Source organism: Camellia sinensis, chromosome 14 (genome assembly GCF_055761805.1).
Source record: "Camellia sinensis isolate YWXY chromosome 14, ASM5576180v1, whole genome shotgun sequence".
Lineage (NCBI taxonomy): Eukaryota > Viridiplantae > Streptophyta > Magnoliopsida > Ericales > Theaceae > Camellia > Camellia sinensis.
In genome coordinates, this window is record NC_138974.1 from 118,310,793 (window position 1) to 118,887,508 (window position 576,716).

Sequence of the window (576,716 nt, forward strand, 5' to 3'; positions counted from 1 at the left end):
TAAACGCCGTATTTACATATCTGCCACTGTGCAGGAGAATCCGTATAGGTGTTCGAGTGTTCGAACCGTAATGCGCAAGAAATGGTATGTAAACCCGTATTTACATATCTGCCACTGTGCAGGAGAATCCGTATAGGTGTTCGAGTGTTCGAACCGTATTGCGCAAGAAATGGTTTGTAAACCCCGTATTTACATATCTGCCACTGTGGAGGAGAATCCGTATAGGTGTTCGAGTGTTCGAACCGTATTGGGCAAGAAATGGTATGTAAACCCCGTATTTACATATCTGCCACTGTGCAGAAGAATCCGTGTAGGTGTCCGAGTGTTCGAACCGAATTGCCCAAGAAATGGTTTGTAAACGCCGTATTTACATATCTGCCACTGTGCAGGAGAATCCGTATAGGTGTTCGAGTGTTCGAACCGTATTGCCCAAGAAATGGTTTGTAAACGCCGTATTTACATATCTGCCACTGTGCAGGAGAATCCGTACAGGTGTTCGAGTGTTCGAACCGTAATGCGCAAGAAATGGTATGTAAACCCCGTATTTACATATCTGCCACTGTGCAGGAGAATCCGTATGGGTGTTCGAGTGTTCGAATCGTATTGCCCAAGAAATGGTTTGTAAACGCCGTATTTACATATCTGCCACTGTGCAGGAGAATCCGTATAGGTGTTCGAGTGTTCGAACCGTAATGCGCAAGAAATGGTATGTAAACCCGTATTTACATATCTGCCACTGTGCAGGAGAATCCGTATAGGTGTTCGAGTGTTCGAACCGTATTGCGCAAGAAATGGTTTGTAAACCCCGTATTTACATATCTGCCACTTTGCAGGAGAATCCGTATAGGTGTTCGAGTGTTCGAACCGTATTGCGCAAGAAATGGTATGTAAACCCCATATTTACATATCTGCCACTGTGCAGAAGAATCCGTATAGGTGTTCGAGTGTTCGAACCGTAATGCGCAAGAAATCGTACGGAAACCCCGTATTTACATATCTGCCACTGTGCAGGAGAATCCGTATAGGTGTTCGAGTGTTCGAACCGTAATGCGCAAGAAATGGTATGTAAACCCCGTATTTACATATCTGCCACTGTGCAGAAGAATCCGTATAGGTGTTCGAGTGTTCGAACCGTAATGCGCAAGAAATGGTATGTAAACCCCGTATTTACATATCTGCCACTGTGCAGGAGAATCCGTACGGGTGTTCGAGTGTTCGAACCGTATTGCCCAAGAAATGGTTTGTAAACGCCGTATTTACATATCTGCCACTGTGCAGGAGAATCCGTATAGGTGTTCGAGTGTTCGAACCGTAATGCGCAAGAAATGGTACGGAAACCCCGTCTTTACATATCTGCCACTGTGCAGGAGAATCCGTATAGGTGTTCGAGTGTTCGAACCGTAAGTCGCAAGAAATGGTATGTAAACCCCGTATTTACATATCTGCCACTGTGCAGGAGAATCCGTATAGGTGTTCGAGTGTTCGAACCGTATTGCCCAAGAAATGGTTTGTAAACGCCGTATTTACATATCTGCCACTGTGCAGGAGAATCCGTATAGGTGTTCGAGTGTTCGAACCGTAATGCGCAAGAAATGGTATGCAAACCCCGTATTTACATATCTGCCACTGTGCTGGAGAATCCGTATAGGTGTCCGAGTGTTCGAACCGAATTGCCCAAGAAATGGTTTGTAAACGCCGTGTTTACATATCTGCCACTGTGCAGGAGAATCCGTATAGGTGTTCGAGTGTTCGAACCGTATTGCCCAAGAAATGGTTTGTAAATGCCGTATTTACATATCTGCCACTGTGCAGGAGAATCCGTACAGGTGTTTGAGTGTTCGAACCGTAATGCGCAAGAAATGGTATGTAAACCCCGTATTTACATATCTGCCACTGTGCAGGAGAATCCGTATAGGTGGTCGAGTGTTCGAACCGTATTGCCCAAGAAATGGTTTGTAGACGCCGTATTTACATATCTGGCTCTGTGCTGGAGAATCCGTATAGGTGTTCGAGTGTTCGAACCGTAATGCGCAAGAAATGGTATGTAAACCCCGTATTTACATATCTGCCACTGTGCAGGAGAATCCGTATAAGTGTTCGAGTGTTCGAACCGTATTGCGCAAGAAATGGTTTGTAAACCCCGTATTTACATATCTGCCACTGTGCAGGAGAATCCGTATAGGTGTTCGAGTGTTCGAACCGTATTGGGCAAGAAATGGTATGCAAACCCCGTATTTACATATCTGCCACTGTGCAGGAGAATCCGTGTAGGTGTCCGAGTGTTCGAACTGAATTGCCCAAGAAATGGTTTGTAAACGCCGTATTTACATATCTGCCGCTGTGCAGGAGAATCCGTATAGGTGTTCGAGTGTTCGAACCGTATTGCCCAAGAAATGGTTTGTAAACGCCGTATTTACATATCTGCCACTGTGCAGGAGAATCCGTACAGGTGTTCGAGTGTTCGAACCGTAATGCGCAAGAAATGGTATGTAAACCCGGTATTTACATATGTGCCACTGTGCAGGAGAATCCGTATAGGTGTTCGAGTGTTCGAATCGTATTGCCAAAGAAATGGTTTGTAAACGCCGTATTTACATATCTGCCACTGTGCAGGAGAATCCGTATAGGTGTTCGAGTGTTCGAACCGTAATGCGCAAGAAATGGTATGCAAACCCCGTATTTACATATCTGCCACTGTGCTGGAGAATCCGTATAGGTGTCCGAGTGTTCGAACCGAATTGCCCAAGAAATGGTTTGTAAACGTCGTGTTTACATATCTGCCACTGTGCAGGAGAATCCGTATAGGTGTTCGAGTGTTCGAACCGTATTGCCCAAGAAATGGTTTGTAAACGCCGTATTTACATATCTGCCACTGTGCAGGAGAATCCGTACAGGTGTTCGAGTGTTCGAACCGTAATGCGCAAGAAATGGTATGTAAACCCCGTATTTACATATCTGCCACTGTGCAGGAGAATCCGTACGGGTGTTCGAGTGTTCGAACCGTATTGCCCAAGAAATGGTTTGTAAACGCCGTATTTACATATCTGTCACTGTGCAGGAGAATCCGTATAGGTGTTCGAGTGTTCGAACCGTAATGCGCAAGAAATGGTACGGAAACCCCGTCTTTACATATCTGCCACTGTGCAGGAGAATCCGTATAGGTGTTCGAGTGTTCGAACCGTAAGTCGCAAGAAATGGTATGTAAACCCCGTATTTACATATCTGCCACTGTGCAGGAGAATCCGTATAGGTGTTCGAGTGTTCGAACCGTATTGCCCAAGAAATGGTTTGTAAACGCCGTATTTACATATCTGCCACTGTGCAGGAGAATCCGTATAGGTGTTCGAGTGTTCGAACCGTAATGCGCAAGAAATGGTAGGCAAACCCCGTATTTACATATCTGCCACTGTGCTGGAGAATCCGTATAGGTGTCCGAGTGTTCGAACCGAATTGCCCAAGAAATGGTTTGTAAACGCCGTGTTTACATATCTGCCACTGTGCAGGAGAATCCGTATAGGTGTTCGAGTGTTCGAACCGTATTGCCCAAGAAATGGTTTGTAAATGCCGTATTTACATATCTGCCACTGTGCAGGAGAATCCGTACAGGTGTTTGAGTGTTCGAACCGTAATGCGCAAGAAATGGTATGTAAACCCCGTATTTACATATCTGCCACTGTGCAGGAGAATCCGTATAGGTGGTCGAGTGTTCGAACCGTATTGCCCAAGAAATGGTTTGTAAACGCCGTATTTACATATCTGGCTCTGTGCTGGAGAATCCGTATAGGTGTTCGAGTGTTCGAACCGTAATGCGCAAGAAATGGTATGTAAACCCCGTATTTACATATCTGCCACTGTGCAGGAGAATCCGTATAAGTGTTCGAGTGTTCGAACCGTATTGCGCAAGAAATGGTTTGTAAACCCCGTATTTACATATCTGCCACTGTGCAGGAGAATCCGTATAGGTGTTCGAGTGTTCGAACCGTATTGGGCAAGAAATGGTATGCAAACCCCGTATTTACATATCTGCCACTGTGCAGGAGAATCCGTGTAGGTGTCCGAGTGTTCGAACTGAATTGCCCAAGAAATGGTTTGTAAACGCCGTATTTACATATCTGCCACTGTGCAGGAGAATCCGTATAGGTGTTCGAGTGTTCGAACCGTATTGCCCAAGAAATGGTTTGTAAACGCCGTATTTACATATCTGCCACTGTGCAGGAGAATCCGTACAGGTGTTCGAGTGTTCGAACCGTAATGCGCAAGAAATGGTATGTAAACCCGGTATTTACATATGTGCCACTGTGCAGGAGAATCCGTATAGGTGTTCGAGTGTTCGAATCGTATTGCCAAAGAAATGGTTTGTAAACGCCGTATTTACATATCTGCCACTGTGCAGGAGAATCCGTATAGGTGTTCGAGTGTTCGAACCGTAATGCGCAAGAAATGGTATGCAAACCCCGTATTTACATATCTGCCACTGTGCTGGAGAATCCGTATAGGTGTCCGAGTGTTCGAACCGAATTGCCCAAGAAATGGTTTGTAAACGTCGTGTTTACATATCTGCCACTGTGCAGGAGAATCCGTATAGGTGTTCGAGTGTTCGAACCGTATTGCCCAAGAAATGGTTTGTAAACGCCGTATTTACATATCTGCCACTGTGCAGGAGAATCCGTACAGGTGTTCGAGTGTTCGAACCGTAATGCGCAAGAAATGGTATGTAAACCCCGTATTTACATATCTGCTACTGTGCAGGAGAATCCGTATAGGTGTTCGAGTGTTTGAACCGTATTGCCCAAGAAATGGTTTGTAAACGCCATATTTACATATCTGGCACTGTGCAGGAGAATCCGTATAGGTGTTCGAGTGTTCGAACCGTAATGCGCAAGAAATGGTATGTAAACCCCGTATTTACATATCTGCCACTGTGCAGGAGAATCCGTATAGGTGTTCGAGTGTTCGAACCGTATTGCGCAAGAAATGGTTTGTAAACCCCGTATTTACATATCTGCCACTGTGGAGGAGAATCCGTATAGGTGTTCGAGTGTTCGAACCGTATTGGGCAAGAAATGGTATGTAAACCCCGTATTTACATATCTGCCACTGTGCAGAAGAATCCGTGTAGGTGTCCGAGTGTTCGAACCGAATTGCCCAAGAAATGGTTTGTAAACGCCGTATTTACATATCTGCCACTGTGCAGGAGAATCCGTATAGGTGTTCGAGTGTTCGAACCGTATTGCCCAAGAAATGGTTTGTAAACGCCGTATTTACATATCTGCCACTGTGCAGGAGAATCCGTATAGGTGTTCGAGTGTTCGAACCATAATGCGCAAGAAATGGTATGCAAACCCCGTATTTACATATTTGCCACTGTGCTGGAGAATCCGTATAGGTGTCCGAGTGTTCGAACCGAATTGCCCAAGAAATGGTTTGTAAACGCCGTGTTTACATATCTGCCACTGTGCAGGAGAATCCGTATAGGTGTTCGAGTGTTCGAACCGTATTGCCCAAGAAATGGTTTGTAAATGCCGTATTTACATATCTGCCACTGTGCAGGAGAATCCGTACAGGTGTTTGAGTGTTCGAACCATAATGCGCAAGAAATGGTATGTAAACCCCGTATTTACATATCTGCCACTGTGCAGGAAAATCCGTATAGGTGGTCGAGTGTTCGAACCGTATTGCCCAAGAAATGGTTTGTAAACGCCGTATTTACATATCTGGCTCTGTGCTGGAGAATCCGTATAGGTGTTCGAGTGTTCGAACCGTAATGCGCAAGAAATGGTATGTAAACCCCGTATTTACATATCTGCCACTGTGCAGGAGAATCCGTATAGGTGTTCGAGTGTTCGAACCGTATTGCGCAAGAAATGGTTTGTAAACCCCGTATTTACATATCTGCCACTGTGCAGGAGAATCCGTATAGGTGTTCGAGTGTTCGAACCGTATTGGGCAAGAAATGGTATGTAAACCCCGTATTTACATATCTGCCACTGTGCAGGAGAATCCGTGTAGGTGTCCGAGTGTTCGAACTGAATTGCCCAAGAAATGGTTTGTAAACGCCGTATTTACATATCTGCCACTGTGCAGGAGAATCCGTATAGGTGTTCGAGTGTTCGAACCGTAATGCGTAAGAAATGGTACGGAAACCCCGTCTTTACATATCTGCCACTGTGCAGGAGAATCCGTATAGGTGTTCGAGTGTTCGAACCGTAATGCGCAAGAAATGGTATGTAAACCCCGTATTTACATATCTGCCACTGTGCAGGAGAATCCGTATAGGTGTTCGAGTGTTCGAACCGTATTGCCCAAGAAATGGTTTGTAAACGCCGTATTTACATATCTGCCACTGTGCAGGAGAATCCGTATAGGTGTTCGAGTGTTCGAACCGTAATGCGCAAGAAATGGTATGCAAACCCCGTATTTACATATCTGCCACTGTGCTGGAGAATCCGTATAGGTGTCCGAGTGTTCGAACCGAATTGCCCAAGAAATGGTTTGTAAACGCCGTGTTTACATATCTGCCACTGTGCAGGAGAATCCGTATAGGTGTTCGAGTGTTCGAACCGTATTGCCCAAGAAATGGTTTGTAAATGCCGTATTTACATATCTGCCACTGTGCAGGAGAATCCGTACAGGTGTTTGAGTGTTCGAACCGTAATGCGCAAGAAATGGTATGTAAACCCCGTATTTACATATCTGCCACTGTGCAGGAGAATCCGTATAGGTGGTCGAGTGTTCGAACCGTATTGCCCAAGAAATGGTTTGTAAACGCCGTATTTACATATCTGGCTCTGTGCTGGAGAATCCGTATAGGTGTTCGAGTGTTCGAACCGTAATGCGCAAGAAATGGTATGTAAACAATGGTATGTAAACCACGTATTTACATATCTGCCACTGTGCAGGAGAATCCGTATAGGTGTTCGAGTGTTCGAACCGTATTGCCCAAGAAATGGTTTGTAAACGCCGTATTTACATATCTGCCACTGTGCAGGAGAATCCGTACAGGTGTTCGAGTGTTCGAACCGTAATGCGCAAGAAATGGTATGCAAACCCCGTATTTACATATCTGCCACTGTGCTGGAGAATCCGTATAGTTGTCCGAGTGTTCGAACCGAATTGCCCAAGAAATGGTTTGTAAACGCCGTGTTTACATATCTGCCACTGTGCAGGAGAATCCGTATAGGTGTTCGAGTGTTCGAACCGTATTGCCCATGAAATGGTTTGTAAATGCCGTATTTACATATCTGCCACTGTGCAGGAGAATCCGTATAGGTGTTCGAGTGTTCGAACCGTAATGCGCAAGAAATGATATGTAAACCCGTATTTACATATCTGCCACTGTGCAGGAGAATCCGTATAGGTGTTCGAGTGTTCGAACCGTATTGCGCATGAAATGGTTTGTAAACCCCGTATTTACATATCTGCCACTTTGCAGGAGAATCCGTATAGGTGTTAGAGTGTTCGAACCGTATTGCGCAAGAAATGGTATGTAAACCCCATATTTACATATCTGCCACTGTGCAGAAGAATCCGTATAGGTGTTCGAGTGTTCGAACCGTAATGCGCAAGAAATGGTACGGAAACCCCGTATTTACATATCTGCCACTGTGCAGGAGAATCCGTATAGGTGTTCGAGTGTTCGAACCGTAATGCGCAAGAAATGGTATTAAACCCCGTATTTACATATCTCCCACTGTGCAGGAGAATCCGTATAGGTGTTCGAGTGTTCGAACCGTAATGCACCAGAAATGGTATGTAAACCCCATATTTACATATCTGCCACTGTGCAGGAGAATCCGTACGGGTGTTCGAGTGTTCGAACCGTATTGCCCAAGAAATGGTTTGTAAACGCCGTATTTACATATCTGCCACTGTGCAGGAGAATCCGGATAGGTGTTCGAGTGTTCGAACCGTAATGCGCAAGAAATGGTACGGAAACCCCGTCTTTACATATCTGCCACTGTGCAGGAGAATCCGTATAGGTGTTCGAGTGTTCGAACCGTAATGCGCAAGAAATGGTATGTAAACCACGTATTTACATATCTGCCACTGTGCAGGAGAATCCGTATAGGTGTTCGAGTGTTCGAACCGTATTGCCCAAGAAATGGTTTGTAAACGCCGTATTTACATATCTGCCACTGTGCAGGAGAATCCGTATAGGTGTTCGAGTGTTCGAACCGTAATGCGCAAGAAATGGTATGCAAACCCCGTATTTACATATCTGCCACTGTGCTGGAGAATCCGTATAGTTGTCCGAGTGTTCGAACCGAATTGCCCAAGAAATGGTTTGTAAACGCCGTGTTTACATATCTGCCACTGTGCAGGAGAATCCGTATAGGTGTTCGAGTGTTCGAACCGTATTGCCCAAGAAATGGTTTGTAAATGCCGTATTTACATATCTGCCACTGTGCAGGAGAATCCGTACAAGTGTTTGAGTGTTCGAACCGTAATGCGCAAGAAATGGTATGTAAACCCCGTATTTACATATCTGCCACTGTGCAGGAGAATCCGTATTGGTGGTCGAGTGTTCGAACCGTATTTGCCCAAGAAATTGTTTGTAAACGCCGTATTTACATATCTGGCTCTGTGCTGGAGAATCCGTATAGGTGTTCGAGTGTTCGAACCGTAATGCGCAAGAAATGGTATGTAAACCCCGTATTTACATATCTGCCACTGTGCAGGAGAATCCGTATAGGTGTTCGAGTGTTCGAATCGTATTGCCCAAGAAATGGTTTGTAAACGCCGTATTTACATATCTGCCACTGTGCAGGAGAATCCGTATAGGTGTTCGAGTGTTCGAACCGTAATGCGCAAGAAATGATATGTAAACCTGTATTTACATATCTGCCACTGTGCAGGAGAATCCGTATAGGTGTTCGAGTGTTCGAACCGTATTGCGCATGAAATGGTTTGTAAACCCCGTATTTACATATCTGCCACTTTGCAGGAGAATCCGTATAGGTGTTCGAGTGTTCGAACCGTATTGCGCAAGAAATGGTATGTAAACCCCATATTTACATATCTGCCACTGTGCAGAAGAATCCGTATAGGTGTTCGAGTGTTCGAACCGTAATGCGCAAGAAATGGTACGGAAACCCCGTATTTACATATCTGCCACTGTGCAGGAGAATCCGTATAGGTGTTCGAGTGTTCGAACCGTAATGCGCAAGAAATGGTATTAAGCCCCGTATTTACATATCTGCCACTGTGCAGGAGAATCCGTATAGGTGTTCGAGTGTTCGAACCGTAATGCGCAAGAAATGGTATGTAAACCCCGTATTTACATATCTGCCACTGTGCAGGAGAATCCGTACGGGTGTTCGAGTGTTCGAACCGTATTGCCCAAGAAATGGTTTGTAAATGCCGTATTTACATATCTGCCACTGTGCAGGAGAATCCGTATTGGTGTTCGAGTGTTCGAACCGTAATGCGTAAGAAATGGTACGGAAACCCCGTCTTTACATATCTGCCACTGTGCAGGAGAATCCGTATAGGTGTTCGAGTGTTCGAACCGTAATGCGCAAGAAATGGTATGTAAACCCCGTATTTACATATCTGCCACTGTGCAGGAGAATCCGTATAGGTGTTCGAGTGTTCGAACCGTATTGCCCAAGAAATGGTTTGTAAACGCCGTATTTACATATCTGCCACTGTGCAGGAGAATCCGTATAGGTGTTCGAGTGTTCGAACCGTAATGCGCAAGAAATGGTATGCAAACCCCGTATTTACATATCTGCCACTGTGCTGGAGAATCCGTATAGGTGTCCGAGTGTTCGAACCGAATTGCCCAAGAAATGGTTTGTAAACGCCGTGTTTACATATCTGCCACTGTGCAGGAGAATCCGTATAGGTGTTCGAGTGTTCGAACCGTAATGCGCAAGAAATGGTATGCAAACCCCGTATTTACATATCTGCCACTGTGCTGGAGAATCCGTATAGGTGTCCGAGTGTTCGAACCGAATTGCCCAAGAAATGGTTTGTAAACGCCGTGTTTACATATCTGCCACTGTGCAGGAGAATCCGTATAGGTGTTCGAGTGTTCGAACCGTATTGCCCAAGAAATGGTTTGTAAATGCCGTATTTACATATCTGCCACTGTGCAGGAGAATCCGTACAGGTGTTTGAGTGTTCGAACCGTAATGCGCAAGAAATGGTATGTAAACCCCGTATTTACATATCTGCCACTGTGCAGGAGAATCCGTATAGGTGGTCGAGTGTTCGAACCGTATTGCCCAAGAAATGGTTTGTAAACGCCGTATTTACATATCTGGCTCTGTGCTGGAGAATCCGTATAGGTGTTCGAGTGTTAGAACCGTAATGCGCAAGAAATGGTATGTAAACCCCGTATTTACATATCTGCCACTGTGCAGGAGAATCCGTATAGGTGTTCGAGTGTTCGAACCGTATTGCGCAAGCAATGGTTTGTAAACCCCGTATTTACATATCTGCCACTGTGCAGGAGAATCCGTATAGGTGTTCGAGTGTTCGAACCGTATTGGGCAAGAAATGGTATGTAAGCCCCGTATTTACATATCTGCCACTGTGCAGAAGAATCCGTGTAGGTGTCCGAGTGTTCGAACCGAATTGCCCAAGAAATGGTTTGTAAACGCCGTATTTACATATCTGCCACTGTGCAGGAGAATCCGTATAGGTGTTCGAGTGTTCGAACCGTATTGCCCAAGAAATGGTTTGTAAACGCCGTATTTACATATCTGCCACTGTGCAGGAGAATCCGTACAGGTGTTCGAGTGTTCGAACCGTAATGCGCAAGAAATGGTATGTAAACCCCGTATTTACATATCTGCCACTGTGCTGGAGAATCCGTATAGGTGTTCGAGTGTTCGAATCGTATTGCCCAAGAAATGGTTTGAAAACGCCGTATTTACATATCTGCCACTGTGCAGGAGAATCCGTATAGGTGTTCGAGTGTTCGAACCGTAATGCGCAAGAAATGGTATATAAACCCGTATTTACATATCTGCCACTGTGCAGGAGAATCCGTATAGGTGTTCGAGTGTTCGAACCGTATTGCGCATGAAATGGTTTGTAAACCCCGTATTTACATATCTGCCACTTTGCAGGAGAATCCGTATAGGTGTTCGAGTGTTCGAACCGTATTGCGCAAGAAATGGTATGTAAACCCCATATTTACATATCTGCCACTGTGCAGAAGAATCCGTATAGGTGTTCGAGTGTTCGAACCGTAATGCGCAAGAAATGGTACGGAAACCCCGTATTTACATATCTGCCACTGTGCAGGAGAATCCGTATAGGTGTTCGAGTGTTCGAACCGTAATGCGCAAGAAATGGTATGTAAACCCCGTATTTACATATCTGCCACTGTGCAGGAGAATCCGTATAGGTGTTCGAGTGTTCGAACCGTAATGCGCAAGAAATGGTATGTAAACCCCGTATTTACATATCTGCCACTGTGCAGGAGAATCCGTATAGGTGTTCGAGTGTTCGAACCGTATTGCCCAAGAAATGGTTTGTAAACGTCGTATTTACATATCTGCCACTGTGCAGGAGAATCCGTATAGGTGTTCGAGTGTTCGAACCGTAATGCGCAAGAAATGGTATGCAAACCCCGTATTTACATATCTGCCACTGTGCTGGAGAATCCGTATAGGTGTCCGAGTGTTCGAACCGAATTGCCCAAGAAATGGTTTGTAAACGCCGTGTTTACATATCTGCCACTGTGCAGGAGAATCCGTATAGGTGTTCGAGTGTTCGAACCGTATTGCCCAAGAAATGGTTTGTAAATGCCGTATTTACATATCTGCCACTGTGCAGGAGAATCCGTACAGGTGTTTGAGTGTTCGAACCGTAATGCGCAAGAAATGGTATGTAAACCCCGTATTTACATATCTGCCACTGTGCAGGAGAATCCGTATAGGTGGTCGAGTGTTCGAACCGTATTGCCCAAGAAATGGTTTGTAAACGCCGTATTTACATATCTGGCTCTGTGCTGGAGAATCCGTATAGGTGTTCGAGTGTTCGAACCGTAATGCGCAAGAAATGGTATGTAAACCCCGTATTTACATATCTGCCACTGTGCAGGAGAATCCGTATAGGTGTTCGAGTGTTCGAACCGTATTGCGCAAGAAATGGTTTGTAAACCCCGTATTTACATATCTGCCACTGTGCAGGAGAATCCGTATAGGTGTTCGAGTGTTCGAACCGTATTGGGCAAGAAATGGTATGTAAACCCCGTATTTACATATCTGCCACTGTGCAGGAGAATCCGTGTAGGTGTCCGAGTGTTCGAACTGAATTGCCCAAGAAATGGTTTGTAAACGCCGTATTTACATATCTGCCACTGTGCAGGAGAATCCGTATAGGTGTTCGAGTGTTCGAACCGTATTTCCCAAGAAATGGTTTGTAAACGCCGTATTTACATATCTGCCACTGTGCAGGAGAATCCGTACAGGTGTTCGAGTGTTCGAACCGTAATGCGCAAGAAATGGTATGTAAACCCCGTATTTACATATCTGCCACTGTGCAGGAGAATCCGTATAGGTGTTCGAGTGTTCGAATCGTATTGCCCAAGAAATGGTTTGTAAACGCCGTATTTACATATCTGCCACTGTGCCGGAGAATCCGTATAGGTGTTCGAGTGTTCGAACCGTAATGCGCAAGAAATGGTATGCAAACCCCGTATTTACATATCTGCCACTGTGCTGGAGAATCCGTATAGGTGTCCGAGTGTTCGAACCGAATTGCCCAAGAAATGGTTTGTAAACGCCGTGTTTACATATCTGCCACTGTGCAGGAGAATCCGTATAGGTGTTCGAGTGTTCGAACCGTATTGCCCAAGAAATGGTTTGTAAATGCCGTATTTACATATCTGCCACTGTGTAGGAGAATCCGTACAGGTGTTTGAGTGTTCGAACCGTAATGCGCAAGAAATGGTATGTAAACCCCGTATTTACATATCTGCCACTGTGCAGGAGAATCCGTATAGGTGGTCGAGTGTTCGAACCGTATTGCCCAAGAAATGGTTTGTAAACGCCGTATTTACATATCTGGCTCTGTGCTGGAGAATCCGTATAGGTGTTCGAGTGTTAGAACCGTAATGCGCAAGAAATGGTATGTAAACCCCGTATTTACATATCTGCCACTGTGCAGGAGAATCCGTATAGGTGTTCGAGTGTTCGAACCGTATTGCGCAAGCAATGGTTTGTAAACCCCGTATTTACATATCTGCCACTGTGCAGGAGAATCCGTATAGGTGTTCGAGTGTTCGAACCGTATTGGGCAAGAAATGGTATGTAAACCCCGTATTTACATATCTGCCACTGTGCAGAAGAATCCGTGTAGGTGTCCGAGTGTTCGAACCGAATTGCCCAAGAAATGGTTTGTAAACGCCGTATTTACATATCTGCCACTGTGCAGGAGAATCCGTATAGGTGTTCGAGTGTTCGAACCGTATTGCCCAAGAAATGGTTTGTAAACGCCGTATTTACATATCTGCCACTGTGCAGGAGAATCCGTACAGGTGTTCGAGTGTTCGAACCGTAATGCGCAAGAAATGGTATGTAAACCCCGTATTTACATATCTGCCACTGTGCTGGAGAATCCGTATAGGTGTTCGAGTGTTCGAATCGTATTGCCCAAGAAATGGTTTGTAAACCCCGTCTTTACATATCTGCCACTGTGCAGGAGAATCCGTATAGGTGTTCGAGTGTTCGAACCGTAATGCGCAAGAAATGGTATGTAAACCCCGTATTTACATATCTGCCACTGTGCAGGAGAATCCGTATAGGTGTTCGAGTGTTCGAACCGTATTGCCCAAGAAATGGTTTGTAAACGCCGTATTTACATATCTGCCACTGTGCAGGAGAATCCGTATAGGTGTTCGAGTGTTCGAACCGTAATGCGCAAGAAATGGTATGCAAACCCCGTATTTACATATCTGCCACTGTGCTGGAGAATCCGTATAGGTGTCCGAGTGTTCGAACCGAATTGCCCAAGAAATGGTTTGTAAACGCCGTGTTTACATATCTGCCACTGTGCAGGAGAATCCGTATAGGTGTTCGAGTGTTCGAACCGTATTGCCCAAGAAATGGTTTGTAAATGCCGTATTTACATATCTGCCACTGTGCAGGAGAATCCGTACAGGTGTTTGAGTGTTCGAACCGTAATGCGCAAGAAATGGTATGTAAACCCCGTATTTACATATCTGCCACTGTGCAGGAGAATCCGTATAGGTGGTCGAGTGTTCGAACCGTATTGCCCAAGAAATGGTTTGTAAACGCCGTATTTACATATCTGGCTCTGTGCTGGAGAATCCGTATAGGTGTTCGAGTGTTAGAACCGTAATGCGCAAGAAATGGTATGTAAACCCCGTATTTACATATCTGCCACTGTGCAGGAGAATCCGTATAGGTGTTCGAGTGTTCGAACCGTATTGCGCAAGCAATGGTTTGTAAACCCCGTATTTACATATCTGCCACTGTGCAGGAGAATCCGTATAGGTGTTCGAGTGTTCGAACCGTATTGGGCAAGAAATGGTATGTAAACCCCGTATTTACATATCTGCCACTGTGCAGAAGAATCCGTGTAGGTGTCCGAGTGTTCGAACCGAATTGCCCAAGAAATGGTTTGTAAACGCCGTATTTACATATCTGCCACTGTGCAGGAGAATCCGTATAGGTGTTCGAGTGTTCGAACCGTATTGCCCAAGAAATGGTTTGTAAACGCCGTATTTACATATCTGCCACTGTGCAGGAGAATCCGTACAGGTGTTCGAGTGTTCGAACCGTAATGCGCAAGAAATGGTATGTAAACCCCGTATTTACATATCTGCCACTGTGCTGGAGAATCCGTATAGGTGTTCGAGTGTTCGAATCGTATTGCCCAAGAAATGGTTTGAAAACGCCGTATTTACATATCTGCCACTGTGCAGGAGAATCCGTATAGGTGTTCGAGTGTTCGAACCGTAATGCGCAAGAAATGGTATATAAACCCGTATTTACATATCTGCCACTGTGCAGGAGAATCCGTATAGGTGTTCGAGTGTTCGAACCGTATTGCGCATGAAATGGTTTGTAAACCCCGTATTTACATATCTGCCACTTTGCAGGAGAATCCGTATAGGTGTTCGAGTGTTCGAACCGTATTGCGCAAGAAATGGTATGTAAACCCCATATTTACATATCTGCCACTGTGCAGAAGAATCCGTATAGGTGTTCGAGTGTTCGAACCGTAATGCGCAAGAAATGGTACGGAAACCCCGTATTTACATATCTGCCACTGTGCAGGAGAATCCGTATAGGTGTTCGAGTGTTCGAACCGTAATGCGCAAGAAATGGTATGTAAACCCCGTATTTACATATCTGCCACTGTGCAGGAGAATCCGTATAGGTGTTCGAGTGTTCGAACCGTAATGCGCAAGAAATGGTATGTAAACCCCGTATTTACATATCTGCCACTGTGCAGGAGAATCCGTATAGGTGTTCGAGTGTTCGAACCGTATTGCCCAAGAAATGGTTTGTAAACGTCGTATTTACATATCTGCCACTGTGCAGGAGAATCCGTATAGGTGTTCGAGTGTTCGAACCGTAATGCGCAAGAAATGGTATGCAAACCCCGTATTTACATATCTGCCACTGTGCTGGAGAATCCGTATAGGTGTCCGAGTGTTCGAACCGAATTGCCCAAGAAATGGTTTGTAAACGCCGTGTTTACATATCTGCCACTGTGCAGGAGAATCCGTATAGGTGTTTGAGTGTTCGAACCGTATTGCCCAAGAAATGGTTTGTAAATGCCGTATTTACATATCTGCCACTGTGCAGGAGAATCCGTACAGGTGTTTGAGTGTTCGAACCGTAATGCGCAAGAAATGGTATGTAAACCCCGTATTTACATATCTGCCACTGTGCAGGAGAATCCGTATAGGTGGTCGAGTGTTCGAACCGTATTGCCCAAGAAATGGTTTGTAAACGCCGTATTTACATATCTGGCTCTGTGCTGGAGAATCCGTATAGGTGTTCGAGTGTTCGAACCGTAATGCGCAAGAAATGGTATGTAAACCCCGTATTTACATATCTGCCACTGTGCAGGAGAATCCGTATAGGTGTTCGAGTGTTCGAACCGTATTGCGCAAGAAATGGTTTGTAAACCCCGTATTTACATATCTGCCACTGTGCAGGAGAATCCGTATAGGTGTTCGAGTGTTCGAACCGTATTGGGCAAGAAATGGTATGTAAACCCCGTATTTACATATCTGCCACTGTGCAGGAGAATCCGTGTAGGTGTCCGAGTGTTCGAACTGAATTGCCCAAGAAATGGTTTGTAAACGCCGTATTTACATATCTGCCACTGTGCAGGAGAATCCGTATAGGTGTTCGAGTGTTCGAACCGTATTTCCCAAGAAATGGTTTGTAAACGCCGTATTTACATATCTGCCACTGTGCAGGAGAATCCGTACAGGTGTTCGAGTGTTCGAACCGTAATGCGCAAGAAATGGTATGTAAACCCCGTATTTACATATCTGCCACTGTGCAGGAGAATCCGTATAGGTGTTCGAGTGTTCGAATCGTATTGCCCAAGAAATGGTTTGTAAACGCCGTATTTACATATCTGCCACTGTGCCGGAGAATCCGTATAGGTGTTCGAGTGTTCGAACCGTAATGCGCAAGAAATTGTATGTAAACCCCGTATTTACATATCTGCCACTGTGCAGGAGAATCCGTATAGGTGTTCGAGTGTTCGAACCGTATTGCGCAAGAAATGGTTTGTAAACCCCGTATTTACATATCTGCCCCTGTGCAGGAGAATCCGTATAGGTGTTCGAGTGTTCGAACCGTATTGCGCAAGAAATGGTATGTAAACCCCATATTTACATATCTGCCACTGTGCAGAAGAATCCGTATAGGTGTTCGAGTGTTCGTACTGTAATGCGCAAGAAATGGTACGGAAACCCCGTATTTACATATCTGCCACTGTGCAGGAGAATCCGTATAGGTGTTCGAGTGTTCGAACCGTAATGCGCAAGAAATGGTATGTAAACCCCGTATTTACATATCTGCCACAGTGCAGGAGAATCCGTATAGGTGTTCGAGTGTTCGAACCGTCATGCGCAAGAAATGGTATGTAAACCCCGTATTTACATATCTGCCACTGTGCAGGAGAATCCGTATAGGTGTTCGAGTGTTCGAACCGTATTGCCCAAGAAATGGTTTGTAAACGCCGTATTTACATATCTGCCACTGTGCAGGAGAATCCGTATAGGTGTTCGAGTGTTCAAACCGTAATGCGCAAGAAATGGTATGCAAACCCCGTATTTACATATCTGCCACTGTGCAGGAGAATCCGTATAGGTGTCCGAGTGTTCGAACCGAATTGCCCAAGAAATGGTTTGTAAACGCCGTATTTACATATCTGCCACTGTGCAGGAGAATCCGTATAGGTGTTCGAGTGTTCGAACCGTATTGCCCAAGAAATGGTTTGTAAACGCCGTATTTACATATCTGCCACTGTGCAGGAGAATCCGTACAGGTGTTCGAGAGTTCGAACCGAATTGCCCAAGAAATGGTTTGTAAACGCCGTATTTACATATCTGCCACTGTACAGGAGAATCCGTACAGGTGATCGAGTGGTCGAACCGTAATGCGCAAGAAATGGTATGTAAACCCCGTATTTACATATCTGCCACTGTGCAGGAGAATCCGTATAGGTGTTCGAGTGTTCGAACCGTATTGCCCAAGAAATGGTTTGTAAACGCCGTATTTACATATCTGGCACTGTGCAGGAGAATCCGTATAGGTGTTCGAGTGTTCGAACCGTAATGCGCAAGAAATGGTATGTAAACCCCGTATTTACATATCTGCAACTGTGCAGGAGAATCCGTATAGGTGTTCGAGTGTTCGAACCGTATTGCGCAAGAAATGGTTTGTAAACCCCGTATTTACATATCTGCCACTGTGCAGGAGAATCTGTATAGGTGTTTGAGTGTTCGAACCGTATTGGGCAAGAAATGGTATGTAAACCCCGTATTTACATATCTGCCACTGTGCAGGAGAATCCGTGTAGGCGTCCGAGTGTTCGAACCGAATTGCCCAAGAAATGGTTTGTAAACGCCGTATTTACATATCTGCCACTGTGCAGGAGAATCCGTATAGGTGTTCGAGTGTTTGAACCGTATTGCCCAAGAAATGGTTTGTAAACGCCGTATTTATATATATGCCACTGTGCAGGAGAATCCGTACAGGTGTTCGAGTGTTCGAACCGTAATGCGCAAGAAATGGTATGTAAACCCCGTATTTACATATCTGCCACTGTGCAGGAGAATCCGTATAGGTGTTCGAGTGTTCGAATCGTATTGCCCAAGAAATGGTTTGTAAACGCCGTATTTACATATCTGCCACTGTGCAGGAGAATCCGTATAGGTGTTCGAGTGTTCGAACCGTAATGCGCAAGAAATGGTATGTAAACCCGAATTTACATATCTGCCACTGTGCAGGAGAATCCGTATAGGTGTTCGAGTGTTCGAACCGTATTGCCCAAGAAATGGTTTGTAAACGCCATATTTACATATCTGGCACTGTGCAGGAGAATCCGTATAGGTGTTCGAGTGTTCGAACCGTAATGCGCAAGAAATGGTATGTAAACCCCGTATTTACATATCTGCCACTGTGCAGGAGAATCCGTATAGGTGTTCGAGTGTTCGAACCGTATTGCGCAAGAAATGGTTTGTAAACCCCGTATTTACATATCTGCCACTTTTGAGGAGAATCCGTATAGGTGTTCGAGTGTTCGAACCGTATTGGGCAAGAAATGGTATGTAAACCCCGTATTTACATATCTGCCACTATGCAGAAGAATCCGTGTAGGTGTCCGAGTGTTCGAACCGAATTGCCCAAGAAATGGTTTGTAAACGCCGTATTTACATATCTGCCACTGTGCAGGAGAATCCGTATAGGTGTTCGAGTGTTCGAACCGTATTGCCCAAGAAATGGTTTGTAAACGCCGTATTTACATATCTGCCACTGTGCAGGAGAATCCGTACAGGTGTTCGAGTGTTCGAACCGTAATGCGCAAGAAATGGTATGTAAACCCCGTATTTACATATCTGCCACTGTGCAGGAGAATCCGTATAGGTGTTCGAGTGGTCGAATCGTATTGCCCAAGAAATGGTTTGTAAACGCCGTATTTACATATCTGCCACTGTGCAGGAGAATCCGTATAGGTGTTCTAGTGTTCGAACCGTAACGCGCAAGAAATGGTATGTAAACCCGTATTTACATATCTGCCACTGTGCAGGAGAATCCGTATAGGCGTTCGAGTGTTCGAACCGTATTGCGCAAGAAATGGTTTGTAAACCCCGTATTTACATATCTGCCACTGTGCAGGAGAATCCGTAGAGGTGTTCGAGTGTTCGAACCGTATTGCGCAAGAAATGGTATGTAAACCCCATATTTACATATCTGCCACTGTGCAGAAGAATCCGTATAGGTGTTCGAGTGTTCGAACCGTAATGCGCAAGAAATGGTACGGAAACCCCGTATTTACATATCTGCCACTGTGCAGGAGAATCCGTATAGGTGTTCGAGTGTTCGAACCGTAATGCGCAAGAAATGGTACGGAAACCCCGTCTTTACATATCTGCCACTGTGCAGGAGAATCCGTATAGGTGTTCGAGTGTTCGAACCGTAATGCGCAAGAAATGGTATGTTAACCCCGTATTTACATATCTGCCACTGTGCAGGAGAATCCGTATAGGTGTTCGAGTGTTCGAACCGTATTGCCCAAGAAATGGTTTGTAAACGCCGTATCTACATATCTGCCACTATGCAGGAGAATCCGTATAGGTGTTCGAGTGTTCGAACCGTAATGCGCAAGAAATGGTATGCAAACCCCGTATTTACATATCTGCCACTATGCTGGAGAATCCGTATAGGTGTCCGAGTGTTCGAACCGAATTGCCCAAGAAATGGTTTGTAAACGCCGTGTTTACATATCTGCCACTGTGCAGGAGAATCCGTATAGGTGTTCGAGTGTTCGAACCGTATTGCCCAAGAAATGGTTTGTAAATGCCGTATTTACATATCTGCCACTGTGCAGGAGAATCCGTACAGGTGTTTGAGTGTTCGAACCATAATGCGCAAGAAATGGTATGTAAACCCCTTATTTACATATCTGCCACTGTGCAGGAGAATCCGTATAGGTGGTCGAGTGTTCGAACCGTATTGCCCGAGAAATGGTTTGTAAACGCCGTATTTACATATCTGGCTTTGTGCTGGAGAATCCGTATAGGTGTTCGAGTGTTCGAACCGTAATGCGCAAGAAATGGTATGTAAACCCCGTATTTACATATCTGTCACTGTGCAGGAGAATCCGTATAGGTGTTCGAGTGTTCGAACCGTATTGCGCAAGAAATGGTTTGTAAACGCCGTATTTACATATCTGCCACTGTGCAGGAGAATCCGTATAGGTGTTCGAGTGTTCGAACCGTATTGGGCAAGAAATGGTATGTAAACCCCGTATTTACATATCTGCCACTGTGCAGGAGAATCCGTGTAGGTGTCCGAGTGTTCGAACTGAATTGCCCAAGAAATGGTTTGTAAACGCCGTATTTACATATCTGCCACTGTGCAGGAGAATCCATATAGGTGTTCGAGTGTTCGAACCGTATTTCCCAAGAAATGGTTTGTAAACGCCGTATTTACATATCAGCCACTGTGCAGGAGAATCCGTACAGGTGTCCGAGTGTTCGAACCGTAATGCGCAAGAAATGGTATGTAAACGCCGTATTTACATATCTGCCACTGTGCAGGAGAATCCGTATAGGTGTTCGAGTGTTCGAATCGTATTGCCCAAGAAATGGTTTGTAAACGCCGTATTTACATATCTGCCACTGTGCAGGAGAATCCGTATAGGTGTTCGAGTGTTCGAACCGTAATGCGCAAGAAATTGTATGTAAACCCCGTATTTACATATCTGCCACTGTGCAGGAGAATCCGTATAGGTGTTCGAGTGTTCGCACCGTATTGCGCAAGAAATGGTTTGTAAACCCCGTATTTACATATCTGCCCCTGTGCAGGAGAATCCGTATAGGTGTTCGAGTGTTCGAACCGTATTGCGCAAGAAATGGTATGTAAACCCCATATTTACATATCTGCCACTGTGCAGAAGAATCCGTATAGGTGTTCGAGTGTTCGAACCGTAATGCGCAAGAAATGGTACGGAAACCCCGTATTTACATATCTGCCACTGTGCAGGAGAATCCGTATAGGTGTTCGAGTGTTCGAACCGTAATGCGCAAGAAATGGTATGTAAACCCCGTATTTACATATCTGCCACAGTGCAGGAGAATCCGTATAGGTGTTCGAGTGTTCGAACCGTAATGCGCAAGAAATGGTATGTAAACCCCGTATTTACATATCTGCCACTGTGCCGGAGAATCCGTATAGGTGTTCGAGTGTTCGAACCGTAATGCGCAAGAAATGGTATGTAAACCCCGTATTTACATATCTGCCACAGTGCAGGAGAATCCGTATAGGTGTTCGAGTGTTCGAACCGTAATGCGCAAGAAATGGTATGTAAACCCCGTATTTACATATCTGCCACTGTGCAGGAGAATCCGTATAGGTGTTCGAGTGTTCGAACCGTATTGCCCAACAAATGGTTTGTAAACGCCGTATTTACATATCTGCCACTGTGCAGGAGAATCCGTATAGGTGTTCGAGTGTTCGAACCGTAATGCGCAAGAAATGGTATGCAAACCCCGTATTTATAGATCTGCCACTGTGCAGGAGAATCCGTATAGGTGTCCGAGTGTTCGAACCGAATTGCCCAAGAAATGGTTTGTAAACGCCGTATTTACATATCTGCCACTGTGCAGGAGAATCCGTATAGGTGTTCGAGTGTTCGAACCGTATTGCCCAAGAAATGGTTTGTAAACCCCGTATTTACATATCTGCCACGGTGCAGGAGAATCCGTACAGGTGTTCGAGTGTTCGAACCGTAATGCGCAAGAAATGGTACGAAAACCCCGTATTTACATATCTGCCACTGTGCAGGAGAATCCGTATAGGTGTTCGAGTGTTCGAACCGTAATGCGCAAGAAATGGTATGCAAACCCCGTATTTACATATCTGCCACTGTGCTGGAGAATCCGTATAGGTGTCCGAGTGTTCGAACCGAATTGCCCAAGAAATGGTTTGTAAACGCCGTGTTTACATATCTGCCACTGTGCAGGAGAATCCGTATAGGTGTTCGAGTGTTCGAACCGTATTGCCCAAGAAATGGTTTGTAAACCCCGTATTTACATATCTGCAACTGTGCAGGAGAATCCGTATAGGTGTTCGAGTGATCGAACCGTATTGCGCAAGAAATGGTTTGTAAACCCCGTATTTACATATCTGCCACTGTGCAGGAGAATCTGTATAGGTGTTTGAGTGTTCGAACCGTATTGGGCAAGAAATGGTATGTAAACCCCGTATTTACATATCTGCCACTGTGCAGGAGAATCCGTGTAGGTGTCCGAGTGTTCGAACCGAATTGCCCAAGAAATGGTTTGTAAACGCCGTATTTACATATCTGCCACTGTGCAGGAGAATCCGTATAGGTGTTCGAGTGTTTGAACCGTATTGCCCAAGAAATGGTTTGTAAACGCCGTATTTACATATATGCCACTGTGCAGGAGAATCCGTACAGGTGTTCGAGTGTTCGAACCGTAATGCGCAAGAAATGGTATGTAAACCCCGTATTTACATATCTGCCACTGTGCAGGAGAATCCGTATAGGTGTTCGAGTGTTCGAATCGTATTGCCCAAGAAATGGTTTGTAAACGCCGTATTTACATATCTGCCACTGTGCAGGAGAATCCGTATAGGTGTTCGAGTGTTCGAACCGTAATGCGCAAGAAATGGTATGTAAACCCGAATTTACATATCTGCCACTGTGCAGGAGAATCCGTATAGGTGTTCGAGTGTTCGAACCGTATTGCCCAAGAAATGGTTTGTAAACGCCATATTTACATATCTGGCACTGTGCAGGAGAATCCGTATAGGTGTTCGAGTGTTCGAACCGTAATGCGCAAGAAATGGTATGTAAACCCCGTATTTACATATCTGCCACTGTGCAGGAGAATCCGTATAGGTGTTCGAGTGTTCGAACCGTATTGCGCAAGAAATGGTTTGTAAACCCCGTATTTACATATCTGCCACTGTGGAGGAGAATCCGTATAGGTGTTCGAGTGTTCGAACCGTATTGGGCAAGAAATGGTATGTAAACCCCGTATTTACATATCTGCCACTATGCAGAAGAATCCGTGTAGGTGTCCGAGTGTTCGAACCGAATTGCCCAAGAAATGGTTTGTAAACGCCGTATTTACATATCTGCCACTGTGCAGGAGAATCCGTATAGGTGTTCGAGTGTTCGAACCGTATTGCCCAAGAAATGGTTTGTAAACGCCGTATTTACATATCTGCCACTGTGCAGGAGAATCCGTACAGGTGTTCGAGTGTTCGAACCGTAATGCGCAAGAAATGGTATGTAAACCCCGTATTTACATATCTGCCACTGTGCAGGAGAATCCGTATAGGTGTTCGAGTGGTCGAATCGTATTGCCCAAGAAATGGTTTGTAAACGCCGTATTTACATATCTGCCACTGTGCAGGAGAATCCGTATAGGTGTTCTAGTGTTCGAACCGTAACGCGCAAGAAATGGTATGTAAACCCGTATTTACATATCTGCCACTGTGCAGGAGAATCCGTATAGGCGTTCGAGTGTTCGAACCGTATTGCGCAAGAAATGGTTTGTAAACCCCGTATTTACATATCTGCCACTGTGCAGGAGAATCCGTAGAGGTGTTCGAGTGTTCGAACCGTATTGCGCAAGAAATGGTATGTAAACCCCATATTTACATATCTGCCACTGTGCAGAAGAATCCGTATAGGTGTTCGAGTGTTCGAACCGTAATGCGCAAGAAATGGTACGGAAACCCCGTATTTACATATCTGCCACTGTGCAGGAGAATCCGTATAGGTGTTCGAGTGTTCGAACCGTAATGCGCAAGAAATGGTACGGAAACCCCGTCTTTACATATCTGCCACTGTGCAGGAGAATCCGTATAGGTGTTCGAGTGTTCGAACCGTAATGCGCAAGAAATGGTATGTTAACCCCGTATTTACATATCTGCCACTGTGCAGGAGAATCCGTATAGGTGTTCGAGTGTTCGAACCGTATTGCCCAAGAAATGGTTTGTAAACGCCGTATCTACATATCTGCCACTATGCAGGAGAATCCGTATAGGTGTTCGAGTGTTCGAACCGTAATGCGCAAGAAATGGTATGCAAACCCCGTATTTACATATCTGCCACTATGCTGGAGAATCCGTATAGGTGTCCGAGTGTTCGAACCGAATTGCCCAAGAAATGGTTTGTAAACGCCGTGTTTACATATCTGCCACTGTGCAGGAGAATCCGTATAGGTGTTCGAGTGTTCGAACCGTATTGCCCAAGAAATGGTTTGTAAATGCCGTATTTACATATCTGCCACTGTGCAGGAGAATCCGTACAGGTGTTTGAGTGTTCGAACCATAATGCGCAAGAAATGGTATGTAAACCCCTTATTTACATATCTGCCACTGTGCAGGAGAATCCGTATAGGTGGTCGAGTGTTCGAACCGTATTGCCCGAGAAATGGTTTGTAAACGCCGTATTTACATATCTGGCTTTGTGCTGGAGAATCCGTATAGGTGTTCGAGTGTTCGAACCGTAATGCGCAAGAAATGGTATGTAAACCCCGTATTTACATATCTGTCACTGTGCAGGAGAATCCGTATAGGTGTTCGAGTGTTCGAACCGTATTGCGCAAGAAATGGTTTGTAAACGCCGTATTTACATATCTGCCACTGTGCAGGAGAATCCGTATAGGTGTTCGAGTGTTCGAACCGTATTGGGCAAGAAATGGTATGTAAACCCCGTATTTACATATCTGCCACTGTGCAGGAGAATCCGTGTAGGTGTCCGAGTGTTCGAACTGAATTGCCCAAGAAATGGTTTGTAAACGCCGTATTTACATATCTGCCACTGTGCAGGAGAATCCATATAGGTGTTCGAGTGTTCGAACCGTATTTCCCAAGAAATGGTTTGTAAACGCCGTATTTACATATCTGCCACTGTGCAGGAGAATCCGTACAGGTGTCCGAGTGTTCGAACCGTAATGCGCAAGAAATGGTATGTAAACGCCGTATTTACATATCTGCCACTGTGCAGGAGAATCCGTATAGGTGTTCGAGTGTTCGAATCGTATTGCCCAAGAAATGGTTTGTAAACGCCGTATTTACATATCTGCCACTGTGCAGGAGAATCCGTATAGGTGTTCGAGTGTTCGAACCGTAATGCGCAAGAAATTGTATGTAAACCCCGTATTTACATATCTGCCACTGTGCAGGAGAATCCGTATAGGTGTTCGAGTGTTCGCACCGTATTGCGCAAGAAATGGTTTGTAAACCCCGTATTTACATATCTGCCCCTGTGCAGGAGAATCCGTATAGGTGTTCGAGTGTTCGAACCGTATTGCGCAAGAAATGGTATGTAAACCCCATATTTACATATCTGCCACTGTGCAGAAGAATCCGTATAGGTGTTCGAGTGTTCGAACCGTAATGCGCAAGAAATGGTACGGAAACCCCGTATTTACATATCTGCCACTGTGCAGGAGAATCCGTATAGGTGTTCGAGTGTTCGAACCGTAATGCGCAAGAAATGGTATGTAAACCCCGTATTTACATATCTGCCACAGTGCAGGAGAATCCGTATAGGTGTTCGAGTGTTCGAACCGTAATGCGCAAGAAATGGTATGTAAACCCCGTATTTACATATCTGCCACTGTGCCGGAGAATCCGTATAGGTGTTCGAGTGTTCGAACCGTAATGCGCAAGAAATGGTATGTAAACCCCGTATTTACATATCTGCCACAGTGCAGGAGAATCCGTATAGGTGTTCGAGTGTTCGAACCGTAATGCGCAAGAAATGGTATGTAAACCCCGTATTTACATATCTGCCACTGTGCAGGAGAATCCGTATAGGTGTTCGAGTGTTCGAACCGTGTTGCCCAACAAATGGTTTGTAAACGCCGTATTTACATATCTGCCACTGTGCAGGAGAATCCGTATAGGTGTTCGAGTGTTCGAACCGTAATGCGCAAGAAATGGTATGCAAACCCCGTATTTATAGATCTGCCACTGTGCAGGAGAATCCGTATAGGTGTCCGAGTGTTCGAACCGAATTGCCCAAGAAATGGTTTGTAAACGCCGTATTTACATATCTGCCACTGTGCAGGAGAATCCGTATAGGTGTTCGAGTGTTCGAACCGTATTGCCCAAGAAATGGTTTGTAAACCCCGTATTTACATATCTGCCACGGTGCAGGAGAATCCGTACAGGTGTTCGAGTGTTCGAACCGTAATGCGCAAGAAATGGTACGAAAACCCCGTATTTACATATCTGCCACTGTGCAGGAGAATCCGTATAGGTGTTCGAGTGTTCGAACCGTAATGCGCAAGAAATGGTATGCAAACCCCGTATTTACATATCTGCCACTGTGCTGGAGAATCCGTATAGGTGTCCGAGTGTTCGAACCGAATTGCCCAAGAAATGGTTTGTAAACGCCGTGTTTACATATCTGCCACTGTGCAGGAGAATCCGTATAGGTGTTCGAGTGTTCGAACCGTATTGCCCAAGAAATGGTTTGTAAACGCCGTATTTACATATCTGCCACTATGCAGGAGAATCCGTACAGGTGTTCGAGTGGTCGAACCGTAATGCGCAAGAAATGGTATGTAAACCCCGTATTTACATATCTGCCACTGTGCAGGAGAATCCGTATAGGTGTTCGAGTGTTCGAACCGTATTGCCCAAGAAATGGTTTGTAAACGCCGTATTTACATATCTGGCACTGTGCAGGAGAATCCGTATAGGTGTTCGAGTGTTCGAACCGTAATGCGCAAGAAATGGTATGTAAACCCCGTATTTACATATCTGCCACTGTGCAGGAGAATCCGTATAGGTGTTCGAGTGTTCGAACCGTATTGCGCAAGAAATGGTTTGTAAACCCCGTATTTACATATCTGCCACTGTGCAGGAGAATCCGTATAGGTGTTCGAACCGTATTGGGCAAGAAATGGTATGTAAACCCCGTATTTACATATCTGCCACTGTGCAGGAGAATCCGTGTAGGTGTCCGAGTGTTCGAACCGAATTGCCCAAGAAATGGTTTGTAAACGCCGTATTTACATATCTGCCACTGTGCAGGAGAATCCGTATAGGAGTTCGAGTGTTCGAACCGTATTGCCCAAGAAATGGTTTGTAAACGCCGTATTTACATATATGCCACTGTGCAGGAGAATCCGTACAGGTGTTCGAGTGTTCGAACCGTAATGCGCGAGAAATGGTATGTAAACCCCGTATTTACATATCTGCCACTGTGCAGGAGAATCCGTTTAGGTGTTCGAGTGTTCGAATCGTATTGCCCAAGAAATGGTTTGTAAACGCCGTATTTACATATCTGCCACTGTGCAGGAGAATCCGTATAGGTGTTCGAGTGTTCGAACCGTAATGCGCAAGAAATGGTATGTAAACCCCGTATTTACATATCTGCCACTGTGCAGGAGAATCCGTATAGGTGTTCGAGTGTTCGAACCGTATTGCGCAAGAAATGGTTTGTGAACCCCGTATTTACATATCTGCCACTGTGCAGGAGAATCCGTATAGGTGTTCGAGTGTTCGAACCGTATTGCGCAAGAAATGGTAAGTAAACCCCGTATTTACATATCTGCCACTGTGCAGAAGAATCTGTATAGGTGTTCGAGTGTTCGAACCGTAATGCGCAAGAAATGGTACGGAAACCCCGTATTTACATATCTGCCACTGTGCAGGAGAATCCGTATAGGTGTTCGAGTGTTCGAACCGTAATGTGCAAGAAATGGTATGTAAACCCCGTATTTACATATCTGCCACTGTCCAGGAGAATCCGTATAGGTGTTCGAGTGTTCGAACCGTAATGCGCAAGAAATGGTATGTAAACCCCGTATTTACATATCTGCCACTGTGCAGGAGAATTCGTATAGGTGTTCGAGTGTTCGAACCGTATTGCCCAAGAAATGGTTTGTAAACGCCGTATTTACATATCTGCCACTGTGCAGGAGAATCTGTATAGGTGTTCGAGTGTTCGAACCGTAATGCGCAAGAAATGGTACGCAAACCCCGTATTTACATATCTGCCACTGCGCAGGAGAATCCGTATAGGTGTCCGAGTGTTCGAACCGAATTTCCCAAGAAATGGTTTGTAAACGCCGTATTTACATATCTACCACTGTGCAGGAGAATCCGTATAGGTGTTCGAGTGTTCGAACCGTATTGCCCAAGAAATGGTTTGTAAACGGCGTATTTACATATCTGCCACTGTGCAGGAGAATCCGTACAGGTGTTCGAGTGTTCGAACCGTAATGCGCAAGAAATGGTATGTAAGCCCCGTATTTACATATCTGCCACTGTGCAGGAGAATCCGTATAGGTGTTCGAGTGTTCGAACCGTATTGCGCAAGAAATGGTATGTAAACCCCGTATTTACAAATCTGCACTGTGCAGGAGAATCCGTGTAGGTGTCCGAGTGTTCGAACCGAATTGCCCAAGAAATGGTTTGTAAACGCCGTATTTATATATCTGCCACTGTGCAGGAGAATCCGTATAGGTGTTCGAGTGTTCGAACCGTATTGCCCAAGAAATGGTTTATAAACGCCGTATTTACATATCTGCCACTGTGCAGGAGAATCCGTACAGGAGTTCGAGTGTTCGAACCGTAATGCGCAAGAAATGGTATGTAAACCCCGTATTTACATATCTGCCACTATGCAGGAGAATCCGTATAGGTGTTCGAGTGTTCGAACCGTATTGCGCAAGAAGTGGTATGTAAACCCCGTATTTACATATCTGCCACTGTGCCGGAGAATCCGTGTAGGTGTCCGAGTGTTCGAACCGAATTGCCCAAGAAATGGTTTGTAAACGCCGTATTTACATATCTGCCACTGTGCTGGAGAATCCGTATAGGTGTTCGAGTGTTCGAACCGTATTGCCCAAGAAATGGTTTGTAAACGCCGTATTTACATATCTGCCACTGTGCAGGAGAATCCGTACAGGTGTTCGAGTGTTCGAACCGTAATGCGCAAGAAATGGTATGTAAACCCCGTATTTACATATCTGCCACTGTGCAGGAGAATCCGTATAGGTGTTCGAGTGTTCGAACCGTATTGCGCAAGAGATGGTATGTAAACCCCGTATTTACATATCTGCCACTGTGCAGGAGAATCCGTGTAGGTGTCCGAGTGTTCGAACCGAATTGCCCAAGAAATGGTTTGTAAACGCCGTATTTACATATCTGCCACTGTGCAGGAGAATCCGTATAGGTGTTCGAGTGTTCGAACCGTATTGCCCAAGAAATGGTTTGTAAACGCCGTATTTACATATCTGCCACTGTGCAGTAGAATCCGTGCAGGTGTTCGAGTGTTCGAACCGTAATGCGCAAGAAATGGTATGTAAACCCCGTATTTACATATCTGCCACTGTGCAGGAGAATCCGTATAGGTGTTCGAGTGTTCGAACCGTATTGCCCAAGAAATGGTTTGTAAACGCCGTATTTATATATCTGCCACTGTGCAGGAGAATCCGTATAGGTGTTCGAGTGTTCGAACCGTATTGGCCAAGAAATGGTTTGTAAACGCCGTATTTACATATCTGCCACTGTGCAGGAGAATCCGTACAGGTGTTCGAGTGTTCGAACCGTAATGCGCAAGAAATGGTTTGTAAACGCCGTATTTATATATCTGCCACTGTGCAGGAGAATCCGTATAGGTGTTCGAGTGTTCGAACCGTATTGGCCAAGAAATGGTTTGTAAACGCCGTATTTACATATCTGCCACTGTGCAGGAGAATCCGTACAGGTGTTCGAGTGTTCGAACCGTAATGCGCAAGAAATGGTATGTAAACCCCGTATTTACATATCTGCCACTGTGCAGGAGAATCCGTATAGGTGTTCGAGTGTTCGAACCGTAATGCGCAAGAAATGGTATGTAAACCCCGTATTTACATATCTGCCACTGTGCAGGAGAATCCGTATAGGTGTTCGAGTGTTCGAACCGTATTGTGCAAGAAATGGTTTGTAAACCCCGTATTTACATATCTGCCACTGTGCAGGAGAATCCGTATAGGTGTTCGAGTGTTCGAACCGTATTGCGCAAGAAATGGTATGTAAACCCCGTATTTACATATCTGCCACTGTGCAGGAGAATCCGTATAGGTGTCCGAGTGTTCGAACCGAATTGCCCAAGAAATGGTTTGTAAACGCCGTATTTACATATCTGCCACTGTGCAGGAGAATACGTATAGGTGTTCGAGTGTTCGAACCGTATTGCCCAAGAAATGGTTTGTAAACGCCGTATTTACATATCTGCCACTGTGCAGGAGAATCCGTACAGGTGTTCGAGTGTTCGAACCGTAATGCGCAAGAAATGGTATGTAAACCCCGTATTTACATATCTGCCACTGTGCAGGAGAATCCGTATAGGTGTTCGAGTGTTCGAACCGTATTGCGCAAGAAATGGTATGTAAACCCCGTATTTACAAATCTGCACTGTGCAGGAGAATCCGTGTAGGTGTCCGAGTGTTCGAACCGAATTGCCTAAGAAATGGTTTGTAAACGCCGTATTTATATATCTGCCACTGTGCAGGAGAATCCGTATAGGTGTTCGAGTGTTCGAACCGTAATGCGCAAGAAATGGTATGTAAACCCCGTATTTACATATCTGCCACTGTGCAGGAGAATCCGTATAGGTGTTCGAGTGTTCGAACCGTATTGCCCAAGAAATGGTTTGTAAACGCCGTATTTATATATCTGCCACTGTGCAGGAGAATCCGTATAGGTGTTCGAGTGTTCGAACCGTATTGGCCAAGAAATGGTTTGTAAACGCCGTATTTACATATCTGCCACTGTGCAGGAGAATCCGCACAGGTGTTCGAGTGTTCGAACCGTAATGCGCAAGAAATGGTATGTAAACCCCGTATTTACATATCTGCCACTGTGCAGGAGAATCCGTATAGGTGTTCGAGTGTTCGAACCGTAATGCGCAAGAAATGGTATGTAAACCCCGTATTTACATATCTGCCACTGTGCAGGAGAATCCGTATAGGTGTTCGAGTGTTCGAACCGTATTGCCCAAGAAATGGTTTGTAAACGCCGTATTTATATATCTGCCACTGTGCAGGAGAATCCGTATAGGTGTTCGAGTGTTCGAACCGTATTGGCCAAGAAATGGTTTGTAAACGCCGTATTTACATATCTGCCACTGTGCAGGAGAATCCGCACAGGTGTTCGAGTGTTCGAACCGTAATGCGCAAGAAATGGTATGTAAACCCCGTATTTACATATCTGCCACTGTGCAGGAGAATCCGTATAGGTGTTCGAGTGTTCGAACCGTAATGCGCAAGAAATGGTATGTAAACCCCGTATTTACATATCTGCCACTGTGCAGGAGAATCCGTATAGGTGTTCGAGTGTTCGAACCGTATTGCGCAAGAAATGGTTTGTAAACCCCGTATTTACATATCTGCCACTGTGCAGGAGAATCCGTATAGGTGTTCGAGTGTTCGAACCGTATTGCGCAAGAAATGGTATGTAAACCCCGTATTTACATATCTGCCACTGTGCAGCAGAATCCGTATAGGTGTTCGAGTGTTCGAACCGTAATGCGCAAGAAATGGTACGGAAACCCCGTATTTACATATCTGCCACTGTGCAGGAGAATCCGTATAGGTGTTCGAGTGTTCGAACCGTAATGCGCAAGAAATGGTACGTAAACCCCGTATTTACATATCTGCCACTGTGCAGGAGAATCCGTATAGGTGTTCGAGTGTTCGAACCGTAATGCGCAAGAAATGGTATGTAAACCCCGTATTTACATATCTGCCACTGTGCAGGAGAATTCGTATAGGTGTTCGAGTGTTCGTACCGTATTGCCCAAGAAATGGTTTGTAAACGCCGTATTTACATATCTGCCACTGTGCAGGAGAATCTGTATAGGTGTTCGAGTGTTCGAACCGTAATGCGCAAGAAATGGTATGCAAACCCCGTATTTACATATCTGCCACTGTGCAGGAGAATCCGTATAGGTGTCCGAGTGTTCGAACCGAATTGCCCAAGATATGGTTTGTAAACGCCGTATTTACATATCTGCCACTGTGCAGGAGAATACGTATAGGTGTTCGAGTGTTCGAACCGTATTGCCCAAGAAATGGTTTGTAAACGCCGTATTTACATATCTGCCACTGTGCAGGAGAATCCGTACAGGTGTTCGAGTGTTCGAACCGTAATGCGCAAGAAATGGTATGTAAAACCCGTATTTACATATCTGCACTGTGCAGGAGAATCCGTGTAGGTGACCGAGTGTTCGAACCGAATTGCCCAAGAAATGGTTTGTAAACGCCGTATTTATATATCTGCCACTGTGCAGGAGAATCCATATAGGTGTTCGAGTGTTCGAACCGTATTCCCCAAGAAATGGTTTGTAAACGCCGTATTTACATATCTGCCACTGTGCAGGAGAATCCGTACAGGTGTTCGAGTGTTCGAACCGTAATGCGCGAGAAATTGTATGTAAACCCCGTATTTACATATCTGCCACTGTGCAGGAGAATCCGTATAGGTGTTCGAGTGTTCGAACCGTAATGCGCAAGAAATGGTATGTAAACCCCGTATTTACATATCTGCCACTGTGCAGGAGAATCCGTATAGGTGTTCGATTGTTCGAACCGTATTGCCCAAGAAATGGTTTGTAAACGCCGTATTTACATATCTGCCACTGTGCAGGAGAATCCGTATAGGTGTTCGAGTGTTCGAACCGTATTGCCCAAGAAATGGTTTGTAAACGCCGTATTTACATATATGCCACTGTGCAGGAGAATCCGTACAGGTGTTCGAGTGTTCGAACCGTAATGCGCGAGAAATGGTATGTAAACCCCGTATTTACATATCTGCCACTGTGCAGGAGAATCCGTATAGGTGTTCGAGTGTTCGAATCGTATTGCCCAAGAAATGGTTTGTAAACGCCGTATTTACATATCTGCCACTGTGCAGGAGAATCCGTATAGGTGTTCGAGTGTTCGAACCGTAATGCGCAAGAAATGGTATGTAAACCCCGTATTTACATATCTGCCACTGTGCAGGAGAATCCGTATAGGTGTTCGAGTGTTCAAACCGTAATGCGCAGGAAATGGTATGTAAACCCCGTATTTACATATCTGCCACTGTGCAGGAGAATCCGTATAGGTGTTCGAGTGTTCGAACCGTATTGCGCAAGAAATGGTTTCTAAACCCCGTATTTACATATCCGCCACTGTGCAGGAGAATCCGTATAGGTGTTCGAGTGTTCGAACCGTATTGCGCAAGAAATGGTATGTAAACCCCGTATTTACATATCTGCTACTGGGCAGAAGAATCTGTATAGGTGTTTGAGTGTTCGAACCGTAATGCGCAAGAAATGGTACGGAAACCCCGTATTTACATATCTGCCACTGTGCAGGAGAATCCGTATAGGTGTTCGAGTGTTCGAACCGTAATGCGCAAGAAATGGTATGTAAACCCCGTATTTACATATCTGCCACTGTGCAGGAGAATCCGTATAGGTGTTCGAGTGTTCGAACCGTAATGCGCAAGAAATGGTATGTAAACCCCGTATTTACATATCTGCCACTGTGCAGGAGAATTCGTATAGGTGTTCGAGTGTTCGAACCGTATTGCCCAAGAAATGGTTTGTAAACGCCGTATTTACATATCTGCCACTGTGCAGGAGAATCTGTATAGGTGTTCGAGTGTTCGAACCGTAATGCGCAAGAAATGGTACGCAAACCCCGTATTTACATATCTGCCACTGTGCAGGAGAATCCGTATAGGTGTCCGAGTGTTCGAACAGAATTTCCCAAGAAATGGTTTGTAAACGCCGTATTTACATATCTGCCACTGTGCAGGAGAATCCGTATAGGTGTTCGAGTGTTCGAACCGTATTGCCCAAGAAATGGTTTGTAAACGCCGTATTTACATATCTGCCACTGTGCAGGAGAATCCGTACAGGTGTTCGAGTGTTCGAACCGTAATGCGCAAGAAAAGGTATGTAAACCCCGTATTTACATATCTGCCACTGTGCAGGAAAATCCGTATAGGTGTTCGAGTGTTCGAACCGTATTGCGCAAGAAATGGTATGTAAACCCCGTATTTACAAATCTGCACTGTGCAGGAGAATCCGTGAAGGTGTCCGAGTGTTCGAACCGAATTGCCCAAGAAATGGTTTGTAAACGCCGTATTTAAATATCTGCCACGGTGCCGGAGAATCCGTATAGGTGTTCGAGTGTTCGAACCGTATTGCCCAAGAAATGGTTTGTAAACGCCGTATTTACATATCTGCCACTGTGCAGGAGAATCCGTACAGGTGTTCGAGTGTTCGAACCGTAATGCGCAAGAAATGGTATGTAAACCCCGTATTTACATATCTGCACTGTGCAGGAGAATCCGTGTAGGTGTCCGAGTGTTCGAACCGAATTGCCCAAGAAATGGTTTGTAAACGCCGTATTTATATATCTGCCACTGTGGTGGAGAATCCATATAGGTGTTCGAGTGTTCGAACCGTATTGCCCAAGAAATGGTTTGTAAACGCCGTATTTACATATCTGCCACTGTGCAGGAGAATCCGTACAGGTGTTCGAGTGTTCGAACCGTAATGCGCGAGAAATTGTATGTAAACCCCGTATTTACATATCTGCCACTGTGCAGGAGAATCCGTATAGGTGTTCGAGTGTTCGAACCGTAATGCGCAAGAAATGGTATGTAAACCCCGTATTTACATATCTGCCACTGTGCAGGAGAATCCGTATAGGTGTTCGATTGTTCGAACCGTATTGCCCAAGAAATGGTTTGTAAACGCCGTATTTACATATCTGCCACTGTGCAGGAGAATCCGTATAGGCGTTCGAGTGTTCGAACCGTATTACCCAAGAAATGGTTTGTAAACGCCGTATTTACATATATGCCACTGTGCAGGAGAATCCGTACAGGTGTTCGAGTGTTCGAACCGTAATGCGCGAGAAATGGCATGTAAACCCCGTATTTACATATCTGCCACTGTGCAGGAGAATCCGTATAGGTGTTCGAGTGTTCGAATCGTATTGCCCAAGAAATGGTTTGTAAACGCCGTATTTACATATCTGCCACTGTGCAGGAGAATCCGTATAGGTGTTCGAGTGTTCGAACCGTAATGCGCAAGAAATGGTATGTAAACCCCGTATTTACATATCTGCCACTGTGCAGGAGAATCCGTACAGGTGTTCGAGTGTTCGAACCGTAATGCGCAGGAAATGGTATGTAAACCCCGTATTTACATATCTGCCACTGTGCAGGAGAATCCGTATAGGTGTTCGAGTGTTCGAACCGTATTGCGCAAGAAATGGTTTGTAAACCCCGTATTTACATATCCGCCACTGTGCATTAGAATCCGTATAGGTGTTCGAGTGTTCGAACCGTATTGCGCAAGAAATGGTATGTAAACCCCGTATTTACATATCTGCCACTGTGCAGAAGAATCTGTATAGGTGTTTGAGTGTTCGAACCGTAATGCGCAAGAAATGGTACGGAAACCCCGTATTTACATATCTGCCACTGTGCAGGAGAATCCGTATAGGTGTTCGAGTGTTCGAACCGTAATGCGCAAGAAATGGTATGTAAACCCCGTATTTACATATCTGCCACTGTGCAGGAGAATCCGTATAGGTGTTCGAGTGTTCGAACCGTAATGCGCAAGAAATGGTATGTAAACCCCGTATTTACATATCTGCCACTGTGCAGGAGAATTCGTATAGGTGTTCGAGTGTTCGAACCGTATTGCCCAAGAAATGGTTTGTAAACGCCGTATTTACATATCTGCCACTGTGCAGGAGAATCTGTATAGGTGTTCGAGTGTTCGAACCGTAATGCGCAAGAAATGGTACGCAAACCCCGTATTTACATATCTGCCACTGTGCAGGAGAATCCGTATAGGTGTCTGAGTGTTCGAACCGAATTTCCCAAGAAATGGTTTGTAAACGCCGTATTTACATATCTGCCACTGTGCAGGAGAATCCGTATAGGTGTTCGAGTGTTCGAACCGTATTGCCCAAGAAATGGTTTGTAAACGCCGTATTTACATATCTGCCACTGTGCAGGAGAATCCGTACAGGTGTTCGAGTGTTCGAACCGTAATGCGCAAGAAATGGTATGTAAACCCCGTATTTACATATCTGCCACTGTGCAGGAGAATCCGTATAGGTGTTCGAGTGTTCGAACCGTATTGCGCAAGAAATGGTATGTAAACCCCGTATTTACAAATCTGCACTGTGCAGGAGAATCCGTGAAGGTGTCCGAGTGTTCGAACCGAATTGCCCAAGAAATGGTTTGTAAACGCCGTATTTATATATCTGCCACTGTGCAGGAGAATCCGTATAGGTGTTCGAGTGTTCGAACCGTATTGCCCAAGAAATGGTTTGTAAACGCCGTATTTACATATCTGCCACTGTGCAGGAGAATCCGTACAGGTGTTCGAGTGTTCGAACCGTAATGCGCAAGAAATGGTATGTAAACCCCGTATTTACATATCTGCCACTATGCAGGAGAATCCGTATAGGTGTTCGAGTGTTCGAACCGTATTGCGCAAGAAATGGTATGTAAACCCCGTATTTACATATCTGCCACTGTGCAGGAGAATCCGTGTAGGTGTCCGAGTGTTCGAACCGAATTGCCCAAGAAATGGTTTGTAAACGCCGTATTTACAGTTCTGCCACTGTGCAGGAGAATCCGTATAGGTGTTCGAGTGTTCGAACCGTATTGCCCAAGAAATGGTATGTAAACCCCGTATTTACATATCTGCCACTGTGCAGGAGAATCCGTACAGGTGTTCGAGTGTTCGAACCGTAATGCGCAAGAAATGGTATGTAAACCCCGTATTTACATATCTGCCACTGTGCAGGAGAATCCGTATAGGTGTTCGAGTGTTCGAACCGTATTGCGCAAGAAATGGTATGTAAACCCCGTATTTACATATCTGCCACTGTGCAGGAGAATCCGTGTAGGTGTCCGAGTGTTCGAACCGAATTGCCCAAGAAATGGTTTGTAAACGCCGTATTTACATATCTGCCACTGTGCAGGAGAATCCGTATAGGTGTTCGAGTGATCGAACCGTATTGCCCAAGAAATGGTTTGTAAACGCCGTATTTACATATCTGCCACTGTGCAGTAGAATCCGTGCAGGTGTTCGAGTGTTCGAACCGTAATGCGCAATAAATGGTATGTAAACCCCGTATTTACATATCTGCCACTGTGCAGGAGAATCCGTATAGGTGTTCGAGTGTTCGAACTGTATTGCCCAAGAAATGGTTTGTAAACGCCGTATTTATATATCTGCCACTGTGCAGGAGAATCCGTATAGGTGTTCGAGTGTTCGAACCGTATTGGCCAAGAAATGGTTTGTAAACGCCGTATTTACATATCTGCCACTGTGCAGAAGAATCCGTACAGGTGTTCGAGTGTTCGAACCGTAATGCGCAAGAAATGGTATGTAAACCCCGTATTTACATATCTGCCACTGTGCAGGAGAATCCGTATAGGTGTTCGAGTGTTCGAACCGTAATGCGCAAGAAATGGTATGTAAACCCCGTATTTACATATCTGCCACTGTGCAGGAGAATCCGTATAGGTGTTCGAGTGTTCGAACCGTATTGCGCAAGAAATGGTTTGTAAACCCCGTATTTACATATCTGCCACTGTGCAGGAGAATCCGTGTAGGTTTTCGAGTGTTCGAACCGTATTGCGCAAGAAATGGTATGTAAACCCCGTATTTACATATCTGCCACTGTGCAGCAGAATCCGTATAGGTGTTCGAGTGTTCGAACCGTAATGCGCAAGAAATGGTACGGAAACCCCGTATTTACATATCTGCCACTGTGCAGGAGAATCCGTATAGGTGTTCGAGTGTTCGAACCGTAATGCGCAAGAAATGGTATGTAAACCCCGTATTTACATATCTGCCACTATGCAGGAGAATCCGTATAGGTGTTCGAGTGTTCGAACCGTAATGCGCAAGAAATGGTATGTAAACCCCGTATTTACATATCTGCCACTGTGCAGGAGAATTCGTATAGGTGTTCGAGTGTTCGAACCGTATTGCCCAAGAAATGGTTTGTAAACACCGTATTTACATATCTGCCACTGTGCAGGAGAATCTGTATAGGTGTTCGAGTGTTCGAACCGTAATGCGCAAGAAATGGTATGCAAACCCCGTATTTACATATCTGCCACTGTGCAGGAGAATCCGTATAGGTGTCCGAGTGTTCGAACCGAATTGCCCAAGAAATGGTTTGTAAACGCCGTATTTACATATCTGCCACTGTGCAGGAGAATCCGTATAGGTATTCGAGTGTTCGAACCGTATTGCCCAAGAAATGGTTTGTAAACGCCGTATTTACATATCTGCCACTGTGCAGGAGAATCCGTACAGGTGTTCGAGTGTTCGAACCGTAATGCGCAAGAAATGGTAGGTAAACCCCGTATTTACATATCTGCCACTGTGCAGGAGAATCCGTATAGGTGTTCGAGTGTTCGAACCGTATTGCGCAAGAAATGGTATGTAAACCCCGTATTTACATATCTGCACTGTGCAGGAGAATCCGTGTAGGTGTCCGAGTGTTCGAACCGAATTGCCCAAGAAATGGTTTGTAAACGCCGTATTTATATATCTGCCACTGTGCAGGAGAATCCGTATAGGTGTTCGAGTGTTCGAACCGTAATGCGCAAGAAATGGTTTGTAAACGCCGTATTTACATATCTGCCACTGTGCAGGAGAATCCGTACAGGTGTTCGAGTGTTCGAACCGTAATGCGCAAGAAATGGTATGTAAACCCCGTATTTACATATCTGCCACTGTGCAGGAGAATCCGTATAGGTGTTCGAGTGTTCGAACCGTATTGCGCAAGAAATGGTATGTAAACCCCGTATTTACATATCTGCCACTGTGCAGGAGAATCCGTGTAGGTGTCCGAGTGTTTGAACCGAATTGCCCAAGAAATGGTTTGTAAACGCCGTATTTACATATCTGCCACTGTGCAGGAGAATCTGTATAGGTGTTCTAGTGTTCGAACCGTATTGCCCAAGAAATGGTTTGTAAACGCCGTATTTACATATCTGGCACTGTGCAGTAGAATCCGTGCAGGTGTTCGAGTGTTCGAACCGTAATGCGCAAGAAATGGTATGTAAACCCCGTATTTACATATCTGCCACTGTGCAGGAGAATCCGTATAGGTGTTCGAGTGTTCGAACCGTATTGCCCAAGAAATGGTTTGTAAACGCCGTATTTATATATCTGCCACTGTGCAGGAGAATCCGTATAGGTGTTCGAGTGTTCGAACCGTATTGCCCAAGAAATGGTTTGTAAACGCCGTATTTACATATCTGCCACTGTGCAGGAGAATCCGTACAGGTGTTCGAGTGTTCGAACCGTAATGCGCAAGAAATGGTATGTAAACCCCGTATTTACATATCTGCCACTATGCAGGAGAATCCGTATAGGTGTTCGAGTGTTCGAACCGTAATGCGCAAGAAATGGTATGTAAACCCCGTATTTACATATCTGCCACTGTGCAGGAGAATCCGTATAGGTGTTCGAGTGTTCGAACCGTATTGCGCAAGAAATGGTTTGTAAACCCCGTATTTACATATCTGCCACTGTGCAGGAGAATCCGTGTAGGTGTTCGAGTGTTCGAACCGTATTGCGCAAGAAATGGTATGTAAACCCCGTATTTACATATCTGCCACTGTGCAGCAGAATCCGTATAGGTGTTCGAGTGTTCGAACCGTAATGCGCAAGAAATGGTACGGAAACCCCGTATTTACATATCTGCCACTGTGCAGGAGAATCCGTATACGTGTTCGAGTGTTCGAACCGTAATGCGCAAGAAATGGTATGTAAACCCCGTATTTACATATCTGCCACTGTGCAGGAGAATCCGTATAGGTGTTCGAGTGTTCGAACCGTAATGCGCAAGAAATGGTATGTAAACCCCGTATTTACATATCTGCCACTGTGCAGGAGAATTCGTATAGGTGTTCGAGTGTTCGAACCGTATTGCCCAAGAAATGGTTTGTAAATGCCGTATTTACATATCTGCCACTGTGCAGGAGAATCTGTATAGGTGTTCGAGTGTTCGAACCGTAATGCGCAAGAAATGGTATGCAAACCCCGTATTTACATATCTGCCACTGTGCAGGAGAATCCGTATAGGTGTCCGAGTGTTCGAACCGAATTGCCCAAGAAATGGTTTGTAAACGCCGTATTTACATATCTGCCACTGTGCAGGAGAATCCGTATAGGTATTCGAGTGTTCGAACCGTATTGCCCAAGAAATGGTTTGTAAACGCCGTATTTACATATCTGCCACTGTGCAGGAGAATCCGTACAGGTGTTCGAGTGTTCGAACCGTAATGCGCAAGAAATGGTATGTAAACCCCGTATTTACATATCTGCCACTGTGCAGGAGAATCCGTATAGGTGTTCGAGTGTTCGAACCGTATTGCGCAAGAAATGGTATGTAAACCCCGTATTTACATATCTGCACTGTGCAGGAGAATCCGTGTAGGTGTCCGAGTGTTCGAACCGAATTGCCCAAGAAATGGATTGTAAACGCCGTATTTATATATCTGCAACTGTGCAGGAGAATCCGTATAGGTGTTCGAGTGTTCGAACCGTATTGCCCAAGAAATGGTTTGTAAACGCCGTATTTACATATCTGCCACTGTGCAGGAGAATCCGTACTGGTGTTCGAGTGTTCGAACCGTAATGCGCAAGAAATGGTATGTAAACCCCGTATTTACATATCTGCCACTGTGCAGGAGAATCCGTATAGGTGTTCGAGTGTTCGAACCGTATTGCGCAAGAAATGGTATGTAAACCCCGTATTTACATATCTGCCACTGTGCAGGAGAATCCGTGTAGGTGTCCGAGTGTTCGAACCGAATTGCCCAAGAAATGGTTTGTAAACGCCGTATTTACATATCTGCCACTGTGCAGGAGAATCCGTATAGGTGTTCGAGTGTTCGAACCGTATTGCCCAAGAAATGGTTTGTAAACGCCGTATTTACATATCTGCCACTGTGCAGTAGAATCCGTGCAGGTGTTCGAGTGTTCGAACCGTAATGCGCAAGAAATGGTATGTAAACCCCGTATTTACATATCTGCCACTGTGCAGGAGAATCCGTATAGGTGTTCGAGTGTTCGAACCGTATTGCCCAAGAAATGGTTTGTAAACGCCGTATTTATATATCTGCCACTATGCAGGAGAATCCGTATAGGTGTTCGAGTGTTCGAACCGTATTGCCCAAGAAATGGTTTGTAAACGCCGTATTTACATATCTGCCACTGTGCAGGAGAATCCGTACAGGTGTTCGAGTGTTCGAACCGTAATGCGCAAGAAATGGTATGTAAACCCCGTATTTACATATCTGCCACTGTGCAGGAGAATCCGTATAGGTGTTCGAGTGTTCGAACCGTAATGCGCAAGAAATGGTATGTAAACCCCGTATTTACATATCTGCCACTGTGCAGGAGAATCCGTATAGGTGTTCGAGTGTTCGACCCGTTTTGCGCAAGAAATGGTTTGTAAACCCCGTATTTACATATCTGCCACTGTGCAGGAGAATCCGTATAGGTGTTCGAGTGTTCGAACCGTATTGCGCAAGAAATGGTATGTAAACCCCGTATTTACATATCTGCCACTATGCAGCAGAATCCGTATAGGTGTTCGAGTGTTCGAACCGTAATGCGCAAGAAATGGTAAGGAAACCCCGTATTTACATATCTGCCACTGTGCAGGAGAATCCGTATAGGTGTTCGAGTGTTCGAACCGTAATGCGCAAGAAATGGTATGTAAACCCCGTATTTACATATCTGCCACTGTGCAGGAGAATCCGTATAGGTGTTCGAGTGTTCGAACCGTAATGCGCAAGAAATGGTATGTAAACCCCGTATTAACATATCTGCCACTGTGCAGTAGAATTCGTATAGGTGTTCGAGTGTTCGAACCGTATTGCCCAAGAAATGGTTTGTAAACGCCGTAGTTACATATCTGCCACTGTGCAGGAGAATCTGTATAGGTGTTCGAGTGTTCGAACCGTAATGCGCAAGAAATGGTATGCAAACCCCGTATTTACATATCTGCCACTGTGCAGGAGAATCCGTATAGGTGTCCGAGTGTTCGAACCGAATTGCCCAAGAAATGGTTTGTAAACGCCGTATTTATTTATCTGCCACTGTGCAGGAGAATCCGTATAGGTGTTCGAGTGTTCGAACCGTATTGCCCAAGAAATGGTTTGTAAACGCCGTATTTACATATCTGCCACTGTGCCGGAGAATCCGTACAGGTGTTCGAGTGTTCGAACCGTAATGCGCAAGAAATGGTATGTAAACCCCGTATTTACATATCTGCCACTGTGCAGGAGAATCCGTATAGGTGTTCGAGTGTTCGAACCGTATTGCGCAAGAAATGGTATGTAAACCCCGTATTTACATATCTGCACTGTGCAGGAGAATCCGTGTAGGTGTCCGAGTGTTCGAACCGAATTGCCCAAGAAATGGTTTGTAAACGCCGTATTTATATATCTGCCACTGTGCAGGAGAATCCGTATAGGTGTTCGAGTGTTCGAACCGTATTGCCCAAGAAATGGTTTGTAAACGCCGTATTTACATATCTGCCACTGTGCAGGAGAATCCGTACAAGTGTTCGAGTGTTCGAACCGTAATGCGCAAGAAATGGTATGTAAACCTCGTATTTACATATCTGCCACTGTGCAGAAGAATCCGTATAGGTGTTCGAGTGTTCGAACCGTATTGCGCAAGAAATGGTATGTAAACCCCGTATTTACATATCTGCCACTGTGCAGGAGAATCCGTGTAGGTGTCCGAGTGTTCGAACCGAATTGCCCAAGAAATGGTTTGTAAACGCCGTATTTACATATCTGCCACTGTGCAGGAGAATCCGTATAGGTGTTCGAGTGTTCGAACCGTATTGCGCAAGAAATGGTTTGTAAACGCCGTATTTACATATCTGCCACTGTGCAGGAGAATCCGTACAGGTGTTCGAGTGTTCGAACCGTAATGCGCAAGAAATGGTATGTAAACCCCGTATTTACATATCTGCCACTGTGCAGGAGAATCCGTATAGGTGTTCGAGTGTTCGAACCGTATTGCGCAAGAAATGGTATGTAAACCCCGTATTTACATATCTGCCACTGTGCAGGAGAATCCGTGTAGGTGTCCGAGTGTTCGAACCGAATTGCCCAAGAAATGGTTTGTAAACGCCGTATTTACATATCTGCCACTGTGCAGGAGAATCCGTATAGGTGTTCGAGTGTTCGAACCGTATTGCCCAAGAAATGGTTTGTAAACGCCGTATTTACATATCTGCCACTGTGCAGTAGAATCCGTGCAGGTGTTCGAGTGTTCGAACCGTAATGCGCAAGAAATGGTATGTAAACCCCGTATTTACATATCTGCCACTGTGCAGGAGAATCCGTATAGGTGTTCGAGTGTTCGAACCGTATTGCCCAAGAAATGGTTTGTAAACGCCGTATTTACATTTCTGGCACTGTGCAGGAGAATCCGTATAGGTGTTCGAGTGTTCGAACCGTAATGCGCAAGAAATGGTATATAAACCCCGTATTTACATATCTGCCACTGTGCAGGAGAATCCGTATAGGTGTTCGAGTGTTCGAACCGTATTGCGCAAGAAATGGTTTGTAAACCCCGTATTTACATATCTGCCACTGTGGAGGAGAATCCGTATAGGTGTTCGAGTGTTCGAACCATATTGGGCAAGAAATGGTATGTAAACCCCGTATTTACATATCTGCCACTGTGCAGGAGAATCCGTGTAGGTGTCCGAGTGTTCGAACCAAATTGCCCAAGAAATGGTTTGTAAACGCCGTATTTACATATCTGCCACTGTGCAGGAGAATCCGTATAGGTGTTCGAGTGTTCGAACCGTATTGCCCAAGAAATGGTTTGTAAACGCCGTATTTACATATCTGCCACTGTGCAGGAGAATCCGAACAGGTGTTCGAGTGTTCGAACCGTAATGCGCAAGAAATGGTATGTAAACCCCGTATTTACATATCTGCCACTGTGCAGGAGAATCCGTATAGGTGTTCGAGTGTTCGAATCGTATTGCCCAAGAAATGGTTTGTAAACGCCGTATTTACATATCTGCCACTGTGCAGGAGAATCCGTATAGGTGTTCGAGTGTTCGAACCGTAATGCGCAAGAAATGGTATGTAAACCCCGTATTTACATATCTGCCACTGTGCAGGAGAATCCGTATAGGTGTTCGAGTGTTCGAACCGTATTGGGCAAGAAATGGTATGTAAACCCCGTATTTACATATCTGCCACTGTGCAGGAGAATCCGTGTAGGTGTTAGAGTGTTCGAACCGAATTGCCCAAGAAATGGTTTGTAAACGCCGTATTTACATATCTGCCACTGTGCAGGAGAATCCGTATAGGTGTTCGAGTGTTCGAACCGTATTGCCCAAGAAATGGTTTGTGAACGCCGTATTTACATATATGCCACTGTGCAGGAGAATCCGTACAGGTGTTCGAGTGTTCGAACCGTAATGCGCAAGAAATGGTATGTAAACCCCGTATTTACATATCTGCCACTGTGCAGGAGAATCCGTATAGGTGTTCGAGTGTTCGAATCGTATTGCCCAAGAAATGGTTTGTAAACGCCGTATTTACATATCTGCCACTGTGCAGGAGAATCCGTATAGGTGTTCGAGTGTTTGAACCGTAATGCGCAAGAAATGGTATGTAAACCTCGTATTTACATATCTGCCACTGTGCAGGAGAATCCGTATAGGTGTTCGAGTGTTCGAACCGTATTGCGCAAGAAATGGTTTGTAAACCCCGTATTTACATATCTGCCACTGTGTAGGAGAATCCGTATAGGTGTTCGAGTGTTCGAACCGTATTGCGCAAGAAATGGTATGTAAACCCCGTATTTACATATCTGCCACTGTGCAGAAGAATCCGTATAGGTGTTCGAGTGTTCGAACCGTAATGCGCAAGAAATGGTATGTAAACCCCGTATTTACATATCTGCCACTGTGCAGGAGAATTCGTATAGGTGTTCGAGTATTCGACCCGTATTGCCCAAGAAATGGTTTGTAAACGCCGTATTTACATATCTGCCACTGTGCAGGAGAATCTGTATAGGTGTTCGAGTGTTCGAACCGTAATGCGCAAGAAATGGTACGGAAACCCCGTATTTACATATCTGCCACCGTGCAGGAGAATCCGTATAGGTGTTCGAGTGTTCGAACCGTAATGCGCAAGAAATGGTATGTAAACCCCGTATTTACATATCTGCCACTGTGCAGGAGAATCCGTATAGGTGTTCGAGTGTTCGAACCGTAATGCGCAAGAAATGGTATGTAAACTCCATATTTACATATCTGCCACTGTGCAGAAGAATCCGTATAGGTGTTCGAGTGTTCGAACCGTAATGCGCAAGAAATGGTACGGAAACCCCGTATTTACATATCTGCCACCGTGCAGGAGAATCCGTATAGGTGTTCGAGTGTTCGAACCGTAATGCGCAAGAAATGGTATGTAAACCCCGTATTTACATATCTGCCACTGTGCAGGAGAATCCGTATAGGTGTTCGAGTGTTCGAACCGTAATGCGCAAGAAATGGTATGTAAACCCCGTATTTACATATCTGCCACTGTGCAGGAGAATCCGTATAGGTGTTCGAGTGTTCGAACCGTAATGCGCAAGAAATGGTATGTAAACCCCGTATTTACATATCTGCCACTGTGTAGTAGAATCCGTGCAGGTGTTCGAGTGTTCGAACCGTAATGCGCAAGAAATGGTATGTAAACCCCGTATTTACATATCTGCCACTGTGCAGGAGAATCCGTATAGGTGTTCGAGTGTTCGAACCGTATTGCCCAAGAAATGGTTTGTAAACGCCGTATTTATGTATCTGCCACTGTGCAGGAGAATCCGTATAGGTGTTCGAGTGTTCGAACCGTATTGCCCAAGAAATGGTTTGTAAACGCCGTATTTACATATCTGCCACTGTGCAGGAGAATCCGTACAGGTGTTCGAGTGTTCGAACCGTAATGCGCAAGAAATGGTATGTAAACCCCGTATTTACATATCTGCCACTGTGCAGGAGAATCCGTATAGGTGTTCGAGTGTTCGAACCGTAATGCGCAAGAAATGGTATGTAAACCCCGTATTTACATATCTACCACTGTGCAGGAGAATCCGTATAGGTGTTCGAGTGTTCGAACCGTATTGCGCAAGAAATGGTTTGTAAACCCCGTATTTACATATCTGCCACTGTGCAGGAGAATCCGTATAGGTGTTCGAGTGTTCGAACCGTAATGCGCAAGAAATGGTATGTAAACCCCGTATTTACATATCTGCCACTGTGCAGGAGAATCCTTATAGGTGTTCGAGTGTTCGAACCGTAATGCGCAAGAAATGGTATGTAAACCCCGTATTAACATATCTGCCACTGTGCAGTAGAATTCGTATAGGTGTTCGAGTGTTCGAACCGTATTGCCCAAGAAATGGTTTGTAAACGCCGTATTTACATATCTGCCACTGTGCAGGAGAATCTGTATAGGTGTTCGAGTGTTCGAACCGTAATGCGCAAGAAATGGTATGCAAACCCCGTATTTACATATCTGCCACTGTGCAGGAGAATCCGTATAGGTGTCCGAGTGTTCGAACCGAATTGCCCAAGAAATGGTTTGTAAACGCCGTATTTACATATCTGTCACTGTGCAGGAGAATCCGTATAGGTGTTCGAGTGTTCGAACCGTATTGCCCAAGAAATGGTTTGTAAACACCGTATTTACATATCTGCCACTGTGCAGGAGAATCCGTACAGGTGTTCGAGTGTTCGAACCGTAATGCGCAAGAAATGGTATGTAAACCCCGTATTTACATATCTGCCACTGTGCAGGAGAATCCATATAGGTGTTCGAGTGTTCGAACCGTATTGCGCAAGAAATGGTATGTAAACCCCGTATTTACATATCTGCACTGTGCAGGAGAATCCGTGTAGGTGTCCGAGTGTTCGAACCGAATTGCCCAAGAAATGGTTTGTAAACGCCGTATTTATATATCTGCCACTGTGCAGGAGAATCCGTATAGGTGTTCGAGTGTTCGAACCGTATTGCCCAAGAAATGGTTTGTAAACGCCGTATTTACATATCTTCCACTGTGCAGGAGAATCCGTACAAGTGTTCGAGTGTTCGAACCGTAATGCGCAAGAAATGGTATGTAAACCCCGTATTTACATATCTGCCACTGTGCAGAGGAATCCGTGTAGGTGTTCGAGTGTTCGAACCGTATTGCGCAAGAAATGGTATGTAAACCCCGTATTTACATATCTGCCACTGTGCAGGAGAATCCGTGTAGGTGTCCGAGTGTTCGAACCGAATTGCCCAAGAAATGGTTTGTAAACGCCGTATTTACATATCTGCCACTGTGCAGGAGAATCCGTATAGGTGTTCGAGTGTTCGAACCGTAATGCGCAAGAAATGGTATGTAAACCCCGTATTAACATATCTGCCACTGTGCAGTAGAATTCGTATAGGTGTTCGAGTGTTCGAACCGTATTGCGCAAGAAATGGTTTGTAAACCCCGTATTTACATATCTGCCACTGTGGAGGAGAATCCGTATAGGTGTTCGAGTGTTCGAACCATATTGGGCAAGAAATGGTATGTAAACCCCGTATTTACATATCTGCCACTGTGCAGGAGAATCCGTGTAGGTGTCCGAGTGTTCGAACCAAATTGCCCAAGAAATGGTTTGTAAACGCCGTATTTACATATCTGCCACTGTGCAGGAGAATCCGTATAGGTGTTCGAGTGTTCGAACCGTATTGCCCAAGAAATGGTTTGTAAACGCCGTATTTACATATCTGCCACTGTGCAGGAGAATCCGTACAGGTGTTCGAGTGTTCGAACCGTAATGCGCAAGAAATGGTATGTAAACCCCGTATTTACATATCTGCCACTGTGCAGGAGAATCCGTATAGGTGTTCGAGTGTTCGAATCGTATTGCCCAAGAAATGGTTTGTAAACGCCGTATTTACATATCTGCCACTGTGCAGGAGAATCCGTATAGGTGTTCGAGTGTTCGAACCGTAATGCGCAAGAAATGGTATGTAAACCCCGTATTTACATATCTGCCACTGTGCAGGAGAATCCGTATAGGTGTTCGAGTGTTCGAACCGTATTGGGCAAGAAATGGTATGTAAACCCCGTATTTACATATCTGCCACTGTGCAGGAGAATCCGTGTAGGTGTTAGAGTGTTCGAACCGAATTGCCCAAGAAATGGTTTGTAAACGCCGTATTTACATATCTGCCACTGTGCAGGAGAATCCGTATAGGTGTTCGAGTGTTCGAACCGTATTGCCCAAGAAATGGTTTGTGAACGCCGTATTTACATATATGCCACTGTGCAGGAGAATCCGTACAGGTGTTCGAGTGTTCGAACCGTAATGCGAAAGAAATGGTATGTAAACCCCGTATTTACATATCTGCCATTGTGCAGGAGAATCCGTATAGGTGTTCGAGTGTTCGAATCGTATTGCCCAAGAAATGGTTTGTAAACGCCGTATTTACATATCTGCCACTGTGCAGGAGAATCCGTATAGGTGTTCGAGTGTTCGAACCGTAATGCGCAAGAAATGGTATGTAAACCTCGTATTTACATATCTGCCACTGTGCAGGAGAATCCGTATAGGTGTTCGAGTGTTCGAACCGTATTGCGCAAGAAATGGTTTGTAAACCCCGTATTTACATATCTGCCACTGTGTAGGAGAATCCGTATAGGTGTTCGAGTGTTCGAACCGTATTGCGCGAGAAATGGTATGTAAACCCCGTATTTACATATCTGCCACTGTGCAGAAGAATCCGTATAGGTGTTCGAGTATTCGACCCGTATTGCCCAAGAAATGGTTTGTAAACGCCGTATTTACATATCTGCCACTGTGCAGGAGAATCTGTATAGGTGTTCGAGTGTTCGAACCGTAATGCGCAAGAAATGGTACGGAAACCCCGTATTTACATATCTGCCACCGTGCAGGAGAATCCGTATAGGTGTCCGAGTGTTCGAACCGTAATGCGCAAGAAATGGTATGTAAACCCCGTATTTACATATCTGCCACTGTGCAGGAGAATCCGTATAGGTGTTCGAGTGTTCGAACCGTAATGCGCAAGAAATGGTATGTAAACCCCATATTTACATATCTGCCACTGTGCAGAAGAATCCGTATAGGTGTTCGAGTGTTCGAACCGTAATGCGCAAGAAATGGTACGGAAACCCCGTATTTACATATCTGCCACCGTGCAGGAGAATCCGTATAGGTGTTCGAGTGTTCGAACCGTAATGCGCAAGAAATGGTATGTAAACCCCGTATTTACATATCTGCCACTGTGCAGGAGAATCCGTATAGGTGTTCGAGTGTTCGAACCGTAATGCGCAAGAAATGGTATGTAAACCCCGTATTTACATATCTGCCACTGTGCAGGAGAATCCGTATAGGTGTTCGAGTGTTCGAACCGTAATGCGCAAGAAATGGTATGTAAACCCCGTATTTACATATCTGCCACTGTGCAGGAGAATTCGTATAGGTGTTCGAGTATTCGAACCGTATTGCCCAAGAAATGGTTTGTAAACGCCGTATTTACATATCTGCCACTGTGCAGGAGAATCTGTATAGGTGTTCGAGTGTTCGAACCGTAATGCGCAAGAAATGGTATGCAAACCTCGTATTTACATATCTGCCACTGTGCAGGAGAATCCGTATAGGTGTCCGAGTGTTCGAACCGAATTGCCCAAGAAATGGTTTGTAAACGCCGTATTTACATATCTGCCACTGTGCAGGAGAATCCGTATAGGTGTTCGAGTGTTCGAACCGTATTGCCCAAGAAATGGTTTGTAAACGCCGTATTTACATATCTGCCACTGTGCAGGAGAATCCGTACAGGTGTTCGAGTGTTCGAACCGTAATGCGCAAGAAATGGTATGTAAACCCCGTATTTACATATCTGCCACTGTGCACGAGAATCCGTATAGGTGTTCGAGTGTTCGAACCGTATTGCGCAAGAAATGGTATGTAAACCCCGTATTTACATATCTGCCACTGTGCAGGATAATCCGTGTAGGTGTCCGAGTGTTCGAACCGAATTGCCCAAGAAATGGTTTGTAAACGCCGTATTTACATATCTGTCACTGTGCAGGAGAATCCGTATAGGTGTTCGAGTGTTCGAACCGTATTGCCCAAGAAATGGTTTGTAAACGCCGTATTTACATATCTGCCACTGTGCAGGAGAATCCGTACAGGTGTTCGAGTGTTCGAACCGTAATGCGCAAGAAATGGTATGTAAACCCCGTATTTACATATCTGCCACTGTGCAGGAGAATCCGTATAGGTGTTCGAGTGTTCGAACCGTATTGCGCAAGAAATGGTATGTAAACCCCGTATTTACATATCTGCCACTGTGCAGGAGAATCTGTGTAGGTGTCCGAGTGTTCGAACCGAATTGCCCAAGAAATGGTTTGTAAACGCCGTATTTACATATCTGCCACTGTGCAGGAGAATCCGTATAGGTGTTCGAGTGTTCGAACCGTATTGCCCAAGAAATGGTTTGTAAACGCCGTATTTACATATCTGCCACTGTGCAGGAGAATCCGTGCAGGTGTTCGAGTGTTCGAACCATAATGCGCAAGAAATGGTATGTAAACCCCGTATTTACATATCTGCCACTGTGCAGGAGAATCCGTATAGGTGTTCGAGTGTTCGAACCGTATTGCGCAAGAAATGGTATGTAAACCCCGTATTTACATATCTGCCACTGTGCAGGAGAATCCGTGTAGGTGTCCGAGTGTTCGAACCGAATTGCCCAAGAAATGGTTTGTAAACGCCGTATTTACATATCTGCCACTGTGCAGGAGAATCCGTATAGGTGTTCGAGTGTTCGAACCGTATTGCCCAAGAAATGGTTTGTAAACGCCGTATTTACATATCTGCCACTGTGCAGTAGAATCTGTGCAGGTGTTCGAGTGTTCGAACCGTAATGCGCAAGAAATGGTATGTAAACCCCGTATTTACATATCTGCCACTGTGCAGGAGAATCCGTATAGGTGTTCGAGTGTTCGAACCGTATTGTCCAAGAAATGGTTTGTAAACGCCGTATTTACATTTCTGGCACTGTGCAGGAGAATCCGTATAGGTGTTCGAGTGTTCGAACCGTAATGCGCAAGAAATGGTATGTAAACCCCGTATTTACATATCTGCCACTGTGCAGGAGAATCCGTATAGGTGTTCGAGTGTTCGAACCGTATTGCGCAAGAAATGGTTTGTAAACCCCGTATTTACATATCTGCCACTGTGGAGGAGAATCCGTACAGGTGTTCGAGTGTTCGAACCATATTGGGCAAGAAATGGTATGTAAACCCCGTATTTACATATCGGCCACAGTGCAGGAGAATCCGTGTAGGTGTCCGAGTGTTCGAACCAAATTGCCCAAGAAATGGTTTGTAAACGCCGTATTTGCATATCTGCCACTGTGCAGGAGAATCCGTATAGGTGTTCGAGTGTTCGAACCGTATTGCCCAAGAAATGGTTTGTAAACGCCGTATTTACATATCTGCCACTGTGCAGGAGAATCCGTACAGGTGTTCGAGTGTTCGAACCGTAATGCGCAAGAAATGGTATGTAAACCCCGTATTTACATATCTGCCACTGTGCAGGAGAATCCGTATAGGTGTTCGAGTGTTCGAATCGTATTGCCCAAGAAATGGTTTGTAAACGCCGTATTTACATATCTGCCACTGTGCAGGAGAATCCGTATAGGTGTTCGAGTGTTCGAACCGTAATGCGCAAGAAATGGTATGTAAACCCCGTATTTACATATCTGCCACTGTGCAGGAGAATCCGTATAGGTGTTCGAGTGTTCGAACCGTATTGGGCAAGAAATGGTATGTAAACCCCGTATTTACATATCTGCCACTGTGCAGGAGAATCCGTGTAGGTGTTAGAGTGTTCGAACCGAATTGCCCAAGAAATGGTTTGTAAACGCCGTATTTACATATCTGCCACTGTGCAGGAGAATCCGTATTGGTGTTCGAGTGTTCGAACCGTATTGCCCAAGAAATGGTTTGTGAACGCCGTATTTACATATATGCCACTGTGCAGGAGAATCCGTACAGGTGTTCGAGTGTTCGAACCGTAATGCGCAAGAAATGGTATGTAAACCCCGTATTTACATATCTGCCACTGTGCAGGAGAATCCGTATAGGTGTTCGAGTGTTCGAATCGTATTGCCCAAGAAATGGTTTGTAAACGCCGTATTAACATATCTGCCACTGTGCAGGAGAATCCGTATAGGTGTTCGAGTGTTCGAACCGTAATGCGCAAGAAATGGTATGTAAACCTCGTATTTACATATCTGCCACTGTGCAGGAGAATCCGTATAGGTGTTCGAGTGTTCGAACCGTAATGCGCAAGAAATGGTATGTAAACCTCGTATTTACATATCTGCCACTGTGCAGGAGAATCCGTATAGGTGTTCGAGTGTTCGAACCGTATTGCGCAAGAAATGGTTTGTAAACCCCGTATTTACATATCTGCCACTGTGTAGGAGAATCCGTATAGGTGTTCGAGTGTTCGAACCGTATTGCGCAAGAAATGGTATGTAAACCCCGTATTTACATATCTGCCACTGTGCAGAAGAATCTGTATAGGTGTTCGAGTGTTCGAACCGTAATGCGCAAGAAATGGTATGTAAACCCCGTATTTACATATCTGCCACTGTGCAGGAGAATTCGTATAGGTGTTCGACTATTCGAACCGTATTGCCCAAGAAATGGTTTGTAAACGCCGTATTTACATATCTGCCACTGTGCAGGAGAATCTGTACTGGTGTTCGAGTGTTCGAACCGTAATGCGCAAGAAATGGTACGGAAACCCCGTATTTACATATCTGTCACCGTGCAGGAGAATCCGTATAGGTGTTCGAGTGTTCGAACCGTAATGCGCAAGAAATGGTATGTAAACCCCGTATTTACATATCTGCCACTGTGCAGGAGAATCCGTGTAGGTGTCCGAGTGTTCGAACCGAATTGCCCAAGAAATGGTTTGTAAACGCCGTATTTACATATCTGCCACTGTGCAGGAGAATCCGTATAGGTGTTCGATTGTTCGAACCGTATTGCCCAAGAAATGGTTTGTAAACGCCGTATTTACATATCTGCCACTGTGCAGTAGAATCTGTGCAGGTGTTCGAGTGTTCGAACCGTAATGCGCAAGAAATGGTATGTAAACCCCGTATTTACATATCTGCCACTGTGCAGGAGAATCCGTATAGGTGTTCGAGTGTTCGAACCGTATTGTCCAAGAAATGGTTTGTAAACGCCGTATTTACATTTCTGGCACTGTGCAGGAGAATCCGTATAGGTGTTCGAGTGTTCGAACCGTAATGCGCAAGAAATGGTATGTAAACCCCGCATTTACATATCTGCCACTGTGCAGGAGAATCCGTATAGGTGTTCGAGTGTTCGAACCGTATTGCGCAAGAAATGGTTTGTAAACCCCGTATTTACATATCTGCCACTGTGGAGGAGAATCCGTATAGGTGTTCGAGTGTTCGAACCATATTGGGCAAGAAATGGTATGTAAACCCCGTATTTACATATCGGCCACAGTGCAGGAGAATCCGTGTAGGTGTCCGAGTGTTCGAACCAAATTGCCCAAGAAATGGTTTGTAAACGCCGTATTTACATATCTGCCACTGTGCAGGAGAATCCGTATAGGTGTTCGAGTGTTCGAACCGTATTGCCCAAGAAATGGTTTGTAAACGCCGTATTTACATATCTGCCACTGTGCAGGAGAATCCGTACAGGTGTTCGAGTGTTCGAACCGTAATGCGCAAGAAATGGTATGTAAACCCCGTATTTACATATCTGCCACTGTGCAGGAGAATCCGTATAGGTGTTCGAGTGTTCGAATCGTATTGCCCAAGAAATGGTTTGTAAACGCCGTATTTACATATCTGCCACTGTGCAGGAGAATCCGTATAGGTGTTCGAGTGTTCGAACCGTAATGCGCAAGAAATGGTATGTAAACCCCGTATTTACATATCTGCCACTGTGCAGGAGAATCCGTATAGGTGTTCGAGTGTTCGAACCGTATTGGGCAAGAAATGGTATGTAAACCCCGTATTTACATATCTGCCACTGTGCAGGAGAATCCGTGTAGGTGTTAGAGTGTTCGAACCGAATTGCCCAAGAAATGGTTTGTAAACGCCGTATTTACATATCTGCCACTGTGCAGGAGAATCCGTATTGGTGTTCGAGTGTTCGAACCGTATTGCCCAAGAAATGGTTTGTGAACGCCGTATTTACATATATGCCACTGTGCAGGAGAATTCGTACAGGTGTTCGAGTGTTCGAACCGTAATGCGCAAGAAATGGTATGTAAACCCCGTATTTACATATCTGCCACTGTGCAGGAGAATCCGTATAGGTGTTCGAGTGTTCGAATCGTATTGCCCAAGAAATGGTTTGTAAACGCCGTATTAACATATCTGCCACTGTGCAGGAGAATCCGTATAGGTGTTCGAGTGTTCGAACCGTAATGCGCAAGAAATGGTATGTAAACCTCGTATTTACATATCTGCCACTGTGCAGGAGAATCCGTATAGGTGTTCGAGTGTTCGAACCGTATTGCGCAAGAAATGGTTTGTAAACCCGTATTTACATATCTGCCACTGTGTAGGAGAATCCGTATAGGTGTTCGAGTGTTCGAACCGTATTGCGCAAGAAATGGTATGTAAACCCCGTATTTACATATCTGCCACTGTGCAGAAGAATCTGTATAGGTGTTCGAGTGTTCGAACCGTAATGCGCAAGAAATGGTATGTAAACCCCGTATTTACATATCTGCCACTGTGCAGGAGAATTCGTATAGGTGTTCGACTATTCGAACCGTATTGCCCAAGAAATGGTTTGTAAACGCCGTATTTACATATCTGCCACTGTGCAGGAGAATCTGTACTGGTGTTCGAGTGTTCGAACCGTAATGCGCAAGAAATGGTACGGAAACCCCGTATTTACATATCTGTCACCGTGCAGGAGAATCCGTATAGGTGTTCGAGTGTTCGAACCGTAATGCGCAAGAAATGGTATGTAAACCCCGTATTTACATATCTGCCACTGTGCAGGAGAATCCGTATAGGTGTTCGAGTGTTCGAACCGTAATGCGCAAGAAATGGTATGTAAACCCCATATTTACATATCTGCCACTGTGCAGAAGAATCCGTATAGGTGTTCGAGTGTTCGAACCGTAATGCGCAAGAAATGGTACGGAAACCCCGTATTTACATATCTGCCACCGTGCAGGAGAATCCGTATAGGTGTTCGAGTGTTCGAACCGTAATACGCAAGAAATGGTATGTAAACCCCGTATTTACATATCTGCCACTGTGCAGGAGAATCCGTATAGGTGTTCGAGTGTTCGAACCGTAATGCGCAAGAAATGGTATGTAAACCCCGTATTTACATATCTGCCACTGTGCAGAAGAATCCGTATAGGTGTTCGAGTGTTCGAACCGTAATGCGCAAGAAATGGTATGTAAACCCCGTATTTACATATCTGCCACTGTGCAGGAGAATTCGTATAGGTGTTCGAGTATTCGAACCGTATTGCCCAAGAAATGGTTTGTAAACGCCGTATTTACATATCTGCCACTGTGCAGGAGAATCTGTATAGGTGTTCGAGTGTTCGAACCGTAATGCGCAAGAAATGGTATGCAAACCCCGTATTTACATATCTGCCACTGTGCAGGAGAATCCGTATAGGTGTCCGAGTGTTCGAACCGAATTGCCCAAGAAATGGTTTGTAAACGCCGTATTTACATATCTGCCACTGTGCAGGAGAATCCGTATAGGTGTTCGAGTGTTCGAACCGTATTGCCCAAGAAATGGTTTGTAAAGGCCGTATTTACATATCTGCCACTGTGCAGGAGAATCCGTACAGGTGTTCGAGTGTTCGAACCGTAATGCGCAAGAAATGGTATGTAAACCCCGTATTTACATATCTGCCACTGTGCAGGAGAATCCGTATAGGTGTTCGAGTGTTCGAACCGTATTGCGCAAGAAATGGTATGTAAACCCCGTATTTACATATCTGCCACTGTGCAGGAGAATCCGTGTAGGTGTCCGAGTGTTCGAACCGAATTGCCCAAGAAATGGTTTGTAAACGCCGTATTTACATATCTGCCACTGTGCAGGAGAATCCGTATAGGTGTTCGAGTGTTCGAACCGTATTGCCCAAGAAATGGTTTGTAAACGCCATATTTACATATCTGCCACTGTGCAGTAGAATCCGTGCAGGTGTTCGAGTGTTCGAACCGTAATGCGCAAGAAATGGTATGTAAACCCCGTATTTACATATCTGCCACTGTGCAGGAGAATCCGTATAGGTGTTCGAGTGTTCGAACCGTATTGCCCAAGAAATGGTTTGTAAACGCCGTATTTACATTTCTGGTACTGTGCAGGAGAATCCGTATAGGTGTTCGAGTGTTCGAACCGTAATGCGCAAGAAATGGTATGTAAACCCCGTATTTACATATCTGCCACTGTGTAGGAGAATCCGTATAGGTGTTCGAGTGTTCGAACCGTATTGCGCAAGAAATGGTTTGGAAACCCCGTATTTACATATCTGCCACTGTGCAGGAGAATCCGTATAGGTGTTCGAGTGTTCGAACCGTATTGCGCAAGAAATGGTATGTAAACCCCATATTTACATATCTGCCACTGTGCAGAAGAATCCGTATAGGTGTTCGAGTGTTCGAACCGTAATGCGCAAGAAATGGTACGGAAACCCCGTATTTACATATCTGCCACCGTGCAGGAGAATCCGTATAGGTGTTCGAGTGTTCGAACCGTAATGCGCAAGAAATGGTATGTAAACCCCGTATTTACATATCTGCCACTGTGCAGGAGAATCCGTATAGGTGTTCGAGTGTTCGAACCGTAATGCGCAAGAAATGGTATGTAAACCCCGTATTTACATATCTGCCACTGTGCAGGAGAATCCGTATAGGTGTTCGAGTGTTCGAACCGTATTGCCCAAGAAATGGTTTGTAAACGCCGTATTTACATATCTGCCACTGTGCAGGAGAATCCGTACAAGTGTTCGAGTGGTCGAACCGTAATGCGCAAGAAATGGTATGTAAACCCCGTATTTACATATCTGCCACTGTGTAGGAGAATCCGTATAGGTGTTCGAGTGTTCAAACCGTAATGCGCAAGAAATGGTATGTAAACCCCGTATTTACATATCTGCCACTGTGCCGGAGAATCCGTATAGGTGTTCGAGTGTTCGAACCGTATTGCCCAAGAAATGGTTTGTAAACGCCGTATTTACATATCTGCCACTGTGCAGGAGAATCCGTATAGGTGTTCGAGTGTTCGAACCATAATGCGCAAGAAATGGTATGCAAACCCCGTATTTACATATCTGCCACTGTGCAGGAGAATCCGTATAGGTGTCCGAGTGTTCGAACCGAATTGCCCAAGAAATGGTTTGTAAACGCCGTCTTTGCATATCTGCCACTGTGCAGGAGAATCCGTATAGGTGTTCGAGTGTTCGAACCGTATTGCCCAAGAAATGGTTTGTAAACGCCGTATTTACATATCTGCCACTGTGCAGGAGAATCCGTACAGGTGTTCGAGTGTTCGAACCGTAATGCGCAAGAAATGGTACGAAAACCCCGTATTTACATATCTGCCACTGTGCAGGAGAATCCGTACAGGTGTTCGAGTGTTCGAACCGTAATGCGCAAGAAATGGTATGCAAACCCCGTATTTACATATCTGCCACTGTGCTGGAGAATCCGTATAGGTGTCCGAGTGTTCGAACCGAATTGCCCAAGAAATGGTTTGTAAACGCCGAGTTTACATATCTGCCACTGTGTAGGAGAATCCGTATAGGTGTTCGAGTGTTCGAACCGTATTGCCCAAGAAATGGTTTGTAAACGCCGTATTTACATATCTGCCACTGTGCAGGAGAATCCGTACAAGTGTTCGAGTGGTCGAACCGTAATGCGCAAGAAATGGTATGTAAACCCCGTATTTACATATCTGCCACTGTGTAGGAGAATCCGTATAGGTGTTCGAGTGTTCAAACCGTAATGCGCAAGAAATGGTATGTAAACCCCGTATTTACATATCTGCCACTGTGCCGGAGAATCCGTATAGGTGTTCGAGTGTTCGAACCGTATTGCCCAAGAAATGGTTTGTAAACGCCGTATTTACATATCTGCCACTGTGCAGGAGAATCCGTATAGGTGTTCGAGTGTTCGAACCATAATGCGCAAGAAATGGTATGCAAACCCCGTATTTACATATCTGCCACTGTGCAGGAGAATCCGTATAGGTGTCCGAGTGTTCGAACCGAATTGCCCAAGAAATGGTTTGTAAACGCCGTCTTTGCATATCTGCCACTGTGCAGGAGAATCCGTATAGGTGTTCGAGTGTTCGAACCGTATTGCCCAAGAAATAGTTTGTAAACGCCGTATTTACATATCTGCCACTGTGCAGGAGAATCCGTACAGGTGTTCGAGTGTTCGAACCGTAATGCGCAAGAAATGGTACGAAAACCCCGTATTTACATATCTGCCACTGTGCAGGAGAATCCGTATAGGTGTTCGAGTGTTCGAACCGTAATGCGCAAGAAATGGTATGCAAACCCCGTATTTACATATCTGCCACTGTGCTGGAGAATCCGTATAGGTGTCCGAGTGTTCGAACCGAATTGCCCAAGAAATGGTTTGTAAACGCCGTGTTTACATATCTGCCACTGTGCAGGAGAATCCGTATAAGTGTTCGAGTGTTCGAACCGTATTGCCCAAGAAATGGTTTGTAAACGCCGTATTTACATATCTGCCACTGTGCAGGAGAATCCGTACAGGTGTTCGAGTTGTCGAACCGTAATGCGCAAGAAATGGTGTGTAAACCCCGTATTTACATAACTGCCACTGTGCAGGAGAATCCGTATAGGTGTTCGAGTGTTCGAACCGTAATGCGCAAGAAATGGTATGTAAACCCCGTATTTACATATCTGCCACTGTGCAGGAGAATCCGTATAGGTGTTCGAGTGTTCGAACCGTATTGCGCAAGAAATGGTATGTAAACCCCGTATTTACATATCTGCCACCATGCAGCAGAATCCGTATAGGTGTTCGAGTGTTCGAACCGTAATGCGCAAGAAATGGTACGGAAACCCCGTATTTACATATCTGCCACTGTGCAGGAGAATCCGTATAGGTGTTCGAGTGTTCGAACCGTAATGCGCAAGAAATGGTATGTAAACCCCGTATTTACATATCTGCCACTGTGCAGGAGAATCCTTATAGGTGTTCGAGTGTTCGAACCGTAATGCGCAAGAAATGGTATGTAAACCCCGTATTAACATATCTGCCACTGTGCAGTAGAATTCGTATAGGTGTTCGAGTGTTCGAACCGTATTGCCCAAGAAATGGTTTGTAAACGCCGTATTTACATATCTGCCACTGTGCAGGAGAATCTGTATAGGTGTTCGAGTGTTCGAACCGTAATGCGCAAGAAATGGTATGCAAACCCCGTATTTACATATCTGCCACTGTGCTGGAGAATCCGTATAGGTGTCCGAGTGTTCGAACCGAATTGCCCAAGAAATGGTTTGTAAACGCCGTGTTTACATATCTGCCACTGTGCAGGAGAATCCGTATAGGTGTTCGAGTGTTCGAACCGTATTGCCCAAGAAATGGTTTGTAAACGCCGTATTTACATATCTGCCACTTTGCAGGAGAATCCGTACAGGTGTTCGAGTGGTCGAACCGTAATGCGCAAGAAATGGTATGTAAACCCCGTATTTACATATCTGCCACTGTGCAGGAGAATCCGTATAGGTGTTCGAGTGTTCGAACCGTATTGCCCAAGGAATGGTTTGTAAACGCCGTATTTACATATCTGCCACTGTGCAGGAGAATCCGTATAGGTGTCCGAGTGTTCGAACCGAATTGCCCAAGAAATGGTTTGTAAACGCCGTATTTACATATCTGCCACTGTGCAGGAGAATCCGTATAGGTGTTCGAGTGTTCGAACCGTATTGCCCAAGAAATGGTTTGTAAACGCCGTATTTACATATCTGCCACTGTGCAGGAGAATCCGTACAGGTGTTCGAGTGTTCGAACCGTAATGCGCAAGAAATGGTACGAAAACCCCGTATTTACATATCTGCCACTGTGCAGGAGAATCCGTATAGGTGTTCGAGTGTTCGAACCGTAATGCGCAAGAAATGGTATGCAAACCCGTATTTACATATCTGCCACTGTGCTGGAGAATCCGTATAGGTGTCCGAGTGTTCGAACCGAATTGCCCAAGAAATGGTTTGTAAACGCCGTGTTTACATATCTGCCACTGTGCAGGAGAATCCGTATAGGTGTTCGAGTGTTCGAACCGTATTGCCCAAGAAATGGTTTGTAAACGCCGTATTTACATATCTGCCACTTTGCAGGAGAATCCGTACAGGTGTTCGAGTGGTCGAACCGTAATGCGCAAGAAATGGTATGTAAACCCCGTATTTACATATCTGCCACTGTGCAGGAGAATCCGTATAGGTGTTCGAGTGTTCGAACCGTATTGCCCAAGGAATGGTTTGTAAACGCCGTATTTACATATCTGGCACTGTGCAGGAGAATCCGTATTGGTGTTCGAGTGTTCGAACCGTAATGCGCAAGAAATGGTATGTAAACCCCGTATTTACATATCTGCCACTGTGCAGGAGAATCCGTATAGGTGTTCGAGTGTTCTAACCGTATTGCGCAAGGAATGGTTTGTAAACCCCGTATTTACATATCTGCCACTGTGCAGGAGAATCCGTATAGGTGTTCGAGTGTTCGAACCGTATTGGGCAAAAAATGGTATGTAAACCCCGTATTTACATATCTGCCACTGTGCAGGAGAATCCGTGTAGGTGTTCTAGTGTTCGAACCGAATTGCCCAAGAAATGGTTTGTAAACGCCGTATTTACATATCTGCCACTGTGTAGGAGAATCCGTATAGGTGTTCGAGTGTTCGAACCGGATTGCCCAAGAAATGGTTTGTAAACGCCGTATTTACATATATGCCACTGTGCAGGAGAATCCGTATAGGTGTTCGAGTGTTCGAACCGTAATGCGCAAGAAATGGTATGTAAACCCCGAATTTACATATCTGCCACTGTGCAGGAGAATCCGTATAAGTGTTCGAGTGTTCGAATCGCATTGCCCAAGAAATGGTTTGTAAACGCCGTATTTACATATCTGCCACTGTGCAGGAGAATCCGTATAGGTGTTCGAGTGTTCGAACCGTAATGCGCAAGAAATGGTATGTAAACCCCGTATTTACATATCTGCCACTGTGCAGAAGAATCCGTATAGGTGTTCGAGTGTTCGAACCGTAATGCGCAAGAAATGGTACGGAAACCCCGTATTTACATATCTGCCACTGTGCCGGAGAATCCATATAGGTGTTCGAGTGTTCGAACCGTAATGCGCAAGAAATGGTATGTAAACCCCGTATTCACATATCTGCCACTGTGCAGGAGAATCCGTATAGGTGTTCGAGTGTTCGAACCGTAATGCGCAAGAAATGGTATGTAAACCCCGTATTTACATATCTGCCACTGTGCAGGAGAATCCGTATAGGTGTTCGAGTGTTCGAACCGTATTGCCCAAGAAATGGTTTGTAAACGCCGTATTTACATATCTGCCACTGTGCAGGAGAATCCGTATAGGTGCTCGAGTGTTCGAACCGTAATGCGCAAGAAATGGTATGCAAACCCCGTATTTACATATCTGCCACTGTGCAGGAGAATCCGTATAGGAGTCCGAGTGTTCGAACCGAATTGCCCAAGAAATGGTTTGTAAACGCCGTATTTACATATCTGCCACTGTGCAGGAGAATCCGTATAGGTGTTCAAGTGTTCGAACCGTATTGCCCAAGAAATGGTTTGTAAACGCCGTATTTACATATCTGCCACTGTGCAGGAGAATCCGTACAGGTGTTCGAGTGGTCGAACCGTAATGCACAAGAAATGGTATGTAAACCCCGTATTTACATATCTGCCACTGTGCAGGAGAATCCGTATAGGTGTTCGAGTGTTCGAACCGTAATGCGCAAGAAATGGTATGTAAACCCCGTATTTACATATCTGCCACTGTGTAGGAGAATCCGTATAGGTGTTCGAGTGTTCGAACCGTATTGCCCAAGAAATGGTTTGTAAACGCCGTATTTACATATCTGCCACTGTGCAGGAGAATCCGAATAGGTGTTCGAGTGTTCGAACCATAATGCGCAAGAAATGGTATGCAAACCCCGTATTTACATATCTGCCACTGTGCAGGAGAATCCGTATAGGTGTCCGAGTGTTCGAACCGAATTGCCCAAGAAATGGTTTGTAAACGCCGTATTTACATATCTGCCACTGTGCAGGAGAATCCGTATAGGTGTTCGAGTGTTCGAACCGTATTGCCCAAGAAATGGTTTGTAAACGCCGTATTTACATATCTGCCACTGTGCAGGAGAATCCGTACAGGTGTTCGAGTGTTCGAACCGTAATGCGCAAGAAATGGTACGAAAACCCCGTATTTACATATCTGCCACTGTGCAGGAGAATCCGTATAGGTGTTCGAGTGTTCGAACCGTAATGCGCAAGAAATGGTATGCAAACCCCGTATTTACATATCTGCCACTGTGCTGGAGAATCCGTATAGGTGTCCGAGTGTTCGAACCGAATTGCCCAAGAAATGGTTTGTAAACGCCGTGTTTACATATCTGCCACTGTGCAGGAGAATCCGTATAGGTGTTCGAGTGTTCGAACCGTATTGCCCAAGAAATGGTTTGTAAACGCCGTATTTACATATCTGCCACTGTGCAGGAGAATCCGTACAGGTGTTCGAGTGGTCGAACCGTAATGCGCAAGAAATGGTATGTAAACCCCGTATTTACATATCTGCCACTGTGCAGGTGAATCCGTATAGGTGTTCGAGTGTTCGAACCGTATTGCCCAAGAAATGGTTTGTAAACGCCGTATTTACATATCTGGCACTGTGCAGGAGAATCCGTATAGGTGTTCGAGTGTTCGAACCGTAATGCGCAAGAAATGGTATGTAAACCCCGTATTTACATATCTGCCACTGTGCAGGAGAATCCGTATAGGTGTTCGAGTGTTCTAACCGTATTGCGCAAGGAATGGTTTGTAAACCTCGTATTTACATATCTGCCACTGTGCAGGAGAATCCGTATAGGTGTTCGAGTGTTCGAACCGTATTGGGCAAGAAATGGTATGTAAACCCCGTATTTACATATCTGCCACCGTGCAGGAGAATCCGTGTAGGTGTCCGAGTGTTCGAACCGAATTGCCCAAGAAATGGTTTGTAAACGCCGTATTTACATATCTGCCACTGTGCAGGAGAATCCGTATAGGTGTTCGAGTGTTCGAACCGGATTGCCCAAGAAATGGTTTGTAAACGCCGTATTTACATATATGCCACTGTGCAGGAGAATCCGTATAAGTGTTCGAGTGTTCGAATCGCATTGCCCAAGAAATGGTTTGTAAACGCCGTATTTACATATCTGCCACTGTGCAGGAGAATCCGTATAAGTGTTCGAGTGTTCGAATCGCATTGCCCAAGAAATGGTTTGTAAACGCCGTATTTACATATCTGCCACTGTGCAGGAGAATCCGTATTGGTGTTCGAGTGTTCGAACCGTAATGCGCAAGAAATGGTATGTAAACCCCGTATTTACATATCTGCCACTGTGCAGAAGAATCCGTATAGGTGTTCGAGTGTTCGAACCGTAATGCGCAAGAAATGGTACGGAAACCCCGTATTTACATATCTGCCACTGTGCAGGAGAATCCATATAGGTGTTCGAGTGTTCGAACCGTAATGCGCAAGAAATGGTATGTAAACCCCGTATTCACATATCTGCAACTGTGCAGGAGAATCCGTATAGGTGTTCGAGTGTTCGAACCGTAATGCGCAAGAAATGGTATGTAAACCCCGTATTTACATATCTGCCACTGTGCAGGAGAATCCGTATAGGTGTTTGAGTGTTCGAACCGTATTGCCCAAGAAATGGTTTGTAAACGCCGTATTTACATATCTGCCACTGTGCAGGAGAATCCGTATAGGTGTTCGAGTGTTCGAACCGTAATGCGCAAGAAATGGTATGCAAACCCCGTATTTACATATCTGCCACTGTGCAGGAGAATCCGTATAGGAGTCCGAGTGTTCGAACCGAATTGCCCAAGAAATGGTTTGTAAACGCCGTATTTACATATCTGCCACTATGCAGGAGAATCCGTATAGGTGTTCGAGTGTTCGAACCGTATTGCCCAAGAAATGGTTTGTAAACGCCGTATTTACATATCTGCCACTGTGCAGGAGAATCCGTACAGGTGTTCGAGTGTACGAACCGTAATGCGCAAGAAATGGTATGTAAACCCCGTATTTACATATCTGCCACCGTGCAGGAGAATCCGTATAGGTGTTCGAGTGTTCGAACCGTATTGCGCAAGAAATGGTATGTAAACCCCGTATTTACATATCCGCCACAGTGCAGGAGAATCCGAGTAGGTGTCCGAGTGTTCGAACCGAATTGCCCAAGAAATGGTTTGTAAACGCCGTATTTACATATCTGCCACTGTGCAGGAGAATCCGTATAGGTGTTCGAGTGTTCGAACCATATTGCCCAACAAATGGTTTGTAAATGCCGTATTTACATATCTGCCACTGTGCAGGAGAATCCGTACAGGTGTTCGAGTGTTCGAACCGTAATGCGCAAGAAATGGTATGTAAACCCCGTATTTACATATCTGCCACTGTGCAGGAGAATCCGTATAGGTGTTCGAGTGTTTGAACCGTATTGCGCAAGAAATGGTATGTAAACCCCGTATTTACATATCTGCCACTGTGCAAGTGAATCCGTATAGGTGTTCGAGTGTTCGAACCGTATTGCCCAAGAAATGGTTTGTAAACGCCGTATTTACATATCTGGCACTGTGCAGGAGAATCCGTATAGGTGTTCGAGTGTTCGAACCGTAATGCGCAAGAAATGGTATGTAAACCCCGTATTTACATATCTGCCACTGTGCAGGAGAATCCGTATAGGTGTTCGAGTGTTCTAACCGTATTGCGCAAGGAATGGTTTGTAAACCTCGTATTTACATATCTGCCACTGTGCAGGAGAATCCGTATAGGTGTTCGAGTGTTCGAACCGTATTGGGCAAGAAATGGTATGTAAACCCCGTATTTACATATCTGCCACCGTGCAGGAGAATCCGTGTAGGTGTCCGAGTGTTCGAACCGAATTGCCCAAGAAATGGTTTGTAAACGCCGTATTTACATATCTGCCACTGTGCAGGAGAATCCGTATAGGTGTTCGAGTGTTCGAACCGGATTGCCCAAGAAATGGTTTGTAAACGCCGTATTTACATATATGCCACTGTGCAGGAGAATCCGTATAAGTGTTCGAGTGTTCGAATCGCATTGCCCAAGAAATGGTTTGTAAACGCCGTATTTACATATCTGCCACTGTGCAGGAGAATCCGTATAAGTGTTCGAGTGTTCGAATCGCATTACCCAAGAAATGGTTTGTAAACGCCGTATTTACATATCTGCCACTGTGCAGGAGAATCCGTATTGGTGTTCGAGTGTTCGAACCGTAATGCGCAAGAAATGGTATGTGAACCCCGTATTTACATATCTGCCACTGTGCAGAAGAATCCGTATAGGTGTTCGAGTGTTCGAACCGTAATGCGCAAGAAATGGTACGGAAACCCCGTATTTACATATCTGCCACTGTGCAGGAGAATCCGTATAGGTGTTCGAGTGTTCGAACCGTAATGCGCAAGAAATGGTATGTAAACCCCGTATTCACATATCTGCAACTGTGCAGGAGAATCCGTATAGGTGTTCGAGTGTTCGAACCGTAATGCGCAAGAAATGGTATGTAAACCCCGTATTTACATATCTGCCACTGTGCAGGAGAATCCGTATAGGTGTTTGAGTGTTCGAACCGTATTGCCCAAGAAATGGTTTGTAAACGCCGTATTTACATATCTGCCACTGTGCAGGAGAATCCGTATAGGTGTTCGAGTGTTCGAACCGTAATGCGCAAGAAATGGTATGCAAACCCCGTATTTACATATCTGCCACTGTGCAGGAGAATCCGTATAGGAGTCCGAGTGTTCGAACCGAATTGCCCAAGAAATGGTTTGTAAACGCCGTATTTACATATCTGCCACTATGCAGGAGAATCCGTATAGGTGTTCGAGTGTTCGAACCGTATTGCCCAAGAAATGGTTTGTAAACGCCGTATTTACATATCTGCCACTGTGCAGGAGAATCCGTACAGGTGTTCGAGTGTACGAACCGTAATGCGCAAGAAATGGTATGTAAACCCCGTATTTACATATCTGCCACCGTGCAGGAGAATCCGTATAGGTGTTCGAGTGTTCGAACCGTATTGCGCAAGAAATGGTATGTAAACCCCGTATTTACATATCCGCCACAGTGCAGGAGAATCCGAGTAGGTGTCCGAGTGTTCGAACCGAATTGCCCAAGAAATGGTTTGTAAACGCCGTATTTACATATCTGCCACTGTGCAGGAGAATCCGTATAGGTGTTCGAGTGTTCGAACCATATTGCCCAACAAATGGTTTGTAAATGCCGTATTTACATATCTGCCACTGTGCAGGAGAATCCGTACAGGTGTTCGAGTGTTCGAACCGTAATGCGCAAGAAATGGTATGTAAACCCCGTATTTACATATCTGCCACTGTGCAGGAGAATCTGTATAGGTGTTCGAGTGTTTGAACCGTATTGCGCAAGAAATGGTATGTAAACCCCGTATTTACATATCTGCCACTGTGCAGGAGAATCCGTGTAGGTGTCCGAGTGTTCGAACCGAATTGCCCAAGAAATGGTTTGTAAACGCCGTATTTACATATCTGCCACTGTGCAAGAGAATCCGTATAGGTGTTCGAGTGTTCGAACCGTATTGCCCAAGAAATGGTTTGTAAACGCCGTATTTACATATCTGCCACTGTGCAGGAGAATCCGTACAGGTGTTCGAGTGTTCGAACCGTAATGCGCAAGAAATGGTATGTAAACCCCGTATTTACATATCTGCCACTGTGTAGGAGAATCCGTATAGGTGTTCGAGTGTTCGAACCGTATTGCCCAAGAAATGGTTTGTAAACGCCGTATTTACATATCTGCCACTGTGCAGGAGAATCCGTATAGGTGTTCGAGTGATCGAACCGTAATGCGCAAGAAATGGTATGTAAACCCCGTATTTACATATCTGCCACTGTGCAGGAGAATCCATATAGGTGTTCGAGTGTTCGAACCGTATTGCGCAAGAAATGGTTTTTAAACCCCGTATTTACATATCTGCCACTGTGCAGGAGAATCCGTATAGGTGTTCGAGTGTTCGAACCGTATTGCGCAAGAAATGGTATGTAAATCCCGTATTTACATATCTGCCACTGTGCAGAAGAATCCGTATAGGTGTTCGAGTGTTCGAACCGTAATGCGCAAGAAATGGTACGGAAACCCCGTATTTACATATCTGCCACTGTGCAGGAGAATCCGTCTAGGTGTTCGAGTGTTCGAACCGTAATGCGCAAGAAATGGTATGTAAACCCCGTATTTACATATCTGCCACTGTGCAGGAGAATCCGTATAGGTGTTCGAGTGTTCGAACCGTAATGCGCAAGAAATGGTATGTAAACCCCGTATTTACATATCTGCAACTGTGCAGGAGAATCCGTATAGGTGTACGAGTGTTCGAACCGTATTGCCCAAGAAATGGTTTGTAAACGCCGTATTTACATATCTGCCACTGTGCAGGAGAATCCGTATAGGTGTTCGAGTGTTCGAACCGTAATGCGCAAGAAATGGTATGCAAACCCCGTATTTACATATCTGCCACTGTGCAGGAGAATCCGTATAGGAGTCCGAGTGTTCGAACCGAATTGCCCAAGAAATGGTTTGTAAACGCCGTATTTACATATCTGCCACTGTGCAGGAGAATCCGTATAGGTGTTCGAGTGTTCGAACCGTATTGCCCAAGAAATGGTTTGTAAACGCCGTATTTACATATCTGTCACTGTACAGGAGAATCCGTACAGGTGTTCGAGTGTTCGAACCGTAATGCGCAAGAAATGGTATGTAAACCCCGTATTTACATATCTGCCACTGTGCAGGAGAATCCGTATAGGTGTTCGAGTGTTCGAACCGTATTGCGCAAGAAATGGTATGTAAACCCCGTATTTACATATCTGCCACTGTGCAGGAGAATCCGTGTAGGTGTCCGAGTGTTCGAACCGAATTGCCCAAGAAACGGTTTGTAAACGCCGTATTTACATATCTGCCACTGTGCAGGAGAATCCGTATAGGTGTTCGAGTGTTCGAACCGTATTGCCCAAGAAATTGTTTGTAAACGCCGTATTTACATATCTGCCACTGTGCAGGAGAATCCGTACAGGTGTTCGAGTGTTCGAACCGTAATGCGCAAGAAATGGTATGTAAACCCCGTATTTACATATCTGCCACTGTGCAGGAGAATCCGTATAGGTGTTCGACTGTTCGAACCGTATTGCGCAAGAAATGGTATGTATACCCCGTATTTACATATCTGCCACTGTGCAGGAGAATCCGTGTAGGTGTCCGAGTGTTCGAACCGAATTGCCCAAGAAATGGTTTGTAAACGCCGTATTTACATATCTGCCACTGTGCAAGAGAATCCGTATAGGTGTTCGAGTGTTCGAACCGAATTGCCCAAGAAATGGTTTGTAAACGCCGTATTTACATATCTGCCACTGTGCAGGAGAATCCGTACAGGTGTTCGAGTGTTCGAACCGTAATGCGCAAGAAATGGTATGTAAACCCCGTATTTACATATCTGCCACTGTGTAGGAGAATCCGTATAGGTGTTCGAGTGTTCGAACCGTATTGCCCAAGAAATGGTTTGTAAACGCCGTATTTACATATCTGCCACTGTGCAGGAGAATCCGTATAGGTGTTCGAGTGTTCGAACCGTAATGCGCAAGAAATGGTATGTAAACCCCGTATTTACATATCTGCCACTATGCAGGAGAATCCATATAGGTGTTCGAGTGTTCGAACCGTATTGCGCAAGAAATGGTTTGTAAATCCCGTATTTACATATCTGCCACTGTGCAGGAGAATCCGTATAGGTGTTCGAGTGTTCAAACCGTATTGCGCAAGAAATGGTATGTAAACCCCGTATTTACATATCTGCCACTGTGCAGAAGAATCCGTATAGGTGTTCGAGTGTTCGGACCGTAATGCGCAAGAAATGGTACGGAAACCCCGTATTTACATATCTGCCACTGTGCAGGAGAATCCGTATAGGTGTTCGAGTGTTCGAACCGTAATGCGCAAGAAATGGTATGTAAACCCCGTATTTACATATCTGCCATTGTGCAGGAGAATCCGTATAGGTGTTCGAGTGTTCGAACCGTAATGCGCAAGAAATGGTATGCAAACCCCGTATTTACATATCTGCCACTGTGCTGGAGAATCCGTATAGGTGTCCGAGTGTTCGAACCGAATTGCCCAAGAAATGGTTCGTAAACGCCGTGTTTACATATCTGCCACTGTGCAGGAGAATCCGTATAGGTGTTCGAGTGTTCGAACCGTATTGCCCAAGAAATGGTTTGTAAACGCCGTATTTACATATCTGCCACTGTGCAGGAGAATCCGTACAGGTGTTCGAGTGGTCGAACCGTAATGCGCAAGAAATGGTATGTAAACCCCGTATTTACATATCTGCCACTGTGCAGGAGAATCCGTATAGGTGTTCGAGTGTTCGAACCGTATTGCCCAAGAAATGGTTTGTAAATGCCGTATTTACATATCTGGCACTGTGCAGGAGAATCCGTATAGGTGTTCGAGTGTTCGAACCGTAATGCGCAAGAAATGGTATGTAAACCCCGGATTTACATATCTGCCACTGTGCAGGATAATCCGTATAGGTGTTCGAGTGTTCGAACCGTATTGCGCAAGAAATGGTTTGTAAACCCCGTATTTACATATCTGCCACTGTGCAGGAGAATCCGTATAGGTGTTCGAGTGTTCGAACCGTATTGGGCAAGAAATGGTATGTAAACCCCGTATTTACATATCTGCCACTGTGCAGGAGAATCCGTATAGGTGTTCGAGTGTTCGAACCGTATTGCCCAAGAAATGATTTGTAAACGCCGTATTTACATATCTGCCACTGTGCAGGAGAATCCGTATAGGTGTTCGAGTGTTCGAACCGTAATGCGCAAGAAATGGTATGCAAACCCCGTATTTACATATCTGCCACTGTGCAGGAGAATCCGTATAGGAGTCCGAGTGTTCGAACCGAATTGCCCAAGAAATGGTTTGTAAACGCCGTGTTTACATATCTGCCACTGTGCAGGAGAATCCGTATAGGTGTTCGAGTGTTCGAACCGTATTGCCCAAGAAATGGTTTGTAAACGCCGTATTTACATATCTGCCACTGTGCAGGAGAATCCGTACAGGTGTTCGAGTGGTCGAACCGTAATGCGCAAGAAATGGTATGTAAACCCCGTATTTACATATCTGCCACTGTGCAGGAGAATCCGTATAGGTGTTCGAGTGTTCGAACCGTATTGCCCAAGAAATGGTTTGTAAATGCCGTATTTACATATCTGGCACTGTGCAGGTGAATCCGTATAGGTGTTCGAGTGTTCGAACCGTAATGCGCAAGAAATGGTATGTAAACCCCGGATTTACATATCTGCCACTGTGCAGGAGAATCCGTATAGGTGTTCGAGTGTTCGAACCGTATTGCGCAAGAAATGGTTTGTAAACCCCGTATTTACATATCTGCCACTGTGCAGGAGAATCCGTATAGGTGTTCGAGTGTTCGAACCGTATTGGGCAAGAAATGGTATGTAAACCCCGTATTTACATATCTGCCACTGTGCAGGAGAATCCGTATAGGTGTTCGAGTGTTCGAACCGTATTGCCCAAGAAATGGTTTGTAAACGCCGTATTTACATATCTGCCACTGTGCAGGAGAATCCGTATAGGTGTTCGAGTGTTCGAACCGTAATGCGCAAGAAATGGTATGCAAACCCCGTATTTACATATCTGCCACTGTGCAGGAGAATCCCTATAGGAGTCCGAGTGTTCGAACCGAATTGCCCAAGAAATGGTTTGTAAACGCCGTATTTACATATCTGCCACTGTGCAGGAGAATCCGTATAGGTGTTCGAGTGTTCGAACCGTATTGCCCAAAAAATGGTTTGTAAACGCCGTATTTACATATCTGCCACTGTGCAGGAGAATCCATACAGGTGTTCGAGTGTTCGAACCGTAATGCGCATGAAATGGTATGTAAACCCCGTATTTACATGTCTGCCACTGTGCAGGAGAATCCGTATAGGTGTTCAAGTGTTCGAACCGTATTGCGCAAGAAATGGTATGTAAACCCCGTATTTACATATCTGCCACTGTGCAGGAGAATCCGTGTAGGTGTCCGAATGTTCGAACCGAATTGCCCAAGAAACGGTTTGTAAACGCCGTATTTACATATCTGCCACTGTGCAGGAGAATCCGTATAGGTGTTCGAGTGTTCGAACCGTATTGCCCAAGAAATGGTTTGTAAACGCCGTATTTACATATCTGCCACTGTGCAGGAGAATCCGTACAGGTGTTCGAGTGTTTGAACCGTAATGCGCCAGAAATGGTATGTAAACCCCGTATTTACATATCTGCCACTGTGCAGGAGAATCCGTATAGGTGTTCGAGTGTTCAAACCGTATTGCGCAAGAAATGGTATGTAAACCCCGTATTTACATATCTGCCATTGTGCAGGAGAATCCGTATAGGTGTTCGAGTGTTCGAACCGTAATGCGCAAGAAATGGTATGCAAACCCCGTATTTACATATCTGCCACTGTGCTGGAGAATCCGTATAGGTGTCCGAGTGTTCGAACCGAATTGCCCAAGAAATGGTTCGTAAACGCCGTGTTTACATATCTGCCACTGTGCAGGAGAATCCGTATAGGTGTTCGAGTGTTCGAACCGTATTGCCCAAGAAATGGTTTGTAAACGCCGTATTTACATATCTGCCACTGTGCAGGAGAATCCGTACAGGTGTTCGAGTGGTCGAACCGTAATGCGCAAGAAATGGTATGTAAACCCCGTATTTACATATCTGCCACTGTGCAGGAGAATCCGTATAGGTGTTCGAGTGTTCGAACCGTATTGCCCAAGAAATGGTTTGTAAATGCCGTATTTACATATCTGGCACTGTGCAGGAGAATCCGTATAGGTGTTCGAGTGTTCGAACCGTAATGCGCAAGAAATGGTATGTAAACCCCGGATTTACATATCTGCCACTGTGCAGGATAATCCGTATAGGTGTTCGAGTGTTCGAACCGTATTGCGCAAGAAATGGTTTGTAAACCCCGTATTTACATATCTGCCACTGTGCAGGAGAATCCGTATAGGTGTTCGAGTGTTCGAACCGTATTGGGCAAGAAATGGTATGTAAACCCCGTATTTACATATCTGCCACTGTGCAGGAGAATCCGTATAGGTGTTCGAGTGTTCGAACCGTATTGCCCAAGAAATGATTTGTAAACGCCGTATTTACATATCTGCCACTGTGCAGGAGAATCCGTATAGGTGTTCGAGTGTTCGAACCGTAATGCGCAAGAAATGGTATGCAAACCCCGTATTTACATATCTGCCACTGTGCAGGAGAATCCGTATAGGAGTCCGAGTGTTCGAACCGAATTGCCCAAGAAATGGTTTGTAAACGCCGTGTTTACATATCTGCCACTGTGCAGGAGAATCCGTATAGGTGTTCGAGTGTTCGAACCGTATTGCCCAAGAAATGGTTTGTAAACGCCGTATTTACATATCTGCCACTGTGCAGGAGAATCCGTACAGGTGTTCGAGTGGTCGAACCGTAATGCGCAAGAAATGGTATGTAAACCCCGTATTTACATATCTGCCACTGTGCAGGAGAATCCGTATAGGTGTTCGAGTGTTCGAACCGTATTGCCCAAGAAATGGTTTGTAAATGCCGTATTTACATATCTGGCACTGTGCAGGTGAATCCGTATAGGTGTTCGAGTGTTCGAACCGTAATGCGCAAGAAATGGTATGTAAACCCCGGATTTACATATCTGCCACTGTGCAGGAGAATCCGTATAGGTGTTCGAGTGTTCGAACCGTATTGCGCAAGAAATGGTTTGTAAACCCCGTATTTACATATCTGCCACTGTGCAGGAGAATCCGTATAGGTGTTCGAGTGTTCGAACCGTATTGGGCAAGAAATGGTATGTAAACCCCGTATTTACATATCTGCCACTGTGCAGGAGAATCCGTATAGGTGTTCGAGTGTTCGAACCGTATTGCCCAAGAAATGGTTTGTAAACGCCGTATTTACATATCTGCCACTGTGCAGGAGAATCCGTATAGGAGTCCGAGTGTTCGAACCGAATTGCCCAAGAAATGGTTTGTAAACGCCGTATTTACATATCTGCCACTGTGCAGGAGAATCCGTATAGGTGTTCGAGTGTTCGAACCGTATTGCCCAAAAAATGGTTTGTAAACGCCGTATTTACATATCTGCCACTATGCAGGAGAATCCATACAGGTGTTCGAGTGTTCGAACCGTAATGCGCATGAAATGGTATGTAAACCCCGTATTTACATATCTGCCACTGTGCAGGAGAATCCGTATAGGTGTTCGAGTGTTCGAACCGTATTGCGCAAGAAATGGTATGTAAACCCCGTATTTACATATCTGCCACTGTGCAGGAGAATCCGTGTAGGTGTCCGAATGTTCGAACCGAATTGCCCAAGAAACGGTTTGTAAACGCCGTATTTACATATCTGCCACTGTGCAGGAGAATCCGTATAGGTGTTCGAGTGTTCGAACCGTATTGCCCAAGAAATGGTTTGTAAACGCCGTATTTACATATCTGCCACTGTGCAGGAGAATCCGTACAGGTGTTCGAGTGTTCGAACCGTAATGCGCAAGAAATGGTATGTAAACCCCGTATTTACATATCTGCCACTGTGCAGGAGAATCCGTATAGGTGTTCGAGTGTTCGAACCGTATTGCGCAAGAAATGGTATGTAAACCCCGTATTTACATATCTGCCACTGTGCAGGAGAATCCGTGTAGGTGTCCGAGTGTTCGAACCGAATTGCCCAAGAAATGGTTTGTAAACGCCGTATTTACATATCTGCCACTGTGCAAGAGAATCCGTATAGGTGTTCGAGTGTTCGAACCGTATTGCCCAAGAAATGGTTTGTAAACGCCGTATTTACATATCTGCCACTGTGTAGGAGAATCCGTACAGGTGTTCGAGTGTTCGAACCGTAATGCGCAAGAAATGGTATGTAAACCCCGTATTTACATATCTGCCACTATGTAGGAGAATCCGTATAGGTGTTCGAGTGTTCGAACCGTATTGCCCAAGAAATGGTTTGTAAACGCCGTATTTACATATCTGCCACTGTGCAGGAGAATCCGTATAGGTGTTCGAGTGTTCGAACCGTAATGCGCAAGAAATGGTATGTAAACCCCGTATTTACATATCTGCCACTGTGCAGGAGAATCCATATAGGTGTTCGAGTGTTCGAACCGAATTGCGCAAGAAATGGTTTGTAAACCCCGTATTTACATATCTGCCACTGTGCAGGAGAATCCGTATAGGTGTTCGAGTGTTCGAACCGTATTGCGCAAGAAATGGTATGTAAACCCCGTATTTACATATCTGCCACTGTGCAGAAGAATCCGTATAGGTGTTCGAGTGTTCGAACCGTAATGCGCAAGAAATGGTACGGAAACCCCGTATTTACATATCTGCCACTGTGCAGGAGAATCCATATAGGTGTTCGAGTGTTCGAACCGTAATGCGCAAGAAATGGTATGTAAACCCCGTATTTACATATCTGCCATTGTGCAGGAGAATCCGTATAGGTGTTCGAGTGTTCGAACCGTAATGCGCAAGAAATGGTATGCAAACCCCGTATTTACATATCTGCCACTGTGCTGGAGAATCCGTATAGGTGTCCGAGTGTTCGAACCGAATTGCCCAAGAAATGGTTTGTAAACGCCGTGTTTACATATCTGCCACTATGCCGGAGAATCCGTATAGGTGTTCGAGTGTTCGAACCGTATTGCCCAAGAAATGGTTTGTAAACGCCGTATTTACATATCTGCCACTGTGCAGGAGAATCCGTACAGGTGTTCGAGTGGTCGAACCGTAATGCGCAAGAAATGGTATGTAAACTCCGTATTTACATATCTGCCACTGTGCAGGAGAATCCGTATAGGTGTTCGAGTGTTCGAACCGTATTGCCCAAGAAATGGTTTGTAAACGCCGTCTTTACATATCTGGCACTGTGCAGGAGAATCCGTATAGGTGTTCGAGTGTTCGAACCGTAATGCGCAAGAAATCGTATGTAAACCCCGTATTTACATATCTGCCACTGTGCAGGAGAATCCGTATAGGTGTTCGAGTGTTCGAACCGTATTGCCCAAGAAATGGTTTGTAAACGCCGTATTTACATATCTGCCACTGTGCAGGAGAATTCGTATTGGTGTTCGAGTGTTCGAACCGTAATGCGCAAGAAATGGTATGCAAACCCCGTATTTACATATCTGCCACTGTGCAGGAGAATCCGTATAGGAGTCCGAGTGTTCGAACCGAATTGCCCAAGAAATGGTTTGTAAACGCCGTATTTACATATCTGCCACTGTGCAGGAGAATCCGTATAGGTGTTCGAGTGTTCGAACCGTATTGCCCAAGAAATGGTTTGTAAACGCCGTATTTACATATCTGTCACTGTACAGGAGAATCCGTACAGGTGTTCGAGTGTTCGAACCGTAATGCGCAAGAAATGGTATGTAAACCCCGTATTTACATATCTGCCACTGTGCAGGAGAATCCGTATAGGTGTTCGAGTGTTCGAACCGTATTGCGCAAGAAATGGTATGTAAACCCCGTATTTCCATATCTGCCACTGTGCAGGAGAATCCGTGTAGGTGTCCGAGTGTTCGAACCGAATTGCCCAAGAAACGGTTTGTAAACGCCGTATTTACATATCTGCCACTGTGCACGAGAATCCGTATAGGTGTTCGAGTGTTCGAACCGTATTGCCCAAGAAATGGTTTGTAAACGCCGTATTTACATATCTGCCACTGTGCAGGAGAATCCGTACAGGTGTTCGAGTGTTCGAACCGTAATGCGCAAGAAATGGTATGTAAACCCCGTATTTACATATCTGCCACTGTGCAGGAGAATCCGTATAGGTGTTCGAGTGTTCGAACCGTATTGCGCAAGAAATGGTATGTAAACCCCGTATTTACATATCTGCCACTGTGCAGGAGAATCCGTGTAGGTGTCCGAGTGTTCGAACCGAATTGCCCAAGAAATGGTTTGTAAACGCCGTGTTTACATATCTGCCACTATGCCGGAGAATCCGTATAGGTGTTCGAGTGTTCGAACCGTATTGCCCAAGAAATGGTTTGTAAACGCCGTATTTACATATCTGCCACTGTGCAGGAGAATCCGTACAGGTGTTCGAGTGGTCGAACCGTAATGCGCAAGAAATGGTATGTAAACTCCGTATTTACATATCTGCCACTGTGCAGGAGAATCCGTATAGGTGTTCAAGTGTTCGAACCGTATTGCCCAAGAAATGGTTTGTAAACGCCGTCTTTACATATCTGGCACTGTGCAGGAGAATCCGTATAGGTGTTCGAGTGTTCGAACCGTATTGCCCAAGAAATGGTTTGTAAACGCCGTATTTACATATCTGCCACTGTGCAGGAGAATCCGTACAGGTGTTCGAGTGGTCGAACCGTAATGCGCAAGAAATGGTATGTAAACTCCGTATTTACATATCTGCCACTGTGCAGGAGAATCCGTATAGGTGTTCGAGTGTTCGAACCGTATTGCCCAAGAAATGGTTTGTAAACGCCGTCTTTACATATCTGGCACTGTGCAGGAGAATCCGTATAGGTGTTCGAGTGTTCGAACCGTAATGCGCAAGAAATGGTATGTAAACCCCGTATTTACATATCTGCCACTGTGCAGGAGAATCCGTATAGGTGTTCGAGTGTTCGAACCGTATTGCCCAAGAAATGGTTTGTAAACGCCGTATTTACATATCTGCCACTGTGCAGGAGAATTCGTATAGGTGTTCGAGTGTTCGAACCGTAATGCGCAAGAAATGGCATGCAAACCCCGTATTTACATATCTGCCACTGTGCAGGAGAATCCGTATAGGAGTCCGAGTGTTCGAACCGAATTGCCCAAGAAATGGTTTGTAAACGCCGTATTTACATATCTGCCACTGTGCAGGAGAATCCGTATAGGTGTTCGAGTGTTCGAACCGTATTGCCCAAGAAATGGTTTGTAAACGCCGTATTTACATATCTGTCACTGTACAGGAGAATCCGTACAGGTGTTCGAGTGTTCGAACCGTAATGCGCAAGAAATGGTATGTAAACCCCGTATTTACATATCTGCCACTGTGCAGGAGAATCCGTATAGGTGTTCGAGTGTTCGAACCGTATTGCGCAAGAAATGGTATGTAAACCCCGTATTTACATATCTGCCACTGTGCAGGAGAATCCGTGTAGGTGTCCGAGTGTTCGAACCGAATTGCCCAAGAAACGGTTTGTAAACGCCGTATTTACATATCTGCCACTGTGCACGAGAATCCGTATAGGTGTTCGAGTGTTCGAACCGTATTGCCCAAGAAATGGTTTGTAAACGCCGTATTTACATATCTGCCACTGTGCAGGAGAATCCGTACAGGTGTTCGAGTGTTCGAACCGTAATGCGCAAGAAATGGTATGTAAACCCCGTATTTACATATCTGCCACTGTGCAGGAGAATCCGTATAGGTGTTCGAGTGTTCGAACCGTATTGCGCAAGAAATGGTATGTAAACCCCGTATTTACATATCTGCCACTGTGCAGGAGAATCCGTGTAGGTGTCCGAGTGTTCGAACCGAATTGCCCAAGAAATGGTTTGTAAACGCCGTATTTACATATCTGCCACTGTGCAAGAGAATCCGTATAGGTGTTCGAGTGTTCGAACCGTATTGCCCAAGAAATGGTTTGTAAACGCCGTATTTACATATCTGCCACTGTGCAGGAGAATCCGTACAGGTGTTCGAGTGTTCGAACCGTAATGCGCAAGAAATGGTATGTAAACCCCGTATTTACATATCTGCCACTGTGTAGGAGAATCCGTATAGGTGTTCGAGTGTTCGAACCGTACTGCCCAAGAAATGGTTTGTAAACGCCGTATTTACATATCTGCCACTGTGCAGGAGAATCCGTATAGGTGTTCGAGTGTTCGAACCGTAATGCGCAAGAAATGGTATGTAAACCCCGTATTTACATATCTGCCACTGTGCAGGAGAATCCATATAGGTGTTCGAGTGTTCGAACCGTATTGCGCAAGAAATGGTTTGTAAATCCCGTATTTACATATCTGCCACTGTGCAGGAGAATCCGTATAGGTGTTCGAGTGTTCAAACCGTATTGCGCAAGAAATGGTATGTAAACCCCGTATTTACATATCTGCCACTGTGCAGAAGAATCCGTATAGGTGTTCGAGTGTTCGAACCGTAATGCGCAAGAAATGGTACGGAAACCTCGTATTTACATATCTGCCACTGTGCAGGAGAATCCGTATAGGTGTTCGAGTGTTCGAACCGTAATGCGCAAGAAATGGTATGTAAACCCCGTATTTACATATCTGCCATTGTGCAGGAGAATCCGTATAGGTGTTCGAGTGTTCGAACCGTAATGCGCAAGAAATGGTATGCAAACCCCGTATTTACATATCTGCCACTGTGCTGGAGAATCCGTATAGGTGTCCGAGTGTTCGAACCGAATTGCCCAAGAAATGGTTTGTAAACGCCGTGTTTACATATCTGCCACTGTGCAGGAGAATCCGTATAGGCGTTCGAGTGTTCGAACCGTATTGCCCAAGAAATGGTTTGTAAACACCGTATTTACATATCTGCCACTGTGCAGGAGAATCCGTACAGGTGTTCGAGTGGTCGAACCGTAATGCGCAAGAAATGGTATGTAAACCCCGTATTTACATATCTGCCACTGTGCAGGAGAATCCGTATAGGTGTTCGAGTGTTCGAACCGTATTGCCCAAGAAATGGTTTGTAAATGCCGTATTTACATATCTGGCACTGTGCAGGAGAATCCGTATAGGTGTTCGAGTGTTCGAACCGTAATGCGCAAGAAATGGTATGTAAACCCTGTATTTACATATCTGCCACTGTGCAGGAGAATCCGTATAGGTGTTCTAGTGTTCGAACCGTATTGCGCAAGAAATGGTTTGTAAACCCCGTATTTACATATCTGCCACTGTGCAGGAGAATCCGTATAGGTGTTCGAGTGTTCGAACCGTATTGGGCAAGAAATGGTTTGTAAACGCCGTATTTACATATCTGTCACTGTACAGGAGAATCCGTACAGGTGTTCGAGTGTTCGAACCGTAACGCGCAAGAAATGGTATGTAAACCCCGTATTTACATATCTGCCACTGTGCTGGAGAATCCGTATAGGTGTCCGAGTGTTCGAACCGAATTGCCCAAGAAATGGTTTGTAAACGCCGTGTTTACATATCTGCCACTGTGCAGGAGAATCCGCAGAGGTGTTCGAGTGTTCGAACCGTATTGCCCCAGAAATGGTTTGTAAACGCCGTATTTACATATCTGCCACTGTGCAGGAGAATCCGTACAGGTGTTCGAGTGGTCGAACCGTAATGCGCAAGAAATGGTATGTAAACCCCGTATTTACATATCTGCCACTGTGCAGGAGAATCCGTATAGGTGTTCGAGTGTTCGAACCGTATTGCCCAAGAAATGGTTTGTAAACGCCGTATTTACATATCTGCCACTGTGCAGGAGAATTCGTATAGGTGTTCGAGTGTTCGAACCGTAATGCGCAAGAAATGGCATGCAAACCCCGTATTTACATATCTGCCACTGTGCAGGAGAATCCGTATAGGAGTCCGAGTGTTCGAACCGAATTGCCCAAGAAATGGTTTGTAAACGCCGTATTTACATATCTGCCACTGTGCAGGAGAATCCGTATAGGTGTTCGAGTGTTCGAACCGTATTGCCCAAGAAATGGTTTGTAAACGCCGTATTTACATATCTGTCACTGTACAGGAGAATCCGTACAGGTGTTCGAGTGTTCGAACCGTAATGCGCAAGAAATGGTATGTAAACCCCGTATTTACATATCTGCCACTGTGCAGGAGAATCCGTATAGGTGTTCGAGTGTTCGAACCGTATTGCGCAAGAAATGGTATGTAAACCCCGTATTTACATATCTGCCACTGTGCAGGAGAATCCGTGTAGGTGTCCGAGTGTTCGAACCGAATTGCCCAAGAAACGGTTTGTAAACGCCGTATTTACATATCTGCCACTGTGCACGAGAATCCGTATAGGTGTTCGAGTGTTCGAACCGTATTGCCCAAGAAATGGTTTGTAAACGCCGTATTTACATATCTGCCACTGTGCAGGAGAATCCGTACAGGTGTTCGAGTGTTCGAACCGTAATGCGCAAGAAATGGTATGTAAACCCCGTATTTACATATCTGCCACTGTGCAGGAGAATCCGTATAGGTGTTCGAGTGTTCGAACCGTATTGCGCAAGAAATGGTATGTAAACCCCGTATTTACATATCTGCCACTGTGCAGGAGAATCCGTGTAGGTGTCCGAGTGTTCGAACCGAATTGCCCAAGAAATGGTTTGTAAACGCCGTATTTACATATCTGCCACTGTGCAAGAGAATCCGTATAGGTGTTCGAGTGTTCGAACCGTATTGCCCAAGAAATGGTTTGTAAACGCCGTATTTACATATCTGCCACTGTGCAGGAGAATCCGTACAGGTGTTCGAGTGTTCGAACCGTAATGCGCAAGAAATGGTATGTAAACCCCGTATTTACATATCTGCCACTGTGTAGGAGAATCCGTATAGGTGTTCGAGTGTTCGAACCGTACTGCCCAAGAAATGGTTTGTAAACGCCGTATTTACATATCTGCCACTGTGCAGGAGAATCCGTATAGGTGTTCGAGTGTTCGAACCGTAATGCGCAAGAAATGGTATGTAAACCCCGTATTTACATATCTGCCACTGTGCAGGAGAATCCATATAGGTGTTCGAGTGTTCGAACCGTATTGCGCAAGAAATGGTTTGTAAATCCCGTATTTACATATCTGCCACTGTGCAGGAGAATCCGTATAGGTGTTCGAGTGTTCAAACCGTATTGCGCAAGAAATGGTATGTAAACCCCGTATTTACATATCTGCCACTGTGCAGAAGAATCCGTATAGGTGTTCGAGTGTTCGAACCGTAATGCGCAAGAAATGGTACGGAAACCTCGTATTTACATATCTGCCACTGTGCAGGAGAATCCGTATAGGTGTTCGAGTGTTCGAACCGTAATGCGCAAGAAATGGTATGTAAACCCCGTATTTACATATCTGCCATTGTGCAGGAGAATCCGTATAGGTGTTCGAGTGTTCGAACCGTAATGCGCAAGAAATGGTATGCAAACCCCGTATTTACATATCTGCCACTGTGCTGGAGAATCCGTATAGGTGTCCGAGTGTTCGAACCGAATTGCCCAAGAAATGGTTTGTAAACGCCGTGTTTACATATCTGCCACTGTGCAGGAGAATCCGTATAGGCGTTCGAGTGTTCGAACCGTATTGCCCAAGAAATGGTTTGTAAACACCGTATTTACATATCTGCCACTGTGCAGGAGAATCCGTACAGGTGTTCGAGTGGTCGAACCGTAATGCGCAAGAAATGGTATGTAAACCCCGTATTTACATATCTGCCACTGTGCAGGAGAATCCGTATAGGTGTTCGAGTGTTCGAACCGTATTGCCCAAGAAATGGTTTGTAAATGCCGTATTTACATATCTGGCACTGTGCAGGAGAATCCGTATAGGTGTTCGAGTGTTCGAACCGTAATGCGCAAGAAATGGTATGTAAACCCCGTATTTACATATCTGCCACTGTGCAGGAGAATCCGTATAGGTGTTCTAGTGTTCGAACCGTATTGCGCAAGAAATGGTTTGTAAACCCCGTATTTACATATCTGCCACTGTGCAGGAGAATCCGTATAGGTGTTCGAGTGTTCGAACCGTATTGGGCAAGAAATGGTTTGTAAACGCCGTATTTACATATCTGTCACTGTACAGGAGAATCCGTACAGGTGTTCGAGTGTTCGAACCGTAATGCGCAAGAAATGGTATGTAAACCCCGTATTTACATATCTGCCACTGTGCTGGAGAATCCGTATAGGTGTCCGAGTGTTCGAACCGAATTGCCCAAGAAATGGTATGCAAACCCCGTATTTACATATCTGCCACTGTGCAGGAGAATCCGCAGAGGTGTTCGAGTGTTCGAACCGTATTGCCCAAGAAATGGTTTGTAAACGCCGTATTTACATATCTGCCACTGTGCAGGAGAATCCGTACAGGTGTTCGAGTGGTCGAACCGTAATGCGCAAGAAATGGTATGTAAACCCCGTATTTACATATCTGCCACTGTGCAGGAGAATCCGTATAGGTGTTCGAGTGTTCGAACCGTATTGCCCAAGAAATGGTTTGTAAATGCCGTATTTACATATCTGGCACTGTGCAGGAGAATCCGTATAGGTGTTCGAGTGTTCGAACCGTAATGCGCAAGAAATGGTATGTAAACCCCGGATTTACATATCTGCCACTGTGCAGGAGAATCCGTATAGGTGTTCGAGTGTTCGAACCGTATTGCGCAAGAAATGGTTTGTAAACCCCGTATTTACATATCTGCCACTGTGCAGGAGAATCCGTATAGGTGTTCGAGTGTTCGAACCGTATTGGGCAAGAAATGGTATGTAAACCCCGTATTTACATATCTGCCACTGTGCAGGAGAATCCGTATAGGTGTTCGAGTGTTCGAACCGTATTGCCCAAGAAATGGTTTGTAAACGCCGTATTTTCATATCTGCCACTGTGCAGGAGAATCCGTATAGGTGTTCGAGTGTTCGAACCGTAATGCGCAAGAAATGGTATGCAAACCCCGTATTTACATATCTGCAACTGTGCAGGAGAATCCGTATAGGAGTCCGAGTGTTCGAACCGAATTGCCCAAGAAATGGTTTGTAAACGCCGTATTTACATATCTGCCACTGTGCAGGAGAATCCGTATAGGTGTTCGAGTGTTCGAACCGTATTGCCCAAAAAATGGTTTGTAAACGCCGTATTTACATATCTGCCACTATGCAGGAGAATCCATACAGGTGTTCGAGTGTTCGAACCGTAATGCGCATGAAATGGTATGTAAACCCCGTATTTACATATCTGCCACTGTGCAGGAGAATCCGTATAGGTGTTCGAGTGTTCGAACCGTATTGCGCAAGAAATGGTATGTAAACCCCGTATTTACATATCTGCCACTGTGCAGGAGAATCCGTGTAGGTGTCCGAATGTTCGAACCGAATTGCCCAAGAAACGGTTTGTAAACGCCGTATTTACATAACTGCCACTGTGCAGGAGAATCCGTATAGGTGTTCGAGTGTTCGAACCGTATTGCCCAAGAAATGGTTTGTAAACGCCGTATTTACATATCTGCCACTGTGCAGGAGAATCCGTACAGGTGTTCGAGTGTTCGAACCGTAATGCGCAAGAAATGGTATGTAAACCCCGTATTTACATATCTGCCACTGTGCAGGAGAATCCGTATAGGTGTTCGAGTGTTCGAACCGTATTGCGCAAGAAATGGTATGTAAACCCCGTATTTACATATCTGCCACTGTGCAGGAGAATCCGTGTAGGTGTCCGAGTGTTCGAACCGAATTGCCCAAGAAATGGTTTGTAAACGCCGTATTTACATATCTGCCACTGTGCAGGAGAATCCGTATAGGTGTTCGAGTGTTCGAACCGTAATGCGCAAGAAATGGTATGTAAACCCCGTATTTACATATCTGCCACTGTGCAGGAGAATCCATATAGGTGTTCGAGTGTTCGAACCGTATTGCGCAAGAAATGGTTTGTAAATCCCGTATTTACATATCTGCCACTGTGCAGGAGAATCCGTATAGGTGTTCGAGTGTTCAAACCGTATTGCGCAAGAAATGGTATGTAAACCCCGTATTTACATATCTGCCACTGTGCAGAAGAATCCGTATAGGTGTTCGAGTGTTCGAACCGTAATGCGCAAGAAATGGTACGGAAACCTCGTATTTACATATCTGCCACTGTGCAGGAGAATCCGTATAGGTGTTCGAGTGTTCGAACCGTAATGCGCAAGAAATGGTATGTAAACCCCGTATTTACATATCTGCCATTGTGCAGGAGAATCCGTATAGGTGTTCGAGTGTTCGAACCGTAATGCGCAAGAAATGGTATGCAAACCCCGTATTTACATATCTGCCACTGTGCTGGAGAATCCGTATAGGTGTCCGAGTGTTCGAACCGAATTGCCCAAGAAATGGTTTGTAAACGCCGTGTTTACATATCTGCCACTGTGCAGGAGAATCCGTATAGGCGTTCGAGTGTTCGAACCGTATTGCCCAAGAAATGGTTTGTAAACACCGTATTTACATATCTGCCACTGTGCAGGAGAATCCGTACAGGTGTTCGAGTGGTCGAACCGTAATGCGCAAGAAATGGTATGTAAACCCCGTATTTACATATCTGCCACTGTGCAGGAGAATCCGTATAGGTGTTCGAGTGTTCGAACCGTATTGCCCAAGAAATGGTTTGTAAATGCCGTATTTACATATCTGGCACTGTGCAGGAGAATCCGTATAGGTGTTCGAGTGTTCGAACCGTAATGCGCAAGAAATGGTATGTAAACCCTGTATTTACATATCTGCCACTGTGCAGGAGAATCCGTATAGGTGTTCTAGTGTTCGAACCGTATTGCGCAAGAAATGGTTTGTAAACCCCGTATTTACATATCTGCCACTGTGCAGGAGAATCCGTATAGGTGTTCGAGTGTTCGAACCGTATTGGGCAAGAAATGGTTTGTAAACGCCGTATTTACATATCTGTCACTGTACAGGAGAATCCGTACAGGTGTTCGAGTGTTCGAACCGTAACGCGCAAGAAATGGTATGTAAACCCCGTATTTACATATCTGCCACTGTGCTGGAGAATCCGTATAGGTGTCCGAGTGTTCGAACCGAATTGCCCAAGAAATGGTTTGTAAACGCCGTGTTTACATATCTGCCACTGTGCAGGAGAATCCGCAGAGGTGTTCGAGTGTTCGAACCGTATTGCCCAAGAAATGGTTTGTAAACGCCGTATTTACATATCTGCCACTGTGCAGGAGAATCCGTACAGGTGTTCGAGTGGTCGAACCGTAATGCGCAAGAAATGGTATGTAAACCCCGTATTTACATATCTGCCACTGTGCAGGAGAATCCGTATAGGTGTTCGAGTGTTCGAACCGTATTGCCCAAGAAATGGTTTGTAAACGCCGTATTTACATATCTGCCACTGTGCAGGAGAATTCGTATAGGTGTTCGAGTGTTCGAACCGTAATGCGCAAGAAATGGCATGCAAACCCCGTATTTACATATCTGCCACTGTGCAGGAGAATCCGTATAGGAGTCCGAGTGTTCGAACCGAATTGCCCAAGAAATGGTTTGTAAACGCCGTATTTACATATCTGCCACTGTGCAGGAGAATCCGTATAGGTGTTCGAGTGTTCGAACCGTATTGCCCAAGAAATGGTTTGTAAACGCCGTATTTACATATCTGTCACTGTACAGGAGAATCCGTACAGGTGTTCGAGTGTTCGAACCGTAATGCGCAAGAAATGGTATGTAAACCCCGTATTTACATATCTGCCACTGTGCAGGAGAATCCGTATAGGTGTTCGAGTGTTCGAACCGTATTGCGCAAGAAATGGTATGTAAACCCCGTATTTACATATCTGCCACTGTGCAGGAGAATCCGTGTAGGTGTCCGAGTGTTCGAACCGAATTGCCCAAGAAACGGTTTGTAAACGCCGTATTTACATATCTGCCACTGTGCACGAGAATCCGTATAGGTGTTCGAGTGTTCGAACCGTATTGCCCAAGAAATGGTTTGTAAACGCCGTATTTACATATCTGCCACTGTGCAGGAGAATCCGTACAGGTGTTCGAGTGTTCGAACCGTAATGCGCAAGAAATGGTATGTAAACCCCGTATTTACATATCTGCCACTGTGCAGGAGAATCCGTATAGGTGTTCGAGTGTTCGAACCGTATTGCGCAAGAAATGGTATGTAAACCCCGTATTTACATATCTGCCACTGTGCAGGAGAATCCGTGTAGGTGTCCGAGTGTTCGAACCGAATTGCCCAAGAAATGGTTTGTAAACGCCGTATTTACATATCTGCCACTGTGCAAGAGAATCCGTATAGGTGTTCGAGTGTTCGAACCGTATTGCCCAAGAAATGGTTTGTAAACGCCGTATTTACATATCTGCCACTGTGCAGGAGAATCCGTACAGGTGTTCGAGTGTTCGAACCGTAATGCGCAAGAAATGGTATGTAAACCCCGTATTTACATATCTGCCACTGTGTAGGAGAATCCGTATAGGTGTTCGAGTGTTCGAACCGTACTGCCCAAGAAATGGTTTGTAAACGCCGTATTTACATATCTGCCACTGTGCAGGAGAATCCGTATAGGTGTTCGAGTGTTCGAACCGTAATGCGCAAGAAATGGTATGTAAACCCCGTATTTACATATCTGCCACTGTGCAGGAGAATCCATATAGGTGTTCGAGTGTTCGAACCGTATTGCGCAAGAAATGGTTTGTAAATCCCGTATTTACATATCTGCCACTGTGCAGGAGAATCCGTATAGGTGTTCGAGTGTTCAAACCGTATTGCGCAAGAAATGGTATGTAAACCCCGTATTTACATATCTGCCACTGTGCAGAAGAATCCGTATAGGTGTTCGAGTGTTCGAACCGTAATGCGCAAGAAATGGTACGGAAACCTCGTATTTACATATCTGCCACTGTGCAGGAGAATCCGTATAGGTGTTCGAGTGTTCGAACCGTAATGCGCAAGAAATGGTATGTAAACCCCGTATTTACATATCTGCCATTGTGCAGGAGAATCCGTATAGGTGTTCGAGTGTTCGAACCGTAATGCGCAAGAAATGGTATGCAAACCCCGTATTTACATATCTGCCACTGTGCTGGAGAATCCGTATAGGTGTCCGAGTGTTCGAACCGAATTGCCCAAGAAATGGTTTGTAAACGCCGTGTTTACATATCTGCCACTGTGCAGGAGAATCCGTATAGGCGTTCGAGTGTTCGAACCGTATTGCCCAAGAAATGGTTTGTAAACACCGTATTTACATATCTGCCACTGTGCAGGAGAATCCGTACAGGTGTTCGAGTGGTCGAACCGTAATGCGCAAGAAATGGTATGTAAACCCCGTATTTACATATCTGCCACTGTGCAGGAGAATCCGTATAGGTGTTCGAGTGTTCGAACCGTATTGCCCAAGAAATGGTTTGTAAATGCCGTATTTACATATCTGGCACTGTGCAGGAGAATCCGTATAGGTGTTCGAGTGTTCGAACCGTAATGCGCAAGAAATGGTATGTAAACCCTGTATTTACATATCTGCCACTGTGCAGGAGAATCCGTATAGGTGTTCTAGTGTTCGAACCGTATTGCGCAAGAAATGGTTTGTAAACCCCGTATTTACATATCTGCCACTGTGCAGGAGAATCCGTATAGGTGTTCGAGTGTTCGAACCGTATTGGGCAAGAAATGGTTTGTAAACGCCGTATTTACATATCTGTCACTGTACAGGAGAATCCGTACAGGTGTTCGAGTGTTCGAACCGTAACGCGCAAGAAATGGTATGTAAACCCCGTATTTACATATCTGCCACTGTGCTGGAGAATCCGTATAGGTGTCCGAGTGTTCGAACCGAATTGCCCAAGAAATGGTTTGTAAACGCCGTGTTTACATATCTGCCACTGTGCAGGAGAATCCGCAGAGGTGTTCGAGTGTTCGAACCGTATTGCCCAAGAAATGGTTTGTAAACGCCGTATTTACATATCTGCCACTGTGCAGGAGAATCCGTACAGGTGTTCGAGTGGTCGAACCGTAATGCGCAAGAAATGGTATGTAAACCCCGTATTTACATATCTGCCACTGTGCAGGAGAATCCGTATAGGTGTTCGAGTGTTCGAACCGTATTGCCCAAGAAATGGTTTGTAAACGCCGTATTTACATATCTGCCACTGTGCAGGAGAATTCGTATAGGTGTTCGAGTGTTCGAACCGTAATGCGCAAGAAATGGCATGCAAACCCCGTATTTACATATCTGCCACTGTGCAGGAGAATCCGTATAGGAGTCCGAGTGTTCGAACCGAATTGCCCAAGAAATGGTTTGTAAACGCCGTATTTACATATCTGCCACTGTGCAGGAGAATCCGTATAGGTGTTCGAGTGTTCGAACCGTATTGCCCAAGAAATGGTTTGTAAACGCCGTATTTACATATCTGTCACTGTACAGGAGAATCCGTACAGGTGTTCGAGTGTTCGAACCGTAATGCGCAAGAAATGGTATGTAAACCCCGTATTTACATATCTGCCACTGTGCAGGAGAATCCGTATAGGTGTTCGAGTGTTCGAACCGTATTGCGCAAGAAATGGTATGTAAACCCCGTATTTACATATCTGCCACTGTGCAGGAGAATCCGTGTAGGTGTCCGAGTGTTCGAACCGAATTGCCCAAGAAACGGTTTGTAAACGCCGTATTTACATATCTGCCACTGTGCACGAGAATCCGTATAGGTGTTCGAGTGTTCGAACCGTATTGCCCAAGAAATGGTTTGTAAACGCCGTATTTACATATCTGCCACTGTGCAGGAGAATCCGTACAGGTGTTCGAGTGTTCGAACCGTAATGCGCAAGAAATGGTATGTAAACCCCGTATTTACATATCTGCCACTGTGCAGGAGAATCCGTATAGGTGTTCGAGTGTTCGAACCGTATTGCGCAAGAAATGGTATGTAAACCCCGTATTTACATATCTGCCACTGTGCAGGAGAATCCGTGTAGGTGTCCGAGTGTTCGAACCGAATTGCCCAAGAAATGGTTTGTAAACGCCGTATTTACATATCTGCCACTGTGCAAGAGAATCCGTATAGGTGTTCGAGTGTTCGAACCGTATTGCCCAAGAAATGGTTTGTAAACGCCGTATTTACATATCTGCCACTGTGCAGGAGAATCCGTACAGGTGTTCGAGTGTTCGAACCGTAATGCGCAAGAAATGGTATGTAAACCCCGTATTTACATATCTGCCACTGTGTAGGAGAATCCGTATAGGTGTTCGAGTGTTCGAACCGTACTGCCCAAGAAATGGTTTGTAAACGCCGTATTTACATATCTGCCACTGTGCAGGAGAATCCGTATAGGTGTTCGAGTGTTCGAACCGTAATGCGCAAGAAATGGTATGTAAACCCCGTATTTACATATCTGCCACTGTGCAGGAGAATCCATATAGGTGTTCGAGTGTTCGAACCGTATTGCGCAAGAAATGGTTTGTAAATCCCGTATTTACATATCTGCCACTGTGCAGGAGAATCCGTATAGGTGTTCGAGTGTTCAAACCGTATTGCGCAAGAAATGGTATGTAAACCCCGTATTTACATATCTGCCACTGTGCAGAAGAATCCGTATAGGTGTTCGAGTGTTCGAACCGTAATGCGCAAGAAATGGTACGGAAACCTCGTATTTACATATCTGCCACTGTGCAGGAGAATCCGTATAGGTGTTCGAGTGTTCGAACCGTAATGCGCAAGAAATGGTATGTAAACCCCGTATTTACATATCTGCCATTGTGCAGGAGAATCCGTATAGGTGTTCGAGTGTTCGAACCGTAATGCGCAAGAAATGGTATGCAAACCCCGTATTTACATATCTGCCACTGTGCTGGAGAATCCGTATAGGTGTCCGAGTGTTCGAACCGAATTGCCCAAGAAATGGTTTGTAAACGCCGTGTTTACATATCTGCCACTGTGCAGGAGAATCCGTATAGGCGTTCGAGTGTTCGAACCGTATTGCCCAAGAAATGGTTTGTAAACACCGTATTTACATATCTGCCACTGTGCAGGAGAATCCGTACAGGTGTTCGAGTGGTCGAACCGTAATGCGCAAGAAATGGTATGTAAACCCCGTATTTACATATCTGCCACTGTGCAGGAGAATCCGTATAGGTGTTCGAGTGTTCGAACCGTATTGCCCAAGAAATGGTTTGTAAATGCCGTATTTACATATCTGGCACTGTGCAGGAGAATCCGTATAGGTGTTCGAGTGTTCGAACCGTAATGCGCAAGAAATGGTATGTAAACCCCGTATTTACATATCTGCCACTGTGCAGGAGAATCCGTATAGGTGTTCTAGTGTTCGAACCGTATTGCGCAAGAAATGGTTTGTAAACCCCGTATTTACATATCTGCCACTGTGCAGGAGAATCCGTATAGGTGTTCGAGTGTTCGAACCGTATTGGGCAAGAAATGGTTTGTAAACGCCGTATTTACATATCTGTCACTGTACAGGAGAATCCGTACAGGTGTTCGAGTGTTCGAACCGTAATGCGCAAGAAATGGTATGTAAACCCCGTATTTACATATCTGCCACTGTGCTGGAGAATCCGTATAGGTGTCCGAGTGTTCGAACCGAATTGCCCAAGAAATGGTATGCAAACCCCGTATTTACATATCTGCCACTGTGCAGGAGAATCCGCAGAGGTGTTCGAGTGTTCGAACCGTATTGCCCAAGAAATGGTTTGTAAACGCCGTATTTACATATCTGCCACTGTGCAGGAGAATCCGTACAGGTGTTCGAGTGGTCGAACCGTAATGCGCAAGAAATGGTATGTAAACCCCGTATTTACATATCTGCCACTGTGCAGGAGAATCCGTATAGGTGTTCGAGTGTTCGAACCGTATTGCCCAAGAAATGGTTTGTAAATGCCGTATTTACATATCTGGCACTGTGCAGGAGAATCCGTATAGGTGTTCGAGTGTTCGAACCGTAATGCGCAAGAAATGGTATGTAAACCCCGGATTTACATATCTGCCACTGTGCAGGAGAATCCGTATAGGTGTTCGAGTGTTCGAACCGTATTGCGCAAGAAATGGTTTGTAAACCCCGTATTTACATATCTGCCACTGTGCAGGAGAATCCGTATAGGTGTTCGAGTGTTCGAACCGTATTGGGCAAGAAATGGTATGTAAACCCCGTATTTACATATCTGCCACTGTGCAGGAGAATCCGTATAGGTGTTCGAGTGTTCGAACCGTATTGCCCAAGAAATGGTTTGTAAACGCCGTATTTTCATATCTGCCACTGTGCAGGAGAATCCGTATAGGTGTTCGAGTGTTCGAACCGTAATGCGCAAGAAATGGTATGCAAACCCCGTATTTACATATCTGCAACTGTGCAGGAGAATCCGTATAGGAGTCCGAGTGTTCGAACCGAATTGCCCAAGAAATGGTTTGTAAACGCCGTATTTACATATCTGCCACTGTGCAGGAGAATCCGTATAGGTGTTCGAGTGTTCGAACCGTATTGCCCAAAAAATGGTTTGTAAACGCCGTATTTACATATCTGCCACTATGCAGGAGAATCCATACAGGTGTTCGAGTGTTCGAACCGTAATGCGCATGAAATGGTATGTAAACCCCGTATTTACATATCTGCCACTGTGCAGGAGAATCCGTATAGGTGTTCGAGTGTTCGAACCGTATTGCGCAAGAAATGGTATGTAAACCCCGTATTTACATATCTGCCACTGTGCAGGAGAATCCGTGTAGGTGTCCGAATGTTCGAACCGAATTGCCCAAGAAACGGTTTGTAAACGCCGTATTTACATAACTGCCACTGTGCAGGAGAATCCGTATAGGTGTTCGAGTGTTCGAACCGTATTGCCCAAGAAATGGTTTGTAAACGCCGTATTTACATATCTGCCACTGTGCAGGAGAATCCGTACAGGTGTTCGAGTGTTCGAACCGTAATGCGCAAGAAATGGTATGTAAATCCCGTATTTACATATCTGCCACTGTGTAGGAGAATCCGTATAGGTGTTCGAGTGTTCGAACCGTATTGCCCAAGAAATGGTTTGTAAACGCCGTATTTACATATCTGCCACTGTGCAGGAGAATCCGTATAGGTGTTCGAGTGTTCGAACCGTAATGCGCAAGAAATGGTATGTAAACCCCGTATTTACATATCTGCCACTGTGCAGGAGAATCCGTATAGGTGTTCGAGTGTTCGAACCGTAATGCGCAAGAAATGGTATGTAAACCCCGTATTTACATATCTGCCACTGTGCAGGAGAATCCGTATAGGTGTTCGAGTGTTCGAACCGTATTGCCCAAGAAATGGTTTGTAAACGCCGTATTTAGATATCTGCCACTGTGCAGGAGAATCCGTATAGGTGTTCGAGTGTTCGAACCGTAATGCGCAAGAAATGGTATGCAAACCCCGTATTTACATATCTGCCACTGTGCAGGTGAATCCGTATAGGAGTCTGAGTGTTCGAACCGAATTGCCCAAGAAATGGTTTGTAAACGCCGTATTTACATATCTGCCACTGTGCAGGAGAATCCGTATAGGTGTTCGAGTGTTCGAACCGTATTGCCCAAGAAATGGTTTGTAAACGCCGTATTTACATATCTGCCACTGTGCAGGAGAATCCGTACAGGTGTTCGAGTGTTCGAACCGTAATGCGCAAGAAATGGTATGTAAACCCCGTATTTACATATCTGCCACTGTGCAGGAGAATCCGTATAGGTGTTCGAGTGTTCGAACCGTATTGCGCAAGAAATGGTATGTAAACCCCGTATTTACATATCTGCCACTGTGCAGGAGAATCCGTGTAGGTGTCCGAGTGTTCGAACCGAATTGCCCAAGAAATGGTTTGTAAACGCCGTATTTACATATCTGCCACTGTGCAGGAGAATCCGTACAGGTGTTCGAGTGTTCGAACCGTATTGCCCAAGAAATGGTTTGTAAACGCCGTATTTACATATCTGCCACTGTGCAGGAGAATCCGTACAGGTGTTCGAGTGTTCGAACCGTAATGCGCAAGAAATGGTATGTAAACCCCGTATTTACATATCTGCCACTGTGCAGGAGAATCCGTATAGGTGTTCGAGTGTTCGAACCGTATTGCGCAAGAAATGGTATGTAAACCCCGTATTTACATATCTGCCACTGTGCAGCAGAATCCGTGTAGGTGTCCGAATGTTCGAACCGAATTGCCCAAGAAACGGTTTGTAAACGCCGTATTTACATATCTGCCACTGTGCAGGAGAATCCGTATAGGTGTTCGAGTGTTCGAACCGTATTGGCCAAGAAATGGTTTGTAAACGCCGTATTTACATATCTGCCACTGTGCAGGAGAATCCGTACAGGTGTTCGAGTGTTCGAACCGTAATGCGCAAGAAATGGTATGTAAACCCCGTATTTACATATCTGCCACTGTGCAGGAGAATCCGTATAGGTGTTCGAGTGTTCGAACCGTATTGCGCAAGAAATGGTATGTAAACCCCGTATTTACATATCTGCCACTGTGCAGGAGAATCCGTGTAGGTGTCCGAGTGTTCGAACCGAATTGCCCAAGAAATGGTTTGTAAACGCCGTATTTACATATCTGCCACTGTGCAAGAGAATCCGTATAGGTATTCGAGTGTTCGAACCGTATTGCCCAAGAAATGGTTTGTAAACGCCGTATTTACATATCTGCCACTGTGCAGGAGAATCCGTACAGGTGTTCGAGTGTTCGAACCGTAATGCGCAAGAAATGGTATGTAAACCCCGTATTTACATATCTGCCACTGTGTAGGAGAATCCGTATAGGTGTTCGAGTGTTCGAACCGTATTGCCCAAGAAATGGTTTGTAAACGCCGTATTTACATATCTGCCACCGTGCAGGAGAATCCGTATAGGTGTTCGAGTGTTCGAACCGTAATGCGCAAGAAATGGTATGTAAACCCCGTATTTACATATCTGCCACTGTGCAGGAGAATCCATATAGGTGTTCGAGTGTTCGAACCGTATTGCGCAAGAAATGGTTTGTAAACCCCGTATTTACATATCTGCCACTGTGCAGGAGAATCCGTATAGGTGTTCGAGTGTTCGAACCGTATTGCGCAAGAAATGGTATGTAAACCCCGTATTTACATATCTGCCACTGTGCAGAAGAATCCGTATAGGTGTTCGAGTGTTCGAACCGTAATGCGCAAGAAATGGTACGTAAACCCCGTATTTACATATCTGCCACTGTGCAGGAGAATCCGTATAGGTGTTCGAGTGTTCGAACCGTAATGCGCAAGAAATGGTATGTAAACCCCGTATTTACATATCTGCCATTGTGCAGGAGAATCCGTATAGGTGTTCGAGTGTTCGAACCGTAATGCGCAAGAAATGGTATGCAAACCCCGTATTTACATATCTGCCACTGTGCTGGAGAATCCGTATAGGTGTCCGAGTGTTCGAACCGAATTGCCCAAGAAATGGTTTGTAAACGCCGTGTTTACATATCTGCCACTGTGCAGCAGAATCCGTATAGGTGTTCGAGTGTTCGAACCGTATTGCCCAAGAAATGGTTTGTAAACGCCGTATTTACATATCTGCCACTGTGCAGGAGAATCCGTACAGGTGTTCGAGTGGTCGAACCGTAATGCGCAAGAAATGGTATGTAAACCCCGTATTTACATATCTGCCACTGTGCAGGAGAATCCGTATAGGTGTTCGAGTGTTCGAACCGTATTGCCCAAGAAATGGTTTGTAAACGCCGTATTTACATATCTGGCACTGTGCAGGAGAATCCGTATAGGTGTTCGAGTGTTCGAACCGTAATGCGCAAGAAATGGTATTTAAACCCCGTATTTACATATCTGCCACTGTGCAGGAGAATCCGTATCGGTGTTCGAGTGTTCGAACCGTATTGCGCAAGAAATGGTTTGTAAACCCCGTATTTACATATCTGCCACTGTGCAGGAGAATCCGTATAGGTGTTCGAGTGTTCGAACCGTATTGGGCAAGAAATGGTATGTAAACCCCGTATTTACATATCTGCCACTATGCAGGAGAATCCGTGTAGGTGTCCGAGTGTTCGAACCGAATTGCCCAAGAAATGGTTTGTAAACGCCGTATTTACATGTCTGCCACTGTGTAGGAGAATCCGTATAGGTGTTCGAGTGTTCAAACCGTAATGCCCAAGAAATGGTTTGTAAACGCCGTATTTACATATATGCCACTGTGCAGGAGAATCCGTATAGGTGTTCGAGTGTTCGAACCGTAATGCGCAAGAAATGGTATGTAAACCCCGAATTTACATATCTGCCACTGTGCAGGAGAATCCGTATAGGCGTTCGAGTGTTCGAATCGTATTGCCCAAGAAATGGTTTGTAAACGCCGTATTTACATATCTGCCACTGTGCAGGAGAATCCGTATAGGTGTTCGAGTGTTCGAACCGTAATGCGCAAGAAATGGTATGTAAACCCCGTATTTACATATCTGCCACTGTGCAGGAGAATCCGTATAGGTGTTCGAGTGTTCGAACCGTATTGCGCAAGAAATGGTTTGTAAACCCCGTATTTACATATCTGCCACTATGCAGGAGAATCCGTATAGGTGTTCGAGTGTTCGAACCGTATTGCGCAAGAAATGGTATGTAAACCCCGTATTTACATATCTGCCACTGTGCAGAAGAATCCGTATAGGTGTTCGAGTGTTCGAACTGTAATGCGCAAGAAATGGTACGGAAACCCCGTATTTACATATCTGCCACTGTGCAGGAGAATCCGTATAGGTGTTCAGTGTTCGAACCGTAATGCGCAAGAAATGGTATGTAAACCCCGTATTTACATATCTGCCACTGTGCAGGAGAATCCGTATAGGTGTTCGAGTGTTCGAACCGTAATGCGCAAGAAATGGTATGTAAACCCCGTATTTACATATCTGCCACTGTGCAGGAGAATCCGTATAGGTGTTCGAGTGTTCGAACCGTATTTCCCAAGAAATGGTTTGTAAACGCCGTATTTAGATATCTGCCACTGTGCAGGAGAATCCGTATAGGTGTTCGAGTGTTCGAACCGTAATGCGCAAGAAATGGTAAGCAAATCCCGTATTTACATATCTGCCACTGTGCAGGAGAATCCGTATAGGAGTCTGAGTGTTCGAACCGAATTGCCCAAGAAATGGTTTGTAAACGCCGTATTTACATATCTGCCACTGTGCAGGAGAATCCGTATAGGTGTTCGAGTGTTCGAACCGTATTGCCCAAGAAATGGTTTGTAAACGCCGTATTTACATATCTGCCACTGTGCAGGAGAATCCGTACAGGTGTTCGAGTGTTCGAACCGTAATGCGCAAGAAATGGTATGTAAACCCCGTATTTACATATCTGCCACTGTGCAGGAGAATCCGTATAGGTGTTCGAGTGTTCGAACCGTATTGCGCAAGAAATGGTATGTAAACCCCGTATTTACATATCTGCCACTGTGCAGGAGAATCCGTGTAGGTGTCCGAGTGTTCGAACCGAATTGCCCAAGAAATGGTTTGTAAACGCCGTATTTACATATCTGCCACTGTGCAGGAGAATCCGTACAGGTGTTCGAGTGTTCGAACCGTAATGCGCAAGAAATGGTATGTAAACCCCGTATTTACATTTCTGCCACTGTGCAGGAGAATCCGTATAGGTGTTCGAGTGTTCGAACCGTATTGCGCAAGAAATGGTATGTAAACCCCGTATTTACATATCTGGCACCGTGCAGGAGAATCCGTGTAGGTGTCCGAGTGTTCGAACCGAATTGCCCAAGAAATGGTTTGTAAACGCCGTATTTACATATCTGCCACTGTGCAGGAGAATCCGTATAGGTGTTCGAGTGTTCGAACCGTATTGCCCAAGAAATGGTTTGTAAACGCCGTATTTACATATCTGCCCCTGTGCAGGAGAATCCGTACAGGTGTTCGATTGTTCGAACCGTAATGCGGAAGAAATGGTGTGTAAACCCCGTATTTACATATCTGCCACTGTGCAGGAGAATCCGTATAGGTGTTCGAGTGTTCGAACCGTATTGCCCAAGAAATGGTTTGTAAACGCCGTATTTACATATCTGCCACTGTGCAGGAGAATCCATATAGGTGCTCGAGTGTTCGAACCGTAATGCGCAAGAAATGGTATGTATACCCCGTATTTACATATCTGCCACTGTGCAGAAGAATCCGTATAGGTGTTCGAGTGTTCGAACCGTATTGCGCAAGAAATGGTTTGTAAACCCCGTATTTACATATCTGCCACTGTGCAGGAGAATCCGTATAGGTGTTCGAGTGTTCGAACCGTATTGCGCAAGAAATGGTATGTAAACCCCGTATTTACATATCTGCCACTGTGCAGAAGAATCCGTATAGGTGTTCGAGTGGTCGAACCGTAATGCGCAAGAAATGGTACGGAAACCCCGTATTTACATATCTGCCACTGTGCAGGAGAATCCGTATAGGTGTTCGAGTGTTCGAACCGTAATGCGCAAGAAATGGTATGTAAACCCCGTATTTACATATCTGCCACTGTGCAGGAGAATCCGTATAGGTGTTCGAGTGTTCGAACCGTAATGCGCAAGAAATGGTATGTAAACCCCATATTTACATATCTGCCACTGTGCTGGAGAATCCGTATAGGTGTTCGAGTGTTCGAACCGTATTGCCCAAGAAATGGTTTGTAAACGCCGTATTTACTTATCTACCACTGTGTAGGAGAATCCGTATAGGTGTTCGAGTGTTCGAACCGTAATGCGCAAGAAATGGTATGCAAACCCCGTATTTACATATCTGCCACTGTACAGGAGAATCCGTATAGGTGTCCGAATGTTCGAACCGAATTGCCCAAGAAATGGTTTGTAAACGCCGTATTTACATATCTGCCACTGTGCAGGAGAATCCGTACAGGTGTTCGAGTGTTCGAACCGTAATGCGCAAGAAATGGTATGCAAACCCCGTATTTACATATCTGCCACTGTGCAGGAGAATCCGTATAGGTGTTCGAGTGTTCGAACCGTATTGCCCAAGAAATGGTTTGTAAACGCCGTATTTACATAAATGCCACTGTGCAGGAGAATCCGTATAGGTGTTCGAGTGTTCGAACCGTAATGCGCAAGAAATGGTATGTAAAGCCGTATTTACATATCTGCCACTGTGCAGGAGAATCCGTACAGGTGTTCGAGTGTTCGAACCGTAATGCGCAAGAAATGGTATGCAAACCCCGTATTTACATATCTGCCACTGTGCAGGAGAATCCGTATAGGTGTTCGAGTGTTCGAACCGTAATGCGCAAGAAATGGTATGTAAAGCCGTATTTACATATCTGCCACTGTGCAGGAGAATCCGTACAGGTGTTCGAGTGTTCGAACCGTAATGCGCAAGAAATGGTATGCAAACCCCGTATTTACATATCTGCCACTGTGCAGGAGAATCCGTATAGGTGTTCGAGTGTTCGAACCGTATTGCCCAAGAAATGGTATGTAAACGCCGTATTTACATATCTGGCACTGTGCAGGAGAATCCGTATAGGTGTTCGAGTGTTCGAACCGTAATGCGCAAGAAATGGTATTTAAACCCCGTATTTACATATCTGCCACTGTGCAGGAGAATCCGTATAGGTGTTCGAGTGTTCGAACCGTATTGCGCAAGAAATGGTTTGTAAACCCCGTATTTACATATCTGCCACTGTGCAGGAGAATCCGTATAGGTGTTCGAGTGTTCGAACCGTATTGGGCAAGAAATGGTATGTAAACCCCGTATTTACATATCTGCCACTATGCAGGAGAATCCGTGTAGGTGTCCGAGTGTTCGAACCGAATTGCCCAAGAAATGGTTTGTAAACGCCGTATTTACATGTCTGCCACTGTGCAGGAGAATCCGTATAGGTGTTCGAGTGTTCGAACCGTAATGCGCAAGAAATGGTATGTAAACCCCGAATTTACATATCTGCCACTGTGGAGGAGAATCCGTATAGGCGTTCGAGTGTTCGAATCGTATTGCCCAAGAAATGGTTTGTAAACGCCGTATTTACATATCTGCCACTGTGCAGGAGAATCCGTATAGGTGTTCGAGTGTTCGAACCGTAATGCGCAAGAAATGGTATGTAAACCCCGTATTTACATATCTGCCACTGTGCAGGAGAATCCGTATAGGTGTTCGAGTGTTCGAACCGTATTGCGCAAGAAATGGTTTGTAAACCCCGTATTTACATATCTGCCACTGTGCAGGAGAATCCGTATAGGTGTTCGAGTGTTCGAACCGTATTGCGCAAGAAATGGTATGTAAACCCCGTATTTACATATCTGCCACTGTGCAGAAGAATCCGTATAGGTGTTCGAGTGTTCGAACTGTAATGCGCAAGAAATGGTACGGAAACCCCGTATTTACATATCTGCCACTGTGCAGGAGAATCCGTATAGGTGTTCAGTGTTCGAACCGTAATGCGCAAGAAATGGTATGTAAACCCCGTATTTACATATCTACCACTGTGCAGGAGAATCCGTATAGGTGTTCGAGTGTTCGAACCGTATTGCGCAAGAAATGGTATGTAAACCCCGTATTTACATATCTGCCACTGTGCAGGAGAATCCGTGTAGGTGTCCGAGTGTTCGAACCGAATTGCCCAAGAAACGGTTTGTAAACGCCGTATTTACATATCTGCCACTGTGCACGAGAATCCGTATAGGTGTTCGAGTGTTCGAACCGTATTGCCCAAGAAATGGTTTGTAAACGCCGTATTTACATATCTGCCACTGTGCAGGAGAATCCGTAGAGGTGTTCGAGTGTTCGAACCGTAATGCGCAAGAAATGGTATGTAAACCCCGTATTTACAAATCTGCCACTGTGCAGGAGAATCCGTATAGGTGTTCGAGTGTTCGAACCGTATTGCGCAAGAAATGGTATGTAAACCCCGTATTTACATATCTGCCACTGTGCAGGAGAATCCGTGTAGGTGTCCGAGTGTTCGAACCGAATTGCCCAAGAAATGGTTTGTAAACGCCGTATTTACATATCTGCCACTGTGCAAGAGAATCCGTATAGGTGTTCGAGTGTTCGAACCGTATTGCCCAAGAAATGGTTTGTAAACGCCGTATTTACATATCTGCCACTGTGCAGGAGAATCCGTACAGGTGTTCGAGTGTTCGAACCGTAATGCGCAAGAAATGGTATGTAAACCCCGTATTTACGTATCTGCCACTGTGTAGGAGAATCCGTATAGGTGTTCGAGTGTTCGAACCGTATTGCCCAAGAAATGGTTTGTAAACGCCGTATTTACATATCTGCCACTGTGCAGGAGAATCCGTACAGGTGTTCGAGTGTTCGAACCGTAATGCGCAAGAAATGGTATGTAAACCCCGTATTTACATATCTGCCACTGTGCAGGAGAATCCGTATAGGTGTTCGAGTGTTCGAACCGTATTGCGCAAGAAATGGTATGTAAACCCCGTATTTACATATCTGCAACTGTGCAGGAGAATCCGTGTAGGTGTCCGAGTGTTCGAACCGAATTGCCCAAGAAATGGTTTGTAAACGCCGTATTTACATATCTGCCACTGTGCAGGAGAATCCGTATAGGTGTTCGAGTGTTCGAACCGTATTGCCCAAGAAATGGTTTGTAAACGCCGTATTTACATATCTGCCACTGTGCAGGAGAATCCGTACAGGTGTTCGAGTGTTCGAACCGTAATGCGGAAGAAATGGTGTGTAAACCCCGTATTTACATATCTGCCACTGTGCAGGAGAATCCGTATAGGTGTTCGAGTGTTCGAACCGTATTGCCCAAGAAATGGTTTGTAAACGCCGTATTTACATATCTGCCACTGTGCAGGAGAATCCATATAGGTGTTCGAGTGTTCGAACCGTAATGCGCAAGAAATGGTATGTAAACCCCGTATTTACATATCTGCCACTGTGCAGAAGAATCCGTATAGGTGTTCGAGTGTTCGAACCGTATTGCGCAAGAAATGGTTTGTAAACCCCGTATTTACATATCTGCCACTGTGCAGGAGAATCCGTACAGGTGTTCGAGTGTTCGAACCGTATTGCGCAAGAAATGGTATGTAAACCCCGTATTTACATATCTGCCACTGTGCAGAAGAATCCGTATAGGTGTTCGAGTGTTCGAACCGTAATGCGCAGGAAATGGTACGGAAACCCCGTATTTACATATCTGCCACTGTGCAGGAGAATCCGTATAGGTGTTCGAGTGTTCGAACCGTAATGCGCAAGAAATGGTATGTAAACCCCGTATTTACATATCTGCCACTGTGCAGGAGAATCCGTATAGGTGTTCGAGTGTTCGAACCGTAATGCGCAAGAAATGGTATGTAAACCCCATATTTACATATCTGCCACTGTGCAGGAGAATCCGTATAGGTGTTCGAGTGTTCGAACCGTATTGCCCAAGAAATGGTTTGTAAACGCCGTATTTACTTATCTACCACTGTGTAGGAGAATCCGTATAGGTGTTCGAGTGTTCGAACCGTAATGCGCAAGAAATGGTATGCAAACCCCGTATTTACATATCTGCCACTGTGCAGGAGAATCCGTATAGGTGTCCGAATGTTCGAACCGAATTGCCCAAGAAATGGTTTGTAAACACCGTATTTACATATCTGCCACTGTGCAGGAGAATCCGTACAGGTGTTCGAGTGTTCGAACCGTAATGCGCAAGAAATGGTATGCAAACCCCGTATTTACATATCTGCCACTGTGCAGGAGAATCCGTATAGGTGTTCGAGTGTTCGAACCGTATTGCCCAAGAAATGGTTTGTAAACGCCGTATTTACATAAATGCCACTGTGCAGGAGAATCCGTATAGGTGTTCGAGTGTTCGAACCGTAATGCGCAAGAAATGGTATGTAAACCCCGAATTTACATATCTGCCACTGTGCAGGAGAATCCGTATAGGTGTTCGAGTGTTCGAATCGTATTGCCCAAGAAATGGTTTGTAAACGCCGTATTTACATATCTGCCACTGTGCAGGAGAATCCGTATAGGTGTTCGAGTGTTCGAACCGTAATGCGCAAGAAATGGTATGTAAACCCCGTATTTACATATCTGCCACTGTGCAGGAGAATCCGTACAGGTGTTCGAGTGTTCGAACCGTAATGCGCAAGAAATGGTATGCAAACCCCGTATTTACATATCTGCCACTGTGCAGGAGAATCCGTATAGGTGTTCGAGTGTTCGAACCGTATCGCCCAAGAAATGGTTTGTAAACGCCGTATTTACATATATGCCACTGTGCAGGAGAATCCGTATAGGTGTTCGAGTGTTCGAACCGTAATGCGCAAGAAATGGTATGTAAACCCCGAATTTACATATCTGCCACTGTGCAGGAGAATCCGTATAGGTGTTCGAGTGTTCGAATCGTATTGCCCAAGAAATGGTTTGTAAACGCCGTATTTACATATCTGCCACTGTGCAGGAGAATCCGTATAGGTGTTCGAGTGTTCGAACCGTAATGCGCAAGAAATGGTATGTAAACCCCGTATTTACATATCTGCCACTGTGCAGGAGAATCCGTATAGGTGTTCGAGTGTTCGAACCGTATTGCGCAAGAAATGGTTTGTAAACCCCGTATTTACATATCTGCCACTGTGCAGGAGAATCCGTATAGGTGTTCGAGTGTTCGAACCGTATTGCGCAAGAAATGGTATGTAAACCCCGTATTTACATATCTGCCACTGTGCAGAAGAATCCGTATAGGTGTTCGACTGTTCGAACCGTAATGCGCAAGAAATGGTACGGAAACCCCGTATTTACATATCTGCCACTGTGCGGGAGAATTCGTATAGGTGTTCAGTGTTCGAACCGTAATGCGCAAGAAATGGTATGTAAACCCCGTATTTACATATCTGCCACTGTGCAGGGGTATCCGTATAGGTGTTCGAGTTTTCGAACCGTAATGCGCAAGAAATGGTATGTAAACCCCGTATTTACATATCTGCCACTGTGCAGGAGAATCCGTATAGGTGTTCGAGTGTTCGAACCGTATTGCCCAAGAAATGGTTTGTAAACGCCGTATTTACATATCTGCCACTGTGCAGATGAATCCGTATAGGTGTTCGAGTGTTCGAACCGTAATGCGCAAGAAATGGTATGCAAACCCCGTATTTACATATCTGCCACTGTGTAGGAGAATCCGTATAGGAGTCCGAGTGTTCGAACCGAATTGCCCAAGAAATGGTTTGTAAACGCCGTATTTACATATCTGCCACTGTGCAGGAGAATCCGTGTAGGTGTTCGAGTGTTCGAACCGTATTGCCCAAGAAATGGTTTGTAAACGCCGTATTTACATATCTGCCACTGTGCAGGAGAATCCGTACAGGTGTTCGAGTGTTCGAACCGTAATGCGCAAAAAATGGTATGTAAATCCCGTATTTACATATCTGCCACTGTGCAGGAGAATCCGTATAGGTGTTCGAGTGTTCGAACCGTATTGCGCAAGAAATGGTATGTAAACCCCGTATTTACATATATGCCACTGTGCAGGAGAATCCGTGTAGGTGTCCGAGTGTTCGAACCGAATTGCCCAAGAAATGGTTTGTAAACGCCGTATTTACATATCTGCCACTGTGCAGGAGAATCCGTATAGGTGTTCGAGTGTTCAAACCGTAATACGCAAGAAATGGTACGGAAACCCCGTATTTACATATCTGCCACTGCGCAGGAGAATCCGTATAGGTGTTCGAGTGTTCGAACCGTATTGCCCAAGAAATGGTTTGTAAACGCCGTATTTACATATCTACCACTGTGTAGGAGAATCCGTATAGGTGTTCGAGTGTTCGAACCGTAATGCGCAAGAAATGGTATGCAAACCCCGTATTTACATATCTGCCACTGTGCAGGAGAATCCGTATAAGTGTCCGAATGTTCGAACCGAATTGCCCAAGAAATGGTTTGTAAACGCCGTATTTACATATCTGCCACTGTGCAGGAGAATCCGTACAGGTGTTCGAGTGTTCGAACCGTAATGCGCAAGAAATGGTATGCAAACCCCGTATTTACATATCTGCCACTGTGTAGGAGAATCCGTATAGGTGTCCGAGTGTTCGAACCGAATTGCCCAAGAAATGGTTTGTAAACGCCGTATTTACATATCTGCCACTGTGCAGGAGAATCCGTATAGGTGTTCGAGTGTTCGAACCGTATTGCCCATGAAATGGTTTGTAAACGCCGTATTTACATATCTGCCACTGTGCAGGAGAATCCGTACAGGTGTTCGAGTGTTCGAACCGTAATGCGCAAGAAATGGTATGTAAACCCCGTATTTACATATCTGCCACTGTGCAGGAGAATCCGTATAGGTGTTCGAGTGTTCGAACCGTATTGCGCAAGAAATGGTATGTAAACCCCGTATTTACATATCTGCCACTGCGCAGGAGAATCCGTGTAGGTGTCCGAGTGTTCGAACCGAATTGCCCAAGAAATGGTTTGTAAACGCCGTATTTACATATCTGCCACTGTGCAGGAGAATCCGTATAGGTGTTCGAGTGTTCGAACCGTATTGCCCAAGAAATGGTTTGTAAACGCCGTATTTACATATCTGCCACTGTGCAGGAGAATCCGTACAGGTGTTCGAGTGTTCGAACCGTAATGCGCAAGAAATGGTATGTAAACCCCGTATTTACATATCTGCCACTGTGCAGGAGAATCCGTATAGGTGTTCGAGTGTTCGAACCGTATTGCCCAAGAAATGGTTTGTAAACGCCGTATTTACATATCTGCCACTGTGCAGGAGAATCCATATAGGTGTTCGAGTGTTCGAACCGTAATGCGCAAGAAATGGTATGTAAACCCCGTATTTACATATCTGACACTGTGCAGGAGAATCCGTATAGGTGTTCGAGTGTTCGAACCGTATTGCGCAAGAAATGGTTTGTAAACCCCGTATTTACATATCTGCCACTGTGTAGGAGAATCTGTATAGGTGTTCGAGTGTTCGAACCGTATTGCGCAAGAAATGGTATGTAAACCCCGTATTTACATATCTGCCACTGTGCAGAAGAATCCGTATAGGTGTTCGAGTGTTCGAACCGTAATGCGCAAGAAATGGTACGGAAACCCCGTATTTACATATCTGCCACTGTGCAGGAGAATCCGTATAGGTGTTCGAGTGTTCGAACCGTAGTGCGCAAGAAATGGTATGTAAACCCCGTATTTACATATCTGCCACTGTGCAGGAGAATCCGTATAGGTGTTCGAGTGTTCGAACCGTAATGCGCAAGAAATGGTATGTAAACCCCATATTTACATATCTGCCACTGTGCAGGAGAATCCGTATAGGTGTTCGAGTGTTCGAACCGTATTGCCCAAGAAATGGTTTGTAAACGCCGTATTTACATATCTGCCACTGTGTAGGAGAATCCGTATAGGTGTTCGAGTGTTCGAACCGTAATGCGCAAGAAATGGTATGCAAACCTCGTATTTACATATCTGCCACTGTGCAGGAGAATCCGTACAGGTGTTCGAGTGTTCGAACCGTAATGCGCAAGAAATGGTATGTAAACCCCATATTTACATATCTGCCACTGTGCAGGAGAATCCGTATAGGTGTTCGAGTGTTCGAACCGTATTGCCCAAGAAATGGTTTGTAAACGCCGTATTTACATATCTGCCACTGTGCAGGAGAATCCGTATAGGTGTTCGAGTGTTCGAACCGTAATGCGCAAGAAATGGTATGCAAACCCCGTATTTACATATCTGCCACTGTGCAGGAGAATCCGTATAGGTGTTCGAGTGTTCGAACCGTATTGCGCAAGAAATGGTTTGTAAACCCCGTATTTACATATCTGCCACTGTGCAGGAGAATCCGTATAGGTGTTCGAGTGTTCGAACCGTATTGCCCAAGAAATGGTATGTAAACCCCGTATTTACATATCTGCAACAGTGCAGAAGATTCTGTATAGGTGTTCGAGTGTTCGAACCGTAATGCGCAAGAAATGGTACAGAAACCCCGTATTTACATATCTGCCACTGTGCAGGAGAATCCGTATAGGTGTTCGAGTGTTCGAACCGTAATGCGCAAGAAATGGTATGTAAACCCCGTATTTACATATCTGCCACTGTGCAGGAGAATCCGTATAGGTGTTCGAGTGTTCGAACCGTAATGCGCAAGAAATGGTATGTAAACCCCATATTTACATATCTGCCACTGTGCAAGAGAATCCGTATAGGTGTTCGAGTGTTCGAACCGTATTGCGCAAGAAATGGTATGTAAACCCCGTATTTACATATCTGCCACTGTGTAGGAGAATCCGTATAGGTGTTCGAGTGTTCGAACCGTAATGCGCAAGAAATGGTACGGAAACCCCGTATTTACATATCTGCCACTGTGCAGGAGAATCCGTATTGGTGTTCGAGTGTTCGAACCGTAATGCGCAAGAAATGGTATGTAAACCCCGTATTTACATATCTGCCACTGTGCAGGAGAATCCGTATAGGTGTTCGAGTGTTCGAACCGTAATGCGCAAGAAATGGTATGTAAATCCCCTATTTACATATCTGCCACTGTGCAAGAGAACCCGTATAGGTGTTCGAGTGTTCGAACCGTATTGCCCAAGAAATGGTTTGTAAACGCCGTATTTACATATCTACCACTGTGTAGGAGAATCCGTATAGGAGTTCGAGTGTTCGAACCGTAATGCGCAAGAAATGGTATGCAAACCCCGTATTTACATATCTGCCACTGTGCCGGAGAATCCGTATAGGTGTCCGAATGTTCGAACCGAATTGCCCAAGAAATGGTTTGTAAACGCCGTATTTACATATCTGCCACTGTGCAGGAGAATCCGTACAGGTGTTCGAGTGTTCGAACCGTAATGCGCAAGAAATGGTATGCAAACCCCGTATTTACATATCTGCCACTGTGCAGGAGAATCCGTATAGGTGTCCGAGTGTTCGAACCGAATTGCCCAAGAAATGGTTTGTAAACGCCGTATTTACATATCTGCCACTGTGCAGGAGAATCCGTATAGGTGTTCGAGTGTTCGAATCGTATTGCCTAAGAAATGGTTTGTAAACGCCGTATTTACATATCTGCCACTGTGCAGGAGAATCCGTATAGGTGTTCGAGTGTTCGAACCGTAATGCGCAAGAAATGGTATGTAAACCCCGTATTTACATATCTGCCACTATGCAGGAGAATCCGTACAGGTGTTCGAGTGTTCGAACCGTAATGCGCAAGAAATGGTATGCAAACCCCGTATTTACATATCTGCCACTGTGCAGGAGAATCCGTATAGGTGTTCGACTGTTCGAACCGTATCGCCCAAGAAATGGTTTGTAAACGCCGTATTTACATATATGCCACTGTGCAGGAGAATCCGTATAGGTGTTCGAGTGTTCGAACCGTAATGCGCAAGAAATGGTATGTAAACCCCGAATTTACATATCTGCCACTGTGCAGGAGAATCCGTATAGGTGTTCGAGTGTTCGAATCGTATTGCCCAAGAAATGGTTTGTAAACGCCGTATTTACATATCTGCCACTGTGCAGGAGAATCCGTATAGGTGTTCGAGTGTTCGAACCGTAATGCGCAAGAAATGGTATGTAAACCCCGTATTTACATATCTGCCACTGTGCAGGAGAATCCGTATAGGTGTTCGAGTGTTCGAACCGTATTGCGCAAGAAATGGTTTGTAAACCCCGTATTTACATATCTGCCACTGTGCAGGAGAATCCGTATAGGTGTTCGAGTGTTCGAACCGTATTGCGCAAGAAATGGTATGTAAACCCCGTATTTACATATCTGCCTCTGTGCAGAAGAATCCGTATAGGTGTTCGACTGTTCGAACCGTAATGCGCAAGAAATGGTACGGAAACCCCGTATTTACATATCTGCCACTGTGCGGGAGAATCCGTATAGGTGTTCAGTGTTCGAACCGTAATGCGCAAGAAATGGTATGTAAACCCCGTATTTACATATCTGCCACTGTGCAGGGGTATCCGTATAGGTGTTCGAGTTTTCGAACCGTAATGCGCAAGAAATGGTATGTAAACCCCGTATTTACATATCTGCCACTGTGCAGGAGAATCCGTATAGGTGTTCGAGTGTTCGAACCGTATTGCCCAAGAAATGGTTTGTAAACGCCGTATTTACATATCTGCCACTGTGCAGATGAATCCGTATAGGTGTTCGAGTGTTCGAACCGTAATGCGCAAGAAATGGTATGCAAACCCCGTATTTACATATCTGCCACTGTGTAGGAGAATCCGTATAGGAGTCCGAGTGTTCGAACCGAATTGCCCAAGAAATGGTTTGTAAACGCCGTATTTACATATCTGCCACTGTGCAGGAGAATCCGTGTAGGTGTTCGAGTGTTCGAACCGTATTGCCCAAGAAATGGTTTGTAAACGCCGTATTTACATATCTGCCACTGTGCAGGAGAATCCGTACAGGTGTTCTAGTGTTCGAACCGTAATGCGCAAGAAATGGTATGTGAATCCCGTATTTACATATCTGCCACTGTGCAGGAGAATCCGTATAGGTGTTCGAGTGTTCGAACCGTATTGCGCAAGAAATGGTATGTAAACCCCGTATTTACATATATGCCACTGTGCAGGAGAATCCGTGTAGGTGTCCGAGTGTTCGAACCGAATTGCCCAAGAAATGGTTTGTAAACGCCGTATTTACATATCTGCCACTGTGCAGGAGAATCCGTATAGGTGTTCGAGTGTTCGAACCGTAATGCGCAAGAAATGGTACGGAAACCCCGTATTTACATATCTGCCACTGCGCAGGAGAATCCGTATAGGTGTTCGAGTGTTCGAACCGTATTGCCCAAGAAATGGTTTGTAAACGCCGTATTTACATATCTACCACTGTGTAGGAGAATCCGTATAGGTGTTCGAGTGTTCGAACCGTAATGCGCAAGAAATGGTATGCAAACCCCGTATTTACATATCTGCCACTGTGCAGGAGAATCCGTATAAGTGTCCGAATGTTCGAACCGAATTGCCCAAGAAATGGTTTGTAAACGCCGTATTTACATATCTGCCACTGTGCAGGAGAATCCATATAGGTGTTCGAGTGTTCGAACCGTAATGCGCAAGAAATGGTATGTAAACCCCGTATTTACATATCTGACACTGTGCAGGAGAATCCGTATAGGTGTTCGAGTGTTCGAACCGTATTGCGCAAGAAATGGTTTGTAAACCCCGTATTTACATATCTGCCACTGTGTAGGAGAATCTGTATAGGTGTTCGAGTGTTCGAACCGTATTGCGCAAGAAATGGTATGTAAACCCCGTATTTACATATCTGCCACTGTGCAGAAGAATCCGTATAGGTGTTCGAGTGTTCGAACCGTAATGCGCAAGAAATGGTACGGAAACCCCGTATTTACATATCTGCCACTGTGCAGGAGAATCCGTATAGGTGTTCGAGTGTTCGAACCGTAGTGCGCAAGAAATGGTATGTAAACCCCGTATTTACATATCTGCCACTGTGCAGGAGAATCCGTATAGGTGTTCGAGTGTTCGAACCGTAATGCGCAAGAAATGGTATGTAAACCCCATATTTACATATCTGCCACTGTGCAGGAGAATCCGTATAGGTGTTCGAGTGTTCGAACCGTATTGCCCAAGAAATGGTTTGTAAACGCCGTATTTACATATCTACCACTGTGTAGGAGAATCCGTATAGGTGTTCGAGTGTTCGAACCGTAATGCGCAAGAAATGGTATGCAAACCTCGTATTTACATATCTGCCACTGTGTAGGAGAATCCGTATAGGTGTCCGAATGTTCGAACCGAATTGCCCAAGAAATGGTTTGTAAACGCCGTATTTACATATCTGCCACTGTGCAGGAGAATCCGTACAGGTGTTCGAGTGTTCGAACCGTAATGCGCAAGAAATGGTATGCAAACACCGTATTTACATATCTGCCACTGTGCAGGAGAATCCGTATAGGTGTCCGAGTGTTCGAACCGAATTGCCCAAGAAATGGTTTGTAAACGCCGTATTTACATATCTGCCACTGTGCAGGAGAATCCGTACAGGTGTTCGAGTGTTCGAACCGTAATGCGCAAGAAATGGTATGTAAACCCCGTATTTACATATCTGCCACTGTGCAGGAGAATCCGTATAGGTGTTCGAGTGTTCGAACCGTAATGCGCAAGAAATGGTATGTAAACCCCGTATTTACATATCTGCCACTGTGCAGGAGAATCCGTATAGGTGTTCGAGTGTTCGAACCGTATTGCGCAAGAAATGGTTTGTAAACCCCGTATTTACATATCTGCCACTGTGCAGGAGAATCTGTATAGGTGTTCGAGTGTTCGAACCGTATTGCCCAAGAAATGGTATGTAAACCCCGTATTTACATATCTGCAACAGTGCAGAAGATTCTGTATAGGTGTTCGAGTGTTCGAACCATAATGCGCAACAAATGGTACGGAAACCCCGTATTTACATATCTGCCACTGTGCAGGAGAATCCGTATAGGTGTTCGAGTGTTCGAACCGTAATGCGCAAGAAATGGTATGTAAACCCCGTATTTACATATCTGCCACTGTGCAGGAGAATCCGTATAGGTGTTCGAGTGTTCGAACCGTAATGCGCAAGAAATGGTATGTAAACCCCGTATTTACATATCTGCCACTGTGCAGGAGAATCCGTATAGGTGTTCGAGTGTTCGAATCGTATTGCCTAAGAAATGGTTTGTAAACGCCGTATTTACATATCTGCCACTGTGCAGGAGAATCCGTATAGGTGTTCGAGTGTTCGAACCGTAATGCGCAAGAAATGGTATGTAAACCCCGTATTTACATATCTGCCACTATGCAGGAGAATCCGTACAGGTGTTCGAGTGTTCGAACCGTAATGCGCAAGAAATGGTATGCAAACCCCGTATTTACATATCTGCCACTGTGCAGGAGAATCCGTATAGGTGTTCGACTGTTCGAACCGTATCGCCCAAGAAATGGTTTGTAAACGCCGTATTTACATATATGCCACTGTGCAGGAGAATCCGTATAGGTGTTCGAGTGTTCGAACCGTAATGCGCAAGAAATGGTATGTAAACCCCGAATTTACATATCTGCCACTGTGCAGGAGAATCCGTATAGGTGTTCGAGTGTTCGAATCGTATTGCCCAAGAAATGGTTTGTAAACGCCGTATTTACATATCTGCCACTGTGCAGGAGAATCCGTATAGGTGTTCGAGTGTTCGAACCGTAATGCGCAAGAAATGGTATGTAAACCCCGTATTTACATATCTGCCACTGTGCAGGAGAATCCGTATAGGTGTTCGAGTGTTCGAACCGTATTGCGCAAGAAATGGTTTGTAAACCCCGTATTTACATATCTGCCACTGTGCAGGAGAATCCGTATAGGTGTTCGAGTGTTCGAACCGTATTGCGCAAGAAATGGTATGTAAACCCCGTATTTACATATCTGCCTCTGTGCAGAAGAATCCGTATAGGTGTTCGACTGTTCGAACCGTAATGCGCAAGAAATGGTACGGAAACCCCGTATTTACATATCTGCCACTGTGCGGGAGAATCCGTATAGGTGTTCAGTGTTCGAACCGTAATGCGCAAGAAATGGTATGTAAACCCCGTATTTACATATCTGCCACTGTGCAGGGGTATCCGTATAGGTGTTCGAGTTTTCGAACCGTAATGCGCAAGAAATGGTATGTAAACCCCGTATTTACATATCTGCCACTGTGCAGGAGAATCCGTATAGGTGTTCGAGTGTTCGAACCGTATTGCCCAAGAAATGGTTTGTAAACGCCGTATTTACATATCTGCCACTGTGCAGATGAATCCGTATAGGTGTTCGAGTGTTCGAACCGTAATGCGCAAGAAATGGTATGCAAACCCCGTATTTACATATCTGCCACTGTGTAGGAGAATCCGTATAGGAGTCCGAGTGTTCGAACCGAATTGCCCAAGAAATGGTTTGTAAACGCCGTATTTACATATCTGCCACTGTGCAGGAGAATCCGTGTAGGTGTTCGAGTGTTCGAACCGTATTGCCCAAGAAATGGTTTGTAAACGCCGTATTTACATATCTGCCACTGTGCAGGAGAATCCGTACAGGTGTTCTAGTGTTCGAACCGTAATGCGCAAGAAATGGTATGTGAATCCCGTATTTACATATCTGCCACTGTGCAGGAGAATCCGTATAGGTGTTCGAGTGTTCGAACCGTATTGCGCAAGAAATGGTATGTAAACCCCGTATTTACATATATGCCACTGTGCAGGAGAATCCGTGTAGGTGTCCGAGTGTTCGAACCGAATTGCCCAAGAAATGGTTTGTAAACGCCGTATTTACATATCTGCCACTGTGCAGGAGAATCCGTATACGTGTTCGAGTGTTCGAACCGTAATGCGCAAGAAATGGTACGGAAACCCCGTATTTACATATCTGCCACTGCGCAGGAGAATCCGTATAGGTGTTCGAGTGTTCGAACCGTATTGCCCAAGAAATGGTTTGTAAACGCCGTATTTACATATCTACCACTGTGTAGGAGAATCCGTATAGGTGTTCGAGTGTTCGAACCGTAATGCGCAAGAAATGGTATGCAAACCCCGTATTTACATATCTGCCACTGTGCAGGAGAATCCGTATAAGTGTCCGAATGTTCGAACCGAATTGCCCAAGAAATGGTTTGTAAACGCCGTATTTACATATCTGCCACTGTGCAGGAGAATCCATATAGGTGTTCGAGTGTTCGAACCGTAATGCGCAAGAAATGGTATGTAAACCCCGTATTTACATATCTGACACTGTGCAGGAGAATCCGTATAGGTGTTCGAGTGTTCGAACCGTATTGCGCAAGAAATGGTTTGTAAACCCCGTATTTACATATCTGCCACTGTGTAGGAGAATCTGTATAGGTGTTCGAGTGTTCGAACCGTATTGCGCAAGAAATGGTATGTAAACCCCGTATTTACATATCTGCCACTGTGCAGAAGAATCCGTATAGGTGTTCGAGTGTTCGAACCGTAATGCGCAAGAAATGGTACGGAAACCCCGTATTTACATATCTGCCACTGTGCAGGAGAATCCGTATAGGTGTTCGAGTGTTCGAACCGTAGTGCGCAAGAAATGGTATGTAAACCCCGTATTTACATATCTGCCACTGTGCAGGAGAATCCGTATAGGTGTTCGAGTGTTCGAACCGTAATGCGCAAGAAATGGTATGTAAACCCCATATTTACATATCTGCCACTGTGCAGGAGAATCCGTATAGGTGTTCGAGTGTTCGAACCGTATTGCCCAAGAAATGGTTTGTAAACGCCGTATTTACATATCTACCACTGTGTAGGAGAATCCGTATAGGTGTTCGAGTGTTCGAACCGTAATGCGCAAGAAATGGTATGCAAACCTCGTATTTACATATCTGCCACTGTGTAGGAGAATCCGTATAGGTGTCCGAATGTTCGAACCGAATTGCCCAAGAAATGGTTTGTAAACGCCGTATTTACATATCTGCCACTGTGCAGGAGAATCCGTACAGGTGTTCGAGTGTTCGAACCGTAATGCGCAAGAAATGGTATGCAAACACCGTATTTACATATCTGCCACTGTGCAGGAGAATCCGTATAGGTGTCCGAGTGTTCGAACCGAATTGCCCAAGAAATGGTTTGTAAACGCCGTATTTACATATCTGCCACTGTGCAGGAGAATCCGTACAGGTGTTCGAGTGTTCGAACCGTAATGCGCAAGAAATGGTATGTAAACCCCGTATTTACATATCTGCCACTGTGCAGGAGAATCCGTATAGGTGTTCGAGTGTTCGAACCGTAATGCGCAAGAAATGGTATGTAAACCCCGTATTTACATATCTGCCACTGTGCAGGAGAATCCGTATAGGTGTTCGAGTGTTCGAACCGTATTGCGCAAGAAATGGTTTGTAAACCCCGTATTTACATATCTGCCACTGTGCAGGAGAATCTGTATAGGTGTTCGAGTGTTCGAACCGTATTGCCCAAGAAATGGTATGTAAACCCCGTATTTACATATCTGCAACAGTGCAGAAGATTCTGTATAGGTGTTCGAGTGTTCGAACCATAATGCGCAACAAATGGTACGGAAACCCCGTATTTACATATCTGCCACTGTGCAGGAGAATCCGTATAGGTGTTCGAGTGTTCGAACCGTAATGCGCAAGAAATGGTATGTAAACCCCGTATTTACATATCTGCCACTGTGCAGGAGAATCCGTATAGGTGTTCGAGTGTTCGAACCGTAATGCGCAAGAAATGGTATGTAAACCCCATATTTACATATCTGCCACTGTGCAAGAGAATCCGTATAGGTGTTCGAGTGTTCGAACCGTATTGCGCAAGAAATGGTATGTAAACCCCGTATTTACATATCTGCCACTGTGTAGGAGAATCCGTATAGGTGTTCGAGTGTTCGAACCGTAATGCGCAAGAAATGGTACGGAAACCCCGTATTTACATATCTGCCACTGTGCAGGAGAATCCGTATAGGTGTTCGAGTGTTCGAACCGTAATGCACAAGAAATGGTATGTAAACCCCGTATTTACATATCTGCCACTGTGCAGGAGAATCCGTATAGGTGTTCGAGTGTTCGAACCGTAATGCGCAAGAAATGGTATGTAAATCCCCTATTTACATATCTGCCACTGTGCAAGAGAACCCGTATAGGTGTTCGAGTGTTCGAACCGTATTGCCCAAGAAATGGTTTGTAAACGCCGTATTTACATATCTACCACTGTGTAGGAGAATCCGTATAGGAGTTCGAGTGTTCGAACCGTAATGCGCAAGAAATGGTATGCAAACCCCGTATTTACATATCTGCCACTGTGCAGGAGAATCCGTATAGGTGTCCGAATGTTCGAACCGAATTGCCCAAGAAATGGTTTGTAAACGCCGTATTTACATATCTGCCACTGTGCAGGAGAATCCGTACAGGTGTTCGAGTGTTCGAACCGTAATGCGCAAGAAATGGTATGCAAACCCCGTATTTACATATCTGCCACTGTGCAGGAGAATCCGTATAGGTGTCCGAGTGTTCGAACCGAATTGCCCAAGAAATGGTTTGTAAACGCCGTATTTACATATCTGCCACTGTGCAGGAGAATCCGTATAGGTGTTCGAGTGTTCGAACCGTATTGCCCAAGAAATGGTTTGTAAACGCCGTATTTACATATCTGCCACTGTGCAGGAGAATCCGTACAGGTGTTCGAGTGTTCGAACCGTATTGCGCAAGAAATGGTTTGTAAACCCCGTATTTACATATCTGCCACTGTGCAGGAGAATCTGTATAGGTGTTCGAGTGTTCGAACCGTATTGCCCAAGAAATGGTATGTAAACCCCGTATTTACATATCTGCAACAGTGCAGAAGATTCTGTATAGGTGTTCGAGTGTTCGAACCATAATGCGCAACAAATGGTACGGAAACCCCGTATTTACATATCTGCCACTGTGCAGGAGAATCCGTATAGGTGTTCGAGTGTTCGAACCGTAATGCGCAAGAAATGGTATGTAAACCCCGTATTTACATATCTGCCACTGTGCAGGAGAATCCGTATAGGTGTTCGAGTGTTCGAACCGTAATGCGCAAGAAATGGTATGTAAACCCCATATTTACATATCTGCCACTGTGCAAGAGAATCCGTATAGGTGTTCGAGTGTTCGAACCGTATTGCGCAAGAAATGGTATGTAAACCCCGTATTTACATATCTGCCACTGTGTAGGAGAATCCGTATAGGTGTTCGAGTGTTCGAACCGTAATGCGCAAGAAATGGTACGGAAACCCCGTATTTACATATCTGCCACTGTGCAGGAGAATCCGTATAGGTGTTCGAGTGTTCGAACCGTAATGCACAAGAAATGGTATGTAAACCCCGTATTTACATATCTGCCACTGTGCAGGAGAATCCGTATAGGTGTTCGAGTGTTCGAACCGTAATGCGCAAGAAATGGTATGTAAATCCCCTATTTACATATCTGCCACTGTGCAAGAGAACCCGTATAGGTGTTCGAGTGTTCGAACCGTATTGCCCAAGAAATGGTTTGTAAACGCCGTATTTACATATCTACCACTGTGTAGGAGAATCCGTATAGGAGTTCGAGTGTTCGAACCGTAATGCGCAAGAAATGGTATGCAAACCCCGTATTTACATATCTGCCACTGTGCAGGAGAATCCGTATAGGTGTCCGAATGTTCGAACCGAATTGCCCAAGAAATGGTTTGTAAACGCCGTATTTACATATCTGCCACTGTGCAGGAGAATCCGTACAGGTGTTCGAGTGTTCGAACCGTAATGCGCAAGAAATGGTATGCAAACCCCGTATTTACATATCTGCCACTGTGCAGGAGAATCCGTATAGGTGTCCGAGTGTTCGAACCGAATTGCCCAAGAAATGGTTTGTAAACGCCGTATTTACATATCTGCCACTGTGCAGGAGAATCCGTATAGGTGTTCGAGTGTTCGAACCGTATTGCCCAAGAAATGGTTTGTAAACGCCGTATTTACATATCTGCCACTGTGCAGGAGAATCCGTACAGGTGTTCGAGTGTTCGAACCGTAATGCGCAAGAAATGGTATGTAAACCCCGTATTTACATATCTGCCACTGTGCAGGAGAATCCGTATAGGTGTTCGAGTGTTCGAACCGTATTGCGCAAGAAATGGTATGTAAGCCCCGTATTTATATATCTGCCACTGTGCAGGAGAATCCGTGTAGGTGTCCGAGTGTTCGAACCGAATTGCCCAAGAAATGGTTTGTAAACGCCGTATTTACATATCTGCCACTGTGCAGGAGAATCCGTATAGGTGTTCGAGTGTTCGAACCGTATTGCCCAAGAAATGGTTCGTAAACGCCGTATTTACATATCTGCCACTGTGCAGGAGAATCCGTACAGGTGTTCGAGTGTTCGAACCGTAATGCGCAAGAAATGGTATGTAAACCCCGTATTTACATATCTGCCACTGTGCAGGAGAATCCGTATAGGTGTTCGAGTGTTCGAACCGTATTGCCCAAGAAATGGTTTGTAAACGCCGTATTTACATATCTGCCACTGTGCAGGAGAATCCGTATAGGTGTTCGAGTGTTCGAACCGTAATGCGCAAGAAATGGTATGTAAACCCCGTATTTACATATCTGCCACTGTGCAGGAGAATCCGTATAGGTGTTCGAGTGTTCGAACCGTATTGCGCAAGAAATGGTTTGTAAACGCCGTATTTACATATCTGCCACTGTGCAGGAGAATCCGTACAGGTGTTCGAGTGTTCGAACCGTAATGCGCAAGAAATGGTATGCAAACCCCGTATTTACATATCTGCCACTGTGCAGGAGAATCCGTATAGGTGTCCGAGTGTTCGAACCGAATTGCCCAAGAAATGGTTTGTAAACGCCGTATTTACATATCTGCCACTGTGCAGGAGAATCCGTATAGGTGTTCGAGTGTTCGAACCGTATTGCCCAAGAAATGGTTTGTAAACGCCGTATTTACATATCTGCCACTGTGCAGGAGAATCCGTACAGGTGTTCGAGTGTTCGAACCGTAATGCGCAAGAAATGGTATGTAAACCCCGTATTTACATATCTGTCACTGTGCAGGAGAATCCGTATAGGTGTTCGAGTGTTCGAACCGTATTGCGCAAGAAATGGTATGTAAACCCCGTATTTACATATCTGCCACTGTGCAGGAGAATCCGTGTAGGTGTCCGAGTGTTCGAACCGAATTGCCCAAGAAATGGTTTGTAAACGCCGTATTTACATATCTGCCACTGTGCAGGAGAATCCGTATAGGTGTTCGAGTGTTCGAACCGTATTGCCCAAGAAATGGTTTGTAAACGCCGTATTTACATATCTGCCACTGTGCAGGAGAATCCGTACAGGTGTTCGAGTGTTCGAACCGTAATGCGCAAGAAATGGTATGTAAACCCCGTATTTACATATCTGCCACTGTGCAGGAGAATCCGTATAGGTGTTCGAGTGTTCGAACCGTATTGCGCAAGAAATGGGATGTAAACCCCGTATTTATATATCTGCCACTGTGCAGGAGAATCCGTGTAGGTGTCCGAGTGTTCGAACCGAATTGCCCAAGAAATGGTTTGTAAACGCCGTATTTACATATCTGCCACTGTGCAGGAGAATCCGTATAGGTGTTCGAGTGTTCGAACCGTATTGCCCAAGAAATGGTTTGTAAACGCCGTATTTACATATCTGCCACTGTGCAGGAGAATCCGTATAGGTGTTCGAGTGTTCGAACCGTAATGCGCAAGAAATGGTATGTAAACCCCGTATTTACATATCTGCCACTGTGCAGGAGAATCCGTATAGGTGTTCGAGTGTTCGAACCGTATTGCGCAAGAAATGGTTTGTAAACGCCGTATTTACATATCTGCCACTGTGCAGGAGAATCCGTACAGGTGTTCGAGTGTTCGAACCGTAATGCGCAAGAAATGGTATGCAAACCCCGTATTTACATATCTGCCACTGTGCAGGAGAATCCGTATAGGTGTCCGAGTGTTCGAACCGAATTGCCCAAGAAATGGTTTGTAAACGCCGTATTTACATATCTGCCACTGTGCAGGAGAATCCGTATAGGTGTTCGAGTGTTCGAACCGTATTGCCCAAGAAATGGTTTGTAAACGCCGTATTTACATATCTGCCACTGTGCAGGAGAATCCGTACAGGTGTTCGAGTGTTCGAACCGTAATGCGCAAGAAATGGTATGTAAACCCCGTATTTACATATCTGCCACTGTGCAGGAGAATCCGTATAGGTGTTCGAGTGTTCGAACCGTATTGCGCAAGAAATGGTATGTAAACCCCGTATTTACATATCTGCCACTGTGCAGGAGAATCCGTGTAGGTGTCCGAGTGTTCGAACCGAATTGCCCAAGAAATGGTTTGTAAACGCCGTATTTACATATCTGCCACTGTGCAGGAGAATCCGTATAGGTGTTCGAGTGTTCGAACCGTATTGCCCAAGAAATGGTTTGTAAACCCCGTATTTACATATCTGCCACTGTGCAGGAGAATCCGTACAGGTGTTCGAGTGTTCGAACCGTAATGCGCAAGAAATGGTATGTAAACCCCGTATTTACATATCTGCCACTGTGCAGGAGAATCCGTATAGGTGTTCGAGTGTTCGAACCGTATTGCGCAAGAAATGGGATGTAAACCCCGTATTTATATATCTGCCACTGTGCAGGAGAATCCGTGTAGGTGTCCGAGTGTTCGAACCGAATTGCCCAAGAAATGGTTTGTAAACGCCGTATTTACATATCTGCCACTGTGCAGGAGAATCCGTATAGGTGTTCGAGTGTTCGAACCGTATTGCCCAAGAAATGGTTTGTAAACGCCGTATTTACATATCTGCCACTGTGCAGGAGAATCCGTACAGGTGTTCGAGTGTTCGAACCGTAATGCGCAAGAAATGGTATGTAAACCCCGTATTTACATATCTGCCACTGTGCAGGAGAATCCGTATAGGTGTTCGAGTGTTCGAACCGTATTGCCCAAGAAATGGTTTGTAAACGCCGTATTTACATATCTGCCACTGTGCAGGAGAATCCGTGTAGGTGTCCGAGTGTTCGAACCGAATTGCCCAAGAAATGGTTTGTAAACGCCGTATTTACATATCTGCCACTGTGCAGGAGAATCCGTATAGGTGTTCGAGTGTTCGAACCGTATTGCCCAAGAAATGGTTTGTAAACGCCGTATTTACATATCTGCCACTGTGCAGGAGAATCCGTACAGGTGTTCGAGTGTTCGAACCGTAATGCGCAAGAAATGGTATGTAAACCCCGTATTTACATATCTGCCACTGTGCAGGAGAATCCGTATAGGTGTTCGAGTGTTCGAACCGTATTGCGCAAGAAATGGGATGTAAACCCCGTATTTATATATCTGCCACTGTGCAGGAGAATCCGTGTAGGTGTCCGAGTGTTCGAACCGAATTGCCCAAGAAATGGTTTGTAAACGCCGTATTTACATATCTGCCACTGTGCAGGAGAATCCGTATAGGTGTTCGAGTGTTCGAACCGTATTGCCCAAGAAATGGTTTGTAAACGCCGTATTTACATATCTGCCACTGTGCAGGAGAATCCGTATAGGTGTTCGAGTGTTCGAACCGTAATGCGCAAGAAATGGTATGTAAACCCCGTATTTACATATCTGCCACTGTGCAGGAGAATCCGTATAGGTGTTCGAGTGTTCGAACCGTATTGCGCAAGAAATGGTTTGTAAACGCCGTATTTACATATCTGCCACTGTGCAGGAGAATCCGTACAGGTGTTCGAGTGTTCGAACCGTAATGCGCAAGAAATGGTATGCAAACCCCGTATTTACATATCTGCCACTGTGCAGGAGAATCCGTATAGGTGTTCGAGTGTTCGAACCGTATTGCGCAAGAAATGGTATGTAAACCCCGTATTTACATATCTGCCACTGTGCAGGAGAATCCGTACAGGTGTTCGAGTGTTCGAACCGTAATGCGCAAGAAATGGTATGCAAACCCCGTATTTACATATCTGCCACTGTGCAGGAGAATCCGTATAGGTGTTCGAGTGTTCGAACCGTATTGCGCAAGAAATGGTATGTAAACCCCGTATTTACATATCTGCCACTGTGCAGGAGAATCCGTGTAGGTGTCCGAGTGTTCGAACCGAATTGCCCAAGAAATGGTTTGTAAACGCCGTATTTACATATCTGCCACTGTGCAGGAGAATCCGTATAGGTGTTCGAGTGTTCGAACCGTATTGCCCAAGAAATGGTTTGTAAACGCCGTATTTACATATCTGCCACTGTGCAGGAGAATCCGTACAGGTGTTCGAGTGTTCGAACCGTATTGCGCAAGAAATGGTATGTAAACCCCGTATTTACATATCTGCCACTGTGCAGGAGAATCCGCATAGGTGTTCGAGGGTTCGAACCGTATTGCGCAAGAAATGGTATGTAAACCCCGTATTTACATATCTGCCACTGTGCAGGAGAATCCGTGTTGGTGTCCGAGTGTTCGAACCGAATTGCCCAAGAAATGGTTTGTAAACGCCGTATTTACATATCTGCCACTGTGCAGGAGAATCCGTATAGGTGTTCGAGTGTTCGAACCGTAATGCGCAAGAAATGGTATGTAAACCCCGTATTTACATATCTGCCACTGTGCAGGAGAATCCGTATAGGTGTTCGAGTGTTCGAACCGTATTGCGCAAGAAATGGTTTGTAAACGCCGTATTTACATATCTGCCACTGTGCAGGAGAATCCGTACAGGTGTTCGAGTGTTCGAACCGTAATGCGCAAGAAATGGTATGCAAACCCCGTATTTACATATCTGCCACTGTGCAGGAGAATCCGTATAGGTGTTCGAGTGTTCGAACCGTATTGCGCAAGAAATGGTATGTAAACCCCGTATTTACATATCTGCCACTGTGCAGGAGAATCCGTGTAGGTGTCCGAGTGTTCGAACCGAATTGCCCAAGAAATGGTTTGTAAACGCCGTATTTACATATCTGCCACTGTGCAGGAGAATCCGTATAGGTGTTCGAGTGTTCGAACCGTATTGCCCAAGAAATGGTTTGTAAACGCCGTATTTACATATCTGCCACTGTGCAGGAGAATCCGTACAGGTGTTCGAGTGTTCGAACCGTATTGCGCAAGAAATGGTATGTAAACCCCGTATTTACATATCTGCCACTGTGCAGGAGAATCCGCATAGGTGTTCGAGGGTTCGAACCGTATTGCGCAAGAAATGGTATGTAAACCCCGTATTTACATATCTGCCACTGTGCAGGAGAATCCGTGTTGGTGTCCGAGTGTTCGAACCGAATTGCCCAAGAAATGGTTTGTAAACGCCGTATTTACATATCTGCCACTGTGTAGGAGAATCCGTATAGGTGTTCGAGTGTTCGAACCGTATTGCCCAAGAAATGGTTTGTAAACGCCGTATTTACATATCTGCCACTGTGCAGGAGAATCCGTACAGGTGTTCGAGTGTTCGAACCGTAATGCGCAAGAAATGGTATGTAAACCCCGTATTTACATATCAGACACTGTGCAGGAGAATCCGTATAGGTGTTCGAGTGTTCGAACCGTATTGCCCAAGAAATGGTTTGTAAACGCCGTATTTACATATCTGCCACTGTGCAGGAGAATCCGTATAGGTGTTCGAGTGTTCGAACCGTAATGCGCAAGAAATGGTATGTAAACCTCGTATTTACATATCTGCCACTGTGCAGGAGAATCCGTATAGGTGTTCGAGTGTTCGAACCGTATTGCGCAACAAATGGTTTGTAAACCCCGTATTTACATATCTGCCACTGTGCAGGAGAATCCGTATAGGTGTTCGAGTGTTCGAACCGTATTGCGCAAGAAATGGTATGTAAACCCCGTATTTACATATCTGCCACTGTGCAGAAGAATCCGTATTGGTGTTCGAGTGTTCGAACCGTAATGCGCAAGAAATGGTATGTAAACCCCGTATTTACATATCTGCCACTGTGCAGGAGAATCCGTATAGGTGTTCGAGTATTCGAACCGTAATGCGCAAGAAATGGTATGTAAACCCCGTATTTAAATATCTGCCACTGTGCAGGAGAATCCGTACAGGTGTTCGAGTGTTCGAACCGTATTGCCCAAGAAATGGTTTGTAAACGCCGTATTTACATATCTGCCACTGTGTAGGAGAATCCGTATAGGTGTTCGAGTGTTCGAACCGTAATGCGCAAGAAATGGTATGTAAACCCCGTATTTACATATCTGCCACTGTGCAGGAGAATCCGTATAGGTGTTCGAGTGTTCGAACCGTATTGCCCAAGAAATGGTTTGTAAACGCCGTATTTACATATCTGCCACTGTGCAGGAGAATACGTAGAGGTGTTCGAGTGTTCGAACCGTAATGCGCAAGAAATGGTATGTAAACCCCATATTTACATATCTGCCACTGTGCAGGAGAATCCGTATAGGTGTTCGAGTGTTCGAACCGTATTGCCCAAGAAATGGTTTGTAAACGCCGTATTTACATATCTGCCACTGTGCAGGAGAATCCGTATAGGTGTTCGAGTGTTCGAACCGTAATGCGCAAGAAATGGTATGTAAACCCCGTATTTACATCTCTGCCACTGTGCAGGAGAATCCGTATAGGTGTTCGAGTGTTCGAACCGTATTGCGCAAGAAATGGTATGTAAACCCCGTATCTACATATCTGCCACTGTGCAGGAGAATCCGTGTAGGTGTCCGAGTGTTCGAACCGAATTGCCCAAGAAATGGTTTGTAAACGCCGTATTTACATATCTGCCACTGTGCAGGAGAATCCGTATAGGTGTTCGAGTGTTCGAACCGTATTGCCGAAGAAATGGTTTGTAAACGCCGTATTTACATATCTGCCACTGTGCAGGAGAATACGTACAGGTGTTCGAGCGTTCGAACCGTAATGCGCAAGAAATGGTATGTAAACCCCGTATTTACATATCGGCCACTGTGCAGGAGAATCCGTATAGGTGTTCGAGTGTTCGAACCGTATTGCCCAAGAAATGGTTTGTAAACGCCGTATTTACATATCTGCCACTGTGCAGGAGAATCCGTATAGGTGTTCGAGTGTTCGAACCGTAATGCGCAAGAAATGGTATGTAAACCCCGTATTTACATATCTGCCACTGTGCAGGAGAATCCGTATAGGTGTTCGAGTGTTCGAACCGTATTGCGCAAGAAATGGTTTGTAAACCCCGTATTTACATATCTGCCACTGTGCAGGAGAATCCGTATAGGTGTTCGAGTGTTCGAACCGTATTGCGCAAGAAATGATATGTAAACCCCGTATTTACATATCTGCCACTGTGCAGAAGAATCCGTATAGGTGTTCGAGTGTTCGAACCGTAATGCGCAAGAAATGGTACGGAAACCCCGTATTTACATATCTGCTACTGTGCAGGAGAATCCGTATAGGTGTTCGAGTGTTCGAACCGTAATGCGCAAGAAATGGTATGTAAACCCCGTATTTACATATCTGCCACTGTGCAGGAGAATCCGTATAGGTGTTCGAGTGTTCGAACCGTAATGCGCAAGAAATGATATGTAAACCCCGTATTTACATATCTGCCACTGTGCAAGAGAATCCGTATAGGTGTTCGAGTGTTCGAACCCTATTGCCCAAGAAATGGTTTGTAAACGCCGTATTTACATATCTGCCACTGTGCAGGAGAATCCGTACAGGTGTTCGAGTGTTCGAACCGTAATGCGCAAGAAATGGTATGTAAACCCCGTATTTACATATCTGCCACTGTGTAGGAGAATCCATATAGGTGTTCGAGTGTTCGAACCGTATTGCCCAAGAAATGGTTTGTAAACGCCGTATTTACATATCTGCCACTGTGTAGGAGAATCCGTACAGGTGTTCGAGTGTTCGAACCGTAATGCGCAAGAAATGGTATGTAAACCCCGTATTTACATATCTGCCACTGTGCAGGAGAATCCGCATAGGTGTTCGAGGGTTCGAACCGTATTGCGCAAGAAATGGTATGTAAACCCCATATTTACATATCTGCCACTGTGCAGGAGAATCCGTGTTGGTGTCCGAGTGTTCGAACCGAATTGCCCAAGAAATGGTTTGTAAACGCCGTATTTACATATCTGCCACTGTGCAGGAGAATCCGTATAGGTGTTCGAGTGTTCGAACCGTATTGCCCAAGAAATGGTTTGTAAACGCCGTATTTACATATCTGCCACTGTGCAGGAGAATCCGTACAGGTGTTCGAGTGTTCGAACCGTAATGCGCAAGAAATGGTATGTAAACCCCGTATTTACATATCTGCCACTGTGCAGGAGAATCCGTATAGGTGTTCGAGTGTTCGAACCGTATTGCGCAAGAAATGGTATGTAAACCCCGTATTTACATATCTGCCACTATGCAGGAGAATCCGTACAGGTGTTCGAGTGTTCGAACCGTAATGCGCAAGAAATGGTATGTAAACCTCGTGTTTACATATCTACCACTGTGCAGGAGAATCCGTATAGGTGTTCGAGTGTTCGAACCGTATTGCGCAAGAAATGGTTTGTAAACCCCGTATTTACATATCTGCCACTGTGCAGGAGAATCCGTATAGGTGTTCGAGTGTTCGAACCGTATTGCGCAAGAAATGGTATGTAAACCCCGTATTTACATATCTGCCACTATGCAGAAGAATCCGTATAGGTGTTCGAGTGTTCGAACCGTAATGCGCAAGAAATGGTATGTAAACCCCGTATTTACATATCTGCCACTGTGCAGGAGAATCCGTATAGGTGTTCGAGTGTTCGAACCGTAATGCGCAAGAAATGGTATGTAAACCCCGTATTTAGATATCTGCCACTGTGCAGGAGAATCCGTACAGGTGTTCGAGTGTTCGAACCGTATTGCCCAAGAAATGGTTTGTAAACGCCGTATTTACATATCTGCCACTGTGTAGGAGAATCCGTATAGGTATTCGAGTGTTCGAACCGTAATGCGCAAGAAATGGTATGTAAACCCCGTATTTACATATCTGCCACTGTGCAAGAGAATCCGTATAGGTGTTCGAGTGTTCGAACCGTATTGCCCAAGAAATGGTTTGTAAACGCCGTATTTACATATCTGCCACTGTGCAGGAGAATCCGTACAGGTGTTCGAGTGTTCGAACCGTAATGCGCAAGAAATGGTATGTAAACCCCATATTTACATATCTGCCACTGTGCAGGAGAATCCGTATAGGTGTTCGAGTGTTCGAACCGTATTGCCCAAGAAATGGTTTGTAAACGCCGTATTTACATATCTGCCACTGTGCAGGAGAATCCGTATAGGTGTTCGAGTGTTCGAACCGTAATGCGCAAGAAATGGTATGCAAACCCCGTATTTACATATCTGCCACTGTGCAGGAGAATCCATATAGGTGTCCGAGTGTTCGAACCGTATTGCCCAAGAAACGGTTTGTAAACGCCGTATTTACATATCTGCCACTGTGCAGGAGAATCCGCATAGGTGTTCGAGTGTTCGAACCGTATTGCCCAAGAAATGGTTTGTAAACGCCGTATTTACATATCTGCCACTGTGCAGGAGAATCCGTATAGGTGTTCGAGTGTTCGAACCGTAATGCGCAAGAAATGGTATGTAAACCTCGTATTTACATATCTGCCACTGTGCAGGAGAATCCGTATAGGTGTTCGAGTGTTCGAACCGTATTGCGCAAGAAATGGTTTGTAAACCCCGTATTTACATATCTGCCACTGTGCCGGAGAATCCGTATAGGTGTTCGAGTGTTCGAACCGTATTGCGCAAGAAATGGTATGTAAACCCCGTATTTACATATCTGCCACTGTGTAGAAGAATCCGTATAGGTGTCCGAGTATTCGAACCGAATTGCCCAAGAAATGGTTTGTAAACGCCGTATTTACATATCTGCCACTGTGCAGGAGAATCTGTATAGGTGCTCGAGTGTTCGAACCGTATTGCCCAAGAAATGGTTTGTAAACGCCGTATTTACATATCTGCCACTGTGCAGGAGAATCCGTATAGGTGTTCGAGTGTTCGAACCGTATTGCGCAAGAAATGGTATGTAAACCCCGTATTTACATATCTGCCACTGTGCGGAAGAATCCGTATAGGTGTTCGAGTGTTCGAACCGTAATGCGCAAGAAATGGTACGGAAACCCCGTATTTACATATTTGCCACCGTGCAGGAGAATCCGTATAGGTGTTCGAGTGTTCGAACCGTAATGCGCAAGAAATGGTATGTAAACCCCGTATTTACATATCTGCCACTGTGCAGGAGAATCCGTATAGGTGTTCGAGTGTTCGAACCGTAATGCGCAAGAAATGGTATGTAAACCCCGTATTTACATATCTGCCACTGTGCAGGAGAATCCGTACAGGTGTTCGAGCGTTCGAACCGTATTGCCCAAGAAATGGTTTGTAAACGCCGTATTTACATATCTGCCACTGTGTAGGAGAATCCGTATAGGTGTTCGAGTGTTCGAACCGTAATGCGCAAGAAATGGTATGTAAACCCCGTATTTACATATCTGCCACTGTGCAGGAGAATCCGTATAGGTGTTCGAGTGTTCGAACCGTATTGCCCAGGAAATGGTTTGTAAACGCCGTATTTACATATCTGCCACTGTGCAGGAGAATCCGTACAGGTGTTCGAGTGTTCGAACCGTAATGCGCAAGAAATGGTATGTAAACCCCATATTTACATATCTGCCACTGTGCAGGAGAATTCGTATAGGTGTTCGAGTGTTCGAACCGTATTGCCCAAGAAATGGTTTGTAAACGCCGTATTTACATATCTGCCACTGTGCAGGAGAATCCGTACAGGTGTTCGAGTGTTCGAACCGTAATGCGCAAGAAATGGTATGTAAACCCCGTATTTACATATCTGCCACTGTGTAGGAGAATCCGTGTTGGTGTCCGAGTGTTCGAACCGAATTGCCCAAGAAATGGTTTGTAAACGCCGTATTTACATATCTGCCACTGTGCAGGAGAATCCGTATAGGTGTTCGAGTGTTCGAACCGTATTGCCCAAGAAATGGTTTGTAAACGCCGTATTTACATATCTGCCACTGTGTAGGAGAATCCGTACAGGTGTTCGAGTGTTCGAACCGTAATGCGCAAGAAATGGTATGTAAACCCCGTATTTACATATCTGCCACTGTGCAGGAGAATCCGCATAGGTGTTCGAGGGTTCGAACCGTATTGCGCAAGAAATGGTATGTAAACCCCGTATTTACATATCTGCCACTGTGCAAGAGAATCCGTGTTGGTGTCCGAGTGTTCGAACCGAATTGCCCAAGAAATGGTTTGTAAACGCCGTATTTACATATCTGCCACTGTGCAGGAGAATCCGTATAGGTGTTCGAGTGTTCGAACCGTATTGCCCAAGAAATGGTTTGTAAACGCCGTATTTACATATCTGCCACTGTGCAGGAGAATCCGTACAGGTGTTCGAGTGTTCGAACCGTAATGCGCAAGAAATGGTATGTAAACCCCGTATTTACATATCTGCCACTGTGCAGGAGAATCCGTATAGGTGTTCGAGTGTTCGAACCGTATTGCGCAAGAAATGGTATGTAAACCCCGTATTTACATATCTGCCACTATGCAGGAGAATCCGTACAGGTGTTCGAGTGTTCGAACCGTAATGCGCAAGAAATGGTATGTAAACCTCGTATTTACATATCTACCACTGTGCAGGAGAATCCGTATAGGTGTTCGAGTGTTCGAACCGTATTGCGCAAGAAATGGTTTGTAAACCCCGTATTTACATATCTGCCACTGTGCAGGAGAATCCGTATAGGTGTTCGAGTGTTCGAACCGTATTGCGCAAGAAATGGTATGTAAACCCCGTATTTACATATCTGCCACTATGCAGAAGAATCCGTATAGGTGTTCGAGTGTTCGAACCGTAATGCGCAAGAAATGGTATGTAAACCCCGTATTTACATATCTGCCACTGTGCAGGAGAATCCGTATAGGTGTTCGAGTGTTCGAACCGTAATGCGCAAGAAATGGTATGTAAACCCCGTATTTAGATATCTGCCACTGTGCAGGAGAATCCGTACAGGTGTTCGAGTGTTCGAACCGTATTGCCCAAGAAATGGTTTGTAAACGCCGTATTTACATATCTGCCACTGTGTAGGAGAATCCGTATAGGTATTCGAGTGTTCGAACCGTAATGCGCAAGAAATGGTATGTAAACCCCGTATTTACATATCTGCCACTGTGCAGGAGAATCCGTATAGGTGTTCGAGTGTTCGAACCGTATTGCCCAAGAAATGGTTTGTAAACGCCGTATTTACATATCTGCCACTGTGCAGGAGAATCCGTACAGGTGTTCGAGTGTTCGAACCGTAATGCGCAAGAAATGGTATGTAAACCCCATATTTACATATCTGCCACTGTGCAGGAGAATCCGTATAGGTGTTCGAGTGTTCGAACCGTATTGCCCAAGAAATGGTTTGTAAACGCCGTATTTACATATCTGCCACTGTGCAGGAGAATCCGTATAGGTGTTCGAGTGTTCGAACCGTAATGCGCAAGAAATGGTATGCAAACCCCGTATTTACATATCTGCCACTGTGCAGGAGAATCCATATAGGTGTCCGAGTGTTCGAACCGTATTGCCCAAGAAACGGTTTGTAAACGCCGTATTTACATATCTGCCACTGTGCAGGAGAATCCGCATAGGTGTTCGAGTGTTCGAACCGTATTGCCCAAGAAATGGTTTGTAAACGCCGTATTTACATATCTGCCACTGTGCAGGAGAATCCGTATAGGTGTTCGAGTGTTCGAACCGTAATGCGCAAGAAATGGTATGTAAACCTCGTATTTACATATCTGCCACTGTGCAGGAGAATCCGTATAGGTGTTCGAGTGTTCGAACCGTATTGCGCAAGAAATGGTTTGTAAACCCCGTATTTACATATCTGCCACTGTGCAGGAGAATCCGTATAGGTGTTCGAGTGTTCGAACCGTATTGCGCAAGAAATGGTATGTAAACCCCGTATTTACATATCTGCCACTGTGTAGAAGAATCCGTATAGGTGTCCGAGTATTCGAACCGAATTGCCCAAGAAATGGTTTGTAAACGCCGTATTTACATATCTGCCACTGTGCAGGAGAATCTGTATAGGTGCTCGAGTGTTCGAACCGTATTGCCCAAGAAATGGTTTGTAAACGCCGTATTTACATATCTGCCACTGTGCAGGAGAATCCGTATAGGTGTTCGAGTGTTCGAACCGTATTGCGCAAGAAATGGTATGTAAACCCCGTATTTACATATCTGCCACAGTGCGGAAGAATCCGTATAGGTGTTCGAGTGTTCGAACCGTAATGCGCAAGAAATGGTACGGAAACCCCGTATTTACATATTTGCCACCGTGCAGGAGAATCCGTATAGGTGTTCGAGTGTTCGAACCGTAATGCGCAAGAAATGGTATGTAAACCCCGTATTTACATATCTGCCACTGTGCAGGAGAATCCGTATAGGTGTTCGAGTGTTCGAACCGTAATGCGCAAGAAATGGTATGTAAACCCCGTATTTACATATCTGCCACTGTGCAGGAGAATCCGTACAGGTGTTCGAGCGTTCGAACCGTATTGCCCAAGAAATGGTTTGTAAACGCCGTATTTACATATCTGCCACTGTGTAGGAGAATCCGTATAGGTGTTCGAGTGTTCGAACCGTAATGCGCAAGAAATGGTATGTAAACCCCGTATTTACATATCTGCCACTGTGCAGGAGAATCCGTATAGGTGTTCGAGTGTTCGAACCGTATTGCCCAAGAAATGGTTTGTAAACGCCGTATTTACATATCTGCCACTGTGCAGGAGAATCCGTACAGGTGTTCGAGTGTTCGAACCGTAATGCGCAAGAAATGGTATGTAAACCCCATATTTACATATCTGCCACTGTGCAGGAGAATTCGTATAGGTGTTCGAGTGTTCGAACCGTATTGCCCAAGAAATGGTTTGTAAACGCCGTATTTACATATCTGCCACTGTGCAGGAGAATCCGTATAGGTGTTCGAGTGTTCGAACCGTAATGCGCAAGAAATGGTATGCAAACCCCGTATTTACATATCTGCCACTGTGCAGGAGAATCCATATAGGTGTCCGAGTGTTCGAACCGTATTGCCCAAGAAATGGTTTGTAAACGCCGTATTTACATATCTGCCACTGTGCAGGAGAATCCGCATAGGTGTTCGAGTGTTCGAACCGTATTGCCCAAGAAATAGTTTGTAAACGCCGTATTTACATATCTGCCACTGTGCAGGAGAATCCGTATAGGTGTTCGAGTGTTCGAACCGTAATGCGCAAGAAATGGTATGTAAACCTCGTATTTACATATCTGCCACTGTGCAGGAGAATCCGTATAGGTGTTCGAGTGTTCGAACCGTATTGCGCATGAAATGGTTTGTAAACCCCGTATTTACATATCTGCCACTGTGCAGGAGAATCCGTATAGGTGTTCGAGTGTTCGAACCGTATTGCGCAAGAAATGGTATGTAAACCCCGTATTTACATATCTGCCACTGTGCAGAAGAATCCGTATAGGTGTTCGAGTGTTCGAACCGTAATGCGCAAGAAATGGTACGGAAACCCCGTATTTACATATCTGCCACTGTGCAGGAGAATCCGTATAGGTGTTCGAGTGTTCGAACCGTAATGCGCAAGAAATGGTATGTAAACCCCGTATTTACATATCTGCCACTGTGCAGGAGAATCCGTATAGGTGTTCGAGTGTTCGAACCTTAATGCGCAAGAAATGGTATGTAAACCCCGTATTTACATATCTGCCACTGTGCAGGAGAATCCGTACAGGTGTTCGAGTGTTCGAACCGTATTGCCCAAGAAATGGTTTGTAAACGCCGTATTTACATATCTGCCACTGTGTAGGAGAATCCGTATAGGTGTTCGAGTGTTCGAACCGTAATGCGCAAGAAATGGTATGTAAACCCCGTATTTACATATCTGCCACTGTGCAGGAGAATCCGTATAGGTGTTCGAGTGTTCGAACCGTATTGCCCAAGAAATGGTTTGTAAACGCCGTATTTACATATCTGCCACTGTGCAGGAGAATCCGTACAGGTGTTCGAGTGTTCGAACCGTAATGCGCAAGAAATGGTATGTAAACCCCATATTTACATATCTGCCACTGTGCAGGAGAATCCGTATAGGTGTTCGAGTGTTCGAACCGTATTGCCCAAGAAATGGTTTGTAAACGCCGTATTTACATATCTGCCACTGTGCAAGAGAATCCGTATAGGTGTTCGAGTGTTCGAACCGTAATGCGCAAGAAATGGTATGCAAACCCCGTATTTACATATCTGCCACTGTGCAGGAGAATCCATATACGTGTCCGAGTGTTCGAACCGTATTGCCCAAGAAATGGTTTGTAAACGCCGTATTTACATATCTGCCACTGTGCAGGAGAATCCGCATAGGTGTTCGAGTGTTCGAACCGTAATGCGCAAGAAATGGTACGGAAACCCCGTATTTACATATCTGCTACTGTGCAGGAGAATCCGTATAGGTGTTCGAGTGTTCGAACCGTAATGCGCAAGAAATGGTATGTAAACCCCGTATTTACATATCTGCCACTGTGCAGGAGAATCCGTATAGGTGTTCGAGTGTTCGAACCGTAATGCGCAAGAAATGATATGTAAACCCCGTATTTACATATCTGCCACTGTGCAAGAGAATCCGTATAGGTGTTCGAGTGTTCGAACCCTATTGCCCAAGAAATGGTTTGTAAACGCCGTATTTACATATCTGCCACTGTGCAGGAGAATCCGTACAGGTGTTCGAGTGTTCGAACCGTAATGCGCAAGAAATGGTATGTAAACCCCGTATTTACATATCTGCCACTGTGTAGGAGAATCCGTATAGGTGTTCGAGTGTTCGAACCGTATTGCCCAAGAAATGGTTTGTAAACGCCGTATTTACATATCTGCCACTGTGTAGGAGAATCCGTACAGGTGTTCGAGTGTTCGAACCGTAATGCGCAAGAAATGGTATGTAAACCCCGTATTTACATATCTGCCACTGTACAGGAGAATCCGTATAGGTGTTCGAGTGTTCGAACCGTAATGCGCAAGAAATGGTATGCAAACCCCGTATTTACATATCTGCCACTGTGCAGGAGAATCCATATAGGTGTCCGAGTGTTCGAACCGTATTGCCCGAGAAATGGTTTGTAAACGCCGTATTTACATATCTGCCACTGTGCAGGAGAATCCACATAGGTGTTCGAGTGTTCGAACCGTATTGCCCAAGAAATGGTTTGTAAACGCCGTATTTACATATCTGCCACTGTGCAGGAGAATCCGTATAGGTGTTCGAGTGTTCGAACCGTAATGCGCAAGAAATGGTATGTAAACCTCGTATTTACATATCTGCCACTGTGCAGGAGAATCCGTATAGGTGTTCGAGTGTTCGAACCGTATTGCGCAAGAAATGGTTTGCAAACCCCGTATTTACATATCTGCCACTGTGCAGGAGAATCCGTATAGGTGTTCGAGTGTTCGAACCGTATTGCGCAAGAAATGGTATGTAAACCCCGTATTTACATATCTGCCACTGTGTAGAAGAATCCGTATAGGTGTCCGAGTGTTCGAACCGAATTGCCCAAGAAATGGTTTGTAAACGCCGTATTTACATATCTGCCACTGTGCAGGAGAATCTGTATAGGTGTTCGAGTGTTCGAACCGTATTGCCCAAGAAATGGTTTGTAAACGCCGTATTTACATATCTGCCACTGTGCAGGAGAATCCGTATAGGTGTTCGAGTGTTCGAACCGTATTGCGCAAGAAATGGTATGTAAACCCTGTATTTACATATCTGCCACTGTGCAGTAGAATCCGTATAGGTGTTCGAGTGTTCGAACCGTAATGCGCAAGAAATGGTACGGAAACCCCGTATTTACATATCTGCCACTGTGCAGGAGAATCCGTATAGGTGTTCGAGTGTTCGAACCGTAATGCGCAAGAAATGGTATGTAAACCCCGTATTTACATATCTGCCACTGTGCAGGAGAATCCGTATAGGTGTTCGAGTGTTCGAACCGTAATGCGCAAGAAATGGTATGTAAACCCCGTATTTACATATCTGCCACTGTGCAGGAGAATCCGTACAGGTGTTCGAGTGTTCGAACCGTATTGCCCAAGAAATGGTTTGTAAACGCCGTATTTACATATCTGCCACTGTGTAGGACAATCCGTATAGGTGTTCGAGTGTTCGAACCGTAATGCGCAAGAAATGGTATGTAAACCCCGTATTTACATATCTGCCACTGTGCAGGAGAATCCGTATAGGTGTTCGAGTGTTCGAACCGTATTGCCCAAGAAATGGTTTGTAAACGCCGTATTTACATATCTGCCACTGTGCAGGAGAATCCGTATAGGTGTTCGAGTGTTCGAACCGTAATGCGCAAGAAATGGTATGCAAACCCCGTATTTACATATCTGCCACTGTGCAGGAGAATCCATATAGGTGTCCGAGTGTTCGAACCGTATTGCCCAAGAAATGGTTTGTAAACGCCGTATTTACATATCTGCCACTGTGCAGGAGAATCCGCATAGGTGTTCGAGTGTTCGAACCGTATTGCCCAAGAAATAGTTTGTAAACGCCGTATTTACATATCTGCCACTGTGCAGGAGAATCCGTATAGGTGTTCGAGTGTTCGAACCGTAATGCGCAAGAAATGGTATGTAAACCTCGTATTTACATATCTGCCACTGTGCAGGAGAATCCGTATAGGTGTTCGAGTGTTCGAACCGTATTGCGCAAGAAATGGTTTGTAAACCCCGTATTTACATATCTGCCACTATGCAGGAGAATCCGTATAGGTGTTCGAGTGTTCGAACCGTATTGCGCAAGAAATGGTATGTAAACCCCGTATTTACATATCTGCCACTGTGCAGAAGAATCCGTATAGGTGTTCGAGTGTTCGAACCGTAATGCGCAAGAAATGGTACGGAAACCCCGTATTTATATATCTGCCACTGTGCAGGAGAATCCGTATAGGTGTTCGAGTGTTCGAACCGTAATGCGCAAGAAATGGTATGTAAACCCCGTATTTACATATCTGCCACTGTGCAGGAGAATCCGTATAGGTGTTCGAGTGTTCGAACCGTAATGCGCAAGAAATGGTATGTAAACCCCGTATTTACATATCTGCCACTGTGCAGGAGAATCCGTACAGGTGTTCGAGTGTTCGAACCGTATTGCCCAAGAAATGGTTTGTAAACGCCGTATTTACATATCTGCCACTGTGTAGGAGAATCCGTATAGGTGTTCGAGTGTTCGAACCGTAATGCGCAAGAAATGGTATGTAAACCCCGTATTTACATATCTGCCACTGTGCAGGAGAATCCGTATAGGTGTTCGAGTGTTCGAACCGTATTGCCCAAGAAATGGTTTGTAAACGCCGTATTTACATATCTGCCACTGTGCAGGAGAATCCGTACAGGTGTTCGAGTGTTCGAACCGTAATGCGCAAGAAATGGTATGTAAACCCCATATTTACATATCTGCCACTGTGCAGGAGAATCCGTATAGGTGTTCGAGTGTTCGAACCGTATTGCCCAAGAAATGGTTTGTAAACGCCGTATTTACATATCTGCCACTGTGCAGGAGAATCCGTATAGGTGTTCGAGTGTTCGAACCGTAATGCGCAAGAAATGGTATGCAAACCCCGTATTTACATATCTGCCACTGTGCAGGAGAATCCATATAGGTGTCCGAGTGTTCGAACCGTATTGCCCAAGAAATGGTTAGTAAACGCCGTATTTACATATCTGCCACTGTGCAGGAGAATCCGCATAGGTGTTCGAGTGTTCGAACCGTATTGCCCAAGAAATGGTTTGTAAACGCCGTATTTACATATCTGCCACTGTGCAGGAGAATCCGTATAGGTGTTCGAGTGTTCGAACCGTAATGCGCAAGAAATGGTATGTAAACCTCGTATTTACATATCTGCCACTGTGCAGGAGAATCCGTATAGGTGTTCGAGTGTTCGAACCGTATTGCGCAAGAAATGGTTTGTAAACCCCGTATTTACATATCTGCCACTGTGCAGGAGAATCCGTATAGGTGTTCGAGTGTTCGAACCGTATTGCGCAAGAAATGGTATGTAAACCCCGTATTTACATATCTGCCACTGTGTAGAAGAATCCGTATAGGTGTCCGAGTGTTCGAACCGAATTGCCCAAGAAATGGTTTGTAAACGCCGTATTTACATATCTGCCACTGTGCAGGAGAATCTGTATAGGTGTTCGAGTGTTCGAACCGTATTGCCCAAGAAATGGTTTGTAAACGCCGTATTTACATATCTGCCACTGTGCAGGAGAATCCGTATAGGTGTTCGAGTGTTCGAACCGTAATGCGCAGGAAATTGTACGGAAACCCCGTATTTACATATCTGCCACTGTGCAGGAGAATCCGTATAGGTGTTCGAGTGTTCGAACCGTAATGCGCAAGAAATGGTATGTAAACCCCGTATTTACATATCTGCCACTGTGCAGGAGAATCCGTATAGGTGTTCGAGTGTTCGAACCGTAATGCGCAAGAAATGGTATGTAAACCCCGTATTTACATATCTGCCACTGTGCAGGAGAATCCGTATAGGTGTTCGAGTGTTCGAACCGTATTGCCCAAGAAATGGTTTGTAAACGCCGTATTTACATATCTGCCACTGTGCAGGAGAATCCGTATAGGTGTTCGAGTGTTCGAACCGTAATGCGCAAGAAATGGTATGCAAACCCCGTATTTACATATCTGCCACTGTGCAGGAGAATCCATATAGGTGTCCGAGTGTTCGAACCGTATTGCCCAAGAAATGGTTTGTAAACGCCGTATTTACATATCTGCCACTGTGCAGGAGAATCCGCATAGGTGTTCGAGTGTTCGAACCGTATTGCCCAAGAAATAGTTTGTAAACGCCGTATTCACATATCTGCCACTGTGCAGGAGAATCCGTATAGGTGTTCGAGTGTTCGAACCGTAATGCGCAAGAAATTGTATGTAAACCTCGTATTTACATATCTGCCACTGTGCAGGAGAATCCGTATAGGTGTTCGAGTGTTCGAACCGTATTGCGCAAGAAATGGTTTGTAAACCCCGTATTTACATATCTGCCACTGTGCAGGAGAATCCGTATAGGTGTTCGTGTGTTCGAACCGTATTGCGCAAGAAATGGTATGTAAACCCCGTATTTACATATCTGCCACTGTGCAGAAGAATCCGTATCGGTGTTCGAGTGTTCGAACCGTAATGCGCAAGAAATGGTACGGAAACCCCGTATTTACATATCTGCCACTGTGCAGGAGAATCCGTATAGGTGTTCGAGTGTTCGAACCGTAATGCGCAAGAAATGGTATGTAAACCCCGTATTTACATATCTGCCACTGTGCAGGAGAATCCGTATAGGTGTTCGAGTGTTCGAACCGTATTGCCCAAGAAATGGTATGTAAACCCCGTATTTACATATCTGCCACTGTGTAGGAGAATCCGTACAGGTGTTCGAGTGTTCGAACCGTATTGCCCAAGAAATGGTTTGTAAACGCCGTATTTACATATCTGCCACTGTGTAGGAGAATCCGTATAGGTGTTCGAGTGTTCGAACCGTAATGCGCAAGAAATGGTATGTAAACCCCGTATTTACATATCTGCCACTGTGCAGGAGAATCCGTATAGGTGTTCGAGTGTTCGAACCGTATTGCCCAAGAAATGGTTTGTAAACGCCGTATTTACATATCTGCCACTGTGCAGGAGAATCCGTATAGGTGTTCGAGTGTTCGAACCGTAATGCGCAAGAAATGGTATGCAAACCCCGTATTTACATATCTGCCACTGTGCAGGAGAATCCATATAGGTGTCCGAGTGTTCGAACCGTATTGCCCAAGAAATGGTTAGTAAACGCCGTATTTACATATCTGCCACTGTGCAGGAGAATCCGCATAGGTGTTCGAGTGTTCGAACCGTATTGCCCAAGAAATGGTTTGTAAACGCCGTATTTACATATCTGCCACTGTGCAGGAGAATCCGTATAGGTGTTCGAGTGTTCGAACCGTAATGCGCAAGAAATGGTATGTAAACCTCGTATTTACATATCTGCCACTGTGCAGGAGAATCCGTATAGGTGTTCGAGTGTTCGAACCGTATTGCGCAAGAAATGGTTTGTAAACCCCGTATTTACATATCTGCCACTGTGCAGGAGAATCCGTATAGGTGTTCGAGTGTTCGAACCGTATTGCGCAAGAAATGGTATGTAAACCCCGTATTTACATATCTGCCACTGTGTAGAAGAATCCGTATAGGTGTCCGAGTGTTCGAACCGAATTGCCCAAGAAATGGTTTGTAATCGCCGTATTTACATATCTGCCATTGTGCAGGAGAATCTTTATAGGTGTTCGAGTGTTCGAACCGTATTGCCCAAGAAATGGTTTGTAAACGCCGTATTTACATATCTGCCACTGTGCAGGAGAATCCGTATAGGTGTTCGAGTGTTCGAACCGTATTGCGCAAGAAATGGTATGTAAACCCCGTATTTACATATCTGCCACTGTGCAGAAGAATCCGTATAGGTGTTCGAGTGTTCGAACCGTAATGCGCAAGAAATGGTACGGAAACCCCGTATTTACATATCTGCCACTGTGCAGGAGAATCCGTATAGGTGTTCGAGTGTTCGAACCGTAATGCGCAAGAAATGGTATGTAAACCCCGTATTTACATATCTGCCACTGTGCAGGAGAATCCGTATAGGTGTTCGAGTGTTCGAACCGTAATGCGCAAGAAATGGTATGTAAACCCCGTATTTACATATCTGCCACTGTGCAGGAGAATCCGTACAGGTGTTCGAGTGTTCGAACCGTATTGCCCAAGAAATGGTTTGTAAACGCCGTATTTACATATCTGCCACTGTGTAGGAGAATCCGTATAGGTGTTCGAGTGTTCGAACCGTAATGCGCAAGAAATGGTATGTAAACCCCGTATTTACATATCTGCCACTGTGCAGGAGAATCCGTATAGGTGTTCGAGTGTTCGAACCGTAATGCGCAAGAAATGGTATGTAAACCCCGTATTTACATATCTGCCACTGTGCAGGAGAATCCGTATAGGTGTTCGAGTGTTCGAACCGTAATGCGCAAGAAATGGTATGTAAACCCCGTATTTACATATCTGCCACTGTGCAGGAGAATCCGTATAGGTGTTCGAGTGTTCGAACCGTATTGCCCAAGAAATGGTTTGTAAACGCCGTATTTACATATCTGCCACTGTGCAGGAGAATCCGTATAGGTGTTCGAGTGTTCGAACCGTAATGCGCAAGAAATGGTATGCAAACCCCGTATTTACATATCTGCCACTGTGCAGGAGAATCCATATAGGTGTCCGAGTGTTCGAACCGTATTGCCCAAGAAATGGTTTGTAAACGCCGTATTTACATATCTGCCACTGTGCAGGAGAATCCGCATAGGTGTTCGAGTGTTCGAACCGTATTGACCAAGAAATAGTTTGTAAACGCCGTATTTACATATCTGCCACTGTGCAGGAGAATCCGTATAGGTGTTCGAGTGTTCGAACCGTAATGCGCAAGAAATTGTATGTAAACCTCGTATTTACATATCTGCCACTGTGCAGGAGAATCCGTATAGGTGTTCGAGTGTTCGAACCGTATTGCGCAAGAAATGGTTTGTAAACCCCGTATTTACATATCTGCCACTGTGCAGGAGAATCCGTATAGGTGTTCGTGTGTTCGAACCGTATTGCGCAAGAAATGGTATGTAAACCCCGTATTTACATATCTGCCACTGTGCAGAAGAATCCGTATCGGTGTTCGAGTGTTCGAACCGTAATGCGCAAGAAATGGTACGGAAACCCCGTATTTACATATCTGCCACTGTGCAGGAGAATCCGTATAGGTGTTCGAGTGTTCGAACCGTAATGCGCAAGAAATGGTATGTAAACCCCGTATTTACATATCTGCCACTGTGCAGGAGAATCCGTATAGGTGTTCGAGTGTTCGAACCGTATTGCCCAAGAAATGGTATGTAAACCCCGTATTTACATATCTGCCACTGTGTAGGAGAATCCGTACAGGTGTTCGAGTGTTCGAACCGTATTGCCCAAGAAATGGTTTGTAAACGCCGTATTTACATATCTGCCACTGTGTAGGAGAATCCGTATAGGTGTTCGAGTGTTCGAACCGTAATGCGCAAGAAATGGTATGTAAACCCCGTATTTACATATCTGCCACTGTGCAGGAGAATCCGTATAGGTGTTCGAGTGTTCGAACCGTATTGCCCAAGAAATGGTTTGTAAACGCCGTATTTACATATCTGCCACTGTGCAGGAGAATCCGTACAGGTGTTCGAGTGTTCGAACCGTAATGCGCAAGAAATGGTATGTAAACCCCATATTTACATATCTGCCACTGTGCAGGAGAATCCGTATAGGTGTTCGAGTGTTCGAACCGTATTGCCCAAGAAATGGTTTGTAAACGCCGTATTTACATATCTGCCACTGTGCAGGAGAATCCGTATAGGTGTTCGAGTGTTCGAACCGTAATGCGCAAGAAATGGTATGCAAACCCCGTATTTACATATCTGCCACTGTGCAGGAGAATCCATATAGGTGTCCGAGTGTTCGAACCGTATTGCCCAAGAAATGGTTAGTAAACGCCGTATTTACATATCTGCCACTGTGCAGGAGAATCCGCATAGGTGTTCGAGTGTTCGAACCGTATTGCCCAAGAAATGGTTTGTAAACGCCGTATTTACATATCTGCCACTGTGCAGGAGAATCCGTATAGGTGTTCGAGTGTTCGAACCGTAATGCGCAAGAAATGGTATGTAAACCTCGTATTTACATATCTGCCACTGTGCAGGAGAATCCGTATAGGTGTTCGAGTGTTCGAACCGTATTGCGCAAGAAATGGTTTGTAAACCCCGTATTTACATATATGCAACTGTGCAGGAGAATCCGTATAGGTGTTCGAGTGTTCGAACCGTATTGCGCAAGAAATGGTATGTAAACCCCGTATTTACATATCTGCCACTGTGTAGAAGAATCCGTATAGGTGTCCGAGTGTTCGAACCGAATTGCCCAAGAAATGGTTTGTAATCGCCGTATTTACATATCTGCCATTGTGCAGGAGAACCTTTATAGGTGTTCGAGTGTTCGAACCGTATTGCCCAAGAAATGGTTTGTAAACGCCGTATTTACATATCTGCCACTGTGCAGGAGAATCCGTATAGGTGTTCGAGTGTTCGAACCGTATTGCGCAAGAAATGGTATGTAAACCCCGTATTTACATATCTGCCACTGTGCAGAAGAATCCGTATAGGTGTTCGAGTGTTCGAACCGTAATGCGCAAGAAATGGTACGGAAACCCCGTATTTACATATCTGCCACTGTGCAGGAGAATCCGTATAGGTGTTCGAGTGTTCGAACCGTAATGCGCAAGAAATGGTATGTAAACCCCGTATTTACATATCTGCCACTGTGCAGGAGAATCCGTATAGGTGTTCGAGTGTTCGAACCGTAATGCGCAAGAAATGGTATGTAAACCCCGTATTTACATATCTGCCACTGTGCAGGAGAATCCGTACAGGTGTTCGAGTGTTCGAACCGTATTGCCCAAGAAATGGTTTGTAAACGCCGTATTTACATATCTGCCACTGTGTAGGAGAATCCGTATAGGTGTTCGAGTGTTCGAACCGTAATGCGCAAGAAATGGTATGTAAACCCCGTATTTACATATCTGCCACTGTGCAGGAGAATCCGTATAGGTGTTCGAGTGTTCGAACCGTATTGCCCAAGAAATGGTTTGTAAACGCCGTATTTACATATCTGCCACTGTGCAGGAGAATCCGTACAGGTGTTCGAGTGTTCGAACCGTAATGCGCAAGAAATGGTATGTAAACCCCATATTTACATATCTGCCACTGTGCAGGAGAATCCGTATAGGTGTTCGAGTGTTCGAACCGTATTGCCCAAGAAATGGTTTGTAAACGCCGTATTTACATATCTGCCACTGTGCAGGAGAATCCGTATAGGTGTTCGAGTGTTCGAACCGTAATGCGCAAGAAATGGTATGCAAACCCCGTATTTACATATCTGCCACTGTGCAGGAGAATCCATATAGGTGTCCGAGTGTTCGAACCGTATTGCCCAAGAAATGGTTTGTAAACGCCGTATTTACATATCTGCCACTGTGCAGGAGAATCCGCATAGGTGTTCGAGTGTTCGAACCGTATTGCCCAAGAAATAGTTTGTAAACGCCGTATTTACATATCTGCCACTGTGCAGGAGAATCCGTATAGGTGTTCGAGTGTTCGAACCGTAATGCGCAAGAAATGGTATGTAAACCTCGTATTTACATATCTGCCACTGTGCAGGAGAATCCGTATAGGTGTTCGAGTGTTCGAACCGTATTGCGCAAGAAATGGTTTGTAAACCCCGTATTTACATATCTGCCACTGTGCAGGAGAATCCGTATAGGTGTTCGAGTGTTCGAACCGTATTGCGCAAGAAATGGTATGTAAACCCCGTATTTACATATCTGCCACTGTGCAGAAGAATCCGTATAGGTGTTCGAGTGTTCGAACCGTAATGCGCAAGAAATGGTACGGAAACCCCGTATTTACATATCTGCCACTGTGCAGGAGAATCCGTATAGGTGTTCGAGTGTTCGAACCGTAATGTGCAAGAAATGGTATGTAAACCCCGTATTTACATATCTGCCACAGTGCAGGAGAATCCGTATAGGTGTTCGAGTGTTCGAACCGTAATGCGCAAGAAATGGTATGTAAACCCCGTATTTACATATCTGCCACTGTGCAGGAGAATCCGTACAGGTGTTCGAGTGTTCGAACCGTATTGCCCAAGAAATGGTTTGTAAACGCCGTATTTACATATCTGCCACTGTGTAGGAGAATCCGTATAGATGTTCGAGTGTTCGAACCGTAATGCGCAAGAAATGGTATGTAAACCCCGTATTTACATATCTGCCACTGTGCAGGAGAATCCGTATAGGTGTTCGAATGTTCGAACCGTATTGCCCAAGAAATGGTTTGTAAACGCCGTATTTACATATCTGCCACTGTGCAGGAGAATCCGCATAGGTGTTCGAGTGTTCGAACCGTAATGCGCAAGAAATGGTATGTAAACCCCATATTTACATATCTGCCACTGTGCAGGAGAATCCGTATAGGTGTTCGAGTGTTCGAACCGTATTGCCCAAGAAATGGTTTGTAAACGCCGTATTTACATATCTGCCACTGTGCAGGAGAATCCGTATAGGTGTTCGAGTGTTCGAACCGTAATGCGCAAGAAATGGTATGCAAACCCCGTATTTACATATCTGCCACTGTGCAGGAGAATCCATATAGGTGTCCGAGTGTTCGAACCGTATTGCCCAAGAAATGGTTTGTAAACGCCGTATTTACATATCTGCCACTGTGCAGGAGAATCCGCATAGGTGTTCGAGTGTTCGAACCGTATTGCCCAAGAAATAGTTTGTAAACGCCGTATTTACATATCTGCCACTGTGCAGGAGAATCCGTATAGGTGTTCGAGTGTTCGAACCGTAATGCGCAAGAAATGGTATGTAAACCTCGTATTTACATATCTGCCACTGTGCAGGAGAATCCGTATAGGTGTTCGAGTGTTCGAACCGTATTGCGCAAGAAATGGTTTGTAAACCCCGTATTTACATATCTGCCACTGTGCAGGAGAATCCGTATAGGTGTTCGAGTGTTCGAACCGTATTGCGCAAGAAATGGTATGTAAACCCCGTATTTACATATCTGCCACTGTGCAGAAGAATCCGTATAGGTGTTCGAGTGTTCGAACCGTAATGCGCAAGAAATGGTACGGAAACCCCGTATTTACATATCTGCCACTGTGCAGGAGAATCCGTATAGGTGTTCGAGTGTTCGAACCGTAATGTGCAAGAAATGGTATGTAAACCCCGTATTTACATATCTGCCACAGTGCAGGAGAATCCGTATAGGTGTTCGAGTGTTCGAACCGTAATGCGCAAGAAATGGTATGTAAACCCCGTATTTACATATCTGCCACTGTGCAGGAGAATCCGTACAGGTGTTCGAGTGTTCGAACCGTATTGCCCAAGAAATGGTTTGTAAACGCCGTATTTACATATCTGCCACTGTGTAGGAGAATCCGTATAGGTGTTCGAGTGTTCGAACCGTAATGAGCAAGAAATGGTATGTAAACCCCGTATTTACATATCTGCCACTGTGCAGGAGAATCCGTATAGGTGTTCGAGTGTTCGAACCGTATTGCCCAAGAAATGGTTTGTAAACGCCGTATTTACATATCTGCCACTGTGCAGGAGAATCCGTACAGGTGTTCGAGTGTTCGAACCGTAATGCGCAAGAAATGGTATGTAAACCCCATATTTACATATCTGCCACTGTGCAGGAGAATCCGTATAGGTGTTCGAGTGTTCGAACCGTATTGCCCAAGAAATGGTTTGTAAACGCCGTATTTACATAACTGCCACTGTGCAGGATAATCCGTATAGGTGTTCGAGTGTTCGAACCGTAATGCGCAAGAAATGGTATGCAAACCCCGTATTTACATATCTGCCACTGTGCAGGAGAATCCATATAGGTGTCCGAGTGTTCGAACCGTATTGCCCAAGAAATGGTTTGTAAACGCCGTATTTACATATCTGCCACTGTGCAGGAGAATCCGCATAGGTGTTCGAGTGTTCGAACCGTATTGCCCAAGAAATGGTTTGTAAACGCCGTATTTACATATCTGCCACTGTGCAGGAGAATCCGTATAGGTGTTCGAGTGTTCGAACCGTAATGCGCAAGAAATGGAATGTAAACTTCGTATTTACATATCTGCCACTGTGCAGGAGAATCCGTATAGGTGTTCGAGTGTTCGAACCGTATTGCGCAAGAAATGGTTTGTAAACCCCGTATTTACATATCTGCCACTGTGCAGGAGAATCCGTATAGGTGTTCGAGTGTTCGAACCGTATTGCGCAAGAAATGGTATGTAAACCCCGTATTTACATATCTGCCACTGTGTAGAAGAATCCGTATAGGTGTCCGAGTGTTCGAACCGAATTGCCCAAGAAATGGTTTGTAAACGCCGTATTTACATATCTGCCACTGTGCAGCAGAATCTGTATAGGTGTTCGAGTGTTCGAACCGTATTGCCCAAGAAATGGTTTGTAAACGCCGTATTTACATATCTGCCACAGTGCAGGAGAATCCGTACAGGTGTTCGAGTGTTCGAACCGTAATGCGCAAGAAATGGTATGTAAACCCCGTATTTACATCTCTGCCACTGTGCAGGAGAATCCGTATAGGTGTTCGAGTGTTCGAACCGTATTGCGCAAGAAATGGTATGTAAACCCCGTATCTACATATCTGCCACTGTGCAGGAGAATCCGTGTAGGTGTCCGAGTGTTCGAACCGAATTGCCCAAGAAATGGTTTGTAAACGCCGTATTTACATATCTGCCACTGTGCGGGAGAATCCGTATAGGTGTTCGAGTGTTCGAACCGTATTGCCGAAGAAATGGTTTGTAAACGCCGTATTTACATATCTGCCACTGTGCAGGAGAATCCGTACAGGTGTTCGAGTGTTCGAACCGTAATGCGCAAGAAATGGTATGTAAACCCCGTATTTACATATCTGCCACTGTGCAGGAGAATCCGTATAGGTGTTCGAGTGTTCGAACCGTAATGCGCAAGAAATGGTATGTAAACCCCGTATTTACATATCTGCCACTGTGCAGGAGAATCGGTATAGGTGTTCGAGTGTTCGAACCGTAATGCGCAAGAAATGGTATGTAAACCCCGTATTTACATATCTGCCACTGTGCAGGAGAATCCGTATAGGTGTTCGAGTGTTCGAACCGTATTGCCCAAGAAATGGTTTGTAAACCCCGTATTTACATATCTGCCACTGTGTAGGAGAATCCGTATAGGTGTTCGAGTGTTCGAACCGTCATGCGCAAGAAATGGTATGCAAACCCTGTATTTACATATCTGCCACTGTGCAGGAGAATCCGTATAGGTGTCCGAGTGTTCGAACCGAATTGCCCAAGAAATGGTTTGTAAACGCCGTATTTACATATCTGCCACTGTGCAGGAGAATCTGTACAGGTGTTCGAGTGTTCGAACCGTAATGCGCAAGAAATGGTTTGTAAACCCCGTATTTACATATCTGCCACTGTGCAGGAGAATCCGTATAGGTGTTCGAGTGTTCGAACCGTAATGCGCAAGAAATGGTATGTAAACCCCGTATTTACATATCTGCCACTGTGCCGGAGAATCCGTATAGGTGTTCGAGTGTTCGAACCGTATTGCCCAAGAAATGGTATGTAAACGCCGTATTTACATATCTGCCACTGTGTAGGAGAATCCGTATAGGTGTTCGAGTGTTCGAACCGTAATGCGCAAGAAATGGTATGCAAACCCCGTATTTACATATCTGCCACTGTGCAGGAGAATCCGTATAGGTGTCCGAGTGTTCGAACCGAATTGCCCAAGAAATGGTTTGTAAACGCCGTATTTACATATCTGCCACTGTGCAGGAGAATCCGTACAGGTGTTCGAGTGTTCGAACCGTAATGCGCAAGAAATGGTATGTAAACCCCGTATTTACATATCTGCCACTGTGCAGGAGAATCCGTATAGGTGTTCGAGTGTTCGAACCGTATTGCCCAAGAAATGGTTTGTAAACGCCGTATTTACATATCTGCCACTGTGCAGGAGAATCCGTATAGGTGTTCGAGTGTTCGAACCGTAATGCGCAAGAAATGGTATGCAAACCCCGTATTTACATATCTTCCACTGTGCAGGAGAATCCGTATAGGTGTCCGAGTGTTCGAACCGAATTCCCCAAGAAATGGTTTGTAAACGCTGTATTTACATATCTGCCACTGTGCAGGAGAATCCGTATAGGTGTTCGAGTGTTCGAACCGTATTGCCCAAGAAATGGTTTATAAACGCCGTATTTACATATCTGCCACTGTGCAGGAGAATCCGTACAGGTGTTCGAGTGTTCGAACCGTAATGCGCAAGAAATGGTATGTAAACACCGTATTTACATATCTGCCACTGTGCAGGAGAATCCGTATAGGTGTTCGAGTGTTCGAACCGTATTGCCCAAGAAATGGTTTGTAAACGCCGTATTTACATATCTGCCACTGTGTAGGAGAATCCGTATAGGTGTTCGAGTGTTCGAACCGTAATGCGCAAGAAATGGTATGCAAACCCCGTATTTACATATCTGCCACTGTGCAGGAGAATCCGTATAGGTGTCCGAGTGTTCGAATCGAATTGCCCAAGAAATGGTTTGTAAACGCCGTATTTACATATCTGCCACTGTGCAGGAGAATCCGTACAGGTGTTCGAGTGTTCGAACCGTAATGCGCAAGAAATGGTATGTAAACCCCGTATTTACATATCTGCCACTGTGCAGGAGAATCCGTATAGGTGTTCGAGTGTTTGAACCGTATTGCCCAAGAAATGGTTTGTAAACGCCGTATTTACATATCTGCCACTGTGCAGGAGAATCCGTATAGGTGTTCGAGTGTTCGAACCGTAATGCGCAAGAAATGGTATGCAAACCCCGTATTTACATATCTTCCACTGTGCAGGAGAATCCGTATAGGTGTCCGAGTGTTCGAACCGAATTGCCCAAGAAATGGTTTGTAAACGCTGTATTTACATATCTGCCACTGTGCAGGAGAATCCGTATAGGTGTTCGAGTGTTCGAACCGTATTGCCCAAGAAATGGTTTGTAAACGCCGTATTTACATATCTACCACTGTGCAGCAGAATCCGTACAGGTGTTCGAGTGTTCGAACCGTAATGCGCAAGAAATGGTATGTAAACCCCGTATTTACATATCTGCCACTGTGCAGGAGAATCCGTATAGGTGTTCGAGTGTTCGAACCGTATTGCGCAAGAAATGGTATGTAAACCCCGTATTTACATATCTGCCACTGTGCAGGAGAATCCGTGTAGGTGTCCGAGTGTTCGAACCGAATTGCCCAAGAAATGGTTTGTAAACGCCGTATTTACATATCTGCCACTGTGCAGGAGAATCTGTATAGGTGTTCGAGTGTTCGAACCGTATTGCCCAAGAAATGGTTTATAAACGCCGTATTTACATATCTGCCACTGTGCAGGAGAATCCGTACAGGTGTTCGAGTGTTCGAACCGTAATGCGCAAGAAATGGTATGTAAACCCCGTATTTACATCTCTGCCACTGTGCAGGAGAATCCGTATAGGTGTTCGAGTGTTCGAACCGTATTGCGCAAGAAATGGTATGTAAACCCCGTATCTACATATCTGCCACTGTGCAGGAGAATCCGTGTAGGTGTCCGAGTGTTCGAACCGAATTGCCCAAGAAATGGTTTGTAAACGCCGTATTTACATATCTGCCACTGTGCAGGAGAATCCGTATAGGTGTTCGAGTGTTCGAACCGTATTGCCGAAGAAATGGTTTGTAAACGCCGTATTTACATATCTGCCACTATGTAGGAGAATCCGTACAGGTGCTCGAGTGTTCGAACCGTAATGCGCAAGAAATGGTATGTAAGCCCCGTATTTACGTATCTGCCACTGTGCAGGAGAATCCGTATAGTTGTTCGTGTGTTCGAACCGTATTGCCCAAGAAATGGTTTGTAAACGCCGTATTTACATATCTGCCACTGTGCAGGAGAATCCGTATAGGTGTTCGAGTGTTCGAACCGTAATGCGCAAGAAATGGTATGTAAACCCCGTATTTACATATCTGCCACTGTGCAGGAGAATCCGTATAGGTGTTCGAGTGTTCGAACCGTATTGCGCAAGAAATGGTTTGTAAGCCCCGTATTTACATATCTGCCACTGTGCAGGAGAATCCGTATAGGTGTTCGAGTGTTCGAACCGTATTGCGCAAGAAATGGTATGTAAACCCCGTATTTACATATCTGCCACTGTGCAGAAGAATCCGTATAGGTGTTCGAGTGTTCGAACCGTAATGCGCAAGAAATGGTACGGAAACCCCGTATTTACATATCTGCCACTGTGCAGGAGAATCCGTATAGGTGTTCGAGTGTTCGAACCGTAATGCGCAAGAAATGGTATGTAAACCCCGTATTTACATATCTGCCACTGTGCAGGAGAATCGGTATAGGTGTTCGAGTGTTCGAACCGTAATGCGCAAGAAATGGTATGTAAACCCCGTATTTACATATCTGCCACTGTGCAGGAGAATCCGTATAGGTGTTCGAGTGTTCGAACCGTATTGCCCAAGAAATGGTTTGTAAACGCCGTATTTACATATCTGCCACTGTGTAGGAGAATCCGTATAGGTGTTCGAGTGTTCGAACCGTAATGCGCAAGAAATGGTATGCAAACCCCGTATTTACATATCTGCCACTGTGCAGGAGAATCCGTATAGGTGTCCGAGTGTTCGAACCGAATTGCCCAAGAAATGGTTTGTAAACGCCGTATTTACATATCAGCCACTGTGCAGGAGAATCTGTACAGGTGTTCGAGTGTTCGAACCGTAATGCGCAAGAAATGGTATGTAAACCCCGTATTTACATATCTGCCACTGTGCAGGAGAATCCGTATAGGTGTTCGAGTGTTCGAACCGTATTGCCCAAGAAATGGTTTGTAAACGCCGTATTTACATATCTGCCACTGTGCAGGAGAATCCGTATAGGTGTTCGAGTGTTCGAACCGTAATGCGCAAGAAATGGTATGTAAACCCCGTATTTACATATCTGCCACTGTGCAGGAGAATCCGTATAGGTGTTCGAGTGTTCGAACCGTATTGCGCAAGAAATGGTTTGTAAACCCCGTATTTACATATCTGCCACTGTGCAGGAGAATCCGTATAGGTGTTCGAGTGTTCGAACCGTATTGCGCAAGAAATGGTATGTAAACCCCGTATTTACATATCTGCCACTGTGCAGGAGAATCCGTGTAGGTGTCCGAGTGTTCGAACCGAATTGCCCAAGAAATGGATTGTAGACGCCGTATTTACATATCTGCAACTGTGCAGGAGAATCCGTATAGGTGTTCGAGTGTTCGAACCGTATTGCCCAAGAAATGGTTTGTAAACGCCGTATTTACATATCTGCCACTGTGCAGGAGAATCCGTACAGGTGTTGAGTGTTCGAACCGTAATGCGCAAGAAATGGTATGTAAACCCCGTATTTACATATCTGCCACTGTGCAGGAGAATCCGTATAGGTGTTCGAGTGTTCAAACCGTATTGCCCAACAAATGGTTTGTAAACGCCGTATTTACATATCTGCCACTGTGCAGGAGAATCCGTATAGGTGTTCGAGTGTTCGAACCGTAATGCGCAAGAAATGGTATGTAAACCCCGTATTTACATATCTGCCACTGTGCAGGAGAATCCATATAGGTGTTCGAGTGTTCGAACCGTATTGCGCAAGAAATGGTTTGTAAACCCCGTATTTACATATCTGCCACTGTGCAGGAGAATCCGTATAGGTGTTCGAGTGTTCGAACCGTATTGCGCAAGAAATGGTATGTAAACCCCGTATTTACATATCTGCCACTGTGCTGAAGAATCCGTATAGGTGTTCGAGTGTTCGAACCGTAATGCGCAAGAAATGGTACGGAAACTCCGTATTTACATATCTGCCACTGTGCAGGAGAATCCATATAGGTGTTCGAGTGTTCGAACCGTAATGCGCAAGAAATGGTATGTAAACCCCGTATTTACATATCTGCCACTGTGCAGGAGAATCCGTATAGGTGTTCGAGTGTTCGAACCGTAATGCGCAAGAAATGGTATGTAAACCCCGTATTTACATATCTGCCACTGTGCAGGAGAATCCGTATAGGTGTTCGAGTGTCCGAACCGTATTGCCCAAGAAATGGTTTGTAAACGCCGTATTTACATATCTGCCACTGTGTAGGAGAATCCGTATAGGCGTTCGAGTGTTCGAACCGTAATGCGCAAGAAATGGTATGCAAACCCCGTATTTACATATCTGCCACTGTGCAGGAGAATCCGTATAGGTGTCCGAGTGTTCGAACCGAATTGCCCAAGAAATGGTTTGTAAACGCCGTATTTACATATCTGCCACTGTGCACGAGAATCCGTACAGGTGTTCGAGTGTTCGAACCGTAATGCGCAAGAAATGGTATGTAAACCCCGTATTTACATATCTGCCACTGTGCAGGAAAATCCGTATAGGTGTTCGAGTGTTCGAACCGTATTGCCCAAGAAATGGTTTGTAAACGCCGTATTTACATATCTGCCACTGTGCAGGAGAATCCGTATAGGTGTTCGAGTGTTCGAACCGTAATGCGCAAGAAATGGTATGTAAACCCCGTATTTACATATCTGCCACTGTGCAGGAGAATCCATATAGGTGTTCGAGTGTTCGAACCGTATTGCGCAAGAAATGGTTTGTAAACCCCGTATTTACATATCTGCCACTGTGCAGGAGAATCCGTATAGGTGTTCGAGTGTTCGAACCGTATTGCGCAAGAAATGGTATGTAAACCCCGTATTTACATATCTGCCACTGTGCTGAAGAATCCGTATAGGTGTTCGAGTGTTCGAACCGTAATGCGCAAGAAATGGTACGGAAACTCCGTATTTACATATCTGCCACTGTGCAGGAGAATCCGTATAGGTGTTCGAGTGTTCGAACCGTAATGCGCAAGAAATGGTATGTAAACCCCGTATTTACATATCTGCCACTGTGCAGGAGAATCCGTATAGGTGTTCGAGTGTTCGAACCGTAATGCGCAAGAAATGGTATGTAAACCCCGTATTTACATATCTGCCACTGTGCAGGAGAATCCGTATAGGTGTTCGAGTGTCCGAACCGTATTGCCCAAGAAATGGTTTGTAAACGCCGTATTTACATATCTGCCACTGTGTAGGAGAATCCGTATAGGTGTTCGAGTGTTCGAACCGTAATGCGCAAGAAATGGTATGCAAACCCCGTATTTACATATCTGCCACTGTGCAGGAGAATCCGTATAGGTGTTCGAGTGTTCGAACCGTATTGCCCAAGAAATGGTTTGTAAACGCCGTATTTACATATCTGCCACTGTGCAGGAGAATCCGTATAGGTGTTCGAGTGTTCGAACCGTAATGCGCAAGAAATGGTATGTAAACCCCGTATTTACATATCTGCCACTGTGCAGGAGAATCCGTATAGGTGTTCGAGTGTTCGAACCGTATTGCGCAAGAAATGGTTTGTAAACCCCGTATTTACATATCTGCCACTGTGCAGGAGAATCCGTATAGGTGTTCGAGTGTTCGAACCGTATTGCGCAAGAAATGGTATGTAAACCCCGTATTTACATATCTGCCACTGTGCAGGAGAATCCGTGTAGGTGTCCGAGTGTTCGAACCGAATTGCCCAAGAAATGGTTTGTAAACACCGTATTTACATATCTGCCACTGTGCAGGAGAATCCGTATAGGTGTTCGAGTGTTCGAACCGTATTGCCCAAGAAATGGTTTGTAAACGCCGTATTTACATATCTGCCACTGTGCAGGAGAATCCGTACAGGTGTTGAGTGTTCGAACCGTAATGCGCAAGAAATGGTATGTAAACCCCGTATTTACATATCTGCCACTGTGCAGGAGAATCCGTATAGGTGTTCGAGTGTTCGAACCGTATTGCCCAAGAAATGGTTGGTAAACGCCGTATTTACATATCTGCCACTGTGCAGGAGAATCCGTGTTGGTGTTCGAGTGTTCGAACCGTAATGCGCAAGAAATGTTATGTAAACCCCGTATTTACATATCTGCCACTGTGCAGGAGAATCCGTATAGGTGTTCGAGTGTTCGAACCGTATTGCGCAAGAAATGGTTTGTAAACCCCGTATTTACATATCTGCCACTGTGCAGGAGAATCCGTATAGGTGTTCGAGTGTTCGAACCGTATTGCGCAAGAAATGGTATGTAAACCCCGTATTTACATATCTGCCACTGTGCAGAAGAATCCGTATAGGTGTTCGAGTGTTCGAACCGTAATGCGCAAGAAATGGTACAGAAACCCCGTATTTACATATCTGCCACTGTGCAGGAGAATCCGTATAGGTGTTCGAGTGTTCGAACCGTAATGCGCAAGAAATGGTATGTAAACCCCGTCTTTACATATCTGCCACTGTGCAGGAGAATCCGTATAGGTGTTCGAGTGTTCGAACCGTAATGCGCAAGAAATGGTATGTAAACCCCGTATTTACATATCTGCCACTGTGCAGGAGAATCCGTATAGGTGTTCGAGTGTTCGAACCGTATTGCCCAAGAAATGGTTTGAAAACGCCGTATTTACATATCTGCCACTGTGCAGGAGAATCCGTATAGGTGTTCGAGTGTTCGAACCGTAATGCGATAGAAATGGTATGCAAACCCCGTATTTACATATCTGCCGCTGTGCTGGAGAATCGGTATAGGTGTCTGAGTGTTCGAACCGAATTGCCCAAGAAATGGTTTGTAAACGCCGTGTTTACATATCTGCCACTGTACAGGAGAATCCGTATAGGTGTTCGAGTGTTCGAACCGTATTGCCCAAGAAATGGTTTGTAAACGCCGTATTTACATATCTGCCACTGTGCAGGAGAATCCGTACAGGTGTTCGAGTGTTCGAACCGTAATGCGCAAGAAATGGTATGTATACCCCGTATTTACATATCTGCCACTGTGCAGGAGAATCCGTATAGGTGTTCGAGTGTTCGAACCGTATTGCCCAAGAAATGGTTTGTAAACGCCGTATTTACATATCTGGCACTGTGCAGGAGAATCCGTATAGGTGTTCGAGTGTTCGAACCGTAATGCGCAAGAAATGGTATGTAAACCCCGTATTTACATATCTGCCACTGTGCAGGAGAATCCGTATAGGTGTTCGAGTGTTCGAACCGTATTGCGCAAGAAATGGTTTGTAAACCCCGTATTTACATATCTGCCACTGTGCAGGAGAATCCGTATAGGTGTTCGAGTGTTCGAACCGTATTGGGCAAGAAATGGTATGTAAACCCCGTATTTACATATCAGCCACTGTGCTGGAGAATCCGTGTAGGTGTCCGAGTGTTCGAACCGAATTGCCCAAGAAATGGTTTGTAAACGCCGTATTTACATATCTGCCACTGTGCAGGAGAATCCGTATAGGTGTTCGAGTGTTCGAACCGTATTGCCCAAGAAATGGTTTGTAAACGCCGTATTTACATATCTGCCACTGTGCAGGAGAATCCGTACAGGTGTTCGAGTGTTCGAACCGTAATGCGCAAGAAATGGTATGTAAACCCCGTATTTACATATCTGCCACTGTGCAGGAGAATCCGTATAGGTGTTCGAGTGTTCGAATCGTATTGCCCAACAAATGGTTTGTAAACGCCGTATTTACATATCTGCCACTGTGCAGGAGAATCCGTATAGGTGTTCGAGTGTTCGAACCGTCATGCGCAAGAAATGGTATGTAAACCCCGTATTTACATATCTGCCACTGTGCAGGAGAATCCGTATAGGTGTTCGAGTGTTCGAACCGTATTGCGCAAGAAATGGTTTGTAAACCCCGTATTTACATATCTGCCACTGTGCAGGAGAATCCGTATAGGTGTTCGAGTGTTCGAACCATATTGCGCAAGAAATGGTATGTAAACCCCGTATTTACATATCTGCCACAGTGCAGCAGAATCCGTATAGGTGTTCGAGTGTTCGAACCGTAATGCGCAAGAAATGGTACGGAAACCCCGTATTTACATATCTGCCACTGTGCAGGAGAATCCGTATAGGTGTTCGAGTGTTCGAACCGTAATGCACAAGAAATGGTATGTAAACCCCGTATTTACATATCTGCCACTGTGCAGGAGAATCTGTATAGGTGTTCGAGTGTTCGAACTGTAATGCGCAAGAAATGGTATGTAAACCCCGTATTTACATATCTGCCACTGTGCAGGAGAATCCGTATAGGTGTTCGAGTGTTCGAACCGTATTGCCCAAGAAATGGTTTGTAAGTGCCGTATTTACATATCTGCCACTGTGCAGGAGAATCCGTATAGGTGTTCGAGTGTTCAAACCGTAATGCGCAAGAAATGGTATACAAACCCCGTATTTACATATCTGCCACTGTGCAGGAGAATCCGTATAGGTGTCCGAGTGTTCGAACCGAATTGCCCAAGAAATGGTTTGTAAACGCCGTATTTACATATCTGGCACTGTGCAGGAGAATCCGTATAGGTGTTCGAGTGTTCGAACCGTAATGCGCAAGAAATGGTATGTAAACCCCGTATTTACATATCTGCCACTGTGCAGGAGAATCCGTATAGGTGTTCGAGTGTTCGAACCGTATTGCGCAAGAAATGGTTTGTAAACCCCGTACTTACATATCTGCCACTGTGCAGGAGAATCCGTATAGGTGTTCGAGTGTTCGAACCGTATTGGGCAAGAAATGGTATGTAAACCCCGTATTTACATATCTGCCACTGTGCAGGAGAATCCGTGTAGGTGTCCGAGTGTTCGAACCGAATTGCCCAAGAAATGGTTTGTAAACGCCGTATTTACATATCTGCCACTGTGCAGGAGAATCCGTATAGGTGTTCGAGTGTTCGAACCGTATTGCCCAAGAAATGGTTTGTAAACGCCGTATTTACATATCTGCCACTGTGCAGGAGAATCCGTACAGGTGTTCGAGTGTTCGAACCGTAATGCGCAAGAAATGGTATGTAAACCCCGTATTTACATATCTGCCACTGTGCAGAAGAATCCGTATAGGTGTTCGAGTGTTCGAACCGTAATGCGCAAGAAATGGTACGGAAACACCGTATTTACATATCTGCCACTGTGCAGGAGAATCCGTATAGGTGTTCGAGTGTTCGAACCGTAATGCGCAAGAAATGGTACGGAAATCCCGTATTTACATATCTGCCACTGTGGAGGAGAATCTGTATAGGTGTTCGAGTGTTCGAACCGTAATGCGCAAGAAATGGTACGGAAACCCCGTATTTACATATCTGCCACTGTGCAGGAGAATCCGTATAGGTGTTCGAGTGTTCGAACCGAATTGCCCAAGAAATGGTTTGTAAACGCCGTATTTACATATCTGCCACTGTGCAGGAGAATCCGTACAGGTGTTCGAGTGTTCGAACCGTAATGCGCAAGAAATGGTATGTAAACCCCGTATTTACATATCTGCCACTGTGCAGGAGAATCCGTATAGGTGTTCGAGTGTTCGAACCGAATTGCCCAAGAAATGGTTTGTAAACGCCGTATTTACATATCTGCCACTGTGCAGGAGAATCCGTACAGGTGTTCGAGTGTTCGAACCGTAATGCGCAAGAAATGGTATGTAAACCCCGTATTTACATATCTGCCACTGTGCAGGAGAATCCGTATAGGTGTTCGAGTGTTTGAACCGTATTGCCCAAGAAATGGTTTGTAAACGCCGTATTTACATATCTGCCACTGTGCAGGAGAATCCGTATAGGTGTTCGAGTGTTCGAACCGTAATGCGCAAGAAATGGTATGCAAACCCCGTATTTACATATCTTCCACTGTGCAGGAGAATCCGTATAGGTGTCCGAGTGTTCGAACCGAATTGCCCAAGAAATGGTTTGTAAACGCTGTATTTACATATCTGCCACTGTGCAGGAGAATCCGTATAGGTGTTCGAGTGTTCGAACCGTATTGCCCAAGAAATGGTTTGTAAACGCCGTATTTACATATCTACCACTGTGCAGCAGAATCCGTACAGGTGTTCGAGTGTTCGAACCGTAATGCGCAAGAAATGGTATGTAAACCCCGTATTTACATATCTGCCACTGTGCAGGAGAATCCGTATAGGTGTTCGAGTGTTCGAACCGTATTGCGCAAGAAATGGTATGTAAACCCCGTATTTACATATCTGCCACTGTGCAGGAGAATCCGTGTAGGTGTCCGAGTGTTCGAACCGAATTGCCCAAGAAATGGTTTGTAAACGCCGTATTTACATATCTGCCACTGTGCAGGAGAATCTGTATAGGTGTTCGAGTGTTCGAACCGTATTGCCCAAGAAATGGTTTATAAACGCCGTATTTACATATCTGCCACTGTGCAGGAGAATCCGTACAGGTGTTCGAGTGTTCGGACCGTAATGCGCAAGAAATGGTATGTAAACCCCGTATTTACATCTCTGCCACTGTGCAGGAGAATCCGTATAGGTGTTCGAGTGTTCGAACCGTATTGCGCAAGAAATGGTATGTAAACCCCGTATCTACATATCTGCCACTGTGCAGGAGAATCCGTGTAGGTGTCCGAGTGTTCGAACCGAATTGCCCAAGAAATGGTTTGTAAACGCCGTATTTACATATCTGCCACTGTGCAGGAGAATCCGTATAGGTGTTCGAGTGTTCGAACCGTATTGCCGAAGAAATGGTTTGTAAACGCCGTATTTACATATCTGCCACTATGTAGGAGAATCCGTACAGGTGCTCGAGTGTTCGAACCGTAATGCGCAAGAAATGGTATGTAAGCCCCGTATTTACGTATCTGCCACTGTGCAGGAGAATCCGTATAGTTGTTCGTGTGTTCGAACCGTATTGCCCAAGAAATGGTTTGTAAACGCCGTATTTACATATCTGCCACTGTGCAGGAGAATCCGTATAGGTGTTCGAGTGTTCGAACCGTAATGCGCAAGAAATGGTATGTAAACCCCGTATTTACATATCTGCCACTGTGCAGGAGAATCCGTATAGGTGTTCGAGTGTTCGAACCGTATTGCGCAAGAAATGGTTTGTAAGCCCCGTATTTACATATCTGCCACTGTGCAGGAGAATCCGTATAGGTGTTCGAGTGTTCGAACCGTATTGCGCAAGAAATGGTATGTAAACCCCGTATTTACATATCTGCCACTGTGCAGAAGAATCCGTATAGGTGTTCGAGTGTTCGAACCGTAATGCGCAAGAAATGGTACGGAAACCCCGTATTTACATATCTGCCACTGTGCAGGAGAATCCGTATAGGTGTTCGAGTGTTCGAACCGTAATGCGCAAGAAATGGTATGTAAACCCCGTATTTACATATCTGCCACTGTGCAGGAGAATCGGTATAGGTGTTCGAGTGTTCGAACCGTAATGCGCAAGAAATGGTATGTAAACCCCGTATTTACATATCTGCCACTGTGCAGGAGAATCCGTATAGGTGTTCGAGTGTTCGAACCGTATTGCCCAAGAAATGGTTTGTAAACGCCGTATTTACATATCTGCCACTGTGTAGGAGAATCCGTATAGGTGTTCGAGTGTTCGAACCGTAATGCGCAAGAAATGGTATGCAAACCCCGTATTTACATATCTGCCACTGTGCAGGAGAATCCGTATAGGTGTCCGAGTGTTCGAACCGAATTGCCCAAGAAATGGTTTGTAAACGCCGTATTTACATATCTGCCACTGTGCAGGAGAATCTGTACAGGTGTTCGAGTGTTCGAACCGTAATGCGCAAGAAATGGTATGTAAACCCCGTATTTACATATCTGCCACTGTGCAGGAGAATCCGTATAGGTGTTCGAGTGTTCGAACCGTATTGCCCAAGAAATGGTTTGTAAACGCCGTATTTACATATCTGCCACTGTGCAGGAGAATCCGTATAGGTGTTCGAGTGTTCGAACCGTAATGCGCAAGAAATGGTATGTAAACCCCGTATTTACATATCTGCCACTGTGCAGGAGAATCCGTATAGGTGTTCGAGTGTTCGAACCGTATTGCGCAAGAAATGGTTTGTAAACCCCGTATTTACATATCTGCCACTGTGCAGGAGAATCCGTATAGGTGTTCGAGTGTTCGAACCGTATTGCGCAAGAAATGGTATGTAAACCCCGTATTTACATATCTGCCACTGTGCAGGAGAATCCGTGTAGGTGTCCGAGTGTTCGAACCGAATTGCCCAAGAAATGGATTGTAGACGCCGTATTTACATATCTGCAACTGTGCAGGAGAATCCGTATAGGTGTTCGAGTGTTCGAACCGTATTGCCCAAGAAATGGTTTGTAAACGCCGTATTTACATATCTGCCACTGTGCAGGAGAATCCGTACAGGTGTTGAGTGTTCGAACCGTAATGCGCAAGAAATGGTATGTAAACCCCGTATTTACATATCTGCCACTGTGCAGGAGAATCCGTATAGGTGTTCGAGTGTTCAAACCGTATTGCCCAACAAATGGTTTGTAAACGCCGTATTTACATATCTGCCACTGTGCAGGAGAATCCGTATAGGTGTTCGAGTGTTCGAACCGTAATGCGCAAGAAATGGTATGTAAACCCCGTATTTACATATCTGCCACTGTGCAGGAGAATCCATATAGGTGTTCGAGTGTTCGAACCGTATTGCGCAAGAAATGGTTTGTAAACCCCGTATTTACATATCTGCCACTGTGCAGGAGAATCCGTATAGGTGTTCGAGTGTTCGAACCGTATTGCGCAAGAAATGGTATGTAAACCCCGTATTTACATATCTGCCACTGTGCTGAAGAATCCGTATAGGTGTTCGAGTGTTCGAACCGTAATGCGCAAGAAATGGTACGGAAACTCCGTATTTACATATCTGCCACTGTGCAGGAGAATCCGTATAGGTGTTCGAGTGTTCGAACCGTAATGCGCAAGAAATGGTATGTAAACCCCGTATTTACATATCTGCCACTGTGCAGGAGAATCCGTATAGGTGTTCGAGTGTTCGAACCGTAATGCGCAAGAAATGGTATGTAAACCCCGTATTTACATATCTGCCACTGTGCAGGAGAATCCGTATAGGTGTTCGAGTGTCCGAACCGTATTGCCCAAGAAATGGTTTGTAAACGCCGTATTTACATATCTGCCACTGTGTAGGAGAATCCGTATAGGTGTTCGAGTGTTCGAACCGTAATGCGCAAGAAATGGTATGCAAACCCCGTATTTACATATCTGCCACTGTGCAGGAGAATCCGTATAGGTGTCCGAGTGTTCGAACCGAATTGCCCAAGAAATGGTTTGTAAACGCCGTATTTACATATCTGCCACTGTGCAGGAGAATCCGTACAGGTGTTCGAGTGTTCGAACCGTAATGCGCAAGAAATGGTATGTAAACCCCGTATTTACATATCTGCCACTGTGCAGGAAAATCCGTATAGGTGTTCGAGTGTTCGAACCGTATTGCCCAAGAAATGGTTTGTAAACGCCGTATTTACATATCTGCCACTGTGCAGGAGAATCCGTATAGGTGTTCGAGTGTTCGAACCGTAATGCGCAAGAAATGGTATGTAAACCCCGTATTTACATATCTGCCACTGTGCAGGAGAATCCATATAGGTGTTCGAGTGTTCGAACCGTATTGCGCAAGAAATGGTTTGTAAACCCCGTATTTACATATCTGCCACTGTGCAGGAGAATCCGTATAGGTGTTCGAGTGTTCGAACCGTATTGCGCAAGAAATGGTATGTAAACCCCGTATTTACATATCTGCCACTGTGCTGAAGAATCCGTATAGGTGTTCGAGTGTTCGAACCGTAATGCGCAAGAAATGGTACGGAAACTCCGTATTTACATATCTGCCACTGTGCAGGAGAATCCGTATAGGTGTTCGAGTGTTCGAACCGTAATGCGCAAGAAATGGTATGTAAACCCCGTATTTACATATCTGCCACTGTGCAGGAGAATCCGTATAGGTGTTCGAGTGTTCGAACCGTAATGCGCAAGAAATGGTATGTAAACCCCGTATTTACATATCTGCCACTGTGCAGGAGAATCCGTATAGGTGTTCGAGTGTCCGAACCGTATTGCCCAAGAAATGGTTTGTAAACGCCGTATTTACATATCTGCCACTGTGTAGGAGAATCCGTATAGGTGTTCGAGTGTTCGAACCGTAATGCGCAAGAAATGGTATGCAAACCCCGTATTTACATATCTGTCACTGTGCAGGAGAATCCGTATAGGTGTTCGAGTGTTCGAACCGTATTGCCCAAGAAATGGTTTGTAAACGCCGTATTTACATATCTGCCACTGTGCAGGAGAATCCGTATAGGTGTTCGAGTGTTCGAACCGTAATGCGAAAGAAATGGTATGTAAACCCCGTATTTACATATCTGCCACTGTGCAGGAGAATCCGTATAGGTGTTCGAGTGTTCGAACCGTATTGCGCAAGAAATGGTTTGTAAACCCCGTATTTACATATCTGCCACTGTGCAGGAGAATCCGTATAGGTGTTCGAGTGTTCGAACCGTATTGCGCAAGAAATGGTATGTAAACCCCGTATTTACATATCTGCCACTGTGCAGGAGAATCCGTGTAGGTGTCCGAGTGTTCGAACCGAATTGCCCAAGAAATGGTTTGTAAACACCGTATTTACATATCTGCCACTGTGCAGGAGAATCCGTATAGGTGTTCGAGTGTTCGAACCGTATTGCCCAAGAAATGGTTTGTAAACGCCGTATTTACATATCTGCCACTGTGCAGGAGAATCCGTACAGGTGTTGAGTGTTCGAACCGTAATGCGCAAGAAATGGTATGTAAACCCCGTATTTACATATCTGCCACTGTGCAGGAGAATCCGTATAGGTGTTCGAGTGTTCGAACCGTATTGCCCAAGAAATGGTTGGTAAACGCCGTATTTACATATCTGCCACTGTGCAGGAGAATCCGTGTTGGTGTTCGAGTGTTCGAACCGTAATGCGCAAGAAATGTTATGTAAACCCCGTATTTACATATCTGCCACTGTGCAGGAGAATCCGTATAGGTGTTCGAGTGTTCGAACCGTATTGCGCAAGAAATGGTTTGTAAACCCCGTATTTACATATCTGCCACTGTGCAGGAGAATCCGTATAGGTGTTCGAGTGTTCGAACCGTATTGCGCAAGAAATGGTATGTAAACCCCGTATTTACATATCTGCCACTGTGCAGAAGAATCCGTATAGGTGTTCGAGTGTTCGAACCGTAATGCGCAAGAAATGGTACAGAAACCCCGTATTTACATATCTGCCACTGTGCAGGAGAATCCGTATAGGTGTTCGAGTGTTCGAACCGTAATGCGCAAGAAATGGTATGTAAACCCCGTCTTTACATATCTGCCACTGTGCAGGAGAATCCGTATAGGTGTTCGAGTGTTCGAACCGTAATGCGCAAGAAATGGTATGTAAACCCCGTATTTACATATCTGCCACTGTGCAGGAGAATCCGTATAGGTGTTCGAGTGTTCGAACCGTATTGCCCAAGAAATGGTTTGAAAACGCCGTATTTACATATCTGCCACTGTGCAGGAGAATCCGTATAGGTGTTCGAGTGTTCGAACCGTAATGCGATAGAAATGGTATGCAAACCCCGTATTTACATATCTGCCACTGTGCTGGAGAATCGGTATAGGTGTCTGAGTGTTCGAACCGAATTGCCCAAGAAATGGTTTGTAAACGCCGTGTTTACATATCTGCCACTGTACAGGAGAATCCGTATAGGTGTTCGAGTGTTCGAACCGTATTGCCCAAGAAATGGTTTGTAAACGCCGTATTTACATATCTGCCACTGTGCAGGAGAATCCGTACAGGTGTTCGAGTGTTCGAACCGTAATGCGCAAGAAATGGTATGTATACCCCGTATTTACATATCTGCCACTGTGCAGGAGAATCCGTATAGGTGTTCGAGTGTTCGAACCGTATTGCCCAAGAAATGGTTTGTAAACGCCGTATTTACATATCTGGCACTGTGCAGGAGAATCCGTATAGGTGTTCGAGTGTTCGAACCGTAATGCGCAAGAAATGGTATGTAAACCCCGTATTTACATATCTGCCACTGTGCAGGAGAATCCGTATAGGTGTTCGAGTGTCCGAACCGTATTGCGCAAGAAATGGTTTGTAAACCCCGTATTTACATATCTGCCACTGTGCAGGAGAATCCGTATAGGTGTTCGAGTGTTCGAACCGTATTGGGCAAGAAATGGTATGTAAACCCCGTATTTACATATCAGCCACTGTGCTGGAGAATCCGTGTAGGTGTCCGAGTGTTCGAACCGAATTGCCCAAGAAATGGTTTGTAAACGCCGTATTTACATATCTGCCACTGTGCAGGAGAATCCGTATAGGTGTTCGAGTGTTCGAACCGTATTGCCCAAGAAATGGTTTGTAAACGCCGTATTTACATATCTGCCACTGTGCAGGAGAATCCGTACAGGTGTTCGAGTGTTCGAACCGTAATGCGCAAGAAATGGTATGTAAACCCCGTATTTACATATCTGCCACTGTGCAGGAGAATCCGTATAGGTGTTCGAGTGTTCGAATCGTATTGCCCAACAAATGGTTTGTAAACGCCGTATTTACATATCTGCCACTGTGCAGGAGAATCCGTATAGGTGTTCGAGTGTTCGAACCGTCATGCGCAAGAAATGGTATGTAAACCCCGTATTTACATATCTGCCACTGTGCAGGAGAATCCGTATAGGTGTTCGAGTGTTCGAACCGTATTGCGCAAGAAATGGTTTGTAAACCCCGTATTTACATATCTGCCACTGTGCAGGAGAATCCGTATAGGTGTTCGAGTGTTCGAACCATATTGCGCAAGAAATGGTATGTAAACCCCGTATTTACATATCTGCCACAGTGCAGCAGAATCCGTATAGGTGTTCGAGTGTTCGAACCGTAATGCGCAAGAAATGGTACGGAAACCCCGTATTTACATATCTGCCACTGTGCAGGAGAATCCGTATAGGTGTTCGAGTGTTCGAACCGTAATGCACAAGAAATGGTATGTAAACCCCGTATTTACATATCTGCCACTGTGCAGGAGAATCTGTATAGGTGTTCGAGTGTTCGAACTGTAATGCGCAAGAAATGGTATGTAAACCCCGTATTTACATATCTGCCACTGTGCAGGAGAATCCGTATAGGTGTTCGAGTGTTCGAACCGTATTGCCCAAGAAATGGTTTGTAAGTGCCGTATTTACATATCTGCCACTGTGCAGGAGAATCCGTATAGGTGTTCGAGTGTTCAAACCGTAATGCGCAAGAAATGGTATACAAACCCCGTATTTACATATCTGCCACTGTGCAGGAGAATCCGTATAGGTGTCCGAGTGTTCGAACCGAATTGCCCAAGAAATGGTTTGTAAACGCCGTATTTACATATCTGGCACTGTGCAGGAGAATCCGTATAGGTGTTCGAGTGTTCGAACCGTAATGCGCAAGAAATGGTATGTAAACCCCGTATTTACATATCTGCCACTGTGCAGGAGAATCCGTATAGGTGTTCGAGTGTTCGAACCGTATTGCGCAAGAAATGGTTTGTAAACCCCGTACTTACATATCTGCCACTGTGCAGGAGAATCCGTATAGGTGTTCGAGTGTTCGAACCGTATTGGGCAAGAAATGGTATGTAAACCCCGTATTTATATATCTGCCACTGTGCAGGAGAATCCGTGTAGGTGTCCGAGTGTTCGAACCGAATTGCCCAAGAAATGGTTTGTAAACGCCGTATTTACATATCTGCCACTGTGCAGGAGAATCCGTATAGGTGTTCGAGTGTTCGAACCGTATTGCCCAAGAAATGGTTTGTAAACGCCGTATTTACATATCTGCCACTGTGCAGGAGAATCCGTACAGGTGTTCGAGTGTTCGAACCGTAATGCGCAAGAAATGGTATGTAAACCCCGTATTTACATATCTGCCACTGTGCAGAAGAATCCGTATAGGTGTTCGAGTGTTCGAACCGTAATGCGCAAGAAATGGTACGGAAACACCGTATTTACATATCTGCCACTGTGCCGGAGAATCCGTATAGGTGTTCGAGTGTTCGAACCGTAATGCGCAAGAAATGGTACGGAAATCCCGTATTTACATATCTGCCACTGTGGAGGAGAATCTGTATAGGTGTTCGAGTGTTCGAACCGTAATGCGCAAGAAATGGTACGGAAACCCCGTATTTACATATCTGCCACTGTGCAGGAGAATCCGTATAGGTGTTCGAGTGTTCGAACCGTAATGCGCAAGAAATGGTATGTAAACCCCGTATTTACATATCTGCCACTGTGCAGGAGAATCCGTATAGGTGTTCGAGTGTTCGAACCGAATTGCCCAAGAAATGGTTTGTAAACGCCGTATTTACATATCTGCCACTGTGCAGGAGAATCCGTATAGGTGTTCGAGTGTTCGAACCGTAATGCGCAAGAGATGGTATGCAAACCCCGTATTTACATATCTGCCACTGTGCAGGAGAATCCGTATAGGTGTTCGAGTGTTCGAATCGTATTGCGCAAGAAAAAGGTATGTAAACCCCGTATTTACATATCTGCCACTGTGCAGGAGAATCCGTATAGGTGTTCGAGTGTTCGAACCGTATTGCGCAAGAAATGGTATGTAAACCCCGTATTTACATATCTGCCACTGTGCAGGAGAATCCGTATAGGTGTTCGAGTGTTCGAACCGTATTGCGCAAGAAATGGTTTGTAAACCACGTATTTACATATCTGCCACTGTGGAGGAGAATCCGTATAGGTATTCGAGTGTTCGAACCGCAATGCGCAAGAAATGGTACGGAAACCCCGTCTTTACATATCTGCGACTGTGCAGGTGAATCCGTATAGGTGTCCGATTGTTCGAACCGAATTGCCCAAGAAATGGTTTGTAAACGCCGTATTTACATATCTGCCACTGTGCAGGAGAATCCGTATAGGTGTTCGAGTGTTCGAACCGTATTGCCCAAGAAATGGTTTGTAAACGCCGTATTTTCATATCTGCCACTTTGCCGGAGAATCCGTACAGGTGTTCGAGTGTTCGAACCGTAACACGCAAGAAATGGTATGTAAACCCCGTATTTACATATCTGCCACTGTGCAGGAGAATCCGTATAGGTGTTCGAGTGTTCGAACCGTATTGCCCAAGAAATGGTTTGTAAACGCCGTATTTACATATCTGCCACTGTGCAAGAGAATCCGTATAGGTGTTCGATTGTTCGAACCGTAATGCGCAAGAAATGGTATGTAAACCCCGTATTTACATATCTGCCACTGTGCAGGAGAATCCGTATAGGTGTTCGAGTGTTCGAACCGTATTACGCAAGAAATGGTTTGTAAACCCCGTATTTACATATCTGCCACTGTGCAGGAGAATCCGTATAGGTGTTCGAGTGTTCGAACCGTATTGCGCAAGAAATGGTATGTAAACCCCGTATTTACATATCTGCCACTGTGCAGGAGAATCCGTGTAGGTGTCCGAGTGTTCGAACCGAATTGCCCAAGAAATGGTTTGTAAACGCCGTATTTACATATCTGCCACTGTGCAGGAGAATCCGTATAGGTTTTCGAGTGTTCGAACCGTATTGCCCAAGAAATGGTTTGTAAACGCCGTATTTACATATCTGCCACTGTGCAGGAGAATCTGTACAGGTGTTCGAGTGTTCGAACCGTAATGCGCAAGAAATGGTATGTAAACCCCGTATTTACATATCTGCCACTGTGCAGGAGAATCCGTATAGGTGTTCGAGTGTTCGAACCGTATTGCCCAAGAAATGGTTTGTAAACGCCGTATTTACATATCTGCCACTGTGCAGGAGAATCCGTATAGGTGTTCGAGTGTTCGAACTGTAATGCGCAAGAAATGGTATGTAAACCCCGTATTTACATATCTGCCACTGTGCAGGAGAATCCGTATAGGTGTTCGAGTGTTCGAACCGTATTGCCCTAGAAATGGTTTGTAAACGCCGTATTTACATATCTGCCACTGTGCAGGAGAATCCGTATAGGTGTTCGATTGTTCGAACCGTAATGCGCAAGAAATGGTATGTAAACCCCGTATTTACATATCTGCCACTGTGCAGGAGAGTCCGTATAGGTGTTCGAGTGTTCGAACCGTATTGCGCAAGAAATGGTTTGTAAACCCCGTATTTACATATCTGCCACTGTGCAGGAGAATCCGTATAGGTGTTCGAGTGTTCGAACCGTATTGCGCAAGAAATGGTATGTAAACCCCGTATTTACATATCTGCCACTGTGCAGGAGAATCCGTGTAGGTGTCCGAGTGTTCGAACCGAATTGCCCAAGAAATGGTTTGTAAACGCCGTATTTACATATCTGCCACTGTGCAGGAGAATCCGTATAGGTTTTCGAGTGTTCGAACCGTATTGCCCAAGAAATGGTTTGTAAACGCCGTATTTACATATCTGCCACTGTGCAGGAGAATCCGTACAGGTGTTCGAGTGTTCGAACCGTAATGCGCAAGAAATGGTATGTAAACCCCGTATTTACATATCTGCCACTGTGCAGGAGAATCCGTATAGGTGTTCGAGTGTTCGAACCGTATTGCCCAAGAAATGGTTTGTAAACGCCGTATTTACATATCTGCCACTGTGCAGGAGAATCCGTATAGGTGTTCGAGTGTTCGAACTGTAATGCGCAAGAAATGGTATGTAAACCCCGTATTTACATATCTGCCACTGTGCAGGAGAATCCGTATAGGTGTTCGAGTGTTCGAACCGTATTGCCCAAGAAATGGTTTGTAAACGCCGTATTTACATATCTGCCACTGTGCAGGAGAATCCGTATAGGTGTTCGATTGTTCGAACCGTAATGCGCAAGAAATGGTATGTAAACCCCGTATTTACATATCTGCCACTGTGCAGGAGAATCCGTATAGGTGTTCGAGTGTTCGAACCGTATTGCGCAAGAAATGGTTTGTAAACCCCGTATTTACATATCTGCCACTGTGCAGGAGAATCCGTATAGGTGTTCGAGTGTTCGAACCGTATTGCGCAAGAAATGGTATGTAAACCCCGTATTTACATATCTGCCACTGTGCAGGAGAATCCGTGTACGTGTCCGAGTGTTCGAACCGAATTGCCCAAGAAATGGTTTGTAAGCGCCGTATTTACATATCTGCCACTGTGCAGGAGAATCCGTATAGGTTTTCGAGTGTTCGAACCGTATTGCCCAAGAAATGGTTTGTAAACGCCGTATTTACATATCTGCCACTGTGCAGGAGAATCCGTACAGGTGTTCGAGTGTTCGAACCGTAATGCGCAAGAAATGGTATGTAAACCCCGTATTTACATATCTGCCACTGTGCAGGAGAATCCGTATAGGTGTTCGAGTGTTCGAACCGTATTGCCCAAGAAATGGTTTGTAAACGCCGTATTTACATATCTGCCACTGTGCAGGAGAATCCGTATAGGTGTTCGAGTGTTCGAACCGTAATGCGCAAGAAATGGTATGTAAACCCCGTATTTACATATCTGCCACTGTGCAGGAGAATCCGTATAGGTGTTCGAGTGTTCGAACCGTATTGCGCAAGAAATGGTTTGTAAACCCCGTATTTACATATCTGCCACTGTGCAGGAGAATCCGTATAGGTGTTCGAGTGTTCAAACCGTATTGCGCAAAAATTGTATGTAAACCCCATATTTACATATCTGCCACTATGCAGGAGAATCCGTGTAGGTGTTCTAGTGTTCGAACCGTAATGCGCAAGAAATGGTATGTAAACCCCGTATTTACATATCTGCCACTGTGCAGGAGAATCCGTATAGGTGTTCGAGTGTTCGAACCGTAATGCGCAAGAAATGGTACGGAAACCCTGTATTTACATATCTGCCACTGTGCAGGAGAATCCGTATAGGTGTTCGAGTGTTCGAACCGTAATGCGCAAGAAATGGTATGTAAACCCCGTATTTACATATCTGCCACTGTGCAGGAGAATCCGTATAGGTGTTCGAGTGTTCGAACCGAATTGCCCAAGAAATGGTTTGTAAACGCCGTATTTACATATCTGCCACTGTGCAGGAGAATCCGTATAAGTGTTCGAGTGTTCGAACCGTAATGCGCAAGAAATGGTATGCAAACCCCGTATTTACATATCTGCCACTGTGTAGGAGAATCCGTATAGGTGTTCGAGTGTTCGAATCGTATTGCGCAAGAATTGGTATGTAAACCCCGTATTTACATATCTGCCACTGTGCAGGGGAATCCGTATAGGTGTTCGAGTGTTCGAACCGTATTGCGCAAGAAATGGTATGTAAACCCCGTATTTACATATCTGCCACTGTGCAGGAGAATCCGTATAGGTGTTCGAGTGTTGGAACCGTATTGCGCAAGAAATGGTTTGTAAACCACGTATTTACATATCTGCCACTGTGGAGGAGAATCCGTATAGGTGTTCGAGTGTTCGAACCGCAATGCGCAAGAAATGGTACGGAAACCCCGTATTTACATATCTGCCACTGTGCAGGAGAATCCGTATAGTTGTTCGAGTGTTCGGACCGTAATGCGCAAGAAATGGTAAGTAAACCCCGTATTTACATATCTGCCACTGTGCAGGAGAATCCGTATAGGTGTCCGATTGTTCGAACCGAATTGCCCAAGAAATGGTTTGTAAACGCCGTATTTACATATCTGCCACTGTGCAGGAGAATCCGTATAGGTGTTCGAGTGTTCGAACCGTATTGCCCAAGAAATGGTTTGTAAACGCCGTATTTACATATCTGCCACTGTGCAGGAGAATCCGTACAGGTGTTCGAGTGTTCGAACCGTAATGCGCAAGAAATGGTATGTAAACCCCGTATTTACATATCTGCCACTGTGCAGGAGAATCCGTATAGGTGTTCGAGTGTCCGAACCGTATTGCGCAAGAAATGGTTTGTAAACCCCGTATTTACATATCTGCCACTGTGCAGGAGAATCCGTATAGGTGTTCGAGTGTTCGAACCGTATTGGGCAAGAAATGGTATGTAAACCCCGTATTTACATATCAGCCACTGTGCTGGAGAATCCGTGTAGGTGTCCGAGTGTTCGAACCGAATTGCCCAAGAAATGGTTTGTAAACGCCGTATTTACATATCTGCCACTGTGCAGGAGAATCCGTATAGGTGTTCGAGTGTTCGAACCGTATTGCCCAAGAAATGGTTTGTAAACGCCGTATTTACATATCTGCCACTGTGCAGGAGAATCCGTACAGGTGTTCGAGTGTTCGAACCGTAATGCGCAAGAAATGGTATGTAAACCCCGTATTTACATATCTGCCACTGTGCAGGAGAATCCGTATAGGTGTTCGAGTGTTCGAATCGTATTGCCCAACAAATGGTTTGTAAACGCCGTATTTACATATCTGCCACTGTGCAGGAGAATCCGTATAGGTGTTCGAGTGTTCGAACCGTCATGCGCAAGAAATGGTATGTAAACCCCGTATTTACATATCTGCCACTGTGCAGGAGAATCCGTATAGGTGTTCGAGTGTTCGAACCGTATTGCGCAAGAAATGGTTTGTAAACCCCGTATTTACATATCTGCCACTGTGCAGGAGAATCCGTATAGGTGTTCGAGTGTTCGAACCATATTGCGCAAGAAATGGTATGTAAACCCCGTATTTACATATCTGCCACAGTGCAGCAGAATCCGTATAGGTGTTCGAGTGTTCGAACCGTAATGCGCAAGAAATGGTACGGAAACCCCGTATTTACATATCTGCCACTGTGCAGGAGAATCCGTATAGGTGTTCGAGTGTTCGAACCGTAATGCACAAGAAATGGTATGTAAACCCCGTATTTACATATCTGCCACTGTGCAGGAGAATCTGTATAGGTGTTCGAGTGTTCGAACTGTAATGCGCAAGAAATGGTATGTAAACCCCGTATTTACATATCTGCCACTGTGCAGGAGAATCCGTATAGGTGTTCGAGTGTTCGAACCGTATTGCCCAAGAAATGGTTTGTAAGTGCCGTATTTACATATCTGCCACTGTGCAGGAGAATCCGTATAGGTGTTCGAGTGTTCAAACCGTAATGCGCAAGAAATGGTATACAAACCCCGTATTTACATATCTGCCACTGTGCAGGAGAATCCGTATAGGTGTCCGAGTGTTCGAACCGAATTGCCCAAGAAATGGTTTGTAAACGCCGTATTTACATATCTGGCACTGTGCAGGAGAATCCGTATAGGTGTTCGAGTGTTCGAACCGTAATGCGCAAGAAATGGTATGTAAACCCCGTATTTACATATCTGCCACTGTGCAGGAGAATCCGTATAGGTGTTCGAGTGTTCGAACCGTATTGCGCAAGAAATGGTTTGTAAACCCCGTACTTACATATCTGCCACTGTGCAGGAGAATCCGTATAGGTGTTCGAGTGTTCGAACCGTATTGGGCAAGAAATGGTATGTAAACCCCGTATTTATATATCTGCCACTGTGCAGGAGAATCCGTGTAGGTGTCCGAGTGTTCGAACCGAATTGCCCAAGAAATGGTTTGTAAACGCCGTATTTACATATCTGCCACTGTGCAGGAGAATCCGTATAGGTGTTCGAGTGTTCGAACCGTATTGCCCAAGAAATGGTTTGTAAACGCCGTATTTACATATCTGCCACTGTGCAGGAGAATCCGTACAGGTGTTCGAGTGTTCGAACCGTAATGCGCAAGAAATGGTATGTAAACCCCGTATTTACATATCTGCCACTGTGCAGAAGAATCCGTATAGGTGTTCGAGTGTTCGAACCGTAATGCGCAAGAAATGGTACGGAAACACCGTATTTACATATCTGCCACTGTGCCGGAGAATCCGTATAGGTGTTCGAGTGTTCGAACCGTAATGCGCAAGAAATGGTACGGAAATCCCGTATTTACATATCTGCCACTGTGGAGGAGAATCTGTATAGGTGTTCGAGTGTTCGAACCGTAATGCGCAAGAAATGGTACGGAAACCCCGTATTTACATATCTGCCACTGTGCAGGAGAATCCGTATAGGTGTTCGAGTGTTCGAACCGTAATGCGCAAGAAATGGTATGTAAACCCCGTATTTACATATCTGCCACTGTGCAGGAGAATCCGTATAGGTGTTCGAGTGTTCGAACCGAATTGCCCAAGAAATGGTTTGTAAACGCCGTATTTACATATCTGCCACTGTGCAGGAGAATCCGTATAGGTGTTCGAGTGTTCGAACCGTAATGCGCAAGAGATGGTATGCAAACCCCGTATTTACATATCTGCCACTGTGCAGGAGAATCCGTATAGGTGTTCGAGTGTTCGAATCGTATTGCGCAAGAAAAAGGTATGTAAACCCCGTATTTACATATCTGCCACTGTGCAGGAGAATCCGTATAGGTGTTCGAGTGTTCGAACCGTATTGCGCAAGAAATGGTATGTAAACCCCGTATTTACATATCTGCCACTGTGCAGGAGAATCCGTATAGGTGTTCGAGTGTTCGAACCGTATTGCGCAAGAAATGGTTTGTAAACCACGTATTTACATATCTGCCACTGTGGAGGAGAATCCGTATAGGTATTCGAGTGTTCGAACCGCAATGCGCAAGAAATGGTACGGAAACCCCGTCTTTACATATCTGCGACTGTGCAGGTGAATCCGTATAGGTGTCCGATTGTTCGAACCGAATTGCCCAAGAAATGGTTTGTAAACGCCGTATTTACATATCTGCCACTGTGCAGGAGAATCCGTATAGGTGTTCGAGTGTTCGAACCGTATTGCCCAAGAAATGGTTTGTAAACGCCGTATTTTCATATCTGCCACTTTGCCGGAGAATCCGTACAGGTGTTCGAGTGTTCGAACCGTAACACGCAAGAAATGGTATGTAAACCCCGTATTTACATATCTGCCACTGTGCAGGAGAATCCGTATAGGTGTTCGAGTGTTCGAACCGTATTGCCCAAGAAATGGTTTGTAAACGCCGTATTTACATATCTGCCACTGTGCAAGAGAATCCGTATAGGTGTTCGATTGTTCGAACCGTAATGCGCAAGAAATGGTATGTAAACCCCGTATTTACATATCTGCCACTGTGCAGGAGAATCCGTATAGGTGTTCGAGTGTTCGAACCGTATTACGCAAGAAATGGTTTGTAAACCCCGTATTTACATATCTGCCACTGTGCAGGAGAATCCGTATAGGTGTTCGAGTGTTCGAACCGTATTGCGCAAGAAATGGTATGTAAACCCCGTATTTACATATCTGCCACTGTGCAGGAGAATCCGTGTAGGTGTCCGAGTGTTCGAACCGAATTGCCCAAGAAATGGTTTGTAAACGCCGTATTTACATATCTGCCACTGTGCAGGAGAATCCGTATAGGTTTTCGAGTGTTCGAACCGTATTGCCCAAGAAATGGTTTGTAAACGCCGTATTTACATATCTGCCACTGTGCAGGAGAATCTGTACAGGTGTTCGAGTGTTCGAACCGTAATGCGCAAGAAATGGTATGTAAACCCCGTATTTACATATCTGCCACTGTGCAGGAGAATCCGTATAGGTGTTCGAGTGTTCGAACCGTATTGCCCAAGAAATGGTTTGTAAACGCCGTATTTACATATCTGCCACTGTGCAGGAGAATCCGTATAGGTGTTCGAGTGTTCGAACTGTAATGCGCAAGAAATGGTATGTAAACCCCGTATTTACATATCTGCCACTGTGCAGGAGAATCCGTATAGGTGTTCGAGTGTTCGAACCGTATTGCCCTAGAAATGGTTTGTAAACGCCGTATTTACATATCTGCCACTGTGCAGGAGAATCCGTATAGGTGTTCGATTGTTCGAACCGTAATGCGCAAGAAATGGTATGTAAACCCCGTATTTACATATCTGCCACTGTGCAGGAGAGTCCGTATAGGTGTTCGAGTGTTCGAACCGTATTGCGCAAGAAATGGTTTGTAAACCCCGTATTTACATATCTGCCACTGTGCAGGAGAATCCGTATAGGTGTTCGAGTGTTCGAACCGTATTGCGCAAGAAATGGTATGTAAACCCCGTATTTACATATCTGCCACTGTGCAGGAGAATCCGTGTAGGTGTCCGAGTGTTCGAACCGAATTGCCCAAGAAATGGTTTGTAAACGCCGTATTTACATATCTGCCACTGTGCAGGAGAATCCGTATAGGTTTTCGAGTGTTCGAACCGTATTGCCCAAGAAATGGTTTGTAAACGCCGTATTTACATATCTGCCACTGTGCAGGAGAATCCGTACAGGTGTTCGAGTGTTCGAACCGTAATGCGCAAGAAATGGTATGTAAACCCCGTATTTACATATCTGCCACTGTGCAGGAGAATCCGTATAGGTGTTCGAGTGTTCGAACCGTATTGCCCAAGAAATGGTTTGTAAACGCCGTATTTACATATCTGCCACTGTGCAGGAGAATCCGTATAGGTGTTCGAGTGTTCGAACTGTAATGCGCAAGAAATGGTATGTAAACCCCGTATTTACATATCTGCCACTGTGCAGGAGAATCCGTATAGGTGTTCGAGTGTTCGAACCGTATTGCCCAAGAAATGGTTTGTAAACGCCGTATTTACATATCTGCCACTGTGCAGGAGAATCCGTATAGGTGTTCGATTGTTCGAACCGTAATGCGCAAGAAATGGTATGTAAACCCCGTATTTACATATCTGCCACTGTGCAGGAGAATCCGTATAGGTGTTCGAGTGTTCGAACCGTATTGCGCAAGAAATGGTTTGTAAACCCCGTATTTACATATCTGCCACTGTGCAGGAGAATCCGTATAGGTGTTCGAGTGTTCGAACCGTATTGCGCAAGAAATGGTATGTAAACCCCGTATTTACATATCTGCCACTGTGCAGGAGAATCCGTGTACGTGTCCGAGTGTTCGAACCGAATTGCCCAAGAAATGGTTTGTAAGCGCCGTATTTACATATCTGCCACTGTGCAGGAGAATCCGTATAGGTTTTCGAGTGTTCGAACCGTATTGCCCAAGAAATGGTTTGTAAACGCCGTATTTACATATCTGCCACTGTGCAGGAGAATCCGTACAGGTGTTCGAGTGTTCGAACCGTAATGCGCAAGAAATGGTATGTAAACCCCGTATTTACATATCTGCCACTGTGCAGGAGAATCCGTATAGGTGTTCGAGTGTTCGAACCGTATTGCCCAAGAAATGGTTTGTAAACGCCGTATTTACATATCTGCCACTGTGCAGGAGAATCCGTATAGGTGTTCGAGTGTTCGAACCGTAATGCGCAAGAAATGGTATGTAAACCCCGTATTTACATATCTGCCACTGTGCAGGAGAATCCGTATAGGTGTTCGAGTGTTCGAACCGTATTGCGCAAGAAATGGTTTGTAAACCCCGTATTTACATATCTGCCACTGTGCAGGAGAATCCGTATAGGTGTTCGAGTGTTCAAACCGTATTGCGCAAAAATTGTATGTAAACCCCATATTTACATATCTGCCACTATGCAGGAGAATCCGTGTAGGTGTTCTAGTGTTCGAACCGTAATGCGCAAGAAATGGTATGTAAACCCCGTATTTACATATCTGCCACTGTGCAGGAGAATCCGTATAGGTGTTCGAGTGTTCGAACCGTAATGCGCAAGAAATGGTACGGAAACCCTGTATTTACATATCTGCCACTGTGCAGGAGAATCCGTATAGGTGTTCGAGTGTTCGAACCGTAATGCGCAAGAAATGGTATGTAAACCCCGTATTTACATATCTGCCACTGTGCAGGAGAATCCGTATAGGTGTTCGAGTGTTCGAACCGAATTGCCCAAGAAATGGTTTGTAAACGCCGTATTTACATATCTGCCACTGTGCAGGAGAATCCGTATAAGTGTTCGAGTGTTCGAACCGTAATGCGCAAGAAATGGTATGCAAACCCCGTATTTACATATCTGCCACTGTGTAGGAGAATCCGTATAGGTGTTCGAGTGTTCGAATCGTATTGCGCAAGAATTGGTATGTAAACCCCGTATTTACATATCTGCCACTGTGCAGGGGAATCCGTATAGGTGTTCGAGTGTTCGAACCGTATTGCGCAAGAAATGGTATGTAAACCCCGTATTTACATATCTGCCACTGTGCAGGAGAATCCGTATAGGTGTTCGAGTGTTGGAACCGTATTGCGCAAGAAATGGTTTGTAAACCACGTATTTACATATCTGCCACTGTGGAGGAGAATCCGTATAGGTGTTCGAGTGTTCGAACCGCAATGCGCAAGAAATGGTACGGAAACCCCGTATTTACATATCTGCCACTGTGCAGGAGAATCCGTATAGGTGTTCGAGTGTTCGGACCGTAATGCGCAAGAAATGGTAAGTAAACCCCGTATTTACATATCTGCCACTGTGCAGGAGAATCCGTATAGGTGTCCGATTGTTCGAACCGAATTGCCCAAGAAATGGTTTGTAAACGCCGTATTTACATATCTGCCACTGTGCAGGAGAATCCGTATAGGTGTTCGAGTGTTCGAACCGTATTGCCCAAGAAATGGTTTGTAAACGCCGTATTTACATATCTGCCACTGTGCAGGAGAATCCGTACAGGTGTTCGAGTGTTCGAACCGTAATGCGCAAGAAATGGTATGTAAACCCCGTATTTACATATCTGGCACTGTGCTGGAGAATCCGTATTGGTGTTCGAGTGTTCGAACCGTATTGCCCAAGAAATGGTTTGTAAACGCCGTATTTACATATCTGCCACTGTGCAGGAGAATCCGTATAGGTGTTCGAGTGTTCGAACCGTAATGCGCAAGAAATGGTATGTAAACCCGGTATTTACATATCTGCCACTGTGCAGGAGAATCCGTATAGGTGTTCGAGTGTTCGAACCGTATTGCGCAAGAAATGGTTTGTAAACCCCGTATTTACATATCTGCCACTGTGCAGGAGAATCCGTATAGGTGTCCGAGTGTTCGAACCGTATTGTGCAAGAAATGGTATGTAAACCCCGTATTTACATATCTGCCACTGTGCAGGAGAATCCGTGTAGGTGTCCGAGTGTTCGAACCGAATTGCCCAAGAAATGGTTTGTAAACGCCGTATTTACATATCTGCCACTGTGCAGGAGAATCCGTATAGGTGTTCGAGTGTTCGAACCGTATTGCCCAAGAAATGGTTTGTAAACGCCGTATTTACATATCTGCCACTGTGTAGGAGAATCCGTATAGGTGTTCGAGTGTTCGAACCGTAATGCGCAAGAAATGGTATGTAAACCCCGTATTTACATATCTGCCACTGTGCAGGAGAATCCGTATAGGTGTTCGAGTGTTCGAACCGTATTGCCCAAGAAATGGTTTGTAAACGCCGTATTTACATATCTGGCACTGTGCAGGAGAATCCGTATAGGTGTTCGAGTGTTCGAACCGTAATGCGCAAGAAATGGTATGTAAACCCCGTATTTACATATCTGCCACTGTGCAGGAGAATCCGTATAGGTGTTCGAGTGTTCGAACCGTATTGCCCAAGAAATGGTTTGTAAACGCCGTATTTACAAATCTGCCACTGTGCAGGAGAATCCGTACAGGTGTTCGAGTGTTCGAACCGTAATGCGCAAGAAATGGTATGTAAACCCCGTATTTACATATCTGCCACTGTGCAGGAGAATCCGTATAGGTGTTCGAGTGTTCGAACCGTATTGCCCAAGAAATGGTTTGTAAACGCCGTATTTACATATCTGGCACTGTGCAGGAGAATCCGTATAGGTGTTCGAGTGTTCGAACCGTAATGCGCAAGAAATGGTATGTAAACCCCGTATTTACATATCTGCCACTGTGCAGGAGAATCCGTATAGGTGTTCGAGTGTTCGAACCGTATTGCGCAAGAAATGGTTTGTAAACCCCGTATTTACATATCTGCCACTGTGCAGGAGAATCCGTATAGGTGTTCGAGTGTTCGAACCGTATTGGGCAAGAAATGGTATGTACATCCCGTATTTACATATCCGCCACTGTGCAGGAGAATCCGTGTAGGTGTCCGAGTGTTCGAACCGAATTGCCCAAGAAATGGTTTGTAAACGCCGTATTTACATATCTGCCACTGTGCAGGAGAATCCGTATAGGTGTTCGAGTGTTCGAACCGTATTGCGCAAGAAATGGTTTGTAAACCCCGTATTTACATATCTGCCACTGTGCAGGAGAATCCGTATAGGTGTTCGAGTGTTCGAACCGTATTGCGCAAGAAATCGTATGTAAACCCCGTATTTACATATCTGCCACTGTGCAGGAGAATCCGTATAGGTGTTCGGGTGTTCGAACCGTATTGGGCAAGAAATGGTATGTAAATCCCATATTTACATATCTGCCACTGTGCAGGAGAATCCGTGTAGGTGTCCGAGTGTTCGAACCGAATTGCCCAAGAAATGGTTTGTAAACGCCGTATTTACATATCTGCCACTGTGCAGGAGAATCCGTATAGGTGTTTGAGTGTTCGAATCGTATTGCCCAAGAAATGGTTTGTAAACGCCGTATTTACATATCTGCCCCTGTGCAGGAGAATCCGTATAGGTGTTCGAGTGTTCGAACCGTAATGCGCAAGAAATGGTATGTAAACCCCGTATTCACATATCTGCCACTGTGCAGGAGAATCCGTATAGGTGTTCGAGTGTTCGAACCGTATTGCGCAAGAAATGGTGTGTAAACCCCGTATTTACATATCTGCCACTGTGCAGAAGAATCCGTATAGGTGTTCGAGTGTTCGAACCGTATTGCGCAAGAAATGGTATGTAAACCCCGTATTTACATATCTGCCACTGTGCAGGAGAATCCGTATAGGTGTTCGAGTGTTCGAACCGCAATGCGCAAGAAATGGTACGGAAACCCCGTATTTACATATCTGCCACTGTGCAGGAGAATCCGTATAGGTGTTCGAGTGTTCGGACCGTAATGCGCAAGAAATGGTAAGTAAACCCCGTATTTACATATCTGCCACTGTGCAGGAGAATCCGTATAGGTGTCCGATTGTTCGAACCGAATTGCCCAAGAAATGGTTTGTAAACGCCGTATTTACATATCTGCCACTGTGCAGGAGAATCCGTATAGGTGTTCGAGTGTTCGAACCGTATTGCCCAAGAAATGGTTTGTAAACGCCGTATTTACATATCTGCCACTGTGCAGGAGAATCCGTACAGGTGTTCGAGTGTTCGAACCGTAATGCGCAAGAAATGGTATGTAAATCCCGTATTTACATATCTGCCACTGTGCAGGAGAATCCGTATAGGTGTTCGAGTGTTCGAACCGTATTGCCCAAGAAATGGTTTGTAAACGCCGTATTTACATATCTGCCACTGTGCAGGAGAATCCGTATAGGTGTTCGACTGTTCGAACCGTAATGCGCAAGAAATGGTATGTAAACCCCGTATTTACATATCTGCCACTGTGCAGGAGAATCCGTATAGGTGTTCGAGTGTTCGAACCGTATTGCGCAAGAAATGGTTTGTAAACCCCGTATTTACATATCTGCCACTGTGCAGGAGAATCCGTATAGGTGTTCGAGTGTTCGAACCGTATTGTGCAAGAAATGGTATGTAAACCCCGTATTTACATATCTGCCACTGTGCAGGAGAATCCGTGTAGGTGTCCGAGTGTTCGAACCGAATTGCCCAAGAAATGGTTTGTAAACGCCGTATTTACATATCTGCCACTGTGCAGGAGAATCCGTATAGGTGTTCGAGTGTTCGAACCGTATTGCGCAAGAAATGGTTTGTAAACCCCGTATTTACATATCTGCCACTGTGCAGGAGAATCCGTATAGGTGTTCGAGTGTTCGAACCGTATTGTGCAAGAAATGGTATGTAAACCCCGTATTTACATATCTGCCACTGTGCAGGAGAATCCGTGTAGGTGTCCGAGTGTTCGAACCGAATTGCCCAAGAAATGGTTTGTAAACGCCGTATTTACATATCTGCCACTGTGCAGGAGAATCCGTATAGGTGTTCGAGTGTTCGAACCGTATTGCCCAAGAAATGGTTTGTAAACGCCGTATTTACATATCTGCCACTGTGCAGGAGAATCCGTACAGGTGTTCGAGTGTTCGAACCGTAATGCGCAAGAAATGGTATGTAAACCCCGTATTTACATATCTGCCACTGTGCAGGAGAATCCGTATAGGTGTTCGAGTGTTCGAATCGTATTGCCCAAGAAATGGTTTGTAAACGCCGTATTTACATATCTGGCACAGTGCAGGAGAATCCGTATAGGTGTTCGAGTGTTCGAACCGTAATGCGCAAGAAATGGTATGTAAACCCCGTATTTACATATCTGCCACTGTGCAGGAGAATCCGTGTAGGTGTTCGAGTGTTCGAACCGTATTGCCCAAGAAATGGTTTGTAAACGCCGTATTTACATATCTGCCACTGTGCAGGAGAATCCGTACAGGTGTTCGAGTGTTCGAACCGTAATGCGCAAGAAATGGTATGTAAACCCCGTATTTACATATCTGCCACTGTGCAGGAGAATCCGTATAGGTGTTCGAGTGTTCGAACCGTATTGCCCAAGAAATGGTTTGTAAACGCCGTATTTACATATCTGCCACTGTGCAGGAGAATCCGTATAGGTGTTCGAGTGTTCGAACCGTAACGCGCAAGAAATGGTATGTAAACCCCGTATTTACATATCTGCCACTGTGCAGGAGAATCCGTATAGGTGTTCGAGTGTTCGAACCGTATTGCCCAAGAAATGGTTTGTAAACGCCGTATTTACATATCTGCCACTGTGCAGGAGAATCCGTATAGGTGTTCGAGTGTTCGAACCGTAATGCGCAAGAAATGGTATGTAAACCCCGTATTTACATATCTGCCACTATGCAGGAGAATCCGTATAGGTGTTCGAGTGTTCGAACCGTATTGCGCAAGAAATGGTTTGTAAACCCCGTATTTACATATCTGCCACTGTGCAGGAGAATCCGTATAGGTGTTCGAGTGTTCGAACCGTATTGGGCAAGAAATGGTATGTAAATCCCGTATTTACATATCTGCCACTGTGCAGGAGAATCCGTGTAGGTGTCCGAGTGTTCGAACCGAATTGCCCAAGAAATGGTTTGTAAACGCCGTATTTACATATCTGCCACTGTGCAGGATAATCCGTATAGGTGTTCGAGTGTTCGAACCGTATTGCCCAAGAAATGGTTTGTAAACGCCGTATTTACATATCTGCCACTGTGCAGGAGAATCCGTACAGGTGTTCGAGTGTTCGAACCGTAATGCGCAAGAAATGGTATATAAACCCCGTATTTACATATCTGCCACTGTGCAGGAGAATCCGTATAGGTGTTCGAGTGTTCGAATCGTATTGCCCAAGAAATGGTTTGTAAACGCCGTATTTACATATCTGCCACTGTGCAGGAGAATCCGTATAGGTGTTCGAGTGTTCGAACCGTAATGCGCAAGAAATGGTATGTAAACCCCGTATTTACATATCTGCCACCGTGCAGGAGAATCCGTATAGGTGTTCGAGTGTTCGAACCGTATTGCGCAAGAAATGGTTTGTAAACCCCGTATTTACATATCTGCCACTGTGCAGGAGAATCCGTATAGGTGTTCGAGTGTTCGAACCGTATTGCCCAAGAAATGGTTTGTAAACGCCGTATTTACATATCTGCCACTGTGCAGGAGAATCCGTACAGGTGTTCGAGTGTTCGAACCGTAATGCGCAAGAAATGGTATGTAAACCCCGTATTTACATATCTGCCACTGTGCAGGAGAATCCGTATAGGTGTTCGAGTGTTCGAACCGTATTGCCCAAGAAATGGTTTGTAAACGCCGTATTTACATATCTGGCACTGTGCAGGAGAATCCGTATAGGTGTTCGAGTGTTCGAACCGTATTGCGCAAGAAATGGTTTGTAAACGCCGTATTTACATATCTGCCACTGTGCAGGAGAATCCGTATAGGTGTTCGAGTGTTCGAACCGTAATGCGCAAGAAATGGTATGTAAACCCCGTATTTACATATCTGCCACTGTGCAGGAGAATCCGTATAGGTGTTCGAGTGTTCGAACCGTATTGCCCAAGAAATGGTTTGTAAACGCCGTATTTACATATCTGGCACTGTGCAGGAGAATCCGTATAGGTGTTCGAGTGTTCGAACCGTAATGCGCAAGAAATGGTATGTAAACCCCGTATTTACATATCTGCCACTGTGCAGGAGAATCCGTATAGGTGTTCGAGTGTTCGAACCGTATTGCCCAAGAAATGGTTTGTAAACGCCGTATTTACATATCTGTCACTGTGCAGGAGAATCCGTACAGGTGTTCGAGTGTTCGAACCGTAATGCGCAAGAAATGGTATGTAAACCCCGTATTTACATATCTGCCACTGTGCAGGAGAATCCGTATAGGTGTTCGAGTGTTCGAATCGTATTGCCCAAGAAATGGTTTGTAAACGCCGTATTTACATATCTGCCACTGTGCAGGAGAATCCGTACAGGTGTTCGAGTGTTCGAACCGTAATGCGCAAGAAATTGTATGTAAACCCCGTATTTACATATCTGCCACTGTGCAGGAGAATCCGTATAGGTGTTCGAGTGTTCGAACCGTATTGCCCAAGAAATGGTTTGTAAACGCCGTATTTACATATCTGCCACTGTGCAGGAGAATCCGTACAGGTGTTCGAGTGTTCGAACCGTAATGCGCAAGAAATGGTATGTAAACCCCGCATTTACATATATGCCACTGTGCAGGAGAATCCGTATAGGTGTTCGAGTGTTCGAACCGTAATGCGCAAGAAATGGTATGTAAACCCCGTATTTACATATCTGCCACTGTGCAGGAGAATCCGTATAGGTGTTCGAGTGTTCGAACCGTATTGCCCAAGAAATGGTTTGTAAACGCCGTATTTACATATCTGTCACTGTGCAGGAGAATCCGTACAGGTGTTCGAGTGTTCGAACCGTAATGCGCAAGAAATGGTATGTAAACCCCGTATTTACATATCTGCCACTGTGCAGGAGAATCCGTATAGGTGTTCGAGTGTTCGAATCGTATTGCCCAAGAAATGGTTTGTAAACGCCGTATTTACATATCTGCCACTGTGCAGGAGAATCCGTACAGGTGTTCGAGTGTTCGAACCGTAATGCGCAAGAAATTGTATGTAAACCCCGTATTTACATATCTGCCACTGTGCAGGAGAATCCGTATAGGTGTTCGAGTGTTCGAACCGTATTGCCCAAGAAATGGTTTGTAAACGCCGTATTTACATATCTGCCACTGTGCAGGAGAATCCGTACAGGTGTTCGAGTGTTCGAACCGTAATGCGCAAGAAATGTTATGTAAACCCCGTATTTACATATCTGCCACTGTGCAGGAGAATCCGTATAGGTGTTCGAGTGTTCGAACCGTATTGCGCAAGAAATGGTTTGTAAACCCCGTATTTACATATCTGCCACTGTGCAGGAGAATCCGTATAGGTGTTCGAGTGTTCGAACCGTATTGCGCAAGAAATGGTATGTAAACCCCGTATTTACATATCTGCCACTGTGCAGAAGAATCCGTATAGGTGTTCGAGTGTTCGAACCGTAATGCGCAAGAAATGGTACAGAAACCCCGTATTTACATATCTGCCACTGTGCAGGAGAATCCGTATAGGTGTTCGAGTGTTCGAACCGTAATGCGCAAGAAATGGTATGTAAACCCCGTCTTTACATATCTGCCACTGTGCAGGAGAATCCGTATAGGTGTTCGAGTGTTCGAACCGTAATGCGCAAGAAATGGTATGTAAACCCCGTATTTACATATCTGCCACTGTGCAGGAGAATCCGTATAGGTGTTCGAGTGTTCGAACCGTATTGCCCAAGAAATGGTTTGAAAACGCCGTATTTACATATCTGCCACTGTGCAGGAGAATCCGTATAGGTGTTCGAGTGTTCGAACCGTAATGCGATAGAAATGGTATGCAAACCCCGTATTTACATATCTGCCACTGTGCTGGAGAATCGGTATAGGTGTCTGAGTGTTCGAACCGAATTGCCCAAGAAATGGTTTGTAAACGCCGTGTTTACATATCTGCCACTGTACAGGAGAATCCGTATAGGTGTTCGAGTGTTCGAACCGTATTGCCCAAGAAATGGTTTGTAAACGCCGTATTTACATATCTGCCACTGTGCAGGAGAATCCGTACAGGTGTTCGAGTGTTCGAACCGTAATGCGCAAGAAATGGTATGTATACCCCGTATTTACATATCTGCCACTGTGCAGGAGAATCCGTATAGGTGTTCGAGTGTTCGAACCGTATTGCCCAAGAAATGGTTTGTAAACGCCGTATTTACATATCTGGCACTGTGCAGGAGAATCCGTATAGGTGTTCGAGTGTTCGAACCGTAATGCGCAAGAAATGGTATGTAAACCCCGTATTTACATATCTGCCACTGTGCAGGAGAATCCGTATAGGTGTTCGAGTGTCCGAACCGTATTGCGCAAGAAATGGTTTGTAAACCCCGTATTTACATATCTGCCACTGTGCAGGAGAATCCGTATAGGTGTTCGAGTGTTCGAACCGTATTGGGCAAGAAATGGTATGTAAACCCCGTATTTACATATCAGCCACTGTGCTGGAGAATCCGTGTAGGTGTCCGAGTGTTCGAACCGAATTGCCCAAGAAATGGTTTGTAAACGCCGTATTTACATATCTGCCACTGTGCAGGAGAATCCGTATAGGTGTTCGAGTGTTCGAACCGTATTGCCCAAGAAATGGTTTGTAAACGCCGTATTTACATATCTGCCACTGTGCAGGAGAATCCGTACAGGTGTTCGAGTGTTCGAACCGTAATGCGCAAGAAATGGTATGTAAACCCCGTATTTACATATCTGCCACTGTGCAGGAGAATCCGTATAGGTGTTCGAGTGTTCGAATCGTATTGCCCAACAAATGGTTTGTAAACGCCGTATTTACATATCTGCCACTGTGCAGGAGAATCCGTATAGGTGTTCGAGTGTTCGAACCGTCATGCGCAAGAAATGGTATGTAAACCCCGTATTTACATATCTGCCACTGTGCAGGAGAATCCGTATAGGTGTTCGAGTGTTCGAACCGTATTGCGCAAGAAATGGTTTGTAAACCCCGTATTTACATATCTGCCACTGTGCAGGAGAATCCGTATAGGTGTTCGAGTGTTCGAACCATATTGCGCAAGAAATGGTATGTAAACCCCGTATTTACATATCTGCCACAGTGCAGCAGAATCCGTATAGGTGTTCGAGTGTTCGAACCGTAATGCGCAAGAAATGGTACGGAAACCCCGTATTTACATATCTGCCACTGTGCAGGAGAATCCGTATAGGTGTTCGAGTGTTCGAACCGTAATGCACAAGAAATGGTATGTAAACCCCGTATTTACATATCTGCCACTGTGCAGGAGAATCTGTATAGGTGTTCGAGTGTTCGAACTGTAATGCGCAAGAAATGGTATGTAAACCCCGTATTTACATATCTGCCACTGTGCAGGAGAATCCGTATAGGTGTTCGAGTGTTCGAACCGTATTGCCCAAGAAATGGTTTGTAAGTGCCGTATTTACATATCTGCCACTGTGCAGGAGAATCCGTATAGGTGTTCGAGTGTTCAAACCGTAATGCGCAAGAAATGGTATACAAACCCCGTATTTACATATCTGCCACTGTGCAGGAGAATCCGTATAGGTGTCCGAGTGTTCGAACCGAATTGCCCAAGAAATGGTTTGTAAACGCCGTATTTACATATCTGGCACTGTGCAGGAGAATCCGTATAGGTGTTCGAGTGTTCGAACCGTAATGCGCAAGAAATGGTATGTAAACCCCGTATTTACATATCTGCCACTGTGCAGGAGAATCCGTATAGGTGTTCGAGTGTTCGAACCGTATTGCGCAAGAAATGGTTTGTAAACCCCGTACTTACATATCTGCCACTGTGCAGGAGAATCCGTATAGGTGTTCGAGTGTTCGAACCGTATTGGGCAAGAAATGGTATGTAAACCCCGTATTTATATATCTGCCACTGTGCAGGAGAATCCGTGTAGGTGTCCGAGTGTTCGAACCGAATTGCCCAAGAAATGGTTTGTAAACGCCGTATTTACATATCTGCCACTGTGCAGGAGAATCCGTATAGGTGTTCGAGTGTTCGAACCGTATTGCCCAAGAAATGGTTTGTAAACGCCGTATTTACATATCTGCCACTGTGCAGGAGAATCCGTACAGGTGTTCGAGTGTTCGAACCGTAATGCGCAAGAAATGGTATGTAAACCCCGTATTTACATATCTGCCACTGTGCAGAAGAATCCGTATAGGTGTTCGAGTGTTCGAACCGTAATGCGCAAGAAATGGTACGGAAACACCGTATTTACATATCTGCCACTGTGCCGGAGAATCCGTATAGGTGTTCGAGTGTTCGAACCGTAATGCGCAAGAAATGGTACGGAAATCCCGTATTTACATATCTGCCACTGTGGAGGAGAATCTGTATAGGTGTTCGAGTGTTCGAACCGTAATGCGCAAGAAATGGTACGGAAACCCCGTATTTACATATCTGCCACTGTGCAGGAGAATCCGTATAGGTGTTCGAGTGTTCGAACCGTAATGCGCAAGAAATGGTATGTAAACCCCGTATTTACATATCTGCCACTGTGCAGGAGAATCCGTATAGGTGTTCGAGTGTTCGAACCGAATTGCCCAAGAAATGGTTTGTAAACGCCGTATTTACATATCTGCCACTGTGCAGGAGAATCCGTATAGGTGTTCGAGTGTTCGAACCGTAATGCGCAAGAGATGGTATGCAAACCCCGTATTTACATATCTGCCACTGTGCAGGAGAATCCGTATAGGTGTTCGAGTGTTCGAATCGTATTGCGCAAGAAAAAGGTATGTAAACCCCGTATTTACATATCTGCCACTGTGCAGGAGAATCCGTATAGGTGTTCGAGTGTTCGAACCGTATTGCGCAAGAAATGGTATGTAAACCCCGTATTTACATATCTGCCACTGTGCAGGAGAATCCGTATAGGTGTTCGAGTGTTCGAACCGTATTGCGCAAGAAATGGTTTGTAAACCACGTATTTACATATCTGCCACTGTGGAGGAGAATCCGTATAGGTATTCGAGTGTTCGAACCGCAATGCGCAAGAAATGGTACGGAAACCCCGTCTTTACATATCTGCGACTGTGCAGGTGAATCCGTATAGGTGTCCGATTGTTCGAACCGAATTGCCCAAGAAATGGTTTGTAAACGCCGTATTTACATATCTGCCACTGTGCAGGAGAATCCGTATAGGTGTTCGAGTGTTCGAACCGTATTGCCCAAGAAATGGTTTGTAAACGCCGTATTTTCATATCTGCCACTTTGCCGGAGAATCCGTACAGGTGTTCGAGTGTTCGAACCGTAACACGCAAGAAATGGTATGTAAACCCCGTATTTACATATCTGCCACTGTGCAGGAGAATCCGTATAGGTGTTCGAGTGTTCGAACCGTATTGCCCAAGAAATGGTTTGTAAACGCCGTATTTACATATCTGCCACTGTGCAAGAGAATCCGTATAGGTGTTCGATTGTTCGAACCGTAATGCGCAAGAAATGGTATGTAAACCCCGTATTTACATATCTGCCACTGTGCAGGAGAATCCGTATAGGTGTTCGAGTGTTCGAACCGTATTACGCAAGAAATGGTTTGTAAACCCCGTATTTACATATCTGCCACTGTGCAGGAGAATCCGTATAGGTGTTCGAGTGTTCGAACCGTATTGCGCAAGAAATGGTATGTAAACCCCGTATTTACATATCTGCCACTGTGCAGGAGAATCCGTGTAGGTGTCCGAGTGTTCGAACCGAATTGCCCAAGAAATGGTTTGTAAACGCCGTATTTACATATCTGCCACTGTGCAGGAGAATCCGTATAGGTTTTCGAGTGTTCGAACCGTATTGCCCAAGAAATGGTTTGTAAACGCCGTATTTACATATCTGCCACTGTGCAGGAGAATCTGTACAGGTGTTCGAGTGTTCGAACCGTAATGCGCAAGAAATGGTATGTAAACCCCGTATTTACATATCTGCCACTGTGCAGGAGAATCCGTATAGGTGTTCGAGTGTTCGAACCGTATTGCCCAAGAAATGGTTTGTAAACGCCGTATTTACATATCTGCCACTGTGCAGGAGAATCCGTATAGGTGTTCGAGTGTTCGAACTGTAATGCGCAAGAAATGGTATGTAAACCCCGTATTTACATATCTGCCACTGTGCAGGAGAATCCGTATAGGTGTTCGAGTGTTCGAACCGTATTGCCCTAGAAATGGTTTGTAAACGCCGTATTTACATATCTGCCACTGTGCAGGAGAATCCGTATAGGTGTTCGATTGTTCGAACCGTAATGCGCAAGAAATGGTATGTAAACCCCGTATTTACATATCTGCCACTGTGCAGGAGAGTCCGTATAGGTGTTCGAGTGTTCGAACCGTATTGCGCAAGAAATGGTTTGTAAACCCCGTATTTACATATCTGCCACTGTGCAGGAGAATCCGTATAGGTGTTCGAGTGTTCGAACCGTATTGCGCAAGAAATGGTATGTAAACCCCGTATTTACATATCTGCCACTGTGCAGGAGAATCCGTGTAGGTGTCCGAGTGTTCGAACCGAATTGCCCAAGAAATGGTTTGTAAACGCCGTATTTACATATCTGCCACTGTGCAGGAGAATCCGTATAGGTTTTCGAGTGTTCGAACCGTATTGCCCAAGAAATGGTTTGTAAACGCCGTATTTACATATCTGCCACTGTGCAGGAGAATCCGTACAGGTGTTCGAGTGTTCGAACCGTAATGCGCAAGAAATGGTATGTAAACCCCGTATTTACATATCTGCCACTGTGCAGGAGAATCCGTATAGGTGTTCGAGTGTTCGAACCGTATTGCCCAAGAAATGGTTTGTAAACGCCGTATTTACATATCTGCCACTGTGCAGGAGAATCCGTATAGGTGTTCGAGTGTTCGAACTGTAATGCGCAAGAAATGGTATGTAAACCCCGTATTTACATATCTGCCACTGTGCAGGAGAATCCGTATAGGTGTTCGAGTGTTCGAACCGTATTGCCCAAGAAATGGTTTGTAAACGCCGTATTTACATATCTGCCACTGTGCAGGAGAATCCGTATAGGTGTTCGATTGTTCGAACCGTAATGCGCAAGAAATGGTATGTAAACCCCGTATTTACATATCTGCCACTGTGCAGGAGAATCCGTATAGGTGTTCGAGTGTTCGAACCGTATTGCGCAAGAAATGGTTTGTAAACCCCGTATTTACATATCTGCCACTGTGCAGGAGAATCCGTATAGGTGTTCGAGTGTTCGAACCGTATTGCGCAAGAAATGGTATGTAAACCCCGTATTTACATATCTGCCACTGTGCAGGAGAATCCGTGTACGTGTCCGAGTGTTCGAACCGAATTGCCCAAGAAATGGTTTGTAAGCGCCGTATTTACATATCTGCCACTGTGCAGGAGAATCCGTATAGGTTTTCGAGTGTTCGAACCGTATTGCCCAAGAAATGGTTTGTAAACGCCGTATTTACATATCTGCCACTGTGCAGGAGAATCCGTACAGGTGTTCGAGTGTTCGAACCGTAATGCGCAAGAAATGGTATGTAAACCCCGTATTTACATATCTGCCACTGTGCAGGAGAATCCGTATAGGTGTTCGAGTGTTCGAACCGTATTGCCCAAGAAATGGTTTGTAAACGCCGTATTTACATATCTGCCACTGTGCAGGAGAATCCGTATAGGTGTTCGAGTGTTCGAACCGTAATGCGCAAGAAATGGTATGTAAACCCCGTATTTACATATCTGCCACTGTGCAGGAGAATCCGTATAGGTGTTCGAGTGTTCGAACCGTATTGCGCAAGAAATGGTTTGTAAACCCCGTATTTACATATCTGCCACTGTGCAGGAGAATCCGTATAGGTGTTCGAGTGTTCAAACCGTATTGCGCAAAAATTGTATGTAAACCCCATATTTACATATCTGCCACTATGCAGGAGAATCCGTGTAGGTGTTCTAGTGTTCGAACCGTAATGCGCAAGAAATGGTATGTAAACCCCGTATTTACATATCTGCCACTGTGCAGGAGAATCCGTATAGGTGTTCGAGTGTTCGAACCGTAATGCGCAAGAAATGGTACGGAAACCCTGTATTTACATATCTGCCACTGTGCAGGAGAATCCGTATAGGTGTTCGAGTGTTCGAACCGTAATGCGCAAGAAATGGTATGTAAACCCCGTATTTACATATCTGCCACTGTGCAGGAGAATCCGTATAGGTGTTCGAGTGTTCGAACCGAATTGCCCAAGAAATGGTTTGTAAACGCCGTATTTACATATCTGCCACTGTGCAGGAGAATCCGTATAAGTGTTCGAGTGTTCGAACCGTAATGCGCAAGAAATGGTATGCAAACCCCGTATTTACATATCTGCCACTGTGTAGGAGAATCCGTATAGGTGTTCGAGTGTTCGAATCGTATTGCGCAAGAATTGGTATGTAAACCCCGTATTTACATATCTGCCACTGTGCAGGGGAATCCGTATAGGTGTTCGAGTGTTCGAACCGTATTGCGCAAGAAATGGTATGTAAACCCCGTATTTACATATCTGCCACTGTGCAGGAGAATCCGTATAGGTGTTCGAGTGTTGGAACCGTATTGCGCAAGAAATGGTTTGTAAACCACGTATTTACATATCTGCCACTGTGGAGGAGAATCCGTATAGGTGTTCGAGTGTTCGAACCGCAATGCGCAAGAAATGGTACGGAAACCCCGTATTTACATATCTGCCACTGTGCAGGAGAATCCGTATAGGTGTTCGAGTGTTCGGACCGTAATGCGCAAGAAATGGTAAGTAAACCCCGTATTTACATATCTGCCACTGTGCAGGAGAATCCGTATAGGTGTCCGATTGTTCGAACCGAATTGCCCAAGAAATGGTTTGTAAACGCCGTATTTACATATCTGCCACTGTGCAGGAGAATCCGTATAGGTGTTCGAGTGTTCGAACCGTATTGCCCAAGAAATGGTTTGTAAACGCCGTATTTACATATCTGCCACTGTGCAGGAGAATCCGTACAGGTGTTCGAGTGTTCGAACCGTAATGCGCAAGAAATGGTATGTAAACCCCGTATTTACATATCTGGCACTGTGCTGGAGAATCCGTATTGGTGTTCGAGTGTTCGAACCGTATTGCCCAAGAAATGGTTTGTAAACGCCGTATTTACATATCTGCCACTGTGCAGGAGAATCCGTATAGGTGTTCGAGTGTTCGAACCGTAATGCGCAAGAAATGGTATGTAAACCCGGTATTTACATATCTGCCACTGTGCAGGAGAATCCGTATAGGTGTTCGAGTGTTCGAACCGTATTGCGCAAGAAATGGTTTGTAAACCCCGTATTTACATATCTGCCACTGTGCAGGAGAATCCGTATAGGTGTCCGAGTGTTCGAACCGTATTGTGCAAGAAATGGTATGTAAACCCCGTATTTACATATCTGCCACTGTGCAGGAGAATCCGTGTAGGTGTCCGAGTGTTCGAACCGAATTGCCCAAGAAATGGTTTGTAAACGCCGTATTTACATATCTGCCACTGTGCAGGAGAATCCGTATAGGTGTTCGAGTGTTCGAACCGTATTGCCCAAGAAATGGTTTGTAAACGCCGTATTTACATATCTGCCACTGTGTAGGAGAATCCGTATAGGTGTTCGAGTGTTCGAACCGTAATGCGCAAGAAATGGTATGTAAACCCCGTATTTACATATCTGCCACTGTGCAGGAGAATCCGTATAGGTGTTCGAGTGTTCGAACCGTATTGCCCAAGAAATGGTTTGTAAACGCCGTATTTACATATCTGGCACTGTGCAGGAGAATCCGTATAGGTGTTCGAGTGTTCGAACCGTAATGCGCAAGAAATGGTATGTAAACCCCGTATTTACATATCTGCCACTGTGCAGGAGAATCCGTATAGGTGTTCGAGTGTTCGAACCGTATTGCCCAAGAAATGGTTTGTAAACGCCGTATTTACAAATCTGCCACTGTGCAGGAGAATCCGTACAGGTGTTCGAGTGTTCGAACCGTAATGCGCAAGAAATGGTATGTAAACCCCGTATTTACATATCTGCCACTGTGCAGGAGAATCCGTATAGGTGTTCGAGTGTTCGAACCGTATTGCCCAAGAAATGGTTTGTAAACGCCGTATTTACATATCTGGCACTGTGCAGGAGAATCCGTATAGGTGTTCGAGTGTTCGAACCGTAATGCGCAAGAAATGGTATGTAAACCCCGTATTTACATATCTGCCACTGTGCAGGAGAATCCGTATAGGTGTTCGAGTGTTCGAACCGTATTGCGCAAGAAATGGTTTGTAAACCCCGTATTTACATATCTGCCACTGTGCAGGAGAATCCGTATAGGTGTTCGAGTGTTCGAACCGTATTGGGCAAGAAATGGTATGTACATCCCGTATTTACATATCCGCCACTGTGCAGGAGAATCCGTGTAGGTGTCCGAGTGTTCGAACCGAATTGCCCAAGAAATGGTTTGTAAACGCCGTATTTACATATCTGCCACTGTGCAGGAGAATCCGTATAGGTGTTCGAGTGTTCGAACCGTATTGCGCAAGAAATGGTTTGTAAACCCCGTATTTACATATCTGCCACTGTGCAGGAGAATCCGTATAGGTGTTCGAGTGTTCGAACCGTATTGCGCAAGAAATCGTATGTAAACCCCGTATTTACATATCTGCCACTGTGCAGGAGAATCCGTATAGGTGTTCGGGTGTTCGAACCGTATTGGGCAAGAAATGGTATGTAAATCCCATATTTACATATCTGCCACTGTGCAGGAGAATCCGTGTAGGTGTCCGAGTGTTCGAACCGAATTGCCCAAGAAATGGTTTGTAAACGCCGTATTTACATATCTGCCACTGTGCAGGAGAATCCGTATAGGTGTTTGAGTGTTCGAATCGTATTGCCCAAGAAATGGTTTGTAAACGCCGTATTTACATATCTGCCCCTGTGCAGGAGAATCCGTATAGGTGTTCGAGTGTTCGAACCGTAATGCGCAAGAAATGGTATGTAAACCCCGTATTCACATATCTGCCACTGTGCAGGAGAATCCGTATAGGTGTTCGAGTGTTCGAACCGTATTGCGCAAGAAATGGTGTGTAAACCCCGTATTTACATATCTGCCACTGTGCAGAAGAATCCGTATAGGTGTTCGAGTGTTCGAACCGTATTGCGCAAGAAATGGTATGTAAACCCCGTATTTACATATCTGCCACTGTGCAGGAGAATCCGTATAGGTGTTCGAGTGTTCGAACCGCAATGCGCAAGAAATGGTACGGAAACCCCGTATTTACATATCTGCCACTGTGCAGGAGAATCCGTATAGGTGTTCGAGTGTTCGGACCGTAATGCGCAAGAAATGGTAAGTAAACCCCGTATTTACATATCTGCCACTGTGCAGGAGAATCCGTATAGGTGTCCGATTGTTCGAACCGAATTGCCCAAGAAATGGTTTGTAAACGCCGTATTTACATATCTGCCACTGTGCAGGAGAATCCGTATAGGTGTTCGAGTGTTCGAACCGTATTGCCCAAGAAATGGTTTGTAAACGCCGTATTTACATATCTGCCACTGTGCAGGAGAATCCGTACAGGTGTTCGAGTGTTCGAACCGTAATGCGCAAGAAATGGTATGTAAATCCCGTATTTACATATCTGCCACTGTGCAGGAGAATCCGTATAGGTGTTCGAGTGTTCGAACCGTATTGCCCAAGAAATGGTTTGTAAACGCCGTATTTACATATCTGCCACTGTGCAGGAGAATCCGTATAGGTGTTCGACTGTTCGAACCGTAATGCGCAAGAAATGGTATGTAAACCCCGTATTTACATATCTGCCACTGTGCAGGAGAATCCGTATAGGTGTTCGAGTGTTCGAACCGTATTGCGCAAGAAATGGTTTGTAAACCCCGTATTTACATATCTGCCACTGTGCAGGAGAATCCGTATAGGTGTTCGAGTGTTCGAACCGTATTGTGCAAGAAATGGTATGTAAACCCCGTATTTACATATCTGCCACTGTGCAGGAGAATCCGTGTAGGTGTCCGAGTGTTCGAACCGAATTGCCCAAGAAATGGTTTGTAAACGCCGTATTTACATATCTGCCACTGTGCAGGAGAATCCGTATAGGTGTTCGAGTGTTCGAACCGTATTGCGCAAGAAATGGTTTGTAAACCCCGTATTTACATATCTGCCACTGTGCAGGAGAATCCGTATAGGTGTTCGAGTGTTCGAACCGTATTGTGCAAGAAATGGTATGTAAACCCCGTATTTACATATCTGCCACTGTGCAGGAGAATCCGTGTAGGTGTCCGAGTGTTCGAACCGAATTGCCCAAGAAATGGTTTGTAAACGCCGTATTTACATATCTGCCACTGTGCAGGAGAATCCGTATAGGTGTTCGAGTGTTCGAACCGTATTGCCCAAGAAATGGTTTGTAAACGCCGTATTTACATATCTGCCACTGTGCAGGAGAATCCGTACAGGTGTTCGAGTGTTCGAACCGTAATGCGCAAGAAATGGTATGTAAACCCCGTATTTACATATCTGCCACTGTGCAGGAGAATCCGTATAGGTGTTCGAGTGTTCGAATCGTATTGCCCAAGAAATGGTTTGTAAACGCCGTATTTACATATCTGGCACAGTGCAGGAGAATCCGTATAGGTGTTCGAGTGTTCGAACCGTAATGCGCAAGAAATGGTATGTAAACCCCGTATTTACATATCTGCCACTGTGCAGGAGAATCCGTGTAGGTGTTCGAGTGTTCGAACCGTATTGCCCAAGAAATGGTTTGTAAACGCCGTATTTACATATCTGCCACTGTGCAGGAGAATCCGTACAGGTGTTCGAGTGTTCGAACCGTAATGCGCAAGAAATGGTATGTAAACCCCGTATTTACATATCTGCCACTGTGCAGGAGAATCCGTATAGGTGTTCGAGTGTTCGAACCGTATTGCCCAAGAAATGGTTTGTAAACGCCGTATTTACATATCTGCCACTGTGCAGGAGAATCCGTATAGGTGTTCGAGTGTTCGAACCGTAACGCGCAAGAAATGGTATGTAAACCCCGTATTTACATATCTGCCACTGTGCAGGAGAATCCGTATAGGTGTTCGAGTGTTCGAACCGTATTGCCCAAGAAATGGTTTGTAAACGCCGTATTTACATATCTGCCACTGTGCAGGAGAATCCGTATAGGTGTTCGAGTGTTCGAACCGTAATGCGCAAGAAATGGTATGTAAACCCCGTATTTACATATCTGCCACTATGCAGGAGAATCCGTATAGGTGTTCGAGTGTTCGAACCGTATTGCGCAAGAAATGGTTTGTAAACCCCGTATTTACATATCTGCCACTGTGCAGGAGAATCCGTATAGGTGTTCGAGTGTTCGAACCGTATTGGGCAAGAAATGGTATGTAAATCCCGTATTTACATATCTGCCACTGTGCAGGAGAATCCGTGTAGGTGTCCGAGTGTTCGAACCGAATTGCCCAAGAAATGGTTTGTAAACGCCGTATTTACATATCTGCCACTGTGCAGGATAATCCGTATAGGTGTTCGAGTGTTCGAACCGTATTGCCCAAGAAATGGTTTGTAAACGCCGTATTTACATATCTGCCACTGTGCAGGAGAATCCGTACAGGTGTTCGAGTGTTCGAACCGTAATGCGCAAGAAATGGTATATAAACCCCGTATTTACATATCTGCCACTGTGCAGGAGAATCCGTATAGGTGTTCGAGTGTTCGAATCGTATTGCCCAAGAAATGGTTTGTAAACGCCGTATTTACATATCTGCCACTGTGCAGGAGAATCCGTATAGGTGTTCGAGTGTTCGAACCGTAATGCGCAAGAAATGGTATGTAAACCCCGTATTTACATATCTGCCACCGTGCAGGAGAATCCGTATAGGTGTTCGAGTGTTCGAACCGTATTGCGCAAGAAATGGTTTGTAAACCCCGTATTTACATATCTGCCACTGTGCAGGAGAATCCGTATAGGTGTTCGAGTGTTCGAACCGTATTGCCCAAGAAATGGTTTGTAAACGCCGTATTTACATATCTGCCACTGTGCAGGAGAATCCGTACAGGTGTTCGAGTGTTCGAACCGTAATGCGCAAGAAATGGTATGTAAACCCCGTATTTACATATCTGCCACTGTGCAGGAGAATCCGTATAGGTGTTCGAGTGTTCGAACCGTATTGCCCAAGAAATGGTTTGTAAACGCCGTATTTACATATCTGGCACTGTGCAGGAGAATCCGTATAGGTGTTCGAGTGTTCGAACCGTATTGCGCAAGAAATGGTTTGTAAACGCCGTATTTACATATCTGCCACTGTGCAGGAGAATCCGTATAGGTGTTCGAGTGTTCGAACCGTAATGCGCAAGAAATGGTATGTAAACCCCGTATTTACATATCTGCCACTGTGCAGGAGAATCCGTATAGGTGTTCGAGTGTTCGAACCGTATTGCCCAAGAAATGGTTTGTAAACGCCGTATTTACATATCTGGCACTGTGCAGGAGAATCCGTATAGGTGTTCGAGTGTTCGAACCGTAATGCGCAAGAAATGGTATGTAAACCCCGTATTTACATATCTGCCACTGTGCAGGAGAATCCGTATAGGTGTTCGAGTGTTCGAACCGTATTGCCCAAGAAATGGTTTGTAAACGCCGTATTTACATATCTGTCACTGTGCAGGAGAATCCGTACAGGTGTTCGAGTGTTCGAACCGTAATGCGCAAGAAATGGTATGTAAACCCCGTATTTACATATCTGCCACTGTGCAGGAGAATCCGTATAGGTGTTCGAGTGTTCGAATCGTATTGCCCAAGAAATGGTTTGTAAACGCCGTATTTACATATCTGCCACTGTGCAGGAGAATCCGTACAGGTGTTCGAGTGTTCGAACCGTAATGCGCAAGAAATTGTATGTAAACCCCGTATTTACATATCTGCCACTGTGCAGGAGAATCCGTATAGGTGTTCGAGTGTTCGAACCGTATTGCCCAAGAAATGGTTTGTAAACGCCGTATTTACATATCTGCCACTGTGCAGGAGAATCCGTACAGGTGTTCGAGTGTTCGAACCGTAATGCGCAAGAAATGGTATGTAAACCCCGCATTTACATATATGCCACTGTGCAGAAGAATCCGTATAGGTGTTCGAGTGTTCGAACCGTAATGCGCAAGAAATGGTACGGAAACACCGTATTTACATATCTGACACTGTGCAGGAGAATCCGTATAGGTGTTCGAGTGTTCGAACCGTAATGCGCAAGAAATGGTACGGAAATCCCGTATTTACATATCTGCCACTGTGCAGGAGAATCCGTATAGGTGTTCGAGTGTTCGAACCGTAATGCGCAAGAAATGGTACGGAAACCCCGTATTTACATATCTGCCACTGTGCAGGAGAATCCGTATAGGTGTTCGAGTGTTCGAACCGTAATGCGCAAGAAATGGTATGTAAACCCCGTATTTACATATCTGCCACTGTGTAGGAGAATCCGTATAGGTGTTCGAGTGTTCGAACCGAATTGCCTAAGAAATGGTTTGTAAACGCCGTATTTACATATCTGCCACTGTGCAGGAGAATCCGTATAGGTGTTCGAGTGTTCGAACCGTAATGCGCAAGAGATGGTATGCAAACCCCGTATTTACATATCTGTCACTGTGCAGGAGAATCCGTATAGGTGTTCGAGTGTTCGAATCGTATTGCGCAAGAATTGGTATGTAAACCCCGTATTTACATATCTGCCACTGTGCAGGGGAATCCGTATAGGTGTTCGAGTGTTCGAACCGTATTGCGCAAGAAATGGTATGTAAACCCCGTATTTACATATCTGCCACTGTGCAGGAGAATCCGTATAGGTGTTCGAGTGTTCGAACCGTATTGCGCAAGAAATGGTTTGTAAACCACGTATTTACATATCTGCCACTGTGGAGGAGAATCCGTATAGGTATTCGAGTGTTCGAACCGCAATGCGCAAGAAATGGTACGGAAACCCCGTCTTTACATATCTGCCACTGTGCAGGAGAATCCGTATAGGTGTCCGATTGTTCGAACCGAATTGCCCAAGAAATGGTTTGTAAACGCCGTATTTACATATCTGCCACTGTGCAGGAGAATCCGTATAGGTGTTCGAGTGTTCGAACCGTATTGCCCAAGAAATGGTTTGTAAACGCCGTATTTTCGTATCTGCCACTTTGCAGGAGAATCCGTACAGGTGTTCGAGTGTTCGAACCGTAATGCGCAAGAAATGGTATGTAAACCCCGTATTTACATATCTGCCACTGTGCAGGAGAATCTGTATAGGTGTTCGAGTGTTCGAACCGTATTGCCCAAGAAATGGTTTGTAAACGCCGTATTTACATATCTGCCACTGTGCAGGAGAATCCGTATAGGTGTTCGATTGTTCGAACCGTAATGCGCAACAAATGGTATGTAAACCCCGTATTTACATATCTGCCACTGTGCAGGAGAATCCGTATAGGTGTTCGAGTGTTCGAACCGTATTGCGCAAGAAATGGTATGTAAACCCCGTATTTACATATCTGCCACTGTGCTGGAGAATCCGTGTAGGTGTCCGAGTGTTCGAACCGAATTGCCCAAGAAATGGTTTGTAAACGCCGTATTTACATATCTGCCACTGTGCAGGAGAATCCGTATAGGTTTTCGAGTGTTCGAACCGTATTGCCCAAGAAATGGTTTGTAAACGCCGTATTTACATATCTGCCACTGTGCAGGAGAATCCGTATAGGTGTTCGAGTGTTCGAACTGTAATGCGCAAGAAATGGTATGTAAACCCCGTATTTACATATCTGCCACTGTGCAGGAGAATCCGTATAGGTGTTCGAGTGTTCGAACTGTAATGCGCAAGAAATGGTATGTAAACGCCGTATTTACATATCTGCCACTGTGCAGGAGAATCCGTATAGGTGTTCGAGTGTTCGAACCGTAATGCGCAAGAAATGGTATGTAAACCCCGTATTTACATATCTGCCACTGTGCAGGAGAATCCGTATAGGTGTTCGAGTATTCGAACCGTTTTGCGCAAGAAATGGTTTGTAAACCACGTATTTACATATCTGCCACTGTGGAGGAGAATCCGTATAGGTATTCGAGTGTTCGAACCGCAATGCGCAAGAAATGGTACGGAAACCCCGTCTTTACATATCTGCCACTGTGCAGGAGAATCCGTATAGGTGTCCGATTGTTCGAACCGAATTGCCTAAGAAATGGTTTGTAAACGCCGTATTTACATATCTGCCACTGTGCAGGAGAATCCGTATAGGTGTTCGAGTGTTCGAACCGTATTGCCCAAGAAATGGTTTGTAAACGCCGTATTTTCATATCTGCCACTTTGCAGGAGAATCCGTACAGGTGTTCGAGTGTTCGAACCGTAATGCGCAAGAAATGGTATGTAAACCCCGTATTTACATATCTGCCACTGTGCAGGAGAATCTGTATAGGTGTTCGAGTGTTCGAACCGTATTGCCCAAGAAATGGTTTCTAAACGCCGTATTTACATATCTGCCACTGTGCAGGAGAATCCGTATAGGTGTTCGATTGTTCGAACCGTAATGCGCAACAAATGGTATGTAAACCCCGTATTTACATATCTGCCACTGTGCAGGAGAATCCGTATAGGTGTTCGAGTGTTCGAACCGTATTGCCCAAGAAATGGTTTGTAAATGCCGTATTTACATATCTGCCACTGTACAGGAGAATCCGTATAGGTGTTCGAGTGTTCGAACCGTAATGCGCAAGAAATGGTATGCAAACCCCGTATTTACATATCTGCCACTGTGCAGGAGAATCCGTATAGGTGTCCGAGTGTTCGAACCGAATTGCCCAAGAAATGGTTTGTAAACGCCGTATTTACATATCTGCCACTGTGCAGGAGAATCCGTATAGGTGTTCGAGTGTTCGAACCGTAATGCGCAAGAAATGGTATGTAAACCCCGTATTTACATATCTGCCACTGTGCAGGAGAATCTGTATAGGTGTTCGAGTGTTCGAACCGTATTGCGCAAGAAATGGTTTGTAAACCCCGTATTTACATATCTGCCACTGTGCAGGAGAATCCGTATGGGTGTTCGAGTGTTCGAACCGTATTGGGCAAGAAATGGTATGTAAACCCCGTATTTACATATCTGCCACTGTGCAGGAGAATCCGTGTAGGTGTCCGAGTGTTCGAACCGAATTGCCCAAGAAACGGTTTGTAAACGCCGTATTTACATATCTGCCACTGTGCAGGAGAATCCGTACAGGTGTTCGAGTGTTCGGACCGTAATGCGCAAGAAATGGTATGTAAACCCCGTATTTACATATCTGCCACTGTGCAGGAGAATCCGTATAGGTGTTCGAGTGTTCGAACCGTATTGCCCAAGAAATGGTTTGTAAACGCCGTATTTACATATCTGGCACTGTGCAGGAGAATCCGTATAGGTGTTCGAGTGTTCGAACCGTAATAAGCAAGAAATGGTATGTAAACCCCGTATTTACATATCTGCCACTGTGCAGGAGAATCCGTATAGGTGTTCGAGTGTTCGAACCGTATTGCCCAAGAAATGGTTTGTAAACGCCGTATTTACATATCTGGCACTGTGCAGGAGAATCCGTATAGGTGTTCGAGTGTTCGAACCGTAATGCGCAAGAAATGGTATGTAAACCCCGTATTTACATATCTGCCACTGTGCAGGAGAATCCGTATAGGTGTTCGAGTGTTCGAACCGTATTGCGCAAGAAATGGTTTGTAAACCCCGTATTTACATATCTGCCACTGTGCAGGAGAATCCGTATAGGTGTTCGTGTGTTCGAACCGTATTGGGCAAGAAATGGTATGTAAATCCCGTATTTACATATCTGCCACTGTGCAGGAGAATCCGTGTAGGTGTCCGAGTGTTCGAACCGAATTGCCCAAGAAATGGTTTGTAAACGCCGTATTTACATATCTGCCACTGTGCAGGAGAATCCGTATAGGTGTTCGAGTGTTCGAACCGTATTGCCCAAGAAATGGTTTGTAAACGCCGTATTTACATATCTGCCACTGTGCAGGAGAATCCGTACAGGTGTTCGAGTGTTCGAACCGTAATGCGCAAGAAATGGTATGTAAACCCCGTATTTACATATCTGCCACTGTGCAGGAGAATCCGTATAGGTGTTCGAGTGTTCGAATCGTATTGCCCAAGAAATGGTTTGTAAACGCCGTATTTACATATCTGCCACTGTGCAGGAGAATCCGTATAGGTGTTCGAGTGTTCGAACCGTAATGCGCAAGAAATGGTATGTAAACCCCGTATTTACATATCTGCCACTGTGCAGGAGAATCCGTATAGGTGTTCGAGTGTTCGAACCGTATTGCGCAAGAAATGGTTTGTAAACCCCGTATTTACATATCTGCCACTGTGCAGGAGAATCCGTATAGGTGTTCGAGTGTTCGAACCGTATTGCCCAAGAAATGGTTTGTAAACGCCGTATTTACATATCTGCCACTGTGCAGGAGAATCCGTACAGGTGTTCGAGTGTTCGAACCGTAATGCGCAAGAAATGGTATGTAAACCCCGTATTTACATATCTGCCACTGTGCAGGAGAATCCGTATAGGTGTTCGAGTGTTCGAACCGTATTGCCCAAGAAATGGTTTGTAAACGCCGTATTTACATATCTGGCACTGTGCAGGAGAATCCGTATAGGTGTTCGAGTGTTCGAACCGTATTGCGCAAGAAATGGTTTGTAAACGCCGTATTTACATATCTGCCACTGTGCAGGAGAATCCGTATAGGTGTTCGAGTGTTCGAACCGTAATGCGCAAGAAATGGTATGTAAACCCCGTATTTACATATCTGCCACTGTGCAGGAGAATCCGTATAGGTGTTCGAGTGTTCGAACCGTATTGCCCAATAAATGGTTTGTAAACGCCGTATTTACATATCTGCCACTGTGCAGGAGAATCCGTATAGGTGTTCGAGTGTTCGAACCGTAATGCGCAAGAAATGGTATGTAAACCCCGTATTTACATATCTGCCACTGTGCAGGAGAATCCGTATAGGTGTTCGAGTGTTCGAACCGTATTGCCCAAGAAATGGTTTGTAAACGCCGTATTTACATATCTGCCACTGTGCAGGAGAATCCGTACAGGTGTTCGAGTGTTCGAACCGTAATGCGCAAGAAATGGTATGTAAACCCCGTATTTACATATCGGCCACTGTGCAGGAGAATCCGTATAGGTGTTCGAGTGTTCGAATCGTATTGCCCAAGAAATGGTTTGTAAACGCCGTATTTACATATCTGCCACTGTGCAGGAGAATCCGTACAGGTGTTCGAGTGTTCGAACCGTAATGCGCAAGAAATGGTATGTAAACCCCGTATTTACATATCTGCCACTGTGCAGGAGAATCCGTATAGGTGTTCGAGTGTTCGAACCGTATTGCCCAAGAAATGGTTTGTAAACGCCGTATTTACATATCTGCCACTGTGCAGGAGAATCCGTACAGGTGTTCGAGTGTTCGAACCGTAATGCGCAAGAAATGGTATGTAAACCCCGCATTTACATATCTGCCACTGTGCAGAAGAATCCGTATAGGTGTTCGAGTGTTCGAACCGTAATGCGCAAGAAATGGTACGGAAACACCGTATTTACATATCTGCCACTGTGCAGGAGAATCCGTACAGGTGTTCGAGTGTTCGAACCGTAATGCGCAAGAAATGGTACGGAAATCCCGTATTTACATATCTGCCACTGTGCAGGAGAATCCGTATAGGTGTTCGAGTGTTCGAACCGTAATGCGCAAGAAATGGTACGGAAACCCCGTATTTACATATCTGCCACTGTGCAGGAGAATCCGTATAGGTGTTCGAGTGTTCGAACCGTAATGCGCAAGAAATGGTATGTAAACCCCGTATTTACATATCTGCCACTGTGCAGGAGAATCCGTATAGGTGTTCGAGTGTTCGAACCGAATTGCCCAAGAAATGGTTTGTAAACGCCGTATTTACATATCTGCCACTGTGCAGGAGAATCCGTATAGGTGTTCGAGTGTTTGAACCGTAATGCGCAAGAGATGGTATGCAAACCCCGTATTTACATATCTGCCACTGTGCAGGACAATCCGTATAGGTGTTCGAGTGTTCGAATCGTATTGCGCAAGAATTGGTATGTAAACCCCGTATTTACATATCTGCCACTGTGCAGGGGAATCCGTATAGGTGTTCGAGTGTTCGAACCGTATTGCGCAAGAAATGGTATGAAAACCCCGTATTTACATATCTGCCACTGTGCAGGAGAATCCGTATAGGTGTTCGAGTGTTCGAACCGTATTGCGCAAGAAATGGTTTGTAAACCACGTATTTACATATCTGCCACTGTGGAGGAGAATCCGTATAGGTATTCGAGTGTTCGAACCGCAATGCGCAAGAAATGGTACGGAAACCCCGTCTTTACATATCTGCCACTGTACAGGAGAATCCGTATGGGTGTCCGATTGTTCGAACCGAATTGCCCAAGAAATGGTTTGTAAACGCCGTATTTACATATCTGCCACTGTGCAGGAGAATCCGTATAGGTGTTCGAGTGTTCGGACCGTATTGCCCAAGAAATGGTTTGTAAACGCCGTATTTTCATATCTGCCACTTTGCAGGAGAATCCGTACAGGTGTTCGAGTGTTCGAACCGTAATGCGCAAGAAATGGTATGTAAACCCCGTATTTACATATCTGCCACTGTGCAGGAGAATCTGTATAGGTGTTCGAGTGTTCGAACCGTATTGCCCAAGAAATGGTTTGTAAACGCCGTATTTACATATCTGCCACTGTGCAGGAGAATCCGTATAGGTGTTCGATTGTTCGAACCGTAATGCGCAACAAATGGTATGTAAACCCCGTATTTACATATCTGCCACTGTGCAGGAGAATCCGTATAGGTGTTCGAGTGTTCGAACTGTAATGCGCAAGAAATGGTATGTAAACCCCGTATTTACATATCTGCCACTGTGCAGGAGAATCCGTATAGGTGTTCGAGTGTTCGAACTGTAATGCGCAAGAAATGGTATGTAAACCCCGTATTTACATATCTGCCACTGTGCAGGAGAATCCGTATAGGTGTTCGAGTGTTCGAACCGTAATGCGCAAGAAATGGTATGTAAACCCCGTATTTACATATCTGCCACTGTGCAGGAGAATCCGTATAGGTGTTCGAGTGTTCGAACCGTATTGCGCAAGAAATGGTTTGTAAACCACGTATTTACATATCTGCCACTGTGGAGGAGAATCCGTGTAGGTGTCCGAGTGATCGAACCGAATTGCCCAAGAAATGGTTTGTAAACGCCGTATTTACATATCTGCCACTGTGCAGGAGAATCCGTATAGGTTTTCGAGTGTTCGAACCGTATTGCCCAAGAAATGGTTTGTAAACGCCGTATTTACATATCTGCCACTGTGCAGGAGAATCCGTATAGGTGTTCGAGTGTTCGAACTGTAATGCGCAAGAAATGGTATGTAAACCCCGTATTTACATATCTGCCACTGTGCAGGAGAATCCGTATAGGTGTTCGAGTGTTCGAACTGTAATGCGCAAGAAATGGTATGTAAACCCCGTATTTACATATCTGCCACTGTGCAGGAGAATCCGTGTAGGTGTCCGAGTGTTCGAACCGAATTGCCCAAGAAATGGTTTGTAAACGCCGTATTTACATATCTGCCACTGTGCAGGAGAATCCGTATAGGTGTTCGAGTGTTCGAACCGTATTGCCCAAGAAATGGTTTGTAAACCCCGTATTTACATATCTGCCACTGTGCAGGAGAATCCGTACAGGTGTTCGAGTGTTCGAACCGTAATGCGCAAGAAATGGTATGTAAACCCCGTATTTACATATCTGCCACTGTGCAGGAGAATCCGTATAGGTGTTCGAGTGTTCGAATCGTATTGCCCAAGAAATGGTTTGTAAACGCCGTATTTACATATCTGCCACTGTGCAGGAGAATCCGTATAGGTGTTCGAGTGTTCGAACCGTAATGCGCAAGAAATGGTATGTAAACCCCGTATTTACATATCTGCCACTGTGCAGGAGAATCCGTATAGGTGTTCGAGTGTTCGAACCGTATTGCGCAAGAAATGGTTTGTAAACCCCGTATTTACATATCTGCCACTGTGCAGGAGAATCCGTATAGGTGTTCGAGTGTTCGAACCGTATTGCCCAAGAAATGGTTTGTAAACGCCGTATTTACATATCTGCCACTGTGCAGGAGAATCCGTACAGGTGTTCGAGTGTTCGAACCGTAATGCGCAAGAAATGGTATGTAAACCCCGTATTTACATATCTGCCACTGTGCAGGAGAATCCGTATAGGTGTTCGAGTGTTCGAACCGTATTGCCCAAGAAATGGTTTGTAAACGCCGTATTTACATATCTGGCACTGTGCAGGAGAATCCGTATAGGTGTTCGAGTGTTCGAACCGTATTGCGCAAGAAATGGTTTGTAAACGCCGTATTTACATATCTGCCACTGTGCAGGAGAATCCGTATAGGTGTTCGAGTGTTCGAACCGTAATGCGCAAGAAATGGTATGTAAACCCCGTATTTACATATCTGCCACTGTGCAGGAGAATCCGTATAGGTGTTCGAGTGTTCGAACCGTATTGCCCAATAAATGGTTTGTAAACGCCGTATTTACATATCTGCCACTGTGCAGGAGAATCCGTATAGGTGTTCGAGTGTTCGAACCGTAATGCGCAAGAAATGGTATGTAAACCCCGTATTTACATATCTGCCACTGTGCAGGAGAATCCGTATAGGTGTTCGAGTGTTCGAACCGTATTGCCCAAGAAATGGTTTGTAAACGCCGTATTTACATATCTGCCACTGTGCAGGAGAATCCGTACAGGTGTTCGAGTGTTCGAACCGTAATGCGCAAGAAATGGTATGTAAACCCCGTATTTACATATCTGCCACTGTGCAGGAGAATCCGTATAGGTGTTCGAGTGTTCGAATCGTATTGCCCAAGAAATGGTTTGTAAACGCCGTATTTACATATCTGCCACTGTGCAGGAGAATCCGTACAGGTGTTCGAGTGTTCGAACCGTAATGCGCAAGAAATGGTATGTAAACCCCGTATTTACATATCTGCCACTGTGCAGGAGAATCCGTATAGGTGTTCGAGTGTTCGAACCGTATTGCCCAAGAAATGGTTTGTAAACACCGTATTTACATATCTGCCACTGTGCAGGAGAATCCGTACAGGTGTTCGAGTGTTCGAACCGTAATGCGCAAGAAATGGTAAGTAAACCCCGCATTTACATATCTGCCACTGTGCAGAAGAATCCGTATAGGTGTTCGAGTGTTCGAACCGTAATGCGCAAGAAATGGTACGGAAACACCGTATTTACATATCTGCCACTGTGCAGGAGAATCCGTATAGGTGTTCGAGTGTTCGAACCGTAATGCGCAAGAAATGGTACGGAAATCCCGTATTTACATATCTGCCACTGTGCAGGAGAATCCGTATAGGTGTTCGAGTGTTCGAACCGTAATGCGCAAGAAATGGTACGGAAACCCCGTATTTACATATCTGCCACTGTGCAGGAGAATCCGTATAGGTGTTCGAGTGTTCGAACCGTAATGCGCAAGAAATGGTATGTAAACCCCGTATTTACATATCTGCCACTGTGCAGGAGAATCCGTATAGGTGTTCGAGTGTTCGAACCGAATTGCCCAAGAAATGGTTTGTAAACGCCGTATTTACATATCTGCCACTGTGCAGGAGAATCCGTATAGGTGTTCGAGTGTTTGAACCGTAATGCGCAAGAGATGGTATGCAAACCCCGTATTTACATATCTGCCACTGTGCAGGACAATCCGTATAGGTGTTCGAGTGTTCGAATCGTATTGCGCAAGAATTGGTATGTAAACCCCGTATTTACATATCTGCCACTGTGCAGGGGAATCCGTATAGGTGTTCGAGTGTTCGAACCGTATTGCGCAAGAAATGGTATGAAAACCCCGTATTTACATATCTGCCACTGTGCAGGAGAATCCGTATTGGTGTTCGAGTGTTCGAACCGTATTGCGCAAGAAATGGTTTGTAAACCACGTATTTACATATCTGCCACTGTGGAGGAGAATCCGTATAGGTATTCGAGTGTTCGAACCGCAATGCGCAAGAAATGGTACGGAAACCCCGTCTTTACATATCTGCCACTGTACAGGAGAATCCGTATGGGTGTCCGATTGTTCGAACCGAATTGCCCAAGAAATGGTTTGTAAACGCCGTATTTACATATCTGCCACTGTGCAGGAGAATCCGTATAGGTGTTCGAGTGTTCGGACCGTATTGCCCAAGAAATGGTTTGTAAACGCCGTATTTTCATATCTGCCACTTTGCAGGAGAATCCGTACAGGTGTTCGAGTGTTCGAACCGTAATGCGCAAGAAATGGTATGTAAACCCCGTATTTACATATCTGCCACTGTGCAGGAGAATCTGTATAGGTGTTCGAGTGTTCGAACCGTATTGCCCAAGAAATGGTTTGTAAACGCCGTATTTACATATCTGCCACTGTGCAGGAGAATCCGTATAGGTGTTCGATTGTTCGAACCGTAATGCGCAACAAATGGTATGTAAACCCCGTATTTACATATCTGCCACTGTGCAGGAGAATCCGTATAGGTGTTCGAGTGTTCGAACTGTAATGCGCAAGAAATGGTATGTAAACCCCGTATTTACATATCTGCCACTGTGCAGGAGAATCCGTATAGGTGTTCGAGTGTTCGAACTGTAATGCGCAAGAAATGGTATGTAAACCCCGTATTTACATATCTGCCACTGTGCAGGAGAATCCGTATAGGTGTTCGAGTGTTCGAACCGTAATGCGCAAGAAATGGTATGTAAACCCCGTATTTACATATCTGCCACTGTGCAGGAGAATCCGTATAGGTGTTCGAGTGTTCGAACCGTATTGCGCAAGAAATGGTTTGTAAACCACGTATTTACATATCTGCCACTGTGGAGGAGAATCCGTGTAGGTGTCCGAGTGATCGAACCGAATTGCCCAAGAAATGGTTTGTAAACGCCGTATTTACATATCTGCCACTGTGCAGGAGAATCCGTATAGGTTTTCGAGTGTTCGAACCGTATTGCCCAAGAAATGGTTTGTAAACGCCGTATTTACATATCTGCCACTGTGCAGGAGAATCCGTATAGGTGTTCGAGTGTTCGAACTGTAATGCGCAAGAAATGGTATGTAAACCCCGTATTTACATATCTGCCACTGTGCAGGAGAATCCGTATAGGTGTTCGAGTGTTCGAACTGTAATGCGCAAGAAATGGTATGTAAACCCCGTATTTACATATCTGCCACTGTGCAGGAGAATCCGTATAGGTGTTCGAGTGTTCGAACTGTAATGCGCAAGAAATGGTATGTAAACCCCGTATTTACATATCTGCCACTGTGCAGGAGAATCCGTATAGGTGTTCGAGTGTTCGAACTGTAATGCGCAAGAAATGGTATGTAAACCCCGTATTTACATATCTGCCACTGTGCAGGAGAATCCGTATAGGTGTTCGAGTGTTCGAACCGTAATGCGCAAGAAATGGTATGTAAACCCCGTATTTACATATCTGCCACTGTGCAGGAGAATCCGTATAGGTGTTCGAGTGTTCGAACCGTATTGCGCAAGAAATGGTTTGTAAACCACGTATTTACATATCTGCCACTGTGGAGGAGAATCCGTGTAGGTGTCCGAGTGATCGAACCGAATTGCCCAAGAAATGGTTTGTAAACGCCGTATTTACATATCTGCCACTGTGCAGGAGAATCCGTATAGGTTTTCGAGTGTTCGAACCGTATTGCCCAAGAAATGGTTTGTAAACGCCGTATTTACATATCTGCCACTGTGCAGGAGAATCCGTATAGGTGTTCGAGTGTTCGAACTGTAATGCGCAAGAAATGGTATGTAAACCCCGTATTTACATATCTGCCACTGTGCAGGAGAATCCGTATAGGTGTTCGAGTGTTCGAACTGTAATGCGCAAGAAATGGTATGTAAACCCCGTATTTACATATCTGCCACTGTGCAGGAGAATCCGTATAGGTGTTCGAGTGTTCGAACCGTAATGCGCAAGAAATGGTATGTAAACCCCGTATTTACATATCTGCCACTGTGCAGGAGAATCCGTATAGGTGTTCGAGTGTTCGAACCGTATTGCGCAAGAAATGGTTTGTAAACCACGTATTTACATATCTGCCACTGTGGAGGAGAATCCGTATAGGTATTCGAGTGTTCGAACCGCAATGCGCAAGAAATGGTACGGAAACCCCGTCTTTACATATCTGCCACTGTGCAGGAGAATCCGTATAGGTGTCCGATTGTTCGAACCGAATTGCCCAAGAAATGGTTTGTAAACGCCGTATTTACATATCTGCCACTGTGCAGGAGAATCCGTATAGGTGTTCGAGTGTTCGAACCGTATTGCCCAAGAAATGGTTTGTAAACGCCGTATTTTCATATCTGCCACTTTGCAGGAGAATCCGTACAGGTGTTCGAGTGTTCGAACCGTAATGCGCAAGAAATGGTATGTAAACCCCGTATTTACATATCTGCCACTGTGCAGGAGAATCTGTATCGGTGTTCGAGTGTTCGAACCGTATTGCCCAAGAAATGGTTTGTAAACGCCGTATTTACATATCTGCCACTGTGCAGGAGAATCCGTATAGGTGTTCGATTGTTCGAACCGTAATGCGCAACAAATGGTATGTAAACCCCGTATTTACATATCTGCCACTGTGCAGGAGAATCCGTATAGGTGTTCGAGTGTTCGAACCGTATTGCGCAAGAAATGGTATGTAAACCCCGTATTTACATATCTGCCACTGTGCAGGAGAATCCGTGTAGGTGTCCGAGTGTTCGAACCGAATTGCCCAAGAAATGGTTTGTAAACGCCGTATTTACATATCTGCCACTGTGCAGGAGAATCCGTATAGGTTTTCGAGTGTTCGAACCGTATTGCCCAAGAAATGGTTTGTAAACGCCGTATTTACATATCTGCCACTGTGCAGGAGAATCCGTATAGGTGTTCGAGTGTTCGAACTGTAATGCGCAAGAAATGGTATGTAAACCCCGTATTTACATATCTGCCACTGTGCAGGAGAATCCGTATAGGTGTTCGAGTGTTCGAACTGTAATGCGCAAGAAATGGTATGTAAACCCCGTATTTACATATCTGCCACTGTGCAGAAGATTCCGTATAGGTGTTCGAGTGTTCGAACCGTGATGCGCAAGAAATGGTATGTAAACCCCGTATTTACATATCTGCCACTGTGCAGGAGAATCCGTATAGGTGTTCGAGTGTTCGAACCGTATTGCCCAAGAAATGGTTTGTAAATGCCGTATTTACATATCTGCCACTGTGCAGGAGAATCCGTATAGGTGTTCGAGTGTTCGAACCGTAATGCGCAAGAAATGGTATGCAAACCCCGTATTTACATATCTGCCACTGTGCAGGAGAATCCATATAGGTGTCCGAGTGTTCGAACCGAATTGCCCAAGAAATGGTTTGTAAACGCCGTATTTACATATCTGGCACTGTGCAGGAGAATCCGTATAGGTGTTCGAGTGTTCGAACCGTAATGCGCAAGAAATGGTATGTAAACCCCGTATTTACATATCTGCCACTGTGCAGGAGAATCCGTATAGGTGTTCGAGTGTTCGAACCGTATTGCGCAAGAAATGGTTTGTAAACCCCGTATTTACATATCTGCCACTGTGCAGGAGAATCCGTATAGGTGTTCGAGTGTTCGAACCGTATTGGGCAAGAAATGGTATGTAAACCCCGTATTTACATATCTGCCACTGTGCAGGAGAATCCGTGTAAGTGTCCGAGTGTTCGAACCGAATTGCCCAAGAAATGGTTTGTAAACGCCGTATTTACATATCTGCCACTGTGCAGGAGAATCCGTATAGGTGTTCGAGTGTTCGAACCGTATTGCCCAAGAAATGGTTTGTAAACGCCGTATTTACATATCTGCCACTGTGCAGGAGAATCCGTACGGGTGTTCGAGTGTTCGAACCGTAATGCGCAAGAAATGGTATGTAAACCCCGTATTTACATATCTGCCACTGTGCAGAAGAATCCGTATAGTTGTTCGAGTGTTCGAACCGTAATGCGCAAGAAATTGTATGGAAACACCGTATTTACATATCTGCCACTGTGCAGGAGAATCCGTATAGGTGTTCGAGTGTTCGAACCGTAATGCGCAAGAAATGGTATGTAAACCCCGTATTTACATATCTGCCACTGTGCAGGAGAATCCGTATAGGTGTTCGAGTGTTCGAACCGTATTGCCCAAGAAATGGTTTGTAAATGCCGTATTTACATATCTGCCACTGTGCAGGAGAATCCGTATAGGTGTTCGAGTGTTCGAACCGTAATGCGCAAGAAATGGTATGCAAACCCCGTATTTACATATCTGCCACTGTGCAGGAGAATCCGTATAGGTGTCCGAGTGTTCGAACCGAATTGACCAAGAAATGGTTTGTAAACGCCGTATTTACATATCTGGCACTGTGCAGGAGAATCCGTATAGGTGTTCGAGTGTTCGAACCGTAATGCGCAAGAAATGGTATGTAAACCCCGTATTTACATATCTGCCACTGTGCAGGAGAATCCGTATAGGTGTTTGAGTGTTCGAACCGTATTGCGCAAGAAATGGTTTGTAAACCGCGTATTTACATATCTGCCACTGTGCAGGAGAATCCGTATAGGTTTTCGAGTGTTCGAACCGTATTGGGCAAGAAATGGTATGTAAACCCCGTATTTACATATCTGCCACTGTGCAGGAGAATCCGTGTAGGTGTCCGAGTGTTCGAACCGAATTGCCCAAGAAATGGTTTGTAAACGCCGTATTTACATATCTGCCACTGTGCAGGAGAATCCGAACTAGTGTTCGAGTGTTCGAACCGTAATGCACAAGAAATGGTATGTAAACCCCGTATTTACATATCTGCCACTGTGCAGAAGAATCCGTATAGGTGTTCGAGTGTTCGAACCGTAATGCGCAAGAAATTGTACGGAAACACCGTATTTACATATCTGCCACTGTGCAGGAGAATCCGTATAGGTGTTCGAGTGTTCGAACCGTAATGCGCAAGAAATGGTACGGAAATCCCGTATTTACATATCTGCCACTGTGCAGGAGAATCCGTATAGGTGTTCGAGTGTTCGAACCGTAATGCGCAAGAAATGGTACGGAAACCCCGTATTTACATATCTGCCACTGTGCAGGAGAAGCCGTATAGGTGTTCGAGTGTTCGAACCGTAATGCGCAAGAAATGGTATGTAAACCCCGTATTTACATATCTGCCACTGTGCAGGAGAATCCGTATAGGTGTTCGAGTGTTCGAACCGAATTGCCCAAGAAATGGTTTGTAAACGCCGTATTTACATATCTGCCACTGTGCAGGAGAATCCGTATAGGTGTTCGAGTGTTCGAACCGTAATGCGCAAGAGATGGTATGCAAACCCCGTATTTACATATCTGCCACTGTGGAGGAGAATCCGTATAGGTGTTCGAGTGTTAGAATCGTATTGCGCAAGAATTGGTATGTAAACCCCGTATTTACATATCTGCCACTGTGCAGGGGAATCCGTATAGGTGTTCGAGTGTTCGAACCGTATTGCGCAAGAAATGGTATGTAAACCCCGTATTTACATATCTGCCACTGTGCAGGAGAATCCGTATAGGTGTTCGAGTGTTCGAACCGTATTGCGCAAGAAATGGTTTGTAAACCACGTATTTACATATCTGCCACTGTGGAGGAGAATCCGTATAGGTATTCGAGTGTTCGAACCGCAATGCGCAAGAAATGGTACGGAAACCCCGTCTTTACATATCTGCCACTGTGCAGGAGAATCCGTATAGGTGTCCGATTGTTCAAACCGAATTGCCCAAGAAATGGTTTGTAAACGCCGTATTTACATATCTGCCACTGTGCAGGAGAATCCGTATAGGTGTTCGAGTGTTCGAACCGTATTGCCCAAGAAATGGTTTGTAAACGCCGTATTTTCATATCTGCCAATTTGCAGGAGAATCCGTACAGGTGTTCGAGTGTTCGAACCGTAATGCGCAAGAAATGGTATGTAAACCCCGTATTTACATATCTGCCACTGTGCAGGAGAATCTGTATAGGTGTTCGAGTGTTCGAACCGTATTGCCCAAGAAATGGTTTGTAAACGCCGTATTTACATATCTGCCACTGTGCAGGAGAATCCGTATAGGTGTTCGATTGTTCGAACCGTAATGCGCAAGAAATGGTATGTAAACCCCGTATTTACATATCTGCCACTGTGCAGCAGAATCCGTATAGGTGTTCGAGTGTTCGAACCGTATTGCGCAAGAAATGGTTTGTAAACCCCGTATTTACATATCTGCCACTGTGCAGGAGAATCCGTATAGGTGTTCGAGTGTTCGAACCGTATTGCGCAAGAAATGGTATGTAAACCCCGTATTTACATATCTGCCACTGTGCAGGAGAATCCGTGTAGGTGTCCGAGTGTTCGAACCGAATTGCCCAAGAAATGGTTTGTAAACGCCGTATTTACATATCTGCCACTGTGCAGGAGAATCCGTATAGGTTTTCGAGTGTTCGAACCGTATTGCCCAAGAAATGGTTTGTAAACGCCGTACTTACATATCTGCCACTGTGCAGGAGAATCCGTATAGGTGTTCGAGTGTTCGAACTGTAATGCGCAAGAAATGGTATGTAAACCCCGTATTTACATATCTGCCACTGTGCAGGAGAATCCGTATAGGTGTTCGAGTGTTCGAACCGTATTGCCCAAGAAATGGTTTGTAAACGCCGTATTTACATATCTGCCACTGTGCAGGAGAATCCGTATAGGTGTTCGATTGTTCGAACCGTAATGCGCAAGAAATGGTATGTAAACCCCGTATTTACATATCTGCCACTGTGCAGGAGAATCCGTATAGGTGTTCGAGTGTTCGAACCGTATTGCGCAAGAAATGGTTTGTTAACCCCGTATTTACATATCTGCCACTGTGCAGGAGAATCCGTATAGGTGTTCGAGTGTTCGAACCGTATTGCGCAAGAAATGGTATGTAAACCCCGTATTTACATATCTGCCACTGTGCAGGAGAATCCGTGTACGTGTCCGAGTGTTCGAACCGAATTGCCCAAGAAATGGTTTGTAAACGCCGTATTTACATATCTGCGACTGTGCAGGAGAATCCGTATAGGTTTTCGAGTGTTCGAACCGTATTGCCCAAGAAATGGTTTGTAAACGCCGTATTTACATATCTGCCACTGTGCAGGAGAATCCGTACAGGTGTTCGAGTGTTCGAACCGTAATGCGCAAGAAATGGTATGTAAACCCCGTATTTACATATCTGCCACTGTGCAGGAGAATCCGTATAGGTGTTCGAGTGTTCGAACCGTATTGCCCAAGAAATGGTTTGTAAACGCCGTATTTACATATCTGCCACAGTGCAGGAGAATCCGTATAGGTGTTCGAGTGTTCGAACCGTAATGCGCAAGAAATGGTATGTAAACCCCGTATTTACATATCTGCCACTGTGCAGGAGAATCCGTATAGGTGTTTGAGTGTTCGAACCGTATTGCGCAAGAAATGGTTTGTAAACCCCGTATTTACATATCTGCCACTGTGCAGGAGAATCCGTATAGGTGTTCGAGTGTTCAAACCGTATTGCGCAAGAAATTATATGTAAACCCCATATTTACATATCTGCCACTATGCAGGAGAATCCGTGTAGGTGTTCGAGTGTTCGAACCGTAATGCGCAAGAAATGGTATGTAAACCCCGTATTTACATATCTGCCACTGTGCAGGAGAATCCGTATAGGTGTTCGAGTGTTCGAACCGTATTGCGCAAGAAATGGTTGGTAAACCCCGTATTTACATATCTGCCACTGTGCAGGAGAATCCGTATAGGTGTTCGAATGTTCAAACCGTATTGCGCAAGAAATTATATGTAAACCCCATATTTACATATCTGCCACTATGCAGGAGAATCCGTGTAGGTGTTCGAGTGTTCGAACCGTAATGCGCAAGAAATGGTATGTAAACCCCGTATTTACATATCTGCCACTGTGCAGGAGAATCCGTATAGGTGTTCGAGTGTTCGAACCGTAATGCGCAAGAAATGGTACGGAAACCCCGTATTTACATATCTGCCACTGTGCAGGAGAATCCGTATAGGTGTTCGAGTGTTCGAACCGTAATGCGCAAGAAATGGTATGTAAACCCCGTATTTACATATCTGCCACTGTGCAGGAGAATCCGTATAGGTGTTCGAGTGTTCGAACCGTAATGCGCAAGAAATGGTATGTAAACCCCGTATTTACATATCTGCCACTGTGAAGGAGAATCCGTATAGGTGTTCGAGTGTTCGAACCGTATTGCCCAAGAAATGGTTTGTAAACGCCGTATTTACATATCTGCCACTGTGCAGGGGAATCCGTATAGGTGTTCGAGTGTTCGAACCGTAATGCGCAAGAAATGGTATGTAAACCCCGTATTTACATATCTGCCACTGTGCAGGAGAATCCGTATAGGTGTTCGAGTGTTCGAACCGTATTGCGCAAGAAATGGTTTGTAAACCCCGTATTTACATATCTGCCACTGTGCAGGAGAATCCGTATAGGTGTTCGAGTGTTCAAACCGTATTGAGCAAGAAATTATATGTAAACCCCATATTTACATATCTGCCACTATGCAGGAGAATCCGTGTAGGTGTTCGAGTGTTCGAACCGTAATGCGCAAGAAATGGTATGTAAACCCCGTATTTACATATCTGCCACTGTGCAGGAGAATCCGTATAGGTGTTCGAGTGTTCGAACCGTATTGCGCAAGAAATGGTTTGTAAACCCCGTATTTACATATCTGCCACTGTGCAGGAGAATCCGTATAGGTGTTCGAGTGTTCAAACCGTATTGCGCAAGAAATTATATGTAAACCCCATATTTACATATCTGCCACTATGCAGGAGAATCCGTGTAGGTGTTCGAGTGTTCGAACCGTAATGCGCAAGAAATGGTATGTAAACCCCGTATTTACATATCTGCCACTGTGCAGGAGAATCCGTATAGGTGTTCGAGTGTTCGAACCGTAATGCGCAAGAAATGGTACGGAAACCCCGTATTTACATATCTGCCACTGTGCAGGAGAATCCGTATAGGTGTTCGAGTGTTCGAACCGTAATGCGCAAGAAATGGTATGTAAACCCCGTATTTACATATCTGCCACTGTGCAGGAGAATCCGTATAGGTGTTCGAGTGTTCGAACCGAATTGCCCAAGAAATGGTTTGTAAACGCCGTGTTTACATATCTGCCACTGTGCAGGAGAATCCGTATAGGTGTTCGAGTGTTCGAACCGTAATGCGCAAGAAATGGTATGGAAACCCCGTATTTACATATCTGCCACTGTGTAGGAGAATCCGTATAGGTGTTCGAGTGTTCGAATCGTATTGCGCAAGAATTGGTATGGAAACCCCGTATTTACATATCTGCCACTGTGCAGGGGAATCCGTATAGGTGTTCGAGTGTTCGAACCGTATTGCGCAAAAAATGGTATGTAAACCCCGTATTTACATATCTGCCACTGTGCAGGAGAATCCGTATAGGTGTTCGAGTGTTGGAACCGTATTGCGCAAGAAATGGTTTGTAAACCACGTATTTACATATCTGCCACTGTGGAGGAGAATCCGTATAGGTGTTCGAGTGTTCGAACCGCAATGCGCAAGAAATGGTACGGAAACCCCGTATTTACATATCTGCCACTGTGCAGGAGAATCCGTATAGGTGTTCGAGTGTTCGGACCGTAATGCGCAAGAAATGGTAAGTAAACCCCGTATTTACATATCTGCCACTGTGTAGGAGAATCCGTATAGGTGTCCGATTGTTCGAACCGAATTGCCCAAGAAATGGTTTGTAAACGCCGTATTTACATATCTGCCACAGTGCAGGAGAATCCGTATAGGTGTTCGAGTGTTCGAACCGTATTGCCCAAGAAATGGTTTGTAAACGCCGTATTTACATATCTGCCACTGTGCAGGAGAATCCGTACAGGTGTTCGAGTGTTCGAACCGTAATGCGCAAGAAATGGTATGTAAACCCCGTATTTACATATCTGCCACTGTGCAGGAGAATCCGTATAGGTGTTCGAGTGTTCGAACCGTATTGCCCAAGAAATGGTTTGTAAACGCCGTATTTACATATCTGCCACTGTGCAGGAGAATCCGTATAGGTGTTCGAGTGTTCGAACCGTAATGCCCAAGAAATGGTATGTAAACCCCGTATTTACATATCTGCCACTGTGCAGGAGAATCCGTATAGGTGTTCGAGTGTTCGAACCGTATTGCGCAAGAAATGGTTTGTAAACCCCGTATTTACATATCTGCCACTGTGCAGGAGAATCCGTATAGGTGTTCGAGTGTTCGAACCGTATTGTGCAAGAAATGGTATGTAAACCCCGTATTTACATATCTGCCACTGTGCAGGAGAATCCGTGTAGGTGTCCGAGTGTTCGAACCGAATTGCCCAAGAAATGGTTTGTAAACGCCGTATTTACATATCTGCCACTGTGCAGGAGAATCCGTATAGGTGTTCGAGTGTTCGAACCGTATTGCCCAAGAAATGGTTTGTAAACGCCGTATTTACATATCTGCCACTGTGCAGGAGAATCCGTACAGGTGTTCGAGTGTTCGAACCGTAATGCGCAAGAAATGGTATGTAAACCCCGTATTTACATATCTGCCACTGTGCAGGAGAATCCGTATAGGTGTTCGAGTGTTCGAACCGTATTGCCCAAGAAATGGTTTGTAAACGCCGTATTTACATATCTGGCACTGTGCAGGAGAATCCGTATAGGTGTTCGAGTGTTCGAACCGTAATGCGCAAGAAATGGTATGTAAACCCCGTATTTACATATCTGCCACTGTGCAGGAGAATCCGTATAGGTGTTCGAGTGTTCGAACCGTATTGCCCAAGAAATGGTTTGTAAACGCCGTATTTACATATCTGCCACTGTGCAGGAGAATCCGTACAGGTGTTCGAGTGTTCGAACCGTAATGCGCAAGAAATGGTATGTAAACCCCGTATTTACATATCTGCCACTGTGTAGGAGAATCCGTATAGGTGTTCGAGTGTTCGAACCGTATTGCCCAAGAAATGGTTTGTAAACGCCGTATTTACATATCTGCCACTGTGCAGGAGAATCCGTATAGGTGTTCGAGTGTTCGAACCGTAATGCGCAAGAAATGGTATGTAAACCCCGTATTTACATATCTGCCACTGTGCAGGAGAATCCGTATAGGTGTTCGAGTGTTCGAACCGTATTGCGCAAGAAATGGTTTGTAAACCCCGTATTTACATATCTGCCACTGTGCAGGAGAATCCGTATAGGTGTTCGAGTGTTCGAACCGTATTGGGCAAGAAATGGTATGTAAATCCCGTATTTACATATCTGCCACTGTGCAGGAGAATCCGTGTAGGTGTCCGAGTGTTCGAACCGAATTGCCCAAGAAATGGTTTGTAAACGCCGTATTTACATATCTGCCACTGTGCAGGAGAATCCGTATAGGTGTTCGAGTGTTCGAACCGTATTGCCCAAGAAATGGTTTGTAAACGCCGTATTTACATATCTGCCACTGTGCAGGAGAATCCGTACAGGTGTTCGAGTGTTCGAACCGTAATGCGCAAGAAATGGTATGTAAACCCCGTATTTACATATCTGCCACTGTGCAGGAGAATCCGTATAGGTGTTCGAGTGTTCGAATCGTATTGCCCAAGAAATGGTTTGTAAACGCCGTATTTACATATGTGCCACTGTGCAGGAGAATCCGTATAGGTGTTCGAGTGTTCGAACCGTAATGCGCAAGAAATGGTATGTAAACCCCGTATTTACATATCTGCCACTGTGCAGGAGAATCCGTATAGGTGTTCGAGTGTTCGAACCGTAATGCGCAAGAAATGGTATGTAAACCCCGTATTTACATATCTGCCACTGTGAAGGAGAATCCGTATAGGTGTTCGAGTGTTCGAACCGTATTGCCCAAGAAATGGTTTGTAAACGCCGTATTTACATATCTGCCACTGTGCAGGGGAATCCGTATAGGTGTTCGAGTGTTCGAACCGTAATGCGCAAGAAATGGTATGTAAACCCCGTATTTACATATCTGCCACTGTGCAGGAGAATCCGTATAGGTGTTCGAGTGTTCGAACCGTATTGCGCAAGAAATGGTTTGTAAACCCCGTATTTACATATCTGCCACTGTGCAGGAGAATCCGTATAGGTGTTCGAGTGTTCAAACCGTATTGAGCAAGAAATTATATGTAAACCCCATATTTACATATCTGCCACTATGCAGGAGAATCCGTGTAGGTGTTCGAGTGTTCGAACCGTAATGCGCAAGAAATGGTATGTAAACCCCGTATTTACATATCTGCCACTGTGCAGGAGAATCCGTATAGGTGTTCGAGTGTTCGAACCGTAATGCGCAAGAAATGGTATGCAAACCCCGTATTTACATATCTGCCACTGTGCAGGAGAATCCGTATAGGTGTCCGAGTGTTCGAACCGAATTGCCCAAGAAATGGTTTGTAAACGCCGTATTTACATATCTGCCACTGTGCAGGAGAATCCGTATAGGTGTTCGAGTGTTCGAACCGTATTGCCCAAGAAATGGTTTGTAAACGCCGTATTTACATATCTGCCACTGTGCAGGAGAATCCGTACAGGTGTTCGAGTGTTCGAACCGTAATGCGCAAGAAATGGTATGTAAACCCCGTATTTACATATCTGCCACTGTGCAGGAGAATCCGTATAGGTGTTCGAGTGTTCGAACCGTATTGCGCAAGAAATGGTATGTAAACCCCGTATTTACATATCTGCCACTATGCAGGAGAATCCGTGTAGGTGTCCGAGTGTTCGAACCGAATTGCCCAAGAAATGGTTTGTAAACGCCGTATTTACATATCTGCCACTGTACAGGAGAATCCGTATAGGTGTTCGAGTGTTCGAACCGTATTACCCAAGAAATGGTTTGTAAACGCCGTATTTACATATCTGCCACTGTGCAGGAGAATCCGTACAGGTGTTCGAGTGTTCGAACCGTAATGCGCAAGAAATGGTATGTAAACCCCGTATTTACATATCTGCCACTGTGCAGGAGAATCCGTATAGGTGTTCGAGTGTTCGAACCGTATTGCCCAAGAAATGGTTTGTAAACGCCGTATTTACATATCTGCCACTGTGCAGGAGAATCCGTGTAGGTGTTCGAGTGTTCGAACCGTAATGCGCAAGAAATGGTATGTAATCCCCGTATTTACATATCTGCCACTGTGCAGGAGAATCCGTATAGGTGTTCGAGTGTTCGAACCGTATTGCGCAAGAAATGGTATGCAAACCCCGTATTTACATATCTGCCACTGTGCAGGAGAATCCGTATAGGTGTTCGAGTGTTCGAACCGTATTGCGCAAGAAATGGTTTGTAAACCACGTATTTACATATCTGCCACTGTGGAGGAGAATCCGTATAGGTGTTCGAGTGTTCGAACCGCAATGCGCAAGAAATGGTACGGAAACCCCGTATTTACATATCTGCCACTGTGCAGGAGAATCCGTATAGGTGTTCGAGTGTTCGAACCGTAATGCGCAAGAAATGGTATGTAAACCCCGTATTTACATATCTTCCACTGTGCAGGAGAATCCGTATAGGTGTTCGAGTGTTCGAACCGTAATGCGCAAGAAATGGTATGTAAACCCCATATTTACATATTTGCCACTGTGCAGGAGAATCCGTATAGGTGTTCGAGTGTTCGAACCGTATTGCCCAAGAAATGGTTTGTAAACGCCGTATTTACATATCTGCCACTGTGCAGGAGAATCCGTATAGGTGTTCGAGTGTTCGAACCGTAATGCGCAAGAAATGGTATGCAAACCCCGTATTTACATATCTGCCACTGTGCAGGAGAATCCGTATAGGTGTCCGAGTGTTCGAACCGAATTGCCCAAGAAATGGTTTGTAAACGCCGTATTTACATATCTGCCACTGTGCAGGAGAATCCGTATAGGTGTTCGAGTGTTCGAACCGTATTGCCCAAGAAATGGTTTGTAAACGCCGTATTTACATATCTGCCACTGTGCAGGAGAATCCGTACAGGTGTTCGAGTGTTCGAACCGTAATGCGCAAGAAATGGTATGTAAACCCCGTATTTACATATCTGCCACTGTGCAGGAGAATCCGTATAGGTGTTCGAGTGTTCGAACCGTATTGCGCAAGAAATGGTATGTAAACCCCGTATTTACATATCTGCCACTATGCAGGAGAATCCGTGTAGGTGTCCGAGTGTTCGAACCGAATTGCCCAAGAAATGGTTTGTAAACGCCGTATTTACATATCTGCCACTGTACAGGAGAATCCGTATAGGTGTTCGAGTGTTCGAACCGTATTACCCAAGAAATGGTTTGTAAACGCCGTATTTACATATCTGCCACTGTGCAGGAGAATCCGTACAGGTGTTCGAGTGTTCGAACCGTAATGCGCAAGAAATGGTATGTAAACCCCGTATTTACATATCTGCCACTGTGCAGGAGAATCCGTATAGGTGTTCGAGTGTTCGAACCGTATTGCCCAAGAAATGGTTTGTAAACGCCGTATTTACATATCTGCCACTGTGCAGGAGAATCCGTGTAGGTGTTCGAGTGTTCGAACCGTAATGCGCAAGAAATGGTATGTAATCCCCGTATTTACATATCTGCCACTGTGCAGGAGAATCCGTATAGGTGTTCGAGTGTTCGAACCGTATTGCGCAAGAAATGGTATGCAAACCCCGTATTTACATATCTGCCACTGTGCAGGAGAATCCGTATAGGTGTTCGAGTGTTCGAACCGTATTGCGCAAGAAATGGTTTGTAAACCACGTATTTACATATCTGCCACTGTGGAGGAGAATCCGTATAGGTGTTCGAGTGTTCGAACCGCAATGCGCAAGAAATGGTACGGAAACCCCGTATTTACATATCTGCCACTGTGCAGGAGAATCCGTATAGGTGTTCGAGTGTTCGGACCATAATGCGCAAGAAATGGTATGTAAACCCCGTATTTACATATCTGCCACTGTGCAGGAGAATCCGTATAGGTGTCCGATTGTTCGAACCGAATTGCCCAAGAAATGGTTTGTAAACGCCGTATTTACATATCTGCCACTGTGTAGGAGAATCCGTATAGGTGTTCGAGTGTTCGAACCGTATTGCCCAAGAAATGGTTTGTAAACGCCGTATTTACATATCTGCCACTGTGCAGGAGAATCCGTACAGGTGTTCGAGTGTTCGAACCGTAATGCGCAAGAAATGGTATGTAAACCCCGTATTTAAATATCTGCCACTGTGCAGGAGAATCCGTATAGGTGTTCGAGTGTTCGAACCGTATTGCCCAAGAAATGGTTTGTAAACGCCGTATTTACATATCTGCCACTGTGCAGGAGAATCCATATAGGTGTTCGATTGTTCGAACCGTAATGCGCATGAAATGGTATGTAAACCCCGTATTTACATATCTGCCACTGTGCAGGAGAATCCGTATAGGTGTTCGAGTGTTCGAACCGTATTGCGCAAGAAATGGTTTGTAAACCCCGTATTTACATATCTGCCACTGTGCAGGAGAATCCGTATAGGTGTTCGAGTGTTCGAACCGTATTGCGCAAGAAATGGTATGTAAACCCCGTATTTACTTATCTGCCACTGTGCAGGAGAATCCGTGTAGGTGTCCGAGTGTTCGAACCGAATTGCCCAAGAAATGGTTTGTAAACGCCGTATTTACTTATCTGCCACTATGCAGGAGAATCCGTATAGGTTTTCGAGTGTTCGAACCGTATTGCCCAAGAAATGGTTTGTAAACGCCGTATTTACATATCTGCCACTGTGCAGGAGAATCCGTACAGGTGTTCGAGTGTTCGAACCGTAATGCGCAAGAAATGGTATGTAAACCCCGTATTTACATATCTGCCACTGTGCAGGAGAATCCGTATAGGAGTTCGAGTGTTCGAACCGTATTGCCCAAGAAATGGTTTGTAAACGCCGTATTTACATATCTGCCACTGTACAGGAGAATCCGTATAGGTGTTCGAGTGTTCGAACCGTAATGCGCAAGAAATGGTATGTAAACCCCGTATTTACATATCTGCCACTGTGTAGGAGAATCCGTATAGGTGTTCGAGTGTTCGAACCGTATTGCCCAAGAAATGGTTTGTAAACGCCGTATTTACATATCTGCCACTGTGCAGGAGAATCCGTACAGGTGTTCGAGTGTTCGAACCGTAATGCGCAAGAAATGGTATGTAAACCCCGTATTTAAATATCTGCCACTGTGCAGGAGAATCCGTATAGGTGTTCGAGTGTTCGAACCGTATTGCCCAAGAAATGGTTTGTAAACGCCGTATTTACATATCTGCCACTGTGCAGGAGAATCCATATAGGTGTTCGATTGTTCGAACCGTAATGCGCATGAAATGGTATGTAAACCCCGTATTTACATATCTGCCACTGTGCAGGAGAATCCGTATAGGTGTTCGAGTGTTCGAACCGTATTGCGCAAGAAATGGTTTGTAAACCCCGTATTTACATATCTGCCACTGTGCAGGAGAATCCGTATAGGTGTTCGAGTGTTCGAACCGTATTGCGCAAGAAATGGTATGTAAACCCCGTATTTACTTATCTGCCACTGTGCAGGAGAATCCGTGTAGGTGTCCGAGTGTTCGAACCGAATTGCCCAAGAAATGGTTTGTAAACGCCGTATTTACTTATCTGCCACTATGCAGGAGAATCCGTATAGGTTTTCGAGTGTTCGAACCGTATTGCCCAAGAAATGGTTTGTAAACGCCGTATTTACATATCTGCCACTGTACAGGAGAATCCGTACAGGTGTTCGAGTGTTCGAACCGTAATGCGCAAGAAATGGTATGTAAACCCCGTATTTACATATCTGCCACTGTGCAGGAGAATCCGTATAGGAGTTCGAGTGTTCGAACCGTATTGCCCAAGAAATGGTTTGTAAACGCCGTATTTACATATCTGCCACTGTACAGGAGAATCCGTATAGGTGTTCGAGTGTTCGAACCGTAATGCGCAAGAAATGGTATGTAAACCCCGTATTTACATATCTGCCACTGTGTAGGAGAATCCGTATAGGTGTTCGAGTGTTCGAACCGTATTGCGCAAGAAATGGTTTGTAAACCCCGTATTTACATATCTGCCACTGTGCAGGAGAATCCGTATAGGTGTTCGAGTGTTGAAACCGTATTGCGCAAGAAATGGTATGTAAACCCCATATTTACATATCTGCCACTATGCAGGAGAATCCGTGTAGGTGTTCGAGTGTTCGAACCGTAATGCGCAAGAAATGGTATGTAAACCCCGTATTTACATATCTGCCACTGTGCAGGAGAATCCGTATAGGTGTTCGAGTGTTCGAACCGTAATGCGCAAGAAATGGTACGGAAACCCCGTATTTACATATCTGCCACTGTGCAGGAGAATCCGTATAGGTGTTCGAGTGTTCGAACCGTAATGCGCAAGAAATGGTATGTAAACCCCTTATTTACATATCTGCCACTGTGCAGGAGAATCCGTATAGGTGTTCGAGTGTTCGAATCGTATTGCGCAAGAATTGGTATGTAAACCCCGTATTTACATATCTGCCACTGTGCAGGGAAATCCGTATAGGTGTTCGAGTGTTCGAACCGTATTGCGCAAGAAATGGTATGTAAACCCCGTATTTACATATCTGCCAATGTGCAGGAGAATCCGTATAGGTGTTCGAGTGTTCGAACCGTATTGCGCAAGAAATGGTTTGTAAACCACGTATTTACATATCTGCCACTGTGGAGGAGAATCCGTATAGGTGTTCGAGTGTTCGAACCGCAATGCGCAAGGAATGGTACGGAAACCCCGTATTTACATATCTGCCACTGTGCAGGAGAATCCGTATAGGTCTTCGAGTGTTCGGACCGTAATGCGCAAGAAATGGTAAGTAAACCCCGTATTTACATATCTGCCACTGTGTAGGAGAATCCGTATAGGTGTCCGATTGTTCGAACCGAATTGCCCAAGAAATGGTTTGTAAACGCCGTATTTACATATCTGCCACTGTGCAGGAGAATCCGTATAGGTGTTCGATTGTTCGAACCGTAATGCGCAAGAAATGGTATGCAAACCCCGTATTTACATATCTGCCACTGTGCAGGAGAATCCGTATAGGTGTTCGAGTGTTCGAATCGTATTGCGCAAGAATTGGTATGTAAACCCCGTATTTACATATCTGCCACTGTGTAGGGGAATCCGTATAGGTGTTCGAGTGTTCGAACCGTAATGCGCAAGAAATGGTATGTAAACCCCGTATTTACATATCTGCCACTGTGCAGGAGAATCCGTATAGGTGATCGAGTGTTCGAACCGTATTGCGCAAGAAATGGTTTGTAAACCACGTATTTACATATCTGCCACTGTGGAGGAGAATCCGTATAGGTGTTCGAGTGTTCGAACCGCAATGCGCAAGAAATGGTACGGAAACCCCGTATTTACATATCTGCCACTGTGCAGGAGAATCCGTATAGGTGTTCGAGTGTTCGGACCGTAATGCGCAAGAAATGGTATGTAAACCCCGTATTTACATATCTGCCACTGTGCAGGAGAATCCGTATAGGTGTTCGAGTGTTCGAACCGTATTGCGGAAGAAATGGTATGTAAACCCCGTATTTACATATCTGCCACTGTGCAGGAGAATCCGTGTAGGTGTCCGAGTGTTCGAACCGAATTGCCCAAGAAATGGTTTGTAAACCCCGTATTTACATATCTGCCACTGTGCAGGAGAATCCGTATAGGTTTTCGAGTGTTCGAACCGTATTGCCCAAGAAATGGTTTGTAAACGCCGTATTTACATATCTGCCACTATGCAGGAGGATCCGTACAGGTGTTCGAGTGTTCGAACCGTAATGCGCAAGAAATGGTATGTAAACCCCGTATTTACATATCTGCCACTGTGCAGGAGAATCCGTATAGGTGTTCGAGTGTTCGAACCGTATTGCCCAAGAAATGGTTTGTATACGCCGTATTTACATATCTGCCACTGTGCAGGAGAATCCGTATAGGTGTTCGAGTGTTCGAACCGTAATGCGCAAGAAATGGTATGTAAACCCCGTATTTACATATCTGCCACTGTGCAGGAGAATCCGTATAGGTGTTCGAGTGTTCGAACCGTATTGCGCAAGAAATGGTTTGTAAACCCCGTATTTACATATCTGCCACTGTGCAGGAGAATCCGAATAGGTGTTCGAGTGTTCAAACCGTATTGCACAAGAAATGGTATGTAAACCCCATATTTACATATCTGCCACTATGCAGGAGAATCCGTGTAGGTGTTCGAGTGTTCGAACCGTAATGCGCAAGAAATGGTATGTAAACCCCGTATTTACATATCTGCCACTGTGCAGGAGAATCCGTATAGGTGTTCGAGTGTTCGAACCGTAATGCGCATGAAATGGTACGGAAACCCCGTCTTTACATATCTGCCACTGTGCAGGAGAATCCGTATAGGTGTTCGAGTGTTCGAACCGTAATGCGCAAGAAATGGTATGTAAACCCCGTATTTACATATCTGCCACTGTGCAGGAGAATCCGTATAGTTGTTCGAGTGTTCGAATCGTATTGCGCAAGAATTGGTATGTAAACCCCGTATTTACATATCTGCCACTGTGCAGGGGAATCCGTATAGGTGTTCGAGTGTTCGAACCGTATTGCGCAAGAAATGGTATGTAAACCCCGTATTTACATATCTGCCACTGTGCAGGAGAATCCGTATAGGTGTTCGAGTGTTCGAACCGTATTGCGCAAGAAATGGTTTGTAAACCACGTATTTACATATCTGCCACTGTGGAGGAGAATCCGTATAGGTGTTCGAGTGTTCGAACCGCAATGCGCAAGAAATGGTACGGAAACCCCGTATTTACATATCTGCCACTGTGCAGGAGAATCCGTATAGGTGTTCGAGTGTTCGGACCGTAATGCGCAAGAAATGGTAAGTAAACCCCGTATTTACATATCTGCCACTGTGTAGGAGAATCCGTATAGGTGTCCGATTGTTCGAACCGAATTGCCCAAGAAATGGTTTGTAAACGCCGTATTTACATATCTGCCACTGTGCAGGAGAATCCGTATAGGTGTTCGAGTGTTCGAACCGTAATGCGCAAGAAATGGTATGCAAACCCCGTATTTACATATCTGCCACTGTGCAGGAGAATCCGTATAGGTGTTCGAGTGTTCAAATCGTATTGCGCAAGAATTGGTATGAAAACCCCGTATTTACATATCTGCCACTGTGCAGGGGAATCCGTATAGGTGTTCGAGTGTTCGAACCGTAATGCGCAAGAAATGGTATGTAAACCCCGTATTTACATATCTGCCACTGTGCAGGAGAATCCGTATAGGTGTTCGAGTGCTCGAACCGTATTGCGCAAGAAATGGTTTGTAAACCACGTATTTACATATCTGCCACTGTGGAGGAGAATCCGTATAGGTGTTCGAGTGTTCGAACCGCAATGCGCAAGAAATGGTACGGAAACCCCGTATTTACATATCTGCCACGGTGCAGGAGAATCCGTATAGGTGTTCGAGTGTTCGGACCGTAATGCGCAAGAAATGGTATTTAAACCCCGTATTTACATATCTGCCACTGTGCAGGAGAATCCGTATAGGTGTCCGATGATTCGAACCGAATTGCCCAAGAAATGGTTTGTAAACGCCGTATTTACATATCTGCCACTGTGCAGGAGAATCCGTATAGGTGTTCGAGTGTTCGAACCGTATTGCCAAAGAAATGGTTTGTAAACGCCGTATTTACATATCTGCCACTGTGCAGGAGAATCCGTACAGGTGTTCGAGTGTTCGAACCGTAATGCGCAAGAAATGGTATGTAAACCCCGTATTTACATATCTGCCACTGTGCAGGAGAATCGGTATAGGTGTTCGAGTGTTCGAACCGTATTGCCCAAGAAATGGTTTGTAAACGCCGTATTTACATATCTGCCACTGTGCAGGAGAATCCGTATAGGTGTTCGATTGTTCGAACCGTAATGCGCAAGAAATGGTATGTAAACCCCGTATTTACATATCTGCCACTGTGCAGGAGAATCCGTATAGGTGTTCGAGTGTTCGAACCGTAATGCGCAAGAAATGGTATGTAAACCCCGTATTTACATATCTGCCACTGTGCAGGAGAGTCTGTATAGGTGTTCGAGTGTTCGAACCGTAATGCGCATGAAATGGTACGGAAACCCCGTATTTACATATCTGCCACTGTGCAGGAGAATCCGTATAGGTGTTCGAGTGTTCGAACCGTAATGCGCAAGAAATGGTATGTAAACCCCGTATTTACATATCTGCCACTGTGCAGGAGAATCCGTATAGGTGTTCGAGTGTTCGAACCGTAATGCGCATGAAATGGTACGGAAACCCCGTATTTACATATCTGCCACTGTGCAGGAGAATCCGTATAGGTGTTCGAGTGTTCGAACCGTAATGCGCAAGAAATGGTATGTAAACCCCGTATTTACATATCTGCCACTGTGCAGGAGAATCCGTATAGGTGTTCGAGTGTTCGAACCGTATTGCCCAAGAAATGGTTTGTAAACGCCGTATTTACATATCTGCCACTGTGCAGGAGAATCCGTATAGGTGTTCGAGTGTTCGAACCGTAATGCGCAAGAAATGGTATGTAAACCCCGTATTTACATATCTGCCACTGTGCAGGAGAATCCGTATAGGTGTTCGAGTGTTCGAACCGTATTGCGCAAGAAATGGTTTGTAAACCCCGTATTTACATATCTGCCACTGTGCAGGAGAATCCGTATAGGTGTTCGAGTGTTCGAACCGTAATGCGCAAGAAATGGTATGTAAACCCCGTATTTGCATATCTGCCACTGTGGAGGAGAATCCGTATAGGTGTTCGAGTGTTCGAATCGTATTGCGCAAGAATTGGTATGTAAACCCCGTATTTACACATCTGCCACTGTGCAGGGGAATCCGTATAGGTGTTCGAGTGTTCGAACCGTATTGCGCAAGAAATGGTATGTAAACCCCGTATTTACATATCTGCCACTGTGCAGGAGAATCCGTATAGGTGTTCGAGTGTTCGAACCATATTGCGCAAGAAATGGTTTGTAAACCACGTATTTACATATCTGCCACTGTGGAGGAGAATCCGTATAGGTGTTCGAGTGTTCGAACCGCAATGCGCAAGAAATGGTACGGAAACCCCGTATTTACATATCTGCCACTGTGCAGGGGAATCCGTATAGGTGTTCGAGTGTTCGAACCGTATTGCGCAAGAAATGGTATGTAAACCCCGTATTTACATATCTGCCACTGTGTAGGAGAATCCGTATAGGTGTTCGAGTGTTCGAACCATATTGCGCAAGAAATGGTTTGTAAACCACGTATTTACATATCTGCCACTGTGGAGGAGAATCCGTATAGGTGTTCGAGTGTTCGAACCGCAATGCGCAAGAAATGGTATGGAAACCCCGTATTTACATATCTGGCACTGTGCAGGAGAATCCGTATAGGTGTTCGAGTGTTCGGACCGTAATGCGCAAGAAATGGTAAGTAAACCCCGTATTTACATATTTGCCACTGTGTAGGAGAATCCGTATATCTGTCCGATTGTTCGAACCGAATTGCCCAAGAAATGGTTTGTAAACGCCGTATTTACATATCTGCCACTGTGCAGGAGAATCCGTATAGGTGTTCGAGTGTTCGAACCGTATTGGCCAAGAAATGGTTTGTAAACGCCGTATTTACATATCTGCCACTGTGCAGGGGAATCCGTACAGGTGTTCGAGTGTTCGAACCGCAATGCGCAAGAAATGGTACGGAAACCCCGTATTTACATATCTGCCACTGTGCAGGAGAATCCGTATAGGTGTTCGAGTGTTCGGACCGTAATGCGCAAGAAATGGTAAGTAAACCCCGTATTTACATATCTGCCACTGTGTAGGAGAATCCGTATAGGTGTCCGATTGTTCGAACCGAATTGCCCAAGAAATGGTTTGTAAACGCCGTATTTACATATCTGCCACTCTGCAGGAGAATCCGTATAGGTGTTCGAGTGTTCGAACCGTAATGCGCAAGAAATGGTATGCAAACCCCGTATTTACATATCTGCCACTGTGCAGGAGAATCCGTATAGGTGTTCGAGTGTTCAAATCGTATTGCGCAAGAATTAGTATGAAAACCCCGTATTTACATATCTGCCACTGTGCAGGGGAATCCGTATAGGTGTTCGAGTGTTCGAACCGTAATGCGCAAGAAATGGTATGTAAACCCCGTATTTACATATCTGCCACTGTGCAGGAGAATCCGTATAGGTGTTCGAGTGCTCGAACCGTATTGCGCAAGAAATGGTTTGTAAACCACGTATTTACATATCTGCCACTGTGGAGGAGAATCCGTATAGGTGTTCGAGTGTTCGAACCGCAATGCGCAAGAAATGGTACGGAAACCCCGTATTTACATATCTGCCACTGTGCAGGAGAATCCGTATAGGTGTTCGAGTGTTCGGACCGTAATGCGCAAGAAATGGTATTTAAACCCCGTATTTACATATCTGCCACTGTGTAGGAGAATCCGTATAGGTGTCCGATTGTTCGAACCGAATTGCCCAAGAAATGGTTTGTAAACGCCGTATTTACATATCTGCCACTGTGCAGGAGAATCCGTATAGGTGTTCGATTGTTCGAACCGTAATGCGCAAGAAATGGTATGTAAACCCCGTATTTACATATCTGCCACTGTGCAGGAGAATCCGTATAGGTGTTCGAGTGTTCGAACCGTATTGCGCAAGAAATGGTATGTAAACCCCGTATTTACATATCTGCCACTGTGCAGGAGAATCCGTATAGGTGTTCGAGTGTTCGAACCGTAATGCGCAAGAAATGGCATGTAAACCCCGTATTTACATATCTGCCACTGTGCAGGAGAATCCGTATAGGTGTTCGAGTGTTCGAACCGTATTGCCCAAGAAATGGTTTGTAAACGCCGTATTTACATATCTGCCACTGTGTAGGAGAATCCGTATAGGTGTTCGAGTGTTCGAACCGTAATGCGCAAGAAATGGTATGTAAACCCCGTATTTACATATCTGCCACAATGCAGGAGAATCCGTATAGGTGTTCGAGTGTTCGAACCGTATTGCGCAAGAAATGGTTTGTAAACCCCGTATTTACATATCTGCCACTGTGCAGGAGAATCCGTATAGGTGTTCGAGTGTTCAAACCGTATTGCCCAAGAAATGGTTTGTAAACGTCGTATTTACATATCTGCCACTGTGCAGGAGAATCCGTGTAGGTGTTCGAGTGTTCGAACCGTAATGCGCAAGAAATGGTATGTAAACCCCGTATTTACATATCTGCCACTGTGCAGGAGAATCCGTATAGGTGTTCGAGTGTTCGAACCGTAATGCGCAAGAAATGGTTTGTAAACCCCGTATTTACATATCTGCCACTGTGCAGGAGAATCCGTATAAGTGTTCGAGTGTTCGAACCGTAATGCGCAAGAAATGGTATGTAAACCCCGTATTTGCATATCTGCCACTGTGGAGGAGAATCCGTATAGGTGTTCGAGTGTTCGAATCGTATTGCGCAAGAATTGGTATGTAAACCCCGTATTTACACATCTGCCACTGTGCAGGGGAATCCGTATAGGTGTTCGAGTGTTCGAACCGTATTGCGCAAGAAATGGTATGTAAACCCCGTATTTACATATCTGCCACTGTGCAGGAGAATCCGTATAGGTGTTCGAGTGTTCGAACCATATTGCGCAAGAAATGGTTTGTAAACCACGTATTTACATATCTGCCACTGTGGAGGAGAATCCGTATAGGTGTTCGAGTGTTCGAACCGCAATGCGCAAGAAATGGTACGGAAACCCCGTATTTACATATCTGCCACTGTGCAGGGGAATCCGTATAGGTGTTCGAGTGTTCGAACCGTATTGCGCAAGAAATGGTATGTAAACCCCGTATTTACATATCTGCCACTGTGTAGGAGAATCCGTATAGGTGTTCGAGTGTTCGAACCATATTGCGCAAGAAATGGTTTGTAAACCACGTATTTACATATCTGCCACTGTGGAGGAGAATCCGTATAGGTGTTCGAGTGTTCGAACCGCAATGCGCAAGAAATGGTATGGAAACCCCGTATTTACATATCTGGCACTGTGCAGGAGAATCCGTATAGGTGTTCGAGTGTTCGGACCGTAATGCGCAAGAAATGGTAAGTAAACCCCGTATTTACATATTTGCCACTGTGTAGGAGAATCCGTATAGCTGTCCGATTGTTCGAACCGAATTGCCCAAGAAATGGTTTGTAAACGCCGTATTTACATATCTGCCACTGTGCAGGAGAATCCGTATAGGTGTAAGAGTGTTCGAACCGTGTTGGCCAAGAAATGGTTTGTAAACGCCGTATTTACATATCTGCCACTGTGCAGGAGAATCCGTACAGGTGTTCGAGTGTTCGAACCGTAATGCGAAAGAAATGGTATGTAAACCCCGTATTTACATATCTGCCACTGTGCAGGAGAATCCGTATAGGTGTTCGAGTGTTCGAACCGTATTGCCCAAGAAATGGTTTGTAAACGCCGTATTTACATATCTGCCACTGTGCAGGAGAATCCGTATAGGTGTTCGAGTGTTCGAACCGTAATGCGCAAGAAATGGTATGTAAACCCCGTATTTACATATCTGCCACTGTGCAGGAGAATCCGCATAGGTGTTCGAGTGTTCGAACCGTATTGCGCAAGAAATGGTTTGTAAACCCCGTATTTACATATCTGCCACTATGTAGGAGAATCCGTATAGGTGTTCGAGTGTTCGAACCGTATTGCGCAAGAAATGGTATGTAAACCCCGTATTTACATATCTGCCACTGTGCAGGAGAATCCGTGTAGGTGTCCGAGTGTTCGAACCGAATTGCCCAAGAAATGGTTTGTAAACGCCGTATTTACATATCTGCCACTGTGCAGGAGAATCCGTATAGGTGTTCGAGTGTTCGAACCGTATTGCCCAAGAAATGTTTTGTAAACGCCGTATTTACATATCTGCCACTGTGCAGGAGAATCCGTACAGTTGTTCGAGTGTTCTTACCGTAATGCACAAGAAATGGTACGTAAACCCCGTATTTACATATCTGCCACTGTGCAGGAGAATCCGTATAGGTGTTCGAGTGTTCGAACCGTATTGCCCAAGAAATGGTTTGTAAACGCCATATTTACATATCTGCCACTGTGCAGGAGAATCCGTATAGGTGTTCGAGTGTTCGAACCGTAATGCGCAAGAAATGGTATGTAAACCCCGTATTTACATATCTGCCACTGCGCAGGAGAATCCGTATAGGTGTTCGAGTGTTCGAACCGTATTGCCCAAGAAATGGTTTGTAAACGCCGTATTTACATATCTGCCACTGTGCAGGAGAATCCGTATAGGTGTTCGAGTATTCGAACCGTAATGCGCAAGAAATGGTATGTAAACCCCGTATTTACATATCTGCCACTGTGCAGGAGAATCCGTATAGGTGTGCGAGTGTTCGAACCGTAATGCGCAAGAAATGGTACGGAAACCCCGTATTTACATATCTGCCACTGTGCAGGAGAATCCGTATAGGTGTTCGAGTGTTCGAACCGTAATGCGCAAGAAATGGTATGTAAACCCCGTATTTACATATCTGCCACTGTGCAGGAGAATCCGTATAGGTGTTCGAGTGTTCGAACCGAATTGCCCAAGAAATGGTTTGTAAACGCCGTATTTACATATCTGCCACTGTGCAGGAGAATCCGTATAGGTGTTCGAGTGTTCGAACCGTAATGCGCAAGAAATGGTATGCAAACCCCGTATTTACATATCTGCCACTGTGCAGGAGAATCCGAATAGGTGTTCGAGTGTTCGAATCGTATTGCGCAAGAATTGGTATGTAAACCCCGTATTTACATATCTGCCACTGTGCAGGGGAATCCGTATAGGTGTTCGAGTGTTCGGACCGTAATGCGCAAGAAATGGTATGTAAACCCCGTATTTACATATCTGCCACTGTGCAGGAGAATCCGTATAGGTGTTCGAGTGTTCGAACCGTAATGCGCAAGAAATGGTACGGAAACCCCGTATTTACATATCTGCCACTGTGCAGGAGAATCCGTATAGGTGTTCGAGTGTTCGAACCGTAATGCGCAAGAAATGGTATGTAAACCCCGTATTTACATATCTGCCACTGTGCAGGAGAATCCGTATAGGTGTTCGAGTGTTCGAACCGAATTGCCCAAGAAATGGTTTGTAAACGCCGTATTTACATATCTGCCCCGGTGCAGGAGATTCCGTATAGGTGTTCGAGTGTTCGAATCGTAATGCGCAAGAAATGGTATGCAAACCCCGTATTTACATATCTGCCACTGTGCAGGAAAATCCGTATAGGTGTTCGAGTGTTCGAATCGTATTGCGCAAGAATTGGTATGCAAACCCCGTATTTACATAACTGCCATTGTATAGGGGAATCCGTATAGGTGTTCGAGTGTTCGAACCGTATTGCGCAAGAAATGGTATGTAAACCCCGTATTTACATATCTGCCACTGTGCAGGAGAATCCGTATAGGTTTTCGAGTGTTCGAACTGTATTGCGCAAGAAATGGTTTGTAAACCACGTATTTACATATCTGCCACTGTGGAGGAGAATCCGTATAGGTGTTCGAGTGTTCGAACCGCAATGCGCAAGAAATGGTACGGAAACCCCGTATTTACATATCTGCCACTGTGCAGGAGAGTCCGTATAGGTGTTCGAGTGTTCGGACCGTAATGCGCAAGAAATGGTACGTAAACCCCGTATTTACATATCTGCCACTGTGCAGGAGAATCCGTATAGGTGTCCGATTGTTCGAACCGAATTGCCCAAGAAATGGTTTGCAAACGCCGTATTTACATATCTGCCACTGTGCAGGAGAATCCGTACAGGTGTTCGAGTGTTCGAACCGTAGTGCGCAAGAAATGGTATGTAAACCCCGTATTTACATAACTGCCACTGTGCAGGAGAATCCGTATACGTGTTCGAGTGTTCGAACCGTATTGCCCAAGAAATGGTTTGTAACCGCCGTATTTACATATCTGCCACTGTGCAGGAGAATCCGTATAGGTGTTCGAGTGTTCGAACCGTAATGCGCAAGAAATGGTATGTAAACCCCGTATTTACATATCTACCACTGTTCAGGAGAATCCGTATAGGTGTTCGAGTGTTCGAACCGTATTGCGCAAGAAATGGTTTGTAAACCCCGTATTTACATATCTGCCACTGTGCAGGAGAATCCGTATAGGTGTTCGAGTGTTCGAACCGTATTGCGCAAGAAATGGTATATAAACCCCGTATTTACATATCTGCCACTGTGCAGGTGAATCCGTGTAGGTGTCCGAGTGTTCGAACCGAATTGCCCAAGAAATGGTTTGTAAATGCCGTATTTACATATCTGCCACTGTGCAGGAGAATCCGTATAGGTTTTCGAGTGTTCGAACCGTAATGCGCAAGAAATGGTACGGAAACCCCGTATTTACATATCTGCCACTGTGCAGGAGAATCCGTATAGGTGTTCGAGTGTTCGAACCGTAATGCGCAAGAAATGGTATGTAAACCCCGTATTTACATATCTACCACTGTGCAGGAGAATCCGTATAGGTGTTCGAGTGTTCGAACCGTATTGCGCAAGAAATGGTTTGTAAACGCCGTATTTACATATCTGCCACTGTGCAGGAGAGTCCGTATAGGTGTTCGAGTGTTCGGACCGTAATGCCCAAGAAATGGTTATTAAACGCCGTATTTACATATCTGCCACTGTGCAGGAGAATCCGTATAGGTGTTAGAGTGTTCGAACCGTAATGCGCAAGAAATGGTATGCAAACCCCGTATTTACATATCTGCCACTGTGCAGGAGAATCCGTATAGGTGTTCGAGTGTTCGAATCGTATTGCGCAAGATTTGGTATGTAAACCCCGTATTTACATATCTGCCACTGTGCAGGGGAATCCGTATAGGTGTTCGAGTGTTCGAACCGTATTGCCCAAGAAATGGTTTGTAAACGCCGTATTTACATATCTGCCACTGTGCAGGAGAATCCGTATAGGTGTTCGAGTGTTCGAACCGTAATGCGCAAGAAATGGTATGCAAACCCCGTATTTACATATCTGCCACTGTGCAGGAGAATCCGTATAGGTGTTCGAGTGTTCGAATCGTATTGCGCAAGATTTGGTATGTAAACCCCGTATTTACATATCTGCCACTGTGCAGGGGAATCCGTATAGGTGTTCGAGTGTTCGAATCGTATTGCGCAAGATTTGGTATGTAAACCCCGTATTTACATATCTGCCACTGTGCAGGGGAATCCGTATAGGTGTTCGAGTGTTCGAACCGTATTGCGCAAGAAATGGTATGTAAACCCCGTATTTACATATCTGCCACTGTGCAGGAGAATCCGTATAGGTGTTCGAGTGTTCGAATCGTATTGCGCAAGAAATGGTATGTAAACCCCGTATTTACATATCTGCCACTGTGCAGGAGAATCCGTATAGGTGTTCGAGTGTTCGAACCGTATTACGCAAGAAATGGTTTGTAAACGCCGTATTTACATATCTGCCACTGTGCAGGAGAATCCGTATAGGTGTTCGAGTGTTCGAACCGTATTGCGCAAGAAATGGTATGTAAACCCCGTATTTACATATCTGCCACTGTGCAGGAGAATCCGTATAGGTGTTCGAGTGTTCGAACCGTATTACCCAAGAAATGGTTTGTAAACGCCGTATTTACATATCTGCCACTGTGCAGGAGAATCCGTGTAGGTGTCCGAGTGTTCGAACCGAATTGCCCAAGAAACGGTTTGTAAACGCCGTATTTACATATCTGCCACTGTGCAGGAGAATCCGTATAGGTGTTCGAGTGTTCGAACCGTATTGCCCAAGAAATGGTTTGTAAACGCCGTATTTACATATCTGCCACTGTGCAGGAGAATCCGTACAGGTGTTCGAGTGTTCGAACCGTGATGCGCAAGAAATGGTACGTAAACCCCGTATTTACATATCTGCCACTGTGCAGGAGAATCCGTATAGGTGTTCGAGTGTTCGAACCGTATTGCCCAAGAAATGGTTTGTAAACGCCGTATTTACATATCTGCCACTGTGCAGGAGAATCCGTATAGGTGTTCGAGTGTTCGAACCGTAATGCGCAAGAAATGGTACGGAAACCCCGTTTTTACATATCCGCCACTGTGCAGGAGAATCCGTATAGGTGTTCGAGTGTTCGAACCGTAATGCGCAAGAAATGGTATGTAGACCCCGTATTTACATATCTACCACTGTGCAAGAGAATCCGTATAGGTGTTCGAGTGTTTGAACCGAATTGCCCAAGAAATGGTTTGTAAACGCCGTATTTACATATCTACCACTGTGCAGGAGAATCCGTATAGGTGTTCGAGTGTTCGAACCGTAATGCGCAAGAAATGGTATGCAAACCCCATATTTACATATCTGCCACTGTGCAGGTGAATCCGTATAGGTGTTCGAGTGTTCGAACCGTAATGCGCAAGAAATGGTACGGAAACCCCGTATTTACATATCTGCCACTGTGCAGGAGAATCCGTATAGGTGTTCGAGTGTTCGAATCGTAATGCGCAAGAAATGGTATGTAAACCCCGTATTTACATATCTGCCACTGTGCAGGAGAATCCGTATAGGTGTTCGAGTGTTCGAACCGAATTGCCCAAGAAATGTTTTGTAAACGCCGTATTAACATATCTGCCACTGTGCAGGAGAATCCATATAGGTGTTCGAGTGTTCGAACCGTAATGCGCAAGAAATGGTATGCAAACCCCGTATTTACATATCTGCCACTGTGCAGGAGAATCCGTATAGGTGTTCGAGTGTTCGAATCGTATTGCGCAAGAATTGGTATGTAAACCCCGTATTTACATATCTGCCACTGTGCAGGGGAATCCGTATAGGTGTTCGAGTGTTCGAACCGTATTGCGCAAGAAATGGTATGTAAACCCCGTATTTACATATCTGCCACTGTGTAGGAGAATCCGTATAGGTGTTCGAGTGTTCGAACCGTATTGCGCAAGAAATGGTGTGTAAACCACGTATTTACATATCTGCCGCTGGGGAGGAGAATCCGTATAGGTGTTCGAGTGTTCGAACCGCAATGCGCAAGAAATGGTACGGAAACCCCGTATTTACATATCTGCCACTGTGCAGGAGAATCCATATAGGTGTTCGAGTGTTCGGACCGTAATGCGCAAGAAATGGTATGTAAACCCCGTATTTACATATCTGCCACTGTGCAGGAGAATCCGTATAGGTGTCCGATTGTTCGAACCGAATTGCCCGAGAAATGGTTTGTAAACGCCGTATTTACATATCTGCCACTGTGCAGGAGAATCCGTATAGGTGTTCGAGTGTTCGAACCGTATTGCCCAAGAAATGGTTTGTAAACGCCGTATTTACATATCTGCCACTGTGCAGGAGAATCCGTACAGGTGTTCGAGTGTTCGAACCGTAATGCTCAAGAAATGGTATGTAAACCCCGTATTTACATATCTGCCACTGTGCAGGAGAATCCGTATAGGTGTTCGAGTGTTCGAACCGTATTGCCCAAGAAATGGTTTGTAAACGCCGTATTTACATATCTGCCACTGTGCAGGAGAATCCGTATAGGTGTTCGAGTGTTCGAACCGTAATGCGCAAGAAATGGTATGTAAACCCCGTATTTACATATCTGCCACTGTGCAGGAGAATCCGTATAGGTGTTCGAGTGTTCGAACCGTATTGCGCAAGAAATGGTTTGTAAACCCCGTATTTACATATCTGCCACTGTGCAGGAGAATCCGTATAGGTGTTCGAGTGTTCGAGCCGTAATGCGCAAGAAATGGTACGGAAACCCCGTATTTACATATCTGCCACAGTGCAGGAGAATCCGTATAGGTGTCAGAGTGTTCGAACCGTAATGCGCAAGAAATGGTATGTAAACCCCGTATTTACATATCTGCCACTGTGCAGGAGAATCCGTATAGGTGTTCGAGTGTTCGAACCGAATTGCCCAAGAAATGGTTTGTAAACGCCGTATTTACATATCTGCCACTGTGCAGGAGAATCCGTATAGGTGTTCGAGTGTTCGAACCGTAATGCGCAAGAAATGGTATGCAAACCCCGTATTTACATATCTGCCACTGTGCAGGAGAATCCGTATAGGTGTTCGAGTGTTCGAATCGTATTGCGCAAGAATTGGTATGTAAACCCCGTATTTACATATCTGCCACTGTGCAGGGGAATCCGTATAGGTGTTCGAGTGTTCGAACCGTATTGCGCAAGAAATGGTATGTAAACCCCGTATTTACATATCTGCCACTGTGCAGGAGAATCCGTATAGGTGTTCGAGTGTTCGAACCGTATTGCGCAAGAAATGGTTTGTAAACCACGTATTTACATATCTGCCACTGTGGAGGAGAATCCGTATAGGTGTTCGAGTGTTCGAACCGCAATGCGCAAGAAATGGTACGGAAACCCCGTATTTACATATCTGCCTCTGTGCAGGAGAATCCGTATAGGTGTTCGAGTGTTCGGACCGTAATGCGCAAGAAATGGTTGGTAAACCCCGTATTTACATATCTGCCACTGTGCAGGAGAATCCGTATAGGTGTCCGATTGTTCGAACCGAATTGCCCAAGAAATGGTTTGTAAACGTCGTATTTACATATCTGCCACTGTGCAGGAGAATCCGTATAGGTGTTCGAGTGTTTGAACCGAATTGCCCAAGAAATGGTTTGTAAACGCCGTATTTACATATCTACCACTGTGCAGGAGAATCCGTATAGGTGTTCGAGTGTTCGAACCGTAATGCGCAAGAAATGGTATGCAAACCCCGTATTTACATATCTGCCACTGTGGAGGAGAATCCGTATAGGTGTTCGAGTGTTCGAACCGCAATGCGCAAGAAATGGTACGGAAACCCCGTATTTACATATCTTCCACTGTGCAGGAGAATCCGTATATGTGTTCGAGTGTTCGGACCGTAATGCGCAAGAAATGGTATGTAAACCCCGTATTTACATATTTGCCACTGTGCAGGAGAATCCGTATAGGTGTTCGAGTGTTCGAACCGTAATGCGCAAGAAATGGTTTGTAAACGCCGTATTTACATATCTGCCACTGTGCAGGAGAATCCGTACAGGTGTTCGAGTGTTCGAACCGTAATGCGCAAGAAATGGTACGTAAACCCCGTATTTACATATCTGCCACTGTGCAGGAGAATCCGTATAGGTGTTCGAGTGTTCGAACCGTATTGCCCAAGAAATGGTTTGTAAACGCCGTATTTACATATCTGCCACTGTGCAGGAGAATCCGTATAGGTGTTCGAGTGTTCGAACCGTAAGGCGCAAGAAATGGTATGTAAACCCCGCATTTACATATCTGCCACTGTGCAGGAGAATCCGTATAGGTGTTCGAGTGTTCGAACCGTATTGCGCAAGAAATGGTTTGTAAACCCCGTATTTACATATCTGCCACTGTGTAGGAGAATCCGTATAGGTGTTCGAGTGTTCGAACCGTATTGCGCAAGAAATGGTTTGTAAACCCCATATTTACATATCTGCCACTATGCAGGAGAATCCGTGTAGGTGTTCGAGTGTTCGAACCGTAATGCGCAAGAAATGGTATGTAAACCCCGTATTTACATATCTGCCACTGTGCAGGAGAATCCGTATAGGTGTTCGAGTGTTCGAACCGTAATGCGGAAGAAATGGTACGGAAACCCCGTATTTACATATCTGCCACTGTGCAGGAGAATCCATATAGGTGTTCGAGTGTTCGAACCGTAATGCGCAAGAAATGGTATGTAAACCATGTATTTACATATCTGCCACTGTGTAGGAGAATTCGTATAGGTGTTCGAGTGTTCGAACCGAATTGCCCAAGAAATGGTTTGTAAACGCCGTATTTACATATCTGCCACTGTGCAGGAGAATCCATATAGGTGTTCGAGTGTTCGAACCGTAATGCGCAAGAAATGGTACGGAAACCCCGTATTTACATATCTGCCACTGTGCAGGAGAATCCATATAGGTGTTCGAGTGTTCGAACCGTAATGCGCAAGAAATGGCATGTAAACCCCGTATTTACATATCTACCACTGTGCAGGAGAATCCGTATAGGTGTTCGAGTGTTTGAACCGAATTGCCCAAGAAATGGTTTCTAAACGCCGTATTTACATATCTACCACTGTGCAGGAGAATCCGTGTAGGTGTTCGAGTGTTCGAACCGTAATGCGCAAGAAATGGTATGCAAGCCCCGTATTTACATATCTGCCACTGTGCAGGAGAATCCGTATAGGTGTTCGAGTGTTCGGACCGTAATGTGCAAGAAATGGTAGGTAAACCCCGTATTTACATATCTGCCACTGTGCAGGAGAATCCGTATAGGTGTCCGATTGTTCGAACCGAATTGCCCTAGAAATGGTTTGTAAACGTCGTATTTACATATCTGCCACTGTGCAGGAGAATCCGTATAGGTGTTCGAGTGTTCGAACCGTATTGCCCAAGAAATGGTTTGTAAACGCCGTATTTACATATCTGCCACTGTGCAGGAGAATCCGTACAGGTGTTCGAGTGTTCAAACCGTAATGCGCAAGAAATGGTATGTAAACCCCGTATTTACATATCTGCCACTGTGCAGGAGAATCCGTATAGGTGTTCGAGTGTTCGAACCGTATTGCCCTAGAAATGGTTTGTAAACGCCGTATTTACATATCTGCCACTGTGCAGGAGAATCCGTATAGGTGTTCGAGTGTTCGAACCGTAATGCGCAAGAAATGGTATGTAAACCCCGTATTTACATATCTGCCACTGTGCAGGAGAATCCGTATAGGTGTTCGAGTGTTCGAACCGTATTGCGCAAGAAATGGTCTGTAAACCCCGTATTTACATATCTGTCACTGTGTAGGAGAATCCGTATAGGTGTTCGAGTGTTCGAACCGTATTGCGCAAGAAATGGTATGTAAACCCCGTATTTACATATCTGCCACTGTGCAGGAGAATCCGTGTAGGTGTCCGAGTGTTCGAACCGAATTGCCCAAGAAACGGTTTGTAAACGCCGTATTTACATATCTGCCACTGTGCAGGAGAATCCGTATAGGTGTTCGAGTGTTCGAACCGTATTGCCCAAGAAATGGTTTGTAAACGCCGTATTTACATATCTGCCACTGTGCAGGAGAATCCGTACAGGTGTTCGAGTGTTCGAACCGTAATGCGCAAGAAATGGTACGTAAACCCCGTATTTACATATCTGCCACTGTGCAGGAGAATCCGTATAGGTGTTCGAGTGTTCGAACCGTATTGCCCAAGAAATGGTTTGTAAACGCCGTATTTACATATCTGCCACTGTGCAGGAGAATCCGTATAGGTGTTCGAGTGTTCGAACCGTAAGGCGCAAGAAATGGTATGTAAACCCCGCATTTACATATCTGCCACTGTGCAGGAGAATCCGTATAGGTGTTCGAGTGTTCGAACCGTATTGCGCAAGAAATGGTTTGTAAACCCCGTATTTACATATCTGCCACTGTGTAGGAGAATCCGTATAGGTGTTCGAGTGTTCGAACCGTATTGCGCAAGAAATGGTTTGTAAACCCCATATTTACATATCTGCCACTATGCAGGAGAATCCGTGTAGGTGTTCGAGTGTTCGAACCGTAATGCGCAAGAAATGGTATGTAAACCCCGTATTTACATATCTGCCACTGTGCAGGAGAATCCGTATAGGTGTTCGAGTGTTCGAACCGTAATGCGGAAGAAATGGTACGGAAACCCCGTATTTACATATCTGCCACTGTGCAGGAGAATCCATATAGGTGTTCGAGTGTTCGAACCGTAATGCGCAAGAAATGGTATGTAAACCATGTATTTACATATCTGCCACTGTGTAGGAGAATTCGTATAGGTGTTCGAGTGTTCGAACCGAATTGCCCAAGAAATGGTTTGTAAACGCCGTATTTACATATCTGCCACTGTGCAGGAGAATCCGTATCGGTGTTCGAGTGTTCGAACCGTAATGCGCAAGAAATGGTATGTAAACCCCGTATTTACATATCTGCCACTGTGCAGGAGAATCCGTATAGGTGTTCGAGTGTTCGAACCGTAATGCGCAAGAAATGGTACGGAAACCCCGTTTTTACATATCCGCCACTGTGCTGGAGAATCCGTATAGGTGTTCGAGTGTTCGAACCGTAATACGCAAGAAATGGTATGTAAACCCCGTATTTACATATCTACCACTGTGCAGGAGAATCCGTATAGGTGTTCGAGTGTTTGAACCGAATTGCCCAAGAAATGGTTTGTAAACGCCGTATTTACATATCTACCACTGTGCAGGAGAATCCGTATAGGTGTTCGAGTGTTCGAACCGTAATGCGCAAGAAATGGTATGCAAACCCCGTATTTACATATCTGCCACTGTGGAGGAGAATCCGTATAGGTGTTCGAGTGTTCGAACCGCAATGCGCAAGAAATGGTACGGAAACCCCGTATTTACATATCTTCCACTATGCAGGAGAATCCGTATATGTGTTCGAGTGTTCGGACCGTAATGCGCAAGAAATGGTATGTAAACCCCGTATTTACATATTTGCCACTGTGCAGGAGAATCCGTATAGGTGTTCGAGTGTTCGAACCGTAATGCGCAAGAAATGGTATGTAAACCCCGTATTTACATATCTGCCACTGTGCAGGAGAATCCGTATAGGTGTTCGAGTGTTCGAACCGTATTGCGCAAGAAATGGTTTGTAAACCCCGTATTTACATATCTGCCACTATGCAGGAGAATCCGTATAGGTGTTCGAGTGTTCGAACCGTATTGCGCAAGAAATGGTATGTAAACCCCATATTTACATATCTGCCACTATGCAGGAGAATCCGTGTAGGTGTTCGAGTGTTCGAACCGTAATGCGCAAGAAATGGTATGTAAACCCCGTATTTACATATCTGCCACTGTGCAGGAGAATCCGTATAGGTGTTCGAGTGTTCGAACCGTAATGCGCAAGAAATGGTACGGAAACCCCGTATTTACATATCTGCCACTGTGCAGGAGAATCCGTATAGGTGTTCGAGTGTTCGAACCGTAATGCGCAAGAAATGGTATGTAAACCCCGTATTTACATATCTGCCACTGTGCAGGAAAATCCGTATAGGTGTTCGAGTGTTCGAACCGAATTGCCCAAGAAATGGTTTGTAAACGCCGTATTTACATATCTGCCACTGTGCAGGAGAATCCGTATAGGTGTTCGAGTGTTCGAACCGTAATGCGCAAGAAATGGTATGTAAACCCCGTATTTACATATCTGCCACTGTGCAGGAGAATCCGTATAGGTGTTCGAGTGTTCGAACCGTAATGCGCAAGAAATGGTACGGAAACCCCGTTTTTACATATCCGCCACTGTGCAGGAGAATCCGTATAGGTGTTCGAGTGTTCGAACCGTAATGCGCAAGAAATGGTATGTAAACCCCGTATTTACATATCTACCACTGTGCAGGAGAATCCGTATAGGTGTTCGAGTGTTCGAACCGAATTGCCCAAGAAATGGTTTGTAAACGCCGTATTTACATATCTACCACTGTGCAGGAGAATCCGTATAGGTGTTCGAGTGTTCGAACCGTAATGCGCAAGAAATGGTATGCAAACCCCGTATTTACAAATCTGCCACTGTGCAGTAGAATCCGTATAGGTGTTCGAGTGTTCGAATCGTATTGCGCAAGAATTGGCATGTAAACCCCGTATTTACATATCTGCCACTGTGCAGGGGAATCCGTATAGGTGTTCGAGTGTTCGAACCGTATTGCGCAAGAAATGGTATGTAAACCCCGTATTTACATATCTGCAACTGTGCAGGAGAATCAGTATAGGTGTTCGAGTGTTCGAACCGTATTGCGCAAGAAATGGTATGTAAACCCCATATTTACATATCTGCCACTATGCAGGAGAATCCGTGTAGGTGTTCGAGTGTTCGAACCGTAATGCGCAAGAAATGGTATGTAAACCCCGTATTTACATATCTGCCACTGTGCAGGAGAATCCGTATAGGTGTTCGAGTGTTCGAACCGTAATGCGCAAGAAATGGTACGGAAATCCCGTATTTACATATCTGCCACTGTGCAGGAGAATCCGTATAGGTGTTCGAGTGTTCGAACCGTAATGCGCAAGAAATGGTATGTAAACCCCGTATTTACATATCTGCCACTGTGCAGGAAAATCCGTATAGGTGTTCGAGTGTTCGAACCGAACTGCCCAAGAAATGGTTTGTAAACACCGTATTTACATATCTGCCACTGTGCAGGAGAATCCGTATAGGTGTTCGAGTGTTTGAACCGTAATGCGCAAGAAATGGTATGTAAACCCCGTATTTACATATCTGCCACTGTGCAGGAGAATCCGTATAGGTGTTCGAGTGTTCGAACCGTAATGCGCAAGAAATGGTACGGAAACCCCGTTTTTACATATCCGCCACTGTGCAGGAGAATCCGTATAGGTGTTCGAGTGTTCGAACCGTAATGCGCAAGAAATGGTATGTAAACCCCGTATTTACATATCTACCACTGTGCAGGAGAATCCGTATAGGTGTTCGAGTGTTCGAACCGAATTGCCCAAGAAATGGTTTGTAAACACCGTATTTACATATCTACCACTGTGCAGGAGAATCCGTATAGGTGTTCGAGTGTTCGAACCGTAATGCGCAAGAAATGGTATGCAAACCCCGTATTTACAAATCTGCCACTGTGCAGGAGAATCCGTATAGGTGTTCGAGTGTTCGAATCGTATTGCGCAAGAATTGGCATGTAAACCCCGTATTTACATATCTGCCACTGTGCAGGGGAATCCGTATAGGTGTTCGAGTGTTCGAACCGTATTGCGCAAGAAATGATATGTAAACCCCGTATTTACATATCTGCCACTGTGCAGGAGAATCCGTATAGGTGTTCGAGTGTTCGAACCGTATTGTGCCAGAAATGGTTTGTAAACCTCGTATTTACATATCTGCCACTGTGGAGGAGAATCCGTATAGGTGTTCGAGTGTTCGAACCGCAATGCGCAAGAAATGGTACGGAAACCCCGTATTTACATATCTGCCACTATGCAGGAGAATCCGTATAGGTGTTCGAGTGTTCGGACTGTAATGCGCAAGAAATGGTATGTAAACCCCGTATTTACATATCTGCCACTGTGCAGGAGAATCCGTATAGGTGTTCGAGTGTTCGAACCGTAATGCGCAAGAAATGGTATGTAAACCCCGTATTCACATATCTGCCACTGTGCAGGAGAATCCGTATAGGTGTTCGAGTGTTCGAACCGTATTGCCCAAGAAATGGTTTGTAAACCCCGTATTTACATATCTGCCACTGTGCAGGAGAATCCGTATAGGTGTTCGAGTGTTCGAACCGTATTGCCCAAGAAATGGTTTGTAAACGCCGTATTTACATATCTGCCACTGTGCAGGAGAATCCGTATAGGTGTTCGAGTGTTCGAACCGTAATGCGCAAGAAGTTGTATGTAAACCCCGTATTTACATATCTGCCACTGTGCAGGAGAATCCGTATAGGTGTTCGAGTGTTCGAACCGTATTGCGCAAGAAATGGTTTGTAAACCCCGTATTTACATATCTTCCACTGTGCACGAGAATCCGTATAGGTGTTCGAGTGTTCGAACCGTAATGCGCAAGAAATGGTATGTAAACTCCGTATTTACATATCTGCCACTGTGCAGGAGAATCCGTATAGTTGTTCGAGTGTTCGAACCGTATTGCCAAGAAATGGTTTGCAAACGCCGTATTTACATATCTGCCACTGTGCAGGAGAATCCGTACAGGTCTTCGAGTGTTCGAACCGTAATGCGCAAGAAATGGTATGTAAACCCCGTATTTACATATCTGCCACTGCGAAGGAGAATCCGTATAGGTGTTCGAGTGTTCGAACCGAATTGCCCAAGAAATGGTTTGTAAACACCGTATTTACATATCTGCCACTGTGCAGGAGAATCCGTATAGGTGTTCGAGTGTTCGAACCGTAATGCGCAAGAAATGGTATGCAAACCCCGTATTTACATATCTGCCACTGTGCAGGAGAATCCGTATAGGTGTTCGAGTGTTCGAACCGTAATGTGCAAGAAATGGTATGCAAACCCCGTATTTACATATCTGCCACTGTGCAGGAGAATCCGTATAGGTGTTCGAGTGTTCGAACCGTAATGCGCAAGAAATGGTATGTAAACCCCGTATTTACATATCTGCCACTGTGCAGGAGAATCCGTATAGGTGTTCGAGTGTTCGAACCGTATTGCCCAAGAAATGGTTTGTAAACGCCGTATTTACATATCTGCCACTGTGCAGGAGAATCCATATAGGTGTTCGAGTGTTCGAACCGTAATGCGCAAGAAATGGTATGCAAACCCCGTATTTACATATCTGCCACTGTGCAGGAGAATCCGTATAGGTGTTCGAGTGTTCGAATCGTATTGCGCAAGAATTGGTATGTAAACCCCGTATTTACATATCTGCCACTGTGCAGGAGAATCCGTATAGGTGTTCGAGTGTTCGAACCGTATTGCGCAAGAAATGGTAAGTAAACGCCGTATTTACATATCTGCCACTGTGCAGGAGAATCCGTATAAGTGTTCGAGTGTTCGAACCGTATTGCGCAAGAAATGGTATGTAAACCCTGTATTTACATATCTGCCACTGTGCAGGAGAATCCGTATAGGTGTTCGAGTGTTCGAACCGTAATGCGCAAGAAATGGTATGTAAACCCCGTATTTACATATCTGCCACTGTGCTGGAGAATCCGTATAAGTGTTCGAGTGTTCGAACCGTATTGCGCAAGAAATGGTATGTAAACCCCGTATTTACATATCCGCCACTGTGCAGGAGAATCCGTATAGGTGTTCGAGTGTTCGAACCGTAATGCGCAAGAAATGGTATGTAAACCCCGTATTTACATATCTGCCACTGTGCTAGAGAATCCGTATAGGTGTTCGAGTGTTCGAACCGTATTGCGCAAGAATTGGTATGTAAACCCCGTATTTACATATCTACCACTGTGCAGGAGAATCCGTATAGGTGTTCGAGTGTTCGAACCGTAATTCGCCCGAAATGGTATGTAAAACCCGTATTTACATATCTGCCACTGTGCAGGAGAATCCGTATAAGTGTTCGAGTGTTCGAACCCTAATGCATGAGAAATGGTAAGTAAACGCCGTATTTAGATATCTGCCACTGTGCAGGAGAATCCGTATAGGTGTTCGAGTGTTCGAACCGTAACGCGCAAGAAATGGTATGTAAACCCCGTATTTACATATCTGCCATTGTGCAGGAGAATCCGTATAGGTGTTCGAGTGTTCGAACCGTAATGCGCAAGAAATGGTATGTAAACCCCGTATTTACATTTCTGCAACTATGCAGGAGAATCCGTATAGGTGTTCGAGTGTTCGAACCGTATTGCGCAAGAAATGGTTTGTAAAACTCGTATTTACATATCTGCCACTGTGCAGGAGAATCTGTATAGGTGTTCGAGTGTTGGAACCGCAATGCGCCAGAATTGGTACGGAAACCCCGTATTTACATATCTGCCACTGTGCAGGAGAATCCGTATAGGTGTTCGAGTTTTCGAACCGTAATGCGCAAGAAATGGTATGTAAACCCAGTATTTACATATCTGCCACTGTGCAGGAGAATCCGTATTGGTGTTCGAGTGTTCGAACCGTATTGCGCAAAGTATAGTTTGTAAACCCCGTATTTACATATCTGCCACTTTGCAGTAGAATCCGTATAGGTATTCGAGTGTTCGAACCGTATTACGCAAGAAATGGCATGTAAACCCCGTATTTACATATCTGCCACTGTGCAGGAGAATCCGTATAGGTGTTCGAGTGTTCGAACCGTAATGCGCAAGAAATGGTATGTAAACCCCGTATTTACATATCTGCCATTGTGCAGGAGAATCCGTATAGGTGTTCGAGTGTTCGAACCGAATTGCCCAAGAAATGGTTTGTAAACGCCGTATTTACATATCTGCCACTGTGCAGGAGAATCCGTATAGGTGTTCGAGTGTTCGAACCGTAATGCGCAAGAAATGGTATGCAAATCCCGTATTTACATATCTGCCACTGTGCAGGAGAATCCGTATAGGTGTTCGAGTGTTCGAATCGTATTGCGCAAGAATTGGTAAGTAAACCCCGTATTTACATATCTGCCACTGTGTAGGGGAATCCGTATAGGTGTTCGAGTGTTCGAACCGTAATGCGCAAGAAATGGTATGTGAACCCCGTATTTACATATCTGCCACTGTGCAGGAGAATCCGTATAGGTGTTCGAGTGTTCGAACCGTAATGCGCAAGAAATGGTATGTAAACCCCGTATTTACATATCTGCCACTGTGCAGGAGAATCCGTATAGGTGTTCGAGTGTTCGAACCGTATTGCCCAAGAAATGGTTTGTAAACCCCGTATTTACATATCTGCCACTGTGCAGGAGAATCCGTATAGGTGTTCGAGTGTTCGAACCGTATTGCCCAAGAAATGGTTTGTAAACGCCGTATTTACATATCTGCCACTGTGCAGGAGAATCCGTATAGGTGTTCGAGTGTTCGAACCGTAATGCGCAAGAAAAGGTATGTAAACCCCGTATTTACATATCTGCCACTGTGCAGGAGAATCTGTATAGGTGTTTGAGTGTTCGAACCGTATTGCGCAAGAAATGGTTTGTAAACCCCGTATTTACATATCTGCCACTGTGCAGGAGAATCCGTATAGGTGTTCGAGTGTTCGAACCGTAATGCGCAAGAAATGGTATGTAAACCCCGTATTTACATATCTCCCACTGTGCAGGAGAATCCGTATAGGTGTTCGAGTGTTCGAACCGTATTGCCAAAAAATGGTTTGTAAACGCCGTATTTACATATCTGCCACTGTGCAGGAGAATCCGTACAGGTGTTCGAGTGTTCGAACCGTAATGCGCAAGAAGTGGTATGTAAACCCCGTATTTACATATCTGCCGCTGTGCAGGAGAATCCGTATAGGTGTTCGAGTGTTCGAACCGTATTGCCCAAGAAATGGTTTGTAAACGCCGTATTTACATATCTGCCACTGTGCAGGAGAATCCGTATAGGTGGTCGAGTGTTCGAACCGTAATGCGCAAGAAATGGTACGCAAACCCCGTATTTACATATCTGCCACTGTGCAGGAGAATCCGTATAGGTGTTCGAGTGTTCGAACCGTAATGCGCAAGAAATGGTATGCAAACCCCGTATTTACATATCTGCCACTGTGTAGGAGAATTCGTATAGGTGTTCGAGTGTTCGAACCGTAATGCGCAAGAAATGCTATGTAAATCCCGTATTTACATATCTGCCACTGTGCAGGGGAATCCGTATAGGTGTTCGAGTGTTCGAACCGTATTGCCCAAGAAATGGTTTGTAAACTCCGTATTTACATATCTGCCACTGTGCAGGAGAATCCCTATAGGTGTTCGAGTGTTCGAACCGTAATGCGCAAGAAATGGTATGCAAACCCCGTATTTACCTATCTGCCACTGTACAGGAGAATCCGTATAGGTGTTCGAGTGTTCGAACCGAATTGCCCAAGAAATGGTTTGTAAACGCCGTATTTACATATCTGTCACTGTGCAGGAGAATCCGTATAGGTGTTCGAGTGTTCGAACCGTAATGCGCAAGAAATGGTATGCAAACCCCGTAGTTACATATCTGCCACTGTGCAGGAGAATCCGTATAGGTGTTCGAGTGTTCGAATCGTATTGCGCAAGAATTGGTATGTAAACCCCGTATTTACATATCTGCCACTGTGCAGGGGAATCCGTATAGGTGTTCCAGTGTTCGAACCGTAATGCGCAAGAAATGGTATGTAAACCCCGTATTTACATATCTGCCACTGTGCAGGAGAATCCGTATAGGTGTTCGAGTGTTCGAACCGTAATGCGCAAGAAATGGTATGTAAACCCCGTATTTACATATCTGCCACTGTGCAGGAGAATCCGTATAGGTGTTCGAGTGTTCGAACCGTATTGCCCAAGAAATGGTTTGTAAACCCCGTATTTACATATCTGCCACTGTGCAGGAGAATCCGTATAGGTGTTCGAGTGTTCGAACCGTATTGCCCAAGAAATGGTTTGTAAACGCCGTATTTACATATCTGCCACTGTGCAGGAGAATCCGTATAGGTGTTCGAGTGTTCGAACCGTAATGCGCAAGAAATGGTATGTAAACCCCGTATTTTCAAATCTGCCACTGTGCTGGAGAATCTGTATAGGTGTTCGAGTGTTCGAACCGTATTGCGCAAGAAATGGTTTGTAAACCCCGTATTTACATATCTGCCACTGTGCAGGAGAATCCGTATAGGTGTTCGAGTGTTCGAACCGTAATGCGCAAGAAAAGGTATGTAAACCCCGTATTTACATATCTGCCACTGTGCAGGAGAATCCGTATAGGTGTTCGAGTGTTCCAACCGTATTGCCCAGAAATGGTTTGTAAACGCCGTATTTACATATCTGCCACTGTGCAGGAGAATCCGTACAGGTGTTCGAGTGTTCGAACCGTAATGCGCAAGAAGTGGTATGTAAACCCCGTATTTACATATCTGCCACTGTGCAGGAGAATCCGTATAGGTGTTCGAGTGTTCGAACCGTATTGCCCAAGAAATGGTTTGTAAACGCCGTATTTACATATCTGCCACTGTGCAGGAGAATCCGTATAGGTGTTCGAGTGTTCGAACCGTAATGCGCAAGAAATGGTATGCAAACCCCGTATTTACATATCTGCCACTGTGCAGGAGAATCCATATAGGTGTTCGAGTGTTCGAACCGTAATGCGCATGAAATGGTATGCAAACCCCGTATTTACATATCTGCCACTGTGCATGAGAATTCGTATAGGTGTTCGAGTGTTCGAACCGTAATGCGCAAGAAATGGTATGTAAACCCCGTATTTACATATCTGCCACTGTGTAGGGGAATCCGTATAGGTGTTCGAGTGTTCGAACCGTATTGCCCAAGAAATGGTTTGTAAACGCCGTATTTACATATCTGCCACTGTGCAGGAGAATTCCTATAGGTGTTCGAGTGTTCGAACCGTAATGCGCAAGAAATGGTATGCAAACCCCGTATTTACATATCTGCCACTGTGCAGGAGAATCCGTATAGCTGTTCGAGTGTTCGAATCGTATTGCGCAAGAATTGGTATGTAAACCCCGTATTTACATATCTGCCACTGTGCAGGAGAATCCGTATAGGTGTTCGAGTGTTCGAACCGTATTGCGCAAGAAATGGTATGTAAACCCCGTATTTTCATATCTACCATTGTGCAGGAGAATCCGTATAGGTGTTCGGGTGTTCGAACCGTAATTCGCCCGAAATGGTATGTAATACCCGTATTTACATATCTGCCACTGTGCAGGAGAATCCGTATAGGTGTTCGAGTGTTGAACCCTAATGCATGAGAAATGGTAAGTAAACGCCGTATTTACATATCTGCCACTGTGTAGGAGAATCCGTATGAGTGTTCGAGTGTTCGAACCGTATTGCGCAAGAAATGGTATGTAAACCCTGTATTTACATATCTGCCACTGTGCAGGAGAATCCGTATAGGTGTTCGAGTGTTAGAACCGTAATGCGCAAGAAATGGTATGTAAACCCCGTATTTACATATCTGCCACTGTGCAGGAGAATCCGTATAGGTGTTCGAGTGTTCGAACCGTATTGCGCAAGAAATGGTACGGAAACCCCGTATTTACATATCCGCCTCTCTGCAGGAGAATCCGTATAGGTGTTCGAGTGTTCGAACCGTAATGCGCAAGAAATGGTATGTAAACCCCGTATTTACATATCTGCCACTGTGCAGGAGAATCCGTATAGGTGTTCGAGTGTTCGAACCGTATTGCGCAAGAATTGGTATGTAAACCCCGTATTTACAAATCTACCACTGTGCAGGAGAATCCGTATAGGTGTTCGAGTGTTCGAACCGTAATTCGCCCGAAATGGTATGTAAAACCCGTATTTACATATCTGCCACTGTGCAGGAGAATCCGTATAGGTGTTCGAGTGTTCGAACCCTAATGCCTGAGAAATGGTAAGTAAACGCCGTATTTAGATATCTGCCACTATGCAGGAGAATCCGTATAGGTGTTCGAGTGTTCGAACCGTATTGCGCAAGAAATGGTATGTAAACCCTATATTTACATATCTGCCATTGTGCAGGAGAATCCGTATAGGTGTTCGAGTGTTCGAATCGTATTGCGCAAGAATTGGTATGTAAACCCCGTATTTACATATCTGCCACTGTGCAGGAGAATCCGTATAGGTGTTCGAGTGTTCGAACCGTATTGCGCAAGAAATGGTATGTAAACCCCGTATTTTCATATCTACCACTGTGCAGGAGAATCCGTATAGGTGTTCGGGTGTTCGAACCGTAATTCGCCCGAAATGGTATGTAATACCCGTATTTACATATCTGCCACTGTGCAGGAGAATCCGTGTAGGTGTTCGAGTGTTGAACCCTAATGCATGAGAAATGGTAAGTAAACGCCGTATTTACATATCTGCCACTGTGTAGGAGAATCCGTATGAGTGTTCGAGTGTTCGAACCGTATTGCGCAAGAAATGGTTTGTAAACCCTGTATTTACATATCTGCCACTGTGTAGGAGAATCCGTATAGGTGTTCGAGTGTTAGAACCGTAATGCGCAAGAAATGGTATGTAAACCCCGTATTTACATATCTGCCACTGTGCAGGAGAATCCGTATAGGTGTTCGAGTGTTCGAACCGTATTGCCCAAGAAATGGTTTGTAAACCCCGTATTTACAAATCTACCACTGTGCAGGAGAATCCGTATAGGTGTTCGAGTTTTCGAACCGTAATTCGCCCGAAACGGTATGTAAAACCCGTATTTACATATCTGCCACTGTGCAGGAGAATCCGTATAGGTGTTCGAGTGTTCGAACCGTATTGCGCAAGAATTGGTATGTAAACCCCGTATTTACAAATCTACCACTGTGCAGGAGAATCCGTATAGGTGTTCGAGTGTTCGAACCGTAATTCGCCCGAAATGGTATGTAAAACCCGTATTTACATATCTGCCACTGTGCAGGAGAATCCGTATAGGTGTTCGAGTGTTCGAACCCTAATGCATGAGAAATGGTAAGTAAACGCCGTATTTAGATATCTGCCACTATGCAGGAGAATCCGTATAGGTGTTCGAGTGTTCGAACCGTATTGCGCAAGAAATGGTATGTAAACCCTATATTTACATATCTGCCATTGTGCAGGAGAATCCGTATAGGTGTTCGAGTGTTCGAATCGTATTGCGCAAGAATTGGTATGTAAACCCCGTATTTACATATCTGCCACTGTGCAGGAGAATCCATATAGGTGTTCGAGTGTTCGAACCGTATTGCGCAAGAAATGGTATGTAAACCCCGTATTTTCATATCTACCATTGTGCAGGAGAATCCGTATAGGTGTTCGGGTGTTCGAACCGTAATTCGCCCGAAATGGTATGTAATACCCGTATTTACATATCTGCCACTGTGCAGGAGAATCCGTGTAGGTGTTCGAGTGTTGAACCCTAATGCATGAGAAATGGTAAGTAAACGCCGTATTTACATATCTGCCACTGTGTAGGAGAATCCGTATGAGTGTTCGAGTGTTCGAACCGTATTGCGCAAGAAATGGTTTGTAAACCCTGTATTTACATATCTGCCACTGTGTAGGAGAATCCGTATAGGTGTTCGAGTGTTAGAACCGTAATGCGCAAGAAATGGTATGTAAACCCCGTATTTACATATCTGCCACTGTGCAGGAGAATCCGTATAGGTGTTCGAGTGTTCGAACCGTATTGCCCAAGAAATGGTTTGTAAACCCCGTATTTACAAATCTACCACTGTGCAGGAGAATCCGTATAGGTGTTCGAGTTTTCGAACCGTAATTCGCCCGAAACGGTATGTAAAACCCGTATTTACATATCTGCCACTGTGCAGGAGAATCCGTATAGGTGTTCGAGTGTTCGAACCCTAATGCATGAGAAATGGTAAGTAAACGCCGTATTTAGATATCTGCCACTATGCAGGAGAATCCGTATAGGTGTTCGAGTGTTCGAACCGTATTGCGCAAGAAATGGTATGTAAACCCTGTATTTACATATCTGCCATTGTGCAGGAGAATCCGTATAGGTGTTCGAGTGTTCGAACCGTAATGCGCAAGAAATGTTATGTAAACCCCGTATTTACATTTCTGCCACTATGCAGGAGAATCCGTATAGGTGTTCGAGTGTTCGAACCGTATTGCGCAAGAAATGGTTTGTAAAACTCGTATTTACATATCTGCCACTGTGCAGGAGAATCCGTATAGGTGTTCGAGTGTTGGAACCGCAATGCGCAAGAATTGGTACGGAAACCCCGTATTTACATATCTGCCACTGTGCAGGAGAATCCGTATAGGTGTTCGAGTTTTCGAACCATAATGCGCAAGAAATGGTATGTAAACCCAGTATTTAGCTATCTGCCACTGTGCAGGAGAATCCGTATTGGTGTTCGAGTGTTCGAACCGTATTGCGCAAGAAATGGTATGTAAACCCCGTATTTACATATCTGCCACTGTGCAGGAGAATCCGTATAGGTGTTCGAGTGTTCGAACCGTATTGCGCAAGAATTGGTATGTAAACCCCGTATTTACAAATCTACCACTGTGCAGGAGAATCCGTATAGGTGTTCGAGTGTTCGAACCGTAATTCGCCCGAAATGGTATGTAAAACCCGTATTTACATATCTGCCACTGTGCAGGAGAATCCGTATAGGTGTTCGAGTGTTCGAACCCTAATGCATGAGAAATGGTAAGTAAACGCCGTATTTAGATATCTGCCACTATGCAGGAGAATCCGTATAGGTGTTCGAGTGTTCGAACCGTATTGCGCAAGAAATGGTATGTAAACCCTGTATTTACATATCTGCCATTGTGTAGGAGAATCCGTATAGGTGTTCGAGTGTTCGAACCGTAATGCGCAAGAAATGGTATGTAAACCCCGTATTTACATTTCTGCCACTATGCAGGAGAATCCGTATAGGTGTTCGAGTGTTCGAACCGTATTGCGCAAGAAATGGTTTGTAAAACTCGTATTTACATATCTGCCACTGTGCAGGAGAATCCGTATAGGTGTTCGAGTGTTGGAACCGCAATGCGCAAGAATTGGTACGGAAACCCCGTATTTACATATCTGCCACTGTGCAGGAGAATCCGTATAGGTGTTCGAGTTTTCGAACCGTAATGCGCAAGAAATGGTATGTAAACCCAGTATTTAGCTATCTGCCACTGTGCAGGAGAATCCGTATTGGTGTTCGAGTGTTCGAACCGTATTGCGCAAGAAATGGTATGTAAACCCCGTATTTACATATCTGCCACTGTGCAGGAGAATCCGTATAGGTGTTCGAGTGTTCGAACCGTAATGCGCAAGAAATGGTTTGTAAACGCCGTATTTACATATCTGCCACTGTGCAGGAGAATCTGTATAGGTGTTCGAGTGTTCGAACCGTATTGCCAAAGAAATGGTTTGTAAACCCCGTATTTACATATCTGCCACTGTGCAGGAGAATCCGTATAGGTGTTCGAGTGTTCGAACCGTATTGCCCAAGAAATGGTTTGTAAACGCCGTATTTACATATCTGCCACAGTGCAGAAGAATCCGTACAGGTGTTCGAGTGTTCGAACCGTAATGCGAAAGAAATGGTATGTGAACTCCGTATTTACATATCTGCCACTGTGCAGGAGAATCCGTATAGGTGTTCGAGTGTTCGATCCGTATTGCGCAAGAAATAGTTTGTAAACCCCGTATTTACATATCTGCCACTTAGCAGGAGAATCCGTATAGGTATTCGAGTGTTCGAACCGTATTACGCAAGAAATGGCAAGTAAACCCCGTATTTACATATCTGCCACTGTGCAGGAGAATCCGTATAGGTGTTCGAGTGTTCGAACCGTAATGCGCAAGAAATGGTACGGAAACCCCGTATTTACATATCTGCCACTGTGCAGGAGAATCCGTATAGGTGTTCGAGTGCTCGAACCGTAATGCGCAAGAAATGGTATGTAAACCCCGTATTTACATATCTGCCACTGTGCAGGGGAATCCGTATAGGTGTTCGAGTGTTCGAACCGTAATGCGCAAGAAATGGTATGTAAACCCCGTATTTACATATCTGCCACTGTGCAGGAGAATCCGTATAGGTGTTCGAGTGTTCGAACCGTAATGCGCAAGAAATGGTATGTAAACCCCGTATTTACATATCTGCCACTGTGCAGGAGAATCCGTATAGGTGTTCGAGTGTTCGAACCGTATTGCCCAAGAAATGGTTTGTAAACCCCGTATTTACATATCTGCCACTGTGCAGGAGAATCCGTATAGGTGTTCGAGTGTTCGAAACGTATTGCCCAAGAAATGGTTTGTAAACGCCGTATTTACATATCTGCCACTGTGCAGGATAATCCGTATAGGTGTTCGAGTGTTCGAACCGTAATGCGCAAGAAATGGTATGTAAACCCCGTATTTACATATCTGCCACTGTGCAGGAGAATCCGTATAGGTGTTCGAGTGTTCGAACCGTATTGCGCAAGAAATGGTATGTAAACCCCGTATTTACATATCCGCCACTGTGCAGGAGAATCCGTATAGGTGTTCGAGTGTTCGAACCGTAATGCGCAAGAAATGGTATGTAAACCCCGTATTTACATATCTGCCACTGTGCAGGAGAATCCGTATAGGTGTTCGAGTGTTCGAACCGTATTGCCAAGAAATGGTTTGTAAACGCCGTATTTACATATCTGCCACTGTGCAGGAGAATCCGTACAGGTGTTCGAGTGTTCGAACCGTAATGCGCAGGAAATGGTATGTAAACCCCGTATTTACATATCTGCCGCTGTGCAGGAGAATCCGTATAGGTGTTCGAGTGTTCGAACCGTATTGCCGAAGAAATGGTTTGTAAACGCCGTATTTACATATCTGCCACTGTGCAGGAGAATCCGTATAGGTGTTCGAGTGTTCGAACCGTAATGCGCAAGAAATGGTATGCAAACCCCGTATTTACATATCTGCCACCGTGCAGGAGAATCCGTATAGGTGTTCGAGTGTTCGAACCGTAATGCGCAAGAAATGGTATGCAAACCCCGTATTTACATATCTGCCACTGTGCAGGAGAATTCGTATAGGTGTTCGAGTGTTCGTTCCGTAATGCGCAAGAAATGGTATGTAAACCCCGTATTTACATATCTGCCACTGTGCAGGGGAATCCGTATAGGTGTTCGAGTGTTCGAACCGTATTGCCCAAGAAATGGTTTGTAAACGCCGTATTTACATATCTGCCACTGTGCAGGAGAATCCCTATAGGTGTTCGAGTGTTCGAACCGTAATGCGCAAGAAATGGTATGCAAACCCCGTATTTACATATCTGCCACTGTGCAGGAGAATCCGTATAGGTGTTCGAGTGTTCGAATCGTATTGCGCAAGAATTGGTATGCAAAACCCCGTATTTACATATCTGCCACTGTGCAGGAGAATCCGTATAGGTGTTCGAGTGTTCGAACCGTATTGCGCAAGAAATGGTATGTAAACCCCGTATTTACATATCTACCACTGTGTAGGAGAATCCGTATAGGTGTTCGGGTGTTCGAACCGTAATTCGCCCGAAATGGTATGTAATACCCGTATTTACATATCTGCCATTGTGCAGGAGAATCCGTATAGGTGTTCGAGTGTTGAACCCTAATGCATGAGAAATGGTAAGTAAACGCCGTATTTACATATCTGCCACTGTGCAGGAGAATCCGTATAGGTATTCGAGTGTTCGAACCGTATTGCGCAAGAAATGGTATGTAAACCCTGTATTTACATATCTGCCACTGTGCAGGAGAATCCGTATAGGTATTCGAGTGTTCGAACCGTAATGCGCAAGAAATGGTATGTAAACCCCGTATTTACATATCTGCCACTGTGCAGGAGAATCCGTATAGGTGTTCGAGTGTTCGAACCGTATTGCGCAAGAAATGGTATGTAAACCCCGTATTTACATATCCGCCACTGTGCAGGAGAATCCGTATAGGTGTTCGAGTGTTCGAACCGTAATGCGCAAGAAATGGTATGTAAACCCCGTATTTACATATCTGCCACTGTGCAGGAGAATCCATATAGGTGTTCGAGTGTTCGAACCGTATTGCGCAAGAATTGGTATGTAAACCCCGTATTTATATATGTACCACTGTGCAGGAGAATCCGTATAGGTGTTCGAGTGTTCGAACCGTAATTCGCCCGAAATGGTATGTAAAACCCGTATTTACATATCTGCCACTGTGCAAGAGAATCCTATAGGTGTTCGAGTGTTCGAACCCTAATGCATGAGAAATGGTAAGTAAACGCCGTATTTAGATATCTGCCACTGTGCAGAAGAATCCGTATAGGTGTTCGAGTGTTCGAACCGTATTGCGCAAGAAATGGTATGTAAACCCCGTATTTACATATCTGCCATTGTGCAGGAGAATCCGTATAGGTGTTCGAGTGTTCGAACCGTAATGCGCAAGAAATGGTATGTAAACCCCGTATTTACATTTCTGCCACTATGCAGGAGAATCCGTATAGGTGTTCGGGTGTTCGAACCGTATTGCGCAAGAAATGGTTTGTAAAACTCGTATTTACATGTCTGCCACTGTGCAGGAGAATCCGTATAGGTGTTCGAGTGTTGGAACCGCAATGCGCAAGAATTGGTACGGAAACCCCGTATTTACATATCTGCCACTGTGCAGGAGAATCCGTATAGGTGTTCGATTTTTCGAACCGTAATGCGCAAGAAATGGTATGTAAACCCCGTATTTACATATCTGCCACTGTGCTGGAGAATCCGTATTGGTGTTCGAGTGTTCGAACCGTATTGCGCAAGAATTGGTATGTAAACCCCGTATTTACATATCTGCCACTGTGCAGGAGAATCCGTATAGGTGTTCGAGTGTTCGAACCGTAATGCGCAAGAAATGGTACGTAAACCCCGTATTTACATATCTGCCACTGTGCAGGAGAATCCGTATAGGTGTTCGAGTGTTCGAACCGTATTGCCAAAGAAATGGTTTGTAAACCCCGTATTTACATATCTTCCACTGTGCAGGAGAATCCGTAGAGGTGTTCGAGTGTTCGAACCGTATTGCCCATGAAATGGTTTGTAAACGCCGTATTTACATATCTGCCACTGTGCCGGAGAATCCGTACAGGTGTTCGAGTGTTCGAACCGTAATGCGCAAGAAATGGTATGTAAACCCCGTATTTACATATCTGCCACTGTGCAGGAGAATCCGTATAGGTGTTCGAGTGTTCGAACCGTATTGCGCAAGAAATAGTTTGTAAACCCCGTATTTACATATCTGCCACTGTGCAGGAGAATCCGTATAGGTATTCGAGTGTTCGAACCGTATTACGCAAGAAATGGTATGTAAACCCCGTATTTACATATCTGCCACTGTGCAGGAGAATCCGTATAGGTGTTCGAGTGTTCGAACCGTAATGCGCAAGAAATGATACGGAAACCCCGTATTTACATATCTGCCACTGTGCAGGAGAATCCGTATAGGTGTTCGAGTGTTCGAACCGTAATGCGCAAGAAATGGTATGTAAACCCCGTATTTACATATCTGCCACTGTGCAGGAGAATCCGTATAGGTGTTCGAGTGTTCGAACCGAATTGCCCAAGAAATGGTTTGTAAACGCCGTATTTACATATCTGCCACTGTGCAGGAGAATCCGTATAGGTGTTCGAGTGTTCGAACCGTAATGCGCAAGAAATGGTATGCAAACCCCGTATTTACATATCTGCCACTGTGTAGGAGAATCCGTATAGGTGTTCGAGTGTTCGAATCGTATTGCGCAAGAATTGGTATGTAAACCCCGTATTTACATATCTGTCACTGTGCAGGGGAATCCGTATAGGTGTTCGAGTGTTCGAACCGTATTGCGTAAGAAATGGTATGTAAACCCCGTATTTACATATCTGCCACTGTGCAGGAGAATCCGTATAAGTGTTCGATTGTTCGAACCGTATTGCGCATGAAATGGTTTGTAAACCTCGTATTTACATATCTGCCACTGTGGAGGAGAATGCGTATAGGTGTTCGAGTGTTCGAACCGCAATGCGCAAGAAATGGTACGGAAACCCCGTATTTACATATCTGCCACTGTGCAGGAGAATCCGTACAGGTGTTCGAGTGTTCGGACCGTAATGCGCAAGAAATGGTATGTAAACACCGTATTTACATATCTGCCACTGTGCAGGAGAATCCGTATAGGTGTTCGAATGTTCGAACCGTAATGCGCAAGAAATGGTATGTAAACCCCGTATTTACATATCTGCCACTATGCAGGAGAATCCGTATAGGTGTTCGAGTGTTCGAACCGTATTGCCCAAGAAATGGTTTGTAAACCCCGTATTTACATATCTGCCACTGTGCAGGAGAATCCGTATAGGTGTTCGAGTGTTCGAACCGTATTGCCCAACAAATGGTTTGTAAACGCCGTATTTACATATCTGCCACTGTGCAGGAGAATCCGTATAGGTGTTCGAGTGTTCGAACCGTATTGCCCAAGAAATGGTTTGTAAACGCCGTATTTACATATCTGCCACTGTGCAGGAGAATCCGTACAGGTGTTCGAGTGTTCGAACCGTAATGCGCAAGAAAGGGTATGTAAACCCCGTATTTACATATCTGCCACTGTGCAGGAGAATCCGTATAGGTGTTCGAGTGTTCGAGCCGTATTGCCCAAGAAATGGTTTGTAAACGCCGTATTTACATATCTGCCACTGTGCAGGAGAATCCGTATAGGTGTTCGAGTGTTCGAACCGTAATGCGCAAGAAATGGTATGTAAACCCCGTATTTACATATCTGCCACTGTGCAGGAGAATCCGTATAGGTGTTCGAGTGTTCGAACCGTATTGCGCAAGAAATGGTATGTAAACCCCGTATTTACATATCTACCACTGTGTAGGAGAATCCGTATAGGTGTTCGGGTGTTCGAACCGTAATTCGCCCGAAATGGTATGTAATACCCGTATTTAGATATCTGCCATTGTGCAGGAGAATCCGTATAGGTGTTCGAGTGTTCGAACCGTATTGCGCAAGAAATGGTATGTAAACCCCGTATTTACATATCTACCACTGTGTAGGAGAATCCGTATAGGTGTTCGGGTGTTCGAACCGTAATTCGCCCGAAATGGTATGTAATACCCGTATTTACATATCTGCCATTGTGCAGGAGAATCCGTATAGGTGTTCGAGTGTTGAACCCTAATGCATGAGAAATGGTAAGTAAACGCCGTATTTACATATCTGCCACTGTGCAGGAGAATCCGTATAGGTATTCGAGTGTTCGAACCGTATTGCGCAAGAAATGGTATGTAAACCCTGTATTTACATATCTGCCACTGTGCAGGAGAATCCGTATAGGTATTCGAGTGTTCGAACCGTAATGCGCAAGAAATGGTATGTAAACCCCGTATTTACATATCTGCCACTGTGCAGGAGAATCCGTATAGGTGTTCGAGTGTTCGAACCGTATTGCGCAAGAAATGGTATGTAAACCCCGTATTTACATATCCGCCACTGTGCAGGAGAATCCGTATAGGTGTTCGAGTGTTCGAACCGTAATGCGCAAGAAATGGTATGTAAACCCCGTATTTACATATCTGCCACTGTGCAGGAGAATCCATATAGGTGTTCGAGTGTTCGAACCGTATTGCGCAAGAATTGGTATGTAAACCCCGTATTTACATATGTACCACTGTGCAGGAGAATCCGTATAGGTGTTCGAGTGTTCGAACCGTAATGCGCAAGAAATGGTATGTAAACCCCGTATTTACATTTCTGCCACTATGCAGGAGAATCCGTATAGGTGTTCGGGTGTTCGAACCGTATTGCGCAAGAAATGGTTTGTAAAACTCGTATTTACATGTCTGCCACTGTGCAGGAGAATCCGTATAGGTGTTCGAGTGTTGGAACCGCAATGCGCAAGAATTGGTACGGAAACCCCGTATTTACATATCTGCCACTGTGCAGGAGAATCCGTATAGGTGTTCGATTTTTCGAACCGTAATGCGCAAGAAATGGTATGTAAACCCCGTATTTACATATCTGCCACTGTGCTGGAGAATCCGTATTGGTGTTCGAGTGTTCGAACCGTATTGCGCAAGAATTGGTATGTAAACCCCGTATTTACATATCTGCCACTGTGCAGGAGAATCCGTATAGGTGTTCGAGTGTTCGAACCGTAATGCGCAAGAAATGGTACGTAAACCCCGTATTTACATATCTGCCACTGTGCAGGAGAATCCGTATAGGTGTTCGAGTGTTCGAACCGTATTGCCAAAGAAATGGTTTGTAAACCCCGTATTTACATATCTTCCACTGTGCAGGAGAATCCGTATAGGTGTTCGAGTGTTCGAACCGTATTGCCCATGAAATGGTTTGTAAACGCCGTATTTACATATCTGCCACTATGCAGGAGAATCCGTACAGGTGTTCGAGTGTTCGAACCGTAATGCGCAAGAAATGGTATGTAAACCCCGTATTTACATATCTGCCACTGTGCAGGAGAATCCGTATAGGTGTTCGAGTGTTCGAACCGTATTGCGCAAGAAATAGTTTGTAAACCCCGTATTTACATATCTGCCACTGTGCAGGAGAATCCGTATAGGTATTCGAGTGTTCGAACCGTATTACGCAAGAATTGGTATGTAAACCCCGTATTTACATATCTGCCACTGTGCAGGAGAATCCGTATAGGTGTTCGAGTGTTCGAACCGTAATGCGCAAGAAATGATACGGAAACCCCGTATTTACATATCTGCCACTGTGCAGGAGAATCCGTATAGGTGTTCGAGTGTTCGAACCGTAATGCGCAAGAAATGGTATGTAAACCCCGTATTTACATATCTGCCACTGTGCAGGAGAATCCGTATAGGTGTTCGAGTGTTCGAACCGAATTGCCCAAGAAATGGTTTGTAAACGCCGTATTTACATATCTGCCACTGTGCAGGAGAATCCGTATAGGTGTTCGAGTGTTCGAACCGTAATGCGCAAGAAATGGTATGCAAACCCCGTATTTACATATCTGCCACTGTGTAGGAGAATCCGTATAGGTGTTCGAGTGTTCGAATCGTATTGCGCAAGAATTGGTATGTAAACCCCGTATTTACATATCTGTCACTGTGCAGGGGAATCCGTATAGGTGTTCGAGTGTTCGAACCGTATTGCGTAAGAAATGGTATGTAAACCCCGTATTTACATATCTGCCACTGTGCAGGAGAATCCGTATAAGTGTTCGATTGTTCGAACCGTATTGCGCAAGAAATGGTTTGTAAACCTCGTATTTACATATCTGCCACTGTGGAGGAGAATGCGTATAGGTGTTCGAGTGTTCGAACCGCAATGCGCAAGAAATGGTACGGAAACCCCGTATTTACATATCTGCCACTGTGCAGGAGAATCCGTACAGGTGTTCGAGTGTTCGGACCGTAATGCGCAAGAAATGGTATGTAAACACCGTATTTACATATCTGCCACTGTGCAGGAGAATCCGTATAGGTGTTCGAGTGTTCGAACCGTAATGCGCAAGAAATGGTATGTAAACCCCGTATTTACATATCTGCCACTATGCAGGAGAATCCGTATAGGTGTTCGAGTGTTCGAACCGTATTGCCCAAGAAGTGGTTTGTAAACCCCGTATTTACATATCTGCCACTGTGCAGGAGAATCCGTATAGGTGTTCGAGTGTTCGAACCGTATTGCCCAACAAATGGTTTGTAAACGCCGTATTTACATATCTGCCACTGTGCAGGAGAATCCGTATAGGTGTTCGAGTGTTCGAACCGTATTGCCCAAGAAATGGTTTGTAAACGCCGTATTTACATATCTGCCACTGTGCAGGAGAATCCGTACAGGTGTTCGAGTGTTCGAACCGTAATGCGCAAGAAAGGGTATGTAAACCCCGTATTTACATATCTGCCACTGTGCAGGAGAATCCGTATAGGTGTTCGAGTGTTCGAGCCGTATTGCCCAAGAAATGGTTTGTAAACCCCGTATTTACATATCTGCCACTGTGCAGGAGAATCCGTATAGGTGTTCGAGTGTTCGAACCGTAATGCGCAAGAAATGGTATGTAAACCCCGTATTTACATATCTGCCACTGTGCAGGAGAATCCGTATAGGTGTTCGAGTGTTCGAACCGTATTGCGCAAGAAATGGTTTGTAAACCCCGTATTTACATATCTGCCACTGTGCAGGAGAATCCGTATAGGTGTTCGAGTGTTCGAACCGTATTGCGCAAGAAATGGTATGTAAACCCCATATTTACATATCTGCCACTATGCAGGAGAATCCGTGTAGGTGTTCGAGTGTTCGAACCGTAATGCGCAAGAAATGGTATGTAAACCCCGTATTTACATATCTGCCACTGTGTAGGAGAATCCGTATAGGTGTTCGAGTGTTCGAACCGTAATGCGCAAGAAATGGTACGGAAACCCCGTATTTACATATCTGCCACTGTGCAGGAGAATCCGTATAGGTGTTCGAGTGTTCGAACCGTATTGCCCAAGAAATGGTTTGTAAACGCCGTATTTACATATCTGCCACTGTGCAGGAGAATCCGTATAGGTGTTCGAGTGTTCGAACCGTAATGCGCAAGAAATGGTATGCAAACCCCGTATTTACATATCTGCCACTGTGCAGGAGAATCCATATAGGTGTTCGAGTGTTCGAACCGTAATGCGCAAGAAATGGTATGCAAACCCCGTATTTACATATCTGCCACTGTGCATGAGAATTCGTATAGGTGTTCGAGTGTTCGAACCGTAATGCGCAAGAAATGGTATGTAAACCCCGTATTTACATATCTGCCACTGTGTAGGGGAATCCGTATAGGTGTTCGAGTGTTCGAACCGTATTGCCCAAGAAATGGTTTGTAAACGCCGTATTTACATATCTGCCACTGTGCAGGAGAATCCCTATAGGTGTTCGAGTGTTCGAACCGTAATGCGCAAGAAATGGTATGCAAACCCCGTATTTACATATCTGCCACTGTGCAGGAGAATCCGTATAGGTGTTCGAGTGTTCGAATCGTATTGCGCAAGAATTGGTATGTAAACCCCGTATTTACATATCTGCCACTGTGCAGGAGAATCCGTATAGGTGTTCGAGTGTTCGAACCGTATTGCGCAAGAAATGGTATGTAAACCCCGTATTTTCATATCTACCATTGTGCAGGAGAATCCGTATAGGTGTTCGGATGTTCGAACCGTAATTCGCCCGAAATGGTATGTAATACCCGTATTTACATATCTGCCACTGTGCAGGAGAATCCGTATAGGTGTTCGAGTGTTGAACCCTAATGCCTGAGAAATGGTAAGTAAACGCCGTATTTACATATCTGCCACTGTGTAGGAGAATCCGTATGAGTGTTCGAGTGTTCGAACCGTATTGCGCAAGAAATGGTATGTAAACCCTGTATTTACATATCTGCCACTGTGCAGGAGAATCCGTATAGGTGTTCGAGTGTTAGAACCGTAATGCGCAAGAAATGGTATGTAAACCCCGTATTTACATATCTGCCACTGTGCAGGAGAATCCGTATAGGTGTTCGAGTGTTCGAACCGTATTGCGCAAGAAATGGTACGGAAACCCCGTATTTACATATCCGCCTCTCTGCAGGAGAATCCGTATAGGTGTTCGAGTGTTCGAACCGTAATGCGCAAGAAATGGTATGTAAACCCCGTATTTACATATCTGCCACTGTGCAGGAGAATCCGTATAGGTGTTCGAGTGTTCGAACCGTATTGCGCAAGAATTGGTATGTAAACCCCGTATTTACAAATCTACCACTGTGCAGGAGAATCCGTATAGGTGTTCGAGTGTTCGAACCGTAATTCGCCCGAAATGGTATGTAAAACCCGTATTTACATATCTGCCACTGTGCAGGAGAATCCGTATAGGTGTTCGAGTGTTCGAACCCTAATGCATGAGAAATGGTAAGTAAACGCCGAATTTAGATATCTGCCACTATGCAGGAGAATCCGTATAGGTGTTCGAGTGTTCGAACCGTATTGCGCAAGAAATGGTATGTAAACCCTGTATTTACATATCTGCCATTGTGCAGGAGAATCCGTATAGGTGTTCGAGTGTTCGAATCGTATTGCGCAAGAATTGGTATGTAAACCCCGTATTTACATATCTGCCACTGTGCCGGAGAATCCGTATAGGTGTTCGAGTGTTCGAACCGTATTGCGCAAGAAATGGTATGTAAACCCCGTATTTTCATATCTACCATTGTGCAGGAGAATCCGTATAGGTGTTCGGGTGTTCGAACCGTAATTCGCCCGAAATGGTATGTAATACCCGTATTTACATATCTGCCACTGTGCAGGAGAATCCGTGTAGGTGTTCGAGTGTTGAACCCTAATGCATGAGAAATGGTAAGTAAACGCCGTATTTACATATCTGCCACTGTGTAGGAGAATCCGTATGAGTGTTCGAGTGTTCGAACCGTATTGCGCAAGAAATGGTATGTAAACCCTGTATTTACATATCTGCCACTGTGCAGGAGAATCCGTATAGGTGTTCGAGTGTTAGAACCGTAATGCGCAAGAAATGGTATGTAAACCCCGTATTTACATATCTGCCACTGTGCAGGAGAATCCGTATAGGTGTTCGAGTGTTCGAACCGTATTGCGCAAGAAATGGTACGTAAACCCCGTATTTACATATCCGCCTCTGTGCAGGAGAATCCGTATAGGTGTTCGAGTGTTCGAACCGTAATGCGCAAGAAATGGTATGTAAACCCCGTATTTACATATCTGCCACTGTGCAGGAGAATCCGTATAGGTGTTCGAGTGTTCGAACCGTATTGCGCAAGAATTGGTATGTAAACCCCGTATTTACAAATCTACCACTGTGCAGGAGAATCCGTATAGGTGTTCGAGTTTTCGAACCGTAATTCGCCCGAAATGGTATGTAAAACCCGTATTTACATATCTGCCACTGTGCAGGAGAATCCGTATAGGTGCTCAAGTGTTCGAACCCTAATGCACGAGAAATGGTAAGTAAACGCCGTATTTAGATATCTGCCACTATGCAGGAGAATCCGTATAGGTGTTCGAATGTTCGAACCGTATTGCGCAAGAAATGGTATGTAAACCCTGTATTTACATATCTGCCATTGTGCAGGAGAATCCGTATAGGTGTTCGAGTGTTCGAACCGTAATGCGCAAGAAATGGTATGTAAACCCCGTATTTACATTTCTGCCACTATGCAGGAGAATCCGTATAGGTGTTCGAGTGTTCGAACCGTATTGCGCAAGAAAAGGTTTGTAAAACTCGTATTTACATATCTGCCACTGTGCAGGAGAATCCGTATAGGTGTTCGAGTGTTGGAACCGCAATGCGCAAGAATTGGTACGGAAACCCCGTATTTACATATCTGCCACTGTGCAGGAGAATCCGTATAGGTGTTCGAGTTTTCGAACCGTAATGCGCAAGAAATGGTATGTAAACCCAGTATTTAGCTATCTGCCACTGTGCAGGAGAATCCGTATTGGTGTTCGAGTGTTCGAACCGTATTGCGCAAGAAATGGTATGTAAACCCCGTATTTACATATCTGCCACTGTGCAGGACAATCCGTATAGGTGTTCGAGTGTTCGAACCGTATTGCGGAAGAATTGGTATGTAAACCCCGTATTTACAAATCTACCACTGTGCAGGAGAATCCGTATAGGTGTTCGATTGTTCGAACCGTAATTCGCCCGAAATGGTATGTAAAACCCGTATTTACATATCTGCCACTGTGCAGGAGAATCCGTATAGGTGTTCGAGTGTTCGAACCCTAATGCATGAGAAATGGTAAGTAAACGCCGTATTTAGATATCTGCCACTATGCAGGAGAATCCGTATAGGTGTTCGAGTGTTCGAACCGTATTGCGCAAGAAATGGTATGTAAACCCTGTATTTACATATCTGCCATTGTGCAGGAGAATCCGTATAGGTGTTCGAGTGTTCGAACCGTAATGCGCAAGAAATGGTATGTAAACCCCGTATTTACATTTCTGCCACTATGCAGGAGAATCCGTATAGGTGTTCGAGTGTTCGAACCGTATTGCGCAAGAAATGGTTTGTAAAACTCGTATTTACATATCTGCCACTGTGCAGGAGAATCCGTATAGGTGTTCGAGTGTTGGAACCGCAATGCGCAAGAATTGGTACGGAAACCCCGTATTTACATATCTGCCACTGTGCAGGAGAATCCGTATAGGTGTTCGAGTTTTCGAACCGTAATGCGCAAGAAATGGTATGTAAACCCAGTATTTAGCTATCTGCCACTGTGCAGGAGAATCCGTATTGGTGTTCGAGTGTTCGAACCGTATTGCGCAAGAAATGGTATGTAAACCCCGTATTTACATATCTGCCACTGTGCAGGAGAATCCGTATAGGTGTTCGAGTGTTCGAACCGTAATGCGCAAGAAATGGTTTGTAAACGCCGTATTTACATATCTGCCACTGTGCAGGAGAATCTGTATAGGTGTTCGAGTGTTCGAACCGTATTGCCAAAGAAATGGTTTGTAAACCCCGTATTTACATATCTGCCACTGTGCAGGAGAATCCGTATAGGTGTTCGAGTGTTCGAACCGTATTGCCCAAGAAATGGTTTGTAAACGCCGTATTTACATATCTGCCACAGTGCAGAAGAATCCGTACAGGTGTTCGAGTGTTCGAACCGTAATGCACAAGAAATGGTATGTAAACTCCGTATTTACATATCTGCCACTGTGTAGGAGAATCCGTATAGGTGTTCGAGTGTTCGAACCGTAATGCGCAAGAAATGGTACGGAAACCCCGTATTTACATATCTGCCACTGTGCAGGAGAATCCGTATAGGTGTTCGAGTGTTCGAACCGTATTGCGCAAGAAATGGTATGTAAACCCCGTATTTACATATCTGCCACTGTGCAGGAGAATCCGTATAGGTGTTCGAGTGTTCGAACCGTATTGCGCAAGAAATGGTATGTAAACCCCGTATTTACATATCTGCCACTGTGCAGGAGAATCCGTGTAGGTGTTCGAGTGTTCGAACCGAATTGCCCAAGAAATTGTTTGTAAACGCCGTATTTACATATCTGCCACTTAGCAGGAGAATCCGTATAGGTATTCGAGTGTTCGAACCGTATTACGCAAGAAATGGCAAGTAAACCCCGTATTTACATATCTGCCACTGTGCAGGAGAATCCGTATAGGTGTTCGAGTGTTCGAACCGTAATGCGCAAGAAATGGTACGGAAACCCCGTATTTACATATCTGCCACTGTGCAGGAGAATCCGTATAGGTGTTCGAGTGCTCGAACCGTAATGCGCAAGAAATGGTATGTAAACCCCGTATTTACATATCTGCCACTGCGCAGGAGAATCCGTATAGGTGTTCGAGTGTTCGAACCGAATTGCCCAAGAAATGGTTTGTAAACGCCGTATTTACATATCTGCCACTGTGCTGGAGAATCCGTATAGGTGTTCGAGTGTTCGAATCGTAATGCGCAAGAAATGGTATGCAAACCCCGTATTTACATATCTGCCACTGTGCAGGAGAATCCGTATAGGTGTTCGAGTGTTCGAATCGTATTGCGCAAGAATTGGTATGTAAACCCCGTATTTACATATCTGCCACTGTGCAGGGGAATCCGTATAGGTGTTCGAGTGTTCGAACCGTAATGCGCAAGAAATGGTATGTAAACCCCGTATTTACATATCTGCCACTGTGCAGGAGAATCCGTATAGGTGTTCGAGTGTTCGAACCGTAATGCGCAAGAAATGGTATGTAAACCCCGTATTTACATATCTGCCACTGTGCAGGAGAATCCGTATAGGTGTTCGAGTGTTCGAACCGTATTGCCCAAGAAATGGTTTGTAAACCCCGTATTTACATATCTGCCACTGTGCAGGAGAATCCATATAGGTGTTCGAGTGTTCGAAGCGTATTGCCCAAGAAATGGTTTGTAAACGCCGTATTTACATATCTGCCACTGTGCAGGATAATCCGTATAGGTGTTCGAGTGTTCGAACCGTAATGCGCAAGAAATGGTATGTAAACCCCGTATTTACATATCTGCCACTGTGCAGGAGAATCTGTATAGGTGTTCGAGTGTTCGAACCGTATTGCGCAAGAAATGGTTTGTAAACCCCGTATTTATATATCTGCCACTGTGCAGGAGAATCCGTATAGGTGTTCGAGTGTTCGAACCGTAATGCGCAAGAAATGGTATGTAAACCCCGTATTTACATATCTGCCACTGTGCAGGAGAATCCGTATAGGTGTTCGGGTGTTCGAACCGTATTGCCAAGAAATGGTTTGTAAACGCCGTATTTACATATCTGCCACTGTGCAGGAGAATCCGTACAGGTGTTCGAGTGTTCGAACCGTAATGCGCAGGAAATGGTGTGTAAACCCCGTATTTACATATCTGCCGCTGTGCAGGAGAATCCGTATAGGTGTTCGACTGTTCGAACCGTATTGCCGAAGAAATGGTTTGTAAACGCCGTATTTACATATCTGCCACTGTGCAGGAGAATCCGTATAGGTGTTCGAGTGTTCGAACCGTAATGCGCAAGAAATGGTATGCAAACCCCGTATTTACATATCTGCCACCGTGCAGGAGAATCCGTATAGGTGTTCGAGTGTTCGAACCGTAATGCGCAAGAAATGGTATGCAAACCCCGTATTTACATATCTGCCACTGTGCAGGAGAATTCGTATAGGTGTTCGAGTGTTCGTTCCGTAATGCGCAAGAAATGGTATGTAAACCCCGTATTTACATATCTGCCACTGTGCAGGGGAATCCGTATAGGTGTTCGAGTGTTCGAACCGTATTGCCCAAGAAATGGTTTGTAAACGCCGTATTTACATATCTGCCACTGTGCAGGAGAATCCCTATAGGTGTTCGAGTGTTCGAACCGTAATGCGCAAGAAATGGTATGCAAACCCCGTATTTACATATCTGCCACTGTGCAGGAGAATCCGTATAGGTGTTCGAGTGTTCGAATCGTATTGCGCAAGAATTGGTATGCAAACCCCGTATTTACATATCTGCCACTGTGCAGGAGAATCCGTATAGGTGTTCGAGTGTTCGAACCGTATTGCGCAAGAAATGGTATGTAAACCCCGTATTTACATATCTACCACTGTGTAGGAGAATCCGTATAGGTGTTCGGGTGTTCGAACCGTAATTCGCCCGAAATGGTATGTAATACCCGTATTTACATATCTGCCATTGTGCAGGAGAATCCGTATAGGTGTTCGAGTGTTGAACCCTAATGCATGAGAAATGGTAAGTAAACGCCGTATTTACATATCTGCCACTGTGCAGGAGAATCCGTATAGGTATTCGAGTGTTCGAACCGTATTGCGCAAGAAATGGTATGTAAACCCTGTATTTACGTATCTGCCACTGTGCAGGAGAATCCGTATAGGTATTCGAGTGTTCGAACCGTAATGCGCAAGAAATGGTATGTAAACCCCGTATTTACATATCTGCCACTGTGCAGGAGAATCCGTATAGGTGTTCGAGTGTTCGAACCGTATTGCGCAAGAAATGGTATGTAAACCCCGTATTTACATATCCGCCACTGTGCAGGAGAATCCGTATAGGTGTTCGAGTGTTCGAACCGTAATGCGCAAGAAATGGTATGTAAACCCCGTATTTACATATCTGCCACTGTGCAGGAGAATCCATATAGGTGTTCGAGTGTTCGAACCGTATTGCGCAAGAATTGGTATGTAAACCCCGTATTTACATATGTACCACTGTGCAGGAGAATCCGTATAGGTGTTCGAGTGTTCGAACCGTAATTCCCCCGAAATGGTATGTAAAACCCGTATTTACATATCTGCCACTGTGCAAGAGAATCCTATAGGTGTTCGAGTGTTCGAACCCTAATGCATGAGAAATGGTAAGTAAACGCCGTATTTAGATATCTGCCACTGTGCAGAAGAATCCGTATAGGTGTTCGAGTGTTCGAACCGTATTGCGCAAGAAATGGTATGTAAACCCCGTATTTACATATCTGCCATTGTGCAGGAGAATCCGTATAGGTGTTCGAGTGTTCGAACCGTAATGCGCAAGAAATGGTATGTAAACCCCGTATTTACATTTCGGCCACTATGCAGGAGAATCCGTATAGGTGTTCGGGTGTTCGAACCGTATTGCGCAAGAAATGGTTTGTAAAACTCGTATTTACATGTCTGCCACTGTGCAGGAGAATCCGTATAGGTGTTCGAGTGTTGGAACCGCAATGCGCAAGAATTGGTACGGAAACCCCGTATTTACATATCTGCCACTGTGCAGGAGAATCCGTATAGGTGTTCGATTTTTCGAACCGTAATGCGCAAGAAATGGTATGTAAACCCCGTATTTACATATCTGCCACTGTGCTGGAGAATCCGTATTGGTGTTCGAGTGTTCGAACCGTATTGCGCAAGAATTGGTATGTAAACCCCGTATTTACATATCTGCCACTGTGCAGGAGAATCCGTATAGGTGTTCGAGTGTTCGAATCGTAATGCGCAAGAAATGGTATGTAAACCCCGTATTTACATATCTGCCACTGTGCAGGAGAATCCGTATAGGTGTTCGAGTGTTCGAACCGTATTGCCAAAGAAATGGTTTGTAAACCCCGTATTTACATATCTTCCACTGTGCAGGAGAATCCGTATAGGTGTTCGAGTGTTCGAACCGTATTGCCCAAGAAATGGTTTGTAAACGCCGTATTTACATATCTGCCACTGTGCAGGAGAATCCGTACAGGTGTTCGAGTGTTCGAACCGTAATGCGCAAGAAATGGTATATAAACCTCGTATTTACATATCTGCCACTGTGCAGGAGAATCCGTATAGGTGTTCGAGTGTTCGAACCGTATTGCGCAAGAAACAGTTTGTAAACCCCGTATTTACATATCTGCCACTGTGCAGGAGAATCCGTATAGGTATTCGAGTGTTCGAACCGTATTACGCAAGAAATGGTATGTAAACCCCGTATTTACATATCTGCCACTGTGCAGGAGAATCCGTATAGGTGTTCGAGTGTTCGAATCGTATTGCGCAAGAATTGGTATGTAAACCCCGTATTTACATATCTGCCACTGTGCAGGGGAATCCGTATAGGTGTTCGGGTGTTCGAACCGTAATGCGCAAGAAATGGTATGTAAACCCCGTATTTACATATCTGCCACTGTGCAGGAGAATCCGTATAGGTGTTCGAGTGTTCGAACCGTAATGCGCAAGAAATGGTATGTAAACCCCGTATTTACATATCTGCCACTGTGCAGGAGAATCCGTATAGGTGTTCGAGTGTTCGAACCGTATTGCCCAAGAAATGGTTTGTAAACGCCGTATTTACATATCTGCCACTGTGCAGGATAATCCGTATAGGTGTTCGAGTGTTCGAACCGTAATGCGCAAGAAATGGTATGTAAACCCCGTATTTACATATCTGCCACTGTGCAGGAGAATCTATATAGGTGGTCGAGTGTTCGAACCGTATTGCGCAAGAAATGGTTTGTAAACCCCGTATTTATATATCTGCCACTGTGCAGGAGAATCCGTATAGGTGTTCGAGTGTTCGAACCGTAATGCGCAAGAAATGGTATGTAAACCCCGTATTTACATATCTGCCACTGTGCAGGAGAATCCGTATAGGTGTTCGAGTGTTCGAACCGTATTGCCAAGAAATGGTTTGTAAACGCCGTATTTACATATCTGCCACTGTGCAGGAGAATCCGTACTGGTGTTCGAGTGTTCGAACCGTAATGCGCAGGAAATGGTATGTAAACCCCGTATTTACATATCTGCCGCTGTGCAGGAGAATCCGTATAGGTGTTCGAGTGTTCGAACCGTATTGCCGAAGAAATGGTTTGTAAACGCCGTATTTACATATCTGCCACTGTGCAGGAGAATCCGTATAGGTGTTCGAGTGTTCGAACCGTAATGCGCAAGAAATGGTATGCAAACCCCGTATTTACATATCTGCCACCGTGCAGGAGAATCCGTATAGGTGTTCGAGTGTTCGAACCGTAATGCGCAAGAAATGGTATGCAAACCCCGTATTTACATATCTGCCACTGTGCAGGAGAATTCGTATAGGTGTTCGAGTGTTCGTTCCGTAATGCGCAAGAAATGGTATGTAAACCCCGTATTTACATATCTGCCACTGTGCAGGGGAATCCGTATAGGTGTTCGAGTGTTCGAACCGTATTGCCCAAGAAATGGTTTGTAAACGCCGTATTTACATATCTGCCACTGTGCAGGAGAATCCCTATAGGTGTTCGAGTGTTCGAACCGTAATGCGCAAGAAATGGTATGCAAACCCCGTATTTACATATCTGCCACTGTGCAGGAGAATCCGTATAGGTGTTCGAGTGTTCGAATCGTATTGCGCAAGAATTGGTATGCAAACCCCGTATTTACATATCTGCCACTGTGCAGGAGAATCCGTATAGGTGTTCGAGTGTTCGAACCGTATTGCGCAAGAAATGGTATGTAAACCCCGTATTTACATATCTACCACTGTGTAGGAGAATCCGTATAGGTGTTCGGGTGTTCGAACCGTAATTCGCCCGAAATGGTATGTAATACCCGTATTTACATATCTGCCATTGTGCAGGAGAATCCGTATAGGTGTTCGAGTGTTGAACCCTAATGCATGAGAAATGGTAAGTAAACGCCGTATTTACATATCTGCCACTGTGCAGGAGAATCCGTATAGGTATTCGAGTGTTCGAACCGTATTGCGCAAGAAATGGTATGTAAACCCTGTATTTACGTATCTGCCATTGTGCAGGAGAATCCGTATAGGTATTCGAGTGTTCGAACCGTAATGCGCAAGAAATGGTATGTAAACCCCGTATTTACATATCTGCCACTGTGCAGGAGAATCCGTATAGGTGTTCGAGTGTTCGAACCGTATTGCGCAAGAAATGGTATGTAAACCCCGTATTTACATATCCGCCACTGTGCAGGAGAATCCGTATAGGTGTTCGAGTGTTCGAACCGTAATGCGCAAGAAATGGTATGTAAACACCGTATTTACATATCTGCCACTGTGCAGGAGAATCCATATAGGTGTTCGAGTGTTCGAACCGTATTGCGCAAGAATTGGTATGTAAACCCCGTATTTACATATGTACCACTGTGCAGGAGAATCCGTATAGGTGTTCGAGTGTTCGAACCGTAATTCCCCCGAAATGGTATGTAAAACCCGTATTTACATATCTGCCACTGTGCAAGAGAATCCTATAGGTGTTCGAGTGTTCGAACCCTAATGCATGAGAAATGGTAAGTAAACGCCGTATTTAGATATCTGCCACTGTGCAGAAGAATCCGTATAGGTGTTCGAGTGTTCGAACCGTATTGCGCAAGAAATGGTATGTAAACCCCGTATTTACATATCTGCCATTGTGCAGGAGAATCCGTATAGGTGTTCGAGTGTTCGAACCGTAATGCGCAAGAAATGGTATGTAAACCCCGTATTTACATTTCGGCCACTATGCAGGAGAATCCGTATAGGTGTTCGGGTGTTCGAACCGTATTGCGCAAGAAATGGTTTGTAAAACTCGTATTTACATGTCTGCCACTGTGCAGGAGAATCCGTATAGGTGTTCGAGTGTTGGAACCGCAATGCGCAAGAATTGGTACGGAAACCCCGTATTTACATATCTGCCACTGTGCAGGAGAATCCGTATAGGTGTTCGATTTTTCGAACCGTAATGCGCAAGAAATGGTATGTAAACCCCGTATTTACATATCTGCCACTGTGCTGGAGAATCCGTATTGGTGTTCGAGTGTTCGAACCGTATTGCGCAAGAATTGGTATGTAAACCCCGTATTTACATATCTGCCACTGTGCAGGAGAATCCGTATAGGTGTTCGAGTGTTCGAACCGTAATGCGCAAGAAATGGTATGTAAACCCCGTATTTACATATCTGCCACTGTGCAGGAGAATCCGTATAGGTGTTCGAGTGTTCGAACCGTATTGCCAAAGAAATGGTTTGTAAACCCCGTATTTACATATCTTCCACTGTGCAGGAGAATCCGTATAGGTGTTCGAGTGTTCGAACCGTATTGCCCAAGAAATGGTTTGTAAACGCCGTATTTACATATCTGCCACTGTGCAGGAGAATCCGTACAGGTGTTCGAGTGTTCGAACCGTAATGCGCAAGAAATGGTATGTAAACCCCGTATTTACATATCTGCCACTGTGCAGGAGAATCCGTATAGGTGTTCGAGTGTTCGAACCGTATTGCGCAAGAAATAGTTTGTAAACCCCGTATTTACATATCTGCCACTGTGCAGGAGAATCCGTATAGGTATTCCAGTGTTCGAACCGTATTACGCAAGAAATGGTATGTAAACCCCGTATTTACATATCTGCCACTGTGCAGGAGAATCCGTATAGGTGTTCGAGTGTTCGAACCGTAATGCGCAAGAAATGATACGGAAACCCCGTATTTACATATCTGCCACTGTGCAGGAGAATCCGTATAGGTGTTCGAGTGTTCGAACCGTAATGCGCAAGAAATGGTATGTAAACCCCGTATTTACATATCTGCCACTGTGCAGGAGAATCCGTATAGGTGTTCGAGTGTTCGAACCGAATTGCCGAAGAAATGGTTTGTAAACGCCGTATTTACATATCTGCCACTGTGTAGGAGAATCCGTATAGGTGTTCGAGTGTTCGAACCGTAATGCGCAAGAAATGGTATGCAAACCCCGTATTTACATATCTGCCACTGTGTAGGAGAATCCGTATAGGTGTTCGAGTGTTCGAATCGTATTGCGCAAGAATTGGTATGTAAACCCCGTATTTACATATCTGTCACTGTGCAGGGGAATCCGTGTAGGTGTTCGAGTGTTCGAACCGTATTGCGTAAGAAATGGTATGTAAACCCCGTATTTACATATCTGCCACTGTGCAGGAGAATCCGTATAAGTGTTCGATTGTTCGAACCGTATTGCGCAAGAAATGGTTTGTAAACCTCGTATTTACATATCTGCCACTGTGGAGGAGAATGCGTATAGGTGTTCGAGTGTTCGAACCGCAATGCGCAAGAAATGGTACGGAAACCCCGTATTTACATATCTGCCACTGTGCAGGAGAATCCGTACAGGTGTTCGAGTGTTCGGACCGTAATGCGCAAGAAATGGTATGTAAACACCGTATTTACATATCTGCCACTGTGCAGGAGAATCCGTATAGGTGTTCGAGTGTTCGAACCGTAATGCGCAAGAAATGGTATGTAAACCCCGTATTTACATATCTGCCACTATGCAGGAGAATCCGTATAGGTGTTCGAGTGTTCGAACCGTATTGCCCAAGAAATGGTTTGTAAACCCCGTATTTACATATCTGCCACTGTGCAGGAGAATCCGTATAGGTGTTCGAGTGTTCGAACCGTATTGCCCAACAAATGGTTTGTAAACGCCGTATTTACATATCTGCCACTGTGCAGGAGAATCCGTACTGGTGTTCGAGTGTTCGAACCGTAATGCGCAGGAAATGGTATGTAAACCCCGTATTTACATATCTGCCGCTGTGCAGGAGAATCCGTATAGGTGTTCGAGTGTTCGAACCGTATTGCCGAAGAAATGGTTTGTAAACGCCGTATTTACATATCTGCCACTGTGCAGGAGAATCCGTATAGGTGTTCGAGTGTTCGAATCGTAATGCGCAAGAAATGGTATGTAAACCCCGTATTTACATATCTGCCACTGTGCAGGAGAATCCGTATAGGTGTTCGAGTGTTCGAACCGTATTGCCAAAGAAATGGTTTGTAAACCCCGTATTTACATATCTTCCACTGTGCAGGAGAATCCGTATAGGTGTTCGAGTGTTCGAACCGTATTGCCCAAGAAATGGTTTGTAAACGCCGTATTTACATATCTGCCACTGTGCAGGAGAATCCGTACAGGTGTTCGAGTGTTCGAACCGTAATGCGCAAGAAATGGTATATAAACCTCGTATTTACATATCTGCCACTGTGCAGGAGAATCCGTATAGGTGTTCGAGTGTTCGAACCGTATTGCGCAAGAAATAGTTTGTAAACCCCGTATTTACATATCTGCCACTGTGCAGGAGAATCCGTATAGGTATTCGAGTGTTCGAACCGTATTACGCAAGAAATGGTATGTAAACCCCGTATTTACATATCTGCCACTGTGCAGGAGAATCCGTATAGGTGTTCGAGTGTTCGAATCGTATTGCGCAAGAATTGGTATGTAAACCCCGTATTTACATATCTGCCACTGTGCAGGGGAATCCGTATAGGTGTTCGAGTGTTCGAACCGTAATGCGCAAGAAATGGTATGTAAACCCCGTATTTACATATCTGCCACTGTGCAGGAGAATCCGTATAGGTGTTCGAGTGTTCGAACCGTATTGCGCAAGAAATGGTATGTAAACCCCGTATTTACATATCCGCCACTGTGCAGGAGAATCCGTATAGGTGTTCGAGTGTTCGAACCGTAATGCGCAAGAAATGGTATGTAAACCCCGTATTTACATATCTGCCACTGTGCAGGAGAATCCATATAGGTGTTCGAGTGTTCGAACCGTATTGCGCAAGAATTGGTATGTAAACCCCGTATTTACATATGTACCACTGTGCAGGAGAATCCGTATAGGTGTTCGAGTGTTCGAACCGTAATTCCCCCGAAATGGTATGTAAAACCCGTATTTACATATCTGCCACTGTGCAAGAGAATCCTATAGGTGTTCGAGTGTTCGAACCCTAATGCATGAGAAATCGTAAGTAAACGCCGTATTTAGATATCTGCCACTGTGCAGAAGAATCCGTATAGGTGTTCGAGTGTTCGAACCGTATTGCGCAAGAAATGGTATGTAAACCCCGTATTTACATATCTGCCATTGTGCAGGAGAATCCGTACAGGTGTTCGAGTGTTCGAACCGTAATGCGCAAGAAATGGTATGTAAACCCCGTATTTACATTTCGGCCACTATGCAGGAGAATCCGTATAGGTGTTCGAGTGTTCGAACCGTATTGCCGAAGAAATGGTTTGTAAACGCCGTATTTACATATCTGCCACTGTGCAGGAGAATCCGTATAGGTGTTCGAGTGTTCGAACCGTAATGCGCAAGAAATGGTATGCAAACCCCGTATTTACATATCTGCCACCGTGCAGGAGAATCCGTATAGGTGTTCGAGTGTTCGAACCGTAATGCGCAAGAAATGGTATGCAAACCCCGTATTTACATATCTGCCACTGTGCAGGAGAATTCGTATAGGTGTTCGAGTGTTCGTTCCGTAATGCGCAAGAAATGGTATGTAAACCCCGTATTTACATATCTGCCACTGTGCAGGGGAATCCGTATAGGTGTTCGAGTGTTCGAACCGTATTGCCCAAGAAATGGTTTGTAAACGCCGTATTTACATATCTGCCACTGTGCAGGAGAATCCCTATAGGTGTTCGAGTGTTCGAACCGTAATGCGCAAGAAATGGTATGCAAACCCCGTATTTACATATCTGCCACTGTGCAGGAGAATCCGTATAGGTGTTCGAGTGTTCGAATCGTATTGCGCAAGAATTGGTATGCAAACCCCGTATTTACATATCTGCCACTGTGCAGGAGAATCCGTATAGGTGTTCGACTGTTCGAACCGTATTGCGCAAGAAATGGTATGTAAACCCCGTATTTACATATCTACCACTGTGTAGGAGAATCCGTATAGGTGTTCGGGTGTTCGAACCGTAATTCGCCCGAAATGGTATGTAATACCCGTATTTACATATCTGCCATTGTGCAGGAGAATCCGTATAGGTGTTCGAGTGTTGAACCCTAATGCATGAGAAATGGTAAGTAAACGCCGTATTTACATATCTGCCACTGTGCAGGAGAATCCGTATAGGTATTCGAGTGTTCGAACCGTATTGCGCAAGAAATGGTATGTAAACCCTGTATTTACGTATCTGCCATTGTGCAGGAGAATCCGTATAGGTATTCGAGTGTTCGAACCGTAATGCGCAAGAAATGGTATGTAAACCCCGTATTTACATATCTGCCACTGTGCAGGAGAATCCGTATAGGTGTTCGAGTGTTCGAACCGTATTGCGCAAGAAATGGTATGTAAACCCCGTATTTACATATCCGCCACTGTGCAGGAGAATCCGTATAGGTGTTCGAGTGTTCGAACCGTAATGCGCAAGAAATGGTATGTAAACCCCGTATTTACATATCTGCCACTGTGCAGGAGAATCCATATAGGTGTTCGAGTGTTCGAACCGTATTGCGCAAGAATTGGTATGTAAACCCCGTATTTACATATGTACCACTGTGCAGGAGAATCCGTATAGGTGTTCGAGTGTTCGAACCGTAATTCCCCCGAAATGGTATGTAAACCCCGTATTTACATATCTGCCACTGTGCAGGAGAATCCGTATAGGTGTTCGAGTGTTCGAACCGTATTGCGCAAGAAATGGTATGTAAACCCCGTATTTACATATCCGCCACTGTGCAGGAGAATCCGTATAGGTGTTCGAGTGTTCGAACCGTAATGCGCAAGAAATGGTATGTAAACCCCGTATTTACATATCTGCCACTGTGCAGGAGAATCCGTATAGGTGTTCGAGTGTTCGAACCGTATTGCCCAAGAAATGGTTTGTAAACGCCGTATTTACATATCTGCCACTGTGCAGGATAATCCGTATAGGTGTTCGAGTGTTCGAACCGTAATGCGCAAGAAATGGTATGTAAACCCCGTATTTACATATCTGCCACTGTGCAGGAGAATCTGTATAGGTGTTCGAGTGTTCGAACCGTATTGCGCAAGAAATGGTTTGTAAACCCCGTATTTATATATCTGCCACTGTGCAGGAGAATCCGTATAGGTGTTCGAGTGTTCGAACCGTAATGCGCAAGAAATGGTATGTAAACCCCGTATTTACATATCTGCCACTGTGCAGGGGAATCCGTATAGGTGTTCGAGTGTTCGAACCGTATTGCCAAGAAATGGTTTGTAAACGCCGTATTTACATATCTGCCACTGTGCAGGAGAATCCGTACTGGTGTTCGAGTGTTCGAACCGTAATGCGCAGGAAATGGTATGTAAACCCCGTATTTACATATCTGCCGCTGTGCAGGAGAATCCGTATAGGTGTTCGAGTGTTCGAACCGTATTGCCGAAGAAATGGTTTGTAAACGCCGTATTTACATATCTGCCATTGTGCAGGAGAATCCGTATAGGTGTTCGAGTGTTGAACCCTAATGCATGAGAAATGGTAAGTAAACGCCGTATTTACATATCTGCCACTGTGCAGGAGAATCCGTATAGGTATTCGAGTGTTCGAACCGTATTGCGCAAGAAATGGTATGTAAACCCTGTATTTACGTATCTGCCATTGTGCAGGAGAATCCGTATAGGTATTCGAGTGTTCGAACCGTAATGCGCAAGAAATGGTATGTAAACCCCGTATTTACATATCTGCCACTGTGCAGGAGAATCCGTATAGGTGTTCGAGTGTTCGAACCGTATTGCGCAAGAAATGGTATGTAAACCCCGTATTTACATATCCGCCACTGTGCAGGAGAATCCGTATAGGTGTTCGAGTGTTCGAACCGTAATGCGCAAGAAATGGTATGTAAACACCGTATTTACATATCTGCCACTGTGCAGGAGAATCCATATAGGTGTTCGAGTGTTCGAACCGTATTGCGCAAGAATTGGTATGTAAACCCCGTATTTACATATGTACCACTGTGCAGGAGAATCCGTATAGGTGTTCGAGTGTTCGAACCGTAATTCCCCCGAAATGGTATGTAAAACCCGTATTTACATATCTGCCACTGTGCAAGAGAATCCTATAGGTGTTCGAGTGTTCGAACCCTAATGCATGAGAAATGGTAAGTAAACGCCGTATTTAGATATCTGCCACTGTGCAGAAGAATCCGTATAGGTGTTCGAGTGTTCGAACCGTATTGCGCAAGAAATGGTATGTAAACCCCGTATTTACATATCTGCCATTGTGCAGGAGAATCCGTATAGGTGTTTGAGTGTTCGAACCGTAATGCGCAAGAAATGGTATGTAAACCCCGTATTTACATTTCGGCCACTATGCAGGAGAATCCGTATAGGTGTTCGGGTGTTCGAACCGTATTGCGCAAGAAATGGTTTGTAAAACTCGTATTTACATGTCTGCCACTGTGCAGGAGAATCCGTATAGGTGTTCGAGTGTTGGAACCGCAATGCGCAAGAATTGGTACGGAAACCCCGTATTTACATATCTGCCACTGTGCAGGAGAATCCGTATAGGTGTTCGATTTTTCGAACCGTAATGCGCAAGAAATGGTATGTAAACCCCGTATTTACATATCTGCCACTGTGCTGGAGAATCCGTATTGGTGTTCGAGTGTTCGAACCGTATTGCGCAAGAATTGGTATGTAAACCCCGTATTTACATATCTGCCACTGTGCAGGAGAATCCGTATAGGTGTTCGAGTGTTCGAACCGTAATGCGCAAGAAATGGTATGTAAACCCCGTATTTACATATCTGCCACTGTGCAGGAGAATCCGTATAGGTGTTCGAGTGTTCGAACCGTATTGCCAAAGAAATGGTTTGTAAACCCCGTATTTACATATCTTCCACTGTGCAGGAGAATCCGTATAGGTGTTCGAGTGTTCGAACCGTATTGCCCAAGAAATGGTTTGTAAACGCCGTATTTACATATCTGCCACTGTGCAGGAGAATCCGTACAGGTGTTCGAGTGTTCGAACCGTAATGCGCAAGAAATGGTATGTAAACCCCGTATTTACATATCTGCCACTGTGCAGGAGAATCCGTATAGGTGTTCGAGTGTTCGAACCGTATTGCGCAAGAAATAGTTTGTAAACCCCGTATTTACATATCTGCCACTGTGCAGGAGAATCCGTATAGGTATTCCAGTGTTCGAACCGTATTACGCAAGAAATGGTATGTAAACCCCGTATTTACATATCTGCCACTGTGCAGGAGAATCCGTATAGGTGTTCGAGTGTTCGAACCGTAATGCGCAAGAAATGATACGGAAACCCCGTATTTACATATCTGCCACTGTGCAGGAGAATCCGTATAGGTGTTCGAGTGTTCGAACCGTAATGCGCAAGAAATGGTATGTAAACCCCGTATTTACATATCTGCCACTGTGCAGGAGAATCCGTATAGGTGTTCGAGTGTTCGAACCGAATTGCCGAAGAAATGGTTTGTAAACGCCGTATTTACATATCTGCCACTGTGTAGGAGAATCCGTATAGGTGTTCGAGTGTTCGAACCGTAATGCGCAAGAAATGGTATGCAAACCCCGTATTTACATATCTGCCACTGTGTAGGAGAATCCGTATAGGTGTTCGAGTGTTCGAATCGTATTGCGCAAGAATTGGTATGTAAACCCCGTATTTACATATCTGTCACTGTGCAGGGGAATCCGTGTAGGTGTTCGAGTGTTCGAACCGTATTGCGTAAGAAATGGTATGTAAACCCCGTATTTACATATCTGCCACTGTGCAGGAGAATCCGTATAAGTGTTCGATTGTTCGAACCGTATTGCGCAAGAAATGGTTTGTAAACCTCGTATTTACATATCTGCCACTGTGGAGGAGAATGCGTATAGGTGTTCGAGTGTTCGAACCGCAATGCGCAAGAAATGGTACGGAAACCCCGTATTTACATATCTGCCACTGTGCAGGAGAATCCGTACAGGTGTTCGAGTGTTCGGACCGTAATGCGCAAGAAATGGTATGTAAACACCGTATTTACATATCTGCCACTGTGCAGGAGAATCCGTATAGGTGTTCGAGTGTTCGAACCGTAATGCGCAAGAAATGGTATGTAAACCCCGTATTTACATATCTGCCACTATGCAGGAGAATCCGTATAGGTGTTCGAGTGTTCGAACCGTATTGCCCAAGAAATGGTTTGTAAACCCCGTATTTACATATCTGCCACTGTGCAGGAGAATCCGTATAGGTGTTCGAGTGTTCGAACCGTATTGCCCAACAAATGGTTTGTAAACGCCGTATTTACATATCTGCCACTGTGCAGGAGAATCCGTACTGGTGTTCGAGTGTTCGAACCGTAATGCGCAGGAAATGGTATGTAAACCCCGTATTTACATATCTGCCGCTGTGCAGGAGAATCCGTATAGGTGTTCGAGTGTTCGAACCGTATTGCCGAAGAAATGGTTTGTAAACGCCGTATTTACATATCTGCCACTGTGCAGGAGAATCCGTATAGGTGTTCGAGTGTTCGAATCGTAATGCGCAAGAAATGGTATGTAAACCCCGTATTTACATATCTGCCACTGTGCAGGAGAATCCGTATAGGTGTTCGAGTGTTCGAACCGTATTGCCAAAGAAATGGTTTGTAAACCCCGTATTTACATATCTTCCACTGTGCAGGAGAATCCGTATAGGTGTTCGAGTGTTCGAACCGTATTGCCCAAGAAATGGTTTGTAAACGCCGTATTTACATATCTGCCACTGTGCAGGAGAATCCGTACAGGTGTTCGAGTGTTCGAACCGTAATGCGCAAGAAATGGTATATAAACCTCGTATTTACATATCTGCCACTGTGCAGGAGAATCCGTATAGGTGTTCGAGTGTTCGAACCGTATTGCGCAAGAAATAGTTTGTAAACCCCGTATTTACATATCTGCCACTGTGCAGGAGAATCCGTATAGGTATTCGAGTGTTCGAACCGTATTACGCAAGAAATGGTATGTAAACCCCGTATTTACATATCTGCCACTGTGCAGGAGAATCCGTATAGGTGTTCGAGTGTTCGAATCGTATTGCGCAAGAATTGGTATGTAAACCCCGTATTTACATATCTGCCACTGTGCAGGGGAATCCGTATAGGTGTTCGAGTGTTCGAACCGTAATGCGCAAGAAATGGTATGTAAACCCCGTATTTACATATCTGCCACTGTGCAGGAGAATCCGTATAGGTGTTCGAGTGTTCGAACCGTATTGCGCAAGAAATGGTATGTAAACCCCGTATTTACATATCCGCCACTGTGCAGGAGAATCCGTATAGGTGTTCGAGTGTTCGAACCGTAATGCGCAAGAAATGGTATGTAAACCCCGTATTTACATATCTGCCACTGTGCAGGAGAATCCATATAGGTGTTCGAGTGTTCGAACCGTATTGCGCAAGAATTGGTATGTAAACCCCGTATTTACATATGTACCACTGTGCAGGAGAATCCGTATAGGTGTTCGAGTGTTCGAACCGTAATTCCCCCGAAATGGTATGTAAAACCCGTATTTACATATCTGCCACTGTGCAAGAGAATCCTATAGGTGTTCGAGTGTTCGAACCCTAATGCATGAGAAATCGTAAGTAAACGCCGTATTTAGATATCTGCCACTGTGCAGAAGAATCCGTATAGGTGTTCGAGTGTTCGAACCGTATTGCGCAAGAAATGGTATGTAAACCCCGTATTTACATATCTGCCATTGTGCAGGAGAATCCGTACAGGTGTTCGAGTGTTCGAACCGTAATGCGCAAGAAATGGTATGTAAACCCCGTATTTACATTTCGGCCACTATGCAGGAGAATCCGTATAGGTGTTCGAGTGTTCGAACCGTATTGCCGAAGAAATGGTTTGTAAACGCCGTATTTACATATCTGCCACTGTGCAGGAGAATCCGTATAGGTGTTCGAGTGTTCGAACCGTAATGCGCAAGAAATGGTATGCAAACCCCGTATTTACATATCTGCCACCGTGCAGGAGAATCCGTATAGGTGTTCGAGTGTTCGAACCGTAATGCGCAAGAAATGGTATGCAAACCCCGTATTTACATATCTGCCACTGTGCAGGAGAATTCGTATAGGTGTTCGAGTGTTCGTTCCGTAATGCGCAAGAAATGGTATGTAAACCCCGTATTTACATATCTGCCACTGTGCAGGGGAATCCGTATAGGTGTTCGAGTGTTCGAACCGTATTGCCCAAGAAATGGTTTGTAAACGCCGTATTTACATATCTGCCACTGTGCAGGAGAATCCCTATAGGTGTTCGAGTGTTCGAACCGTAATGCGCAAGAAATGGTATGCAAACCCCGTATTTACATATCTGCCACTGTGCAGGAGAATCCGTATAGGTGTTCGAGTGTTCGAATCGTATTGCGCAAGAATTGGTATGCAAACCCCGTATTTACATATCTGCCACTGTGCAGGAGAATCCGTATAGGTGTTCGACTGTTCGAACCGTATTGCGCAAGAAATGGTATGTAAACCCCGTATTTACATATCTACCACTGTGTAGGAGAATCCGTATAGGTGTTCGGGTGTTCGAACCGTAATTCGCCCGAAATGGTATGTAATACCCGTATTTACATATCTGCCATTGTGCAGGAGAATCCGTATAGGTGTTCGAGTGTTGAACCCTAATGCATGAGAAATGGTAAGTAAACGCCGTATTTACATATCTGCCACTGTGCAGGAGAATCCGTATAGGTATTCGAGTGTTCGAACCGTATTGCGCAAGAAATGGTATGTAAACCCTGTATTTACGTATCTGCCATTGTGCAGGAGAATCCGTATAGGTATTCGAGTGTTCGAACCGTAATGCGCAAGAAATGGTATGTAAACCCCGTATTTACATATCTGCCACTGTGCAGGAGAATCCGTATAGGTGTTCGAGTGTTCGAACCGTATTGCGCAAGAAATGGTATGTAAACCCCGTATTTACATATCCGCCACTGTGCAGGAGAATCCGTATAGGTGTTCGAGTGTTCGAACCGTAATGCGCAAGAAATGGTATGTAAACCCCGTATTTACATATCTGCCACTGTGCAGGAGAATCCATATAGGTGTTCGAGTGTTCGAACCGTATTGCGCAAGAATTGGTATGTAAACCCCGTATTTACATATGTACCACTGTGCAGGAGAATCCGTATAGGTGTTCGAGTGTTCGAACCGTAATTCCCCCGAAATGGTATGTAAACCCCGTATTTACATATCTGCCACTGTGCAGGAGAATCCGTATAGGTGTTCGAGTGTTCGAACCGTATTGCGCAAGAAATGGTATGTAAACCCCGTATTTACATATCCGCCACTGTGCAGGAGAATCCGTATAGGTGTTCGAGTGTTCGAACCGTAATGCGCAAGAAATGGTATGTAAACCCCGTATTTACATATCTGCCACTGTGCAGGAGAATCCGTATAGGTGTTCGAGTGTTCGAACCGTATTGCCCAAGAAATGGTTTGTAAACGCCGTATTTACATATCTGCCACTGTGCAGGATAATCCGTATAGGTGTTCGAGTGTTCGAACCGTAATGCGCAAGAAATGGTATGTAAACCCCGTATTTACATATCTGCCACTGTGCAGGAGAATCTGTATAGGTGTTCGAGTGTTCGAACCGTATTGCGCAAGAAATGGTTTGTAAACCCCGTATTTATATATCTGCCACTGTGCAGGAGAATCCGTATAGGTGTTCGAGTGTTCGAACCGTAATGCGCAAGAAATGGTATGTAAACCCCGTATTTACATATCTGCCACTGTGCAGGGGAATCCGTATAGGTGTTCGAGTGTTCGAACCGTATTGCCAAGAAATGGTTTGTAAACGCCGTATTTACATATCTGCCACTGTGCAGGAGAATCCGTACTGGTGTTCGAGTGTTCGAACCGTAATGCGCAGGAAATGGTATGTAAACCCCGTATTTACATATCTGCCGCTGTGCAGGAGAATCCGTATAGGTGTTCGAGTGTTCGAACCGTATTGCCGAAGAAATGGTTTGTAAACGCCGTATTTACATATCTGCCATTGTGCAGGAGAATCCGTATAGGTGTTCGAGTGTTGAACCCTAATGCATGAGAAATGGTAAGTAAACGCCGTATTTACATATCTGCCACTGTGCAGGAGAATCCGTATAGGTATTCGAGTGTTCGAACCGTATTGCGCAAGAAATGGTATGTAAACCCTGTATTTACGTATCTGCCATTGTGCAGGAGAATCCGTATAGGTATTCGAGTGTTCGAACCGTAATGCGCAAGAAATGGTATGTAAACCCCGTATTTACATATCTGCCACTGTGCAGGAGAATCCGTATAGGTGTTCGAGTGTTCGAACCGTAATGCGCAAGAAATGATACGGAAACCCCGTATTTACATATCTGCCACTGTGCAGGAGAATCCGTATAGGTGTTCGAGTGTTCGAACCGTAATGCGCAAGAAATGGTATGTAAACCCCGTATTTACATATCTGCCACTGTGCAGGAGAATCCGTATAGGTGTTCGAGTGTTCGAACCGAATTGCCGAAGAAATGGTTTGTAAACGCCGTATTTACATATCTGCCACTGTGTAGGAGAATCCGTATAGGTGTTCGAGTGTTCGAACCGTAATGCGCATGAAATGGTATGCAAACCCCGTATTTACATATCTGCCACTGTGTAGGAGAATCCGTATAGGTGTTCGAGTGTTCGAATCGTATTGCGCAAGAATTGGTATGTAAACCCCGTATTTACATATCTGTCACTGTGCAGGGGAATCCGTATAGGTGTTCGAGTGTTCGAACCGTATTGCGTAAGAAATGGTATGTAAACCCCGTATTTACATATCTGCCACTGTGCAGGAGAATCCGTATAAGTGTTCGATTGTTCGAACCGTATTGCGCAAGAAATGGTTTGTAAACCTCGTATTTACATATCTGCCACTGTGGAGGAGAATGCGTATAGGTGTTCGAGTGTTCGAACCGCAATGCGCAAGAAATGGTACGGAAACCCCGTATTTACATATCTGCCACTGTGCAGGAGAATCCGTACAGGTGTTCGAGTGTTCGGACCGTAATGCGCAAGAAATGGTATGTAAACACCGTATTTACATATCTGCCACTGTGCAGGAGAATCCGTATAGGTGTTCGAGTGTTCGAACCGTAATGCGCAAGAAATGGTATGTAAACCCCGTATTTACATATCTGCCACTATGCAGGAGAATCCGTATAGGTGTTCGAGTGTTCTAACCGTATTGCCCAAGAAATGGTTTGTAAACCCCGTATTTACATATCTGCCACTGTGCAGGAGAATCCGTATAGGTGTTCGAGTGTTCGAACCGTATTGCCCAACAAATGGTTTGTAAACGCCGTATTTACATATCTGCCACTGTGCAGGAGAATCTGTATAGGTGTTCGAGTGTTCGAACCGTATTGCCCAAGAAATGGTTTGTAAACGCCGTATTTACATATCTGCCACTGTGCAGGAGAATCCGTACATGTGTTCGAGTGTTCGAACCGTAATGCGCAAGAAAGGGTATGTAAACCCCGTATTTACATATCTGCCACTGTGCAGGAGAATCCGTATAGGTGTTCGAGTGTTCGAGCCGTATTGCCCAAGAAATGGTTTGTAAACGCCGTATTTACATATCTACCACTGTGCAGGAGAATCCGTATAGGTGTTCGAGTGTTCGAACCGTAATGCGCAAGAAATGGTATGTAAACCCCGTATTTACATATCTGCCACTGTGCAGGAGAATCCGTATAGGTGTTCGAGTGTTCGAACCGTATTGCGCAAGAAATGGTTTGTAAACCCCGTATTTACATATCTGCCACTGTGCAGGAGAATCCGTATAGGTGTTCGAGTGTTCGAACCGTATTGCGCAAGAAATGGTATGTAAACCCCATATTTACATATCTGCCACTATGCAGGAGAATCCGTGTAGGTGTTCGAGTGTTCGAACCGTAATGCGCAAGAAATGGTATGTAAACCCCGTATTTACATATCTGCCACTGTGTAGGAGAATCCGTATAGGTGTTCGAGTGTTCGAACCGTAATGCGCAAGAAATGGTACGGAAACCCCGTATTTACATATCTGCCACTGTGCAGGAGAATCCGTATAGGTGTTCGAGTGTTCGAACCGTATTGCGCAAGAAATGGTATGTAAACCCCGTATTTACATATCTGCCACTGTGCAGGAGAATCCGTATAGGTGTTCGAGTGTTCGAACCGTATTGCGCAAGAAATGGTATGTAAACCCCGTATTTACATATCTGCCACTGTGCAGGAGAATCCGTGTAGGTGTTCGAGTGTTCGAACCGAATTGCCCAAGAAATTGTTTGTAAACGCCGTATTTACATATCTGCCACTGTGCAGGAGAATCCGTGTAGGTCTTCGAGTGTTCGAACCGTATTGCCCAAGAAATGGTTTGTAAACGCCGTATTTACATATCTGCCACTGTGCAGGAGAATCCGTACAGGTGTTCGAGTGTTCGAACCGTAATGCGCAAGAAATGGTATGTAAACCCCGTATTTACATATCTGCCACTGTGCAGGAGAATCCGTATAGGTGTTCGAGTGTTCGAACCGTATTTCCTAAGAAATGGTTTGTAAACGCCGTATTTACATATCTGCCACTGTGCAGGAGAATCCGTATAGGTGTTCGAGTGTTCGAACCGTAATGCGCAAGAAATGGTATGTAAACCCCGTATTTACATATCTGCCACTGTGCAGGAGAATCCGTATAGGTGTTCGAGTGTTCGAACCGTATTGCGCAAGAAATGGTTTGTAAACCCCGTATTTACATATCTGCCACTGTGCAGGAGAATCCGTATAGGTGTTCGAGTGTTCGAACCGTATTGCGCAAGAAATGGTATGTAAACCCCATATTTACATATCTGCCACTATGCAGGAGAATCCGTGTAGGTGTTCGAGTGTTCGAACCGTAATGCGCAAGAAATGGTATGTAAACCCCGTATTTACATATCTGCCACTGTGTAGGAGAATCCGTATAGGTGTTCGAGTGTTCGAACCGTAATGCGCAAGAAATGGTACGGAAACCCCGTATTTACATATCTGCCACTGTGCAGGAGAATCCGTATAGGTGTTCGAGTGTTCGAACCGTATTGTGCAAGAAATGGTATGTAAACCCCGTATTTACATATCTGCCACTGTGCAGGAGAATCCGTATAGGTGTTCGAGTGTTCGAACCGTATTGCGCAAGAAATGGTATGTAAACCCCGTATTTACATATCTGCCACTGTGCAGAAGAATCCGTATAGGTGTTCGAGTGTTCGAACCGTAATGCGCAAGAAATGGTACGGAAACCCCGTATTTACATATCTGCCACTGTGCAGGAGAATCCGTATAGGTGTTCGAGTGTTCGAACCGTAATGCGCAAGAAATGGTATGTAAACCCCGTATTTACATATCTGCCACTGTGCAGGAGAATCCGTATAGGTGTTCGAGTGTTCGAACCGAATTGCCCAAGAAATGGTTTGTAAACGCCGTATTTACATATCTGCCACTGTGCAGGAGAATCCGTATAGGTGTTCGAATGTTCGAACCGTAATGCGCAAGAAATTGTATGCAAACCCCGTATTTACATATCTGCCACTATGCAGGAGAATCCGTATAGGTGTTCGAGTGTTCGAATCGTATTGCGCAAGAATTGGTATGTAAACCCCGTATTTACATATCTGCCACTGTGCAGGGGAATCCGTATAGGTGTTCGAGTGTTCGAACCGTATTGCGCAAGAAATGGTATGTAAACCCCGTATTTACATATCTGCCACTATGCAGGAGAATCCGTATAGGTGTTCGAGTGTTCGAACCGTATTGCGCAAGAAATGGTTTGTAAACCTCGTATTTACATATCTGCCACTGTGGAGGAGAATCCGTATAGGTGTTCGAGTGTTCGAACCGCAATGCGCAAGAAATGGTACGGAAACACCGTATTTACATATCTGCCACTGTGCAGGAGAATCCGTATAGGTGTTCGAGTGTTCGGACCGTAATGCGCAAGAAATGTTATGTAAACCCCGTATTTACATATCTGCCACTGTGCAGGAGAATCCGTATAGGTGTTCGAGTGTTCGAACCGTAATGCGCAAGAAATGGTATGTAAACCCCGTATTTACATATCTGCCACAGTGCAGGAGAATCCGTATAGGTGTTCGAGTGTTCGAACCGTATTGCCCAAGAAATGGTTTGTAAACCCCGTATTTACATATCTGCCACTATGCAGGAGAATCCGTATAGGTGTTCGAGTGTTCGAACCGTATTGCCCAAGAAATGCTTTGTAAACGCCGTATTTACATATCTGCCACTGTGCAGGAGAATACGTATAGGTGTTCGAGTGTTCGAACCGTAATGCGCAAGAAATGGTATGTAAACCCCGTATTTACATATCTGCCACTGTGCAGGAGAATCCGTATAGCTGTTCGAGTGTTCGAACCGTAATGCGCAAGAAATGGTATGTAAACCCCGCATTTACATATCTGCCACTGTGCAGGAGAATCCGTATAGGTGTTCGAGTGTTCGAACCGAATTGCCCAAGAAATGGTTTGTAAACGCCGTATTTACATATCTGCCACTGTGCAGGAGAATCCGTATAGGTGTTCGAGTGTTCGAACCGTAATGCGCAAGAAATTGTATGCAAACCCCGTATTTACATATCTGCCACTGTGCAGGAGAATCCGTATAGGTGTTCGAGTGTTCGAATCGTATTGCGCAAGAATTGGTATGTAAACCCCGTATTTACATATCTGCCACTGTGCAGGAGAATACGTATAGGTGTTTGAGTGTTCGAACCGTAATGCGCAAGAAATGGTATGTAAACCCCGTATTTACATATCTGCCACTGTGCAGGAGAATCCGTACAGGTGTTCGAGTGTTCGAACCGTAATGCGCAAGAAATGGTATGTAAACCCCGTATTTACATATCTGCCACTGTGCAGGAGAATCCGTATAGGTGTTCGAGTGTTCGAACCGTATTGCGCAAGAAATGGTTTGTAAACCCCGTATTTACATATCTGCCACTGTGCAGGAGAATCCGTATAGGTGTTCGAGTGTTCGAACCGTATTGCGGAAGAAATGGTATGCAAACCCCGTATTTGCATATCTGCCACTGTGCAGGAGAATCCGTATAGGTGTTCGAGTGTTCGAATCGTATTGCGCAAGAATTGGTATGTAAACCCCGTATTTACATATCTGCCACTGTGCAGGGGAATCCGTATAGGTGTTCGAGTGTTCGAACCGTATTGCGCAAGAAATGGTATGTAAACCCCGTATTTACGTATCTGCCACTGTGCAGGAGAATCCGTATAGGTGTTTGAGTGTTCGAACCGTAATGCGCAAGAAATTGTATGTAAACCCCGTATTTACATATCTGCCACTGTGCAGGAGAATCCGTATAGGTGTTCGAGTGTTCGAACCGTATTGCCCAAGAAATGGTTTGTAAACGCCGTATTTACATATCTGCCACTGTGCAGGAGAATCCGTATAGGTGTTCGAGTGTTCGAACCGTAATGCGCAAGAAATGGTATGTAAACCCCGTATTTACATATCTGCCACTGTGCAGGAGAATCCGTATAGGTGTTCGAGTGTTCGAACCGTATTGCCCAAGAAATGGTTTGTAAACGCCGTATTTACATATCTGCCACTGTGCAGGAGAATCCGTATAGGTGTTCGAGTGTTCGAACCGTATTGCGCAAGAAATGGTATGTAAACCCCATATTTACATATCTGCCACTATGCAGGAGAATCCGTGTAGGTGTTCGAGTGTTCGAACCGTAATGCGCAAGAAATGGTATGTAAACCCCGTATTTACATATCTGCCACTGTGCAGGAGAATCCGTATAGGTGTTCGAGTGTTCGAACCGTATTGCCCAAGAAATGGTTTTTAAACGCCGTATTTACATATCTGCCACTGTGCAGGAGAATCCGTATAGGTGTTCGAGTGTTCGAACCGTAATGCGCAAGAAATGGTATGTAAACGCCGTATTTACATATCTGCCACTGTGCAGGAGAATCCGTATAGGTGTTCGAGTGTTCGAACCGTATTGCCCAAGAAATGGTTTGTAAACGCCGTATTTACATATCTGCCACTGTGCAGGAGAATCCGTATAGGTGTTCGAGTGTTCGAACCGTAATGCGCAAGAAATGGTATGTAAACCCCGTATTTACATATCTGCCACTGTGCAGGAGAATCCGTATAGGTGTTCGAGTGTTCGAACCGTATTGCGCAAGAAATGGTTTGTAAACCCCGTATTTACATATCTGCCACTGTGCAGGAGAATCCGTATAGGTGTTCGAGTGTTCGAACCGTATTGCGGAAGAAATGGTTTGTAAACCCCGTATTTACATATCTGCCACTGTGCAGGAGAATCCTTGTAGGTGTCCGAGTGTTCGAACCGAATTGCCCAAGAAATGGTTTGTAAACGCCGTGTTTACATATCTGCCACTGTGCAGGAGAGTCCGTATAGGTGTTCGAGTGTTCGAACCGTATTGCCCAAGAAATGGTTTGTAAACGCCGTATTTGCATATCTGCCACTGTGCAGGAGAATCCGTACAGGTGTTCGAGTGTTCGAACCGTAATGCGCAAGAAATGGTATGTAAACCCCGTATTTACATATCTGCCACTGTGCAGGAGAATCCGTATAGGTGTTCGAGTGTTCGAACCGTATTGCCCAAGAAATGGTTTGTAAACGCCGTATTTACATATCTGCCACTGTGCAGGAGAATCCGTATAGGTGTTCGAGTGTTCGAACCGTAATGCGCAAGAAATGGTATGTAAACCCCGTATTTACATATCTGCCACTGTGCAGGAGAATCCGTATAGGTGTTCGAGGGTTCGAACCGAATTGCCCAAGAAATGGTTTGTAAACGCCGTATTTACATATCTGCCACTGTGCAGGAGAATCCGTATAGGTGTTCGAGTGTTCGAACCGTAATGCGCAAGAAATTGTATGCAAACCCCGTATTTACATATCTGCCACTGTGCAGGAGAATCCGTATAGGTGTTCGAGTGTTCGAATCGTATTGCGCAAGAATTGGTATGTAAACCCCGTATTTACATATCTGCCACTGTGCAGGGGAATCCGTATAGGTGTTCGAGTGTTCGAACCGTATTGCGCAAGAAATGGTATGTAAACCCCGTATTTACATATCTGCCACTGTGCAGGAGAATCCGTATAGGTGTTCGAGTGTTCGAACCGTAATGCGCAAGAAATGGTATGTGAACCCCGTATTTACATATCTGCCACTGTGCAGGAGAATCCGTATAGGTGTTCGAGTGTTCGAACCGTATTGCCCAAGAAATGGTTTGTAAACGCCGTATTTACATATCTGCCACTGTGCAGGAGAATCCGTATAGGTGTTCGAGTGTTCGAACCGTAATGCGCAAGAAATGGTATGCAAACCCCGTATTTACATATCTGCCACTGTGCAGGAGAATCCGTATAGGTGTCCGAGTGTTCGAACCGAATTGCCCAAGAAATGGTTTGTAAACGCCGTATTTACATATCTGCCACTGTGCAGGAGAATCCGTATAGGTGTTCGAGTGTTCGAACCGTAATGCGCAAGAAATTGGTACGGAAACCCCGTATTTACATATCTGCCACTGTGCAGGAGAATCCGTATAGGTGTTCGAGTGTTCGAACCGTAATGCGCAAGAAATGGTTTGTAAACCCCGTATTTACATATCTGCCACTGTGCAGGAGAATCCGTATAGGTGTTCGAGTGTTCGAACCGAATTGCCCAAGAAATGGTTTGTAAACGCCGTATTTACATATCTGCCACTGTGCAGGAGAATCCGTATAGGTGTTCGAGTGTTCGAACCGTAATGCGCAAGAAATTGTATGCAAACCCCGTATTTACATATCTGCCACTGTGCAGGAGAATCCGTATAGGTGTTCGAGTGTTCGAATCGTATTGCGCAAGAATTGGTATATAAACCCCGTATTTACCTATCTGCCACTGTGCAGGGGAATCCGTATAGGTGTTCGAGTGTTCGAACCGTATTGCGCAAGAAATGGTATGTAAACCCCGTATTTACATATCTGCCACTGTGCAGGAGAATCCGTATAGGTGTTCGAGTGTTCGAACCGTATTGCCCAAGAAATGGTTTTTAAACGCCGTATTTACATATCTGCCACTGTGCAGGAGAATCCGTATAGGTGTTCGAGTGTTCGAACCGTAATGCGCAAGAAATGGTATGTAAACGCCGTATTTACATATCTGCCACTGTGCAGGAGAATCCGTATAGGTGTTCGAGTGTTCGAACCGTATTGCCCAAGAAATGGTTTGTAAACGCCGTATTTACATATCTGCCACTGTGCAGGAGAATCCGTATAGGTGTTCGAGTGTTCGAACCGTAATGCGCAAGAAATGGTATGTAAACCCCGTATTTACATATCTGCCACTGTGCAGGAGAATCCGTATAGGTGTTCGAGTGTTCGAACCGTATTGCGCAAGAAATGGTTTGTAAACCCCGTATTTACATATCTGCCACTGTGCAGGAGAATCCGTATAGGTGTTCGAGTGTTCGAACCGTATTGTGGAAGAAATGGTTTGTAAACCCCGTATTTACATATCTGCCACTGTGCAGGAGAATCCGTGTAGGTGTCCGAGTGTTCGAACCGAATTGCCCAAGAAATGGTTTGTAAACGCCGTGTTTACATATCTGCCACTGTGCAGGAGAATCCGTATAGGTGTTCGAGTGTTCGAACCGTATTGCCCAAGAAATGGTTTGTAAACGCCGTATTTGCATATCTGCCACTGTGCAGGAGAATCCGTACAGGTGTTCGAGTGTTCGAACCGTAATGCGCAAGAAATGGTATGTAAACCCCGTATTTACATATCTGCCACTGTGCAGGAGAAACCGTATAGGTGTTCGAGTGTTCGAACCGTATTGCCCAAGAAATGGTTTGTAAACGCCGTATTTACATATCTGCCACTGTGCAGGAGAATCCGTATAGGTGTTCGAGTGTTTGAACCGTAATGCGCAAGAAATGGTATGTAAACCCCGTATTTACATATCTGCCACTGTGCAGGAGAATCCGTATAGGTGTTCGAGGGTTCGAACCGAATTGCCCAAGAAATGGTTTGTAAACGCCGTATTTAGATATCTGCCACTGTGCAGGAGAATCCGTATAGCTGTTCGAGTGTTCGAACCGTAATGCGCAAGAAATTGTATGCAAACCCCGTATTTACATATCTGCCACTGTGCAGGAGAATCCGTATAGGTGTTCGAGTGTTCGAATCGTATTGCGCAAGAATTGGTATGTAAACCCCGTATTTACATATCTGCCACTGTGCAGGGGAATCCGTATAGGTGTTCGAGTGTTCGAACCGTATTGCGCAAGAAATGGTATGTAAACCCCGTATTTACATATCTGCCACTGTGCAGGAGAATCCGTATAGGTGTTCGAGTGTTCGAACCGTAATGCGCAAGAAATGGTATGTGAACCCCGTATTTACATATCTGCCACTGTGCAGGAGAATCCGTATAGGTGTTCGAGTGTTCGAACCGTATTGCCCAAGAAATGGTTTGTAAACGCCGTATTTACATATCTGCCACTGTGCAGGAGAATCCGTATAGGTGTTCGAGTGTTCGAACCGTAATGCGCAAGAAATGGTATGCAAACCCCGTATTTACATATCTGCCACTGTGCAGGAGAATCCGTATAGGTGTCCGAGTGTTCGAACCGAATTGCCCAAGAAATGGTTTGTAAACGCCGTATTTACATATCTGCCACTGTGCAGGAGAATCCGTATAGGTGTTCGAGTGTTCGAACCGTAATGCGCAAGAAATTGGTACGGAAATCCCGTATTTACATATCTGCCACTGTGCAGGAGAATCCGTATAGGTGTTCGAGTGTTCGAACCGTAATGCGCAAGAAATGGTTTGTAAACCCCGTATTTACATATCTGCCACTGTGCAGGAGAATCCGTATAGGTGTTCGAGTGTTCGAACCGAATTGCCCAAGAAATGGTTTGTAAACGCCGTATTTACATATCTGCCACTGTGCAGGAGAATCCGTATAGGTGTTCGAGTGTTCGAACCGTAATGCGCAAGAAATTGTATGCAAACCCCGTATTTACATATCTGCCACTGTGCAGGAGAATCCGTATAGGTGTTCGAGTGTTCGAATCGTATTGCGCAAGAATTGGTATATAAACCCCGTATTTACCTATCTGCCACTGTGCAGGGGAATCCGTATAGGTGTTCGAGTGTTCGAACCGTATTGCGCAAGAAATGGTATGTAAACCCGGTATTTACATATCTGCCACTGTGCAGGAGAATCCGTATAGGTGTTCGAGTGTTCGAACCGTATTGCGCAAGAAATGGTTTGTAAACCTCGTATTTACATATCTGCCACTGTGCAGGAGAATCCGTATAGGTGTTCGAGTGTTCGGACCGTAATGCGCAAGAAATGGTATGTAAACCCCGTATTTACATATCTGCCACTGTGCAGGAGAATCCGTATAGGTGTTCGAGTGTTCGAACCACAATGCGCAAGAAATGGTATGTAAACCCCGTATTTACATATCTGCCACTGTGCAGGAGAATCCGTATAGGTGTTCGAGTGTTCGAACCGTATTGCCCAAGAAATGGTTTGTAAACGCCGTATTTACATATCTGCCACTGTGCAGGAGAATCCGTATAGGTGTTCGAGTGTTCGAACCGTAATGCGCAAGAAATGGTATGTGAACCCCGTATTTACATATCTGCCACTGTGCAGGAGAATCCGTATAGGTGTTCGAGTGTTCGAACCGTATTGCCCAAGAAATGGTTTGTAAACGCCGTATTTACATATCTGCCACTGTGCAGGAGAATCCGTATAGGTGTTCGAGTGTTCGAACCGTAATGCGCAAGAAATGGTATGCAAACCCCGTATTTACATATCTGCCACTGTGCAGGAGAATCCGTATAGGTGTCCGAGTGTTCGAACCGAATTGCCCAAGAAATGGTTTGTAAACGCCGTATTTACATATCTGCCACTGTGCAGGAGAATCCGTATAGGTGTTCGAGTGTTCGAACCGTAATGCGCAAGAAATTGGTACGGAAACCCCGTATTTACATATCTGCCACTGTGCAGGAGAATCCGTATAGGTGTTCGAGTGTTCGAACCGTAATGCGCAAGAAATGGTTTGTAAACCCCGTATTTACATATCTGCGACTGTGCAGGAGAATCCGTATAGGTGTTCGAGTGTTCGAACCGAATTGCCCAAGAAATGGTTTGTAAACGCCGTATTTACATATCTGCCACTGTGGAGGAGAATCCGTATAGGTGTTCGAGTGTTCGAACCGTAATGCGCAAGAAATTGTATGCAAACCCCGTATTTACATATCTGCCACTGTGCAGGAGAATCCGTATAGGTGTTCGAGTGTTCGAATCGTATTGCGCAAGAATTGGTATATAAACCCCGTATTTACATATCTGCCACTGTGCAGGGGAATCCGTATAGGTGTTCGAGTGTTCGAACCGTATTGCGCAAGAAATGGTATGTAAACCCGGTATTTACATATCTGCCACTGTGCAGGAGAATCCGTATAGGTGTTCGAGTGTTCGAACCGTATTGCGCAAGAAATGGTTTGTAAACCTCGTATTTACATATCTGCCACTGTGCAGGAGAATCCGTATAGGTGTTCGAGTGTTCGGACCGTAATGCGCAAGAAAGGGTATGTAAACCCCGTATTTACATATCTGCCACTGTGCAGGAGAATCCGTATAGGTGTTCGAGTGTTCGAACCGCAATGCGCAAGAAATGGTATGTAAACCCCGTATTTACATATCTGCCACTGTGCAGGAGAATCCGTATAGGTGTTCGAGTGTTCGAACCGTATTGCCCAAGAAATGGTTTGTAAACGCCGTATTTACATATCTGCCACTGTGCAGGAGAATCCGTATAGGTGTTCGAGTGTTCGAACCGTAATGCGCAAGAAATTGGTACGGAAACCCCGTATTTACATATCTGCCACTGTGCTGGAGAATCCGTATTGGTGTTCGAGTGTTCGAACCGTAATGCGCAAGAAATGGTATGTAAACCCCGTATTTACATATCTGCCACTGTGCAGGAGAATCCGTATAGGTGTTCGAGTGTTCGAACCGAATTGCCCAAGAAATGGTTTGTAAACGCCGTATTTACATATCTGCCACTGTGCAGGAGAATCCGTGTAGGTGTTCGAGTGTTCGAACCGTAATGCGCAAGAAATTGTATGCAAACCCCGTATTTACATATCTGCCACTGTGCCGGAGAATCCGTATAGGTGTTCGAGTGTTCGAATCGTATTGCGCAAGAATTGGTATGTAAACCCCGTATTTACATATCTGCCACTGTACAGGGGAATCCGTATAGGTGTTCGAGTGTTCGAACCGTATTGCGCAAGAAATGGTATGTAAACCCCGTATTTACATATCTGCCACTGTGCAGGAGAATCCGTATAGGTGTTCGAGTGTTCGAACCGTATTGCGCAAGAAATGGTTTGTAAACCTCGTATTTACATATCTGCCACTGTGGAGGACAATCCGTATAGGTGTTCGAGTGTTCGAACCGCAATGCGCAAGAAATGGTACGGAAACCCCGTATTTACATATCTGCCACTGTGCAGGAGAATCTATATAGGTGTTCGAGTGTTCGGACCGTAATGCGCAAGAAATGGTATGTAAACCCCGTATTTACATATCTGCCACTGTGCAGGAGAATCCGTATAGGTGTTCGAGTGTTCGAACCGTAATGCGAAAGAAATGGTATGTAAACCCCGTATTTACATATCTGCCACTGTGCAGGAGAATCCGTATAGGTGTTCGAGTGTTCGAACCGTATTGCCCAAGAAATGGTTTGTAAACCCCGTATTTACATATCTGCCAATGTGCAGGAGAATCCGTATAGGTGTTCGAGTGTTCGAACCGTATTGCCCAAGAAATGGTTTGTAAACGCCGTATTTGCATATCTGCCACTGTGCAGGAGAATCCGTACAGGTGTTCGAGTGTTCGAACCGTAATGCGCAAGAAATGGTATGTAAACCCCGTATTTACATATCTGCCACTGTGCAGGAGAATCCGTATAGGTGTTCGAGTGTTCGAACCGTATTGCCCAAGAAATGGTTTGTAAACGCCGTATTTACATATCTGCCACTGTGCAGGAGAATCCGTATAGGTGTTCGAGTGTTCGAACCGTAATGCGCAAGAAATGGTATGTAAACCCCGTATTTACATATCTGCCACTGTGCAGGAGAATCCGTATAGGTGTTCGAGGGTTCGAACCGAATTGCCCAAGAAATGGTTTGTAAACGCCGTATTTACATATCTGCCACTGTGCAGGAGAATCCGTATAGGTGTTCGAGTGTTCGAACCGCAATGCGCAAGAAATGGTATGTAAACCCCGTATTTACATATCTGCCACTGTGCAGGAGAATCCGTATAGGTGTTCGAGTGTTCGAACCGTAATGCGCAAGAAATGGTATGTAAACCCCGTATTTACATATCTGCCACTGTGCAGGAGAATCCGTATAGGTGTTCGAGTGTTCGAACCGTAATGCGCAAGAAATGGTATGCAAACCCCGTATTTACATATCTGCCACTGTGCAGGAGAATCCGTATAGGTTTCCGAGTGTTCGAACCGAATTGCCCAAGAAATGGTTTGTAAACGCCGTATTTACATATCTGCCACTGTGCAGGAGAATCCGTATAGGTGTTCGAGTGTTCGAACCGTAATGCGCAAGAAATTGGTACGGAAACCCCGTATTTACATATCTGCCACTGTGCAGGAGAATCCGTATAGGTGTTCGAGTGTTCGAACCGTAATGCGCAAGAAATGGTTTGTAAACCCCGTATTTACATATCTGCCACTGTGCAGGAGAATCCGTATAGGTGTTCGAGTGTTCGAACCGAATTGCCCAAGAAATGGTTTGTAAACGCCGTATTTACATATCTGCCACTGTGCAGGAGAATCCATATAGGTGTTCGAGTGTTCGAACCGTAATGCGCAAGAAATTGTATGCAAACCCCGTATTTACATATCTGCCACTGTGCAGGAGAATCCGTATAGGTGTTCGAGTGTTTGAATCGTATTGTGCAAGAATTGGTATGTAAACCCCGTATTTACATATCTGCCACTGTGCAGGGGAATCCGTATAGGTGTTCGAGTGTTCGAACCGTATTGCGCAAGAAATGGTATGTAAACCCGGTATTTACATATCTGCCACTGTGCAGGAGAATCCGTATAGGTGTTCGAGTGTTCGAACCGTATTGCGCAAGAAATTGTTTGTAAACCTCGTATTTACATATCTGCCACTGTGCAGGAGAATCCGTATAGGTGTTCGAGTGTTCGGACCGTAATGCGCAAGAAATGGTATGTAAACCCCGTATTTACATATCTGCCACTGTGCAGGAGAATCCGTATAGGTGTTCGAGTGTTCGAACCGAATTGCCCAAGAAATGGTTTGTAAACGCCGTATTTACATATCTGCCACTGTGCAGGAGAATCCATATAGGTGTTCGAGTGTTCGAACCGTAATGCGCAAGAAATTGTATGCAAACCCCGTATTTACATATCTGCCACTGTGCAGGAGAATCCGTATAGGTGTTCGAGTGTTCGAATCGTATTGTGCAAGAATTGGTATGTAAACCCCGTATTTACATATCTGCCACTGTGCAGGGGAATCCGTATAGGTGTTCGAGTGTTCGAACCGTATTGCGCAAGAAATGGTATGTAAACCCGGTATTTACATATCTGCCACTGTGCAGGAGAATCCGTATAGGTGTTCGAGTGTTCGAACCGTATTGCGCAAGAAATTGTTTGTAAACCTCGTATTTACATATCTGCCACTGTGCAGGAGAATCCGTATAGGTGTTCGAGTGTTCGGACCGTAATGCGCAAGAAATGGTATGTAAACCCCGTATTTACATATCTGCCACTGTGCAGGAGAATCCGTATAGGTGTTCGAGTGTTCGAACCGCAATGCGCAAGAAATGGTATGTAAACCCGGTATTTACATATCTGCCACTGTGCAGGAGAATCCGTATAGGTGTTCGAGTGTTCGAACCGTATTGCGCAAGAAATTGTTTGTAAACCTCGTATTTACATATCTGCCACTGTGCAGGAGAATCCGTATAGGTGTTCGAGTGTTCGGACCGTAATGCGCAAGAAATGGTATGTAAACCCCGTATTTACATATCTGCCACTGTGCAGGAGAATCCGTATAGGTGTTCGAGTGTTCGAACCGCAATGCGCAAGAAATGGTATGTAAACCCCGTATTTACATATCTGCCACTGTGCAGGAGAATCCGTATAGGTGTCCGAGTGTTCGAACCGAATTGCCCAAGAAATGGTTTGTAAACGCCGTATTTACATATCTGCCACTGTGCAGGAGAATCCGTATAGGTGTTCGAGTGTTCGAACCGTAATGCGCAAGAAATTGGTACGAAAACCCCGTATTTACATATCTGCCACTGTGCAGGAGAATCCGTATAGGTGTTCGAGTGTTCGAACCGTAATGCGCAAGAAATGGTATGTAAACCCCGTATTTACATATCTGCCACTGTGCAGGAGAATCCGTATAGGTGTTCGAGTGTTCGAACCGAATTGCCCAAGAAATGGTTTGTAAACGCCGTATTTACATATCTGCCACTGTGCAGGAGAATCCGTATAGGTGTTTGAGTGTTCGAACCGTAATGCGCAAGAAATTGTATGCAAACCCCGTATTTACATATCTGCCACTGTGCAGGAGAATCCGTATAGGTGTTCGAGTGTTCGAATCGTATTGCGCAAGAATTGGTATGTAAACCCCGTATTTACATATCTGCCACTGTACAGGGGAATCCGTATAGGTGTTCGAGTGTTCGAACCGTATTGCGCAAGAAATGGTATGTAAACCCCGTATTTACATATCTGCCACTGTGCAGCAGAATCCGTATAGGTGTTCGAGTGTTCGAACCGTATTGCGCAAGAAATGGTTTGTAAACCTCGTATTTACATATCTGCCACTGTGGAGGAGAATCCGTATAGGTGTTCGAGTGTTCGAACCGCAATGCGCAAGAAATGGTACGGAAACCCCGTATTTACATATCTGCCATTGTGCAGGAGAATCCATATAGGTGTTCGAGTGTTCGGACCGTAATGCGCAAGAAATGGTATGTAAACCCCGTATTTACATATCTGCCACTGTGCAGGAGAATCCGTATAGGTGTTCGAGTGTTCGAACCGTAATGCGAAAGAAATGGTATGTAGACCCCGTATTTACATATCTGCCACTGTGCAGGAGAATCCGTATAGGTGTTCGAGTGTTCGAACCGTATTGCCCAAGAAATGGTTTGTAAACGCCGTATTTACATATCTGCCAATGTGCCGGAGAATCCGTATAGGTGTTCGAGTGTTCGAACCGTATTGCCCAAGAAATGGTTTGTAAACGCCGTATTTACATATCTGCCACTGTGCAGGAGAATCCGTATAGGTGTTCGAGTGTTCGAATCGTAATGCGCAAGAAATTGGTACGGAAACCCCGTATTTACATATCTGCCACTGTGCAGGAGAATCCGTATAGGTGTTCGAGTGTTCGAACCGTAATGCGCAAGAAATGGTATGTAAACCCCGTATTTACATATCTGCCACTGTGCAGGAGAATCCGTATAGGTGTTCGAGTGTTCGAACCGAATTGCCCAAGAAATGGTTTGTAAACGCCGTATTTACATATCTGCCACTGTGCAGGAAAATCTGTATAGGTGTTTGAGTGTTCGAACCGTAATGCGCAAGAAATTGTATGCAAACCCCGTATTTACATATCTGCCACTGTGCAGGAGAATCCGTATAGGTGTTCGAGTGTTCGAACCGCAATGTGCAAGAAATGGCATGTAAACCCCGTATTTACATATCTGCCACTGTGCAGGAGAATCCGTATAGGTGTTCGAGTGTTCGAACCGTATTGCCCAAGAAATGGTTTGTAAACGCCGTATTTACATATCTGCCACTGTGCAGGAGAATCCGTATAGGTGTTCGAGTGTTCGAACCGTAATGCGCAAGAAATTGGTACGGAAACCCCGTATTTACATATCTGCCACTGTGCAGGAGAATCCGTATAGGTGTTCGAGTGTTCGAACCGTAATGCGGAAGAAATGGTATGTAAACCCCGTATTTACATATCTGCCACTGTGCAGGAGAATCCGTATAGGTGTTCGAGTGTTCGAACCGAATTGCCCAAGAAATGGTTTGTAAACGCCGTATTTACATATCTGCCACTGTGCAGGAGAATCCGTATAGGTGTTCGAGTGTTCGAACCGTAATGCGCAAGAAATTGTATGCAAACCCCGTATTTACATATCTGCCACTGTGCAGGAGAATCCGTATAGGTGTTCGAGTGTTCGAATCGTATTGCGCAAGAATTTGTATGTAAACCCCGTATTTACATATCTGCCACTGTGCAGGGGAATCCGTATAGGTGTTCGAGTGTTCGAACCGTATTGCGCAAGAAATGGCTTGTAAACCTCGTATTTACATATCTGCCACTATGGAGGAGAATCCGTATAGGTGTTCGAGTGTTCGAACCGCAATGCGCAAGAAATGGTACGGAAACCCCGTATTTACATATCTGCCACTGTGCAGGAGAATCCATGTAGGTGTTCGAGTGTTCGGACCGTAATGCGCAAGAAATGGTATGTAAACCCCGTATTTACATATCTGCCACTGTGCAGGAGAATCCGTATAGGTGTTCGAGTGTTCGAACCGTAATGGGCAAAAAATGGTATGTAAACCCCGTATTTACAAATCTGCCACTGTGCAGGAGAATCCGTATAGGTGTTCGAGTGTTCGAACCGTATTGCCCAAGAAATGGTTTGTAAACCCCGTATTTACATATCTGCCACTGTGCAGGAGAATCCGTATAGGTGTTCGAGTGTTCGAACCGTAATGCGCAAGAAATTGTATGCAAACCCCGTATTTACATATCTGGCACTGTGCAGGAGAATCCGTATAGGTGTTCGAGTGTTCGAATCGTATTGCGCAAGAATTGGTATGTAAACCCCGTATTTACATATCTGCCACTGTGCAGGAGAATCCGTATAGGTGTTCGAGTGTTCGAACCGTATTGCCCAAGAAATGGTTTGTAAACGCCGTATTTACATATCTGCCACTGTGCAGGAGAATCCGTATAGGTGTTCGAGTGTTCGAACCGTAATGCGCAAGAAATTGGTACGGAAACCCCGTATTTACATATCTGCCACTGTGCAGGAGAATCCGTATAGGTGTTCGAGTGTTCGAACCGTAATGCGCAAGAAATGGTATGTAAACCCCGTATTTACATATCTGCCACTGTGCAGGAGAATCCGTATAGGTGTTCGAGTGTTCGAACCGAATTGCCCAAGAAATGGTTTGTAAACGCCGTATTTACATATCTGCCACTGTGCAGGAGAATCCGTATAGGTGTTCGAGTGTTCGAACCGTAATGCGCAAGAAATTGTATGCAAACCCCGTATTTACATATCTGGCACTGTGCAGGAGAATCCGTATAGGTGTTCGAGTGTTCGAATCGTATTGCGCAAGAATTGGTATGTAAACCCCGTATTTACATATCTGCCACTGTGCAGGGGAATCCGTATAGGTATTCGAGTGTTCGAACCGTATTGCGCAAGAAATGGTATGTAAACCCCGTATTTACATATCTGCCACTGTGCAGGAGAATCCGTATAGGTGTTCGAGTGTTCGAACCGTATTGCGCAAGAAATGGTTTGTAAACGTCGTATTTACATATCTGCCACTGTGGAGGAGAATCCGTATAGGTGTTCGAGTGTTCGAACCGCAATGCGCAAGAAATGGTACGGAAACCCCGTATTTACATATCTGCCACTGTGCAGGAGAATCCGTATAGGTGTTCGAGTGTTCGGACCGTAATGCGCAAGAAATGGTATGTAAACCCCGTATTTACATATCTGCCACTGTGCAGGAGAATCCGTATAGGTGTTCGAGTGTTCGAACCGTATTGCCCAAGAAATGGTTTGTAAACGCCGTATTTACATATCTGCCACTGTGCAGGAGAATCCGTATAGGTGTTCGAGTGTTCGAACCGTAATGCGCAAGAAATTGGTACGGAAACCCCGTATTTACATATCTGCCACTGTGCAGGAGAATCCGTATAGGTGTTCGAGTGTTCGAACCGTAATGTGCAAGAAATGGTATGTAAACCCCGTATTTACATATCTGCCACTGTGCAGGAGAATCCGTATAGGTGTTCGAGTGTTCGAACCGTAATGCGCAAGAAATGGTATGTAAACTCCGTATTTACATATCTGCCACTGTGTAGGAGAATCCGTATAGGTGTTCGAGTGTTCGAACCGAATTGCCCAAGAAATGGTTTGTAAACGCCGTATTTACATATCTGCCACTGTGCAGTAGAATCCGTATAGGTGTTCGAGTGTTCGAACCGTAATGCGCAAGAAATTGTATGCAAACCCCGTATTTACATATCTGCCACTGTGCAGGAGAATCCGTATAGGTGTTCGAGTGTTCGAATCGTATTGCGCAAGAATTGGTATGTAAACCCCGTATTTACATATCTGCCACTGTGCAGGGGAATCCGTATAGGTGTTCGAGTGTTCGAACCGTATTGCGCAAGAAATGGTATATAAACCCCGTATTTACATATCTGCCACTGTGTAGGAGAATCCGTATAGGTGTTCGAGTGTTCGAACCGTATTGCGCAAGAAATGGTTTGTAAACCTCGTATTTACATATCTGCCACTGTGGAGGAGAATCCGTATAGGTGTTCGAGTGTTCGAACCGCAATGCGCAAGAAATGGTACGGAAACCCCGTATTTACATATCTGCCACTGTGCAGGAGAATCCGTATAGGTGTTCGAGTGTTCGGACCGTAATGCGCAAGAAATGGTATGTAAACCCCGTATTTACATATCTGCCACTGTGCAGGAGAATCCGTATAGGTGTTCGAGTCTTCGAACCGTAATGCGCAAGAAATGGTATGTAAACCCCGTGTTTACATATCTGCCACTGTGCAGGAGAATCCGTATAGGTGTTCGAGTGTTCGAACCGTATTGCCCAAGAAATGGTTTGTAAACCCCGTATTTACATATCTGCCACTGTGCAGGAGAATCCGTATAGGTGTTCGAGTGTTCGAACCGTATTGCCCAAGAAATGGTTTGTAAACGCCGTATTTACATATCTGCCACTGTGCAGGAGAATCCGTATAGGTGTTCGAGTGTTCGAACCGTAATGCGCAAGAAATGGTATGTAAACCCCGTATTTACATATCTGCCACTGTGCAGGAGAATCCGTATAGGTGTTCGAGTGTTCGAACCGTAATGCGCAAGAAATTGTATGTAAACCCCGTATTTACATATCTGCCACTGTGCAGGAGAATCCGTATAGGTGTTCGAGTGTTCGAACCGAATTGCCCAAGAAATGGTTTGTAAACGCCGTATTTACATATCTGCCACTGTGCAGGAGAATCCGTATAGGTGTTCGAGTGTTCGAACCGTAATGCGCAAGAAATTGTATGCAAACCCCGTATTTACATATCTGCCACTGTGCAGCAGAATCCGTATAGGTGTTCGAGTGTTCGAATCGTATTGTGCAAGAATTGGTATGTAAACCCCGTATTTACATATCTGCCACTGTGCAGGGGAATCCGTATAGGTGTTCGGGTGTTCGAACCGTATTGCGCAAGAAACGGTATGTAAACCCCGTATTTACATATCTGCCACTGTGCAGGAGAATCCGTATAGCTGTTCGAGTGTTCGAACCGTATTGCGCAAGAAATGGTTTGTAAACCTCGTATTTACATATCTGCCACTGTGGAGGAGAATCCGTATAGGTGTTCGAGTGTTGGAACCGCAATGCGCAAGAAATGGTACGGAAACCCCGTATTTACAAATCTGCCACTGTGCAGGAGAATCCGTATAGGTGTTCGAGTGTTCGGACCGTAATCCGCAAGAAATGGTATGTAAACCCCGTATTTACATATCTGCCACTGTGCAGGAGAATCCATATAGGTGTTCGAGTGTTCGAACCGTAATGCGCAAGAAATGGTATGTAAACCCCGTATTTACATATCTGCCACTGTGCAGGAGAATCCGTATAGGTGTTCGGGTGTTCGAACCGTATTGCCCAAGAAATGGTTTGTAAACGCCGTATTTACATATCTGCCACTGTGCAGGAGAATCCGTATAGGTGTTCGAGTGTTCGAATCGTATTGCGCAAGAATTGGTATGTAAACCCCGTATATACATATCTGCCACTGTGCAGGGGAATCCGTATAGGTGTTCGAGTGTTCGAACCGTATTGCGCAAGAAATGGTTTGTAAACCTCGTATTTACATATCTGCCACTGTGGAGGAGAATCCGTATAGGTGTTCGAGTGTTCGAACCGTAATGCGCAAGAAATTGGTACGGAAACCCCGTATTTACATATCTGGCACTGTGCAGGAGAATCCGTATAGGTGTTCGAGTGTTCGAACCGTAATGCGCAAGAAATGGTATGTAAACCCCGTATTTACATATCTGCCACTGTGCAGGAGAATCCGTATAGGTGTTCGAGTGTTCGAACCGAATTGCCCAAGAAATGGTTTGTAAACGCCGTATTTACATATCTGCCACTGTGCAGGAGAATCCGTATAGGTGTTCGAGTGTTCGAACCGTAATGCGCAAGAAATTGTATGCAAACCCCGTATTTACATATCTGCCACTGTGCAGGAGAATCCGTATAGGTGTTCGAGTGTTCGAATCGTATTGCGCAAGAATTGGTATGTAAACCCCGTATTTACATATCTGCCACTGTGCAGGGGAATCCGTATAGGTGTTCGAGTGTTCGAACCGTATTGCGCAAGAAATGGTTTGTAAACCTCGTATTTACATATCTGCCACTGTGGAGGAGAATCCGTATAGGTGTTCGAGTGTTCGAACCGCAATGCGCAAGAAATGGTACGGAAACCCCGTATTTACATATCTGCCACTGTGCAGGAGAATCCGTATAGGTGTTCGAGTGTTCGGACCGTAATGCGCAAGAAATGGTATGTAAACCCCGTATTTACATATCTGCCACTGTGCAGGAGAATCCGTATAGGTGTTCGAGTGTTCGAACCGTAATGCGCAAGAAATGGTATGTAAACCCCGTGTTTACATATCTGCCACTGTGCAGGAGAATCCGTATAGGTGTTCGAGTGTTCGAACCGTATTGCCCAAGAAATGGTTTGTAAACCCCGTATTTACATATCTGCCACTGTGCAGGAGAATCCGTATAGGTGTTCGAGTGTTCGAACCGTATTGCCCAAGAAATGGTTTGTAAACGCCGTATTTACATATCTGCCACTGTGCAGGAGAATCCGTATAGGTGTTCGAGTGTTCGAACCGTAATGCGCAAGAAATGGTATGTAAACCCCGTATTTACATATCTGCCACTGTGCAGGAGAATCCGTATAGGTGTTCGAGTGTTCGAACCGTAATGCGCCAGAAATTGTATGTAAACCCCGTATTTACATATCTGCCACTGTGCAGGAGAATCCGTATAGGTGTTCGAGTGTTCGAACCGAATTGCCCAAGAAATGGTTTGTAAACGCCGTATTTACATATCTGCCACTGTGCAGGAGAATCCGTATAGGTGTTCAAGTGTTCGAACCGTAATGCGCAAGAAATTGTATGCAAACCCCGTATTTACATATCTGCCACTGTGCAGCAGAATCCGTATAGGTGTTCGAGTGTTCGAATCGTATTGTGCAAGAATTGGTATGTAAACCCCGTATTTACATATCTGCCACTGTGCAGGGGAATCCGTATAGGTGTTCGGGTGTTCGAACCGTATTGCGCAAGAAACGGTATGTAAACCCCGTATTTACATATCTGCCACTGTGCAGGAGAATCCGTATAGCTGTTCGAGTGTTCGAACCGTATTGCGCAAGAAATGGTTTGTAAACCTCGTATTTACATATCTGCCACTGTGGAGGAGAATCCGTATAGGTGTTCGAGTGTTTGAACCGCAATGCGCAAGAAATGGTACGGAAACCCCGTATTTACATATCTGCCACTGTGCAGGAGAATCCGTATAGGTGTTCGAGTGTTCGGACCGTAATCCGCAAGAAATGGTATGTAAACCCCGTATTTACATATCTGCCACTGTGCAGGAGAATCCATATAGGTGTTCGAGTGTTCGAACCGTAATGCGCAAGAAATGGTATGTAAACCCCGTATTTACATATCTGCCACTGTGCAGGAGAATCCGTATAGGTGTTCGGGTGTTCGAACCGTATTGCCCAAGAAATGGTTTGTAAACGCCGTATTTACATATCTGCCACTGTGCAGGAGAATCCGTATAGGTGTTCGAGTGTTCGAATCGTATTGCGCAAGAATTGGTATGTAAACCCCGTATATACATATCTGCCACTGTGCAGGGGAATCCGTATAGGTGTTCGAGTGTTCGAACCGTATTGCGCAAGAAATGGTTTGTAAACCTCGTATTTACATATCTGCCACTGTGGAGGAGAATCCGTATAGGTGTTCGAGTGTTCGAACCGTAATGCGCAAGAAATTGGTACGGAAACCCCGTATTTACATATCTGGCACTGTGCAGGAGAATCCGTATAGGTGTTCGAGTGTTCGAACCGTAATGCGCAAGAAATGGTATGTAAACCCCGTATTTACATATCTGCCACTGTGCAGGAGAATCCGTATAGGTGTTCGAGTGTTCGAACCGAATTGCCCAAGAAATGGTTTGTAAACGCCGTATTTACATATCTGCCACTGTGCAGGAGAATCCGTATAGGTGTTCGAGTGTTCGAACCGTAATGCGCAAGAAATTGTATGCAAACCCCGTATTTACATATCTGCCACTGTGCAGGAGAATCCGTATAGGTGTTCGAGTGTTCGAATCGTATTGCGCAAGAATTGGTATGTAAACCCCGTATTTACATATCTGCCACTGTGCAGGGGAATCCGTATAGGTGTTCGAGTGTTCGAACCGTATTGCGCAAGAAATGGTTTGTAAACCTCGTATTTACATATCTGCCACTGTGGAGGAGAATCCGTATAGGTGTTCGAGTGTTCGAACCGCAATGCTCAAGAAATGGTACGGAAACCCCGTATTTACATATCTGCCACTGTGCAGGAGAATCCATGTAGGTGTTCGAGTGTTCGGACCGTAATGCGCAAGAAATGGTATGTAAACCCCGTATTTACATATCTGCCACTGTGCAGGAGAATCCGTATAGGTGTTCGAGTGTTCGAACCGTAATGCGCAAGAAATGGTATGTAAACCCCGTATTTACATATCTGCCACTGTGCAGGAGAATCCGTATAGGTGTTCGAGTGTTCGAACCGTATTGCCCAAGAAATGGTTTGTAAACCCCGTATTTACATATCTGCCACTGTGCAGGAGAATCCGTATAGGTGTTCGAGTGTTCGAACCGTATTGCCCAAGAAATGGTTTGTAAACCCCGTATTTACATATCTGCCACTGTGCAGGAGAATCCGTATAGGTGTTCGAGTGTTCGAACCGTAATGCGCAAGAAATTGGTACGGAAACCCCGTATTTACATATCTGCCACTGTGCAGGAGAATCCGTATAGGTGTTCGAGTGTTCGAACCGTAATCCGCAAGAAATGGTATGTAAACCCCGTATTTACATATCTGCCACTGTGCCGGAGAATCCGTATAGGTGTTCGAGTGTTCGAACCGAATTGCCCAAGAAATGGTTTGTAAACGCCGTATTTACATATCTGCCACTGTGCAGGAGAATCCGTATAGGTGTTCGAGTGTTCGAACCGTAATGCGCAAGAAATTGTATGCAAACCCCGTATTTACATATCTGCCACTGTGCAGGAGAATCCGTATAGGTGTTCGAGTGTTCGAATCGTATTGCGCACGAATTGGTATGTAAACCCCGTATTTACATATCTGCCACTGTGCAGGGGAATCCGTATAGGTGTTCGAGTGTTCGAACCGTATTGCGCAAGAAATGGTATGTAAACCCCGTATTTACATATCTGCCACTGTGCAGGAGAATCCGTATAGGTGTTCGAGTGTTCGAATCGTATTGCGCAAGAAATGGTTTGTAAACCTCGTATTTACATATCTGCCACTGTGGAGGAGAATCCGTATAGGTGTTCGAGTGTTCGAACCGCAATGCGCAAGAAATGGTACGGAAACCCCGTATTTACATATCTGCCACTGTGCAGGAGAATCCGTATAGGTGTTCGAGTGTTCGGACCGTAATGCGCAAGAAATGGTATGTAAACCCCGTATTTACATATCTGCCACTGTGCAGGAGAATCCGTACAGGTGTTCGAGTGTTCGAACCGTAATGCGCAAGAAATGGTATGTAAACCCCGTATTTACATATCTGCCACTGTGCAGGAGAATCCGTATAGGTGTTCGAGTGTTCGAACCGTATTGCCCAAGAAATGGTTTGTAAACACCGTATTTACATATCTGCCACTATGCAGGAGAATCCGTATAGGTGTTCGAGTGTTCGAACCGTATTGCCCAAGAAATGATTTGTAAACGCCGTATTTACATATCTGCCACTGTGTAGGAGAATCCGTATAGGTGTTCGAGTGTTCGAACCGTAATGCGCAAGAAATGGTATGTAAACCCCGTATTTACATATCTGCCACTGTGCAGGAGAATCCGTATAGGTGTTCGAGTGTTCGAACCGTAATGCGCAAGAAATGGTATGTAAACCCCGTATTTACATATCTGCCACTGTGTAGGAGAATCCGTATAGGTGTTCGAGTGTTCGAACCGAATTGCCCAAGAAATGGTTTGTAAACGCCGTATTTACATATCTGCCACTGTGCAGTAGAATCCGTATAGGTGTTCGAGTGTTCGAACCGTAATGCGCAAAAAATTGTATGCAAACCCCGTATTTACATATCTGCCACTGTGCAGGAGAATCCGTATAGGTGTTCGAGTGTTCGAATCGTATTGCGCAAGAATTGGTATGTAAACCCCGTATTTACATATCTGCCACTGTGCAGGGGAATCCGTATAGGTGTTCGAGTGTTCGAACCGTATTGCGCAAGAAATGGTATATAAACCCCGTATTTACATATCTGCCACTGTGTAGGAGAATCCGTATAGGTGTTCGAGTGTTCGAACCGTATTGCGCAAGAAATGGTTTGTAAACCTCGTATTTACATATCTGCCACTGTGGAGGAGAATCCGTATAGGTGTTCGAGTGTTCGAACCGCAATGCGCAAGAAATGGTACGGAAACCCCGTATTTACATATCTGCCACTGTGCAGGAGAATCCGTATAGGTGTTCGAGTGTTCGGACCGTAATGCGCAAGAAATGGTATGTAAACCCCGTATTTACATATCTGCCACTGTGCAGGAGAATCCGTATAGGTGTTCGAGTGTTCGAACCGTAATGCGCAAGAAATGGTATGTAAACCCTGGGTTTACATATCTGCCACTGTGCAGGAGAATCCGTATAGGTGTTCGAGTGTTCGAACCGTATTGCCCAAGAAATGGTTTGTAAACCCCGTATTTACATATCTGCCACTGTGCAGGAGAATCCGTATAGGTGTTCGAGTGTTCGAACCGTATTGCCCAAGAAATGGTTTGTAAACGCCGTATTTACATATCTGCCACTGTGCAGGAGAATCCGTATAGGTGTTCGAGTGTTCGAACCGTAATGCGCAAGAAATGGTATGTAAACCCCGTATTTACATATCTGCCACTGTGCAGGAGAATCCGTATAGGTGTTCGAGTGTTCGAACCGAATTGCCCAAGAAATGGTTTGTAAACGCCGTATTTACATATCTGCCACTGTGCAGGAGAATCCGTATAGGTGTTCGAGTGTTCGAACCGTAATGCGCAAGAAATTGTATGCAAACCCCGTATTTACATATCTGCCACTGTGCAGCAGAATCCGTATAGGTGTTCGAGTGTTCGAATCGTATTGTGCAAGAATTGGTATGTAAACCCCGTATTTACATATCTGCCACTGTGCAGGGGAATCCGTATAGGTGTTCGGGTGTTCGAACCGTATTGCGCAAGAAACGGTATGTAAACCCCGTATTTACATATCTGCCACTGTGCAGGAGAATCCGTATAGGTGTTCGAGTGTTCGAACCGTATTGCGCAAGAAATGGTTTGTAAACCTCGTATTTACATATCTGCCACTGTGGAGGAGAATCCGTATAGGTGTTCGAGTGTTCGAACCGCAATGCGCAAGAAATGGTACGGAAACACCGTATTTACATATCTGCCACTGTGCAGGAGTATCCGTATAGGTGTTCGAGTGTTCGGACCGTAATGCGCAAGAAATGGTATGTAAACCCCGTATTTACATATCTGCCACTGTGCAGGAGAATCCGTATAGGTGTTCGAGTGTTCGAACCGTAATGCGCAAGAAATGGTACGTAAACCCCGTATTTACATATCTGCCACTGTGCAGGAGAATCCGTATAGGTGTTCGAGTGTTCGAACCGTATTGCCCAAGAAACGGTTTGTAAACGCCGTATTTACATATCTGCCACTGTGCAGGAGAATCTGTATAGGTGTTCGAGTGTTCGAACCGTAATGCGCAAGAAATGGTATGCAAACCCCGTATTTACATATCTGCCACTGTGCAGGAGAATCCGTATAGGTGTTCGAGTGTTCGAACCGTAATGCGCATGAAATGGTACGTAAACCCCGTATTTACATATCTGCCACTGTGCAGGAGAATCCGTATAGGTGTTCGAGTGTTCGAACCGAATTGCCCAAGAAATGGTTTGTAAACGCCGTATTTACATATCTGCCACTGTGCAGGAGAATCCGTATAGGTGTTCGAGTGTTCGAACCGTAATGCGCAAGAAATTGTATGCAAACCCCGTATTTACATATCTGCCACTGTGCAGGAGAATCCGTATAGGTGTTCGAGTGTTCGAATCGTATTGCGCACGAATTGGTATGTAAACCCCGTATTTACATATCTGCCACTGTGCAGGGGAATCCGTATAGGTGTTCGAGTGTTCGAACCGTATTGCGCAAGAAATGGTATGTAAACCCCGTATTTACATATCTGCCACTGTGCAGGAGAATCCGTATAGGTGTTCGAGTGTTCGAATCGTATTGCGCAAGAAATGGTTTGTAAACCTCGTATTTACATATCTGCCACTGTGGAGGAGAATCCGTATAGGTGTTCGAGTGTTCGAACCGCAATGCGCAAGAAATGGTACGGAAACCCCGTATTTACATATCTGCCACTGTGCAGGAGAATCCGTATAGGTGTTCGAGTGTTCGGACCGTAATGCGCAAGAAATGGTATGTAAACCCCGTATTTACATATCTGCCACTGTGCAGGAGAATCCGTATAGGTGTTCGAGTGTTCGAACCGTAATGCGCAAGAAATGGTATGTAAACCCCGTATTTACATATCTGCCACTGTGCAGGAGAATCCGTATAGGTGTTCGAGTGTTCGAACCGTATTGCCCAAGAAATGGTTTGTAAACACCGTATTTACATATCTGCCACTATGCAGGAGAATCCGTATAGGTGTTCGAGTGTTCGAACCGTATTGCCCAAGAAATGATTTGTAAACGCCGTATTTACATATCTGCCACTGTGTAGGAGAATCCGTATAGGTGTTCGAGTGTTCGAACCGTAATGCGCAAGAAATGGTATGTAAACCCCGTATTTACATATCTGCCACTGTGCAGGAGAATCCGTATAGGTGTTCGAGTGTTCGAACCGTAATGCGCAAGAAATGGTATGTAAACCCCGTATTTACATATCTGCCACTGTGTAGGAGAATCCGTATAGGTGTTCGAGTGTTCGAACCGAATTGCCCAAGAAATGGTTTGTAAACGCCGTATTTACATATCTGCCACTGTGCAGTAGAATCCGTATAGGTGTTCGAGTGTTCGAACCGTAATGCGCAAAAAATTGTATGCAAACCCCGTATTTACATATCTGCCACTGTGCAGGAGAATCCGTATAGGTGTTCGAGTGTTCGAATCGTATTGCGCAAGAATTGGTATGTAAACCCCGTATTTACATATCTGCCACTGTGCAGGGGAATCCGTATAGGTGTTCGAGTGTTCGAACCGTATTGCGCAAGAAATGGTATATAAACCCCGTATTTACATATCTGCCACTGTGTAGGAGAATCCGTATAGGTGTTCGAGTGTTCGAACCGTATTGCGCAAGAAATGGTTTGTAAACCTCGTATTTACATATCTGCCACTGTGGAGGAGAATCCGTATAGGTGTTCGAGTGTTCGAACCGCAATGCGCAAGAAATGGTACGGAAACCCCGTATTTACATATCTGCCACTGTGCAGGAGAATCCGTATAGGTGTTCGAGTGTTCGGACCGTAATGCGCAAGAAATGGTATGTAAACCCCGTATTTACATATCTGCCACTGTGCAGGAGAATCCGTATAGGTGTTCGAGTGTTCGAACCGTAATGCGCAAGAAATGGTATGTAAACCCCGGGTTTACATATCTGCCACTGTGCAGGAGAATCCGTATAGGTGTTCGAGTGTTCGAACCGTATTGCCCAAGAAATGGTTTGTAAACCCCGTATTTACATATCTGCCACTGTGCAGGAGAATCCGTATAGGTGTTCGAGTGTTCGAACCGTATTGCCCAAGAAATGGTTTGTAAACGCCGTATTTACATATCTGCCACTGTGCAGGAGAATCCGTATAGGTGTTCGAGTGTTCGAACCGTAATGCGCAAGAAATGGTATGTAAACCCCGTATTTACATATCTGCCACTGTGCAGGAGAATCCGTATAGGTGTTCGAGTGTTCGAACCGAATTGCCCAAGAAATGGTTTGTAAACGCCGTATTTACATATCTGCCACTGTGCAGGAGAATCCGTATAGGTGTTCGAGTGCTCGAACCGTATTGCGCAAGAAATGGTTTGTAAACCTCGTATTTACATATCTGCCACTGTGGAGGAGAATCCGTATAGGTGTTCGAGTGTTCGAACCGCAATGCGCAAGAAATGGTACGGAAACCCCGTATTTACATATCTGCCACTGTGCAGGAGAATCCGTATAGGTGTTCGAGTGTTCGGACCGTAATGCGCAAGAAATGATATGTAAACCCCGTATTTACATATCTGCCACTGTGCAGGAGAATCCGTATAGGTGTTCGAGTGTTCGAACCGTAATGCGCAAGAAATGGTATTTAAACCCCGTATTTACATATCTGCCACTGTGCAGTAGAATCCGTATAGGTGTTCGAGTGTTCGAACCGTATTGCCCAAGAAATGGTTTGTAAACCCCGTATTTACATATCTGCCACTGTGCAGGAGAATCCGTATAGGTGTTCGAGTGTTCGAACCGAATTGCCCAAGAAATGGTTTGTAAACGCCATATTTACATATCTGCCACTGTGCTGGAGAATCCGTATAGGTGTTCGAGTGTTCGAACCGTAATGCGCAAGAAATGGTATGTAAACCCCGTATTTACATATCTGCCACTGTGCAGGAGAATCCGTATAGGTGTTCGAGTGTTCGAACCGTATTGCGCAAGAAATGGTTTGTAAACCCCGTATTTACATTTCTGCCACTGTGCAGGAGAATCCGTATAGGTGTTCGAGTGTTCGAACCGTAATGCGCAAGAAATGGTATGTAAACCCCGTATTTACATATCTGCCACTGTGCAGGAGAATCCGTATAGGTGTTCGAGTGTTCGAACCGAATTGCCCAAGAAATAGTTTGTAAACGCCGTATTTACATATCTGCCACTGTGAAGGAGAATCCGTATAGGTGTTCGAGTGTTCGAACCGTAATGCGCAAGAAATTGTATGCAAACCCCGTATTTACATATCTGCCACTGTGCAGGAGAATCCGTATAGGTGTTCGAGTGTTCGAATCGTATTGCGTAAGAATTGGTATGTAAACCCCGTATTTACATATCTGCCACTGTGCAGGGGAATCCGTATAGGTGTTCGACTGTTCGAACCGTATTGCGCATGAAATGGTTTGTAAACCTCGTATTTACATATCTGCCCCTGTGGAGGAGAATCCGTATAGGTGTTCGAGTGTTCGAACCGCAATGCGCAAGAAATGGTACGGAAACCCCGTATTTACATATCTGCCACTGTGCAGGAGAATCCATATAGGTGTTCGAGTGTTCGGACCGTAATGCGCAAGAAATGGTATGTAAACCCCGTATTTACATATCTGCCACTGTGCAGGAGAATCCGTATAGGTGTTCGAGTGTTCGAACCGTAATGCGCAAGAAATGGTATGTAAACCCCGTATTTACATATCTGCCACTGTGCAGGAGAATCCGTATAGGTGTTCGAGTGTTCGAACCGTAATGCGCAAGAAATGGTATGTAAACCCCGTATTTACATATCTGCCACTGTGCAGGAGAATCCGTATAGGTGTTCGAGTGTTCGAACCGAATTGCCCAAGAAATGGTTTGTAAACGCCGTATTTACATATCTGCCACTGTGCAAGAGAATCCGTATAGGTGTTCGAGTGTTCGAACCGTAATGCGCAAGAAATTGTATGCAAACCCCGTATTTACATATCTGCCACTGTGCAGGAGAATCCGTATAGGTGTTCGAGTGTTCGAATCGTATTGCGCAAGAATTGGTATGTAAACCCCGTATTTACATATCTGCCACTGTGCAGGGGAATCCGTATAGGTGTTCGAGTGTTCAAACCGTATTGCGCAAGAAATGGTATGTAAACCCCGTATTTACATATCTGCCACTGTGCAGGAGAATCCGTATAGGTGTTCGAGTGTTCGAACCGTATTGCGCAAGAAATGGTTTGTAAACCTCGTATTTACATATCTGCCACTGTGGAGGAGAATCCGTATAGGTGTTCGAGTGTTCGAACCGCAATGCGCAAGAAATGGTACGGAAACCCCGTATTTACATATCTGCCACTGTGCAGGAGAATCCGTATAGGTGTTCGAGTGTTCGGACCGTAATGCGCAAGAAATGATATGTAAACCCCGTATTTACATATCTGCCACTGTGCAGGAGAATCCGTATAGGTGTTCGAGTGTTCGAACCGTAATGCGCAAGAAATGGTATTTAAACCCCGTATTTACATATCTGCCACTGTGCAGTAGAATCCGTATAGGTGTTCGAGTGTTCGAACCGTATTGCCCAAGAAATGGTTTGTAAACCCCGTATTTACATATCTGCCACTGTGCAGGAGAATCCGTATAGGTGTTCGAGTGTTCGAACCGTATTGCCCAAGAAATGGTTTGTAAACCCCATATTTACATATCTGCCACTGTGCAGGAGAATCCGTATTGGTGTTCGACTGTTCGAACCGTAATGCGCAAGAAATGGTATGTAAACCCCGTATTTACATATCTGCCACTGTGCAGGAGAATCCGTATAGGTGTTCGAGTGTTCGAACCGTATTGCGCAAGAAATGGTTTCTAAACCCCGTATTTACATTTCTGCCACTGTGCAAGAGAATCCGTATAGGTGTTCGAGTGTTCGAACCGTAATGCGCAAGAAATGGTATGTAAACCCCGTATTTACATATCTGCCACTGTGCAGGAGAATCCGTATAGGTGTTCGAGTGTTCGAACCGAATTGCCCAAGAAATAGTTTGTAAACGCCGTATTTACATATCTGCCACTGTGCAGGAGAATCCGTATAGGTGTTCGAGTGTTCGAACCGTAATGCGCAAGAAATTGTATGCAAACCCCGTATTTACATATCTGCCACTGTGCAGGAGAATCCGTATAGGTGTTCGAGTGTTCGAATCGTATTGCGCAAGAATTGGTATGTAAACCCCGTATTTACATATCTGCCACTGTGCAGGGGAATCCGTATAGGTGTTCGAGTGTTCGAACCGTATTGCGCATGAAATGGTTTGTAAACCTCGTATTTACATATCTGCCCCTGTGGAGGAGAATCCGTATAGGTGTTCGAGTGTTCGAACAGCAATGCGCAAGAAATGGTACGGAAACCCCGTATTTACATATCTGCCACTGTGCAGGAGAATCCATATAGGTGTTCGAGTGTTCGGACCGTAATGCGCAAGAAATGGTATGTAAACCCCGTATTTACATATCTGCCACTGTGCAGGAGAATCCGTATAGGTGTTCGAGTGTTCGAACCGTAATGCGCAAGAAATGGTATGTAAACCCCGTATTTACATATCTGCCACTGTGCAGGAGAATCCGTATAGGTGTTCGAGTGTTCGAACCGTATTGCCCAAGAAATGGTTTGTAAACGCCGTATTTACATATCTGCCACTGTGCAGGAGAATCCGTATAGGTGTTCGAGTGTTCGAACCGTAATGCGCAAAAATGGTATGTAAACCCCGTATTTACATATCTGCCACTGTGCAGGAGAATCCGTATAGGTGTTCGAGTGTTCGAACCGTATTGCGCAAGAAATGGTTTGTAGACCCCGTATTTACATATCTGCCACTGTGCAGGAGAATCCGTATAGGTGTTCGAGTGTTCGAACCATAATGCGCAAGAAATGGTATGTAAACCCCGTATTTACATATCTGCCACTGTGCAGGAGAATCCGTATAGGTGTTCGAGTGTTCGAACCGTAATGCGCAAGAAATGGTATGTAAACCCCGTATTTACATATCTGCCACTGTGCAGGAGAATCCGTATAGGTGTTCGAGTGTTCGAACCGTATTGCCCAAGAAATGGTTTGTAAACGCCGTATTTACATATCTGCCACTGTGCAGGAGAATCCGTATAGGTGTTCGAGTGTTCGAACCGTAATGCGCAAGAAATGGTATGCAAACCCCGTATTTTCATATCTGCCACTGTGCAGGAGAATCCGTATAGGTGTCCGAGTGTTCGAACCGAATTGCCCAAGAAATGGCTTGTAGACGCCGTATTTACATATCTGCCACTGTGCAGGATAATCCGTACAGGTGTTCGAGTGTTCGAACCGTATTGCCCAAGAAATGGTTTTTAAACGCCGTATTTACATATCGGCCACTGTGCAGCAGAATCCGTAAAGGTGTTCGAGTGTTCGAACCGTAATGCGCAAGAAATGGTATGTAAACCCCGTATTTACATATCTGCCACTGTGCAGGAGAATCCGTATAGGTGTTCGAGTGTTCGAACCGTATTGCCCAAGAAATGGTTTGTAAACGCCGTATTTACATATCTGCCACTGTGCAGGAGAATCCGTAAAGGTGTTCGAGTGCTCGACCCGTAATGCGCAAGAAATGGTATGTAAACCCCGTATTTACATATCTGCCACTGTGCAGGAGAATCCGTATAGGTGTTCGAGTGTTCGAACCGTATTGCGCAAGAAATGGTTTGTAAACCCCGTATTTACATATCTGCCACTGTGCAGGAGAATCCGTATAGGTGTTCGAGTGTTCGAACCGTATTGCGCAAGAAATGGTTTGTAAACCCCGTATTTACATTTCTGCCACTGTGCAAGAGAATCCGTATAGGTGTTCGAGTGTTCGAACCGTAATGCGCAAGAAATGGTATGTAAACCCCGTATTTACATATCTGCCACTGTGCAGGAGAATCCGTATAGGTGTTCGAGTGTTCGAACCGAATTGCCCAAGAAATAGTTTGTAAACGCCGTATTTACATATCTGCCACTGTGCAGGAGAATCCGTATAGGTGTTCGAGTGTTCGAACCGTAATGCGCAAGAAATTGTATGCAAACCCCGTATTTACATATCTGCCACTGTGCAGGAGAATCCGTATAGGTGTTCGAGTGTTCGAATCGTATTGCGCAAGAATTGGTATGTAAACCCCGTATTTACATATCTGCCACTGTGCAGGGGAATCCGTATAGGTGTTCGAGTGTTCGAACCGTATTGCGCATGAAATGGTTTGTAAACCTCGTATTTACATATCTGCCCCTGTGGAGGAGAATCCGTATAGGTGTTCGAGTGTTCGAACCGCAATGCGCAAGAAATGGTACGGAAACCCCGTATTTACATATCTGCCACTGTGCAGGAGAATCCATATAGGTGTTCGAGTGTTCGGACCGTAATGCGCAAGAAATGGTATGTAAACCCCGTATTTACATATCTGCCATTGTGCAGGAGAATCCGTATAGGTGTTCGAGTGTTCGAACCGTAATGCGCAAGAAATGGTATGTAAACCCCGTATTTACATATCTGCCACTGTGCAGGAGAATCCGTATAGGTGTTCGAGTGTTCGAACCGTATTGCCCAAGAAATGGTTTGTAAACGCCGTATTTACATATCTGCCACTGTGCAGGAGAATCCGTATAGGTGTTCGAGTGTTCGAACCGTAATGCGCAAAAATGGTATGTAAACCCCGTATTTACATATCTGCCACTGTGCAGGAGAATCCGTATAGGTGTTCGAGTGTTCGAACCGTATTGCGCAAGAAATGGTTTGTAGACCCCGTATTTACATATCTGCCACTGTGCAGGAGCATCCGTATAGGTGTTCGAGTGTTCGAACCATAATGCGCAAGAAATGGTATGTAAACCCCGTATTTACATATCTGCCACTGTGCAGGAGAATCCGTATAGGTGTTCGAGTGTTCGAACCGTAATGCGCAAGAAATGGTATGTAAACCCCGTATTTACATATCTGCCACTGTGCAGGAGAATCCGTATAGGTGTTCGAGTGTTCGAACCGTATTGCCCAAGAAATAGTTTGTAAACGCCGTATTTACATATCTGCCACTGTGCAGGATAATCCGTACAGGTGTTCGAGTGTTCGAACCGTATTGCCCAAGAAATGGTTTTTAAACGCCGTATTTACATATCGGCCACTGTGCAGCAGAATCCGTAAAGGTGTTCGAGTGTTCGAACCGTAATGCGCAAGAAATGGTATGTAAACCCCGTATTTACATATCTGCCACTGTGCAGGAGAATCCGTATAGGTGTTCGAGTGTTCGAACCGTATTGCCCAAGAAATGGTTTGTAAACGCCGTATTTACATATCTGCCACTGTGCAGGAGAATCCGTAAAGGTGTTCGAGTGCTCGACCCGTAATGCGCAAGAAATGGTATGTAAACCCCGTATTTACATATCTGCCACTGTGCAGGAGAATCCGTATAGGTGTTCGAGTGTTCGAACCGTATTGCGCAAGAAATGGTTTGTAAACCCCGTATTTACATATCTGCCACTGTGCAGGAGAATCCGTATAGGTGTTCGAGTGTTCGAACCGTATTGCGCAAGAATTGGTATGTAAACCCCGTATTTACATATCTGCCACTGTGCAGGAGAATCCGTGTAGGTGTCCGAGTGTTCGAACCGAATTGCCCAAGAAATGGTTTGTAAACGCCGTATTTACATATCTGCCAATGTGCCGGAGAATTCGTATAGGTGTTCGAGTGTTCGAACCGAATTGCCCAAGAAATGGTTTGTAAACGCCGTATTTACATATCTGCCACTGTGCAGGAGAATCCATATAGGTGTTCGAGTGTTCGGACCGTAATGCGCAAGAAATGGTATGTAAACCCCGTATTTACATATCTGCCACTGTGCAGGAGAATCCGTATAGGTGTTCGAGTGTTCGAACCGTAATGCGCAAGAAATGGTATGTAAACCCCGTATTTACATATCTGCCACTGTGCAGGAGAATCCGTATAGGTGTTCGAGTGTTCGAACCGTAATGCGCAAGAAATGGTATGTAAACCCCGTATTTACATATCTGCCACTGTGCAGGAGAATCCGTATAGGTGTTCGAGTGTTCGAACCGAATTGCCCAAGAAATGGTTTGTAAACGCCGTATTTACATATCTGCCACTGTGCAAGAGAATCCGTATAGGTGTTCGAGTGTTCGAACCGTAATGCGCAAGAAATTGTATGCAAACCCCGTATTTACATATCTGCCACTGTGCAGGAGAATCCGTATAGGTGTTCGAGTGTTCGAATCGTATTGCGCAAGAATTGGTATGTAAACCCCGTATTTACATATCTGCCACTGTGCAGGGGAATCCGTATAGGTGTTCGAGTGTTCAAACCGTATTGCGCAAGAAATGGTATGTAAACCCCGTATTTACATATCTGCCACTGTGCAGGAGAATCCGTATAGGTGTTCGAGTCTTCGAACCGTATTGCGCAAGAAATGGTTTGTAAACCTCGTATTTACATATCTGCCACTGTGGAGGAGAATCCGTATAGGTGTTCGAGTGTTCGAACCGCAATGCGCAAGAAATGGTACGGAAACCCCGTATTTACATATCTGCCACTGTGCAGGAGAATCCGTATAGGTGTTCGAGTGTTCGGACCGTAATGCGCAAGAAATGATATGTAAACCCCGTATTTACATATCTGCCACTGTGCAGGAGAATCCGTATAGGTGTTCGAGTGTTCGAACCGTAATGCGCAAGAAATGGTATTTAAACCCCGTATTTACATATCTGCCACTGTGCAGTAGAATCCGTATAGGTGTTCGAGTGTTCGAACCGTATTGCCCAAGAAATGGTTTGTAAACCCCGTATTTACATATCTGCCACTGTGCAGGAGAATCCGTATAGGTGTTCGAGTGTTCGAACCGTATTGCCCAAGAAATGGTTTGTAAACCCCATATTTACATATCTGCCACTGTGCAGGAGAATCCGTATTGGTGTTCGACTGTTCGAACCGTAATGCGCAAGAAATGGTATGTAAACCCCGTATTTACATATCTGCCACTGTGCAGGAGAATCCGTATAGGTGTTCGAGTGTTCGAACCGTATTGCGCAAGAAATGGTTTGTAAACCCCGTATTTACATTTCTGCCACTGTGCAAGAGAATCCGTATAGGTGTTCGAGTGTTCGAACCGTAATGCGCAAGAAATGGTATGTAAACCCCGTATTTACATATCTGCCACTGTGCAGGAGAATCCGTATAGGTGTTCGAGTGTTCGAACCGAATTGCCCAAGAAATAGTTTGTAAACGCCGTATTTACATATCTGCCACTGTGCAGGAGAATCCGTATAGGTGGTCGAGTGTTCGAACCGTAATGCGCAAGAAATTGTATGCAAACCCCGTATTTACATATCTGCCACTGTGCAGGAGAATCCGTATAGGTGTTCGAGTGTTCGAATCGTATTGCGCAAGAATTGGTATGTAAACCCCGTATTTACATATCTGCCACTGTGCAGGGGAATCCGTATAGGTGTTCGAGTGTTCGAACCGTATTGCGCATGAAATGGTTTGTAAACCTCGTATTTACATATCTGCCCCTGTGGAGGAGAATCCGTATAGGTGTTCGAGTGTTCGAACAGCAATGCGCAAGAAATGGTACGGAAACCCCGTATTTACATATCTGCCACTGTGCAGGAGAATCCATATAGGTGTTCGAGTGTTCGGACCGTAATGCGCAAGAAATGGTATGTAAACCCCGTATTTACATATCTGCCACTGTGCAGGAGAATCCGTATAGGTGTTCGAGTGTTCGAACCGTAATGCGCAAGAAATGGTATGTAAACCCCGTATTTACATATCTGCCACTGTGCAGGAGAATCCGTATAGGTGTTCGAGTGTTCGAACCGTATTGCCCAAGAAATGGTTTGTAAACGCCGTATTTACATATCTGCCACTGTGCAGGAGAATCCGTATAGGTGTTCGAGTGTTCGAACCGTAATGCGCAAAAATGGTATGTAAACCCCGTATTTACATATCTGCCACTGTGCAGGAGAATCCGTATAGGTGTTCGAGTGTTCGAACCGTATTGCGCAAGAAATGGTTTGTAGACCCCGTATTTACATATCTGCCACTGTGCAGGAGAATCCGTATAGGTGTTCGAGTGTTCGAACCATAATGCGCAAGAAATGGTATGCAAACCCCGTATTTGCATATCTGCCACAGTGCAGGAGAATCCGTATAGGTGTTCGAGTGTTTGAACCGTAATGCGCAAGAAATGGTATGTAAACCCCGTATTTACATATCTGCCACTGTGCAGGAGAATCCGTATAGGTGTTCGAGTGTTCGAACCGTATTGCCCAAGAAATGGTTTGTAAACGCCGTATTTACATATCTGCCACTGTGCAGGAGAATCCGTATAGGTGTTCGAGTGTTCGAACCGTAATGCGCAAGAAATGGTATGCAAACCCCGTATTTACATATCTGCCACTGTGCAGGAGAATCCGTATAGGTGTCCGAGTGTTCGAACCGAATTGCCCAAGAAATGGCTTGTAAACGCCGTATTTACATATCTGCCACTGTGCAGGATAATCCGTACAGGTGTTCGAGTGTTCGAACCGTATTGCCCAAGAAATGGTTTTTAAACGCCGTATTTACATATCGGCCACTGTGCAGCAGAATCCGTAAAGGTGTTCGAGTGTTCGAACCGTAATGCGCAAGAAATGGTATGTAAACCCCGTATTTACATATCTGCCACTGTGCAGGAGAATCCGTATAGGTGTTCGAGTGTTCGAACCGTATTGCCCAAGAAATGGTTTGTAAACGCCGTATTTACATATCTGCCACTGTGCAGGAGAATCCGTAAAGGTGTTCGAGTGCTCGACCCGTAATGCGCAAGAAATGGTATGTAAACCCCGTATTTACATATCTGCCACTGTGCAGGAGAATCCGTATAGGTGTTCGAGTGTTCGAACCGTATTGCGCAAGAAATGGTTTGTAAACCCCGTATTTACATATCTGCCACTGTGCAGGAGAATCCGTATAGGTGTTCGAGTGTTCGAACCGTATTGCGCAAGAATTGGTATGTAAACCCCGTATTTACATATCTGCCACTGTGCAGGAGAATCCGTGTAGGTGTCCGAGTGTTCGAACCGAATTGCCCAAGAAATGGTTTGTAAACGCCGTATTTACATATCTGCCAATGTGCCGGAGAATTCGTATAGGTGTTCGAGTGTTCGAACCGAATTGCCCAAGAAATGGTTTGTAAACGCCGTATTTACATATCTGCCACTGTGCAGCAGAATCCGTACAGGTGTTCGAGTGTTCGAACCGTAATGCGCAAGAAATGGTATGTAAACCCCGTATTTACATATCTGCCACTGTGCAGGAGAATCCGTATAGGTGTTCGAGTGTTCGAACCGTATTGCCCAAGAAATGGTTTGTAAACGCCGTATTTACATATCTGCCACTGTGCAGGAGAATCCGTATAGGTGTTCGAGTGTTCGAACCGTAATGCGCAAGAAATGGTACGGAAACCCCGTATTTACATATCTGCCACTGTGCAGGAGAATCCGTATAGGTGTTCGAGTGTTCGGACCGTAATGCGCAAGAAATGATATGTAAACCCCGTATTTACATATCTGCCACTGTGCAGGAGAATCCGTATAGGTGTTCGAGTGTTCGAACCGTAATGCGCAAGAAATGGTATTTAAACCCCGTATTTACATATCTGCCACTGTGCAGTAGAATCCGTATAGGTGTTCGAGTGTTCGAACCGTATTGCCCAAGAAATGGTTTGTAAACCCCGTATTTACATATCTGCCACTGTGCAGGAGAATCCGTATAGGTGTTCGAGTGTTCGAACCGTATTGCGCAAGAAATGGTTTGTAGACCCCGTATTTACATATCTGCCACTGTGCAGGAGAATCCGTATAGGTGTTCGAGTGTTCGAACCATAATGCGCAAGAAATGGTATGTAAACCCCGTATTTGCATATCTGCCACAGTGCAGGAGAATCCGTATAGGTGTTCGAGTGTTTGAACCGTAATGCGCAAGAAATGGTATGTAAACCCCGTATTTACATATCTGCCACTGTGCAGGAGAATCCGTATAGGTGTTCGAGTGTTCGAACCGTATTGCCCAAGAAATGGTTTGTAAACGCCGTATTTACATATCTGCCACTGTGCAGGAGAATCCGTATAGGTGTTCGAGTGTTCGAACCGTAATGCGCAAGAAATGGTATGCAAACCCCGTATTTACATATCTGCCACTGTGCAGGAGAATCCGTATAGGTGTCCGAGTGTTCGAACCGAATTGCCCAAGAAATGGCTTGTAAACGCCGTATTTACATATCTGCCACTGTGCAGGATAATCCGTACAGGTGTTCGAGTGTTCGAACCGTATTGCCCAAGAAATGGTTTTTAAACGCCGTATTTACATATCGGCCACTGTGCAGCAGAATCCGTAAAGGTGTTCGAGTGTTCGAACCGTAATGCGCAAGAAATGGTATGTAAACCCCGTATTTACATATCTGCCACTGTGCAGGAGAATCCGTATAGGTGTTCGAGTGTTCGAACCGTATTGCCCAAGAAATGGTTTGTAAACGCCGTATTTACATATCTGCCACTGTGCAGGAGAATCCGTAAAGGTGTTCGAGTGCTCGACCCGTAATGCGCAAGAAATGGTATGTAAACCCCGTATTTACATATCTGCCACTGTGCAGGAGAATCCGTATAGGTGTTCGAGTGTTCGAACCGTATTGCGCAAGAAATGGTTTGTAAACCCCGTATTTACATATCTGCCACTGTGCAGGAGAATCCGTATAGGTGTTCGAGTGTTCGAACCGTATTGCGCAAGAATTGGTATGTAAACCCCGTATTTACATATCTGCCACTGTGCAGGAGAATCCGTGTAGGTGTCCGAGTGTTCGAACCGAATTGCCCAAGAAATGGTTTGTAAACGCCGTATTTACATATCTGCCAATGTGCCGGAGAATTCGTATAGGTGTTCGAGTGTTCGAACCGAATTGCCCAAGAAATGGTTTGTAAACGCCGTATTTACATATCTGCCACTGTGCAGCAGAATCCGTACAGGTGTTCGAGTGTTCGAACCGTAATGCGCAAGAAATGGTATGTAAACCCCGTATTTACATATCTGCCACTGTGCAGGAGAATCCGTATAGGTGTTCGAGTGTTCGAACCGTATTGCCCAAGAAATGGTTTGTAAACGCCGTATTTACATATCTGCCACTGTGCAGGAGAATCCGTATAGGTGTTCGAGTGTTCGAACCGTAATGCGCAAGAAATGGTACGGAAACCCCGTATTTACATATCTGCCACTGTGCAGGAGAATCCGTATAGGTGTTCGAGTGTTCGGACCGTAATGCGCAAGAAATGATATGTAAACCCCGTATTTACATATCTGCCACTGTGCAGGAGAATCCGTATAGGTGTTCGAGTGTTCGAACCGTAATGCGCAAGAAATGGTATTTAAACCCCGTATTTACATATCTGCCACTGTGCAGTAGAATCCGTATAGGTGTTCGAGTGTTCGAACCGTATTGCCCAAGAAATGGTTTGTAAACCCCGTATTTACATATCTGCCACTGTGCAGGAGAATCCGTATAGGTGTTCGAGTGTTCGAACCGTATTGCCCAAGAAATGGTTTGTAAACCCCATATTTACATATCTGCCACTGTGCAGGAGAATCCGTATTGGTGTTCGACTGTTCGAACCGTAATGCGCAAGAAATGGTATGTAAACCCCGTATTTACATATCTGCCACTGTGCAGGAGAATCCGTATAGGTGTTCGAGTGTTCGAACCGTATTGCGCAAGAAATGGTTTGTAAACCCCGTATTTACATTTCTGCCACTGTGCAAGAGAATCCGTATAGGTGTTCGAGTGTTCGAACCGTAATGCGCAAGAAATGGTATGTAAACCCCGTATTTACATATCTGCCACTGTGCAGGAGAATCCGTATAGGTGTTCGAGTGTTCGAACCGAATTGCCCAAGAAATAGTTTGTAAACGCCGTATTTACATATCTGCCACTGTGCAGGAGAATCCGTATAGGTGGTCGAGTGTTCGAACCGTAATGCGCAAGAAATTGTATGCAAACCCCGTATTTACATATCTGCCACTGTGCAGGAGAATCCGTATAGGTGTTCGAGTGTTCGAATCGTATTGCGCAAGAATTGGTATGTAAACCCCGTATTTACATATCTGCCACTGTGCAGGGGAATCCGTATAGGTGTTCGAGTGTTCGAACCGTATTGCGCATGAAATGGTTTGTAAACCTCGTATTTACATATCTGCCCCTGTGGAGGAGAATCCGTATAGGTGTTCGAGTGTTCGAACAGCAATGCGCAAGAAATGGTACGGAAACCCCGTATTTACATATCTGCCACTGTGCAGGAGAATCCATATAGGTGTTCGAGTGTTCGGACCGTAATGCGCAAGAAATGGTATGTAAACCCCGTATTTACATATCTGCCACTGTGCAGGAGAATCCGTATAGGTGTTCGAGTGTTCGAACCGTAATGCGCAAGATATGGTATGTAAACCCCGTATTTACATATCTGCCACTGTGCAGGAGAATCCGTATAGGTGTTCGAGTGTTCGAACCGTATTGCCCAAGAAATGGTTTGTAAACGCCGTATTTACATATCTGCCACTGTGCAGGAGAATCCGTATAGGTGTTCGAGTGTTCGAACCGTAATGCGCAAAAATGGTATGTAAACCCCGTATTTACATATCTGCCACTGTGCAGGAGAATCCGTATAGGTGTTCGAGTGTTCGAACCGTATTGCGCAAGAAATGGTTTGTAGACCCCGTATTTACATATCTGCCACTGTGCAGGAGAATCCGTATAGGTGTTCGAGTGTTCGAACCATAATGCGCAAGAAATGGTATGTAAACCCCGTATTTGCATATCTGCCACAGTGCAGGAGAATCCGTATAGGTGTTCGAGTGTTTGAACCGTAATGCGCAAGAAATGGTATGTAAACCCCGTATTTACATATCTGCCACTGTGCAGGAGAATCCGTATAGGTGTTCGAGTGTTCGAACCGTATTGCCCAAGAAATGGTTTGTAAACGCCGTATTTACATATCTGCCACTGTGCAGGAGAATCCGTATAGGTGTTCGAGTGTTCGAACCGTAATGCGCAAGAAATGGTATGCAAACCCCGTATTTACATATCTGCCACTGTGCAGGAGAATCCGTATAGGTGTCCGAGTGTTCGAACCGAATTGCCCAAGAAATGGCTTGTAAACGCCGTATTTACATATCTGCCACTGTGCAGGATAATCCGTACAGGTGTTCGAGTGTTCGAACCGTATTGCCCAAGAAATGGTTTTTAAACGCCGTATTTACATATCGGCCACTGTGCAGCAGAATCCGTAAAGGTGTTCGAGTGTTCGAACCGTAATGCGCAAGAAATGGTATGTAAACCCCGTATTTACATATCTGCCACTGTGCAGGAGAATCCGTATAGGTGTTCGAGTGTTCGAACCGTATTGCCAAAGAAATGGTTTGTAAACGCCGTATTTACATATCTGCCACTGTGCAGGAGAATCCGTAAAGGTGTTCGAGTGCTCGACCCGTAATGCGCAAGAAATGGTATGTAAACCCCGTATTTACATATCTGCCACTGTGCAGGAGAATCCGTATAGGTGTTCGAGTGTTCGAACCGTATTGCGCAAGAAATGGTTTGTAAACCCCGTATTTACATATCTGCCACTGTGCAGGAGAATCCGTATAGGTGTTCGAGTGTTCGAACCGTATTGCGCAAGAATTGGTATGTAAACCCCGTATTTACATATCTGCCACTGTGCAGGAGAATCCGTGTAGGTGTCCGAGTGTTCGAACCGAATTGCCCAAGAAATGGTTTGTAAACGCCGTATTTACATATCTGCCAATGTGCCGGAGAATTCGTATAGGTATTCGAGTGTTCGAACCGAATTGCCCAAGAAATGGTTTGTAAACGCCGTATTTACATATCTGCCACTGTGCAGCAGAATCCGTACAGGTGTTCGAGTGTTCGAACCGTAATGCGCAAGAAATGGTATGTAAACCCCGTATTTACATATCTGCCACTGTGCAGGAGAATCCGTATAGGTGTTCGAGTGTTCGAACCGTATTGCCCAAGAAATGGTTTGTAAACGCCGTATTTACATATCTGCCACTGTGCAGGAGAATCCGTATAGGTGTTCGAGTGTTCGAACCGTAATGCGCAAGAAATGGTATGTAAACCCCGTATTTACATATCTGCCACTGTCCAGGAGAATCCGTATAGGCGTTCGAGTGTTCGAACCGTATTGCGCAAGAAATGGTTTGTAAACCCCGTATTTACATATCTGCCACTGTGCAGGAGAATCCGTATAGGTGTTCGAGTGTTCGAACCGTATTGCGCAAGAAATGGTATGTAAACCCCATATTTACATATCTGCCACTATGCAGGAGAATCCGTGTAGGTGTTCGAGTGTTCGAACCGTAATGCGCAAGAAATGGTATGTAAACCCCGTATTTACATATCTGCCACTGTGCAGGAGAATCCGTATAGGTGTTCGAGTGTTCGAACCGTAATGCGCAAGAAATGGTACGGAAACCCCGTTTTTACATATCTGCCACTGTGCAGGAGAATCCGTATAGGTGTTCGAGTGTTCGAACTGTAATGCGCAAGAAATGGTATGTAAACCCCGTATTTACATATCTGCCACTGTGCAGGAGAATCCGTATAGGTGTTCGAGTGTTCGAACCGTAATGCGCAAGAAATTGGTACGGAAACCCCGTATTTACATATCTGCCACTGTGCAGGAGAATCCGTATAGGTGTTCGAGTGTTCGAACCGTAATGCGCAAGAAATGGTATGTAAACCCCGTATTTACATATCTGCCACTGTGCAGGAGAATCCGTATAGGTGTTCGAGTGTTCGAACCGAATTGCCCAAGAAATGGTTTGTAAACGCCGTATTTACATATCTGCCACTGTGCAGGAGAATCCGTATAGGTGTTCGAGTGTTCGAACCGTAATGCGCAAGAAATTGTATGCAAACCCCGTATTTACATATCTGCCACTGTGCAGGAGAATCCGTATAGGTGTTCGAGTGTTCGAATCGTATTGCGCAAGAATTGGTATGTAAACCCCGTATTTACATATCTGCCACTGTGCAGGGGAATCCGTATAGGTGTTCGAGTGTTCGAACCGTATTGCGCAAGAAATGGTATGTAAACCCCGTATTTACATATCTGCCACTGTGCAGGAGAATCCGTATAGGTGTTCGAGTGTTCGAACCGTATTGCGCAAGAAATGATTTGTAAACCTCGTATTTACATATCTGCCACTGTGGAGGAGAATCCGTAAAGGTGTTCGAGTGTTCGAACCGCAATGCGCAAGAAATGGTACGGAAACCCCGTATTTACATATCTGTCACTGTGCAGGAGAATCCGTATAGGTGTTCGAGTGTTCGGACCGTAATGCGCAAGAAATGGTATGTAAACCCCGTATTTACATATCTGCCACTGTGCAGGAGAATCCGTATAGGTGTTCGAGTGTTCGAACCGTAATGCGCAAGAAATGGTATGTAAACCCCGTATTTACATATCTGCCACTGTGCAGGAGAATCCGTATAGGTGTTCGAGTGTTCGAACCGTATTGCCCAAGAAATGGTTTGTAAACCCCGTATTTACATATCTGCCACTGTGCAGGAGAATCCGTATAGGTGTTCGAGTGTTCGAACCGTATTGCCCAAGAAATGGTTTGTAAACACCGTATTTACATATCTGCCACTGTGCAGGAGAATCCGTATAGGTGTTCGAGTGTTCGAACCGTAATGCGCAAGAAATGGTACGTAAACCCCGTATTTACATATCTTCCACTGTGCAGGAGAATCCGTATAGGTGTTCGAGTGTTCGAACCGTATTGCGCAAGAAATGGTTTGTAAACCCCGTATTTACATATCTGCCACTGTGCAGGAGAATCCGTATAGGTGTTCGAGTGTTCGAACCGTATTGCGCAAGAAATGGTTTGTAAACCCCGTATTTACATATCTGCCACTGTGCAGGAGAATCCGTATAGGTGTTCGAGTGTTCGAACCGTATTGCCCATGAAATGGTTTGTAAACGCCGTATTTACATATCTGCCACTGTGCAGGAGAATCCGTACAGGTGTTCGAGTGTTCGAACCGTAATGCGCAAGAAATGGTATGTAAACCCCGTATTTACATATCAGCCACTGTGCAGGAGAATCCGTATAGGTGTTCGAGTGTTCGAACTGTATAGCCCAAGAAATGGTTTGTAAACGCCGTATTTACATATCTGCCACTGTGCAGGAGAATCCGTATAGGTGTTCGAGTGTTCGAACCGTAATGCGCAAGAAATGGTATGGAAACCCCGTATTTATATATCTGCCACTGTGCAGGAGAATCCGTATAGGTGTTCGAGTGTTCGAACCGTATTGCGCAAGAAATGGTTTGTAAACCCCGTATTTCCATATCTGCCACTGTGCAGGAGAATCCGTATAGGTGTTCGAGTGTTCGAACCGTATTGCGCAAGAAATGGTATGTAAACCCCGTATTTACATATCTGCCACTGTGCAGGAGAATCCGTGTAGGTGTCCGAGTGTTCGAACCGAATTGCCCCAGAAATGGTTTGTAAACGCCGTATTTACATATCTGCCACTGTACAGGAGAATCCGTATAGGTGTTCGAGTGTTCGAACCGTATTGCCCAAGAAATGGTTTGTGAACGCCGTATTTACATATCTGCCACTGTGCAGGTGTTCGAGTGTTCGAACCGTAATGCGCAAGAAATGGTATGTAAACCCCGTATTTACATATCTGCCACTGTGCAGGAGAATCCGTATAGGTGTTCGAGTGTTCGAACCGTATTGCCAAAGAAATGGTTTGTAAACGCCGTATTTACATATCTGCCACTGTGCAGGAGAATCCGTATAGGTGTTCGAATGTTCGAACCGTAATGCGCAAGAAATGGTATGTAAACCCCGTATTTACATATCTGCCACTGTGCAGGAGAATCCGTATAGGTGTTCGAGTGTTCGAACCGTATTGCGTAAGAAATGGTTTGTAAACCCCGGATTTACATATCTGCCACTGTGCAGGAGAATCCGTATAGGTGTTCGAGTGTTCGAACCGTATTGCGCAAGAAATGGTATGTAAACCCCATATTTACATATCTGCTACTATGCAGGAGACTCCGTGTAAGTGTTCGAATGTTCGAACCGTAATGCGCAAGAAATGGTATGTAAACCCCGTATTTACATATCTGCCACTGTGCAGGAGAATCCGTATAGGTGTTCGAGTGTTCGAACCGTAATGCGCAAGAAATGGTACGGAAACCCCGTTTTCACATATCCGCCACTGTGCTGGAGAATCCGTATAGGTGTTCGAGTGTTCGAACCGTAATGCGCAAGAAATGGTATGTAAACCCCGTATTTACATATCTACCACTGTGCAGGAGAATCCGTATAGGTGTTCGAGTGTTCGAACCGAATTGCCCAAGAAATGGTTTGTAAACGCCGTATTTACATATCTGCCACTGTGCAGGAGAATCCGTATAGGTGTTCGAGTGTTCGAACCGTAATGCGCAAGAAATTGTATGCAAACCCCGTATTTACATATCTGCCACTGTGCAGGAGAATCCGTATAGGTGTTCGAGTGTTCGAATCGTATTGCGCAAGAATTGGTATGTAAACCCCGTATTTACATATCTGCCACTGTGCAGGGGAATCCGTATAGGTGTTCGAGTGTTCGAACCGTATTGCGCAAGAAATGGTATGTAAACCCCGTATTTACATATCTGCCACTGTGCAGGAGAATCCGTATAGGTGTTCGAGTGTTCGAACCGTATTGCCCAAGAAATGGTTTGTAAACACCGTATTTACATATCTGCCACTGTGCAGGAGAATCCGTATAGGTGTTCGAGTGTTCGAACCGTAATGCGCAAGAAATGGTACGTAAACCCCGTATTTACATATCTGCCACTGTGCAGGAGAATCCGTATAGGTGTTCGAGTGTTCGAACCGTATTGCGCAAGAAATGGTTTGTAAACCCCGTATTTACATATCTGCCACTGTGCAGGAGAATCCGTATAGGTGTTCGAGTGTTCGAACCGTATTGCGCAAGAAATGGTTTGTAAACCCCGTATTTACATATCTGCCACTGTGCAGGAGAATCCGTATAGGTGTTCGAGTGTTCGAACCGTATTGCCCATGAAATGGTTTGTAAACGCCGTATTTACATATCTGCCACTGTGCAGGAGAATCCGTACAGGTGTTCGAGTGTTCGAACCGTAATGCGCAAGAAATGGTATGTAAACCCCGTATTTACATATCTGCCACTGTGCAGGAGAATCCGTATAGGTGTTCGAGTGTTCGAACTGTATAGCCCAAGAAATGGTTTGTAAACGCCGTATTTACATATCTGCCACTGTGCAGGAGAATCCGTATAGGTGTTCGAGTGTTCGAACCGTAATGCGCAAGAAATGGTATGGAAACCCCGTATTTATATATCTGCCACTGTGCAGGAGAATCCGTATAGGTGTTCGAGTGTTCGAACCGTATTGCGCAAGAAATGGTTTGTAAACCCCGTATTTCCATATCTGCCACTGTGCAGGAGAATCCGTATAGGTGTTCGAGTGTTCGAACCGTATTGCGCAAGAAATGGTATGTAAACCCCGTATTTACATATCTGCCACTGTGCAGGAGAATCCGTGTAGGTGTCCGAGTGTTCGAACCGAATTGCCCCAGAAATGGTTTGTAAACGCCGTATTTACATATCTGCCACTGTGCAGGAGAATCCGTATAGGTGTTCGAGTGTTCGAACCGTATTGCCCAAGAAATGGTTTGTGAACGCCGTATTTACATATCTGCCACTGTGCAGGAGAATCCGTACAGGTGTTCGAGTGTTCGAACCGTAATGCGCAAGAAATGGTATGTAAACCCCGTATTTACATATCTGCCACTGTGCAGGAGAATCCGTATAGGTGTTCGAGTGTTCGAACCGTATTGCCAAAGAAATGGTTTGTAAACGCCGTATTTACATATCTGCCACTGTGCAGGAGAATCCGTATAGGTGTTCGAATGTTCGAACCGTAATGCGCAAGAAATGGTATGTAAACCCCGTATTTACATATCTGCCACTGTGCAGGAGAATCCGTATAGGTGTTCGAGTGTTCGAACCGTATTGCGTAAGAAATGGTTTGTAAACCCCGGATTTACATATCTGCCACTGTGCAGGAGAATCCGTATAGGTGTTCGAGTGTTCGAACCGTATTGCGCAAGAAATGGTATGTAAACCCCATATTTACATATCTGCTACTATGCAGGAGACTCCGTGTAGGTGTTCGAATGTTCGAACCGTAATGCGCAAGAAATGGTATGTAAACCCCGTATTTACATATCTGCCACTGTGCAGGAGAATCCGTATAGGTGTTCGAGGGTTCGAACCGTAATGCGCAAGAAATGGTACGGAAACCCCGTTTTCACATATCCGCCACTGTGCTGGAGAATCCGTATAGGTGTTCGAGTGTTCGAACCGTAATGCGCAAGAAATGGTATGTAAACCCCATATTTACATATCTACCACTGTGCAGGAGAATCCGTATAGGTGTTCGAGTGTTCGAACCGAATTGCCCAAGGAATGGTTTGTAAACGCCGTATTTACATATCTGCCACTGTGCAGGAGAATCCGTATAGGTGTTCGAGTGTTCGAACCGTAATGCGCAAGAAATTGTATGCAAACCCCGTATTTACATATCTGCCACTGTGCAGGAGAATCCGTATAGGTGTTCGAGTGTTCGAATCGTATTGCGCAAGAATTGGTATGTAAACCCCGTATTTACATATCTGCCACTGTGCAGTGGAATCCGTATAGGTGTTCGAGTGTTCGAACCGTATTGCGCAAGAAATGGTATGTAAACCCCGTATTTACATATCTGCCACTGTGCAGGAGAATCCGTATAGGTGTTCGAGTGTTCGAACCGTATTGCGCAAGAAATGGTTTGTAAACCTCGTATTTACATATCTGCCACTGTGGAGGAGAATCCGTAAAGGTGTTCGAGTGTTCGAACCGCAATGCGTAAGAAATGGTACGGAAACCCCGTATTTACATATCTGTCACTGTGCAGGAGAATCCGTATAGGTGTTCGAGTGTTCGGACCGTAATGCGCAAGAAATGGTATGTAAACCCCGTATTTACATATCTGCCACTGTGCAGGAGAATCCGTATAGGTGTTCGAGTGTTCGAACCGTAATGCGCAAGAAATGGTATGTAAACCCCGTATTTACATATTTGCACTGTGCAGGAGAATCCGTATAGGTGTTCGAGTGTTCGAACCGTATTGCCCAAGAAATGGTTTGTAAACCCCGTATTTACATATCTGCCACTGTGCAGGAGAATCCGTATAGGTGTTCGAGTGTTCGAACCGTATTGCCCAAGAAATGGTTTGTAAACCCCGTATTTACATATCTGCCACTGTGCAGGAGAATCCGTATAGGTGTTCGAGTGTTCGAACCGTAATGCGCAAGAAATGGTACGTAAACCCCGTATTTACATATCTGCCACTGTGCAGGAGAATCCGTATAGGTGTTCGAGTGTTCGAACCGTATTGCGCAAGAAATGGTTTGTAAACCCCGTATTTACATATCTGCCACTGTGCAGGAGAATCCGTATAGGTGTTCGAGTGTTCGAACCGTATTGCGCAAGAAATGGTTTGTAAACCCCGTATTTACATATCTGCCACTGTGCAGGAGAATCCGTATAGGTGTTCGAGTGTTCGAACCGTATTGCCCATGAAATGGTTTGTAAACGCCGTATTTACATATCTGCCACTGTGCAGGAGAATCCGTACAGGTGTTCGAGTGTTCGAACCGTAATGCGCAAGAAATGGTATGTAAACCCCGTATTTACATATCTGCCACTGTGCAGGAGAATCCGTATAGGTGTTCGAGTGTTCGAACTGTATAGCCCAAGAAATGGTTTGTAAACGCCGTATTTACATATCTGCCACTGTGCAGGAGAATCCGTATAGGTGTTCGAGTGTTCGAACCGTAATGCGCAAGAAATGGTATGGAAACCCCGTATTTATATATCTGCCACTGTGCAGGAGAATCCGTATAGGTGTTCGAGTGTTCGAACCGTATTGCGCAAGAAATGGTTTGTAAACCCCGTATTTCCATATCTGCCACTGTGCAGGAGAATCCGTATAGGTGTTCGAGTGTTCGAACCGTATTGCGCAAGAAATGGTATGTAAACCCCGTATTTACATATCTGCCACTGTGCAGGAGAATCAGTGTAGGTGTCCGAGTGTTCGAACCGAATTGCCCCAGAAATGGTTTGTAAACGCCGTATTTACATATCTGCCACTGTGCAGGAGAATCCGTATAGGTGTTCTAGTGTTCGAACCGTATTGCCCAAGAAATGGTTTGTGAACGCCGTATTTACATATCTGCCACTGTGCAGGAGAATCCGTATAGGTGTTCGAGTGTTCGAACCGTAATGCGCAAGAAATGGTATGGAAACCCCGTATTTACATATCTGCCACTGTGCAGGAGAATCCGTATAGGTGTTCGAGTGTTCGAACCGTATTGCGCAAGAAATGGTTTGTAAACCCCGTATTTCCATATCTGCCACTGTGCAGGAGAATCCGTATAGGTGTTCGAGTGTTCGAACCGTATTGCGCAAGAAATGGTATGTAAACCCCGTATTTACATATCTGCCACTGTGCAGGAGAATCCGTGTAGGTGTCCGAGTGTTCGAACCGAATTGCCCCAGAAATGGTTTGTAAACGCCGTATTTACATATCTGCCACTGTGCAGGAGAATCCGTATAGGTGTTCGAGTGTTCGAACCGTATTGCCCAAGAAATGGTTTGTGAACGCCGTATTTACATATCTGCCACTGTGCAGGAGAATCCGTACAGGTGTTCGAGTGTTCGAACCGTAATGCGCAAGAAATGGTATGTAAACCCCGTATTTACATATCTGCCACTGTGCAGGAGAATCCGTATAGGTGTTCGAGTGTTCGAACCGTATTGCCAAAGAAATGGTTTGTAAACGCCGTATTTACATATCTGCCACTGTGCAGGAGAATCCGTATAGGTGTTCGAATGTTCGAACCGTAATGCGCAAGAAATGGTATGTAAACCCCGTATTTACATATCAGCCACTGTGCAGGAGAATCCGTATAGGTGTTCGAGTGTTCGAACCGTATTGCGCTAGAACTGGTTTGTAAACCCCGTATTTACATATCTGCCACTGTGCAGGGGAATCCGTATAGGTGTTCGAGTGTTCGAACCGTATTGCGCAAGAAATGGTATGTAAACCCCATATTTACATATCTGCTACTATGCAGGAGACTCCGTGTAGGTGTTCGAGTGTTCGAACCGTAATGCGCCAGAAATGGTATGTAAACCCCGTATTTACATATCTGCCACTGTGCAGGAGAATCCGTATAGGTGTTCGAGTGTTCGAACCGTAATGCGCAAGAAATGGTACGGAAACCCCGTATTTACATATCTGCCACTGTGCAGGAGAATCCGTATAGGTGTTCGAGTGTTCAAACCGTAATGCGCAAGAAATGGTATGTAAATCCCGTATTTACATATCTGCCACTGTGCTGGAGAATCCGTATAGGTGTTCGAGTGTTCGAACCGAATTGCCCAAGAAATGGTTTGTAAACGCCGTAATTACATATCTGCCACTGTGCAGGAGAATCCGTATAGGTGTTCGAGTGTTCGAACCGTAATGCGCAAGAAATGGTATGTAAACCCCGTATTTACATATCTTCCACTGTGCAGGAGAATCCGTATAGGTGTTCGAGTGTTCGAACCGTAATGCGCAAGAAATGGTACGGAAACCCCGTTTTCACATATCCGCCACTGTGCAGGAGAATCCGTATAGGTGTTCGAGTGTTCGAACCGTAATACGCAAGAAATGGTATGTAAACCCCGTATTTACATATCTACCACTGTGCAGGAGAATCCGTATAGGTGTTCGAGTGTTCGAACCGAATTGCCCAAGAAATGGTTTGTAAACGCCGTATTTACATATCTGCCACTGTGCAGGAGAATCCGTATAGGTGTTCGAGTGTTCGAACCGTAATGCGAAAGAAATGGTATGCAAACCCCGTATTTACAAATCTGTCACTGTGCAGGAGAATCCGTATAGGTGTTCGAGTGTTCGAATCGTATTGCGCAAGAATTGGTATGTAAACCTCGTATTTACATATCTGCCACTGTGGAGGAGAATCCGTATAGGTGTTCGAGTGTTCGAACCGCAATGCTCAAGAAATGGTACGGAAACCCCGTATTTACATATCTGCCACTATGCAGGAGAATCCGTTTAGGTGTTCGAGTGTTCGGACCGTATTGCGCAAGAAATGGTAAGCAAACCCCGAATTTACATATCTGCCACTGTGCAGGAGAATCCGTATAGGTGTTCGAGTGTTCGAACCGTAATGCGCAAGAAATGGTATGGAAACCCCGTATTTATATATCTGCCACTATGCAGGAGAATCCGTATAGGTGTTCGAGTGTTCGAACCGTATTGCGCAAGAAATGGTTTGTAAACCCCGTATTTCCATATCTGCCACTGTGCAGGAGAATCCGTATAGGTGTTCGAGTGTTCGAACCGTATTGCGCAAGAAATGGTATGTAAACCCCGTATTTACATATCTGCCACTGTGCAGGAGAATCAGTGTAGGTGTCCGAGTGTTCGAACCGAATTGCCCCAGAAATGGTTTGTAAACGCCGTATTTACATATCTGCCACTGTGCAGGAGAATCCGTATAGGTGTTCGAGTGTTCGAACCGTAATGCGCAAGAAATTGTATGCAAACCCCGTATTTACATATCTGCCACTGTGCAGGAGAATCCGTATAGGTGTTCGAGTGTTCGAATCGTATTGCGCAAGAATTGGTATGTAAACCCCGTATTTACATATCTGCCACTGTGCAGGGGAATCCGTATAGGTGTTCGAGTGTTCGAACCGTATTGCGCAAGAAATGGTATGTAAGCCCCGTATTTACATATCTGCCACTGTGCAGGAGAATCCGTATAGGTGTTCGAGTGTTCGAACCGTATTGCGCAAGAAATGGTTTGTAAACCTCGTATTTACATATCTGCCACTGTGGAGGAGAATCCGTAAAGGTGTTCGAGTGTTCGAACCGCAATGCGTAAGAAATGGTACGGAAACCCCGTATTTACATATCTGTCACTGTGCAGGAGAATCCGTATAGGTGTTCGAGTGTTCGGACCGTAATGCGCAAGAAATGGTATGTAAACCCCGTATTTACATATCTGCCACTGTGCAGGAGAATCCGTATAGGTGTTCGAGTGTTCGAACCGTAATGCGCAAGAAATGGTATGTAAACCCCGTATTTACATATTTGCCACTGTGCAGGAGAATCCGTATAGGTGTTCGAGTGTTCGAACCGTATTGCCCAAGAAATGGTTTGTAAACCCCGTATTTACATATCTGCCACTGTGCAGGAGAATCCGTATAGGTGTTCGAGTGTTCGAACCGTATTGCCCAAGAAATGGTTTGTAAACCCCGTATTTACATATCTGCCACTGTGCAGGAGAATCCGTATAGGTGTTCGAGTGTTCGAACCGTAATGCGCAAGAAATGGTACGTAAACCCCGTATTTACATATCTGCCACTGTGCAGGAGAATCCGTATAGGTGTTCGAGTGTTCGAACCGTATTGCGCAAGAAATGGTTTGTAAACCCCGTATTTACATATCTGCCACTGTGCAGGAGAATCCGTATAGGTGTTCGAGTGTTCGAACCGTATTGCGCAAGAAATGGTTTGTAAACCCCGTATTTACATATCTGCCACTGTGCTGGAGAATCCGTATAGGTGTTCGAGTGTTCGAACCGTATTGCCCATGAAATGGTTTGTAAACGCCGTATTTACATATCTGCCACTGTGCAGGAGAATCCGTACAGGTGTTCGAGTGTTCGAACCGTAATGCGCAAGAAATGGTATGTAAACCCCGTATTTACATATCTGCCACTGTGCAGGAGAATCCGTATAGGTGTTCGAGTGTTCGAACTGTATAGCCCAAGAAATGGTTTGTAAACGCCGTATTTACATATCTGCCACTGTGCAGGAGAATCCGTATAGGTGTTCGAGTGTTCGAACCGTAATGCGCAAGAAATGGTATGGAAACCCCGTATTTATATATCTGCCACTGTGCAGGAGAATCCGTATAGGTGTTCGAGTGTTCGAACCGTATTGCGCAAGAAATGGTTTGTAAACCCCGTATTTCCATATCTGCCACTGTGCAGGAGAATCCGTATAGGTGTTCGAGTGTTCGAACCGTATTGCGCAAGAAATGGTATGTAAACCCCGTATTTACATATCTGCCACTGTGCAGGAGAATCAGTGTAGGTGTCCGAGTGTTCGAACCGAATTGCCCCAGAAATGGTTTGTAAACGCCGTATTTACATATCTGCCACTGTGCAGGAGAATCCGTATAGGTGTTCTAGTGTTCGAACCGTATTGCCCAAGAAATGGATTGTGAACGCCGTATTTACATATCTGCCACTGTGCAGGAGAATCCGTATAGGTGTTCGAGTGTTCGAACCGTAATGCGCAAGAAATGGTATGGAAACCCCGTATTTACATATCTGCCACTGTGCAGGAGAATCCGTATAGGTGTTCGAGTGTTCGAACCGTATTGCGCAAGAAATGGTTTGTAAACCCCGTATTTCCATATCTGCCACTGTGCAGGAGAATCCGTATAGGTGTTCGAGTGTTCGAACCGTATTGCGCAAGAAATGGTATGTAAACCCCGTATTTACATATCTGCCACTGTGCAGGAGAATCCGTGTAGGTGTCCGAGTGTTCGAACCGAATTGCCCCAGAAATGGTTTGTAAACGCCGTATTTACATATCTGCCACTGTGCAGGAGAATCCGTATAGGTGTTCGAGTGTTCGAACCGTATTGCCCAAGAAATGGTTTGTGAACGCCGTATTTACATATCTGCCACTGTGCAGGAGAATCCGTACAGGTGTTCGAGTGTTCGAACCGTAATGCGCAAGAAATGGTATGTAAACCCCGTATTTACATATCTGCCACTGTGCAGGAGAATCCGTATAGGTGTTCGAGTGTTCGAACCGTATTGCCAAAGAAATGGTTTGTAAACGCCGTATTTACATATCTGCCACTGTGCAGGAGAATCCGTATAGGTGTTCGAATGTTCGAACCGTAATGCGCAAGAAATGGTATGTAAACCCCGTATTTACATATCAGCCACTGTGCAGGAGAATCCGTATAGGTGTTCGAGTGTTCGAACCGTATTGCGCTAGAAATGGTTTGTAAACCCCGTATTTACATATCTGCCACTGTGCAGGGGAATCCGTATAGGTGTTCGAGTGTTCGAACCGTATTGCGCAAGAAATGGTATGTAAACCCCATATTTACATATCTGCTACTATGCAGGAGACTCCGTGTAGGTGTTCGAGTGTTCGAACCGTAATGCGCCAGAAATGGTATGTAAACCCCGTATTTACATATCTGCCACTGTGCAGGAGAATCCGTATAGGTGTTCGAGTGTTCGAACCGTAATGCGCAAGAAATGGTACGGAAACCCCGTATTTACATATCTGCCACTGTGCAGGAGAATCCGTATAGGTGTTCGAGTGTTCAAACCGTAATGCGCAAGAAATGGTATGTAAATCCCGTATTTACATATCTGCCACTGTGCTGGAGAATCCGTATAGGTGTTCGAGTGTTCGAACCGAATTGCCCAAGAAATGGTTTGTAAACGCCGTAATTACATATCTGCCACTGTGCAGGAGAATCCGTATAGGTGTTCGAGTGTTCGAACCGTAATGCGCAAGAAATGGTATGTAAACCCCGTATTTACATATCTTCCACTGTGCAGGAGAATCCGTATAGGTGTTCGAGTGTTCGAACCGTAATGCGCAAGAAATGGTACGGAAACCCCGTTTTCACATATCCGCCACTGTGCAGGAGAATCCGTATAGGTGTTCGAGTGTTCGAACCGTAATACGCAAGAAATGGTATGTAAACCCCGTATTTACATATCTACCACTGTGCAGGAGAATCCGTATAGGTGTTCGAGTGTTCGAACCGAATTGCCCAAGAAATGGTTTGTAAACGCCGTATTTACATATCTGCCACTGTGCAGGAGAATCCGTATAGGTGTTCGAGTGTTCGAACCGTAATGCGCAAGAAATGGTATGTAAACCCCGTATTTACATATCTTCCACTGTGCAGGAGAATCCGTATAGGTGTTCGAGTGTTCGAACCGTATTGCGCAAGAAATGGTATGTAAACCCCGTATTTACATATCTGCCACTGTGCAGGAGAATCCGTATAGGTGTTCGAGTGTTCGAACCGTATTGCGCAAGAAATGGTTTGTAAACCTCGTATTTACATATCTGCCACTGTGGAGGAGAATCCGTAAAGGTGTTCGAGTGTTCGAACCGCAATGCGTAAGAAATGGTACGGAAACCCCGTATTTACATATCTGTCACTGTGCAGGAGAATCCGTATAGGTGTTCGAGTGTTCGGACCGTAATGCGCAAGAAATGGTATGTAAACCCCGTATTTACATATCTGCCACTGTGCAGGAGAATCCGTATAGGTGTTCGAGTGTTCGAACCGTAATGCGCAAGAAATGGTATGTAAACCCCGTATTTACATATTTGCCACTGTGCAGGAGAATCCGTATAGGTGTTCGAGTGTTCGAACCGTATTGCCCAAGAAATGGTTTGTAAACCCCGTATTTACATATCTGCCACTGTGCAGGAGAATCCGTATAGGTGTTCGAGTGTTCGAACCGTATTGCCCAAGAAATGGTTTGTAAACCCCGTATTTACATATCTGCCACTGTGCAGGAGAATCCGTATAGGTGTTCGAGTGTTCGAACCGTAATGCGCAAGAAATGGTACGTAAACCCCGTATTTACATATCTGCCACTGTGCAGGAGAATCCGTATAGGTGTTCGAGTGTTCGAACCGTATTGCGCAAGAAATGGTTTGTAAACCCCGTATTTACATATCTGCCACTGTGCAGGAGAATCCGTATAGGTGTTCGAGTGTTCGAACCGTATTGCGCAAGAAATGGTTTGTGAACCCCGTATTTACATATCTGCCACTGTGCTGGAGAATCCGTATAGGTGTTCGAGTGTTCGAACCGTATTGCCCATGAAATGGTTTGTAAACGCCGTATTTACATATCTGCCACTGTGCAGGAGAATCCGTACAGGTGTTCGAGTGTTCGAACCGTAATGCGCAAGAAATGGTATGTAAACCCCGTATTTACATATCTGCCACTGTGCAGGAGAATCCGTATAGGTGTTCGAGTGTTCGAACTGTATAGCCCAAGAAATGGTTTGTAAACGCCGTATTTACATATCTGCCACTGTGCAGGAGAATCCGTATAGGTGTTCGAGTGTTCGAACCGTAATGCGCAAGAAATGGTATGGAAACCCCGTATTTATATATCTGCCACTGTGCAGGAGAATCCGTATAGGTGTTCGAGTGTTCGAACCGTATTGCGCAAGAAATGGTTTGTAAACCCCGTATTTCCATATCTGCCACTGTGCAGGAGAATCCGTATAGGTGTTCGAGTGTTCGAACCGTATTGCGCAAGAAATGGTATGTAAACCCCGTATTTACATATCTGCCACTGTGCAGGAGAATCAGTGTAGGTGTCCGAGTGTTCGAACCGAATTGCCCCAGAAATGGTTTGTAAACGCCGTATTTACATATCTGCCACTGTGCAGGAGAATCCGTATAGGTGTTCTAGTGTTCGAACCGTATTGCCCAAGAAATGGATTGTGAACGCCGTATTTACATATCTGCCACTGTGCAGGAGAATCCGTATAGGTGTTCGAGTGTTCGAACCGTAATGCGCAAGAAATGGTATGGAAACCCCGTATTTACATATCTGCCACTGTGCAGGAGAATCCGTATAGGTGTTCGAGTGTTCGAACCGTATTGCGCAAGAAATGGTTTGTAAACCCCGTATTTCCATATCTGCCACTGTGCAGGAGAATCCGTATAGGTGTTCGAGTGTTCGAACCGTATTGCGCAAGAAATGGTATGTAAACCCCGTATTTACATATCTGCCACTGTGCAGGAGAATCCGTGTAGGTGTCCGAGTGTTCGAACCGAATTGCCCCAGAAATGGTTTGTAAACGCCGTATTTACATATCTGCCACTGTGCAGGAGAATCCGTATAGGTGTTCGAGTGTTCGAACCGTATTGCCCAAGAAATGGTTTGTGAACGCCGTATTTACATATCTGCCACTGTGCAGGAGAATCCGTACAGGTGTTCGAGTGTTCGAACCGTAATGCGCAAGAAATGGTATGTAAACCCCGTATTTACATATCTGCCACTGTGCAGGAGAATCCGTATAGGTGTTCGAGTGTTCGAACCGTATTGCCAAAGAAATGGTTTGTAAACGCCGTATTTACATATCTGCCACTGTGCTGGAGAATCCGTATAGGTGTTCGAATGTTCGAACCGTAATGCGCAAGAAATGGTATGTAAACCCCGTATTTACATATCAGCCACTGTGCAGGAGAATCCGTATAGGTGTTCGAGTGTTCGAACCGTATTGCGCTAGAAATGGTTTGTAAACCCCGTATTTACATATCTGCCACTGTGCAGGGGAATCCGTATAGGTGTTCGAGTGTTCGAACCGTATTGCGCAAGAAATGGTATGTAAACCCCATATTTACATATCTGCTACTATGCAGGAGACTCCGTGTAGGTGTTCGAGTGTTCGAACCGTAATGCGCCAGAAATGGTATGTAAACCCCGTATTTACATATCTGCCACTGTGCAGGAGAATCCGTATAGGTGTTCGAGTGTTCGAACCGTAATGCGCAAGAAATGGTACGGAAACCCCGTATTTACATATCTGCCACTGTGCAGGAGAATCCGTATAGGTGTTCGAGTGTTCAAACCGTAATGCGCAAGAAATGGTATGTAAATCCCGTATTTACATATCTGCCACTGTGCTGGAGAATCCGTATAGGTGTTCGAGTGTTCGAACCGAATTGCCCAAGAAATGGTTTGTAAACGCCGTAATTACATATCTGCCACTGTGCAGGAGAATCCGTATAGGTGTTCGAGTGTTCGAACCGTAATGCGCAAGAAATGGTATGTAAACCCCGTATTTACATATCTTCCACTGTGCAGGAGAATCCGTATAGGTGTTCGAGTGTTCGAACCGTAATGCGCAAGAAATGGTACGGAAACCCCGTTTTCACATATCCGCCACTGTGCAGGAGAATCCGTATAGGTGTTCGAGTGTTCGAACCGTAATACGCAAGAAATGGTATGTAAACCCCGTATTTACATATCTACCACTGTGCAGGAGAATCCGTATAGGTGTTCGAGTGTTCGAACCGAATTGCCCAAGAAATGGTTTGTAAACGCCGTATTTACATATCTGCCACTGTGCAGGAGAATCCGTATAGGTGTTCGAGTGTTCGAACCGTAATGCGAAAGAAATGGTATGCAAACCCCGTATTTACAAATCTGTCACTGTGCAGGAGAATCCGTATAGGTGTTCGAGTGTTCGAATCGTATTGCGCAAGAATTGGTATGTAAACCTCGTATTTACATATCTGCCACTGTGGAGGAGAATCCGTATAGGTGTTCGAGTGTTCGAACCGCAATGCTCAAGAAATGGTACGGAAACCCCGTATTTACATATCTGCCACTATGCAGGAGAATCCGTTTAGGTGTTCGAGTGTTCGGACCGTATTGCGCAAGAAATGGTAAGCAAACCCCGAATTTACATATCTGCCACTGTGCAGGAGAATCCGTATAGGTGTTCGAGTGTTCGAACCGTAATGCGCAAGAAATGGTATGGAAACCCCGTATTTATATATCTGCCACTGTGCAGGAGAATCCGTATAGGTGTTCGAGTGTTCGAACCGTATTGCGCAAGAAATGGTTTGTAAACCCCGTATTTCCATATCTGCCACTGTGCAGGAGAATCCGTATAGGTGTTCGAGTGTTCGAACCGTATTGCGCAAGAAATGGTATGTAAACCCCGTATTTACATATCTGCCACTGTGCAGGAGAATCAGTGTAGGTGTCCGAGTGTTCGAACCGAATTGCCCCAGAAATGGTTTGTAAACGCCGTATTTACATATCTGCCACTGTGCAGGAGAATCCGTATAGGTGTTCGAGTGTTCGAACCGTATTGCCCAAGAAATGGTTTGTGAACGCCGTATTTACATATCTGCCACTGTGCAGGAGAATCCGTATAGGTGTTCGAGTGTTCGAACCGTATTGCGCAAGAAATGGTATGGAAACCCCGTATTTACATATCTGCCACTGTGCAGGAGAATCCGTATAGGTGTTCGAGTGTTCGAACCGTATTGCGCAAGAAATGGTTTGTAAACCCCGTATTTCCATATCTGCCACTGTGCAGGAGAATCCGTATAGGTGTTCGAGTGTTCGAACCGTATTGCGTAAGAAATGGTATGTAAACCCCGTATTTACATATCTGCCACTGTGCAGGAGAATCCGTGTAGGTGTCCGAGTGTTCGAACCGAATTGCCCCAGAAATGGTTTGTAAACGCCGTATTTACTTATCTGCCACTGTGCAGGAGAATCCGTATAGGTGTTCGAGTGTTCGAACCGTATTGCCCAAGAAATGGTTTGTGAACGCCGTATTTACATATCTGCCACTGTGCAGGAGAATCCGTATAGGTGTTCGAGTGTTCGAACCGTAATGCGCAAGAAATGGTATGTAAACCCCGTATTTACATATCTGCCACTGTGCAGGAGAATCCGTATAGGTGTTCGAGTGTTCGAACCGTATTGCCAAAGAAATGGTTTGTAAACACCGTATTTACATATCTGCCACTGTGCAGGAGAATCCGTATAGGTGTTCGAATGTTCGAACCGTAATGCGCAAGAAATGGTATGTAAACCCCGTATTTACATATCAGCCACTGTGCAGGAGAATCCGTATAGGTGTTCGAGTGTTCGAACCGTATTGCGCTAGAAATGGTTTGTAAACCCCGTATTTACATATTTGCCACTGTGCAGGGGAATCCGTATAGGTGTTCGAGTGTTCGAACCGTATTGCGCAAGAAATGGTATGTAAACCCCATATTTACATATCTGCTACTATGCAGGAGACTCCGTGTAGGTGTTCGAGTGTTCGAACCGTAATGCGCCAGAAATGGTATGTAAACCCCGTATTTACATATCTGCCACTGTGCAGGAGAATCCGTATAGGTGTTCGAGTGTTCGAACCGTAATGCGCAAGAAATGGTACGGAAACCCCGTATTTACATATCTGCCACTGTGCAGGAGAATCCGTATAGGTGTTCGAGTGTTCAAACCGTAATGCGCAAGAAATGGTATGTAAATCCCGTATTTACATATCTGCCACTGTGCTGGAGAATCCGTATAGGTGTTCGAGTGTTCGAACCGAATTGCCCAAGAAATGGTTTGTAAACGCCGTAATTACATAACTGCCACTGTGCAGGAGAATCCGTATAGGTGTTCGAGTGTTCGAACCGTAATGCGCAAGAAATGGTATGTAAACCCCGTATTTACATATCTTCCACTGTGCAGGAGAATCCGTATAGGTGTTCGAGTGTTCGAACCGTAATGCGCAAGAAATGGTACGGAAACCCCGTTTTCACATATCCGCCACTGTGCAGGAGAATCCGTATAGGTGTTCGAGTGTTCGAACCGTAATACGCAAGAAATGGTATGTAAACCCCGTATTTACATATCTACCACTGTGCAGGAGAATCCGTATAGGTGTTCGAGTGTTCGAACCGAATTGCCCAAGAAATGGTTTGTAAACGCCGTATTTACATATCTGCCACTGTGCAGGAGAATCCGTATAGGTGTTCGAGTGTTCGAACCGTAATGCGAAAGAAATGGTATGCAAACCCCGTATTTACATATCTGTCACTGTGCAGGAGAATCCGTATAGGTGTTCGAGTGTTCGAATCGTATTGCGCAAGAATTGGTATGTAAACCTCGTATTTACATATCTGCCACTGTGGAGGAGAATCCGTATAGGTGTTCGAGTGTTCGAACCGCAATGCTCAAGAAATGGTACGGAAACCCCGTATTTACATATCTGCCACTATGCAGGAGAATCCGTTTAGGTGTTCGAGTGTTCGGACCGTATTGCGCAAGAAATGGTAAGCAAACCCCGAATTTACATATCTGCCACTGTGCAGGAGAATCCGTATAGGTGTTCGAGTGTTCGAACCGTAATGCGCAAGAAATGGTATGGAAACCCCGTATTTATATATCTGCCACTGTGCAGGAGAATCCGTATAGGTGTTCGAGTGTTCGAACCGTATTGCGCAAGAAATGGTTTGTAAACCCCGTATTTCCATATCTGCCACTGTGCAGGAGAATCCGTATAGGTGTTCGAGTGTTCGAACTGTATTGCACAAGAAATGGTATGTAAACCCCGTATTTACATATCTGCCACTGTGCAGGAGAATCAGTGTAGGTGTCCGAGTGTTCGAACCGAATTGCCCAAGAAATGGTTTGTAAACGCCGTATTTACATATCTGCCACTGTGCAGGAGAATCCGTATAGGTGTTCGAGTGTTCGAACCGTATTGCCCAGGAAATGGTTTGTAAACGCCGTATTTACATATCTGCCACTGTGCAGGAGAATCCGTACAGGTGTTCGAGTGTTCGAACCGTAATGCGCAAGAAATGGTATGTAAACCCCGTATTTACATATCTGCCACTGTGCAGGAGAATTCGTATAGGTGTCGAGTGTTCGAACCGTATTGCCCAAGAAATGGTTTGTAAACGCCGTATTTACATATCTGCCACTGTGCAGGAGAATCCGTATAGGTGTTCGAGTGTTTGAACCGTAATGCGCAAGAAATGGTATGTAAACCCCGTAATTTACATATCTGCCACTGTGCAGGAGAATCCGTATAGGTGTTCGAGTGTTCGAACCGTATTGCGCAAGAAATGGTTTGTAAACCCCGTATTTACATATCTGCCACTGTGCAGGAGAATCCGTATAGGTGTTCGAGTGTTCGAACCGTATTGCGCAAGAAATGGTATGTAAACCCCATATTTACATATCTGCTACTATGCAGGAGACTCCGTGTAGGTGTTCGAGTGTTCGAACCGTAATGCGCAAGGAATGGTATGTAAACCCCGTATTTACATATCTGCCACTGTGCAGGAGAATCCGTATAGGTGTTCGAGTGTTCGAACCGTAATGCGCAAGAAATGGTACGGAAACCCCGTATTTACATATCTGCCACTGTGCAGGAGAATCCGTATAGGTGTTCGAGTGTTCGAACCGTAATGCGCAAGAAATGATATGTAAACCCCGTATTTACATATCTGCTACTGTGCAGGAGAATCCGTATAGGTGTTCGAGTGTTCGAACCGAATTGCCCAAGAAATGGTTTGTAAACGCCGTATTTACATATCTGCCACTGTGCAGGAGAATCCGTATAGGTGTTCGAGTGTTCGAACCGTAATGCGCAAGAAAAGGTATGTAAACCCCGTATTTACATATCTTCCACTGTGCAGGAGAATCCGTATAGGTGTTCGAGTGTTTGAACCGTAATGCGCAAGAAATGGTACGGAAACCCCGTTTTTACATATCCGCCACTGTGTAGGAGAATCCGTATAGGTGTTCGAGTGTTCGAACCGTAATGCGCAAGAAATGGTATGTAAACCCCGTATTTACATATCTACCACTGTGCAGGAGAATCCGTATAGGTGTTCGAGTGTTCGAACCGAATTGCCCAAGAAATGGTTTGTAAACGCCGTATTTACATATCTGCCACTATGCAGGAGAATCCGTATAGGTGTTCGAGTGTTCGAACCGTAATGCGCAAGAAATGGTATGCAAACCCCGTATTTACATATCTGCCACTGTGTAGGAGAATCCGTATAGGTGTTCGAGTGTTCGAATTGTATTGCGCAAGAATTGGTATGTAAACCCCGTATTTACATATCTGCCACTGTGCAGGGGAATCCGTATATGTGTTCGAGTGTTCGAACCGTATTGCGCAAGAAATGGTATGTAAACCCCGTATTTACATATCTGCCACTGTGCAGGAGAATCCGTATAGGTGTTCGAGTGTTCGAACCGTATTGCGCAAGAAATGGTTTGTAAACCTCGTATTTACATATCTGCCACTGTGGAGGAGAATCCGTATAGGTGTTCGAGTGTTCGAACCGCAATGCGCAAGAAATGGTACGGAAACCCCGAATTTACATATCTGCCACTATGCAGGAGAATCCGTATAGGTGTTCGAGTGTTCGGACCGTAATGCGCAAGAAATGGTAAGTAAACCCCGTATTTACATATCTGCCACTGTGCAGGAGAATCCGTATAGGTGTTCGAGTGTTCGAACCGTAATGCGCAAGAAATGGTACGTAAACCCCGTATTTACATATCTGCCACTGTGCAGGAGAATCCGTATAGGTGTTCGAGTGTTCGAACCGTATTGCCCAAGAAATGGTTTGTAAACCCCGTATTTACATATCTGCCACTGTGCAGGAGAATCCGTATAGGTGTTCGAGTGTTCGAACCGTAATGCGCAAGAAATGGTATGTAAACCCCGTATTTACATATCTGCCACTGTGTAGGAGAATCCGTATAGGTGTTCGAGTGTTCGAACCGTATTGCCCAAGAAATGGTTTGTAAACGCCGTATTTACATATCCGCCACTGTGCAGGAGAATCCGTATAGGTGTTCGAGTGTTCGAACCGTAATGCGCAAGAAATGGTATATAAACCCCGTATTTACATATCTGCCACTGTGCAGGAGAATCCGTATAGGTGTTCGAGTGTTCGAACCGTATTGCGCAAGAAATGGTTTGTAAACCCCGTATTTACATATCTGCCACTGTGTAGGAGAATCCGTATATGTGTTCGAGTGTTCGAACCGTATTACGCAAGAAATGGTATGTAAACCCCGTATTTACATATCTGCCACTGTGCAGAAGAATCCGTAAAGGTGTTTGAGTGTTCGAACCGTAACGCGCAAGAAATGGTACGGAAACCCCGTATTTACATATCTGCCACTGTGCAGGAGAATCCGTATAGGTGTTCGAGTGTTCGAACCGTAATGCGCAAGAAATGGTATGTAAACCCCGTATTTACATATCTGCCACTATGCAGGAGAATCCGTATAGGTGTTCGAGTGTTCGAACCGTATTGCCCAAGAAATGGTTTGTAAACGCCGTATTTACATATCTGCCACTGTGCAGGAGAATCCGTATAGGTGTTCGAGTGTTCGAACCGTAATGCGCAAGAAATGGTATGCAAACCCCGTATTTACATATCTGCCACTGTGCAGGAGAATCCGTATAGGTGTCCGAGTGTTCGAACCGAATTGCCCAAGAAATGGTTTGTAAACGCCGTATTTACATATCTGCCACTGTGCAGGAGAATCCGTATAGGTGTTCGAGTGTTCGAACCGTATTGCCCAAGAAATGGTTTGTAAACGCCGTATTTACTTATCTGCCACTGTGCAGGAGAATCCGTATAGGTGTTCGAGTGTTCGAACCGTAATGCGCAAGAAATGGTATGTAAACCCCGTATTTACATATCTGCCACTGTGCAAGAGAATCCGTATAGGTGTTCGAGTGTTCGAACCGAATTGCCCAAGAAATGGTTTGTAAACGCCGTATTTACATATCTGCCACTGTGCAGGAGAATCCGTATAGGTGTTCGAGTGTTCGAACCGTAATGCGCAAGAAATGGTATGCAAACCCCGTATTTACATATCTGCCACTGTGCAGGAGAATCCGTATAGGTGTTCGAGTGTTCGAATCGTATTGCGCAAGAATTGGTATGTAAACCCCGTATTTACATATCTGCCACTGTGCAGGGGAATCCGAATAGGTGTTCGAGTGTTCGAACCGTATTGCGCAAGAAATGGTATGTAAACCCCGTATTTACATATCTGCCACTGTGCAGGAGAATCCGTATAGGTGTTCGAGTGTTCGAACCGTATTGCGCAAGAAATGGTTTGTAAACCTCGTATTTACATATCTGCCACTGTGGAAGAGAATCCGTATAGGTGTTCGACTGTTCGAACCGCAATGCGCAAGAAATGGTACGGAAACCCCGTATTTACATATCTGCCACTGTACAGGAGAATCCGTATAGGTGTTCGAGTGTTCGGACCGTAATGCGCAAGAAATGGTTTGTAAACCCCGTATTTACATATCTGCCACTGTGCAGGAGAATCCGTATAGGTGTTCGAGTGTTCGAACCGTAATGCGCAAGAAATGGTATGTAAACCCCGTATTTACATATCTGCCACTGTGCAGGAGAATCCATATAGGTGTTCGAGTGTTGGAACCGTATTGCCCAAGAAATGGTTTGTAAACCCCGTATTTACATATCTGCCACTGTGCAAGAGAATCCGTATAGGTGTTCGAGTGTTCGAACCGTATTGCCCAAGAAATGGTTTGTAAACGCCGTATTTACATATCTGCCACTGTGCAGGAGAATCCGTATAGGTGTTCGAGTTTTCGAACCGTAATGCGCAAGAAATGGTATGTAAACCCCGTATTTACATATCTGCCACTGTGCAGGAGAATCCGTATAGGTGTTCGAGTGTTCGAACCGTAATGCGCAAGAAATGGTATGTAAACCCCGTATTTACATATCTGCCACTGTGCAGGAGAATCCGTATATGTGTTCGAGTGTTCGGACCGTAATGCGCAAGAAATGGTATGTAAACCCCGTATTTACATATCTGCCACTGTGCAGGAGAATCCGTATAGGTGTTCGAGTGTTCGAACCGTAATGCGCAAGAAATGGTACGGAAACCCCGTATTTACATATCCGCCACTGTGCAGGAGAATCCGTATAGGTGTTCGAGTGTTCGAACCGTAATGCGCAAGAAATGGTATGTAAACCCCGTATTTACATATCTGCCACTGTGCAGGAGAATCCGTATAGGTGTTCGAGTGTTCGAATCGTATTGCGCAAGAATTGGTATGTAAACCCCGTATTTACATATCTGCCACTGTGCAGGGGAATCCGAATAGGCGTTCGAGTGTTCGAACCGTATTGCGCAAGAAATGGTACGGAAACCCCGTATTTACATATCTGCCACTGTGCAGGAGAATCCGTATAGGTGTTCGAGTGTTCGAACCGTAATGCGCAAGAAATGGTATGTAAACCCCGTATTTACATATCTGCCACTGTGCAGGAGAATCCGTATAGGTGTTCGAGTGTTCGAACCGTATTGCCCAAGAAATGGTTTGTAAACGCCGTATTTACATATCTGCCACTGTGCAGGAGAATCCGTATAGGTGTTCGAGTGTTCGAACCGTAATGCGCAAGAAATGGTATGCAAACCCCGTATTTACATATCTGCCACTGTGCAGGAGAATCCGTATAGGTGTCCGAGTGTTCGAACCGAATTGCCCAAGAAATGGTTTGTAAACGCCGTATTTACATATCTGCCACTGTGCCGGAGAATCCGTATAGGTGTTCGAGTGTTCGAACCGTATTGCCCAAGAAATGGTTTGTAAACGCCGTATTTACTTATCTGCCACTGTGCAGGAGAATCCGTACATGTGTTCGAGTGTTCGAACCGTAATGCGCAAGAAATGGTATGTAAACCCCGTATTTACATATCTGCCACTGTGCAGGAGAATCCGTATAGGTGTTCGAGTGTTCGAACCGTAATGCGCAAGAAATGGTACGGAAACCCCGTATTTACATATCCGCCACTGTGCAGGAGAATCCGTATAGGTGTTCGAGTGTTCGAACCGTAATGCGCAAGAAATGGTATGTAAACCCCGTATTTACATATCTGCCACTGTGCAGGAGAATCCGTATAGTTGTTCGAGTGTTCGAACCGAATTGCCCAAGAAATGGTTTGTAAACGCCGTATTTACATATTTGCCACTGCGCAGTAGAATCCGTATAGGTGTTCGAGTGTTTGAACCGTAATGCGCAAGAAATGGTATACAAACCCCGTATTTACATATCTGCCACTGTGCCGGAGAATCTTTATAGGTGTTCGAGTGTTCGAATCGTATTGCGCAAGAATTGGTATGTAAAGCCCGTATTTACATATCTGCCACTGTGCAGGGGAATCCGTATAGGTGTTCGAGTGTTCGAACCGTATTGCGCAAGAAATGGTATGTAAACCCCGTATTTACATATCTGCCACTGTGCAGGAGAATCCGTATAGGTGTTCGAGTGTTCGAAACGTATTGCGCAAGAAATGGTTTGTAAACCTCGTATTTACATATCTGCCACTGTGGAGGAGAATCCGTGTAGGTGTTCGAGTGTTCGAACCGCAATGCGCAAGAAATGGTACGGAAACCCCGTATTTAAATATCTGCCACTGTACAGGAGAATCCGTATAGGTGTTCGAGTGTTCGGACCGTAATGCGCAAGAAATGGTATGTAAACCCCGTATTTACATATCTGCCACTGTGCAGGAGAATCCGTATAGGTGTTCGAGTGTTCGAACCGTAATGCGCAAGAAATGGTATGTAAACCCCGTATTTACATATCTGCCACTGTGCAGGAGAATCCGTATAGGTGTTCGAGTGTTCGAACCGTAATCCGCAAGAAATGGTATGTAAACCCCGTATTTACATATCTGCCACTGTGCAGGAGAATCCGTATAGGTGTTCGAGTGTTCGAACCGTAATGCGCAAGAAATTGGTACGGAAACCCCGTATTTACATATCTGCCACTGTGCAGGAGAATCCGTATAGGTGTTCGAGTGTTCGAACCGTAATGCGCAAGAAATGGTATGTAAACCCCGTATTTACATATCTGCCACTGTGCAGGAGAATCCGTATAGGTGTTCGAGTGTTCGAACCGAATTGCCCAAGAAATGGTTTGTAAACGCCGTATTTACATATCTGCCACTGTGCAGGAGAATCCGTATAGGTGTTCGAGTGTTCGAACCGTAATGCGCAAGAAATTGTATGCAAACCCCGTATTTACATATCTGCCACTGTGCAGGAGAATCCGTATAGGTGTTCGAGTGTTTTAATCGTATTGCGCAAGAATTGGTATGTAAACCCCGTATTTACATATCTGCCACTGTGCAGAAGAATCCGTATAGGTGTTCGAGTGTTCGAACCGTATTGCGCAAGAAATGGTATGTAAACCCCGTATTTACATATCTGCCACTGTGCAGAAGAATCCGTATAGGTGTTCGAGTGTTCGAACCGTATTGCGCAAGAAATGGTTTGTAAACCACGTATTTACATATCTGCCACTGTGCAGGAGAATCCGTATAGGTGTTCGAGTGTTCGAACCGTAATGCGCAAGAAATGGTATGTAAACCCCGTATTTACATATCTGCCACTGTGCAGGAGAATCCGTATAGGTGTTCGAGTGGTCGAACCGAATTGCCCAAGAAATGGTTTGTAAACCCCGTATTTACATATCTGCCACTGTGCAGGAGAATCCGTATAGGTGTTCGAGTGTTCGAACCGTATTGCGCAAGAAATGGTTTGTAAACCACGTATTTACATATCTGCCACTGTGCAGGAGAATCCGTATAGGTGTTCGAGTGTTCGAACCGTAATGCGCAAGAAATGGTATGTAAACCCCGTATTTACATATCTGCCACTGTGCAGGGGAATCCGTATAGGTGTTCGAGTGTTCGAACCGTATTGCGCAAGAAATGGTATGTAAACCCCGTATTTACATATCTGCCACTGTGCAGGAGAATCCGTATAGGTGTTCGAGTGTTCGAACCGTATTGCGCAAGAAATGGTTTGTAAACCACGTATTTACATATCTGCCACTGTGCAGGAGAATCCGTATAGGTGTTCGAGTGTTCGAACCGTAATGCGCAAGAAATGGTATGTAAACCCCGTATTTACATATCTGCCACTGTGCAGGAGAATCCGTATAGGTGTTCGAGTGTTCGAACCGTATTGCCCAAGAAATGGTTTGTAAACCCCGTATTTACATATCTGCCACTGTGCAGGAGAATCCGTATAGGTGTTCGAGTGTTCGAACCGTATTGCCCAAGAAATGGCTTGTAAACGCCGTATTTACATATCTGCCACTGTGCAGGAGAATCCGTATAGGTGTTCGAGTGTTCGAACCGTAATGCGCAAGAAATGGTTATGTAAACCCCGTATTTACATATCTGCCACTGTGCAGGAGAATCCGTATAGGTGTTCGAGTGTTCGAACCGTATTGCGCAAGAAATGGTTTGTAAACCCTGTATTTACATATCTGCCACTGTGCAGGAGAATCCGTATAGGTGTTCGAGTGTTCGAACCGTATTGCGCAAGAAATGGTATGTAAACCCCGTATTTACATATCTGCAACTGTGCAGAAGAATCCGTATAGGTGTTCGAGTGTTCGAACCGTAATGCGCAAGAAATGGTACGGAAACCCCGTATTTACATATCAGCCACTGTGCAGGAGAATCCGTATAGGTGTTCGAGTGTTCGAACCGTAATGCGCAAGAAAAATGCAAACCCCGTATTTACATATCTGCCACTGTGCAGGAGAATCCGTATAGGTGTCCGATTGTTCGAACCGAATTGCCCAAGAAATGGTTTGCAAACGCCGTATTTACATATCTGCCACTGTGCAGGAGAATCCGTATAGGTGTTCGAGTGTTCGAACCGTATTGCCCACGAAATGGTTTGTAAACGCCGTATTTACATATCTGCCACTGTGCAGGAGAATCCGTACAGGTGTTCGAGTGTTCGAACCGTAATGCGCAAGAAATGGTATGTAAACCCCGTATTTACATATCTGCCACTGTGCAGGAGAATCCGTATAGGTGTTCGAGTGTTCGAACCGTAATGCGCAAGAAATGGTATGTAAACCCCGTATTTACATATCTGCCACTGTGCAGGAGAATCCGTATAGGTGTTCGAGTGTTCGAACCGTAATGCGCAAGAAATTGGTACGGAAACCCCGTATTTACATATCTGCCACTGTGCAGGAGAATCCGTATAGGTGTTCGAGTGTTCGAACCGTAATGCGCAAGAAATGGTATGTAAACCCCGTATTTACATATCTGCCGCTGTGCAGGAGAATCCGTATAGGTGTTCGAGTGTTCGAACCGAATTGCCCAAGAAATGGTTTGTAAACGCCGTATTTACATATCTGCCACTGTGCAGGAGAATCCGTATAGGTGTTCGAGTGTTCGAACTGTAATGCGCAAGAAATTGTATGCAAACCCCGTATTTACATATCTGCCACTGTGCAGGAGAATCCGTATAGGTGTTCGAGTGTTTTAATCGTATTGCGCAAGAATTGGTATGTAAACCCCGTATTTACATATCTGCCACTGTGCAGAAGAATCCGTATAGGTGTTCGAGTGTTCGAACCGTATTGCGCAAGAAATGGTATGTAAACCCCGTATTTACATATCTGCCACTGTGCAGAAGAATCCGTATAGGTGTTCGAGTGTTCGAACCGTATTGCGCAAGAAATGGTTTGTAAACCACGTATTTACATATCTGCCACTGTGCAGGAGAATCCGTATAGGTGTTCGAGTGTTCGAACCGTAATGCGCAAGAAATGGTATGTAAACCCCGTATTTACATATCTGCCACTGTGCAGGAGAATCCGTATAGGTGTTCGAGTGGTCGAACCGAATTGCCCAAGAAATGGTATGTAAACCCCGTATTTACATATCTGCCACTGTGCAGGAGAATCCGTATAGGTGTTCGAGTGTTCGAACCATATTGCGCAAGAAATGGTTTGTAAACCACGTATTTACATATCTGCCACTGTGCAGGAGAATCCGTATAGGTGTTCGGGTGTTCGAACCGTAATGCGCAAGAAATGGTATGTAAACCCCGTATTTACATATCTGCCACTGTGCAGGGGAATCCGTATAGGTGTTCGAGTGTTCGAACCGTATTGCGCAAGAAATGGTATGTAAACCCCGTATTTACATATCTGCCACTGTGCAGGAGAATCCGTATAGGTGTTCGAGTGTTCGAACCGTATTGCGCAAGAAATGGTTTGTAAACCACGTATTTACATATCTGCCACTGTGCAGGAGAATCCGTATAGGTGTTCGAGTGTTCGAACCGTAATGCGCAAGAAATGGTATGTAAACCCCGTATTTACATATCTGCCACTGTGCAGGAGAATCCGTATAGGTGTTCGAGTGTTCGAACCGTATTGCCCAAGAAATGGTTTGTAAACCCCGTATTTACATATCTGCCACTGTGCAGGAGAATCCGTATAGGTGTTCGAGTGTTCGAACCGTATTGCCCAAGAAATGGCTTGTAAACGCCGTATTTACATATCTGCCACTGTGCAGGAGAATCCGTATAGGTGTTCGAGTGTTCGAACCGTAATGCGCAAGAAATGGTTATGTAAACCCCGTATTTACATATCTGCCACTGTGCAGGAGAATCCGTATAGGTGTTCGAGTGTTCGAACCGTATTGCGCAAGAAATGGTTTGTAAACCCTGTATTTACATATCTGCCACTGTGCAGGAGAATCCGTATAGGTGTTCGAGTGTTCGAACCATATTGCGCAACAAATGGTATGTAAACCCCGTATTTACATATCTGCCACTGTGCAGAAGAATCCGTATAGGTGTTCGAGTGTTCGAACCGTAATGCGCAAGAAATGGTACGGAAACCCCGTATTTACATATCAGTCACTGTGCAGGAGAATCCGTATAGGTGTTCGAGTGTTCGAACCGTAATGCGCAAGAAAAATGCAAACCCCGTATTTACATATCTGCCACTGTGCAGGAGAATCCGTATAGGTGTCCGATTGTTCGAACCGAATTGCCCAAGAAATGGTTTGCAAACGCCGTATTTACATATCTGCCACTGTGCAGGAGAATCCGTATAGGTGTTCGAGTGTTCGAACCGTATTGCCCACGAAATGGTTTGTAAACGCCGTATTTACATATCTGCCACTGTGCAGGAGAATCCGTACAGGTGTTCGAGTGTTCGAACCGTAATGCGCAAGAAATGGTATGTAAACCCCGTATTTACATATCTGCCACTGTGCAGGAGAATCCGTATAGGTGTTTGAGTGTTCGAACCGTCATGCGCAGGAAATGGTATGTAAACCCCGTATTTACATATCTGCCACTGTGCAGGAGAATCCGTATAGGTGTTCGAGTGTTCGAACCGTAATGCGCAAGAAATGGTATGTAAACCCCGTATTTACATATCTGCCACTGTGCAGGAGAATCCGTATAGGTGTTCGAGTGTTCGAACCGTAATGCGCAAGAAATGGTACGGAAACCCCGTATTTACATATCCGCCACTGTGCAGGAGAATCCGTATAGGTGTTCGAGTGTTCGAACCGTAATGCGCAAGAAATGGTATGTAAACCCCGTATTTACATATCTGCCACTGTGCAGGAGAATCCGTATAGGTGTTCGAGTGTTCGAATCGTATTGCGCAAGAATTGGTATGTAAACCCCGTATTTACATATCTGCCACTGTGCAGGGGAATCCGAATAGGCGTTCGAGTGTTCGAACCGTATTGCGCAAGAAATGGTACGGAAACCCCGTATTTACATATCTGCCACTGTGCAGGAGAATCCGTATAGGTGTTCGAGTGTTCGAACCGTAATGCGCAAGAAATGGTATGTAAACCCCGTATTTACATATCTGCCACTGTGCAGGAGAATCCGTATAGGTGTTCGAGTGTTCGAACCGTATTGCGCAAGAAATGGTACGGAAACCCCGTATTTACATATCTGCCACTGTGCAAGAGAATCCGTATAGGGGTTCGAGTGTTCGAACCGTAATGCGCAAGAAATGGTATGTAAACCCCGTATTTACATATCTGCCACTGTGCAGGAGAATCTGTATAGGTGTTCGAGTGTTCGAACCGTATTGCCCAAGAAATGGCTTGTAAACGCCGTATTTACATATCTGCCACTTTGCAGGAGAATCCGTATAGGTGTTCGAGTGTTCGAACCGTAATGCGCAAGAAATGGTATGCAAACCCCGTATTTACATATCTGCCACTGTGCAGGAGGATCCGTATAGGTGTCCGAGTGTTCGAACCGAATTGCCCAAGAAATGGTTTGTAAACGCCGTATTTACATATTTGCCACTGCGCAGGAGAATCCGTATAGGTGTTCGAGTGTTCGAACCGTAATGCGCAAGAAATGGTATACAAACCCCGTATTTACATATCTGCCACTGTGCAGGAGAATCTTTATAGGTGTTCGAGTGTTCGCATCGTATTGCGCAAGAATTGGTATGTAAACCCCGTATTTACATATCTGCCACTGTGCAGGGGAATCCGTATAGGTGTTCGAGTGTTCGAACCGTATTGCGCAAGAAATGGTATGTAAACCCCGTATTTACATATCTGCCACTGTGCAGGAGAATCCGTATAGGTGTTCGAGTGTTCGAAACGTATTGCGCAAGAAATGGTTTGTAAACCTCGTATTTACATATCTGCCACTGTGGAGGAGAATCCGTGTAGGTGTTCGAGTGTTCGAACCGCAATGCGCAAGAAATGGTACGGAAACCCCGTATTTACATATCTGCCACTGTACAGGAGAATCCGTATAGGTGTTCGAGTGTTCGGACCGTAATGCGCAAGAAATGGTATGTAAACCCCGTATTTACATATCTGCCACTGTGCAGGAGAATCCGTATAGGTGTTCGAGTGTTCGAACCGTAATGCGCAAGAAATGGTATGTAAACCCCGTATTTACATATCTGCCACTGTGCAGGAGAATCCGTATAGGTGTTTGAGTGTTCGAACCGTCATGCGCAGGAAATGGTATGTAAACCCCGTATTTACATATCTGCCACTGTGCAGGAGAATCCGTATAGGTGTTCGAGTGTTCGAACCGTAATGCGCAAGAAATGGTATGTAAACCCCGTATTTACATATCTGCCACTGTGCAGGAGAATCCGTATAGGTGTTCGAGTGTTCGAACCGTAATGCGCAAGAAATGGTACGGAAACCCCGTATTTACATATCCGCCACTGTGCAGGAGAATCCGTATAGGTGTTCGAGTGTTCGAACCGTAATGCGCAAGAAATGGTATGTAAACCCCGTATTTACATATCTGCCACTGTGCAGGAGAATCCGTATAGGTGTTCGAGTGTTCGAATCGTATTGCGCAAGAATTGGTATGTAAACCCCGTATTTACATATCTGCCACTGTGCAGGGGAATCCGAATAGGCGTTCGAGTGTTCGAACCGTATTGCGCAAGAAATGGTACGGAAACCCCGTATTTACATATCTGCCACTGTGCAGGAGAATCCGTATAGGTGTTCGAGTGTTCGAACCGTAATGCGCAAGAAATGGTATGTAAACCCCGTATTTACATATCTGCCACTGTGCAGGAGAATCCGTATAGGTGTTCGAGTGTTCGAACCGTATTGCCCAAGAAATGGTTTGTAAACGCCGTATTTACATATCTGCCACTGTGCAGGAGAATCCGTATAGGTGTTCGAGTGTTCGAACCGTAATGCGCAAGAAATGGTATGCAAACCCCGTATTTACATATCTGCCACTGTGCAGGAGAATCCGTATAGGTGTCCGAGTGTTCGAACCGAATTGCCCAAGAAATGGTTTGTAAACGCCGTATTTACATATCTGCCACTGTGCCGGAGAATCCGTATAGGTGTTCGAGTGTTCGAACCGTATTGCCCAAGAAATGGTTTGTAAACGCCGTATTTACTTATCTGCCACTGTGCAGGAGAATCCGTACATGTGTTCGAGTGTTCGAACCGTAATGCGCAAGAAATGGTATGTAAACCCCGTATTTACATATCTGCCACTGTGCAGGAGAATCCGTATAGGTGTTCGAGTGTTCGAACCGTAATGCGCAAGAAATGGTACGGAAACCCCGTATTTACATATCCGCCACTGTGCAGGAGAATCCGTATAGGTGTTCGAGTGTTCGAACCGTAATGCGCAAGAAATGGTATGTAAACCCCGTATTTACATATCTGCCACTGTGCAGGAGAATCCGTATAGTTGTTCGAGTGTTCGAACCGAATTGCCCAAGAAATGGTTTGTAAACGCCGTATTTACATATTTGCCACTGCGCAGTAGAATCCGTATAGGTGTTCGAGTGTTTGAACCGTAATGCGCAAGAAATGGTATACAAACCCCGTATTTACATATCTGCCACTGTGCCGGAGAATCTTTATAGGTGTTCGAGTGTTCGAATCGTATTGCGCAAGAATTGGTATGTAAAGCCCGTATTTACATATCTGCCACTGTGCAGGGGAATCCGTATAGGTGTTCGAGTGTTCGAACCGTATTGCGCAAGAAATGGTATGTAAACCCCGTATTTACATATCTGCCACTGTGCAGGAGAATCCGTATAGGTGTTCGAGTGTTCGAAACGTATTGCGCAAGAAATGGTTTGTAAACCTCGTATTTACATATCTGCCACTGTGGAGGAGAATCCGTGTAGGTGTTCGAGTGTTCGAACCGCAATGCGCAAGAAATGGTACGGAAACCCCGTATTTAAATATCTGCCACTGTACAGGAGAATCCGTATAGGTGTTCGAGTGTTCGGACCGTAATGCGCAAGAAATGGTATGTAAACCCCGTATTTACATATCTGCCACTGTGCAGGAGAATCCGTATAGGTGTTCGAGTGTTCGAACCGTAATGCGCAAGAAATGGTATGTAAACCCCGTATTTACATATCTGCCACTGTGCAGGAGAATCCGTATAGGTGTTCGAGTGTTCGAACCGTAATCCGCAAGAAATGGTATGTAAACCCCGTATTTACATATCTGCCACTGTGCAGGAGAATCCGTATAGGTGTTCGAGTGTTCGAACCGTAATGCGCAAGAAATTGGTACGGAAACCCCGTATTTACATATCTGCCACTGTGCAGGAGAATCCGTATAGGTGTTCGAGTGTTCGAACCGTAATGCGCAAGAAATGATATGTAAACCCCGTATTTACATATCTGCCACTGTGCAGGAGAATCCGTATAGGTGTTCGAGTGTTCGAACCGAATTGCCCAAGAAATGGTTTGTAAACGCCGTATTTACATATCTGCCACTGTGCAGGAGAATCCGTATAGGTGTTCGAGTGTTCGAACCGTAATGCGCAAGAAATTGTATGCAAACCCCGTATTTACATATCTGCCACTGTGCAGGAGAATCCGTATAGGTGTTCGAGTGTTTTAATCGTATTGCGCAAGAATTGGTATGTAAACCCCGTATTTACATATCTGCCACTGTGCAGAAGAATCCGTATAGGTGTTCGAGTGTTCGAACCGTATTGCGCAAGAAATGGTATGTAAACCCCGTATTTACATATCTGCCACTGTGCAGAAGAATCCGTATAGGTGTTCGAGTGTTCGAACCGTATTGCGCAAGAAATGGTTTGTAAACCACGTATTTACATATCTGCCACTGTGCAGGAGAATCCGTATAGGTGTTCGAGTGTTCGAACCGTAATGCGCAAGAAATGGTATGTAAACCCCGTATTTACATATCTGCCACTGTGCAGGAGAATCCGTATAGGTGTTCGAGTGGTCGAACCGAATTGCCCAAGAAATGGTTTGTAAACCCCGTATTTACATATCTGCCACTGTGCAGGAGAATCCGTATAGGTGTTCGAGTGTTCGAACCGTATTGCGCAAGAAATGGTTTGTAAACCACGTATTTACATATCTGCCACTGTGCAGGAGAATCCGTATAGGTGTTCGAGTGTTCGAACCGTAATGCGCAAGAAATGGTATGTAAACCCCGTATTTACATATCTGCCACTGTGCAGGGGAATCCGTATAGGTGTTCGAGTGTTCGAACCGTATTGCGCAAGAAATGGTATGTAAACCCCGTATTTACATATCTGCCACTGTGCAGGAGAATCCGTATAGGTGTTCGAGTGTTCGAACCGTATTGCGCAAGAAATGGTTTGTAAACCACGTATTTACATATCTGCCACTGTGCAGGAGAATCCGTATAGGTGTTCGAGTGTTCGAACCGTAATGCGCAAGAAATGGTATGTAAACCCCGTATTTACATATCTGCCACTGTGCAGGAGAATCCGTATAGGTGTTCGAGTGTTCGAACCGTATTGCCCAAGAAATGGTTTGTAAACCCCGTATTTACATATCTGCCACTGTGCAGGAGAATCCGTATAGGTGTTCGAGTGTTCGAACCGTATTGCCCAAGAAATGGCTTGTAAACGCCGTATTTACATATCTGCCACTGTGCAGGAGAATCCGTATAGGTGTTCGAGTGTTCGAACCGTAATGCGCAAGAAATGGTTATGTAAACCCCGTATTTACATATCTGCCACTGTGCAGGAGAATCCGTATAGGTGTTCGAGTGTTCGAACCGTATTGCGCAAGAAATGGTTTGTAAACCCTGTATTTACATATCTGCCACTGTGCAGGAGAATCCGTATAGGTGTTCGAGTGTTCGAACCGTATTGCGCAAGAAATGGTATGTAAACCCCGTATTTACATATCTGCCACTGTGCAGAAGAATCCGTATAGGTGTTCGAGTGTTCGAACCGTAATGCGCAAGAAATGGTACGGAAACCCCGTATTTACATATCAGCCACTGTGCAGGAGAATCCGTATAGGTGTTCGAGTGTTCGAACCGTAATGCGCAAGAAAAATGCAAACCCCGTATTTACATATCTGCCACTGTGCAGGAGAATCCGTATAGGTGTCCGATTGTTCGAACCGAATTGCCCAAGAAATGGTTTGCAAACGCCGTATTTACATATCTGCCACTGTGCAGGAGAATCCGTATAGGTGTTCGAGTGTTCGAACCGTATTGCCCACGAAATGGTTTGTAAACGCCGTATTTACATATCTGCCACTGTGCAGGAGAATCCGTACAGGTGTTCGAGTGTTCGAACCGTAATGCGCAAGAAATGGTATGTAAACCCCGTATTTACATATCTGCCACTGTGCAGGAGAATCCGTATAGGTGTTCGAGTGTTCGAACCGTAATGCGCAAGAAATGGTATGTAAACCCCGTATTTACATATCTGCCACTGTGCAGGAGAATCCGTATAGGTGTTCGAGTGGTCGAACCGAATTGCCCAAGAAATGGTTTGTAAACCCCGTATTTACATATCTGCCACTGTGCAGGAGAATCCGTATAGGTGTTCGAGTGTTCGAACCGTATTGCGCAAGAAATGGTTTGTAAACCACGTATTTACATATCTGCCACTGTGCAGGAGAATCCGTATAGGTGTTCGAGTGTTCGAACCGTAATGCGCAAGAAATGGTATGTAAACCCCGTATTTACATATCTGCCACTGTGCAGGGGAATCCGTATAGGTGTTCGAGTGTTCGAACCGTATTGCGCAAGAAATGGTATGTAAACCCCGTATTTACATATCTGCCACTGTGCAGGAGAATCCGTATAGGTGTTCGAGTGTTCGAACCGTATTGCGCAAGAAATGGTTTGTAAACCACGTATTTACATATCTGCCACTGTGCAGGAGAATCCGTATAGGTGTTCGAGTGTTCGAACCGTAATGCGCAAGAAATGGTATGTAAACCCCGTATTTACATATCTGCCACTGTGCAGGAGAATCCGTATAGGTGTTCGAGTGTTCGAACCGTATTGCCCAAGAAATGGTTTGTAAACCCCGTATTTACATATCTGCCACTGTGCAGGAGAATCCGTATAGGTGTTCGAGTGTTCGAACCGTATTGCCCAAGAAATGGCTTGTAAACGCCGTATTTACATATCTGCCACTGTGCAGGAGAATCCGTATAGGTGTTCGAGTGTTCGAACCGTAATGCGCAAGAAATGGTTATGTAAACCCCGTATTTACATATCTGCCACTGTGCAGGAGAATCCGTATAGGTGTTCGAGTGTTCGAACCGTATTGCGCAAGAAATGGTTTGTAAACCCTGTATTTACATATCTGCCACTGTGCAGGAGAATCCGTATAGGTGTTCGAGTGTTCGAACCGTATTGCGCAAGAAATGGTATGTAAACCCCGTATTTACATATCTGCCACTGTGCAGAAGAATCCGTATAGGTGTTCGAGTGTTCGAACCGTAATGCGCAAGAAATGGTACGGAAACCCCGTATTTACATATCAGCCACTGTGCAGGAGAATCCGTATAGGTGTTCGAGTGTTCGAACCGTAATGCGCAAGAAAAATGCAAACCCCGTATTTACATATCTGCCACTGTGCAGGAGAATCCGTATAGGTGTCCGATTGTTCGAACCGAATTGCCCAAGAAATGGTTTGCAAACGCCGTATTTACATATCTGCCACTGTGCAGGAGAATCCGTATAGGTGTTCGAGTGTTCGAACCGTATTGCCCACGAAATGGTTTGTAAACGCCGTATTTACATATCTGCCACTGTGCAGGAGAATCCGTACAGGTGTTCGAGTGTTCGAACCGTAATGCGCAAGAAATGGTATGTAAACCCCGTATTTACATATCTGCCACTGTGCAGGAGAATCCGTATAGGTGTTCGAGTGTTCGAACCGTAATGCGCAAGAAATGGTATGTAAACCCCGTATTTACATATCTGCCACTGTGCAGGAGAATCCGTATAGGTGTTCGAGTGTTCGAACCGTAATGCGCAAGAAATTGGTACGGAAACCCCGTATTTACATATCTGCCACTGTGCAGGAGAATCCGTATAGGTGTTCGAGTGTTCGAACCGTAATGCGCAAGAAATGGTATGTAAACCCCGTATTTACATATCTGCCACTGTGCAGGAGAATCCGTATAGGTGTTCGAGTGTTCGAACCGAATTGCCCAAGAAATGGTTTGTAAACGCCGTATTTACATATCTGCCACTGTGCAGGAGAATCCGTATAGGTGTTCGAGTGTTCGAACTGTAATGCGCAAGAAATTGTATGCAAACCCCGTATTTACATATCTGCCACTGTGCAGGAGAATCCGTATAGGTGTTCGAGTGTTTTAATCGTATTGCGCAAGAATTGGTATGTAAACCCCGTATTTACATATCTGCCACTGTGCAGAAGAATCCGTATAGGTGTTCGAGTGTTCGAACCGTATTGCGCAAGAAATGGTATGTAAACCCCGTATTTACATATCTGCCACTGTGCAGGAGAATCCGTATAGGTGTTCGAGTGTTCGAACCGTATTGCGCAAGAAATGGTTTGTAAACCACGTATTTGCATATCTGCCACTGTGCAGGAGAATCCGTATAGGTGTTCGAGTGTTCGAACCGTAATGCGCAAGAAATGGTATGTAAACCCCGTATTTACATATCTGCCACTGTGCAGGAGAATCCGTATAGGTGTTCGAGTGGTCGAACCGAATTGCCCAAGAAATGGTATGTAAACCCCGTATTTACATATCTGCCACTGTGCAGGAGAATCCGTATAGGTGTTCGAGTGTTCGAACCATATTGCGCAAGAAATGGTTTGTAAACCACGTATTTACATATCTGCCACTGTGCAGGAGAATCCGTATAGGTGTTCGGGTGTTCGAACCGTAATGCGCAAGAAATGGTATGTAAACCCCGTATTTACATATCTGCCACTGTGCAGGGGAATCCGTATAGGTGTTCGAGTGTTCGAACCGTATTGCGCAAGAAATGGTATGTAAACCCCGTATTTACATATCTGCCACTGTGCAGGAGAATCCGTATAGGTGTTCGAGTGTTCGAACCGTATTGCGCAAGAAATGGTTTGTAAACCACGTATTTACATATCTGCCACTGTGCAGGAGAATCCGTATAGGTGTTCGAGTGTTCGAACCGTAATGCGCAAGAAATGGTATGTAAACCCCGTATTTACATATCTGCCACTGTGCAGGAGAATCCGTATAGGTGTTCGAGTGTTCGAACCGTATTGCCCAAGAAATGGTTTGTAAACCCCGTATTTACATATCTGCCACTGTGCAGGAGAATCCGTATAGGTGTTCGAGTGTTCGAACCGTATTGCCCAAGAAATGGCTTGTAAACGCCGTATTTACATATCTGCCACTGTGCAGGAGAATCCGTATAGGTGTTCGAGTGTTCGAACCGTAATGCGCAAGAAATGGTTATGTAAACCCCGTATTTACATATCTGCCACTGTGCAGGAGAATCCGTATAGGTGTTCGAGTGTTCGAACCGTATTGCGCAAGAAATGGTTTGTAAACCCTGTATTTACATATCTGCCACTGTGCAGGAGAATCCGTATAGGTGTTCGAGTGTTCGAACCATATTGCGCAACAAATGGTATGTAAACCCCGTATTTACATATCTGCCACTGTGCAGAAGAATCCGTATAGGTGTTCGAGTGTTCGAACCGTAATGCGCAAGAAATGGTACGGAAACCCCGTATTTACATATCAGTCACTGTGCAGGAGAATCCGTATAGGTGTTCGAGTGTTCGAACCGTAATGCGCAAGAAAAATGCAAACCCCGTATTTACATATCTGCCACTGTGCAGGAGAATCCGTATAGGTGTCCGATTGTTCGAACCGAATTGCCCAAGAAATGGTTTGCAAACGCCGTATTTACATATCTGCCACTGTGCAGGAGAATCCGTATAGGTGTTCGAGTGTTCGAACCGTATTGCCCACGAAATGGTTTGTAAACGCCGTATTTACATATTTGCCACTGTGCAGGAGAATCCGTACAGGTGTTCGAGTGTTCGAACCGTAATGCGCAAGAAATGGTATGTAAACCCCGTATTTACATATCTGCCACTGTGCAGGAGAATCCGTATAGGTGTTCGAGTGTTCGAACCGTATTGCGCAAGAAATGGTTTGTAAACCCTGTATTTACATATCTGCCACTGTGCAGGAGAATCCGTATAGGTGTTCGAGTGTTCGAACCGTATTGCGCAAGAAATGGTATGTAAACCCCGTATTTACATATCTGCCACTGTGCAGAAGAATCCGTATAGGTGTTCGAGTGTTCGAACCGTAATGCGCAAGAAATGGTACGGAAACCCCGTATTTACATATCAGCCACTGTGCAGGAGAATCCGTATAGGTGTTCGAGTGTTCGAACCGTAATGCGCAAGAAAAATGCAAACCCCGTATTTACATATCTGCCACTGTGCAGGAGAATCCGTATAGGTGTCCGATTGTTCGAACCGAATTGCCCAAGAAATGGTTTGCAAACGCCGTATTTACATATCTGCCACTGTGCAGGAGAATCCGTATAGGTGTTCGAGTGTTCGAACCGTATTGCCCACGAAATGGTTTGTAAACGCCGTATTTACATATCTGCCACTGTGCAGGAGAATCCGTACAGGTGTTCGAGTGTTCGAACCGTAATGCGCAAGAAATGGTATGTAAACCCCGTATTTACATATCTGCCACTGTGCAGGAGAATCCGTATAGGTGTTCGAGTGTTCGAACCGTAATGCGCAAGAAATGGTATGTAAACCCCGTATTTACATATCTGCCACTGTGCAGGAGAATCCGTATAGGTGTTCGAGTGTTCGAACCGTAATGCGCAAGAAATTGGTACGGAAACCCCGTATTTACATATCTGCCACTGTGCAGGAGAATCCGTATAGGTGTTCGAGTGTTCGAACCGTAATGCGCAAGAAATGGTATGTAAACCCCGTATTTACATATCTGCCACTGTGCAGGAGAATCCGTATAGGTGTTCGAGTGTTCGAACCGAATTGCCCAAGAAATGGTTTGTAAACGCCGTATTTACATATCTGCCACTGTGCAGGAGAATCCGTATAGGTGTTCGAGTGTTCGAACTGTAATGCGCAAGAAATTGTATGCAAACCCCGTATTTACATATCTGCCACTGTGCAGGAGAATCCGTATAGGTGTTCGAGTGTTTTAATCGTATTGCGCAAGAATTGGTATGTAAACCCCGTATTTACATATCTGCCACTGTGCAGAAGAATCCGTATAGGTGTTCGAGTGTTCGAACCGTATTGCGCAAGAAATGGTATGTAAACCCCGTATTTACATATCTGCCACTGTGCAGGAGAATCCGTATAGGTGTTCGAGTGTTCGAACCGTATTGCGCAAGAAATGGTTTGTAAACCACGTATTTGCATATCTGCCACTGTGCAGGAGAATCCGTATAGGTGTTCGAGTGTTCGAACCGTAATGCGCAAGAAATGGTATGTAAACCCCGTATTTACATATCTGCCACTGTGCAGGAGAATCCGTATAGGTGTTCGAGTGGTCGAACCGAATTGCCCAAGAAATGGTATGTAAACCCCGTATTTACATATCTGCCACTGTGCAGGAGAATCCGTATAGGTGTTCGAGTGTTCGAACCATATTGCGCAAGAAATGGTTTGTAAACCACGTATTTACATATCTGCCACTGTGCAGGAGAATCCGTATAGGTGTTCGGGTGTTCGAACCGTAATGCGCAAGAAATGGTATGTAAACCCCGTATTTACATATCTGCCACTGTGCAGGGGAATCCGTATAGGTGTTCGAGTGTTCGAACCGTATTGCGCAAGAAATGGTATGTAAACCCCGTATTTACATATCTGCCACTGTGCAGGAGAATCCGTATAGGTGTTCGAGTGTTCGAACCGTATTGCGCAAGAAATGGTTTGTAAACCACGTATTTACATATCTGCCACTGTGCAGGAGAATCCGTATAGGTGTTCGAGTGTTCGAACCGTAATGCGCAAGAAATGGTATGTAAACCCCGTATTTACATATCTGCCACTGTGCAGGAGAATCCGTATAGGTGTTCGAGTGTTCGAACCGTATTGCCCAAGAAATGGTTTGTAAACCCCGTATTTACATATCTGCCACTGTGCAGGAGAATCCGTATAGGTGTTCGAGTGTTCGAACCGTATTGCCCAAGAAATGGCTTGTAAACGCCGTATTTACATATCTGCCACTGTGCAGGAGAATCCGTATAGGTGTTCGAGTGTTCGAACCGTAATGCGCAAGAAATGGTTATGTAAACCCCGTATTTACATATCTGCCACTGTGCAGGAGAATCCGTATAGGTGTTCGAGTGTTCGAACCGTATTGCGCAAGAAATGGTTTGTAAACCCTGTATTTACATATCTGCCACTGTGCAGGAGAATCCGTATAGGTGTTCGAGTGTTCGAACCATATTGCGCAACAAATGGTATGTAAACCCCGTATTTACATATCTGCCACTGTGCAGAAGAATCCGTATAGGTGTTCGAGTGTTCGAACCGTAATGCGCAAGAAATGGTACGGAAACCCCGTATTTACATATCAGTCACTGTGCAGGAGAATCCGTATAGGTGTTCGAGTGTTCGAACCGTAATGCGCAAGAAAAATGCAAACCCCGTATTTACATATCTGCCACTGTGCAGGAGAATCCGTATAGGTGTCCGATTGTTCGAACCGAATTGCCCAAGAAATGGTTTGCAAACGCCGTATTTACATATCTGCCACTGTGCAGGAGAATCCGTATAGGTGTTCGAGTGTTCGAACCGTATTGCCCACGAAATGGTTTGTAAACGCCGTATTTACATATTTGCCACTGTGCAGGAGAATCCGTACAGGTGTTCGAGTGTTCGAACCGTAATGCGCAAGAAATGGTATGTAAACCCCGTATTTACATATCTGCCACTGTGCAGGAGAATCCGTATAGGTGTTCGAGTGTTCGAACCGTATTGCCCAAGAAATGGATTGTAAACGCCGTATTTACATATCTGCCACTGTGCAGGAGAATCCGTATAGGTGTTCGAGTGTTCGAACCGTAATGCGCAAGAAATGGTATGGAAACCCCGTATTTACATATCTGCCACTGTGCAGGAGAATCCGTATAGGTGTTCGAGTGTTCGAACCGTATTGCGCAAGAAATGGTTTGTAAACCCCGTATTTACATATCCGCCACTGTGCAGGAGAATCCGTATAGGTGTTAGAGTGTTCGAACCGTAATGCGCAAGAAATGGTATGTAAACCCCGTATTTACATATCTGCCACTGTGCAGGAGAATCCGTATAGGTGTTCGAGTGTTCGAACCGAATTGCCCAAGAAATGGTTTGTAAACGCCGTATTTACATATCTGCCACTGTGCAGGAGAATCCGTATAGGTATTCGAGTGTTCGAACCGTAATGCGCAAGAAATTGTATCCAAACCCCGTATTTACATATCTGCCACTGTGCAGGAGAATCCGTATAGGTGTTCGAGTGTTCGAATCGTATTGCGCAAGAATTGGTATGTAAACCCCGTATTTACATATCTGCCACTGTGCAGGGGAATCCGAATAGGTGTTCGAGTGTTCGAACCGTATTGCGCAAGAAATGGTACGGAAACCCCGTATTTACATATCTGCCACTGTGCAAGAGAATCCGTATAGGGGTTCGAGTGTTCGAACCGTAATGCGCAAGAAATGGTATGTAAACCCCGTATTTACATATCTGCCACTGTGCAGGAGAATCTGTATAGGTGTTCGAGTGTTCGAACCGTATTGCCCAAGAAATGGCTTGTAAACGCCGTATTTACATATCTGCCACTTTGCAGGAGAATCCGTATAGGTGTTCGAGTGTTCGAACCGTAATGCGCAAGAAATGGTATGCAAACCCCGTATTTACATATCTGCCACTGTGCAGGAGGATCCGTATAGGTGTCCGAGTGTTCGAACCGAATTGCCCAAGAAATGGTTTGTAAACGCCGTATTTACATATTTGCCACTGCGCAGGAGAATCCGTATAGGTGTTCGAGTGTTCGAACCGTAATGCGCAAGAAATGGTATACAAACCCCGTATTTACATATCTGCCACTGTGCAGGAGAATCTTTATAGGTGTTCGAGTGTTCGCATCGTATTGCGCAAGAATTGGTATGTAAACCCCGTATTTACATATCTGCCACTGTGCAGGGGAATCCGTATAGGTGTTCGAGTGTTCGAACCGTATTGCGCAAGAAATGGTATGTAAACCCCGTATTTACATATCTGCCACTGTGCAGGAGAATCCGTATAGGTGTTCGAGTGTTCGAAACGTATTGCGCAAGAAATGGTTTGTAAACCTCGTATTTACATATCTGCCACTGTGGAGGAGAATCCGTGTAGGTGTTCGAGTGTTCGAACCGCAATGCGCAAGAAATGGTACGGAAACCCCGTATTTACATATCTGCCACTGTACAGGAGAATCCGTATAGGTGTTCGAGTGTTCGGACCGTAATGCGCAAGAAATGGTATGTAAACCCCGTATTTACATATCTGCCACTGTGCAGGAGAATCCGTATAGGTGTTCGAGTGTTCGAACCGTAATGCGCAAGAAATGGTATGTAAACCCCGTATTTACATATCTGCCACTGTGCAGGAGAATCCGTATAGGTGTTTGAGTGTTCGAACCGTCATGCGCAGGAAATGGTATGTAAACCCCGTATTTACATATCTGCCACTGTGCAGGAGAATCCGTATAGGTGTTCGAGTGTTCGAACCGTAATGCGCAAGAAATGGTATGGAAACCCCGTATTTACATATCTGCCACTGTGCAGGAGAATCCGTATAGGTGTTCGAGTGTTCGAACCGTATTGCGCAAGAAATGGTTTGTAAACCCCGTATTTACATATCCGCCACTGTGCAGGAGAATCCGTATAGGTGTTCGAGTGTTCGAACCGTAATGCGCAAGAAATGGTATGTAAACCCCGTATTTACATATCTGCCACTGTGCAGGAGAATCCGTATAGGTGTTCGAGTGTTCGAACCGAATTGCCCAAGAAATGGTTTGTAAACGCCGTATTTACATATCTGCCACTGTGCAGGAGAATCCGTATAGGTGTTCGAGTGTTCGAACCGTAAAGCGCAAGAAATTGTATCCAAACCCCGTATTTACATATCTGCCACTGTGCAGGAGAATCCGTATAGGTGTTCGAGTGTTCGAATCGTATTGCGCAAGAATTGGTATGTAAACCCCGTATTTACATATCTGCCACTGTGCAGGGGAATCCGAATAGGTGTTCGAGTGTTCGAACCGTATTGCGCAAGAAATGGTACGGAAACCCCGTATTTACATATCTGCCACTGTGCAAGAGAATCCGTATAGGGGTTCGAGTGTTCGAACCGTAATGCGCAAGAAATGGTATGTAAACCCCGTATTTACATATCTGCCACTGTGCAGGAGAATCTGTATAGGTGTTCGAGTGTTCGAACCGTATTGCCCAAGAAATGGCTTGTAAACGCCGTATTTACATATCTGCCACTGTGCAGGAGAATCCGTATAGGTGTTCGAGTGTTCGAACCGTAATGCGCAAGAAATGGTATGCAAACCCCGTATTTACATATCTGCCACTGTGCAGGAGGATCCGTATAGGTGTCCGAGTGTTCGAACCGAATTGCCCAAGAAATGGTTTGTAAACGCCGTATTTACATATCTGCCACTGTGCAGGAGAATCCGTATAGGTGTTCGAGTGTTCGAACCGTATTGCCCAAGAAATGGTTTGTAAACGCCGTATTTACTTATCTGCCACTGTGCAGGAGAATCCGTACATGTGTTCGAGTGTTCGAACCGTAATGCGCAAGAAATGGCATGTAAACCCCGTATTTACATATCTGCCACTGTGCAGGAGAATCCGTGTAGGTGTTCGAGTGTTCGAACCGTAATGCGCAAGAAATGGTACGGAAACCCCGTATTTACATATCCGCCACTGTGCTGGAGAATCCGTATAGGTGTTCGAGTGTTCGAACCGTAATGCGCAAGAAATGGTTTGTAAACCCCGTATTTACATATCTGCCACTGTGCAGGAGAATCCGTATAGGTGTTCGAGTGTTCGAACCGTATTGCGCAAGAAATGGTTTGTAAACCCTGTATTTACATATCTGCCACTGTGCAGGAGAATCCGTATAGGTGTTCGAGTGTTCGAACCATATTGCGCAACAAATGGTATGTAAACCCCGTATTTACATATCTGCCACTGTGCAGAAGAATCCGTATAGGTGTTCGAGTGTTCGAACCGTAATGCGCAAGAAATGGTACGGAAACCCCGTATTTACATATCAGTCACTGTGCAGGAGAATCCGTATAGGTGTTCGAGTGTTCGAACCGTAATGCGCAAGAAAAATGCAAACCCCGTATTTACATATCTGCCACTGTGCAGGAGAATCCGTATAGGTGTCCGATTGTTCGAACCGAATTGCCCAAGAAATGGTTTGCAAACGCCGTATTTACATATCTGCCACTGTGCAGGAGAATCCGTATAGGTGTTCGAGTGTTCGAACCGTATTGCCCACGAAATGGTTTGTAAACGCCGTATTTACATATTTGCCACTGTGCAGGAGAATCCGTACAGGTGTTCGAGTGTTCGAACCGTAATGCGCAAGAAATGATATGTAAACCCCGTATTTACATATCTGCCACTGTGCAGGAGAATCCGTATAGGTGTTCGAGTGTTCGAACCGTATTGCCCAAGAAATGGATTGTAAACGCCGTATTTACATATCTGCCACTGTGCAGGAGAATCCGTATAGGTGTTCGAGTGTTCGAACCGTAATGCGCAAGAAATGGTATGGAAACCCCGTATTTACATATCTGCCACTGTGCAGGAGAATCCGTATAGGTGTTCGAGTGTTCGAACCGTATTGCGCAAGAAATGGTTTGTAAACCCCGTATTTACATATCCGCCACTGTGCAGGAGAATCCGTATAGGTGTTCGAGTGTTCGAACCGTAATGCGCAAGAAATGGTATGTAAACCCCGTATTTACATATCTGCCACTGTGCAGGAGAATCCGTATAGGTGTTCGAGTGTTCGAACCGAATTGCCCAAGAAATGGTTTGTAAACGCCGTATTTACATATCTGCCACTGTGCAGGAGAATCCGTATAGGTATTCGAGTGTTCGAACCGTAATGCGCAAGAAATTGTATCCAAACCCCGTATTTACATATCTGCCACTGTGCAGGAGAATCCGTATAGGTGTTCGAGTGTTCGAATCGTATTGCGCAAGAATTGGTATGTAAACCCCGTATTTACATATCTGCCACTGTGCAGGGGAATCCGAATAGGTGTTCGAGTGTTCGAACCGTATTGCGCAAGAAATGGTACGGAAACCCCGTATTTACATATCTGCCACTGTGCAAGAGAATCCGTATAGGGGTTCGAGTGTTCGAACCGTAATGCGCAAGAAATGGTATGTAAACCCCGTATTTACATATCTGCCACTGTGCAGGAGAATCTGTATAGGTGTTCGAGTGTTCGAACCGTATTGCCCAAGAAATGGCTTGTAAACGCCGTATTTACATATCTGCCACTTTGCAGGAGAATCCGTATAGGTGTTCGAGTGTTCGAACCGTAATGCGCAAGAAATGGTATGCAAACCCCGTATTTACATATCTGCCACTGTGCAGGAGGATCCGTATAGGTGTCCGAGTGTTCGAACCGAATTGCCCAAGAAATGGTTTGTAAACGCCGTATTTACATATTTGCCACTGCGCAGGAGAATCCGTATAGGTGTTCGAGTGTTCGAACCGTAATGCGCAAGAAATGGTATACAAACCCCGTATTTACATATCTGCCACTGTGCAGGAGAATCTTTATAGGTGTTCGAGTGTTCGCATCGTATTGCGCAAGAATTGGTATGTAAACCCCGTATTTACATATCTGCCACTGTGCAGGGGAATCCGTATAGGTGTTCGAGTGTTCGAACCGTATTGCGCAAGAAATGGTATGTAAACCCCGTATTTACATATCTGCCACTGTGCAGGAGAATCCGTATAGGTGTTCGAGTGTTCGAAACGTATTGCGCAAGAAATGGTTTGTAAACCTCGTATTTACATATCTGCCACTGTGGAGGAGAATCCGTGTAGGTGTTCGAGTGTTCGAACCGCAATGCGCAAGAAATGGTACGGAAACCCCGTATTTACATATCTGCCACTGTACAGGAGAATCCGTATAGGTGTTCGAGTGTTCGGACCGTAATGCGCAAGAAATGGTATGTAAACCCCGTATTTACATATCTGCCACTGTGCAGGAGAATCCGTATAGGTGTTCGAGTGTTCGAACCGTAATGCGCAAGAAATGGTATGGAAACCCCGTATTTACATATCTGCCACTGTGCAGGAGAATCCGTATAGGTGTTCGAGTGTTCGAACCGTATTGCGCAAGAAATGGTTTGTAAACCCCGTATTTACATATCCGCCACTGTGCAGGAGAATCCGTATAGGTGTTCGAGTGTTCGAACCGTAATGCGCAAGAAATGGTATGTAAACCCCGTATTTACATATCTGCCACTGTGCAGGAGAATCCGTATAGGTGTTCGAGTGTTCGAACCGAATTGCCCAAGAAATGGTTTGTAAACGCCGTATTTACATATCTGCCACTGTGCAGGAGAATCCGTATAGGTGTTCGAGTGTTCGAACCGTAAAGCGCAAGAAATTGTATCCAAACCCCGTATTTACATATCTGCCACTGTGCAGGAGAATCCGTATAGGTGTTCGAGTGTTCGAATCGTATTGCGCAAGAATTGGTATGTAAACCCCGTATTTACATATCTGCCACTGTGCAGGGGAATCCGAATAGGTGTTCGAGTGTTCGAACCGTATTGCGCAAGAAATGGTACGGAAACCCCGTATTTACATATCTGCCACTGTGCAAGAGAATCCGTATAGGGGTTCGAGTGTTCGAACCGTAATGCGCAAGAAATGGTATGTAAACCCCGTATTTACATATCTGCCACTGTGCAGGAGAATCTGTATAGGTGTTCGAGTGTTCGAACCGTATTGCCCAAGAAATGGCTTGTAAACGCCGTATTTACATATCTGCCACTGTGCAGGAGAATCCGTATAGGTGTTCGAGTGTTCGAACCGTAATGCGCAAGAAATGGTATGCAAACCCCGTATTTACATATCTGCCACTGTGCAGGAGGATCCGTATAGGTGTCCGAGTGTTCGAACCGAATTGCCCAAGAAATGGTTTGTAAACGCCGTATTTACATATCTGCCACTGTGCAGGAGAATCCGTATAGGTGTTCGAGTGTTCGAACCGTATTGCCCAAGAAATGGTTTGTAAACGCCGTATTTACTTATCTGCCACTGTGCAGGAGAATCCGTACATGTGTTCGAGTGTTCGAACCGTAATGCGCAAGAAATGGTATGTAAACCCCGTATTTACATATCTGCCACTGTGCAGGAGAATCCGTGTAGGTGTTCGAGTGTTCGAACCGTAATGCGCAAGAAATGGTACGGAAACCCCGTATTTACATATCCGCCACTGTGCAGGAGAATCCGTATAGGTGTTCGAGTGTTCGAACCGTAATGCGCAAGAAATGGTTTGTAAACCCCGTATTTACATATCTGCCACTGTGCAGGAGAATCCGTATAGTTGTTCGAGTGTTCGAACCGAATTGCCCAAGAAATGGTTTGTAAACGCCGTATTTACATATTTGCCACTGCGCAGGAGAATCCGTATAGGTGTTCGAGTGTTCGAACCGTAATGCGCAAGAAATGGTATACAAACCCCGTATTTACATATCTGCCACTGTGCAGGAGAATCTTTATAGGTGTTCGAGTGTTCGCATCGTATTGCGCAAGAATTGGTATGTAAACCCCGTATTTACATATCTGCCACTGTGCAGGGGAATCCGTATAGGTGTTCGAGTGTTCGAACCGTATTGCGCAAGAAATGGTATGTAAACCCCATATTTACATATCTGCCACTGTGCAGGAGAATCCGTATAGGTGTTCGAGTGTTCGAAACGTATTGCGCAAGAAATGGTTTGTAAACCTCGTATTTACATATCTGCCACTGTGGAGGAGAATCCGTGTAGGTGTTCGAGTGTTCGAACCGCAATGCGCAAGAAATGGTACGGAAACCCCGTATTTACATATCTGCCACTGTACAGGAGAATCCGTATAGGTGTTCGAGTGTTCGGACCGTAATTCGCAAGAAATGGTATGTAAACCCCGTATTTACATATCTGCCACTGTGCAGGAGAATCCGTATAGGTGTTCGAGTGTTCGAACCGTAATGCGCAAGAAATGGTATGTAAACCCCGTATTTACATATCTGCCACTGTGCAGGAGAATCCGTATAGGTGTTTGAGTGTTCGAACCGTCATGCGCAAGAAATGGTATGTAAACCCCGTATTTACATATCTGCCACTGTGCAGGAGAATCCGTATAGGTGTTCGAGTGTTCGAACCGTAATGCGCAAGAAATTGGTACGGAAACCCCGTATTTACATATCTGCCACTGTGCAGGAGAATCCGTGTAGGTGTTCGAGTGTTCGAACCGTAATGCGCAAGAAATGGTATGTAAACCCCGTATTTACATATCTGCCACTGTACAGGAGAATCCGTATAGGTGTTCGAGTGTTCGAACCGTAATGCGCAAGAAATGGTATGTAAACCCCGTATTTACATATCTGCCACTGTGCAGGAGAATCCGTATAGGTGTTCGAGTGTTCGAACCGAATTGCCCAAGAAATGGTTTGTAAACGCCGTATTTACATATCTGCCACTGTGCAGGAGAATCCGTATAGGTGTTCGAGTGTTCGAACCGTAATGCGCAAGAAATTGTATGCAAACCCCATATTTACATATCTGCCACTGTGCAGGAGAATCCGTATAGGTGTTCGAGTGTTCGAATCGTATTGCGCAAGAATTGGTTTGTAAACCCCGTATTTAAATATCTGCCACTGTGCAGGAGAATCCGTATAGGTGTTCGAGTGTTCGAACCGTATTGCGCAAGAAACGGTATGTAAACACCGTATTTACATATCTGCCACTGTGCAGAAGAATCCGTATAGGTGTTCGAGTGTTCGAACCGTATTGCGCAAGAAATGGTTTGTAAACCACGTATTTACATATCTGCCACTGTGCAGGAGAATCCGTATAGGTGTTCGAGTGTTCGAACCGTAATTCGCAAGAAATGGTATGTAAACCCCGTATTTACATATCTGCCACTGTGCAGGAGAATCCGTATAGGTGTTCGAGTGTTCGAACCGAATTGCCCAAGAAATGGTTTGTAAACGCCGTATTTACATATCTGCCACTGTGCAGGAGAATCCGTATAGGTGTTCGAGTGTTCGAACCGTAATGCGCAAGAAATTGTATCCAAACCCCGTATTTACATATCTGCCACTGTGCAGGAGAATCCGTATAGGTGTTCGAGTGTTCGAATCGTATTGCGCAAGAATTGGTATGTAAACCCCGTATTTACATATCTGCCACTGTGCAGGGGAATCCGAATAGGTGTTCGAGTGTTCAAACCGTATTGCGCAAGAAATGGTACGGAAACCCCGTATTTACATATCTGCCACTGTGCAGGAGAATCCGTATAGGTGTTCGAGTGTTCGAACCGTAATGCGCAAGAAATGGTATGTAAACCCCGTATTTACATATCTGCCACTGTGCAGGAGAATCCGTATAGGTGTTCGAGTGTTCGAACCGTATTGCCCAAGAAATGGTTTGTAAACGCCGTATTTACATATCTGCCACTGTGCAGGAGAATCCGTATAGGTGTTCGAGTGTTCGAACCGTAATGCGCAAGAATTGGTATGCAAACCCCGTATTTACATATCTGCCACTATGCAGGAGAATCCGTATAGGTGTCCGAGTGTTCGAACCGAATTGCCCAAGAAATGGTTTGTAAACGCCGTATTTACATATCTGCCACTGTGCAGGAGAATCCGTATAGGTGTTCGAGTGTTCGAACCGTATTGCCCAAGAAATGGTTTGTAAACGCCGTATTTACTTATCTGCCACTGTGCAGGAGAATCCGTACATGTGTTCGAGTGTTCGAACCGTAATGCGCAAGAAATGGTATGTAAACCCCGTATTTACATATCTGCCACTGTGCAGGAGAATCCGTATAGGTGTTCGAGTGTTCGAACTGTAATGCGCAAGAAATGGTACGGAAACCCCGTATTTACATATCCGCCACTGTGCAGGAGAATCCGTATAGGTGTTCGAGTGTTCGAACCGTAATGCGCAAGAAATGGTATGTAAACCCCGTATTTACATATCTGCCACTGTGCAGGAGAATCCGTATAGTTGTTCGAGTGTTCGAACCGAATTGCCCAAGAAATGGTTTGTAAACGCCGTATTTACATATTTGCCACTGCGCAGGAGAATCCGTATAGGTGTTCGAGTGTTCGAACCGTAATGCGCAAGAAATGGTATACAAACCCCGTATTTACATATCTGCCACTGTGCAGGAGAATCTTTATAGGTGTTCGAGTGTTCGAATCGTATTGCGCAAGAATTGGTATGTAAACCCCGTATTTACATATCTGCCACTGTGCAGGGGAATCCGTATAGGTGTTCGAGTGTTCGAACCGTATTGCGCAAGAAATGGTATGTAAACCCCGTATTTAAATATCTGCCACTGTGCAGGAGAATCCGTATAGGTGTTCGAGTGTTCGAACCGTATTGCGCAAGAAACGGTATGTAAACCCCGTATTTACATATCTGCCACTGTGCAGAAGAATCCGTATAGGTGTTCGAGTGTTCGAACCGTATTGCGCAAGAAATGGTTTGTAAACCACGTATTTACATATCTGCCACTGTGCAGGAGAATCCGTATAGGTGTTCGAGTGTTCGAACCGTAATGCGCAAGAAATGGTATGTAAACCCCGTATTTACATATCTGCCACTGTGCAGGAGAATCCGTATAGGTGTTCGAGTGTTCGAACCGAATTGCCCAAGAAATGGTTTGTAAACGCCGTATTTACATATCTGCCACTGTGCAGGAGAATCCGTATAGGTGTTCGAGTGTTCGAACCGAATTGCCCAAGAAATGGTTTGTAAACGCCGTATTTACATATCTGCCACTGTGCAGGAGAATCCGTATAGGTGTTCGAGTGTTCGAACCGTAATGCGCAAGAAATTGTATCCAAACCCCGTATTTACATATCTGCCACTGTGCAGGAGAATCCGTATAGGTGTTCGAGTGTTCGAATCGTATTGCGCAAGAATTGGTATGTAAACCCCGTATTTACATATCTGCCACTGTGCAGGGGAATCCGAATAGGTGTTCGAGTGTTCGAACCGTATTGCGCAAGAAATGGTACGGAAACCCCGTATTTACATATCTGCCACTGTGCAGGAGAATCCGTATAGGTGTTCGAGTGTTCGAACCGTAATGCGCAAGAAATGGTATGTAAACCCCGTATTTACATATCTGCCACTGTGCAGGAGAATCCGTATAGGTGTTCGAGTGTTCGAACCGTATTGCCCAAGAAATGGTTTGTAAACGCCGTATTTACATATCTGCCACTGTGCAGGAGAATCCGTATAGGTGTTCGAGTGTTCGAACCGTAATGCGCAAGAATTGGTATGCAAACCCCGTATTTACATATCTGCCACTATGCAGGAGAATCCGTATAGGTGTCCGAGTGTTCGAACCGAATTGCCCAAGAAATGGTTTGTAAACGCCGTATTTACATATCTGCCACTGTGCAGGAGAATCCGTATAGGTGTTCGAGTGTTCGAACCGTATTGCCCAAGAAATGGTTTGTAAACGCCGTATTTACTTATCTGCCACTGTGCAGGAGAATCCGTACATGTGTTCGAGTGTTCGAACCGTAATGCGCAAGAAATGGTATGTAAACCCCGTATTTACATATCTGCCACTGTGCAGGAGAATCCGTATAGGTGTTCGAGTGTTCGAACCGTAATGCGCAAGAAATGGTACGGAAACCCCGTATTTACATATCCGCCACTGTGCAGGAGAATCCGTATAGGTGTTCGAGTGTTCGAACCGTAATGCGCAAGAAATGGTATGTAAACCCCGTATTTACATATCTGCCACTGTGCAGGAGAATCCGTATAGTTGTTCGAGTGTTCGAACCGAATTGCCCAAGAAATGGTTTGTAAACGCCGTATTTACATATTTGCCACTGCGCAGGAGAATCCGTATAGGTGTTCGAGTGTTCGAACCGTAATGCGCAAGAAATGGTATACAAACCCCGTATTTACATATCTGCCACTGTGCAGGAGAATCTTTATAGGTGTTCGAGTGTTCGAATCGTATTGCGCAAGAATTGGTATGTAAACCCCGTATTTACATATCTGCCACTGTGCAGGGGAATCCGTATAGGTGTTCGAGTGTTCGAACCGTATTGCGCAAGAAATGGTATGTAAACCCCGTATTTAAATATCTGCCACTGTGCAGGAGAATCCGTATAGGTGTTCGAGTGTTCGAACCGTATTGCGCAAGAAACGGTATGTAAACCCCGTATTTACATATCTGCCACTGTGCAGAAGAATCCGTATAGGTGTTCGAGTGTTCGAACCGTATTGCGCAAGAAATGGTTTGTAAACCACGTATTTACATATCTGCCACTGTGCAGGAGAATCCGTATAGGTGTTCGAGTGTTCGAACCGTAATGCGCAAGAAATGGTATGTAAACCCCGTATTTACATATCTGCCACTGTGCAGGAGAATCCGTATAGGTGTTCGAGTGTTCGAACCGAATTGCCCAAGAAATGGTTTGTAAACGCCGTATTTACATATCTGCCACTGTGCAGGAGAATCCGTATAGGTGTTCGAGTGTTCGAACCGTAATGCGCAAGAAATTGTATCCAAACCCCGTATTTACATATCTGCCACTGTGCAGGAGAATCCGTATAGGTGTTCGAGTGTTCGAATCGTATTGCGCAAGAATTGGTATGTAAACCCCGTATTTACATATCTGCCACTGTGCAGGGGAATCCGAATAGGTGTTCGAGTGTTCGAACCGTATTGCGCAAGAAATGGTACGGAAACCCCGTATTTACATATCTGCCACTGTGCAGGAGAATCCGTATAGGTGTTCGAGTGTTCGAACCGTAATGCGCAAGAAATGGTATGTAAACCCCGTATTTACATATCTGCCACTGTGCAGGAGAATCCGTATAGGTGTTCGAGTGTTCGAACCGTATTGCCCAAGAAATGGTTTGTAAACGCCGTATTTACATATCTGCCACTGTGCAGGAGAATCCGTATAGGTGTTCGAGTGTTCGAACCGTAATGCGCAAGAATTGGTATGCAAACCCCGTATTTACATATCTGCCACTGTGCAGGAGAATCCGTATAGGTGTCCGAGTGTTCGAACCGAATTGCCCAAGAAATGGTTTGTAAACGCCGTATTTACATATCTGCCACTGTGCAGGAGAATCCGTATAGGTGTTCGAGTGTTCGAACCGTATTGCCCAAGAAATGGTTTGTAAACGCCGTATTTACTTATCTGCCACTGTGCAGGAGAATCCGTACATGTGTTCGAGTGTTCGAACCGTAATGCGCAAGAAATGGTATGTAAACCCCGTATTTACATATCTGCCACTGTGCAGGAGAATCCGTATAGGTGTTCGAGTGTTCGAACCGTAATGCGCAAGAAATGGTACGGAAACCCCGTATTTACATATCCGCCACTGTGCAGGAGAATCCGTATAGGTGTTCGAGTGTTCGAACCGTAATGCGCAAGAAATGGTATGTAAACCCCGTATTTACATATCTGCCACTGTGCAGGAGAATCCGTATAGTTGTTCGAGTGTTCGAACCGAATTGCCCAAGAAATGGTTTGTAAACGCCGTATTTACATATTTGCCACTGCGCAGGAGAATCCGTATAGGTGTTCGAGTGTTCGAACCGTAATGCGCAAGAAATGGTATACAAACCCCGTATTTACATATCTGCCACTGTGCAGGAGAATCTTTATAGGTGTTCGAGTGTTCGAATCGTATTGCGCAAGAATTGGTATGTAAATCCCGTATTTACATATCTGCCACTGTGCAGGGGAATCCGTATAGGTGTTCGAGTGTTCGAACCGTATTGCGCAAGAAATGGTATGTAAACCCCGTATTTACATATCCGCCACTGTGCAGGAGAATCCGTATAGGTGTTCGAGTGTTCGAAACGTATTGCGCAAGAAATGGTTTGTAAACCTCGTATTTACATATCTGCCACTGTGGAGGAGAATCCGTGTAGGTGTTCGAGTGTTCGAACCGCAATGCGCAAGAAATGGTACGGAAACCCCGTATTTACATATCTGCCACTGTACAGGAGAATCCGTATAGGTGTTCGAGTGTTCGGACCGTAATGCGCAAGAAATGGTATGTAAACCCCGTATTTACATATCTGCCACTGTGCAGGAGAATCCGTATAGGTGTTCGAGTGTTCGAACCGTAATGCGCAAGAAATGGTATGTAAACCCCGTATTTACATATCTACCACTGTGCAGGAGAATCCGTATAGGTGTTCGAGTGTTCGAACCGTCATGCGCAAGAAATGGTATGTAAACCCCGTATTTACATATCTGCCACTGTGCAGGAGAATCCGTATAGGTGTTCGAGTGTTCGAACCGTAATGCGCAAGAAATTGGTACGGAAACCCCGTATTTACATATCTGCCACTGTGCAGGAGAATCCGTATAGGTGTTCGAGTGTTCGAACCGTAACGCGCAAAAAAATGGTATGTAAACCCCCTATTTACATATCTGCCACTGTGCAGGAGAATCCGTATAGGTGTTCGAGTGTTCGAACCGAATTGCCCAAGAAATGGTTTGTAAACCCCGTATTTACATATCTGCCACTGTGCAGGAGAATCCGTATAGGTGTTCGAGTGTTCGAACCGTAATGCGCAAGAAATGGTATGTAAACCCCGTATTTACATATCTGCCACTGTGCAGGAGAATCCGTATAGGTGTTCGAGTGGTCGAACCGAATTGCCCAAGAAATGGTTTGTAAACCCCGTATTTACATATCTGCCACTGTGCAGGAGAATCCGTATAGGTGTTCGAGTGTTCGAACCGTATTGCCCAAGAAATGGTTTGTAAACCACGTATTTACATATCTGCCACTGTGCAGGAGAATCCGTATAGGTGTTCGAGTGTTCGAACCGTAATGCGCAAGAAATGGTATGTAAACCGCGTATTTACATATCTGCCACTGTGCAGGGGAATCCGTATAGGTGTTCGAGTGTTCGAACCGTCATGCGCAAGAAATGGTATGTAAACCCCGTATTTACATATCTGCCACTGTGCAGGAGAATCCGTATAGGTGTTCGAGTGTTCGAACCGTAATGCGCAAGAAATTGGTACGGAAACCCCGTATTTACATATCTGCCACTGTGCAGGAGAATCCGTATAGGTGTTCGAGTGTTCGAACCGTAACGCGCAAAAAAATGGTATGTAAACCCCCTATTTACATATCTGCCACTGTGCAGGAGAATCCGTATAGGTGTTCGAGTGTTCGAACCGAATTGCCCAAGAAATGGTTTGTAAACCCCGTATTTACATATCTGCCACTGTGCAGGAGAATCCGTATAGGTGTTCGAGTGTTCGAACCGTAATGCGCAAGAAATGGTATGTAAACCCCGTATTTACATATCTGCCACTGTGCAGGAGAATCCGTATAGGTGTTCGAGTGTTCGAACCGAATTGCCCAAGAAATGGTTTGTAAACGCCGTATTTACATATCTGCCACTGTGCAGGAGAATCCGTATAGGTGTTCGAGTGTTCGAACCGTAATGCGCAAGAAATTGTATCCAAACCCCGTATTTACATATCTGCCACTGTGCAGGAGAATCCGTATAGGTGTTCGAGTGTTCGAATCGTATTGCGCAAGAATTGGTATGTAAACCCCGTATTTACATATCTGCCACTGTGCAGGGGAATCCGAATAGGTGTTCGAGTGTTCGAACCGTATTGCGCAAGAAATGGTACGGAAACCCCGTATTTACATATCTGCCACTGTGCAGGAGAATCCGTATAGGTGTTCGAGTGTTCGAACCGTAATGCGCAAGAAATGGTATGTAAACCCCGTATTTACATATCTGCCACTGTGCAGGAGAATCCGTATAGGTGTTCGAGTGTTCGAACCGTATTGCCCAAGAAATGGTTTGTAAACGCCGTATTTACATATCTGCCACTGTGCAGGAGAATCCGTATAGGTGTTCGAGTGTTCGAACCGTAATGCGCAAGAATTGGTATGCAAACCCCGTATTTACATATCTGCCACTGTGCAGGAGAATCCGTATAGGTGTCCGAGTGTTCGAACCGAATTGCCCAAGAAATGGTTTGTAAACGCCGTATTTACATATCTGCCACTGTGCAGGAGAATCCGTATAGGTGTTCGAGTGTTCGAACCGTATTACCCAAGAAATGGTTTGTAAACGCCGTATTTACTTATCTGCCACTGTGCAGGAGAATCCGTACATGTGTTCGAGTGTTCGAACCGTAATGCGCAAGAAATGGTATGTAAACCCCGTATTTACATATCTGCCACTGTGCAGGAGAATCCGTATAGGTGTTCGAGTGTTCGAACCGTAATGCGCAAGAAATGGTACGGAAACCCCGTATTTACATATCCGCCACTGTGCAGGAGAATCCGTATAGGTGTTCGAGTGTTCGAACCGTAATGCGCAAGAAATGGTATGTAAACCCCGTATTTACATATCTGCCACTGTGCAGGAGAATCCGTATAGTTGTTCGAGTGTTCGAACCGAATTGCCCAAGAAATGGTTTGTAAACGCCGTATTTACATATTTGCCACTGCGCAGGAGAATCCGTATAGGTGTTCGAGTGTTCGAACCGTAATGCGCAAGAAATGGTATACAAACCCCGTATTTACATATCTGCCACTGTGCAGTAGAATCTTTATAGGTGTTCGAGTGTTCGAATCGTATTGCGCAAGAATTGGTATGTAAATCCCGTATTTACATATCTGCCACTGTGCAGGGGAATCCGTATAGGTGTTCGAGTGTTCGAACCGTATTGCGCAAGAAATGGTATGTAAACCCCGTATTTACATATCCGCCACTGTGCAGGAGAATCCGTATAGGTGTTCGAGTGTTCGAAACGTATTGCGCAAGAAATGGTTTGTAAACCTCGTATTTACATATCTGCCACTGTGGAGGAGAATCCGTGTAGGTGTTCGAGTGTTCGAACCGCAATGCGCAAGAAATGGTACGGAAACCCCGTATTTACATATCTGCCACTGTACAGGAGAATCCGTATAGGTGTTCGAGTGTTCGGACCGTAATGCGCAAGAAATGGTATGTAAACCCCGTATTTACATATCTGCCACTGTTCAGGAGAATCCGTATAGGTGTTCGAGTGTTCGAACCGTAATGCGCAAGAAATGGTATGTAAACCCCGTATTTACATATCTACCACTGTGCAGGAGAATCCGCATAGGTGTTCGAGTGTTCGAACCGTCATGCGCAAGAAATGGTATGTAAACCCCGTATTTACATATCTGCCACTGTGCAGGAGAATCCGTATAGGTGTTCGAGTGTTCGAACCGTAATGCGCAAGAAATTGGTACGGAAACCCCGTATTTACATATCTGCCACTGTGCAGGAGAATCCGTATAGGTGTTCGAGTGTTCGAACCGTAACGCGCAAAAAAATGGTATGTAAACCCCCTATTTACATATCTGCCACTGTGCAGGAGAATCCGTATAGGTGTTCGAGTGTTCGAACCGAATTGCCCAAGAAATGGTTTGTAAACCCCGTATTTACATATCTGCCACTGTGCAGGAGAATCCGTATAGGTGTTCGAGTGTTCGAACCGTAATGCGCAAGAAATGGTATGTAAACCCCGTATTTACATATCTGCCACTGTGCAGGAGAATCCGTATAGGTGTTCGAGTGGTCGAACCGAATTGCCCAAGAAATGGTTTGTAAACCCCGTATTTACATATCTGCCACTGTGCAGGAGAATCCGTATAGGTGTTCGAGTGTTCGAACCGTATTGCCCAAGAAATGGTTTGTAAACCACGTATTTACATATCTGCCACTGTGCAGGAGAATCCGTATAGGTGTTCGAGTGTTCGAACCGTAATGCGCAAGAAATGGTATGTAAACCGCGTATTTACATATCTGCCACTGTGCAGGGGAATCCGTATAGGTGTTCGAGTGTTCGAACCGTATTGCGCAAGAAATGGTATGTAAACCCCGTATTTACATATCTGCCACTGTGCAGGAGAATCCGTTTAGGTGTTCGAGTGTTCGAACCGTATTGCGCAAGAAATGGTTTGTAAACCACGTATTTACATATCTGCCACTGTGCAGGAGAATCCGTATAGGTGTTCGAGTGTTCGAACCGTAATGCGCAAGAAATGGTATGTAAACCCCGTATTTACATATCTGCCACTGTGCAGGAGAATCCGTATAGGTGTTCGAGTGTTCGAACCGTATTGCCCAAGAAATTGTTTGTAAACCCCGTATTTACATATCTGCCACTGTGCAGGAGAATCCGTATAGGTGTTCGAGTGTTCGAACCGTATTGCCCAAGAAATGGTTTGTAAACGCCGTATTTACATATCTGCCACTGTGCAGGAGAATCCATATAGGTGTTCGAGTGTTCGAACCGTAATTCGCAAGAAATGGTATGTAAACCCCGTATTTACATATCTGCCACTGTGCAGGAGAATCCGTATACGTGTTCGAGTGTTCGAACCGTATTGCGCAAGAAATGGTTTGTAAACCCCGTATTTACATATCTGCCACTGTGCAGGAGAATCCGTATAGGTGTTCGAGTGTTCGAACCGTATTGCACGAGAAATGGTATGTAAACCCCGTATTTACATATCTGCCACTGTGCAGAAGAATCCGTATAGGTGTTCGAGTGTTCGAACCGTAATGCGCAAGAAATGGTACGGAAACCCCGTATTTACATATCTGCCACTGTGCAGGAGAATCCGTATAGGTGTTCGAGTGTTCGAACCGTAATGCGCAAGAAATGGTATGCAAACCCCGTATTTACATATCTGCCACTGTGCAGGAGAATCCGTATAGGTGTCCGATTGTTCGAACCGAATTGCCCAAGAAATGGTTTGCAAACGCCGTATTTACATATCTGCCACTGTGCAGGAGAATCCGTATAGGTGTTCGAGTGTTCGAACCGTATTGCCCACGAAATGGTTTGTAAACGCCGTATTTACATATCTGCCACTGTGCAGGAGAATCCGTACAGGTGTTCGAGTGTTCGAACCGTAATGCGCAAGAAATGGTATGTAAACCCCGTATTTACATATCTGCCACTGTGCAGGAGAATCCGTATAGGTGTTCGAGTGTTCGAACCGTATTGCCCAAGAAATGGATTGTAAACGCCGTATTTACATATCTGCCACTGTGCAGGAGAATCCGTATAGGTGTTCGAGTGTTCGAACCGTAATGCGCAAGAAATGGTATGGAAACCCCGTATTTACATATCTGCCACTGTGCAGGAGAATCCGTATAGGTGTTCGAGTGTTCGAACCGTAATGCGCAAGAAATTGGTACGGAAACCCCGTATTTACATATCTGCCACTGTGCAGGAGAATCCGTATAGGTGTTCGAGTGTTCGAACCGTAACGCGCAAAAAAATGGTATGTAAACCCCCTATTTACATATCTGCCACTGTGCAGGAGAATCCGTATAGGTGTTCGAGTGTTCGAACCGAATTGCCCAAGAAATGGTTTGTAAACCCCGTATTTACATATCTGCCACTGTGCAGGAGAATCCGTATAGCTGTTCGAGTGTTCGAACCGTAATGCGCAAGAAATGGTATGTAAACCCCGTATTTACATATCTGCCACTGTGCAGGAGAATCCGTATAGGTGTTCGAGTGGTCGAACCGAATTGCCCAAGAAATGGTTTGTAAACCCCGTATTTACATATCTGCCACTGTGCAGGAGAATCCGTATAGGTGTTCGAGTGTTCGAACCGTATTGCCCAAGAAATGGTTTGTAAACCACGTATTTACATATCTGCCACTGTGCAGGAGAATCCGTATAGGTGTTCGAGTGTTCGAACCGTAATGCGCAAGAAATGGTATGTAAACCGCGTATTTACATATCTGCCACTGTGCAGGGGAATCCGTATAGGTGTTCGAGTGTTCGAACCGTATTGCGCAAGAAATGGTATGTAAACCCCGTATTTACATATCTGCCACTGTGCAGGAGAATCCGTATAGGTGTTCGAGTGTTCGAACCGTATTGCGCAAGAAATGGTTTGTAAACCACGTATTTACATATCTGCCACTGTGCAGGAGAATCCGTATAGGTGTTCGAGTGTTCGAACCGTAATGCGCAAGAAATGGTATGTAAACCCCGTATTTACATATCTGCCACTGTGCAGGAGAATCCGTATAGGTGTTCGAGTGTTCGAACCGTATTGCCCAAGAAATTGTTTGTAAACCCCGTATTTACATATCTGCCACTGTGCAGGAGAATCCGTATAGGTGTTCGAGTGTTCGAACCGTATTGCCCAAGAAATGGTTTGTAAACGCCGTATTTACATATCTGCCACTGTGCAGGAGAATCCATATAGGTGTTCGAGTGTTCGAACCGTAATTCGCAAGAAATGGTATGTAAACCCCGTATTTACATATCTGCCACTGTGCAGGAGAATCCGTATACGTGTTCGAGTGTTCGAACCGTATTGCGCAAGAAATGGTTTGTAAACCCCGTATTTACATATCTGCCACTGTGCAGGAGAATCCGTATAGGTGTTCGAGTGTTCGAACCGTATTGCACAAGAAATGGTATGTAAACCCCGTATTTACATATCTGCCACTGTGCAGAAGAATCCGTATAGGTGTTCGAGTGTTCGAACCGTAATGCGCAAGAAATGGTACGGAAACCCCGTATTTACATATCTGCCACTGTGCAGGAGAATCCGTATAGGTGTTCGAGTGTTCGAACCGTAATGCGCAAGAAATGGTATGCAAACCCCGTATTTACATATCTGCCACTGTGCAGGAGAATCCGTATAGGTGTCCGATTGTTCGAACCGAATTGCCCAAGAAATGGTTTGCAAACGCCGTATTTACATATCTGCCACTGTGCAGGAGAATCCGTATAGGTGTTCGAGTGTTCGAACCGTATTGCCCACGAAATGGTTTGTAAACGCCGTATTTACATATCTGCCACTGTGCAGGAGAATCCGTACAGGTGTTCGAGTGTTCGAACCGTAATGCGCAAGAAATGGTATGTAAACCCCGTATTTACATATCTGCCACTGTGCAGGAGAATCCGTATAGGTGTTCGAGTGTTCGAACCGTATTGCCCAAGAAATGGATTGTAAACGCCGTATTTACATATCTGCCACCGTGCAGGAGAATCCGTATAGGTGTTCGAGTGTTCGAACCGTAATGCGCAAGAAATGGTATGGAAACCCCGTATTTACATATCTGCCACTGTGCAGGAGAATCCGTATAGGTGTTCGAGTGTTCGAACCGTATTGCGCAAGAAATGGTTTGTAAACCCCGTATTTACATATCTGCCACTGTGCAGGAGAATCCGTATAGGTGTTCGAGTGTTCGAACCGTATTGCGCAAGAAATGGTATGTAAACCCCGTATTTACATATCTGCCACTGTGCAGGAGAATCCGTGTAGGTGTCCGAGTGTTCGAACCGAATTGCCCAAGAAATGGTTTGTAAACGCCGTATTTACATATCTGCCACTGTGCAGGAGAATCCGTATAGGTGTTCGAGTGTTCGAACCGTATTGCCCAAGAAATGGTTCGTAAACGCCGTATTTACATATCTGCCACTGTGCAGGAGAATCCGTACAGGTGTTCGAGTGTTCGAACCGTAATGCGCAAGAAATGGTATGTAAACACCGTATTTACATATCTGCCACTGTGCAGGAGAATCCGTATAGGTGTTCGAGTGTTCGAACCGTATTGCCCAAGAAATGGTTTGTAAACGCCGTATTTACATATCTGCCACTGTGCAGGAGAATCCGTACAGGTGTTCGAGTGTTCGAACCGTATTGCGCAAGAATTGGTATGTAAACCCCGTATTTACATATCTGCCACTGTGCAGGGGAATCCGTATAGGTGTTCGAGTGTTCGAACCGTATTGCGCAAGAAATGGTATGTAAACCTCGTATTTACATATCTGCCACTGTGCAGGAGAATCCGTATAGGTGTTCGAGTGTTCGAACCGTATTGCGCAAGAAATGGTTTGTAAACCTCGTATTTACATATCTGCCACTGTGGAGGAGAATCCGTATAGGTGTTCGAGTGTTCGAATCGCAATGCGCAAGAAATGGTACGGAAACCCCGTATTTACATATCTGCCACTGTGCAGGAGAATCCGTATATGTGTTCGAGTGTTCGGACCGTAATGCGAAAGAAATGGTATGTAAACCCCGTATTTACATATCTGCCACTGTGCAGGAGAATCCGAATATGTGTTCGAGTGTTCGAACCGTATTGCCCAAGAAATGGTTTGTAAACCCCGTATTTACATATCTGCCACTGTGCAGGAGAATCCATATAGGTGTTCGAGTGTTCGAACCGTATAGCCCAAGAAATGGTTTGTAAACGCCGTATTTACACATCTGGCACTGTGCAGGAGAATCCGTATAGGTGTTCGAGTGTTCGAACCGTAATGCGCAAGAAATGGAATGTAAACCCCGTATTTACATATCTGCCACTGTGCAGGAGAATCCGTATAGGTGTTCGAGTGTTCGAACCGTATTGCGCAAGAAATGGTTTGTAGACCCTGTATTTACATATCTGCCACTGTGTAGGAGAATCCGTATATATGTTCGAGTGTTCGAACCGTATTGCGCAAGAAATGGTATGTAAACCCCGTATTTACATATCTGCCACTGTGCAGAAGAATCCGTATAGGTGTCCGAGTGTTCGAACCGTAATGCGCAAGAAATGGTACGGAAACCCCGTATTTACATATCTGCCACTGTGCAGGAGAATCCGTATAGGTGTTCGAGTGTTCGAACCGTAATGCGCAAGAAATGGTATGTAAACCCCGTATTTACATATCTGCCACTGTGCAGGAGAATCCGTATAGGTGTTCGAGTGTTCGAACCATATTGCCCAAGAAATGGTTTGTAAACGCCGTATTTACATATCTGCCACCGTGCAGGAGAATCCGTATAGGTGTTCGGGTGTTCGAACCGTAATGCGCAAGAAATGGTATGCAAACCCCGTATTTACATATCTGCCACTGTGCAGGAGAATCCGTATAGGTGTCCGAGTGTTCGAACCGAATTACCCAAGAAATGGTTTGTAAACGCCGTATTTACATATCTGCCACTGTGCAGGAGAATCCGTATAGGTGTTCCAGTGTTTGAACCGTATTGCGCAAGAAATGGTTTGTAAACGCCGTATTTACATATCTGCCACTATGCAGGAGAATCCGTGTAGGTGTTCGAGTCTTCGAACCGTAATGCGCAAGAAATGGTATGTAAACCCCGTATTTACATATCCGCCACTGTGCAGGAGAATCCGTATAGGTGTTCGAGTGTTCGAACCGTAATGCGCAAGAAATTGTACGGAAACCCCGTATTTACGTATCTGCACTGTGCAGGAGAATCCGTACAGGTGTTCGAGTGTTCGAACCGTAATGCGCAAGAAATGGTATGTAAACCCCGTATTTACATATCTGCCACTGTGCAGGAGAATCCGTATAGGTGTTCGAGTGTTCGAACCGAATTGCCCAAGAAATGGTTTGTAAATGCCGTATTTACATATCTGCCACTGTGCAGGAGAATCCGTATAGGTGTTCGAGTGTTCGAACCGTAATGCGCAAGAAATGGTATGCAAACCCCGTATTTACATATCTGCCACTGTGCAGGAGAATCCGTATAGGTGTTCGAGTGTTCGAATCGTATTGCGCAAGAATTGGTATGTAAACCCCGTATTTACATATCTGACACTGTGCAGGGGAATCCGTATAGGTGTTCGAGTGTTCGAACCGTATTGCGCAACAAATGGTATGTAAACCCCGTATTTACATATCTGCCACTGTGCAGGAGAATCCGTATAGGTGTTCGAGTGTTCGAACCGTAATGCGCAAGAAATGGTACGGAAACCCCGTATTTACGTATCTGCACTGTGCAGGAGAATCCGTACAGGTGTTCGAGTGTTCGAACCGTAATGCGCAAGAAATGGTATGTAAACCCCGTATTTACATATCTGCCACTGTGCAGGAGAATCCGTATAGGTATTCGAGTGTTCGAACCGAATTGCCCAAGAAATGGTTTGTAAACGCCGTATTTACATATCTGCCACTGTGCAGGAGAATCCGTATAGGTGTTCGAGTGTTCGAACCGTAATGCGCAAGAAATGGTATGCAAACCCCGTATTTACATATCTGCCACTGTGCAGGAGAATCCGTATAGGTGTTCGAGTGTTCGAATCGTATTGCGCAAGAATTGGTATGTAAACCCCGTATTTACATATCTGCCACTGTGCAGGGGAATCCGTATAGGTGTTCGAGTGTTCGAACCGTATTGCGCAACAAATGGTATGTAAACCCCGTATTTACATATCTGCCACTGTGCAGTAGAATCCGTATAGGTGTTCGAGTGTTCGAACCGTATTGCGCAAGAAATGGTTTGTAAACCTCGTATTTACATATCTGCCACTGTGGAGGAGAATCCGTATAGGTGTTCGAGTGTTCGAACCGCAATGCGCAAGAAATGGTACGGAAACCCCGTATTTACATATCTGCCACTGTGCAGGAGAATCCGTATATGTGTTCGAGTGTTCGGACTGTAATGCGCAAGAAATGGTGTGTAAACCCCGTATTTACATATCTGCCACTGTGCAGGAGAATCCGTATAGGTGTTCGAGTGTTCGAACCGTATTGCCCAAGAAATGGTTTGTAAACCCCGTATTTACATATCTGCCACTGTGCAGGAGAATCCGTATAGGTGTTCGAGTGTTCGAACCGTATTGCCCAAGAAATGGTTTGTAAACGCCGTATTTACATATCTGCCACTGTGCAGGAGAATCCGTATAGGTGTTCGAGTGTTCGAACCGTAATGCGCAAGAAATGGTATGTAAACCCCGTATTTACATATCTGCCACTGTGCAGGAGAGTCCGTATAGGTGTTCGAGTGTTCGAACCGTATTGCGCAAGAAATGGTTTGTAAACCCCGTATTTACATATCTGCCACTGTGTAGGAGAATCCGTATATGTGTTCGAGTGTTCGAACCGTATTGCGCAAGAAATGGTATGTAAACCCCGTGTTTACATATCTGCCACTGTGCAGAAGAATCCGTATAGGTGTTGGAGTGTTCGAACCGTAATGCGCAAGAAATGGTACGGAAACCCCGTATTTACATATCTGCCACTGTGCAGGAGAATCCGTATAGGTGTTCGAGTGTTCGAACCGTAATGCGCAAGAAATGGTATGTAAACCCCGTATTTACATATCTGCCACTGTGCAGGAGAATCCGTATAGGTGTTCGAGTGTTCGAACCGTAATGCGCAACAAATGGTATGTAAACCCCGTATTTACATATCTGCCACTGTGCAAGAGAATCCGTATAGGTGTTCGAGTGTTCGAACCGTATTGCCCAAGAAATGGTTTGTAAACGCCGTATTTACATATCTGCCACTGTGCAGGAGAATCCGTATAGGTGTTCGAGTGTTCGAACCGTAATGCGCAAGAAATGGTATGCAAACCCCGTATTTACATATCTGCCACTGTGCAGGAGAATCCGTATAGGTGTCCGAGTGTTCGAACCGAATTGGCCAAGAGATGGTTTGTAAACGCCGTATTTACATATCTGCCACTGTGCAGGAGAATTCGTATAGGTGTTCGAGTGTTCGAACCGTATTGCCCAAGAAATGGTTTGTAAACGCCGTATTTACATATCTGCCACTGTGCAGGATAATCCGTACAGGTGTTCGAGTGTTCGAACCGTAATGCGCAAGAAATGGTATGTAAACCCCGTATTTACATATCTGCCACTGTGCAGGATAATCCGTACAGGTGTTCGAGTGTTCGAACCGTAATGCGCAAGAAATGGTATGTAAACCCCGTATTTACATATCTGCCACTGTGCAGGAGAATCCGTATAGGTGTTCGAGTGTTCGAACCGTATTGCCCAAGAAATGGATTGTAAACGCCGTATTTACATATCTGCCACTGTGCAGGAGAATCCGTATAGGTGTTCGAGTGTTCGAACCGTAATGCGCAAGAAATGGTATGTAAACCCCGTATTTACATATCTGCCACTGTGCAGGAGAATCCGTATAGGTGTTCGAGTGTTCGAACCGTATTGCGCAAGAAATGGTTTGTAAACCCCGTATTTACATATCTGCCACTGTGTAGGAGAATCCGTATATGTGTTCGAGTGTTCGAACCGTATTGCGCAAGAAATGGTATGTAAACCCCGTATTTACATATCTGCCACTGTGCAGAAGAATCCGTATAGGTGTTGGAGTGTTCGAACCGTAATGCGCAAGAAATGGTACGGAAACCCCGTATTTACATATCTGCCACTGTGCAGGAGAATCCGTATAGGTGTTCGAGTGTTCGAACCGTAATGCGCAAGAAATGGTATGTAAACCCCGTATTTACATATCTGCCACTGTGCAGGAGAATCCGTATAGGTGTTCGAGTGTTCGAACCGTAATGCGCAACAAATGGTATGTAAACCCCGTATTTACATATCTGCCACTGTGCAAGAGAATCCGTATAGGTGTTCGAGTGTTCGAACCGTATTGCCCAAGAAATGGTTTGTAAACGCCGTATTTACATATCTGCCACTGTGCAGGAGAATCCGTATAGGTGTTCGAGTGTTCGAACCGTATTGCGCAAGAAATGGTTTGTAAACCCCGTATTTACATATCTGCCACTGTGCAGGAGAATCCGTATAGGTGTTCGAGTGTTCGAACCGTATTGCGCAAGAAATGGTATGTAAACCCCGTATTTACATATCTGCCACTGTGCAGGAGAATCCGTGTAGGTGTCCGAGTGTTCGAACCGAATTGCCCAAGAAATGGTTTGTAAACGCCGTATTTACATATCTGCCACTGTGCAGGAGAATCCGTATAGGTGTCCGAGTGTTCGAACCGAATTGGCCAAGAGATGGTTTGTAAACGCCGTATTTACATATCTGCCACTGTGCAGGAGAATTCGTATAGGTGTTCGAGTGTTCGAACCGTATTGCCCAAGAAATGGTTTGTAAACGCCGTATTTACATATCTGCCACTGTGCAGGATAATCCGTACAGGTGTTCGAGTGTTCGAACCGTAATGCGCAAGAAATGGTATGTAAACCCCGTATTTACATATCTGCCACTGTGCAGGATAATCCGTACAGGTGTTCGAGTGTTCGAACCGTAATGCGCAAGAAATGGTATGTAAACCCCGTATTTACATATCTGCCACTGTGCAGGAGAATCCGTATAGGTGTTCGAGTGTTCGAACCGTATTGCCCAAGAAATGGATTGTAAACGCCGTATTTACATATCTGCCACTGTGCAGGAGAATCCGTATAGGTGTTCGAGTGTTCGAACCGTAATGCGCAAGAAATGGTATGTAAACCCCGTATTTACATATCTGCCACTGTGCAGGAGAATCCGTATAGGTGTTCGAGTGTTCGAACCGTATTGCGCAAGAAATGGTTTGTAAACCCCGTATTTACATATCTGCCACTGTGTAGGAGAATCCGTATATGTGTTCGAGTGTTCGAACCGTATTGCGCAAGAAATGGTATGTAAACCCCGTATTTACATATCTGCCACTGTGCAGAAGAATCCGTATAGGTGTTGGAGTGTTCGAACCGTAATGCGCAAGAAATGGTACGGAAACCCCGTATTTACATATCTGCCACTGTGCAGGAGAATCCGTATAGGTGTTCGAGTGTTCGAACCGTAATGCGCAAGAAATGGTATGTAAACCCCGTATTTACATATCTGCCACTGTGCAGGAGAATCCGTATAGGTGTTCGAGTGTTCGAACCGTAATGCGCAACAAATGGTATGTAAACCCCGTATTTACATATCTGCCACTGTGCAAGAGAATCCGTATAGGTGTTCGAGTGTTCGAACCGTATTGCCCAAGAAATGGTTTGTAAACGCCGTATTTACATATCTGCCACTGTGCAGGAGAATCCGTATAGGTGTTCGAGTGTTCGAACCGTAATGCGCAAGAAATGGTATGCAAACCCCGTATTTACATATCTGCCACTGTGCAGGAGAATCCGTATAGGTGTCCGAGTGTTCGAACCGAATTGCCCAAGAAATGGTTTGTAAACGCCGTATTTACATATCTGCCACTGTGCAGGAGAATTCGTATAGGTGTTCGAGTGTTCGAACCGTATTGCCCAAGAAATGGTTTGTAAACGCCGTATTTACATATCTGCCACTGTGCAGGATAATCCGTACAGGTGTTCGAGTGTTCGAACCGTAATGCGCAAGAAATGGTATGTAAACCCCGTATTTACATATCTGCCACTGTGCAGGAGAATCCGTATAGGTGTTCGAGTGTTCGAACCGTATTGCCCAAGAAATGGATTGTAAACGCCGTATTTACATATCTGCCACTGTGCAGGAGAATCCGTATAGGTGTTCGAGTGTTCGAACCGTAATGCGCAAGAAATGGTATGGAAACCCCGTATTTACATATCTGCCACTGTGCAGGAGAATCCGTATAGGTGTTCGAGTGTTCGAACCGTATTGCGCAAGAAATGGTTTGTAAACCCCGTATTTACATATCTGCCACTGTGCAGGAGAATCCGTATAGGTGTTCGAGTGTTCGAACCGTATTGCGCAAGAAATGGTATGTAAACCCCGTATTTACATATCTGCCACTGTGCAGGAGAATCCGTGTAGGTGTCCGAGTGTTCGAACCGAATTGCCCAAGAAATGGTTTGTAAACGCCGTATTTACATATCTGCCACTGTGCAGGAGAATCCGTATAGGTGTTCGAGTGTTCGAACCGTATTGCCCAAGAAATGGTTCGTAAACGCCGTATTTACATATTTGCCACTGTGCAGGAGAATCCGTACAGGTGTTCGAGTGTTCGAACCGTAATGCGCAAGAAATGGTATGTAAACACCGTATTTACATATCTGCCACTGTGCAGGAGAATCCGTATACGTGTTCGAGTGTTCGAACCGTATTGCCCAAGAAATGGTTTGTAAACGCCGTATTTACATATCTGCCACTGTGCAGGAGAATCCGTACAGGTGTTCGAGTGTTCGAACCGTAATGCGCAAGAAATGGTATGCAAACCCCGTATTTACATATCTGCCACTGTGCAGGAGAATCCGTATAGGTGTTCGAGTGTTCGAATCGTATTGCGCAAGAATTGGTATGTAAACCCCGTATTTACATATCTGCCACTGTGCAGGAGAATCCGTATAGGTGTTCGAGTGTTCGAACCGTATTGCCCAAGAAATGGTTTGTAAACGCCGTATTTACATATCTGCCACTGTGCAGGAGAATCCGTATAGGTGTTCGAGTGTTCGAACCGTATTGCCCGAGAAATGGATTGTAAACGCCGTATTTACATATCTGCCACTGTGCAGGAGAATCCGTATAGGTGTTCGAGTGTTCGAACCGTAATGCGCAAGAAATGGTATGGAAACCCCGTATTTACATATCTGCCACTGTGCAGGAGAATCCGTATAGGTGTTCGAGTGTTCGAATCGTATTGCGCAAGAATTGGTATGTAAACCCCGTATTTACATATCTGCCACTGTGCAGGGGAATCCGTATAGGTGTTCGAGTGTTCGAACCGTATTGCGCAACAAATGGTATGTAAACCCCGTATTTACATATCTGCCACTGTGCAGTAGAATCCGTATAGGTGTTCGAGTGTTCGAACCGTATTGCGCAAGAAATGGTTTGTAAACCTCGTATTTACATATCTGCCACTGTGGAGGAGAATCCGTATAGGTGTTCGAGTGTTCGAACCGCAATGCGCAAGAAATGGTACGGAAACCCCGTATTTACATATCTGCCACTGTGCAGGAGAATCCGTATATGTGTTCGAGTGTTCGGACTGTAATGCGCAAGAAATGGTGTGTAAACCCCGTATTTACATATCTGCCACTGTGCAGGAGAATCCGTATAGGTGTTCGAGTGTTCGAACCGTATTGCCCAAGAAATGGTTTGTAAACCCCGTATTTACATATCTGCCACTGTGCAGGAGAATCCGTATAGGTGTTCGAGTGTTCGAACCGTATTGCCCAAGAAATGGTTTGTAAACGCCGTATTTACATATCTGCCACTGTGCAGGAGAATCCGTATAGGTGTTCGAGTGTTCGAACCGTAATGCGCAAGAAATGGTATGTAAACCCCGTATTTACATATCTGCCACTGTGCAGGAGAGTCCGTATAGGTGTTCGAGTGTTCGAACCGTATTGCGCAAGAAATGGTTTGTAAACCCCGTATTTACATATCTGCCACTGTGTAGGAGAATCCGTATATGTGTTCGAGTGTTCGAACCGTATTGCGCAAGAAATGGTATGTAAACCCCGTGTTTACATATCTGCCACTGTGCAGAAGAATCCGTATAGGTGTTGGAGTGTTCGAACCGTAATGCGCAAGAAATGGTACGGAAACCCCGTATTTACATATCTGCCACTGTGCAGGAGAATCCGTATAGGTGTTCGAGTGTTCGAACCGTAATGCGCAAGAAATGGTATGTAAACCCCGTATTTACATATCTGCCACTGTGCAGGAGAATCCGTATAGGTGTTCGAGTGTTCGAACCGTAATGCGCAACAAATGGTATGTAAACCCCGTATTTACATATCTGCCACTGTGCAAGAGAATCCGTATAGGTGTTCGAGTGTTCGAACCGTATTGCCCAAGAAATGGTTTGTAAACGCCGTATTTACATATCTGCCACTGTGCAGGAGAATCCGTATAGGTGTTCGAGTGTTCGAACCGTAATGCGCAAGAAATGGTATGCAAACCCCGTATTTACATATCTGCCACTGTGCAGGAGAATCCGTATAGGTGTCCGAGTGTTCGAACCGAATTGGCCAAGAGATGGTTTGTAAACGCCGTATTTACATATCTGCCACTGTGCAGGAGAATTCGTATAGGTGTTCGAGTGTTCGAACCGTATTGCCCAAGAAATGGTTTGTAAACGCCGTATTTACATATCTGCCACTGTGCAGGATAATCCGTACAGGTGTTCGAGTGTTCGAACCGTAATGCGCAAGAAATGGTATGTAAACCCCGTATTTACATATCTGCCACTGTGCAGGATAATCCGTACAGGTGTTCGAGTGTTCGAACCGTAATGCGCAAGAAATGGTATGTAAACCCCGTATTTACATATCTGCCACTGTGCAGGAGAATCCGTATAGGTGTTCGAGTGTTCGAACCGTATTGCCCAAGAAATGGATTGTAAACGCCGTATTTACATATCTGCCACTGTGCAGGAGAATCCGTATAGGTGTTCGAGTGTTCGAACCGTAATGCGCAAGAAATGGTATGTAAACCCCGTATTTACATATCTGCCACTGTGCAGGAGAATCCGTATAGGTGTTCGAGTGTTCGAACCGTATTGCGCAAGAAATGGTTTGTAAACCCCGTATTTACATATCTGCCACTGTGTAGGAGAATCCGTATATGTGTTCGAGTGTTCGAACCGTATTGCGCAAGAAATGGTATGTAAACCCCGTATTTACATATCTGCCACTGTGCAGAAGAATCCGTATAGGTGTTGGAGTGTTCGAACCGTAATGCGCAAGAAATGGTACGGAAACCCCGTATTTACATATCTGCCACTGTGCAGGAGAATCCGTATAGGTGTTCGAGTGTTCGAACCGTAATGCGCAAGAAATGGTATGTAAACCCCGTATTTACATATCTGCCACTGTGCAGGAGAATCCGTATAGGTGTTCGAGTGTTCGAACCGTAATGCGCAACAAATGGTATGTAAACCCCGTATTTACATATCTGCCACTGTGCAAGAGAATCCGTATAGGTGTTCGAGTGTTCGAACCGTATTGCCCAAGAAATGGTTTGTAAACGCCGTATTTACATATCTGCCACTGTGCAGGAGAATCCGTATAGGTGTTCGAGTGTTCGAACCGTAATGCGCAAGAAATGGTATGCAAACCCCGTATTTACATATCTGCCACTGTGCAGGAGAATCCGTATAGGTGTCCGAGTGTTCGAACCGAATTGCCCAAGAAATGGTTTGTAAACGCCGTATTTACATATCTGCCACTGTGCAGGAGAATTCGTATAGGTGTTCGAGTGTTCGAACCGTATTGCCCAAGAAATGGTTTGTAAACGCCGTATTTACATATCTGCCACTGTGCAGGATAATCCGTACAGGTGTTCGAGTGTTCGAACCGTAATGCGCAAGAAATGGTATGTAAACCCCGTATTTACATATCTGCCACTGTGCAGGAGAATCCGTATAGGTGTTCGAGTGTTCGAACCGTATTGCCCAAGAAATGGATTGTAAACGCCGTATTTACATATCTGCCACTGTGCAGGAGAATCCGTATAGGTGTTCGAGTGTTCGAACCGTAATGCGCAAGAAATGGTATGGAAACCCCGTATTTACATATCTGCCACTGTGCAGGAGAATCCGTATAGGTGTTCGAGTGTTCGAACCGTATTGCGCAAGAAATGGTTTGTAAACCCCGTATTTACATATCTGCCACTGTGCAGGAGAATCCGTATAGGTGTTCGAGTGTTCGAACCGTATTGCGCAAGAAATGGTATGTAAACCCCGTATTTACATATCTGCCACTGTGCAGGAGAATCCGTGTAGGTGTCCGAGTGTTCGAACCGAATTGCCCAAGAAATGGTTTGTAAACGCCGTATTTACATATCTGCCACTGTGCAGGAGAATCCGTATAGGTGTTCGAGTGTTCGAACCGTATTGCCCAAGAAATGGTTCGTAAACGCCGTATTTACATATTTGCCACTGTGCAGGAGAATCCGTACAGGTGTTCGAGTGTTCGAACCGTAATGCGCAAGAAATGGTATGTAAACACCGTATTTACATATCTGCCACTGTGCAGGAGAATCCGTATACGTGTTCGAGTGTTCGAACCGTATTGCCCAAGAAATGGTTTGTAAACGCCGTATTTACATATCTGCCACTGTGCAGGAGAATCCGTACAGGTGTTCGAGTGTTCGAACCGTAATGCGCAAGAAATGGTATGCAAACCCCGTATTTACATATCTGCCACTGTGCAGGAGAATCCGTATAGGTGTTCGAGTGTTCGAATCGTATTGCGCAAGAATTGGTATGTAAACCCCGTATTTACATATCTGCCACTGTGCAGGAGAATCCGTATAGGTGTTCGAGTGTTCGAACCGTATTGCCCAAGAAATGGTTTGTAAACGCCGTATTTACATATCTGCCACTGTGCAGGAGAATCCGTATAGGTGTTCGAGTGTTCGAACCGTATTGCCCGAGAAATGGATTGTAAACGCCGTATTTACATATCTGCCACTGTGCAGGAGAATCCGTATAGGTGTTCGAGTGTTCGAACCGTAATGCGCAAGAAATGGTATGGAAACCCCGTATTTACATATCTGCCACTGTGCAGGAGAATCCGTATAGGTGTTCGAGTGTTCGAAACGTATTGCGCAAGAAATGGTTTGTAAACCCCGTATTTGCATATCTGCCACTGTGCAGGAGAATCCGTATAGGTGTTCGAGTGTTCGAACCGTATTGCGCAAGAAATGGTATGTAAACCCCGTATTTACATATCTGCCACTGTGCAGGAGAATCCGTGTAGGTGTCCGAGTGTTCGAACCGAATTGCCCAAGAAATGGTTTGTAAACGCCGTATTTACATATCTGCCACTGTGCAGGAGAATCCGTATAGGTGTTCGAGTGTTCGAACCGTATTGCCCAAGAAATGGTTCGTAAACGCCGTATTTACATATCTGCCACTGTGCAGGAGAATCCGTACAGGTGTTCGAGTGTTCGAACCGTAATGCGCAAGAAATGGTATGTAAACACCGTATTTACATATCTGCCACTGTGCAGGAGAATCCGTATAGGTGTTCGAGTGTTCGAACCGTATTGCCCAAGAAATGGTTTGTAAACGCCGTATTTACATATCTACCACTGTGCAGGAGAATCCGTACAGGTGTTCGAGTGTTCGAACCGTAATGCGCAAGAAATGGTATGCAAACCCCGTATTTACATATCTGCCACTGTGCAGGAGAATCCGTATAGGTGTTCGAGTGTTCGAATCGTATTGCGCAAGAATTGGTATGTAAACCCCGTATTTACATATCTGCCACTGTGCAGGAGAATCCGTATAGGTGTTCGAGTGTTCGAACCGTATTGCCCAAGAAATGGTTTGTAAACCCCGTATTTACATATCTGCCACTGTGCAGGAGAATCCGTATAGGTGTTCGAGTGTTCGAACCGTATTGCCCAAGAAATGGTTTGTAAACGCCGTATTTACATATCTGCCACCGTGCAGGAGAATCCGTATAGGTGTTCGAGTTTTCGAACCGTAATGCGCAAGAAATGGTATGTAAACCCCGTATTTACATATCTGCCACTGTGCAGGAGAATCCGTATAGGTGTTCGAGTGTTCGAACCGTAATGCGCAAGAAATGGTATGTAAACCCCGTATTTACATATCTGCCACTGTGCAGGAGAATCCGTATATGTGTTCGAGTGTTCGGACCGTAATGCGCAAGAAATGGTATGTAAACCCCGTATTTACATATCTGCCACTGTGCAGGAGAATCCGTATAGGTGTTCGAGTGTTCGAAACGTATTGCGCAAGAAATGGTTTGTAAACCCCGTATTTACATATCTGCCACTGTGCAGGAGAATTCGTATAGGTGTTCGAGTGTTCGAACCGTATTGTGCAAGAAATGGTATGTAAACCCCGTATTTACATATCTGCCACTGTGCAGGAGAATCCGTGTAGGTGTCCGAGTGTTCGAACCGAATTGCCCAAGAAATGGTTTGTAAACGCCGTATTTACATATCTGCCACTGTGCAGGAGAATCCGTATAGGTGTTCGAGTGTTCGAATCGTATTGCCCAAGAAATGGTTCGTAAACGCCGTATTTACATATCTGCCACTGTGCAGGAGAATCCGTACAGGTGTTCGAGTGTTCGAACCGTAATGCGCAAGAAATGGTATGTAAACACCGTATTTACATATCTGCCACTGTGCAGGAGAATCCGTATAGGTGTTCGAGTGTTCGAACCGTATTGCCCAAGAAATGGTTTGTAAACGCCGTATTTACATATCTGCCACTGTGCAGGAGAATCCGTACAGGTGTTCGAGTGTTCGAACCGTAATGCGCAAGAAATGGTATGCAAACCCCGTATTTACATATCTGCCACTGTGCAGGAGAATCCGTATAGGTGTTCGAGTGTTCGAATCGTATTGCGCAAGAATTGGTATGTAAACCCCGTATTTACATATCTGCCACTGTGCAGGAGAATCCGTATAGGTGTTCGAGTGTTCGAACCGTATTGCCCAAGAAGTGGTTTGTAAACCCCGTATTTACATATCTGCCACTGTGCAGGAGAATCCGTATAGGTGTTCGAGTGTTCGAACCGTATTGCCCAAGAAATGGTTTGTAAACGCCGTATTTACATATCTGCCACTGTGCAGGAGAATCCGTATAGGTGTTCGAGTTTTCGAACCGTAATGCGCAAGAAATGGTATGTAAACCCCGTATTTACATATCTGCCACTGTGCAGGAGAATCCGTATAGGTGTTCGAGTGTTCGAACCGTAATGCGCAAGAAATGGTATGTAAACCCCGTATTTACATATCTGCCACTGTGCAGGAGAATCCGTATATGTGTTCGAGTGTTCGGACCGTAATGCGCAAGAAATGGTATGTAAACTCCGTATTTACATATCTGCCACTGTGCAGGAGAATCCGTATAGGTGTTCGAGTGTTCGAACCGTATTGCCCAAGAAATGGTTTGTAAACCCCGTATTTATATATCTGCTACTGTGCAGGAGAATCCGTATAGGTGTTCGAGTGTTCGAACCGTATTGCCCAAGAAATCGTTTGTAAACGCCGTATTTACATATCTGCCACTGTGCAGGAGAATCCGTATAGGTGTTCGAGTGTTCGAACCGTAATGCGCAAGAAATGGTACGTAAACCCCGTATTTACATATCTGCCACTGTGCAGGAGAATCCGTATAGGTGTTCGAGGGTTTGAACCGTATTGCGCAAGAAATGGTTTATAAACCCCGTATTTACATATCTGCCACTGTGCAGGAGAATCCGTATAGGTGTTCGAGTGTTCGAACCGTATTGCGCAAGAAATGGTATGTAAACCCCGTATTTACGTATCTGCCACTGTGCAGAAGAATCCGTATAGGTGTTCGAGTGTTCGAACCGTAATGCGCAAGAAATGGTACGGAAACCCCGTATTTACATATCTGCCACTGTGCAGGAGAATCCGTATAGGTGTTCGAGTGATCGAACCGTAATGCGCAAGAAATGGTATGTAAACCCCGTATTTACATATCTGCCACTATGCAGGAGAATCCAATTGTTTGTAAACGCCGTATTTACATATCTGCCACTGTGCAGGAGAATCCGTATAGGTGTTCGAGTGTTCGAACCGTAATGCGCAAGAAATGGTATGCAAACCACGTATTTACATATCTGCCACTGTGCAGGAGAATCCGTATAGGTGTCCGATTGTTCGAACCGAATTGCCCAAGAAATGGTTTGTAAACGCCGTATTTACATATCTGCCACTGTGCAGGAGAATCCGTATAGGTGTTCGAGTGTTCGAACCGTATTGCCCAAGAAATGGTTTGTAAACGCCGTATTTACATATCTGCCACTGTGCAGGAGAATCCGTACAGGTGTTCGAGTGTTCGAACCGTAATGCGCAAGAAAAGGTATGTAAACCCCGTATTTACATATCTGCCACTGTGCAGGAGAATCCGCATAGGTGTTCGAGTGTTCGAACCGTATTGCCCAAGAAATGGATTGTAAACACCGTATTTACATATCTGCCACTGTGCAGGAGAATCCGTATAGGTGTTCGAGTGTTCGAACCGTAATGCGCAAGAAATGGTATGGAAACCCCGTATTTACATATCTGCCACTGTGCAGGAGAATCCGTATAGGTGTTCGAGTGTTCGAACCGTATTGCGCAAGAAATGGTTTGTAAACCCCGTATTTACATATCTGCCACTGTGCAGGAGAATCCGTATAGGTGTTCGAGTGTTCGAACCGTATTGCGCAAGAAATGGTATGTAAACCCCGTATTTACATATCTGCCACTGTGCAGGAGAATCCGTGTAGGTGTCCGAGTGTTCGAACCGAATTGCCCAAGAAATGGTTGGTAAACGCCGTATTTACATATCTGCCACTGTGCAGGAGAATCCGTATAGGTGTTCGAGTGTTCGAACCGTATTGCCCAAGAAATGGTTCGTAAACGCCGTATTTACATATCTGCCACAGTGCAGGAGAATCCGTACAGGTGTTCGAGTGTTCGAACCGTAATGCGCAAGAAATGGTATGTAAACACCGTATTTACATATCTGCCACTGTGCAGGAGAATCCGTATAGGTGTTCGAATGTTCGAACCGTATTGCCCAAGAAATGGTTTGTAAACGCCGTATTTACATATCTGCCACTGTGCAGGAGAATCCGTACAGGTGTTCGAGTGTTCGAACCGTAATGCGCAAGAAATGGTATGCGAACCCCGTATTTACATATCTGCCACTGTGCAGGAGAATCCGTATAGGTGTTCGAGTGTTCGAATCGTATTGCGCAAGAATTGGTATGTAAACCCCGTATTTACATATCTGCCACTGTGGAGGGGAATTCGTATAGGTGTTCGAGTGTTCGAACCGTATTGCGCAAGAAATGGTATGTAAACCCCGTATTTACATATCTGCCACTGTGCCGGAGAATCCGTATAGGTGTTCGAGTGTACGAACCGTATTGCGCAAGAAATGGTTTGTAAACCTCGTATTTACGTATCTGCCACTGTGGAGAAGAATCCGTTTAGGTGTTCGAGTGTTCGAATCGCAATGCGCAAGAAATGGTACGGAAACCCCGTATGTACATATCTGCCACTGTGCAGGAGAATCCGTGTATGTGTTCGAGTGTTCGGACCGTAATGCGCAAGAAATGGTATGTAAACCCCGTATTTACATATCTGCCACTGTGCAGGAGAATCCGTATAGGTGTTCGAGTGTTCGAACCGTATTGCCCAAGAAATGGTTTGTAAACCCCGTATTTACATATCTGCCACTGTGCAGGAGAATCCGTATAGGTGTTCGAGTGTTCGAACCGTATTGCCCAAGAAATGGTTTGTAAACGCCGTATTTACACATCTGGCACTGTGCAGGAGAATCCGTATAGGTGTTCGAGTGTTCGAACCGTAATGCGCAAGAAATGGTATGTAAACCCCGTATTTACATATCTGCCACTGTGCAGGAGAATCCGTATAGGTGTTCGAGTGTTCGAACCGTATTGCGCAAGAAATGGTTTGTAAACCCCGTATTTACATATCTGCCACTGTGTAGGAGAATCCGTATATGTGTTCGAGTGTTCGAACCGTATTGCGCAAGAAATGGTATGTAAACCCCGTATTTACATATCTGCCACTGTGCAGAAGAATCAGTATAGGTGTCCGAGTGTTCGAACCGTAATGCGCAAGAAATGGTACGGAAACCCCGTATTTACATATCTGCCACTGTGCAGGAGAATCCGTATAGGTGTTCGAGTGTTCGAACCGTAATGCGCAAGAAATGGTATGTAAACCCCGTATTTACATATCTGCCACTGTGCAGGAGAATCCGTATAGGTGGTCGAGTGTTCGAACCGTAATGCGCAAGAAATGGTATGTAAACCCCGTATTTACATATCTGCCACTGTGCAGGAGAATCCGTATTGGTGTTCGAGTGTTCGAACCGTATTGCCCAAGAAATGGTTTGTAAACGCCGTATTTACATATCTGCCACTGTGCAGGAGAATCCGTATAGGTGTTCGAGTGTTCGAACCGTAATGCGCAAGAAATGGTATGCAAACCCCGTATTTACATATCTGTCACTGTGCAGGAGAATCCATATAGGTGTTCGAGTGTTCGAACCGTATTGCCCAAGAAATGGTTCGTAAACGCCGTATTTACATATCTGCCACTGTGCAGGAGAATCCGTACAGGTGTTCGAGTGTTCGAACCGTAATGCGCAAGAAATGGTATGTAAACACCGTATTTACATATCTGCCACTGTGCAGGAGAATCCGTATAGGTGTTCGAGTGTTCAAACCGTATTGCCCAAGAAATGGTTTGTAAACGCCGTATTTACATATCTGCCACTGTGCAGGAGAATCCGTACAGGTGTTCGAGTGTTCGAACCGTAATGCGCAAGAAATGGTATGCGAACCCCGTATTTACATATCTGCCACTGTGCAGGAGAATCCGTATAGGTGTTCGAGTGTTCGAATCGTATTGCGCAAGAATTGCTATGTAAACCCCGTATTTACATATCTGCCACTGTGGAGGGGAATCCATATAGGTGTTCGAGTGTTCGAACCGTATTGCGCAAGAAATGGTATGTAAACCCCGTATTTACATATCTGCCACTGTGCAGGAGAATCCGTATAGGTGTTCGAGTGTTCGAACCGTATTGCGCAAGAAATGGTTTGTAAACCTCGTATTTACATATCTGCCACTGTGGAGGAGAATCCGTTTAGGTGTTCGAGTGTTCGAATCGCAATGCGCAAGAAATGGTACGGAAACCCCGTATGTACATATCTGCCACTGTGCAGGAGAATCCGTGTATGTGTTCGAGTGTTCGGACCGTAATGCGCAAGAAATGGTATGTAAACCCCGTATTTACATATCTGCCACTGTGCAGGAGAATCCGTATAGGTGTTCGAGTGTTCGAACCGTATTGCCCAAGAAATGGTTTGTAAACCCCGTATTTACATATCTGCGACTGTGCAGGAGAATCCGTATAGGTGTACGAGTGTTCGAACCGTATTGCCCAAGAAATGGTTTGTAAACGCCGTATTTACACATCTGGCACTATGCAGGAGAATCCGTATAGGTGTTCGAGTGTTCGAACCGTAATGCGCAAGAAATGGTATGTAAACCCCGTATTTACATATCTGCCACTGTGCAGGAGAATCCGTATAGGTGTTCGAGTGTTCGAACCGTATTGCGCAAGAAATGGTTTGTAAACCCCGTATTTACATATCTGCCACTGTGTAGGAGAATCCGTATATGTGTTCGAGTGTTCGAACCGTATTGCGCAAGAAATGGTATGTAAACCCCGTATTTACATATCTGCCACTGTGCAGAAGAATCAGTATAGGTGTCCGAGTGTTCGAACCGTAATGCGCAAGAAATGGTACGGAAACCCCGTATTTACATATCTGCCACTGTGCAGGAGAATCCGTATAGGTGTTCGAGTGTTCGAACCGTAATGCGCAATAAATGGTATGTAAACCCCGTATTTACATATCTGCCACTGTGCAGAAGAATCCGTATAGGTGTTCGAGTGTTCGAACCGTAATGCGCAAGAAATGGTACGGAAACCCCGTATTTACATATCTGCCACTGTGCAGGAGAATCCGTATAGGTGTTCGAGTGATCGAACCGTAATGCGCAAGAAATGGTATGTAAACCCCGTATTTACATATCTGCCACTATGCAGGAGAATCCAATTGTTTGTAAACGCCGTATTTACATATCTGCCACTGTGCAGGAGAATCCGTATAGGTGTTCGAGTGTTCGAACCGTAATGCGCAAGAAATGGTATGCAAACCCCGTATTTACATATCTGCCACTGTGCAGGAGAATCCGTATAGGTGTCCGAGTGTTCGAACCGTATTGCGCAAGAAATGGTTTGTAAACCCCGTATTTACATATCTGCCACTGTGCAGGAGAATCCGTACAGGTGTTCGAGTGTTCGAACCGTAATGCGCAAGAAAAGGTATGTAAACCCCGTATTTACATATCTGCCACTGTGCAGGAGAATCCGCATAGGTGTTCGAGTGTTCGAACCGTATTGCCCAAGAAATGGATTGTAAACGCCGTATTTACATATCTGCCACTGTGCAGGAGAATCCGTATAGGTGTTCGAGTGTTCGAACCGTAATGCGCAAGAAATGGTATGGAAACCCCGTATTTACATATCTGCCACTGTGCAGGAGAATCCGTATAGGTGTTCGAGTGTTCGAACCGTATTGCGCAAGAAATGGTTTGTAAACCCCGTATTTACATATCTGCCACTGTGCAGGAGAATCCGTATAGGTGTTCGAGTGTTCGAACCGTATTGCGCAAGAAATGGTATGTAAACCCCGTATTTACATATCTGCCACTGTGCAGGAGAATCCGTGTAGGTGTCCGAGTGTTCGAACCGAATTGCCCAAGAAATGGTTGGTAAACGCCGTATTTACATATCTGCCACTGTGCAGGAGAATCCGTATAGGTGTTCGAGTGTTCGAACCGTATTGCCCAAGAAATGGTTCGTAAACGCCGTATTTACATATCTGCCACAGTGCAGGAGAATCCGTACAGGTGTTCGAGTGTTCGAACCGTAATGCGCAAGAAATGGTATGTAAACACCGTATTTACATATCTGCCACTGTGCAGGAGAATCCGTATAGGTGTTCGAATGTTCGAACCGTATTGCCCAAGAAATGGTTTGTAAACGCCGTATTTACATATCTGCCACTGTGCAGGAGAATCCGTACAGGTGTTCGAGTGTTCGAACCGTAATGCGCAAGAAATGGTATGCGAACCCCGTATTTACATATCTGCCACTGTGCAGGAGAATCCGTATAGGTGTTCGAGTGTTCGAATCGTATTGCGCAAGAATTGGTATGTAAACCCCGTATTTACATATCTGCCACTGTGGAGGGGAATTCGTATAGGTGTTCGAGTGTTCGAACCGTATTGCGCAAGAAATGGTATGTAAACCCCGTATTTACATATCTGCCACTGTGCCGGAGAATCCGTATAGGTGTTCGAGTGTACGAACCGTATTGCGCAAGAAATGGTTTGTAAACCTCGTATTTACATATCTGCCACTGTGGAGAAGAATCCGTTTAGGTGTTCGAGTGTTCGAATCGCAATGCGCAAGAAATGGTACGGAAACCCCGTATGTACATATCTGCCACTGTGCAGGAGAATCCGTGTATGTGTTCGAGTGTTCGGACCGTAATGCGCAAGAAATGGTATGTAAACCCCGTATTTACATATCTGCCACTGTGCAGGAGAATCCGTATAGGTGTTCGAGTGTTCGAACCGTATTGCCCAAGAAATGGTTTGTAAACCCCGTATTTACATATCTGCCACTGTGCAGGAGAATCCGTATAGGTGTTCGAGTGTTCGAACCGTATTGCCCAAGAAATGGTTTGTAAACGCCGTATTTACACATCTGGCACTGTGCAGGAGAATCCGTATAGGTGTTCGAGTGTTCGAACCGTAATGCGCAAGAAATGGTATGTAAACCCCGTATTTACATATCTGCCACTGTGCAGGAGAATCCGTATAGGTGTTCGAGTGTTCGAACCGTATTGCGCAAGAAATGGTTTGTAAACCCCGTATTTACATATCTGCCACTGTGTAGGAGAATCCGTATATGTGTTCGAGTGTTCGAACCGTATTGCGCAAGAAATGGTATGTAAACCCCGTATTTACATATCTGCCACTGTGCAGAAGAATCAGTATAGGTGTCCGAGTGTTCGAACCGTAATGCGCAAGAAATGGTACGGAAACCCCGTATTTACATATCTGCCACTGTGCAGGAGAATCCGTATAGGTGTTCGAGTGTTCGAACCGTAATGCGCAAGAAATGGTATGTAAACCCCGTATTTACATATCTGCCACTGTGCAGGAGAATCCGTATAGGTGGTCGAGTGTTCGAACCGTAATGCGCAAGAAATGGTATGTAAACCCCGTATTTACATATCTGCCACTGTGCAGGAGAATCCGTATTGGTGTTCGAGTGTTCGAACCGTATTGCCCAAGAAATGGTTTGTAAACGCCGTATTTACATATCTGCCACTGTGCAGGAGAATCCGTATAGGTGTTCGAGTGTTCGAACCGTAATGCGCAAGAAATGGTATGCAAACCCCGTATTTACATATCTGTCACTGTGCAGGAGAATCCATATAGGTGTTCGAGTGTTCGAACCGTATTGCCCAAGAAATGGTTCGTAAACGCCGTATTTACATATCTGCCACTGTGCAGGAGAATCCGTACAGGTGTTCGAGTGTTCGAACCGTAATGCGCAAGAAATGGTATGTAAACACCGTATTTACATATCTGCCACTGTGCAGGAGAATCCGTATAGGTGTTCGAGTGTTCAAACCGTATTGCCCAAGAAATGGTTTGTAAACGCCGTATTTACATATCTGCCACTGTGCAGGAGAATCCGTACAGGTGTTCGAGTGTTCGAACCGTAATGCGCAAGAAATGGTATGCGAACCCCGTATTTACATATCTGCCACTGTGCAGGAGAATCCGTATAGGTGTTCGAGTGTTCGAATCGTATTGCGCAAGAATTGCTATGTAAACCCCGTATTTACATATCTGCCACGGTGGAGGGGAATCCATATAGGTGTTCGAGTGTTCGAACCGTATTGCGCAAGAAATGGTATGTAAACCCCGTATTTACATATCTGCCACTGTGCAGGAGAATCCGTATAGGTGTTCGAGTGTTCGAACCGTATTGCGCAAGAAATGGTTTGTAAACCTCGTATTTACATATCTGCCACTGTGGAGGAGAATCCGTTTAGGTGTTCGAGTGTTCGAATCGCAATGCGCAAGAAATGGTACGGAAACCCCGTATGTACATATCTGCCACTGTGCAGGAGAATCCGTGTATGTGTTCGAGTGTTCGGACCGTAATGCGCAAGAAATGGTATGTAAACCCCGTATTTACATATCTGCCACTGTGCAGGAGAATCCGTATAGGTGTTCGAGTGTTCGAACCGTATTGCCCAAGAAATGGTTTGTAAACCCCGTATTTACATATCTGCGACTGTGCAGGAGAATCCGTATAGGTGTACGAGTGTTCGAACCGTATTGCCCAAGAAATGGTTTGTAAACGCCGTATTTACACATCTGGCACTATGCAGGAGAATCCGTATAGGTGTTCGAGTGTTCGAACCGTAATGCGCAAGAAATGGTATGTAAACCCCGTATTTACATATCTGCCACTGTGCAGGAGAATCCGTATAGGTGTTCGAGTGTTCGAACCGTATTGCGCAAGAAATGGTTTGTAAACCCCGTATTTACATATCTGCCACTGTGTAGGAGAATCCGTATATGTGTTCGAGTGTTCGAACCGTATTGCGCAAGAAATGGTATGTAAACCCCGTATTTACATATCTGCCACTGTGCAGAAGAATCAGTATAGGTGTCCGAGTGTTCGAACCGTAATGCGCAAGAAATGGTACGGAAACCCCGTATTTACATATCTGCCACTGTGCAGGAGAATCCGTATAGGTGTTCGAGTGTTCGAACCGTAAGGCGCAAGAAATGGTATGTAAACCCCGTATTTACATATCTGCCACTGTGCAGGAGAATCCGTATAGGTGGTCGAGTGTTCGAACCGTAATGCGCAAGAAATGGTATGTAAACCCCGTATTTACATATCTGCCACTGTGCAGGAGAATCCGTATTGGTGTTCGAGTGTTCGAACCGTATTGCCCAAGAAATGGTTTGTAAACGCCGTATTTACATATCTGCCACTGTGCAGGAGAATCCGTATAGGTGTTCGAGTGTTCGAACCGTAATGCGCAAGAAATGGTATGCAAACCCCGTATTTACATATCTGTCACTGTGCAGGAGAATCCATATAGGTGTTCGAGTGTTCGAACCGTATTGCCCAAGAAATGGTTCGTAAACGCCGTATTTACATATCTGCCACTGTGCAGGAGAATCCGTACAGGTGTTCGAGTGTTCGAACCGTAATGCGCAAGAAATGGTATGTAAACACCGTATTTACATATCTGCCACTGTGCAGGAGAATCCGTATAGGTGTTCGAGTGTTCAAACCGTATTGCCCAAGAAATGGTTTGTAAACGCCGTATTTACATATCTGCCACTGTGCAGGAGAATCCGTACAGGTGTTCGAGTGTTCGAACCGTAATGCGCAAGAAATGGTATGCGAACCCCGTATTTACATATCTGCCACTGTGCAGGAGAATCCGTATAGGTGTTCGAGTGTTCGAATCGTATTGCGCAAGAATTGCTATGTAAACCCCGTATTTACATATCTGCCACTGTGGAGGGGAATCCATATAGGTGTTCGAGTGTTCGAACCGTATTGCGCAAGAAATGGTATGTAAACCCCGTATTTACATATCTGCCACTGTGCAGGAGAATCCGTATAGGTGTTCGAGTGTTCGAACCGTATTGCGCAAGAAATGGTTTGTAAACCTCGTATTTACATATCTGCCACTGTGGAGGAGAATCCGTTTAGGTGTTCGAGTGTTCGAATCGCAATGCGCAAGAAATGGTACGGAAACCCCGTATGTACATATCTGCCACTGTGCAGGAGAATCCGTGTATGTGTTCGAGTGTTCGGACCGTAATGCGCAAGAAATGGTATGTAAACCCCGTATTTACATATCTGCCACTGTGCAGGAGAATCCGTATAGGTGTTCGAGTGTTCGAACCGTATTGCCCAAGAAATGGTTTGTAAACCCCGTATTTACATATCTGCGACTGTGCAGGAGAATCCGTATAGGTGTACGAGTGTTCGAACCGTATTGCCCAAGAAATGGTTTGTAAACGCCGTATTTACACATCTGGCACTATGCAGGAGAATCCGTATAGGTGTTCGAGTGTTCGAACCGTAATGCGCAAGAAATGGTATGTAAACCCCGTATTTACATATCTGCCACTGTGCAGGAGAATCCGTATAGGTGTTCGAGTGTTCGAACCGTATTGCGCAAGAAATGGTTTGTAAACCCCGTATTTACATATCTGCCACTGTGTAGGAGAATCCGTATATGTGTTCGAGTGTTCGAACCGTATTGCGCAAGAAATGGTATGTAAACCCCGTATTTACATATCTGCCACTGTGCAGAAGAATCAGTATAGGTGTCCGAGTGTTCGAACCGTAATGCGCAAGAAATGGTACGGAAACCCCGTATTTACATATCTGCCACTGTGCAGGAGAATCCGTATAGGTGTTCGAGTGTTCGAACCGTAATGCGCAAGAAATGGTATGTAAACCCCGTATTTACATATCTGCCACTGTGCAGAAGAATCCGTATAGGTGTTCGAGTGTTCGAACCGTAATGCGCAAGAAATGGTACGGAAACCCCGTATTTACATATCTGCCACTGTGCAGGAGAATCCGTATAGGTGTTCGAGTGATCGAACCGTAATGCGCAAGAAATGGTATGTAAACCCCGTATTTACATATCTGCCACTATGCAGGAGAATCCAATTGTTTGTAAACGCCGTATTTACATATCTGCCACTGTGCAGGAGAATCCGTATAGGTGTTCGAGTGTTCGAACCGTAATGCGCAAGAAATGGTATGCAAACCCCGTATTTACATATCTGCCACTGTGCAGGAGAATCCGTATAGGTGTCCGAGTGTTCGAACCGTATTGCGCAAGAAATGGTTTGTAAACCCCGTATTTACATATCTGCCACTGTGCAGGAGAATCCGTACAGGTGTTCGAGTGTTCGAACCGTAATGCGCAAGAAAAGGTATGTAAACCCCGTATTTACATATCTGCCACTGTGCAGGAGAATCCGCATAGGTGTTCGAGTGTTCGAACCGTATTGCCCAAGAAATGGATTGTAAACGCCGTATTTACATATCTGCCACTGTGCAGGAGAATCCGTATAGGTGTTCGAGTGTTCGAACCGTAATGCGCAAGAAATGGTATGGAAACCCCGTATTTACATATCTGCCACTGTGCAGGAGAATCCGTATAGGTGTTCGAGTGTTCGAACCGTATTGCGCAAGAAATGGTTTGTAAACCCCGTATTTACATATCTGCCACTGTGCAGGAGAATCCGTATAGGTGTTCGAGTGTTCGAACCGTATTGCGCAAGAAATGGTATGTAAACCCCGTATTTACATATCTGCCACTGTGCAGGAGAATCCGTGTAGGTGTCCGAGTGTTCGAACCGAATTGCCCAAGAAATGGTTGGTAAACGCCGTATTTACATATCTGCCACTGTGCAGGAGAATCCGTATAGGTGTTCGAGTGTTCGAACCGTATTGCCCAAGAAATGGTTCGTAAACGCCGTATTTACATATCTGCCACAGTGCAGGAGAATCCGTACAGGTGTTCGAGTGTTCGAACCGTAATGCGCAAGAAATGGTATGTAAACACCGTATTTACATATCTGCCACTGTGCAGGAGAATCCGTATAGGTGTTCGAATGTTCGAACCGTATTGCCCAAGAAATGGTTTGTAAACGCCGTATTTACATATCTGCCACTGTGCAGGAGAATCCGTACAGGTGTTCGAGTGTTCGAACCGTAATGCGCAAGAAATGGTATGCGAACCCCGTATTTACATATCTGCCACTGTGCAGGAGAATCCGTATAGGTGTTCGAGTGTTCGAATCGTATTGCGCAAGAATTGGTATGTAAACCCCGTATTTACATATCTGCCACTGTGGAGGGGAATTCGTATAGGTGTTCGAGTGTTCGAACCGTATTGCGCAAGAAATGGTATGTAAACCCCGTATTTACATATCTGCCACTGTGCCGGAGAATCCGTATAGGTGTTCGAGTGTACGAACCGTATTGCGCAAGAAATGGTTTGTAAACCTCGTATTTACATATCTGCCACTGTGGAGAAGAATCCGTTTAGGTGTTCGAGTGTTCGAATCGCAATGCGCAAGAAATGGTACGGAAACCCCGTATGTACATATCTGCCACTGTGCAGGAGAATCCGTGTATGTGTTCGAGTGTTCGGACCGTAATGCGCAAGAAATGGTATGTAAACCCCGTATTTACATATCTGCCACTGTGCAGGAGAATCCGTATAGGTGTTCGAGTGTTCGAACCGTATTGCCCAAGAAATGGTTTGTAAACCCCGTATTTACATATCTGCGACTGTGCAGGAGAATCCGTATAGGTGTACGAGTGTTCGAACCGTATTGCCCAAGAAATGGTTTGTAAACGCCGTATTTACACATCTGGCACTATGCAGGAGAATCCGTATAGGTGTTCGAGTGTTCGAACCGTAATGCGCAAGAAATGGTATGTAAACCCCGTATTTACATATCTGCCACTGTGCAGGAGAATCCGTATAGGTGTTCGAGTGTTCGAACCGTATTGCGCAAGAAATGGTTTGTAAACCCCGTATTTACATATCTGCCACTGTGTAGGAGAATCCGTATATGTGTTCGAGTGTTCGAACCGTATTGCGCAAGAAATGGTATGTAAACCCCGTATTTACATATCTGCCACTGTGCAGAAGAATCAGTATAGGTGTCCGAGTGTTCGAACCGTAATGCGCAAGAAATGGTACGGAAACCCCGTATTTACATATCTGCCACTGTGCAGGAGAATCCGTATAGGTGTTCGAGTGTTCGAACCGTAATGCGCAAGAAATGGTATGTAAACCCCGTATTTACATATCTGCCACTGTGCAGAAGAATCCGTATAGGTGTTCGAGTGTTCGAACCGTAATGCGCAAGAAATGGTACGGAAACCCCGTATTTACATATCTGCCACTGTGCAGGAGAATCCGTATAGGTGTTCGAGTGATCGAACCGTAATGCGCAAGAAATGGTATGTAAACCCCGTATTTACATATCTGCCACTATGCAGGAGAATCCAATTGTTTGTAAACGCCGTATTTACATATCTGCCACTGTGCAGGAGAATCCGTATAGGTGTTCGAGTGTTCGAACCGTAATGCGCAAGAAATGGTATGCAAACCCCGTATTTACATATCTGCCACTGTGCAGGAGAATCCGTATAGGTGTCCGAGTGTTCGAACCGTATTGCGCAAGAAATGGTTTGTAAACCCCGTATTTACATATCTGCCACTGTGCAGGAGAATCCGTACAGGTGTTCGAGTGTTCGAACCGTAATGCGCAAGAAAAGGTATGTAAACCCCGTATTTACATATCTGCCACTGTGCAGGAGAATCCGCATAGGTGTTCGAGTGTTCGAACCGTATTGCCCAAGAAATGGATTGTAAACGCCGTATTTACATATCTGCCACTGTGCAGGAGAATCCGTATAGGTGTTCGAGTGTTCGAACCGTAATGCGCAAGAAATGGTATGGAAACCCCGTATTTACATATCTGCCACTGTGCAGGAGAATCCGTATAGGTGTTCGAGTGTTCGAACCGTATTGCGCAAGAAATGGTTTGTAAACCCCGTATTTACATATCTGCCACTGTGCAGGAGAATCCGTATAGGTGTTCGAGTGTTCGAACCGTATTGCGCAAGAAATGGTATGTAAACCCCGTATTTACATATCTGCCACTGTGCAGGAGAATCCGTGTAGGTGTCCGAGTGTTCGAACCGAATTGCCCAAGAAATGGTTGGTAAACGCCGTATTTACATATCTGCCACTGTGCAGGAGAATCCGTATAGGTGTTCGAGTGTTCGAACCGTATTGCCCAAGAAATGGTTCGTAAACGCCGTATTTACATATCTGCCACAGTGCAGGAGAATCCGTACAGGTGTTCGAGTGTTCGAACCGTAATGCGCAAGAAATGGTATGTAAACACCGTATTTACATATCTGCCACTGTGCAGGAGAATCCGTATAGGTGTTCGAATGTTCGAACCGTATTGCCCAAGAAATGGTTTGTAAACGCCGTATTTACATATCTGCCACTGTGCAGGAGAATCCGTACAGGTGTTCGAGTGTTCGAACCGTAATGCGCAAGAAATGGTATGCGAACCCCGTATTTACATATCTGCCACTGTGCAGGAGAATCCGTATAGGTGTTCGAGTGTTCGAATCGTATTGCGCAAGAATTGGTATGTAAACCCCGTATTTACATATCTGCCACTGTGGAGGGGAATTCGTATAGGTGTTCGAGTGTTCGAACCGTATTGCGCAAGAAATGGTATGTAAACCCCGTATTTACATATCTGCCACTGTGCCGGAGAATCCGTATAGGTGTTCGAGTGTACGAACCGTATTGCGCAAGAAATGGTTTGTAAACCTCGTATTTACATATCTGCCACTGTGGAGAAGAATCCGTTTAGGTGTTCGAGTGTTCGAATCGCAATGCGCAAGAAATGGTACGGAAACCCCGTATGTACATATCTGCCACTGTGCAGGAGAATCCGTGTATGTGTTCGAGTGTTCGGACCGTAATGCGCAAGAAATGGTATGTAAACCCCGTATTTACATATCTGCCACTGTGCAGGAGAATCCGTATAGGTGTTCGAGTGTTCGAACCGTATTGCCCAAGAAATGGTTTGTAAACCCCGTATTTACATATCTGCCACTGTGCAGGAGAATCCGTATAGGTGTTCGAGTGTTCGAACCGTATTGCCCAAGAAATGGTTTGTAAACGCCGTATTTACACATCTGGCACTGTGCAGGAGAATCCGTATAGGTGTTCGAGTGTTCGAACCGTAATGCGCAAGAAATGGTATGTAAACCCCGTATTTACATATCTGCCACTGTGCAGGAGAATCCGTATAGGTGTTCGAGTGTTCGAACCGTATTGCGCAAGAAATGGTTTGTAAACCCCGTATTTACATATCTGCCACTGTGTAGGAGAATCCGTATATGTGTTCGAGTGTTCGAACCGTATTGCGCAAGAAATGGTATGTAAACCCCGTATTTACATATCTGCCACTGTGCAGAAGAATCAGTATAGGTGTCCGAGTGTTCGAACCGTAATGCGCAAGAAATGGTACGGAAACCCCGTATTTACATATCTGCCACTGTGCAGGAGAATCCGTATAGGTGTTCGAGTGTTCGAACCGTAATGCGCAAGAAATGGTATGTAAACCCCGTATTTACATATCTGCCACTGTGCAGGAGAATCCGTATAGGTGGTCGAGTGTTCGAACCGTAATGCGCAAGAAATGGTATGTAAACCCCGTATTTACATATCTGCCACTGTGCAGGAGAATCCGTATTGGTGTTCGAGTGTTCGAACCGTATTGCCCAAGAAATGGTTTGTAAACGCCGTATTTACATATCTGCCACTGTGCAGGAGAATCCGTATAGGTGTTCGAGTGTTCGAACCGTAATGCGCAAGAAATGGTATGCAAACCCCGTATTTACATATCTGTCACTGTGCAGGAGAATCCATATAGGTGTTCGAGTGTTCGAACCGTATTGCCCAAGAAATGGTTCGTAAACGCCGTATTTACATATCTGCCACTGTGCAGGAGAATCCGTACAGGTGTTCGAGTGTTCGAACCGTAATGCGCAAGAAATGGTATGTAAACACCGTATTTACATATCTGCCACTGTGCAGGAGAATCCGTATAGGTGTTCGAGTGTTCAAACCGTATTGCCCAAGAAATGGTTTGTAAACGCCGTATTTACATATCTGCCACTGTGCAGGAGAATCCGTACAGGTGTTCGAGTGTTCGAACCGTAATGCGCAAGAAATGGTATGCGAACCCCGTATTTACATATCTGCCACTGTGCAGGAGAATCCGTATAGGTGTTCGAGTGTTCGAATCGTATTGCGCAAGAATTGCTATGTAAACCCCGTATTTACATATCTGCCACTGTGGAGGGGAATCCATATAGGTGTTCGAGTGTTCGAACCGTATTGCGCAAGAAATGGTATGTAAACCCCGTATTTACATATCTGCCACTGTGCAGGAGAATCCGTATAGGTGTTCGAGTGTTCGAACCGTATTGCGCAAGAAATGGTTTGTAAACCTCGTATTTACATATCTGCCACTGTGGAGGAGAATCCGTTTAGGTGTTCGAGTGTTCGAATCGCAATGCGCAAGAAATGGTACGGAAACCCCGTATGTACATATCTGCCACTGTGCAGGAGAATCCGTGTATGTGTTCGAGTGTTCGGACCGTAATGCGCAAGAAATGGTATGTAAACCCCGTATTTACATATCTGCCACTGTGCAGGAGAATCCGTATAGGTGTTCGAGTGTTCGAACCGTATTGCCCAAGAAATGGTTTGTAAACCCCGTATTTACATATCTGCGACTGTGCAGGAGAATCCGTATAGGTGTACGAGTGTTCGAACCGTATTGCCCAAGAAATGGTTTGTAAACGCCGTATTTACACATCTGGCACTATGCAGGAGAATCCGTATAGGTGTTCGAGTGTTCGAACCGTAATGCGCAAGAAATGGTATGTAAACCCCGTATTTACATATCTGCCACTGTGCAGGAGAATCCGTATAGGTGTTCGAGTGTTCGAACCGTATTGCGCAAGAAATGGTTTGTAAACCCCGTATTTACATATCTGCCACTGTGTAGGAGAATCCGTATATGTGTTCGAGTGTTCGAACCGTATTGCGCAAGAAATGGTATGTAAACCCCGTATTTACATATCTGCCACTGTGCAGAAGAATCAGTATAGGTGTCCGAGTGTTCGAACCGTAATGCGCAAGAAATGGTACGGAAACCCCGTATTTACATATCTGCCACTGTGCAGGAGAATCCGTATAGGTGTTCGAGTGTTCGAACCGTAATGCGCAAGAAAAGGTATGTAAACCCCGTATTTACATATCTGCCACTGTGCAGGAGAATCCGTATAGGTGCTCGAGTGTTCGAACTGTAATGCGCAAGAAATGGTATGTAAACCCCGTATTTACATATCTGCCACTGTGCAGGAGAATCCGTATTGGAGTTCGAGTGTTCGAACCGTATTGCCCAAGAAATGGTTTGTAAACGCCGTATTTACATATCTGCCACTGTGCAGGAGAATCCGTATAGGTGTTCGAGTGTTCGAACCGTAATGCGCAAGAAATGGTATGCAAACCCCGTATTTACATATCTGCCACTGTGCAGGAGAATCCGTATAGGTGTCCGAGTGTTCGAACCGAATTGCCCAAGAAATGGTTTGTAAACGCCGTATTTACAAATCTGCCACTGTGCAGGAGAATCCGTATAGGTGTTCGAGTGTTCGAACCGTATTGCGCAAGAAATGGTTTGTAAACGCCGTATTTACATATCTACCACTATGCAGGAGAATCCGTGTAGGTGTTCGAGTCTTCGAACCGTAATGCGCAAGAAATGGTATGTAAACCCCGTATTTACATATCTGCCACTGTGCAGGAGAATCCGTATAGGTGTTCGAGTGTTCGAACCGTAATGCGCAAGAAATGGTACGGAAACCCCGTATTTACGTATCTGCACTGTGCAGGAGAATCCGTACAGGTGTTCGAGTGTTCGAACCGTAATGCGCAAGAAATGGTATGTAAACCCCGTATTTACATATCTACCACTGTGCAGGAGATTTCGTATAGGTGTTCGAGTGTTCGAACCGAATTGCCCAAGAAATGGTTTGTAAACGCCGTATTTACATATCTGCCACTGTGCAGGAGAATCCGTATAGGTGTTCGAGTGTTCGAACCGTAATGCGCAAGAAATGGTATGCAAACCCCGTATTTACATATCTGCCACTGTGCAGGAGAATCCGTATAGGTGTTCGAGTGTTCGAATCGTATTGCGCAAGAATTGGTATGTAAACCCCGTATTTACATATCTGCCACTGTGCAGGGGAATCCGTATAGGTGTTCGAGTGTTCGAACCGTATTGCGCAACAACTGGTATGTAAACCCCGTATTTACATATCTGCCACTGTGCAGGAGAATCCCTATAGGTGTTCTAGTGTTCGAACCGTATTGCGCAAGAAATGGTTTGTTAACCTCGTATTTACATATCTGCCACTGTGGAGGAGAATCCGTATAGGTGTTCGAGTGTTCGAACCGCAATGCGCAAGAAATGGTACGGAAACCCCGTATTTACATATCTGCCACTGTGCAGGAGAATCCGTATATGTGTTCGAGTGTTCGGACCGTAATGCGCAAGAAATGGTATGTAAACCCCGTATTTACATATCTGCCACTGTGCAGGAGAATCCGTATAGGTGTTCGAGTGTTCGAACCGTATTGCCCAAGAAATGGTTTGTAAACCCCGTATTTACATATCTGCCACTGTGCAGGAGAATCCGTATAGGTGTTCGAGTGTTCGAACCGTATTGCCCAAGAAATGGTTTGTAAACGCCGTATCTACATATCTGCCACTGTGCAGGAGAATCCGTATAGGTGTTCGAGTGTTCGAACCGTAATGCGCAAGAAATGGTATGTAAACCCCGTATTTACATATCTGCCACTGTGCAAGAGAATCCGTATAGGTGTTCGAGTGATCGAACCGTATTGCACAAGAAATGGTTTGTAAACCCCGTATTTACATATCTGCCACTGTGTAGGAGAATCCGTATATGTGTTCGAGTGTTCGAACCGTATTGCGCAAGAAATGGTATGTAAACCCCGTATTTACATATCTGCCACTGTGCAGAAGAATCCGTATAGGTGTTTGAGTGTTCGAACCGTAATGCGCAAGAAATGGTACGGAAACCCCGTATTTACATATCTGCCACTGTGCAGGAGAATCCGTATAGGTGTTCGAGTGTTCGAACCGTAATGCGCAAGAAATGGTATGTAAACCCCGTATTTACATATCTGCCACTGTGCAGGAGAATCCGTATAGGTGTTCGAGTATTCGAACCGTAATGCGCAAGAAATGGTATGTAAACCCCGTATTTACATATCTGCCACTGTGCAGGAGAATCCGTATAGGTGTTCGAGTGTTCGAACCGTATTGCGCAAGAAACGGTTTGTAAACGCCGTATTTACATATCTGCCACTATGCAGGAGAATCCGTGTAGGTGTTCGAGTCTTCGAACCGTAATGCGCAAGAAATGGTATGTAAACCTCGTATTTACATATCTGCCACTGTGCAGGAGAATCCGTATACGTGTTCGAGTGTTCGAACCGTAATGCGCAATAAATGGTACGGAAACCCCGTATTTACGTATCTGCACTGTGCAGGAGAATCCGTACAGGTGTTCGAGTGTTCGAACCGTAATGCGCAAGAAATGGTATGTAAACCCCGTATTTACATATCTACCACTGTGCAGGAGAATTCGTATTGGTGTTCGAGTGTTCGAACCGAATTGCCCAAGAAATGGTTTGTAAACGCCGTATTTACATATCTGCCACTGTGCAGGAGAATCCGTATAGGTGTTCGTGTGTTCGAACCGTAATGCGCAAAAAATGGTATGCAAACCCCGTATTTACATATCTGCCACTGTGCAGGAGAATCCGTATAGGTGTTCGAGTGTTCGAATCGTATTGCGCAAGAATTGGTATGTAAACCCCGTATTTACATATCTGCCACTGTGCAGGGGAATCCGTATAGGTGTTCGAGTGTTCGAACCGTATTGCGCAACAAATGGTATGTAAACCCCGTATTTACATATCTGCCACTGTGCAGGAGAATCCGTATAGTTGTTCGAGTGTTCGAACCGTATTGCGCAAGAAATGGTTTGTAAACCTCGTATTTACATATCTGCCACTGTTGAGGAGAATCCGTAGAGGTGTTCGAGTGTTCGAACCGCAATGCGCAAGAAATGGTACGGAAACCCCGTATTTACATATCTGCCACTGTGCAGGAGAATCCGTATATGTGTTCGAGTGTTCGGACCGTAATGCGCAAGAAATGGTATGTAAACCCCGTATTTACATATCTGCCACTGTGCAGGAGAATCCGTATAGGTGTTCGAGTGTTCGAACCGTATTGCCCAAGAAATGGTTTGTAAACCCCGTATTTACATATCTGCCACTGTGCAGGAGAATCCGTATAGGTGTTCGAGTGTTCGAACCGTATTGCCCAAGAAATGGTTTGTAAACGCCGTATTTACACATCTGGCACTGTGCAGGAGAATCCGTATAGGTGTTCGAGTGTTCGAACCGTAATGCGCAAGAAATGGAATGTAAACCCCGTATTTACATATCTGCCACTGTGCAGGAGAATCCGTATCGGAGTTCGAGTGTTCGAACCGTATTGCCCAAGAAATGGTTTGTAAACGCCGTATTTACATATCTGCCACTGTGCAGGAGAATCCGTATAGGTGTTCGAGTGTTCGAACCGTAATGCGCAAGAAATGGTATGCAAACCCCGTATTTACATATCTGCCACTGTGCAGGAGAATCCGTATAGGTGTCCGAGTGTTCGAACCGAATTGCCCAAGAAATGGTTTGTAAACGCCGTATTTACAAATCTGCCACTGTGCAGGAGAATCCGTATAGGTGTTCGAGTGTTCGAACCGTATTGCGCAAGAAATGGTTTGTAAACGCCGTATTTACATATCTACCACTATGCAGGAGAATCCGTGTAGGTGTTCGAGTCTTCGAACCGTAATGCGCAAGAAATGGTATGTAAACCCCGTATTTACATATCTGCCACTGTGCAGGAGAATCCGTATAGGTGTTCGAGTGTTCGAACCGTAATGCGCAAGAAATGGTACGGAAACCCCGTATTTACGTATCTGCACTGTGCAGGAGAATCCGTACAGGTGTTCGAGTGTTCGAACCGTAATGCGCAAGAAATGGTATGTAAACCCCGTATTTACATATCTACCACTGTGCAGGAGATTTCGTATAGGTGTTCGAGTGTTCGAACCGAATTGCCCAAGAAATGGGTTGTAAACGCCGTATTTACATATCTGCCACTGTGCAGGAGAATCCGTATAGGTGTTCGAGTGTTCGAACCGTAATGCGCAAGAAATGGTATGCAAACCCCGTATTTACATATCTGCCACTGTGCAGGAGAATCCGTATAGGTGTTCGAGTGTTCGAATCGTATTGCGCAAGAATTGGTATGTAAACCCCGTATTTACATATCTGCCACTGTGCAGGGGAATCCGTATAGGTGTTCGAGTGTTCGAACCGTATTGCGCAACAACTGGTATGTAAACCCCGTATTTACATATCTGCCACTGTGCAGGAGAATCCCTATAGGTGTTCTAGTGTTCGAACCGTATTGCGCAAGAAATGGTTTGTTAACCTCGTATTTACATATCTGCCACTGTGGAGGAGAATCCGTATAGGTGTTCGAGTGTTCGAACCGCAATGCGCAAGAAATGGTACGGAAACCCCGTATTTACATATCTGCCACTGTGCAGGAGAATCCGTATATGTGTTCGAGTGTTCGGACCGTAATGCGCAAGAAATGGTATGTAAACCCCGTATTTACATATCTGCCACTGTGCAGGAGAATCCGTATAGGTGTTCGAGTGTTCGAACCGTATTGCCCAAGAAATGGTTTGTAAACCCCGTATTTACATATCTGCCACTGTGCAGGAGAATCCGTATAGGTGTTCGAGTGTTCGAACCGTATTGCCCAAGAAATGGTTTGTAAACGCCGTATTTACATATCTGCCACTGTGCAGGAGAATCCGTATAGGTGTTCGAGTGTTCGAACCGTAATGCGCAAGAAATGGTATGTAAACCCCGTATTTACATATCTGCCACTGTGCAAGAGAATCCGTATAGGTGTTCGAGTGATCGAACCGTATTGCACAAGAAATGGTTTGTAAACCCCGTATTTACATATCTGCCACTGTGTAGGAGAATCCGTATATGTGTTCGAGTGTTCGAACCGTATTGCGCAAGAAATGGTATGTAAACCCCGTATTTACATATCTGCCACTGTGCAGAAGAATCCGTATAGGTGTTTGAGTGTTCGAACCGTAATGCGCAAGAAATGGTACGGAAACCCCGTATTTACATATCTGCCACTGTGCAGGAGAATCCGTATAGGTGTTCGAGTGTTCGAACCGTAATGCGCAAGAAATGGTATGTAAACCCCGTATTTACATATCTGCCACTGTGCAGGAGAATCCGTATAGGTGTTCGAGTATTCGAACCGTAATGCGCAAGAAATGGTATGTAAACCCCGTATTTACATATCTGCCACTGTGCAGGAGAATCCGTATAGGTGTTCGAGTGTTCGAACCGTATTGCGCAAGAAATGGTTTGTAAACGCCGTATTTACATATCTGCCACTATGCAGGAGAATCCGTATAGGTGTTCGAGTGTTCGAACCGTAATGCGCAAGAAATGGTATGTAAACCCCGTATTTACATATCTGCCACTGTGCAAGAGAATCCGTATAGGTGTTCGAGTGATCGAACCGTATTGCACAAGAAATGGTTTGTAAACCCCGTATTTACATATCTGCCACTGTGTAGGAGAATCCGTATATGTGTTCGAGTGTTCGAACCGTATTGCGCAAGAAATGGTATGTAAACCCCGTATTTACATATCTGCCACTGTGCAGAAGAATCCGTATAGGTGTTTGAGTGTTCGAACCGTAATGCGCAAGAAATGGTACGGAAACCCCGTATTTACATATCTGCCACTGTGCAGGAGAATCCGTATAGGTGTTCGAGTGTTCGAACCGTAATGCGCAAGAAATGGTATGTAAACCCCGTATTTACATATCTGCCACTGTGCAGGAGAATCCGTATAGGTGTTCGAGTATTCGAACCGTAATGCGCAAGAAATGGTATGTAAACCCCGTATTTACATATCTGCCACTGTGCAGGAGAATCCGTATAGGTGTTCGAGTGTTCGAACCGTATTGCGCAAGAAATGGTTTGTAAACGCCGTATTTACATATCTGCCACTATGCAGGAGAATCCGTGTAGGTGTTCGAGTCTTCGAACCGTAATGCGCAAGAAATGGTATGTAAACCTCGTATTTACATATCTGCCACTGTGCAGGAGAATCCGTATACGTGTTCGAGTGTTCGAACCGTAATGCGCAATAAATGGTACGGAAACCCCGTATTTACGTATCTGCACTGTGCAGGAGAATCCGTACAGGTGTTCGAGTGTTCGAACCGTAATGCGCAAGAAATGGTATGTAAACCCCGTATTTACATATCTACCACTGTGCAGGAGAATTCGTATTGGTGTTCGAGTGTTCGAACCGAATTGCCCAAGAAATGGTTTGTAAACGCCGTATTTACATATCTGCCACTGTGCAGGAGAATCCGTATAGGTGTTCGTGTGTTCGAACCGTAATGCGCAAAAAATGGTATGCAAACCCCGTATTTACATATCTGCCACTGTGCAGGAGAATCCGTATAGGTGTTCGAGTGTTCGAATCGTATTGCGCAAGAATTGGTATGTAAACCCCGTATTTACATATCTGCCACTGTGCAGGGGAATCCGTATAGGTGTTCGAGTGTTCGAACCGTATTGCGCAACAAATGGTATGTAAACCCCGTATTTACATATCTGCCACTGTGCAGGAGAATCCGTATAGTTGTTCGAGTGTTCGAACCGTATTGCGCAAGAAATGGTTTGTAAACCTCGTATTTACATATCTGCCACTGTTGAGGAGAATCCGTATAGGTGTTCGAGTGTTCGAACCGCAATGCGCAAGAAATGGTACGGAAACCCCGTATTTACATATCTGCCACTGTGCAGGAGAATCCGTATATGTGTTCGAGTGTTCGGACCGTAATGCGCAAGAAATGGTATGTAAACCCCGTATTTACATATCTGCCACTGTGCAGGAGAATCCGTATAGGTGTTCGAGTGTTCGAACCGTATTGCCCAAGAAATGGTTTGTAAACCCCGTATTTACATATCTGCCACTGTGCAGGAGAATCCGTATAGGTGTTCGAGTGTTCGAACCGTATTGCCCAAGAAATGGTTTGTAAACGCCGTATTTACACATCTGGCACTGTGCAGGAGAATCCGTATAGGTGTTCGAGTGTTCGAACCGTAATGCGTAAGAAATGGAATGTAAACCCCGTATTTACATATCTGCCACTGTGCAGGAGAATCCGTATAGGTGTTCGAGTGTTCGAACCGTATTGCGCAAGAAATGGTTTGTAAACCCCGTATTTACATATCTGCCACTGTGTAGGAGAATCCGTATATGTGTTCGAGTGTTCGAACCGTATTGCGCAAGAAATGGTATGTAAACCCCGTATTTACATATCTGCCACTGTGAAGAAGAATCAGTATAGGTGTCCGAGTGTTCGAACCGTAATGCGCAAGAAATGGTACGGAAACCCCGTATTTACATATCTGCCACTGTGCAGGAGAATCCGTATAGGTGTTCGAGTGTTCGAACCGTAATGCGCAAGAAATGGTATGTAAACCCCGTATTTACATATCTGCCACTGTGCAGGAGAATCCGTATAGGTGCTCGAGTGTTCGAACCGTAATGCGCAAGAAATGATATGTAAACCCCGTATTTACATATCTGCCACTGTGCAGGAGAATCCGTATTGGTGTTCGAGTGTTCGAACCGTATTGCCCAAGAAATGGTTTGTAAACGCCGTATTTACATATCTGCCACTGTGCAGGAGAATCCGTATAGGTGTTCGAGTGTTCGAACCGTAATGCGCAAGAAATGGTATGCAAACCCCGTATTTACATATCTGCCACTGTGCAGGGGAATCCGTATAGGTGTTCGAGTGTTCGAACCGAATTGCCCAAGAAATGGTATGTAAACCCCGTATTTACATATCTGCCACTGTGCAGGAGAATCCGTGTAGGTGTCCGAGTGTTCGAACCGAATTGCCCAAGAAATGGTTGGTAAACGCCGTATTTACATATCTGCCACTGTGTAGGAGAATCCGTATAGGTGTTCGAGTGTTCGAACCGTATTGCCCAAGAAATGGTTCGTAAACGCCGTATTTACATATCTGCCACAGTGCAGGAGAATCCGTACAGGTGTTCGAGTGTTCGAACCGTAATGCGCAAGAAATGGTATGTAAACACCGTATTTACATATCTGCCACTGTGCAGGAGAATCCGTATAGGTGTTCGAATGTTCGAACCGTATTGCCCAAGAAATGGTTTGTAAACGCCGTATTTACATATCTGCCACTGTGCAGGAGAATCCGTACAGGTGTTCGAGTGTTCGAACCGTAATGCGCAAGAAATGGTATGCGAACCCCGTATTTACATATCTGCCACTGTGCAGGAGAATCCGTATAGGTGTTCGAGTGTTCGAATCGTATTGCGCAAGAATTGGTATGTAAACCCCGTATTTACATATCTGCCACTGTGCAGGAGAATCCGTATAGGTGCTCGAGTGTTCGAACCGTAATGCGCAAGAAATGATATGTAAACCCCGTATTTACATATCTGCCACTGTGCAGGAGAATCCGTATTGGTGTTCGAGTGTTCGAACCGTATTGCCCAAGAAATGGTTTGTAAACGCCGTATTTACATATCTGCCACTGTGCAGGAGAATCCGTATAGGTGTTCGAGTGTTCGAACCGTAATGCGCAAGAAATGGTATGCAAACCCCGTATTTACATATCTGCCACTGTGCAGGGGAATCCGTATAGGTGTTCGAGTGTTCGAACCGAATTGCCCAAGAAATGGTATGTAAACCCCGTATTTACATATCTGCCACTGTGCAGGAGAATCCGTGTAGGTGTCCGAGTGTTCGAACCGAATTGCCCAAGAAATGGTTGGTAAACGCCGTATTTACATATCTGCCACTGTGCAGGAGAATCCGTATAGGTGTTCGAGTGTTCGAACCGTATTGCCCAAGAAATGGTTCGTAAACGCCGTATTTACATATCTGCCACAGTGCAGGAGAATCCGTACAGGTGTTCGAGTGTTCGAACCGTAATGCGCAAGAAATGGTATGTAAACACCGTATTTACATATCTGCCACTGTGCAGGAGAATCCGTATAGGTGTTCGAATGTTCGAACCGTATTGCCCAAGAAATGGTTTGTAAACCCCGTATTTACATATCTGCCACTGTGCAGGAGAATCCGTACAGGTGTTCGAGTGTTCGAACCGTAATGCGCAAGAAATGGTATGCGAACCCCGTATTTACATATCTGCCACTGTGCAGGAGAATCCGTATAGGTGTTCGAGTGTTCGAATCGTATTGCGCAAGAATTGGTATGTAAACCCCGTATTTACATATCTGCCACTGTGGAGGGGAATCCGTATAGGTGTTCGAGTGTTCGAACCGTATTGCGCAAGAAATGGTATGTAAACCCCGTATTTACATATCTGCCACTGTGCCGGAGAATCCGTATAGGTGTTCGAGTGTACGAACCGTATTGCGCAAGAAATGGTTTGTAAACCTCGTATTTACATATCTGCCACTGTGGAGGAGAATCCGTTTAGGTGTTCGAGTGTTCGAATCGCAATGCGCAAGAAATGGTACGGAAACCCCGTATGTACATATCTGCCACTGTGCAGGAGAATCCGTGTATGTGTTCGAGTGTTCGGACCGTAATGCGCAAGAAATGGTATGTAAACCCCGTATTTACATATCTGCCACTGTGCAGGAGAATCCGTATAGGTGTTCGAGTGTTCGAACCGTATTGCCCAAGAAATGGTTTGTAAACCCCGTATTTACATATCTGCCACTGTGCAGGAGAATCCGTATAGGTGTTCGAGTGTTCGAACCGTATTGCCCAAGAAATGGTTTGTAAACGCCGTATTTACACATCTGGCACTGTGCAGGAGAATCCGTATAGGTGTTCGAGTGTTCGAACCGTAATGCGCAAGAAATGGTATGTAAACCCCGTATTTACATATCTGCCACTGTGCAGGAGAATCCGTATAGGTGTTCGAGTGTTCGAACCGTATTGCGCAAGAAATGGTTTGTAAACCCCGTATTTACATATCTGCCACTGTGTAGGAGAATCCGTATATGTATTCGAGTGTTCGAACCGTATTGCGCAAGAAATGGTATGTAAACCCCGTATTTACATATCTGCCACTGTGCAGAAGAATCAGTATAGGTGTCCGAGTGTTCGAACCGTAATGCGCAAGAAATGGTACGGAAACCCCGTATTTACATATCTGCCACTGTGCAGGAGAATCCGTATAGGTGTTCGAGTGTTCGAACCGTAATGCGCAAGAAATGGTATGTAAACCCCGTATTTACATATCTGCCACTGTGCAGGAGAATCCGTATAGGTGCTCGAGTGTTCGAACCATAATGCGCAAGAAATGGTATGTAAACCCCGTATTTACATATCTGCCACTGTGCAGGAGAATCCGTATTGGTGTTCGAGTGTTCGAACCGTATTGCCCAAGAAATGGTTTGTAAACGCCGTATTTACATATCTGCCACTGTGCAGGAGAATCCGTATAGGTGTTCGAGTGTTCGAACCGTAATGCGCAAGAAATGGTATGCAAACCCCGTATTTACATATCTGTCACTGTGCAGGAGAATCCATATAGGTGTTCGAGTGTTCGAACCGTATTGCCCAAGAAATGGTTCGTAAACGCCGTATTTACATATCTGCCACTGTGCAGGAGAATCCGTACAGGTGTTCGAGTGTTCGAACCGTAATGCGCAAGAAATGGTATGTAAACACCGTATTTACATATCTGCCACTGTGCAGGAGAATCCGTATAGGTGTTCGAGTGTTCAAACCGTATTGCCCAAGAAATGGTTTGTAAACGCCGTATTTACATATCTGCCACTGTGCAGGAGAATCCGTACAGGTGTTCGAGTGTTCGAACCGTAATGCGCAAGAAATGGTATGCGAACCCCGTATTTACATATCTGCCACTGTGCAGGAGAATCCGTATAGGTGTTCGAGTGTTCGAATCGTATTGCGCAAGAATTGCTATGTAAACCCCGTATTTACATATCTGCCACTGTGGAGGGGAATCCATATAGGTGTTCGAGTGTTCGAACCGTATTGCGCAAGAAATGGTATGTAAACCCCGTATTTACATATCTGCCACTGTGCAGGAGAATCCGTATAGGTGTTCGAGTGTTCGAACCGTATTGCGCAAGAAATGGTTTGTAAACCTCGTATTTACATATCTGCCACTGTGGAGGAGAATCCGTTTAGGTGTTCGAGTGTTCGAATCGCAATGCGCAAGAAATGGTACGGAAACCCCGTATGTACATATCTGCCACTGTGCAGGAGAATCCGTGTATGTGTTCGAGTGTTCGGACCGTAATGCGCAAGAAATGGTATGTAAACCCCGTATTTACATATCTGCCACTGTGCAGGAGAATCCGTATAGGTGTTCGAGTGTTCGAACCGTATTGCCCAAGAAATGGTTTGTAAACCCCGTATTTACATATCTGCGACTGTGCAGGAGAATCCGTATAGGTGTACGAGTGTTCGAACCGTATTGCCCAAGAAATGGTTTGTAAACGCCGTATTTACACATCTGGCACTGTGCAGGAGAATCCGTATAGGTGTTCGAGTGTTCGAACCGTAATGCGCAAGAAATGGTATGTAAACCCCGTATTTACATATCTGCCACTGTGCAGGAGAATCCGTATAGGTGTTCGAGTGTTCGAACCGTATTGCGCAAGAAATGGTTTGTAAACCCCGTATTTACATATCTGCCACTGTGTAGGAGAATCCGTATATGTGTTCGAGTGTTCGAACCGTATTGCGCAAGAAATGGTATGTAAACCCCGTATTTACATATCTGCCACTGTGCAGAAGAATCAGTATAGGTGTCCGAGTGTTCGAACCGTAATGCGCAAGAAATGGTACGGAAACCCCGTATTTACATATCTGCCACTGTGCAGGAGAATCCGTATAGGTGTTCGAGTGTTCGAACCGTAATGCGCAAGAAATGGTATGTAAACCCCGTATTTACATATCTGCCACTGTGCAGGAGAATCCGTATAGGTGCTCGAGTGTTCGAACCGTAATGCGCAAGAAATGGTATGTAAACCCCGTATTTACATATCTGCCACTGTGCAGGAGAATCCGTATTGGTGTTCGAGTTTTCGAACCGTATTGCCCAAGAAATGGTTTGTAAACGCCGTATTTACATATCTGCCACTGTGCAGGAGAATCCGTATAGGTGTTCGAGTGTTCGAACCGTAATGCGCAAGAAATGGTATGCAAACCCCGTATTTACATATCTGCCACTGTGCAGGAGAATCCGTATAGGTGTCCGAGTGTTCGAACCGAATTGCCCAAAAAATGGTTTGTAAACGCCGTATTTACAAATCTGCCACTGTGCAGGAGAATCCGTATAGGTGTTCGAGTGTTCGAACCGTATTGCGCAAGAAATGGTTTGTAAACGCCGTATTTACATATCTGCCACTATGCAGGAGAATCCGTGTAGGTGTTCGAGTCTTCGAACCGTAATGCGCAAGAAATGGTATGTAAACCCCGTATTTACATATCTGCCACTGTGCAGGAGAATCCGTATAGGTGTTCGAGTGTTCGAACCGTAATGCGCAAGAAATGGTACGGAAACCCCGTATTTACGTATCTGCACTGTGCAGGAGAATCCGTACAGGTGTTCGAGTGTTCGAACCGTAATGCGCAAGAAATGGTATGTAAACCCCGTATTTACATATCTACCACTGTGCAGGAGAATTCGTATAGGTGTTCGAGTGTTCGAACCGAATTGCCCAAGAAATGGTTTGTAAACGCCGTATTTACATATCTGCCACTGTGCAGGAGAATCCGTATAGGTGTTCGAGTGTTCGAACCGTAATGCGCAAGAAATGGTATGCAAACCCCGTATTTTCATATCTGCCACTGTGCAGGAGAATCCGTATAGGTGTTCGAGTGTTCGAATCGTATTGCGCAAGAATTGGAATGTAAACCCCGTATTTACATATCTGCCACTGTGCAGGGGAATCCGTATAGGTGTTCGAGTGTTCGAACCGTATTGCGCAACAACTGGTATGTAAACCCCGTATTTACATATCTGCCACTGTGCAGGGGAATCCCTATAGGTGTTCGAGTGTTCGAACCGTATTGCGCAAGAAATGGTTTGTAAACCTCGTATTTACATATCTGCCACTGTGGAGGAGAATCCGTATAGGTGTTCGAGTGTTCGAACCGCAATACGCAAGAAATGGTACGGAAACCCCGTATTTACATATCTGCCACTGTGCAGGAGAATCCGTATATGTGTTCGAGTGTTCGGACCGTAATGCGCAAGAAATGGTATGTAAACCCCGTATTTACATATCTGCCACTGTGCAGGAGAATCCGTATAGGTGTTCGAGTGTTCGAACCGTATTGCCCAAGAAATGGTTTGTAAACCCCGTATTTACATATCTGCCACTGTGCAGGAGAATCCGTATAGGTGTTCGAGTGTTCGAACCGTATTGCCCAAGAAATGGTTTGTAAACGCCGTATTTACATATCTGCCACTGTGCAGGAGAATCCGTATAGGTGTTCGAGTGTTCGAACCGTAATGCGCAAGAAATGGTATGTAAACCCCGTATTTACATATCTGCCACTGTGCAGGAGAATCCGTATAGGTGTTCGAGTGATCGAACCGTATTGCACAAGAAATGGTTTGTAAACCCCGTATTTACATATCTGCCACTGTGTAGGAGAATCCGTATATGTGTTCGAGTGTTCGAACCGTATTGCGCAAGAAATGGTATGTAAACCCCGTATTTACATATCTGCCACTGTGCAGGAGAATCCGTATACGTGTTCGAGTGTTCGAACCGTAATGCGCAAGAAATGGTACGGAAACCCCGTATTTACATATCTGCCACTGTGCAGGAGAATCCGTATAGGTGTTCGAGTGTTCGAACCGTAATGCGCAAGAAATGGTATGTAAACCCCGTATTTACATATCTGCCACTGTGCAGGAGAATCCGTATAGGTGTTCGAGTGTTCGAACCGTAATGCGCAAGAAATGGTATGTAAACCCCGTATTTACATATCTGCCACTGTGCAGGAGAATCCGTATAGGTGTTCGAGTGTTCGAACCGTATTGCGCAAGAAATGGTTTGTAAACGCCGTATTTACATATCTGCCACTATGCAGGAGAATCCGTGTAGGTGTTCGAGTCTTCGAACCGTAATGCGCAAGAAATGGTATGTAAACCCCGTATTTACATATCTGCCACTGTGCAGGAGAATCCGTATACGTGTTCGAGTGTTCGAACCGTAATGCGCAAGAAATGGTACGGAAACCCCGTATTTACGTATCTGCACTGTGCAGGAGAATCCGTACAGGTGTTCGAGTGTTCGAACCGTAATGCGCAAGAAATGGTATGTAAACCCCGTATTTACATATCTACCACTGTGCAGGAGAATTCGTATAGGTGTTCGAGTGTTCGAACCGAATTGCCCAAGAAATGGTTTGTAAACGCCGTATTTACATATCTGCCACTGTGCAGGAGAATCCGTATAGGTGTTCGAGTGTTCGAACCGTAATGCGCAAGAAATGGTATGCAAACCCCGTATTTACATATCTGCCACTGTGCAGGAGAATCCGTATAGGTGTTCGAGTGTTCGAATCGTATTGCGCAAGAATTGGTATGTAAACCCCGTATTTACATATCTGCCACTGTGCAGGGGAATCCGTATAGGTGTTCGAGTGTTCGAACCGTATTGCGCAACAACTGGTATGTAAACCCCGTATTTACATATCTGCCACTGTGCAGGAGAATCCCTATAGGTGTTCGAGTGTTCGAACCGTATTGCGCAAGAAATGGTTTGTAAACCTCGTATTTACATATCTGCCACTGTGGAGGAGAATCCGTATAGGTGTTCGAGTGTTCGAACCGCAATACGCAAGAAATGGTACGGAAACCCCGTATTTACATATCTGCCACTGTGCAGGAGAATCCGTATATGTGTTCGAGTGTTCGGACCGTAATGCGCAAGAAATGGTATGTAAACCCCGTATTTACATATCTGCCACTGTGCAGGAGAATCCGTATAGGTGTTCGAGTGTTCGAACCGTATTGCCCAAGAAATGGTTTGTAAACCCCGTATTTACATATCTGCCACTGTGCAGGAGAATCCGTATAGGTGTTCGAGTGTTCGAACCGTATTGCCCAAGAAATGGTTTGTAAACGCCGTATTTACATATCTGCCACTGTGCAGGAGAATCCGTATAGGTGTTCGAGTGTTCGAACCGTAATGCGCAAGAAATGGTATGTAAACCCCGTATTTACATATCTGCCACTGTGCAGGAGAATCCGTATAGGTGTTCGAGTGATCGAACCGTATTGCACAAGAAATGGTTTGTAAACCCCGTATTTACATATCTGCCACTGTGTAGGAGAATCCGTATATGTGTTCGAGTGTTCGAACCGTATTGCGCAAGAAATGGTATGTAAACCCCGTATTTACATATCTGCCACTGTGCAGGAGAATCCGTATACGTGTTCGAGTGTTCGAACCGTAATGCGCAAGAAATGGTACGGAAACCCCGTATTTACATATCTGCCACTGTGCAGGAGAATCCGTATAGGTGTTCGAGTGTTCGAACCGTAATGCGCAAGAAATGGTATGTAAACCCCGTATTTACATATCTGCCACTGTGCAGGAGAATCCGTATAGGTGTTCGAGTGTTCGAACCGTAATGCGCAAGAAATGGTATGTAAACCCCGTATTTACATATCTGCCACTGTGCAGGAGAATCCGTATAGGTGTTCGAGTGTTCGAACCGTATTGCGCAAGAAATGGTTTGTAAACGCCGTATTTACATATCTGCCACTATGCAGGAGAATCCGTGTAGGTGTTCGAGTCTTCGAACCGTAATGCGCAAGAAATGGTATGTAAACCCCGTATATACATATCTGCCACTGTGCAGGAGAATCCGTATACGTGTTCGAGTGTTCGAACCGTAATGCGCAAGAAATGGTACGGAAACCCCGTATTTACGTATCTGCACTGTGCAGGAGAATCCGTACAGGTGTTCGAGTGTTCGAACCGTAATGCGCAAGAAATGGTATGTAAACCCCGTATTTACATATCTACCACTGTGCAGGAGAATTCGTATAGGTGTTCGAGTGTTCGAACCGAATTGCCCAAGAAATGGTTTGTAAATGCCGTATTTACATATCTGCCACTGTGCAGGAGAATCCGTATAGGTGTTCGTTTGTTCGAACCGTAATGCGCAAGAAATGGTATGCAAACCCCGTATTTACATATCTGCCATTGTGCAGGAGAATCCGTATAGGTGTTCGAGTGTTCGAATCGTATTGCGCAAGAATTGGTATGTAAACCCCGTATTTACATATCTGCCACTGTGCAGGGGAATCCGTATAGGTGTTCGAGTGTTCGAACCGTATTGCGCAACAAATGGTATGTAAACCCCGTATTTACATATCTGCCACTGTGCAGGAGAATCCGTATAGGTGTTCGAGTGTTCGAACCGTATTGCGCAAGAAATGGTTTGTAAACCTCGTATTTACATTTCTGCCACTGTGGAGGAGAATCCGTATAGGTGTTCGAGTGTTCGAACCGCAATGCGCAAGAAATGGTACGGAAACCCCGTATTTACATATCTGCCACTGTGCAGGAGAATCCGTATATGTGTTCGAGTGTTCGGACCGTAATGCGCAAGAAATGGTATGTAAACCCCGTATTTACATATCTGCCACTGTGCAGGAGAATCCGTATAGGTGTTCGAGTGTTCGAACCGTATTGCCCAAGAAATGGTTTGTAAACCCCGTATTTACATATCTGCCACTGTGCAGGAGAATCCGTATAGGTGTTCGAGTGTTCGAACCGTATTGCCCAAGAAATGGTTTGTAAACGCCGTATTTACACATCTGGCACTGTGCAGGAGAATCCGTATAGGTGTTCGAGTGTTCGAACCGTAATGCGCAAGAAATGGTATGTAAACCCCGTATTTACATATCTGCCACTGTGCAGGAGAATCCGTATAGGTGTTCGAGTGTTCGAACCGTATTGCGCAAGAAATGGTTTGTAAACCCCGTATTTACATATCTGCCACTGTGTAGGAGAATCCGTATATGTGTTCGAGTGTTCGAACCGTATTGCGCAAGAAATGGTATGTAAACCCCGTATTTACATATCTGCCACTGTGCAGAAGAATCCGTATAGGTGTTTGAGTGTTCGAACCGTAATGCGCAAGAAATGGTACGGAAACCCCGTATTTACATATCTGCCACTGTGCAGGAGAATCCGTATAGGTGTTCGAGTGTTCGAACCGTAATGCGCAAGAAATGGTATGTAAACCCCGTATTTACATATCTGCCACTGTGCAGGAGAATCCGTATAGGTGTTCGAGTGTTCGAACCGTAATGCGCAAGAAATGGTATGTAAACCCCGTATTTACATATCTGCCACTGTGCAGGAGAATCCGTATAGGTGTTCGAGTGTTCGAACCGTATTGCCCAAGAAATGGTTTGTAGACGCCGTATTTACATATCTGCCACTGTGCAGGAGAATCCGTATAGGTGTTCGAGTGTTCGAACCGTAATGCGCAAGAAATGGTATGTAAACCCCGTATTTACATATCTGCCACTGTGCAGGAGAATCCGTATAGGTGCTCGAGTGTTCGAACCGTAATGCGCAAGAAATGGTATGTAAACCCCGTATTTACATATCTGCCACTGTGCAGGAGAATCCGTATTGGTGTTCGAGTGTTCGAACTGTATTGCCCAAGAAATGGTTTGTAAACGCCGTATTTACATATCTGCCACTGTGCAGGAGAATCCGTATCGGTGTTCGAGTGTTCGAACCGTAATGCGCAAGAAATGGTATGCAAACCCCGTATTTACATATCTGCCACTGTGCAGGAGAATCCGTATAGGTGTCCGAGTGTTCGAACCGAATTGCCCAAGAAATGGTTTGTAAACGCCGTATTTACATATCTGCCACAGTGCAGGAGAATCCGTATAGGTGTTCGAGTGTTCGAACCGTATTGCCCAAGAAATGGTTTGTAAACGCCGTAATTACATATCTGCCACTATGCAGGAGAATCCGTGTAGGTGTTCGAGTCTTCGAACCGTAATGCGCAAGAAATGGTATGTAAAACCCGTATTTACATATCTGCCACTGTGCAGGAGAATCCGTATAGGTGTTCGAGTGTTCGAACCGTAATGCGCAAGAAATGGTACGGAAACCCCGTATTTACGTATCTGCACTGTGCAGGAGAATCCGTACAGGTGTTCGAGTGTTCGAACCGTAATGTGCAAGAAATGGTATGTAAACCCCGTATTTACATATCTACCACTGTGCAGGAGAATTCGTATAGGTGTTCGAGTGTTCGAACCGAATTGCCCAAGAAATGGTTTGTAAACGCCGTATTTACATATCTGCCACTGTGCAGGAGAATCCGTATAGGTGTTCGAGTGTTCGAACCGTAATGCGCAAGAAATGGTATGCAAACCCCGTATTTACATATCTGCCACTGTGCAGGAGAATCCGTATAGGTGTTCGAGTGTTCGAATCGTATTGCGCAAGAATTGGTATGTAAACCCCGTATTTACATATCTGCTACTGTGCAGGTGAATCCGTATAGGTGTTCGAGTGTTCGAACCGTATTGCGCAACAAATGGTATGTAAACCCCGTATTTACATATCTGCCACTGCGCAGGAGAATCCGTATAGGTGTTCGTGTGTTCGAACCGTATTGCGCAAGAAATGGTTTGTAAACCTCGTATTTACATATCTGCCACTGTGGAGGAGAATCCGTATAGGTGTTCGAGTGTTCGAACCGCAATGCGCAAGAAATGGTACGGAAACCCCGTATTTACATATCTGCCACTGTGCAGGAAAATCCGTATATGTGTTCGAGTGTTCGGACCGTAATGCGCAAGAAATGGTATGTAAACCCCGTATTTACATATCTGCCACTGTGCAGGAGAATCCGTATAGGTGTTCGAGTGTTCGAACCGTATTGCCCAAGAAATGGTTTGTAAACCCCGTATTTACATATCTGCCACTGTGCAGGAGAATCCGTATAGGTGTTCGAGTGTTCGAACCGTATTGCCCAAGAAATGGTTTGTAAACGCCGTATTTACATATCTGCCACTGTGCAGGAGAATCCGTATAGGTGTTCGAGTGTTCGAACCGTAATGCGCAAGAAATGGTATGTAAACCCCGTATTTACATATCTGCTACTGTGCAGGAGAATCCGTATAGGTGTTCGAGTGTTCGAACCGTATTGCGCAAGAAATGGTTTGTAAACCCCGTATTTACATATCTGCCACTGTGTAGGAGAATCCGTATATGTGTTCGAGTGTTCGAACCGTATTGCGCAAGAAATGGTATGTAAACCCCGTATTTACATATCTGCCACTGTGCAGAAGAATCCGTATAGGTGTTTGAGTGTTCGAACCGTAATGCGCAAGAAATGGTACGGAAACCCCGTATTTACATATCTGCCACTGTGCAGGAGAATCCGTATAGGTGTTCGAGTGTTCGAACCGTAATGCGCAAGAAATGGTATGTAAACCCCGTATTTACATATCTGCCACTGTGCAGGAGAATCCGTATAGGTGTTCGAGTGTTCGAACCGTAATGCGCAAGAAATGGTATGTAAACCCCGTATTTACATATCTGCCACTGTGCAGGAGAATCCGTATAGGTGTTCGAGTGTTCGAACCGTATTGCCCAAGAAATGGTTTGTAGACGCCGTATTTACATATCTGCCACTGTGCAGGAGAATCCGTATAGGTGTTCGAGTGTTCGAACCGTAATGCGCAAGAAATGGTATGCAAACCCCGTATTTACATATCTGCCACTGTGCAGGAGAATCCGTATAGGTGTCCGAGTGTTCGAACCGAATTGCCCAAGAAATGGTTTGTAAACGCCGTATTTACATATCTGCCACTGTGCAGGAGAATCCGTATAGGTGTTCGAGTGTTCGAACCGTATTGCCCAAGAAATGGTTTGTAAACGCCGTATTTACTTATCTGCCACTGTGCAGGAGAATCCGTACAGGTGTTCGAGTGTTCGAACCGTAATGCGCAAGAAATGGTATGTAAACCCCGTATTTACATATCTGCCACTGTGCAGGAGAATCCGTATAGGTGTTCGAGTGTTCGAACCGTAATGCGCAAGAAATGGTACGGAAACCCCGTATTTACATATCCGTCACTGTGCAGGAGAATCCGTATAGGTGTTCGAGTGTTCGAACCGAATTTCCCAAGAAATGGTTTGTAAACGCCGTATTTACATATCTGCCACTGTGCAGGAGAATCCGTATAGGTGTTCGAGTGTTCAAACCGTAATGCGCAAGAAATGGTATGCGAACCCCGTATTTACATATCTGCCACTGTGCAGGAGAATCCGTATAGGTGTTCGAGTGTTCGAATCGTATTGCGCAAGAATTGGTATGTAAACCCCGTATTTACATATCTGCCACTGTGCAGGGGAATCCGTATAGGTGTTCGAGTGTTCGAACCGTATTGCGCAACAAATGGTATGTAAACCCCGTATTTACATATCTGCCACTGTGCAGGAGAATCCGTATAGGTGTTCGAGTGTTCGAACCGTATTGCGCAAGAAATGGTTTGTAAACCTCGTATTTACATATCTGCCACTGTAGAGGAGAATCCGTATAGGTGTTCGAGTGTTCGAACCGCAATGCGCAAGAAATGGTACGGAAACCCCGTATTTACATATCTGCCACTGTGCTGGAGAATCCGTATATGTGTTCGAGTGTTCGGACCGTAATGCGCAAGAAATGGTATGTAAACCCCGTATTTACATATCTGCCACTGTGCAGGAGAATCCGTATAGGTGTTCGAGTGTTCGAACCGTATTGCCCAAGAAATGGTTTGTAAACGCCGTATTTACTTATCTGCCACTGTGCAGGAGAATCCGTACAGGTGTTCGAGTGTTCGAACCGTAATGCGCAAGAAATGGTATGTAAACCCCGTATTTACATATCTGCCACTGTGCAGGAGAATCCGTATAGGTGTTCGAGTGTTCGAACCGTAATGCGCAAGAAATGGTACGGAAACCCCGTATTTACATATCCGTCACTGTGCAGGAGAATCCGTATAGGTGTTCGAGTGTTCGAACCGAATTGCCCAAGAAATGGTTTGTAAACGCTGTATTTACATATCTGCCACTGTGCAGGAGAATCCGTATAGGTGTTCGAGTGTTCGAACCGTAATGCGCAAGAAATGGTATGCAAACCCCGTATTTACATATCTGCCACTGTGCAGGAGAATCCGTATAGGTGTTCGAGTGTTCGAATCGTATTGCGCAAGAATTGGTATGTAAACCCCGTATTTGCATATCTGCCACTGTGCAGGGGAATCCGTATAGGTGTTCGAGTGTTCGAACCGTATTGCGCAACAAATGGTATGTAAACCCCGTATTTACATATCTGCCACTGTGCAGGAGAATCCGTATAGGTGTTCGAGTGTTCGAACCGCAATGCGCAAGAAATGGTACGGAAACCCCGTATTTACATATCTGCCACTGTGCTGGAGAATCCGTATATGTGTTCGAGTGTTCGGACCGTAATGCGCAAGAAATGGTATGTAAACCCCGTATTTACATATCTGCCACTGTGCTGGAGAATCCGTATAGGTGTTCGAGTGTTCGAACCGTATTGCCCAAGAAATGGTTTGTAAACGCCGTATTTACATATCTGCCACTGTGCAGGAGAATCCGTATAGGTGTTCGAGTGTTCGAACCGTAATGCGCAAGAAATGGTATGTAAACCCCGTATTTACATATCTGCCACTGTGCAGGAGAATCCGTATAGGTGTTCGAGTGTTCGAACCGTATTGCGCAAGAAATGGTTTGTAAACCCCGTATTTACATATCTGCCACTGTGTAGGAGAATCCGTATATGTGTTCGAGTGTTCGAACCGTATTGCGCAAGAAATGGTAGGTAAACCCCGTATTTACATTTCTGCCACTGTGCAGAAGAATCCGTATAGGTGTTTGAGTGTTCGAACCGTAATGCGCAAGAAATGGTACGGAAATCCCGTATTTACATATCTGCGACTGTGCTGGAGAATCCGTATAGGTGTTCGAGTGTTCGAACCGTAATGCGCAAGAAATGGTATGTAAACCCCGTATTTACATATCTGCCACTGTGCAGGAGAATCCGTATAGGTGTTCGAGTGTTCGAACCGTAATGCGCAAGAAATGGTATGTAAACCCCGTATTTACATATCTGCCACTGTGCAGGAGAATCCGTATAGGTGTTCGAGTGTTCGAACCGTATTGCCCAAGAAATGGTTTGTAAACGCCGTATTTACATATCTGCCACTGTGCAGGAGAATCCGTATAGGTGTTCGAGTGTTCGAACCGTAATGCGCAAGAAATGGTATGCAAACCCCGTATTTACATATCTGCCACTGTGCAGGAGAATCCGTATAGGTGTCCGAGTGTTCGAACCGAATTGCCCAAGAAATGGTTTGTAAACGCCGTATTTACATATCTGCCACTGTGCAGGAGAATCCGTATAGGTGTTCGAGTGTTCGAACCGTATTGCCCAAGAAATGGTTTGTAAACGCCGTATTTACTTATCTGCCACTGTGCAGGAGAATCCGTACAGGTGTTCGAGTGTTCGAACCGTAATGCGCAAGAAATGGTATGTAAACCCCGTATTTACATATCTGCCACTGTGCAGGAGAATCCGTATAGGTGTTCGAGTGTTCGAACCGTAATGCGCAAGAAATGGTACGGAAACCCCGTATTTACATATCCGTCACTGTGCAGGAGAATCCGTATAGGTGTTCGAGTGTTCGAACCGAATTGCCCAAGAAATGGTTTGTAAACGCCGTATTTACATATCTGCCACTGTGCAGGAGAATCCGTATAGGTGTTCGAGTGTTCGAACCGTAATGCGCAAGAAATGGTATGCAAACCCCGTATTTACATATCTGCCACTGTGCAGGAGAATCCGTATAGGTGTTCGAGTGTTCGAATCGTATTGCGCAAGAATTGGTATGTAAACCCCGTATTTACATATCTGCCACTGTGCAGGGGAATCCGTATAGGTGTTCGAGTGTTCGAACCGTATTGCGCAACAAATGGTATGTAAACCCCGTATTTACATATCTGCCACTGTGCAGGAGAATCCGTATAGGTGTTCGAGTGTTCGAACCGTATTGCGCAAGAAATGGTTTGTAAACCTCGTATTTACATATCTGCCACTGTAGAGGAGAATCCGTATAGGTGTTCGAGTGTTCGAACCGCAATGCGCAAGAAATGGTACGGAAACCCCGTATTTACATATCTGCCACTGTGCTGGAGAATCCGTATATGTGTTCGAGTGTTCGGACCGTAATGCGCAAGAAATGGTATGTAAACCCCGTATTTACATATCTGCCACTGTGCAGGAGAATCCGTATAGGTGTTCGAGTGTTCGAACCGTATTGCCCAAGAAATGGTTTGTAAACCCCGTATTTACATATCTGCCACTGTGCAGGAGAATCCGTATAGGTGTTCGAGTGTTCGAACCGTATTGCCCAAGAAATGGTTTGTAAACGCCGTATTTACATATCTGCCACTGTGCAGGTGTATCCGTATAGGTGTTCGAGTGTTCGAACCGTAATGCGCAAGAAATGGTATGTAAACCCCGTATTTACATATCTGCCACTGTGCAGGAGAATCCGTATAGGTGTTCGAGTGTTCGAACCGTATTGCGCAAGAAATGGTTTGTAAACCCCGTATATACATATCTGCCACTGTGTAGGAGAATCCGTATATGTGTTCGAGTGTTCGAACCGTATTGCGCAAGAAATGGTATGTAAACCCCGTATTTACATTTCTGCCACTGTGCAGAAGAATCCGTATAGGTGTTTGAGTGTTCGAACCGTAATGCGCAAGAAATGGTACAGAAATCCCGTATTTACATATCTGCCACTGTGCAGGAGAATCCGTATAGGTGTTCGAGTGTTCGAACCGTAATGCGCAAGAAATGGTATGTAAACCCCGTATTTACATATCTGCCACTGTGCAGGAGATTCCGTATAGATGTTCGAGTGTTCGAACCGTAATGCGCAAGAAATAGTATGTAAACCCCGTATTTACATATCTGCCACTGTGCAGGAGAATCCGTATAGGTGTTCGAGTGTTCGAACCGTATTGCCCAAGAAATGGTTTGTAAACGCCGTATTTACATATCTGCCACTGTGCAGGAGAATCCGTATAGGTGTTCGAGTGTTCGAACCGTAATGCGCAAGAAATGGTATGCAAACCCCGTATTTACATATCTGCCACTGTGCAGGAGAATCCGTATAGGTGTCCGAGTGTTCGAACCGAATTGCCCAAGAAATGGTTTGTAAACGCCGTATTTACATATCTGCCACTGTGCAGGAGAATCCGTATAGGTGTTCGAGTGTTCGAACCGTATTGCCCAAGAAATGGTTTGTAAACAGCGTATTTACTTATCTGCCACTGTGCAGGAGAATCCGTACAGGTGTTCGAGTGTTCGAACCGTAATGCGCAAGAAATGGTATGTAAACCCCGTATTTACATATCTGCCACTGTGCAGGAGAATCCGTATAGGTGTTCGAGTGTTCGAACCGTAATGCGCAAGAAATGGTATGCAAACCCCGTATTTACATATCTGCCACTGTGCAGGAGAATCCGTATAGGTGTTCGAGTGTTCGAATCGTATTGCGCAAGAATTTGTATGTAAACCCCGTATTTACATATCTGCCACTGTGCAGGGGAATCCGTATAGGTGTTCGAGTGTTCGAACCGTATTGCGCAACAAATGGTATGTAAACCCCGTATTTACATATCTGCCACTGTGCAGGAGAATCCGTATAGGTGTTCGAGTGTTCGAACCGTATTGCGCAAGAAATGGTTTGTAAACCTCGTATTTACATATCTGCCACTGTGGAGGAGAATCCGTATAGGTGTTCGAGTGTTCGAACCGCAATGCGCAAGAAATGGTACGGAAACCCCGTATTTACATATCTGCCACTGTACAGGAGAATCCGTATAGGTGTTCGAGTGTTCGGACCGTAATGCGCAAGAAATGGTATGTAAACCACGTATTTACATATCTGCCACTGTGCAGGAGAATCCGTATAGGTGTTCTAGTGTTCGAACCGTAATGCGCAAGAAATGGTATGTAAACCCCGTATTTACATATCTGCCACTGTGCAGGAGAATCCGTATAGGTGTTCGAGTGTTCGAACCGTATTGCCCAAGAAATGGTTTGTAAACGCCGTATTTACATATCTGCCACTGTGCAGGAGAATCCGTATAGGTGTTCGAGTTTTCGAACCGTAATGCGCAAGAAATGGTATGTAAACCCCGTATTTACATATCTGCCACTGTACAGGAGAATCCGTATAGGTGTTCGAGTGTTCGAACCGTAATGCGCAAGAAATGGTATGTAAACCCCGTATTTACATATCTGCCACTGTGCAGGAGAATCCGTATATGTGTTCGAGTGTTCGGACCGTAATGCGCAAGAAATGGTATGTAAACCCCGTATTTACATATCTGCCACTATGCAGGAGAATCCGTATTGGTGTTCGAGTGTTCGAACCGTATTGCCCAAGAAATGGTTTGTAAACCCCGTATTTACATATCTGCCACTGTGCAGGAGAATCCGTATAGGTGTTCGAGTGTTCGAACCGTATTGCCCAAGAAATGGTTTGTAAACGCCGTATTTACATATCTGCCACTGTGCAGGAGAATCCGTATAGGTGTTCGAGTGTTCGAACCATAATGCGCAAGAAATGGTATGTAAACCCCGTATTTACATATCTGCCACTGTGCAGGAGAATCCGTATAGGTGTTCGAGTGTTCGAACCGTAATCCGCAAGAAATGGTTTGTAAACCCCGTATTTACATATCTGCCACTGTGTAGGAGAATCCGTATATGTGTTCGAGTGTTCGAACCGTATTGCGCAAGAAATGGTATGTAAACCCCGTATTTACATATCTGCCACTGTGCAGAAGAATCCGTATAGGTGTTTGAGTGTTCGAACCGTAATGCGCAAGAAATGGTACGGAAACCCCGTATTTACATATCTGCCACTGTGCAGGAGAATCCGTATAGGTGTTCGAGTGTTCGAACCGTAATGCGCAAGAAATGGTATGTAAACCCCGTATTTACATATCTGCCACTGTGCAGGAGAATCCGTATAGGTGTTCGAGTGTTCGAACCGTATTGCCCAAGAAATGGTTTGTAAACGCCGTATTTACATATCTGCCACTGTGCAGGAGAATCCGTATAGGTGTTCGAGTGTTCGAACCGTAATGCGCAAGAAATGGTATGTAAACCCCGTATTTACATATCTGCCACTGTGCAGGAGAATCCGTATAGGTGTCCGAGCGTTCGAACCGAATTGCCCAAGAAATGGTTTGTAAACGCCGTATTTACATATCTGCCACTGTGCAGGAGAATCCGTATAGGTGTTCGAGTGTTCGAACCGTATTGCCCAAGAAATGGTTTGTAAACGCCGTATTTACTTATCTGCCACTGTGCAGGAGAATCCGTACAGGTGTTCGAGTGTTCGAACCGTAATGCGCAAGAAATGGTATGTAAACCCCGTATTTACATATCTGCCACTGTGTAGGAGAATCCGTATAGGTGTTCGAGTGTTCGAACCGAATTGCCCAAGAAATGGTTTGTAAACGCCGTATTTACATATCTGCCACTGTGCAGGAGAATCCGTATAGGTGTTCGAGTGTTCGAACCGTAATGCGCAAGAAATGGTATGCAAACCCCGTATTTACATATCGGCCACTGTGCAGGAGAATCCGTATAGGTGTTCGAGTGTTCGAACCGTAATGCGCAAGAAATGGTATGTAAACCCCGTATTTACATATCTGCCACTGTGCAGGAGAATCCGTATAGGTGTTCGAGTGTTCGAACCGTAATCCGCAAGAAATGGTTTGTAAACCCCGTATTTACATATCCGCCACTGTGTAGGAGAATCCGTATATGTGTTCGAGTGTTCGAACCGTATTGCGCAAGAAATGGTATGTAAACCCCGTATTTACATATCTGCCACTGTGCAGAAGAATCCGTATAGGTGTTTGAGTGTTCGAACCGTAATACGCAAGAAATGGTACGGAAACCCCGTATTTACATATCTGCCACTGTGCAGGAGAATCCGTATAGGTGTTCGAGTGTTCGAACCGTAATGCGCAAGAAATGGTATGTAAACCCCGTATTTACATATCTGCCACTGTGCAGGAGAATCCGTATAGGTGTTCGAGTGTTCGAACCGTATTGCCCAAGAAATGGTTTGTAAACGCCGTATTTACATATCTGCCACTGTGCAGGAGAATCCGTATAGGTGTTCGAGTGTTCGAACCGTAATGCGCAAGAAATGGTATGTAAACCCCGTATTTACATATCTGCCACTGTGCAGGAGAATCCGTATAGGTGTCCGAGCGTTCGAACCGAATTGCCCAAGAAATGGTTTGTAAACGCCGTATTTACATATCTGCCACTGTGCAGGAGAATCCGTATAGGTGTTCGAGTGTTCGAACCGTATTGCCCAAGAAATGGTTTGTAAACGCCGTATTTACTTATCTGCCACTGTGCAGGAGAATCCGTACAGGTGTTCGAGTGTTCGAACCGTAATGCGCAAGAAATGGTATGTAAACCCCGTATTTACATATCTGCCACTGTGTAGGAGAATCCGTATAGGTGTTCGAGTGTTCGAACCGAATTGCCCAAGAAATGGTTTGTAAACGCCGTATTTACATATCTGCCACTGTGCAGGAGAATCCGTATAGGTGTTCGAGTGTTCGAACCGTAATGCGCAAGAAATGGTATGCAAACCCCGTATTTACATATCGGCCAATGTGCAGGAGAATCCGTATAGGTGTTCGAGTGTTCGAACCGTAATGCGCAAGAAATGGTATGTAAACCCCGTATTTACATATCTGCCACTGTGCAGGAGAATCCGTATAGGTGTTCGAGTGTTCGAACCGTATTGCCCAAGAAATGGTTTGTCAACGCCGTATTTACATATCGGCCACTGTGCAGGAGAATCCGTATAGGTGTTCGAGTGTTCGGATCGTATTGCGCAAGAATTGGTATGTAAACCCCGTATTTACATATCTGCCACTGTGCAGGGGAATCCGTATAGGTGTTCGAGTGTTCGAACCGTATTGCGCAAGAAATGGTATGTAAACCCCGTATTTACATATCTGCCACTGTGCAGGAGAATCTGTATAGGTGTTCGAGTGTTCGAACCGTATTGCGCAAGAAATGGTTTGTAAACCTCGTATTTACATATCTGCCACTGTGGAGGAGAATCCGTATAGGTGTTCGAGTGTTCGAACCGCAATGCGCAAGAAATGGTACGGAAACCCCGTATTTACATATCTGCCACTGTGCAGGAGAATCCGTATAGGTGTTCGAGTGTTCGGACCGTAATGCGCAAGAAATGGTATGTAAACCCCGTATTTACATATCTGCCACTGTGCAGGAGAATCCGTATAGGTGTTCGAGTGTTCGAACCGTAATGCGCAAGAAATGGTATGTAAACCCCGTATTTACATATCTGCCACTGTGCAGGAGAATCCGTATAGGTGTTCGAGTGTTCGAACCGAATTGCCCAAGAAATGGTTTGTAAATGCCGTATTTACATATCTGCCACTGTGCAGGAGAATCCGTATAGGTGTTCGAGTGCTCGAACCGTAATGCGCAAGAAATGGTATGCAAACCCCGTATTTACATATCTGCCACTGTGCAGGAGAATCCGTATAGGTGTTCGAGTGTTCGAATCGTATTGCGCAAGAATTGGTATGTAAACCCCGTATTTACATTTCTGCCACTGTGCAGGAGAATCCGTATAGGTGTTCGAGTGTTCGAACCGTAATCCGCAAGAAATGGTTTGTAAACCCCGTATTTACATATCTGCCACTGTGTAGGAGAATCCGTATATGTGTTCGAGTGTTCGAACCGTATTGCGCAAGAAATGGTATGTAAACCCCGTATTTACATATCTGCCACTAGGCAGAAGAATCCGTATAGGTGTTTGAGTGTTCGAACCGTAATGCGCAAGAAATGGTACGGAAACCCCGTATTTACATATCTGCCACTGTGCAGGAGAATCCGTATAGGTGTTCGAGTGTTCGAACCGTAATGCGCAAGAAATGGTATGTAAACCCCGTATTTACATATCTGCCACTGTGCAGGAGAATCCGTATAGTTGTTCGAGTGTTCGAACCGTATTGCCCAAGAAATGGTTTGTAAACGCCGTATTTACATATCTGCCACTGTGCAGGAGAATCCGTATAGGTGTTCGAGTGTTCGAACCGTAATGCGCAAGAAATGGTATGTAAACCCCGTATTTACATATCTGCCACTGTGCAGGAGAATCCGTATAGGTGTCCGAGTGTTCGAACCGAATTGCCCAAGAAATGGTTTGTAAACGCCGTATTTACATATCTGCCACTGTGCAGGAGAATCCGTATAGGTGTTCGAGTGTTCGAACCGTATTGCCCAAGAAATGGTTTGTAAACGCCGTATTTACTTATCTGCCACTGTGCAGGAAAATCCGTACAGGTGTTCGAGTGTTCGAACCGTAATGCGCAAGAAATGGTATGTAAACCCCGTATTTACATATCTGCCACTGTGTAGGAGAATCCGTATAGGTGTTCGAGTGTTCGAACCGAATTGCCCAAGAAATGGTTTGTAAACGCCGTATTTACATATCTGCCACTGTGCAGGAGAATCCGTATAGGTGTTCGAGTGTTCGAACCGTAATGCGCAAGAAATGGTATGCAAACCCCGTATTTACATATCGGCCACTGTGCAGGAGAATCCGTATAGGTGTTCGAGTGTTCGAACCGTAATGCGCAAGAAATGGTATGTAAACCCCGTATTTACATATCTGCCACTGTGCAGGAGAATCCGTATAGGTGTTCGAGTGTTCGAACCGTATTGCCCAAGAAATGGTTTGTAAACGCCGTATTTACATATCGGCCACTGTGCAGGAGAATCCGTATAGGTGTTCGAGTGTTAGGATCGTATTGCGCAAGAATTGGTATGTAAACCCCGTATTTACATATCTGCCACTGTGCAGGGGAATCCGTATAGGTGTTCGAGTGTTCGAACCGTATTGCGCAAGAAATGGTATGTAAACCCCGTATTTACATATCTGCCACTGTGCAGGAGAATCCGTATAGGTGTTCGAGTGTTCGAACCGTATTGCGCAAGAAATGGTTTGTAAACCTCGTATTTACATATCTGCCACTGTGGAGGAGAATCCGTATAGGTGTTCGAGTGTTCGAACCGCAATGCGCAAGAAATGGTACGGAAACCTCGTATTTACATATCTGCCACTGTGCAGGAGAATCCGTATAGGTGTTCGAGTGTTCGGACCGTAATGCGCAAGAAATGGTATGTAAACCCCGTATTTACATATCTGCCACTGTGCAGGAGAATCCGTATAGGGGTTCGAGTGTTCGAACCGTAATGCGCAAGAAATGGTATGTAAACCCCGTATTTACATATCTGCCACTGTGCAGGAGAATCCGTATAGGTGTTCGAGTGTTCGAACCGAATTGCCCAAGAAATGGTTTGTAAACGCCGTATTTACATATCTGCCACTGTGCAGGAGAATCCGTATAGGTGTTCGAGTGCTCGAACCGTAATGCGCAAGAAATGGTATGCAAACCCCGTATTTACATATCTGCCACTGTGCAGGAGAATCCGTATAGGTGTTCGAGTGTTCGAATCGTATTGCGCAAGAATTGGTATGTAAACCCCGTATTTACATATCTGCCACTGTGCAGGGGAATCCGTATAGGTGTTCGAGTGTTCGAACCGTATTGCGCAAGAAATGGTATGTAAACCCCGTATTTACATATCTGCCACTGTGCAGGAGAATCCGTATAGGTGTTCGAGTGTTCGAACCGTATTGCAAAAGAAATGGTTTGTAAATGCCGTATTTACATATCTGCCACTGTGCAGGAGAATCCGTATAGGTGTTCGAGTGTTCGAACCGTAATGCGCAAGAAATGGTATGTAAACCCCGTATTTACATATCTGCCACTGTGCAGGAGAATCCGTATAGGTGTTCGAGTGTTCGAACCGTAATCCGCAAGAAATGGTTTGTAAACCCCGTATTTACATATCTGCCACTGTGTAGGAGAATCCGTATATGTGTTCGAGTGTTCGAACCGTATTGCGCAAGAAATGGTATGTAAACCCCGTATTTACATATCTGCCACTGTGCAGAAGAATCCGTATAGGTGTTTGAGTGTTCGAACCGTAATGCGCAAGAAATGGTACGGAAACCCCGTATTTACATATCTGCCACTGTGCAGGAGAATCCGTATAGGTGTTCGAGTGTTCGAACCGTAATGCGCAAGAAATGGTATGTAAACCCCGTATTTACATATCTGCCACTGTGCAGGAGAATCCGTATAGGTGTTCGAGTGTTCGAACCGTATTGCCCAAGAAATGGTTTGTAAACGCCGTATTTACATATCTGCCACTGTGCAGGAGAATCCGTATAGGTGTTCGAGTGTTCGAACCGTAATGCGCTAGAAATGGTATGTAAACCCCGTATTTACATATCTGCCACTGTGCAGGAGAATCCGTATAGGTGTCCGAGTGTTCGAACCGAATTGCCCAAGAAATGGTTTGTAAACGCCGTATTTACATATCTGCCACTGTGCAGGAGAATCCGTATAGGTGTTCGAGTGTTCGAACCGTATTGCCCAAGAAATGGTTTGTAAACGCCGTATTTACTTATCTGCCATTGTGCAGGAGAATCCGTACAGGTGTTCGAGTGTTCGAACCGTAATGCGCAAGAAATGGTATGTAAACCCCGTATTTACATATCTGCCACTGTGTAGGAGATTCCGTATAGGTGTTCGAGTGTTCGAACCGAATTGCCCAAGAAATGGTTTGTAAACGCCGTATTTACATATCTGCCACTGTGCAGGAGAATCCGTATAGGTGTTCGAGTGTTCGAACCGTAATGCGCAAGAAATGGTATGCAAACCCCGTATTTACATATCGGCCACTGTGCAGGAGAATCCGTATAGGTGTTCGAGTGTTCGAACCGAATTGCCCAAGAAATGGTATGTAAACGCCGTATTTACATATCTGCCACTGTGCAGGAGAATCCGTATAGGTGTTCGAGTGCTCGAACCGTAATGCGCAAGAAATGGTATGCAAACCCCGTATTTACATATCGGCCAATGTGCAGGAGAATCCGTATAGGTGTTCGAGTGTTCGAACCGTAATGCGCAAGAAATGGTATGTAAACCCCGTATTTACATATCTGCCACTGTGCAGGAGAATCCGTATAGGTGTTCGAGTGTTCGAACCGTATTGCCCAAGAAATGGTTTGTCAACGCCGTATTTACATATCGGCCACTGTGCAGGAGAATCCGTATAGGTGTTCGAGTGTTCGGATCGTATTGCGCAAGAATTGGTATGTAAACCCCGTATTTACATATCTGCCACTGTGCAGGGGAATCCGTATAGGTGTTCGAGTGTTCGAACCGTATTGCGCAAGAAATGGTATGTAAACCCCGTATTTACATATCTGCCACTGTGCAGGAGAATCTGTATAGGTGTTCGAGTGTTCGAACCGTATTGCGCAAGAAATGGTTTGTAAACCTCGTATTTACATATCTGCCACTGTGGAGGAGAATCCGTATAGGTGTTCGAGTGTTCGAACCGCAATGCGCAAGAAATGGTACGGAAACCCCGTATTTACATATCTGCCACTGTGCAGGAGAATCCGTATAGGTGTTCGAGTGTTCGGACCGTAATGCGCAAGAAATGGTATGTAAACCCCGTATTTACATATCTGCCACTGTGCAGGAGAATCCGTATAGGTGTTCGTGTGTTCGAACCGTAATGCGCAGGAAATGGTATGTAAACCCCGTATTTACATATCTGCCACTGTGCAGGAGAATCCGTATAGGTGTTCGAGTGTTCGAACCGAATTGCCCAAGAAATGGTTTGTAAATGCCGTATTTACATATCTGCCACTGTGCAGGAGAATCCGTATAGGTGTTCGAGTGCTCGAACCGTAATGCGCAAGAAATGGTATGCAAACCCCGTATTTACATATCTGCCACTGTGCAGGAGAATCCGTATAGGTGTTCGAGTGTTCGAATCGTATTGCGCAAGAATTGGTATGTAAACCCCGTATTTACATTTCTGCCACTGTGCAGGAGAATCCGTATAGGTGTTCGAGTGTTCGAACCGTAATCCGCAAGAAATGGTTTGTAAACCCCGTATTTACATATCTGCCACTGTGTAGGAGAATCCGTATATGTGTTCGAGTGTTCGAACCGTATTGCGCAAGAAATGGTATGTAAACCCCGTATTTACATATCTGCCACTAGGCAGAAGAATCCGTATAGGTGTTTGAGTGTTCGAACCGTAATGCGCAAGAAATGGTACGGAAACCCCGTATTTACATATCTGCCACTGTGCAGGAGAATCCGTATAGGTGTTCGAGTGTTCGAACCGTAATGCGCAAGAAATGGTATGTAAACCCCGTATTTACATATCTGCCACTGTGCAGGAGAATCCGTATAGTTGTTCGAGTGTTCGAACCGTATTGCCCAAGAAATGGTTTGTAAACGCCGTATTTACATATCTGCCACTGTGCAGGAGAATCCGTATAGGTGTTCGAGTGTTCGAACCGTAATGCGCAAGAAATGGTATGTAAACCCCGTATTTACATATCTGCCACTGTGCAGGAGAATCCGTATAGGTGTCCGAGTGTTCGAACCGAATTGCCCAAGAAATGGTTTGTAAACGCCGTATTTACATATCTGCCACTGTGCAGGAGAATCCGTATAGGTGTTCGAGTGTTCGAACCGTATTGCCCAAGAAATGGTTTGTAAACGCCGTATTTACTTATCTGCCACTGTGCAGGAAAATCCGTACAGGTGTTCGAGTGTTCGAACCGTAATGCGCAAGAAATGGTATGTAAACCCCGTATTTACATATCTGCCACTGTGTAGGAGAATCCGTATAGGTGTTCGAGTGTTCGAACCGAATTGCCCAAGAAATGGTTTGTAAACGCCGTATTTACATATCTGCCACTGTGCAGGAGAATCCGTATAGGTGTTCGAGTGTTCGAACCGTAATGCGCAAGAAATGGTATGCAAACCCCGTATTTACATATCGGCCACTGTGCAGGAGAATCCGTATAGGTGTTCGAGTGTTCGAACCGTAATGCGCAAGAAATGGTATGTAAACCCCGTATTTACATATCTGCCACTGTGCAGGAGAATCCGTATAGGTGTTCGAGTGTTCGAACCGTATTGCCCAAGAAATGGTTTGTAAACGCCGTATTTACATATCGGCCACTGTGCAGGAGAATCCGTATAGGTGTTCGAGTGTTAGGATCGTATTGCGCAAGAATTGGTATGTAAACCCCGTATTTACATATCTGCCACTGTGCAGGGGAATCCGTATAGGTGTTCGAGTGTTCGAACCGTATTGCGCAAGAAATGGTATGTAAACCCCGTATTTACATATCTGCCACTGTGCAGGAGAATCCGTATAGGTGTTCGAGTGTTCGAACCGTATTGCGCAAGAAATGGTTTGTAAACCTCGTATTTACATATCTGCCACTGTGGAGGAGAATCCGTATAGGTGTTCGAGTGTTCGAACCGCAATGCGCAAGAAATGGTACGGAAACCTCGTATTTACATATCTGCCACTGTGCAGGAGAATCCGTATAGGTGTTCGAGTGTTCGGACCGTAATGCGCAAGAAATGGTATGTAAACCCCGTATTTACATATCTGCCACTGTGCAGGAGAATCCGTATAGGGGTTCGAGTGTTCGAACCGTAATGCGCAAGAAATGGTATGTAAACCCCGTATTTACATATCTGCCACTGTGCAGGAGAATCCGTATAGGTGTTCGAGTGTTCGAACCGAATTGCCCAAGAAATGGTTTGTAAACGCCGTATTTACATATCTGCCACTGTGCAGGAGAATCCGTATAGGTGTTCGAGTGCTCGAACCGTAATGCGCAAGAAATGGTATGCAAACCCCGTATTTACATATCTGCCACTGTGCAGGAGAATCCGTATAGGTGTTCGAGTGTTCGAATCGTATTGCGCAAGAATTGGTATGTAAACCCCGTATTTACATATCTGTCACTGTGCAGGGGAATCCGTATAGGTGTTCGAGTGTTCGAACCGTATTGCGCAAGAAATGGTATGTAAACCCCGTATTTACATATCTGCCACTGTGCAGGAGAATCCGTATAGGTGTTCGAGTGTTCGAACCGTATTGCAAAAGAAATGGTTTGTAAACGCCGTATTTACATATCTGCCACTGTGCAGGAGAATCCGTATAGGTGTTCGAGTGTTCGAACCGTAATGCGCAAGAAATGGTATGTAAACCCCGTATTTACATATCTGCCACTGTGCAGGAGAATCCGTATAGGTGTTCGAGTGTTCGAACCGTAATCCGCAAGAAATGGTTTGTAAACCCCGTATTTACATATCTGCCACTGTGTAGGAGAATCCGTATATGTGTTCGAGTGTTCGAACCGTATTGCGCAAGAAATGGTATGTAAACCCCGTATTTACATATCTGTCACTGTGCAGAAGAATCCGTATAGGTGTTTGAGTGTTCGAACCGTAATGCGCAAGAAATGGTACGGAAACCCCGTATTTACATATCTGCCACTGTGCAGGAGAATCCGTATAGGTGTTCGAGTGTTCGAACCGTAATGCGCAAGAAATGGTATGTAAACCCCGTATTTACATATCTGCCACTGTGCAGGAGAATCCGTATAGGTGTTCGAGTGTTCGAACCGTATTGCCCAAGAAATGGTTTGTAAACGCCGTATTTACATATCTGCCACTGTGCAGGAGAATCCGTATAGGTGTTCGAGTGTTCGAACCGTAATGCGCAAGAAATGGTATGTAAACCCCGTATTTACATATCTGCCACTGTGCAGGAGAATCCGTATAGGTGTCCGAGTGTTCGAACCGAATTGCCCAAGAAATGGTTTGTAAACGCCGTATTTACATATCTGCCACTGTGCAGGAGAATCCGTATAAGTGTTCGAGTGTTCGAACCGTATTGCCCAAGAAATGGTTTGTAAACGCCGTATTTACTTATCTGCCACTGTGCAGGAGAATCCGTACAGGTGTTCGAGTGTTCGAACCGTAATGCGCAAGAAATGGTATGTAAACCCCGTATTTACATATCTGCCACTGTGTAGGAGAATCCGTATAGGTGTTCGAGTGTTCGAACCGAATTGCCCAAGAAATGGTTTGTAAACGCCGTATTTACATATCTGCCACTGTGCAGGAGAATCCGTATAGGTGTTCGAGTGTTCGAACCGTAATGCGCAAGAAATGGTATGCAAACCCCGTATTTACATATCGGCCACTGTGCAGGAGAATCCGTATAGGTGTTCGAGTGTTCAAACCGTAATGCGCAAGAAATGGTATGTAAACCCCGTATTTACATATCTGCCACTGTGCAGGAGAATCCGTACAGGTGTTCGAGTGTTCGAACCGTATTGCCCAAGAAATGGTTTGTAAACGCCGTATTTACATATCGGCCACTGTGCAGGAGAATCCGTATAGGTGTTCGAGTGTTCGGATCGTATTGCGCAAGAATTGGTATGTAAACCCCGTATTTACATATCTGCCACTGTGCAGGGGAATCCGTATAGGTGTTCGAGTGTTCGAACCGTATTGCGCAAGAAATGGTATGTAAACCCCGTATTTACATATCTGCCACTGTGCAGGAGAATCCGTATAGGTGTTCGAGTGTTCGAACCGTATTGCGCAAGAAATGGTTTGTAAACCTCGTATTTACATATCTGCCACTGTGGAGGAGAATCCGTATAGGTGTTCGAGTGTTCGAACCGCAATGCGCAAGAAATGGTACGGAAACCCCGTATTTACATATCTGCCACTGTGCAGGAGAATCCGTATAGGTGTTCGAGTGTTCGGACCGTAATGCGCAAGAAATGGTATGTAAACCCCGTATTTACATATCTGCCACTGTGCAGGAGAATCCGTATAGGTGTTCGAGTGTTCGAACCGAATTGCCCAAGAAATGGTTTGTAAACGCCGTATTTACATATCTGCCACTGTGCAGGAGAATCCGTATAGGTGTTCGAGTGCTCGAACCGTAATGCGCAAGAAATGGTATGCAAACCCCGTATTTACATATCTGCCACTGTGCAGGAGAATCCGTATAGGTGTTCGAGTGTTCGAATCGTATTGCGCAAGAATTGGTATGTAAACCCCGTATTTACATATCTGCCACTGTGCAGGAGAATCCGTATAGGTGTTCGAGTGTTCGAACCGTATTGCGCAAGAAATGGTATGTAAACCCCGTATTTACATATCTGCCACTGTGCAGGAGAATCCGTATAGGTGTTCGAGTGTTCGAACCGTATTGCCCGAGAAATGGTTTGTAAACGCCGTATTTACATATCTGCCACTGTGCAGGAGAATCCGTATAGGTGTTCGAGTGTTCGAACCGTAATGCGCAAGAAATGGTATGTAAACCCCGTATTTACATATCTGCCACTGTGCAGGAGAATCCGTATAGGTGTTCGAGTGTTCGAACCGTATTGCGCAAGAAATGGTTTGTAAACCCCGTATTTACATATCTGCCACTGTGTAGGAGAATCCGTATATGTGTTCGAGTGTTTGAACCGTATTGCCCAAGAAATGGTATGTAAACCCCGTATTTACATATCTGCCACTGTGCAGAAGAATCCGTATAGGTGTTTGAGTGTTCGAACCGTAATGCGCAAGAAATGGTACGGAAACCCCGTATTTACATATCTGCCACTCTGCAGGAGAATCCGTATAGGTGTTCGAGTGTTCGAACCGTAATGCGCAAGAAATGGTATCTAAACCCCGTATTTACATATCTGCCACTGTGCAGGAGAATCCGTATAGGTGTTCGAGTGTTCGAACCGTAATGCGCAAGAAATGGTTTGTAAACCCCGTATTTACATATCTGCCACTGTGCAGGAGAATCCGTATAGGTGTTCGAGTGTTCGAACCGTATTGCCCAAGAAATGGTTTGTAAACGCCGTATTTACATATCTGCCACTGTGCAGGAGAATCCGTATAGGTGTTCGAGTGTTCGAACCGTAATGCGCAAGAAATGGTATGCAAACCCCGTATTTACATATCTGCCACTGTGCAGGAGAATCCGTATAGGTGTCCGAGTGTTCGAACCGAATTGCCCAAGAAATGGTTTGTAAACGCCGTATTTACATATCTGCCATTGTGCAGGAGAATCCGTATAGGTGTTCGAGTGTTCGAACCGTATTGCCCAAGAAATGGATTGTAAACGCCGTATTTACTTATCTGCCACTGTGCAGGAGAATCCGTACAGGTGTTCGAGTGTTCGAACCGTAATGCGCAAGAAATGGTATGTAAACCCCGTATTTACATATCTGCCACTGTGCAGGAGAATCCGTATAGGTGTTCGAGTGTTCGAACCGTAAAACGCAAGAAATGGTACGGAAACCCCGTATTTACATATCCGTCACTGTGCAGGAGAATCCGTATAGGTGTTCGAGTGTTCGAACCGAATTGCCCAAGAAATGGTTTGTAAACGCCGTATTTACATATCTGCCACTGTGCAGGAGAATCCGTATAGGTGTTCGACTGTTCGAACCGTAATGCGCAAGAAATGGTATGCAAACCCCGTATTTACATATCTGCCACTGTGCAGGAGAATCCGTATAGGTGTTCGAGTGTTCGAATCGTATTGCGCAAGAATTGGTATGTAAACCCCGTATTTACATATCTGCCACTGTGCAGGGGAATCCGTATAGGTGTTCGAGTGTTCGAACCGTATTGCGCAAGAAATGGTATGTAAACCCCGTATTTACATATCTGCCACTGTGCAGGAGAATCCGTATAGGTGTTCGAGTGTTCGAACCGTATTGCGCAAGAAATGGTTTGTAAACCTCGTATTTACATATCTGCCACTGTGGAGGAGAATCCGTATAGGTGTTCGAGTGTTCGAACCGCAATGCGCAAGAAATGGTACGGAAACCCCGTATTTACATATCTGCCACTGTACAGGAGAATCCGTATAGGTGTTCGAGTGTTCGGACCGTAATGCGCAAGAAATGGTATGTAAACCCCGTATTTACATATCTGCCACTGTGCAGGAGAATCCGTATAGGTGTTCGAGTGTTCGAACCGTAATGCGCAAGAAATGGTATGTAAACCCCGTATTTACATATCTGCCACTGTGCAGGAGAATCCGTATAGGTGTTCGAGTGTTCGAACCGTATTGCCCAAGAAATGGTTTGTAAACCCCGTATTTACATATCTGCCACTGTGCAGGAGAATCCGTATAGGTGTTCGAGTGTTCGAACCATATTGCCCAAGAAATGGTTTGTAAACGCCGTATTTACATATCTGCCACTGTGCAGGAGAATCCGTATAGGTGTTCGAGTTTTCGAACCGTAATGCGCAAGAAATGGTATGTAAACCCCGTATTTACTTATCTGCCACTGTGCAGGAGAATCCGTATAGGTGTTCGAGTGTTCGAACCGTAATGCGCAAGAAATGGTATGTAAACCCCGTATTTACATATCTGCCACTGTGCAGGAGAATCCGTATATGTGTTCGAGTGTTCGGACCGTAATGCGCAAGAAATGGTATGTAAACCCCGTATTTACATATCTGCCACTATGCAGGAGAATCCGTATAGGTGTTCGAGTGTTCTAACCGTATTACCCAAGAAATGGTTTGTAAACCCCGTATTTACATATCTGCCACTGTGCAGGAGAATCCGTATAGGTGTTCGAGTGTTCGAACCGTATTGCCCAAGAAATGGTTTGTAAACGCCGTATTTACATATCTGCCACTGTGCAGGAGAATCCGTATAGGTGTTCGAGTGTTCGAACCATAATGCGCAAGAAATGGTATGTAAACCCCGTATTTACATATCTGCCACTGTGCAGGAGAATCCGTATAGGTGTTCGAGTGTTCGAACCGTAATCCGCAAGAAATGGTTTGTAAACCCCGTATTTACATATCTGCCACTGTGTAGGAGAATCCGTATATGTGTTCGAGTGTTCGAACCGTATTGCGCAAGAAATGGTATGTAAACCCCGTATTTACATATCTGCCACTGTGCAGAAGAATCCGTATAGGTGTTTGAGTGTTCGAACCGTAATGCGCAAGAAATGGTACGGAAACCCCGTATTTACATATCTGCCACTGTGCAGGAGAATCCGTATAGGTGTTCGAGTGTTCGAACCGTAATGCGCAAGAAATGGTATGTAAACCCTGTATTTACAAATCTGCCACTGTGCAGGAGAATCCGTATAGGTGTTCGAGTGTTCGAACCGTATTGCCCAAGAAATGGTTTGTAAACGCCGTATTTACTTATCTGCCACTGTGCAGGAGAATCCGTACAGGTGTTCGAGTGTTCGAACCGTAATGCGCAAGAAATGGTATGTAAACCCCGTATTTACATATCTGCCACTGTGCAGGAGAATCCGTATAGGTGTTCGAGTGTTCGAACCGTATTGCCCAAGAAATGGTTTGTAAACGCCGTATTTACTTATCTGCCACTGTGCAGGAGAATCCGTACAGGTGTTCGAGTGTTCGAACCGTAATGCGCAAGAAATGGTATGTAAACCCCGTATTTACATATCTGCCACTGTGCAGGAGAATCCGTATAGGTGTTCGAGTGTTCGAACCGAATTGCCCAAGAAATGGTTTGTAAACGCCGTATTTACATATCTGCCACTGTGCAGGAGAATCCGTATAGGTGTTCGAGTGTTCGAACCGTAATGCGCAAGAAATGGTATGCAAACCCCGTATTTACATATCGGCCACTGTGCAGGAGAATCCGTATAGGTGTTCGAGTGTTCGAACCGTAATGCGCAAGAAATGGTTTGTAAACCTCGTATTTACATATCTGCCACTGTGCAGGAGAATCCGTATAGGTGTTCGAGTGTTCGAACCGAATTGCCCAAGAAATGGTTTGTAAACGCCGTATTTACTTATCTGCCACTGTGCAGGAGAATCCGTACAGGTGTTCGAGTGTTCGAACCGTAATGCGCAAGAAATGGTATGTAAACCCCGTATTTACATATCTGCCACTGTGCAGGAGAATCCGTATAGGTGTTCGAGTGTTCGAACCGTAAAACGCAAGAAATGGTACGGAAACCCCGTATTTACATATCCGTCACTGTGCAGGAGAATCCGTATAGGTGTTCGAGTGTTCGAACCGAATTGCCCAAGAAATGGTTTGTAAACGCCGTATTTACATATCTGCCACTGTGCAGGAGAATCCGTATAGGTGTTCGACTGTTCGAACCGTAATGCGCAAGAAATGGTATGCAAACCCCGTATTTACATATCTGCCACTGTGCAGGAGAATCCGTATAGGTGTTCGAGTGTTCGAATCGTATTGCGCAAGAATTGGTATGTAAACCCCGTATTTACATATCTGCCACTGTGCAGGGGAATCCGTATAGGTGTTCGAGTGTTCGAACCGTATTGCGCAAGAAATGGTATGTAAACCCCGTATTTACATATCTGCCACTGTGCAGGAGAATCCGTATAGGTGTTCGAGTGTTCGAACCGTATTGCGCAAGAAATGGTTTGTAAACCTCGTATTTACATATCTGCCACTGTGGAGGAGAATCCGTATAGGTGTTCGAGTGTTCGAACCGCAATGCGCAAGAAATGGTACGGAAACCCCGTATTTACATATCTGCCACTGTACAGGAGAATCCGTATAGGTGTTCGAGTGTTCGGACCGTAATGCGCAAGAAATGGTATGTAAACCCCGTATTTACATATCTGCCACTGTGCAGGAGAATCCGTATAGGTGTTCGAGTGTTCGAACCGTAATGCGCAAGAAATGGTATGTAAACCCCGTATTTACATATCTGCCACTGTGCAGGAGAATCCGTATAGGTGTTCGAGTGTTCGAACCGTATTGCCCAAGAAATGGTTTGTAAACCCCGTATTTACATATCTGCCACTGTGCAGGAGAATCCGTATAGGTGTTCGAGTGTTCGAACCATATTGCCCAAGAAATGGTTTGTAAACGCCGTATTTACATATCTGCCACTGTGCAGGAGAATCCGTATAGGTGTTCGAGTTTTCGAACCGTAATGCGCAAGAAATGGTATGTAAACCCCGTATTTACTTATCTGCCACTGTGCAGGAGAATCCGTATAGGTGTTCGAGTGTTCGAACCGTAATGCGCAAGAAATGGTATGTAAACCCCGTATTTACATATCTGCCACTGTGCAGGAGAATCCGTATATGTGTTCGAGTGTTCGGACCGTAATGCGCAAGAAATGGTATGTAAACCCCGTATTTACATATCTGCCACTATGCAGGAGAATCCGTATAGGTGTTCGAGTGTTCTAACCGTATTACCCAAGAAATGGTTTGTAAACCCCGTATTTACATATCTGCCACTGTGCAGGAGAATCCGTATAGGTGTTCGAGTGTTCGAACCGTATTGCCCAAGAAATGGTTTGTAAACGCCGTATTTACATATCTGCCACTGTGCAGGAGAATCCGTATAGGTGTTCGAGTGTTCGAACCATAATGCGCAAGAAATGGTATGTAAACCCCGTATTTACATATCTGCCACTGTGCAGGAGAATCCGTATAGGTGTTCGAGTGTTCGAACCGTAATCCGCAAGAAATGGTTTGTAAACCCCGTATTTACATATCTGCCACTGTGTAGGAGAATCCGTATATGTGTTCGAGTGTTCGAACCGTATTGCGCAAGAAATGGTATGTAAACCCCGTATTTACATATCTGCCACTGTGCAGAAGAATCCGTATAGGTGTTTGAGTGTTCGAACCGTAATGCGCAAGAAATGGTACGGAAACCCCGTATTTACATATCTGCCACTGTGCAGGAGAATCCGTATAGGTGTTCGAGTGTTCGAACCGTAATGCGCAAGAAATGGTATGTAAACCCTGTATTTACAAATCTGCCACTGTGCAGGAGAATCCGTATAGGTGTTCGAGTGTTCGAACCGTATTGCCCAAGAAATGGTTTGTAAACGCCGTATTTACTTATCTGCCACTGTGCAGGAGAATCCGTACAGGTGTTCGAGTGTTCGAACCGTAATGCGCAAGAAATGGTATGTAAACCCCGTATTTACATATCTGCCACTGTGCAGGAGAATCCGTATAGGTGTTCGAGTGTTCGAACCGTATTGCCCAAGAAATGGTTTGTAAACGCCGTATTTACTTATCTGCCACTGTGCAGGAGAATCCGTACAGGTGTTCGAGTGTTCGAACCGTAATGCGCAAGAAATGGTATGTAAACCCCGTATTTACATATCTGCCACTGTGCAGGAGAATCCGTATAGGTGTTCGAGTGTTCGAACCGAATTGCCCAAGAAATGGTTTGTAAACGCCGTATTTACATATCTGCCACTGTGCAGGAGAATCCGTATAGGTGTTCGAGTGTTCGAACCGTAATGCGCAAGAAATGGTATGCAAACCCCGTATTTACATATCGGCCACTGTGCAGGAGAATCCGTATAGGTGTTCGAGTGTTCGAACCGTATTGCGCAAGAAATGGTATGCAAACCCCGTATTTACATATCTGCCACTGTGCAGGAGAATCCGTATAGGTGTCCGAGTGTTCGAACCGAATTGCCCAAGAAATGGTTTGTAAACGCCGTATTTACATATCTGCCATTGTGCAGGAGAATCCGTATAGGTGTTCGAGTGTTCGAACCGTATTGCCCAAGAAATGGATTGTAAACGCCGTATTTACTTATCTGCCACTGTGCAGGAGAATCCGTACAGGTGTTCGAGTGTTCGAACCGTAATGCGCAAGAAATGGTATGTAAACCCCGTATTTACATATCTGCCACTGTGCAGGAGAATCCGTATAGGTGTTCGAGTGTTCGAACCGTAAAACGCAAGAAATGGTACGGAAACCCCGTATTTACATATCCGTCACTGTGCAGGAGAATCCGTATAGGTGTTCGAGTGTTCGAACCGAATTGCCCAAGAAATGGTTTGTAAACGCCGTATTTACATATCTGCCACTGTGCAGGAGAATCCGTATAGGTGTTCGAGTGTTCGAACCGTAATGCGCAAGAAATGGTATGCAAACCCCGTATTTACATATCTGCCACTGTGCAGGAGAATCCGTATAGGTGTTCGAGTGTTCGAATCGTATTGCGCAAGAATTGGTATGTAAACCCCGTATTTACATATCTGCCACTGTGCAGGGGAATCCGTATAGGTGTTCGAGTGTTCGAACCGTATTGCGCAAGAAATGGTATGTAAACCCCGTATTTACATATCTGCCACTGTGCAGGAGAATCCGTATAGGTGTTCGAGTGTTCGAACCGTATTGCGCAAGAAATGGTTTGTAAACCTCGTATTTACATATCTGCCACTGTGGAGGAGAATCCGTATAGGTGTTCGAGTGTTCGAACCGCAATGCGCAAGAAATGGTACGGAAACCCCGTATTTACATATCTGCCACTGTACAGGAGAATCCGTATAGGTGTTCGAGTGTTCGGACCGTAATGCGCAAGAAATGGTATGTAAACCCCGTATTTACATATCTGCCACTGTGCAGGAGAATCCGTATAGGTGTTCGAGTGTTCGAACCGTAATGCGCAAGAAATGGTATGTAAACCCCGTATTTACATATCTGCCACTGTGCAGGAGAATCCGTATAGGTGTTCGAGTGTTCGAACCGTATTGCCCAAGAAATGGTTTGTAAACCCCGTATTTACATATCTGCCACTGTGCAGGAGAATCCGTATAGGTGTTCGAGTGTTCGAACCATATTGCCCAAGAAATGGTTTGTAAACGCCGTATTTACATATCTGCCACTGTGCAGGAGAATCCGTATAGGTGTTCGAGTTTTCGAACCGTAATGCGCAAGAAATGGTATGTAAACCCCGTATTTACTTATCTGCCACTGTGCAGGAGAATCCGTATAGGTGTTCGAGTGTTCGAACCGTAATGCGCAAGAAATGGTATGTAAACCCCGTATTTACATATCTGCCACTGTGCAGGAGAATCCGTATATGTGTTCGAGTGTTCGGATCGTATTGCGCAAGAATTGGTATGTAAACCCCGTATTTACATATCTGCCACTGTGCAGGGGAATCCGTATAGGTGTTCGAGTGTTCGAACCGTATTGCGCAAGAAATGGTATGTAAACCCCGTATTTACATATCTGCCACTGTGCAGGAGAATCCGTATAGGTGTTCGAGTGTTCGAACCGTATTGCGCAAGAAATGGTTTGTAAACCTCGTATTTACATATCTGCCACTGTGGAGGAGAATCCGTATAGGTGTTCGAGTGTTCGAACCGCAATGCGCAAGAAATGGTACGGAAACCCCGTATTTACATATCTGCCACTGTGCAGGAGAATCCGTATAGGTGTTCGAGTGTTCGGACCGTAATGCGCAAGAAATGGTATGTAAACCCCGTATTTACATATCTGCCACTGTGCAGGAGAATCCGTATATGTGTTCGAGTGTTCGAACCGAATTGCCCAAGAAATGGTTTGTAAACGCCGTATTTACATATCTGCCACTGTGCAGGAGAATCCGTATAGGTGTTCGAGTGCTCGAACCGTAATGCGCAAGAAATGGTATGCAAACCCCGTATTTACATATCTGCCACTGTGCAGGAGAATCCGTATAGGTGTTCGAGTGTTCGAATCGTATTGCGCAAGAATTGGTATGTAAACCCCGTATTTACATTTCTACCACTGTGCAGGAGAATCCGTATAGGTGTTCGAGTGTTCGAACCGTAATCCGCAAGAAATGGTTTGTAAACCCCGTATTTACATATCTGCCACTGTGCAGGAGAATCCGTATAGGTGTTCGAGTGTTCAAACCGAATTGCCCAAGAAATGGTTTGTAAATGCCGTATTTACATATCTGCCACTGTGCAGGAGAATCCGTATAGGTGTTCGAGTGTTCGAACCGTATTGCGCAAGAAATGGTTTGTAAACCTCGTATTTACATATCTGCCACTGTGGAGGAGAATCCGTATAGGTGTTCGAGTGTTCGAACCGCAATGCGCAAGAAATGGTACGGAAACCCCGTATTTACATATCTGCCACTGTACAGGAGAATCCGTATAGGTGTTCGAGTGTTCGGACCGTAATGCGCAAGAAATGGTATGTAAACCCCGTATTTACATATCTGCCACTGTGCAGGAGAATCCGTATAGGTGTTCGAGTGTTCGAACCGTAATGCGCAAGAAATGGTATGTAAACCCCGTATTTACATATCTGCCACTGTGCAGGAGAATCCGTATAGGTGTTCGAGTGTTCGAACCGTATTGCCCAAGAAATGGTTTGTAAACCCCGTATTTACATATCTGCCACTGTGCAGGAGAATCCGTATAGGTGTTCGAGTGTTCGAACCATATTGCCCAAGAAATGGTTTGTAAACGCCGTATTTACATATCTGCCACTGTGCAGGAGAATCCGTATAGGTGTTCGAGTTTTCGAACCGTAATGCGCAAGAAATGGTATGTAAACCCCGTATTTACTTATCTGCCACTGTGCAGGAGAATCCGTATAGGTGTTCGAGTGTTCGAACCGTAATGCGCAAGAAATGGTATGTAAACCCCGTATTTACATATCTGCCACTGTGCAGGAGAATCCGTATATGTGTTCGAGTGTTCGGATCGTATTGCGCAAGAATTGGTATGTAAACCCCGTATTTACATATCTGCCACTGTGCAGGGGAATCCGTATAGGTGTTCGAGTGTTCGAACCGTATTGCGCAAGAAATGGTATGTAAACCCCGTATTTACATATCTGCCACTGTGCAGGAGAATCCGTATAGGTGTTCGAGTGTTCGAACCGTATTGCGCAAGAAATGGTTTGTAAACCTCGTATTTACATATCTGCCACTGTGGAGGAGAATCCGTATAGGTGTTCGAGTGTTCGAACCGCAATGCGCAAGAAATGGTACGGAAACCCCGTATTTACATATCTGCCACTGTGCAGGAGAATCCGTATAGGTGTTCGAGTGTTCGGACCGTAATGCGCAAGAAATGGTATGTAAACCCCGTATTTACATATCTGCCACTGTGCAGGAGAATCCGTATAGGTGTTCGAGTGTTCGAACCGAATTGCCCAAGAAATGGTTTGTAAACGCCGTATTTACATATCTGCCACTGTGCAGGAGAATCCGTATAGGTGTTCGAGTGCTCGAACCGTAATGCGCAAGAAATGGTATGCAAACCCCGTATTTACATATCTGCCACTGTGCAGGAGAATCCGTATAGGTGTTCGAGTGTTCGAATCGTATTGCGCAAGAATTGGTATGTAAACCCCGTATTTACATTTCTACCACTGTGCAGGAGAATCCGTATAGGTGTTCGAGTGTTCGAACCGTAATCCGCAAGAAATGGTTTGTAAACCCCGTATTTACATATCTGCCACTGTGCAGGAGAATCCGTATAGGTGTTCGAGTGTTCGAACCGAATTGCCCAAGAAATGGTTTGTAAATGCCGTATTTACATATCTGCCACTGTGCAGGAGAATCCGTATAGGTGTTCGAGTGCTCGAACCGTAATGCGCAAGAAATGGTATGCAAACCCCGTATTTACATATCTGCCACTGTGCAGGAGAATCCGTATAGGTGTTCGAGTGTTCGAATCGTATTGCGCAAGAATTGGTATGTAAACCCCGTATTTACATTTCTGCCACTGTGCAGGAGAATTCGTATAGGTGTTCGAGTGTTCGAACCGTAATCCGCAAGAAATGGTTTGTAAACCCCGTATTTACATATCTGCCACTGTGTAGGAGAATCCGTATATGTGTTCGAGTGTTCGAACCGTATTGCGCAAGAAATGGTATGTAAACCCCGTATTTACATATCTGCCACTAGGCAGAAGAATCCGTATAGGTGTTTGAGTGTTCGAACCGTAATGCGCAAGAAATGGTACGGAAATCCCGTATTTACATATCTGCCACTGTGCAGGAGAATCCGTATAGGTGTTCGAGTGCTCGAACCGTAATGCGCAAGAAATGGTATGCAAACCCCGTATTTACATATCTGCCACTGTGCAGGAGAATCCGTATAGGTGTTCGAGTGTTCGAATCGTATTGCGCAAGAATTGGTATGTAAACCCCGTATTTACATATCTGCCACTGTGCAGGAGAATCCGTATAGGTGTTCGAGTGTTCGAACCGTATTGCCCAAGAAATGGTTTGTAAACCCCGTATTTACATATCTGCCACTGTGCAGGAGAATCCGTATAGGTGTTCGAGTGTTCGAACCATATTGCCCAAGAAATGGTTTGTAAACGCCGTATTTACATATCTGCCACTGTGCAGGAGAATCCGTATAGGTGTTCGAGTTTTCGAACCGTAATGCGCAAGAAATGGTATGTAAACCCCGTATTTACTTATCTGCCACTGTGCAGGAGAATCCGTATAGGTGTTCGAGTGTTCGAACCGTAATGCGCAAGAAATGGTATGTAAACCCCGTATTTACATATCTGCCACTGTGCAGGAGAATCCGTATATGTGTTCGAGTGTTCGGATCGTATTGCGCAAGAATTGGTATGTAAACCCCGTATTTACATATCTGCCACTGTGCAGGGGAATCCGTATAGGTGTTCGAGTGTTCGAACCGTATTGCGCAAGAAATGGTATGTAAACCCCGTATTTACATATCTGCCACTGTGCAGGAGAATCCGTATAGGTGTTCGAGTGTTCGAACCGTATTGCGCAAGAAATGGTTTGTAAACCTCGTATTTACATATCTGCCACTGTGGAGGAGAATCCGTATAGGTGTTCGAGTGTTCGAACCGCAATGCGCAAGAAATGGTACGGAAACCCCGTATTTACATATCTGCCACTGTGCAGGAGAATCCGTATAGGTGTTCGAGTGTTCGGACCGTAATGCGCAAGAAATGGTATGTAAACCCCGTATTTACATATCTGCCACTGTGCAGGAGAATCCGTATAGGTGTTCGAGTGTTCGAACCGAATTGCCCAAGAAATGGTTTGTAAACGCCGTATTTACATATCTGCCACTGTGCAGGAGAATCCGTATAGGTGTTCGAGTGCTCGAACCGTAATGCGCAAGAAATGGTATGCAAACCCCGTATTTACATATCTGCCACTGTGCAGGAGAATCCGTATAGGTGTTCGAGTGTTCGAATCGTATTGCGCAAGAATTGGTATGTAAACCCCGTATTTACATTTCTACCACTGTGCAGGAGAATCCGTATAGGTGTTCGAGTGTTCGAACCGTAATCCGCAAGAAATGGTTTGTAAACCCCGTATTTACATATCTGCCACTGTGCAGGAGAATCCGTATAGGTGTTCGAGTGTTCGAACCGAATTGCCCAAGAAATGGTTTGTAAATGCCGTATTTACATATCTGCCACTGTGCAGGAGAATCCGTATAGGTGTTCGAGTGCTCGAACCGTAATGCGCAAGAAATGGTATGCAAACCCCGTATTTACATATCTGCCACTGTGCAGGAGAATCCGTATAGGTGTTCGAGTGTTCGAATCGTATTGCGCAAGAATTGGTATGTAAACCCCGTATTTACATTTCTGCCACTGTGCAGGAGAATTCGTATAGGTGTTCGAGTGTTCGAACCGTAATCCGCAAGAAATGGTTTGTAAACCCCGTATTTACATATCTGCCACTGTGTAGGAGAATCCGTATATGTGTTCGAGTGTTCGAACCGTATTGCGCAAGAAATGGTATGTAAACCCCGTATTTACATATCTGCCACTAGGCAGAAGAATCCGTATAGGTGTTTGAGTGTTCGAACCGTAATGCGCAAGAAATGGTACGGAAATCCCGTATTTACATATCTGCCACTGTGCAGGAGAATCCGTATAGGTGTTCGAGTGCTCGAACCGTAATGCGCAAGAAATGGTATGCAAACCCCGTATTTACATATCTGCCACTGTGCAGGAGAATCCGTATAGGTGTTCGAGTGTTCGAATCGTATTGCGCAAGAATTGGTATGTAAACCCCGTATTTACATATCTGCCACTGTGCAGGAGAATCCGTATAGGTGTTCGAGTGTTCGAACCGTATTGCCCAAGAAATGGTTTGTAAACCCCGTATTTACATATCTGCCACTGTGCAGGAGAATCCGTATAGGTGTTCGAGTGTTCGAACCATATTGCCCAAGAAATGGTTTGTAAACGCCGTATTTACATATCTGCCACTGTGCAGGAGAATCCGTATAGGTGTTCGAGTTTTCGAACCGTAATGCGCAAGAAATGGTATGTAAACCCCGTATTTACTTATCTGCCACTGTGCAGGAGAATCCGTATAGGTGTTCGAGTGTTCGAACCGTAATGCGCAAGAAATGGTATGTAAACCCCGTATTTACATATCTGCCACTGTGCAGGAGAATCCGTATATGTGTTCGAGTGTTCGGATCGTATTGCGCAAGAATTGGTATGTAAACCCCGTATTTACATATCTGCCACTGTGCAGGGGAATCCGTATAGGTGTTCGAGTGTTCGAACCGTATTGCGCAAGAAATGGTATGTAAACCCCGTATTTACATATCTGCCACTGTGCAGGAGAATCCGTATAGGTGTTCGAGTGTTCGAACCGTATTGCGCAAGAAATGGTTTGTAAACCTCGTATTTACATATCTGCCACTGTGGAGGAGAATCCGTATAGGTGTTCGAGTGTTCGAACCGCAATGCGCAAGAAATGGTACGGAAACCCCGTATTTACATATCTGCCACTGTGCAGGAGAATCCGTATAGGTGTTCGAGTGTTCGGACCGTAATGCGCAAGAAATGGTATGTAAACCCCGTATTTACATATCTGCCACTGTGCAGGAGAATCCGTATAGGTGTTCGAGTGTTCGAACCGAATTGCCCAAGAAATGGTTTGTAAACGCCGTATTTACATATCTGCCACTGTGCAGGAGAATCCGTATAGGTGTTCGAGTGCTCGAACCGTAATGCGCAAGAAATGGTATGCAAACCCCGTATTTACATATCTGCCACTGTGCAGGAGAATCCGTATAGGTGTTCGAGTGTTCGAATCGTATTGCGCAAGAATTGGTATGTAAACCCCGTATTTACATTTCTACCACTGTGCAGGAGAATCCGTATAGGTGTTCGAGTGTTCGAACCGTAATCCGCAAGAAATGGTTTGTAAACCCCGTATTTACATATCTGCCACTGTGCAGGAGAATCCGTATAGGTGTTCGAGTGTTCGAACCGAATTGCCCAAGAAATGGTTTGTAAATGCCGTATTTACATATCTGCCACTGTGCAGGAGAATCCGTATAGGTGTTCGAGTGCTCGAACCGTAATGCGCAAGAAATGGTATGCAAACCCCGTATTTACATATCTGCCACTGTGCAGGAGAATCCGTATAGGTGTTCGAGTGTTCGAATCGTATTGCGCAAGAATTGGTATGTAAACCCCGTATTTACATTTCTGCCACTGTGCAGGAGAATTCGTATAGGTGTTCGAGTGTTCGAACCGTAATGCGCAAGAAATGGTATGTAAACCCCGTATTTACATATCTGCCACTGTGCAGGAGAATCCGTATAGGTGTTCGAGTGTTCGAACCGTAAAACGCAAGAAATGGTACGGAAACCCCGTATTTACATATCCGTCACTGTGCAGGAGAATCCGTATAGGTGTTCGAGTGTTCGAACCGAATTGCCCAAGAAATGGTTTGTAAACGCCGTATTTACATATCTGCCACTGTGCAGGAGAATCCGTATAGGTGTTCGAGTGTTCGAACCGTAATGCGCAAGAAATGGTATGCAAACCCCGTATTTACATATCTGCCACTGTGCAGGAGAATCCGTATAGGTGTTCGAGTGTTCGAATCGTATTGCGCAAGAATTGGTATGTAAACCCCGTATTTACATATCTGCCACTGTGCAGGGGAATCCGTATAGGTGTTCGAGTGTTCGAACCGTATTGCGCAAGAAATGGTATGTAAACCCCGTATTTACATATCTGCCACTGTGCAGGAGAATCCGTATAGGTGTTCGAGTGTTCGAACCGTATTGCGCAAGAAATGGTTTGTAAACCTCGTATTTACATATCTGCCACTGTGGAGGAGAATCCGTATAGGTGTTCGAGTGTTCGAACCGCAATGCGCAAGAAATGGTACGGAAACCCCGTATTTACATATCTGCCACTGTACAGGAGAATCCGTATAGGTGTTCGAGTGTTCGGACCGTAATGCGCAAGAAATGGTATGTAAACCCCGTATTTACATATCTGCCACTGTGCAGGAGAATCCGTATAGGTGTTCGAGTGTTCGAACCGTAATGCGCAAGAAATGGTATGTAAACCCCGTATTTACATATCTGCCACTGTGCAGGAGAATCCGTATAGGTGTTCGAGTGTTCGAACCGTATTGCCCAAGAAATGGTTTGTAAACCCCGTATTTACATATCTGCCACTGTGCAGGAGAATCCGTATAGGTGTTCGAGTGTTCGAACCATATTGCCCAAGAAATGGTTTGTAAACGCCGTATTTACATATCTGCCACTGTGCAGGAGAATCCGTATAGGTGTTCGAGTTTTCGAACCGTAATGCGCAAGAAATGGTATGTAAACCCCGTATTTACTTATCTGCCACTGTGCAGGAGAATCCGTATAGGTGTTCGAGTGTTCGAACCGTAATGCGCAAGAAATGGTATGTAAACCCCGTATTTACATATCTGCCACTGTGCAGGAGAATCCGTATATGTGTTCGAGTGTTCGGATCGTATTGCGCAAGAATTGGTATGTAAACCCCGTATTTACATATCTGCCACTGTGCAGGGGAATCCGTATAGGTGTTCGAGTGTTCGAACCGTATTGCGCAAGAAATGGTATGTAAACCCCGTATTTACATATCTGCCACTGTGCAGGAGAATCCGTATAGGTGTTCGAGTGTTCGAACCGTATTGCGCAAGAAATGGTTTGTAAACCTCGTATTTACATATCTGCCACTGTGGAGGAGAATCCGTATAGGTGTTCGAGTGTTCGAACCGCAATGCGCAAGAAATGGTACGGAAACCCCGTATTTACATATCTGCCACTGTGCAGGAGAATCCGTATAGGTGTTCGAGTGTTCGGACCGTAATGCGCAAGAAATGGTATGTAAACCCCGTATTTACATATCTGCCACTGTGCAGGAGAATCCGTATATGTGTTCGAGTGTTCGAACCGAATTGCCCAAGAAATGGTTTGTAAACGCCGTATTTACATATCTGCCACTGTGCAGGAGAATCCGTATAGGTGTTCGAGTGCTCGAACCGTAATGCGCAAGAAATGGTATGCAAACCCCGTATTTACATATCTGCCACTGTGCAGGAGAATCCGTATAGGTGTTCGAGTGTTCGAATCGTATTGCGCAAGAATTGGTATGTAAACCCCGTATTTACATTTCTACCACTGTGCAGGAGAATCCGTATAGGTGTTCGAGTGTTCGAACCGTAATCCGCAAGAAATGGTTTGTAAACCCCGTATTTACATATCTGCCACTGTGCAGGAGAATCCGTATAGGTGTTCGAGTGTTCAAACCGAATTGCCCAAGAAATGGTTTGTAAATGCCGTATTTACATATCTGCCACTGTGCAGGAGAATCCGTATAGGTGTTCGAGTGTTCGAACCGTATTGCGCAAGAAATGGTTTGTAAACCTCGTATTTACATATCTGCCACTGTGGAGGAGAATCCGTATAGGTGTTCGAGTGTTCGAACCGCAATGCGCAAGAAATGGTACGGAAACCCCGTATTTACATATCTGCCACTGTACAGGAGAATCCGTATAGGTGTTCGAGTGTTCGGACCGTAATGCGCAAGAAATGGTATGTAAACCCCGTATTTACATATCTGCCACTGTGCAGGAGAATCCGTATAGGTGTTCGAGTGTTCGAACCGTAATGCGCAAGAAATGGTATGTAAACCCCGTATTTACATATCTGCCACTGTGCAGGAGAATCCGTATAGGTGTTCGAGTGTTCGAACCGTATTGCCCAAGAAATGGTTTGTAAACCCCGTATTTACATATCTGCCACTGTGCAGGAGAATCCGTATAGGTGTTCGAGTGTTCGAACCATATTGCCCAAGAAATGGTTTGTAAACGCCGTATTTACATATCTGCCACTGTGCAGGAGAATCCGTATAGGTGTTCGAGTTTTCGAACCGTAATGCGCAAGAAATGGTATGTAAACCCCGTATTTACTTATCTGCCACTGTGCAGGAGAATCCGTATAGGTGTTCGAGTGTTCGAACCGTAATGCGCAAGAAATGGTATGTAAACCCCGTATTTACATATCTGCCACTGTGCAGGAGAATCCGTATATGTGTTCGAGTGTTCGGATCGTATTGCGCAAGAATTGGTATGTAAACCCCGTATTTACATATCTGCCACTGTGCAGGGGAATCCGTATAGGTGTTCGAGTGTTCGAACCGTATTGCGCAAGAAATGGTATGTAAACCCCGTATTTACATATCTGCCACTGTGCAGGAGAATCCGTATAGGTGTTCGAGTGTTCGAACCGTATTGCGCAAGAAATGGTTTGTAAACCTCGTATTTACATATCTGCCACTGTGGAGGAGAATCCGTATAGGTGTTCGAGTGTTCGAACCGCAATGCGCAAGAAATGGTACGGAAACCCCGTATTTACATATCTGCCACTGTGCAGGAGAATCCGTATAGGTGTTCGAGTGTTCGGACCGTAATGCGCAAGAAATGGTATGTAAACCCCGTATTTACATATCTGCCACTGTGCAGGAGAATCCGTATAGGTGTTCGAGTGTTCGAACCGAATTGCCCAAGAAATGGTTTGTAAACGCCGTATTTACATATCTGCCACTGTGCAGGAGAATCCGTATAGGTGTTCGAGTGCTCGAACCGTAATGCGCAAGAAATGGTATGCAAACCCCGTATTTACATATCTGCCACTGTGCAGGAGAATCCGTATAGGTGTTCGAGTGTTCGAATCGTATTGCGCAAGAATTGGTATGTAAACCCCGTATTTACATTTCTACCACTGTGCAGGAGAATCCGTATAGGTGTTCGAGTGTTCGAACCGTAATCCGCAAGAAATGGTTTGTAAACCCCGTATTTACATATCTGCCACTGTGCAGGAGAATCCGTATAGGTGTTCGAGTGTTCGAACCGAATTGCCCAAGAAATGGTTTGTAAATGCCGTATTTACATATCTGCCACTGTGCAGGAGAATCCGTATAGGTGTTCGAGTGCTCGAACCGTAATGCGCAAGAAATGGTATGCAAACCCCGTATTTACATATCTGCCACTGTGCAGGAGAATCCGTATAGGTGTTCGAGTGTTCGAATCGTATTGCGCAAGAATTGGTATGTAAACCCCGTATTTACATTTCTGCCACTGTGCAGGAGAATTCGTATAGGTGTTCGAGTGTTCGAACCGTAATCCGCAAGAAATGGTTTGTAAACCCCGTATTTACATATCTGCCACTGTGTAGGAGAATCCGTATATGTGTTCGAGTGTTCGAACCGTATTGCGCAAGAAATGGTATGTAAACCCCGTATTTACATATCTGCCACTAGGCAGAAGAATCCGTATAGGTGTTTGAGTGTTCGAACCGTAATGCGCAAGAAATGGTACGGAAATCCCGTATTTACATATCTGCCACTGTGCAGGAGAATCCGTATAGGTGTTCGAGTGCTCGAACCGTAATGCGCAAGAAATGGTATGCAAACCCCGTATTTACATATCTGCCACTGTGCAGGAGAATCCGTATAGGTGTTCGAGTGTTCGAATCGTATTGCGCAAGAATTGGTATGTAAACCCCGTATTTACATATCTGCCACTGTGCAGGAGAATCCGTATAGGTGTTCGAGTGTTCGAACCGTATTGCCCAAGAAATGGTTTGTAAACCCCGTATTTACATATCTGCCACTGTGCAGGAGAATCCGTATAGGTGTTCGAGTGTTCGAACCATATTGCCCAAGAAATGGTTTGTAAACGCCGTATTTACATATCTGCCACTGTGCAGGAGAATCCGTATAGGTGTTCGAGTTTTCGAACCGTAATGCGCAAGAAATGGTATGTAAACCCCGTATTTACTTATCTGCCACTGTGCAGGAGAATCCGTATAGGTGTTCGAGTGTTCGAACCGTAATGCGCAAGAAATGGTATGTAAACCCCGTATTTACATATCTGCCACTGTGCAGGAGAATCCGTATATGTGTTCGAGTGTTCGGATCGTATTGCGCAAGAATTGGTATGTAAACCCCGTATTTACATATCTGCCACTGTGCAGGGGAATCCGTATAGGTGTTCGAGTGTTCGAACCGTATTGCGCAAGAAATGGTATGTAAACCCCGTATTTACATATCTGCCACTGTGCAGGAGAATCCGTATAGGTGTTCGAGTGTTCGAACCGTATTGCGCAAGAAATGGTTTGTAAACCTCGTATTTACATATCTGCCACTGTGGAGGAGAATCCGTATAGGTGTTCGAGTGTTCGAACCGCAATGCGCAAGAAATGGTACGGAAACCCCGTATTTACATATCTGCCACTGTGCAGGAGAATCCGTATAGGTGTTCGAGTGTTCGGACCGTAATGCGCAAGAAATGGTATGTAAACCCCGTATTTACATATCTGCCACTGTGCAGGAGAATCCGTATAGGTGTTCGAGTGTTCGAACCGAATTGCCCAAGAAATGGTTTGTAAACGCCGTATTTACATATCTGCCACTGTGCAGGAGAATCCGTATAGGTGTTCGAGTGCTCGAACCGTAATGCGCAAGAAATGGTATGCAAACCCCGTATTTACATATCTGCCACTGTGCAGGAGAATCCGTATAGGTGTTCGAGTGTTCGAATCGTATTGCGCAAGAATTGGTATGTAAACCCCGTATTTACATTTCTACCACTGTGCAGGAGAATCCGTATAGGTGTTCGAGTGTTCGAACCGTAATCCGCAAGAAATGGTTTGTAAACCCCGTATTTACATATCTGCCACTGTGCAGGAGAATCCGTATAGGTGTTCGAGTGTTCGAACCGAATTGCCCAAGAAATGGTTTGTAAATGCCGTATTTACATATCTGCCACTGTGCAGGAGAATCCGTATAGGTGTTCGAGTGCTCGAACCGTAATGCGCAAGAAATGGTATGCAAACCCCGTATTTACATATCTGCCACTGTGCAGGAGAATCCGTATAGGTGTTCGAGTGTTCGAATCGTATTGCGCAAGAATTGGTATGTAAACCCCGTATTTACATTTCTGCCACTGTGCAGGAGAATTCGTATAGGTGTTCGAGTGTTCGAACCGTAATCCGCAAGAAATGGTTTGTAAACCCCGTATTTACATATCTGCCACTGTGTAGGAGAATCCGTATATGTGTTCGAGTGTTCGAACCGTATTGCGCAAGAAATGGTATGTAAACCCCGTATTTACATATCTGCCACTAGGCAGAAGAATCCGTATAGGTGTTTGAGTGTTCGAACCGTAATGCGCAAGAAATGGTACGGAAATCCCGTATTTACATATCTGCCACTGTGCAGGAGAATCCGTATAGGTGTTCGAGTGCTCGAACCGTAATGCGCAAGAAATGGTATGCAAACCCCGTATTTACATATCTGCCACTGTGCAGGAGAATCCGTATAGGTGTTCGAGTGTTCGAATCGTATTGCGCAAGAATTGGTATGTAAACCCCGTATTTACATATCTGCCACTGTGCAGGAGAATCCGTATAGGTGTTCGAGTGTTCGAACCGTATTGCCCAAGAAATGGTTTGTAAACCCCGTATTTACATATCTGCCACTGTGCAGGAGAATCCGTATAGGTGTTCGAGTGTTCGAACCATATTGCCCAAGAAATGGTTTGTAAACGCCGTATTTACATATCTGCCACTGTGCAGGAGAATCCGTATAGGTGTTCGAGTTTTCGAACCGTAATGCGCAAGAAATGGTATGTAAACCCCGTATTTACTTATCTGCCACTGTGCAGGAGAATCCGTATAGGTGTTCGAGTGTTCGAACCGTAATGCGCAAGAAATGGTATGTAAACCCCGTATTTACATATCTGCCACTGTGCAGGAGAATCCGTATATGTGTTCGAGTGTTCGGATCGTATTGCGCAAGAATTGGTATGTAAACCCCGTATTTACATATCTGCCACTGTGCAGGGGAATCCGTATAGGTGTTCGAGTGTTCGAACCGTATTGCGCAAGAAATGGTATGTAAACCCCGTATTTACATATCTGCCACTGTGCAGGAGAATCCGTATAGGTGTTCGAGTGTTCGAACCGTATTGCGCAAGAAATGGTTTGTAAACCTCGTATTTACATATCTGCCACTGTGGAGGAGAATCCGTATAGGTGTTCGAGTGTTCGAACCGCAATGCGCAAGAAATGGTACGGAAACCCCGTATTTACATATCTGCCACTGTGCAGGAGAATCCGTATAGGTGTTCGAGTGTTCGGACCGTAATGCGCAAGAAATGGTATGTAAACCCCGTATTTACATATCTGCCACTGTGCAGGAGAATCCGTATAGGTGTTCGAGTGTTCGAACCGAATTGCCCAAGAAATGGTTTGTAAACGCCGTATTTACATATCTGCCACTGTGCAGGAGAATCCGTATAGGTGTTCGAGTGCTCGAACCGTAATGCGCAAGAAATGGTATGCAAACCCCGTATTTACATATCTGCCACTGTGCAGGAGAATCCGTATAGGTGTTCGAGTGTTCGAATCGTATTGCGCAAGAATTGGTATGTAAACCCCGTATTTACATTTCTACCACTGTGCAGGAGAATCCGTATAGGTGTTCGAGTGTTCGAACCGTAATCCGCAAGAAATGGTTTGTAAACCCCGTATTTACATATCTGCCACTGTGCAGGAGAATCCGTATAGGTGTTCGAGTGTTCGAACCGAATTGCCCAAGAAATGGTTTGTAAATGCCGTATTTACATATCTGCCACTGTGCAGGAGAATCCGTATAGGTGTTCGAGTGCTCGAACCGTAATGCGCAAGAAATGGTATGCAAACCCCGTATTTACATATCTGCCACTGTGCAGGAGAATCCGTATAGGTGTTCGAGTGTTCGAATCGTATTGCGCAAGAATTGGTATGTAAACCCCGTATTTACATTTCTGCCACTGTGCAGGAGAATTCGTATAGGTGTTCGAGTGTTCGAACCGTAATCCGCAAGAAATGGTTTGTAAACCCCGTATTTACATATCTGCCACTGTGTAGGAGAATCCGTATATGTGTTCGAGTGTTCGAACCGTATTGCGCAAGAAATGGTATGTAAACCCCGTATTTACATATCTGCCACTAGGCAGAAGAATCCGTATAGGTGTTTGAGTGTTCGAACCGTAATGCGCAAGAAATGGTACGGAAATCCCGTATTTACATATCTGCCACTGTGCAGGAGAATCCGTATAGGTGTTCGAGTGCTCGAACCGTAATGCGCAAGAAATGGTATGCAAACCCCGTATTTACATATCTGCCACTGTGCAGGAGAATCCGTATAGGTGTTCGAGTGTTCGAATCGTATTGCGCAAGAATTGGTATGTAAACCCCGTATTTACATATCTGCCACTGTGCAGGAGAATCCGTATAGGTGTTCGAGTGTTCGAACCGTATTGCCCAAGAAATGGTTTGTAAACCCCGTATTTACATATCTGCCACTGTGCAGGAGAATCCGTATAGGTGTTCGAGTGTTCGAACCATATTGCCCAAGAAATGGTTTGTAAACGCCGTATTTACATATCTGCCACTGTGCAGGAGAATCCGTATAGGTGTTCGAGTTTTCGAACCGTAATGCGCAAGAAATGGTATGTAAACCCCGTATTTACTTATCTGCCACTGTGCAGGAGAATCCGTATAGGTGTTCGAGTGTTCGAACCGTAATGCGCAAGAAATGGTATGTAAACCCCGTATTTACATATCTGCCACTGTGCAGGAGAATCCGTATATGTGTTCGAGTGTTCGGATCGTATTGCGCAAGAATTGGTATGTAAACCCCGTATTTACATATCTGCCACTGTGCAGGGGAATCCGTATAGGTGTTCGAGTGTTCGAACCGTATTGCGCAAGAAATGGTATGTAAACCCCGTATTTACATATCTGCCACTGTGCAGGAGAATCCGTATAGGTGTTCGAGTGTTCGAACCGTATTGCGCAAGAAATGGTTTGTAAACCTCGTATTTACATATCTGCCACTGTGGAGGAGAATCCGTATAGGTGTTCGAGTGTTCGAACCGCAATGCGCAAGAAATGGTACGGAAACCCCGTATTTACATATCTGCCACTGTGCAGGAGAATCCGTATAGGTGTTCGAGTGTTCGGACCGTAATGCGCAAGAAATGGTATGTAAACCCCGTATTTACATATCTGCCACTGTGCAGGAGAATCCGTATAGGTGTTCGAGTGTTCGAACCGAATTGCCCAAGAAATGGTTTGTAAACGCCGTATTTACATATCTGCCACTGTGCAGGAGAATCCGTATAGGTGTTCGAGTGCTCGAACCGTAATGCGCAAGAAATGGTATGCAAACCCCGTATTTACATATCTGCCACTGTGCAGGAGAATCCGTATAGGTGTTCGAGTGTTCGAATCGTATTGCGCAAGAATTGGTATGTAAACCCCGTATTTACATTTCTACCACTGTGCAGGAGAATCCGTATAGGTGTTCGAGTGTTCGAACCGTAATCCGCAAGAAATGGTTTGTAAACCCCGTATTTACATATCTGCCACTGTGCAGGAGAATCCGTATAGGTGTTCGAGTGTTCGAACCGAATTGCCCAAGAAATGGTTTGTAAATGCCGTATTTACATATCTGCCACTGTGCAGGAGAATCCGTATAGGTGTTCGAGTGCTCGAACCGTAATGCGCAAGAAATGGTATGCAAACCCCGTATTTACATATCTGCCACTGTGCAGGAGAATCCGTATAGGTGTTCGAGTGTTCGAACCGTAATGCGCAAGAAATGGTATGTAAACCCCGTATTTACATATCTGCCACTGTGCAGGAGAATCCGTATAGGTGTTCGAGTGTTCGAACCGTAATGCGCAAGAAATGGTACGGAAACCCCGTATTTACATATCTGCCACTGTGCAGGAGAATCCGTATAGGTGTTCGAGTGTTCGAACCATAATGCGCAAGAAATGGTATGTAAACCCCGTATTTACATATCTACCACTGTGCAGGAGAATCCGTATAGGTGTTCGATTGTTCGAACCGTAATGCGCAAGAAATGGTATGTAAACCCCGTATTTACATATCTGCCACTGTCCAGGAGAATCCGTATAGGTGTTCGAGTGTTCGAACCGTAATGCGCAAGAAATGGTACGGAAACCCCGTATTTACATATCTGCCACTGTGCAGGAGAATCCGTATAGGTGTTCGAGTGTTCGAACCGTAATGCGCAAGAAATGGTTTGTAAACCCCGTATTTACATATCTGCCACTGTGCAGGAGAATCCGTATAGGTGTTCGATTGTTCGAACCGTATTGCCCAAGAAATGGTTTGTAAACGCCGTATTTACATATCTGCCACTGTGCGGGAGAATCCGTATAGGTGTTCGAGTGTTCGAACCGTAATGCGCAAGAAATGGTATGTAAACCCCGTATTTACATATCTGCCACTGTGCAGGAGAATCCGTATAGGTGTTCGAGTGTTCGAACCGTATTGCCCAAGAAATGGTTTGTAAACGCCGTATTTACTTATCTGCCACTGTGCAAGAAAATCCGTACAGGTGTTCGAGTGTTCGAACCGTAATGCGCAAGAAATGGTATGTAAACCCCGTATTTACATATCTGCCACTGTGTAGGAGAATCCGTATAGGTGTTCGAGTGTTCGAACCGAATTGCCCAAGAAATGGTTTGTAAACGCCGTATTTACATATCTGCCACTGTGCAGGAGAATCCGTATAGGTGTTCGAGTGTTCGAACCGTAATGCGCAAGAAATGGTATGCAAACCCCGTATTTACATATCGGCCACTGTGCAGGAGAATCCGTATAGGTGTTCGAGTGTTCGAACCGTAATGCGCAAGAAATGGTATGTAAACCCCGTATTTACATATCTGCCACTGTGCAGGAGAATCCGTATAGGTGTTCGAGTGTTCGAACCGTAATGCGCAAGAAATGGTATGTAAACCCCGTATTTACATATCTGCCACTGTGCAGGAGAATCCGTATAGTTGTTCGAGTGTTCGAACCGTATTGCCCAAGAAATGGTTTGTAAACGCCGTATTTACATATCTGCCACTGTGCAGGAGAATCCGTATAGGTGTTCGAGTGTTCGAACCGTAATGCGCAAGAAATGGTATGTAAACCCCGTATTTACATATCTGCCACTGTGCAGGAGAATCCGTATAGGTGTCCGAGTGTTCGAACCGAATTGCCCAAGAAATGGTTTGTAAACGCCGTATTTACATATCTGCCACTGTGCAGGAGAATCCGTATAGGTGTTCGAGTGTTCGAACCGTATTGCCCAAGAAATGGTTTGTAAACGCCGTATTTACTTATCTGCCACTGTGCAAGAAAATCCGTACAGGTGTTCGAGTGTTCGAACCGTAATGCGCAAGAAATGGTATGTAAACCCCGTATTTACATATCTGCCACTGTGTAGGAGAATCCGTATAGGTGTTCGAGTGTTCGAACCGAATTGCCCAAGAAATGGTTTGTAAACGCCGTATTTACATATCTGCCACTGTGCAGGAGAATCCGTATAGGTGTTCGAGTGTTCGAACCGTAATGCGCAAGAAATGGTATGCAAACCCCGTATTTACATATCGGCCACTGTGCAGGAGAATCCGTATAGGTGTTCGAGTGTTCGAACCGTAATGCGCAAGAAATGGTATGTAAACCCCGTATTTACATATCTGCCACTGTGCAGGAGAATCCGTATAGGTGTTCGAGTGTTCGAACCGTATTGCCCAAGAAATGGTTTGTAAACGCCGTATTTACATATCGGCCACTGTGCAGGAGAATCCGTATAGGTGTTCGAGTGTTAGGATCGTATTGCGCAAGAATTGGTATGTAAACCCCGTATTTACATATCTGCCACTGTGCAGGGGAATCCGTATAGGTGTTCGAGTGTTCGAACCGTATTGCCCAAGAAATGGATTGTAAACGCCGTATTTACTTATCTGCCACTGTGCAGGAGAATCCGTACAGGTGTTCGAGTGCTCGAACCGTAATGCGCAAGAAATGGTATGTAAACCCCGTATTTACATATCTGCCACTGTGCAGGAGAATCCGTATAGGTGTTCGAGTGTTCGAACCGTAAAACGCAAGAAATGGTACGGAAACCCCGTATTTACATATCCGTCACTGTGCAGGAGAATCCGTATAGGTGTTCGAGTGTTCGAACCGAATTGCCCAAGAAATGGTTTGTAAACGCCGTATTTACATATCTGCCACTGTGCAGGAGAATCCGTATAGGTGTTCGACTGTTCGAACCGTAATGCGCAAGAAATGGTATGCAAACCCCGTATTTACATATCTGCCACTGTGCAGGAGAATCCGTATAGGTGTTCGAGTGTTCGAATCGTATTGCGCAAGAATTGGTATGTAAACCCCGTATTTACATATCTGCCACTGTGCAGGGGAATCCGTATAGGTGTTCGAGTGTTCGAACCGTATTGCGCAAGAAATGGTATGTAAACCCCGTATTTACATATCTGCCACTGTGCAGGAGAATCCGTATAGGTGTTCGAGTGTTCGAACCGTATTGCGCAAGAAATGGTTTGTAAACCTCGTATTTACATATCTGCCACTGTGGAGGAGAATCCGTATAGGTGTTCGAGTGTTCGAACCGCAATGCGCAAGAAATGGTACGGAAACCCCGTATTTACATATCTGCCACTGTACAGGAGAATCCGTATAGGTGTTCGAGTGTTCGGACCGTAATGCGCAAGAAATGGTATGTAAACCCCGTATTTACATATCTGCCACTGTGCAGGAGAATCCGTATAGGTGTTCGAGTGTTCGAACCGTAATGCGCAAGAAATGGTATGTAAACCCCGTATTTACATATCTGCCACTGTGCAGGAGAATCCGTATAGGTGTTCGAGTGTTCGAACCGTATTGCCCAAGAAATGGTTTGTAAACCCCGTATTTACATATCTGCCACTGTGCAGGAGAATCCGTATAGGTGTTCGAGTGTTCGAACCATATTGCCCAAGAAATGGTTTGTAAACGCCGTATTTACATATCTGCCACTGTGCAGGAGAATCCGTATAGGTGTCCGAGTGTTCGAACCGAATTGCCCAAGAAATGGTTTGTAAACGCCGTATTTACATATCTGCCACTGTGCAGGAGAATCCGTATAGGTGTTCGAGTGTTCGAACCGTATTGCCCAAGAAATGGTTTGTAAACGCCGTATTTACTTATCTGCCACTGTGCAAGAAAATCCGTACAGGTGTTCGAGTGTTCGAACCGTAATGCGCAAGAAATGGTATGTAAACCCCGTATTTACATATCTGCCACTGTGTAGGAGAATCCGTATAGGTGTTCGAGTGTTCGAACCGAATTGCCCAAGAAATGGTTTGTAAACGCCGTATTTACATATCTGCCACTGTGCAGGAGAATCCGTATAGGTGTTCGAGTGTTCGAACCGAATTGCCCAAGAAATGGTTTGTAAACGCCGTATTTACATATCTGCCACTGTGCAGGAGAATCCGTATAGGTGTTCGAGTGTTCGAACCGTAATGCGCAAGAAATGGTATGCAAACCCCGTATTTACATATCGGCCACTGTGCAGGAGAATCCGTATAGGTGTTCGAGTGTTCGAACCGTAATGCGCAAGAAATGGTATGTAAACCCCGTATTTACATATCTGCCACTGTGCAGGAGAATCCGTATAGGTGTTCGAGTGTTCGAACCGTATTGCCCAAGAAATGGTTTGTAAACGCCGTATTTACATATCGGCCACTGTGCAGGAGAATCCGTATAGGTGTTCGAGTGTTAGGATCGTATTGCGCAAGAAATGGTATGTAAACCCCGTATTTACATATCTGCCACTGTGCAGAAGAATCCGTATAGGTGTTCGAGTGTTCGAACCGTATTGCCCAAGAAATGGATTGTAAACGCCGTATTTACTTATCTGCCACTGTGCAGGAGAATCCGTACAGGTGTTCGAGTGTTCGAACCGTAATGCGCAAGAAATGGTATGTAAACCCCGTATTTACATATCTGCCACTGTGCAGGAGAATCCGTATAGGTGTTCGAGTGTTCGAACCGTAAAACGCAAGAAATGGTACGGAAACCCCGTATTTACATATCCGTCACTGTGCAGGAGAATCCGTATAGGTGTTCGAGTGTTCGAACCGAATTGCCCAAGAAATGGTTTGTAAACGCCGTATTTACATATCTGCCACTGTGCAGGAGAATCCGTATAGGTGTTCGACTGTTCGAACCGTAATGCGCAAGAAATGGTATGCAAACCCCGTATTTACATATCTGCCACTGTGCAGGAGAATCCGTACAGGTGTTCGAGTGTTCGAATCGTATTGCGCAAGAAATGGTATGTAAACCCCGTATTTACATATCTGCCACTGTGCAGGGGAATCCGTATAGGTGTTCGAGTGTTCGAACCGTATTGCGCAAGAAATGGTTTGTAAACGCCGTATTTACATATCTGCCACTGTGCAGGAGAATCCGTATAGGTGTTCGAGTGTTCGAACCGTATTGCGCAAGAAATGGTATGCAAACCCCGTATTTACATATCGGCCACTGTGCAGGAGAATCCGTATAGGTGTTCGAGTGTTCGAACCGCAATGCGCAAGAAATGGTACGGAAACCCCGTATTTACATATCTGCCACTGTACAGGAGAATCCGTATAGGTGTTCGAGTGTTCGGACCGTAATGCGCAAGAAATGGTATGTAAACCCCGTATTTACATATCTGCCATTGTGCAGGAGAATCCGTATAGGTGTTCGAGTGTTCGAACCGTATTGCCCAAGAAATGGATTGTAAACGCCGTATTTACTTATCTGCCACTGTGCAGGAGAATCCGTACAGGTGTTCGAGTGTTCGAACCGTAATGCGCAAGAAATGGTATGTAAACCCCGTATTTACATATCTGCCACTGTGCAGGAGAATCCGTATAGGTGTTCGAGTGTTCGAACCGTAAAACGCAAGAAATGGTACGGAAACCCCGTATTTACATATCCGTCACTGTGCAGGAGAATCCGTATAGGTGTTCGAGTGTTCGAACCGAATTGCCCAAGAAATGGTTTGTAAACGCCGTATTTACATATCTGCCACTGTGCAGGAGAATCCGTATAGGTGTTCGAGTGTTCGAACCGTAATGCGCAAGAAATGGTATGCAAACCCCGTATTTACATATCTGCCACTGTGCAGGAGAATCCGTATAGGTGTTCGAGTGTTCGAATCGTATTGCGCAAGAATTGGTATGTAAACCCCGTATTTACATATCTGCCACTGTGCAGGGGAATCCGTATAGGTGTTCGAGTGTTCGAACCGTATTGCGCAAGAAATGGTATGTAAACCCCGTATTTACATATCTGCCACTGTGCAGGAGAATCCGTATAGGTGTTCGAGTGTTCGAACCGTATTGCGCAAGAAATGGTTTGTAAACCTCGTATTTACATATCTGCCACTGTGGAGGAGAATCCGTATAGGTGTTCGAGTGTTCGAACCGCAATGCGCAAGAAATGGTACGGAAACCCCGTATTTACATATCTGCCACTGTACAGGAGAATCCGTATAGGTGTTCGAGTGTTCGGACCGTAATGCGCAAGAAATGGTATGTAAACCCCGTATTTACATATCTGCCACTGTGCAGGAGAATCCGTATAGGTGTTCGAGTGTTCGAACCGTAATGCGCAAGAAATGGTATGTAAACCCCGTATTTACATATCTGCCACTGTGCAGGAGAATCCGTATAGGTGTTCGAGTGTTCGAACCGTATTGCCCAAGAAATGGTTTGTAAACCCCGTATTTACATATCTGCCACTGTGCAGGAGAATCCGTATAGGTGTTCGAGTGTTCGAACCATATTGCCCAAGAAATGGTTTGTAAACGCCGTATTTACAAATCTGCCACTGTGCAGGAGAATCCGTATAGGTGTTCGAGTTTTCGAACCGTAATGCGCAAGAAATGGTATGTAAACGCCGTATTTACTTATCTGCCACTGTGCAGGAGAATCCGTATAGGTGTTCGAGTGTTCGAACCGTAATGCGCAAGAAATGGTATGTAAACCCCGTATTTACATATCTGCCACTGTGCAGGAGAATCCGTATAGGTGTTCGAGTGTTCGGATCGTATTGCGCAAGAATTGGTATGTAAACCCCGTATTTACATATCTGCCACTGTGCAGGGGAATCCGTATAGGTGTTCGAGTGTTCGAACCGTATTGCGCAAGAAATGGTATGTAAACCCCGTATTTACATATCTGCCACTGTGCAGGAGAATCCGTATAGGTGTTCGAGTGTTCGAACCGTATTGCGCAAGAAATGGTTTGTAAACCTCGTATTTACATATCTGCCACTGTGCAGGAGAATCCGTATAGGTGTTCGAGTGTTCGAACCGCAATGCGCAAGAAATGGTACGGAAACCCCGTATTTACATATCTGCCACTGTGCAGGAGAATCCGTATAGGTGTTCGAGTGTTCGGACCGTAATGCGCAAGAAATGGTATGTAAACCCCGTATTTACATATCTGCCACTGTGCAGGAGAATCCGTATAGGTGTTCGAGTGTTCGAACCGAATTGCCCAAGAAATGGTTTGTAAACGCCGTATTTACATATCTGCCACTGTGCAGGAGAATCCGTATAGATGTTCGAGTGCTCGAACCGTAATGCGCAAGAAATGGTATGTAAACGCCGTATTTACTTATCTGCCACTGTGCAGGAGAATCCGTATAGGTGTTCGAGTGTTCGAACCGTAATGCGCAAGAAATGGTATGTAAACCCCGTATTTACATATCTGCCACTGTGCAGGAGAATCCGTATAGGTGTTCGAGTGTTCGAACCGTAAAACGCAAGAAATGGTACGGAAACCCCGTATTTACATATCCGTCACTGTGCAGGAGAATCCGTATAGGTGTTCGAGTGTTCGAACCGAATTGCCCAAGAAATGGTTTGTAAACGCCGTATTTACATATCTGCCACTGTGCAGGAGAATCCGTATAGGTGTTCGAGTGTTCGAACCGTAATGCGCAAGAAATGGTATGCAAACCCCGTATTTACATATCTGCCACTGTGCAGGAGAATCCGTATAGGTGTTCGAGTGTTCGAATCGTATTGCGCAAGAATTGGTATGTAAACCCCGTATTTACATATCTGCCACTGTGCAGGGGAATCCGTATAGGTGTTCGAGTGTTCGAACCGTATTGCGCAAGAAATGGTATGTAAACCCCGTATTTACATATCTGCCACTGTGCAGGAGAATCCGTATAGGTGTTCGAGTGTTCGAACCGTATTGCGCAAGAAATGGTTTGTAAACCTCGTATTTACATATCTGCCACTGTGGAGGAGAATCCGTATAGGTGTTCGAGTGTTCGAACCGCAATGCGCAAGAAATGGTACGGAAACCCCGTATTTACATATCTGCCACTGTACAGGAGAATCCGTATAGGTGTTCGAGTGTTCGGACCGTAATGCGCAAGAAATGGTATGTAAACCCCGTATTTACATATCTGCCACTGTGCAGGAGAATCCGTATAGGTGTTCGAGTGTTCGAACCGTAATGCGCAAGAAATGGTATGTAAACCCCGTATTTACATATCTGCCACTGTGCAGGAGAATCCGTATAGGTGTTCGAGTGTTCGAACCGTAATGCGCAAGAAATGGTATGTAAACCCCGTATTTACATATCTGCCACTGTGCAGGAGAATCCGTATATGTGTTCGAGTGTTCGGATCGTATTGCCCAAGAAATGGTTTGTAAACGCCGTATTTACATATCTGCCACTGTGCAGGAGAATCCGTATAGGTGTTCGAGTGTTCGAACCGTATTGCGCAAGAAATGGTATGTAAACCCCGTATTTACATATCTGCCACTGTGCAGGAGAATCCGTATAGGTGTTCGAGTGTTCGAACCGTATTGCGCAAGAAATGGTTTGTAAACCTCGTATTTACATATCTGCCACTGTGGAGGAGAATCCGTATAGGTGTTCGAGTGTTCGAACCGCAATGCGCAAGAATTGGTATGTAAACCCCGTATTTACATATCTGCCACTGTGCAGGAGAATCCGTATAGGTGTTCGAGTGTTCGGACCGTATTGCGCATGAAATGGTATGTAAACCCCGTATTTACATATCTGCCACTGTGCAGGAGAATCCGTATAGGTGTTCGAGTGTTCGAACCGTATTGCCCAAGAAATGGTTTGTAAACCTCGTATTTACATATCTGCCACTGTGCAGGAGAATCCGTATAGGTGTTCGAGTGCTCGAACCGTAATGCGCAAGAAATGGTACGGAAACCCCGTATTTACATATCTGCCACTGTGCAGGAGAATCCGTATAGGTGTTCGAGTGTTCGGACCGTAATGCGCAAGAAATGGTATGTAAACCCCGTATTTACATATCTGCCACTGTGCAGGAGAATCCGTATAGGTGTTCGAGTGTTCGAACCGAATTGCCCAAGAAATGGTTTGTAAACGCCGTATTTACATATCTGCCACTGTGCAGGAGAATCCGTATAGGTGTTCGAGTGCTCGAACCGTAATGCGCAAGAAATGGTATGCAAACCCCGTATTTACATATCTGCCACTGTGCAGGAGAATCCGTATAGGTGTTCGAGTGTTCGAATCGTATTGCGCAAGAATTGGTATGTAAACCCCGTATTTACATTTCTACCACTGTGCAGGAGAATCCGTATAGGTGTTCGAGTGTTCGAACCGTAATCCGCAAGAAATGGTTTGTAAACCCCGTATTTACATATCTGCCACTGTGCAGGAGAATCCGTATAGGTGTTCGAGTGTTCGAACCGAATTGCCCAAGAAATGGTTTGTAAATGCCGTATTTACATATCTGCCACTGTGCAGGAGAATCCGTATAGGTGTTCGAGTGTTCGAACCGTATTGCGCAAGAAATGGTTTGTAAACCTCGTATTTACATATCTGCCACTGTGGAGGAGAATCCGTATAGGTGTTCGAGTGTTCGAACCGCAATGCGCAAGAAATGGTACGGAAACCCCGTATTTACATATCTGCCACTGTACAGGAGAATCCGTATAGGTGTTCGAGTGTTCGGACCGTAATGCGCAAGAAATGGTATGTAAACCCCGTATTTACATATCTGCCACTGTGCAGGAGAATCCGTATAGGTGTTCGAGTGTTCGAACCGTAATGCGCAAGAAATGGTATGTAAACCCCGTATTTACATATCTGCCACTGTGCAGGAGAATCCGTATAGGTGTTCGAGTGTTCGAACCGTATTGCCCAAGAAATGGTTTGTAAACCCCGTATTTACATATCTGCCACTGTGCAGGAGAATCCGTATAGGTGTTCGAGTGTTCGAACCATATTGCCCAAGAAATGGTTTGTAAACGCCGTATTTACATATCTGCCACTGTGCAGGAGAATCCGTATAGGTGTTCGAGTTTTCGAACCGTAATGCGCAAGAAATGGTATGTAAACCCCGTATTTACTTATCTGCCACTGTGCAGGAGAATCCGTATAGGTGTTCGAGTGTTCGAACCGTAATGCGCAAGAAATGGTATGTAAACCCCGTATTTACATATCTGCCACTGTGCAGGAGAATCCGTATATGTGTTCGAGTGTTCGGATCGTATTGCGCAAGAATTGGTATGTAAACCCCGTATTTACATATCTGCCACTGTGCAGGGGAATCCGTATAGGTGTTCGAGTGTTCGAACCGTATTGCGCAAAAAATGGTATGTAAACCCCGTATTTACATATCTGCCACTGTGCAGGAGAATCCGTATAGGTGTTCGAGTGTTCGAACCGTATTGCGCAAGAAATGGTTTGTAAACCTCGTATTTACATATCTGCCACTGTGGAGGAGAATCCGTATAGGTGTTCGAGTGTTCGAACCGCAATGCGCAAGAAATGGTACGGAAACCCCGTATTTACATATCTGCCACTGTGCAGGAGAATCCGTATAGGTGTTCGAGTGTTCGGACCGTAATGCGCAAGAAATGGTATGTAAACCCCGTATTTACATATCTGCCACTGTGCAGGAGAATCCGTATAGGTGTTCGAGTGTTCGAACCGAATTGCCCAAGAAATGGTTTGTAAACGCCGTATTTACATATCTGCCACTGTGCAGGAGAATCCGTATAGGTGTTCGAGTGCTCGAACCGTAATGCGCAAGAAATGGTATGCAAACCCCGTATTTACATATCTGCCACTGTGCAGGAGAATCCGTATAGGTGTTCGAGTGTTCGAATCGTATTGCGCAAGAATTGGTATGTAAACCCCGTATTTACATTTCTACCACTGTGCAGGAGAATCCGTATAGGTGTTCGAGTGTTCGAACCGTAATCCGCAAGAAATGGTTTGTAAACCCCGTATTTACATATCTGCCACTGTGCAGGAGAATCCGTATAGGTGTTCGAGTGTTCGAACCGAATTGCCCAAGAAATGGTTTGTAAATGCCGTATTTACATATCTGCCACTGTGCAGGAGAATCCGTATAGGTGTTCGAGTGCTCGAACCGTAATGCGCAAGAAATGGTATGCAAACCCCGTATTTACATATCTGCCACTGTGCAGGAGAATCCGTATAGGTGTTCGAGTGTTCGAATCGTATTGCGCAAGAATTGGTATGTAAACCCCGTATTTACATTTCTGCCACTGTGCAGGAGAATTCGTATAGGTGTTCGAGTGTTCGAACCGTAATCCGCAAGAAATGGTTTGTAAACCCCGTATTTACATATCTGCCACTGTGTAGGAGAATCCGTATATGTGTTCGAGTGTTCGAACCGTATTGCGCAAGAAATGGTATGTAAACCCCGTATTTACATATCTGCCACTAGGCAGAAGAATCCGTATAGGTGTTTGAGTGTTCGAACCGTAATGCGCAAGAAATGGTACGGAAATCCCGTATTTACATATCTGCCACTGTGCAGGAGAATCCGTATAGGTGTTCGAGTGCTCGAACCGTAATGCGCAAGAAATGGTATGCAAACCCCGTATTTACATATCTGCCACTGTGCAGGAGAATCCGTATAGGTGTTCGAGTGTTCGAATCGTATTGCGCAAGAATTGGTATGTAAACCCCGTATTTACATATCTGCCACTGTGCAGGAGAATCCGTATAGGTGTTCGAGTGTTCGAACCGTATTGCCCAAGAAATGGTTTGTAAACCCCGTATTTACATATCTGCCACTGTGCAGGAGAATCCGTATAGGTGTTCGAGTGTTCGAACCATATTGCCCAAGAAATGGTTTGTAAACGCCGTATTTACATATCTGCCACTGTGCAGGAGAATCCGTATAGGTGTTCGAGTTTTCGAACCGTAATGCGCAAGAAATGGTATGTAAACCCCGTATTTACTTATCTGCCACTGTGCAGGAGAATCCGTATAGGTGTTCGAGTGTTCGAACCGTAATGCGCAAGAAATGGTATGTAAACCCCGTATTTACATATCTGCCACTGTGCAGGAGAATCCGTATATGTGTTCGAGTGTTCGGATCGTATTGCGCAAGAATTGGTATGTAAACCCCGTATTTACATATCTGCCACTGTGCAGGGGAATCCGTATAGGTGTTCGAGTGTTCGAACCGTATTGCGCAAGAAATGGTATGTAAACCCCGTATTTACATATCTGCCACTGTGCAGGAGAATCCGTATAGGTGTTCGAGTGTTCGAACCGTATTGCGCAAGAAATGGTTTGTAAACCTCGTATTTACATATCTGCCACTGTGGAGGAGAATCCGTATAGGTGTTCGAGTGTTCGAACCGCAATGCGCAAGAAATGGTACGGAAACCCCGTATTTACATATCTGCCACTGTGCAGGAGAATCCGTATAGGTGTTCGAGTGTTCGGACCGTAATGCGCAAGAAATGGTATGTAAACCCCGTATTTACATATCTGCCACTGTGCAGGAGAATCCGTATAGGTGTTCGAGTGTTCGAACCGAATTGCCCAAGAAATGGTTTGTAAACGCCGTATTTACATATCTGCCACTGTGCAGGAGAATCCGTATAGGTGTTCGAGTGCTCGAACCGTAATGCGCAAGAAATGGTATGCAAACCCCGTATTTACATATCTGCCACTGTGCAGGAGAATCCGTATAGGTGTTCGAGTGTTCGAATCGTATTGCGCAAGAATTGGTATGTAAACCCCGTATTTACATTTCTACCACTGTGCAGGAGAATCCGTATAGGTGTTCGAGTGTTCGAACCGTAATCCGCAAGAAATGGTTTGTAAACCCCGTATTTACATATCTGCCACTGTGCAGGAGAATCCGTATAGGTGTTCGAGTGTTCGAACCGAATTGCCCAAGAAATGGTTTGTAAATGCCGTATTTACATATCTGCCACTGTGCAGGAGAATCCGTATAGGTGTTCGAGTGCTCGAACCGTAATGCGCAAGAAATGGTATGCAAACCCCGTATTTACATATCTGCCACTGTGCAGGAGAATCCGTATAGGTGTTCGAGTGTTCGAATCGTATTGCGCAAGAATTGGTATGTAAACCCCGTATTTACATTTCTGCCACTGTGCAGGAGAATTCGTATAGGTGTTCGAGTGTTCGAACCGTAATCCGCAAGAAATGGTTTGTAAACCCCGTATTTACATATCTGCCACTGTGTAGGAGAATCCGTATATGTGTTCGAGTGTTCGAACCGTATTGCGCAAGAAATGGTATGTAAACCCCGTATTTACATATCTGCCACTAGGCAGAAGAATCCGTATAGGTGTTTGAGTGTTCGAACCGTAATGCGCAAGAAATGGTACGGAAATCCCGTATTTACATATCTGCCACTGTGCAGGAGAATCCGTATAGGTGTTCGAGTGCTCGAACCGTAATGCGCAAGAAATGGTATGCAAACCCCGTATTTACATATCTGCCACTGTGCAGGAGAATCCGTATAGGTGTTCGAGTGTTCGAATCGTATTGCGCAAGAATTGGTATGTAAACCCCGTATTTACATATCTGCCACTGTGCAGGAGAATCCGTATAGGTGTTCGAGTGTTCGAACCGTATTGCCCAAGAAATGGTTTGTAAACCCCGTATTTACATATCTGCCACTGTGCAGGAGAATCCGTATAGGTGTTCGAGTGTTCGAACCATATTGCCCAAGAAATGGTTTGTAAACGCCGTATTTACATATCTGCCACTGTGCAGGAGAATCCGTATAGGTGTTCGAGTTTTCGAACCGTAATGCGCAAGAAATGGTATGTAAACCCCGTATTTACTTATCTGCCACTGTGCAGGAGAATCCGTATAGGTGTTCGAGTGTTCGAACCGTAATGCGCAAGAAATGGTATGTAAACCCCGTATTTACATATCTGCCACTGTGCAGGAGAATCCGTATATGTGTTCGAGTGTTCGGATCGTATTGCGCAAGAATTGGTATGTAAACCCCGTATTTACATATCTGCCACTGTGCAGGGGAATCCGTATAGGTGTTCGAGTGTTCGAACCGTATTGCGCAAGAAATGGTATGTAAACCCCGTATTTACATATCTGCCACTGTGCAGGAGAATCCGTATAGGTGTTCGAGTGTTCGAACCGTATTGCGCAAGAAATGGTTTGTAAACCTCGTATTTACATATCTGCCACTGTGGAGGAGAATCCGTATAGGTGTTCGAGTGTTCGAACCGCAATGCGCAAGAAATGGTACGGAAACCCCGTATTTACATATCTGCCACTGTGCAGGAGAATCCGTATAGGTGTTCGAGTGTTCGGACCGTAATGCGCAAGAAATGGTATGTAAACCCCGTATTTACATATCTGCCACTGTGCAGGAGAATCCGTATAGGTGTTCGAGTGTTCGAACCGAATTGCCCAAGAAATGGTTTGTAAACGCCGTATTTACATATCTGCCACTGTGCAGGAGAATCCGTATAGGTGTTCGAGTGCTCGAACCGTAATGCGCAAGAAATGGTATGCAAACCCCGTATTTACATATCTGCCACTGTGCAGGAGAATCCGTATAGGTGTTCGAGTGTTCGAATCGTATTGCGCAAGAATTGGTATGTAAACCCCGTATTTACATTTCTACCACTGTGCAGGAGAATCCGTATAGGTGTTCGAGTGTTCGAACCGTAATCCGCAAGAAATGGTTTGTAAACCCCGTATTTACATATCTGCCACTGTGCAGGAGAATCCGTATAGGTGTTCGAGTGTTCGAACCGAATTGCCCAAGAAATGGTTTGTAAATGCCGTATTTACATATCTGCCACTGTGCAGGAGAATCCGTATAGGTGTTCGAGTGCTCGAACCGTAATGCGCAAGAAATGGTATGCAAACCCCGTATTTACATATCTGCCACTGTGCAGGAGAATCCGTATAGGTGTTCGAGTGTTCGAATCGTATTGCGCAAGAATTGGTATGTAAACCCCGTATTTACATTTCTGCCACTGTGCAGGAGAATTCGTATAGGTGTTCGAGTGTTCGAACCGTAATCCGCAAGAAATGGTTTGTAAACCCCGTATTTACATATCTGCCACTGTGTAGGAGAATCCGTATATGTGTTCGAGTGTTCGAACCGTATTGCGCAAGAAATGGTATGTAAACCCCGTATTTACATATCTGCCACTAGGCAGAAGAATCCGTATAGGTGTTTGAGTGTTCGAACCGTAATGCGCAAGAAATGGTACGGAAATCCCGTATTTACATATCTGCCACTGTGCAGGAGAATCCGTATAGGTGTTCGAGTGTTCGAACCGTAATGCGCAAGAAATGGTATGTAAACCCCGTATTTACATATCTGCCACTGTGCAGGAGAATCCGTATAGTTGTTCGAGTGTTCGAACCGTATTGCCCAAGAAATGGTTTGTAAACGCCGTATTTACATATCTGCCACTGTGCAGGAGAATCCGTATAGGTGTTCGAGTGTTCGAACCGTAATGCGCAAGAAATGGTATGTAAACCCCGTATTTACATATCTGCCACTGTGCAGGAGAATCCGTATAGGTGTCCGAGTGTTCGAACCGAATTGCCCAAGAAATGGTTTGTAAACGCCGTATTTACATATCTGCCACTGTGCAGGAGAATCCGTATAGGTGTTCGAGTGTTCGAACCGTATTGCCCAAGAAATGGTTTGTAAACGCCGTATTTACTTATCTGCCACTGTGCAAGAAAATCCGTACAGGTGTTCGAGTGTTCGAACCGTAATGCGCAAGAAATGGTATGTAAACCCCGTATTTACATATCTGCCACTGTGCAGGAGAATCCGTATAGGTGTTCGAGTGTTCGAACCGTATTGCCCAAGAAATGGTTTGTAAACGCCGTATTTACATATCGGCCACTGTGCAGGAGAATCCGTATAGGTGTTCGAGTGTTAGGATCGTATTGCGCAAGAATTGGTATGTAAACCCCGTATTTACATATCTGCCACTGTGCAGGGGAATCCGTATAGGTGTTCGAGTGTTCGAACCGTATTGCGCAAGAAATGGTATGTAAACCCCGTATTTACATATCTGCCGCTGTGCAGGAGAATCCGTATAGGTGTTCGAGTGTTCGAACCGTATTGCGCAAGAAATGGTTTGTAAACCTCGTATTTACATATCTGCCACTGTGGAGGAGAATCCGTATAGGTGTTCGAGTGTTCGAACCGCAATGCGCAAGAAATGGTACGGAAACCTCGTATTTACATATCTGCCACTGTGCAGGAGAATCCGTATAGGTGTTCGCGTGTTCGGACCGTAATGCGCAAGAAATGGTATGTAAACCCCGTATTTACATATCTGCCACTGTGCAGGAGAATCCGTATAGGGGTTCGAGTGTTCGAACCGTAATGCGCAAGAAATGGTATGTAAACCCCGTATTTACATATCAGCCACTGTGCAGGAGAATCCGTATAGGTGTTCGAGTGTTCGAACCGAATTGCCCAAGAAATGGTTTGTAAACGCCGTATTTACATATCTGCCACTGTGCAGGAGAATCCGTATAGGTGTTCGAGTGCTCGAACCGTAATGCGCAAGAAATGGTATGCAAACCCCGTATTTACATATCTGCCACTGTGCAGGAGAATCCGTATAGGTGTTCGAGTGTTCGAATCGTATTGCGCAAGAATTGGTATGTAAACCCCGTATTTACATATCTGCCACTGTGCAGGGGAATCCGTATAGGTGTTCGAGTGTTCGAACCGTATTGCGCAAGAAATGGTATGTAAACCTCGTATTTACATATCTGCCACTGTGCAGGAGAATCCGTATAGGTGTTCGAGTGTTCGAACCGTATTGCAAAAGAAATGGTTTGTAAACGCCGTATTTACATATCTGCCACTGTGCAGGAGAATCCGTATAGGTGTTCGAGTGTTCGAACCGTAATGCGCAAGAAATGGTATGTAAACCCCGTATTTACATATCTGCCACTGTGCAGGAGAATCCGTATAGGTGTTCGAGTGTTCGAACCGTAATCCGCAAGAAATGGTTTGTAAACCCCGTATTTACATATCTGCCACTGTGTAGGAGAATCCGTATATGTGTTCGAGTGTTCGAACCGTATTGCGCAAGAAATGGTATGTAAACCCCGTATTTACATATCTGCCACTGTGCAGAAGAATCCGTATAGGTGTTTGAGTGTTCGAACCGTAATGCGCAAGAAATGGTACGGAAACCCCGTATTTACATATCTGCCACTGTGCAGGAGAATCCGTATAGGTGTTCGAGTGTTCGAACCGTAATGCGCAAGAAATGGTATGTAAACCCCGTATTTACATATCTGCCACTGTGCAGGAGAATCCGTATAGGTGTTCGAGTGTTCGAACCGTATTGCCCAAGAAATGGTTTGTAAACGCCGTATTTACATATCTGCCACTGTGCAGGAGAATCCGTATAGGTGTTCGAGTGTTCGAACCGTAATGCGCAAGAAATGGTATGTAAACCCCGTATTTACATATCTGCCACTGTGCAGGAGAATCCGTATAGGTGTCCGAGTGTTCGAACCGAATTGCCCAAGAAATGGTTTGTAAACGCCGTATTTACATATCTGCCACTGTGCAGGAGAATCCGTATAGGTGTTCGAGTGTTCGAACCGTATTGCCCAAGAAATGGTTTGTAAACGCCGTATTTACTTATCTGCCACTGTGCAGGAGAATCCGTACAGGTGTTCGAGTGTTCGAACCGTAATGCGCAAGAAATGGTATGTAAACCCCGTATTTACATATCTGCCACTGTGTAGGAGAATCCGTATAGGTGTTCGAGTGTTCGAACCGAATTGCCCAAGAAATGGTTTGTAAACGCCGTATTTACATATCTGCCACTGTGCAGGAGAATCCGTATAGGTGTTCGAGTGTTCGAACCGTAATGCGCAAGAAATGGTATGCAAACCCCGTATTTACATATCGGCCACTGTGCAGGAGAATCCGTATAGGTGTTCGAGTGTTCAAACCGTAATGCGCAAGAAATGGTATGTAAACCCCGTATTTACATATCTGCCACTGTGCAGGAGAATCCGTACAGGTGTTCGAGTGTTCGAACCGTATTGCCCAAGAAATGGTTTGTAAACGCCGTATTTACATATCGGCCACTGTGCAGGAGAATCCGTATAGGTGTTCGAGTGTTCGGATCGTATTGCGCAAGAATTGGTATGTAAACCCCGTATTTACATATCTGCCACTGTGCAGGGGAATCCGTATAGGTGTTCGAGTGTTCGAACCGTATTGCGCAAGAAATGGTATGTAAACCCCGTATTTACATATCTGCCACTGTGCAGGAGAATCCGTATAGGTGTTCGAGTGTTCGAACCGTATTGCGCAAGAAATGGTTTGTAAACCTCGTATTTACATATCTGCCACTGTGGAGGAGAATCCGTATAGGTGTTCGAGTGTTCGAACCGCAATGCGCAAGAAATGGTACGGAAACCCCGTATTTACATATCTGCCACTGTGCAGGAGAATCCGTATAGGTGTTCGAGTGTTCGGACCGTAATGCGCAAGAAATGGTATGTAAACCCCGTATTTACATATCTGCCACTGTGCAGGAGAATCCGTATAGGTGTTCGAGTGTTCGAACCGAATTGCCCAAGAAATGGTTTGTAAACGCCGTATTTACATATCTGCCACTGTGCAGGAGAATCCGTATAGGTGTTCGAGTGCTCGAACCGTAATGCGCAAGAAATGGTATGCAAACCCCGTATTTACATATCTGCCACTGTGCAGGAGAATCCGTATAGGTGTTCGAGTGTTCGAATCGTATTGCGCAAGAATTGGTATGTAAACCCCGTATTTACATATCTGCCACTGTGCAGGAGAATCCGTATAGGTGTTCGAGTGTTCGAACCGTATTGCGCAAGAAATGGTATGTAAACCCCGTATTTACATATCTGCCACTGTGCAGGAGAATCCGTATAGGTGTTCGAGTGTTCGAACCGTATTGCCCGAGAAATGGTTTGTAAACGCCGTATTTACATATCTGCCACTGTGCAGGAGAATCCGTATAGGTGTTCGAGTGTTCGAACCGTAATGCGCAAGAAATGGTATGTAAACCCCGTATTTACATATCTGCCACTGTGCAGGAGAATCCGTATAGGTGTTCGAGTGTTCGAACCGTATTGCGCAAGAAATGGTTTGTAAACCCCGTATTTACATATCTGCCACTATGTAGGAGAATCCGTATATGTGTTCGAGTGTTCGAACCGTATTGCCCAAGAAATGGTATGTAAACCCCGTATTTACATATCTGCCACTGTGCAGAAGAATCCGTATAGGTGTTTGAGTGTTCGAACCGTAATGCGCAAGAAATGGTACGGAAACCCCGTATTTACATATCTGCCACTCTGCAGGAGAATCCGTATAGGTGTTCGAGTGTTCGAACCGTAATGCGCAAGAAATGGTATCTAAACCCCGTATTTACATATCTGCCACTGTGCAGGAGAATCCGTATAGGTGTTCGAGTGTTCGAACCGTAATGCGCAAGAAATGGTTTGTAAACCCCGTATTTACATATCTGCCACTGTGCAGGAGAATCCGTATAGGTGTTCGAGTGTTCGAACCGTATTGCCCAAGAAATGGTTTGTAAACGCCGTATTTACATATCTGCCACTGTGCAGGAGAATCCGTATAGGTGTTCGAGTGTTCGAACCGTAATGCGCAAGAAATGGTATGCAAACCCCGTATTTACATATCTGCCACTGTGCAGGAGAATCCGTATAGGTGTCCGAGTGTTCGAACCGAATTGCCCAAGAAATGGTTTGTAAACGCCGTATTTACATACCTGCCATTGTGCAGGAGAATCCGTATAGGTGTTCGAGTGTTCGAACCGTATTGCCCAAGAAATGGATTGTAAACGCCGTATTTACTTATCTGCCACTGTGCAGGAGAATCCGTACAGGTGTTCGAGTGTTCGAACCGTAATGCGCAAGAAATGGTATGTAAACCCCGTATTTACATATCTGCCACGGTGCAGGAGAATCCGTATAGGTGTTCGAGTGTTCGAACCGTAAAACGCAAGAAATGGTACGGAAACCCCGTATTTACATATCCGTCACTGTGCAGGAGAATCCGTATAGGTGTTCGAGTGTTCGAACCGAATTGCCCAAGAAATGGTTTGTAAACGCCGTATTTACATATCTGCCACTGTGCAGGAGAATCCGTATAGGTGTTCGACTGTTCGAACCGTAATGCGCAAGAAATGGTATGCAAACCCCGTATTTACATATCTGCCACTGTGCAGGAGAATCCGTATAGGTGTTCGAGTGTTCGAATCGTATTGCGCAAGAATTGGTATGTAAACCCCGTATTTACATATCTGCCACTGTGCAGGGGAATCCGTATAGGTGTTCGAGTGTTCGAACCGTATTGCGCAAGAAATGGTATGTAAACCCCGTATTTACATATCTGCCACTGTGCAGGAGAATCCGTATAGGTGTTCGAGTGTTCGAACCGTATTGCGCAAGAAATGGTTTGTAAACCTCGTATTTACATATCTGCCACTGTGGAGGAGAATCCGTATAGGTGTTCGAGTGTTCGAACCGCAATGCGCAAGAAATGGTACGGAAACCCCGTATTTACATATCTGCCACTGTACAGGAGAATCCGTATAGGTGTTCGAGTGTTCGGACCGTAATGCGCAAGAAATGGTATGTAAACCCCGTATTTACATATCTGCCACTGTGCAGGAGAATCCGTATAGGTGTTCGAGTGTTCGAACCGTAATGCGCAAGAAATGGTATGTAAACCCCGTATTTACATATCTGCCACTGTGCAGGAGAATCCGTATAGGTGTTCGAGTGTTCGAACCGTATTGCCCAAGAAATGGTTTGTAAACCCCGTATTTACATATCTGCCACTGTGCAGGAGAATCCGTATAGGTGTTCGAGTGTTCGAACCATATTGCCCAAGAAATGGTTTGTAAACGCCGTATTTACATATCTGCCACTGTGCAGGAGAATCCGTATAGGTGTTCGAGTTTTCGAACCGTAATGCGCAAGAAATGGTATGCAAACCCCGTATTTACTTATCTGCCACTGTGCAGGAGAATCCGTATAGGTGTTCGAGTGTTCGAACCGTAATGCGCAAGAAATGGTATGTAAACCCCGTATTTACATATCTGCCACTGTGCAGGAGAATCCGTATATGTGTTCGAGTGTTCGGACCGTAATGCGCAAGAAATGGTATGTAAACCCCGTATTTACATATCTGCCACTATGCAGGAGAATCCGTATAGGTGTTCGAGTGTTCTAACCGTATTACCCAAGAAATGGTTTGTAAACCCCGTATTTACATATCTGCCACTGTGCAGGAGAATCCGTATAGGTGTTCGAGTGTTCGAACCGTATTGCCCAAGAAATGGTTTGTAAACGCCGTATTTACATATCTGCCACTGTGCAGGAGAATCCGTATAGGTGTTCGAGTGTTCGAACCATAATGCGCAAGAAATGGTATGTAAACCCCGTATTTACATATCTGCCACTGTGCAGGAGAATCCGTATAGGTGTTCGAGTGTTCGAACCGTAATCCGCAAGAAATGGTTTGTAAACCCCGTATTTACATATCTGCCACTGTGTAGGAGAATCCGTATATGTGTTCGAGTGTTCGAACCGTATTGCGCAAGAAATGGTATGTAAACCCCGTATTTACATATCTGCCACTGTGCAGAAGAATCCGTATAGGTGTTTGAGTGTTCGAACCGTAATGCGCAAGAAATGGTACGGAAACCCCGTATTTACATATCTGCCACTGTGCAGGAGAATCCGTATAGGTGTTCGAGTGTTCGAACCGTAATGCGCAAGAAATGGTATGTAAACCCTGTATTTACAAATCTGCCACTGTGCAGGAGAATCCGTATAGGTGTTCGAGTGTTCGAACCGTATTGCCCAAGAAATGGTTTGTAAACGCCGTATTTACTTATCTGCCACTGTGCAGGAGAATCCGTACAGGTGTTCGAGTGTTCGAACCGTAATGCGCAAGAAATGGTATGTAAACCCCGTATTTACATATCTGCCACTGTGCAGGAGAATCCGTATAGGTGTTCGAGTGTTCGAACCGTATTGCCCAAGAAATGGTTTGTAAACGCCGTATTTACTTATCTGCCACTGTGCAGGAGAATCCGTACAGGTGTTCGAGTGTTCGAACCGTAATGCGCAAGAAATGGTATGTAAACCCCGTATTTACATATCTGCCACTGTGCAGGAGAATCCGTATAGGTGTTCGAGTGTTCGAACCGAATTGCCCAAGAAATGGTTTGTAAACGCCGTATTTACATATCTGCCACTGTGCAGGAGAATCCGTATAGGTGTTCGAGTGTTCGAACCGTAATGCGCAAGAAATGGTATGCAAACCCCGTATTTACATATCGGCCACTGTGCAGGAGAATCCGTATAGGTGTTCGAGTGTTCGAACCGTATTGCGCAAGAAATGGTATGCAAACCCCGTATTTACATATCTGCCACTGTGCAGGAGAATCCGTATAGGTGTCCGAGTGTTCGAACCGAATTGCCCAAGAAATGGTTTGTAAACGCCGTATTTACATATCTGCCATTGTGCAGGAGAATCCGTATAGGTGTTCGAGTGTTCGAACCGTATTGCCCAAGAAATGGATTGTAAACGCCGTATTTACTTATCTGCCACTGTGCAGGAGAATCCGTACAGGTGTTCGAGTGTTCGAACCGTAATGCGCAAGAAATGGTATGTAAACCCCGTATTTACATATCTGCCACTGTGCAGGAGAATCCGTATAGGTGTTCGAGTGTTCGAACCGTAAAACGCAAGAAATGGTACGGAAACCCCGTATTTACATATCCGTCACTGTGCAGGAGAATCCGTATAGGTGTTCGAGTGTTCGAACCGAATTGCCCAAGAAATGGTTTGTAAACGCCGTATTTACATATCTGCCACTGTGCAGGAGAATCCGTATAGGTGTTCGAGTGTTCGAACCGTAATGCGCAAGAAATGGTATGCAAACCCCGTATTTACATATCTGCCACTGTGCAGGAGAATCCGTATAGGTGTTCGAGTGTTCGAATCGTATTGCGCAAGAATTGGTATGTAAACCCCGTATTTACATATCTGCCACTGTGCAGGGGAATCCGTATAGGTGTTCGAGTGTTCGAACCGTATTGCGCAAGAAATGGTATGTAAACCCCGTATTTACATATCTGCCACTGTGCAGGAGAATCCGTATAGGTGTTCGAGTGTTCGAACCGTATTGCGCAAGAAATGGTTTGTAAACCTCGTATTTACATATCTGCCACTGTGGAGGAGAATCCGTATAGGTGTTCGAGTGTTCGAACCGCAATGCGCAAGAAATGGTACGGAAACCCCGTATTTACATATCTGCCACTGTACAGGAGAATCCGTATAGGTGTTCGAGTGTTCGGACCGTAATGCGCAAGAAATGGTATGTAAACCCCGTATTTACATATCTGCCACTGTGCAGGAGAATCCGTATAGGTGTTCGAGTGTTCGAACCGTAATGCGCAAGAAATGGTATGTAAACCCCGTATTTACATATCTGCCACTGTGCAGGAGAATCCGTATAGGTGTTCGAGTGTTCGAACCGTATTGCCCAAGAAATGGTTTGTAAACCCCGTATTTACATATCTGCCACTGTGCAGGAGAATCCGTATAGGTGTTCGAGTGTTCGAACCATATTGCCCAAGAAATGGTTTGTAAACGCCGTATTTACATATCTGCCACTGTGCAGGAGAATCCGTATAGGTGTTCGAGTTTTCGAACCGTAATGCGCAAGAAATGGTATGCAAACCCCGTATTTACTTATCTGCCACTGTGCAGGAGAATCCGTATAGGTGTTCGAGTGTTCGAACCGTAATGCGCAAGAAATGGTATGTAAACCCCGTATTTACATATCTGCCACTGTGCAGGAGAATCCGTATATGTGTTCGAGTGTTCGGACCGTAATGCGCAAGAAATGGTATGTAAACCCCGTATTTACATATCTGCCACTATGCAGGAGAATCCGTATAGGTGTTCGAGTGTTCTAACCGTATTACCCAAGAAATGGTTTGTAAACCCCGTATTTACATATCTGCCACTGTGCAGGAGAATCCGTATAGGTGTTCGAGTGTTCGAACCGTATTGCCCAAGAAATGGTTTGTAAACGCCGTATTTACATATCTGCCACTGTGCAGGAGAATCCGTATAGGTGTTCGAGTGTTCGAACCATAATGCGCAAGAAATGGTATGTAAACCCCGTATTTACATATCTGCCACTGTGCAGGAGAATCCGTATAGGTGTTCGAGTGTTCGAACCGTAATCCGCAAGAAATGGTTTGTAAACCCCGTATTTACATATCTGCCACTGTGTAGGAGAATCCGTATATGTGTTCGAGTGTTCGAACCGTATTGCGCAAGAAATGGTATGTAAACCCCGTATTTACATATCTGCCACTGTGCAGAAGAATCCGTATAGGTGTTTGAGTGTTCGAACCGTAATGCGCAAGAAATGGTACGGAAACCCCGTATTTACATATCTGCCACTGTGCAGGAGAATCCGTATAGGTGTTCGAGTGTTCGAACCGTAATGCGCAAGAAATGGTATGTAAACCCTGTATTTACAAATCTGCCACTGTGCAGGAGAATCCGTATAGGTGTTCGAGTGTTCGAACCGTATTGCCCAAGAAATGGTTTGTAAACGCCGTATTTACTTATCTGCCACTGTGCAGGAGAATCCGTACAGGTGTTCGAGTGTTCGAACCGTAATGCGCATGAAATGGTATGTAAACCCCGTATTTACATATCTGCCACTGTGCAGGAGAATCCGTATAGGTGTTCGAGTGTTCGAACCGTATTGCCCAAGAAATGGTTTGTAAACGCCGTATTTACTTATCTGCCACTGTGCAGGAGAATCCGTACAGGTGTTCGAGTGTTCGAACCGTAATGCGCAAGAAATGGTATGTAAACCCCGTATTTACATATCTGCCACTGTGCAGGAGAATCCGTATAGGTGTTCGAGTGTTCGAACCGAATTGCCCAAGAAATGGTTTGTAAACGCCGTATTTACATATCTGCCACTGTGCAGGAGAATCCGTATAGGTGTTCGAGTGTTCGAACCGTAATGCGCAAGAAATGGTATGCAAACCCCGTATTTACATATCGGCCACTGTGCAGGAGAATCCGTATAGGTGTTCGAGTGTTCGAACCGTATTGCGCAAGAAATGGTATGCAAACCCCGTATTTACATATCTGCCACTGTGCAGGAGAATCCGTATAGGTGTCCGAGTGTTCGAACCGAATTGCCCAAGAAATGGTTTGTAAACGCCGTATTTACATATCTGCCATTGTGCAGGAGAATCCGTATAGGTGTTCGAGTGTTCGAACCGTATTGCCCAAGAAATGGATTGTAAACGCCGTATTTACTTATCTGCCACTGTGCAGGAGAATCCGTACAGGTGTTCGAGTGTTCGAACCGTAATGCGCAAGAAATGGTATGTAAACCCCGTATTTACATATCTGCCACTGTGCAGGAGAATCCGTATAGGTGTTCGAGTGTTCGAACCGTAAAACGCAAGAAATGGTACGGAAACCCCGTATTTACATATCCGTCACTGTGCAGGAGAATCCGTATAGGTGTTCGAGTGTTCGAACCGAATTGCCCAAGAAATGGTTTGTAAACGCCGTATTTACATATCTGCCACTGTGCAGGAGAATCCGTATAGGTGTTCGAGTGTTCGAACCGTAATGCGCAAGAAATGGTATGCAAACCCCGTATTTACATATCTGCCACTGTGCAGGAGAATCCGTATAGGTGTTCGAGTGTTCGAATCGTATTGCGCAAGAATTGGTATGTAAACCCCGTATTTACATATCTGCCACTGTGCAGGGGAATCCGTATAGGTGTTCGAGTGTTCGAACCGTATTGCGCAAGAAATGGTATGTAAACCCCGTATTTACATATCTGCCACTGTGCAGGAGAATCCGTATAGGTGTTCGAGTGTTCGAACCGTATTGCGCAAGAAATGGTTTGTAAACCTCGTATTTACATATCTGCCACTGTGGAGGAGAATCCGTATAGGTGTTCGAGTGTTCGAACCGCAATGCGCAAGAAATGGTACGGAAACCCCGTATTTACATATCTGCCACTGTACAGGAGAATCCGTATAGGTGTTCGAGTGTTCGGACCGTAATGCGCAAGAAATGGTATGTAAACCCCGTATTTACATATCTGCCACTGTGCAGGAGAATCCGTATAGGTGTTCGAGTGTTCGAACCGTAATGCGCAAGAAATGGTATGTAAACCCCGTATTTACATATCAGCCACTGTGCAGGAGAATCCGTATAGGTGTTCGAGTGTTCGAACCATATTGCCCAAGAAATGGTTTGTAAACGCCGTATTTACATATCTGCCACTGTGCAGGAGAATCCGTATAGGTGTTCGAGTTTTCGAACCGTAATGCGCAAGAAATGGTATGTAAACCCCGTATTTACTTATCTGCCACTGTGCAGGAGAATCCGTATAGGTGTTCGAGTGTTCGAACCGTAATGCGCAAGAAATGGTATGTAAACCCCGTATTTACATATCTGCCACTGTGCAGGAGAATCCGTATATGTGTTCGAGTGTTCGGACCGTAATGCGCAAGAAATGGTATGTAAACCCCGTATTTACATATCTGCCACTATGCAGGAGAATCCGTATAGGTGTTCGAGTGTTCTAACCGTATTACCCAAGAAATGGTTTGTAAACCCCGTATTTACATATCTACCACTGTGCAGGAGAATCCGTATAGGTGTTCGAGTGTTCGAACCGTATTGCCCAAGAAATGGTTTGTAAACGCCGTATTTACATATCTGCCACTGTGCAGGAGAATCCGTATAGGTGTTCGAGTGTTCGAACCATAATGCGCAAGAAATGGTATGTAAACCCCGTATTTACATATCTGCCACTGTGCAGGAGAATCCGTATAGGTGTTCGAGTGTTCGAACCGTAATCCGCAAGAAATGGTTTGTAAACCCCGTATTTACATATCTGCCACTGTGTAGGAGAATCCGTATATGTGTTCGAGTGTTCGAACCGTATTGCGCAAGAAATGGTATGTAAACCCCGTATTTACATATCTGCCACTGTGCAGAAGAATCCGTATAGGTGTTCGAGTGTTCGAACCATAATGCGCAAGAAATGGTATGTAAACCCCGTATTTACATATCTGCCACTGTGCAGGAGAATCCGTATAGGTGTTCGAGTGTTCGAACCGTAATCCGCAAGAAATGGTTTGTAAACCCCGTATTTACATATCTGCCACTGTGCAGGAGAATCCGTATATGTGTTCGAGTGTTCGGACCGTAATGCGCAAGAAATGGTATGTAAACCCCGTATTTACATATCTGCCACTATGCAGGAGAATCCGTATAGGTGTTCGAGTGTTCTAACCGTATTACCCAAGAAATGGTTTGTAAACCCCGTATTTACATATCTACCACTGTGCAGGAGAATCCGTATAGGTGTTCGAGTGTTCGAACCGTATTGCCCAAGAAATGGTTTGTAAACGCCGTATTTACATATCTGCCACTGTGCAGGAGAATCCGTATAGGTGTTCGAGTGTTCGAACCATAATGCGCAAGAAATGGTATGTAAACCCCGTATTTACATATCTGCCACTGTGCAGGAGAATCCGTATAGGTGTTCGAGTGTTCGAACCGTAATCCGCAAGAAATGGTTTGTAAACCCCGTATTTACATATCTGCCACTGTGTAGGAGAATCCGTATATGTGTTCGAGTGTTCGAACCGTATTGCGCAAGAAATGGTTTGTAAACCCCGTATTTACATATCTGCCACTGTGCAGGAGAATCCGTATATGTGTTCGAGTGTTCGGACCGTAATGCGCAAGAAATGGTATGTAAACCCCGTATTTACATATCTGCCACTATGCAGGAGAATCCGTATAGGTGTTCGAGTGTTCTAACCGTATTACCCAAGAAATGGTTTGTAAACCCCGTATTTACATATCTACCACTGTGCAGGAGAATCCGTATAGGTGTTCGAGTGTTCGAACCGTATTGCCCAAGAAATGGTTTGTAAACGCCGTATTTACATATCTGCCACTGTGCAGGAGAATCCGTATAGGTGTTCGAGTGTTCGAACCATAATGCGCAAGAAATGGTATGTAAACCCCGTATTTACATATCTGCCACTGTGCAGGAGAATCCGTATAGGTGTTCGAGTGTTCGAACCGTAATCCGCAAGAAATGGTTTGTAAACCCCGTATTTACATATCTGCCACTGTGTAGGAGAATCCGTATATGTGTTCGAGTGTTCGAACCGTATTGCGCAAGAAATGGTATGTAAACCCCGTATTTACATATCTGCCACTGTGCAGAAGAATCCGTATAGGTGTTTGAGTGTTCGAACCGTAATGCGCAAGAAATGGTACGGAAACCCCGTATTTACATATCTGCCACTGTGCAGGAGAATCCGTATAGGTGTTCGAGTGTTCGAACCGTAATGCGCAAGAAATGGTATGTAAACCCTGTATTTACAAATCTGCCACTGTGCAGGAGAATCCGTATAGGTGTTCGAGTGTTCGAACCGTATTGCCCAAGAAATGGTTTGTAAACGCCGTATTTACTTATCTGCCACTGTGCAGGAGAATCCGTACAGGTGTTCGAGTGTTCGAACCGTAATGCGCATGAAATGGTATGTAAACCCCGTATTTACATATCTGCCACTGTGCAGGAGAATCCGTATAGGTGTTCGAGTGTTCGAACCGTATTGCCCAAGAAATGGTTTGTAAACGCCGTATTTACTTATCTGCCACTGTGCAGGAGAATCCGTACAGGTGTTCGAGTGTTCGAACCGTAATGCGCAAGAAATGGTATGTAAACCCCGTATTTACATATCTGCCACTGTGCAGGAGAATCCGTATAGGTGTTCGAGTGTTCGAACCGAATTGCCCAAGAAATGGTTTGTAAACGCCGTATTTACATATCTGCCACTGTGCAGGAGAATCCGTATAGGTGTTCGAGTGTTCGAACCGTAATGCGCAAGAAATGGTATGCAAACCCCGTATTTACATATCGGCCACTGTGCAGGAGAATCCGTATAGGTGTTCGAGTGTTCGAACCGTATTGCGCAAGAAATGGTATGCAAACCCCGTATTTACATATCTGCCACTGTGCAGGAGAATCCGTATAGGTGTCCGAGTGTTCGAACCGAATTGCCCAAGAAATGGTTTGTAAACGCCGTATTTACATATCTGCCATTGTGCAGGAGAATCCGTATAGGTGTTCGAGTGTTCGAACCGTATTGCCCAAGAAATGGATTGTAAACGCCGTATTTACTTATCTGCCACTGTGCAGGAGAATCCGTACAGGTGTTCGAGTGTTCGAACCGTAATGCGCAAGAAATGGTATGTAAACCCCGTATTTACATATCTGCCACTGTGCAGGAGAATCCGTATAGGTGTTCGAGTGTTCGAACCGTAAAACGCAAGAAATGGTACGGAAACCCCGTATTTACATATCCGTCACTGTGCAGGAGAATCCGTATAGGTGTTCGAGTGTTCGAACCGAATTGCCCAAGAAATGGTTTGTAAACGCCGTATTTACATATCTGCCACTGTGCAGGAGAATCCGTATAGGTGTTCGAGTGTTCGAACCGTAATGCGCAAGAAATGGTATGCAAACCCCGTATTTACATATCTGCCACTGTGCAGGAGAATCCGTATAGGTGTTCGAGTGTTCGAATCGTATTGCGCAAGAATTGGTATGTAAACCCCGTATTTACATATCTGCCACTGTGCAGGGGAATCCGTATAGGTGTTCGAGTGTTCGAACCGTATTGCGCAAGAAATGGTATGTAAACCCCGTATTTACATATCTGCCACTGTGCAGGAGAATCCGTATAGGTGTTCGAGTGTTCGAACCGTATTGCGCAAGAAATGGTTTGTAAACCTCGTATTTACATATCTGCCACTGTGGAGGAGAATCCGTATAGGTGTTCGAGTGTTCGAACCGCAATGCGCAAGAAATGGTACGGAAACCCCGTATTTACATATCTGCCACTGTACAGGAGAATCCGTATAGGTGTTCGAGTGTTCGGACCGTAATGCGCAAGAAATGGTATGTAAACCCCGTATTTACATATCTGCCACTGTGCAGGAGAATCCGTATAGGTGTTCGAGTGTTCGAACCGTAATGCGCAAGAAATGGTATGTAAACCCCGTATTTACATATCTGCCACTGTGCAGGAGAATCCGTATAGGTGTTCGAGTGTTCGAACCGTATTGCCCAAGAAATGGTTTGTAAACCCCGTATTTACATATCAGCCACTGTGCAGGAGAATCCGTATAGGTGTTCGAGTGTTCGAACCATATTGCCCAAGAAATGGTTTGTAAACGCCGTATTTACATATCTGCCACTGTGCAGGAGAATCCGTATAGGTGTTCGAGTTTTCGAACCGTAATGCGCAAGAAATGGTATGTAAACCCCGTATTTACTTATCTGCCACTGTGCAGGAGAATCCGTATAGGTGTTCGAGTGTTCGAACCGTAATGCGCAAGAAATGGTATGTAAACCCCGTATTTACATATCTGCCACTGTGCAGGAGAATCCGTATATGTGTTCGAGTGTTCGGACCGTAATGCGCAAGAAATGGTATGTAAACCCCGTATTTACATATCTGCCACTATGCAGGAGAATCCGTATAGGTGTTCGAGTGTTCTAACCGTATTACCCAAGAAATGGTTTGTAAACCCCGTATTTACATATCTACCACTGTGCAGGAGAATCCGTATAGGTGTTCGAGTGTTCGAACCGTATTGCCCAAGAAATGGTTTGTAAACGCCGTATTTACATATCTGCCACTGTGCAGGAGAATCCGTATAGGTGTTCGAGTGTTCGAACCATAATGCGCAAGAAATGGTATGTAAACCCCGTATTTACATATCTGCCACTGTGCAGGAGAATCCGTATAGGTGTTCGAGTGTTCGAACCGTAATCCGCAAGAAATGGTTTGTAAACCCCGTATTTACATATCTGCCACTGTGTAGGAGAATCCGTATATGTGTTCGAGTGTTCGAACCGTATTGCGCAAGAAATGGTATGTAAACCCCGTATTTACATATCTGCCACTGTGCAGAAGAATCCGTATAGGTGTTTGAGTGTTCGAACCGTAATGCGCAAGAAATGGTACGGAAACCCCGTATTTACATATCTGCCACTGTGCAGGAGAATCCGTATAGGTGTTCGAGTGTTCGAACCGTAATGCGCAAGAAATGGTATGTAAACCCTGTATTTACAAATCTGCCACTGTGCAGGAGAATCCGTATAGGTGTTCGAGTGTTCGAACCGTATTGCCCAAGAAATGGTTTGTAAACGCCGTATTTACTTATCTGCCACTGTGCAGGAGAATCCGTACAGGTGTTCGAGTGTTCGAACCGTAATGCGCATGAAATGGTATGTAAACCCGTATTTACATATCTGCCACTGTGCAGGAGAATCCGTATAGGTGTTCGAGTGTTCGAACCGTATTGCCCAAGAAATGGTTTGTAAACGCCGTATTTACTTATCTGCCACTGTGCAGGAGAATCCGTACAGGTGTTCGAGTGTTCGAACCGTAATGCGCAAGAAATGGTATGTAAACCCCGTATTTACATATCTGCCACTGTGCAGGAGAATCCGTATAGGTGTTCGAGTGTTCGAACCGAATTGCCCAAGAAATGGTTTGTAAACGCCGTATTTACATATCTGCCACTGTGCAGGAGAATCCGTATAGGTGTTCGAGTGTTCGAACCGTAATGCGCAAGAAATGGTATGCAAACCCCGTATTTACATATCGGCCACTGTGCAGGAGAATCCGTATAGGTGTTCGAGTGTTCGAACCGTATTGCGCAAGAAATGGTATGCAAACCCCGTATTTACATATCTGCCACTGTGCAGGAGAATCCGTATAGGTGTCCGAGTGTTCGAACCGAATTGCCCAAGAAATGGTTTGTAAACGCCGTATTTACATATCTGCCATTGTGCAGGAGAATCCGTATAGGTGTTCGAGTGTTCGAACCGTATTGCCCAAGAAATGGATTGTAAACGCCGTATTTACTTATCTGCCACTGTGCAGGAGAATCCGTACAGGTGTTCGAGTGTTCGAACCGTAATGCGCAAGAAATGGTATGTAAACCCCGTATTTACATATCTGCCACTGTGCAGGAGAATCCGTATAGGTGTTCGAGTGTTCGAACCGTAAAACGCAAGAAATGGTACGGAAACCCCGTATTTACATATCCGTCACTGTGCAGGAGAATCCGTATAGGTGTTCGAGTGTTCGAACCGAATTGCCCAAGAAATGGTTTGTAAACGCCGTATTTACATATCTGCCACTGTGCAGGAGAATCCGTATAGGTGTTCGAGTGTTCGAACCGTAATGCGCAAGAAATGGTATGCAAACCCCGTATTTACATATCTGCCACTGTGCAGGAGAATCCGTATAGGTGTTCGAGTGTTCGAATCGTATTGCGCAAGAATTGGTATGTAAACCCCGTATTTACATATCTGCCACTGTGCAGGGGAATCCGTATAGGTGTTCGAGTGTTCGAACCGTATTGCGCAAGAAATGGTATGTAAACCCCGTATTTACATATCTGCCACTGTGCAGGAGAATCCGTATAGGTGTTCGAGTGTTCGAACCGTATTGCGCAAGAAATGGTTTGTAAACCTCGTATTTACATATCTGCCACTGTGGAGGAGAATCCGTATAGGTGTTCGAGTGTTCGAACCGCAATGCGCAAGAAATGGTACGGAAACCCCGTATTTACATATCTGCCACTGTACAGGAGAATCCGTATAGGTGTTCGAGTGTTCGGACCGTAATGCGCAAGAAATGGTATGTAAACCCCGTATTTACATATCTGCCACTGTGCAGGAGAATCCGTATAGGTGTTCGAGTGTTCGAACCGTAATGCGCAAGAAATGGTATGTAAACCCCGTATTTACATATCTGCCACTGTGCAGGAGAATCCGTATAGGTGTTCGAGTGTTCGAACCGTATTGCCCAAGAAATGGTTTGTAAACCCCGTATTTACATATCAGCCACTGTGCAGGAGAATCCGTATAGGTGTTCGAGTGTTCGAACCATATTGCCCAAGAAATGGTTTGTAAACGCCGTATTTACATATCTGCCACTGTGCAGGAGAATCCGTATAGGTGTTCGAGTTTTCGAACCGCAATGCGCAAGAAATGGTATGTAAACCCCGTATTTACTTATCTGCCACTGTGCAGGAGAATCCGTATAGGTGTTCGAGTGTTCGAACCGTAATGCGCAAGAAATGGTATGTAAACCCCGTATTTACATATCTGCCACTGTGCAGGAGAATCCGTATATGTGTTCGAGTGTTCGGACCGTAATGCGCAAGAAATGGTATGTAAACCCCGTATTTACATATCTGCCACTATGCAGGAGAATCCGTATAGGTGTTCGAGTGTTCTAACCGTATTACCCAAGAAATGGTTTGTAAACCCCGTATTTACATATCTGCCACTGTGCAGGAGAATCCGTATAGGTGTTCGAGTGTTCGAACCGTATTGCCCAAGAAATGGTTTGTAAACGCCGTATTTACATATCTGCCACTGTGCAGGAGAATCCGTATAGGTGTTCGAGTGTTCGAACCATAATGCGCAAGAAATGGTATGTAAACCCCGTATTTACATATCTGCCACTGTGCAGGAGAATCCGTATAGGTGTTCGAGTGTTCGAACCGTAATCCGCAAGAAATGGTTTGTAAACCCCGTATTTACATATCTGCCACTGTGTAGGAGAATCCGTATATGTGTTCGAGTGTTCGAACCGTATTGCGCAAGAAATGGTATGTAAACCCCGTATTTACATATCTGCCACTGTGCAGAAGAATCCGTATAGGTGTTTGAGTGTTCGAACCGTAATGCGCAAGAAATGGTACGGAAACCCCGTATTTACATATCTGCCACTGTGCAGGAGAATCCGTATAGGTGTTCGAGGGTTCGAACCGTAATGCGCAAGAAATGGTATGTAAACCCTGTATTTACAAATCTGCCACTGTGCAGGAGAATCCGTATAGGTGTTCGAGTGTTCGAACCGTATTGCCCAAGAAATGGTTTGTAAACGCCGTATTTACTTATCTGCCACTGTGCAGGAGAATCCGTACAGGTGTTCGAGTGTTCGAACCGTAATGCGCAAGAAATGGTATGTAAACCCCGTATTTACATATCTGCCACTGTGCAGGAGAATCCGTATAGGTGTTCGAGTGTTCGAACCGTATTGCCCAAGAAATGGTTTGTAAACGCCGTATTTACTTATCTGCCACTGTGCAGGAGAATCCGTACAGGTGTTCGAGTGTTCGAACCGTAATGCGCAAGAAATGGTATGTAAACCCCGTATTTACATATCTGCCACTGTGCAGGAGAATCCGTATAGGTGTTCGAGTGTTCGAACCGAATTGCCCAAGAAATGGTTTGTAAACGCCGTATTTACATATCTGCCACTGTGCAGGAGAATCCGTATAGGTGTTCGAGTGTTCGAACCGTAATGCGCAAGAAATGGTATGCAAACCCCGTATTTACATATCGGCCACTGTGCAGGAGAATCCGTATAGGTGTTCGAGTGTTCGAACCGTATTGCCCAAGAAATGGTTTGTAAACGCCGTATTTACTTATCTGCCACTGTGCAGGAGAATCCGTACAGGTGTTCGAGTGTTCGAACCGTAATGCGCAAGAAATGGTATGTAAACCCCGTATTTACATATCTGCCACTGTGCAGGAGAATCCGTATAGGTGTTCGAGTGTTCGAACCGAATTGCCCAAGAAATGGTTTGTAAACGCCGTATTTACATATCTGCCACTGTGCAGGAGAATCCGTATAGGTGTTCGAGTGTTCGAACCGTAATGCGCAAGAAATGGTATGCAAACCCCGTATTTACATATCAGCCACTGTGCAGGAGAATCCGTATAGGTGTTCGAGTGTTCGAACCGTAATGCGCAAGAAATGGTATGTAAACCCCGTATTTACATATCTGCCACTGTGCAGGATAATCCGTATAGGTGTACGAGTGTTCGAACCGTATTGCCCAAGAAATGGTTTGTAAACGCCGTATTTACATATCGGCCACTGTGCAGGAGAATCCGTATAGGTGTTCGAGTGTTCGGATCGTATTGCGCAAGAATTGGTATGTAAACCCCGTATTTACATATCTGCCACTGTGCAGGGGAATCAGTATAGGTGTTCGAGTGTTCGAACCGTATTGCGCAAGAAATGGTATGTAAACCCCGTATTTACATATCTGCCACTGTGCAGGAGAATCCGAATAGGTGTTCGAGTGTTCGAACCGTATTGCGCAAGAAATGGTTTGTAAACCTCGTATTTACATATCTGCCACTGTGGAGGAGAATCCGTATAGGTGTTCGAGTGTTCGAACCGCAATGCGCAAGAAATGGTACGGAAACCCCGTATTTACATATCTGCCACTGTGCAGGAGAATCCGTATAGGTGTTCGAGTGTTCGGACCGTAATGCGCAAGAAATGGTATGTAAACCCCGTATTTACATATCTGCCACTGTGCAGGAGAATCCGTATAGGTGTTCGAGTGTTCGAACCGTAATGCGCAAGAAATGGTATGTAAACCCCGTATTTACATATCTGCCACTGTGCAGGAGAATCCGTATAGGTGTTCGAGTGTTTGAACCGAATTGCCCAAGAAATGGTTTGTAAACGCCGTATTTACATATCTGCCACTGTGCAGGAGAATCCGTATAGGTGTTCGAGTGTTCGAACCGTAATGCGCAAGAAATGGTATGCAAACCCCGTATTTACATATCTGCCACTGTGCAGGAGAATCCGTATAGGTGTTCTAGTGTTCGAATCGTATTGCGCAAGAATTGGTATGTAAACCCCGTATTTACATATCTGCCACTGTGCAGGGGAATCCGTATAGGTGTTCGAGTGTTCGAACCGTATTGCGCAAGAAATGGTATGTAAACCCCGTATTTACATATCTGCCACTGTGCAGGAGAATCCGTATAGGTGTTCGAGTGTTCGAACCGTATTGCGCAAGAAATGGTTTGTAAACCTCGTATTTACATATCTGCCACTGTGGAGGAGAATCCGTGTAGGTGTTCGAGTGTTCGAACCGCAATGCGCAAGAAATGGTACGGAAACCCCGTATTTACATATCTGCCACTGTACAGGAGAATCCGTATAGGTGTTCGAGTGTTCGGACCGTAATGCGCAAGAAATGGTATGTAAACCCCGTATTTACATATCTGCCACTGTGCAGGAGAATCCGTATAGGTGTTCGAGTGTTCAAACCGTATTGCCAAAGAAATGGTTTGTAAACCCCGTATTTACATATCTGCCACTGTGCAGGAGAATCCGTATAGGTGTTCGAGTGTTCGAACCGTATTGCCCAAGAAATGGTTTGTAAACGCCGTATTTACATATCTGCCACTGTGCAGGAGAATCCGTATAGGTGTTCGAGTTTTTGAACCGTAATGCGCAAAAAATGGTATGTAAACCCCGTATTTACATATCTGCCACTGTGCAGGAGAATCCGTATAGGTGTTCGAGTGTCCGAACCGTATTGCGCAAGAAATGCTTTGTAAACCCCGTATTTACATATCTGCCACTGTGTAGGAGAATCCGTATAGGTGTTCGAGTGTTCGAACCGTATTGCGCAAGAAATGGTATGTAAACCCCGTATTTACATATCTGCCACTGTGCGGGAGAATCCGTGTAGGTGTCCGAGTGTTCGAACCGAATTGCCCAAGAAATGGTTTGTAAACGCCGTATTTACATATCTGTCACTGTGCTGTAGAATCCGTATAGGTGTTCGAGTGTTCGAACCGTAATGCGCAAGAAATGATATGTAAACTCCGTATTTACATATCTGCAACTGTGCAGGAGAATCCGTATAGGTGATCGAGTGTTCGAACCGTAATGCGCAAGAAATGGTACGGAAACCCCGTATTTACATATCCGCCACTGTGCAGCAGAATCCGTATAGGTGTTCGAGTGTTCGAACCGTAATGCGCAAGAAATGGTATGTAAAGCCCGTATTTACATATCTGCCACTGTGCAGGAGAATCCGTATAGGTGTTCGAGTGTTCGAACCGAATTGCCCAAGAAATGGTTTGTAAACGCCGTATTTACATATCTGCCACTGTGCAGGGGAATCCGTATAGGTGTTCGAGTGTTCGAACCGTAATGCGCAAGAAATGGTATGCAAACCCCGTATTTACATATCGGCCACTGTGCAGGAGAATCCGTATAGGTGTTCGAGTGTTCGGATCGTATTGCGCAAGAATTGGTATGTAAACCCCGTATTTACATATCTGCCACTGTGCAGGGGAATCCGTATAAGTGTTCGAGTGTTCGAACCGTATTGCGCAAGAAATGGTATGTAAACCCCGTATTTACATATCTGCCACTGTGCAGGAGAATCCGTATAGGTGTTCGAGTGTTCGAACCGTATTGCGCAAGAAATGGTTTGTAAACCTCGTATTTACATATCTGCCACTGTGGAGGAGAATCCGTATAGGTGTTCGAGTGTTCGAACCGCAATGCGCAAGAAATGGTACGGAAACCCCGTATTTACATATCTGCCACGGTGCAGGAGAATCCGTATAGGTGTTCGAGTGTTCGGACCGTAATGCGCAAGAAATGGTATGTAAACCCCGTATTTACATATCTGCCACTGTGCAGGAGAATCCGTATAGGTGTTCGAGTGTTCGAACCGTAATGCGCAAGAAATGGTATGTAAAGCCCGTATTTACATATCTGCCACTGTGCAGGAGAATCCGTATTGGTGTTCGAGTGTTCGAGCCGAATTGCCCAAGAAATGGTTTGTAAACGTCGTATTTACATATCTGCCACTGTGCAGGAGAATCCGTATAGGTGTTCGAGTGTTCGAACCGTAATGCGCAAGAAATGGTATGCAAACCCCGTATTTACATATCTGCCACTGTGCAGGAGAATCCGTATAGGTGTTCGAGTGTTCGAATCGTATTGCGCAAGAATTGGTATGTAAACCCCGTATTTACATATCTGCCACTGTGCAGGGGAATCCGTATAGGTGTTCGAGTGTTCGAATCGTATTGCGCAAGAAATGGTATGTAAACCCCGTATTTACATATCTGCCACTGTGCAGGAGAATCCGTATAGGTGTTCGAGTGTTCGAACCGTATTGCGCAAGAAATTGTTTGTAAACCTCGTATTTACATATCTGCCACTGTGGAGGAGAATCCGTGTAGGTGTTCGAGTGTTCGAACCGCAATGCGCAAGAAATGGAACGGAAACCCCGTATTTACATATCTGCCACTGTACAGGAGAATCCGTATAGGTGTTCGAGTGTTCGGACCGTAATGCGCAAGAAATGGTATGTAAACCCCGTATTTACATATCTGCCACTGTGCAGGAGAATCCGTATAGGTGTTCGAGTGTTCGAACCGTAATGCGCAAGAAATGGTATGTAAACCCCGTATTTACATATCTGCCACTGTGCAGGAGAATCCGTATAGGTGTTCGAGTGTTCAAACCGTATTGCCCAAGAAATGGTTTGTAAACCCCGTACTTACATATCTGCCACTGTGCAGGAGAATCCGTATAGGTGTTCGAGTGTTCGAACCGTATTGCCCAAGAAATGGTTTGTAAACGCCGTATTTACATATCTGCCACTGTGCAGGAGAATCCGTATAGGTGTTCGAGTTTTTGAACCGTAATGCGCAAAAAATGGTATGTAAACCCCGTATTTACATATCTGCCACTGTGCAGGGGAATCCGTATAGGTGTTCGAGTGTTCGAACCGTATTGCGCAAGAAATGCTTTGTAAACCCCGTATTTACATATCTGCCACTGTGCAGGAGAATCCGTATAGGTGTTCGAGTGTTCGAACCGTATTGCGCAAGAAATGGTATGTAAACCCCGTATTTACATATCTGCCACTGTGCGGGATAATCCGTGTAGGTGTTCGAGTGTTCGAACCGCAATGCGCAAGAAATGGTACGGAAACCCCGTATTTACATATCTGCCACTATACAGGAGAATCCGTATAGGTGTTCGAGTGTTCGGACCGTAATGCGCAAGAAATGGTATGTAAACCCCGTATTTACATATCTGCCACTGTGCAGGAGAATCCGTATAGGTGTTCGAGTGTTCGAACCGTAATGCGCAAGAAATGGTATGTAAACCCCGTATTTACATATCTGCCACTGTGCAGGAGAATCCGTATAGGTGTTCGAGTGTTCAAACCGTATTGTAAAAGAAATGGTTTGTAAACCCCGTATTTACATATCTGCCACTGTGCAGGAGAATCCGTATAGGTGTTCGAGTGTTCGAACCGTATTGCCCAAGAAATGGTTTGTAAACGCCGTATTTACATATCTGCCACTGTGCAGGAGAATCCGTATAGGTGTTCGAGTTTTTGAACCGTAATGCGCAAAAAATGGTATGTAAACCCCGTATTTACATATCTGCCACTGTGCAGGAGAATCCGTATAGGTGTTCGAGTGTTCGAACCGTATTGCGCAAGAAATGCTTTGTAAACCCCGTATTTACATATCTGCCACTGTGCAGGAGAATCCGTATAGGTGTTCTAGTGTTCGAACCGTATTGCGCAAGAAATGGTATGTAAACCCCGTATTTACATATCTGCCACTGTGCGGGAGAATCCGTGTAGGTGTCCGAGTGTTCGAACCGAATTGCCCAAGAAATGGTTTGTAAACGCCGTATTTACATATCTGTCACTGTGCTGTAGAATCCGTATAGGTGTTCGAGTGTTCGAACCGTAATGCGCAAGAAATGATATGTAAACTCCGTATTTACATATCTGCAACTGTGCAGGAGAATCCGTATAGGTTATCGAGTGTTCGAACCGTAATGCGCAAGAAATGGTACGGAAACCCCGTATTTACATATCCGCCACTGTGCAGCAGAATCCGTATAGGTGTTCGAGTGTTCGAACCGTAATGCGCAAGAAATGGTATGTAAAGCCCGTATTTACATATCTGCCACTGTGCAGGAGAATCCGTATAGGTGTTCGAGTGTTCGAACCGAATTGCCCAAGAAATGGTTTGTAAACGCCGTATTTACATATCTGCCACTGTGCAGGGGAATCCGTATAGGTGTTCGAGTGTTCGAACCGTAATGCGCAAGAAATGGTATGCAAACCCCGTATTTACATATCGGCCACTGTGCAGGAGAATCCGTATAGGTGTTCGAGTGTTCGGATCGTATTGCGCAAGAATTGGTATGTAAACCCCGTATTTACATATCTGCCACTGTGCAGGGGAATCCGTATAAGTGTTCGAGTGTTCGAACCGTATTGCGCAAGAAATGGTATGTAAACCCCGTATTTACATATCTGCCACTGTGCAGGAGAATCCGTATAGGTGTTCGAGTGTTCGAACCGTAATGCGCAAGAAATGGTATGTAAACCCCGTATTTACATATCTGCCACTGTGCAGGAGAATCCGTATAGGTGTTCGAGTGTTTGAACCGAATTGCCCAAGAAATGGTTTGTAAACGCCGTATTTACATATCTGCCACTGTGCAGGAGAATCCGTATAGGTGTTCGAGTGTTCGAACCGTAATGCGCAAGAAATGGTATGCAAACCCCGTATTTACATATCTGCCACTGTGCAGGAGAATCCGTATAGGTGTTCTAGTGTTCGAATCGTATTGCGCAAGAATTGGTATGTAAACCCCGTATTTACATATCTGCCACTGTGCAGGGGAATCCGTATAGGTGTTCGAGTGTTCGAACCGTATTGCGCAAGAAATGGTATGTAAACCCCGTATTTACATATCTGCCACTGTGCAGGAGAATCCGTATAGGTGTTCGAGTGTTCGAACCGTAATGCGCAAGAAATGGTATGTAAACCCCGTATTTACATATCTGCCACTGTGCAGGAGAATCCGTATAGGTGTTCGAGTGTTTGAACCGAATTGCCCAAGAAATGGTTTGTAAACGCCGTATTTACATATCTGCCACTGTGCAGGAGAATCCGTATAGGTGTTCGAGTGTTCGAACCGTAATGCGCAAGAAATGGTATGCAAACCCCGTATTTACATATCTGCCACTGTGCAGGAGAATCCGTATAGGTGTTCTAGTGTTCGAATCGTATTGCGCAAGAATTGGTATGTAAACCCCGTATTTACATATCTGCCACTGTGCAGGGGAATCCGTATAGGTGTTCGAGTGTTCGAACCGTATTGCGCAAGAAATGGTATGTAAACCCCGTATTTACATATCTGCCACTGTGCAGGAGAATCCGTATAGGTGTTCGAACCGTATTGCGCAAGAAATGGTTTGTAAACCTCGTATTTACATATCTGCCACTGTGGAGGAGAATCCGTATAGGTGTTCGAGTGTTCGAACCGCAATGCGCAAGAAATGGTACGGAAACCCCGTATTTACATATCTGCCACTGTACAGGAGAATCCGTATAGGTGTTCGAGTGTTTGGACCGTAATGCGCAAGAAATGGTATGTAAACCCCGTATTTACATATCTGCCACTGTGCAGGAGAATCCGTATAGGTGTTCGAGTGTTCGAACCGTAATGCGCAAGAAATGGTATGTAAACCCCGTATTTACATATCTGCCACTGTGCAGGAGAATCCGTATAGGTGTTCGAGTGTTCGAACCGAATTGCCCAAGAAATGGTTTGTAAACGCCGTATTTACATATCTGCCACTGTGCAGGGGAATCCGTATAGGTGTTCGAGTGTTCGAACCGTAATGCGCAAGAAATGGTATGCAAACCCCGTATTTACATATCGGCCACTGTGCAGGAGAATCCGTATAGGTGTTCGAGTGTTCGGATCGTATTGCGCAAGAATTGGTATGTAAACCCCGTATTTACATATCTGCCACTGTGCAGGGGAATCCGTATAAGTGTTCGAGTGTTCGAACCGTATTGCGCAAGAAATGGTATGTAAACCCCGTATTTACATATCTGCCACTGTGCAGGAGAATCCGTATAGGTGTTCGAACCGTATTGCGCAAGAAATGGTTTGTAAACCTCGTATTTACATATCTGCCACTGTGGAGGAGAATCCGTATAGGTGTTCGAGTGTTCGAACCGCAATGCGCAAGAAATGGTACGGAAACCCCGTATTTACATATCTGCCACGGTGCAGGAGAATCCGTATAGGTGTTCGAGTGTTCGGACCGTAATGCGCAAGAAATGGTATGTAAAGCCCGTATTTACATATCTGCCACTGTGCAGGAGAATCCGTATAGGTGTTCGAGTGTTCGAACCGTAATGCGCAAGAAATGGTATGTAAACCCCGTATTTACATATCTGCCACTGTGCAGGAGAATCCGTATAGGTGTTCGAGTGTTCGAGCCGAATTGCCCAAGAAATGGTTTGTAAACGCCGTATTTACATATCTGCCACTGTGCAGGAGAATCCGTATAGGTGTTCGAGTGTTCGAACCGTAATGCGCAAGAAATGGTATGCAAACCCCGTATTTACATATCTGCCACTGTGCAGGGGAATCCGTATAGGTGTTCGAGTGTTCGAATCGTATTGCGCAAGAATTGGTATGTAAACCCCGTATTTACATATCTGCCACTGTGCAGGGGAATCCGTATAGGTGTTCGAGTGTTCGAACCGTATTGCGCAAGAAATGGTATGTAAACCCCGTATTTACATATCTGCCACTGTGCAGGAGAATCCGTATAGGTGTTCGAGTGTTCGAACCGTATTGCGCAAGAAATGGTTTGTAAACCTCGTATTTACATATCTGCCACTGTGGAGGAGAATCCGTGTAGGTGTTCGAGTGTTCGAACCGCAATGCGCAAGAAATGGTACGGAAACCCCGTATTTACATATCTGCCACTGTACAGGAGAATCCGTATAGGTGTTCGAGTGTTCGGACCGTAATGCGCAAGAAATGGTATGTAAACCCCGTATTTACATATCTGCCACTGTGCAGGAGAATCCGTATAGGTGTTCGAGTGTTCGAACCGTAATGCGCAAGAAATGGTATGTAAACCCCGTATTTACATATCTGCCACTGTGCAGGGGAATCCGTATAGGTGTTCGAGTGTTCGAACCGTATTGCGCAAGAAATGGTATGTAAACCCCGTATTTACATATCTGCCACTGTGCAGGAGAATCCGTATAGGTGTTCGAGTGTTCGAACCGTATTGCGCAAGAAATGGTTTGTAAACCTCGTATTTACATATCTGCCACTGTGGAGGAGAATCCGTGTAGGTGTTCGAGTGTTCGAACCGCAATGCGCAAGAAATGGTACGGAAACCCCGTATTTACATATCTGCCACTGTACAGGAGAATCCGTATAGGTGTTCGAGTGTTCGGACCGTAATGCGCAAGAAATGGTATGTAAACCCCGTATTTACATATCTGCCACTGTGCAGGAGAATCCGTATAGGTGTTCGAGTGTTCGAACCGTATTGCGCAAGAAATGGTATGTAAACCCCGTATTTACATATCTGCCACTGTGCGGCAGAATCAGTGTAGGTGTCCGAGTGTTCGAACCGAATTGCCCAAGAAATGGTTTGTAAACGCCGTATTTACATATCTGTCACTGTGCTGTAGAATCCGTATAGGTGTTCGAGTTTTCGAACAGTAATGCGCAAGAAATGGTATGTAAACTCCGTATTTACATATCTGCCACTGTGCAGGAGAATCCGTATAGGTGTTCGAGTGTTCGAACCGTAATGCGCAAGAAATGGTACGGAAACCCCGTATTTACATATCCGCCACTGTGCAGGAGAATCCGTATAGGTGTTCGAGTGTTCGAACCGTAATGCGCAAGAAATGGTATGTAAACCCCGTATTTACATATCTGCCACTGTGCAGGAGAATCCGTATAGGTGTTCGAGTGTTCGAACCGAATTGCCCAAGAAATGGTTTGTAAACGCCGTATTTACATATCTGCCACTGTGCAGGGGAATCCGTATAGGTGTTCGAGTGTTCGAACCGTAATGCGCAAGAAATGGTATGCAAACCCCGTATTTACATATCGGCCACTGTGCAGGAGAATCCGTATAGGTGTTCTAGTGTTCGGATCGTATTGCGCAAGAATTGGTATGTAAACCCCGTATTTACATATCTGCCACTATGCAGGGGAATCCGTATAGGTGTTCGAGTGTTCGAACCGTATTGCGCAAGAAATGGTATGTAAACCCCGTATTTACATATCTGCCACTGTGCAGGAGAATCCGTATAGGTGTTCGACTGTTCGAACCGTATTGCGCAAGAAATGGTTTGTAAACCTCGTATTTACATATCTGCCACTGTGGAGGAGAATCCGTATAGGTGTTCGAGTGTTCGAACCGCAATGCGCAAGAAATGGTACGGAAACCCCGTATTTACATATCTGCCACTGTGCAGGAGAATCCGTATAGGCGTTCGAGTGTTCGGACCGTAATGCGCAAGAAATGGTATGTAAACCCCGTATTTACATATCTGCCACTGTGCAGGAGAATCCGTATAGGTGTTCGAGTGTTCGAACCGTAATGCGCAAGAAATGGTATGTAAACCCCGTATTTACATATCTGCCACTGTGTAGGAGAATCCGTATAGGTGTTCGAGTGTTCGAACCGTATTGCCCAAGAAATGGTTTGTAAACCCCGTATTTACATATCTGCCACTGTGCAGGAGAATCCGTATAGGTTTTCGAGTGTTCGAACCGTATTGCCCAAGAAATGGTTTGTAAACGCCGTATTTACATATCTGCCACTGTGCAGGAGAATCCGTATAGGTGTTCGAGTGTTCGAACCGTAATGCGAAAGAAATGGTAGGTAAACCCCGTATTTACATATCTACCACTGTGCAGGAGAATCCGTATAGGTGTTCGAGTGTTCGAACCGTAATGCGCAAGAAATGGTATGCAAACCCCGCATTTACATATCTGCCACTGTGCAGGAGAATCCGTATAGGTGTTCGAGTGTTCGAATCGTATTGCGCAAGAATTGGTATGTAAACCCCGTATTTACATATCTGCCACTGTGCAAGGGAATCCGTATAGGTGTTCGAGTGTTCGAACCGTATTGCGCAAGAAATGGTATGTAAACCCCGTATTTACATATCTGCCACTGTGCAGGAGAATCCGTATAGGTGTTCGAGTGTTCGAACCGTATTGCGCAAGAAATGGTTTGTAAACCTCGTATTTACATATCTGCCACTGTGGAGGAGAATCCGTGTAGGTGTTCGAGTGTTCGAACCGCAATGCGCAAGAAATGGTACGGAAACCCCGTATTTACATATCTGCCACTGTACAGGAGAATCCGTATAGGTGTTCGAGTGTTCGGACCGTAATGCGCAAGAAATGGTATGTAAACCCCGTATTTACATATCTGCCACTGTGCAGGAGAATCCGTATAGGTGTTCGAGTGTTCGAACCGTAATGCGCAAGAAATGGTATGTAAACCCCGTATTTACATATCTGCCACTGTGCAGGGGAATCCGTATAGGTGTTCGAGTGTTCGAACCGTATTGCGCAAGAAATGGTATGTAAACCCCGTATTTACATATCTGCCACTGTGCAGGAGAATCCGTATAGGTGTTCGAGTGTTCGAACCGTATTGCGCAAGAAATGGTTTGTAAACCTCGTATTTACATATCTGCCACTGTGGAGGAGAATCCGTGTAGGTGTTCGAGTGTTCGAACCGCAATGCGCAAGAAATGGTACGGAAACCCCGTATTTACATATCTGCCACTGTACAGGAGAATCCGTATAGGTGTTCGAGTGTTCGGACCGTAATGCGCAAGAAATGGTATGTAAACCCCGTATTTACATATCTGCCACTGTGCAGGAGAATCCGTATAGGTGTTCGAGTGTTCGAACCGTATTGCGCAAGAAATGGTATGTAAACCCCGTATTTACATATCTGCCACTGTGCGGCAGAATCAGTGTAGGTGTCCGAGTGTTCGAACCGAATTGCCCAAGAAATGGTTTGTAAACGCCGTATTTACATATCTGTCACTGTGCTGTAGAATCCGTATAGGTGTTCGAGTTTTCGAACAGTAATGCGCAAGAAATGGTATGTAAACTCCGTATTTACATATCTGCCACTGTGCAGGAGAATCCGTATAGGTGTTCGAGTGTTCGAACCGTAATGCGCAAGAAATGGTACGGAAACCCCGTATTTACATATCCGCCACTGTGCAGGAGAATCCGTATAGGTGTTCGAGTGTTCGAACCGTAATGCGCAAGAAATGGTATGTAAACCCCGTATTTACATATCTGCCACTGTGCAGGAGAATCCGTATAGGTGTTCGAGTGTTCGAACCGAATTGCCCAAGAAATGGTTTGTAAACGCCGTATTTACATATCTGCCACAGTGCAGGGGAATCCGTATAGGTGTTCGAGTGTTCGAACCGTAATGCGCAAGAAATGGTATGCAAACCCCGTATTTACATATCGGCCACTGTGCAGGAGAATCCGTATAGGTGTTCTAGTGTTCGGATCGTATTGCGCAAGAATTGGTATGTAAACCCCGTATTTACATATCTGCCACTATGCAGGGGAATCCGTATAGGTGTTCGAGTGTTCGAACCGTATTGCGCAAGAAATGGTATGTAAACCCCGTATTTACATATCTGCCACTGTGCAGGAGAATCCGTATAGGTGTTCGAGTGTTCGAACTGTATTGCGCAAGAAATGGTTTGTAAACCTCGTATTTACATATCTGCCACTGTGGAGGAGAATCCGTATAGGTGTTCGAGTGTTCGAACCGCAATGCGCAAGAAATGGTACGGAAACCCCGTATTTACATATCTGCCACTGTGCAGGAGAATCCGTATAGGCGTTCGAGTGTTCGGACCGTAATGCGCAAGAAATGGTATGTAAACCCCGTATTTACATATCTGCCACTGTGCAGGAGAATCCGTATAGGTGTTCGAGTGTTCGAACCGTAATGCGCAAGAAATGGTATGTAAACCCCGTATTTACATATCTGCCACTGTGTAGGAGAATCCGTATAGGTGTTCGAGTGTTCGAACCGTATTGCCCAAGAAATGGTTTGTAAACCCCGTATTTACATATCTGCCACTGTGCAGGAGAATCCGTATAGGTGTTCGAGTGTTCGAACCGTATTGCCCAAGAAATGGTTTGTAAACGCCGTATTTACATATCTGCCACTGTGCAGGAGAATCCGTATAGGTGTTCGAGTGTTCGAACCGTAATGCGAAAGAAATGGTAGGTAAACCCCGTATTTACATATCTACCACTGTGCAGGAGAATCCGTATAGGTGTTCGAGTGTTCGAACCGTATTGCGCAAGAAATGGTTTGTAAGCCCCGTATTTACATATCTGCCACTGTGCAGGAGGATCCGTATAGATGTTCGAGTGTTCGAACCGTGTTGCCCAAGAAATGGTTTGTAAACCCCGTATTTACATGTCTGCCACTGTGCAGGAGAATCCGTATAGCTGTTCGAGTGTTCGAACCGTATTGCCCAAGAAATGGTATGTAAACCCCGTATTTACATATCAGCCACTGTGCAGGAGAATCCGTATAGGTGTTCGAGTGTTCGAACCGTAATGCGCAAGAAATGGTATGTAAACCCCGTATTTACATATCTGCCACTGTGCAGGAGAATCCGTATAGGTGTTCGATTGCTCGAACCGTATTGCGCAAGAAATGGTTTGTAAACCCCGTATTTACATATCTGCCACTGTGCAGGAGAATCCCGTATAGGTGTTCGAGTGTTCGAAACGTATTGCGCAAGAAATGGTATGTAAACCCCGTATTTACATATCTGCCACTGTGTAGGAGAATCCGTGTAGGTGTCCGAGTGTTCGAATCGAATTGCCCAAGAAATGGTTTGTAAACGCCGTATTTACATATCTGCCACTGTGCAGGAGAATCCGTATAGGTGTTCGAGTGTTCGAACCGTAATGCGCAAGAAATGGTATGTAAACTCCGTATTTACATATCTGCCACTGTGCAGGAGAATCCGTATAGGTGTTCGAGTGTTCTAACCGTAATGCGCAAGAAATGGTATGTAAACCCCGTATTTACATATCTACCACTGTGCAGGAGAATCCGTATAGGTGTTCGAGTGTTCGAACCGTAATGCGCAAGAAATGGTACGGAAACCCCGTATTTACATATCCGCCACTGTGCAGGAGAATCCGTATAGGTGTTCGAGTGTTCGAACCGTAATGCGCAAGAAATGGTATGTAAACCCCGTATTTACATATCTGCCACTGTGCAGGAGAATCCGTATAGGTGTTCGAGTGTTCGAACCGAATTGCCCAAGAAATGGTTTGTAAACGCTGTATTTACATATCTGCCACTGTGCAGGAGAATCCGTATAGGTGTTCGAGTGTTCGAACCGTAATGCGCAAGAAATGGTATCCAAACCCCGTATTTACATATCTGCCACTGTGCAGGAGAATCCGTATAGGTGTTCGAGTGTTCGAATCGTATTGCGCAAGAATTGGTATGTAAACCCCGTATTTACATATCTGCCACTGTGCAGGGGAATCCGTATAGGTGTTCTAGTGTTCGAACCGCATTGCGCAAGAAATGGTACGGAAACCCCGTATTTACATATCCGCCACTATGCAGGAGAATCCGTATAGGTGTTCGAGTGTTCGAACCGTAATGCGCAAGAAATGGTATGTAAACCCCGTATTTACATATCTGCCACTGTGCAGGAGAATCCGTATAGGTGTTCGAGTGTTCGAACCGAATTGCCCAAGAAATGGTTTGTAAACGCTGTATTTACATATCTGCCACTGTGCAGGAGAATCCGTATAGGTGTTCGAGTGTTCGAACCGTAATGCGCAAGAAATGGTATCCAAACCCCGTATTTACATATCTGCCACTGTGCAGGAGAATCCGTATAGGTGTTCGAGTGTTCGAATCGTATTGCGCAAGAATTGGTATGTAAACCCCGTATTTACATATCTGCCACTATGCAGGGGAATCCGTATAGGTGTTCGAGTGTTCGAACCGTATTGCGCAAGAAATGGTATGTAAACCCCGTATTTACATATCTGCCACTGTGCAGGAGAATCCGTATAGGTGTTCGAGTGTTCGAACCGTATTGCGCAAGAAATGGTTTGTAAACCTCGTATTTACATATCTGCCACTGTGGAGGAGAATCCGTATAGGTGTTCGAGTGTTCGAACCGCAATGCGCAAGAAATGGTACGGAAACCCCGTATTTACATATCTGCCACTGTGCAGGAGAATCCGTATAGGCGTTCGAGTGTTCGGACCGTAATGCGCAAGAAATGGTATGTAAACCCCGTATTTACATATCTGCCACTGTGCAGGAGAATCCGTATAGGTGTTCGAGTGTTCGAACCGTAATGCGCAAGAAATGGTATGTAAACCCCGTATTTACATATCTGCCACTGTGTAGGAGAATCCGTATAGGTGTTCGAGTGTTCGAACCGTATTGCCCAAGAAATGGTTTGTAAACCCCGTATTTACATATCTGCCACTGTGCAGGAGAATCCGTATAGGTGTTCGAGTGTTCGAACCGTATTGCCCAAGAAATGGTTTGTAAACGCCGTATTTACATATCTGGCACTGTGCAGGAGAATCCGTATAGGTGTTCGAGTGTTCGAACCGTAATGCGAAAGAAATGGTAGGTAAACACCGTATTTACATATCTACCACTGTGCAGGAGAATCCGTATAGGTGCTCGAGTGTTCGAACCGTATTGCGCAAGAAATGGTTTGTAAGCCCCGTATTTACATATCTGCCACTGTGCAGGAGAATCCGTATAGGTGTTCGAGTGTTCGAACCGTGTTGCCCAAGAAATGGTTTGTAAACCCCGTATTTACATGTCTGCCACTGTGCAGGAGAATCCGTATAGGTGTTCGAGTGTTCGAACCGTATTGCCCAAGAAATGGTATGTAAACCCCGTATTTACATATCAGCCACTGTGCAGGAGAATCCGTATAGGTGTTCGAGTGTTCGAACCGTAATGCGCAAGAAATGGTATGTAAACCCCGTATTTACATATCTGCCACTGTGCAGGAGAATCCGTATAGGTGTTCGATTGCTCGAACCGTATTGCGCAAGAAATGGTTTGTAAACCCCGTATTTACATATCTGCCACTGTGCAGGAGAATCCCGTATAGGTGTTCGAGTGTTCGAAACGTATTGCGCAAGAAATGGTATGTAAACCCCGTATTTACATATCTGCCACTGTGCAGGAGAATCCGTGTAGGTGTCCGAGTGTTCGAATCGAATTGCCCAAGAAATGGTTTGTAAACGCCGTATTTACATATCTGCCACTGTGCAGGAGAATCCGTATAGGTGTTCGAGTGTTCGAACCGTAATGCGCAAGAAATGGTATGTAAACTCCGTATTTACATATCTGCCACTGTGCAGGAGAATCCGTATAGGTGTTCGAGTGTTCTAACCGTAATGCGCAAGAAATGGTATGTAAACCCCGTATTTACATATCTACCACTGTGCAGGAGAATCTGTATAGGTGTTCGAGTGTTCGAACCGTAATGCGCAAGAAATGGCACGGAAACCCCGTATTTACATATCCGCCACTGTGCAGGAGAATCCGTATAGGTGTTCGAGTGTTCGAACCGTAATGCGCAAGAAATGGTATGTAAACCCCGTATTTACATATCTGCCACTGTGCAGGAGAATCCGTATAGGTGTTCGAGTGTTCGAACCGAATTGCCCAAGAAATGGTTTGTAAACGCTGTATTTACATATCTGCCACTGTGCACGAGAATCCGTATAGGTGTTCGAGTGTTCGAACCGTAATGCGCAAGAAATGGTATCCAAACCCCGTATTTACATATCTACCACTGTGCAGGAGAATCCGTATAGGTGTTCGAGTGTTCGAATCGTATTGCGCAAGAATTGGTATGTAAACCCCGTATTTACATATCTGCCACTGTGCAGGGGAATCCGTATAGGTGTTCTAGTGTTCGAACCGTATTGCGCAAGAAATGGTACGGAAACCCCGTATTTACATATCCGCCACTGTGCAGGAGAATCCGTATAGGTGTTCGAGTGTTCGAACCGTAATGCGCAAGAAATGGTATGTAAACCCCGTATTTACATATCTGCCACTGTGCAGGAGAATCCGTATAGGTGTTCGAGTGTTCGAACCGAATTGCCCAAGAAATGGTTTGTAAACGCTGTATTTACATATCTGCCACTGTGCAGGAGAATCCGTATAGGTGTTCGAGTGTTCGAACCGTAATGCGCAAGAAATGGTATCCAAACCCCGTATTTACATATCTGCCACTGTGCAGGAGAATCCGTATAGGTGTTCGAGTGTTCGAATCGTATTGCGCAAGAATTGGTATGTAAACCCCGTATTTACATATCTGCCACTGTGCAGGGGAATCCGTATAGGTGTTCGAGTGTTCGAACCGTATTGCGCAAGAAATGGTATGTAAACCCCGTATTTACATATCTGCCACTGTGCAGGAGAATCCGTATAGGTGTTCGAGTGTTCGAACCGTATTGCGCAAGAAATGGTTTGTAAACCTCGTATTTACATATCTGCCACTGTGAAGGAGAATCCGTGTAGGTGTTCGAGTGTTCGAACCGCAATGCGCAAGAAATGGTACGGAAACCCCGTATTTACATATCTGCCACTGTACAGGAGAATCCGTATAGGTGTTCGAGTGTTTGGACCGTAATGCGCAAGAAATGGTATGTAAACCCCGTATTTACATATCTGCCACTGTGCAGGAGAATCCGTATAGGTGTTCGAGTGTTCGAACCGTAATGCGCAAGAAATGGTATGTAAACCCCGTATTTACATATCTGCCACTGTGCAGGAGAATCCGTATAGGTGTTCGAGTGTTCAAACCGTATTGCCCAAGAAATGGTTTGTAAACCCCGTATTTACATATCTGCCACTGTGCAGGAGAATCCGTATAGGTGTTCGAGTGTTCGAACCGTAATGCGCAAGAAATGGTATGTAAACCCCGTATTTACATATCTGCCACTGTGCAGGAGAATCCGTATAGGTGTTCGATTGCTCGAACCGTATTGCGCAAGAAATGGTATGTAAACCCCGTATTTACATATCTGCCACTGTGCAGGAGAATCCGTGTAGGTGTCCGAGTGTTCGAATCGAATTGCCCAAGAAATGGTTTGTAAACGCCGTATTTACATATCTGCCACTGTGCAGGAGAATCCGTATAGGTGTTCGAGTGTTCGAACCGTAATGCGCAAGAAATGGTATGTAAACTCCGTATTTACATATCTGCCACTGTGCAGGAGAATCCGTATAGGTGTTCGAGTGTTCTAACCGTAATGCGCAAGAAATGGTATGTAAACCCCGTATTTACATATCTACCACTGTGCAGGAGAATCTGTATAGGTGTTCGAGTGTTCGAACCGTAATGCGCAAGAAATGGTACGGAAACCCCGTATTTACATATCCGCCACTGTGCAGGAGAATCCGTATAGGTGTTCGAGTGTTCGAACCGTAATGCGCAAGAAATGGTATGTAAACCCCGTATTTACATATCTGCCACTGTGCAGGAGAATCCGTATAGGTGTTCGAGTGTTCGAACCGAATTGCCCAAGAAATGGTTTGTAAACGCTGTATTTACATATCTTCCACTGTGCAGGAGAATCCGTATAGGTGTTCGAGTGTTCGAACCGTAATGCGCAAGAAATGGTATCCAAACCCCGTATTTACATATCTGCCACTGTGCAGGAGAATCCGTATAGGTGTTCGAGTGTTCGAATCGTATTGCGCAAGAATTGGTATGTAAACCCCGTATTTACATATCTGCCACTGTGCAGGGGAATCCGTATAGGTGTTCTAGTGTTCGAACCGTATTGCGCAAGAAATGGTACGGAAACCCCGTATTTACATATCCGCCACTGTGCAGGAGAATCCGTATAGGTGTTCGAGTGTTCGAACCGTAATGCGCAAGAAATGGTATGTAAACCCCGTATTTACATATCTGCCACTGTGCAGGAGAATCCGTATAGGTGTTCGAGTGTTCGAACCGAATTGCCCAAGAAATGGTTTGTAAACGCTGTATTTACATATCTGCCACTGTGCAGGAGAATCCGTATAGGTGTTCGAGTGTTCGAACCGTAATGCGCAAGAAATGGTATCCAAACCCCGTATTTACATATCTGCCACTGTGCAGGAGAATCCGTATAGGTGTTCGAGTGTTCGAATCGTATTGCGCAAGAATTGGTATGTAAACCCCGTATTTACATATCTGCCACTGTGCAGGGGAATCCGTATAGGTGTTCGAGTGTTCGAACCGTATTGCGCAAGAAATGGTATGTAAACCCCGTATTTACATATCTGCCACTGTGCAGGAGAATCCGTATAGGTGTTCGAGTGTTCGAACCGTATTGCGCAAGAAATGGTTTGTAAACCTCGTATTTACATATCTGCCACTGTGAAGGAGAATCCGTGTAGGTGTTCGAGTGTTCGAACCGCAATGCGCAAGAAATGGTACGGAAACCCCGTATTTACATATCTGCCACTGTACAGGAGAATCCGTATAGGTGTTCGAGTGTTTGGACCGTAATGCGCAAGAAATGGTATGTAAACCCCGTATTTACATATCTGCCACTGTGCAGGAGAATCCGTATAGGTGTTCGAGTGTTCGAACCGTAATGCGCAAGAAATGGTATGTAAACCCCGTATTTACATATCTGCCACTGTGCAGGAGAATCCGTATAGGTGTTCGAGTGTTCGAACCGTATTGCCCAAGAAATGGTTTGTAAACCCCGTATTTACATATCTGCCACTGTGCAGGAGAATCCGTTTAGGTGTTCGAGTGTTCGAACCGTAATGCGCAAGAAATGGTATGTAAACTCCGTATTTACATATCTGCCACTGTGCAGGAGAATCCGTATAGGTGTTCGAGTGTTCTAACCGTAATGCGCAAGAAATGGTATGTAAACCCCGTATTTACATATCTACCACTGTGCAGGAGAATCTGTATAGGTGTTCGAGTGTTCGAACCGTAATGCGCAAGAAATGGTACGGAAACCCCGTATTTACATATCCGCCACTGTGCAGGAGAATCCGTATAGGTGTTCGAGTGTTCGAACCGTAATGCGCAAGAAATGGTATGTAAACCCCGTATTTACATATCTGCCACTGTGCAGGAGAATCCGTATAGGTGTTCGAGTGTTCGAACCGAATTGCCCAAGAAATGGTTTGTAAACGCTGTATTTACATATCTTCCACTGTGCAGGAGAATCCGTATAGGTGTTCGAGTGTTCGAACCGTAATGCGCAAGAAATGGTATCCAAACCCCGTATTTACATATCTGCCACTGTGCAGGAGAATCCGTATAGGTGTTCGAGTGTTCGAATCGTATTGCGCAAGAATTGGTATGTAAACCCCGTATTTACATATCTGCCACTGTGCAGGGGAATCCGTATAGGTGTTCTAGTGTTCGAACCGTATTGCGCAAGAAATGGTACGGAAACCCCGTATTTACATATCCGCCACTGTGCAGGAGAATCCGTATAGGTGTTCGAGTGTTCGAACCGTAATGCGCAAGAAATGGTATGTAAACCCCGTATTTACATATCTGCCACTGTGCAGGAGAATCCGTATAGGTGTTCGAGTGTTCGAACCGAATTGCCCAAGAAATGGTTTGTAAACGCTGTATTTACATATCTGCCACTGTGCAGGAGAATCCGTATAGGTGTTCGAGTGTTCGAACCGTAATGCGCAAGAAATGGTATCCAAACCCCGTATTTACATATCTGCCACTGTGCAGGAGAATCCGTATAGGTGTTCGAGTGTTCGAATCGTATTGCGCAAGAATTGGTATGTAAACCCCGTATTTACATATCTGCCACTGTGCAGGGGAATCCGTATAGGTGTTCGAGTGTTCGAACCGTATTGCGCAAGAAATGGTATGTAAACCCCGTATTTACATATCTGCCACTGTGCAGGAGAATCCGTATAGGTGTTCGAGTGTTCGAACCGTATTGCGCAAGAAATGGTTTGTAAACCTCGTATTTACATATCTGCCACTGTGAAGGAGAATCCGTGTAGGTGTTCGAGTGTTCGAACCGCAATGCGCAAGAAATGGTACGGAAACCCCGTATTTACATATCTGCCACTGTACAGGAGAATCCGTATAGGTGTTCGAGTGTTTGGACCGTAATGCGCAAGAAATGGTATGTAAACCCCGTATTTACATATCTGCCACTGTGCAGGAGAATCCGTATAGGTGTTCGAGTGTTCGAACCGTAATGCGCAAGAAATGGTATGTAAACCCCGTATTTACATATCTGCCACTGTGCAGGAGAATCCGTATAGGTGTTCGAGTGTTCAAACCGTATTGCCCAAGAAATGGTTTGTAAACCCCGTATTTACATATCTGCCACTGTGCAGGAGAATCCGTATAGGTGTTCGAGTGTTCGAACCGTATTGCCCAAGAAATGGTTTGTAAACGCCGTATTTACATATCTGCCACTGTGCAGGAGAATCCGTATAGGTGTTCGAGTTTTTGAACCGTAATGCGCAAGAAATGGTATGTAAACCCCGTATTTACATATCTGCCACTGTGCAGGAGAATCCGTATAGGTGTTCGAGTGTTCGAACCGTATTGCGCAAGAAATGCTTTGTAAACCCCGTATTTACATATCTGCCACTGTGCAGGAGAATCCGTATAGGTGTTCGAGTGTTCGAACCGTATTGCGCAAGAAATGGTATGTAAACCCCGTATTTACATATCTGCCACTGTGCGGGAGAATCCGTGTAGGTGTCCGAGTGTTCGAACCGAATTGCCCAAGAAATGGTTCGTAAACGCCGTATTTACATATCTGTCACTGTGCTGTAGAATCCGTATAGGTGTTCGAGTGTTCGAACCGTAATGCGCAAGAAATGGTATGTAAACTCCGTATTTACATATCTGCCACTGTGCAGGAGAATCCGTATAGGTGTTCGAGTGTTCGAACCGTAATGCGCAAGAAATTGTACGGAAACCCCGTATTTACATATCCGCCACTGTGCAGCAGAATCCGTATAGGTGTTCGAGTGTTCGAACCGTAATGCGCAAGAAATGGTATGTAAACCCCGTATTTACATATCTGCCACTGTGCAGGAGAATCCGTATAGGTGTTCGAGTGTTCGAACCGAATTGCCCAAGAAATGGTTTGTAAACGCCGTATTTACATATCTGCCACTGTGCAGGGGTATCCGTATAGGTGTTCGAGTGTTCGAACCGTAATGCGCAAGAAATGGTATGGAAACCCCGTATTTACATATCGGCCACTGTGCAGGAGAATCCGTATAGGTGTTCGAGTGTTCGGATCGTATTGCGCAAGAATTGGTGTGTAAACCCCGTATTTACATATCTGCCACTGTGCAAGGGAATCCGTATAGGTGTTCGAGTGTTCGAACCGTATTGCGCAAGAAATGGTATGTAAATCCCGTATTTACATATCTGCCACTGTGCAGGAGAATCCGTATAGGTGTTCGAGTGTTCGAACCGTATTGCGCAAGAAATGGTTTGTAAACCTCGTATTTACATATCTGCCACTGTGGAGGAGAATCCGTATAGGTGTTCGAGTGTTCGAACCGCAATGCGCAAGAAATGGTACGGAAACCCCGTATTTACATATCTGCCACTGTGCAGGAGAATCCGTATAGGTGTTCGAGTGTTCGGACCGTAATGCGCAAGAAATGGTATGTAAACCCCGTATTTACATATCTGCCACTGTGCAGGAGAATCCGTATAGGTGTTCGAGTGTTCGAACCGTAATGCGCAAGAAATGGTATGTAAACCCCGTATTTACATATCTGCCACTGTGCAGGAGAATCCGTATAGGTGTTCGAGTGTTCGAACCGTATTGCCCAAGAAATGGTTTGTAAACCCCGTATTTACATATCTGCCACTGTGCAGGAGAATCCGTATAGGTGTTCGAGTGTTCAAACCGTATTGCCCAAGAAATGGTTTGTAAACGCCGTATTTACATATCTGCCACTGTGCAGGAGAATCCATATAGGTGTTCGAGTGTTCGAACCGTAATGCGCAAGAAATGGTATGTAAACCCCGTATTTACATATCTACCACTGTGCAGGAGAATCCGTATAGGTGTTCGAGTGTTCGAACCGTATTGCGCAAGAAATGGTTTGTAAGCTCCGTATTTACATATCTGCCACTGTGCAGGAGAATCCGTATAGGTGTTCGAGTGTTCGAACCGTATTGCGCAAGAAATGGTATGTAAACCCCGTATTTACATATCTACCACTGTGCAGGAGAATCCGTATAGGTGTTCGAGTGTTCGAACCGTATTGCGCAAGAAATGGTTTGTAAGCTCCGTATTTACATATCTGCCACTATGCAGGAGAATCCGTATAGGTGTTCGAGTGTTCGAACCGTATTGCGCAAGAAATGGTACGGAAACACCGTATTTACATATCTGCCACTGTGCAGCAGAATCCGTGTAGGTGTCCGAGTGTTCGAACCGAATTGCCCAAGAAATGGTTTGTAAACGCCGTATTTACATATCTGCCACTGTGCAGGAGAATCCGTATGGGTGTTCGAGTGTTCGAACCGTATTGCCCAAGAAATGGTTTGTAAACGCCGTATTTACATATCTACCACTGTGCAGGAGAATCCGTACGGGTGTTCGTGTGTTCGAAGCGTAATGCGCAAGAAATGGTATGTAAACCTCGTATTTACATATCTGCCACTGTGCAGGAGAATCCGTATAGGTGTTCGAGTGTTCGAACCGTATTGCCCAAGAAATAGTTTGTAAACGCCGTATTTACATATCTGCCACTGTGCAGGAGAATCCGTATAGGTGTTCGAGTGTTCGAACCGTAATGCGCAAGAAATGGTATGTAAACCCCGTATTTACATATCTGCCACTGTGCAGGAGAATCCGTATAGGTGTTCGAGTGTTGGAACCGTATTGCGCAAGAAATGGTTTGTAAACCCCGTATTTACATATCTGCCACTGTGCAGGAGAATCCGTATAGGTGTTCGAGTGTTCGAACCGTATTGCGCAAGAAATGGTACGGAAACCCCGTATTTACATATCTGCCACTGTGCAGGAGAATCCGTATAGGTTTTCGAGTGTTCGGACCGTAATGCGCAAGAAATGGTATGCAAACCCCGTATTTACATATCTGCCACTGTGCAGGAGAATCTGTATAGGTGTTCGAGTGTTCGAACCGTAATGCGCAAGAAATGGTATGTAAACCCCGTATTTACATATCTGCCACTGTGCAGGAGAATCCGTATAGGTGTTCGAGTGTTCGAACCGTATTGCCCAAGAAATGGTTTGTAAACCCCGTATTTACATATCTGCCACTGTGCAGGAGAATCCGTATAGGTGTTCGAGTGTTCGAACCGTATTGCCCAAGAAATGGTATGTAAACCCCGTATTTACATATCTGCCACTGTGGAGGAGAATCCGTATAGGTGTTCGACTGTTCGAACCGTAATGCGCAAGAAATGGTATGTAAACCCCGTATTTACATATCTGCCACTGTGTAGGAGAATCCGTATAGGTGTTCGAGTGTTCGAACCGTATTGCGCAAGAAATGGTTTGTAAACCCCGTATTTACATATCTGCCACTGTGCAGGAGAATCCGTATAGGTGTTCGAGTGTTCGAACCGTATTGCGCAAGAAATGGTATGTAAACCCCGTATTTACATATCTGCCACTGTGCAGGAGAATCCGTGTAGGTGTCCGAGTGTTCGAACCGAATTGCCCAAGAAATGGTTTGTAAACGTCGTATTTACATATCTGCCACTGTGCAGGAGAATCCGTATTGGTGTTCGAGTGTTCGAACCGTATTGCGCAAAAAATGGTTTGTAAACCTCGTATTTACATATCTGCCACTGTGAAGGAGAATCCGTGTAGGTGTTCGAGTGTTCGAACCGCAATGCGCAAGAAATGGTACGGAAACCCCGTATTTACATATCTGCCACTGTACAGGAGAATCCGTATAGGTGTTCGAGTGTTTGGACCGTAATGCGCAAGAAATGGTATGTAAACCCCGTATTTACATATCTGCCACTGTGCAGGAGAATCCGTATAGGTGTTCGAGTGTTCGAACCGTAATGCGCAAGAAATGGTATGTAAACCCCGTATTTACATATCTGCCACTGTGCAGGAGAATCCGTATAGGTGTTCGAGTGTTCAAACCGTATTGCCCAAGAAATGGTTTGTAAACCCCGTATTTACATATCTGCCACTGTGCAGGAGAATCCGTATAGGTGTTCGGGTGTTCGAACCGTATTGCCCAAGAAATGGTTTGTAAACGTCGTATTTACATATCTGCCACTGTGCAGGAGAATCCGTATTGGTGTTCGAGTTTTTGAACCGTAATGCGCAAGAAATGGTATGTAAACCCCGTATTTACATATCTGCCACTGTGCAGGAGAATCCGTATAGGTGTTCGAGTGTTGGAACCGTATTGCGCAAGAAATGATTTGTAAACCCCGTATTTACATATCTGCCACTGTGCAGGAGAATCCGTATAGGTGTTCGAGTGTTCGAACCGTATTGCGCAAGAAATGGTATGTAAACCCCGTATTTACATATCTGCCACTGTGCGGGAGAATCCGTGTAGGTGTCCGAGTGTTCGAACCGAATTGCCCAAGAAATGGTTTGTAAACGCCGTATTTACATATCTGTCACTGTGCTGTAGAATCCGTATAGGTGTTCGAGTGTTCGAACCGTAATGCGCAAGAAATGGTATGTAAACTCCATATTAACATATCTGCCACTGTGCAGGAGAATCCGTATAGGTGTTCGAGTGTTCGAACCGTAATGCGCAAGAAATGGTACGGAAACCCCGTATTTACATATCCGCCACTGTGCAGGAGAATCCGTATAGGTGTTCGAGTGTTCGAACCGTAATGCGCAAGAAATGGTATGTAAACCCCGTATTTACATATCTGCCACTGTGCAGGAGAATCCGTATAGGTGTTCGAGTGTTCGAACCGAATTGCCCAAGAAATGGTTTGTAAACGCCGTATTTACATATCTGCCACTGTGCAGGGGAATCCGTATAGGTGTTCGAGTGTTCGAACCGTAATGCGCAAGAAATGGTATGCAAACCTCGGATTTACATATCGGCCACTGTGCAGGAGAATCCGTATAGGTGTTCGAGTGTTCGGATCGTATTGCGCAAGAATTGGTATGTAAACCCCGTATTTACATATCTGCCACTGTGCAGGGGAATCCGTATAGGTGTTCGAGTGTTCGAACCGTATTGCGCAAGAAATGGTATGTAAATCCCGTATTTACATATCTGCCACTGTGCAGGAGAATCCGTATAGGTGTTCGAGTGTTCGAACCGTATTGCGCAAGAAATGGTTTATAAACCTCGTATTTCCATATCTGCCACTGTGGAGGAGAATCCGTATAGGTGTTCGAGTGTTCGAACCGCAATGCGCAAGAAATGGTACGGAAACCCCGTATTTACATATCTGCCACTGTGCAGGAGAATCCGTATAGGTGTTCGAGTGTTCGGACCGTAATGCGCAAGAAATGATATGTAAACCCCGTATTTACATATCTGCCACTGTGCAGGAGAATCCGTATAGGTGTTCGAGTGTTCGAACCGTAATGCGCAAGAAATGGTATGTAAACACCGTATTTACTTATCTGCCACTGTGCAGGAGAATCCGTATAGGTGTTCGAGTGTTCGAACCGTATTGCCCAAGAAATGGTTTGTAAACCCCGTATTTACATATCTGCCACTGTGCAGGAGAATCCGTATAGGTGTTCGAGTGTTCGAACCGTATTGCCCAAGAAATGGTTTGTAAACGCCGTATTTACATATCTGCCACTGTGCAGGAGAATCCGTATAGGTGTTCGAGTGTTCGAACCGTAATGCGCAAGAAATGGTATGTAAACCCCGTATTTACATATCTACCACTGTGCAGGAGAATCCGTATAGGTGTTCGAGTGTTCGAACCGTATTGCGCAAGAAATGGTTTGTAAGCTCCGTATTTACATATCTGCCACTGTGCAGGAGAATCCGTATAGGTGTTCGAGTGTTCGAACCGTATTGCGCAAGAAATGGTATGTAAACCCCGTATTTACATATCTGCCACTGTGCAGGAGAATCCGTGTAGGTGTCCGAGTGTTCTAACCGAATTGCCCAAGAAATGGTTTGTAAACGCCGTATTTACATATCTGCCACTGTGCAGGAGAATCCGTATGGGTGTTCGTGTGTTCGAACCGTATTGCCCAAGAAATGGTTTGTAAACGCCGTATTTACATATCTGCCACTGTGCAGGAGAATCCGTACGGGTGTTCGTGTGTTCGAACCGTAATGCGCAAGAAATGGTATGTAAACCTCGTATTTACATATCTGCCACTGTGCAGGAGAATCCGTATAGGTGTTCGAGTGTTCGAACCGTATTGCCCAAGAAATGGTTTGTAAACGCCGTATTTACATATCTGCCACTGTGCAGGAGAATCCGTACAGGTGTTCGATTGTTCGAACCGTAATGCGCAAGAAATGGTATGTAAACCCCATATTTACATATCTGCCACTGTGCAGGAGAATCCGTATAGGTGTTCGAGTGTTGGAACCGTATTGCGCAAGAAATGGTTTGTAAACCCCGTATTTACATATCTGCCACTGTGCAGGAGAATCCGTATAGGTGTTCGAGTGTTCGAACCGTATTGCGCAAGAAATGGTACGGAAACCCCGTATTTACATATCTGCCACTGTGCTGGAGAATCCGTATAGGTTTTCGAGTGTTCGGACCGTAATGCGCAAGAAATGGTATGCAAACCCCGTATTTACATATCTGCCACTGTGCAGGAGAATCTGTATAGGTGTTCGAGTGTTCGAACCGTAATGCGCAAGAAATGGTATGTAAACCCCGTATTTACATATCTGCCACTGTGCAGGAGAATCCGTATAGGTGTTCGAGTGTTCGAACCGTATTGCCCAAGAAATGGTTTGTAAACCCCGTATTTACATATCTGCCACTGTGCAGGAGAATCCGTATAGGTGTTCGAGTGTTCGAACCGTATTGCCCAAGAAATGGTATGTAAACCCCGTATTTACATATCTGCCACTGTGGAGGAGAATCCGTATAGGTGTTCGAGTGTTCCAACCGTAATGCGCAAGAAATGGTATGTAAACCCCGTATTTACATATCTGCCACTGTGCAGGAGAATCCGTATAGGTGTTCGAGTGTTCGAACCGTATTGCGCAAGAAATGGTTTGTAAACCCCGTATTTACATATCTGCCACTGTGCAGGAGAATCCGTATAGGTGTTCGAGTGTTCGAACCGTATTGCGCAAGAAATGGTATGTAAACCCCGTATTTACATATCTGCCACTGTGGAGGAGAATCCGTGTAGGTGTCCGAGTGTTCGAACCGAATTGCCCTAGAAATGGTTTGTAAACGTCGTATTTACATATCTGCAACTGTGCAGGAGAATCCGTATAGGTGTTCGAGTGTTCGAACCGTAATGCGCATGAAATGGTATGTAAACTCCGTATTTACATATCTGCCACTGTGCAGGAGAATCCGTATAGGTGTTCGAGTGTTCGAACCGTAATGCGCAAGAAATGGTACGGAAACCCCGTATTTACATATCCGCCACTGTGCAGGAGAATCCGTATAGGTGTTCGAGTGTTCGAACCGTAATGCGCAAGAAATGGTATGTAAACCCCGTATTTACATATCTGCCACTGTGCAGGAGAATCCGTATAGGTGTTCGAGTGTTCGAACCGAATTGCCCGAGAAATGGTTTGTAAACGCCGTATTTACATATCTGCCACTGTGCAGGGGAATCCGTATAGGTGTTCGAGTGTTCGAACCGTAATGCGCAAGAAATGGTATGCAAACCCCGGATTTACATATCGGCCACTGTGCAGGAGAATCCGTATAGGTGTTCGAGTGTTCGGATCGTATTGCGCAAGAATTGGTATGTAAACCCCGTATTTACATATCTGCCACTGTGCAGGGGAATCCGTATAGGTGTTCGAGTGTTTGAACCGTATTGCGCAAGAAATGGTATGTAAATCCCGTATTTACATATCTGCCACTGTGCAGGAGAATCCGTATAGGTGTTCGAGTGTTCGAACCGTATTGCGCAAGAAATGGTTTATAAACCTCGTATTTCCATATCTGCCACTGTGGAGGAGAATCCGTATAGGTGTTCGAGTGTTCGAACCGCAATGTGCAAGAAATGGTACGGAAACCCCGTATTTACATATCTGCCACTGTGCAGGAGAATCCGTATAGGTGTTCGAGTGTTCGGACCGTAATGCGCAAGAAATGGTATGTAAACCCCGTATTTACATATCTGCCACTGTGCAGGAGAATCCGTATAGGTGTTCGAGTGTTCGAACCGTAATGCGCAAGAAATGGTATGTAAACACCGTATTTACTTATCTGCCACTGTGCAGGAGAATCCGTATAGGTGTTCGAGTGTTCGAACCGTATTGCCCAAGAAATGGTTTGTAAACCCCGTATTTACATATCTGCCACTGTGCAGGAGAATCCGTATAGGTGTTCGAGTGTTCGAACCGTATTGCCCAAGAAATGGTTTGTAAACGCCGTATTTACATATCTGCCACTGTGCAGGAGAATCCGTATAGGTGTTCGAGTGTTCGAACCGTAATGCGCAAGAAATGGTATGTAAACCCCGTATTTACATATCTACCACTGTGCAGGAGAATCCGTATAGGTGTTCGAGTGTTCGAACCGTATTGCGCAAGAAATGGTTTGTAAGCTCCGTATTTACATATCTGCCACTGTGCAGGAGAATCCGTATAGGTGTTCGAGTGTTCGAACCGTATTGCGCAAGAAATGGTATGTAAACCCCGTATTTACATATCTGCCACTGTGCAGGAGAATCCGTGTAGGTGTCCGAGTGTTCTAACCGAATTGCCCAAGAAATGGTTTGTAAACGCCGTATTTACATATCTGCCACTGTGCAGGAGAATCCGTATGGGTGTTCGAGTGTTCGAACCGTATTGCCCAAGAAATGGTTTGTAAACGCCGTATTTACATATCTGCCACTGTGCAGGAGAATCCGTACGGGTGTTCGTGTGTTCGAACCGTAATGCGCAAGAAATGGTATGTAAACCTCGTATTTACATATCTGCCACTGTGCAGGAGAATCCGTATAGGTGTTCGAGTGTTCGAACCGTATTGCCCAAGAAATGGATTGTAAACGCCGTATTTACATATCTGCCACTGTGCAGGAGAATCCGTACAGGTGTTCGATTGTTCGAACCGTAATGCGCAAGAAATGGTATGTAAACCCCATATTTACATATCTGCCACTGTGCAGGAGAATCCGTATAGGTGTTCGAGTGTTGGAACCGTATTGCGCAAGAAATGGTTTGTAAACCCCGTATTTACATATCTGCCACTGTGTAGGAGAATCCGTATAGGTGTTCGAGTGTTCGAACCGTATTGCGCAAGAAATGGTACGGAAACCCCGTATTTACATATCTGCCACTGTGCTGGAGAATCCGTATAGGTTTTCGAGTGTTCGGACCGTAATGCGCAAGAAATGGTATGCAAACCCCGTATTTACATATCTGCCACTGTGCAGGAGAATCTGTATAGGTGTTCGAGTGTTCGAACCGTAATGCGCAAGAAATGGTATGTAAACCCCGTATTTACATATCTGCCACTGTGCAGGAGAATCCGTATAGGTGTTCGAGTGTTCGAACCGTATTGCCCAAGAAATGGTTTGTAAACCCCGTATTTACATATCTGCCACTGTGCAGGAGAATCCGTATAGGTGTTCGAGTGTTCGAACCGTATTGCCCAAGAAATGGTATGTAAACCCCGTATTTACATATCTGCCACTGTGGAGGAGAATCCGTATAGGTGTTCGAGTGTTCGAACCGTAATGCGCAAGAAATGGTATGTAAACCCCGTATTTACATATCTGCCACTGTGCAGGAGAATCCGTATAGGTGTTCGAGTGTTCGAACCGTATTGCGCAAGAAATGGTTTGTAAACCCCGTATTTACATATCTGCCACTGTGCAGGAGAATCCGTATAGGTGTTCGAGTGTTCGAACCGTATTGCGCAAGAAATGGTATGTAAACCCCGTATTTACATATCTGCCACTGTGCAGGAGAATCCGTGTAGGTGTCCGAGTGTTCGAACGGAATTGCCCTAGAAATGGTTTGTAAACGTCGTATTTACATATCTGCAACTGTGCAGGAGAATCCGTATAGGTGTTCGAGTGTTCGAACCGTAATGCGCATGAAATGGTATGTAAACTCCGTATTTACATATCTGCCACTGTGCAGGAGAATCCGTATAGGTGTTCGAGTGTTCGAACCGTAATGCGCAAGAAATGGTACGGAAACCCCGTATTTACATATCCGCCACTGTGCAGGAGAATCCGTATAGGTGTTCGAGTGTTCGAACCGTAATGCGCAAGAAATGGTATGTAAACCCCGTATTTACATATCTGCCACTGTGCAGGAGAATCCGTATAGGTGTTCGAGTGTTCGAACCGAATTGCCCGAGAAATGGTTTGTAAACGCCGTATTTACATATCTGCCACTGTGCAGGGGAATCCGTATAGGTGTTCGAGTGTTCGAACCGTAATGCGCAAGAAATGGTATGCAAACCCCGGATTTACATATCGGCCACTGTGCAGGAGAATCCGTATAGGTGTTCGAGTGTTCGGATCGTATTGCGCAAGAATTGGTATGTAAACCCCGTATTTACATATCTGCCACTGTGCAGGGGAATCCGTATAGGTGTTCGAGTGTTTGAACCGTATTGCGCAAGAAATGGTATGTAAATCCCGTATTTACATATCTGCCACTGTGCAGGAGAATCCGTATAGGTGTTCGAGTGTTCGAACCGTATTGCGCAAGAAATGGTTTATAAACCTCGTATTTCCATATCTGCCACTGTGGAGGAGAATCCGTATAGGTGTTCGAGTGTTCGAACCGCAATGTGCAAGAAATGGTACGGAAACCCCGTATTTACATATCTGCCACTGTGCAGGAGAATCCGTATAGGTGTTCGAGTGTTCGGACCGTAATGCGCAAGAAATGGTATGTAAACCCCGTATTTACATATCTGCCACTGTGCAGGAGAATCCGTATAGGTGTTCGAGTGTTCGAACCGTAATGCGCAAGAAATGGTATGTAAACACCGTATTTACTTATCTGCCACTGTGCAGGAGAATCCGTATAGGTGTTCGAGTGTTCGAACCGTATTGCGCAAGAAATGGTTTGTAAACCCCGTATTTACATATCTGCCACTGTGCAGGAGAATCCGTATAGGTGTTCGAGTGTTCGAACCGTATTGCGCAAGAAATGGTATGTAAACCCCGTATTTACATATCTGCCACTGTGCAGGAGAATCCGTGTAGGTGTCCGAGTGTTCGAACCGAATTGCCCTAGAAATGGTTTGTAAACGTCGTATTTACATATCTGCAACTGTGCAGGAGAATCCGTATAGGTGTTCGAGTGTTCGAACCGTAATGCGCATGAAATGGTATGTAAACTCCGTATTTACATATCTGCCACTGTGCAGGAGAATCCGTATAGGTGTTCGAGTGTTCGAACCGTAATGCGCAAGAAATGGTACGGAAACCCCGTATTTACATATCCGCCACTGTGCAGGAGAATCCGTATAGGTGTTCGAGTGTTCGAACCGTAATGCGCAAGAAATGGTATGTAAACCCCGTATTTACATATCTGCCACTGTGCAGGAGAATCCGTATAGGTGTTCGAGTGTTCGAACCGAATTGCCCGAGAAATGGTTTGTAAACGCCGTATTTACATATCTGCCACTGTGCAGGGGAATCCGTATAGGTGTTCGAGTGTTCGAACCGTAATGCGCAAGAAATGGTATGCAAACCCCGGATTTACATATCGGCCACTGTGCAGGAGAATCCGTATAGGTGTTCGAGTGTTCGGATCGTATTGCGCAAGAATTGGTATGTAAACCCCGTATTTACAAATCTGCCACTGTGCAGGGGAATCCGTATAGGTGTTCGAGTGTTCGAACCGTATTGCGCAAGAAATGGTTTGTAAATCCCGTATTTACATATCTGCCACTGTGCAGGAGAATCCGTATAGGTGTTCGAGTGTTCGAACCGTATTGCGCAAGAAATGGTTTATAAACCTCGTATTTCCATATCTGCCACTGTGGAGGAGAATCCGTATAGGTGTTCGAGTGTTCGAACCGCAATGTGCAAGAAATGGTACGGAAACCCCGTATTTACATATCTGCCACTGTGCAGGAGAATCCGTATAGGTGTTCGAGTGTTCGGACCGTAATGCGCAAGAAATGGTATGTAAACCCCGTATTTACATATCTGCCACTGTGCAGGAGAATCCGTATAGGTGTTCGAGTGTTCGAACCGTAATGCGCAAGAAATGGTATGTAAACACCGTATTTACTTATCTGCCACTGTGCAGGAGAATCCGTATAGGTGTTCGAGTGTTCGAACCGTATTGCCCAAGAAATGGTTTGTAAACCCCGTATTTACATATCTGCCACTGTGCAGGAGAATCCGTATAGGTGTTCGAGTGTTCGAACCGTATTGCCCAAGAAATGGTTTGTAAACGCCGTATTTACATATCTGCCACTGTGCAGGAGAATCCGTATAGGTGTTCGAGTGTTCGAACCGTAATGCGCAAGAAATGGTATGTAAACCCCGTATTTACATATCTACCACTGTGCAGGAGAATCCGTATAGGTGTTCGAGTGTTCGAACCGTATTGCGCAAGAAATGGTTTGTAAGCTCCGTATTTACATATCTGCCACTGTGCAGGAGAATCCGTGTAGGTGTTCGAGTGTTCGAACCGTATTGCGCAAGAAATGGTATGTAAACCCCGTATTTACATATCTGCCACTGTGCAGGAGAATCCGTGTAGGTGTCCGAGTGTTCTAACCGAATTGCCCAAGAAATGGTTTGTAAACGCCGTATTTACATATCTGCCACTGTGCAGGAGAATCCGTATGGGTGTTCGAGTGTTCGAACCGTATTGCCCAAGAAATGGTTTGTAAACGCCGTATTTACATATCTGCCACTGTGCAGGAGAATCCGTACGGGTGTTCGTGTGTTCGAACCGTAATGCGCAAGAAATGGTATGTAAACCTCGTATTTACATATCTGCCACTGTGCAGGAGAATCCGTATAGGTGTTCGAGTATTCGAACCGTATTGCCCAAGAAATGGTTTGTAAACGCCGTATTTACATATCTGCCACTGTGCAGGAGAATCCGTACAGGTGTTCGATTGTTCGAACCGTAATGCGCAAGAAATGGTATGTAAACCCCATATTTACATATCTGCCACTGTGCAGGAGAATCCGTATAGGTGTTCGAGTGTTGGAACCGTATTGCGCAAGAAATGGTTTGTAAACCCCGTATTTACATATCTGCCACTGTGCAGGAGAATCCGTATAGGTGTTCGAGTGTTCGAACCGTATTGCGCAAGAAATGGTACGGAAACCCCGTATTTACATATCTGCCACTGTGCTGGAGAATCCGTATAGGTTTTCGAGTGTTCGGACCGTAATGCGCAAGAAATGGTATGCAAACCCCGTATTTACATATCTGCCACTGTGTAGGAGAATCTGTATAGGTGTTCGAGTGTTCGAACCGTAATGCGCAAGAAATGGTATGTAAACCCCGTATTTACATATCTGCCACTGTGCAGGAGAATCCGTATAGGTGTTCGAGTGTTCGAACCGTATTGCCCAAGAAATGGTTTGTAAACCCCGTATTTACATATCTGCCACTGTGCAGGAGAATCCGTATAGGTGTTCGAGTGTTCGAACCGTATTGCGCAAGAAATGGTATGTAAACCCCGTATTTACATATCTGCCACTGTGGAGGAGAATCCGTATAGGTGTTCGAGTGTTCGAACCGTAATGCGCAAGAACTGGTATGTAAACCCCGTATTTACATATCTGCCACTGTGCAGGAGAATCCGTATAGGTGTTCGAGTGTTCGAACCGTATTGCGCAAGAAATGGTTTGTAAACCCCGTATTTACATATCTGCCACTGTGCAGGAGAATCCGTATAGGTGTTCGAGTGTTCGAACCGTATTGCGCAAGAAATGGTATGTAAACCCCGTATTTACATATCTGCCACTGTGCAGGAGAATCCGTGTAGGTGTCCGAGTGTTCGAACCGAATTGCCCTAGAAATGGTTTGTAAACGTCGTATTTACATATCTGCAACTGTGCAGGAGAATCCGTATAGGTGTTCGAGTGTTCGAACCGTAATGCGCATGAAATGGTATGTAAACTCCGTATTTACATATCTGCCACTGTGCAGGAGAATCCGTATAGGTGTTCGAGTGTTCGAACCGTAATGCGCAAGAAATGGTACGGAAACCCCGTATTTACATATCCGCCACTGTGCAGGAGAATCCGTATAGGTGTTCGAGTGTTCGAACCGTAATGCGCAAGAAATGGTATGTAAACCCCGTATTTACATATCTGCCACTGTGCAGGAGAATCCGTATAGGTGTTCGAGTGTTCGAACCGAATTGCCCGAGAAATGGTTTGTAAACGCCGTATTTACATATCTGCCACTGTGCAGGAGAATCCGTATAGGTGTTCGAGTGTTCGAACCGTAATGCGCAAGAAACGGTATGCAAACCCCGTATTTACATATCTGCCACTGTGCAGGAGAATCCGTATAGGTGTTCGAGTGTTCGAATCGTATTGCGCAAGAATTGGTATGTAAACCCCGTATTTATATATCTGCCACTGTGCAGGGGAATCCGTATAGGTGTTCGAGTGTTCGAACCGTATTGCGCAAGAAATGGAATGTAAACCCCGTATTTACATATCTGCCACTGTGCAGGAGAATCCGTATAGGTGTTCGAGTGTTCGAACCGCATTGCGCAAGAAATGGTTTGCAAACCTCGTATTTATATATCTGCCACTGTGGAGGAGAATCCGTATAGGTGTTCGAGTGTTCGAACCGCAATGCGCAAGAAATGGTACGGAAACCCCGTATTTACATATCTACCACTGTGCAGGAGAATCCGTATAGGTTTTCGAGTGTTCGGACCGTAATGCGCAAGAAATGGTATGTAAACCCCGTATTTACATATCTGCCACTGTGCAGGAGAATCTGTATAGGTGTTCGAGTGTTCGAATCGTAATGTGCAAGAAATGGTATGTAAACCCCGTATTTAAATATCAGCCACTGTGCAGGAGAATCCGTATAGGTGTTCGAGTGTTCGAACCGTAATGCCCAAGAAATGGTTTGTAAACCCCGTATTTACATATCAGCCACTGTGCAGGAGAATCCGTATAGGTGTTCGAGTGTTCGAACCGTATTGCCCAAGAAATGGTATGTAAACCCCGTATTTACATATCTGCCACTGTGCAGGAGAATCCGTATAGGTGTTCGAGTGTTCGAACCGTAATGCGCAAGAAATGGTATGTAAACCCCGTATTTACATATCTGCCACTGTGCAGGAGAATCCGTATAGGTGTTCGAGTGTTCGAACCGTATTGCTCAAGAAATGGTTTGTAAACCCCGTATTTACATATCTGCCACTGTGCAGGAGAATCCGTATAGGTGTTCGAGTGTTCGAACCGTATTGCGCAAGAAATGGTATGTAAACCCCGTATTTACATATCTGCCACTGTGCAGGAGAATCCGTATAGGTGTTCGAGTGTTCGAACCGTATTGCGCATGAAATGGTTTGCAAACCTCGTATTTACATATCTGCCACTGTGGAGGAGAATCCGTATAGGTGTTCGAGTGTTCGAACCGCAATGCGCAAGAAATGGTACGGAAACCCCGTATTTACATATGTGCCACTGTGCAGGAGAATCCGTATAGGTTTTCGACTGTTCGGACCGTAATGCGCAAGAAATGGTATGCAAACCCCGTATTTACAGATCTGCCACTGTGCAGGAGAATCTGTATAGGTGTTCGAGTGTTCGAACCGTAATGCGCAAGAAATGGTATGTAAACCCCGTATTTACATATCTGCCACTGTGCAGGAGAATCCGTATAGGTGTTCGAGTGTTCGAACCGTATTGCCCAAGAAATGGTTTGTAAACCCCGTATTTACATATCTGCCACTGAGCAGGAGAATCCGTATAGGTGTTCGAGTGTTCGAACCGTATTGCCCAAGAAATGGTATGTAAACCCCGTATTTACATATCTGCCACTGTGCAGGAGAATCCGTATAGGTGTTCGAGTGTTCGAACCGTAATGCTCAAGAAATGGTATGTAAACCCCGTATTTACATATCTGCCACTGTGCAGGAGAATCCGTATAGGTGTTCGAGTGTTCGAACCGTATTGCGCAAGAAATGGTTTGTAAACCCCGTATTTACATATCTGCCACTGTGCAGAAGAATCCGTATAGGTGTTCGAGTGATCGAACCGTATTGCGCAAGAAATGGTATGTAAACCCCGTATTTACATATCTGCCACTGTACAGGAGAATCCGTGTAGGTGTCCGAGTGTTCGAACCGAATTGCCCAAGAAATGGTTTGTAAACGTCGTATTTACATATCTGCCACTGTGCAGGAGAATCCGTATAGGTGTTCGAGTGTTCGAACCGTAATGCGCAAGAAATGGTATGTAAACTCCGTATTTACATATCTGCCACTGTGCAGGAGAATCCGTATAGGTGTTCGAGTGTTCGAACCGTAATGCGCAAGAAATGGTACGGAAACCCCGTATTTACATATCCGCCACTGTGCAGGAGAATCCGTATAGGTGTTCGAGTGTTCGAACCGTAATGCGCAAGAAATGGTATGTAAACTCCGTATTTACATATCTGCCACTGTGCAGGAGAATCCGTATAGGTGTTCGAGTGTTCGAATCGTATTGCGCAAGAATTGGTATGTAAACCCCGTATTTACATATCTGCCACTGTGTAGGGGAATCCGTATAGGTGTTCGAGTGTTCGAACCGTATTGCGCAAGAAATGGTATGTAAACCCCGTATTTACATATCTGCCACTGTGCAGGAGAATCCGTATAGGTGTTCGAGTGTTCGAACCGTATTGCGCAAAAAATGGTTTGTAAACCTCGTATTTACATATCTGCCACTGTGGAGGAGAATCCGTATAGGTGTTCGAGTGTTCGAACCGCAATGCGCAAGAAATGGTACGGAAACCCCGTATTTACATATCTGCCACTGTGCAAGAGAATCCGTATAGGTTTTCGAGTGTTCGGACCGTAATGCGCAAGAAATGGTATGTAAACCCCGTATTTACATATCTGCCACTGTGCAGGAGAATCTGTATAGGTGTTCGAGTGTTCGAATCGTAATGCGCAAGAAATGGTATGTAAACCCCGTATTTACATATCTGCCACTGTGCAGGAGAATCCGTATAGGTGTTCGAGTGTTCGAACCGTATTGCCCAAGAAATGGTTTGTAAACCCTGTATTTACATATCCGCCACTGTGCAGGAGAATCCGTATAGGTGTTCGAGTGTTCGAACCGTATTGCCCAAGAAATGGTATGTAAACCCCGTATTTACATATCTGCCACTGTACAGGAGAATCCGTGTAGGTGTCCGAGTGTTCGAACCGAATTGCCCAAGAAATGGTTTGTAAACGTCGTATTTACATATCTGCCACTGTGCAGGAGAATCCGTATAGGTGTTCGAGTGTTCGAACCGTAATGCGCAAGAAATGGTATGTAAACTCCGTATTTACATATCTGCCACTGTGCAGGAGAATCCGTATAGGTGTTCGAGTGTTCGAACCGTAATGCGCAAGAAATGGTACGAAAACCCCGTATTTACATATCCGCCACTGTGCAGGAGAATCCGTATAGGTGTTCGAGTGTTCGAACCGTAATGCGCAAGAAATGGTATGTAAACTCCGTATTTACATATCTGCCACTGTGCAGGAGAATCCGTATAGGTGTTCGAGTGTTCGAATCGTATTGCGCAAGAATTGGTATGTAAACCCCGTATTTACATATCTGCCACTGTGCAGGGGAATCCGTATAGGTGTTCGAGTGTTCGAACCGTATTGCGCAAGAAATGGTATGTAAACCCCGTATTTACATATCTGCCACTGTGCAGGAGAATCCGTATAGGTGTTCGAGTGTTCGAACCGTATTGCGCAAAAAATGGTTTGTAAACCTCGTATTTACATATCTGCCACTGTGGAGGAGAATCCGTATAGGTGTTCGAGTGTTCGAACCGCAATGCGCAAGAAATGGTACGGAAACCCCGTATTTACATATCTGCCACTGTGCAGGAGAATCCGTATAGGTTTTCGAGTGTTCGGACCGTAATGCGCAAGAAATGGTATGTAAACCCCGTATTTACATATTTGCCACTGTGCAGGAGAATCTGTATAGGTGTTCGAGTGTTCGAATCGTAATGCGCAAGAAATGGTATGTAAACCCCGTATTTACATATCTGCCACTGTGCAGGAGAATCCGTATAGGTGTTCGAGTGTTCGAACCGTATTGCCCAAGAAATGGTTTGTAAACCCCGTATTTACATATCCGCCACTGTGCAGGAGAATCCGTATAGGTGTTCGAGTGTTCGAACCGTATTGCCCAAGAAATGGTATGTAAACCCCGTATTTACATATCTGCCACTGTGCAGGAGAATCCGTATAGATGTTCGAGTGTTCGAACCGTAATGCGCAAGAAATGGTATGTAAACCCCGTATTTACATATCTGCCACTGTGCAGGAGAATCCGTATAGGTGTTCGAGTGTTCGAACCGTATTGCGCAAGAAATGGTTTGTAAACCCCGTATTTACATATCTGCCACTGTGCAGGAGAATCCGTATAGGTGTTCGAGTGTTCGAACCGTATTGCGCAAGAAATGGTATGTAAACCCCGTATTTACATATCTGCCACTGTGCAGGAGAATCCGTGTAGGTGTCCGAGTGTTTGAACCGAATTGCCCAAGAAATGGTTTGTAAACGCCGTATTTACATATCTGCCACTGTGCAGGAGAATCCGTATAGGTGTTCGAGTGTTCGAACCGTAATGCGCAAGAAATGGTATGTAAACTCTGTATTTACATATCTGCCACTGTGCAGGAGAATCCGTATAGGTGTTCGAGTGTTCGAACCGTAATGCGCTAGAAATGGTACAGAAACCCCGTATTTACATATCCGCCACTGTGCAGGAGAATCCGTATAGGTGTTCGAGTGTTCGTACCGTAATGCGCAAGAAATGGTATGTAAACCCCGTATTTACATATCTGCCTCTGTGCAGGAGAATCCGTATAGGTGTTCGAGTGTTCGAACCGAATTGCCCAAGAAATGGTTTGTAAACGCCGTATTTACATATCTGCCACTGTGCAGGAGAATCCGTATAGGTGTTCGAGTGTTCGAACCGTATTGCGCAAGATATGGTATGTAAACCCCGTATTTATATATCTGCCACTGTGCAGAAGAATCCGTATAGGTGTTGGAGTGTTCGAACCGTATTGCGCAAGAAATGGTACAGAAACCCCGTATTTACATATCTGCCACTGTGCAAGAGAATCCGTATAGGTGTTCGAGTGTTCGAACCGTATTGCCCAAGAAATGGTTTGTAAACGCCGTATTTACATATCTGCCACTGTGCAGGAGAATCCGTATAGGTGTTCGAGTGTTCGAACCGTATTGCCCAAGAAATGGTTTGTAAACCCTGTATTTACATATCCGCCACTGTGCAGGAGAATCCGTATAGGTGTTCGAGTGTTCGAACCGTATTGCCCAAGAAATGGTATGTAAACCCCGTATTTACATATCTGCCACTGTACAGGAGAATCCGTGTAGGTGTCCGAGTGTTCGAACCGAATTGCCCAAGAAATGGTTTGTAAACGTCGTATTTACATATCTGCCACTGTGCAGGAGAATCCGTATAGGTGTTCGAGTGTTCGAACCGTAATGCGCAAGAAATGGTATGTAAACTCCGTATTTACATATCTGCCACTGTGCAGGAGAATCCGTATAGGTGTTCGAGTGTTCGAACCGTAATGCGCAAGAAATGGTACGAAAACCCCGTATTTACATATCCGCCACTGTGCAGGAGAATCCGTATAGGTGTTCGAGTGTTCGAACCGTAATGCGCAAGAAATGGTATGTAAACTCCGTATTTACATATCTGCCACTGTGCAGGAGAATCCGTATAGGTGTTCGAGTGTTCGAATCGTATTGCGCAAGAATTGGTATGTAAACCCCGTATTTACATATCTGCCACTGTGCAGGGGAATCCGTATAGGTGTTCGAGTGTTCGAACCGTATTGCGCAAGAAATGGTATGTAAACCCCGTATTTACATATCTGCCACTGTGCAGGAGAATCCGTATAGGTGTTCGAGTGTTCGAACCGTATTGCGCAAAAAATGGTTTGTAAACCTCGTATTTACATATCTGCCACTGTGGAGGAGAATCCGTATAGGTGTTCGAGTGTTCGAACCGCAATGCGCAAGAAATGGTACGGAAACCCCGTATTTACATATCTGCCACTGTGCAGGAGAATCCGTATAGGTTTTCGAGTGTTCGGACCGTAATGCGCAAGAAATGGTATGTAAACCCCGTATTTACATATTTGCCACTGTGCAGGAGAATCTGTATAGGTGTTCGAGTGTTCGAATCGTAATGCGCAAGAAATGGTATGTAAACCCCGTATTTACATATCTGCCACTGTGCAGGAGAATCCGTATAGGTGTTCGAGTGTTCGAACCGTATTGCCCAAGAAATGGTTTGTAAACCCCGTATTTACATATCCGCCACTGTGCAGGAGAATCCGTATAGGTGTTCGAGTGTTCGAACCGTATTGCCCAAGAAATGGTATGTAAACCCCGTATTTACATATCTGCCACTGTGCAGGAGAATCCGTATAGATGTTCGAGTGTTCGAACCGTAATGCGCAAGAAATGGTATGTAAACCCCGTATTTACATATCTGCCACTGTGCAGGAGAATCCGTATGGGTGTTCGAGTGTTCGAACCGTATTGCGCAAGAAATGGTTTGTAAACCCCGTATTTACATATCTGCCACTGTGCAGGAGAATCCGTATAGGTGTTCGAGTGTTCGAACCGTATTGCGCAAGAAATGGTATGTAAACCCCGTATTTACATATCTGCCACTGTGCAGGAGAATCCGTGTAGGTGTCCGAGTGTTTGAACCGAATTGCCCAAGAAATGGTTTGTAAACGCCGTATTTACATATCTGCCACTGTGCAGGAGAATCCGTATAGGTGTTCGAGTGTTCGAACCGTAATGCGCAAGAAATGGTATGTAAACTCTGTATTTACATATCTGCCACTGTGCAGGAGAATCCGTATAGGTGTTCGAGTGTTCGAACCGTAATGCGCTAGAAATGGTACAGAAACCCCGTATTTACATATCCGCCACTGTGCAGGAGAATCCGTATAGGTGTTCGAGTGTTCGTACCGTAATGCGCAAGAAATGGTATGTAAACCCCGTATTTACATATCTGCCTCTGTGCAGGAGAATCCGTATAGGTGTTCGAGTGTTCGAACCGAATTGCCCAAGAAATGGTTTGTAAACGCCGTATTTACATATCTGCCACTGTGCAGGAGAATCCGTATAGGTGTTCGAGTGTTCGAACCGTATTGCGCAAGATATGGTATGTAAACCCCGTATTTATATATCTGCCACTGTGCAGAAGAATCCGTATAGGTGTTGGAGTGTTCGAACCGTATTGCGCAAGAAATGGTACAGAAACCCCGTATTTACATATCTGCCACTGTGCAAGAGAATCCGTATAGGTGTTCGAGTGTTCGAACCGTATTGCCCAAGAAATGGTTTGTAAACGCCGTATTTACATATCTGCCACTGTGCAGGAGAATCCGTATAGGTGTTCGAGTGTTCGAACCGTATTGCCCAAGAAATGGTTTGTAAACCCTGTATTTACATATCCGCCACTGTGCAGGAGAATCCGTATAGGTGTTCGAGTGTTCGAACCGTATTGCCCAAGAAATGGTATGTAAACCCCGTATTTACATATCTGCCACTGTACAGGAGAATCCGTGTAGGTGTCCGAGTGTTCGAACCGAATTGCCCAAGAAATGGTTTGTAAACGTCGTATTTACATATCTGCCACTGTGCAGGAGAATCCGTATAGGTGTTCGAGTGTTCGAACCGTAATGCGCAAGAAATGGTATGTAAACTCCGTATTTACATATCTGCCACTGTGCAGGAGAATCCGTATAGGTGTTCGAGTGTTCGAACCGTAATGCGCAAGAAATGGTACGAAAACCCCGTATTTACATATCCGCCACTGTGCAGGAGAATCCGTATAGGTGTTCGAGTGTTCGAACCGTAATGCGCAAGAAATGGTATGTAAACTCCGTATTTACATATCTGCCACTGTGCAGGAGAATCCGTATAGGTGTTCGAGTGTTCGAATCGTATTGCGCAAGAATTGGTATGTAAACCCCGTATTTACATATCTGCCACTGTGCAGGGGAATCCGTATAGGTGTTCGAGTGTTCGAACCGTATTGCGCAAGAAATGGTATGTAAACCCCGTATTTACATATCTGCCACTGTGCAGGAGAATCCGTATAGGTGTTCGAGTGTTCGAACCGTATTGCGCAAAAAATGGTTTGTAAACCTCGTATTTACATATCTGCCACTGTGGAGGAGAATCCGTATAGGTGTTCGAGTGTTCGAACCGCAATGCGCAAGAAATGGTACGGAAACCCCGTATTTACATATCTGCCACTGTGCAGGAGAATCCGTATAGGTTTTCGAGTGTTCGGACCGTAATGCGCAAGAAATGGTATGTAAACCCCGTATTTACATATTTGCCACTGTGCAGGAGAATCTGTATAGGTGTTCGAGTGTTCGAATCGTAATGCGCAAGAAATGGTATGTGAACCCCGTATTTACATATCTGCCACTGTGCAGGAGAATCCGTATAGGTGTTCGAGTGTTCGAACCGTATTGCCCAAGAAATGGTTTGTAAACCCCGTATTTACATATCCGCCACTGTGCAGGAGAATCCGTATAGGTGTTCGAGTGTTCGAACCGTATTGCCCAAGAAATGGTATGTAAACCCCGTATTTACATATCTGCCACTGTGCAGGAGAATCCGTATAGATGTTCGAGTGTTCGAACCGTAATGCGCAAGAAATGGTATGTAAACCCCGTATTTACATATCTGCCACTGTGCAGGAGAATCCGTATAGGTGTTCGAGTGTTCGAACCGTATTGCGCAAGAAATGGTTTGTAAACCCCGTATTTACATATCTGCCACTGTGCAGGAGAATCCGTATAGGTGTTCGAGTGTTCGAACCGTATTGCGCAAGAAATGGTATGTAAACCCCGTATTTACATATCTGCCACTGTGCAGGAGAATCCGTGTAGGTGTCCGAGTGTTTGAACCGAATTGCCCAAGAAATGGTTTGTAAACGCCGTATTTACATATCTGCCACTGTGCAGGAGAATCCGTATAGGTGTTCGAGTGTTCGAACCGTAATGCGCAAGAAATGGTATGTAAACTCTGTATTTACATATCTGCCACTGTGCAGGAGAATCCGTATAGGTGTTCGAGTGTTCGAACCGTAATGCGCTAGAAATGGTACAGAAACCCCGTATTTACATATCCGCCACTGTGCAGGAGAATCCGTATAGGTGTTCGAGTGTTCGTACCGTAATGCGCAAGAAATGGTATGTAAACCCCGTATTTACATATCTGCCTCTGTGCAGGAGAATCCGTATAGGTGTTCGAGTGTTCGAACCGAATTGCCCAAGAAATGGTTTGTAAACGCCGTATTTACATATCTGCCACTGTGCAGGAGAATCCGTATAGGTGTTCGAGTGTTCGAACCGTATTGCGCAAGATATGGTATGTAAACCCCGTATTTATATATCTGCCACTGTGCAGAAGAATCCGTATAGGTGTTGGAGTGTTCGAACCGTATTGCGCAAGAAATGGTACAGAAACCCCGTATTTACATATCTGCCACTGTGCAAGAGAATCCGTATAGGTGTTCGAGTGTTCGAACCGTATTGCCCAAGAAATGGTTTGTAAACGCCGTATTTACATATCTGCCACTGTGCAGGAGAATCCGTATAGGTGTTCGAGTGTTCGAACCGTAATGCGCAAGAAATGGTATGCAAACCCCGTATTTACATATCTGCCACTGTGCAGGAGAATCCGTATAGGTGTCCGAGTGTTCGAACCGAATTGCCCAAGAAATGTTTTGTAAACGCCGTATTTACATATCTGCCACTGTGCAGGAGAATCCGTATAGGTGTTCGAGTGTTCGAACCGTATTGCCCAAGAAATGGTTTGTAAACGCCGTATTTACATATCTGCCACTGTGCAGGAGAATCCGTACAGGTGTTCGAGTGTTCGAACCGTAATGCGCAGGAAATGGTATGTAAACCCCGTATTTACATATCTGCCACTGTGCAGGAGAATCCGTATAGGTGTTCGAGTGTTCGAACCGTAATGCGCAAGAAATGGTACGGAAACCCCGTATTTACATATCCGCCACTGTGCAGTAGAATCCGTATAGGTGTTCGAGTGTTCGAACCGTAATGCGCAAGAAATGGTATGTAAACCCCGTATTTACATATCTGCCACAGTGCAGGAGAATCCGTATAGGTGTTCGAGTGTTCGAACCGAATTGCCCAAGAAATGGTTTGTAAACGCCGTATTTACATATCTGCCACTGTGCAGGAGAATCCGTATAGGTGTTCGAGTGTTCGAACCGTAATGCGCAAGAAATGGTATGCAAACCCCGTATTTACATATCGGCCACTGTGCAGGAGAATCCGTATAGGTGTTCGAGTGTTCGAATCGTATTGCGCAAGAATTGGCAAGTAAACCCCGTATTTACATATCTGCCACTGTGCAGGGGAATCCGTATAGGTGTTCGAGTGTTCGAACCGTATTGCGCAAGAAATGGTATGTAAACCCTGTATTTACATATCTGCCACTGTGCAGGAGAATCCGTATAGGTGTTCGAGTGTTCGAACCGTATTGCGCAAGAAATGGTTTGTAAACCTCGTATTTACATATCTGCCACTGTGGAGGAGAATCCGTATAGGTGTTCGAGTGTTCGAACCGCAATGCGCATGAAATGGTACGGAAACCCCGTATTTACATATCTGCCACTGTACAGGAGAATTCGTATAGGTGTTCGAGTGTTCGGACCGTAATGCGCAAGAAATGGTATGTAAACCCCGTATTTACATATCTGCCACTGTGCAGGAGAATCCGTATAGGTGTTCGAGTGTTCGAACCGTAATGCGCAAGAAATGGTATGTAAACCCCGTATTTACATATCTGCCACTGTGCAGGAGAATCCGTATAGGTGTTCGAGTGTTCGAACCGTATTGCCCAAGAAATGGTTTGTAAACCCCGTATTTACATATCTGCCACTGTGCAGGAGAATCCGTATAGGTGTTCGAGTGTTCGAACCGTATTGCCCAAGAAATGGTTTGTAAACGCCGTATTTACATATCTGCCACTGTGCAGGAGAATCCGTATAGGTGTTCGAGTTTTCGAACCGTAATGCGCAAGAAATGGTATGTAAATCCCGTATTTACATATCTGCCACTGTGCAGGAGAATCCGTATAGGTGTTCGAGTGTTCGAACCGTATTGCGCAAGAAATGGTTTGTAAACCCCGTATTTACATAGCTGCCACTGTGCAGGAGAATCCGTATAGGTGTTCGAGTGTTCGAGCCGTATTGCGCAAGAAATGGTATGTAAACCCCGTATTTACATATCTGCCACTGTGCGGGAGAATCCGTGTAGGTGTCCGAGTGTTCGAACCGAATTGCCCAAGAAATGGTTTGTAAACGCCGTATTTACATATCTGTCACTGTGCTGTAGAATCCGTATAGGTGTTCGAGTGTTCAAACCGTAATGCGCAAGAAATGGTATGTAAACTCCGTATTTTCATATCTGCCACTGTGCAGGAGAATCCGTATAGGTGTTCGAGTGTTCGAACCGTAATGCGCAAGAAATGGTACGGAAACCCCGTATTTACATATCCGCCACTGTGCAGGAGAATCCGTATAGGTGTTCGACTGTTCGAACCGAAATGCGCAAGAAATGGTATGTAAACCCCGTATTTACATATCTGCCACTGTGCAGGAGAATCCGTATAGGTGTTCGAGTGTTCGAACCGAATTGCCCAAGAAATGGTTTGTAAACGCCGTATTTACATATCTGCCACTGTGCAGGAGAATCCGTATAGGTGTTCGAGTGTTCGAACCGTAATGCGCAAGAAATGGTATGCAAACCCCGTATTTACATATCGGCCACTGTGCAGGAGAATCCGTATAGGTGTTCGAGTGTTCGAACCGCAATGCGCAAGAAATGGTACGGAAACCCCGTATTTACATATCTGCCACTGTACACGAGAATCCGTATAGGTGTTCGAGTGTTCGGACCGTAATGCGCAAGAAATGGTATGTAAACCCTGTATTTACATATCTGCCACTGTGCAGGAGAATCCGTATAGGTGTTCGAGTGTTCGAACCGTAATGCGCAAGAAATGGTATGTAAACCCCGTATTTACATATCTGCCTCTGTGCAGGAGAATCCGTATAGGTGTTCGAGTGTTCGAACCGAATTGCCCAAGAAATGGTTTGTAAACGCCGTATTTACATATCTGCCACTGTGCAGGAGAATCCGTATAGGTGTTCGAGTGTTCGAACCGTATTGCGCAAGATATGGTATGTAAACCCCGTATTTATATATCTGCCACTGTGCAGAAGAATCCGTATAGGTGTTGGAGTGTTCGAACCGTATTGCGCAAGAAATGGTACGGAAACCCCGTATTTACATATCTGCCACTGTGCAAGAGAATCCGTATAGGTGTTCGAGTGTTCGAACCGAATTGCCCAAGAAATGGTTTGTAAACGCCGTATTTACATATCTGCCACTGTGCAGGAGAATCCGTATAGGTGTTCGAGTGTTCGAACCGTAATGCGCAAGAAATGGTATGCAAACCCCGTATTTACATATCGGCCACTGTGCAGGAGAATCCGTATAGGTGTTCGAGTGTTCGAATCGTATTGCGCAAGAATTGGTAAGTAAACCCCGTATTTACATATCTGCCACTGTGCAGGGGAATCCGTATAGGTGTTCGAGTGTTCGAACCGTATTGCGCAAGAAATGGTATGTAAACCCTGTATTTACATATCTGCCACTGTGCAGGAGAATCCGTATAGGTGTTCGAGTGTTCGAACCGTATTGCGCAAGAAATGGTTTGTAAACCTCGTATTTACATATCTGCCACTGTGGAGGAGAATCCGTATAGGTGTTCGAGTGTTCGAACCGCAATGCGCATGAAATGGTACGGAAACCCCGTATTTACATATCTGCCACTGTACAGGAGAATCCGTATAGGTGTTCGAGTGTTCGGACCGTAATGCGCAAGAAATGGTATGTAAACCCCGTATTTACATATCTGCCACTGTGCAGGAGAATCCGTATAGGTGTTCGAGTGTTCGAACCGTAATGCGCAAGAAATGGTATGTAAACCCCGTATTTACATATCTGCCACTGTGCAGGAGAATCCGTATAGGTGTTCGAGTGTTCGAACCGTATTGCCCAAGAAATGGTTTGTAAACCCCGTATTTACATATCTGCCACTGTGCAGGAGAATCCGTATAGGTGTTCGAGTGTTCGAACCGTATTGCCCAAGAAATGGTTTGTAAACGCCGTATTTACATATCTGCCACTGTGCAGGAGAATCCGTATAGGTGTTCGAGTTTTCGAACCGTAATGCGCAAGAAATGGTATGTAAACCCCGTATTTACATATCTGCCACTGTGCAGGAGAATCCGTATAGGTGTTCGAGTGTTCGAACCGTATTGCGCAAGAAATGGTTTGTAAACCCCGTATTTACATAGCTGCCACTGTGCAGGAGAATCCGTATAGGTGTTCGAGTGTTCGAGCCGTATTGCGCAAGAAATGGTATGTAAACCCCGTATTTACATATCTGCCACTGTGCGGGAGAATCCGTGTAGGTGTCCGAGTGTTCGAACCGAATTGCCCAAGAAATGGTTTGTAAACGCCGTATTTACATATCTGTCACTGTGCTGTAGAATCCGTATAGGTGTTCGAGTGTTCAAACCGTAATGCGCAAGAAATGGTATGTAAACTCCGTATTTTCATATCTGCCACTGTGCAGGAGAATCCGTATAGGTGTTCGAGTGTTCGAACCGTAATGCGCAAGAAATGGTACGGAAACCCCGTATTTACATATCCGCCACTGTGCAGGAGAATCCGTATAGGTGTTCGAATGTTCGAACCGAAATGCGCAAGAAATGGTATGTAAACCCCGTATTTACATATCTGCCACTGTGCAGGAGAATCCGTATAGGTGTTCGAGTGTTCGAACCGAATTGCCCAAGAAATGGTTTGTAAACGCCGTATTTACATATCTGCCACTGTGCAGGAGAATCCGTATAGGTGTTCGAGTGTTCGAACCGTAATGCGCAAGAAATGGTATGCAAACCCCGTATTTACATATCGGCCACTGTGCAGGAGAATCCGTATAGGTGTTCGAGTGTTCGAACCGCAATGCGCAAGAAATGGTACGGAAACCCCGTATTTACATATCTGCCACTGTACACGAGAATCCGTATAGGTGTTCGAGTGTTCGGACCGTAATGCGCAAGAAATGGTATGTAAACCCTGTATTTACATATCTGCCACTGTGCAGGAGAATCCGTATAGGTGTTCGAGTGTTCGAACCGTAATGCGCAAGAAATGGTATGTAAACCCCGTATTTACATATCTGCCTCTGTGCAGGAGAATCCGTATAGGTGTTCGAGTGTTCGAACCGAATTGCCCAAGAAATGGTTTGTAAACGCCGTATTTACATATCTGCCACTGTGCAGGAGAATCCGTATAGGTGTTCGAGTGTTCGAACCGTATTGCGCAAGATATGGTATGTAAACCCCGTATTTATATATCTGCCACTGTGCAGAAGAATCCGTATAGGTGTTGGAGTGTTCGAACCGTATTGCGCAAGAAATGGTACGGAAACCCCGTATTTACATATCTGCCACTGTGCAAGAGAATCCGTATAGGTGTTCGAGTGTTCGAACCGAATTGCCCAAGAAATGGTTTGTAAACGCCGTATTTACATATCTGCCACTGTGCAGGAGAATCCGTATAGGTGTTCGAGTGTTCGAACCGTAATGCGCAAGAAATGGTATGCAAACCCCGTATTTACATATCGGCCACTGTGCAGGAGAATCCGTATAGGTGTTCGAGTGTTCGAATCGTATTGCGCAAGAATTGGTAAGTAAACCCCGTATTTACATATCTGCCACTGTGCAGGGGAATCCGTATAGGTGTTCGAGTGTTCGAACCGTATTGCGCAAGAAATGGTATGTAAACCCTGTATTTACATATCTGCCACTGTGCAGGAGAATCCGTATAGGTGTTCGAGTGTTCGAACCGTATTGCGCAAGAAATGGTTTGTAAACCTCGTATTTACATATCTGCCACTGTGGAGGAGAATCCGTATAGGTGTTCGAGTGTTCGAACCGCAATGCGCATGAAATGGTACGGAAACCCCGTATTTACATATCTGCCACTGTACAGGAGAATCCGTATAGGTGTTCGAGTGTTCGGACCGTAATGCGCAAGAAATGGTATGTAAACCCCGTATTTACATATCTGCCACTGTGCAGGAGAATCCGTATAGGTGTTCGAGTGTTCGAACCGTAATGCGCAAGAAATGGTATGTAAACCCCGTATTTACATATCTGCCACTGTGCAGGAGAATCCGTATAGGTGTTCGAGTGTTCGAACCGTATTGCCCAAGAAATGGTTTGTAAACCCCGTATTTACATATCTGCCACTGTGCAGGAGAATCCGTATAGGTGTTCGAGTGTTCGAACCGTATTGCCCAAGAAATGGTTTGTAAACGCCGTATTTACATATCTGCCACTGTGCAGGAGAATCCGTATAGGTGTTCGAGTTTTCGAACCGTAATGCGCAAGAAATGGTATGTAAACCCCGTATTTACATATCTGCCACTGTGCAGGAGAATCCGTATAGGTGTTCGAGTGTTCGAACCGTATTGCGCAAGAAATGGTTTGTAAACCCCGTATTTACATAGCTGCCACTGTGCAGGAGAATCCGTATAGGTGTTCGAGTGTTCGAGCCGTATTGCGCAAGAAATGGTATGTAAACCCCGTATTTACATATCTGCCACTGTGCGGGAGAATCCGTGTAGGTGTCCGAGTGTTCGAACCGAATTGCCCAAGAAATGGTTTGTAAACGCCGTATTTACATATCTGTCACTGTGCTGTAGAATCCGTATAGGTGTTCGAGTGTTCAAACCGTAATGCGCAAGAAATGGTATGTAAACTCCGTATTTTCATATCTGCCACTGTGCAGGAGAATCCGTATAGGTGTTCGAGTGTTCGAACCGTAATGCGCAAGAAATGGTACGGAAACCCCGTATTTACATATCCGCCACTGTGCAGGAGAATCCGTATAGGTGTTCGAATGTTCGAACCGTAATGCGCAAGAAATGGTATGTAAACCCCGTATTTACATATCTGCCACTGTGCAGGAGAATCCGTATAGGTGTTCGAGTGTTCGAACCGAATTGCCCAAGAAATGGTTTGTAAACGCCGTATTTACATATCTGCCACTGTGCAGGAGAATCCGTATAGGTGTTCGAGTGTTCGAACCGTAATGCGCAAGAAATGGTATGCAAACCCCGTATTTACATATCGGCCACTGTGCAGGAGAATCCGTATAGGTGTTCGAGTGTTCGAACCGCAATGCGCAAGAAATGGTACGGAAACCCCGTATTTACATATCTGCCACTGTACACGAGAATCCGTATAGGTGTTCGAGTGTTCGGACCGTAATGCGCAAGAAATGGTATGTAAACCCTGTATTTACATATCTGCCACTGTGCAGGAGAATCCGTATAGGTGTTCGAGTGTTCGAACCGTAATGCGCAAGAAATGGTATGTAAACCCCGTATTTACATATCTGCCTCTGTGCAGGAGAATCCGTATAGGTGTTCGAGTGTTCGAACCGAATTGCCCAAGAAATGGTTTGTAAACGCCGTATTTACATATCTGCCACTGTGCAGGAGAATCCGTATAGGTGTTCGAGTGCTCGAACCGTATTGCGCAAGATATGGTATGTAAACCCCGTATTTATATATCTGCCACTGTGCAGAAGAATCCGTATAGGTGTTGGAGTGTTCGAACCGTATTGCGCAAGAAATGGTACGGAAACCCCGTATTTACATATCTGCCACTGTGCAAGAGAATCCGTATAGGTGTTCGAGTGTTCGAACCGAATTGCCCAAGAAATGGTTTGTAAACGCCGTATTTACATATCTGCCACTGTGCAGGAGAATCCGTATAGGTGTTCGAGTGTTCGAACCGTAATGCGCAAGAAATGGTATGCAAACCCCGTATTTACATATCGGCCACTGTGCAGGAGAATCCGTATAGGTGTTCGAGTGTTCGAATCGTATTGCGCAAGAATTGGTAAGTAAACCCCGTATTTACATATCTGCCACTGTGCAGGGGAATCCGTATAGGTGTTCGAGTGTTCGAACCGTATTGCGCAAGAAATGGTATGTAAACCCTGTATTTACATATCTGCCACTGTGCAGGAGAATCCGTATAGGTGTTCGAGTGTTCGAACCGTATTGCGCAAGAAATGGTTTGTAAACCTCGTATTTACATATCTGCCACTGTGGAGGAGAATCCGTATAGGTGTTCGAGTGTTCGAACCGCAATGCGCATGAAATGGTACGGAAACCCCGTATTTACATATCTGCCACTGTACAGGAGAATCCGTATAGGTGTTCGAGTGTTCGGACCGTAATGCGCAAGAAATGGTATGTAAACCCCGTATTTACATATCTGCCACTGTGCAGGAGAATCCGTATAGGTGTTCGAGTGTTCGAACCGTAATGCGCAAGAAATGGTATGTAAACCCCGTATTTACATATCTGCCACTGTGCAGGAGAATCCGTATAGGTGTTCGAGTGTTCGAACCGTATTGCCCAAGAAATGGTTTGTAAACCCCGTATTTACATATCTGCCACTGTGCAGGAGAATCCGTATAGGTGTTCGAGTGTTCGAACCGTATTGCCCAAGAAATGGTTTGTAAACGCCGTATTTACATATCTGCCACTGTGCAGGAGAATCCGTATAGGTGTTCGAGTTTTCGAACCGTAATGCGCAAGAAATGGTATGTAAACCCCGTATTTACATATCTGCCACTGTGCAGGAGAATCCGTATAGGTGTTCGAGTGTTCGAACCGTATTGCGCAAGAAATGGTTTGTAAACCCCGTATTTACATAGCTGCCACTGTGCAGGAGAATCCGTATAGGTGTTCGAGTGTTCGAGCCGTATTGCGCAAGAAATGGTATGTAAACCCCGTATTTACATATCTGCCACTGTGCGGGAGAATCCGTGTAGGTGTCCGAGTGTTCGAAACGAATTGCCCAAGAAATGGTTTGTAAACGCCGTATTTACATATCTGTCACTGTGCTGTAGAATCCGTATAGGTGTTCGAGTGTTCAAACCGTAATGCGCAAGAAATGGTATGTAAACTCCGTATTTTCATATCTGCCACTGTGCAGGAGAATCCGTATAGGTGTTCGAGTGTTCGAACCGTAATGCGCAAGAAATGGTACGGAAACCCCGTATTTACATATCCGCCACTGTGCAGGAGAATCCGTATAGGTGTTCGAATGTTCGAACCGTAATGCGCAAGAAATGGTATGTAAACCCCGTATTTACATATCTGCCACTGTGCAGGAGAATCCGTATAGGTGTTCGAGTGTTCGAACCGAATTGCCCAAGAAATGGTTTGTAAACGCCGTATTTACATATCTGCCACTGTGCAGGAGAATCCGTATAGGTGTTCGAGTGTTCGAACCGTAATGCGCAAGAAATGGTATGCAAACCCCGTATTTACATATCGGCCACTGTGCAGGAGAATCCGTATAGGTGTTCGAGTGTTCGAACCGCAATGCGCAAGAAATGGTACGGAAACCCCGTATTTACATATCTGCCACTGTACACGAGAATCCGTATAGGTGTTCGAGTGTTCGGACCGTAATGCGCAAGAAATGGTATGTAAACCCTGTATTTACATATCTGCCACTGTGCAGTAGAATCCGTATAGGTGTTCGAGTGTTCGAACCGTAATGCGCAAGAAATGGTATGTAAACCCCGTATTTACATATCTGCCTCTGTGCAGGAGAATCCGTATAGGTGTTCGAGTGTTCGAACCGAATTGCCCAAGAAATGGTTTGTAAACGCCGTATTTACATATCTGCCACTGTGCAGGAGAATCCGTATAGGTGTTCGAGTGTTCGAACCGTATTGCGCAAGATATGGTATGTAAACCCCGTATTTATCTATCTGCCACTGTGCAGAAGAATCCGTATAGGTGTTGGAGTGTTCGAACCGTATTGCGCAAGAAATGGTACGGAAACCCCGTATTTACATATCTGCCACTGTGCAAGAGAATCCGTATAGGTGTTCGAGTGTTCGAACCGTATTGCCCAAGAAATGGTTTGTAAACGCCGTATTTACATATCTGCCACTGTGCAGGAGAATCCGTATAGGTGTTCGAGTGTTCGAACCGTAATGCGCAAGAAATGGTATGCAAACCCCGTATTTACATATCTGCCACTGTGCAGGAGAATCCGTATAGGTGTCCGAGTGTTCGAACCGAATTGCCCAAGAAATGTTTTGTAAACGCCGTATTTACATATCTGCCACTGTGCAGGAGAATCCGTATAGGTGTTCGAGTGTTCGAACCGTATTGCCCAAGAAATGGTTTGTAAACGCCGTATTTACATATCTGCCACTGTGCAGGAGAATCCGTACAGGTGTTCGAGTGTTCGAACCGTAATGCGCAGGAAATGGTATGTAAACCCCGTATTTACATATCTGCCACTGTGCAGGAGAATCCGTATAGGTGTTCGAGTGTTCGAACCGTAATGCGCAAGAAATGGTACGGAAACCCCGTATTTACATATCCGCCACTGTGCAGTAGAATCCGTATAGGTGTTCGAGTGTTCGAACCGTAATGCGCAAGAAATGGTATGTAAACCCCGTATTTACATATCTGCCACAGTGCAGGAGAATCCGTATAGGTGTTCGAGTGTTCGAACCGAATTGCCCAAGAAATGGTTTGTAAACGCCGTATTTACATATCTGCCACTGTGCAGGAGAATCCGTATAGGTGTTCGAGTGTTCGAACCGTAATGCGCAAGAAATGGTATGCAAACCCCGTATTTACATATCGGCCACTGTGCAGGAGAATCCGTATAGGTGTTCGAGTGTTCGAATCGTATTGCGCAAGAATTGGTAAGTAAACCCCGTATTTACATATCTGCCACTGTGCAGGGGAATCCGTATAGGTGTTCGAGT